At 41.0% G+C, this 576,716-nt stretch overlaps 4 protein-coding genes across 11 annotated transcripts; 2 read left to right on the plus strand and 2 right to left on the minus strand.

Moving 5' to 3' along the window:
• Positions 1–22,047: 22,047 nt before the first annotated feature.
• Positions 22,048–305,291, minus strand: scaper (S-phase cyclin A-associated protein in the ER). Of its 3 annotated transcripts, none has more exons than XM_048520699.2 (31): positions 304,874–305,291; positions 293,784–293,901; positions 286,472–286,560; positions 275,966–276,163; positions 251,200–251,300; positions 249,346–249,477; positions 246,307–246,461; positions 241,521–241,786; positions 237,958–238,176; positions 229,200–229,373; positions 227,282–227,372; positions 226,264–226,381; positions 225,957–226,068; positions 224,670–224,810; positions 223,416–223,544; positions 220,930–221,072; positions 218,878–218,959; positions 214,943–215,095; positions 213,651–213,758; positions 200,517–200,653; positions 173,602–173,667; positions 159,442–159,568; positions 126,311–126,426; positions 99,250–99,373; positions 87,157–87,389; positions 78,425–78,580; positions 70,798–71,035; positions 67,524–67,673; positions 28,154–28,345; positions 22,607–22,658; positions 22,048–22,514 (listed from the first exon to the last, which is right to left on the minus strand). In XM_048520699.2, exons 1-31 carry the CDS (start codon positions 305,105–305,107, stop codon positions 22,408–22,410), a joined length of 4,461 nt encoding a protein of 1,486 aa, XP_048376656.2. In that variant the 5' UTR covers positions 305,108–305,291; the 3' UTR covers positions 22,048–22,407. The 3 variants fall into 3 exon arrangements, with proteins under 3 accessions (XP_048376656.2, XP_048376658.2, XP_048376659.2); XM_048520701.2 differs by lacking the exon at positions 304,874–305,291 and adding an exon at positions 295,418–295,483; XM_048520702.2 differs by lacking the exons at positions 275,966–276,163; positions 286,472–286,560; positions 293,784–293,901; positions 304,874–305,291 and adding an exon at positions 270,152–271,537.
• A 7,630-nt stretch (positions 305,292–312,921) lies between these two features.
• On the plus strand, positions 312,922–331,577 carry rcn2 (reticulocalbin 2). 2 transcript variants are annotated; one of them, XM_048520697.2, is made up of 9 exons: positions 312,951–313,006; positions 313,554–313,634; positions 315,708–315,890; positions 317,992–318,097; positions 319,102–319,298; positions 326,008–326,121; positions 326,434–326,530; positions 327,246–327,388; positions 328,444–331,577. In XM_048520697.2, exons 3-9 carry the CDS (start codon positions 315,741–315,743, stop codon positions 328,594–328,596), a joined length of 960 nt encoding a protein of 319 aa, XP_048376654.1. In that variant the 5' UTR covers positions 312,951–313,006; positions 313,554–313,634; positions 315,708–315,740; the 3' UTR covers positions 328,597–331,577. The 2 variants fall into 2 exon arrangements, with proteins under 2 accessions (XP_048376653.1, XP_048376654.1); XM_048520696.2 differs by lacking the exon at positions 313,554–313,634 and having other exon boundaries at positions 312,922–313,006.
• A 20,957-nt stretch (positions 331,578–352,534) lies between these two features.
• On the plus strand, positions 352,535–465,914 carry pstpip1a (proline-serine-threonine phosphatase interacting protein 1a). 5 transcript variants are annotated; one of them, XM_048520456.2, is made up of 16 exons: positions 352,535–352,783; positions 379,572–379,672; positions 381,615–381,689; positions 419,544–419,578; positions 421,769–421,875; positions 424,396–424,458; positions 427,324–427,422; positions 430,544–430,589; positions 436,444–436,523; positions 439,569–439,667; positions 440,922–441,018; positions 446,173–446,263; positions 450,326–450,358; positions 454,845–454,921; positions 457,780–457,862; positions 462,746–465,914. In XM_048520456.2, the coding sequence occupies exons 1-16, from the start codon at positions 352,751–352,753 to the stop codon at positions 462,875–462,877; spliced, it is 1,251 nt and encodes a 416-aa protein (XP_048376413.1). In that variant the 5' UTR covers positions 352,535–352,750; the 3' UTR covers positions 462,878–465,914. The 5 variants fall into 5 exon arrangements, with proteins under 5 accessions (XP_048376413.1, XP_048376414.1, XP_048376415.1 ...); XM_048520457.2 differs by having other exon boundaries at positions 457,783–457,862; XM_048520460.2 differs by lacking the exon at positions 352,535–352,783 and adding an exon at positions 354,583–354,680.
• A 12,225-nt stretch (positions 465,915–478,139) lies between these two features.
• Positions 478,140–522,104, minus strand: LOC125446869 (tetraspanin-3). Its single transcript, XM_048520833.2, has 7 exons — positions 521,849–522,104; positions 506,861–507,052; positions 505,588–505,662; positions 503,409–503,510; positions 501,543–501,695; positions 499,106–499,189; positions 478,140–478,782 (listed from the first exon to the last, which is right to left on the minus strand). Exons 1-7 carry the CDS (start codon positions 521,909–521,911, stop codon positions 478,690–478,692), a joined length of 762 nt encoding a protein of 253 aa, XP_048376790.1. The 5' UTR covers positions 521,912–522,104; the 3' UTR covers positions 478,140–478,689.
• Positions 522,105–576,716: the final 54,612 nt, after the last annotated feature.

The following is a 576,716-nucleotide window of genomic DNA, read 5'->3' on the forward strand; positions in this document are numbered from 1 at the left end:
GTGGACCTTGACCACTCACGCAGACACAAGGCGGAGGCAGGGGACTCAGAGCCGGGGACAGGTGGCTGGGTGGACTGTACGCGCGGTCCAAGAACCAAAACTCGATTTCTTAAAAACCTGCTTTCGAACTACCTACCACATAAAACGAGTGAGAAACAAAACACTTTCCCGATGTGAGGAGATTAAATTCACAGGAGCTGCCACTTGTGATAACGTCCTCGGCTGTACAATCCTGGGCACGGGCTAACGGTCCAGGCGCACAGATTCAAATCCCGTCGGGGCCGCTCGTTATTCGTTCGCGGGATGTCACTGCCGGGCCAGCATTTCTTGCCCATCCCTCACTGCTTCTGAACTGAGTGGGTTGCTGAGCTATTTCAGAGGGTAGTTAAGAATAGCGTTACTGTGGGGCTGGATTTAGACCAGACCAGATAAGGGGCGGCAGATTTCCTGCCATTTAAATGGAAATGTTTACATATCTGAAACATAAAGCTGGTGTCAACGACAGTGAGCAAGTGGATTGGTGTAAAAACCCATCTGGTTCACTAATGCCCTTAGTAAATCCGCCATCCTCACCTGGTCTGGCCTACATGTGACTCCAAGCCCCCACCAACGTGGCTGACCCTTCAGTTTACATTGGGCATGATATGTAACTGCCGTGTTAAATAACGCCTACACAAAGTTCAAGTGCAACAAAAGATGGTCTTGCCAGGGACACCCATTTCCTATGAAAGAAGAATATAAAACAAAACTCTCAACTTTCAGATAACGCAGTGTGGAGCTGGAGGAACGCAGCAGGACAGGCGGCATCAGAGGAGCAGGAAAGCTGACGTTTCGGGTCGGAACCCTGCTTTAACTTCCCTGCCCCTCTGATGCTGCCTGGCCTGCTGTGTTCCTCCAGCTCCACACTGTGTTATCGCTGACTCCAGCATCGGCAGTTCCTGCTATCTCTCAACTTGTAGATTCCTGCTTTTGTGTAAAGCGCCACATCTAGCATTAGCTTTGAAGTTTGACCTACAGGGATTCCACAAGTTGAGAAAGCTTTTTAAAAGTTTTATTCTTTCGTAGGACATGGGCAGTCTGAGCATAGCAAGATCCCGCAGAGAGCACGGAGGTAACCTGGTAGGCTCCAGGTAACCTGTTCTTGTGATGATGGCAGAGGGATGTTTTAAACCTGTGCCCTGGGATGTTGCAGAGAATATCCAAACGCAAAAATAACTCAGGAATTCAGATTTTCACTTCGACCTTTGGAATGGTGCAATGTAATGGACGATGGGCGCTGGTCCCAGCTTGGATGCGATCCGGATCTAATGTCTCGTGATCTGCTTTGTTCAGTTTTACGTGGGGGGGGGGGGCACAGAGAGGAGTAACGTTTCGCTAATTATATAGAGCCGTTTTCCATCTAACTCAAACCCTTTGAGAGGCGTGCCAAGGGATAATGTAAGGACAAGGGAAAGGAACATTTCTGTTATAACACTTCCCCTGGTCCTCCAGAAATGGCGCCAGTAGAAAACCTGATAGCACGGCAGGCTTTAGAAGCGTCAGGAATTGTTGGGGAGGATTTAAGTCCGGATGTGTTCGAATGGGCCTGGGTATCTCCTCCTAGGGAATAATGAACACGCTGGGCTCTGTGATTTTCTCTGTGATAGAAAATCTCCACAAAACCTCCAGTTAGATGTTTACATTAACATCCCCAGCCCCGACACCGCCGCAGGCAGCACTGATTAGAACCCCGCGTCCGAGAGAGACAATGAAACGCCCTTTTAATGTATTTTCCTGTTTTTTTAAACGCTTTCTCGCACATCCTTCAGTTTCACTTCCTGCATTCCAGTTAATTATTATCTTTTAAAACATTATATATCCTCAAGGCTCTGCCTTCTTTAAGAAGCAGTGAACTCCTTAGCTGGTTCAATCTTCAGCTGGGATGGCACTTGTCTGCGATGCGACCATCAGTTGGTGCTGGCAGCTCCCTGGGGTCTGGAGGCTGCTGGGGTTGAGCTATTCCCCACGCCCAGGTCTCCGAGACCCATCGACCGGGCTCCATCCGCCTTTGTTCCTGTATCCGTCAGATTCCGGTGCATTTATATTGAAGTTTGCAATTAAAATATTACCAAATTGCAACATGACGTTATTTTGCAATCTTATTTGCAAATATTCCTTTTTACGATGTGAACTGCACATTTTTTAAAAAAGTATTCTAAATCTCTATATTTTTGACCTGCCGTTTACAAAGTTGTGTTTGACTTTTGTTTACCTTCTGGGCAAGTAAGTCTTGGCCCTCCAAATGGTGCCCGCATCTTGTGAATGGAAAATAAGCGGGAGAGATACAGGGAGAGGTTGTGCATTTTTCTTCGAGCTTGGAAAACGAAAAAGCTCCAGCTCCATACAAATGTTTACAGCTTCACTGAAACGTTACGGCCGAATTCATTCCGATTATAATTTGGATGCGTTAAAGTTATCGAAAGTCAAACCAGAAAACACACACTGGATCCGCCAGTAACGGGAGCTGCAGATTCGACAAGGATTTCCAGTGAAAGAGCACTCAGCGCCCCCTGGGCTACACCCCTGGGTTCAAATCCCTTTGCAAAGTCACGGGCATTAACGAACTGAGGCTGAGAGTAAAACAGTAGTTGCTGGAAAAACTCAGCAGGTCTGGCAGCATCTGCGCAGAGAAAGCAGACTTCAATTCTGAAGGGTCGCTGGACCCAAAATGTTAACTTCGCTGTCTTTCCACAGATGCTGTCAGACTTGCTGAGTTCTTCTAGCAGTTTCTGCTTTTTGTTTCTGATTTCCAGCACCCACGGTTGCTTTCGGTTTCTTGTTCAGGCTGAGACTCCCGCCACAGGTCGAGGGGAATGGCCGCATTATTTGGCTGTGATCTTGTGTCGGTCACTTCCACTGCCTCTGTCAAGCTGTAAAAGAAGCGGGATGGTTTATTTTTAAGTACAGAGGAGTGATCCCTGTGGTCTGGACAATATACCAATATTGTAAAATAGTAAGAACTGCCGATGCTGGAGTCAGAGATGACACAGTGTAAAGCTGGAGGAACGCAGCAGGCCAGGCAGCATCGGAGGAACAGGAAAGTTGACTTTTCGGGTCTGGACCCTTCTTCAGAAAACGCACCTTGTAGCGTCTATACCCATTATATGCCTCATTTTTTTTGACCAGAGCCTCAAGTTCTCTACTCATCCAGCGTTCCCTACACCCACTAGCCTTGCCTTTTACGCTAAAAGGAATATATCGTCTCACTGGCGACTTAAGTGATCACCTGAATATGTCTTAAATGTTCGGACTGTTCCTGCCTCCAGCAGCTTTTCAGGCAATGAGTTCCAGCTACCAACCACCCTCTGGGAGCAAATAAACATCTTCTTTTCAAATCGTCTCTCAACTTCCTGTCCTCTGCCTTAACTCTATAGATCCTGGTTATTGAGCTCCCAGACTAAGGGGAAAGCTTTTTTTTCTCCTGCCTAGCCCATTCGTGCCCCTCATATTTGTGTAACATCTCAATCAAGTGCTACACCACCACCTCAGCCTGCTGTAAGGAAAATAACCGCAGTCTATCCAGCTTGTTTTTAATAGCTGGATCTCCAGCCCACGTGGTATCCTGGTGAATCTCCTCTGCGCTCCCTCCTGTGCAATCACATCCATCCTATACAGCGGATGAACTGCGTACAATACAGCAGCTGTAGGCTAACCAACGTTACCCACAGATCCATCATAGTCTCCGGTAATCTGTGGCTTGTTGAAAAAGGCAAGTATTTCGTATCAGACATAATGGGAACTGCAGATGCTGGAGAATCCGAGATAACAAAGTGTGGAGCTGGATGAACACAGCAGGCCAAGCAGCATCTTAGGAGCACAAAAGCTGACATTTCGGGCCTGGACCCTTCATCAGAAAAGGGGGATGGGGAGAGGGTTTTTAACGCTTTCTCGCACATCCTTCAGTTTCGCTTCCTGCATTCCAGTTAATTATTATCTTTTAAAACATTATATATCCTCAAGGTTCTGCCTTCTTTAAGAAGCAGTGAACTCCTTAGCTGGTTCAATCTTCAGCTGGGATGGCACTTGTCTGCGATGTGACCATCAGTTGGTGCTGGCAGCTCCCTGGGGTCTGGAGGCTGCTGGGGTTGAGCTATTCCCCACGCCCAGGTCTGGGAAAACTCCAAGACCCATCGACCGGGCTCCATCCGCCTTTGTTCCTGTATCCATCAGATGGGGAGGGGAAAAAATAGGGAGAGAGGGGGAGGCGGATGGAAGATGGATAGAGGAGAAGATAGGTGGAGAGGAGACAGGCAAGTTAAAGAGGCGGGGATGGAGCCAGTAGAGGTGAGTGTAGGTGGGGAGGTAGGGAGAGGATAGGTCAGTCCCGGGAGGACGGACAGATCAAGGGGGTGGGATGAGGTTAGTAGGTAGGAATGGAGGTGCGGCTTGAGGTGGGAGATGGGGTTAGGCGAGAGGAAGAACGGGTTAGGGAGGCAGGGAGGAGCTGGGCTAGTTTTGGGATGCTGTAGGGGGAGGGGAGTTATTGAAGCTGGTGAAATCCAGGGTTCCCATGCGGAATATGAGGTGCTCTTCCTGCAACCTTCCGGTGGCATCATTATGGCACTGCAGGAGGCCCAGGATGGACATGTCGTCTAAGGAATGGGAGGGGGAGTTTATGTCTTCTAAACCGTCTTATCTACAAGTACTCCTGCCTTAAAACATCTAAGGACATGCTCACCAAGGCGCCTCTGATTCTCTGCGCTGCCCAGGGTCTTCCCATTTATCGTGCACTTTTCAGCATTGAATTCCACTTGCCACTGCCCCATTCATCTGAACGGTCAGTCTATATCGGCCACTAGCCTGAGGCTTTCCTCCTCGCTAATTACCATATCAACGATTTTCGCGTCATCTGTGTCAAATACTAATCAAAACCCATACAGTAAATCTGAAGCAACAGCATTCCGCGCCCCACCCCCGGACCCCACCACCTTGGAAGGTGCTTTGTATGTAAAGATAGGTCAATTTTCCCTCCGCGGTCCGGAAGCTGCGCTGAAACTCACCGCCGTAAATTATCCACACGCTAACTCTCTCTCTCTCTCTCTCTTGTTGCTTTGCATCCTGTTGTATCGCTTTCTCCAACCACTGCACTGGCAGCCCTTGAATCCCAAATCCGACCTCTTCTCTTCCAAACGGACTTGATCCGGGCCGGGATCTCTCGGCGTCCTCAGAACACCGGAGGTTCAGCTCGCCTGGGGACTCTGGCCATTTTGTAAAGCAGCAGCCCGAGAGACAAACCTAATGTCGCAGTCAGATCCCAAACACTTAAGCCTCACATCTGCTTCTCCACCACTTGCTTTTTTTACAAGTCACAAACTGCGAAGAAAGAGTTACTTTATTCTTTAAAGGACTCCAATGCCCTTTTAACCGGAATCGGAACCGATTTACACGTGTCCTTAATCCAAGCCGAGAAACTGACGTCGAGAAGCAGTCTCGAAAAGGGGCTCGAACTCCTAGCTGTAAACTCTGGAGGGGGAAGCCGGCGATTTATAATTGTCCCACTTCACATTCAATTTGAAAAGTGGGCGTTGATCCGTTGTCACATGAACAATGGATCGCCAACAAGCTTAAATTTTAATCCAATGGATTTGTTACAAAAATGCTTCTCACTTTACAGAAGTGACTACATCTTCTCAGTGGGGAGTCACAGAGTACAGTAAAAGGCCCTTTGGCCCATCGGGTCTGTACTGGTCACAAATACCCAGATAAATATTCTAGCTCCATTTCCCCGCACTTAATCCATGGCTATGTACGCCTCGGCACGTGCACATCTAAATACTTTTTAAATGTGATAAGAGTTTCTGCCTCTATCACCCTTACCGGCAGAAGGGTCGAGATTCCCACCATCCTGAGTGAAAACATTCTCCCTCATACCTCTCCAGACTCTCTTAACCCTTACCCTCCTCTAAGCCTGTGCCACCACCTCCACCACACCCATCCCCCCCCAGCCCCGTCATTGATCCCTCCAGCATGGGGAGAAGTCGGGAAAGGCGCTACAGAAATACAAATGTTTCCTTTGGAATCCACAAAGCTCATTTAAGCTTTGTGTTTTTAGGGGATAGATTTTCTACTGGTTGTATATAAATCTCTCAGAGCTCCTGCTGGGGGCTGGTGGTGGTGGGGAGGGGGGGGGTGCAGAATGTGCCAGAGGCAACTCCAAGGAATTATTCCGGGTCAAACTGCCATTTTTTTCCCCCCAGGGAATCTCTCGATGCTAACTTCGCGGTGACTGCTGCCACTCCCTGCTGCAAAGATGTGTGTGGTTCGCTCCAGCGCAGTCACTCTTAGAATGGGGCATTTATTCGGAGGCCGAACTGAGGAAAACATTTTAAAACCGACAACCTGCAAACTTCTTCATTTACAGGTGTTTGACTGCACACTGTGGGCCACTGAAGAAGCTGGTTGCAAAACCCTTTTTCAACTTCAGTAGAATAAATTGCAAAATTCCTTGCCACCGCCAAATCCGCACAGCAGATGTTTTCAGGAAGAAAGTGCGAGCGAGGCAGCAAGGGGAAAATATCGATGACAACTCCCGCAGATTATTGAAATTGCAAACCTGATTTCCCGAAAATCTGTGATAATGGGAACTGCAGATGCTGGAGAATCCAAGATAATGAAATGTGAGGCTGGATGAACACAGCAGGCCCAGCAGCATCTCAGGAGCACAAAAGCTGACGTTTCGGGCCTAGACCCTTCATCAGAGAGGAAGGGTCTGATGAAGGGTCTAGGCCCGAAACGTCAGCTTTTGTGCTCCTGAGATGCTGCTGGGCCTGCTGTGTTCATCCAGCCTCACATTTTATTATCTTATTCCCGAAAATCTGTTTTCTTTTTCTCTCCCGGGAATGTCCCCGGTGCAGTTTCAAGCCACACGCTCCAGTAATTTTGAGATTGTTTAGAATTATAGACAAACAAATCACCCCTTCATTCCAGCGCGGCTGGCCCCTTATATTTAAGGGTTACAAAGACAAAACAAAGCTTGAAAAGCTGAGATGTCACAAACTATTCAAGCAGCCTATGTCTCTGAAACGGCCGGCAGGTCTTGGAGTTAGCGCTGCTTTCACATTTTAAAACCAAAAGGATAAATCCAAACCTGAGCACTTTATCTAGACATACTGACATACATTGCAGTCCACTTTACAAACTAACAAGTCACGACCCACCTTCCCCCTTCACTTTCCAACAGGAACCTGATTTAATCAGCGTTGCAGAGTTGTACAGGAATAGATGGCGGGCACTAGGACCTACAGCCGGAACCCTACCTCCAGCCGGTGTTTCAGTTCCTGTCTCTTTTCCTGAACTTTGGGAAGTTCTGGAGCTCCCCGGCGCTAATACATAGCCCCAGGGTAACCTAGCAGTTACAACAAGGGGGGAGGGGGCTGGAGCTCCATGGGACCAGAGTCCAGGCAGTTTTTGGGAAGCGAGAGTGCTACAATACACGCCCGAAATGTCAGCTTTCCTGCTCCTCTGATGCTGCTTGGTCTGCTGTGTTCATCCAGCTCTACACTGTGTTATCTTCAATGTAACAACGTTCTCTGCAAACACACACACACATTGCCCGAGGTCAAACTAAAGGCAAGTGAACCCACCGCAGTAGCGGGCAGATAGGGTCCATTACGCTCTGCTTTAAAATTTTGATCTGCTCCATTCAGTGATACAGCAGGGAAACAGGCCCCTCAGTCCAACCAGCCCATGCAAAACATAATCCCAAACTAAACTAATCCCTCCTGCCCGCTCCTGGTTCATATCCTTCCAAAACTTTCCTATCCTATGTACTTTTCCAAAATTCTTTCAAATGTTGTAATTATGCCCATGTGCACCACTTCCTCAGGAAGTTCGTTCCGCATGCGAAGCACCATATGTATATAAAAAAGTCCCTCATATCTTTTTAAAATATCTCTCCTCTCACAGAGTCATAGAGCCTGGAAGCAGACGCTTCACTCTAACCACTCTATGCACCTTTAAAAATTTGACCCGAGTGTGGCAATCCCCCATCCGAGGAAAATGACAGCTACCATTCACCGTATCTACATCCCTCATGATTTTAAAAGCTTCTCCATCTCCTACACTCCAATGAAAACAGTCCCAGCCTATCCAACCTTTATAACTCAAAGCTTCCATTCCTATAACATCCTGGTAAATTAGCACACTCTCGGAATGAGACATTTATTCGGAGGCAGCTCTGAGCAAAACACTTTGAAACCGACAGCCCGCAGACAGCTGTGCCTAGTTGGTCAGACTATGGTTTACTGAAGATGTCCATTATAAACCCCCTTTTCGAATGTATAAAAGGCAAATTGCAAAATCTGTTACCCACCCACTCCCAACACACACACACACCCCACACACACACACACTTCAAACGTTGTGTTCAGGTGGATAGTGTGAATTAGACAGGTTGCATTGTGAGTTCTCAATTCTGAGCTGAGGAAGGGTCACCGGACCCGAAACATTAACACTGATTTCTCTCTACAGATGCTGCCAGACCAGCTGAGCTTTTCTAGCAACTTCTGTATTGATCGAGGCTGCATTCGGTGGGAGTTACTTCCGATGCCACTCAGCAGTGATTAGATCACAAACCTGCTTCCATTTCCTAGTTTTCCTTGTCTTTCAGAGAGCCGGAGATTTCTGCTATTTATGGGGAGGGGTTGGGGGTGGTCGTGTCCCCGCTTGTGCTGATTTTGACGGGACCCTCAGCCTTGAGGTTATTTTAGTTCTCCCTTCCCTTCCCCTACAAAAAGTCATTCGGTCCCTCCCTTTAAACTACAAACATCGCGGCACAAGGTCCCATTGTGTCGACATTTACGATCCTTTTTCTTATTCAAATAAACAAAAAAAAAACTCCGGAAACTCAACATTGTTGAAACTCTTCTTAGCCATCATTTCCCTCAGGTTCAAACTTCAGCTTGCTTGTCGCTTTCTCACCTTCTGTTTAAACCCGCGACCATTCCGAGAAACTTCTCATTTTACCGTGTCCCTGAAATCACCAGAAATGGGCACCTCTTCCTCCCGGTCACACAGCTTCAGTCTATCAACCGCTCCAAGCATCTCATGAAATGTCAGCTACTTGGATAAAAATCCAAACAATTATTACAGCTAGAAAATACACCGTCATCAATTGTAATTTTTTTTCCTTCATTTGCAGCATTAAGGGGGAGACAGTCCTGCAGAAGTGCCACGACTAGCAGTTTAGCTTCTAAGCCACACTCCTCACAAGGTGTCTCACATACTCCAGTTTGTCACTATCCTTCTCCACGGGAAAATGCCACACTGCAGACAGATGGGAGGAAAATAGAAGTGTGTCAATTAGGCTCCAGAGGCTGAAAGGTCTTATATTGTTCGTTATATTGGGTGCTTAGGTGAACTCCACCGATACTTTCTCTCAGTCACGATGCTTAGCTTCAGAGTCATTTTTTTTTAATCCTTTGGCTTCTCAGCCCTTTCTGGACTCATGTTGTTGAAGGGCATTGAATACCCTTCAGGCATTTTCATGTGTGAGTGAAAATCGTGTCCACAGACAATAATATAAACAGAAGAGGCTGTAGAAACTCAGCAAGTAGGATAGCATCTGTGGACTAAGTTACCATTTGGAGTCCAGTATGACTTCCTCAGAACTGAGGTCTGAACGTCTACCATTACTTTGGATTCCACAACTGAGCAGTACTTGGAAAACAATACTGGGCGCACTACTTGCTACAATAGCGACGAGTTTTTAGGGTAATGTTTAAGCTTGCAATGTGATATGTTTAAACTTGCTAGAAATGATCACGTTAGTGCATTGAGGCCCATTCTCTGCAAACAAGAATAAGATGCTTAAGCCTTGCAAATTTTTTGAATTAGCCTGGAGCTTGAGAAGCTTATCATTTCCTGTTGCTTTTGCCACAGTAATGCCTTGGCTAATCAAAGTTGATATGCTAGCCGATCAGCACTCTTTTTCTCCAGTAGTATGAATTGTTGTGATCATTTGAAATTTGGCATTCTCACATTTGTTCTGATGATTGGAAGACAAAGAGCTTCAGTAGCATGTATCTCTTTTCAACCATATTCAAGTTCTCCACCACCAAGTGACTATTATTTCTGCATCAGCATTTTATTTGACTATGGAATACACAATTGTCTGTGGTGGTCAGTTCAGTTTTGGCACATAGACAACTGAGGTGATATTGCCATCTAGGCAGTATTTATACTCACAACAGAGGGCAGTTGACATTCAACAGGATGAAGAATACTGTTACATAGATTGTAAATAGTCTAGGGCTCCCACACAGGCTTACTTCAACTGGATGGATTTTGAAGGTGGCTGTTTCAGATCTCCTACCTACGATGGCTGTTCATATCCTCATGAAGCAGTTGCAGGATTCTGATAAAGTTCTTGGATGTCTGTATCTCTGAGACACAATCTGCAAAAAGCCTCTTGATTTACTAAGTCAAATACAGTTTGAAGATCACTGTGGTGTCATTGATAATGGGAACTGCAGATGCTGGAGAATCCAAGATAACAAAGTGTGAGGCTGGATGAACACAGCAGGCCAAGCAGCATCTCAGGAGCACAAAAGCTGATATTTCGGGCCTAGACCCTTCATCAGAGAGGGTGTCATTGCCCACTATGCACCAGATTTATAAGCCATTGAATTCTGCCTGTAAAAGTTTCACCTCAGCCTTACTGGCTAACCTACCATTCATTGCTCATTTCTAGTCATCAAGATAGCAGTTAAGAGTCAATAACATTACTGTGGGTCAGGAGACCCATGTAGGCCAGGCAAGAATTTTCTTTCCCAAGGGCATTAGGGGAGCTGGACAGGTTTTTACAACAATAGAGAAATGGTCACCACTATTCCAGATTTTATTAAATTTAAAGTTCATCATTTGCCATGACAGAGCACACGTGAAGGGCTGAATGGCCTAATTTCTGCTCCTGTGTCTTGTTGTCTTATATGGAAGGTGAAATATTTGAGTGACCAGATCTAGTTTGGTGTGAGTTTTGTCCATCAACACTCAGGAACAGGGTAAAGGAGATGTTGTGGCATAGCAATAATGTCACTGAGCTGGCCATCCAGAAACCCAGGCTAATCTCTATCTTAAATATACTCAATGACCTGCCTCCACAGCCTTCTGAGATGATGGATTCCATAGGCTCGCCACTCTCTGGCTGAAGTTTCTCCTTATCTCCATTCTAAAGGGTCTTTCCTTTACTCTAAGGATATGCCCTCAGGTCCTAGTCTCTCCTACCAATGAAATACCTTCCCAATGTCCACTCTATCCAGCTCATTCAGTATTCTGTAAGTTTCAGTTAGATCCCCCACTCGTCCTTCTAAAGTTCATCGAACCTAGATCCAGAATCCTCAATCATTCTTCATGTGTTAAGCCTTTCATTCCTGGGATCATTCTCGTGAACCGCCTCTGGACCTGTGCCATGGCCAGTCTATCCTTCCCAAAACTGCTCACAATACTCTAAATGTTGTCAGAAGTACATACTGCTTTTATACTCTAGATCTTTTGAAATAAATACCAACATTGTATTTGCCTTCCTAACTACCAACTCACCCTGCCAGCTTGCCTCAAGAGAATCCTGGTCGAGGACTCCCAAGTCCTTCTGCACTTCAGATTTCTGAATTTTCTCCCCATTTAGAAAATAATCTATGCCTCTAATCTTCCTACTAAAGCGTGTGACTTCACATCTTCCCACATTGTATTCGATCTAGCACTTTGCCCACTCTCCCAATATATCTAAATCCTTCTGCAGCCTCCCTGCTTCCTCAATACCACCTGTCCCTCCACTTATCTTTGTATCATTTGTGAGTTTAGCCAGAATGCCATCAGTTCCTTCATCTAGATCATTAATATATCAAATAAAAATTTGTAGTCTCAACACTGACCCTTGTCACCGGCTGCCGTCCTGAAAAAGACCCTTTTATCCACATCCTCTGCTTCCTGCCAGACAGCCAATTTTCTATCTATGCATTGCCTCTAACACTATGGGCACTAGTCTTACTCAGCAGCCTCCTATGCAGCATCTTTTCAAACACCTTCTGGAAGTCCAGGTGGATAAAAACAATGGGCTCTCCTTGGTCTAACTTGCCCATTACCTCAAGAATTTTAGCAGATTTGTCAGGCATGGCCTCCCATTGATGAAATCATGCTGATTTTGTCCTATTTTACCATGCACTTCCAAGTATTCAGAAATCTGATCCTTCACAATGGACTCCAAAATCTGACTAACGTCTGAGGTCAGGCTAATCGGCCTATAATTTCCCATACTCTCTTCTTTGGGGGGGGGTAGGGGGGGTTTACATTAGTGATTTTTCAGTCTTCTGGGACCCTGACTCCAGTGATTCTTGTAAGATCACCACTAATGCCTTCAATGTTTCTTCAGCTGTCTCCTTCTGAACTCTGGGTGTCGTCCATTTGGTTCAGGTTATTTATCCACCTCCAGACCTTTCAGTTTTTCTAGCACCTTCTTTTTGGTAAAGGCCACCAAACTCACTTCTGCCCCGACTCTTTTGAACTTTTGGCATGTTACTTGTGTTTTCCACCATGAAGACTGATGCAAATTATTTGTTCAGTTCTTTGTTCCCCATTACTACTTCTTCAGGATAATTTTCCAATGGCCCAAAGTTCCTATTTTGCCCTTTATATATCTTAGGAAACTTTTGCAGTTTTCTTTTATATTACTGGCTAATTTACCCTCATATTTAATCTTCTCCCTCCTTATTTCTTTTTCATTGTCCTCTGTTGGTTTTTATAAGCTTCCCAATCCTCTGGCTTCTCACTGCCCTTTATTGCATTATATGCTCTCTCTTCTGCTTTTATGTTGCCCCTGATTTCCTTTGTCAGCCATGGTTGCCTCATCTTTCCTTTGGTATACTTCTTTTTCCGAGGGATGATTTTTTATTGTGTCTCCTGAATTACTCCCAGAAACTTCTGCCATTGCTGTTCCACTGTTCTTCCTGCTAGGCTCCTCTCCTTGTCAATTTTGGTCAGCTCCTCCCTCATGCCTCTGTAGTTGCCTTTTCTCAATTGTAATACCATTATATCTGGTTCCACCTTCTCCCTCCCAAATTGCAGAGTAAATTCTATGGTATTATGGTCATTGCCTCCTAAGGGCTCCTTCACCTCAAACTCCCTTACCAAGTCTGCCTCATTGCACAACACTAAATCCAGATTTGCCTGTTCCCTAGTGGGGTCCACTACAACCTGCTCAAAAATGCCATCTCGTAGCCATTCCACAAATTCCTTTTCTTGCAATCCACTAACCAATCTGATTTTTCCAGTCCACCTGTATTTTGAAATGCCCTCTAATAACTGTACCCATGGCTTTCTTACACACCTTTTCTACCTCCTGGTGTATCTTATGCCCCAAATCCTGACTACTGTTTTGAGGTCTTGTACGTAACTCTCATTATGGTTTTCTCACCTTTGCAGTTCCTCAACTCTACCCAACAGATTCAACATCATCTGGCCTTACTTTGTTTCTTGTTATTGATTTAATTTCATTTCTTACTAATCAGGCAATCCCACCCCCTCTGTCCACCTGCCTTTCTTTTCAACAGCATGTATATCCTTGCATATTTAGCTCCCAGTTCTGATCCCCTTGCAACCACAAATATATGTTGGAGAAGAGGCTCTTCAATATTTTGAGCACTTCCCAAATTTTGGCAGCCAATGTTTTCAAAAGGCTGCCAATGAAGAGGAGATCCATCATCACAAAATTGCCAGGCAATGACCATCACTGACAAGACAGAATCTAACCATCTCACCTTGACATTCAATGACATTACCATCCCTGAATCCCCTGTACCAACATCATTGAGATTACCATTGGTCAGAAACTGATCTGACTAGTTATACAAGTACCCTGGCTAAGAGGGACTTGGAATCCTGCAGCAAGTAACTCACCCTCTGGCTCCTCAAAACATGTTTACCGTCCATAAAGCACAAATCAGGAATGTGGCAAGAGTATTCTGTCCCCTCTTGCCTGGATGAGAACAATTCTAGCACTTGAGACACTTAACACAACCCAGGATATGTATAATTAATCAGCCTGTTCAGAAAAGCTATGACACACCTTTTCTGTACAGGTGGGACTTGAACGCAGGCCTTCTGGCTCAGAGGCATGGACACTACCACTGCATCATACAGCCCAGGATAAAACATGCACTTGATCAGCACCACATCCACAAATATTCACTCCCTCCATTACCAGTGCCCAATCGCACCTTCCAAATCCATGACCACTATTGTCTGTGTGTGCACATGTAAAGGAATAGGTAGATTTCTGGAGGCTCTTGGTGCAAAAGGTCATGGGGAGTGAAAGTATGGTTTTGGGACACAGAATCAGCCATGATATTGTTGAATGACAGAGCTTGCCCAACAGCCTGAATGGCCTACTTGATACTATTTTCCATGTCGATATCTAGAAAGACAAGAGCAGCAGATGTATTGGGATATCATCATCAGCAAGTTCCTTTACAAGACACTCAACATCCTGATTTGGAAATATATCATTGTACCTTCAGCAATGCTGGATCAAAATCCTGGAATTCCTTCATTCATAGCACTTTGAGTGTACTTATATCTCTCAGACTGCTGTGGTTCAAAAATATGGCCAACCACTAATTTTCTCCAGGGCAATTAATGATGGGTCAACCATTAAAGCCCACATCCCCTGAATGAATTTTAAAAATGGAGGGAAAATGAACAATTGAGTGGTTTTGGTCAGCCACTTAATTATTTGACATGACAAGCACGTGCCTCCATTGCAAGAGTTATGGCGGTAAGCAATTCTCAACATGGAGTAACTGTTGATTCAACAGCAGATCCTACACTGTTTCATATCCCAGAAAATAACTCATTGAGTTATCTATCGTACTTGCAAGATACTGACATATCATTCTGACATACTGAAGATCATTCTATAGGACTAAAGGCTGCAACATTCGGTTATCAAATCTTCACTCCAAATGTTTACATAGACAATCTGAATGTTGGATGAAAACACAAAACTGCAACCACAGCTCATGACAATCAGGTTTGTGGACATGCACAATATTTTTACCACCAAATACTCAGCTGTGAAACAGTAGCTATATCTTGAAATTTCCAAAGCTATACTCAAGTAGATCATAGCATCCACACTCCTATAATCATTCACCAGTATATCATATTCTCTTCATTACAGCTTAGAAAAGTTTATCATCAAAGGAATTAATGGAAAATTCACACACCATTTAGAGCTACATCAACCTTAAAATTGGACTGTAACTTCCTAACTGGCCTTGTAACATTCTCCCACACATTTATAAACTCTTCTGCCAGTTTTGCCAACATATTGTAAATACTGATTTTAGATGGAAGCATCTGGGATATTGTGTAGATAGACCATCACCAATCCTCCTGCTTGAATTGATTGAGCGAGTGATACCATGTGGGTAAGGTGTCCACATAACATTTTAGGCCAAGAAGATAGCCTTCATTATTCAGCAAAGGTATATTACATATTACTTACCAGCTGGCTGCTTTACATATAATATGTATTATTGGCTTAAGGCCCAACTTTAGAACAAAGCAATTAATACATGATGAACTGGTACAGCACACACACGTTAATTAGCATCTCCCAGGAATTGTCCATCATATTCCAATAGGTGAACCTTGTCTCAGTTAATGTTTTTTGAGCACAACCTTATACAATGACCCCACTCTTTCAATATGTCACCAGTGGGTAAGGTATCCAGCTACGTCCAAATTCCAGCAAGCCTGAGTACTGTCATAATTCAACGTACACAATTGCTTTCTTGGATGGATCCATAGGCAACAATTGGTAGAATACTATGTAATTTTCCTTCTTATAGCATGACAATGCACAAGGAGGCTGTTTGGCCCATTATATCCTTGTCCCTTTGACAGACCTAGGCAATTCACTGCACTCCCTGTCCTATACCATAGCCTGACAAAAGTTTTCCCTTTAAAACGTTTATTCAATTCACTTTAGAAATCTCTCACTGAACAACCTTTAGCAGGCTTTCAGGCACTGCATTCCAGATTTACCTCAGCCCTGTTCTGCTTCCTTTGATAGCAATCTCATATTTGTGAGGCTTCATTATTGATCATCTACCAGTGGAAAATCAAACCCAGTTTTGACTTTGAAGACCACATTTAAAACTCCCTGTGATCCCTACTTCAAGGGAAACAATTTCAGCTACTATCATCCCTTCATGTTTCTCTTCTTAGAATAGTAAGGCAAACTTTATTACCATGACACTCCCTTCTGCCTTGCCTGAGAACAGCCAACTTAGTACAGATGAGATGAAGCCAGCAAATAACTTCAGTTGTGTGTACAGTGCCCATTAGTAGTTGACATCTACGGGATGGGTCTGAGAAATCACTTGTATTTCGGATGAGATATTAAGCTGAGGCTCCATCTGTCTTCTCAGGTAGGTGTAAAAGATCTAATGGCAGTATTTTAAAGAAGGCCAGAAGAGTTCTTGCTTGTGGCCAGCCTAGTATTTATACCTCCACTTTATTATTGTATGTGAAACATTGCCCATTCCTCACCTTATAATAGTGACTTCAAAGTCCTTCCCTGGCTGTAAAGCATTTGGAACATCTAGAGGTTATGAAAGATACTACATAAATGCAAAGACTGTGTTACTCAGTACTGCGCTGCTTGGTGCAGAGAGAAATCTGGTGTATTGCTTCTTACATTTTATATTTCAAAAAAAGATTAATTTCCTATTTTAGTGCAATTTTCTCTCTCAAATTTGACCTCATCTCTTCCTTAATGGATAACCCTTTACTCTGAGATTATGCCTTCTGCTCCTAGACTGCTCCACAAAGGAAACAACCTCTCTCATATACCTTGTCAAGTCACCAAAGCTAGTATGATTCGATAAGATCGCCTCATCTTTCTTACTCCAATGAGTATCAGCCCAACCTATTCAACCTCGCATCATAAGTCAGACCTTCCATTTGTTCCCTGGCATTTAATAAGATGATGTCTGATCTGATTTTGACTTCAACTCTACATTCCTGCATAGCCACTAATAATCTTCATCCCCATGATACTCAAGAATCTATTTACCTCTGCCTTAAAATATTTAAATATTTCAATGCTTTTAGAGGAAGTGATTTCCAAAGACTCACTACCCTTCCAGAGAAAAGTTCTATCATATCTGTCTAAAATGGGGATCTCCTTATTTTTAAACTATGATCCCAGGTTCTAGATTATCTCACAAGAAAGAAAATTTCAATATCCATCTAGTCAAGTCTCTTCAGGATCTTATTTGTTTGAATTAAGTCACCTCTGACTCTTATAAATACCAGAGGATACAGGCCTACTAATCATAGTATCCTCATAAGATAATCCACTCATTCCAGACCTTTTCTGAACTTGCAATGCATTCACATCCTTCTGTTAAGTACGGTGATAAGTAGTGTACACAGTTGGATGAGAATTTAGGAGGCATGTATGAATTCAGGAGAATTTAGTAAGTATGTAGGTGACACCAAAATTAGTACTGTAGTCTTCAGTGAAGAAGATTATTTAAGATTACAAAGGGATCTTAATCAATTGGGCCAATGGGCTGAAAAGTGGCAGGTGGAGTTTAATTTGGATTAATGTGAGCTATTGCATTTTGGTAAAATGAGCAAGGGCAATACTTACACAGTTAATGGTAGAACCCTAGGGAGTGTTGCTGAACAGGAAGACTGAAGGATTCAGATACATAATTCCATGAAAGTTGTGTCACAGGTAGACAGGGTGGTTAAGAAGGCATTTAGCATGCTTGCCTTCATGGCTCAGACCATTGAGGTGGGATGTCATTTTGAGATTGTACAAGACATTGGTGAGGCCACTTTTGGAGTATAGTGTACAGTTCTTATTGCCCTACTATAGAAATGATATTACAAAGCCAGAGAAGGTTCAGAAAAGATTTACCAGGATGTTGCCAAGACTGAAGGGTTTGAATTATAGAATGAGGCTGGATAGACTGGGACTTTTTCCAGTCAGAACATAGGACATTGAGGGATGACATTATAGAGGTTTATAAAATCATGGACGGCACAGATAAGGTGAATAGCAAAGGTCTTTTCCATTGGGTGGGGAGTTCAAACTATATGGTATAATTTTAAGGAGACTAAGAGAAAAGATTGAGGAGCAACTTTATCCCTCAGATGGTGGTTCATTTGTGGAAAGAATCACCACAGGAAGTGGTACATTCACATGCAGTTACAACATTTAACAGATATTTGGACACGCGCATGAATGAATAGGAAAGGGCTAGAGGGATATTGGCCAAACGCAGGCAAATGGGACTAGTTCAGTTTTGGAAACTTGGTTGGGATGGACAAGTTGGACCAAATGGTCCATGCCTGTGCCCTATGACTCTATAATTCCCTGTATACTTGAAGCATTATTCACCCTCTTCTTGCATTCAATGCCCTCACAATAAACCATGACATTTTATCAGCTGTCACAGTATTCCATGTGCCATATACCTCTGAATATTTAGTTCCCAACTTTGATCTCCTTGTGACAAGTTTAACCTCTAGTTGTGTTGTTAATTCATTAATTTTGTTACAATCATTACTTGCATCCAGATAAAGAGCTATTAATTTTGTTTTTTTTTTAAAACCATTTTCTCTCCCTGGCCCCACGTACTCCTTAATTTTTATGTTCATGTGTTCTGTTCCTACCTTTGGGTATTTTTATCTGAATACGTGTTCTATAATGCTGCTATGTCCTCTTGTTTTGTTAGCTGACATTTCCTTTCTCCCAAATTCTCTCTTCCTCCCCATCCCAATCATTTAAACCTCTCACAACAGCCATGGTTATTAAACTTGTGAGGACATGAGTATAGTATGGTTCAAGTGTCCCATGGGGACAAGCTGCTTCTACCCATGTACTGGTGGCCAGTGCCCCAAGAATAGTGCCCCATTCTACCCTTACCAAAATTTGAGCTGTATTTAATTCCTTGATTTAATTTACTTTTTACCAGTTGCCCCATGGCACAGGTAGTAATCCTGAGATTATTAACTTGGAGGTTCTGCTTTTCAATTTAACTCCTAAAGATTTCAACAGAACCTCCTTTCTAGTCCTACAAATAACATTGGTACCAATGTGAATTATGACTACTGTATCCCTCCTGTCCCCCTCCAAGTTTTTTTCTTACACTGAAGAGATATCCTTGACCCTGGCACTGGGTAGGCAATAGAGTCTTTGGGACTCCCACTCACAGCTGCAAAGTACTATCCTCTTAATTATACCGTACCTTCAATTGCTACAATCTTATTTCTTCTCCTCAATTGTTTGGCTCATTGTACCACAGTGAGCATCCTCCTGTGCAAGGTGCCCAGGTAAATTTCCCCTTGACTGATATGGCACAAAGTCAACAGTTCAGATTCCAGCTCCTCATCTCCTATCTGAAGTTCTTTGAGTTGCAACATTTATTACAAATGTGATCATTCTGTTGTGTCCAGCAACTTCCACATGCTGTAGCAGCAAGATCTCAACTGTCCTACTATCACTATTTTATTGGTTTAAATTATACATTGATTATTCCGGATTCCCCTATACAGACAACAAATAAAACGAACGTTATCTACAAAATACCTTGCAAGAACTGTGACAAACACTACATTGGACAAACTGGCAGGAAGCTAGCCACCTGGATACATGAACATCAACGAGCCACAAAACGACATGACCCACTATCACTCGTATCCTTACATACAGATAAGGAAGGACACCGCTTTTTGATTAGGACAACACATCCATCCTAGGACAAGCCAAACAGAGACATGCACGAGAATTCCTAGAAGCATGGCATTCCAACCGGAATTCCATCAACAAGCACATTGACTTGGAGCCAATCTACCATCGCCTGAGAAAAAGAACAGGAAATGACATCACCAACCCAAGGAAACCTAACCAGATAAATAGAAAGCGGGACATAACACCAGCACTTCGTCGGAGGCTCATTGATGATGTTACCTAGAATGGTGACGAAACGTCTGAAAACTAACCTTCCAGCTCAGCGAGCAAACTCACATCCAGAACCTCAACCTGAGCTACAAATCTTCTCAAAATTCCCCTATTCTTTAACACTTTACTGTGGTGATTTCTATATAAAGAAATCACCAATATGAATCTTATACTTAACCAGCTACTTTTTCTAAAATAATGAGAGAATAAAAACACTAGAGACCAAAACACAAATTGAAGACTTTGCTTTAAAGACTAGAATTAGACTAAAAGTCTTATAGGATTGACCAATTCTCCTCATCCAATCAGATTCTTTCCCTGTACTTCTGTCCCACTGTGGTTTGTGACATCACTCCACCACAGGTCTGACTACAGATAGACCTCTCGATCCACGCTTTCTATCCTCTTTCACTCACCTCTGGATACTTCTTTTAGTTGAAATCTCTCTTGTCCCCTTTGTGCGAAATTTCCATTTTCAGTTCACTCACTTGGCCTCTGTCTCAGTCAACTGAAGTCTCCTTCACAAAGACCATGCTCCTTATTTCAATCAAAAAAATAGGCTCAAAGGATCAAATGGATTTTGTGCTGTTTGTAAATAGTTCTTGCATTAGATTATTCTCCCCCATTCTGATTGGAATTCTAGCTCATTTGTTGTTATTCTGACTTATGCTTCCTTACTTTGGGGAAATCTGATTTGGGCTTCCTATCTAACTCTGAGATTGGCCACTACCATAGGGAGACTATAGACATGATCCTGCATCATACCGAATGACATGCCACCATGATCCAAAGCGCTCTGCTACAACTTTGGAGAGGAATCTGATTTCAGGCTCAGAATATACTGCAATTGCAATGTTACATTTGGGTGACCTAGATGAAGGATCAAGACCCAAGACACACTGAGATAGCAGTAGGGAAGAGATGCAATAAAAGGGTTCCTTGGCAGGGAAAGAATTCACAACCCAGCAATAACAAATGAGAATAATTTTGAATCCTAAATATGACTTGATTATTAAAGATCCAGGCACTAGTTTGAAATATCTTCCAAAAGCACTGGTAGAGATTTTGAAATATCAGACCTTGTAACCAAATCTACGTATTTTGGCACTATAGACTGTGACACTGATAATGATCTAAAAAAATTGCATTATCTGGCAATTGAATTGTTGTTTGCAGTAGCTTACTGAGTGCAAAATTAACAGTTGTGTGTCCTACAATACAGCAGTATACATCAGAAAATACTTAATTAACTGTAAAGCACTTTGAGACATTTGCTGGTTATGAAATGCATTATCACTTTAAGGCTGTTATAGTACTCAACCAACAATGAAGAGGTTGCAAACTAAAATTCCACATGATAAATTTTAGATGGCATCAAAGGAAAAGGCCATGAAAGCTGCTAGATGACTGCTCACACCCAACTTGTTCACAAACATCTTTCATGGAAGGAATCTGCTATCCCTTTTCAGCCCATGCAACTAAATCCTTGCCTCATAATTTGAAATTCTAATGCTTCTGAAGAAGCCTTGTGACCCTGCAAGTCACAAAACCCACCAATTTCTCAAGGTTACTTGGCAAAGGTAAATAAAAGTGCATTGCCAGAGACTCCCATGTCATAGTAAAACATTAAGATCAGCATGAGTTCATCCACATTTTGGCAATAATGCACGTAGAGGCAATCAGCCTGGTTGGGTAATCTAAAACATGGGAGCAGTGTGTCAGATAAAAAGTTAATCGTTTAGGGCCAAGATAAAAAGAAACTTCTTCACTCGAGAGTTGTGAATCTTTGGAATTCTCTACCTCAGAGATGCTCCATATGTTGAATATAATTGAAGGCTGAAGAGACAGATTTTTGGTCTCCCCAAGTAATCAAGGGATCACGTGAGTTGAGTAGGAAAGTCGAATTATAGCCCAAGGTCAGCAATGAGCACACTGAATGGTGAAACAGCTTTAATGGGTGGATGGTCTATATCTGCTCCTATTTCTTACATTCTTAAGTTTTCCCTCAGCACATATTCAACACTTTCCATGAATGCAGATGAAAATAAATAATTTTATTGCATCATCAGCGTACTTAAGCCACCGATACACTGCTAATAAATAAAATTAATTCATGCATTCCACAGGGGACTGCTGGATCATTCTAAACAACAAGAACCAAATGGATTATTCTACACACTCATACGTTAGAAAGCATTACATTAAAAAATTGTCAAAAAGTGATTACAATGAAAATCGTATGTACAGTTGGTACTATATACAATTTGTGCAAATCATATATAAGAACATTCTAGAACATAATGTCAATGAATGAATTACAAGACAAATTTATAAATCAAGCAACTTTTTGAGGCTTTGAGTATTTTCCACCCTTTCCCAATTCTGTTTTATCCTTAGCAAACTGTGTCTTTGTTTAAAAAAAATTTCCGGGCATCCTCCCACATCTCCCTGGGGAACCTGTTGGAGAAATCTAGGTAGTCTTGAGCTCCAGGAATTTTCTCTGAAATGAGGAGAACAATAAATAGTTAAATAGAACATTTATGCTACTGTTGTTCAGGACAAGTGCACAAAGAGCAATTCTGAAATACTTACCCTTTTGTTGAGAAGATTTGTTGTCAGACTGACTCAAACTCTGTGCAAAATCCTAAAATTAAAAACAGAAGGGTATTTAGTCATTTGATCAATTTAGTGTTTTTGTATGAATTCTTTACTGCTCAATTTGGTTCTAACGTTCCCCACAGTAGGTTTTGACGACTCACGAACACAGACCTCCTATGTGATGAAGTAACACAGAGTTTTCGATTGAGAGATACTATGCAGTACTATAGAGACAGCAAAAACCACAGATGCTGGTGTCAGGGTTAATACAGTGTGTAGCTGGAGGAACACAGCAGGTCAGGTGGCATCTGAGGAGCAGGAAAGTCGACGTTTCAGGTCAAGCCCCTTTATCAGGGCTGGGCCCCCTAAGTCATGATGAAGGGTCCCAACATGAAATGTCAACTTTGTACGCCAAACACTGTATTGATGCAGTACTACACACTACAGAAGAATGTGGTTTAATGTAAAAAAATTTTGTTATAGGTCTTTGTGGTCAGAGAAGTATCAGCTATTGCTCTTGATCAACATCTCAGTGTTAACAGTGTAAATTGATTTTTTTAGATCAATATGCCATTGTACATTTGGATGAAGATGTAATTGAAAGGGGAGTTGCTAGGGTGAACAAGGACGTCACAAAGATTATGGTTTCTTCAATATGCTGAAGGAAGAGGGGAGGATAGGTTTGGTGGATTCATGCTACAGGGAACTGAAATGACAGAAAATGATCTGTTGAATATGAAGGCTGGTGAAGTTGGAGGTGAGGATGAGAGAAACCCTATTGCGCTGTGGGAATGATGGGAAGGAGTGAGAGCAGAAGTACAGAACATGATTAAGGCCTGTCTCAACAATGGAGCTGCTTAATTTGAGTCAAAAGGAAGATGTATCAAAAGTACAAGGTTGGCATTGTCAGAACAGATGAAGACATAAAAGTTATGGAGATAGAAAAGGCCCTTCCAGGAAGTAGGGTGGGACACTGTGAATGCAAGGCAGCTGTGGGAGTCAGTGTGCCCATAGACTAATTTAGCTTGCATTGTGCATCATCTAACTTGCCTAACAACATTCTTACACATTGAACATTCAGAAATTTAAAGTCCGTTATCTATGACTAAGATGGAGATTTTCGTCCATGATGATTTCTGTTCCGGGGTACAAGTGGAACTGATCATTATCCAGCATTTTTCTCAACTTGAGGGGCATAAAACATTTTAAATATTTGAACTAAGTTGAGAAAAATTAAATGTTCAAATTCAGTGTTTTGTTTTGATGATAACACCCATTCTTTTGATCATAATATGATGTCAGTCATAGTTAGTGTTCCCACAGCTACTTTTCTGCATTTGCATGTCATAGCATGTATTGGTATGATTCATGTCTGTACTAGTCCTACAACATTTTGGTCTATAATACATGTCGTGGCATTGGAGTTATGCAGTTACCATGACTGGCACAAATTTCGATTTCTGGTGCAACATCCCTCTTCGCCCAACCCAAGCTGAATTCTCTCACATGCGTGGCTTTCATCAATACTCAAATTACAGGTTATATTTTAAAGCCATGAAAGAGTCAGGTGGACAGCTGGCTTTTTGCTTACATTAATGATAGTCAAAGTTATTAAAGTTCTGTTTGAAAGAGATGAGTTTATATTGTAGCTGGTGAAAAACAAAAGACTACTTCTTCTAGGCATTCTCACTTTGCTTGTCAGTTAGTCATGGGTAGCATTGCAACCAACTTATGCCACACACTTTGCTTCAATGCAATGGGTTATACCAACGAAAGACTTGCCATGTAAAGTGACTGTAAAACCATGTTAGTGAATTACGAAAAGAACTGAAGATGCAGACTTCTGTCTGAAGGTCCACTATCCAAGCTGTTGCTGAACTCAGCCTCGCTAGGCCACTCCTTGAGTGGCACTATGATACTGATTCACATTTAGAAACATGAGTGGACTGAATGCAGGTATCCTCTCCACCTTTACCGAGTGAATAATGTCAGCAGGACACAAACTCACAAAAGACACAAAGGTGAAGGGAATTCTTTTTTCTTTTCTCTTTCCTACTTATCATTTTAGCTTCATCCTTCTCAGCATTCAAACAGTTCTTTCAATGAGACAGTAAATTACTTGCACTTCTATTAACTCATTGCTCTTGATTCACTGCTCATGATTCAGTCCCTTCTACATCAGGCAGGGAGTAAATGCACACTATTTTGCAGAACTTCTCTGTTCAGTCTGCAAGTGTGACCCTAAGGTTGAAGTTATCTGTCATTTCAATAGCCTGTCCCATTCTGACCCTTCAGTCCTCAGTCTTCCTACACTGTTGACTGAAGTTCAATGAAAGCTTGAGACCCTCATCATTTTCTTGGGCAAGTTGCAGCTTTTCAGACTCTATTCAGAGTTCAATGTTTTCAGATCATAGCCTATTGTTGCCATTTTGTCAACTGGCAGCTTTTTAAATTAATATTGGTGTTGTCATTTATGTCCCCCTTACATCCATCCATTGTTTTGTCATTTGTTACATTACCATCTTCTTTTGCCTCGCACCATCACCCCAGTATTTACTTATCTCTCTTGCTTCCACCCTATTACACACCTTGCAATTTGTTTCCACCCCATCTTGGTGAAAGCCTGCTACATTACCAAACTTTCTAATGAAAAGTCATCAAATGACTTGAAAAGTTAGCTGTTTCTCTCTCCGCTGATGCTGCCTACCATGCTGAGTATTACCAGCATGCTTTTGTTCAACATAAGGTCTCATCTGTCATGACTGATGGTTTAAAATATTATGACCCCTGTTTCACCTAGTCATCCATCTCAACCCCAAATTCTCACAGGCATAGGCATTTTCAAGTTGAACAAACTGAAACCTGCCTCTATCAGGCTCATTACTTTTGTGGGTCCAAATTCAAGCTTTCTGACAGGGATATACCTCTATCCGAAGTTAAAACGCATTCGTTCCCCAAATGTAAAGAACCATACAGCTGTGTGCATTCTTGATATAGTCATCTATAAATACCACGACCAAAGTAGAAAAGAAACAGTACGTGAAAACAGATGAATTATATTGTAACTTTTGCTTTGGTTGTTTGTAATTTTAGTCCACTGGTGTCTCCTTTACTAGACATTTGGACAATGCCGAGCATTCATGATCTACCCTTTTGAGCTCTATCATTCAGTGTAATTTCTGATGATCGGGCAAAAGATATTTGCACTGGTGGATTGAACATTTTCTAATCAGAATTTCCTTGTTTTTTTTTTGTTATTGGTGTCGCTGGCAAAGCCAGCAATTGTTGCTCATCCCTAGGTGCCCTTGTATTGACTGTATCTTTGGGCAGTTTCAGAATGAAGCTAAGATTTAACCTCCAGTCATTTGTTGGTCAGATAAGATTAGGATTAGATTAGATTCCCTACAGTGTGGAAACAGGCCCTTCAGCCCAACAAGTCCACAATGCCCCTTACAGCATCCCACCCAGACCCATCTCCCTATAACCCACACACCCCTGAACACTACGGGCAATTTAGCATGGCCGATCCACCTAGCCTGCACATCTTTGGACTGTGGGAGGAAACCGGAGCAAACCCATGCAGACACGGGGAGAATGTGCAAACTCCGCACAGACAGTTATCGAGGCTGGAATCGAACCTGGGTCCCTGGCGCTGTGGGGCTGCAGCGCTAACCACTCAGCAACTGTGCTGCCCCAGACTTCCTTCCATAAAAGGACATCACTGAATCAGATGGGTTTTTACAACAACTGACAATGGTTGCAAGTTAACCATTGAACTAGCTTTTTAATTACAGATTTAGCTGAATTAAAATTTCACCAGCTGTCGTGGTGGGATTCAAACCCATGTCCTTACAGTTTGTGTCTCTGGATTATTAATGCAGTGGAATTATTACTATCCCATTGCCTCTCCCATTTAGCAAGGCCTGAATTAATGCAGGCTACACACACCACCCTGTCTTGTAATTATACTGATCCTTCAATGTTGCTTGGTTCGAATTCTGGAATGCCCCTTCCAACAGCACTGTGGATAGACAACAGTGCTTCAAGGAGGTAGCTCATCATCATGTGCTCGAAGGCAATTAGTGATTTACAATAAATATCAGTGTTACAATAGTGACACTGACATCCCAAAAATAAATAGGAAAAGTCTGTGATTACCATCAACGTCACCGCTAAGTGCTGCATCAACTGCGTATGCACAGATGCACAACAGTGCAGCATGTACTCACTGTAAAGTGACAGAAGAGCACTTACATGTCATGCAGGGCACAACAACCAAGATCAGTCAATGCAATTCCAGCAGGCATAATAAATTCAAATTCACGAGGTTGGCTCCCACATGTATAAAAGATCATGAGGCAGTTTTTCAAAATTTACACAAATGTCAAAAAACCTGATAAATTGCTGCATCAGATTGAGGCAAGAAGTGATTGTTACAAGTATACAAGATTAATGCCTGGCCTTTCATAAAAATAAAAATTAGACACAAAATGGAAACAGAAAAGGAACTATGTTGGGGAAGTTTGAATTTCACGCTATTCAATAACACTGCCTAGATTCTCATTGATACTGATGAACAAGAATGAACCGGTCATAGCATAGGTGCTGACATTATCTGCATATCGACACATCCACAAGTGACTGGCACAGAGTCATGGCTAACTGACATTCCATGGCCCTGTGTGCATATGCAGGCTCCAGTGGCTATCTTTGACAGTCATCTTTGGTATTGGGAAGACTTACTCAGATAAGTGCATGGCATCTGGTCTCTGCTGGCAAGACACACCTCTACTTGCCTTTCAGAAAGTGGGATGAACTGTGATGTGTATGCTTACAGTGCTATAAATAATGGAGTTCCAGGTTTTTATCCAGTGACAGTACTGGAATAGTGGTACATTTTCAACCTAGCATGGTATATGAGTTGGAGGGGATTTTGCGGGTTATGGTGCTCCCATGCAGCTATCGCCTTTACCTTTCTAAGTGGTAAAGGTCATGGGTTTGAATGGTGTTGGAGGAGCCTAACTTAGCTGATTCATTGCACAGTTAATGACAATTTTGCAGAAAAACAGGAAGAACTTGCCAAACACTACAAAAATTCTGCATTCTGTTTGCTAAATTTCACCCCTTTATCTTTTCTGCTGTGTGACTCCAGAGGAGTTAGTTGTCAAAAATATCACCAAATGGCAGGCGAGACAGCAAGAGTGCAGAGGCTGTACACCACAGTGGGTGTGTCAGCTGAACATCTCCTGTCCTCGTCTAACATCTACATCTATAGCAAGGGTTACAGGACAGTGATTGGAAATGGTTGCCCGAAATAATTTTTTGATTTGTGTGAGGTTTATAAGACCAGCCGTGGCAGACATACTGCAACTCTATTCCTCCACCACAAACCCCCAAACCCACCTTATTCTGTCAGCAATTTAAACAACATTTGTTGGCTTACAGATGTAGATGTGAGACAATGAACAAATACACACAGGCCACTGCTGTTCTGCCCAGCTGGCAGCATAGAGCATTGTTGGGTCATGCGCACATATTTACCTGAATAAAGGTAGCTAGTAAAATGCAACTCATCTCCTGCTCCAAGATGACTTTGTTCTGTGGGTTGTTGTAACAAGCGGTTATCAATGTTGGAAACAGGACTTTGATCAACCGTTGATCACTGAAGTACTGAAAAGGTAGTTGGCAGAGTTTCTGAAGGACTGTGGGGTGTCGGCCAGATTGCACTGTCAGCTAAGAAAGCAAAAACAATATAATGTTTATAAAGATGTGACAAAACCAAGTAAAACAAGTATATTACATACAAGTCTAAAGTATGTTAAAAAATGCAGTTGTATCTCATTAGTGTCTGTGCATTGTATACATCTATAATGTAAACATGTCACATTGTAATTCCACCCTTCTACCAGTGGCCTTGCTGTAGCACCTTGTTTCCTTCTCAGCCCCTTAACCTGAACCAGAGAGAAACCCTTCTGTCCCAATCAATAACGTTTCTCAAATTTCTATCTATTTTAAAAAGTGCTTTTTGATAATAAATATTGATGAGATCAAAGTTTTATGCAGGAATATACGTCTTTAAAATACGCATTTAATTATGCCTGCAGGCCCTGGTCTAATTATCCCCTGCTGCACTTCACATGAAGATTACACTGCCAGCATGGACCACAAAGGATTAACTAGTGAGAAAAAAGGAAGGAAATACAAACAGAGTAGTAACAAAAATAATGAAAGCACACAAGGTCTTCTTATACCTGAAAGAGGAAGTAGGTTAATGTTTCAGGTGGGAGCTTTCATCACAACCTATCATCTGCTTTCAAATTCAATTTGCCCACCCTTGTTTTTCCAATTGCTTCCATTTCATTCCAGATTTGCAGTTTTCCATTCTACTTTCAGCTTAATTAATTGGTTGAATGAAGCCGCAGATTCAAATGTTCTGGCACACTGTGTAAAATTTAGCTAAACTCAATCAAAAATGGGCGTGCAGTTGTCGCAAATTGTTGACACTGCGTCAAAGAAAACAAATGGAATGAGGGACAACACAGATGTCAAAGAGAAGGAATGGTTACTTTCAAATAATTTTTTTTTGCCTAGGAAGGTTGTAGACCACATGGCAGATGCAACAGTTCTGGAATGTCCTAGTCTACATTATAAACACCCTGAAGGAATCCTGGGGTATGTCTGTAATTTTAGTAATAAATCCACTAGCTGTTACAAAAGTAAAGATTTAATTGGGAAATTCCAGGATCTGTGGTTTGTTGCATTTGTCAATGTCAGCTGCTGGAGTCAACCATGGTCAAGTATCAGAGTGGCACTTGTATTTCCAGCATTTATTGTCCATCACTAACTGCCTTTGAGGAAGTGATGGTGAGTTGCCCTTTTGATACTGAGTGTTTTGCTGAGCCATTTTGGATGGCCTAGAGAGTCAAACAAATTGCCATCGGTCTATAGTCACATTCAGGTTAGACCAAATAAGGATTGCAGAATTCATTTCCTGGAAGTCAAAGTGAGTTCAACTTTTTCTTCTTCACAACAATCTAGCATTTTCACAGTCACTGTTTCAAGTACAATTAGGGATGGTCAATAAATGCTGGCAACGTCAGTGTCAGCCATAATTTAAACAAAAAACGGTGCTACTAATTCTATTCTAGATAATTTGTTCTTTATATGATGTACTTATTGCTAGCAAGGCTAACCCTAATTGTCCAACAGCAATCACTTCGCTGTGGTGATGTAGAGTCAAATGTAGGCCAGATCTAAAAGATATGAGTGATCCAGATGTGATTTTATGATAATCAAGAGTAGTTTCATGATCATTTAGCTGATAATGGAAGGATGCTACATTTCAGTTATACAGCATTGGTGAAACCATGCCTTGAATACACTGAAAATTTTGGTCCCAAATGGGTGGCATGATGGCTCAGTGGTTAGCACTGCAGTCTCATAGCACCAGGGACCTGGGTTCGATTCCAGCCTCGGGTAACTGTCTGTGCGGAGTTTGCACATTCTCCCTGTGTCTGCGTGGGTTTCCTCCGGGTGCTCCGGTTTCCTCCCACAGTCCAAAGATGTGCAGGCTAGGTGGATCAGCCATGCTAAATGCTAAATGCTAGAGTGTTCAGGGGTGTGTGGGTTAGAGGGAGATGGGTATATCCAGGGGTGGTGTGGACTTGTTGGGCCGAGGGGCCTGTTTCCATGCTGTAGGGAATCTAATCTAATCTTGAATAAGAATATAAATGCATTGGACATGGTTCAGAGGCGTTTTTATAAATTGATACCTGGGATGAGTGGTGATTTTATGAGGGAAGGTTGGGTAGACTGATCTTATATTCATCGGAATTTCGAACAGTGAGCACTGATTTGATTGAAGAATGTATGACCCTGAACAGTCTTTAGAAGGTGGATGTGGCATGGACATTTCTTCTGGTGTGTGAATGCAGGACTGGAGGGCCCTGTTAGGAAATTAGGGGTCACTATTTTTGGACACAGAAACCGAGGGTTGTTTTTCCCTTCTCAAAAGGTTGAGAGATTTTGGAACACAGAAGGCATTGGAGACAGCAACACTGAACAGTTTCAAGACAGAGGTGGATGGATTCTTGCTAGTCAGGAATCAAACACTTCTAGTAGTAGAGATGAATGGGGAATTTTTAACACAAATAGATCGGTCATAATCCTACTAAATGGCAGTGCAGGCTCAAGAGGCCAAATGTCAGCATTATTGAAACTAGCTTTCAATTTAAGAGTTGATTTAAATTGTACCAGTTGACGAGATGGGATGTGAACCTGTTCCCCACAGTGTTGGCCCACATCTCCAGAATGTTAGACCAGTGAAATTAAAACTCCGTCACAATCTTAATTTTGTGCAGTGAATTTAAATTGCTGTGCCATGGTGAGATTCAAATTCACATCTCTGGATTAGTAATCTACAGCTCCAGACTACTAGTCCAGTAAAATAGCCACTATGCTAAATTAATAGTCATTAAACTCCTCTTAAATCAACTGGGATATTTTTAAAGTGTAGTCACTTGCATAAGTAAGGAAATACAGTAACCAACTCTTACACAGCAAGCTTCCACAAACTGCAAAGATGATATTGGCAGAAGGATAAATATTGCAGGTCAGTGTCTTACGCTGTCAACATCTTTTCAATTGTTGCCTCACAGACAACGGCCTGTATTGCACTGGAGCAGCTCACCATTTCTTTGCCCAAATTGTCACCACAGTCAGTGAGAGGGTTTTTTGCCTCTACTTTTGGTAAGAGTCATCAGATAGCAGTCAGGACTAGAGATCTTGGTTGCTTCTCTCCATTGTGTCCAGGCACCTGAACTGTTTGTGATGATTCAGCAGCTGACTTGACTGAAAAGCAGCTAACTTCCTGCAATGGGCAAGCTTGTTTATACTGGGGCTCAACGCTACAAAAAAATTAAACTACCACTTTTCAAATCTGACTGTCAACTTCCTGCAATGTATTTTATGTGGCAGGGCTGGTACTAAATTCCATCAAATCGGAGGGAAACAAAGAATGAAGCGTTCACAGTTCTTACAACCTAAAATTTATAAGAAATTTTGCAAATGCTCTAATTTCCACTGGCATTTCATTATGGACTTCTGATAAATGAATATTTAGAAGAAAAAACAGTCATCACTTAGGATGACCAGACTATTAGAATTCTTCAATACAACCCACAACCTATCCCGCCCCCAACCTTGTAGCAGCCAAGTTGACTGAACCTAATGACGCATGAACAGATCTGGTCTCTGAAGGCACAGAAGTATACAATCAATTCCACTTCTCCCAGCACAGAATGCAGCATCACTTTGCTGCATGGGAACGTATCAATTTGCAGAGATTTTCAAACATCATACATTAACAAAAACTGTGTATGCGTGTGTGTATGTGTGTGTGTGTAGGAGGCTTGAGGACACTTTAAAAAAATTCCAGCGATGTCGCCATTCATTCTCCTTATCAGTGCTCTCATCAGTTTAGTCGAGTCCAAGAGTAAGACTGTTTAGACTAATGGGACTTGTCATAAAGCAGGCCAAGTTTACAGAGACACTTGCACACATTAAGAAATGAAGCAATACCACTAATGGAACCTTGCTGTGCCCACATCCTGTTAGCTCCAAAGAACCTTTTCAATCAAGTCATTAAATTCAACTAACTGATATTAAAATCAAATCACTCCCAGGTTAGTTTGATTACCAATGAACAATAAGGAAACATAAATTCCCTCAGAACTGTCTTTCTTCAGCCTGGGAGGTAGGCAGGGGTAGGCCTCAAGGAGCTGTAAAACTGCAGCTCAGGATTGTAAATTGTGGATTGGCAAAACACAAAATTTCCAGGCACAAGCACTCATGTTGACTCACACCCAAATTAAAGCCAGAGGTGCTGGATAAAACAGAGGAGCCTGCGACAACATAAATTGCAGGGTTTTACAAGATTTCTTTCAAAGGGGTTTTTTAACAACTGCTGTGGAATATATATCCCCATTGATGATGTACTTGAGTTGTAAGAATGCAAGTAAACAAATCCAAGTTTTAGGCATGAGGACGAGGGACCTGCTGCCAAGGGTTGTAATATATTACAAATAGCAGTACGTAATACACAATTTAACATTATACACTAGGCAAGGCATCAAAGTCCAAGAAGCAATTTACTTCTGGAAGTGACAGGGAACAAAATGACAAATACTGGAAATCTGACGTATGAACAGAAAATAACAGGGATGGAAAATAAATCAGGTAGATTCACTGTTCCTGATCATTATCTAGTGATTTCTTTTGAAAAAATATAGTCGTGTGGAAACTGGATGGGGCAGGATCAGGTTCTCAGATGTAATGCTGTGTACATCAACAGAAACATCAACCAACATTCACTGAGTCACTGACTTAGTTTAAAAGTGAAGATGTAGGCAAAGTCTCTAGAATACATGGCATCTACCTTTGACTCTGGAGGGGAAGTATTAGTCTTTGGTAGAGAAAGAGAAATGAACGTTTCAGCAGGGTTCGTTCATTAAAACTGGGTGAAAGGCTAACCTGAAACACCAGCCAGGGTTTTCTAATCTTGCGCCTTTCTCTATGTATTTCCATCGTTATCCACTCTGATCTTAAACAATTCAATAACATTACTTTAAAGAGGAGGAGGGAGGTTCTCTCTGTTGTCTTGGCCAATATTTCTCCCTTAACATCACGAAAGTAGATTATCTAGTCACTACTACATTGCTGCTAACGGGACTCTGAGTGCACAAATTGGCTACCAAATTTCCTATAATATAAGTGATGGCACTTCGAAAGTATTAAATTGTAAAATGTTTTAGAATGTCCTGAGGTGGTGAAAGGCACCGCAGAACTGCAGCAAGTCCATTTTTTAAAAAATCAGTGTTCAATTCTGAAATTTAAATTGCAAAATGGCAATCCATTAAATGTAAACTGTTGTACTGCATAGTCTATAAAATTACATTTTCCATCAAACTATGAAACAAACAGCCATTTTCAATGTGAGGTTTCAGACTGTGCCAATAAATAATGTAAAATGAAATGTGACTTGACTTCGGTGTTGAAAATCATTACATGGTTATTGAACTGCAGCACCGTTGCTTTGTATGACAGCATAGTCCCATCTGTAAGGGTATTCATTGTTTTTCTGAAAATTGAGCTGGTGACAAATGGTACAAACTTAATATGAATTTGTCATATTGCTGTTATCGAGTCTCAGCTATTTCTTAGCCAGTAGCCGCCATACTAGACCTCAAGAAATTCCTTCTCTAATGCTCTGTGATCTCTCCTCTACTTTAAAATGCTCCTTAAAGCATACTCTTTTCATCACCTTACCTTATAAAGCATATAGCAGACTGTCAACTTTAGTTTGATATGCATTTGTCAAGAACCTTGGATGTTTAACTGGTGTTGCAGTTCTTACATAAATGCAAGCGGTCATGTAAGAAATTAAGTAAGAGGAGCAGGATTAAGTCATTCAGATGTTTGAAACCATTCCGTAAGTTAATGAGATCATGGCTGATATTCTACTTCAAAGTGATTTTTCTGCAATATCCCCATATCCTTTGTTTTAAACATAGATTGTTAGTTGTTGTTTAAAAGCCTGTTCCTAGAGATCTGAGCATGCATACTAGGCCAATGATGAAGGAGTAATGCCCTGAGATGCAGTCTCTCTGTTGAGACTTTAAACCAAGCCTCCCTCATATGAACATTTGGGATTTCATGGTACAATTTTGAATACCAACAGCGAAAGTGTACTGGCCAATACAACATAGTTAAAACAGATTATTTGGTCATTTATTTATTTCTATTTGTGACAGTTTGTTGTACACAAATTGGTTGCTGTGTTTCTTATATCACACTAGTGGCTACATATTAAAACTACTTTGTTATCTCAGCACTTGTAATAAATAATTGACTGGGCTTCAGATTTTAAAAGAAATTGATAGGATACACAGGAACCTAAAAACTATGCTACAAAGGGCAGGGGAAGTGTGAAAGTTTCACTCACAAAAAGCAGTAGATGCTAGTTCAATTCATAATTTTAAACTGAGAATGAACATAAACTTTTGCAAACAAACCAATGGTTACAAAGCTAAGTTAGATGGATAGGTGAGATACAGCTCAGTTCCTGAATGGTAGAACAGGCTCAACAGTCTGAATGCTTTCCTCCTGTTCCATACTGTTTTGCCTGCTAAGAAACAAGTGAAATACAATCACTTGCAAGGCAACAAAATTACACCATTCAAGCTCAAGATTCAGTGTAAGCTAGATGGGAATGTCAAAAAGGGATTGAACAGCCACTTCTCAACTTTTTTCCCTACAGCAATCCCATAGTGAATATAAGCAGCTTACTTTTGGTCTTTGTAATATCTGCACCCAGTGGCTAGTAAAGCAATTGCAGTCTGTAGTAGCATCAACCCACAAGCCACTTCTGGTTGAAGCAGAGCTTAAAATTTTACATATATCATTTAAATTATTCACATAATAGAATGGACTCTTGTGCTTTAGAGGTGGAACATGCCATTGTCTTGAACCCCTCACTTCACTGCAGCTGACAAGGAATTGCTCAACACCTTGATCAGATGGGTCAACGGGCAGAGAATGGAGCTTAATTTAGATAAATGTGAGGTGCTGCATTTTGTCAAGACAAACCAGGGCAGGGCTTACACAGTTAATGGCAGCTGTTGAACAGAGGGACCTAAGGATGCAGGTGTACAGTTCCTTGAATGTGGCATCACAGGTAGACATGGTAAAGAAGGCATTTGCCTTCATTGGTCAGAGCACCGAGTATAAAAGTTGTGATGTCATGTTGCAGCTGTACAAGCTTTTGGTGAGGCCACTTTTAGAATATTACAATTCCGGTCGCCTTGCTCTAGGATGTTGATAAACTAGAAAGGATGCAGAAAAAAAAACTTACAAGGATGTTGCCAGGACTGGAAGTTGAGTTGTATGGAGAGGCTGGGACTTTTCTCCCTTAAAGCATTGGAGGCTGAGGCATGACCTTATAAAGGTTGAGGGACATGGATACAGCAAATAGCCAAGCTCTTCTCCCAAGAGTAGGAGAGTTCAAAACTAGAGGAAGTAGGTTTAAGGTGAGAGAGCTAAGATTTAAGGAGGTACCTGAGGGACACTTTCTCACAGAGGGTGGTTTATATATGAAACAAGCTCCCATAGCAAGTGATAGAGGCAGGTACAATTACAACATTTAAAAGACATTTGGACTGGTACATGAAAAGGAAAGGTTCAGAGAATTTGGGCCAAATGCATGCAAATAGGGCTAGTTCAGTTTGGGATATCTGGCCAGCATGTTCGAGTTGGACTGAAGGATCTGTTTCCATGCTTTTTGAATCTTATTTCTTGCTGGCTGAGTGTATACCTACTTCTCTCCTTCTATAAGGATACAGTAAGTTTTGCTATTAAGTATAGTTATATGTTCACTATACATTTTAAGCCCATATGAGTACTTACACAGGAACACTTAGTTCACTGGTGAGAGATGATTATTTTGTTCACTATTTTGGCAGAGGTGTTAAAATATTGATAACCATTATAACTACAATTTCATTCAAATCACTGTCTTTGGTTTAGCCTATTGCAGTCTAAAACAAAAGTCCCTTCAGAGTATAGGGATGAAGTTATGGGTGTGGCTAAACAGATCACCAGCCTCTGAGGTTTCTGGAGGCTAAGCTAGCGGGAGAAAACTGTGGTTTAAGGAACATTGCAGATTAGTTTCAGAGGTCTGAGGTGCAGATGTCAGTATATTTTAGAAGGAAGGTGCTGAAGAGAGGCGTGGGGGGGGGCAGAGGTTAGATCACTGAGTTTTTAAATTACGTAGCTGGTTATCTATTACTCAAGATGGATAGACTGAGTGCCAGTTACCTGCCTCATTTTTTATCCAGGAACAATATGTGGCATGGGAAGACAGAGCAGGGTAAGGAAAAACATCAACGCCTCATGTATGTAAATTCTGGAAGATTTTCTAGCAAGTCCAAACTTTTAGCATAGTCCAAACTTGGAAAAGAAACTCCTAATTGCCACTAAATACTGAGGTAATCTTGGGCATTTGTTAATATTAACAGTCATCAGGCAACTACTTGCTGTGCCTTCTCAAAACTGTAACGCTTAGGAAACTCTGACCTGTCTACTGGCAAACAAACATTAGGATATCCAATTTTACTATATAGTGGCACTTACATTGGACTTATACAGATCTAGAGGCAATATCACAATAAAATTATTTGGCTTGCTACAGCCTGCACCAAGTCAACCTAGACAGTCAGAGAATTTTTACAGTACAAAAAGAAGCCTTTCAGTCCATCAAATATCTATCCATTCTCATTGTATTTTCCTATACTTTACTCATAGCGTGCATATTGTGGCATTTCAAGGGTTCATCAAAATATTCACTATTAATAAAGTATAGGTAAATGGGTACAGAACTGAAAACCATTGAATACAGGTGAACACTTCCTGAGATGCATTTTAGTTGCTTTCCCTCAACCTGACCTTTGGGAACCACAAAAGGTAAAATGACCTCAAAGGTCATTGTGGAAAGCCAGTTTGCTCAGAGGAACCACTGTGGTCATTAAGAAAGCCCCCAAGTGAAAAAACTTAATGAAACTGAACCTCCCAATGGTCTCATCATTACCACAATACTATTCTTTCAATTTTATTACTGGCAATGTTTTTGTTAGCTGTTTCTCAATCCTTCAGTTACAAATTCCATGCTCGCACACTAAGGTCAACTGACTAGATGCAGAATAATTCTCCATACCAACAAATACAGGGAAATCACGCCATTGCATTTCCTGTGTAAATCTACAACCGGAACATTATCTTATTTAAACAATTGGCTGCACCTGGAATATTTCAGGGTTCAATACTGGGTCCCAAGACGCAGAGAGATTCCTCTGGCTTCAACATAAAATCTAGGTCAATACAAAACTCCACTTGTACGCGATGTTTTTCAAACAAGATATTTCCCTGAGGTACCATCGTCTTTCTCAGGTAAGTGAAGGGTCCCATGATACATTGTAAAGATGACTTGGGGGTTCTTCCTGGGATCAATATTTATCACTGACAATATCACAGACATAGATTATCTGATTGTTATCACACTACTGTTTGTGGGTGTTTGCTGTATTAAAACAGTAACTACTCTCCAAAAATAGACTGTTGGCTCGAAAGCATTTTGGGACATTAAATAATTGTGAAAACAGCTTTATAAATATAAGCCTTTATTTCTTCTAATTGCGTGACATTTGAGAACTCTGGCTTGAGAAAATAACTTAAGGGAAATCTGATCAAAGTGTGTAAGTATGGTTCCATGTAGTACTCAAATACAAGGTATTCTTGTTCAACCAGTTTGGATGCAGTTTGACACAGTTCTGTGGTAGGTGGCACTCAAACCTGAACCCTCTTGTACAAATGTAGGGATACAAACCTGCATCACAAAACCCCAGGGTCTGGGTTCAAGTCCTATCTGGCCCAGAAGTGTGTCATAACAGGTGTGAACAGCTGATTAATAATAACAGACGTAGAAATGTCTTTGGTAGAGGTTGCCACCCATCTGGTTTTGCAACAGTATTTCTACAATGCAAATTTAGTATCAAAAACAAATTCCCCCCTTCCCATCTCATGGTGTAGAGCCATGAGATTCTGTGAATTTTCATAACATACATTAGAACTCCCTAGTCATGTTTTAACTCCTGAAATCCATCTTGTTTTGAACTTGGCAAACTGCCTCACCATTTCTTAAAATGGTCTGTAATGTTTAGGCTTTGTGCAGCTGGATAAAATATATTAGCACTGAATTGTCACATTTTTATTCAAGTGCAGCAAGAATATTACGCTGAAGGATTTGCATTTCATAACTTGATAATAAACTAAAACACCAATCTGATCACCTTCAAAGTGGCAACATAAAGGCATTGAAACTACATCTTAATAAAGATCTGACTATGGAAACAATCCTAAGTGTGCTATTAATGTTATTTAGGTCAAAATGATACAGCTATAAAAATTAGGTGAGGCTCTTTTCATTGCAGTATTTTTAAGAAGTAATAAAGCACATTTCTTTAGCGGGTTGGGGAGTTTGGTAATGGTGGAAAAGAGCATTCAGATATATTTCTGTCAAACTGCACAGAATCAGTAGCTTGACTTGAGATATTCTGAAAACAAAAAGACCATGGCAGTTTATAAGGATGCATCAAGCAATAGTAGTACAGGACATCTCCATTTGCAAGCAATCTTAGCTTTATTTGTTCTTTTTCTGATACAAATTTATGCAGAGGTCATCTAGCACTTAATTTCTTTTTGCCTCTTTTCATCAATACATGGTGTAAAACTGAGGGCTATTGGGGAAGGAAGCCTCCTAGAGAATTACTGCTCTAGGAAATGATGGATCATTGTCAACTGTTTGAAAGAAGATGATGCCTCCCAGCCTGTGAATGAAATCATTAGTCTTATGTGCATTTCTATTTCTGCCTGTGCTTTGCTGACTGGAATGTCAACAAGGAAGAAGTGCTAGTGGTGGTGGTACAGTTGGAGTTAATTCAATGCTGGCTTTTCCAACTACACTGACGGCTGAGACAGTGGCTTATTTTACCGCCTGCTGTTCCTTTTAAATTTGAGACTGTCTATTTCAGCTGCTGTAGCACCATAAAACTCCCGTCCCTGCAATAGTGTGCACCAAGTACAAGATACATACAGTGCAGGCCCTAACCAAGATTCACTAGACAGCGGCTCTAAAAAAAAATCCACAAACACTAACATATAGAAAGGTAAGGGCAGCAGATACATGGAAACATGACCACTTGCAAATTCATCCCCTAAGCCACTCACCAGCCTGACTTGTAAATATATGATTGATCTTTCAGTGTTGTTGGGTCAAAATCATGGAACTCTCTCCCTAGCAGCAGTTTTGGAGTATCTACATCAAATGGACTGCTGCAATTCAAGGTGGCAGCTCTCTAATACCTGCTCAAGTGTAAATGATACTCACCATCCCATAAATGAATAAAAGAAAAATGCTGAATTAACCTCAATTTAGGAAACTGGAACAGGACAAAAGTGCAGTGCAGTCAACAACCTGACTTAAAGTAAAGAAAAACTTTGCCAATGAATAAGTCCCATGATTCACAATTTTTTGAGAGAGAATGGAGGAAGTGTATTGGATAAGAAATGTACATCCAAACTACCAACTGAACAATTAGATGAGATCCCACTAGTGGAAGGAATAGTTGTAACTTATGTTAGGAAATTCATCACAGAATGAGTGGTGTGGGCTTTTAGATAGGATTGGCAGCAAGATACCCGAGGATCATTTAGATATCAGAAAACTATAATGGGGCACTGTAGAATCTTTCCAAATGGATGAACTGGAATGACTCAAATAATTTGTATTTATTAAATGGAATCAATGTATTAGCAACAATGAAAAGGTTAGAAGATAAAATGTGCCATTTTAGCAAATTTAGAAAGGAGGACACACTTTTTTTTTCCTGGTATGTGAAACTGCTGATATTGTTGGAGAGTCATCCTTATACCCTTTACAGCTAGTTTTTGATATCAGGCCACTACACTGCTACCACAATATCTATCATGTTGTAATGACAATAGACAATAGACAGTAGGTGCTGGCGTAGGCCATTCGGCCCTTCGAGCCAGCAGCATCATTCATTATGATCATGGCTGATCATCCACAATCAGTATCCTGTTCCTGCCTTATCCCCATAACCCTTGATTCCACTATCTTTAAGAGCTCTGTCTATCTCTTTCTTGAAAGCATCCAGAGAGTTGGCCTCCACTGCCTTCTGGGGCAGAGCATTCCATATATCCACCACTCTCTGGGTGAAGAAGTTTTTCCTCAACTCTAATGGTACAGTGTCTTGGGCGATTTAAAAACTATGAAATAACTTTAGAAATGAAGTGGGTTCTTATACCTACACTCTCCCTTTAAGGAGCAAATTACTGCAGATCCTGGAATCTGTAAAGAAAACAAACAAAGATTGCTGGAGATCAGATAGCATTTGTGGAGAGAAAGTATGCTAACACCGAGCCTTGATGATTCTTTATCAGAGCTCTGAAGAAGAGTTACCTGGGCTTGAAATGTTAGCTTGCTCTCTCCCCATGGATATTGCCTGACTCGTTGGGATCTCCAGCATTTTTTGTTTTAGACACTACCCTTTTACTTCTGTCATCATTATCTGGAGCACACTCAATCTGGCATTTGTCAAACTGAAACGGAAGTAATTTTATGCAGTGCATTTGAATCTTTATACAAGTCTGTTGCAGTGTAGTTATGCTAAAGGCTTGTGGGTAGAGAGCAGTGCACTGAGTTCAGTAGAGGTTACTTTAGCTTTTTACGATCTGACCTCTTGGTGCAATTAGTTTCTGTGACTAGAGCCACAGAATGCACAACCTTAAGGTTACATCCCGTATGATCAGTCATATATTTACAAGTCAGGACAACAACAAAAAAATCTTTAGAATTAGTGGTTTGCTATTTAATCATTCCACAATACATGGTTGTCATATGTGGACCACAGAAGAGTTTTAAAAAGATTATGGAACCAATACAGCTCTTAAAATTTGCTCATGTAATTTTATATCCCATAGTGTTCTGATGCCTTTTTTGCCCTGAAAACAGTAGGGAATGTAAAGGGATAACACAGTGTAGAGCTGGATGAACACAGCAGGCCAAGCAGCATCAGAGGGGCAGGAAAGCTGATGACTCGGGTCGAGACCCTTAAATCAGAAATGGGGGAGGGGAAGGGGAATGTAAAGGGAGTAGTTTGCTCCCAATCTAAGTTAAAACAATAATCCAATTTATAGCATTTGAGAATGGTGACCTGAGTGAAGGGTATTCAGCCATGCTATTTTAAACCATCAGTCTAGTTTCAAAGACGATCAGTACATATAAAGATTGAATGGAAAAATCAGGTCTGCCAATGCTAAATTTTGAAATGATACAAGTGCTTCAAAAAACTCATACACATTCCATAATTGCAAAATGTGCCAGCATGAGACTGAGCGAAAATGAACCAACCACACCCCACCAGAGGTATGCCAGTCAACAAGTGGTGGAATACTACAAATTTCACCTTATAGCACTTAGGCTAACAACTCAATTCTTCATTTACTGGCTCTATCCCCGCATCCTTGACCTGTCTGTCTCCTCTCCACCTATCTGCTCCTTTATCCACCTTCCTCCAATCTATTTATTTCAGAATCCCCTTCCCCTCCCCCATTTCTGAAGAAGGGTTCAAACCCAAAACGTCAGCCTTCCTGCTCCTCTGATGATGCCTGGCCAGCTGTGTTCATCCAGCTGTATACCTTGTTATTTCACAAGATCTACTCTTTTAAAATTCTTTTTATTCTTTAGTATATAATTCCTTTAAGCATCCTTACGCTTTATACACCCAGCATTATACTGTCTATTTCAGCTGCTGTAGCACCATAAAACTCCCGTCCCTGCAATAGTGTGCACCAAGTACAAGATACAGTGCAGACCCTAACCAAGATTATACAGATACTTTGTGGGGAATTATGTCACAATTGTATATCCAAACACATTAGAGCAATAACCAAAGTTGCGGGAAAAGCTCAGCACGTCTGACAAAAACAAATTCAGAGTTAACGCTTCAGGTCCAGTGAAACTTCGTCAGAACTGATGCTCTTTAGGAAAATGTCGGTTTATGTGTAGAAGGTAGCGAGGGTGATGAGGTAGGGAGTAATCGATAGGATAAAGGATAGCGTCTAAAGTGAGACAAGTGAAGTTGGGTAGACAAAGGAGTTGATAATGATCTGGCCAGCAAGGTGAATATTTGTTAATGTGGGCTGTTCGTGACTAACAATAGGTAGCGTGTAATGGCAGGCTATGTAATAACAAGGTTTGGCGTGTGGGTAGGGGGCCCTAACATTATTGAACTCGCTATTGAGTCCAGAGGGTTGCAGCATCCCCAAGTGGAAAGTGAGGTTTTGTTCTTCCAGCTTGCACTGAGCTTTGCTGGAACACTGCAGCAAACCTGGCCAAGAAATTTCGGCTAGGAACAGGGTGGCGTGTTAAAGTGGCAGGCAACTGGAAACTCAGGGTCTTTTTCGCAAGCAGAAAGCAGATGTCCTGTGAAGTGGCCATCCAGTCTACACTTCGTTTCCTCAGTGTACAGGTGACCACATTGTGAGTAGTGAATGCAGTAGACTAGATTCTGGGAAGTGCAGTTGAAGTGTTGTTTCACCTGCAAGGTATATTTGGGCCCCTGGACAGTGGGGAGGGAAGAGGTAAAGAGGCAAGTATTACACCTTCACTGGTTGTAGGGGAAAGTGTTGTAGGCCTGTGGGGGTGCAGTTGGGAGTGAAGGAAGAGTGAACCAGGGTGTCCAGGAGAGAACGGTCCCTGCAGAAGGCAGACAAGGGAGGGGAGGGGAGTATGCATCTGGTGGTGGCATCAGAAATGGCGTCTGATGATTTTCCGAATGTGGATGCTGGTGGGATGGTCGGTATGGACCAGGAGAACCCTATTGTTGTTGCGGGAGGGAAGACAAGGGGTGAGGGCAGAAGTGTGGGAGATTGGTCAGACCTGGTTGAGGACCCTGTCAACAGTGGTGCTGGGGAATCTTTGGTTGAGGAAGAAGGTGGGCATTTCAGAGGCTCCTTTGTCGAAGCTGGCCTCATCTGAACATATGCGAAGGAGATGGAGGAACTGAGAACAGGATGATGTCTTGACAGGAATCAGGGTGCGAGGATGCATAATCCAGGCAGCTGTAGGAATTGGTGGGTTTATAGTGGATATGAGTGGCCAGTTTATCCCCAGAAATGGTAACAGAGATGTCGAGGAACTCACCAACATTTCTGGCTCAGCCTTGCTGCAGTGTTCCAGCAAAGCTCGGTGCAAGCTGGCAACATCTCACTTTCCGCTTGGGGACCCTACAGCCCTCTGGACTCAATATCAAGTTCAATAATTTTGGGGCCTACACTTACTCTCACATTTCCTAGGCCCCCTACCCCACACTCCAGGCCTTGTTATCAGATAGCCTGGCATTACACACTACCTATTGTTAGCTATTTACCAGTCCCCATTAACAGCTGATCACCCTCCGAGCCAGACAGTTATCAACTCCTTTGTCTATCCAACTGCTCCTCTCTCTCTTTGGGCTACTATTGTTTACTTCCTACTCTACACTCCTCCCAATCTTCTGCGTATAAACCGACATTTTCCTAGCCACCATCAGTTCTGAGGAAGGGTGACCAGACCTGAAACGTTAACTCTGATTTACTCTGCTGAACTTTTCCAGCAACTTCTGTTTTTGTTCCTGATTTACAGCATCTGCAATTCTTTCAGTTTTTACACTTTGGAGCAAAGTCTTGATACAGTATTGCTGAACTTCTATCTCTTGTATTTTTTTGTCTTTCAAAGAAGCATTTTTAAAATCTGTCAAATATATAATTTTAAATTGACAAAGCACATAAGGGGCCTTTGGAAATTTAGGGACAGCTAAATTTAATATTTGACATGTTGTATTATTTTCTAATACTGCTACAGCCTCCAAAAGCTCCTTCCCTCTGGTCACACAAAGCAACACATAACAGATGCAATGTACAAAGCAATACATTAATGCCAGAATTTCTTTGAACAGAAAAGGACAATGGGGTTAATGTCGAATGCGTAGGATTTTTCATACTTGCTGGTAGACAGTTTCACTTTAAAGATGCAAGATCTGCAGTATTTCCCCTCTGCACATACATAAACAAAACCCAAGCAGAGGCACTGAATCAGCAGAATGTGTCACAATTTGGGCCTTTATCCTGCTCTTAGATCAATTCTACATTGCTTTATTGTTCCGCCAGTGCTTATATTAGCATTGAGATGCAAAGGCTGTTCCAGAGTCTCTAAATAGTAAGATTCATGTAACCTTTTGAAACTTGCACTGATGTCTCTCCAGCATATGATTGACAAGATAGCGGGCAAGGGAATGCAAAGAATGAGATTTTATTCCAGTTTAGAAAGAGCTACATTTCTGTATTTATAGAAATTGTAGTTTCTTTCAATAATAAAATATTTATCATGACTGAGATTTGATCCCTGGCTTGAGTCAACTTAGTGGGTTCAGATAAAACAACACATGGGAGGGTTACAAATATCCTTCAGTCAGGGAGAAGTAAATTACCCAATAAATGATTGCCATGCAATAACCTTTGCTGGGAAAAAGGAAGGAGGTTTTTTGAAGATACCAGGATTATGGTTTACTGTGATGCTTTCAATGAAAAATGAGTCTGCTGATACTCACTGTCTGAATATGCATATGTTGAATTGCTAGGAGGGTGACATACTAGAGACCTGTACTACACGAAGCAAAGATTAGTGGCTTCAACAAGGTGAAGGGAATAAAACTGGACACCCACCTGCATAATATGGAAATATGGTGGGGTGCATCTGCGTTGGGTGGAAATTATTCAAAACTACTTCTTCCTCATTAAATCAACAATTTTCAAGTGCAATGAAGCCAACCATTCAAAAATAGTGTTTTTATTTAACCCCTTTTAGATTTTTAAGGTCATGAGTCCACAACGTGGCATATTGTAAAGAATTAAAAATTGAAAGTGTACCTTAAAGGAGAATAACTGGATTTCACTTTCAAATAGCTTGAATAGTCTCAATCGGTTGAATGGCCTCCTTCTTTGAGATACGGACTATTCTATGATCTTACAAGGCAGCCTGAACAACATTTTCATTCTATCTTTGCATCCAACAGCACAGATTTCGAAAAATTTTGCCAGTCTTCCACTCGACCTCCTCGTTTATTGCTTGTAAAAGGCATTCCCAGACATGAGAATGCTTAAAATGGAAGTTGCTGCTGGTGGTGAGAAGGTTGACCATCAGGTGAAAAGGAGGGTCATTTCACTCACTGATGTGTTTCTGGCCTTAGTACAATGCCTCTCCCAGTCAGGACAGACCTAATGTTGTGGCATTATGTAACATTGCAATACATAGGAATTAAGGGTTATGGTGAGTGTGCGCGTAAGTGGAGCTGCATCTCAAAGATCAGCCATGATCTTATTAAATGGCGGGGCAGGTTCGAGGGGTCAGATGGCCTATTCCTGCTCCTTGTTCTTATATCATATTTGAATGTTGACCTTTATTGTTTGATACAGTCAGAGTTCATTTTGTTGAAAAGAATAGAGCTGAAACATAAAATAACTTGTTCCATTTGTTAAAATCTTAAACAAAATATTAAGTAAAATAATTGCATTCTTTTACGTACAAGATAAATTTTCTGTTTCTGGACCTGAAAATGTTATGTGGACTGATAACTTGAGCTGTCTTCCATAACTTAAACTGGAAGTGAGTCACTTGGAATTGTTAGTTGGGAAGTTTATTTGTTTTAGAAATCCCACATTTAAAGGATGACAATCTAAATAAATTTACCAAGGTCCAAGCTTTCAGTGCTGAATGTATCATGCTTTGCGTGCGGACTTAAAAATGTTTAGTGACTAGTGTGGAAGTCTTCTGAACTAAATATTTGTGCAATGTTGATCCATCTCTGTGATTAAAGGTCAGTTAAAATGCAGACTTTCAAATAACAGAAATATTTATGTTACAAATAAATCTATCACCTTAATGATGATCTTTTCCATTATCACTCTTCTCTTGACATTTTTCTAATATTGTTAACATTTTAATCATATCATTTGCAGTTTTAACGAAGGGTATATACCCGAAACGCCACAACTCATCCTATGTCTTCCCAGTGTAGCATGATCTGCCAAGTAATTCTGACAATTGCAAGTTTTATTTTATACATGCATATTAGATGCTTGAAATACAATGGAATGTCCCAAGGTGCCACACAGGAGGATTAATGTACACTGAACAGGAAGCAGGACAGAAGTTAGAGATTACCATAATTGTTTATACAGACTGATAGTGCTTAGCAAACAAGTAGGAATTATTGAGAGGAATAGCATTAAGTCAAATTGCACCAGGTCTGAAAAGTTGTTTGAACACTTCCGGATAATTCACGAATGAAAAGTGGAGTTGATTAAAAATAGAGACGGTATCACTCTTTGGATTTTGCAGTTCCCATACAAAGGAGTGTTGGACATCAGGGGTATGCAGCCAAAGCTGGAAGCAGTCAACAATGGAGGTTTGAATTATAAGGAGAGGCCGGATAGGCTGGGACATTTTCACTGCAGCGTAGGAGGTTGAGAGATTTACAAAATAATGAGGGGTGAACGGTAAGTGTCTTTTCCCTAGGGAGGGGGATTTCAAGACTAAGGGGTGCATTTTTAAGGTGAAGAAGAGAAAGATTTAAAAAAGAAATGAGGGGCATTTTTTTAAAAACACAGCGTGGTTCATATGTGGAATGAACTTCCAGAGGAGTGGTGGATGTAGGTACGGTAACAACATTTAAAAGATATTTAAATAGGTACATGAATAGGAACGTACGGAGGGATATGGGTCAAATGTAAGCAGGTGAGACAAGTTTGGGATTACGGCCAGCAGGGTCTGGCTGGGCTGAAGGATCTGTTTCCACGCTGCACGACAAGGATGGGTCACTTAAAGTGTCTCATGCATGTATCGCCAAGGACAGCCAGAGTACTTTCATCCTTATAGGTGGCCAGCACAGCATTTGAGAGCTGGCTTTAAATTTAATATTCATACATTAAAGTTGGGGCAGTTCATACCAACTAAACCCAAGCAGAGGCTTGATTCATCATTTATTTAGAATTCATGATATTTTAATTCATTTGTAGATATATTTGGTGATTGTTTTGCTAATACAGGCAAATTAAAACTATCCATTCACCTCCAATATTTAAAGAGGTAGGCTGTTCAAACTCCAATGAAGTTGTCTCACTGCCCCTTCTGATTTTTACTGTGCATTGACTCTAATTTGGATATTTTCCCATGGGTGCCAGCAGCCATTTGGTGTTTTGGCCAAATAAGCTATAATTTAAACCAATGCAGTGAATACCACAAGGCTAACTAAATACAAGGGCATTACATTTGAACATTGCGCACACAGTCCAGAAGTAAGAGTGATCAATAATATGTCTTGATAGTTGAAGGGCACTGATAACTGTGTCATCCTGACTGCTGTCTTTGTTGGGATCAAGTAACCAGATGAGGAACTGGCCCTTACTGAGTTTTGTGAACAATAAATACCATGACTTTTTCTTTGTAGTTTATGGCTTATTGTTTCTTAGTTCTATAATGTCAATGCATTACTCATTAGTTCCCAAAGTTTGAAAAATGAAGTCACCACAGAACTGTCTGGTAACTGGGTGCAGCAGTGACATTGAAAAATGCTGCTCTTGGTTGCCAGACGAGATCAAGGGTTACGCAGTCAGCACCTTGCAACACTTTTACAAATTAACAATATGCATTTTTTTCTTAATGAATATGCAAAGGTCACCAATTCCCACTGTGGTCATTCTGACAAACTTAATTCTTGTCCTGAACAAAAGCAGATTCATCTGTCATTCTAGTAATTTAATCATTTCAGTTTAATTCAATTATCCAATATAATATGTAAATGAAATGAACAATTGCCTTAGCATACTAATTGCATTCATCAGAATAATTAAATCAGAGCAGACTGGAAAATGTAACAGAACCATCATAAAAGTGAAGCAGATTCTTTAATTAAAGCTACAAAAATTTAATTAGGAACCGTAATCTACCCTTAAAGTGCTGAAAAACTCCAGCATGATAAGACACATTACTCTTATTACATAGTTTTCCCTTCTGAATCTATACTCGACATTGTGGGACCTCTTTCACTTAGATAAAAGACAACCAACTGTGGCAGATTGCAGCTGGCTGCAAGCGCTTGCTTACAAGCTAATTATTCAGAGCTCCAAACCTGCTGGCACAATAACCTTTAGGCCACTGAGAGATGTCAGGCTCTGCTATTACATTTTAAAAATCACTACAATGCTTGTTCAAGAAAAAAATGAATGCTTTGTGACATATGTTACGTCCATTTATTCTGTTCTGAGGACTGCAGATGTTGCCATTTCAAAATATTTATCAAACATCATGTAAGAAGTAAAGCTTCTTTTTTTAGTTTATGTTTATTAGCTTGCACAGAAATCTGAGTTACACTTCAAAACTATGCTGAATATCTTCATGAGATTACAGCAAATGTAACTGTTTCTAAATATCATTAATTAATCAATTCTCCAAGTATGACCAATCTCTCTTTACCTTTAAAATCCTTAAATAACTTGTCACCTCCCAAGATCCTTGTCTACAACATTCAGAATTTTATGTGTGAATTTCTTCAGTTCGGTTGTCATGACTACGCAGCACTAAACTGATGTCAAAAGTGGCATTCATTCGCGTTGCATTGTCCCTCTTGTATTTAACACAGCTAATGACACCTATTGTCCTTGAATGTATTTCCTCCATTGTCCAGCACAGTGGAATTACTTTAGTAACTTGTTCCTAGTCACAGCATATGTAGCATAAGGCTCCGGTGTCAATCTTTACACTTGTTATCTTAGGCTCTTAAGGGGCCATTCTTGACCTCATCTCTTTCTCATCTCTACACTTTTGCTGACAGAATCCACAAACATGTTGTCAACATCCACTTGTATGCTGATGACACTAACTCTATGTTGTCAGGCTGCTTGTTTAACATTGTGTCTTGGTCAAGGCATAATTACTTTGCTACTTTATACCTAAGATTTTGTACCTTGGCACCTTATGCCCAAAATGGTGCCATGAATGGCAATACTGTACACTTTTCACTGTACTCTTGTATCCCTGCACTTGAGTACATGTGACAATAAAATCCAATTCTAAATTCTAATTTAGTCCAGCTAAATACTGAAGATCAATGTAATCTCCTTTAGCTCTGGCACAACACACACACAGCTGCGACAATGACACATTCCTGTCCTGACCAGTCACAGGTTGAACCATATTGCTTGGAATCTTAATATCTTACTTAATCCTGTTCTACACTGGCAACTCCAAATCTTTTGCATAACTCAGTCACAACCCAGTCTAGTTCCATCATGTAACATTGCTTACTGCAGCATTTGCCATGGCCTATTTATTTCTAAAGCTCTCCTCCATGTCTTTGACAACCTAAGATTCAACTATTCAAACCTCAGCTTATCTAAACTGCTGTTCATCCAGCTGGACAGTTGGTTTATGAATTCAGCTGAGGTAACACTGAAGGAATCTCCCTCTCAGCCTGTCCCCTCACGTGAGGAGTGGTGACTCTCAGGTTAAACCAACACCAGTCATCACTGTCTTTCTCTAACAAGCAAAGAGCCCCATGGTATGGCAAGACTAAGGCAACTTTACATCTAACAAGTTTCAGGTTTCCATCACCCTACCCTTTCACCAAAAATGTACTCCATATTGCCTCTCCTTCTGTGCCTTAAATTTAAAATTTCTACTTTTAAATTAATCATGGCCTTGCCACTTCTCTCTGTAACTTCCTCTGGCCCTCCAACTTGACCCACTGCAGTATTTTCCAATCCCTTCATTCTAGCTTCTGGCACATCATCTGCTTTTTAACTCAAAAACTGATGTACCTGCGCCTTCGGGCCTGACCATCATGGATTGGGAACTCCTCCCCAACTGAAAATGAACAACAAAGTGCCATTTTAGTGACACCTGCTATTACCAAGGACATTAAAAGTGACCAACAAAAAAATCCACAGGATCTAAACAGGTCCTGAAAATAGTAAGAAAAAAACCCAAAGAATTGCTTGAAATCAAAAACAGAAATTCCTGGAAAAACTCAATAGGTCTGGCAGCATCTATGGCGAGGCAGCAGAGTTAAAGTTGCATATCCAGTGGAAACAAAAAAAAATACAAAATATTAAAAGGGAGAAAATAAGCTTTGAGGCTGAACTGGCAAGCAATGTAAAACTGGTCAGGAAGAACATTAAAAGAAAATATATATAGGGGCTAAAGTGAAACAAAAGGTCATTTCAAAAATGAGGTCAGGGAAAATAATAATGGCAGAGGAGTTGAATAAATACTTTGCAGCAGCTTTCACGGTAAAGCACACTAAAAATATGCCAAAAATTCAAAATCAAGGGGCAAAAGGAGGGAGAAGATAAACACAGTTACTATCACTGGATATAAAATAATAGGGAAACAAATACGGCTAAAGACAAGACAGACCCATGGACCTGATGGGTTGCAATCTTAGATATTATAGGAAGTAGCTACAGAGATATTAGACGCACTGCTTCCACCAATTTTTAAATTCTGGGAAGTTCCAGAAGATTGGAAAATCAGAAATAATTCAAATTAATTTTACTTCAAAATGGGAACAAAAGTTAGGTAACACTAGGTCATAAAATTGGGAGAGGTGATGGCCTAATGGTATTATTGCTAGACTATTGCTAATTCAGAGACCCAGGTAATGTTCTCGTGTCAAATCCCACCATGGCAGGTGGTGGCATTTGAATTCAATAAAGAATTTGGAATTATGAGTCAAACAATGATGATAAAACCATTGTCGATTGCCAGGAAAAACCCATCTGATTCACGAATGTCCATTATGGAAGGAAATCTCCTGTCCTTACTTGAACAGGCCTACATATGACTGCAGACCAACAGCAATGTAGTTGACTCTTAACTGTCCTCTGGGAAATTATGGGATGGGGAAATAAATGCTGGCCTAGTCAGAGATGCCCACATCCTGTGAGTAAATTGGAAAAAAAAAGTGCTGGAGAAACTCAGCAGGTTTGGGAGCATCTGTGGAAAGAGAAACAGAGAAGTTCCAGTTCAAAAGATAATGAAATTGCCAGACCTGCTGAAATTTTCCAGCACTTACTGTTTTAATTTTAGAATTCCAGCATTTGGAGCATTTTGTTTTTATAACAATAGCCAGCAAGTTTAACATGTGTCATTGGGAAATGTGAGAGTCCACAATAAAGAATTTTACAGTAGAGCATTTAGAAGTGCATAACACAATGAAGTAGAGTCAGCTCTGGTTTAATGAAGGGCAAAACATGCACAACAAAATATATTACAATTCTTTGAAGAGTTAACAAACAGGATAGATAAAGGGGTATCATCAGTTGCAATATATTTAGACTTCCAAAAGACATTTGATAATATACCATTATTCAGCTACTAAATAAGATAACAGCCCATGGTGTTGGGGTTAGTGTTTTATCACAATCAGAGGATGGGCAAATGAACAGAAGGCAGAGTTGAGATAAAGGGCCATTTTCAAGATGACAACCTTTAAAACAGTGGAATGCCACACCTTGAGATTAAGGATAACATTATGGTTGTACTTCGCGAGGATATTCTTCGGAGAAGATCCAATGAAGTTATATGGGTAGAATTCAGGAATAAGAAAGGGATGATCACCTTATTGAGATTGTACTATTGGCCCCGAATAGTCACTGGGAAACTGAGAAGCAAATATGGAAGGAGATTTCAGATATCTGTAAGAAGAATAGGGTAATGGTAGGGAATTTTAACTTTTCAAACATAGATGGAACTGCCACAGTGTTAAGGGCTTGGAGGACAGGAATTTGTTCAGTGTGTACAAGAAAATTTTCCTCTTCAATATGAGGATTTACTTACTTGAGAAGGAGCAAAATTTGATTTTCTCTTGGGAAATAAGGTAGGGCAAATGACTGAGGTGTCTTTGGGGCAATGATCATAATTCTATTAGCTTTAAAATAGTTATGAAAACAACAAACCTGATCTAAAAGTTAAGTTGCTGAATTGGGGTAAGGCCAATTTTGATGATATTAGACAAGAGCTTTCAAAAGTTGATCAGTGGAGATTGTTCACAGGTAAATGGAAGGTTGGAAAATGGGAGGCCTTCAAAAAATGAGATAGAGTTCAGAGATTGCATCTTCCTATTCACGTGAAGGGCAAGGTTCGTAGGCACAGGGAATGATGGATAACTAGAATAATTGATGCTCTGGACAAGAAAACGGGGGTATATGTCAGTTTTGACAGCTGGGATCAAGCGAATCCCCCAGAGGAGTGCAAGGCCAGTAGCAGTATACTTTAGAGGTAAATCATGAAGGCATAAAGGGGACATGAGATAGCTTTAGCAAACAGGGTGAAGGAAAATCCAAAGAGATTCTACAAATACATTGAGGGAAAAAGAGAAATTAGGGACAGAATAGGAGCCCTTAAAGATCCACATGGCTGTCTATGCGTGGAATCACAGGAGATGGGCGAGACACTAAATGAATATTTTGTGCCATATATTGTGCAGAAGAACATGGAAGCTAGGGAACTTGGGGAAATAAAGTGTGACGTCTCGGAAAGTGTCCATATTTCAATAGTAGTAATACTGGAGGTTTTAAAATGCATAAAGGTAGATAAATCCGGGGGACCTGATCAGGTGTATTGCAGAACTTTGTGGGAAACTAGGGACAAGATTGCTGGACTCCTTGCTGAGATATTTGTACCAGTGATAGCCATGGGTGATGTGCTCCAAGACTGGAGGGTGGCTATTATGGTGTTACTAATTAAGAAAGGAGGTAAGGAAAAGCCAGGGAACTATAGGCGAGTGAGCCTGACCTCAATAGCAGTTAAGTTGTTTAGGGACAGGATTTACACGAATTTGGAAAGGTAAGGACTGATTAGGGACATTCAATATGGCTTTGTGTGTGTGCTTAGATAAATGTGAACTGTTGCACTTTGGTAAGGCAAATCAGGAAGGATTTATACACTTAGAGGGTCCAAACAAGGAGACGTTGGGTTGCAGGTTCATGCTAAATTATCTAGAGTCTAATGTTGTGTAGGTCAGATGGATGAGCCATGGGAAATGCAGGTTACAGGGATAGGATGGGGGCGGGGTGAGTCTGGGTGGGAAGCTCTTCGGAGAGTTGGTGGGATTTGATGGGCCAAATGGTCTGTTTCCACACTGTAGCGATTCAACATTGATGTTTTTACACTGAAGAGAAATATTCATTTTGCTGCTTGGGTTTATGATTGATTATTCTTGCGTCAGTGTGTTCTGATGGGAACAGTAGCAAAGAAACAGGGAGAATCCTGGAATTAGTTTTTATATAGTTGCCAGAAAAATCTGATTGCGATCTGGGAGTTCTGCACTGAAGAATTATATATGTTGCAACTTGTTTTTTAGTGGATAACTGCTTCAAGGCCTCCTGCCAAAGCTGATAGTTAACAAATTCTAAAGCAAACAAGATGAAAAGGAAACAAAAAGTTAAATTTTCCCTTAAGTTGTTATCTGAAAGATCAAGGGAAACCTATTATCAAAGGAGTTGTAATAGATGTAGAATCTATCAATGGTAGACCTAAACTACCCACTGGACTAGTAAAACAACCAGTGAGTGAAGCAACATAAAACCTAAATTATAAAAGGCAGAAGGGAACTAGTAGTACTTATGTGTTTGTGTTTCCCTCAACTTATAATTTTCTTTTTCCGCTGAACTCATGTGGCATATATTTACATAGAAAATTATACAGAATTTGTAGTACAGGAAAAAAACACTTGGCCTTACTGTCCTAAGCCAGTGTTAATGTTCCAAATGGGACTCCTCCTGCTCTACTTTTAATCCTGGGTGGAAACCTGTTTGCAGGGTCGGTGCATACTCGATGTGCTGAATGGCCTCTGTCTGCACTATAGAGATTCTATTAACATGACCAGCATACATTCAACAGCATCTTGCTTCTGGCTGTGGGCATGTTGCAGCAGCATTTCAACGACTGGTGTCTCTGCCCAAGCCTACCTATGACCACAGTCTCTGCTTTCCACTCAGCAACTTGTCAAATACCAGCAGTTAATGGCTGGTTAGACATATTCCAGGCATGTACTTTTCTAATCAGAGCTTTATTTCAACTTTTGCACCGCACAACTTCAATCACATGAATTACTTGTTCCCTACACAGTCAAGTGTTCACTCAATTATCCCTTATTCAACTCAACTGACTGGCTGACGGTTCACTCCAGGTTCACCCTCATGAACATGAACATCTGAAAATACGTCCCCAAAATAATAAGAAACAATAAAACGTGGAGCTGGAGGAACGCAGCAGGCCAGGCAGCATCAGAAGAGCAGGAAAGTTGACGTTTTGGATCAGGACCTTCTTCAGAAATGGGAAGGGGGAATGGGAGCTAGGAAATAAACATAGAGGGAGGGTGGGCTGTGGAAGCTAGGTGGCATGGTGATAGGTGAGCACAAGTATGGAGTGGCCGGGATTGGTCAGCGGGATGAGTGAGCCAGATAGGTGGGAGAGAAGATGTACAGGTTGTATTAAGTCAAGGAAGCAGGCATGAGAGGGAGGGTAGGACATGGGATGAGGCAAGGGGTGGGGAGATTTTAAAACTGGTGAATTCCATGTTTAGGCCATCAAGCCTTGACTGTGCCTTTTACCCCCCTGTTCCAGGAACTCCCCACAGGAGGCCATACATGGCCTCCACTTCCTCCAAGACTTCCAATTCCCTGGTCCCCAACACCTCATCTTCACTATGGACATGCAATCCCTGTACACTTGTATCCCCAATGCTAAAAGCCCTCTGCTTCTTCCTCTCCCACAGGCCCAACTCCTCCATTAATACCTTATCTACTTAACAGAACTTGTTCTTACCCTGAACAATGTCTCTGTTAACTTCTCCCACTTCTACAAACTAAGGGGTGGCCATGGACACCTGCACAGACCCAAGCCATGCAGGCCTGTTCGCAGGATATGTGGAACAGTCACTCTTCTGCTGCCACACTGGCATTATCCCCCAGCAGCTCCTCCGCTGCTACATCGATGACTGAATCGGCGCTGCTTCCTGCTACCATTAGGAGCTTAAACAGTTCATCAACTTTACTAACACATTTAACACCAACCTCAAATTCACCTAGACCATCTCCGATACCTCCATCTCTTTCCTGGACCCCTCTGTCTTCATCTCTGGTAAGCACCTCAACAGTGACATCCACTTCAAGCCCACTGACTCCCATAGCCACCTGGGCTACACCTACTCTCACCCACCCTCAAGGCAATCCCCTTATCCCAATTCATCCGCCTCCACCACATCTGCTCTCAAGATGAGGCGTTCCACTCCCAAACATCCCAGATGTCCTCCGATTTCAAGGACCGCAACTTTCCCCACTCGGTTGATCAAAAATATCCTCGACCGCATCTCGTGCATTATCTGCACTTCTGCCCTCAAGCCCTCTCCCCCTAACAAAAATGAAGACAGAATTCCTCTTGTCCTCACGTATCAGCCTCGAAACCTCTGTATTCAGTGTATCATTCTCTACTACATCTGCCACCTACAGTCCGATCCCACGACTGAAGAGATATTTTCCTCCCCACCCCTATTTGCTTTTCGTAGGGACTGCTCACTCTACAACTCCCTCATCCACTACACACTCCCTACGAGCCTCACCACTCCCGGCACCTTTCCCTGCAACTGCAGGAAGTGCTTTACCTGCCCTTACACCTCCCCCTCATCTCCATTCAAGGCCCAAAGCAAACCTTTCAAATCAGACAGAGGTTCACTTGTAGGTTACGTGGAACAGTCCCTCTTCCGCACCTACACAGGCCCCAAACCCCACCTCTTCCTCCGGTACATTGATGACTGTATCGGCGCCACCTCTTGCTCCCCAGAGGAGCTCGAACAGTTCATCCACTTCACCAACACCTTCCACCCCAACCTTCAGTTCACCTGGGCCATCTCCAGCACATCCCTCACCTTCCTGGACCTCTCAGTCTCCATCTCAGGCAACCAGCTTGTAACTGATGTCCATTTCAAGCCCACCGACTCCCACAGCCACCTAGAATACACCTCCTCCCACCCACCCTCCTGCAAAAATTCCATCCCCTATTCCCAATTCCTCCGCCTCCGCCGCATCTGCTCCCACGATAAGACATTCCACTCCCGCACATCCCAGATGTCCAAGTTCTTTAAGGACCGCAACTTTCCCCCCACAGTGATCGAGAACGCCCTTGACCGCATCTCCCGTATTTCCCGCAACACATCCCTCACACCCCGCCCCCGCCACAACCGCCCTAAGAGGATCCCCCTCGTTCTCACACACCACCCCACCAACCTCTGGATACAACGCATCATCCTCCGACACTTTCGCCATTTACAATCTGACCCCACCACCCAAGACATTTTTCCATCCCCACCCCTGTCTGCTTTCCGGAGAGACCACTCTCTCCGTGACTCCCTTGTTCGCTCCACACTGCCCTCCAACCCCACCACACCCGGCACCTTCCCCTGCAACCGCAGGAAATGCTACACTTGTCCCCACACCTCCTCCCTCACCCCTATCCCAGGCCCCAAGATGACATTCCACATTAAGCAGAGGTTCACCTGCACATCTGCCAATGTGGTATACTGCATTCACTGTACCCAGTGTGGCTTCCTCTACATTGGGGAAACCAAGCGGAGGCTTGGAGACCGCTTTGCAGAACACCTCCGCTCAGTTCGCAACAAACAACTGCACCTCCCAGTCGCAAACCATTTCCACTCCCCCTCCCAATCTCTAGATGATATGTCCATCATGGGCCTCCTGCACTGCCACAATGATGCCACCCAAAGGTTGCAGGAACAGCAACTCATATTCCGCCTGGGAACCCTGCAGGCTAATGGTATCAATGTGGACTTCACCAGTTTCAATATCTCCCCTTCCCCTACTGCATCCCTAAACCAGCCCAGTTCGTCCCCTCCCCCCACTGCACCACACAACCAGCCCAGCTCTTCCCCCCCACCCACCGCATCCCAAAACCAGTCCAACCTGTCTCTGCCTCCCTAACCGGTTCTTCCTCTCACCCATCCCTTCCTCCCACCCCAAGCCGCACCCCCATCTACCTACTAACCTCATCCCACCTCCTTGACCTGTCCGTCTTCCCTGGACTGACCTATCCCCACCCTACCTCCCCACCTATACTCTCTCCACCTATCTTCTTTACTCTCCATCTTCGGTCCGCCTCCCCCTCTCTCCCTATTTATTCCAGTTCCCTCTCCCCATCCCCCTCTCTGAAGAAGGGTCCAGGCCCGAAATGTCAGCTTTTGTGCTCCTGGGATGCTGCTTGGCCTGCTGTGTTCGTCCAGCCTCACATTTTATTATCTTGGAATTCTCCAGCATCTGCAGTTTCCATTATCTCAGAGGTTCACTTGTACATCTGCCAACTTGGTCTACTGTATCCACTGCTCCCGATGGGGCCTTCTGTACATCGGTGAGACTAAGCATACGCTTTGAGAATGTATTATAGAGCATCTGCATTCTATATGCAAAAAAATGACAACACCTTCCAGTTGTCAATCATTTTAACAGCCCTTCCCATTGCCTGGGTGACATGTCCATCCTGGGCCTCCTCCAGTGCCACAATGACACCACCTGTAAACTGGAGGAGCACCACCTCATATTCCACCTCGGGAACTCACAACCCGATGGACTAAACATAGAATTCACCAGTTTTAAAATATCCCCACCCCGGGCCTCATCCCATGTCCAACCCTCCATCTCATGCCTGCCTCTTTGAACCTGACCTAACCTGTCCATCTTCTCTCCCACCTATCTGCCCTACCCAGCTCATTGACCAATCCCTACCACTCCATACGCGCACTCACCTATCACCAGCCCCATCCCTCCTCTCTCTATTTATTTCACAGCTCCCTTACCCCTCCCATCTCTGAAGAAGGATCCTGACCCGAAACAGCAACTTTCCTGCTCCCCTGATGTTGCCTGGCCTGTTGTGTTCCTCTAGCTCCACACTGTCTCTGATACCACCATCTGCAGTTCTTGCTGTCCCTGAGAAGATCAAGATCAGAGGAAACATTATCCAAAAATTAAATCCAAGCACTAGCTGGGGATTAAGGATATTTAGTCTTCATACTGTGACCTTGTTATCTCCAGCTGAAAAGTTTTACGTGTGGTCAGACAGCAACCACAGAAAACACTTGGGCTCTGTTCTCAACAAATCAAATCAAATCAAATCAAATAATCAACACCTGTAACAATGGCTCCCGGTCCCAACTAATACTTTACCTCTTGAAATGCATCAGAAGGTAAAAACACTGTTTGAGTTTGACTGCAAAGAAGTCAACCCAGAATTATCAATTCACCCAGACCTTCGGATATGCAAGTCAAGTCGTCTAAACCTTTGAGTTCTGTGAATGCTTTGAGTTGCAGGTTTTGACAAAAAGGGAAAATGAAGCAATGCCTGGGTTGACACCAACATCACAACGATGATCCAGTAAGCGCTCTGGCAGTCAAACTTTCAGAGGTCCACCTCCTGCAATACAGTACAGTCAAAGAGATCCACAATCTCCATACACAGACATCATTGCTCCTCCACAAATGGAAAGTCAAAGAAATGCCCAATAGGCCACTGTAGTCACCCAGATCAGTTCAGTTCAATGCACTGAACTAGTATGGCTAAGTCTGTTGTAGTATTCAGGCAATCCACTGAATGAGGTGCTCAGATTTAACTGCTTAACAAACATAGACATGTCAAGCTGCAAGATCTCAAAATGCAAGAAGCAGAAAACAATCTTCTCTTTCTTTCTCCCGCACTGACTTGTTTAGCTTCTCTTGTAAGTCATTTATAATATTCACCCCAACTATTCTACAGAGTGGCAAATTACAGAATGTCACCACTTCAGAGAAAATAATTTTCTGCTGGCTTTCAATACGATTTCATTAGTGACTCTCACATTAATAGCCCCTAGTACTGAACTCCTTCATATGTATAAATACCTTATCCGCATCTATCTACCTTATCAAGGCCATTCATAATTGTAAATACCTCTTAGATCACTTATCAGTCCTCCCTTTCCCAGAGTAAAGAACACCAGACTATTGAGTAATTTTTGTTCATTTCAACAAGCAACAGCTGGTACTTCACCAATGATTGAGTAGACAGGGGTAATTTATTCAGATGGTGGAAGTGGGTTTGAGGTTGAGTGGGGTATGCTCCAATTTGGGGGAAACACACTCCCTCTTACTTCCTCAGCTACATCTGCGCACACTTGCTTGGTTGGGACAGATGGTCCTCTCTCTCCTGTCCTTGAGTGTGCTCACCTCACTTCAGTTACCCAGATTCTGCAGAAGGCACTCTGAACAAGACAAGAGTTAGAGAAAAAAACCTTAGAAGTTAGGGGTTAGCCTTGTTGGATCTCCTCTTCACTCCTAGGCGTCTGCTGCCAAAAATTCCAAATGATGATGAATGTTACAATGGTATGAGTAAATTAAATATTCATATGACCAGTGATGGCACAGTTTTGTATGAGCTAGCTGGGTTCTTGGTCATCATAATACAGAGTTGTGCCACAATCATCATCATCAGTTAGGATCTTACCTGACAAATGGTAGACATTGTTATAAAGGTTACCAGGAGCTCTAGGTGATAGGTTTGGATCCTTCAAAATCCAGTTCTGCTTTTCCCAGCTCAAATCCTGATGACCTTATCAGGTCAGATAGAATTTAAATCAGTTTTCAGCATTCGCTCTTTATGACTATTAGTGAGCTCTTCTGAAGTCAGGCACTTTTCCTTCTAATTAGAAATAGTTCCTTCAACAGATGGATATTTTGTCTCATCCTTCCTCCCTAATTGGCTGGGAATCCTAAAGGCTGACTGACTATTAATTGGTTTGCTCTACTAAAGAGCAACCCCAAAGCACATCATCAAAGGAACGATTTGTGAACCTGAAAATGTTCATGGGATTGTTTCAAGGAATTAAGTTAATAAGATTCTACCCACAGTAACTACGTTAGCTAGCTGTGGAGGGTAACAAATCTAAATATGACATTACCCAGTCTCCTGATGCAATTCACACTTTGAAGCACGTCGTCAGCAAATCCCGGCTGAACATTACATTCCTGAGCCCAAAGCCAGAGGCCAATATCGTATCCCACCAACAATCCTACAGCTGAGTTTTGCTACTTCAGGGCAGACCATGAGGGACGAAAGATATTTTGGTTTCTGCACGTCTTTAAGATCAACAATCTGCTCCCTTTTGACTTTCAATTCATTTCTACAACCAGTTACAGTTAAATGCACCAGTGGAATAACAAAAGCAATACAGCAGAACTGAAATCAACACTTGGCAAGTAGAATGTGAACCAAAAACAGAAATTGCTGGAAAAGCTCAGCAGGTCTGGTAGCATCTGTGAATTGAGTTAACGTTTCAGGTCTGGCGACCTTCCTCAATGTTCTGCTGAACCTTCCCAGCAATTTCTTCTTATCAACATGCGCCGTTCTTTCAGTTATTTTCTAAGTAGAATGTGATGCCAAGAAAATACATTTCAGTATGGGGGATTATTATATGTCAGAGATTACACTACTACATTACACTTCTGCTCAATTCAAAAACATCAATTTGAGCCGTTTTTACATGCTGTCATTGAAAGAGATGCACAATGAAGAAATAGAGAGTTTCAAATGGATGCAAATATATACCTACAGCTGCAAACTGCAATTATTTTCTTCCAAAGAAACATGCCAAAAAAATTAAGTTTCAAGCAATTAAGAGCAAGAATTTCAAAATGTTCAAAGGAGATGTGTTGAAAGTTGACTACTTGTGTCTGCAGGTCATAATGCAATTATTAAAGACAGATTCTCTGCTGCACCCACACCTCCAATTCTGTCATCATGTGTACATTCAACACTGCAGCTGTCTAAATTGATGCCTAGCAATTAGTTAAAGTCAAAAACTTGCAGTTTCTTTATCATTTGGCAAATGCTAACGCTTCCTGGTGACCATACCCCAAATGTTTCTCTATGATCATACAAATGGACAACCACCACCCACCCCCTCCCAGAAAATTAGTGGTGTCAATATTAATGTATTAATTGGAAGGCATCAGGATTATAAGTTGTGACACAGGCATGGGTTAGGGCTTTGGGTATGAGACAAAAAGAAGAATATGGCCTTTGATTTTGCAGAAATAGCAGCAAATCAGGATAGCAATAAAGTTTAAGTTCTGCACCATTAAAATGGATTAACTGGAGTATTGTAGGTGTCAAAACTTGCATTGTCAGGTATTAACAGATAGAACACTGAAGTCAAATTTTTATTTGCTTAGAAAATTGTATTTACACAATTCATACCATGCGCTTCCAATATTACAGACTTTCTTCAATCTGTTCCTACAGAAATTGTGTTCAATCAACCTGTTTGGACATGTTGTAATACATCGCTGGGGCGAGATGTGGGGCGAGATGTGAACCTGAACCTTCTGTCCCAGAGACAATACAGTGTGGAGCTGGAGGAACGCAACAAGGCAGGCAGCATCACAGGAGCAGGAAGGTTTTGGGTCAGGGCCCTTCTTCACAAATAGGGAAGGGGGATGGAGCTGGGAAATAAATAGAGGGGAGGGGTGGGGATGGGGAACGTGGGTGGGTTGGTGATAGGTCAGTGCAGGTAGGGAGTGGTAAGAATTGCTCAGTGAGGTGGGAGGGGCAGATAGGTGGGAGAGAAGACAGGCAGGTTTGTTTCAGGTCAAGGAGAGGGGGATGAAAGAGCGCGTTGGACATGGGATGAGGCTGGGGGTGGGGAGACTTTAAAATAGGAACTGGGAGGAGTTAAAGGAGAAGTTGTTCAGGGTAATGACGAATTTGGTTAAGCGGATGAGGGTGTCCGTGAAGAGAGACTGGTTGGGCCTGCAGGAGAGGAAGAAGTGGAGGCCTTTTAGGCCATCTGTGTGGGGAGTGCAAGTGTATAGGGATTGGATGTCCATAGTGAAGATGAGGTATTGTGGGTCAGGGAATTCGAAGCAGAAGGCAGAGGGCGTGCCTGGTGTACTGGACATAGGTGGGGAGTTCCTGAACCAGGGGGCAAAAGACAGAGTCGAGGTAAGCAGAGATGAGCTCAGTGAGTCAGGAACAGGCAGAGTCAGTGGGTTGGCCAGAGCCGTCAGATTTGTGGATTTAGGGAAGGAGACAGAAATGGACAGTGGAGGGTGGTGTGGGGGAATGATGAGGTCGAAGGCTCTGTGTGGGAGGTCACCGGAGGGTCCCTTCCCCAGCCCCAGTCCCACCCCTCCTCTATTTATTTCCCATTTCCCTTCTCCCTCCCTATTTCTGAAGAAGGGTCCCAAACTGAAACTTCAACTTTCCTGCTCCTCTGATGTTGCCTGGTTTGCTGTGTTCCTCCAGCTCTACACTGTATTGTGTTTGACTCCAGCATCTGCAATTCTTGCTATGTTCTGGCCCAGAGGTTGGGACACTACCTCTAGGTCACAAGACCTCAGTTTATACCAACAAAAACATAGGTGAGTCCCCAAATAACAGCCTACAATAGAATACAATTAACATCCAATTGATATATAATTAACAATCTGCTGGAAACAGCGTATAATCTAAATAGAAATTAGATGTTAAATGAGGCTGTGAATTCATTGCCAATTTCTAACATCCGAGTGGTAAGAAGGATTTGCTCACTTTCAGTAGGAAAGTATATAATTTTTTTTTTAAGAACTTTAACCTCATGTAGTGGAATACTTGTGCTTGTCGAGATTTGACTTCAATTGTATTATTACTTCTTTTGTCAAGTACTGGATTTGACCGGCGCACATTTGGAATTTCTTAAATTTCATTGAAAGCCATTGCGACACCAGAACCTGAAGATGAGTCAACCCAAGTTTTACCTCATCCCAGTTTCTACACTTACTGAGACTCCACTGTATTAACATGCAAGATATTTGTTTGGGGTTAGGTAATTTTTAAGAAAAAGGGCATTACCACCAATTTGTTTTTGTCACTAGTCCCTCAAGAAACAAGGTGATGGCCTAGTAGTATTGTTGCTGGACCGTTAGCCCAGAGACTCGGGTATTATTTTGAGGACCTGGGTTCAAATCCCACAAAAGACAGATGGGAATTTGAATTCAATAAACATCTTTAAACAAGGAGTCTAATGATGACTATGAAACCATTCTCAACTGTCAGGAAAAACACATCTGGCTTACTAATGCCCTTTAAAGCAGGAAACTGCAGTCCTTACCTGGTCTGGCCTACATATCACTTCAGACCAACAGTAATGAGATTGATTCTTCACTGGCCCGAATGGGGATGGGCATAAATACTGCCGAGCCAGAGATGCTCACATCCAATGAATAAATTAAAAAATGCTCTGTTGATGTACAAAGCTGACAGCAATTGATCAACAGCTCATTTAAAACTGTCCTTACAATAATGGCTGCTTATAATCATAGGATCTATAACAAAACATGGTTGTCATAGTCTAGTCTCCAATTTTGATTCGTGGGCAACAATTCTCATTACATGAGTTGGGTCAGAAGGGCCTGTTTCCATGCTGTAGGACTATTTAAGTGAGAAGGTGCCAGAAACCTGGGCAACTGCTCTTCAAAAATCATTGTGCAAAATATTAGATGAAGGTCCTTTCTGTCCTCAGGTAGACAAAGATCCCCTGTACTCTTAAGATGGAGAATGTAGAATTCTCCTAGTGGCTTGACCAACATCTAACCCTCAACAAATATTAACCAGAAAGAAGAATACCTGGTCATTCTTCTCGATGTTATTTATGAAACGTTGATTGCGTGAATGTCACTTGTCACCTATCATGCCAAGTCTGAGTGCTGTCTTGGTCTTGCTGTGTGCACACAGACTATTTCAGTGGCAACTGTACTGTAGATCATACAATCGACTGTGAACATCACCACTGCTGAGCTAATGCTTGAGCAGGGTCTGGGGCATTGTGGGTTGCTCAATGGTATTACAAACAGGCAGTCCAAAATGTATAATTTTTTTTGAAACTGCATTGAAACCAAAGCAAAAAATCTGCCTCCAATCTTTTGGGACAGCAGCTAACCATGTCAGGACCAATGACCCCGCACAACATGAAATGGCTTACCTAACATCTGCCTCCACCGCAATACTGCACTCCCTGAGCCTTAAGAGCAACATATACATGCCATTTGGGTGGCATCGCGGCTCAGTGGTTAGCACTGCTGCCGTACAGCTCCAGGTTTGATTTCACCCTTGGGCGTTTCCATGTTGTACATCTCTAATTGTATGGGTTTCCTACAGGTGCCCTGGTTTCCTTCCACAGTCCAAAGATGTGCAGGTTAGGCAGATTGGCCATACTAAATTTCCCATATTGTCTGGGTGTGTGCAGGCTAGCTAGGTGGATTAACCATGTGAGATGTAGGGTTATAGGGATAGAGTAGTGGGTGGGTCTGGGTGGAGTGCTCTTCAGAGGGTCAGTGTGCACACAATGGGCCGAATGGCCTGCATCCACACTGTTGGGTTTCTATAATTTGAGTTAGATTATATGAATACCATTTTCAAACTCTGTAGGTAAATTTCCTTTGTTGTGGTTTTCCATGCACCAACGTCTCCAGTATACAGCTTCTATTCAATGTTTTAGGCACTGAAAAGGGAGGTGCACAATACCTTAAATGGAAAGGTAAAAATGCATAAAACCTGTTAAACTCTTTACAGGAGTGTGCCATAATAATAAAATAAAGAAAAGGTGATAGAATGGGTGTTACTGAGTTCGAGGGATGACTTGAACCACTGGGGGGGACATGGACTAAAGATTTGGATGTCAAAAGATTGCTAACCCATGCAAACTAAGATTTGTATCCAGAGTCAATCTGCTGGTTGGAATGTTGATAAAAGTTTATATTCATCAGTGTCCAGAAAGACACAAAGCGACTGTTGGTGATTTACACAGTACAGGCAAAGACACGTTTATCTCGAGTAGGTTGGAAATAAAAAAAGGATTCATGTCATTGTTTAACACAGTCTTCTTGAATTTTGTTCATTGGATATGGCTATCACTAGCTGGGTCTGCATTTATTGCCCATCCCTAATAACCAGACGGCATTTAAGTGTCAACCACTTTGCAGTGAGTCTGGAGTCATGTGTGGGCCAAACTAGGCGAGACAATAATGAGTTAAATAGGTTTATATAATAACCAATAATGGTTACATGGTCAATATTAGGCTGGATTTTTAAAAATCCCATATATTATATAGAGTTCAAATTGTATCACTTGCAATCGTGGGATTTGAAATTAATGTCCCCAGTCTATTAATTGTCCAGTGACTTTATGACTAAACCATGACCTTTCATTTTCTTATAATGACATCCAATCCAATACAACACAATCAGAGATAAATTCAGTCATTTGCTCAATCTTAATACATCCAAGCAGGGAAGATCCCAAAGTCAAACAAAATCAGAATCGCTAGAGAAACTTAGCAGGTCTGGCAGCATGTGTAAAGACAAAGTAGAGTTAACGTTTTGGATCCAAGTGAGGGGACTCAGTGTACAGTCCAATCTGTGTGGAGTTTGCATGCTCTCCCAGTGTCTGCATGGGTTTCCTCCCACAGTACAAACACGATTAAGCCAATGTAAAAAGTAAAGTTATGGGTTAGGTTGGAAGCACTTCAGACAGTCAGTGCAGACTCAATAGGCTGAATGACCTCCTTCCACACTGGAGCGGAGGATTCTATGACTCTTTTTTAGAACTTTGTTCTGAAGAAGGCTCACTGTTCCCAAATCTTTAACCCTGATTTCTCTCCACAGATGCTGCCAGACCTGCTGAGTCCTTTATTTTATTAAGATCACGTTGCTCACTCATTCTTGCAGCTAATATTCTTGAAAGGATTTCAGGATTGTCATTGCAACTCCTATTCTTGGAAGTCTATGCTCTGTGTTATCACTCACTGCATGAAGAAGAATTTTCACATATTGTTCCAAAAATCTAAGCTCTTTACTAGCTTGAACATATTCTCCTTGTCCTGCTCTTGCAAGTTAACGTAAACCAGGTTAGCAAATTCACCCAATCTCTGAACATCATTTTAAAAAAGAAAAGTCCTGCTAAAATACACCAGGAGAAAAGAAAACATGATAGGTATACCTTCCACCTTCATACGCAAGGAAACAGAATCATGCTTTCTTTTTCAGAATTGTTATTTTCTGTTCTACATTTTTTTTAAGTCAAGGATCTTGGTGTGAGCTCACTACCTCTGAACTACAGTTGAACAGAGATCAGGTTCAGCAAATAGAAAAGTCATTCTTTAGATCCTTTTTAATAAGTTTCCCAATAATATGCCATTGTAATCTTTTATATTTAAAGAAATGTTTATTGTACATTTTATAAAGTATATTTTCCATTTTTGATAAATCTGTCTTTATTAACAAGTAAATTATAAATAAAAGTTCAATTACAAAGAGGTTTCATCAACATACATGCATATAAGTGAAGCAGCTCAAAAGACTTGTGCTAAAATTTTGACATGCATATTTTCTTGTCAGTTTTATTCGAATATGTGTTTTTGCAGCTGTTCTGACAATGTACTCACAAGAACTGGGAGGCGTTAATGTGTCAACTGAATTAATATCAGTCATAATATAAACGTCTAGGGTGATGCATAGCTAGAAGTCTTAGTGTTAATCAAGTCCCATTATTCATACTATGATGATATTCAGTAACTTTTTAAGACCACAAGATGTCGGAACAGCAGTAGGCCATTCAGCTCTTCAAGTTTGTTCCACCATTCAATGAAATGGCTGTTCAGAACAAACCAAAGAAAGCAAGAGAAACATGCATTTAAATGACACTATATTTTGACAGGAAATTCTTCATGTACCATACTTTGGGATATTCAAGAATCATAAAACATGCATAAATACAGGTAATCCCAAAGAAGTAAAGATGAAACCCTGGGTTTATGCACAAGTTCCTGACAGGAGTTGGGATTTTTTGGTTTCTAATCTCTTTATAGAATAGAATAATTGTCTTTAAAGAAGTTAACAAAAATGTTTGGTAAAACAGACTTACTTAAGGAAATTACGAACATTTAAAAAGCAAGGAAAGAAGAAATTACAGCAAAACAATGAGCTCATTGAAGCAAACCAGTTAAAACTGCCAAAGCAATCTTTTGGAAAACTGGTATTTTACCACTTGATAGGGAAGGTTGTTGCTCTTTTCTTTTGAGCCCTCACTGCTCTGTGATTATCGCTTACCTGGTTGTCAGGATGGTTTACAGTGAAATAACCCACGCAGATGATGACCTCATGCAGCAGGTCCTCACAGGTATGATGGTAACAGTACCACAGTAGTGAGCTGACAATGTGGCGGAATGCCAGAGACAGGCCCTCAGCGCCACACACAGCCTATCAGAATAAAAAAAGTATGAGCGAGTGAGAAGGGGGTGTAGAAGGGTAATGTATAGAAAGGCAGAGAGAGGGAATAAAGAAAGATTAAATCAAGCTCTATTGCAACTGAAAAAGGTATTGCGTATATGTTTGTAAATGATTCATAAGTGGTTCAACCACACACATAACAACGTAGGAAATAAAAGGAGAATTCAACTCCTTGAGCATATTCTGTCACACACCTAGATTGTAGCTGATCTTCTACCTCAAAACCGTTTTCCTACACTATCCACATATCCATTGATGTCTTTAGTGTCTTAATTTGGCAATTAGAGAAGCACGATTGTTATTTATCTGCTTGGTTCATTTTTATTTTTCTCTGTTAAGCTCTTTCTTTTCTCTCTCAATTTTTCTTATTCTCCTCCCACCTTTTGAAAGCACCAATTCTTGCTGGGGTATGGTTCTATGGGCAGTGATTGCTATCCAAAAGCTTCCTGAGTAGTGATTCTTTATGTGTATGCAACTATTTAAGTAATGTAATTGCATTTAATTATGTCTACACCAAATTCTTGCATGTGTGATACCTCTCAAAAGCAACAGAATAACCAGCGAAAAAGAATTAGGTAAAATAACTTGATGGACAACGTTTTGCATCTGAGAGGTGTTAAAGCTAATAGTTCTCCTCTGATTTGTGTCATCTATGTCAGCCAAGATTAGGAATAAAGCCAGAGCTTTTTGGATACAAATGAATCAGTGCCACACCAATACTTCAATAGTTTGTACGTATTTCAAAACCTAATTCAAAAGGAATACTCTCTTTTTAATGTAATATACTGCAGCAACAATGTACACTTTTATAGAAGCTCAAACTTCAAGCCTTCAAAAGTGCATCACAAAAATTCAGTGGTGGGGAAGTGGGTAACAAGAATAGGAGGACAATTGGGGAAGCTGTTTCAATGAACTGTCAAAAAGTTAAGGAGCCTCTCAAGAGGGTGATAGTTAAATCAAGGTAACATGGGAAGAGGTGGATGCACGACTGACTACTGAGGTGTAAGAGACAGAACTGTATGGGCTGACAGAGTCAATAAGTATGTAAAACATACCAGCACCATTACCATTTATCTACACATTATCCTGAGAAGAAAGTATTATGTTAACATATGCTCTGTACCTTGCATATCATACCATACACATAAATCTAATAAAAAATATTTTGGCATAACTGCAAGTAACTGGAACAGTCAGAAATAAGTAACATTTTTCTATAAGAAAAAATGTGTGGTGTGCAGGCTATGTGTAGACCACTGGATTTCTTGGGATGTGGATGTTGTTCACCTGTGCATTTAAAAAGTAGTATGCTACTTTTCATTGAAAAGTAAAGTACAAAGATGTCAGGGTTCACTAAGACTGAAATATTATTGTTGAAAACATGGTACAAATAATTCTTCCTGTCAGCCATCTTAATGAGTAGTGGCAATTTTACATTTATTTGATAGTAGGCAGCAAGATCTCAAGTGGCCCTATTACAGTTTTGAGAAGATTTATAGCTCAGGTTGAGGTTCTGGATGTGAGTTTGTTCGCTGAGCTGGAAGGTTAGTTTTCAGATGTTTCGTCACCATTCTAGGTAACATCATCAGGGAGCCTCCGACGAAGCGCTGGTGTTATGTCCTGCTTTCTATTTATCGGGTTAGGTTTCCTTGGGTTACCCAAAACTAACCTTCCAGCTCAGCGAGTAAACTCACATCCAGGCCCTTATTACAGTTTTTGCACAACATAGTGTGTCTAAACAAGCACAGAAAGCACTACAAAGGAGAAAGCAATACAGGGAGAACATTTTGGAAGGCAAAGTTGACAAGATTTTACAAGGTTTCAGAAGGCAGAATGAAGATAACGAAACAGAGTGGTTCTGTTGCAGAATTCTAGAGGACAGGTATGCTATGAATGAAGTACTGTGCTTCAATATGAAAGAGCGTTTGGGTGTAATGAGGAAGCTTCAATCAAAAATCTGCAAGATGTACTATATAAAACTGGAAGTTGCTCGACAGATTTGAGGAGGAGGAGTAGAATAACGTTCTTTCAAGTTGATTTCTGCAGCATAGCCAATCTCTGCTGAGTTCCCTAACAACCATCCTACTGGATTCAGAAACTTGGTTAAGACATAAATGTGGCTATACACAATAAGGGAAAAAAAACATTTTATTCATTAGGTATCTTATTCTTTTAGCACCACTTTTTGGATTAATTATGCAAGATATTTTTATAAAAGAAATGGTACAAAATTATATTTTGGGATCTCCCTAAGTAATGAAATAACAATTCTGATGCAAATTGTTTATTATACAATGTTTAGTGTTGGAGAGTTCAGCTTCATTACTCACTCAATGTATTGGCTCACATTTTAATTGCTCCCATCTGCCCTGTGCTTTGACACAGAGCACTAAGTTTAATACTTAATGAAAGCACGAAGGCAGAGGTCTTGAATATTTGCATACGCAGGACACCTGCTCTTGATGATCCTGGGCCATCTCAGAGTTCCACACTCTAGCTGTAATATCTACTTTGTTATCCAAAGACTGAACATGAGCAGCATTTTCAAATCACCACGTTATCAAAGTGGTTATAGGTGACATCAAGAAACGTTAGGATTTCTTCAGTGAAAAGAAACTAAATAATTCAAGCATTTATTTGAATGAGTAGAGGTCTTCAAGATTAGGAACAAGGGTGGGTCAATGGATTCAGGAACAGATCAGCCAGGTCTGTGTGAACAGAGTTGAAGGGTTGAAGAGCCTACCAAATGCACTTTACTGCAAGAGTTTCACAAGATGCATCAATTTGTGCACTTTCCCCTTGCTCCCTTATAGTTACAGAAGCTGATCAGAGGATCTAAGTCACTAGCAGAACAACTACTGTAGTACAGTATGAAATTAAACATATTTGACACGCACAATTCAGCACCACACCTAATGGTTTATATACGCAGATTCATCTAATTTCTGAAACTTTCCTAGAACAATTAGCTTCTTCCACTCCAGATATACACACAGACTTAATAGAGAGGACATATCCAAGCAATGATCAGTTTCCTGTACTTAAATAATATTTTTCTTGACCTGCAATTCATAATTAACAAAACACATCTCACCTGAAAAGTGGGAAGGTCCAAAAATGCAAAACTGTTCAGAAAGCGAAGACTCTGGATTGCGACGTGAATGATGTGCTGTGGGTAGGTTTCTGCGGGTGCTGAAGTATTATGGTCTGGGATTATACCGTGCAGGAGGATGCAGTAAAGCATGTTGAGAACACCCACCAGCTCAGTAGATTGCAGTGCTGCAATCAGACCTGTGGGGTCCTGCCTCTTGTTCTCAAATATACCTTGTGACCTGTGAAAACAACAGGTAAATCATTAGGGTAAAAGTGCTAGTGTTCCAGGGAATTACAATTCCTCATAGATCGTAAGTTTTGAGTGGTTGAAAATCAAGGTGTGTTATGTTGGGGTTACAAAATTACACTGCACAGAGGGTATTCAACCTGTGCTGGAGATCCTCAACTGGTTCTAGTCTACTGTTCTTTCTTCACATCTCTTCAACAGTTCTCAATGATCTATATTCAAATCCATTTTTGAAAGCTCTTGTTAGATTTGTTTCCATCATACTTTCAATCAATGTGTTCCAAATCTTAAATTGTGTTATATAAAAAAACTCAACTCCATCATACAGTTTATGAAATGGTTTTAAGCTCCTATCAACAGATTTTGTATGACGTTGCTTGGGCACAGTGCGAACTGAAAATGAACAACTATCCAAGATGAGATACCACCTCCATCAGAAAGGCTTAGATTGCTTTGCCATTATACTTACTGCAGCAACTCTCGAGTTCAATGCAAAGCAAAGTTTTAAAATTTCAATCTTAACACAGTTCCATTTTAAAAGGGCTAAAGAAATATTAAAATTTAACCAATATTTGGAGGCCGACAAGGAGAAATTAAATTTTGTAATTTGAATTTGCTAGCTCCGTGACACAGTTATAGACTAAATTATAATGGTCCCATGACTGAATCAGGGCAATAGTACACCGAATGCATTTGGTACAAAATATATATTAGGACGAGGCAGTGGATACTATATGCACTTGTGCAAAAGTCAATTTTCTGACAAAATCTTCAGCCAAAGATGTTGGGCTCAACTTATACACAAGTAATATTGTGGAGGAGTTGAAATATCCTGATCTCTAGCTGTTTTCAACAGCACATCAGCTGATCACAGAGTTGCCAAGCTGGGGACTGTTCCCACCAACTCCACCTCCATAATAAGCACAAAAGAGCCATAAAATATTTCTTGCTATTAAATTTTATCCATAAAATAATAACCTTGATGTAGAAAAATAGACTCTTCATAAAATCAGGACACAATCGATGGCCAGCTTTGAAAGCTACAATTTTCTTACTTATGTCAGCACGAAGATTGGAATAAATCAAGGAATTAGAATAGGTCATTTTAAGGAGCCTATTAGGAGCGGGAAAGAGATGAAGCCAGGAGAGTTCCAGTGCAACATCTATGAATGCTCTGCAACAACAGTGAAGAAATAATAAATCCATTCAGTGGACTTTATTGAGACAGACGGCTGGAGGAGATTGCCGAAATACCTCAGTGAAAGCACAGAGATTTTTCTGAATGTAACATGCGTTACGTACACTGTATTGCATTTCTTCACCTATTGTCTCCTGTACTGTTTCATTGGCATCCATAGGCCGAAGGTAATTTATCCAAGTGACCATCTTTCATATGTAGCTTTTTTTAATCTGTTTGGATGTGTTATGACACACCTTCAGGATAGGAACTTGAACACCAACCTTCAAGCCCAGAAGTAAGGACTCTACCATTGCACAACAGCTCTGATCTTTCCTTTAACATCCTGAGCAGGAGCACTCTATACTGCTTTAAAGTAAATAACAAACATGTCCATATGCACATAAAAAAACACCTTTTATATAGAAATTATACATCATATGTAAATAAGTGATCCAGCCCAAACAGCCCATGTTGGTGTTTATCCTATGCATGTGCAAATAGTCCTAGTCAGTGCCTACTGAATTTCACATCTCTATTTCCCTTTCCTTCAGTCACCAAATGGATAAATTCTTAAATATTGATACAGTACCTGTTTCAATCACCAACGAGGAATGTGCTTTCCCACCACTGTCACTGGATAGTGACCAGGAGCAGTGACCATGGGACACTATCCCAATCTATAGTTTTTCAATCATTGCCGCTGTTGAACATTTCCTCTTTAAATGGGAAAACTCATTTACATCATAGGTCAAGTTTACCAAATAAACCACATTTTCAAATTTTTCTTGGATGTCACAAGATCCACTGTTTTGTTTTTGTTCTGAAGAAATGAACAAGGAGCACAGTTGCTCTTTTAGGAAGGTGAACAGCCTGAATAAGTCAAATTCCCTCAAATGCCTCACTCAGTGCCACTTGCAAAGTCAGTTAGCATTCATCTGTTTCCAGCGGAGCCATGAAGGATCAGGGGTCAACAATTGATGCCACTCACACAGGCTTTGCTTCAGATTGGCATGTCTGAGTATGTTTCATGAGCTTCAAATGGGAATTTATGTTTGTTTAATATCAGCTGGCTGTAATAACAGGGTTGGAGTGATATAAAACCACTGTGGAATTAGCTTCTAAAAAAAATGTTAAATACAAAGACTTGCATTTAGAGAAAGAACATGTGCTTATATAGTGTCTTTCATAAATAAAGGACATCCCAAAGCACTTCAGAGCCAATTAAGACTGTCTGATGTGGAGTCACTGTTGTGATAAAAGAAACACAGCAGCTAACTTAAAAACACAAACAGCAATATGAATACAACCTGATAATCTGTTTTTTAAAAATGATGATGATTGAAGGATAAACATCGACTAACACTGGGGACAAACTCCCTGCTTCTTTGTTGAAATAGTATCCATGGGCCCTGTACATTCACCTGGTAGGGCAGTCTGAGCCCTTCAGAAGCAAGTGCAAACATCAAAGTGCAGCATTCCATCAACTGTGTTTTATGGTCAAATCTGGCAACAACTACGTTCTCAACTCGATTGAAGGTTTATTTTAATGATGGACTGGGGGGCTGCTGATGCTCAGGGAACTGTACCCTAGCAAAAATGAACACCTCTGGGGGATGTGGGGAAAAAGCTATAAGCTAAGATTGTTAGGAAGGTTGTTAGTCCAATGCAACAGGTGAAGGAAAAGACAAAACAATCACTCGGAATGAAATCATTCTCCTTCCAACTACATTTTGATTTAGATCCCTCCCTCTCTCCTTACGTTTTCCTCACTTTGGTGGTCTGCATTGCTCTCAAAGGGCTCTTTATGTAAATTAATTATTGGAGAGCACAGGTGATTTACTGGTAGTCATTAACAGATGAAATGAAATAACATGGGTGATTTGGTGATGGAGGAATAACAATATTTAGTTGTGTGTAAGTGTTACGAAAACACGAAGGCTCTTGTGTGCGGTGGCAGTGTTCCCTACCTCTGAGTCAGGAGGTCTGGGTTCAAGTCCCACCTGATGCTGAGGAGCGTCATAACACAACTGAACGGGTTAATAACAAATACTAGGAATGAAAACATGCTTGCATAGGAGCTACCGCTAGCATGGGCACTATAACTGGTAATTTTTGAGAGACAGACCAAAGCAAAAGTTTAGTTCTGGCAACATCCAACTAAGGAAACGGTGCATGTGCGTGTAGAGGTGAAGGGATGGAGGTCTGCAGGGGGACCACAGCCTGAATGGCAGAGGCAAAGGAAAAAAAACTTTCCTTGAACAAGATTATCAATACTATCATGTCATAGCAGAAGCAAACTTCGTATAAAATTGGCCAAAATAAATAAACAAGTGTCAAAGCCAACTTCTTGACAGATATGATTGCCTTAAGATCCAACTCAATATTTAACAGATTTCTTGATTACACAGTGATGTCTGGTGAAGTACCAGGTTGGGCATGAATTTTGATTGAGCCATATGCTAGTCAGGAAAGGAGGGAATAAAAACTGAGGGAAAAAAATCTGTATGGTATGATGCATTTATTAAAAGAGAATCCAACTTTGATAGAAGGGAATCTAAACTTGGGGTTCCATAGATAGTTACGCACCAATCAAAAGCAGCATTTGTTGTTTACATAGTTGAAGCTTCAGATTAGATTACATAATAATGAATTCCGGGTCTTTCATCCTCCATATAAATCGAAGGTTGAGGTTACATTACTGACTTGCAATTATTCCCATGTAGCCACTTATCCTTGTGATGTAAATCAAGTGCACCCCTCAATCAGTAATCATTTCCAGATCCTCAATATTCTCCAAGTAATTTCAGCTACTCAGAACAAATAGAATGCCAGTAAATAAAAAGCATGTAATACATTAACAATTGACCCCCAGTGGTTTTAATCTACATACTGGGATGGATATGCCAGAACAACTAAGATAAACCTTGATTATCACGACTTCCACTATAATGCAAGTTTCACTGACTGCTGCAATGTGAAGAACAGTTACAGTATTGACTATCCCATTTAAAAAAAACCTATTTTTAAAGTTTAAAATTATTTTAAGGACAGTGGTTGTACTTTGTTTATCTCTTGTTATGATGTATAAGACATCAGTTTTACTTTAACACATGGGCCCAGCCCAGTGAATGTCAGCAAGTTATTTGACGGAGACAGCCACCACACACACTTGTCATTATCTAAAGTTCACAGAATATTTATGGCCAGCATAGACAGATGCTAATATTTCCCTCCTGATGTGGGTTTTGAGGCTAATTGTTGTGCCTCTGCTGCTGTCCAAACTTTATAAATCAACCTTCTGGTCAGTTTCACTTTGTTCAATGTCAGCCTTATCTACTGGGACATCAGAAGAGTCAGTTCTGGACAGTTTGTCAGTTCCGGATAGTTTATCATAGCTAAAGTTGACAATTGAGCGATGCAAAATACAATCACCAATGTGGGAACAGCAGAATGTTGATAAAGAGATGACATGAAACTAGTTACTTATATTGTTATGAGTGGAGGTCAAATTCAAAATACAAGATTACAGAAGATGCACTGCATAAGAAAAAAAAAGCCATTCAGCTCAAATGGTCTTGCTAGTATTTACATTCCACATGGGTGTCTCTTCACATTATCAGTACTACCTTCTCTTCTTTTGTGCCTCATGACTATCTAACTTCTTCTTAAATGTGTAATTGCTATTTACTTCAACTTCTCCACACAGTAATGAGTTTCATATTCGAATAATTCTATGCATAAAAAATTCATATTTAATTCATTATTGATTATTCTATTTCTGGACCCTGGTTTTGGTCTTCTCTACAAGTAACTTCTAATTCACATTTATCTTATCAAGCCCTGACACAACTTTTAAGACCTCTATCACGTAATCCCCTTGAGGAAAAAAAACGTAGCATATTCAAACATTCCTGACAGGTATTACTTTTTAGTCATGATCTTTGCAAATAATTGGTCACAGTAAAACAAGACAATCAAAAGGCAAGTACATAGCTGATTCTCATTAGAGCGGATAAATGTGGGCAAACATTTATCTGTAGATCATACTTGTATCTTCATGTTTACATTTTTTAAATAAATCCATATACTTTGAGGAGTCTTTTAACAAGATGTGTATGCAATGAATGGAAGATGAAAAGCAGGTGACAGCCAAAAGGAGAATACTTGCTCTTTGATACCAATGCCAGTGGGAACAGTTCTATATCACACACAAAACTAACTTTAATGGTTATCACAGCCCATCTGCCTAACCCAAAATGAGAATTGCAACAACATGGCAATGTCATAATTTTCAAATTTTCCATCAGCCATGGACATATATGGAGTTTTCATCATTGGCATTTGGTTAAAACATTTTGGAATCATCTGTCTAATACTATTAAGGAAGCTCTATCACCACAAATACTGCACAATTGTAACAGGAGTCAGCTTCTATTTCTCGACGACAAGAGGTGAGCAATGAACACAACTAGCCAATGCCAATGCTGTCTACATCTGCTGAATAGCCAATTTTTAAAAAATGGGTTACACAGCGGTGTCTACAGCCCTGAGACAGAGAGAGAAAACGTCAACCGATGTTTATGATCACAATCCAATGATACAACGTACACGAGTAGACCTTGGATGAAGGTAGGATTGGGTTTTATTTGCAAAAGCCACAGCAGTAAATGGTCTACAAACGCTTAATTAACTACTTTATACATGGAGAATAGTTACTTAAGCAAATCAACTTGTGTTTGGCACCCACAAGACTATTTTCAGAAAAGAGAAAGTGTGACATAACTGGTTTAAAAAAAAGCAATTTGTGTTTGCATGCCAGACGGTAAATAGCATCAGGCAGAACATGACACAAAGCTGCAGGCACAGCACACATTTAAAACGCAAGTCTTTTCCATTAGTGTTGTGATTGCTTCTCTATCCATTACCACCTGTCACTGGGCTTAAACCTATAGAGTAAATATTTTCATACAACTGAGTTGATGGAATCTGATCTCAGTTCTTTGTGCATTATTTACAAACATGACAATTTCATTAAATAACCAGCCATATCAATTGTATTTTTACTTATACAAAGCAACGATTAGAATACTTTTTGTGCTGCCTTTTGCAACTTCACAATTAACATTTGGAACAATTTTGAAGGAAATACTCCAAATTGCTTGACAACAGCACCATATGTCCCTCATTAAAACATGACGGCAAGCTAACCGATGGTTGACTAATTAACCCAGTCTTGCGTAAAGATAATATGGTTGAGGCTATGTATCATCACTTCTGCACAAAACTCTACCACAAAAATCCCCCAAACAAAATGATTCTTATTCTGTTCAAATGCCAAGTGGGTAAAGACACAGCCCACTCTACTTTAATAGTGCTTCTTGGGTTAAATTCCTCGTCTCAGTTGATCTGAAGAAAGGCAGAAGTAGGGTTGGAACAACTTGCTCATGAAGCAGAGAAACAAGAATTTGGCAGAAAAATAGCATAGACCAAGCTGAAACAGTCTTGGCAATGGCATCTGAGATCTAGATTGTGGGACAAGATGACAGCAATGGATGAAGCCGGAATTCACTAAAATAATAGTTTTGAGTTTGACTTTCTTGAAATATATTAATACTAATTGTAAAAAAAAAGTTTAGGGGTATACAGTTGGAGGCATTCATTAGATGACTACTTCAGCACGCTTGTAAGATCCAGACAACAGGTGGTTGAGAAGGTGTGCCTCCCTTTTGTGGTAACATCTCTGCCTAAGTATCCTTGAAGATAGAGCATACAGTGTAACTAGTATACTGGAGGCCTTCTGAAACTGGTGGGCGACAAGGGCTGGTGTGCATTATCAGCCTCAGGAATGTTAAGTTTTATTCACAGTTTGCTTTTGTTTTGGTGCCCTTTAATGGGCAGTTCATTAGTAATTAGGCTAACTGTCTTGTTGGCTCAAAAGTGTTTAAGAGACCTATGTTTCACAAGAATGTGAAGGACCATTTATTAACACTGTTGGGGTGGATTGGAAGGTTTGAAATACGCACTTGTAATGCTTCACTTGGTGAATAAATCAGGATTGACTTCTGGTCTCTTCCTTCAACAACTGGCTTTCAGGAGCTTAACAATTCATTTGGAAACATTTAAATTTTTTAAAAACACGAATTGACAACTCTGTGTGCATTTCAAGAAAAATTATGTTTATTGAATAACTCAGTTACTTACCGATTGACAAAAGCAAAGCAAAGTCGGCACATATTGTGTAGCAGGGCTGTAACATTTTGTAGAAAAGAGGCAATTTTAGGTTGCTCATCAATGGGCCCTTGTATTGAGAGGAAACAGCCATACAGCTTATCAGTAAGTCCAGTATATACCACATAGCTGAAAATAAATACAAAGAACTACATTAGCATAGACAAGATTAGTTGAACACAAATTAAAATAATATTAAAAATCTTTAAGTTTATATACACCTCCTAATGTTTTCCATTATAAATTTCTATATCTACACTTTATAACAAACTGACGCAAATTGTTCAGGGTACACAGAAAGTTTTCATGACAAAAGTGGAAGTAGGATTTCACAATTAAAGTTTAAAAGTAAGGTAAGACTACACTTTAAAATAAGGAGTGAATTACATCTGTGCTCTGTAGTGCAAATATTCCCCAATTTCCTATGCCCAGTTCAGCTGCCTATACTTGGTTGTTCTTTCTCTATGTGATGCCATAAAAATGTACTAACTGGGTGAAAACTTTTATAGGTTTTGAAACTGTGGAAAAAATAATATCAAAGTACTTAAAATGTTAGAAGTTAATCATTGTTTCACAAAACAATTTGTAAAGTGAGAGCTTGTTTCCCCTCATAGAAGAGACTAGAAATAAGGATTATAATCTCCAGTTAAAGGGTCAGCTATGTTGGGAGAGATGAGGAGAAATTTCTTGCAACTTTTCAAAATTTAAAAAAAATCATTCATAGGATATAGAGTTTGCTGGTTGGGCCAGCTTTTATTATCTATCCTATTGTCCTTGAGAAGACTGTGGTGAGCTGATTTCTTGAATCGCTGCAATCCATTTTCCACCCTGAGGCTGTGGGTGCTTAGTCACTATTGAGTTGAAGTCTATGATTGATAATTTTTTGAAACCAAGGGATCAGATATGACAGAAAAGAGAAACAGGGATTGAGCATCAGCTGTGGTCTTATTAAACAACAGAGCAGGAGCAGTGACACTGCCCATTCAACTTCTTGCATTACGTAGCTTTTAATAAATCCTATTAACGGCATCAAAACAATGTTGATACTTTGGTAAACTATGGTGACTGTCCTTAGAAAAAGTCAGGGAGTGAGAAGATTGTAACTTCATTGTCTACTAGTGCCAAATTACTTTATCTTAACTGAAAAAGTAATTAGGATGTGACAATTCTGGACTATAAAAGATGAAGTGTAAAGCAAGCAGTGTTCAGGTTCGGGATCACAACTTCTGGTAATTACTTGTAAAGGATTGGGTTTGTTGCATTCTCCTCTCAAATGTCAAGAATTACCATTTGGGAGAGGGAAAATGGAGGCTGAGAAGAAGGTAATCCAATAGATGTCATAAAAAAGGAGGGGCTATAATGATGGCTCAGTGGTTAGCACTGCTGCCTCACAGCACCAGGGACCCAGGTTCAATTCTAGTCTTGGCTGACTGTCTGTATGGAGTTTACACATTCTCCCCGGTATCCTCTGGGAGCTCCAGTTGCCTCCTGCAGTCCAAAATTGCCCACATTAGATGGATTGGCCATGCTAAATTGTCCACAGTGCCCAGTGATGTGCTGGTTAGGCAGGTTAGCCATGGAAAATGCAGGGTTACAGGGATAGGATAGGGGGGTTGGGTCGAGATGGGATGCTGTTTGGAGAGGCAGTGTGGACTCAATGGGCTAAACAGCCTGCTTCCTCGCTGTAGAGATTCTATGATTCTATGACAGTGTGCCAGGGTAAAGCAGCAATGACATCCCCAAGAATGCATGGAACTGTCTTGCAGCCAGAGTCAGAACATGAAGCTGCTGCCTATAGAACTCTAGCCTGACATAAATTAACATGTCCAGGAGACAACCTTGAATTTAAAGAAATCTGCACTTACAGGCGGCCAGTTAATTCTTGGCCAGAATACATGATGAAGAATTCTAAAACAGAATTGCTATTACATTTTGAAGAAAGATACTATGAGATGGCCTGTTTAGGACACAACTCCTGCCACCGCTACCAACTCACTGGAGAATGTTGTGGTTGGTTAATTTCTTCAAAGCCCCAGTTGTATGATAATGTCAAAGCAACTTGAGAAGTAGGCAGAATGCACATGGTCTGAAGAAGAAAAAAAGATGACATAGCAAAGTATTTAAAATGAGAACGATAAATGTGAACAACTGAAAGGTCTGAGATTAATGTTGAGATTTAATTCCACCCAAGTTCATCTAATATTTCAAAACTGCAGCTGCTTCTTTCTCCGATAACTTCTGCCGTTAAGCTCTTTTCTCATCCTCACCTTCCACTGCGGTGAATTTATTTTTTAAGAGCTACATACGTATTTCTCAGAAAGACATTAAAGTGTCAATGTGGTGCCATGATAAAATTCAAACAAATATTTCAAAATCCTGCATATGTAAAGAAATGCAGTCAGATGTTGCAGCCACTCTGCATACAGCAAAATCCCACAAGCAAGAATGAAAAGAATGATAATGTTGGTTTGAATACTGGAAACCAGGACACCAGAAGTTACTCCTTGATATTAATTTTGTCACAGGATCCTTAATAACTAACTAAACCATCATCCTAGGTCCAATAGTTTTATTACGATAGGACATTAGAGAACAGAAAATTTAAAGTGCACCATCTTGCCACATTTAATTTTAACACTGATGTGCCAAGCTGTATGACATGGCCTCCAAATGGGGGTTGGAGCCCAATTTCAAGGAACAAAGACTGAAGGTCCTTCACCTGCTCTCATAGGTTCTCTGCCTTTTTCTCCCCTCACCACCATTCGCTGATAGGCCATTGCAGCTCTAAAGCCTCAAAATGGTGTCAAAGTTTTGAAAAATACAGCTGTATGAACTCATGACCCTTGGTGAAACTTCAACACAACATTGTCTGATCCAGAAGGAACTGAAATCAGACTTTTACAAAATTAATATTTGTCGAAAAGCTAAGTATGAAGGTGAGTCTCATCTTTATAACATGGCATCAATGGAACTCCAGTGAATGTACCAAATGGTCCGCCAAGGCAAGAAATTCTGATACCACTCCTACAAAGAGCTTTATGGAGTGATTATGGCTGGCATCAGTCCAGTTCTTAGTAGAGATAGGTCACAAAATAGTCTATAAATCAGCAACTATTTGTCTGAAAATGGTACTATATGCAGGCAAGACAAAGAACCGGTGATTGCAGTAGATAAAATGTCAGACTGACTCAACAGAGAACAGAGCTGGTAACTGGGATTGAAGTGAAATGAGGGGGTAAAAGGAGTCAGCCAAGGTTCCCCTTCTTTGTTGCACTCATTTGACCTAGTGCAGGACAACGTGCATTTGAGGATGTTCGCTGAGCTTAAGTTTGAATAATTGAACAACATCGCAAACAAACCAGTGTTATTTTGATGTTGGGAAATGGAGTGGAGAAAGAAAAGTTGTTTCGAGAAATGTGCGAAATAAAGAGGTACTGCAGTGGGTTAAAGAGTTGACATTATCATCCTCTAGGGAAAAAAGAAATCCCTTTTAGAGCCAGCTTGGTCAACAAAGAAGGCAATTTGATTTAGATTAGTGAAAGAACAGTTTATCTTTTTTCCAAGAACAAAAGCTTTTATCCTTCACACTCAAAACCTGGTCATTTAAAGCAAAACATTATCCTCTAATTTGTACCCAAAACACCCAAAGGGAAACCCAACACTTTACCCAACAGTTAGTCTTTCCAGACAGACTTCTCATTATACCATTTCTAATTTGTCTATTTGAGACTGAATCCAAACTGCATTCTCTCACAGTCCAGAATCTGCATCAAATCACTCCTAATTGCATCTTCACCCTGTCACAGTTTCAGTGGAAGCTCTACGCCCTGCCCATCTCTTTCAATACCACAGTTATTAGACAGTCTCAGCTTACTCTGTGCCTCTGGCATTATCCAAGTTCATTGCACCTGACATCTTCAGAGCACAGACCCATCAATCAGGAGACCTCCCACCTTTATTTTGCATATTCTGTTTGCAGGCCACCAGTTATTTTCCATAACATAGCAGAGGTTCTTTTCTCATTGACATCATCATTCTATTTAAACTGATTCTCCCCATACTTTTTCTGAAAGAGTTGACATACATCCATTGAGCTTTATCTTGACTACTCTGGCAACTTGCTGATGCTTTGAAGAAATGGTTATTCTTCAGAGTAACTGTCAACCAACTATTTCCCTTGAGGCTGAAGACTGGGTCAGTCATAGTTAAGCTTAACCCACCCCTGACATCAACCAACATGCATCTCCTAATCACAGTCACTGGATTTTATCTTGCATTTCTGTCCAATTCTCCCTTCAAAGCCCCTGGTTACCAAGGCCAATGGTACCTAGAACTGAGGATCAGGGCTCACCTCCTGCAAGATACACTGATGTAATTAGTACTGCTTGGCACTAAAAATTGAATATAAACCTGAAGTTGGAAGCTAGCTCTGCAATAAAAGGGGTGAAAGGTCCAGTGGAGAAAATGAGAGTTAGCATTGTGGCAGTTGGAATGTAACTTAAGTATGGTATGAAACAGATTTGAACCCATTTGAGGGTTGACTTAGACCTTCTATACAGATTTCAATGTTTAAACGGTGTGGATACTGCTGCCACACTCACTAAACATCTTTATTTTAAATGTTTGAAGATGACCCCTACATGTATCTCAAGACAAGAAAGTGGATATAAAAACTGGTGTTCCAATTAAACAGTGTATACAGCAAATTTGCTAGTCTAACACTTCAGAATACTGGCGTACAAACACATTAGCTGAACAAAGAATCAATAAAACATTTTTAGCATAGTAATCTGGTAAACCCACACCTGGCAGAGGAAGCAGGAGCTGACCTGTCTTCACTATTTTTTCACAATAATCCAAACAGCACAAGTGCAGGTAACATTTCACTTTCACAGACCCTGGCCCAACCAGGTTGAAACTATTCTCAAAACAAAAATGTTCACATTTGTTAAGACACACTTCACTGTTGATGGAACTTGAACTTGGACCAACTGTCCTAGAGGCAGGAACACTATCAACTGTACCAAAGGAGCCCTGAGTTTCCTATGTATGTGGCCTAACTTTTCCAAAATTAGCATCAGCTGCCTTTAATCACAACTACAGCTTGACTGTACATACATTCAACTGTCATAGCAATTTGCAATACTAGTAGTGCACTGACGAACGGAAGAGCTCTCTCTGCGGGTCCTTCCTTGATCTAACACTCCCCCACCCCACCCCAGATTTTTCACTCCCTCATTTTATCTTCTTTGATACATAGGGATTAGTAGCCATGCAGAAAACAGCAATTAAATGACACAGCAGACAGGATTTGCCTTCAGATTTAGCTTTTCATAAAGCTAATTTTGTTTCTCTTTACTCTTTTTGAAAGACACAAATATCACAAAGCTGCTGGAAATGGTCATCAAGTTCCGGAAGCAAGTGATTCGGGTTAATATTTCAGATTTAGATCTTTCCATTCAAATGGCACTGCTTTAACCATTAACTCTGCGCTCGGTCCACAGGTGCTGTCTGACCTGCTGAGTATTTCCAACATTTGTAGTACATTTCCTTTGTGTTACTGTACTAAACCCTCAAAGCAGTTGCTGCTGTTATTTTTTCTCTTTACTGTTGATGAAAACCTATTAAAAACTAATGATCAATGCTCCACGCTATTGGGAATTCAATTATTCATTCATAGCAGACAGCCAAGTTGAATAAGGCCAAAGATTAGATAAAGAGCAGGCCAGAATAGAATCTCTGATCCAGGCTCTTTTCAAGCTGGCAAAGAATAGTCATATTGGACTTGAACTGTTAACTCCATTTTTCCCTTCACATATGCTGTCAAATCACTTGAGTTTCTCCAGTACTTTGTTTTTAATACCTCTCAGGCTCGGCAGTTGGCACAATAACAGTGACTATTGCATTAGAGAAAGGAACAGTGCCTATAAAACAGGACTACCAAGTCAAATGACAGAAGCTTACCGAGAATTCAGTATTGATGATTAGGTTGTAACAGATTTTCATCATCAGTAAAGGAAAATAACAGGAGTAGCAACTGCTTTCAGGTTTACGATAGTAACACAAAAGAAAAATACCACAGGTTGCTGGAAATTGAACATATAAAGTAACACTTCTTTTTAACAGAAGTTTAAAAGATTGATCCTTCCAACTCAATGAGAACTTGGAAGTATTCAAATGACTCCCAAACACTGCTGGCAACTGTGAGAAACCCAATGGCGCAAATCAACACCACAGAAGAAGCTGCAAATGTCAAAATGGAACTACATTTGTCACTTCATGTATTGTTCTGGGCCTTGGATGTTTCAAACACTTCCTTCCCTTTGGCTACGCAAGTCTGCTTCAATCATTTCTCACCTTACTATAGAATCAGTTGCTTATTCTGCACGAACTCTGACCTCAGCCTTTCTGAACGCTCCTGGCTACAGCTGCCGTGCATTACTCTGAACTACCTGCACAGGCTATACGGAACAATGTTGAGCAAAGGCCACAATGGAGACTCCTAGGGAATAATTACTGTCCTTTTGACTCTTTTGTCCATAATTCAAATACGACCCTTTTCAGCCATGAAATACCTTCAAATCTCAGGCAAGAAACAAAGGTTAGGAAGGTTTACGCGTTTTTCTTAAAAAAGCAATTCATTGACAAATGTGCTCTTGGGAAACTCAGAATTAAACAGCTGAGTTTAAAAACATCAATGAGCTCTATTAAAATTGTACATTGAGTTTTAGAATCTGTAAAACTCTTAAGACTTGGATTCAAGCTATAAATATTAATCCCAATGACTGTAAGAAATAGGAGTTATTTGATAGGATTTTGTCTGATTCGACAATCCTCGTTGCTATTTTCCTGCGTTTTACCCATAGCCTTTGATTCACTGACTGATCAAGAATTTATCTATTTATCCTTAAATATACACAAGCACTCTGCCCCCACTGCTCTCTGTGGAAAGGAGTTCCAAAGACACTTATAGCCCTGTGAGAGAAGAAATTACTCCTCATCTGAGTCTGAAATTGGCTTTCATTTATTCTGAGACTGTGCCCTCTGGTCCTAGGCTCTCCCATGAGGGGAACATGCTCTCAGCATCTACCTTGTCAAGCCCCTTAAGAGTCCTACATGTCTCAATGAGAGTATCTCTCATTCTTCTAAACTCCAGTGAGCAGAGTCCAAACCTATTTAGCCTTTATCATAGAACACACTCTCCAAACCAGGAATCATCCTAGTGAACCTTCTCAAACCGCCTCCAATGAAATGATAGCTTTCCTTAAATACAGTGATCGAAACTACACTCTGTACATTGAATTTAGTCTTATCAGTACCTTGTGCTATTGTTTGCATTTTATTATATTCCATACTTCTCAAAAATCCATCTCATGCAATCTCATTTTTCTCTAATCACTTCAATTTATTTTATTTCAGCTTTTTCCACGCGTTCATATACTGGGAGAAGGTATAGTGATGATGGATTAATGTTCTCCTGACTTGTCTCAAAATTCTACTGCTCTGATCCTCGACTTTTATTCTGAAATGTGGTGGCATATGGAAATAATCCAGTCCTCACCTGGCAGATGTAATGATCCAATAGCTGAGCCAGTTAGGTCTGCAATGTCTCAGGATTAACTAGCCATCTTGGCCTATGAATGGAACTAGGAAAGGTAAATCTATTTGGTTAGGGTTATTCTCATCTGGCTCCTGAAGGTGCTGCAGGTACATGCCTCGCTAAGTAAACTAATCCTGTTTGACAAGCAGCAGGAAGCTTACAAATTATCTGCACTGGCAATTTACACAGAGACTGGTTAAACTTCTAGTGGTTTGCAATTTTGCAAACACACAGGGTTACTCAGGACTGGCTGCATATCAACTCCCTACGTGGCTGATTGAAGTGCATCCCTGAGGGGAAAAATGTGCACTCGTGCATTAATCATGTGAAACTGTACTTATAATTTTACAGGTGGAGTCTTAAACACAGTGTTGGACAAAGTTCTGACCAAAAGAATCTTAGTGACACAATGTTTTATAGATGAGCTGATATGAGCTTTATACTTGAGCTGTTGATCAACCACCTGACCAAGTGATAGGATTAAAATGATCACTAGTTTGGTCCTGTCATTCTCGCATCCCTAAAGGCATAAATGTAACAAGAATGTAAAGATTCGGAATAGGAACACAGGCTGATTCTTCCAATTTTAGTGAACAGATGCAAATTGAATCCTTTTTTCTTTTAACACTCAACAAAATCACAGATTTGTTAATTTACCATGGATTAAGGTTCAGACCCCTAAAACACAGCATGTTTATCTACAGAGCTGGCCATGAGGTCAACTTAGGTAAACATCAGAGACTGCCTTTTGGGAGGAGGTGGGTGGGCAGAAATATGTGGAAATTATATAACAGTTTACCTTTACACAATGTGTAAAATAGGATGAATTTGTGCACAGCAGAAAACTAAAATTACAGATGAACAAATGGATCTTTTCAGGGTTTCTCATGTCAGGAACGGAAGTAGCAAAGCAAAGTGATTAGGTGCAGCGCTGCAGACTGCAAGGAAGTAATGAGTGGAAGATGCGCCTCAGGAGAAATTAGGAATGAAACAGAGGGAATACAGGCTCCAGCTGACTGGGTAGGTAGATAAGGGTGTTGTACAGTAACACATTTATTATTGTATTTATTTCACTCCTCCTTTCCTACACACTCATTGTCCTCACCTGATGAGATCCTGAATCCTGCTGATGCAGAGCTCACTCTGTGAAAGGTTATTTTTTGTTTCTTGCCCCGATTTCTTTGGCGTCCCAGGATTGCTGTTGGCCTCAGGAAGATGGTTGGCCAAGCACCCAAGCACAGTAGCACAGGTGTGCAGGAGCCCTGTGGTCAGCCCTTCAAACACCTGTTTGCTCATACTCTTTCCAACAATGGCTTCGTCTTCAGCTGGAACAAAAAGCTGAAAAGGGGAGGATAAAAAAATAGAATGCTCAAATTCAATCAGGGCTTTCAGGCATGCAACTTGAAAATTCCTACAATGTAAAAGCATTTGAATACATCATTGGATTTTTGACCCTGATTGGAGAGAGGAAGCTTTGTCCTCTACTCTTCCTCTCATACTGATGTCTCTCTTAGCATAATATACTATCCAAACAGCGAACGTACTTTGCCTGTGTTTCCTGGCCTTTCTGAGATTTCATTCATTCTTTCACACTTTTGAACACTGTTTTTGAGGAGAATATGGTTTGATTGCTTTTCATTGCATGTCTTTAATATTAATCATTCAAATCTGAAATCAAAACTTCAAATATTTTAAAGAGACGCAAATTACGTTTTCCCACTTACTTGCAACATGATATTGAGCTTTTCAATGCATTAGCAGAACCAGCAAGCTTCACTCCACTATTGATGGTTATGCAAATGAACGTCTAAGCAGCAAACTCTAATATCCTTTTTTTTGTCTCTTTGGGATGTTCTTGATACCCACTCTTTCTCACCATAGTATCTCCTTATGTGGTTCAGCATCAAACATTTGACAATATTCTTGCAAAGTATCTGGAGACACTTTTAAATAAAGTTTAATTGTTAATTTAACATTGTTAACTGTGCTATATAAATGCAAGGCATCATTTTGCACAACTGATAATCTTTCCTTAATATGAACTGCCTAATATACCCTCGTACAGATCTCACTGCCAGCACCTATTCCTAGGTCCTTGGTTCTACCATCAGAATTCTCTGCTCCATGGATCCAACCAAGCTGCAGAAGGCAGCATTTCCAAGATCTGTTAGAAGCAAGTCACAATGTGAAAGGACATCTCACCTACCTCTTACTATCAAACTGTTAAAGTCTGATGACCATTTCATAGATAATTGCTGATTTTACTGATCAGCAAAAAATAAGATTTTTCAGGGATCCGGGGATACTGCCATGTCCTTTTTGCATAAAGCATCTTATTTTTGAGTTTCATAAGGTGCACATGGTGATGGGCAGAAGCGAGACCAAAAAGAAACCTAACATGTTTTATACATGAGCTGGCATGAGTTTTATGTTTGATGCATCTGTTGTTGATAGGCCACCTGATCAAGTAACTATTAAAATTACCTCTGATTCAATACCTTCAATTCTTAAGTTTCTCCATCAGAAACTTGAATGTATGATAATGGAGCCTTAACATCAAAACCCTCCCAATAACCTGCCCATGATAAAGCTGTGATAAAAACATAGTTCTTCTCCTTTCCCTAAAATAACTTACTGTGGAACCTCAGCCATTCCTTCAATGTTTCCATTCTGTTAGTTTGTACTTCGGTTCCATTTCTCAACAGCTGCTCAGTCCTAATGTCCCTTCCGCCTTTTGCAGCTGAATGCAAATTTTTGGTTAATCTTCACTTTTAACCACACCATCAAAAAATGTTTTCCCTTTTCTCCTCCTTCAACAGCTTCTCTTATTTCTCTTTCAAATTCTCAACCTTTCTTTTTCTGTTCCAGCCCTGCCCCCTCCTGGTTTCAGTCCAGACCATCTTGACTTCCCTTAAGCTTGGTTAATCTTTCCTCAATTTTGTTTTGATCTTTTATGATTTCCCTTGGATATTTAATTGGCTGTTCTCTACATGAACTACTGTGTCAATATCCACTGGTCAGCGATAGAACAGCTAGTTCAATAATGAGCAGCTCAAAATAAATAAATTGTGAAAATCCTCTAAATGCTAAATTGCCACAGTATTACCCATCCTTTCAGCCAATTAACCACTTTGAAGCTAAGGGAATCAAATTTGCAGTTTAGACCGACCCTTTTCATAAAACCAAAACATCTACTTGGTCTTAAATATGTACAACAGTTCCTTTACATTAGTCTTTTACTGTGCTAAGTGCAATTGATGTTTAAGTTTATGTTTTGATTCAATGAATAAAAACCTGTGATGATACTTGAAAAATACTCAAAGTGCTCTTCACTTTGGGATGTCTGAAGTTGTGAACAGCATTATGTGGATGTTAGTCCTTCTCTCTTTGATATGAATTAAATATCTGCTGCTTCCTTCCAATCTTGCAGTGTTCAAATATAAAGGTGCATTGATTTATAATCCTTCAATATTCTTTTCTCTCTGATTAAGAACATTCTTGTGAAATGCATTGTGATGGTACATTCTGTTATATAAATACAAATTGCTGTTGTGCAAGGTTCGTATCCTATCTGGGGTCAAGTCTGCTAGTTTTGAAGAGATTTGTCAGCCATTTCAAAGAACGGTTTTATTTAAGGCCAGAGTTCACTGTTTCTCAGGCTATCAATTATAACCAAGTATCTTCACTGTGAGTTGCCTGATTTGGTTAAATCCAAGTTTCAATAGATTATTCAGGCACATATTGCAGCCCAATTCTACGTTTACTTGCTGTGCAGAGATAAATATCCCAGAAATTGCTTCATAGTGACCAAAAACCTGAAATGTAGTATTTTGCTCAGTCCAGAACACTGAGGCAGTATTGTGCATCCTGCAGATGGTTCACAGTAATAGCACTGTGTGCCAATGTCATTGTTGACATTGTTACAAATACTACTGAAAGTTGTCTGGAGGGCGTGCAGAGGAGGTTCACTAGGTAGATTCCGTAGTTGAGGGGATTGGTTTATGAGGAGAGACTGAGTAGATTGGGATTATATTCATTGGAATTCAGAAGATTGAGGGGGGAATCTTATCGAAACATTTAAAATTATGAAGGGCATTGATAAGATAGAAGTAGAGAGAATGTTCCCACTTGCACGTGAAGCTAGGACAAGAGGGCATAGCCTCAAGATTAGAGGGAGCAGGTTTAGAAACTTCTTCTCCCAGAGGGTTGTTAATCTACAGAATTCCTTGCCCAGTGAAGTAGTTGACGCTACTTCAGTAAACGTTTTAAAAGCTAAGGTAGATTTATTTTTGAACAATAAAGGAATTAAGGGATACGGTGAGAACGTGGGTAAGTGGATCTGAATCCACAAAAAGATCAGCCATGATCTTACTGAATGGCGGAGCAGGCTCAAAGGGCTGAATGGCCTACTCCTGCTCCTCGCTCTTATGTTCTTGTGCAAGTCCTCTTCCCATTAATACATTTCCAGTGAGGTCTCTTTAAGCTGCTCGAATCATTGCTAAACACACTAAAAAAAGTTTTAGCTCCTTATTACCTAGCAGTTCATTTTCTCTCAAGCATCTTTTAAATCTGTGGCTAGTTGGGTGTGCAATCAATCACTGATCAAATTACAAATGTGAAACTTTAAATAGTCTATTACTATGGCAATATAGTCAAAATATTTTATTACTTCAAGGTTGTCAAGCTGGTTTTCACCTTCTTTACACTGATTTGTAAGACCCATCACTTAAGGTGCTTGATTCTTTCTCTCAGACGCTTTAATGTAATTTCTCTCCATTCTTCTCTTATGGTCTTAGTAAGGTAGAGACTCTTCTCTGTCATACACAATGAGAAGCATCTGTTGCAGAAGTACAGAAATCCTTTATGTTTAGGATGATAAGCCAGCTGCAAGTCCTCCTTTAACATTTTATGATCTGTGCTTCATCTTAATGGCTTCACCCTTTAGCTGAAAGGGGGTGGGGAATAAAAGGTATCTTAAAAGGCCAAGGCGGGAGAGTAAGATGAAGCACTTGAATTGTCAAGCACTTATCCTTTATGTACATAACAGTAAGACTTGAAAGGATAAATTTTAAAAAAATGTATGTTTGGACTCCAAACTATGCAGAATTCAGCAGTTAATTGTAGACATACAAAGTGGAGATCCTACTGACCAATATATGTGAAACACATGTATGTGGTTTCAGGAAAGATTGATTTTCACAACTCTATTCGGCAACTTTACTGCTAACGGCTTTTGCAAAGACATGATACAGAACACATTTCTCCTTACAGTGATGCTTCTCTGTAATTTAAAATCTTCACTGAAGGATTACTTAAGGGTTGAAATCTTGCTATTAAATGGAAACAAGACTTTTTGACCTAATTTTGGATAAGTTGTATGCTATCGTATAAAGAATTATCTAATTGTCTTTTTAAAAATATATGCTTGCAACATGTGTAAAGACACCGCATTTTTCTGTCAATCAATCCCATTTATTCTGCATGGCATTTCTATTTTGTGAACCTGCTCAGCAATTCCCCTTGTGCCTTTAATGCTCTTGCTCTCACTAAATCAGTCATTGTCTCCCAGCTCAGATATATCCTTAATGTAATCCTATCTTCATTTCCTCGAAACTGAGGGCCACACACTGGAGCACATTTGGCCCTGTATTTCATCCAAATCTACACCACAATAAGTTTTATCTTACCTTGCTTATCATTCAAAACAGTACACTATATCTGGATCATCCTGGATTGCAAGTCAACCTCAAGCTCTCTTCCTCCAAAAACTAATAGGCTTCTCAGATCCCTATCTTGCACCGCTCCATCAATACCCAAATCACCAAGTGCAACAATATCTTGGATCTCTTTGTTCCTAAGATTGACATGCATGCAGCAGTTTATGGCATCATCTCCTTTGTTCTACGCCTTACATTTCACCGTCAACTCCACAATTACTGTGTATTTTCCCCTAGGCTCTCTTCTTGCTCGTCTCCTCCATCCGTATTCTTGCTTTTGTCATGTCTAGTTTGATTTCTCCAATAATTTGCTGGCCTCCCATACTCCAGAATTTCCATGCTCCAAGACTGAAAAAAAACCAACTGATCAAACCCTGTGCATTACAAATCACCCATGACTGTTCCACTTCATGACTGACCCTTGCTTAACATATTAAACTGAAACTATTTGTTGTCATGCTCTGATCCACTCACGACTCGACCACAACCACCCCTGTATCCCATCATATCCTCTGATCTTTTGACACTTAGCTTGAATTACCATTGCCCCTTTATATTCCACCAGTGGCAGTAGTTTTTAAGTCATCCTAGCACAGGTATGGCATTCTGTCTTCGTCAACCTTTATTATGCCTTTTCTGACAACTTCTTTGAGGGCCACCTTTTCCAACAAAACATTTGTGCACCCAACTTAAATACTTCTAATTTGGTGCCTCCTCTTCTATTAACTCCTTTAATGAAAAACAGTGTATAATATTTACATTGAAAGTGATGCACAATAAAATTATGAACTGGCATTTTCTTAAAAAAAAACATGTGTGATGGTTACAGTGCCTCCTTGTTGCTAGGTTGGTTTGGTAATGTCACTAATGCTTACCCCAATGGTTATATTGGGTGAATTTTGCTGGCACAAAAGCTGACCCCTAGAACCATTTGCTAAAATTAAGCACTTGGGAAAACTCAGGGCTTATCTTATACCCATATCTTGGCTACTGATTCTGCCTTCACAGCTATCTAATCACACTGATTCCTATACGATTCTACATCTTCTCGAATGCACTTCTGTAATAAGACCTACATTTGCCTCATCTCAGCTCAGCTGCTGCCAGAGCCCTCATTCAAGAAAGATACTTTAAGGAGAGTAAGACAAATTATATTTTTGTTGAGGGTTGATTGGGATACTGTCAACAAACATCACTTCAGTTACGTTACGTTTAAAGTACACCAGGATGCACTTTAATAAAGTGCTGAATTGTCAGCTTGGAACAAGATCAATGCGTGTTATGGAACATTCAACTGCAGCTCTCTGACATAGAAGTGGGTGAATTTCCTGGGCAACCAAGTTGACTTCAAATTCTTCTACTTACAACCAGCCACAAGGAAATTATAGTTATGGACGATGGCTATTGTTGCTTATTGATAAGCTCTACCTAATTCAACATGCAGCTATATAAAAGTACATGACTAATTGTTCATCTGCAATGCATTAAAACAGGCATAAAGTCAAGAGCAGAGTATTCAAAAAGTTTGCAAAATAGTATTTGCGAAGTGAAGATTATAATAGCCAGATAAATACACAAACCATCAGGGATGAAGTCGTTCCAAGTACATTTAACAAAGTAAATACAGACAAAGCAGGAGAAATTGGTCATACGTGTTGTTCCTTTATCTTACATTTTGTGTGTCCATGCAATTACTAAACATTTATGTAATGAAAAAAAGACTAGTTGCAGATTCGCTCCCTCCTTTTACTCCCTCCCCACCATCGTACAGTGGCAGCAGTGCATAGCATATGCAAGACAGCAATTCACCAAGGCTTCTTATACAGTATTTTTCAAACCTGTGACCTCTACCACCATGAAAGATAAAGAAAACAGAGGCAATGAGAACACAACCACCTCAAGTTCATCTCTAAACCACTCATCATGCTGACTTGGAACTTCATTGCTGTTTCTTCACTGCCACTAGGTAAAAGTGCTGGGAATCTTTTCCTAACGGCACTGTGGGCTTTTCTACACCACACAGACTGCAACGTCCAAGCAGTCAGTTCACCAACACCTTCTCGAATACAAATAGTGACAAGCAATAAATGATGACCTAGCCAGTGAAGCCCGTTTCCAGAGAACAAATAAATGATTAAAGAAACCTCCTTTGGCATTTCAGAACAATTAGGTCCTTAACAAAGGGACGTGGGAAATGGCTTTCACATCTGAACTGTGATAGTAATCTTAAGATATAATTTTAGTGAAATCAGCCTTAATGTATGAGACAATTTCTGATCAGCTAATAATAAATTCTTTGTGTGGTAGCCTCACATGAAAAGCATGAGAGATAATGCTGCTTTTTACCTCCTTCAAGCCAGGGAACCAGGGACTCTAAAGGTTTTTTTAAAACAACCTAAAATCACATTGCATCAAAGTCTATCAAATCGATTATGCGAAAATTGCAGGCAGACTGCTGGAAATAGTCAAAAAATTTGTTAAGATACAGAACCACAACATCCTGAAAAGCAAAGTTAAGCAATCATGGTCAAGCTAAAAGAGAAGGTTTACCCAAGTGCAAGGTAAATCCAGCAGATTAAGATATCTAATAAATCTCACAAGGAATTCAGGAAAATTCTCTTTACTCAAATAGCAGTTAGAACGTAATACTCATTGCTGAAATGCAGTCTATGTGTATAAAATACATGCATTTATTGGCAAGTTAAATAAACACATGATTGAGAAAGGAACAGATGAATAATCTGATACGGTTAAATGAAATAAGACTGGGAGAGGAATGTATACAGCATTAACCCTGGCATGGAATTTTTGGACTGAGTGGCCTCTGAGCATGAACGTCTTCATAAATCTATTCAAAACTCAGCTACTTGAGCACGTTGTTCAGCAATTTAGCACTCGTGTGAATTCTGTCACTGATGAAGTGCTGAAGGATGGCCTCCTCATGTGTAATTAGGCATTAAGTATGTGTACTGGTTCAGTCACTGGGGAAAAATGTTTTGGCTGAACCACCAGCAGATCCATAGTCTTCAATCCATTTAATTAAAAGTCTAATGTCTGAAACAGTTCTTACCAGCTTTAGTGATCTTGATAGTGAACTAAATAAGAAGTTTCCAGACTGAGCTAAAATTCCTTCCTTTCTGTATCAGCTAACGACCTTTGAAGTTACATTTAATTTACTTAGCATGTATTAAAGTTACAGTACCCTGTTTGCTTTTCGGTGCCAGCTTTTCAGGTTAATTATTGAAAAATGGACGTAGTTTTTCAATTAAACGACAGTTCAATCCTGAAAATTACACAGAAGGCTTTCAAGTGAAGTTTCTTCCTAATTTAAACATTCTTGACTAAATATGTTTTAATTCTCTTGAAAAGTGATTGCAAACATCATTCATACATACAACTTGCAGCAGGGTTGTGAGGCCAACTGAATTCAATTCTTGCTCTTTTGTCTATAATGTCAATTCCATCACCACTCCTCCAATGATATGATTACTCATGAAATTAAATTAAAAGACAGCCAAACTAAAATTAATACCAATTATATGCCATTGCTTTACTTCTCCCCTTTCCCTTTAGCCACTGGCCTTTTAGTAGCATGATTCCACAGGTTGCAGCCGCCTCTGAGGGCCTTGGCTAAATAATCTGTTATAATGAGAGCTTAAACCCACAGAGGGAGCCTATTCAAATATAACACATTCTGTCCAATCCCTCTCCTTCTAGGATAGGGAACATGGCAAAATAAAAGCAGGCTTCTTGCTCATTCCCAGTCATCCAAGATCATTTGCAGCTCCCCAATCAAGTGCAATTAAATCACCTTAGACTGGTATTACAATCCGGTCTTTGTATATACTTGGTAGTGTTCTTACTCATCAGTTCCATTGGGAAATTCTGCTGATTGAGACCACCAGTTCTTGACTCTAATTCAATTCAGATACATTTTAAATTATGTTCAACGTATTTAGCTTTGTTACTGATCCGCTCTTAGGTACAATCTCAGCACAGAAGACCATTTATAGGTTATAGTACTCTCAAATCCGACTTCCCAAACTGGTTACAGGGATTTGTTACAGAATTATAAATGCAGAATGGAATATATTTCTTCAACTCCCATTGGATAAGTTAACATAGGTCCCTTTTCTTACAACAATGACATAATACTTGCTTATTGCCCTATATTATAACAGTGACTGCACACCGAAAAGCAATGCATTGACTGCAAAGTGCTTCAGAACATCTTAAAAATCAGGAAAGGTGCTATGTAAATGTGAAACATTCTCCCATGAAAGCCAGAAAGACCTCAGGTTTAATTACTAGTCTCTGCAGAGTGAGCTGACTTGAGCAATTGAAGTGCTCAGTTGTGCCACAGAGAACTTGGGTCATGCAAGGGATAAGAGCCAGGGCTTTCTGCCAGCTGTTTTCAGGAAAATTAAGTTTTTTTTGAACATTTACGTAACTGTTTCATGGGTGGGATGATAGATGTGGCCAGCACCCATGAAACAGGTTCTTTGCAAGAAGCAGTAGCTTTCTTAAATAAGGCAGAAAATCAAGTGAATAAACATGATTTCTTTGCTTTTGTTGAACAAATTTCTACTCTAAAATATTGCTATAGAAAATACTCAAAAGTGTCTTACATAGGCTACAACAGAGATGTTAATTCGCTTTGGAAGAAGAATAGAAAATCTTTCACAGTTAGAGATGAGAAGTTACATGTGGTGTGACAAACCACTGCTTCTGCACAGAGACAATTATCATCAACTGTATGTTGTAATTAACAGCAGTATAAAATCCACTGTCCTGTGCAAGGATATTAAACAAATGGGGCAACACATACTTTACTGCATTTAGGAAACGTAACCCTTTAGTAACCACCACATTTCCTTTCTGCGAGTTAGACCCATTGCCATCTGGGTACATCATCCATGAATTTGGAATTGCTGGTTCAATTATGCTGCTGAGATATTTTACACAGTTTAAGTAAACAACAACTTAAAATTTGACTGTCAACTCTTCTAATGGCCTTCTCAATGAACCACTGACACTTGGAAATCACAACTACAATACTGGTATGCTAACCGTTTTCAGCATGTCAGCAGTAAGCTGTCACTAAATGGGCTCAACATTCCGGGACTAAGGAAAAAAAATGCAGCTAGGTCTCTTACTTCTGACCTCTATACTGTGACACACTGCTTTGAGCTGTGCAACCTCAGTCTTTGAAATGGCTACCATCACTTAACATCCAGGCTCACACTTGAAGAATACAGTTGTGGAGGGCTGATGATGCCTTTAGAACTGCACCCCAGGAGGAAACAGGTAATAGCAAAGGAAATTGAGGCAAAATCTGTGACAGAAAAATAGAGAACACTAACAAATGTGTGAAAAGAGAGTGGCTCTGCTAAAAAAAACTCATCAGATGACATGATATTACACCTGATATAGTGATTCTAATGGAGAGAAGCTTAACATGCAAAATGCTAGTAATTGGATTGTGCAAATTTTATTTTTCACAAGATAAATGATTTTTCGATTCCAATGATATAAAATACCACTTACTTTTCAACAATAATTTTTAAACAATAATTATTTGAGTATTTTGATCACAAACTGCTCCTTTCTATAATTTTGATTTCTTTGGAAACACAACAAGCAGCTTATTGAACATCATAGGATTTTTTTTGTTTAATAGTCTAGCAACAGATCCTCACCTCCACACTCTCTCAAAGAAGGTCTGCAGTGAAAGAATATTTCCATTAATTGATGGATCAAGAAATCTAAATTTAGAACCTAACCTGTCTAGGAGGGAGCTGAGAGAGTAGAATCAGCTAGTTCTTTCACACTTCATACGATTTTACTTTCTACTGTCTGGCCCTATTCTTTTCCTGCTGGACAGATTATGTTATAATTATCCCCATGGTGGAAAGTCTGTATATGAATGACAAGGGTAAGCTAGCAATGAGAAATGTGAATGAATTTTGAAAATCTGAGCAGGCAGCAAGGGGAGAATGAGAACAAGTGGCTGAGACGTGGGAGTAAGTCTTGAGGCTTTTGAACATGAAGGTTTTTAGGGAGATGGCTTTGGAATATGATGCTAAAATGACTGGAGATTTTAAGACTCAAAAATAGTTCATGAAATAGTGAGGGTAAAACATTTAATTGACAATTGCTGTCAGAGAGCCAATGGGAACATGGGAAATAAAAGATCATACTGGTGCAACAGCAGTCCTCAACAGAGCCTACATTGTTTGGATCCAAGTGGAGAGAACTTTAGCCTACATATAATTGTGCCGTCTGTAATCGGGAAATAGTTGAAGTGGTGCTGAGTATCTAGAAAGCTAGATGACTCATACTGAAGGCAAAAATGATCACCTCTACCCTTGCTGAACCACATTATCTGCCCTGATCTGCCTTTCCAAAATGCAGCACTTCACATGATTCCAAATTAAACTCCATCTGCCACTCCTTGGCCCACTGGCCCATCTGATCTCTGAGGTAACCTTCTTCACTGTTGACTACGCTGCCATTTTGGTGTCATCTGCAAACTTATTAACCATACCTCCTATGTTCACATTTAAATTGGGCACAGCACCGATCCTTGTGGCACACAGCTGGTCACAGGCCTCCAGTCTGAAAAGCAACTCTCCACCACCACCCTCTAACTTCTACCCTTGATCCAGTTGTGTATCTGAATAAAGATAACAAAGTTTGGAGCTGGATGATCACAGCAGGCCAAACAGCATCTCAGGAGCACAAAAGCTAACGTTTCGGGCCTAGAAACGTCAGCTTTTGTGCTCCTGAGATGCTGCTTGGCCTGCTGCGTTCATCCAGCTCCACACTTTGTTATCTTGGATTCTCCAACATCTGCAGTTCCCATTATCTCTGTATCTGAGTAGTTAGTTCTTACTCTATTCTGCGTGATCTAACTTTTCTAAGCGGTTTACAATGAGGAATGTTGAATGTTTTACTGAAATCCATATTGATTACATCCACCACTCTGCCCTCATAAATCCTCTTTGTTACTTCTTCAAAAAACTCACTTAAGATCATGCGACACCATTTCCCATGCACAAAGCCATGGTGACCACCTCTAATGAGTGCTTGGCTTTTCAAATAAATGTAAATCCTGTCCCCTCAGGAACCCCCTCTAACAACTTGCCCACAACCGTTGTAAGGCTCACCGGTCTATAGTTTCCTGACTTTTCCTTACCATCTTTTTAAAATAGTGGCACTATGTTAGCCAACCACCAGTCTGCCAGCACCTCACCAGTAGCTATTGATGATACAAATATCTCAGCTAGGGACCCAGCAATTTCTTATGTTTGAGATTTTTGACAAAGAACCAAGGCGAGTTAAAGCAAAAATAGAAGATACACCCTCCAAAAAACACACTGGCTCTCAGCTACATGGACGAAAACAACAGTTTTTAAGCATCTTTATAAGAACACATAAAAGTACATCAATGGCAGGTAGCTGCAGTTACTGACTCCTACCGTCAATTGATGCATCAGTAGTTCCATTAAGAAGGTGATCTTGTTACTGAACAGAACATAGAAGCAGTTGTCATAGCAGCCACGACAGGCAAAGCAGTATGCATTAATCACATTGCACAGGGATCTGCAAAATGTTAAGAAAAACGCAGGTGAGCTTGTATTTGCTTAAAGACAGTATCACAAGAGATTACATTTGATGTTAAAATATGAGATGTGTTGGTAAGACTTTTGTCCCACTCCGTAACCCTCTTCCTCAATCCACTTCCCATCTCTCAGGGGTACTTCAATTTTGCTGGGATGTACTTCCATGGTATCATTCAATTGTTTACTCTACAGTTCAACCTAACTTAAGTGTCTTGGAAAGCATTATGACCAAGAAAACATCAGTTCAGGCCAATTCTTATTTGTATCTGTCTTGGCAGAAATCATTGGATAGCTGTCATATCATGAATAAGATTCAAGCTTTTCTTTTCTCTGAACCCTCTGTATACCACCCCTCACCCTAAAGTTCTCAGAAATCAAGCCAAACATAGAAACAGTTATTTCCATGATTTGATATCCTTCATTGGTCAGAACACCGAGTATAGAAATTGGAATATCATGTTGCTGTTGTACACGACATTATGAAGACGCTTTTAGAATACGCCATCCATATGATTCCAGTCACCCTTCTACAGGAAAGATGTTGTTGAACTTGAGGGAGAGCAGTTTTGAACTTGAGGGACAGCAGAAAAGATTTACAAGGATATTGCCAGGGCAGGAAGGTTTGAGCTAGAGGGAGAGGCTGAATAAGCTGGGGCCATTAGCTTGAGAGGTTAGACAGATTTGTAAAATCAGGACGGGCGTAGATAGGGTGAATAGCTAAGCTCTTTCTCCAAGGGTAACGGAGTGCAAAATTAGACGCCATAGGTTTAAAGTAAGAGGGGAAAGATTTAAAAAGGACCTGAAGGGTAACATTTTCCTGCAGGGGGTGGTGCTTCCATGGAACGAGCTGTCAGAAGAAGTGGCGGAGGCAGATAGTATAACACTTAAAATGCTGGATGGGTATGTGAATGGGAAAACTTCAGAGGGATTTGGGTCAAATGCTGGCAAACGGGGCTAGGTCAGATTGGATATCTGGTTGGCGCAGCTGAGTTGGACCAAAGGGTATGTTTCTGTGCTGTATGACCCCATGACCAATGCCCTCTACCCAAACGCATAAACATTCAATGATTTCCCATTCATTCCTGAAAGTGCTCACTTTTATTGGACTGAAATCCATTAGCATTTGCTCTCCTGTATAGTTTGCTAATCAGTGGTTCCTAACACATACACTAGGACAAAGTTGGCAGGACTTTTTGGGACCATCATATCTAATCCTGACTTCATCTCAATTGCCAGAAAGGCAACTGCTTCAGTGGGGGTTGCTGGATGGTGATCAACAATAACAATCCTGGCCAAGCGTTTCCTTCTTATCCCAAGAACACAAAGTAAATTGCTGTGACTTCAACAGTCACCGTCTCGGAAATAATTACAAATAATAAATGAAACCCCAAGACTTCTCTTTTCGATAGCCCAGTTACATGTCAGAAAACATCAAGAATACTTTCGAAAAGACAAACTAAAACATTATCAATCGCCTCAACCTCTTCATCCCTCTCACCCACTCCAACCACCGCACCCCCCGCAGAACATGCAGCCCTCCACTCCAATCCCAACCTCACCAGAAAACCTGTGGACAAAGGAGGCGCAGTTATAGTGTGGCGCACTGACCTCTACATCGCTGAGGCCAGACGTCAACTCTCTGACACCTCCTCCTACCAACTCCTGGATCATGGCCCCACCCCCCAGCACCAAACCATCATCCCACAAACCATCCACAACCTCATCACCTCAGGTGACCTCCCACCCACAGCCTCCAAAACTCATCGCTCTCCAACCCTGCACCGCCCGTTTCCATCTCTTTCCCAAAATTCTCAAACTTGACTGCCCTGGTCGACCCATTGTCTCTGTCTGCTCCTGCCCTATCGAACTGATCTCCACCTATCTTGGCTCCATTTTCTCCCCCTCATCCAGGAACTCCCCACCTACATCCGTGACACCACCCACGCCCTCCTCCTCCTCCAGAACTTCCAATTCCCCAGTCCCCAACACCTCACTCGCGGATGTGAGCATTTTTGGCTGGCCAGCATTTATTGTCCATCTCTAGCTGCCCTTGAGAAGGTGGTGGTGAGCGGCCTTCTTGAACTGCTGCAGGTCTTGTTCACTCCTGTTCATAGGGAGGGAATTCCAGGATCTTGACCCAGTATCAGCAAAAGGACAGCAATATATTTGCAAGTACGGATATTGAGCACCTTGGAGGGGAATTTGCAGCTGGTGGTGTTTCTGTGTATCTGCACCCTTATCCTTCTGATGGAAGTGGTCTTGGGTTTGGAAGGTGTTGTCTGAGGGTCTTTAGTGAATTTTTGCAGTAGATCTTGCAGATGGTACACACTGTTGCTACTGAGCGTTGGTGATGGAGAAACAGGAACAGTGGAGTACTAGTAAGTATTCCCATTTACACCAGCTATTTTGTGATTCTGGATAGCAAATTCATTGCCAAATGCCAACATCCTTTAAGAGATTTGCAATGGGTGCTTTGGTACAACTTGTTGCAAACCCATTTCCATGTTAATGCTGAAACAAAAAGATCAAATATCAGCACATTGGTCATGTGTTTGGAAGCAGCTGTCCAAGGATCTTCAGTGAATTTCTGCAGTGAATCTTATAGATAGTACAAATTGCTGCTCTTGAGCATCGGTGATGGAATGAGTGGATACTTGTGGGTGTTTCATTACAATACTAGGGTGGTGCTGCATTGAAGCTATATCTGACCAGAGAGAAAAATGCAAAATAATCCAGGCAAGTATTCCATTATGAATACGAAGTCTTCTTATTGTTCTTGAATTTTTTGCAAGACTTAGACATTGGATGTGTATTAAACAGCAAAATGTTATTAAACAAATCAGCAGAACAAGCATGACATCCAGCTTCACGATGGCTATAAAGGAATTAGATATATTAATATATGACATACTAACTGCATTGAAGTGAATCTTCATTGTGAAAATACCTTGCAATAGCAAGAATAAAATTGTTAATGACTCGATACAAGTGTAATGATTAACATTTCCAGAGATTAATGCTCAACCAAATCCAACTTTGATATATGTAACAGTTGCTATGACCCACTGATTTTACCAATTTGCCTACATAGACTTGTATTCAAGTCAAACTAGTTAATACACTCTTCCTTCGTCATGGACAACAGTACAAGTTACTTCAGATTTTAAAAGGTTTCATAATTCAAATGATGACAATAATTAATGACACCTGTTTTTCTTTAAATGAATAAGGTATTCATCAAACTGGCAGCATGCAAACTTACGTCATGCAACAGATGGAGGATTCTGTTTACTAATCCCCAGTCATATATACAGTCAAACTTGGCAATGTGTTTCGAGACCAATTACGAAGTAGTATTCTAGAAAATCCTTTTCAGCAAGGACACTTTTTATTTCCTAAACATGGCATGAGTGATTTTGAGCACAACTTTACCACCTTGGTCTTTCAGTTTTTGGACTTTACATTCATTTATGATTATTTCAGACTCCTTCTACACTATGTTTCTGCAAGGACAACTAATACCAACTGTATCCTGCAGCATCTTTATTTAAAGCATCAATAAACAGATTCAATGTTAAAGATGTTGAACAAGTGCAAATTTCTTTTGGGGTCCCTTCACGAACTTGGTCATTGGTGCATCTTTAGGATTATGCTAATCCTGCCTCTGCCCTTAACTAACCTCAATAGATGGTCATGTACAGGCCATCATTAGCAAAGGTATGTGCTCAGGGCTAGATGCAAAAAAGGCAGAAATGACAAAGTGCAAGTGGCAGAAAGTACCTTCAATCAGAGAATCACTCATAAGGGGAGGCGATGGCCTAGTGGTATTATCCCTGCACTGTTAATCCGGAAACCAGGTAATGTTCCGGGGACCAGACGGTGGAATTTGATTTCAATAAATATCTGGAATTAAGAGTCTAATGATGACCATGGATCAATTGCTGATTGTTGGAAAAACCCATCTGTCGTTTAGGGAAGGAAACTGCCATTCTTGCCTGGTCTGGCCTACGTGTGACTGCAGATCCACAAAGTGGTTGATATTTTACTGACCTCTGGGCAATTAGGATGGGCAATAAATGTTGCCCAGCCAGCAATGCCCTCACGCCATGAATGAATTAAAAATAAAAGAAATGCAGTAGTTCAAAGTGCAGGATCAGCAATACCTCCTTAGGGCAACAGGGGATGGAAAATTCAATGCAGCAATGCCAGTGTTACCTACATCTTGTGAACAAAATACACTAAAGAGCGGTCTGCCACAACTCATTGCTGAGCTCAGACAAAGCATGGTTGCCTGGGTACTTGTGAAATAATACAGAAAAAAAAGTTCAAAAACATTCAACAAGGAAAATAAAAAAAAACAAGGAAGAAAGAACCATGGAAGAATTCAATTAGCAAAATACAGCATCTGAAGGAGCAAGGTTTTCTTCAGCTAATGAAGGCAAGCAGACATCTTATTCCTTGGTGGATTCTGTGCATAAAACTAACATAGAAATACTGTACAAACAGAATAAAGCAGGACCCAGGTGGTTTCCAGTGTTAAATGGTAGATTAAAGCCACTACAACTAATTTCTTTACTTTAATCTTATTACAGTAACAACAGCTGTCAACTGTCACAATTTGCTCACAAGCCCTAAATGACAAGCCCAAAGTACTTGTGAATTTAGGTAAGGTTCATTGCTAAAGACCAAAATGTCATTTCTCAAAATTATCTCTATAAATTAAACAGCATTATTGTGGATTTTTGCATTAATAATAAAAGGAATAAAATGATTTATTAAGTTAGTAATGCTTTGCAGTTTCTCTCATTTAATACTCACATTGTAGTCCTCCAGCAAATTCTCCTCCTTCCTTGGATTGAATTACGATTCAGGGAGGTGGTATTGTAGTGGTAAAGTCACTACTAATCCAGAACCTCCAGGTTAATGTTCAATGAGAGGGCATGTCATTGAAAGATATAAAATTCTGACAGAGCTGAACAGACTGGATGGGGGAATTATATTTCTCCTCACTGTGGGATCCAGAACAATCCTTAAACGGTTTCAGGATATGCAATGGGCCATTATGGTCCAAGGAGAAATTTCTTCACTCATGGGGTGGTGAACGTCTGGGAATCTGTACCACAGAAGACTGTGGAGGCAAGTACTGAATACATTTAAGAAAGAAGTAGGTCTGGAACTATATGTGCCAAGAGGTATGGGAAAGAGAGTGAAAGTATTGCATGGAGATACAGAACAGGACCATGTTGAATAGTGGAGCTGACTATATGGGCTGAATAGCCCACTCTCCTATTTTCTATGTTTCAAAATAAGCTCTGAAAAAAAAAACTGTAGTCATTACAGGGTGATTAGGAGCATTAATTAAGTAAATTATCTGATACATATCCCTGATTGTAGAAAGAAAACTATGATGTCACATAAACATAGTGAAATGATATCATTGCAGAGAAGAGAATATGAGAAGCAAATGTGTCAGGTCGTACGACTGGCAGAGGATGACAGAGACAGTAACAGTAAGGTAGATAGTTCATGAAGTGACCGTCTTATAATTTGACTAGATCATACTGAAATATTGTAACTATTAGTTACTGTATTCTCAAACTTATAAGAAAGAAAATGGGATATCTAATAAGGTTACTTAGGAAGTATAAGCAAATCTGCAAAGATATACCTGGGTGTACTATGCTAGCTAAACATCACGTGCCCACTGAAGAATCAGTATTGTTAAAACAACATTCTTATCTGTTGAGCCCAGAGAAACAAGTTCAGTTAGAAACATAAATTCAATACATGCTTAGTATCAAGACTTGTGGGCAGGCACAATCTTATTGCAAGATAATGAGTTGAGTTGAGAAGCCAGTGGGGTGCTTTTCCAAGAAATTAAACTAATATCAGAGGAAGCAACTTATCTACTGTGGAAAATAAAATTTCCATATTATTACTGGCTCTTCAACAGTTTGAAGTCTACGTTTGACATGGGTACAATGAAACATCAATTTATTAATGTTATAATCACTAGCATCCAAGAAAAAATTTAAAAGTCAAAATGCAAGACTATTCCAATCGAGTCTATGGATGCAATCAATGTAAAGATGGGTTACATTCCTGATGAAGATAATATGTTTGCAGATGCCTTCTCCAAAATATAAAATGTTGAAATAAGGATTTATGAGATGTTATAAGATTCTGCAAGAACTGTAAAAGGAGTTTTTAAATTGTACACACTAAGAATGAACGGTTGGAAGTCTTGTTTGAATGCAATATACCTTGCGATTAAATGATTTTTTTCAAATTGAGTTTCAGCTTTTCCAAAGGTGAAGACATACAAGGATTGCATACTTTTTATTTCCTCTATATTAGGACTATACTGCTTTAAAACAATGAGACTGTGCAAAGTGGTGGCTGCAGTTTTAAAAATGTTTACCAGAACACATTCAGTTATACACAGCAGGAAGTGCTACACTTGCCCCCACACCTCCTCCCTCACCCCTATCCCAGGCCCCAAGGTGACCTTCCATATCAAGCAAACTTTCACCTGCACATTTGCCAATGTGGTATATTGTATCCATTGTACCCGGTGTGGCTTCCTCTACATTGGGGAAACCAAGCGGAGGCTTGGGGACAACTTTGCAGAACACCTCCGCTCGGTTCGCAATAAACAACTGCACCTCCCAGTCGTGAACCATTTTAACTCCCCCTCCCATTCCTCAGATGACATGCCCATCATGGGACTCATGCAGTGCCACAAGGATGCCACCCGAAGGTTGCAAGAACAGCAACTCATTTTCTGCTTGGGAACCCTGCAACCCAATGGTATCAATGTGGACTTCACCAGCTTCAAAATCTCCCCTTCCCCCACTGCATCCCAAAACCAGCGGTTCGTCCCCTCCCCCCACTGCATCCCAAAACCAGCCCAGTTCGTCCCTTCCCCCCACCGCATCCCAAAACCAGCCCAGCCTGTCTCCGCTTCCCTAACCTGTTCTTCCTCTCACCCATCCCTTCCTCCCACCTCAAGCCACACCTCCATTTTCTACCTACTAACCACATCCCGCCTCCTTGACCTGTCCGTCTTCCCTGGACTGACCCATCCCCTCCCTACCTCCTCACCTATACTGTCCTCTCTACGTATCTTCTTTTCTCTCCGTCTTCGGTCCGCCTCCCCCTCTCTCCCTATTTGATCCAGTTCCCTCTCCCCATCCCCTTCTCAGATGAAGGGTCTAGGCCCGAAACGTCTGCTTTTGTGCTCCTGAGATGCTGCTTGGCCTGCTGTGTTCATCCAGCCTCACATTTTATTATCTTGGAATCTCCAGCATCTGCAGTTCCCATTATCTCTGATATCTCCTTTCCCTGTTGGGCACTGATGAACCAGAAAGCTTTTATGACAATTCATGATAATTTAATTGTTCCCCCCTATGTTTCAATTACAGATTTTATTAATTGAAAAATCCACTAGCTGTATACCCAAAGCATTAGTCTGGTCCTCTGGATTAACCAGTCCAGTGACATCAGCATGTCACAAATATACCTCTGATATATGTTTAAAAAAATATTTCATAGAATGTAGGTTTTGCTGTAAATGCCAGCTCTTGTTGCCCATTCCTAACTGCCCCTTGATCTGAGTGGCTTTCTAGGGCCATTTCAGAGGTCAGTTAAGAGTGAATAACATTGCTATAGGTCTGCAGTCACATGTAGGCCAGCCCAGGCAAGACTGGCACATAGTTAAATAACAGCAAGAACAACAGTGCTATATATAGCATACATTATATTATAGTAATAATAATAGAATAGTTCAACAATAGTTATGGCTACCATGACTCAGGCTGACTTTTAATTCCAGGTTTTATTTATTGACTTCAAATTCCACCAGCTGCTGTGGTGGGATTTGGACCTATGTTCCCAACTGCATTAGCCTGGGCTACTGGATTACTAAGCCAGCAACATTACTGATGCGTTGCCATCTCACCAACTTTACAGAGTTTGGGGAAAACAACAATAAATCATTGTATTTTACATACACAATTCATTCAGCTTGGAATGCTTGTTCATTTCCTGAAAAAAATGTGACTTTTTTGTTATTTGATCTTGATTCAAACGCAGAGATGCAAGGCCAGTTTGTTGACTGATCATTCCACTTCTTTGAGGATTTTCATTGCCTGATAATTACAAAGCTGAAGAACAATTACATTAAGAGCTTTTATCTGACTGACAAAAACTTCAAGTCAGTCCATGCCTAACAAACACTCTGAAAACTCTGCTCACATTTTGACAACTGCGACAAATACCATCGCAGCCACCGAGACAATCCATAACAGTCTAAAACAACAAATATTCTGAATAAACATGCTAGAAAAGTGCAGGTTACAGAGTGATGTGCTTCGAATAATGAAAGTATTGTTCAGGTAGACAGAGGCAAACTGTTTCCAGTAGTTATTCAGCAGCGACTTCGAGTCAAAATTATGACTGTCTGGTCCATATGGCTCTATGCAGCATTTAGCAATCCCTATATGGAAGAGACTAACAAGGAAGTTCATGTAGGAGCTTTTAGATCTGCAATACAGTAACTAATTAAGGTAAAATTCAGAAACAAGGATTACAATTTAATAATACTGTGACAACTTCCTTAAACCTCAAAGAAGGTTAGGTTGCCTACCGATGAACTAAGTCCATCGCGGATGCCATTTCCCTAGCCCTGCATTCATCCCTGGTGCATATGAACAAGGACACCTACGTCAGACTGCTGCTCATTGATTACAGCTCCACTTTCAACACCATTATCTCCTCCAGACTGATCTCAAAACTCCAAAACCTTGGTTTTGGCTCCCCCTCTGCAACTGGATCCTTAGCTTTCTGACCCACAGACCACAATCAGTTAAGATAGACAACTGCACCTCCTCCATGTTAACACTCAATCCTGGAGCCCTCCAAGGATGCATCCTCAGTCCCCTACTGTACTCCATGTACACCTGCAACTTGTTGCCAAATTCTGAATGAACTCCATTAACAAGTTTGCTGATGGCACCACAGTGGTAGGATGGATACCTAACGATGGCGAGTTAGAATACAGAAAGGAGAGAGGAGGCTTGGTGAGGTGGTGCAATGAGGAAAAACCTCTATCTCAATGTCGGAAAAGCTGAAGAACTGATCACTGACTTCAGAAAGAAAGGAGGAGAACACATACCCATCTACATTAATGGAACTGAGGTTGAAAGGGTGGAGGTCAAGTTTCTAGGAGTGTCAATAACCAACAACCTGTCCTAGACTTTCGATGTGGATGTGACCATCATGAAGGCACAACTCCTGTTCTTCGTCAGGTGGCTCAGAAAATCTGGCATATCCACAGGAACTTTCACCAATTTTTAAAAATATACCATTGAAAGCACACTGTCCAGGTGCATATTGGCCTGATATGGCAACTTCTCTGCCCAGGACTGATAAATAACTACACAAGGTTGTGTGCACAGCCCAGGCCATCAGGGAAGCCAGCTTCCCATCCATGGGCTACATTTACAGGGCTTGTTGCCATGGAAAGGCTGCCAACATCATTTAAGACCCATCTCATCCCGCCAATGCTCTCCTGCAACTTCTTCCATCAGGCAGAACATCGATAAGTTTGAACACACGCACCAGTGGGTTCAGAAGCAGCTTCTTCCTGGCTGTTATGCGACTCATGAACAGAGTCTCTAATTTCAAATAATGCTAATCTTGCTAATGTTGATTTTGCCTAGTGCATGTGTTGTGTGATGTAACAAGTATGTGTCTAAGATTTTTTTAAAAATTGCTCTATGATCTGTAGTCCTTACTTACTATGATCTACCTATACTGCTCGTAAACAAAGCTTTTCACTGCACTTTGGTACATGTGACAATAAATAAATCAAATCAAAGATGGTGCATTTAGAATGATCAGATCTCATGAGAATTGAGCTTTTAGTAATAAATGCTGAACGCTTAATGCTTAAACATGACAACAACATGTACTATAGTACATGTGACAGAAAAAGACACAAGGAAACTCTCACCATTACTTGCATACCTGAAGTTAAATGCACAATTGTTCATTACTGTCCTTTTTGAAGAAAGTAAACATTCAGAGTCCCAGGTGTGCTATTTTTTAGTGTAGCTATTTTAAAAAAAAGTACTCTGCATTTAGGTTAACTGAATTTCAGATTAACTTTAAGATTTATAAAGGCATTGCCAAATACATCACATTCCCTGAGTTGCCATGCAATGTAATCACATTACTTTTAATTGAATTGGAAGGTTTTATGTACAGCAATATCATGTCAAATATTCAAGTGCACAGACAAAATACACATTGATAAGATCACATTCTAACTACTTTTATGGGAGAACACCTTGCTCCCTCTTTTCCTCTGACATTGATACGATTAAGCTTTCTACAGGTCAAAGCTTATAATGAACTAAAGATTTTGCATTTATAGAATGGACCAAACAAGAGTCAAATCTGAATATGATTGCTGTGATCTTCAACATTGCCAAGTATTAAGGGGTCACTCCACAGCTGCCACCATCACTTAAGGGGGTTTGTTTCCACATCCCCAGTGTCCCCCCCAGCTGGCTTTAAATTGGTGAATATTAGTTCTGTGCAGAGCGACCTGCTATTACTGATCATTGTATTTTCTGTCTCCCACCAAATGTACTAAAGATCCCTCAGGAAACAATGAGCAAACTCTGTTCCCTTTTGAACTTTCCCCTCTCATCTTAAACCTATGCCGTCCAGTTTTGGACTTCCATACCTTGGGAAAAACATCTTGGCTATTCAACCAGAGAAACAACCAATTCTCACTAGTCTCACTACACACAGACAACAAGGGACACTAATTCGTCTGGGACAACACATCGATAATCGCACAAACCAAACAGAGACACATCAGGGAATTCCTGAAGGCCTGGTATTCCAACCGGAACTCTGTTAACAAAAATTAGACCCCGTGTACAATCTACTAAGAAACAAAACTGCAAGTAATACCAACCAACCCAGAAAACTGAGGCATGTAAATAACAAGCAGGACAAAACACCAATGCTTCACCAGAGGCGCACTGATGATGTTACCAGGCAGGGTGATGAAATGTTTGCAACCAAACCCACTGTCTCAGTGAGCATGTCTACAACCTCATTTTCACATTATTGTTCAGATTCGCTAGAAGGTCTCTACCGATCTCGGTTTTCAATTACTTAGGTAAATAACAAACTAAATTGAGCTTCAGACTGACTGACATTAGGTGGGAAAAGACATTGAAGCTCTCCTTGAATAACAACAGAATTGATATTAGTGACTTTGAGAAGCATGCTATTAGTTGCTCAATTTGTCCACCAATTTGCATTATACTTTGAGTTGAAACACTCTCATGAGGAGGCAGGGTAACGACTAAGAAGAGAAAGCAAATCCTACACTCAAGATCCCACTATCTCATGGAGAATCCTACATCATATCCTCAAAGATCTGTGGGTAAAGAATCAGCCTTTGAGTCATATGAAATCCCTATGTAAGAAATACGTGAAGCGGAGTAGAAATAATTCCTAAATGGAATGACAGGAGTAGCTTGACTTTTGCTGATGTATACTCATTATTGATTTTATTTGACTTACTGTAGTCACAAATACCCAAAGACAGTGAAAAGCCTTGCCTTGTGAGCAGTACGAGCAGATCACAGCAAACAGGGACACAAGGACCATAGGGTGCAGAGGGAAGCATCCAAGTTACTCTGCACAAGAGGTGCACAAAGGAGGATCAACATCAGCAAGATCACCATTATTTGAAGATAGAGAGTCCATTTGTCTGTCTATTAAAAGCAGGGATGAGGCTGTTCAAGAACCTGTTGGTGCGTGTATTCGAGCTTCTGTATCTTTGACCCGATGAAGAGGTTGTAGGAGAGCATTATCAGGGTGGTAATGGTCTTTGTGATGTTGGCAGCCTTTCTGCAGCAACAAGTCCTGTAAATGGAGTCCATGTATAGGAGGTTGGCTTCTGTAATGGTTTGGGCTGCGCACACAATCGACTGTAGTTTATGGTCCTGGGTTGAGCAGTCTATTGCACCCAGACAGCAGGCTTTCTATGGTGCATCTGTGGAAGTTGGTGAGAGTCTGTACGGATATGCTGAACTTCCAAAGTCATCTGAGGAAGAGGAGGCATTGTTGTGCTTTCTTCAACACATCTACACCGGGAGAGTCCAGGACAGGTTGTCGGTTATCGTCCCTCCTAGGAACATTCCTTCTTCAAACAAGGGAGTCATTGAATGCTGTTTCAGAGATGGTAGGAACTGCAGATGCTGGAGAATCTGAGATAACAAGGTGTAGAGCTGGATGAAGACAACAGGCCAAGCAGCATCAGAGGAGCAGGAAGGCTGACATTTCAGGCCTAGGCCCTTCTGCCACTGAGGCTGAATGTCAAAAACTGCAGGATTCTTTGACAGAGCGTGTGAAAGTTATCCAAGTCCATTATGTATGTCACCTCGTTGCTAATGTAGATATGGGAGAGGAGTTGACAACTGGTGTTTTTCTGTGCTTTCTGAAGACAACGCATCGACACTGGAAAAAGTCATTAGCCTACTCTCTTGATGAAGGGAACATTCTGGCGTAGAGTTCTAAATTAGTGCTTATGCCAACACAAAATTACATTAAAAACTTGGTCATTACTGAGCCCATTTTATCAAAGCATGTTACATCATTAAGGACCTGTAATCATTTTTACTTTTTGTTACATAGTTTCTATGTATTAAATAATGTAATTGAGTGTTATACAATTAATATTAACATATTACAATTATGTTACATACTTGTCAAAAATCCATTTCCATGTCTTGCTTTTTTGCTGACTTTGGACTGCCATCAATGTAATAGAAATGAACACAATATATTGTAAACCTTTTGTAATAAGCACTTATCCTTTTAATACACAGGCTCAGGATTAATCTTCTGAGCTGCTCCATGCTTCTGGGATTTCAGGCATGAGATGTGGATAATAAATCGCATAAACTTCTTGTCCTGTTTATATGGCTTAACCTCATAAGAGGCTGCAGACTGAATCCCAAGGTGGCAGAAATGAACCCTATTTTTTGCAAAGGTTTAACAAACATGACTAATAATTTCATCCATGAAAGAAATAACTATCTGTTGACGGCCCTTCACTTAGCAACTGCTGCACCACATCTCACCCCAAGAAGAAAATTTCCAGACTCTTAGAATGTGCCAAGATCTTAGCACAGGGTCACATTGCTGTCAACACTAGATCACAAGTTGGAAGAAACAAATCTACATCAAGTTTTCAAATATGTTATAGAATTCGGTAGAAGGATATTGTCAAATATGGTAGAAGAAGAACTCAGAATAATCTGCATATAGTCGAACAATTTGCATATGGTCTACACAAAAAGCAACTCCACCAGGATTCTTCAAAAATAATTTCTATTCACAATACTTCCATTTGCTTTGTTCAATATGTTTATATCTTCGAATACTTTATATTTAGGTGAATCATGCTGAAAAATATCAAGGGTACTGGGATAAAGGAATTAGAGAGGAGGAGAGTGTCACAGATTTGAACTGACATGTGGGTTTGGAGTAAAATCCTTTACCTTCCATTAAAAGTACTTGTTGAATAAGAAAAATTGCAAACTTTGTAATCAATTTATTTTGCTCAACAAGAACATCTTAGTAACTCTGATTTTTTAGGCATAAAATGGGCACAATGCTAATTTCGTGGGACTACTTGCATCCAATCTGCAATTGAATGCTAAATTCTTCAGTCCCCCTTTTACAAAGGAGCTTCAGGCAACTGCCTAAAATAGATGTTAGGCCTGATTTTGATTCTTGAAGCACGATGAACTGTATAATTTTAACCAAATTCTGCTTTCTAAACAATTTATGAAAATCAAAGAACTCAGAAGGTGAAATGAGATGCCAAAATGTTCTCTGAGATTAAGCCACAAGATTGAAGACAGCTGTCTGACAGGATCTTCAGAGGCTGTGGGAACATTGGAAAGCTGCTTTGACATCAAAAACAGGGGGAAGGATGGAAATTTACAGAAAAATCTGGTTTGCCAGCAGCCAGAAGGACTGTTTAAGATGAGAAAATTTTAAGAGGGGTGAGAGTCTCTATAACTCAGGCAAGATAATTGCAGACGTACTCAAGGGCATGGTCAATCGTGTCATCAGGCACCTCTCTAAAGTGGCATTATTGTTACTGAATCACTAGTACAAACAAAAAAGCACTGTTGATGACACCAATACTCAAAGTCAGTAAAAATCTAAACGACAGAATTTGTTTGTGACGAGCATGGAAGTACAAGTCTCTCCATATTCATCACTGCCCTACCCACTACTTCTGAGTTTTAAAACCTGCATGAGGAACCAGAAGCACAAACATGTCCCAACTCCACACTCATTACAATCACTTCCACTGTAGCCTGTTCCATTTCCCCTCAACGCGCATAGCTGTTAGTAGAGGTGGGATAGATGTCCCAAAGTTCATTAACCACGCTGAATGAGCTGCCTGAAAATGGGACAAGATAAAATGATATTCAGATATACTCCAGCTACATATGCAGAAGTATACTTGATTAAGGAAAGCAGATGAAAGTATTATTTATAATGTCACTTACCAAAGTGAAGCGTGGAATTTGATGAAGCTGTGAAGAAGCTTCTACAGTTGATGAGCTTTCTCAAAGTTTATTTATTTGAATATTAAAGTACCAGTGCTCCTTCTAATAATGCACAGTTACACCAATTGGTAGCACAGTAGCTTTCCTTATTGTACAAATTACAGGTAGTGTTCTGAAAGCTTGCAAAATTTGGGATGTAATAGCAAATAACAGAAAATATCTCCAGAATTTGTAGTGTTTCCCAAAACACAGGTTTGAGATATAGGACTACATCACCTCACTAATTGTGGCCCAATAACTCTTCAGGAGTTCAGTTAAATATAGTTTGTATATTAGGTTGGCACAACACAAAGAGTAAAGCTGTGGGGGTGCAAATCCCAGGTGGAAACAGATGGGTTGCAGATGCAAGACACCGTTTCAGACAGTGTGGACAGGCTTGCAGCCTCAGTGAAGGAATATTCTTCTTTATTCAAATGAAGCAAAATTAGCAGTATTGGAGTAACAGGAACACTTAACCACTTTAAGAACTTTACCCTGGCAATACAGTAAAGAGGAATTTCTCTAGTTACATTTCTTGGAGCACTGCTATATGCGTGTGTGGTGGGTCCACAGAAGTCAGAACAAGTTGAAGTCTCACTACACTATAGCAATCACCTTCAGTGGAATTATACTATCAAGGTAAGCAATACCCATGGAACTGAGGGCTTGGATGAAACACTTCTGCCCAGCCTTTCATTGATTTGGCCATAGCAATTAACAACTATAAGACCTCAAACACCTTGTAAGCAGATGCCAATCATAGATCTGGAGGACAGTATCACACTGCGTCTTGACTGAAGAACATTTTGTTTTTATATTGCCCGTTTGAAATTGTGTTTGGTTTCAGTTAAATTTCAGAATTCCTCTATGTGTATTTTTAAAGAAATCCTGGATTAGTCCTATACTACTCCTATACTCCGGAAATGAAAGATGTGACTAGCATGGATAGTTAGCTGATGTCCGAATCATCTTGATGTGAATATGTGATCCTTCTGTTCTCTCTTGAACGTCTGTGTTGTCCAGTGAAATAGTGGACTAAAGTACTCCTGAGTTTTTCTAAGTTATATATAGGCTTAATAAAATATTTATATGCTTTCTAATTACATACAACTCCAACTACTAAAGAGGTACCAACATACAATGCCCTGCACTCAGAAGTTCCTCGTGCAGAGGGTGCCATTATCTTTTGAATGTCTTACTCTATTCTCAAAAAACAGTTCAACTTTAAGAGGTAGAGAAAGATTAGATGGCATGCATCATGTGTAATTTAATCTTGCGGTTTAATGAAAAAAATACCCATATTAGATAGATTGTATGAGTCACTCACTAGAGTCTTCAGTTTGTGAGTTAGGTGGCACAATAGTTAGTTCTATAACTTCATCATGGTACTCTTTTTCTTTTCGTCATAACTTTAGCAGAGTAAAATGCTCCAAAGAACTTCAGTGGGAACGTTAGAGCTTGGGAAACCAGACCTTTCAGCTAACGTCCAGCCACTCAAGTATATTATTACAAGCAACCGAAAGCTTGATCAAACAAGTATGTTTTAAAGTGTCTTACAGAAAGTCAGAGAGGTACAGGGAAGGAGTTCTAGATCTGAGGTCCTAGGCAGTTAAAGGCATTGCCACTAAAGCTGAAATGACAAAAATCGAGGACGTGCAAGATGTCAAAATTGGAACTGCACAGAGGCTTCAAAGGGTTGTAGTACTGAAAGTTGTGACAGAAATGAAGAAGGGTAAGGCTACAGAAAATTAAACATTTAACAAACTGTTTTTATATGAGTTTTGTGCAGTTCTAGATAAATGGCTGTTGTAAATTCACAGCGAAATCAAAATAAAGTTGCTGAATATGTTAAGGTTGTGGCTGGCAATACCTGGGAATTAAAATAAAGTATTCCTAGCAGTTGGTTTTCATGAATCCTGCAACTTTATCAGCTGTGTGAAACCTGCGCAAAAGAAGCCAGCTGCACTAACACGGCATGAAGCCAATATAAAAGCTGCTTCTGAAGCAATATTTCAGGAATTAAGAAGCACACCACTTAGGTTGATTAATACAGTCGCTTTAAAACATTTAGTGAAGTGGGGGGAAAGCAAACTCCAGAAGTACTTCCCCATCTATTAGGATTAAAAGCCATGGGGGAGGTTTCCAGAAGCTGCAACTGCAGCTTGTGGAGTCCAGGGCAGGTTTAGAGAAGTGCACTAAACATTATTTACAATTCCCTGTTGTTAACATTGGAACAAAAATAAAGGGGTCTTCATCCTATTTTATTTGAGTCAACACTTTGACAAAGAAATTTAAAAATGAAGAAACCACAGCACTGGTACTTTATGCTGCTACTGTATGCTGAGCACGGAAGAAGAAAATTCTGTAGAACTAACCTTCATGTTAGGGCTAGCATAAGGGAATTTTCTGTTATCTTCTGTTATGCCAATGTCAACAACCTGAAGCACGAATAAAAGCAAAATAATGTTCGCGTTGGAAGTATGAAATAAACAGAGAATGCCTGAGAAACTTACCAGGTCGAGTAGCATCTGTGGAGAGAGAAAGAGAGTTAACATTTCGAATCTACGATGACTTTTCTTCAGAACCTAAAGCATGAACCTGTTTACTAGTGTACTGACTGGTCCAAATGATGCACTTTTCTGCCTCCAGTTGACGCTAGTTAGCTTTGTTTCTTTGCTCATCCTGTTGGCTAGCTAGCTATAGTGTGGTGCAGAATTATGCCAATGATGCAAAATTCAATGCCTGTACCAGATTGGTGGCCCATGGAGGCTTGCTGTCTTGTCCTATCCCATCATGCTTGGTGCAGCGATATATCTCAAGCTACGCAACTATTTGTTTCTCATGAACGAACAGGAATGTCTACAGACTGTTATGGACTATAGCTAATGACGTAAGCGACACACAAGAATGAAAGTCTAAATGTATTAGCTCAATGCTGATGAAAATCACAAACAGAAAACCTAAGAACTTATCAATGAAGTAGAAACCTACACGTACCTAATATAGTTTTAGAGATAGTAGGAACTGCAGATGCTGGAAAATCTGAGATAACAAGGTGTAGAGCTGGATGAACACAGCAGCCAAGCAGCATCATAGGAGCAGGAAGGCTGACATTTCAAACCTAGACCTTTCTTCAGAAAAAAGGCCCGAAACGTCAGCTTTCCTGCTCCTATGATGCTGCTTGATCTCACATTGAAGAATCTCGGAAACATGGAGTACTGCCAGCATGCATTTTATGATTGCTAGCTGAGTGTACTGCAGCTTAAAAATATTTTTTCCTTTTCTCTTTGTTAATAAACTAAGTTGAAATCTATTTTTCCATCAGTTAATTTGAGAGATCTACTTTATATTCTTTATTTGCACTGACATACTCTGCCACTTTTACAGAACTTAAGATGGGAAAAAGGAGAATTTTGGCTGTTGAGTCTTTGATTTATAAAACTGAAAATAAACATCATTACTACAAGTGGATCAAGCTCATGAGGAGGGTCCAATTTTTTTACACCAGGTAAACCATTAGCCCTGTAGCCTCGAGCTTGCTGTAGGGTCAAACAGCCCCTTCTTCAGACAGTTGAAAGCTGCATTGGTATGCTGGAAGTAACGTTGGATTTCCATGTTGACGTCTGGTGGTGCTGGCTCGAAGGGCTGAATGGCCTAATCCTGCACCTATTGTCTATTGTCTCACTTGGGGAAGGTTCCAAGTTGAGAATTCTCATACTTTGTAATTATTACACAGCCCAAACACAATTAGTTTACTGTTACAATCATAGGCAAGAGACTTCCAGCCCCTTTGTATTAATTTTACTGATGGCCCATAATTGAGGTTTTATTTTAAAATGTGGGGCACCTACATTCAAATATAAATTATACAAATTCCTGGTGTCAACAGTCCAGTCCTGTCTCTCCAGCACAGGGAGAGAGAGCATATCTTCCAATAGTTGTGGAAGATCTCAAGTGTACTGACAGTCACGCAACATTTCCCTTCCCTGGGAGACCCATGAATGATCATTATTGTGGAAGAAAGGCAGGCCGCTGATTCAAACAATCACCAGGATTGCTAGCTGCCTAGGACCCTGGCCCTCGCCCATAATCCATAATCACCCTGGCCAGGCCCAAAGGCAGTCTAATGAGATTCTCCAATCCGCCGACTTCACTCCACACATTTTTGGGTGTGACTGAAGTACAGCCAAACTTTTAGGGGCAATGACTACAAATCATGGAAGAATAGCCTAAACTTCTCACACTCCAAGGAAACACAGATACATGCACCCAGGCCACAGAAATGATAAACAGTCTACCAAGTCTGCAAAGCTATTTAAAAATATATTGTGAAAGACAATTCTGTGCTGCACTCTACATGCCAAATTCCCAAATAGATACAGATTTGTAACGGGCTTTAAAACAAAAGACCAATTTTTTTTTGACAGGGTATTATAATATTCCTGGAATCAGTGACATAATCGTTTGTTTTCCATTGTGACTGGTAGTGCAGCTGAAAAATCGATTGACTCAACGTGCTATTAATTTCTTTTACCTCAGCAGAAGCACTTTTAAACTTTATAATTCTAACAATACGTGCAATAAATAATCTAAACCAGTGTTTATTATCTCTACATGACAGATTACTGTCATGTATGATGAAGCACTGGTTGACTTCAAAATTCTCAATCTCACATCTTTAGTCAAAGACATGAGTTGCTGAGTTAACGAAGCTCACATGACTAAGCAATAGGCTTTTGCATCAATCATCCTCCGTTTATACTATTGCTGTCAAAATTAAACTATAAATTGTTACTCTGACAGCAGCAAATGTAAATCAGCTATTTGCACAAGCATTGGAGTTTCACAAGCATTTATTGATGGCAGAGAATGGAAACTCTCAGTTATTCTTCTAAGTGTAATTACTTGTTTCTTTCGAAGAACAAGTTTGATGGGCCAAACAGTCTCTCTCATTTGTATGAATCACTGCTTCCCGTATTTATTCAGATGCTGCTCAGAGAGAAAATGTGTTCCTCAGGTTGACAGCAATGTGTTGTTTGGTTCAATTGCTATGAATGCAAGCCATTGCCCAGGCAGGATCAAGCCATCACAATTCCTACCCCGCCCTAGATAGCAACACTGTGGACCTCAAGTTGTGAGGGTCAGATATAACTATAATAGAAGAGTAAGAGGGCTCATCATGAGGACTTTGCATGCTTGAATAATGAACGGAAGACTTTCTTGAGAAGATAGAAAATTTAAAGTGATCTTATTGAGGTCAGTAAGATCACAAAAAATGATAGGATAGAGAAGACATTGCCATATGTAGGAGATGTGAAATTAAAGATAGTTTATCAGGAAAGGAATTCAAGAACAAAACCTCTTTAACCAGAGAGTGGGGAAGGCTATTACAGGCAAAAAGCTGTATTTAAGGGGAAGCTAGGTAAAAGAATGAAGGAGAAGGGAATACAATGTCAACTTGACAGGGTTAGACAATGCTGCAGGGTTGCAAATCATATGGAACATCACCATTGAGTCATAGGGATGTACAACATGGAAACAGACCCTTTGGTCCATCTCATCCATACCAACAAGATATCCTAAATAAATTTATTTTTCTTTATTCATTCACAGAACGGGGGTATCGCTGGCTACGCCAACATTGATTGCCTAGAGGGCAGTTATGAGTCTCTCATAATTCTCTTAACTCCTATTTGTTTAATTCAAATTCTACCATCTGCCATGGTGGGATTTGAACCCAGGTTCCCAGAACATTACCTGGGTCTCTGGATTAATAGTCCAATGAAAATACCACTGGTACATTGCCTCCCCTTGAACAAAATCTCACTCCATTTGCCAGCTTTTGGTCCACATCCCTCTAAACCTTTCACATGTACCCTTTCACATGCGTTTTAAATGCTGTAATTGTACCAGCCTCCACTACTTCCTCTGGCAGCTCATTCCATACACGAACCACCCTTTACGTGAAAAAGTTACCCTTCGGGTCCCTTTTAAATCTCTCCCCTCTCACCTTAAACCTATGCCCTCTAGTTTTGGACTCGCTCACAAGGGAATCGTTCATGATTTCATAAATCTCTATAAGGTCATCCCTTGACCTCTGACACTCCAGGGATAATAGTCCCGGCCTATTCAGCCTCTCCCTACAGCTCAAACCCTCCAAACCTGGCAACATCCTCGAAAATTTTTTCTGAACCCTTTCAAGTTTCAAAATACCCTTCCCACAGGAGGGAGGACCAGAATTGCCCATAGTATTCCTAATATGGCCTAACCAATGTCCTGTACAGCTGCAACATGACTCCCGATTCCTACATTCAATGTACTGACCAACAAAGACAAGTATACCAAACGCCTTCTTCACTACGTTATCTACCTGAGACTTCAAGATCTCTTTGTTCTGCAACACTCTCTGGGACCTTACCAGTAAGTGTACCATTCCTGCTTTAATTTGCCTTTCCAAAATGCAGCACCTCACATTTATATCAATTAACCTCCATCTGCCACTCCTCAGCCCATTGGCCCATCTGATCAAGATCTTGTTGTACTCTGAGGTAACATTCTTCACTGTCAACTGCACCTCTAATTTTGGTGTTGTCTGCAAACTTACTAACAATACCTTCTATGGTCACATTCAAATCACTTACGTAAATGAAAAAAGACAGTAGACTCAGCATTGATCCTTGTGGCACACCAATGGTCACAGGCCTCCAGCCTGAAAAGCAACCGTCCACCACTACCCTCTGTCTTCTACCTACGAGTCAGTTCTGTATCCAAATGGCTAGTTCTCCTTGTATTCCATGAGATCTAACCTTATTAACTAGTCTACCATGAGGAACCTTGATGAACTTTGATCATGTCCACCACTCTGCCCTCATTAATCCATCTGCATGGTTTAGCTGCCTGTTCAGATGAAAGATTGTTGATCCGGAAAAATTAACTTTGTTTCTCTCTCACCTGGTGCTGTCAGAATTTCTAACTATTTCCAACATTGTTTTGACTTTCTGCACTGTATATCTTATATAAAATGATCCTCACCCTTCCAAATTGAGCATTTAGCTTCACTATTTGAATGCTCAGCACTACCACTGTAAGCGACATTTTTAAATAGAGACTTTATCTATTGTGCACTGAGAAGGACTATAGAATCCACACTATGATGTAAGGTGACTTGGCAGGATTATTTTTAAATATCATTTTGAAAATGAGTTTTTTTAAACCCTGGAAATAGAATTACTTGCAATGAGTAATCTTCTCCATTACAGATTAAAGACCACCTAAAGTTGAACTACAATTTCTACTGTAACATCATCACATACTAGGTTAGTAATGAATATATTAGCATTAATAATTTGCAAACAAATTTTATAAATTTCTTATTTTTATGAAGCCTATCTCCAAAATTGATTAAGCCAGGCTGCATGCTTGTGAATTGGAATGAAACACGTAGTCACAAATTTCACATTTTCCTAAGGATTTGAGAGTTACACGTACACATGCAAGACAAACACTGGAGGTGGAAGAATTAAATCTGAACAGACTATGTTCTGGATTGGAAGCCACAAGGAGCAATAGTGCCTGAGCTTGGTGGGGAAAAAAAACAAAGAATAGCTGCAGCAGCATAACCTGTTTGGCTTGAATGCCCACTGTATGGCTGATAATCTTTCAGTAATTCTCTAGGGATACAGTGTCAAAATAATATTTGATATAATTAAGACGCTGCTACCACGGGTGTAGGCTAGAGAGAAAACTGCAAGCGTTTTTATTTGGGGTTGCCCTGACTGCTGCTTAAAGTCTGAGTTTCTACATGTGTCTTATGACACATTTAGCTTTCATTATGAATTCATTTAGTTTGAAGAATCTGACACATTTCTCTGTAAACAGGATTTCCACTTTATTTGTCTAACGAATGCTTTCTGCTAGTGGAAAAAGCTACTACGTTGTTAGTCATTGGTAGTTCTGATCATATTCAGTGTCACGGTAGACTGAGGATTTGATTTCATCACAACATTGAACAAAATAACAAGCAATTAGGACACATCAGTAATAATCTTTTAATCCTTAAGGAGCCACTAGTTACTTGAGTGCGATATAAGTTGAAAAACTAATGAATTCAGTCACAACTGAGCGATATCTGTTAAATATTTTGTTTTAAAATTAAGGACCTTAATTTGTAACAAAACCTTGCATGATTTCTAATAGATTGATAAAGATTCATTTGTGCAAAAAGTATTAACAGTTTCCGGGCAAAGACGTATTATCCAAGCAGCTTGAAAGGGCAACTAGGGACGGGCAATCAATGCTGGCCTAGCCAGAAACGGCCACATCCCATGAGTGAATTGAAAAAAAGTCCTAAATCAGTCATGGTCTTACTGAATAGTGAACCAGGTTCAAAGGCTGAAGTCGCCTGATCTATGTGCTGATATTTGATCTCTGTTACAGCATTAGCATGGAAATGGTATTGAAACAAAGTGTACCAAAGCACCCATCACAAATCTCGTGAAGGAGAGTGGCATTTGGTAATGAATTTGCCATCTAGAATCATAATAAAACAGATAATGCAAACGGGAATGATTACTGTTGCTCTACTGTTCCTCCGTCAGCGAAGCTCAGTAGCATCAGTGTGCACTATCCACACGGTGCACTGCAGAAATTGATCAGAGATCCTCAGTGAGCACCTTCCAAACCCATGGCCATTTCCATCCAGAAGGACAAGGGCAGCAAATACATCGGAACTTCACCACGTCAAGTTCCCCTCCAAGTCACTCACCATCCGGACTTGGAAACATATTGTGCTCGTTCTCTGTTGCTAGGTCACAATTCTGGAATTCCCTCCCTACTGGCAATGTGGAGTAGCTGCCAAAGCATCCATGAGGAGCAAATAACATAGTGGATCATGGAACTCCCTTAATAAAATACAAGTATGATTAAATGCAAGATTTGTTGGCATATCGAGAATTTCTCAACTGTTGTGGAGTCACTGAACAAAAATATTGGACACCACTCTTGAATTAATAAGCTTTATAACATTTGCCATTATTCAGGAGCCTTTAGCTACGACAGGAGCATTAAAGGATTATGGCCGGAGACAGGGGGGTCATGGCTTGCTATTTTGTTACTGCTGACCAAATCACGTTCTCAGGAAGCTACATTTTTCAGAACAGAGAGATTTTGTATTCCAAGATTATAAAATGCAATGAAAACAGAAACAATTTCTCTGTCTTCCGTGAAATGAGAAATACACAGTGGCAAAATTTAAAACATTGCAAAAATGTTTATTCTTTAACATTAAGCAACAAGAGTTATAAGTGTGATTTTTATTTTGCAAAAATTTGTCCATTTATTTCTTTCAGCAACTGCATTAACTTTAAAGGTAGAAGAAACTATTCTCTCAATCTTTCTCTGATGGAACACAACAAACGTTTCAAAGTTCAGTAGTGAAATAAAAAAAGGAATCCAAGCCAGGAATTTAATTTTAGGAATGCTTCGTACCTACTAATTGTATAAAATAAACCAACATGAGTCAGTCAGTGAAAATAAAGATTTCACTGCACATTAAAACCTGATGATAATTTGAAACTGCAGCTGGAATGCAAAAATCTATGGTCGGCCTACTGGATTTGGGAGGTTATGTTGTGGCTGCACAGGACATTGGTTAGGCCACTTTTGGAATACTGTGGGCAATTCTGGTCTACCTGCTATAGGAAGGATGTTGTGAAACTTGAAAGGATTCAGAAAAAATTTACAAGGACGTTGCCAGGGTTGGAGGGTTTGAGCTATAGGGAAAGGCTGAACAAACTGAGGCTATCTTCCTTGGCGTGTTGGAGGCGGAGGTGTGACCTTATAGAGATTTATAAAATCAAGGGGGGCATGGATAGGGTAAACAGACAATGTCTTTTCCCTGAGGTGGAGGAGTCCAAAACTAGACGGCATAGGTTTAAGGTGGGAGGGGAAAGATTTAAAAGGGTAACTTTTCCCACGCAGAGGGTGGTCTATGTATGGAATGAGCCACCGGAGGAAGTGGAGGAGGCTGGTACAATTACAACATTTAAAAGGCATGTGTATGGGTATATATAAAAGGTTTAGAGGGATCTGGGCCCTTTGCTGACAAATGGGACTAGATATAGGATATCTGGTCAGCATGGACGAGTCGGACCGAAGGGTCTGTTTCTGTGCTGTATAACTATGGCTCTATGAGTGCTACCCCTGTTTCTCAGATATACACACATTTTGGCATACTGTCTGTACAAAGGACAAGGTTTGAAGTCCAAGAATGGAAGCTAGAAGACAAAGATCTTCTTCTAGTAGCCTCCGTGATTAGAAACAAATAACAAAAAAAAGGAGTAAAACTTTAAAAGTGAAACCCGAAAGAGTTTGCCAGTCAGCCAAATGCTGGAAGTGAAAAAGTAAAAATGAAAAATGATAGAGATGCACAGTGGCTTTGTCATCATCTCTAAAACGAAGGGCAAGATTAACAAATCCTAATCTACCTTTTGTTCTTCAGATGCTGTTAGACAAATGTCCAATGGAACGAATGCATATAAACTGTAACCATGCAAAGCTGTTTACTCCAGGAAGCTGCAATTCTAATTCTCAGAGCTTAATTATTTTAAACATATCCACAGTTTATCTCACTTATTCTGTTCTATTCCAGGCATTCAACACCAACTGCCTGAAGATGTTCTTTCTTACATTTCTTCAGAATGTGTTTCTCTCAGATTTTATTTACAAACATGTCCATTGTTTAAGTGATAGACAGTAAAACTCTATTTTACTTGGCCAAGAAACAAACTTGGCTGAACAAACAAAAGTGTAACAAACAAATGCCAGGATGATTTTTCAACCGATTTCCCCTTACAGTCACTGGGAATTTAGTTCATTATTCAACCGAGATCTCAAATTCATTAAAGAATGGCTAACAGCCGCCTGCATGCAATCACACAGATTGTGTTGCACTACGATAAACAAATTTGAACTACTAATATAAAATTATTTTTGAAATGCATGTGACGATTTTATTTTTGTGTATAATAACACTGTAGTGCAAACAGCAAATACTACTGCATACTCAAAACAGCAAACCTATTGCTTCACAGGAGCAATATCAGACAGAATCTAACTCCAAACTACATAAATACACATGGAGGCAGGTGACCAAAAGTTTCATCACAGAGTACAGTTTAAAGAAAATAACAAAAGAGGAGAAATAGAGGGGCGCTCACATGTAGGGAGGGAATTCCACAGCTTAGGGTTCAGGCAGTTGAATGCATGGTTTGCCAATAGTTGAGAGAAGTATATCAGTGATCCAGATGAAACTAGAATTGGAGAAAGGATCTATCTGGATGTAGAACTAGTTACAGAAATAGGGATGGTAAGATCACGGAGAGATTTCAACACAAAGATAATAATGGCAATAATAATTAACAATAATAAAGTGTGCGTGGAAAGACAAAGGAATGAACATTAATTTGGACTGATACATTTCTACATATTTGAATGGAAATAACAATCTTGCACTGGCACATGGCTATCTGTTAACGTGCACAACTGCAGGTTTGCACCATCTACTGTTGATATGCCAAGTTCCTAATGACACAAGAGTCAGAGGAGAGTGATAAGAGGCTCTTCTGAATTTCCTACAGTGGAATGAACAACTCAAAATTCAACCTCTTTAACGTACCTAGCAACAGGACGGAGTGAGTTAGGAACAAATAGGTAATTGAACAATGATGCACAAGGGGAAAAAAATCTAAACATTCTACTTGTTCTTTCACATTATAAACACACTAATTTCATTTTCAGGATTGGTTGCAGATGTGAAGGTCTCTTTTTCATGTCACACAACAAAAAAGCAGCAAAAGAAAATAACTTGCATTTATGTGGTGCCGAAGTTCCTGGCATGTTACAAAATGTTTTCCGATATGATATATTACACTTTCATGTGAAGATATTTTTATTCAAGCAAACTCAGCAGCCAAATTGCATGCAGCAATAATAGTAAACAGCTACTGAGCTGATTAACTATTTAATCTGTTTCGGATGGTGTTGATTGAGGGAGGGACATTCGTTAGGATAATGGGATAACTTCCTACTCTTCTGTGAATGGTGTAAAGGGAATTTTTGCATCAGTCTCCAGATTCAGTTTTCAGTCAGCAACTCATGCAAAGGAGAAGCCCCAACCACTTGTTTGTTTCTACCCAGAAGCAAACAATGTAGAACTACTTGTTCTTAAAAGCAAGCAAATTGTTTTCGAGGAAGGTACTAACTTGACTGGAATCCGAGGAGCAGTATTAGGGCTGGAAACTGTATTCACAACTTGAAGGATTTGCTCAAGGGCAGTTAGGCCTCCACCAACTTGGAATCCAATTTGATCTGCATTATTCTGCAATAAGAGAAGGAACATTAGTCAGAAACTTCCCATCATCAAGTACCCAAGCTCCAGTCACAAAGTCTCTTTCCTTTCTGATGAGTTTTATATTACAAATGATCTACAACAGCACCGCTGAAAGAAGAAAGGAGCTGAGTTATTCAAAAAGATAAGACTCTCACACTAGCCAATCTGAATTTATTGTGCCCTTCTGCAAACAAAAGGACAATCTATCATTTGAAATCTTTTTGACTTCATTTGCTACATAATGCAGAGCACATTTGGTGAACTCAAAACATTTGTATATTGGATGTGACCATTAGGTCACCTGTTGCTTAAAGTACAGTGGGGTAATGTTCATCTACTGACCTGGAAGCAGATCTACCACAGCGTTTCCTGTCTGTCAGTGGTAAAGATCCTGCATGAAATAAGTTTGGGCCTGTCAACCTGTCACCACATGTCCACAGCAGAAATTGCCATTAAGTGATTATTAATATTAATTTAATAACAAGGCTTAAGGCAGAAGAAAGGTGAAATAATATAGCTGTGCAATAAACAAATAACACACATGGTTAAGCTAATATGTGACATTTTGTATTACAGCTAATTAGCGCAATATAGTTGGCTAAGTCTCCACTGCTGTGTTTATCAACGCGACTGTTTTTCATGGATCCAAAATTTATGGAAAAAAATTGGAATAATATGTCTTTGAAGAGGAAGTGTGTTACTTAAAAATAAGAACAGGGCCTCAGCTTCAGATCAACACCGCACTCCTTTTGGCACATGGTTTAATTTTTACAAAGTGCAAAGTGTTATATCTTTTGATTTATTGTTCTTTATTATAATTTTATAATTTTTGTACTTGTAGAACGAGCAGCAAGAAACACTTAGCTGGTACCTGCTACATTGAAAATGGCATACTCAAAGAGACAATTTCAAAGTTTTCAAAGCTGCTGATTAATTTATGACCACAATCCAGAATGCACCAAATAAATTATTTTGAAGCTTGCGAATAATATGTGTACAGTCTATAAACTGCCTACTTAAGCTTGAGGCACACTATATTTTGAAGAGTGCTATTCAGAAAGCCTAATGATTGAAGTAGAGCGAGGTCAGGATCATATCCTGTGTGAATGAACTACAAAGGTGATTGACTCATATTGGTGAGGGATATTGGCATCTCTGGAGTTGTTTTGATTTGATTTCATTTGATTTGATTCATATTGTCACGTGTACCTAGACAGTGAAAAGTTTTGTTTTGCATGCAGATCATACCTTACAAAGTGCATTGGGGTAATAGAACAGGGTGAAGAATACAATGTTACGGCTGCAGAGAAGGTACGCAAAGAGCAAGATCAACATTAGATGTAAAATTTGACAGGTCCATTCAACGGTAAGCAGCTTTGTTGAATCTGTTGGAACATGTAGCCAGTGAAACACTCCCAAACCAACTGACATTCATCATATGTTAGTGTCCTGTCTGTCTGTCTCCTTTTGTTTGCTCCTAAGCCAAATGTAACATTTTTAGCAGTAAGATATTACTGAAACTTAGTTGTGTTACAACTGACATTAAACATTTGTATCAGTACCAATTTAGAATCAAAACACAATTTAGAATGAAAAACTTGGATGAAGATTCATTTTCACATGATATACATTACAGGAGCGTGCAATAAAGAATCAATTGTGCTGTTGCACTTTAATAGCTCAGCTATAAAATAGACACTTCAGGTTTATCATTCTTTTAAAAAAAAGCCTCCTCCAAAAAGTGACAACAACAATTCTAAGCCTACCCATACAGATGCACTACTGGGTGCTCCTGGCCTCTAGTGATGGCTGATCACCAGCTGCTACACGTCTAGGAATACAAGGCAGACAAAATGTACACAGCTTTATGATAGCAGTGAGGCAAGCAGGTGCATCAAACTGATATATGCAGTAGTTACAACATAAAAGGTCAGTTATCATAACTAATATTTGTTTTCCACTTTACATGTAAAATAATTACAAACATATTTATGCACTCCATTCTCAAATTTTTTCCACGTCTAGTATTTTATCTACCTCAAGTAAAATTCCACAGACTCAATTCGGAGCGCAATATTTCTCGTCTTCTGTTCTAAATCTCAAATTTAATCCTGTAACCTTGGCCCCTTGTTCTGGGCCACTCAAATACTGGAAACGGTTTTAAGATGCTTTTATGTTATAAAAAGACAGCTGATGACACTTGTTCAGTTTTCCCAAGGGCCAATTTATGTTGGTCCAGGGGCAGAAGAGATCCACTTTATGACTGGAATTGTCATGGGAATAGCTGCTTTAAACCTCCGGATGTAGCTGATGGAGATTAACAGAAAATGGAAGCATCAAAAAGAGCAAATGGTAACAAGATGCTGGTATTGTACATTTCCCTTCAAATGGCAATGGTGAAATGTTTGCATATGGAGATATCGCTCACCTGGTTTTTAGACTGGATGGATTAGTTTGGAGTGGCCTGCTAGGAAATTACTCTATTATTTAAGCATAGGGCTGCCCAAAATATCATTCAGAACCTAAGTGGGATGCAAGCTAAAGGTGTGGGGAATTTGAGCTCCAAAGCAGCAATGGACAGCACAAATGGATCATGAGATAGCTTTGGCAAATAGGATTAAGGAGAATTTAAAGAGATTCTACAAATACATTAAGGGCAAAAGAGTAATGGGGGACAGAATAGGGTAAAGATCAACGAGACGTCTATGCTTGAAACCAAAGGAGATGGCTGAGATACTAAACGAATATTTTACATCGTATTTATTGTGGCGAAGGACATGGAAGCTAGGGAACTTGAGTAAATAAGTTGTGAAGTGTTGAAAAGTATCCATATTACAGAACAGGTGGCGGGGGCAGTCTTAAAACACACAAAGGTAGAAAAATCCTGGGATCTGAAAGGTGTATCCCCGAACTTTGTGGGAAGCTAGGGAAGAGATTGCTGGGCCCCTTGTTTGTATTATAAACAGCCACGGGTGAGGTGCCAGAAGACTGGAGCGTGGCAAATATAGAAACTTGATTTAAGAAAGGTGGTAAGGAAAAGCCAGTGAACGACAAACTGGTGAGCCTCATGTCATTGATAGTTAAGTTGTTGGAAGGTATTCTGATGGATAGGACTGGAATGGCAATGAGTCATTACGGATAGTCCATATGGCTTTGCTTGTGGGAAATTATGTCTCACTAACTTAATTGAGTTTTTTGAAGAGATGACAAAAAGATTGATGAAAGCAGAGTGGTAGACATTATCCATATGAACTTCAGTAAGTTGTTTAACAAGATTCCGCATGGTAGACTGGTTAGCAAGTTTAGATCACATGGAGTCCAGCGGGATCTAACCAATTGGATATAAAATTGGCTTGAAAGTAGGAGACAGGGGGTGGTGGTAGAGGGTTGCTTTTTGAACTGGAGGCTTGTGACCTGCATTGTGCTGCAAATTAGTGCTGGGTCCACTGCTTTCTGTCACTTATGTAAATAAATTGGATTGAACATAGGAGGTATGCTTAGTAAATTTGCAGGTGGAACTAAAATAGGTGGTGCAGTGGGCAGTAAAGACGGTTATCTCAGGGTACAATAGGAGCTTGATCAGAAGGCCAATGGAGTGGCTGAGGGAGTTCAATTTAGATAAATGTGAAGTGTTGCATTTTGGTAGGGCAAACGAGGGCAGGATTTATCCAGTTAATCACTGGGCCCTAGGGAGTGTCACAGAATAAAGAGACCTTGGGTGCAGAATCACAATTCCTTGAAATTTGAGTCTCAGGTAAACCGGATGGTGAAGAAAGCCTTTTGCATGCTTGCCTTCATTGGTGAGTGCATTGTCTAAAGGAGTTGGGATGTCATATTGTGGCTATACAGGATATTGGCGAGACTACTTTCAGGAAAGATGCTGTTAAACTTGAAAGGGTTCAGAAAAGATTCACATGGGTGTTGCCAGGATTGGAGAGTTTGAACTTTAGGAAGAGGCTGAACAGACTGGGGCATTTTCCCTGGAGAGTTGGAGGCTGAGGGGTGAAATTATAGACGTTTATAAAATCATGAGAGGTGTGGATAGGGTGAATAGCCAAGGTCTTATTCCCAGCACAGGGGAGTCCAAAACCAGAGGTCATATCTTTAAAGTCAGAGGGAAAAGATTTAAAATGGATCTGAGGAGCGAATTTTTCACACAGAGGGTACTGCAGGCTGTCAGAGGTGGTGACACTGGTGGGTACAGTTGCAACATTTAAAAAGGATGGGTAGATGAATAGGAAGGGTTTGGAGCGTTACAGGCCAAATACTGGCAAATGGAGTTAGATCAGTTTGGGATATCTGGTCAGCTCAGATGATTTGGACCAAAGGATCTGCTTCTGTGCTGTATAACTCTGTGACTCTATGGCTGCCATGGATCTCTGCCCTTCTCTCCTCCTCCACTGTCCTCTCCTACCAAAAACACTCTTAGATTTTCTGTCCAATGGGGTGACAGTAGAATAAACAACGTCTTAGAGTATTCAGTCAGACTTGTCCTGGCCAGAATTTATGAATACAAAATATTTGAAGACAACATATGGACATCTCACACAGATTTGTAAAAAAAAAAGAAATTTCGCCTTTTTATCTCTAGTTTCATATTGTGTGTTCATTCATGACAAAGATTCATCAGCCTTTTAATTCAGCCTCTCTAATAAATTTAGTACACTTAATCGCTTCTCTCACTGTGAATCCTGTTTTAATCGCTCACCTTTGGTGGTCACACATTCAGCTGCTGCAGCACTAAGCTCTGGGATGCACTCCCTAAATCTCTGTTTCTCTACCCATCCCTCTTTCATCTTTTGAGAAGTTCCTTAAAGCTTACTTCTTTAACAAAGAAATTTGCTTTACTATCCTCAGAGTGCCTGTGTCAAACTTACATTGAGAACACTCCTATCAAGTGCCTCAAGCCACTCTGTCTAAAGGTGTTATGTAAATGCAAGCGGTTCCACTCAGATACAATGCTTGATGTCAAAGTCGCAAGATCACAGAAGATTTAACAGATGAAAAGAAAGTTAAATTAGAATAAATGAAAAGCACAGCCAGGTTGACACTCACTGAAATTGAAAGTAAACAAGTCATAATGACAGGCAGAAGGGAAAAGATTTAAAAGTTGTAATCCCTTCTGCAGACTTAGGGAACTGTTAGAACTGCTCAAGTGCATTTTGTTTTGCAAGTTTGCAGTATTTTCTTTGTAACTGAGACAGCAGGATGTGCATGAGCATCAAATGGAACTCCTCTTTGCATGGAAACCTCTGGGCCTCTATGCACTGTAACTTAAGTGATTGGACAGATGAAGTTGGGGTCACAATTTAGGTGAAGCTGGAGTCACAAGGGTGCTTCCTACAGTATGCTCATGGTGCAGAGAATTGGAGCTCTCTCGGTGATTGGAATGAAGTAATTTTATTGAAACTGAAACTTGAAAAACATGGTAAGACAGTAACTATCAAACAGAACATTTTGAATGACTCACTAAGTTAAAACACATGAACACTTCTGCTATTCAGGCAAAACTGCCAGTTTCACTTTGGTTTCTCAGGTGGGCTCAGTGCTGATGTCCAACTGCAGTCCAACTTTATTCTTACAACAGTCTGCTAATTGCGTTTGGCATCATTTCTAACTCCAAGAGACAGCAGAATCCATCGGGCACTGGCTGAGTCAAGAACAATTATCTTAGAATCAGCTTTCATTTAGAAAAATTGATAAATCACGTTTAAAGATTCTGACAACAAACAGAAGTAGACATTACAAGCATGTCATTAAATCCTGGCAATCACTGAATCTTAGAGAGGCTAATTTAATATTTCAACATCTTAACTCAAGAGACTCAAATTATACAGATGAATGCATCCACCGCCTGAAAGGGTGGTAAAAGTACATTAAATAATAATTTTGGAAAAAATAATTGGGGAGTGAAAATTGCAGGATTGTGGGAAAATCAGCAAAGGATGGGAACTAACTGCTAACTCATTTTAAGAGCTGGCATGGGCATGATGAGATGAATAGTTTCCTTATGTTCTATACAATTCTATGATTCTACAATACTGCCATCTCCTGATCAGAAGAACAGGTTTTACTAACATTCAGCTATTTACAACTTGCCCTGTTAATTGTGTAAAGCCAAAGCACGAAGAAGTTTTCTCTTATACTCTTTTAGCTGAATAGTTTACACTAAAGCATTTGAATAAAAAACTGTTTCAGTACAAATACTACAATATAATTATGGAATGTTAGCTATAGAGCATGTTGTTTTGGTTTGTTAGTCACGGCTATATTCACATGAAAGACAGTTTACATTTTTTGCCTAACCTCTAGTTCGGAAAATTGAGCTACTTTCATGAGCAGTCAAAGCTGCAAAGCAAAATACACCACTCTTTCGACTCAACCTACCTCATACTACAGCAATAGGTTTTATGTTGCAGGCAAGTATCTTTCCCCCCCATGAAAATAAAAGCTAAACACAAACAATTAATTGTCTTCAATAACTCATTTGAGGAACTGTTACAGAGATTAATGGGTTTAGGTAACATACTAAAACTGTGGAGCTACATATCAATATATCTTTCACCGTAATCAGAAACTGAGATGAGATTAATGTCTGGAAAGCATCCTTATTTTATGCATACTTTTGAAAAAAATCACACTTTTGGTTGTACATGTGCAAACTTTAAGCAATCAAAATTTCCTTTCTGAAAACAGGTAAGGACTTGAGAACAATGTGTTTGTGATGGAAAGCAATGAAGGTAGGAATAAAGGTTTCTTTAATAGAAAACGTATGGCAGGAACTGGCAATGTTACAAAGGTGGCAGCTGAAATCTTGCTGATTGGCTGGATGAGGAGTTTAAAGCTCACCAAGGTTTTTGAAAGATATTTGTTGTCAGGATCTTGGAAAACCTTAATCAATGTCAACTGTTAGTTGCCTGAGCATGGGATTCTCAACTGCAGTTGTGCTGATGGTGTTCATAGGAACAAGAGTAGACCATACAAAGATGTTTAAAAAATTCCAAAGTTTTCACCCAGTAACAACGGAGCAATGATAATATACGTCCAAGTCTGGATAGTTGAAGAGTTGACGAGGAACGTGTTACTGTGGTCGTGACAATTCCTTTATCATAGAATCCCTACCGTGTGGAAACAGATCCTTCGGCCCAACAAGTTCACACTGAACCTCTGAGCATCCCACCCAGACCCATCACCCACTTAATCTACACATCCCTGAGCACTATGGGCAATTTACATGTCCAATCCACCTAACCTGCACATCTTTGGACTGTGGGAGGAAACTGGAGCACCCTGAGGAAACCCACGCAGACAATGTGCAAACTCCACACAGACAGTTGCCCGAGGCTGGAATTGAACCTGGCTCCCTGGCGCTGTGTGGCAGCAGCGCTAACCACTGTGCCACGGCGCCGCCCTTTGTGATGACGAACTTTCAATGGTAACTAAGTGATGTCAAAGTGAAGCTGAGAATCATCCAGATTGACAGTGAGAAAATCGACAGTACAGATGGGGCTGGAATCATGTGTTGGGAGGTCAGTGATGAAGTCGAAGAAGTTGCAACTTGTTTAGGACCATGCCATGAAACAGACAGAAAAATATTAAGGAAATTTAGCAATAAAAGCATGAATATAAAGAAATATAAAGGAATTACATAAACATTGAGACACTGAAAAAAAGGGGAGAAAAAAAAGTTAGAAATGAAAGAGAGTACAGATCAGCAAGACTTAAAACTCATTAGTTCCAGCCCTCCACCCCACATACCAGGCCTTGTTATCACACAGTCTGCTATTACACACCCCCTGTTCATAATGACTAACAGTCCCCAGTAACAACTGCTCACTCTCCCAGTCTGATTGTTAGTAACTCCTTTGTCTGTCCAACTGTCTTTCTCTCTCTTTGGGCTCTATCCTATCGTTTACTCCCTCCCCCACCCACCTCCCTATTTTCTGCATATAAACTGACGTTTTCCCAGCCACCATCATTTCTGAGGAACGAAACTCTGTTTTCTCCTCCACAGATGCTGCCAGACCTGCTGAGCTTTTCCAGCAACTTTGTTTTTGTTCCTGATTTACTGCATCCGCAATTCTTTTGGTTCTTAAAATTCATTAGTTATAACTATACTCATACAAAAGGCAGCTTATTTTTTTTGCCTAACCTCTAAAATTGAGCTGCTTTTCATGAAGATTTAAAACTGCATAGCAAAATGTATATTTCCTCAAATCAATTTTTAAAAAATAATTGTTCCCACTAATGTTTCTCCCTATGGGAAGAAGTTACTTCTCTGCCATATAAAACCTATGTAGTAGGTAGGGTACATTTTCCTACGCAGTTTTAAATATTCATGAAACGTAGCTCAATTTTCTAAAGTTTAGACAGATAAAGGGCTTTGAGAGCATGAGAAACTGCACAGTTTCAAATGGGGACCCAGTTATAAATTAAGACAAACACCAATAACCTTGAAACTTGAGGCAAGAAGTTTTCCTTCAAAGAGAAAAATCTCTGACATTTCGTTCTGAATTGAAATGCACAGACAGTGAGATATTGCTGGAGATCGCGTAAAGGAAGGAGTGTGATTGTCATAAGTGAAACACATAGGAAAAGTTGGAGGGAGGTGATAAAGAGCTAAAGGGCAATAGTGAGATAGAGATGGAAAGATATTTAAAAAGTCTGAGAGAGAGTCCAACAAAAAGTCACCTCTCCTCAACAAAGTAAAGAATTTTTGGAGGAGAACAATTAATAAACAACTCAAAGTAATGAGAATGGAGCAATCACAAACAGCAGGGGGGAGACAGTCAAGATTTTTTTTAAACAAACTGATGTTGGCACTTCCTCAAACCCGTTTCCTATGTTCAGTTGCTGAAAAATCTCAGATAAGCAGCATATCTAAAAGGAGCAAAACCAAAACAAACACAGCTGCCAAGCAGGAAGGTTATAATAATGAGGTTTCTACCACTCCCTCCATTTCTCCAAAACTGCCAACCTACCTATTAGTAGACAGATAGGCTGGAAGAGTGTGTTGCAAAACAACTTGGGATCTCCTCCCACTACACCTTCCTAACAACCTACTAAAAGGGATTACAGGCTCAACTTCAATCATGCATTTCAACTACAGGCCAGCAAAAATGGCACTTTCAGCTGAATTACATAGCCAGAGAATCATATCCAATTATTAGCTAAAGTAACTATTACACAATCCAATTAAAGGGAAAACAGCTGTTAATCTTCAGTGGGCCACTAAATATTAGTGGCTTTGTTGGCCAGACTGGCTTTGTACTGGTTTCCACTTAGAGTGCAATTCTGTCTCTATGAGCTATTGGGTGGTATTTGCAAGACTTAGAAACAGGGAGCAGATGGAGAACAATCGGTTCAATGTCCATTAGGTCATTTATTAGCATTGAGTTTCAGAGTGTACAGCATCTCTGACACCTATACAGTTATTATTTATGGTATCAATCACTTTAGCACAACAAACTGCATGCAGACTTTATGGCAAATCTTGAAAAAAAGCTTTATTCCCACAAGATTTAGGTAATTAAAAACAGCCACGCAAATACCTTGTTGGTCTAAGTATTTTACCTAGCACCCTGTAACCTGCCGCACACAAAATCCTGCTTATCTACCAATGCTATTCGTAGGGTGGGAGGGGAGGTGGGTTCAATATTATTTGCACCATTTAGGAAGACAATTCAAAGTTTTGGAAGATTTAGTTGATAAAAATCTTGTTATATTTCAAACCAGTACCTGCACAGCTCATTATGCGTGTCTTTTTGTTGCTAGTTGGTCAAGTAGCAATGACCAATGACCAATACGCGCTCATCTCCATTCACACGGAGAAGGAGAACCACCAGTTCGATTGGGACAACTCTAGGATCCTAAGACAGGCCAAACAGAGAGAAGCACGAAAATTCCTAGAGGTCTGGTTCTCCAAAATAAAAAGCCATCAACTAACACATAGAACTGGAACCTATGCATACACCACTGCGAAGGAAAACTTGAACTGAGGTAATCAAATCCAATGGTCCCCAGAGTTTAAATACCAGGCGAGAAAACACAACAGTGCTTCATCGGAGGCTGCACTGATGATGTTAAAGAACAAATGTGGCAGCTTTCAAATCAAAGGCAAAAATAGTGAAGAGGAGATAGAAGGGAGGGAGGGTTGATAATGCATACTACTAATAGCCATTTAAGCAAGGTTAATCTAAAGCACTCCCATTTCTGGTGTTAACCAGGAATTTTAAAAAATCCAGCAAGCTACACCATTTTCTAGACAAAACTTTTAGTGTAGTAGAGAATTATCTACATCTTATGGGGTTTCACAGAATGTGGGTAGCATCTGGACCAGAGGCGTGAACTCAAATGAATTGTGTTTCTAATCAGCAATGGACTTTTCAAGAACTTGTTATCAAATTTATCAAATGTTGAAATTATAATGATAAGTAACTCACACAATAAAACAAGCATTCATTTACTAGAGACAGTAGGAAATGCAGATGCTGGAGAATCTGAGGTAACAATGTGTAGAGCTGTATGAACACAGCAGGCCAAGCTGTGTTCATCCAGCTCTACACCTTGTTATTCATTGACTAGAATTTCTTTCTGCTTTGCCCTTTCCCCCATCTCATCTCCCATAGCACCTTCTAGATTTAGTCATAATCATTTGGCTATCAGCCAGTACCATGATATCTGCTGCATCTGAAAACCGAATTCAAATAAAAAGCAAAAGAATATCTGATCACTTAAGCAATTCAAAAGCATTTTAAATTCTGTACATCTATGACTATAATAGGCAAATTGAACATATGTAAAAGTTACACATTTTCCATGCTCAAAAACAACAAAACATGAATCTGGTATTTGGTGATTCAGCTCTCAATGCAAGTGAAGTTAAATTTACTACTTTACCAGGTTGTCGTGCACCTACGAAGCTTGGGGAATACAGCAGACACCCTTGCGGGAAAACAGCCCATAAAAAGTGTTATCCCAAATTCCGCCAATTAGCTTTGATGACCACAGCACATTCACCAATCCTTGCACTAAAACACCATGCAATTTAATAAAGGCAAACTTGTTGCATTAGGAGAGATCTAGTATACTTTATACTGAAACACTTTAAATAAGATGGATTGGTTCGGGGCAAATCATAATTGCAACACTCACTGTTTCCTTGGTAAAAAGGGTCAGGAGGAAGACGCGATGTGCTATAAATAGTCGGCGATAGAAATCCAAGTAATCTATTTATCCTAGCCAATAATCTGTCCTCCAGCAATACAACCAAAAATTGATTAACTATTTATTCATCTATTTATGCTTTTCGAAAGAGTACTTGCCTAGATTTTTCCCAAAGTGAATCAACTACCAACTTCTAATTTAAGTTTGATGGAAGAAACAGCCAGTGAAGTCAATTTATTTTTATTCACGGAATGAGTGTAGCTGGCTCTGCCAGCATTTATTGTCAATCACTAATTGCCCTGGAGAAATTAGTGGTGAGATGCTTTCTCGAGCCACTGCAGTTCAAGTGGTGTAGAAACGTCCAATATTGATAGTAAAGGAATTACAGGACCTTGATCTAGCAACACTGAAGGAAAGGATGGTGTGTCACTTGGAACAGATTTTATAAATGGTGATGGAACTATGCATTTGCTTCCTAGTCCTTCTGGATAACAGAGGCCATGGGTCAAAGGATCCTTAATAATTTTCTGCACTAACAGTCTTGCAACAATATTGCACTCATTAGTTGTTAAAAGCATGCAGCCCCAGATACCAACATGTACACAGTTAAAGGACAATGAGACAAGTCAAGGTCATTAACCATTCAATAAATGACTAAGACAGATAAATGCATGCCAGACCTGTTGTTGCACTTCTCTTCTCATGGAGATCACTTATTTCTAGTCACAAAAATAACCAGAATCACAATTTAAATTGGGTACAGTCTCAAACAAATTTCATTGCTAGCAATGGTGTGATATTGGCAATCTGGTGGTAGAACCGAAAGCCATCTGCACAACTGGACTACAATCACTGTGAATGTTGAAGGGTGTTAAAAAGTTAGCAAGCTCAATTCTTTACAGAAATGCTGGAGTAAAAGCCAATATAGGCTTTGTTTGGAGAGGTTCAGACAACTTAGAGTTGTCTATGAAAATCCCAGATCAATCAATTTGTTTTAGACCCCCCCTCTTTGACTGCATGTAATGGCAACTTTTCCCAAAGCTGACTGCTGCACGAGGCAATCTAATATCTGAAATATGCCAAGTACGTACAAGACCACCAACTGTAAAAACCAGCTCAGGCTGGTTAAGAAATTCAAATAAACTTGTTCATCTACAGATTACAGACTGACCCTCTTAACCTACAATTGGTCAGTTATTAAGGGCGGATACAATAAAGGGAGAAAAAAGACTTGTATAACCAGACAACAACTACGAAGCTTCATCATTGGGCAAAGCCACGTGATTATATAGGTAGCTCAGCGTCTTTCTGCTTCAGAACTCAATTGTGGGCTTTCTTGCTAACATATTGCATAATTATTTTATTTCTTCTCCAAAAGAAAACTCCTTTATCAAACAGAATTTGGATTTACACTATAATTCCATAGCTAATGAATCTTAAAACAGCTTATTTGCATACAGAAAGGTTCTGCAAATTGGGTGTGAGGATGAACAGTTAATCCCAATTTTGGTAATGTTGGCTGAGGGATAAATATTGAACAGTTCGTAAAGAAACTCCCAAAATCAAATATTGAATTTGTTCAGTTGGCAGTACTCAGTCAGAAGAATGTGTTTCAAATCCCACTTCAGGGTTTCAGTAAATAGTTATGCTAACAGTCAAATGCAGTAATGAGGGAATGCAGCATTGTTAGGAACAGACATCAATTTAATATTTTGTTGGAGCAACGTCATGTTTGTTGGACCAGAAGAATGTAAAAGATTCCATTACATGAAGTAGGGCACAGAGCTCTTAACTAACATCACCAAAAACAAATAAGCTGCTAATTGTGTTCAACACACAATTTGTTGCTTTCTTTCCCTATGTAATGACAATTACACTAGAAAAAGTAATTTTTTGAGATGCTTTGAACTGTATAAATGCAACTTTTCTTTTCCACTGGCCACAAGGATCTTTCATGTCTATTTCAAAAGAATGATAGTACAATGATTCAACATTTCATTGAAATGGCTATTGCCTTGAACAATGTTATTCAGGTACTTCAATAGTTTCTATTTTTGTCTTACATTAGAGATAATTATATGTTCATTATGTGAACTTTTTTCCCTTTTGGCTTCTAGGCAGTTTGCTTGTTTGTTAATAACTACTTCTGTTCATTGAATTAAAATAACAAAAAGCAGTATTTTGGAACCATTACAATCAAACAATTATTAACAAAGAACCTGCCACAATGTGGAGTAGTTGAGGTGAACAACATAGGTGCATTTAAACAGGAAGATAGATAATCACAAAGTGGGAAGGAATAGATGGGAGTTGGGATCTTGAGCAGGGTTGAATGTGAAATTTTGGGGTTACAAGCTCCCAAGCAGCACAAAAACTCAATCTATTCTAGCTCTTTTCTCTCTTGCCCCCTGCTTTCACAGCTCCTCTCAACCCCATCCCCACTCTGCTAGTACTCATCATGCAACTTTCAAGCCTTGAAGTGGGGTTACACAGTGCGAGAAAGTTTGGGAAGCGCAGCATTAGATATACCATTCACAAGTGCACAAACTCTCTGTCATCCTGTGAGCCACTCACTATTATGCAGGTGCCATCTTAGGTAAGTGAAGTGCTCTTTCCGTGAGGGAAAGCTCCTACACGCTATACAAGTGTCATAAGCTTAAGAACTGCAATTTCGTAGCATCAATGCTGTAACATTTGTCCTTGCATTGGAAGGGCAGACAGCCAACAATGCAGTGCATAGCCCTGCAACAAATCTTTCCAATGGAATGCTGTCATCCAATTTTCGCGTAAGGCAAATGTACGTTTGTTACAATTGTTAACTTTTGGGTGTGAGACTTCCTTTCAGTTCTCAAGAAGTTTATTACTGGTGTCATATTAAGAAATTTAAAATCTGACAAAATTATTCTACACCCAAAATGTATAAAACGAATAAAAGGGTACATTCCTTGCAAACCCAGTTGAAAGTCAACATTTTAATGCCTAGAATTTAACACTCGCCAATCTCTCTTAAAAGACCATGAATAAATTATGTGTTAGCTCATTAAAAATTATATTGCAGCACAAGTTTCATTCATTAGTAAGACGTCAAGCATCTCAACTCAATGTGAATAGATCTCCCTTCACAAAGGTCAATAGATTAAGCTTTCTCTAGAGAGATTATGCACAGCAGCAGATATGGTTTCAGCAAGGCCATCTTTTGAAATGAGCAAAACTCTGGAATAATTTCAAAAAGAAATGTTGGAGGATGTTCTGCAAATATTCCATTTCAAGTGTCCAATACAACAATGCAGTTCAGCCACCAAAGCATGAAAAGCACTGGCCAAGCTAAAAAGAAAGAACAATGTGGCAGCTTTCAAATCAAACAGGATACCATCACATAGAGTCATGTATTCAAAATGGATCCGAAGAACAGGCTCATGTTGTCAAAACCGTGATTATTGCTGTGATAAGCAGCTCTTGCTAGCCTGGATAACACCAAATGCATGCCCACTGAACTTCCTGTTGAAGGTAGGCAAGAACTATATAGATGCTTAATGAATTAGGCGATCAATCAGGATTAAGAAAAACAGCAAATAAAATGGAAAGTTAGAATGACAATTCTCAAAAGATCAACAATAAAAACTACTACCTGCTTGGTAGGCAACTGTAAGTGCAGGCTGCCACACTGGGGCATAAAGGTCCACAATTCAATCCTTGGCATTAGCTCAGCTTAACCAATATAACACAGCTGGTTGGCACAGAGGTTACAGGAATTGGATTAAGGCCTCAGGTGATTAAAAGAGACATGCCCTGCTAAATAAGACACAATTCTTGCTGGCGGTGCTTGAATGTGAATTTTCTGTTACAGTTGCAAGTTAGCAATTCACCTGCTGATGGTCACTGTGCACACTTTCACATTAAGGAATGGCTGCAATAGTAAAAGGATATTTCCGCCCCTCAAGCATACCACACCTTCAGTTGAAATACATTATGGAGGGAGGTAAGTCAAATTTTAACTTGATTGATGAGCAAATTTGGCTTTTGAAGCATCCTCAGAAGCTTTCGAACTGCTGCCTTTGCAGAGCATTAAGGGGAAATCCAGCTGCACCAATCACAGAATATCGAAGTCAAAATAGAAAGTTCTGCTGTAGAAAGGAGATTGTTGTTTGTGCACTCGGAGTTGAAAGAGAGCTCAAGGGGAATATTCTGCATTGGTAACTTATTCACTTTACATTCCTGCATAGCACAATGAATTTAAATAAGAACATTACACATTTTCTACTAATCACAGGATGAGGTATTGAGACAATGTAGTCCAGTTGATATCAGTTGTTTTGTTAAATACTACTTTTACAAACAATATAAAGATTTAAGAAAGTTTGAAAGAACATAATGAAGGGTCATCAATCTGAAACGTTAACTCAGTTTCTCTACATAGATGCCTGACCTGCTGAGTCTTTCTGGTATTTTCTGTTTTTTTTATTTTAGACTTCCAGCAATTGCAATGTTTTGCTTTTGGGTAAATTTCCCCTTGTCTCATACACCAGAACCTCATTGGTAACAAATGAACCATACATTTGTATGATCCAATTTAACAACAGCAACGTAATTTTGTTCTAAATGTTGAGTCATTTAAGACTGATGAGAAGAGAAGAGTGTACACCAAATTTCAAAATATTGCTGGACACTTTGACATCTATACCAACAACAATCCTGTTGCCGCTCTTCATCCCCCATTTATCTAAAGGCAGATTTTCCATTCTAACAGAAACCACATACACCTCAACTTCTAATGGCAACAGAATAGAAAATAATTGATTCTCTCAACATTATGTCGTGGTTGCACAGGACTTTGTGGTGAGGCCTCTTCTGGAGTACCGAGTCTAGTTTGGTCTCCCTGTTAGAGGAAGGGAATTATTAATCTGGAAAGGGTTCAGAAGAGATTTACCAGGATGTTGCTGGAAGTACAGAGTTTGAGTTATTAAGGAGAGGCTGGGACTTTCTCCACTGGAGCTTAGGGGGTTGAGAGATAACCTTATAGAGGTTTATAAAATAATGAGGGTTATAGATAAGCTGCATTTCAGGTGTGTTTTTCCTGGAGGATGGGAGATTTCAAGACTAGTAGGCATGTTTTTTAGGTGAGAGGAAAAAGACTTAAAAAAGACTTGAGGAACAATTTCTTTTTACACATAATGGTTCGTGTATAGAGTGAACTTTCAGAAGAAGGAGTTGATGTAAGTACATTTACAACATTTAAGAGACATTTAGATAAGTATATGGATAAGAAATGTTTGGAGGAATATGGGCCAAGTGCAGGTAGGGGGGACTAGTTGAGTTTGGGATTTTGGTCAGCATGAATTGGTTGGATCATAGGGTCTGTTTTTGTGCTGTCTGACTGGATAAAAAGTCCAGGACGAAGTTGATAACTCTGGCTGTGGAGCAGAACATTTCTTGAATCTTTATCAATTCCTCTGTACTCCTCTTTCTGCTCCTCTAAAACCTGTCTCTGGCTTGTACACAATTGGATGGTTGTTGATAGATTGCTGGTACCTCAAGCACAAAGCTGGGTGTTCTGTGTAACCTACGTTGATGCATCTTTGCAAGCAATTAAATAGCTGAGGGGCTCATTGTGGAGCTTAAATCTGTTCTCACTCTTTAACGTATAAGTGATACTTTGAAGCAATAATCATTGCAAAACAGCTAGATGTTAAAATCATTTTTCTCCTGAGGCCAGGATGTTGAGGTGTTTTGTGAAAATAAAATGCCTCTTTTAAAATGCATATACAAGTCGAATGAGGGTATAGCACAGCAGAATCCAGGCACATAACTCAAATATTAAACAATGAGGTTTCATACTGGCATCTGAACAGATAATACTATTTTTAAATGATTGGAACTATGCTGCGAGCAAAATCAAACAATTACATTTCCAGCAAAACAACAATCTGGGTTTCAGAGCAATTCTTAACAAACAGGCAAAAAAAAGACAAGAGTTATAAATTATTTCATCTGTGTTATTAATAGCGAACTGTAATGTTTCCTTTTCCTCAATTAAAATGACAGTGCAGCCTAACCATTAAAAAGGCAATAAAGGCATAAAAAACCTCCTTCTACCAATTAGATCCCTGCAGATTGTTTTACAAGTGCATCCACAATGACTACTTTGTTCAATGTTTCTGAAGTAAGGCCACTCCCAACTTATTGAACAGCAATACAATTAAGAAAAATGCTACTCCCACAAAGGCATTTCAGATCCACAGGGACATCATGTAGGACATAGCTTGTTAACTGTCTCACAACTGAGTCCATTACTACAGCATGTAATAAATTTTAAATGTAGTCACTGGCCATGTGCACTGCAATGTTTTTCCTCCACTATTCAACTTTTAAGAGCCAATTGGTGAAGTAGGAGTCAATTTTAACTCTGTTTCAATTTATTCACAAAGTAAAACATTCCAAGTACATAGCTTCTAACTCTACTCACCATCCTCGTGTCAATATATGCTTTTGAGATTTTTTAATAAACCACTGAGACACGTAATGACACATGTATGTGGCAGGTCGGACTTGAATCCAGACCTTCTGGCCCAGAGGCAAGCACACTAACACCGCACTGCAAGACCTTTCATATATGTGCTTCATACGCCCTCTTTATATGGATATGTTTTGCAATCTGTTCACAGATGTTATTACACACCTCTGGAGTCAATGGAACCTGAACCTGGGCCTCCTGGCTCAGAGTTAGGAATATTAGCACTATCCACAAGAGCCCCATGTTCTCTTTATATGAACTCAAGTAATGAATTAATTCCAGATATTCATCCTCACCCTTAAATTGCATAATTAACAACCACTCCTCCATATTCCAAAATCTTTCCATTTTTCAAGGAAATCCTTCAATTTTCATTCTCCTGATGATCTTGGAATGTGCTAAAGTTCACTGATAGTTGCATTTTCCAAGGCTGGTGAGAATAGATTATCAAAAGAAAGTAGATGCAAGATTTTTAGGACAGAGATTAGTGTATATTACAATGTATTAAGGAATCATTTAAGAAGGAATGTTTCCACAGTAAAGTGGTAACAGCAGACTGTGGAACGCAGAGAACAAATACATTTCGTACTTAAATACTGACATCTGAATTACAACCACACACATTTAAAGTACTTCACTTGCCAGCCAAAGAACCATCAACATGGAGCATTAAATAATGTTACTATCATTGCTATTTCTTCAAAATACTTTTGTAAATGAAAAGGGATTCAAATACATTTAATCCCAATTCTATTAAATGTAACTCTTTCATCTAGCCGAATACATTAAATAATAATCCAGACTTTGTAGTCCTGAAGACAAAATTGTTCTATAATATTGTGTTTTTAAAAACATTTTTAGAGATGTTCAACATATTCATCAGTGTCAGCTTATTATGACCTTAGCCGCTGCACTAATTATAAAAGACAGAAAGACTTGTACTCATGTTGTGTCTTTGACAACTTTATAATGTCCCAAAACGCGGTCTTGCCAATGAAGTATTTATAACTTTTAGGCATTGTTGGAACATACAAGCTGAGATGCAGCAGCTATAGACTTCTCCTTCTGCAGATAAACATGCAGTCCCGGCTCATTAAATGAAAACCAAGCACTATCTATTACATAGTTGACTTACCACAGTACAATTAATTTCTTGTGAAAGCTCATTTCTTCAAGTAAAATATCAGACTTGACAGTAGATACTGTAATCAAGGTAGATATTTTATGAAGTCGACTCAAGTAAATTCAGACCTCCCTACTCTTCATAAGTTGAACATTATTCCAACTGGAGAAACACAAAGTATGTGAGAGTATAAATGCACAGTGAATGTGTGGGGCAAGGACAAATAAGGATAAGAAAACTGGGCAGAAAAATATGTATCTTGCATGACCTCAAAAATAATCATGACCAAAATACTGAAATATTAATTAGTTATTTGATATTACAAATAGGATCTAAACAGCAAAGATTTAGAACAAAGTGCTTATAAAATTGTTTGCAGTTCTCAAGCTCACTTTTTTCTTTCTAGAACCTAAATTAATTAATTAAGCTTTAAATTAATTGAGTTATGTACTTTCCAGCGAACTTTTAAAAATAAATTGTTATTTGAATGCGAAAACTGGTTTGGTTATGAAACCTTTGGCTGTATTGAGGTTTCCAGATATTGCTGGGTTCACAAGTAGATTGTGTATGCAAATCCCACTGTGAAGCCTGCCATAATGGGGAAGGAAATACATTGACCAAAATTGCACTCAGCTGCTGGTAGTGATGAACATTCCTTTGGTTTAAAAATATCACAGGAATATCTTTCCTACATTCCCTCCATCATGTAAATAAGTCATGTGTTGCTTTTTCTGTTGCATTTTATAAAAGCAAAATACTTGCCTGACTGTAAAGACGTTGGAGCTATAAAACATTTGGCTGAGTCTTTGCTTATTTCCCCAAGCTGTGACATGGCCGAAAGTGACATCTCACAGCAATACGCAGAGTTCTTCTGAGTCTGCCGGTGGTGGTAACAGGGTATTATAAATTGCCATTTTATAATTACAGTAAATATTTGGTAATTGAATCCGACAGGTCTATGCTAGTGTTTTGCTACCCATAAGTAATATAACACAAGAGCTGCAGCAGTTCAAGAAAGGAACTCAACAACACCTTCTCAAGGGCAACTAGGAAGGAGCAATGAAAGCTGGCTCAGCCAGCCACACCCATATCCCATGAGTGATGATCTGTAAGGCTTCCATAAATTTGTCAGTTGGAATGCAGTATTCCAGTCTACCTATTATGACATCTAGTGGTAGCACAATGTCATAACAACTGTTCACAGTGTCAGTCAGTGAAATGATTACATACAGCAGCAAAAACATGAACTCGTATTCACAGAAATAGAAATTGGAGAAGGATTGGGCCAACTTGATGTGTAAATTTAGGTAAGTATTTATTCAGTCTAGGTAATTTAAAACCAACTGTGGAATGTAAGTTCTTTCTATGTTTGTGAATTTCTCCTGGCCAACCTTCATATGTTATTTTCTGTTCTGTTCCTAATATTATTCAACATTATAACTATGCAACATTAACAAAAACATATAAGCATAACTCTGCTTTTCTAAAGAAGCTGTCAGCCTGCTTATTTGTAAAATGAATTGATTATAAACTAATAAATAGTAACCCTAACCCTATTAAATAGTAGATGACAAGGTGTAGAGCTGGATGAACACAGCAGGCCCAGCAGCATCAGAGAAGCAGGAAGGCTGACATTTTGAAAGGGTCCAGACCCGAAACGTTAGCCTTCCTGCTCCTCTGATGCTGCTGGGTCTACTGTGTTCATCCACCTCTACACCTTGTTATCTCAGATTCTCCAGCATCTACAGTTCCTACTACCCCTATTAAATAGTGTTAAGAATTCCCACACACACTTCAAAGCATGTAACACATTAACGGCACAGGCATACACTTCTTTACTCACAGCTACAAAAGCAGTGAACATTGTTGAGACAAATTCAATCTGGAATTCAACTACTGTTCACAAAATGCTCATGGTTTGCTGTGGTGGGTTAGGATGCCATGCAACACAGTGTCTTTTAAACTCTTGGTCCACTTCAACACCAGCCACACACCTTTGAAACTCTGATTCAGCAACAAAACTGTGGAGAAGTAAACATATACAGAACATCAAAACTAGAGTATTCAAGGACCAAAATGGCCAAGAACACAGGATGGAAGCAGAAGTGAGAGTAAGTGGAATTCAAAATAAAATTTTAAATGCTATAAACTTGAAATAAAAAAATATACAGCTACACAACTAGTCTGAAAACAGCAAAAGAAAAATCTGACGAAGGCTTTACACTTAAAAGGTTGGCCTGTTTTTGCCTTTATGCATCCTCTGTGAATCTTCTTCAGTTTTTCATTTTAATTCCAATCAAGTTGCATTGTTCAGTTCTCCCTACAAACTGGTGCATTCATAATATCTGATAATTACTCGGTAGCTAACTGAAATCACACCTGAAAGCTGATTATTTTACCACATGCCTGTTCATTGTTCCCCCAAATATTTACTTTCAGATACATAGATTAAAAATGAACATTTTGTATCCACCTTAAATTCTGTAAGTTGTTTAAAATGTTCCAGTGAAACAGGTTATACTGTTAATTTTCCTTTGTAAGGTTATTAGGTAGACCGAGTTTCCTTTGAAATTTTTGAAGCATATTCTATTCTTACACCACCAAGGGTTAGCACTGCAGCCTCACAGCACCAGGGACCCAGGTTCAATTCCAGCCTTGGGCAACTTTCTGTGTGGAGTTTGCACATTCTCCCCGTGCCTGCGTGGGTTGCCTCCGGGTGCTCCGGTTTCCTCCCACAGTCCAAAGATGTGCAGACTAGGTGGATTGGCCATGCTAAATTGGCCGTAGTGTTCAGGGGGTGTGTGGGTTATAGGGGGATGGGTCTGGGTGGGATGCTCCAAGGGGCAGTGTAGACTTGTTGGGCCAAAGGGCTTGTTCCCACACTGTAGGGAATCTAATCTAATCTCCTGCTGTGAAACTGTTTGTAAACTATTTTATTGGACTCTTCCTTAAGTGCTTAATGAAGAGTTTGCATTTGAGTTGCAACTACTTTAAAGCTGTTCTTGTTTCGAAGCTGCCCATATTAGACATATCTCGGTACTTTCTGACAGCAATGTCAATGGACCGTTTATTTTCTAAGACAAGACAATTTTATAAAACACAGACTGTATCTTCAACTGACAGTCAAACTACCAAGTTATTCTTGACGATTTTTAAAAATATGCACAACATTGCTCATCGGCATTTTGTGATAGCTTAAAGGTTATTATGGAAAATAAGAGCTTATGGAGCAAGGGTAACATCTTGGCACAGATAGACGTTTGCTTAGCTAACAGGAAAGAAAGAACAGGCATAAATGGGTCACTTCCTGGTTAGCAAGATCTAACGAATGGTGTGCCACAGTGATCTCTATGTTGAGCCTCATTGTTTAACAATTTGTATATAATTCAAGTCAGAGGGTTGGTCACAGCCCGCAGAGGCCCCAGCTATGCCTGTCACTTTTGTGGAGGTATGTGGAACATTCCTTGTTCCAGTCCTATTCCGTCACCCATCCACAACTTTTCCAGCATTTTTTCTATTCAGTTGTAGGACGTGGGCATTGCTGGCTGGCCAGCATTTATTGCCCGTCTCAAGTTTCCTTGAGACGGTGCTGGTGAGCTGCCTTCTTGAACCACTGCAATTCACCTCCTGTGGTTTGACCACAATGCTGTAAGGGAGGAAATTCAAGGATTTTGACCCAGCGACAGTGAAGAACAGTGATATATTAAGTCAGGATTGTGGGTGTCTTGGAAAGGAACTCAAGATGGTGCTCCCATATATCTCTGCCCTTGTCCTTTTAAGTGGAAGTGGTCATGGGTTTCAAAGGTGCTGTCTGAGGAGTTGTGGTGAACTTCTGCAGTGCATCTTATAGGCAGTACACACTGTTGCTACTGTGTGTGCGGTGGAGGGACTGGATACTTGTGGATGTGGTGCCAATCATGCAGGCTGCTTTATCCTGCATGGTATCAAGCTTCTTGAGTGTTGTTGGGTCTGCACTCATCCAGGCAAGTGGGCAGTATTCCGTCACTCTCCTGACGTATGCCTTATAGATGGTGGACAGGCTTTGAGGAGTCAGGAGATGAGTTACTCACCACAGTATTTTGAGGTTCTGACCTGCTCTTTTGGTCGCTGTATTTATGTAGGGAGGCCAGTTGAGTTTCTTGTTAATGATAAACTCCAGGATGAATATAGTAGGGAATTTAATGACAGTGACACCATTAAGTGTCAAGGAGTGGTGGTTAGATTGTCTCTTATCAGTGATGGTCATGGCCTGGCTTTTTGTGTGGCATTGTGTTGCATGCCATTTGTCAGCCCAAGTCTGCGTATTGTCCAGATCTTGTTGCATTTGAACATGACTGCTTCAGTATCTGAGGAGCCATGAACTGTGCTGAACATTCTGCTATCATTGGCAACTATCTGCACTTCTGACCATATGATGGGGGAAAAGTCACTGATGAAGTTAGAACATCGATCTGTACAACACATTACAGGCCCTTCAGCCCACAATGTTGTGCCGAACTTTTACCCTAAACCTAAGGTCTATCTAACTTCTACCCCTACCTTATACTGTTATCCATATGCCTATCAATAGCCACTTAAATGCCCCTAATGAGGACGACTTCACTAAGTAGCTGAAGATAGTTAGGCCGAGGACACTACCCTGAGGTACAGGACATTATCCTGTAGAGATGTCTGACCATCAACAATCATGACCATCTTCCTAGGTATGACTCTAACCAATGGCGTGTTTCCCCCTTGATCCTCATTGATATTCCAGTTTTGCTAGGGCTCGTTGATGCTACCCTCAGTGGAATGCAGCCTTCTGCTGCAAAGGACTGTCACTCTCACATCACTTCTGGAACTGAGCTCTTTTGTCCATGTTTGAAGGCTGGAATGAGGTCAGGAACCGAGTGTGCATGTTGGGTTCATCCTGCTTTTCAAGCACTCAACATTCTTGGGCAATTCTACACATTAGAGTAGATACTGATGTTACTGTACTGGAACAGCTTTGTTACTGGATGGCAAATTCTGCAGCACAGGTCTTCAGTGCTATTGTTGCAATGTTGTCCAGGCCTGTGGCTTTTGCAGTATCCAGTGTCTCCAACCATTTCTTGATATCACATGGACTGAATTGAATTGGCTGAAGACTGGTATCTTTAATGCTGGGGACCACAGGAAGAGGCTGAGATGGATCATCCACCTGGCACTTCTGGCTGAAAACTGCTGCAAAAGCTTCAGCTTGTCTTGTGCACTGATTTGTTGAGGATGGGGATATTTCTGGAATCTCCTCCCCCAGTGAGTTGTTACATTGTCCACCACTATTCATGACTGGATGAGGCAGTACCGCAAGACTTAGATTTGATCCATTGGTTGTGGGATTGCTAAGCTCTGTCTATCAGTTGCTGCTAGGCATGCACGTAGTACAGTTTGGTGGCTTCACACAGGTTGACAGCTCATCTTCAAGCATGCCTGGTGCTGGTTCTAGCATGCATTCCTGCACTCTTCATTGAACCAGGGTTGATCCCCTAGCTTGTTAGTAGTGGTTGAGTGGGGTATATGCAGGCCATGAGGTTACAGATTGTACTGGAGTATTATTCTGTTGCTGTCGATGGCCCACAGCACCGCATGGATGCCCAGTCTTGAGTTGCTAGATCTGTTTGAAGTCTGTCCCATTTAACATGGTGATAGTGCCACACAACACAATAGAGGCTATTCTCAGAGTGAAGGCGGGACTTCGTCTCCACAAAGATTGTGCAGTGGTTGCTCTTACCGGCACTATCATGGGCATATGCATCTGCAGCTGGCAGATTGGCAAGGATGATGTCAAGTATACTGATGATATCACTGATACTGTTTTGCTCTCTCTTTCTGGAATTGGAAATGTTTATCAATTTCACTTTCAATTTCCACCTCATGCTCACCTTCACCTAGTCCACTTCTGATTTCTCCCTTCCCTTCTTCGAGATCTCTGTTTCCACTTTTGGGGATAGGCACTGGTCATCGATATCCACTACAAAACAACCAACTCCCAGTTACTTTGCCTATACATCCTCACACTCTCTTTCCTGTAAAGAGTCCAGTCTAATCTCCCAGTTCCTCTGTCTCCACTGCATCTGTTCTGATGATGCTAACTTCAAAAAGGAGTTTCCAAAATGTCCACCTTCTTCCCCAACCAAAGATTCCCCAGCATCGTAGTCGATAGGGCCCTCAGCTCGGTCTGACCCATCTCCTGCACTTTAGCCCTCACCCCATCTCTTTCTCCTACAACAGCAGCAGGGTCCCCCTTGCCTCACCTACCATCCCACCAGCATCCATATTCAAAGGAACATTAGTCACCATCTCCAGCAGGATGCCACTACCAGTTGCATATTGCCCTCCTTCCCCTGTCAACCTTCCATAAGGACCATTTCCTCAGAGATACACCTCCTTCACTCTTGGCAACTTCCCCACAGCCCCATGATACCTTCTGCGGTTGCCGGGGAAGGTGTGAAGAATTGCTTTACCTGCATTTCATTCAATCCAGTCTACTGCATTTGCTGCTCACAACGTGGTCTCCTCTACATTGGGGCCACTGCGTGGCCACTTCGCAGAACATCTATGTTCTGTCCGCAAAAAAGATTCTGAGCTTCCAGCTGCCTGCCACTTCAACACACCACCTTGTTCCCTGGCCAACATCTGTGTCTCAGGCTTGATGCAGTGCTCCAGTGAAGCTCAACACAAGCTAGAAGAACAGCACCTCATTTTCCACTCAGGAACTGTACAGTCATCTGGACTCAACATCGAGTTCAACAATTCCAGGGCTTGAGGCAACTTCTCCCATGTCTTGGCCTCAACCCCATACACCAAACCTTGTTACCACATGGTTTGCTATTACACACAACACATTGCTAGCCACTATTTGTCCCTGTTAGTAGCTATTCATTCTCCTAGGCTGATCATTATCCACTCTTTTGTCTGTCCAATTCTTCTTCTACCTCATTGGGCTCTATCTCCACCTATCATTTACTCCTTACCACCCCCACCCACCCTATCATCTGCATCAAAAAAAAACAAATTTTTTACAAGCTACCATCAGTTCTGAGGAAGGATCACTGGACATGAAACATGGACCCTGATTTCGGTCTACCAATGCTGCTCAACCTGCTGAGCTTTCCCAGCAATTTCTGTTTTTGTTTTCAATTTATTTAAATGACTTGTATGCGGTTCCTAAAGTACAGTTATTAGAATTGCTGGTGACAGCAAGTTAGGTAGGAAAATAAGTTGAGAATTTAGGCTTCTTGTGGAGCATACAAAGAGATAAAAGGCCTGGATACAGATAAAGTTCTGAAGAAGTCATACCAAACTCAAGACATTACATCTATTTCTCTCTTTGTAGATACTACCAGACCTGCTGAGTTTTGCCAGCATTCTCTTTGTGTAAGAGGTAAAGATAGGTTCAGTGAGCAGGCAAAGATGTGGCAAATGTAATATGGTGTGGGAAATTGTGATATTGTCCATCTTAGCAGGAAGAAAAAAAAGCATCTTATCTAAATAAAGAGAGATTGCAGAGCTCTGGCATGCATAAGGATATGGATATCCTTGTGTATGAATTGCAAAAGGTTAGTGTGCAGGGACAGTGAATAATTTGGAAAGCTAGTGTTGTCATTTACCATGATGAGAAATGAATATAAAAGCACAGAGCCTTACTTCAGCTGTACAATGTATTCTCGAGTACTGTGTACTATATTGAGCTCTTTACTTAAAGAAGACATAAATACGCTGGATGCAGTTCAGACAAGGTTTACAAGAATTATGCCTGGAATGGGTGGGTTGTCTTGAAGAAAGGTTGGACAGGCTAGGTTTGTACCCCCTGGAGCTCAGAACAGTAAGAGGTGACTTGATAGAAACATATGATCCTGAAGGAGTCTTGACAGGTTGCATGTAGAAAGGATGTGATTTAATTTGATTTGATTTATTGTTGTCATGTGTACCTAAGTACAGTGAAAAGCTTTGTTTGCGAGCAGCACATGCAGGTCATAGTAAGCAAGGGCGTACAGATCATAGGGTGCTTAGACAGAGTGAGACATATAGGTTACACTGCACAACAGGTGAACGAAGCAAGATCAACACTGACAAGGTCAATATTATTTGAAGCTAGAGTTTTCATCAGTCTAATAATGGCAGGGAAAAAGCTGTTCTTGAACATATTGGTGCACGTGTTCAAACTTCTGCATCTTCTGCCTGATGGAAGAGGTTGTAAGAGAGCATTGTGGAAGAGTCTAGGAGTCACTTTAAAAATAATGGGCTGCCAATTTAAGGCAATTGAGGAGAATTTCTTTTCTCAGAGGGTCATGTGTCTTTGGAACCCTCTTCTCAAAAGGTGATAGAAACAGAGTCTTTGAACTTTTTTTTAAGGCAGAGGTAGACAAATTCTTGTCAGCAAGGGGATTGAAAGGTTATTCGGTTGTAGGTCTGTGCAGTAATCGGATGAGTCATGGGATTACTGAATGACACAGCAAGCTTGAGGGGCCTGGTAGTATAGCTCTATTCCTAAATCGAACATTCGATAACGCAAGGAAGAAGGGGAGGGGAGAAGGCGAACCAAGCACCTCCCCAGTTGACAGCAAAAGGAGAAGAATTGAGCCCAAACTACTACCTTTGTGAAACTGAGACTCGATCTGGATATTCAATATTCCCCACTTTGGTTAAATTTCATTCAGTGTTCAGACAAAAACTATTCCAATCAAATAATTTCTTAAAAATGGGTAGCAATTAATTGCTGTTTTTTTTCCATCATTTAACACTCATGAAAATTAATTATGGAGCATATGAAAACAAGAAGTTTTTTCAATTCCTTACTTCTGTCAAATTTCTTTGCTCATTTTCCCCATTATGGCAATCACTTAATTTGATTCTAATTTCCCCTTATCCTTACTGTCAGAACGTTCCACTGCCTTATTTTTCCCTACCTTAATAACTCGTTCAACCACGTGTCCCTGCACAACACCCCCTATTCCGCCAATTCTAGCCTCCTACTTGTTCCTCATTTCACAATAGGCTGTTTCCTTGATCACTCACCCTCTGGGAATTCTCAGCATTAGCCCCTGCTCACCTTCTGCCTTTAAGCGTGCTTTCAGTTCCAGCAAACCTTCCTTTCTCCTTCTTCATTGATGCTAGCACTTCGCACACTGCTCATAATGTGCATTAACCTAGCTTCTCTATGCATGAGTAATTCTCCAAAATTTGGCTCCATACGTCACTGTTCCCAAGTAGTCCTTTTTGTGCCCAGCTCAAATGCCCATCCTCAGTCACTGAACATATACAGTGAGTATCAGGAGGAATCACTGAAAGGCAACAGTTTCCATCTCCTGGTCCAAAAACATTGAGGCCAATTGTAACCATGATTTCTGGTGCACTGAGGTATACAAATTGTTTAATCATGATCAAAACTGTAAGTTACTTTAATCAATACAATCAAACTCACATTTGCAAGATATTTTGGCAATCTTCACTATCACCAGTCTGATTCCAACTCAATATAGCAGCATTTTACAAAGTCCACCACATGCACGGATGTGCCTTTCAATGGCAGATAGAGATTAGCACTAAGTGGGCAGAAGAACAAAAATGTAAAGGGCTTAAGTGTGACAAAAACACGTTGAAGAGGAAGTCTCTCTCAAGGTTTTTTAAGGTGGGGAGAGAGGTGGAAGCAATGAGCAAAAGGTCCAGAAGGCACTTGCAGACAAACTAAAGGAAAGCCATTAATGTCTGAGCGGAGGACAAATTATAAATCAGTTTTCGAAGAGCAGGGAGGTGCAGCTGCAAGGGTTCAATGAAAGAGTGTGTGAGGGAAGTACATTCTAGGATTTGAAGCAATCTGGGAGATCAAATAACAAGTAAAGTAGGCGTTAAGCATTAGGATGACAAGGATGAGAATAAGGGTGCAGTTTATGGATGTGGGGAAGCAGGCACAATAAGTACTGACCAACTCACTGATGCAAAACCCCAAGATCTGACAATTCCTGAATAAAATTTGATCTTTTCATTAGTAATTCTGATGATTGACTATTCATTTTTTAGACCATTTATATTCTTGCTTTGCATGAACTTGTAGTCTGCGCTCCCTCCGGCCAATATCCTGAAACCAGCGAGTCATTAGTAAATGTACATCTGTGCATTGTGCTCTCATGCAATTTGACATCCTTGATGGATATCAGCTTCTCAAAGACTCCACCCCCTCCATCTCGAGATATTTTTCACCCTCCCCAGGGAAATTCAATTAAGAGTGTCTGTTGCCACCCATCAGTCAATGATTGACACCATCAGGACTCTATCCACAACTCATTGACATGTGAGATGTGTCTGGGTCTGCAAGTTAGCAAGGGAATTGTAGCCTGCTGGTTTGAGGATGTTAATTTTTCTTATTCATAAAACAGAAACAGAACTGGCCCTTGCTGCCCATATAGACTAAAACTTATAGGCTACTGAAAACATTGCCAATGACAGGTTATTTCAGATTGCTTTCAGGATCAAAATAGATTTAAAGGGTCAAAATACAGCACTGTTTTCGCATTTTTAAAAAACTGTTTCAATTACATTAAAGCAAGCTGTGCAATTTAATTTGAACACGAAGTTATCTAAATTGTGAATTGAAAGTAAAAAGTGTCATAGTCCCAGAGGATCATAGACAGCTCTCATTAAAGTTAGCCAACGGGTGATGAGCTTAATCTGAGTGTTACCACAGCTCAAATAAAGGAAGAGGTTGAAAAAGCAGGGTCTTCGTGGTGACCTTAGTACTGGAATTGAACCTGTGCTTTTACACGTCACTTTGCAATGCAAACAAGTCTTCCAGCTAATTGAGTTACAAAGCTATTCCCAAAATGGAATATCTGGCAGCTCCTTAAACCAAGAAGAGTAAAGCTGGTTTCTTTGAATTCTGCTACAAACGGGACAAGGGGAGGCAACGGCCTAGTGGAATTATCGCAGGACTGTTAACCCAGAGACCCAGGTAAAGTTCTGGGGAACCAGGTTCGATTCTTTCCACAACATTTGGTGACATTTGAAATCAATTTTAAAAATTCTGGAATTAAGACTCTAATGATGATCACAAATCCATTGTCAATTGTCGTAAAAACCCACGTGATTCACTAACGCCCTTCAGCGAACGATCTGCCATCCTTACCTGGTCTGGCCTATTTGTGGCTCAAGACTAACAGTAATGTGGTTGGCTCTTAATACCTGGACAGTTAGAGATGGGAAATAAATGCTGGCCCTGCCACCTTACCCCATGGATGAATTTTTAAACATTACTCCTTTGCTACCAACTCCTCATTTATACATTTGGGGGACTTTTTCAATCTCAAACCCACATTCAAAGCTCATCAAGTACTTATTTCTGCCTTTATAACATCTTTTGCCTCTGCCATCTCATTTCTTTCCCTGCTGTTGAGATCTCTGTACTCAGTCAGGATTAGATTAATTTAGTTATTGCAATGCCCTCCTTGCTAAACTCCAATTCCACACTATTCACAAACCTCAGCTGTCCCCTTTACAGGCATCCACGTCCTGACATAAATTATGAAATGCTGAAAAATCAAACCCTTCACCTTTATTCACCTGCAATGTCTTTATTTTACCTGAAGTATTATAGTCAAACTTCTCACCCTCACACACCTCCATGTTAATTACAACGTGCGCCAGCCTTACATGTTCTCCAGCATCCAATTCTGCTCTTTTGTGCTCTCCTTCACTCTTTGTTCCACACTGAAGCAGAGCTTTCTGCCTTTTTAGTCCCACTTCCTTCTTAAAGAACTTCCACCTCTAGACTTCTCATTCCTCCTCCAAAAATGCACAAAAATACTTATTCAAGCTGGCTTTCAGATATCCTTTATCTCCCCCTACTGTTTCAACATCTGTTAATTCAACTATCTCAACTGGAATGTTTTTTTACCATAAGCGTTGTTGCTTTGTCTTCACATAAGCTGTGAAATATAATCACATAACCAGAAATCTTTGAAACAGTTTTAACCACTTGCTAGTTTATCTTCTCCTTATTCTCACTTGAAGGAAGTGTGATATTCTTTCTTTGCATACACAGTTGGAACCATTATAGGTGTTTAAAAGCTGAAGTTCTTGAAGAAGTCATCTCTTTCACATGCTTTACTTTCTGTGATCAGCAGAAAGCCTCTGGTGGTTACTATTCATGTGTGAACCACACAGCATGGTATGGGTCCTCAAAACTGAGCCCAATTCTGCCCCTCATTTGAAGTTCTTGCATTTTCAGCAGATTCCTGGATATTAATCAGGGGCAGGGTGTACCTGGTTTTCCCCAACTAATCGGTGGCAAGATTTAACCTTATATTTCCATTTTAAATATTAATGGGGCAGACATTAGAACATCAGCAGCTTTTAGACACTTATTACCAGGTTCCAACTGTGCATGCAAAGAAAGAATATCACCGTGCCTTATCAAGATCTGACAGTATAACTTCTATTTGGCTCTTGTCAGATACTAGCTTCAAATTAGTGCCTAGAATATAATATCCTAAGTGCAATCACAACACAACCAAATGTCCCCCTGCAATATTATTGGTTTGTTAAGACAGTGCTGAGGGGTAAACATTAAAAAAAGGGGATATACTGCCAAGTTACCCTACTGCTGGAAGCTGCTTCTGCATTTCTGCTATGTTCTGGAGTGATTCTTGCCAGACATTGGGTAAGTAACTCAAAAATAAAAATGTTATAGAAATCTCACTCTTCTCTATCGCTCAAAACAAGAAAATCTGTTAATTCTCTTTACCTAGGCAGAGAGACTCAGCAGGCACAATTAAAAAGCTAATAGAATTTCTATTAAAATTTAACTCATCACAGTATAAATAAAAATGTAGATTCAGCCAAAAATGCATACAATGAGATTTCCCAGAATTTTATGCAAGTATATCAATGCATTGTGGAATTCACCTTCAGGCACCAGAACTGCTCATACACGTCGAGTATTATGTCATACTTTCACATAAATATTGCCAACAGCACAAATGTATCTTCAGATTATTAATCATTTCTGAAGAAAATCTTAGTTAAAGCCCATTGGATTTTTCAACTTTCCCAGCCTGTACAAACTAAAACAACAAAGAATTCATGGGTTTCGTGCTCTTCCCATAATTGTGACTTTCATAAGAGGATAAAGAGCACCTGAGCTGATAAGTGTGGAAGTGTGAACAACTTTATACAAATTGCAGATTTACAAATACTAATATTTCGTTAAGAGCCAACAATTTTATTCAGAACTGTGCTCGAGGGCCACAATTTGAAATATTGTTCCATTCTATACTATGAAGCTGAACATGTGACTCCCCAGTGACTGAGCTCCTGATTTCAAATGTGCTGCTTTGGGCAGCCACCAGACTCACTTTAACTCATATGTAAAATGAAAACAAGAGAGGCCAGATTTATTCTGTACTGTCGGCAATTATAGGATACTCTTCAAATACTCCAATAGCAAGTCAAGCAAAAATAATACAAAAAGTCTTGCAAACATCACAAGTCCACGTTTTAGAAATCACTTAAAAGTTTTGTATATGAAAAGGAACGCAGCCATTTCATTTTATTTTGACCTGAAGCAGCTCAACCTTAAAACGTTCAAGTATCTATTTGCAACAATGAGGTCCTGCAATTTTAAATGGAACAGTCATGTTAATTACAGATCCATGATTACATCATTTTGTGTTACATAGCAGTCATACACTTGCTTCTATAAAATTAGCCATTCTCTTCTTCCCGTGACTAATTTTGCCTATCAAAAAAAAAACTGACAATGGTAATTTTGCTTCTTTAATAAAAAGATGGAAATTCAATTTCTGCCTTTAGTGTGTCATCATATATTGGTGAAGCTCAGTTCCTTAGCTTCTGCCATACGGTGAGAGCAGGAAAGATATGAGGATCAGGAAGATAAAGAGCAGGAGAAAAACAATGATGACAAGAACAATGTTTCATTTCATTTCATTCCTAAACTTTCAACATAAAAATGTACTAAAGTGTTTTACTTTGATCTATTTCTGAAAAAAGATTTGGTACTGCTTGGAAATCACAATCCCCTTCAGTTTGTTCAAAAATTTTCAATATCACTGTGAACAAAAAGATCACAACTGACAAATGATCTTTCAGCCTCAATAACTGTAATTGTAGGGAATTGCCTCCAAAATTTCTATTTGATAAATCACTAAAAGAAATTTAATGAAAGGCTTACCTGTTTCTCCAGAATGCGATTGATTTCTCCAAGAGTCCTGTCTAGAGAAGAAACCTTGTTGTTTGCCCAAGGTCCACTATCCTGTCCTTGTAGCTGTTTCAGCAGATCTTTCACTAATCTTTGAAGTCTATATTCAAAGATAAAAATGTCAATTATATTACTGCTACTGTTATTGACAGGAAGTATCAAATTGGGCTCAAATAAAGAGATGGATACCCATTTTCCTTTATTTGTAATTAGGACGAGGGCACAAAACCATTAGCCATCCTGAACTGCCCTAAACAATTATTATGGCTCATTGCAGTAGATTTTTTTCTTGGACAGATGAGTGGTGTGCTAGGCATTTCAAAGGGAGTTAAAAGTAAACTATGAAACACAGGATTACAATTACATTTAGGACAAAAACGAGAGGAAGATAGAATTATTTGATGGAAGGATTTCAGTGAACCAGTTGTGTTTCAGGTAACAATGCCCTTGCTTTCATGCTTAGTTTCTTTTTCGAATATTACGTCACAACTCATCAGATTTATTGAATGCTATTACAATAGGGTTTAAGCGCAATCCCTGGTTTGCTAATTCTACGTCACTGCGCTACCAACATGCCCAAAAAATCCAAGTTAGTACAGTGAGTTTTGAGAAGATTTGGAGCTCAGGTTGAGGTTCTGGATGTGAGTTTGCTCGCTGAGCTGGAGGGTTAGTTTTCAGACGTTTCGTCACCATTCTAGGTAACATCATCAGTGAGCCTCCGATGAAGCGCTGGTGTTATGTCCCGCTTTCTATTTATCTGTTTAGGTTTCCTTGGGTTGGTGATGTCATTTCCTGCATTGGTGATGTCTTTTCCTGTTCTTTTTCTCAGAGGATGGTAGATTGGCTCCAAATCAATGTTTGTTGATGGAATTGCGGTTGGAATATCCTGCCTAAAGGAATTCTTGTGCATGTCTGTTTGGCTTGTCCTAGGATGGATGTGTTGTCCCAAAGTGGTGTCCTTCCTCATCTGTATGTATCTAGTATCTAGATCACTAATATCCTTACATACAGATGAGGAAGGACACCACTTTGATTGGGACAATACATCCACATCCAAGGACAAGCCAAACAGAGACACGCACGAAAATTCCTAGAGGCATGGCATTCCAACCGGAACTCCATCAACAACACATTGATTTGGAGCCAATCTACCATCCTCTGAGAAAAAGAACAGGAAATGACATCACCAACCCAAGGAAACCTAAACAGATAAACAGAAAGTGGGACATAACACCAGCGCTTCGTCGGAGGCTCACTGATGATGTTAGCTCGAATGGTGATGAAATGTCTGAAAACTAACCCTCCAGCTCAGCGAGCAAACTCACATCCAGAAGTTAGCACAGAGTATTCTCCAGTGCATGTGAACATGTAATATAGGAGCACTAGGTGGTCATTTGGGCCTTTAAGCCTGTTCTGCTGTTTCAGAACTGTTCTTCAGTTCTAAGAAAAGGCACATTAGACTTGAAATGTTAACTGTTTCTCTCTCCACAGATGTGGCAGATCTGCTGAGTTTCTCCAGTATTTTCTGTGTTTGCCTCTTGTTCTAGACACATCCATGAGAGGAAACATTCTTTCCATGTTACATTGTCAAGACCTTTCAGGATCTTACACACTTCAATCAAGAGACTCCTCACAGTTTTAAACTCCAGTGGAAAAAAGCACAGCTTGTCCAACTTGTCTTTTTGGGATAACCTGCGCATTCCAGGTTTCAATCTTTTACACCCAATTGATCTATATCTGTCTGCAAACACCTTTTGTCTTCACAATATGCAAGCCTATCTTTCAGCCATTGTGAATTTAGCAACAATGTTCTATATTTTTACAATTTACATTGATGAGGAAATAAGTTGAGGCCCCAGCACAAGACCCTATAAAACTCCACTCATTCAGATCTAGCCAAATAGACAAGGACCCATTTATGCATACTCTCATCCACCACTTCCAAAATTCATTCCTCTCAACGTGAACACACAGTGGCAGTGGTGTGAATCTACAAAATGGCCTGTTGCATCTCACACATGCTCCATAGATAAAGACCGTCCAAACCCACCAAGGGTAACAGATGCACTGGAATTCCATCACTTGCAAGTTCTCCTCCAAACTACAAGCCATCATGATCGATCAGTTGATGGGTCAATGTCCTAGAATTCTTTGACTAACAGTACTGTGGAGGTACCTACACTTCAAGGACTGCAGTAGTTCAAGAAGGTAGCTTACCTCCACTTTCTTTTTTAATTGAATTCAAATTCAACGATCTGTCATGGTGGGATTCGAATACAGGTCCCTGAACATTATCTGGGTATCTGGATCAACAGTCCAGCAATAATACCAGTAGGGCATCATCCCCCCACTAGTGTGATGAGCTTTCAGCTAGTTTTCAAGTGTGCACTAACGTCAATTAGGCACTGACTTTTTACAAAGGGAGGCTGTTAGTTTCAAAATTTCTCACCACCCAAAGTTCTGTAATGAGGCTTTTACTACCACTACCATTCCTAAATGATATATTCAGGGGCCCAAAGCCGCACTCAGATTACTAGGCATTTACCCAGTGTCCCTTGTTGCAAGAAACTTATGACTTTTGCTTGGATTCCATAAACCTGCTCACTTCTGTCCTTTTTATAACAGAACCAGGGGATGAAAATAATAGCAAAATTGTCTTTTGGCACCGAGATATCAACACTGATGTTGCAGTGGATACATGATCAATTAACATCCAAGTTGCAAAATAATTAAAACCGTCAATTTGTAATCACAGTTGAATTATGATATCACCTGACAGTTACATTAACTTTTTGAGAAAGTATGTTTTTAGTTGAAGCAATGAACAGAAAGATCTCTTTGTACTCTTGTCCAAATGATAATAATGATCTCCCCCCTTAGGCTTTCATGTAAAACTCCTTTTATTTAAACAGACAGCTACCACCATGCCTGTAACAGGATAAAGAATATCAGATGCACCAGGATTAAAAACATAATGGTTCATCATTATTGAGTCACAGGCTCAAACAGCATGGAAACAGACACCTCAGACCAACCGATCGGCACCAACCAGACTTCGCAATCTGACCTAGTCCCATTTGCCAGCATTTGGCCCATGTCCCTCTAAACCCTTCCTATTCATGCACCCAGTCAGATGCCTGCCTCCACCACCTTCTCTGACAGCCCATTCCATATATGCACCACTCTCTACCACTGCCTGCGCAAAACAGTTGTCCCTCAGGTCCATTTTAAATATTTCCCCTCTTACCTTAAACCTACACTTTCTAGTTTTGGACTCCCTATCCTGGGGAGAAAAGGACCTTGGCTTTTGACCCTATCTACATCCCTCATGATTTTATAAGTCTTTATAAGGTGAGCCCTCAGCCTCTGACAGTCCAGGGACAAAAGCTCCAGCCTTTTTGGTTTCTCTCTATAGCTCAAACCCTCCAATCCCAGTATTATTCTTGTAATTTTTTTCTGAAACCTTTCAAGTTTAACATCTTTCCTATAGCAGCTAGTTTGTTTAACAAATGTCTCAAACTATTCTTAGAACAACAGATTTTTATTCTACAGGCTTACCAAACCAGCATATTGCTTTAGAAACTGCAGATTTTGATTTAGAATAAACTCAGAATCTACCACTTGCAGAAGAATCAAACCAATGTTGGGATTTAAACATCAACTGTGCTGCTGAAGGTGCTGGAACCAATAGCAAAAACTGAGCACTTAAATTATCAAAGATAGTGAGTAGGATTGGTGATGCCTGACTATTAGAATATTTTTAAGGAGGTCACTAACATACTAAGTAGGAAATTGTATTAGAGATAGTAGGAACTGCAGATGCTGGAGAATCTGAGAAATACAAAGTATAGAGCTGGATGAGCACAGCAGGCCAAGCAGCATCAGAGGAGCAGGAAGGCTCTACACCTTGTATATCTCAGGAAATTGTATTGCCTAGGCCTGAAACATCAGCCTTCCTGCTCCCCTGATGCTGCTTCACCTGCTGCATTCATCCAGCTCTACACCTTGTATATCTCAGGAAATTGTATTGGTATAGGAGATTACACATGTGGTCTGTGTGGATTTCCAAAGGGGGCTTCATAATGTTTTGATAAACAAGGCTTATCAAGAAAGATGAGAGGAGACATAATGAGATATAATCTTAAAGGTTGGGAAATAGGAGACAGAGAGTAAGTCAGGTTAAACAACAAATGATGTCTCAGATTTTCAGCATATAAGCCTAATGATTTCAACAACAGAATAAGAGTGTCTTAAATTTAGATGTGCAGATTACAGTAAATTGGGAGGAATGACTCATGTGGATTGACAGGTGACAGTTACAAAAAGGACATTGACATACTCATCAAGCAGGTAAAACTATACTGAATCAAATTAAATATACAGAGGTGAAAAATCACACATTTTGGATCTGAGAAAGACAAATCAGAACAGTTTTTCATTTTGAAAGACAAGGAGCAATGAAGAAGCAAAGGAATTTTGGTGTCCATGTACACTGATTACTAAAGGTTGATGAAAAGCTACAAAAAGTCAGCAGAATATCCAATGGAATCTCATCATTTCCATCGAAGGGTTTACAATTCAAAAGTCAGGAAGTGTTTCACTTGCATAGAGCTTTGTTCAGACCCCAAGTGAACATCTTTAAACAATTTTACATAACAACCTTCAGGATACATATTTTGGAAATGCACAGCACAGATTCAAACCATAGTTTAGTGGGTTAAATTATGAGGTACAGATTATGACATATCGAAACCTGCCTTGTATTCCCATGCATTGAGAAGGTTGATGAATGATCAAACCAAGGTATTTCAAAAGATTAACTGATTCAAGAGAAACCATTTTGGATTCTAATGTAAGGAACAACAATTACTTCAGAAGTTGTCTGAGATCACAAAAGGGGTCATAGCAAAAGCTAGTGAAATTAGCCACTGGGTCAGTGACCTGTGAATTATAGGAGTCTTGCTGCACCACTGGCTGGCTGGCACATGCATCCCACATAGCTGATAGAAATTCTTCGACTTCCAAAGCTGAGAGTGCCAGAAAGGAAACTATAGTGGAGAATGAGAATGTCTGGAAGCATTTAAGGCCGTGAAACTAAAGACTGATTTATCCATTTGAATTTCAAGCACCGAGGGTAACTAGTGCTCTCTGATTAACTAGCTGCTGCATGTGGTGGCAAACTAAAAGAATGAAAAACGACATTCAAACCTCCCCCACACCCATCTAACAAAAAGTGGAGTGTATTAGCTTTCTGGTTAATGCAGGTACAAAAGAATCATTGTAAGCAGAAATGCATCTCTGCAGTTGAAATCACTTCAATAGATTTTTTTAAAAAAAGAATTCTGTTTATGGCACATGAGGCTGAACATGTGAACACTACTTAATTTTTTGAATATCCACTAATGCAGTTAATGGTGCAAATGTTGTGTGCACACGGTGTGCCATACAAGGTAAAATAAGGTCTCACCCCAACAATTCTTGGTCCCATCATGAAAGGCAATTCAAAGATCAACATAGCAAAGTGTAGAGCTGGATGACCACAGCAGGCCAAGCAGCATCAGAGGAGCAGGAAAGCTGACGTTTTGGGTCTGGGCCCTTCTTCAGAAATGGGGGAGGGGAAGGGAATTCTGAAATAAAGAGAAAGAGGGGGCAAGTGGATGAAAGATGGATAAAGGAGCAGATAGGTGGAGTGGAGACGGATAGGTCAAGGAGGCGGGGATGGAGCCAGTAAAGGTGAGTGTAGGTAGGGAGTTAGGGTGGGGGTTGGTCAGTCAAGGGAAGACGAGCAGGTCAAGAAGCTGGGGATGAAGCTGGTAGGTAGGAGGTGGGGGTGGTGTCTGAAGTGGGAGGATTGGATAGGTGGGAGAAAAGACAGACAGGTCACGGAGGTGGGAACGAGTTGGGCTGGTTTTGGGATGCGGTCAGGGGTGGGGAGATTTTGAAGGTGGTGAAGTCCACATTGATACCGTTGGGCTGCAGGGTTCCCAAGTGAAATATGAGGTGCTGATCCTGCAACCTTCGGGTGGCATCGTCGTGGCACTGGAGGCAGCACAGGATGGACATATCATCAAGGAGTGGGAGGGGGAGTTGATGTGGTTCGTGACTGGGAGGCGCAGTCGTTTGTCACAAACCGAGTATAGGTGTTCAACAAAGTGGTCTCCAAGCCTCCATTTGGTTTCCCCGATGTAGAGGAGGCCACATTGGGAACAGCGGATACAGTATACCACATTAGCAGATATGCAGGTAAACATCCGTTTGATGTGGAAGGTTTTCTTGGGGCCTGGGACAGGGTTGAGGGGGCAGCTGTAGCACTTCCTGCTGTTACAGGGAAAAATGCCAGGGGTGCTGGAGCTGGTGGAGCGGACAAAGGAGTCAGGGAAAGCGTGGCCCCTCTGGAAGGCAGGTGGTTGCCAGAGAAACCGATATCCATTTCAAGCTATTGACTCCCACAGCAACCTAGAATACACCTCCTCTCACCCACCTTCTTGCAAAAAAAATGCCATCCCCTATTCCCACTTCCTTCGCTTCTGCCGCATCTGCTCCCGAGATGAGGCATTCTGCTCCTGGACATCCCAGATATCCTTGTTTTTCAAGGACCGCAACTTCCCCTCCAGTGGTCGAAAACGTCCTCGACCGCATGTCTCACGTTTCCCGCAACTCGTCTCTCACACCCGCTTCCCGCAATAAAAACTACAACAAAAGCCCCCTTGCCCTCACATACGACCCCACCAAGCCCTGGCTCCAATGCATCATCCTCTGGCACTTCTGCCGCCTGCAATCTGACTCTATCACCAAAGACATTTTTCCTGCCCCACCTTTATCTGCTTTCCGGAGGGACCACTGTCTCCGTGAATCCCTTGTCCACTCCACACTCCCCACCAGCCCCACCACGGCCGGACACTTTTCCCGGCAACCGCAGGAAGTGCTACATCGGCCCCTACACCTGCACCATCACCTCCATCCAAGGCCCCATCCAAGAAAGCCTTCCACATCAAAAAGATGTTCACCTGCACATCCACAAACGTGATATACTGTATCCGCTGTTCCCGATGTGGCCTCCTCCACATCGGGGAAAACAAGCAGAGGCTTGGAGACTGCTTTGTTGAACACCTACGCTCAGTTCGCGACTAATGACTGCACCTGCCAGTCGCAAACCACTTCAACTCCCCCTCCCACTCCTTGGACGACATGTCCATCTGGACTTCCTCCAGTGCCACAACGATGCCACCCGAAGGTTGCAGGATCAGCACCTCATATTTCACTTGGGAATCCTGCAGCCCAACGGTACCAATGTGGACTTCATCAGCTTCAAAATCTCCCCACCCCCGAATGCATCCTAAAACCAGTCTAGCTTGTCCCCCGTCTGCCTAATCTGTCCGTCCTTTCTCCCAGCTCAACCCCCACCCCCTCATCAATCATTAATCCGAAGTACGTGCAGGCGTCCTGGAAAGATTTTGTATAATGCATTGACTATTCAAGCAACTGAACAAGTTTATGTTGTCCTTTTGCTTTTGCCTATGGGAAAAATAATCCCTGTCCCCTCCCGTTTGCAATGCACCATTTTTTGGTCTTCCCAGGGCTTTATCAATGCCAATAATGGCTATAGGGCAGTAATTCAGAGCAGCATGATCACAGGGAACCACCCTCATCCCTGCCTCCTTGACTTGTCTTCCTTCCCTGAACTGACCAACCCCCACACTAACTCCCCACCTACACTCACTTTTACTGGCTCCATCCCCGCCTGCTTGACCTGTCCATCTCCTCTCCATCTATCTGCTCCTTTATCCATCTTCCATCCGCCTCTCCCCCCACTCTTTATTTCAGAATCCCCTTCCCCTTCCCCATTTCTGAAGAAGGGTCCAGACCTGAAACGTCAGCTTTCCTGCTTCTCTGATGCTGCTTGGCCTGCTATGTTCATCCAGCTCTACACTTTGCTATCTCAGCTTGTCCAGCATCGGCAGTTCCTACTATCTTTGAATCGAAGGTAGACATGTCAGTTGAGTATACAGATTATACTTCTAGTTAAGGCACTGAAGGCAAACAGTTTTAACTGTTTAGAAATGCAACCAGATGCTCTGAATCTGGGTTCTTCCTGAATGAAGTTCCAAGTCGGGATGAACTCCTTCCTTATCTGTACGTTCCCTGTGATCATGCTGCTCTGAATTACTGCCCTACAGCTATTATTGGCATTGATAAAGCCCTGGGAAGACCAAAAATGGTGCATTGCAAACGAGAGGGGACAGGGATTGTTTTTCCCTTAGGAAAAAGCAAAAGGACAACATGAACTTGTTCAGTTGCTTGAATAGTCAATGCATTATACAAAATCTTTCCAGGATGCTTGCATGCACTTCAGATTAATGATCAGAATGTCACGTGATTCACAAACCATTCTGATAACAAGGTAGCTCTTGCACAGTAAATTTTAAAAATTTAAACTGGTGTGAAACATTGGAGAGTTGAGTTTCTCCTCAACACTTCCTTTTGTACTCAGCTACAAGTGATATTCATACTGACACTTCTATCAGTGCTGCTACATCATCCAAGTAAATATCTTGCTCTTCTGCTGAGAGAAGAGCAAGGTCCAATTCTATCTTTATACTTTTACTTTTATAGCAGGAGTGATATGCATCCATAAGGGGCAGGACCCCTACTAGAAATGCTTCAGGGCCAGAAAAACAATTGCAGCTGTTTAAATCGCTACCAAAGCTGGAGCCATGTAATTCAATACCAACACAATTGCAACATAGGTCCTCTTTGCTTTCAAGGTCGACAATCTCTCCATGTGATGTATTTATTCACTGAGTCATCAAAAGAGCTCTTGAGATGATCATTTGCTTTACAAGTATTTATGTCACTTTCAAAAAGAAGTTGCAAAGGGTTTCCATAAAATTGTTTAGTTATAGAGTCATAGGATATACAGCACAGAAACAGACCCTTTGGTTCAAATCATCCACACTGACCAGACATTATAATCCGACCTCCTCCCATTTAGCAGCATTTGGCCCATTTCCCTCTAAACTCCTCCCATTCACATACTCATCCAGATGCCTTTTAAATGCTGCAATCATATCTACCTCCACCACCACCTCTGCGCGAAAACATTACCGCTCAGGTCTGTTTTAAATCTTTGCCTCTCACCTTAAATCTATACCCTCTAGTTTTGGACTCCTAAGAAAAAGACCTTGGCTATTCACCCTATTCATGCCCTCATGATTTTATTAACTTCTACAAGGTCAGACCTCAGCCTCTGACGCTCGAGGAAAAATAGGAAGGATGACAAAAACTGTACACAGTATTCAAACGTGGTCTCACCAATGTCTTGTACAGCCACAAGACGATATCCTGAATCGTATCCTCAATGTTCTGACCAATGAAGGCAAGCGTGCCTAACGCCATGCTCACTACCCTGTCTACCTACAACCTCTTCTATCGAGGAGAAGATACAGACACTTTATCACACATACCAGCAGGTTCAGAAACAGCTTCTTCCCAGTCATGGTAACAAAGTGTGTAGCTGGATGAACCCAGCAGGCCAAGCAGCATCTCAGGAGCACAAAAGCTGAAGTTTCGGGCCTAGACCCTTGTTCATCCAGCTACACACTTTGTTATCTTGGATTCTCCAGCATCTGCAGTTCCCATTATCTCTTCTTCCTAGTCATTATTAGACTGATGAACTAACACTCTAGCTTCAAATAATGTTGATTTTGTTAATGTTGTTCCTGTCTTGCACACATCCTGTGCGGTGTAACCTGAATTATCACTCTGTCCAAAGGTTTTTTTCATCCTATGACCTGTATGTCCTTGCTTACTATGATCTGCCTGTAATGCTCACAAACAAAGTCTTTCAATGTACTTAGGTACGTGACAATAAATCAAATCAATCAATCACCTGCCTGGAACTCCACTTTCAAGGAACTATTCATCAGCACCCCAGGTCTTTTGTTTGGCAACATTCCACAGGGCCCTACCATTAACTTACCAAAACACAACACCTCACATTTATCTAAATTAACCTCCATCTGCCACTCCTCGGTCCATCAGCCCATCTGATCAAGGTCCTGTTGTACACTGAGATAACCTTCTTCAGTGTTTACTACACCACCTATTTTGCATCATCTGAAAACTTACTAACCATATCTTCTATATCCACATCCAAATCATTTACATAAATGATATCTTTCAGATATCATTGCTATAATTAGATAAGTTATCCTGGAGAGTTACAGAGCCACAGTATTTGCGAGGGTAGAATTAACATACATAAATAACATTCACTGGAGCAATCAAATAAGATTACAAAGCATCTGTGGCTATGCTTGCTGACACCCTGGAACATGCACAATGGCAGCGAAATCAGTCAACAGACATATTGATTAATATATTACCGATCTCTCTGATGTTAATTAAACCAGCTCACATTGCTAGGCTCAGAAAACCTACTCCAACCAAGTTTGTCCTGAAAAGCATATAGAACTCTTCTGCAGGAATAACATTTTTCCAGCAAAGATGCAAAATTAATCATAAATTTTTAAGAGGTCCTTTTTGATTAAAAATGCAGAAGACAAGGTTTCTCTTCAAATCAGAATTTTGTGTACATTCCTTTTCTCCCCAGCTCAAAGGAGACACTGACTCATGCACGTTATGGCTACACAGGGGCCCCTTCAAATGGCCATATGAGGCAACAATGAATATGCCTGTTTGGCATGGGTCGTATCTCAGCTGAGGCAATATCATCCTCATCTAAGGATTGCCAAACAGTTTTGAAGTTGAGATTACTTAATAGTAGTCAGTAGCAGGATGACCAAGCTGATTTATGTCATCCTTTCCAAGGAAGCAAATCTAACAACCCTGCAGAAATCAACTTGATTCCATTTGGGCTTTAGATTAACTTGAGACTCTCACTTTCACTGGCTTACAGCTGCAATCAGAAATGCCATGAGTAATGTTTCTTGGCAATGATTGCTAAATGAATTAATACCATTGCTTTGTTCTACTTCAGTTGCATACAAAGCACAAATGTGAGAGAAACAGAAGCACAAGTTTTTTTTATCATTTTCAACACTTAGAGAAATTCTTAGCACTAAGATATAGTTCATTTATATCACAACCAGATGATGTCGGTCAGCAACATTGCCTCTTGGCTTTTCCAATTGTATTTTAATTTATGTTCTTTTTATGCTCTTCTTTCCCTACTTGTTTCAATTCTTTCCAATTATTTCTACAGCCCATTAAATCCATTGCAACAGTTGGATTGTTCAACTTATGACCCTCACCTCTTCATACTTTTGATTTTTGAACTGTAAATAAGGTACTTTTAAAATTGATTTTGTGGCATGTGGGCATCGCTGGCTGGCCAGAATTTAGTGCCTGTCCCTAGCTGCCCTGATGCTGGTGAGCTGCCTTCTTGAACTGCTGCGGTCTACCTGCTCTGGGATGACCCACAATGTCATTAGGGAGGGATTTCCAGGATTTTGACCCAGCGATAGTGAAGGAACAGCAATATATTTCCAAGTTAGGATGGTGAGTGGCTTGGAGGGGAACTTGAAGATGGTGGTGCTCTCATATATCTGCTGCCTTTGTCCTTCTAGATGGAAGTGGTGGTGGGTTTGGAAGGTATGACTGAGGATCTTTGGTTATTTTCTGCAGTGCATCTTGTAGATAATAACACTGTTGGTGCGGAGTGTCTCCAGTACAAGGAGTGGATGCTTGTGGGTGGATTGCCAAACAAGTGGGCTGCTTTATCACTGAATCCCTACAGGTGGAAACAGGCCCTTCAACCCAACAAGTCCACACTGAGCCCCAGAGCATTCCACCCAGATCCATCCCCCATAACCCACCTAATCTACACATCCCTGAATACTAGGGGCAATTTTAGCACGGCCAATCCACCTAAGCACATCTCTGTACTGTGGGAGGAAACTGGGGCACTGGAAGAAACTCGCGCAGACATGGGGAGAATGTGCAAACTCCACACAGACAGTCGCTCGAAGATGGAATTGAACCTGGGTCCCTGCATTGTGAGGTAGCAGTGCTAACCACTGAGCCACCCATGCTGCCCTTCCTGGATGGCATCAAGCTTCCAGAGTGTTGTTGGAGATGCATTCATCCAGGCATGTGGGGAATATTCCATTACACTCCTAACTTCTGCCTTGTTGATGGTGAACAGACTTTCATTGGTGAAGAGGTGAGTTACTCGCTGCAGTATTCCTCACTTCTGACCTGGTCTTGTAGCCACTGCATTTATGTAGTGAGTCCAGTTCAGTTTTTGATCAATAATTCCAAGGATGTTCATAGTGGAGAGATTCAGAGACGGTAATACCATTGAATGTCAAGGGGCAGTGATTAGACTGTCGCTTATCAGTGATGGTCATAGCCTGGAATTTGTGTGGCATGAATGTTACTTCTCACTTGCCAGCCCAAGCCTGATGTTGTCCAGATCTTGTTGCATTTTGGACACAGACTGTTTCAGGGTCTGAGGAGTCGTGAATGGTGTTAAACGTTTGCAATCATCGGCAAACATCCCCACTTCTGACCTTATGATGGAGGGAAGGTCATTGATAAAGCTGCTGAAGATAGTTGGGCAGAAGACACTACCGTGAGGAACTCCTACTAAGATGTCCTGGAGCTGAGAATGACTGACCTCCAACAACCACAACCATCTTCCTATGTGTCAGGCATGGCTAACCACTGGGAGAATTTTCCCCATGATACCCACTGATTCCAGTTTTGCTCGAGCTCCTTGATGCCACGCTCAGTCGAATGCAGCCTTGATGTCAAAGGCTGTCACTCTCAGCTCACCCCTGGAATTCAGCTCTTTCGTCCATGTTTGAACCAAGGCTGCAATGAGGTCAGGAGCCGAGTGGCCCTGGCTGAACCCAAATTGGACGTCACTGAGCAGGTGCTTCTCGATAAAACTGTTGATGACACCTTCCATCATTTTACTGATAATCAAAAGTAGACTGATAGGGCTGTGTTTGACCAGGTTGGATTTGTCCTGCTTTCCATGGGCACGACATGCTCAGGCAATTTTCTACTTTGTCAGGTAGATGCCAGTGTTGTAACTGTCCTGAACAGCTTGGCCGGGGAAGTGGCAAGTTCTGCAGCACAAGCCTTTAGTACTATTGCTAGAATGTTTTCAGGACCTGCAGCCTTTGCAGTATGCAGAACTTCCAACCGCTCTTGCTATCACGTGAAGTGAACAGAATCGGCTGAAGACTGGCATCTTTAATGCTTGGGGCCATTGCAGGAGGTCAAGATGGATCATCCACTCAGCACTTCTGGCTGAAGATCCTACAAAAACTTCAGCCTTGTCTTCTGCACTGATGTGCTGGGCTCTTCTGTCATTGAGGATGGGGATATCTGTGGGGCCTCCTCCTCCAGTGGGTTGTTTAACCATCCACCACCATTCCTGACTGGATGTGGCAGGATTGCAGACCTTAGACATGATCAATTGGTTGTGAGGTCTCTTAGTTCTGTCTATCACTTAGTGCATATTTTGTTTGGATGCGAGCAGTCCTATTTGGTGGCTTCACCAGGTTGACAGCTCATCTTTTGGTATGCCTGGTGCTGCTCCTGGTATGCTGTCCTAACTCTCCACTGAACCAGGGTTGATCTCCTGGCCTGATGGTAGTAGTTGAGGGGGGGATATTGTCGGGCCATGAGGTTAAAGAATGAGGCTGCTGATGGCCCACAATTCCTCATGAATGCCCAATCTTGAGTTGCTAGATCTGTTTGCACTCTGTCCTATTTAACACAGTGATAGTGCCACACAACACAATGGAAGTTATTCTCAATGGGAAGGTGGGACTTCATCTCCACAAGGACTGTGCGGTGCTTGTTCTTGCCAATACTGTCTTGGACAGAAGCATTTGCAGCAGGTAAACTGATAAGGATGAGGTCAGGTATATTTTCCCCTCTTGTTGGTTCCCTCACCACCTGCCGCACCTACCTGTCTTTCTTCTGAGGACTTTTTTCACTTTGAAGATGATAGATTTATGATGTATTTCCAGCATTATCTGTTTTTATTACAGGTCATAACTGCCAAAGGCAACAAACCTTAGCATTAAGCAATAGCTGCCTCCAAACGTATGGTTTTTACTCATAACTGTTAGTATCTATTTATAAAGTACTTACTTGGCTTTGAAGGGAGAGTCTGGGATCTGAGCTTTGGCTTCCAGTGAGCTTTCATACTCTTTGCCCCTGCACATAGTGAACACAAGATATTTAAACTTTAATTTTTGTTTCTTATACTGATCTAAGGTGACCAATAGATAGCAATATTGTTTTCAACACTAAAGAGACTGCTTCCTATAGTCATGTCTCTCCCTTCCTTTAAAGCCTTCTTAAAGGCCTGTTTCTAAGTGCACACTCAGTATAAACATCTTGTGGAGATTCCCCTTCACTTGTGAAATGCTCAATGATGTTCTTTTCTAATAAAAACATGAAAAATTCCAGTTATGTGAGGATTGTTACTTTTTCTATTACATAGTATAAATATTCAGATCAATTTCATGATATGTACTTAATAAATGGCTCTTGGTATAAGACAAGTAAAACATCCAGTTTCAACCAATATTTCTCAGCTAATCTTATACTGACTTTTGATCATTTTAATGCTGTTTACACATGTACATGCACCCAATTACAATCGGTCCATGATTGGTGGATATTCCTATAGTTGCCTAGACCCCAATTTCTGAAATTCCTTGAAATATACCTCTCTGGTTCTCTGCTTTGTTCTCCTCCTTTAAGATTCTCCTCAAAATCGCCTTATTTGACTTGATGCCATACTGTGTTGTATATTTCTTCAGTGAAGTGCCTTACTTAAATGGAAAGTTAGACAAAGTGTAATGGTGAAATACAATTTAAACTTACAAGAAGTGTTTGCAATGGGTGCTACACAGAACCAACAATATATCAGTGAAGGAGATCTCATCCTACCTGGTGGTGCCCAATGATCAGTAAAATTCTCAACTCTATTTTCAGTTTATCCCAACATTGCACAACACTTAAAGCATCGATTTCTAAGAGTAAAGTTATGGTTTACGCAGGCAATCAATCTGATGCATTAATGGACCACACACTGACATCAAAGCTACCATTTGACCACGGTTAGTTAATTTTACCTTTTTCTCCTTTTACTGCAGCAGTTATATCTCTGGATGTAGATGTTTACCAATGCAATAGCTTTCTAACTGTGAAATACCTTGCCTCACACATCTTGCAATAAGCAAGTATATAATCTACATAAATTTCATACATGAACACACATGTAAGAACATATTAATAAGGAATATTTCCAGGTGAGAATAAAGACATTTCTGCTGTCTAAATTTATTTAACTGGAACACATTTGACTGATGCATGTGCTAAGACTGCCTATTTCCACCTTTGTAATATGGCCCAATTTTGACCTGCATCTGCTGCTCAAACGTACTCCCATGTATTTGTTAGTCTGACTTTATCTAGACCTAACTATTCCAATGCACCTCTAGCTGGTGTCCCACAGTCCACCTTCTACAGACTTCTAGCTAACTAAAAAACTCGCGCCAGAACCATGTCCCATTCACCTATCGCTTTCACAATCACGGATGTATTCTGGCTCAAGACAGCAAAATGTGAGGCTGGATGAACACAGCAGGCCAAGCAGCATCTCAGGAGCACAAAAGCTGACGTTTCGGGCCTAGACCCTTCATCAGAGAGGGGGATGGGGTGAGGGTTCTGGAATAAATAGGGAGAGAGGGGGAGGCGGACCGAAGATGGGGAGAAAAGAAGATAGGTGGAGAGGAGAGTATAGGTGGGGAGGTAGGGAGGGGATAGGTCAGTCCAGGGAAGACGGACAGGTCAAGGAGGTGGGATGAGGTTAGTAGGTAGATGGGGGTGCGGCTTGGGGTGGGAGGAAGGGATGGGTGAGAGGAAGAACAGGTTAGGGAGGTGGAGACAGGTTGGACTGGTTTTGGGATGCAGTGGGTGGGGGGGGGGGGAAGAGCTGGGCTGTTTGTGTGGTGCAGTGGGGGGAGGGGACGAACTGGGCTGGTTTAGGAATGCAGTTGGGGAAGGGGAGATTTTGAAACTGGTGAAGTCCACATTGATACCATTAGGCTGCAGGGTTCCCAGGCGGAATATGAGTTGCTGTTCCTGCAACCTTCGGGTGGCATCATTGTGGCACTGCAAGAGGCCCATGATGGACATGTCATCGAAAGAATGGGAGGGGGAGTGGAAATGGAAATGGAAATGGTTTGCGACTGGGAGGTGCAGTTGTTTGTTGCGAACCGAGCGGAGGTGTTCTGCAAAGCGGTCTCCAAGACTCCGCTTGGTTTCCCCAATGTAGATGAAGCCACACCGGGTACAATGGATGCAGTATACCACATTGGCAGATGTGCAGGTGAACCTCTGCTTAATGTGGAATGTCATCTTGGGGCCTGGGATAGGGGTGAGGGGGGAGGTGTGGGGGCAAGTGTAGCATTTCCTGCGGTTGCAGGGGAAGGTGCCGGGTGTGGTGGGGTTGGAGGGCAGTGTGGAGCGAACATTTGCAGAACACCTCCGCTCAGTTCGCAACAAACTACTGCACCCCCCAGTCGCAAACCATTTCCTCTCCCCCTCCCATTCTTTAGATGACATGTCCATCATGGGCCTCCTGCAGTGCCACAATGATGCCACCCAAAGGTTGCAGGAACAGCAACTCATATTCCGCCTGGGAACCCTGCAGCCTAATGGTATCAAGGTGGACTTCACCAATTTCAAAATCTCCCCTTCCCCAACTGCATCCCTAAACCGGCCCAGTTCGTCCCCTCCCCCCACTGCACCACACAACCAGCCCAGCTCTTCCCCTCCACCCACTGCATCCCAAAACCAGTCCAACCTGTCTCCGCCTCCCTAACCTGTTCTTCCTCTCACCCATCGCTTCCTCCCACCCCAAGCCACACCCCCATCTACCTACTAACCTCATCCCACCTCCTTGACCTGTCCGTCTTCCCTGGACTGACCTATCCCCTCCCTACCTTCCCACCTATACTCTCCTCTCCACCTATCTTCTTTTCTCCCCATCTTCGGCCCGCCTCCCCCTCTCTCCCTATTTATTCCAGAACCCTCACCCCATCCCCCTCTCTGAAGAAGGGTCTAGGCCCGAAACGTCAGCTTTTGTGCTCCCGAGATGCTGCTTGGCCTGCTGTGTTCATCCAGCCTCACATGTTGTTGTCTTGGATTCTCCAGCATCTGCAGTTCCCATTAGCTCTGTATTCTGGCTCCCTGTTTAACAATGCCTGAAATAAAAATTCTCATCCTTGTTTTCAAATTAATCTATGACCTCATTCTTCCTTACTCTTTATAACCTCCTCCAGTTCACAATTTTCTAATTTCTGTGCTCCTCCAATTCTCTCCTCTTGAGCATCCCCAAATCCTCTAGCCTTAAGCTGTCAAAGCCCTAAACTCTGCAAATGCCTTCCTAAACATCTCCAGCTTTCTTCATTTGAGACATTTCTCAAAGCTTACCTCTTTGACCATTCTTAATATACTAATTCTGTTAGCTTGGTGTCAAACTTTGCTTAATATCTCCTATGAACTAGTTGATGCATTTCACTGTATTACTTCATAGGCCTTATATAAAAATCAACTACTGTTACAGCTGTAGGTATAAAACATTTTTTAAAAAAATTAAAACCCATGGCAATGGGCATATGACCATTGTGCAAGACAACACAGAGTACCAGAGGATGACTTAAATCAAATAAAACTTGAAGGACATCAGTTCTGGCAATGAAAACCTATGAATGTGGGGCTTAAAGTAACTGAGGAAAAGTGATTCATTGCTCAGGCTCCTGAAAAAGAACGTTTAAGCGTAGGTGCCAATGCAATAATGCTTACATTTGTGAACTTCTGTGAAAAGCCATGCTTGGGCATTAATCATTTTCTGTGACTGAAGTTTTTCTTAGAATTTCTATATTTCCTATTCATCTGTATTTTGTCTGGTTTAAGTTATCAAGCTTCTTACTGCAGATGCTTGGTACAATCATTGCCTTTGTTACAGGTATTAAAATTTGATTTGACTTTTTGGTTATGAGAAGTAACTCAAAAGACATGACATGCTAAGTTAAAAGCTAATCATTCTGGATGTGAGTCTGCTCGCTGAGCTGGAAGGTTAGTTTAGTTTTCAGACATTTCGTCACCATTCTAGCTAACATCATCAGTGAGCCTCCGATGAAGTACTGGTGTTATGTCCCGCTTTCTATTTATCTGGTTAGGTTTTCTTGGATTGGTGATGTCATTTCCTGCGTTGGTGATGTCATCTCCTGTTCTTTTTCTCAGAGGATGGTAGATTGGCTGCAAATCAATGTGTTTGTTGATGGAGTTCTGGTTGGAATGCCATGCCTCTAGGAATTCTCGTGCGTGTCTCTGTTTGGCTTGTCCTAGGGTGGATGTGTTGTCCCAATCAAAGTGGTGTCCTTCCTCATCTGTACGTAAGGATACGAGTGATAGTGGGTCATGTCGTTTTGTGGCTAGTTGATGTTCATGTATCCTGGTGGCTAGCTTTCTGCCAGTTTGTCCAATGTAGTGTTTGTCACAGTTCTTGCAAGGTATTTTGTAGATGACGTTTGTTTTATTTGTTGTCTGCATAGGGTCTTTTAAGTTCATTAGCTGCTGTTTTAGTGTGTTGGTGGGTTTGTGGGCTACCCTGATGCCAAGATGTCCGAGTAGTCTGGCAGTCATTTCGGAAATGTCTTTGATGTAGGGGAGAGTGGTTATGGTTTCTGGACCCATTTTGCCTGTTTGTTTGGGTTTGTTGCTGAGAAATCGGCGGACTACGTTCATTGGGTACCCATTCTTTTTGAATACGCTGTATCGGTGATTTTCTTCTGCTCTTCGTAGATCCTCTGTGCTGCAGTGCAGCGACGTAACAGCCCTGTTCAAATCCATCAACGTCAACCTGGCCAAAGAAACACTGACTACACTATTAGAAGAACCAAAGACACATACACCAGACACCACCAACCTCATCAGCAAGGACAACATCATCAAGCTAGTGGACCTATGCCTCACCACCCACTTCACTTTCAATAAGAAAACCTACAGACAAACCAACGGTACACCCATGGGATCTCCGATATCAGGGTTCTTAGCAGAGGCAGTAATGCAGAGACTCGAACAAACAGTTCTGCCAATCATCCAACCCAAACTTTGGGTCCGCTACGTGGATGACACCTTTGTCATCACTAAACAAAACAAATTAGAGGAAACCTTCAAGACCATCAATAATACCCTTTACTGGCATAACATTCACAAAAGAGGAGGAAAACAACAACAAACTGCCATTCCTAGATGTCACAGTAGAGCGAACAGTCAATGGGGAACTTCAAACCAGCGTGTACAAGAAAACAACACATACGGACCAAATACTGAACTACAGGAGCAACCATCCCAACACCCACAAACGAAGCTGCATTAGAACATTGTTCCAACGAGCCACCACACACTGCAGCACAGAGGAACTACGAAGAGTTCTGTAGTGTTACATTTTGTTTTTACACACTCCAGCTTGAACCCAGAACCTTTAGTTCAGAGATGAGAATGTTATGAACTCATCAGCAGCAATCATTTGCTAACAATCATGATTGCCCACTTAGGAAATTCCATGTCAGTGGTCACGGGTTCCAAGAGTCCTTGTGTGGCTGATGAACCAGATCCTGGAGCCACATCTCTGACCATACATTTAACAGGTGTTTCCGGGAGGTGAAAAGATCCTTGGCTTTGAGATCAATGTCATTGTTTTAAAACCATAAGAAATAAGAGGAGGAGGAAGCTGTTTGGCCCCTCAAGCTTGCTCCGCCATTCAACAGGATGACATGATCTTTCTCCAGTTCCTTTCCTGAAATCCCCTTGTGAATGGGTGTTCTCAAAGAATGCATCTCATTGTACAGGATTTTCCTCCAAGTCAATTTCTTCTGAAAGAGGATCTTCCATGCATTGACATCTGTGTTGCATTTTTTGAGGGAAACCTTCAGAGAATCTTTGAAATGCTTACTTAGTCCTCTCATTCAAGTGCTTTCCTTGAACTGGGCAATGAAGCTTTGCTTTGGCAGCCAGAACTCGGGCATCCTAAGCACATGGAAAGATGGTTCGAGATGATTATGGCCTCAATGATAGTGGTATTAGCTGCTGCAAGGGTGCTAATGTTAGTATGCCAGTCCTCCCAACTGATGCAAACAATCAGTCTCAAACAGCATTTATGGTATTTCTCAAGTGTCTTGAGGCCGTTGCCATACGTAACCCAAGTATTACAGCCATACAAAGTGAAGGATGACTGCCTTATATACAAAGATCTTGGTATGATCATGGATGTCACGGTCATCAAAACCTCTCGTTCCGAGATGCCTTAAGGTGGCTCTCACAGTTCGGATGTGACGTTGAATGAATGTCAGCCTTAGATGAGAGATAGCTTCCCAGATAGGGAAAATGTTCACGTTTGGGAGGATTTCTCCGTTGATCTTAATGGAGGGATGGGTTGTTAAGAGATTTGAGTTTTCTTGAGGTTGAGGTGAGACCAATTCTTCAGTATGTTGAGACATTAGACAAGGCTTGAAGAACAGAGGTGACATTGTCATCCATGTACTTCAGTTCCATAAGGTTGGTGTTATTTTCCATCCATTTTGGAGATGATGCTCACACAACAGGGAAACATGTTCTTGGCAAGGTGGCAGTGAAGATAGAGAAAAGGATGGGGGCGATGACATATCCCTGCTTGACCCCTATCTTGACCTCAAAGGATTCTGTTATGCTATGGTTGGTGAGGGCTAAGCCACAGCTGACAGAGGTCAAAATGCAATAATCTCCGGTCTGAGAGGCAAGCCAGGCTTATAATTGGGGCTGTTCAGAAAGCAAATATGGTAAAAGTCTGAGGATAAATTTAAACATTGTGCTCAAAACCTTCCACCTGAATTGGAACCCCTCTTGTTATCTTCTGATTTTTTTCAGACTGATCTTCCAATGGTAAATCCTTCCAAACTCCTCAAGTGCAGGAATCCCCACAGAGTAGCAAGAGTTTAATTGTCCCAAAGCCTCTTTTAAAGTAAAAATATGTAGAGAATTTAATTTGATGAGGGAGTAGTGTAAGTGAGGCAAATGGATAGGTGTGGAACTTTGAGGTGGTGTGGCAACAGCTGAGTAAGATGGGTTAATAATCAGTGGGGTAGCTGCGACTAGTCAAGGGAACTTGGCGGATATGGGAGCTGAGCTGAATGGTGAGGTTGGATTGGAGGAGGCATTTGATGGGTTGGAGTAGGTAGTAATAGGTTCAGGGTAGGTGGGAAAATCAGTGTTAAGTAAGAGGGGTGTGTCAGTTGTACACCCAGGAGTCAGACATGATTTGAACTATTTGACATTTCTTGAGCAATTTTCCCAGGTAAGTAAGTCGCAACTTTCTATAACTGCAAACATTAATTTGGAATCACAGACATTTTTGGAAGGTTCTGTAGGGCAGGGAAATTGCTCATGCGAAGTCCAAACTTCTCAGACAATTCTCATGGAGCCAGTGAGTCAGGATCTCTGCAGGGTCTCACCAAAAATCTTTCGGGTTTATGTGTGGTTTCTAACAATCTGGAGACTCAAAAGATTTGGGCCTTTTCTTTTAAGGAATAATGCAGAGTGGAATAGAATGAAGAACCTTGCAGATAAAGAACAATAATTGGAAGGAGTGTGATTTGAAAAACAGTCTGAACTGGTCCAATAGGTAATAATGTGTATTCAGGCATTTTCAAAGTAGGATTTTAAATAATTTTAACTGAAAGGCAATTAAATAAATAATTATTTGTCTCAGGCAATTGTTCTGATGCCAGGAATCCTTCCCCCCACTTGTGGTATGTGCTTATTTGCTGGCTCCACGGCATTTATTGCCTATCACTAGTTACTCTTGGTGGTGGGCTGCCTTCATGAACCACTGCAGTCCATGAGCTGTCGGTGAACTGACAACTAACTTTCTATAAGAAAGGAAATACTGAGCTGCCAAATAAGTGTAAGAATTCTTCTTAAATTTTCCTATTAAGTTTGCAGCTAGAAATCTATTACTTATAAGTCCACACATCTTAGATCACACATGTGTTACTCTTCTTGGTGAAGGAAGATGAAGCATTGTTCACAGACATTTGCCATATTAACTAGAATGTGCTCACTTCACTGTCTAGGTATTATGATGTGGGCTTTGTCACCAACATGTTTTTGTTATGCTGACCTGCGATCTCGATTCTCATTTCAACGATCATTGCTTCAAAACAATAGGTACCACTATCAAATAAAATTCATTAGGTAAGCTTGTATGTCCAAGTCAGAAAGTCTGGGCTCACACTTCTTCAGCACTGAAGTACCCAATCTAGGCTGATAGTTTGACTCTACACTGAGGAAGTGCTGCACTGCACTGCTGTTCCATCCTTTGATAAGACTTTAAACCGAAGCTTGGCTAGGCAGATGCTAGTATATCCCAAGGCACTCCTTGACCAACAATAAGCAACATATGGTTAATTTTTCTGACAAACATTCTTTCGTCAACCATCAGCAAAAACAGGTTAATTTGTTATTCATTGTATTACTGCCTGTACAAAGGAATAATGTCACTTCAAAACAGCTATGCAATTCAGACTAATTCACTGCATGTGAAATGTATGGCTACACTCCTGAGATGTGATGAGTCCTAAAATGAAGGCAATTTTTTTTAACACAATATTCAACAAGAAAACAGTGAAACAAATAAATCTGCCTCTGACAAGTTAGTACGGCTCCATAAGAATTCCAGTTATTTGGAGTTTGGCAGGCATACAAAAAAGACTCAGTCTCTTAAAAAGTGTTTTCAAGTCACTCACAAAGTGCTTTATCACCAGTGCCAACTTAGTAACTGCTTCCAAATAACGGTGTTCCAAACAATTAATCCATTTGAATTCTGAAGCAATAAGGAATCTGAAATACTTGTTTACTTGTACACATATCAAATTGGAGATTTCAGTAAAGCAAATGATATTCTTTACACAATGCGTCAACGTTGCTCAAAACAAAACTGTTCAACTGCTTCCCTACATCTTGTTTACATTGGCTAAGAGCCACAGCTTTCAGAGATATGAGGCACTGCAGCTCTGATTTGCCTAGTTTGGCTCCAGCATGCCCAGGTCAACAGGTGAAAGCTGTCACCTAAAATCAACTTTGCAAGATCTTGTGCTGGAGGTTCCCAACAGAACAAAGAGTAATTTGGTACCAAGTCTCTCAGATCACTAAAGCAAAAGAAAGTCCACACTGAACCATCGCACAGCTATTCAGACAAAGAGGAGATTCTACAGGAACTAACAAGGAATTGGGATTCTGCCTCACAGCAGTCATTACATCCCAGATTTTTTCCCTTTGAAAGGTCAGTGAAGGAGCATATTTGAAAGAAATAATTCTGAGATGCTGATGAATTAACAGATTGGAAAAATTTGCAAAAGCTCAAGAAAATGTGTGAACCCAAACTTTTTTGAAACGCTTGAAAATCGTAAGGCTGACACAAAACTGCTCAAGAAAAAAGAAATAAATTTTCTTCCCCAACTGTATTAACTGTAGACTGCTGCCAACAACAGGAGACAAAGAATGCTGCCAGAATAAAGTACTATACACAGTGACAAATGAGCGTGATCTGAGATTACTACATCTCAAATTTTCCAAAAATTTTGCATTATACAACATCTTCAAAGCAGAAAAGGAATTTCACAACAGCAAACCTGCAAGAAATGATTTGTTAAATGTGCAATGCCACAATGGTTTTCCTCGAATTTGATGATAACTGACACATTGTAATGATTAAGCCAAGTAGCAAATTAATCTTACACTGCAGTCTCTTTTGTAGTACAATTTCTTTTAACTAATTGTATAATGCGCCTGGTATCAGAGTTTCCATCAGAGTTGGTTTCTACAACATGAAACTACGACATGACTGTCATCTCTGAGAATTTAAGAGTGTCAATTTAAGTTTGATCTCCAGCTCTCGTATTAGAATAAAGACAGCACCTCTACTTATTGAAACTGGTTTACATACGGGTGATAAGACTGCAATCGAAATGAGTCACAGTCAATTATACCAATACTACTAGGTAAATGTGATCACCAACTTAGCTAACATCACAAAGGTCTTACATATGCCACACATCTAAACTTAATAACTTATATTCAACATGCTTTTCCAACAACTATTTATTGCTATTTTGATAAATTTAGTTGATCGGAACTAAAAGAAAGACAATAAAAATCCAGAATGCTTATGAGAAAAAAGTCTGCAGGACATAATAATAATTAAAAAGTCATTTTGTAATAAAAATGACCATTTTCATTGGCACTGTACATTGGCACACAAAACATTCAAATTCAGACACAAGAAAGTTCCCCAGATGTTGCATACAGCACAAGGAGATAGAAGATAGTTACAAAGTTACAAGCTTTCTGAAAGACTCATTGAGACCTTAATGAGTCTCAATGTTGCAAGGCTGCAGAATGTAAATCTCAATACATAGTTCAGGAATTCACCTGATGACAGGAATGTGGTTCTTACAAAGCATTACCAGGTTATAGTCCGACAGATTTGTTTGAAATCACAAGCTTTCAGAGTGCTAGTCCTTTGTCAGTTGAATAAGCCTGTTGAACTATAAATCTGGTGTCGTGTGACTTCTGACTGTAAATTAAAGCCTATTTAGATGGATGTTAACAATTCCTTGGCCACCTACCCCCAAACAATATTACCAAACAGTGAGCAACTAAATAACTCAGAGTGCCGAAACCCACAAGTTCCCTATCTGCTTGTGTTGGTCTTGGCTAGGTTGCAGTAAGGTGGGCACAGGGTTAACTGATCTTTTGACCCCTTTCTTGTCAAGGCAGATTACCTGAACAAGGTGGGGATTTGTTTCAGATAGGGCAGAACTTGCACCAAAAACTGGAAGGAGAGCACCGACATGGTTCAACACAAAAAACTGAGCATATGGAGCAGTGCTTCCTCTCCATTTTGGATAAGAACCTGATCACCAGGTGCGAGACACTCTGTGCTGCTGTACGTGGCAATTAATCGAGCCATCTTCTACTATATCTGGAAGTTGAAATGAATCATGTTCACAAGGACGCTCTGTACAACCATCTAGATAAAGGGAGAAAAAGATGTGCCCAGCACTACCCTCATGTATGCAGTCAGTCCATTTGTGTGTAGACCTTCAGTGTGCAAGCATCAGTGTTGCTACATGTTGAAGTTCGAAGTGCCCATAGTGCACCTAAGGATGGATCTGATCACATTGCTGTAGCTGGACCATGCTGTACCACTTGTCCACTGTGAAGAAATTTAAACAGAAAAATGCTTTTGACCACAAGTCCATCAAGCAGTGGTCAGCATGTAACCTTCTCAAGGCCCTGCTGGAAAAGGAAAGGAGAGGGCTAGCCCTGACACATAACTCTCCAAAAAGGCTGTCAAAGTCATTTGGCAGAATGTCTCATTGTTAGAAGTTACAAATAGGCACCAAGATCTAGCTTGACTGGTAGTGAGAAAAGCCTTTCCTGTCAGATGCTTTCTTCATGCCTTTGAAGTGACTGCTGTGTGAAAGAGGTTGCTGTCCACCACCTTGTGAACATTTTTATTTTTAATCTGTTTTTGGAATGTGAGTGTTGCTGGCTAGGCAACATCCATCCCAAATTGCCCTGAAGTGTTATAGCAGCTGCACTCATCCAGGCAACTAACTTATGCCTTGTAGATGATGGACAGTCATTGGGAAATTAGGAGTTTGGTTACTCATCGTAGAATTTCTGGCCTCTAACCTGCTCTTCTACCCATTATTTACATGGCTAATCCACCTCAGTTTCTGGTCAATGTTAACCCCAGTTGTCAATTAGGGGGCGATTTGGTAGTGTGAAAGCCATTGAAAGTCACAGGGTGATGGTCAGATTCTTTATTGATAAAGATGGTTATTGCCTGGCAAAAATGTACCTTTGCAAAGAAGTATCAGAGATAATGGGAACTGCAGATGCTGGAGAATTCCAAGATAATAAAATGTGAGGCTGGATGAACACAGCAGGCCAAGCAGCACAAAAGCTGACGTTTCGGGCCTAGACCCTTCATCAGATGGGGGTCTAGGCCCGAAACGTCAGCTTTTGTGCTCCTGAGATGCTGCTTGGCCTGCTGTGTTCATCCAGCCTCACATTTTATTACCTTTGCAAAGAAGATGCAATAGCCTTTGTCGAGATTTATCTGGAGCAGCTTCACAAAGCAAACGGCATGGGCTGTTTCCAGGGATGCACACAAACAGAAACATCAAGAGCAGGCTTGGTTGTTGAGCTCTCCGATTAAGGTTAGTATATTGCCATCAGTGTGTATTTGCCCAATGACCATTAGCCAGCTTGTGCATCATACTGTTCTCTCAAGCTGCTCACACTTAGAATCGCAGAGTCATGCATCACAACACCAGACTTGTTTACATTAAAACCAAAGTCCATTACAAACAAAAGCCTTGAGCCTCCTATACAAATCTTCATGATTAGACCTAATGTATGGGGTGTTTCCTTTCTAACAGGATGTACATCTCAAAGTGAAGGTTCAAATCTGTCGCATATTGCATTTCCATTGATTTCCCAACTTTTCCAACCAGAGTAACAGTTCTATGGGCATAAGAAGTTTTCTGATACAATGAATGGCCATGTGGATAATGTGTCTTAATCTCTGCAGCAGCAAACTATTCAACTGAAGAAAAACACCACTAATCACCTACACAGCGATCTCAGCTGAAAGTTTAAAGTCACACAATGATCAGGCACAGGAATCCTGAAATCATGACAGTGAAGTGACGAGAGCCTCTCGGCCCATTCTGAAACTGAAATAAGTCAGTCAGTCAATCTGTCACAAGCCAGGAACATATCTGCGCAGGGTAGCAATTCACATGACAATTCCTTTGTGCACTAGACATTACGGAGCTAATTTGCAGATACCGATTAGTCAGCACATTTGTAATGGCACCAATGTTTTTCTCATATGGAAACAAAGCAAGAAATTAACAATGGAAGAAAATATCATGCTGTCAGGGAATTTAGTCAACAAAGGTTCATAAAACAGTACTTGCACCAAAACATACAGCATGCCCTCCAAAAGATATTTGCTTGCACAGCAAGTTTTGTGTAAGAACTAAGTTTTTTTTGTAATCATATGCTTCTCTGGAGTCAGTGACACATTGAAGAACTCAGAGTGCAGCTTAGGATATGTCTGCGTTTACAGCAGAGTTGGAAAATACTGACTGATCAAAATAGCAGAACAAGTTTCTTGGCAATGGGGTCACATGATCTTCCTGTATAGAACTTCCTCTAAAGTTTTTCTTCCAAAACTGTCACAGATGAGAAAAGTTATTTGACTCACCTACTGGAGGTGACCAACACGGTGTGGTCTTTTTTCTTAAATGAGGCCCATGAGAGAAAGACTGTAAAAAGGCACCCATTTAAACCTTATCATATTTGTCAAAGTTTACGTACCTGAACTATTCTTAACACCCTTCTCTAAAGTGTTTTACAACAGCTTCTAACATTTGTCATGGGGAAGATGTCAACCTACTTGGACCATAGTTTCCAGTTTTCTGTCCCTATTTTCCATTCCCAATTCATTGGAAAATTAAAACAATGCATTAAGAATCTCAGCAGCCACCTCTTTCACAATGCTATGATGTGGTTGAAATCGAAATCCCAAAGTGAAACATTTAAAACGTCCCTGTAGTCCCTCCTTCAACTGCCAGAGTGCAACATTTTTTAATCAGGTAGTGGCAGGAATTGTGGCTCTATGACCAGCAGAACGCATTTGTCTCAATATGATGTGGAGGCCAGGATACACCATCTCTGGTGAGCACCCATCTCTGGTAATTCAGTTCAACATCTGATCTTCAGAAGTTTCCCAATAAAGCCAATATAAAAGTCAAATTTTCTGATACCATTTGCAGAGGAAGACTGTTGGCCAGGCTACAAGATCTTTCACATTCACTTGAACCAGAAGGACAGGACAGCTCTTGTCACAATGTAGCACTCTCATATTGCACTAGAACACTACATATAATGCTTTCGAGAACTGAGCACAGCTCAATCTAATACATAGATTTACAAATATAGAAGTTTTCTAACTTTCCATGGTTTGTCGTTTAAAAAATGCCAATACCACAGTGACTCCATTATAGCACTGATTATGATATTTAGCATCAAGTCCCAGAGAATATGTAACTATATTAAGTAACTTAAATGAATTTAATACGATATCAGAGGGAGAACCAGCCATCGTGTTTTTCCCCTGCTGTTTATGACATAATCTGAACCCTAGGATTGAATCATTACCCTGTAATTCATTCCAAGTATCCTCCATGGATCATTCACACTTTACAGTATTGATCAGTGAAAAACAGGGGGCAAACTGAGCATCACAGTGAAAAACGTGGCAGTATGTCATAAAGCTAATGACCAGCGTCAGGTTGAACAGCTCTTTTTAATAAGGCGACAGAAGGATCACGCCCTTCTTATGACCCTGCGAGACCATGACCCTGTCACCAGGCTGAATTTAACTGCAGGCTGGGAGACATTGTATCATCAAGTGCATACAGTTCATCTCATTAATTCAGAATAAAGACATATGAGAACGTGAAGTCCATGGCACAGATCCATGGTCAAGATTCAAGAAACAGTATATAACTGTCTTTTCAGAATTTACAGAAAATAGCAATCAGGTGGTGGTGGCTTTGTGGGAGGGGTGGGGGGACACTGGGAACTGGAAGAAAAAAAAACAGAAGTATATAATTGTGGAACATTCATGCTGACAAACATCCAGCAGTAGCAGTTTTCCAACGCTGTGCTTTGAGTTTATCCTATTTATTATGTGCATTGTATCATAATCTGAACATAAAGCATTGTGCAGATGCAAGATCAGTTATACAAAAGTTGCATTTTGGTCACAAACTTTGATGTTGGAGAAATGTCTGTAACAGACACTACTTTCCGTATTCTCACTATGACAGGTGCAGCTGCTTCATATAAGCTACATACTATTTTAGATTCCTGTGTTGGGCACTCCAATCTTAGGTCGGTTAGTTCAGTTGGCTGGACAGCTGGTTTACAATGCAGAATGATGCCAATAGCATGGGATCAATTCCAAACACCAGCTAAGTCTAGCATGAAAGACCCTCCTTCTCAACCTTTCTCCTCACCCGCGGCATGATGACCCTCAAGTTAAACTACCACCAGTTGTCTCTCTTTAATGAAAGCACAGTCGTCGGTCAGGAAGGACTACAGCAACCTTACTTTTATCCCTTAGCAAATTTCCTCTTATGCAGCCTCTGTTTGTACACTTGTATCCAGTTCTCATCACTACAGATTTTTAATGTTTCTTTTATGCTTCTATGTTGATATTTAGCTCATCAAAACACTGCCAACCAAAGCAACTGAATTCTGAAATAAAAAATGCCAATACCACAGTGATTCTATTACAGCACTGATTATGATTTTCAACATCAAGCCCTAGAGAATGTGTGACTATATTAAGTAACTTGAGTAAACTTAATACAATATCAGAGGGATAACAAGCCACTCATGTTTCTCCCCTGCTGTTTATGACATAATCTGAACCCTAAGATTGAATCATTACCCTGTAATTCATAGTATCATTCACACTTTACAGTACTGATTGGTGCCCAGTACACAATGTCATGTAATCACAAATTTATTTCAAACAACCATTTTCTCCAGCCTTCCTTTGTTAGTCTAAAGAAAAGTGCAGGCTGATGACATAATTCACAATGACTAGACAGGTGGCCACATTCAAATCATTGCACATTGTTATATTTCTGTTTAAATAATATTCAGATGATTATAGACAAAAGCAGAAATTGCTGGACAGGCTTAGCAGGTCTGACAGAATCTCTGGACAGGAATCAGTCACAGTTCCTGGTCTAGTGACCCTTCCTCAGAACTGAACCTCAGTTGTGAGGAAGGGTCACTGGACCCGGAGTGTTAACTCCGATTTCTCTTCCCAGATGCTGGCAGACCTGCTGAGCTTTTCCAGCAATTTCTGCTTTTGTTTCTGGTTTCCAGCATCCGCAGCTCTTTCAGTTTTTATTCAGATGATTACTGTTAGTGAACATCAGGTTGGGTTCATTGGGTACTCATGCTTCCAAGCAGAAGACTGTTTTCACTTGAAAACTAACAGCACAATCTAAGATGACATTTCAATTTAATATGGAGGGTTACTACTCTCTAGCAGTAGCAGTCCTTAGGATAAAAATATTTAACATAATTTCTGAAAGACATTTTAGATCCTGTGGCATTATTTAAAGGATCAATTTTCTGCCAAAATCCTGAGACTTTCCTCTGCACAAGTAAACTGGCAGTTCCGAGCTACTCATCATATGTTAAGTATTTTAGGATATTTGAGAGATACGATAATATGCAATAGAAGACAGATCTTTCTTTCCCTTCTGTCAGCATTCAAAATGGGTGGGGGGATGGAGACATTATTTTCCATCATTACTTTCTTAATTTCCCAATGATCATGAACCTCTGCTGTTGCAACAACTCAAAATACAGACCGCTAGGTCTATCCATGGTATATTTGGCACCATAGTATTGCAGGACTAAAAGCTTTCGTTAAAGTGAATGGGATATTCTGAATTGTTCTTCACATAGACATTACACATAAAAATCCTGCCTTAATCCATCCCATACGTCCTCCTCAGATTACCCTTCCAATAATATTCTTTTCAGCTTGATTAATAGTAAGTAGTTTGTCGCATTCATAAAATGACCAGACTCTCCTTCATATCCTTTGGCCTGGTTAATTTGTTGCTCCACTTGTCACAGGGACACCACCAGTACTTAGGTAGCCTATGGGATATCTTGGAATTAAACTCTGGTGCTATTTCATTCCTTTTCGCCAGCCAAGAAAGCAAAAACTTTAAGAAATTGGTATTTGCAGAGTTTAACGAAAAACCAATTAAATCACAGAACCAACAGATCTGCAGTTGCTTTCGAAAGTAGTGTTACATTTCAAGCTGTCTCTCAACACCTTTAATAGCTGGACGACAGTTCTCAGAAGCAAATGTACTCTCTGTTGTGGTTGGGTTAGTGTGGTCTGGGTTGAACCTACAGTAGAAAACTACTCATTGGAGAACATACAGGATATTCACCATATTTTCTTGCAACCTATAAAAACACCATCGTTAAATGGCTGCATGAGGATCAAAGTTGATCTCTGGATTCATTTAAAAGTAAGATTTGAAGAGTAAAGTGAAGATAAAAACAAGATATCAGCCACATTATCAAAGTGGGTTAACTTATTAAAAGGATGAAAGTGAAGTTCTTCCAGTTAATAGGTTTGGTTTGTAAGGATTGGTTTGTAAAGCTTATCATTGTTTCTGGTGCCACATGAAAGATTTTTCTGATTAAAATGGGACGGCATGAATGGAATTCAATGGTTTGATTAAAATGAAAACAGAACAATATACATTTCTGGTATTATGATATAAATGGTTGTGACTAAAACAATTACCTTTCAGCAGTCAGGCAACCACAACTTTAATACTTCTCACATTTTAAATAGCAGTGGGGGAAAAATCATGCAATTGCTTTTCATATTAACCAGACTATATTCACACAAAAGCTAAGTCAGAAATTACTTTATAGTCAACCTACACATATTACGTCAGCAATCTGAAGGAATCTATCAGCTGGTTTCTGTGATCAATAAAAATGAACAGTTTTAATCCTAGCTACATCAAACTAAACAAATTAAAGACAGAGACTTCTATCACAACTGTGTTCTGTTCTTACAGTGGAAATGCCTGGTTTCTAATTGGTCACTGTTTTACTAAGTGTTTAAACAGGAGCTCAACATGCAAAGAACTGCAACCACAAGCTTGGCTTCCATCACACTGTTACAACATGATAATATCTTGGGAAAATGACTCTTAACAAAACATTATTGAGTTAACAACTTGCACTGGAACAATATTTTACTTTATCATTGTTAAAACAAGTCATCATTATAGATTATTAATTCAACAAAGTATTAAGAACTAAAATATAACTTTTAGCACAGAAACTGTATATCCATACATGTTGGGCTTCTCCTCAATTTTGTACCCTTGCAATTTTTTCTCTTCCTTTTGTTCTATGCACAGGCTTCATCAGTTTATATCTGAGTTCAGATATTGCAGTCTCAGACACTGACAGCTTTATAAAGACAGGGGTTAAACTGGCTGCAATTGCTAGGCAATATATTACTCTTCAAACAGCTCTGGCTAAATGGTTTCTGGTTATAAATATTAGCGGTCAGTGAGATCACAAAGCTGCCAAGCAGAGTTGATAACGTTCAATTCATCATGACTTGTCCCTTCATTTATGCCCCACCTCCCAAAGAAAAGCATGAACAGAATATCCACAAAAGGTGCTTGGCTATCCTTTAAAAAGCAGAGGTCTCAGTCTGCCAGCAAAGCAGCCATTGGATCTGCTTGCAAGCAAGACAACACTGGCCCAGTGGCACAAACTGAATACAATACAAAGCAACTATGTAACTTTTTCTTTTAAACAACTGCCTTATAGGTAGTTGATAATCATACTGTGCATACTAACATTCTGACAGGTCTTTTGTTTGTTGTACCTGAAATATGATGGGTGATCTTAGCTGGTGAGAAGTTCCAAATTGAAGGTACTTTCTGAAGGGAACTTTTGAAATTCATTTTTAAAGTTATATGATCAAAATTAACCAGCTGCTGTAACCCATTTCTTGACATTTGATTATAGACCAGTAATGGGAGCATTAACATGAGATCATATCCTGAATATTTCCTGCATATTTCCATTGGCAAGTTTATTACACTGTATTCAAATTACATATTTTTTCCAGATTAAATGCACTGTATAGAACATGCGAGGGTCAACAGTTAATGGTTAAAAAGGTAGTTGAATGTTTAATGGATTCATGCAGTCTTGCCCCAGATCCAGTACAAGCACAACATAGTTCTAGTTATTTCCAATGAGCTGCTTCATGCAGCTGCCTTTATAATATTTTAGCAAATTAGTTTTGATATGTTCTTCATTTTGAAAGGAATAGTTCAAAGAGCAACTTTATTTCTGAATCATCCCCAGACACTGTCAACCTAGCCGACCACAGTGTCTCATGTAATAGCCACAGCCAGATAAAGGAGCCATCAACATGCACAGTAATTAGAAATTAGACTGAAAAGGAGATTTTTTTTAAACAATATTTTAAGATTCACTTGCTGTCAAATCCAGATATAATTATATTCAGAGTGACAATGCCATTCACTTTTGTCCAGGAATAGTATGACACTTCTGCTCAAGTCAGATTAGTTGGTTCATCAGTATTCAACAGCAGTGAATCATAAACATTGGTTCCCCCCGAGACAAGTAACTTACGTAGTTCTCTTTTCACAAGTGTTAAGAAAAATAACTTTAAAAATATTTTGGATTGAGTAATACATAAAAACATTATGACAGTTTAAGGGTTCAATCTATAGTTAATCCAGCTTTAACTTCTCCTCTGATCACAGATGATCACAGAATCCTTACAGCATGGAAACAGGCCATTGAGTCCATCAAGTCCACAACGCCCCTATGAACAGCATCACACCAGACCTACCCCTCTACTCTATCCCTGTAACCCTGATTTCCCCACTCAGTCTGCACATCCCTGGACACCATGGGCAATTTAGCACGGCCAATCCGCCTGCACATCTTTGGACTGCGGAAGAAAACTAGAGTACCCACAGCAAATCAGAAATGGTGAGGTCATGCAAACTCCACACAAATAGTTGCCTGATGCTGGAATTGAATCTGGGTCCCTGGCACTGTGATGCAGGAGTGCTAACCACTGGGTTACCTTGCTGCCTCTCCTAGAGGTATTCAGGAGTATTGACATTCCATGGAAGACTATTCGACCCTTTCTTATATAGGTGTGAATCTTCACAGTGACTTAACAGGCAATTCAATTTGACAGGCCGGTGCAGCAATGCTTGATCCTAAACTCACTTAACATCCACAATTATACCCCGTTCAATGGGGCCGGGGGGGTGGGGGTCGCTGGACAAGATCCTGGCTGATCAGTAGATCCATGTGCCCAAACATGAATGTCAAAAATCAGTCTATAACTTTTCCAGCCGCTGTACAGACCTTCAAGGTTCAAGCAGGCAATTTCTTTCTGAATCAAAGTCACAGTCAATACATCAGCATCCTGATTGGTGTGTGCAAAACCTTGAATAGCTATATTACCACACAACTTAGGAGGGAATGTTGCTGATCAGTCACGAGAAGACTCATACAGAAATCCGTAACCATAAGCCAACGCCATTCTCAAATTAAGGATCAGGTGAAAAGCAGGATGAGTCAGAAGCTAGTTGCTTCTTTTTAGCCAAGGGTTGATGACATGAAAAGGTCAATTTCTAAATTCACAAAATGTCTTCGTCTTTATTTTCATTTTCCAGTTTGAGATTTCACTGGAAGCCTTTAAAAAGATCCAAAAATATTGGTACTGTTCTCGCCAATAGCAACTTGAATGGAAATGTAAAGGCATCCAGTGAAACAAATATCAAAGATGCTGAATACAAGAGATGAAATTTGAACTTTGTCAAGTCCAGGTTTTACGATTTCAACTAAATTTAACTCTATAACTGAGGAAAGTAAACCTGCAAACGTTCAACTAAACATTACTTATTGCCTTCAACTACATTGAACAATTGCAATGTGTATATTCAGAACAGCACATTCAGCCTTTTGCATGGCAGCTATGTTTTCTTCAGTGAATTTTGCTACAGTGTTAGATGTTATGCACTGTTGCACAAATAAGAGAATGGCAGCAACCCCTAACAATTTAGATTGATTAAACTGCTCCATACATAATGAAAATGTATCAAGCCCCTTAAACAGGTGAAGACAGAAAAAGAAGGCATAAAGAAGTTAAGAAGGAGGAAGCAATGGAAAGGTGAACAGATTTTAGGAGACTTGCTAAGTGGATAAGGGGATGGCGTTTTGAATCTTGGCTATAGTATCAGAGATATATAATGCACAAATGTTAAGTTTTTGTTTGGGCCCAGACCCGAAATGTCAGCTTTCCTGCTCCTCTGATGCTGCTTGGCTGTTGTGTTCATCCAGCTCTACACCTTGTTATCTCTTATTTAAGTTTTTGTTTAGAAGGATAAGGATTATTTCTGTTACACACACCAAAATTACAACACTCAGGCAGATTATATGCCCTCATTCTTGTTTGACATAACCAGAGAATATTATTTTAGGGGGGGGGGGGGGGGCAGGAAAACTGTACTTCAAAAATATATATGGATACGTATCCTGTTCCTGCTCAAACAGTCTGTACCAGCCACATACATAATGGTTTGCAGGCTTTTTCCTGCAAACAGCTGATGCACTCAAGGTTTATTCACAGTGGATGCATTTATTCACTCAATCGTTTACAAAAGGTGTCAGTTAATGAAGGAGCTCAAGTTCAGCTCTAAAGACAAACCTAATCTCATAAGAAAAATCTATGGCATGCTTTTTTTCATTTGCTGAGCCATGAGATAGTTCCTGCAGGACTGAAGGTCAAGGCATGACCCTCTAAATCTTTTGCTGGTCTCCTGGTTTTAGGAGCAAGGGGTCAAAATGACCTGCATTTTTCATAAACTAATGTAAACACCAAAAAGCACATAAAACAAGCCATCAATGAGTCGTATCTGATCTCTGCCTGCTGTGCTGAGCTAATTTTAATATTAGCATAGAAATGGCAACGGAGGTTTTATCCTCACAGAAAGGTTATATGCAATTCTTCTACATCAAATTATTTTAGGTAAGTACGTCTGATTTCACAATAATTGAAAAATTCTTTTATCAAACACTTTTCTATTTGGTAAATATATTAACCAGCTAGCTGATGAAACTCGCCACTTAAAGGGATATTGACACAGAAAATGGTTTTTTAAAAGTAAAGTGGCTGTTTAAAAAGAGGAAGATGAAACAGGACAAGGAATGCATTCATTATAAGAATACATTGGTTGTTACAGAAGTGCTTCTTAGAAAAAAAAATACATCTACAAATTTCATCTGTAAGAGTGTTGATTATTTCAAATGGGCATTGCCAAGCATAGTTAAGGCACTCATTTTTCCTCCAAGTATCCAACCCTAACATGCAAGCTTACTAACAGCTAGCAGGCTATTTGAATGTGGTAGGTATCACAGTCAAGCCTAATCATGATTTCATCTAACATTGTGCACAGATGTATTCCAGAATGGGTCAGTGCTGTCACTAAAATGAACATGTCAGCTTATCAAGCCATACAAACTTATGAAATTGGAGTAGAAGTGGACGACTCAGGCCTGCCACACCATTCAACAAGAGCAGGACTGATCTGTTTGTGTTTTGAATTCTACTTTCCTAACCATTTCAGATAAGCTCCAATTCTTTGCCAAACAAGAATCTAACTCTGCCTAAAAAGAAATTCAATCGCCCAGCTTCCACTGTCATCCGAGGCAAAGAGTTCCAAAGTTGCACAATCCTCAGAAAAAATATTCTCCTCGTTACTGTCCTGAAAGGGCAACCTCTAATTTTAAAATACTGTCCCTTGTCTGACTCACCCACAAGAAGAAACATCCTTTGCACTTCCACCTTGTCAAAGTCATTCAGCATCTTCTATGCCATCAAAATTATCCCTCATTCTTGTAAACTCCAATGCAAACATGTCCAGTCTGTTCAACCTACTCATTCCAGGTGTCAATGAAATAAACTTCCTTGAGCCACCTGTAACTAACTCATGACCCACTACTTTTAAGATACTAGGGTGAAGTGCATCTGGACCCAGAGACTTGTCAACCCACAGCTCCAGTTATTTGGTATCAACTCATTGGCAATTGTATTTTTATAAAGTTTCTTTCTTCCTTCCAGCTCCTGACTTACTGTTATCACTGGAGAGTTGTGGAGTTTCATCTACAGCTGAGAATGGTTCACTGGACATTCATTAGGGAGCTGATTCTTCCCTCCACAGCTCAGAGGCCTCAAAGTGAAATCAACTAATAGCACAAAATGGAATTCCAACCTGCCGCTTTTTGACATGTACGGATCAGTGCTATATTGAGACACTTCGCTATCACTAGACATTGCATTGATATGACAAGTTTAAGCAAAATATTTTTGATGAACTGCCATACAAAACAACTGTCCTCCTGGTGCGTGCTAGGCTTTTCAGGTTGAGCAGCTTAAAAGCAATGTTTCGATGTTGAGTTTCTGACATACAGAATTCCACATGCATTTTGGATTGCATATTTTTCTTTCTGGGCAGTAATCTTTCAGCAGTTGCAATATTATCAATCTGATTAAAATATGCTGTAGGGGGTGCGTGGACTGGTGATGGGTGTGTAGGGAGAAGCAGTAAGAGCGATTAGCTAGTTCGCAATTTAGATTAATCCCAACATAATCCCTGCTTTGGCTGAGGTAGATTTAGATCTTGCCTTCTTACCTAGTGCCTCAGAATGAAAAGCAGTGCCAAATTACAAAACAAAAACAAAACATGACTCAGGCTGAAGCATTATCAGACAATGAACCAAGGAGCTGCCTTTGGGCAGATCACATATTAATGAATGAATTCTCCATGTACATTGCCAGAAAAATCTCTTAAAATCCACACAGTATGAACTCTAGAGAGAATGCCCCATGGTGAATAATGGAAAATGATTTACAATTAGAAGGCCTCAAACATTTGTCTTGATAGAGAAACAAACTACATAAAGGAATAACGAAAAGCTATAAAACACAAATATTTCTTCGCTGCAAGCTGGATTTGTGTGAAACTATTAGCGTTACTTGGATGTGCAATAAGATGATACTTTGGTTAAGATTCTGTCTGGCAAAAGCACCTGTTCAGAGGTTAAAAAGTAAACTGAAATTCAGTTTAAAACAAACTGTAACTTCTTATACAGTGTCTATCACATCTTGGATTTTCCCAAAGCCTTTTAGTCCAATGAAGTCCTTTAGAAATGCAGTTACTATTGGTTATGTAAACAAGCTACAGCAATTTTGCACACAAAAATATACACAAAAGCAAATAAACATATAACTAGTTAACCTGATTTTGAGGTTCGGAATATAGGTCAGAAAATCATTTTTGGTTGATGCCTCTGGATTTTTTTTTAAATGTCCACTTGGTCAGGATAATGTAAACGGAGTTTGATTCAAAACAAGGCAGCACTTGCTCGGTCCTACACTGAAATGTAGGTCTTAAATAGATACTCAAGTCCTACTTGAAAAAATTCTTCTGATTCAGATGCAACAGCTCAACAAACTGAGATAATAGTAATAATGTACTTGCATTTAATTTTCTGTTTTGGTAAGCTTCCTCAATAAGATGCTGAAAAATTGAACACTTTCCAATTTGCGTTACCAGTGGCAGCTTCCAGTATTCCCAAATCCGTCTACAGTTGTGAATCTTTTGAATGATCTTCTCCAGGGGCCAGTGCATGGTCAGTCATCAAGTATATTCAAGATAACACCAAGAGATTTTTGAATACTAAGGGATTTAAGGGAATTTGGGATAACGCAGAAAGGTACAGTTGAAGGAGAATATTGGACATTTTTTAAGTGAATGGAAGAACACACTTGGAAGGACCACATGGTCTACTCCTGCTCTTTTTTTTTGTGAACTCTAACAAGGTGTGATAGAATTCCCATCTCAGAAAATCAATTGTTACTGTACCAATGTGATACTTTTGCCACATCAGCCATTGTCTTGCTTCTGTGGATGGCTGCCAATTTAACGCTAGCTCCATATGAGGCTTTTGACACAGTAGTCCAAATTTCTGTTCATCAGACAGTCTCAAGTACTTACTTTGAAGCACATGAGCTCTCACAAAGTCCAATATGCAAGGTGAAACTTTTTTACTCCAACATAACCCTCCTGGGATTTTTTATTGTAATTCCAATTACAATATAAGATCATGACTGATCTAGTACTGCAATTTATACAACAGTTTTCACAGGACACTACATTTATTTAAAGCCTACATTGGATTTTCTACTCTGTTTACCTTTAATAGTTACTGTTGAGGTTGGTTGGCTCGCCGAGCTGGTTGATGTTTTTGCAGACGTTTCATTACCATGCTTGGTAACATCCTGCCGACGAAACGTTGGTGTGTTTTCCTGCCTGCTTTTTAAATTCTGAGGTCTGTTGAGATGGACTACCTCACTCCCGGTTTTCCTTCCTAGCGGAATGTATATGCGGTTGAGTTCAATGTGTTTATTAATAGCATGCTTCATGGAGTGCCATGCTTCCAGGAATTCTCACGTCTGTCCCAGGATCTTGGTGTTATCCCAGTCGAAATCGTGGTTTTCCTTGTCCATGTGGATTGAGATAAGTGAGTATCGGTTGTGTGTTTTTGTAGCCAGTTGGTGTTCATGTACTCTTGTTGTTAGTTTCCTTCCTATTTGTCCGATGTAGTGTTTCTCGCAGTTTCTGCAGGGGATTTTGTAGATGATATTCATCCTGTCCATGGCGGGGAGTGGGTCTTTAGTTCGGGTGAGCAGTTGTTGTAGGGTTGAATTGGGCTTGGGTGACACTCTGACGCACAGTGGTCACAGGAATCTTGCGTGTTCCGAAGTGTTCCTGATGCAGGATAATGTGATGAGTGCGTCAGAGCGTGTAGAATCTTTCTGATGCTCTTGTAGGCATCTTCTGACATCCATTATGCTTGAACACTTGGAAGAAGTATTCTTCTTCCTCTTGGCGTAGTTCTGTGTTGCTGCAGTGTGTTGTTGTGTAGAATCTTTCTGATGCTGTTCTTGATAGTTACGTTATACTGACTTTTATTGCTGAAAATCTACTTTGTTTAAAAAATGGCTTTGCATAATACTGCAAAAAAATTAAATCAATTTCATTCCAATATGATTCACCAAATAAACTATTCTGTGATCATCTGTGCTATCAAATAGACTTCAAACCACAGGAAAAAAATTGAAGAACCTATGACCATTCACCTCACCTCCAGCCATCTGGATCAATGGTAAAGGCAGCAGCACTTGTGCCTGGGAACAGATCACCTGCCTGCTTATTTTCACAGCCAGAATGATGCAGAGAAACACTTGATAGGGACAAGAAAGCAAATCTAAAACAGATTGAGAAAACAAGTAGGGCACTGAATACTGAATAGAACACAATATGTTAAGTGTGCCTGCTAACAAGGCAGCTTGTAAGCCAAGTTTTATTTGTCAATGCCCAAACACACAAGAATGGCGGTGATATACAATTCCAAACGAGTCAACACAAAAAGAAATTGACAGGGTTTAAGCATGGTGCATGTGATACTATTCACTCGCAAATTCATTTACCACTTCATACTGAGGATCTGCTTCTGCCAGTCTATGGGTAACAGAATATAAATCCATTTGTAACTGTGATATTTCAAACCAAAAATAACTACAGCAGATGACACCATATCTATAAGAGAAGGGGGATGGTGGCAGCTAACAATAAAACAACACACTGCATACAACTCTGATCCGCAAATGTCACTTTCCAACCCTATGACAAACTACAGGTTTGACAACTCACTTTATATTTCAGAGCATTTCCAACTTTTTCACCATGTTGTGACAGCCAACAAAATTAATTAAACCCTAGACCTAGGATTTGACACTCCTGCATATTGCCTTCTATTTGTTGATTACTATTGATTTTCCTTGATACTTCATTTAAAAATCAATAACTGGGAAGAAAAATAGGCATGGTTTACACATACTTAAACATACAAATGCTTGCTGGAAGCAACTATAGTTTTGGCTAGGTGCTAGCAGCCAATTATGAAAAAAGCTCTTAATAGGTGAAAGCAAGGGCTCCAGATCGATTTTGAGTTTTCTTTTCTAATCACAGAAAGTGGCTATAAATTAGGCTCATCAGTGTATTTTTAAGATAATCTATGAAACAAATAACTTGGCATACAGAGAAAACTAGCCTCTTACGTTTCTTTTTAAGGATGAAAAGTCAAATTGATTGCATGACTAACATTACCTGGAGTTCATGCGCGCTCGAAGTTTCTTGGCCTTCTTCCTGACTTTCTGCTTCTCTTCTGCATCCTTTGATGTCTCAGGGTGCACACAGGTCTCAGTCACAACATCTGTAATATACTTCTTGCAGGATAGATGTTCCTGATGGAAAATAGAAAAAATAATCATTTGCTGAGGTAAATTTTGACTTTCAGTGGAACTCAAAGTTGCATTATGCACAGCTCTGGACAAATCCTTCATGCTTTGCTCTTTTGCAGAGACTGTAAGAAACTCATAACACAAAAATACTCAGCAAGTCAGATAGCATGTGTGGAGACAGATCTTCAGGTCAATGATCTTTCATCAGAAATAGAAAGAAATGCATATAGATTTGAGCAAAGGATACGGCAAGAGGGACAAGGGCAAAGGAGACTCAGCAAGTCTGGCAGCATCTATGAAGAAAAAAAAATTGAAGTTAACGTTTCTGGTCCGGTGGCCTGTTCTGAGGAAGGTCACTGGACCCGAAACGTTAACTCTGATTTCTAGCTTCTAGTAACTTTTGTTTCTGTGCCTGATTTAGAGCATCTGCGGTTCTTTCGGTTTTTATTAAAGGGAAAGGAAAGGCTGTATTGGTTGGAAGACATGAGAAACAAAAGCCTTCAGTCTTATGAAGACAAAAGAAGTTGCAGTGGAGCAAGAGAAACAAACAAAAGATGTGCATAGAGGTAGGCTGTTATCTGAAAACAAAAATGAGAAGAAGTGAGACATGCAAAAAAAGGAACAAAAAGATTCTTTGGGGAAGAGGGGGAAACAAAGTTCACAATCTGAAATTGCTGAAGTCAATGTTGTGTTAAGAATGCTTTAAAGTCTCTATCTGAAAGATGAGATACTGTTCCTGAAGCCGAAAGTGTATTTAAATGGAATACTGCAGCATGCTGAGATTTCAATGGGACAGCAACATAGACAATTAAAATGACAAGCACTGGAAGTTTGGGGTCATGTCTGCACAAGGCAGTTACTCAACCTGCATTTGGTCTCCCTAATGAATAGGGACCACATTGTGAGGTGCAAGTACTGTAATTTGAATCGAAAATTGGATGGTGAAGGGGAAAGGGGTAAAAAGAGAGGGTACTACATTTCTTACTTTTGCTTGAAGATGTGGCATAGGAAGGGCCCCTGATCGAAAATGACTGAACCCATTATGTATCACAGGGCTACGCAGAATAAAATCAACTCTTAGGTGATGCTGGCAAATCAGACAAAGCCCATTCTCATTTAATTCATATTCCTACATTTTTTTAAAAAACTAATCCACCTGTTCAAAGATATTGTTACACATCTCAGAAGCAGTTGGGACTTTAACTTAGGTCTCCTGGTCCACAGGTGGGGACATTGCCACTGCACCAGAACAGGTCCTCATTCCCACGTTTCAACTTATTTTTGAATCAACCATTCAGAGATATTGTCATACACCTCAGGAGCCGGTGGGACTTGAACACAGGACTCCTGGCTCAAAGGTTGGAATACTACTGCTGCATTCCAACAGCTTTACATTTTAATGTATATATTTATCTGTCTTCAGGTGTCTGTCACTAGGTGCAGGGTTTTACTGCTACAGTTTTACTGTCATCACTGGTCTTTAATTGAGTTCCTCCACCATGCTTTGATAATCACTCCAATGAACCACAATGTCCTGTTAATGGCACTATAAAACTGCAAGTTGCGGTCACATCAGTTGCTAAGATGAACATTAGAGTGGCCTATATTAGTTGGTACATTGATCATCGTTAGCTTCTTGACACTACCTTTCAACACCTCTCTAGAACCAAATCAAGGTCCACAATATAGTGAACATTGATATATATGCATGTTCTAGACCACATCCATAACTGAGACAGAAACCTACTGGAGCTACCTTTACATACCTATTTAAACTAATAATTGCAAAAGACCGTAGATGCTGCTTAGGTGAATATATTTCAGAGATTATATTTAAGAAAATCCAGCCCCCCCACATTACAAATATATTCCATCTCAGCCGTTTACAGAAAAGTCTACAAGTCAAACCACACAAACATAATTTCTGCTCAATAAACATCTAAAATGGTTGCCTAATTGATTTGCACTATAGCACAGTTCTGTCTTTCATGTACACAATGATTCTTTATTCATCCACCCCACCGCCCACTCACATTTCCTTAATCTAACTATGCTCTGCACCATTTGTTGTTCACTTACAACTGGACACTTATCATTGCCACACTAAGTTAAGTGACATTTGCATGCTGATTCGCTCATGTCTGATTGCTCTCAGCCCTGTGCAAATCATTCAGACTCGGTTCACTATCGTCCCACAGCGATGAAACGTGAAAGATTGACATAGAGGATTGTCAGCCAGGAGAGAAATGATCACAACATTTTAATGGAGCTATTCCAACCACTAATTTCCCTCTATTCCTTAAGTACAGAGTTGCAAATTAATACACCTTATTGGGCATACAGTATCTCACCAACTAGTTATGCAAATGTTGAGATGTGAATCTAAGCTAGCACACAAACATTTGTCATTTCACTGGAAGCTGCATCTGCTGGCATTACAATTGTCAAGACTGTGCTGATTTTGCAAGAATACTCCGTAAAGTAACAAAATTGCATGGCATAAATTCAGTGTTTAATAGTTTCTCTCACCCTCACACAAAGGGTCACAGTTTTTTACAGACTCACAATAATTAGAACTCTGAAATTTGCCAAATAAATTGGCAGGCATTAAATGGAGAGGCAATATTTTTTGTTCGACTAGCAGGGTTTGACTTATTGCATTTATGAGAATTGTTTGATAGGATACTACGAAATGTAAAATGAGATTTTAGGAAGCCTACAGCAGAATGATTTAGTGCAGAACAGATGGAAAAAAAGTAGTCAAAGTAAAATAAGAAAATGCATTAATACGTTATTTTGTTATACACCTATCGTGGCTGCTACTCCTCAGCGCTATGAAAATAGGCCTAAAGGAAAAATAACACATGTTCTAAGCACTGAATGTACTGCACAATTACCTCATTAACTGTTTAAAAAAGAATCCAGTCACGACTGTAAGATTCATAAAAACACAGAAGTAAGAGATCCTGAAACCCAAGTCATAATTTTACTGGCAATGGGAGAAGACAAAAATGAAATTCAACAAGTTCTATTAGTTTAAAAATGTTTACAAGTTTTGAAAAACATTGTTGTTCTTCCTTTTGGTTTACTTATTTTCTAACTTGTGTTTAGAAGAGCCAGTGTTATTCTTCCAGAAATGCACCTAAAATGCTGAGAGTCTACTACAATTCCATGGAGCTACAATGATTCCATCCTTATCTGATGCCTAAATTGCATTACGAGCATGAGGGGCAACCTTAGCTGGGTTCCCCCTCCTCACCTTGGAGCACTGATATATGAATGCAGAGTCACAGCACTCCTCCAACAAAGTTTGGCCAATATAAATAATGCCAGGAATCCAACTGAAGATCCGCCTGGTCTCTACAACTGGGATCCAGATTGGACAGTGCATTCATTTGGTAAGCCATTGGGGAAGTCCTTCTAAATTTTAATGAACATTTTTATTAATCTGTCAAAAATTTATCAGCGATCTGTGGCACTTGCTTAATGCTGAAATTATGGATCCTTCAAACTTGTGAGCAAAATCCTGTACTTTTACTAAGATCTGTCCAATAGCCTCCATATTATGAAGATTAAAAATCTGTATAATAATTTTATACAATCATACAATTCACTAATTGTCCATAAATTGACGTGTGATGATACAGCCAACCTTAGTTATTTATACCGATCTAAAAGTAATTTTGTTTCTTGATTGCTCATTTTCCGGGTTAAATTCATTTTGCTTACGGTAACTGAAAGAACTAAATTCGCTGTTTTAAAAGCACATATGTTAATAAACCCAAAGCATCAAAAATGGTCCAATTCTAGCGTTCCATCATGTACAGCACCACGAAAGAAACAAACATGTTACATCTGCCTGCTGCAGCGTCAGACTGGGGAGATAAAACGCAACCATCCTATCCACCTGCAGCTGTGGAACAAGATTCAAAGAGTTATCACTGATGTAATCTATTCACTCAGTGCTGCTCCTGTCTAAAGTGATAACTGAACAAAACAAACCTAATCCCTGTCTCCGAAATCGACACCCATCAGTAAAAAAGCTTTGAATATAAAATGACAAGTCAGCCAGCTGTTCCACTATCACTGTACAACAATTACAAGCTGTCCATCAAATCAGCAGGATGGGTGCAGCTATGAATAAGGACATAAGACCGTGTCCTGGTTACTTGTTCCAATGCTTAGTTTCTGATTATAAATCTGTCCTTTATTACATGATCCATACACTATCAAAAATCCAATAACTACAGTCATTTGTCATTCAACAGTTGATGATGATATAGCAAAGAGCTGATGATAACAGGGATACAGGGAGAAGGGTGAGTGCAAGTGAGAGGGACAGAAGGCAGGTGTGAGAGAGCGCGCACGAGGGGGAGAGCGCACGAGAGTGAGCTGAAGTGAATGATCCTCATATCGTCTGCAATACCAAACCAGTGCTACATGATTGCAGGCATTTCTCAGAGTTCTCAACTTTCAGGTTACGCAGCTTGGACAAATACCAGAATTCATCCCAAAGAATTCATTATGAAAACAATGAAGTAACGATACCTCATTTCAGACAATGAGCATCATATCTCAAAGGTGGAGATCAAAGTACTGGATTATCACATTAAAACAGATTAAACCGCATTATGTCCAAACTTGCAGCTTTGGCTTTTAACTAATGTGAAATAACTCCATTAAACTACTTCACTCAGCACCAAGTTAAAAACCAACTTAGTTCTGACAATTTAAAATATATTTTAAATTACCTACAAGAAACATTAAAATGTTAAATAAAAAGCAGAAAGTGTTGAAGTAATGCAGCAGGTTTGATAGCATTTGTAGAGAGAAAAATAGGGTTAATATTCAGAAAGCGGAGTCATCTAGGACCCCAAACTCCATGTCCAATGAAGTTTCCTCAGCATTATTTTAACTTATATTTCCAGCATCCAGTTTTTGCTTTTATCGCAAATTTTTATTCAGCAAGAATATCAAACGACAGACAGCAAAGGTAGGAGAAATTTAGATATACACTAGTCATGAACGAATTAAACAGTGGAGTAAACCCAATTGCTGAACGGCCTACTTCTATTCCTAACACATCTCTTCATTTGTACAGAACTGTAATCACATATAACACACCAATGGGGAACAAAAAACTTCATGGAAGGGGAGTCTGGTGCAATTAAGGAATTGACAGGAGTTTTTCTTTGGCTTATTCAAAGAAATTCCATTATGCTAGCAGCTTGAATTTTAGATCGTGCAATCATAAATTCAGTCCATTTAAAACATGGATAATCTTCATCCCTTATTTTTTAATTTTGCAGGAGATGAACTATGTCAGTTTTATGCCTTGAAACTTAGAATTTATTATTGTTTGAGGCACTAAATGATCTCTACCAGCGTGTTTTATACAATATGACAATAAAAAAGGTATTTGATAATTAAAACTAATAGAGACGATGAATGAGACTGTCTGTACGTGAAAGAGAAATGCACCATCCATCTGAAAACCATTCATCCAAAATATAGCACATCTGACATGGCAGCACTTCCTCAGTACTGGGGGAAAAAAATACAAAGAACTACTCTGGAAATCAGAAATGAAAACGAAAAATGCTGGAACAACTCAGCAGCTCTGGCAGCATCTAGGGAGAGAAAGCAGAGTTAACATTTTGGGTCCAGTGACCCTTATTCAAAATTGGCGTCTGCTTTCTCTTCACCGATGCTGCTAGACCTGCTGAGTTTTTCCAGCAATTTATGTTTTTGTTTTTTCCACATTACTGCTCTCCAGTACCATTCAAGATTTTGCACTCAAACTCTGCAGTTATGTTTGAATCAATAATCTTTTGCCTCAGTTTATGAATAATGTCTTTTTTTAAAAAAAGAATGTTGCCACACTTTCCTGCAGATCATCAGGGTTAATTCAAGCATCTCAAAGTAATTTGGTCCTCCCAGCAATGGCTGTCAACATGGAAATGTTCAGTAGACTCACAAATCATCTACCCAAGCAATGGATGGAAAACTTCACTGATCCATATGATCTTTCTCAGGTATTGGGGTACATGCTGGCCAACGACAAAATCACAACTTTAAAACTACAACATCTGTACTAAGTTCCATGCATTTTTGTTTTCATGTCACTATATTGCTGTGGAATTTACCACAATATAAACTGGCACACTTCCATGGCAATCAGAAGTGCTTTTGCAGAAATGCTTCAGGAAGCTGCCTTGGACTATAAACATCCTTAAGACAGATTCTTGGATTTCTTGTGAAGAGGTTGAGATTGAATAAAATTTCATTATTCATTATTCAATTTGGGCCACAATTATAACTACTTCCATATTTGGGAAACATTAGTTATGCAAGTTAATGATGACATGTTTGCCCATTGGAAGGTCAGGAAAAAGGTTAGGAACAATTTCCTAAGTTAATAACTCTGCTAGGGGGTGGTGGAGTATAGCACCAAGTGCTAATACAATAAAGCTAAAAGTCACTGCAAAATAAGAAACCTTTCAAACAAAAATCCCACCCCAAGCCTCAAAGCATTTTTTCAACAGCAATAAAGATCTCAAATAGTTTAGATCTGCAGCATGTCGGGTTTGCCTCGAGACATCTGCTACACAACAGTAGTAATGTGACAACTTGATCTCTATAAATAACTAATGCAAATAAAAAAGTCCACAATTTATGTATAAGCCACCCGCACACAAGCAAATGAAGAGACTCCATGTTACAGTTTTAAATTTCAAGGAAATTACAATACATTTTGTAATACTGTTGAGACTTTCAATTTTTAAAAACATTCTGATACTAAGTAAAATGGTCAAGTTTACAACATCTACATGGAGAACATGAATGATGCAAAATTAAACTGTCGGGCGGATAGTGGTGAACTTGAAAACATCATAGACAAGCCATGGGCAAGTTCCAGTTGCAATTCAAAGCAAAGGAAGTGAAGTGATTCATTTTGGAAGGAAGAACATGGAAAGGCAATACAATAGAAAGTGAACAAATCTAAAGTAGATGCAAGAGCAGAGGGATGCCAGTATGCATGTGCTTAAACCATTGTGTACAGCAGGGCATGTTGAGAGTGCAGTCAATATAGCATACCAGAACTCTAACAGGGGCACAGAGTACAACAGCAAGAACACTGTGTTGAACTTGCATAAAATGGTTCGGCCTTGGCTCACATATTGTGTCCAGCTCTAAGCACTGTAACTTAGTAAGGACATGATGCATTAGACAGAGTGCAAACAGATTTATGAGAATGGTTCTGTCAATGAGGAATATCAGTAACAAAGGTAGATTGGACAAACTATGACTGCTTATCCTTTAAAGAAAATAAGGCCGAAAGGAAGTTTGCTGGTGGTATTCAAACATCATCGCAGTCTTGACAGAATAGATAGGAAGAAACTGTTCAGACTCTAGAAAGCATCAAAAATGAAGGCACAGATTTAACATGATTAGTAAAAGAAGCAAAATCAATATTAGCATGAGTGGGAGGCAACTGTTGTGCAGACACGATGGGCCAAATGTCTTCCGTCTATATCATAAAAATTCTGCAATTCTATCATAACCAATCCTATGTTACGTGATATGTAATAATTTACATTTTCAAACAAAACCTTTAAAACTCCTTATTTAGCAATTTTAATTATATAGAGAGGTTAGTTTATGAGGAGTTAAAAATTATACTCTGTAATGATGAATAAATTTTAAAAATCTTGACTTCATATCATACCTTATCATGGCACATCTCAAAGCACTTCAGGCAATGATTAACTTTTGCAGTTAAGTGGGCAAATGAATATACATCTTATATATATATATATAATAGATATACACACACACACACACACACACACACACACATATAGACACGGTCAGCATAACATTGGATATAACTCATTTTATTTCAGCTAAATTGTCCAATTATATATTATGAACCACAAAAGTAAAAGATGGTCATTAATTTAATTAGGTCAGTTATGTGTTATTCAGACAGAGATATATAGGTGCATTAAGATGATGACTTATTCTGTTGGTGTTAACTTTTTATAGATGAATATCAGAAATAATTAAATGCCCCCAATTTCCAGTCACCACTGTCTAAATTTTTTGCCTGGAGTTTTCACTCACCGAGTTTCAGTGCACAGCTTTCGTAGGAATGATTTCATAGAGCTCACCTAAAACGCACACATCTACACACGAGTTCACACATGTTGGTATGCAAACATTTTCCCCTTAGGTGCCATGCAAGCAGAAGCCCTGCCTAAATTTTTCTCTCTCTCACTCCTCGTTCTGATGACAATTAAAATGTTTCTATTGTCACCATGACTCAGATTATTTAACAATGCACACATCAATAAACAAAGCAACATCCTACTAAATTCATTAGTTGTCTCTTTGAAATATTTTTGCTCTCTTGGCATTCATTTGTTGTTTGTTCCATACCTTTTGTTTTGGTCAGCTCAGCCCTGTCCAACTACCTAGCTCTCCTGATAAGATGAAGTATTACACGTTAAGAAACAAGGCAGGTAGATGGAGGTCAAAGCACAAAGATCAGCCACAATCCAGCTGAATGGTGGTCAGAGTTCAAGGGGCACTTAATATCACTCGCCTGGTCAGGATGATTCAGCTCCAGTAGGCACTGCATTTGAAAACTGAAGCATTTGAGTTCTAATGTAATGAGTGGAATTAGTCCATTCGAACAAAGTGATTCAGATTTAATGATATTTGTAATGCCTACAAGGTATGAAGCGAGAGATTCTAGTTTGTATTTTTTAAAACTACATTCTCTCATTTAGATTTTCTTAAAAATGGACACTTTGTTAGACTGACAACGTGGATGCCATTGATTACATGATGCCTGTTGACCACAATTTCTGGAAAGTTCTGACCCGCAGTAATCAAAGGACAAACGCTTCGATCATCTTCCTGGAATGCAATATTCCTGGTACTATATAAATATTCCAGCCGAGTTAATTCAAAGAGCCAGTAGACCAGATGTCTATCACAGCCAGTGAAACTAAGGTCACCACTGAATCCTTTATGGATTCATCTAGTGCAAATTATTCCATAGTTACCTCCTCAAAATACAATGGTTTCTGAAGAAGGAAATCAAAACCATCTCAAAGATATTATCTCCCCACCTGGAAACCCTTGTCACGTCAACTGCTGGATTATTTAAATCAGCTTCAGGTGTACACTTTTGACACTTTCATTAGTCTGCTTGTAATACCAAAAGTGTAAGTCGCTCCAGACTCAGGCTAAGCACATGTCTCTGATTTCTCAAAAATGTCTATTTTCTTAAATTTAACCCTTGTTTTGACTGCAAAGTATACCAACTTTTAAAATACAATCAGTGCATTTTCATCAGCAATTTGAGAATGTCCAAGTTCCTCTGAAAGAGACTGTTCTACACAGCCAACTCAAAGAACCTCAAACAGACAGTGACATCACAGATTTGCAAATTCACAATGAATTCTGATATTTTTGGTTTTAAATAATTGTACTTTCTCTCTCTTCCTTCCTGATTTCTTTCTTTCTTAAACCGTAAAGAAATTGCTGTGGGCCTTTTTTAATTCGACTTCCAAACAGGATGTAGGCAAACAGACTGTCATTCAACTTTTAAAGGGGAAAATTATGAAAATAAAAATTAAAAATCAGCTCCTGCTACAGACTGGAAACAGGGACAGTAAAAAAAAAATCACTCAATACACCTCTTTCTTTTGATCCTGACACATCACTTAGAATACTGGAAAGAGTAGAACATAAAGAGACAATCCTATTTTAGCACATTACAGTCAAATGGGGGGAAAATTACCAATTAATATTTGCAACAAATCTCATTAAATGGAAAAAGCATTTATTAGTTTGAAGTTGCCATTTTCTTAAATAGTTTGCATCACCCTCTCAGATGCTACATTTTCTGAAATGCGATGGTGAGATATTTGAGTGGTGTGGGAGAATCCCCACAATCAATTATTCTTTTTTGTAGCACTGTATAAATCCTTAAAATACTTTGAAGAGTTGATCTTTGAATATATTTGTGCAAGTTTGACATTTATCAGCTTACACAGCCTAGGGCTGTTCCACAGTATGACAACTTAAACCTGAGCTTCAGCTTAATATGTTCAATGAACGTTACTGCATAAACTTTTAACCAGAAATGCCACAGTGGGAACAGAAATAATTAAAATGAGTTTAGCCAGTTCCTGTGGTATTGTACCACACTGCTGTACAATAACTAAGACTGCCTATATATCAGGAATTTCTACTTGAATGCATTGTTTCTTTTCAGCACAATGTACTTAACATCAGTCAAACAAGCAGAAAGTACTGTAGAAATTTAAGCATAAATGACATTTTAAGGTTCTATAAAGTTTTGGAATAATTTAACATTATTGTTCTACATTGGTCCAACCCAAAAAAGAACTCTCCCACATCAAATTATTCATGATTCAAGTTTCAGCTATTTTCCCCCACTTTAAAGGCCTTTGATGAGGCTCTTAAAATTAAACAGTGTCTTGTAGGAGCTAGATCACTAATAGCCACATTTTACAAGCTTTTGCATTTTTTAAAAAAATGTTAAGAAGCTGACCATTGTGCCTCAATATAATAAGAAATAGCTCTTAAGGTTTTTAAAAAAGTCGTGTTCGATTGTTTATAATTGAATTACTCACAGATAGTAGACACTAATTAAAATTGTTTATTTTTGTTAACCCTGTCTCAGTTGCAAAGTAGGCCAGTGACTATACAAAAATCTAGCATGAATATTTGCTTAAAATTACATTCTCAAACTTTATTGTACTAGTTTGTGTCAGAACTTGCACTCAACAATATGCACAGAAGCCGAAGGGAATAAACTTTTGTACACTACTTGAACATAGATCACTGAATGTATTCAAAGTGGAGAATCTGCCTCAGATTGTGCAACTCAGTTTTCTCAGAAAACAAGAAGGAAACAGAGGGAAAATTGAAAGTAAATACTGCAGATGCTGGAAATCTCAAATAAACTAGAATGTGATGAAACTCAGCAGGTCCGGCAGCATCTGTGGACAGGGAAGGAGAGTCACTGCTTTGAGTTCAATTTGACTCTTCAGAACTGAAGAGCAAGGTGGAAAAGCAAAAGGTTTTACACTGTACTGAAAGGTGGAGAGAAGCAAGTGAACAGAAAGGAAGGTTGGGGAAGGTCAAGTAGCAGAGATTAGTGAACACAGTACAAAAGACAAAGAAGCAGTAATGGTTTGAGAGAGGGGAGGCAGGTCCAGAGTGTTAACTGCAGAATGCTGAGCTTCTGAAAGCAAAGCTAAGAAAATCAAACATGGGAGAGGAGGTTAACTAAATGGGTACAGAATTCATAATGCGAAGTTGTTGAACTCAATGCTGCATCCAGAGGCTATAAATTGACTATGTTTCTCAGCTTGTGTTGTGCTTCACTGGATCACTGCAGTACGAAAGGTGATGTACTAAAACTGTGAAGACTGAAACTTTTTATTTTTGGTATTTTTGATTGTAGACTGAATTAAGAAATGGACTGTTTGAAAGGGAAATATTGTGAGTGTTGTTTATACTGCTGCTTGATCCAACAGGGAAGGAAGGTTACTGCAGACAGGCCAACATCAGGTGGTGTATACAGAATAAAATTCAGCCAGAAGCAGGTAGCTGATTGACTGATCACCACGCCACAGATCAATGATGACGAAATCCTTCTGCTTGCTGACAACTACGTGATTGGCTCTCAGTTAGCTGGGCAGTTTATGAGAGTGAACGATATGGCCAGATGCTTTTGGACCTCCGAAAGAGTATGCGGTATTTCTGTCTGCATTGAAAATTACCCCAAGCCTGAAGAAAGCCAGCTTATTGTCCATCACTATTCCTGCATGTTGTTGCTTTTAACCAATAAGTCAAAGACTTTATCATTTGTGAACCAGTTGCTCTGTGCCTCCTGCAAGGAAGTGAAAGTATCTGAAGTGAGATTGAAGATGAGAAAATCCTGGTAAGCAAAAAGGATCATCGCCCTGTTGCAAATACAACTGAACTGCCCTCCCAATTTTTCTCTCCACCAATAACATCAATGCTTTTATGCCTCTCTGTGTGCAGGAGAAAGTTTATAAGGGCATTTGAGTTTTAACTAGTAGAGTTATATATTGACAGTTCATAGTTGTTTACCCACAGATAAAAACTATTCAGTTGTCATAAACAGTAATTCTTGGTAAGTACAGAAACATGGTCTGTGTTGTCGGCTAAAGGCAGGTAAATTTGGGGATTTTGCATATTTTGATACAATCTTTAACGTTGTGATGACTTCAGGAAAATCAGAGCTTGATCTACAGCACACTACACCAGTGAGCCATGACAAAATGGAAAAGGGCTGTTACTTTGGAGTCATGCTTGCAAATTGAACTGCAATCTTGTACAAGGCAGGCAGCCTGCATTTGAATTTTCCAATGTAGAGCACTGTGAGCTGTGAGCAATGAATACAACAGACTAGATTGAAAGAAGCATGAGTCTTGGTCATGAGTAATGTCCAAAGAGCCAATGAGAATTAGCATCAGCATAACAAATGGGAAAATGGAATGAAGCCCTTACAAGCAGCAGGGTGTAAGAAAATGTAGTTGAGGTAAGCAGTAGGAGCCAAGTCGCTCTTGGAGAAACTGTCATCTGCTTCGTGCCAGATCGTAATAATAGAAACTGGAAGCAAATCACAATCATGCTCTCAGCGCAAATGGTTCATTATTCTGGGGATCCATAGAAAGGATGGAGAGGATAATAAAATTATAAAACAATCCTGAGCAGGAACATTTTCATAATTGTCAAAAGTACCCAAAAATTATTTTAGTTATAAATTAACAAGTCAAGTCTATGCACCAAATCTCACAGCACAAGATATTAAAGAAGGTATAATTGGCAGAAATCAAGTTAGAATGCTCTGCAGGTTAGAAATGAATTACATACCATTTTTAGACTGAACAAATGTTTTATCAAATTGCATTTTCATGAAACTTACCACTTCTTCATCTGACAGTTCCCGTCCTTGAATGCTGCTATTCTCCCGTACAGCTTGTTGATGTTTTCTCCCTTTTATGTGGCTGAACAGATAGACCTCAGAGGTGATCTTTGGAACAGAAAGTGATATTTTCTAAGTAATTTCTCCAAGCTTCCAATATTAGTTAATATTGGTAGGATCTGCACAAGGACAAACAATCAGCACAGAACTGCACACCAGCTAAACAATTATATGTTTAAAAAATTCAATTCCTACATCAATAAGACTTTTATTTTGCATAGTGTAGAGAAACCTGTTCGAACTTCTAGAAACCAAATGAAATCCTTTGAAGCAACAGCCTCATTACTTTTGTTAGCAATCAATTCACAAGCCATCTGCATTCAGACTACAAAACCAATTTTCTCGCTCTAGAAACATACAAGTACTGGATGTGAGTTTGCTCGCTGAGCTGGAAGGTTAGTTTTCAGACGTTTCGTCACCATTCTAGGTAACATCAGTGAGCCTCCGACGAAGCGCTGGTGTTAGGTCCCGATTTCTATTTATCTGGTTAGGTTTCCTTGGGTTGGTGATGTCATTTCCTGTTCTTTTTCTCAGGGGATGGTCGATTGGCTCCAAGTAAATGTGTTTGTTGATGGAGTTCCGGTTGGAATGCCATGCTTCTAGGAATTCTCGTGCATGTCTCTGTTTGCCAAAGAATGCACGAGAATTCCTAGAAGCATGGCATTCCAACCGGAACTCCATCAACAAACACATTTACTTGGAGCCAATCTACCATCCCCTGAGAAAAAGAACAGGAAATGACATCAGCAACCCAAGGAAACCTAACCAGATAAATAGAAAGCGGGACACAACACCAGCGCTTCGTCGGAGGCTCACTGATGATGTTACCTAGAATGGTGACGAAAGGTCTAAAAACTAATCTTCCAGCTCAGCGAGCAAACTCACATCCAGAACATCAACCTGAGCTACAAATCTTCTCAAAACTCGCTAACATACAAGTACCATAATATTATTCTTTTCAAAATACTCCCCAAGTACGTAATTCCAAATCACATTCACTTCTCATTCCATCCAACTTCTCCCTCCTTTTCAATAATTTTATCATTTGTGCCATTTTACTTTGGATCAATTTTGCCAAATCCCTTAAAAAAAATTTAATTAAGTCACCTTGAACCTTTCTCGTTTCTCTAGGATTGATTTTTCCAACTTTTGCCTTCTGGTCAGGCAATACAATATTTACACTAGTCCTCAGCCAGATCATTGAAAGTAGAAGCACAAACAGTAGAACCTACCAACACGTTGCACAAAGAACAATGTTTTTTGCGTTCATATGGAGTGAGTTTGGGTGCATAGTCAGTGTTAGCGTGTCTCCCACTGCTAAGCTCAGCCGCTTTTTCTTTTCGTTGTTCTATCTGCTCCATGTGTCTCCGACTGCTCTCGTCATGCTGCATAAAAGCAAAAGATACACAAAATTTGCTGTCTGCAACAACTGTAGGTTTAGTGCTTTTCTGCTGTTTAAATCTACAATGGAAAATTAAATAACAACCTGTGCCATTCGTCATTATTCAAAAGGGGCTGGAAACAGTAAAATGCGTAAATATAAATCAAGGTGCAGAGCTGGATGAACACACCAGGCCAAGCAGCATCAGAGGAGCAGGAAAGCTGATGAAATGCACATGAATTCTGAAGGGTCTAGCCCTGAAACGTCAGCTTTCCTGCTCCTCTGATGCTGCTTGGCCTGCTGTGTTCATCCAGCTCTGCACCTTGTTATAACAGATTTTCCAGCATCTGCAGTTCCTACTATCTCTTAAGATAAATCAGCTTGCCTATAACATCTATCAGAGAAAATGCTAGAATTCATTGTAAAGGATATAACAGCAGAGCATTCAGAAAAGCAAAATATAATCAACCAGAGTCAACAAGGCTTTAAGAAGGGATGATTATACTTGACAGATTCACGAGAATTTCTTGAGGAGGAATCAAGTAGGATGGATAAAAGGGAAACAGTAGATGTAATATACGTAGGGTTTCCAAAATGTATTTGATAAGGATACTTAATAGGATAGCAGCCCAGTTTTGTAGTAGTATAGGACCAGACAGCATAATCTCAGAGTAAGAGCTTGTCAATTTAATTGAGGAGATAAATGAGGAGATAATTTTTTTCCAGAGGATAGTGAAGCTGCAGAATACTTTAAGAACGAAAGACGTCAAATCTGGGGTTATTAAGTATATTGAAGGCTGAGACAGATTTTTAACCAGTGAGGGAATCAAAGATCATGGGAAAAAGGCAGCAAAGTGGAGCTGAGGATTATTAAATCAGCCATGATCTAACTGAATGGCACAGCAGGTTCTACAGATCAAATGGCCTCATTCTGCAGCTACATCCTATCGTTCCTCTGACATCTCCCTATTACTACCTTCCTCTCCACTTTCTGCCTGTGTTACCAAACTCCTGAGGGTCTGCTCCTACTGTCCTGATTGACACCCGAAATACCCCCGTTTAGTCTCCAAAGCAAGGAAGGGTTTACTTGTCGCAGAGGGGATGCAACAATGATTCACTACATTGATTGTTGGAATGTAAGGGCTGTGCTATCAGGAGACATTGAGTATAATAGCATTGAATTCTCCATTTAGGCCTGACTTAAGGAGACACTTCACTCAGTCATGAATATTTGGAATTTTGTATAGATGCACACAGTCATTGGCACATTCAAAGTTGAAATGGTTAGATCTTTTTGACACCAAAGGAATAAAGGCAAATGGTAACAGGGTAGGAGAGCAGAGTTGAAGCAGAAGTTTATCAAATGGTGGAGCAGGATTGAGTAGCATTTGTCTATGTTCTCAAACTGACATAATCTCCATTCTTCCTGAAACAATTACTTTCCATGCTACCTGACCAGGGCTGTACTCAGTATTTAACATTTACGCAAGGCATCAGTTTTATATACATGTCAACAGAAACAATCATTACTCTCTTACCCAAACTTGAAATGCAGGATTGATGCTATACTGCCTCACTGCCCAGCTATCCGAGACTTCAGATTTCTGCACAACCTTGCTCCAACTTGCCCGTAAAAACATTCCAGCAATACATACAGTATTTCCCGAAACTTTGAATAACTTCAACGCACTCCATTGTGTTTTTTCCCCTCAATCTTCTGCTTTTAAAAAATGTTGCTCATGTGTTGCACTAAATATTCTAGCTTTTGCTTGTTTCCTTAATTAATAGAAAAGGTAACACTAGCTAAATCAAGATCTTAATTTTCCAAACAGTTAATTTGCACCCTTGCTCTATCGGACACCAACACATTCACTTCAATAATTCCAATGTTTCCATTAAAAGATAATTCTAGACAAGCCAGATCCAAGAGTGAAACCTCGCTTGATGGATCATTAATTTTACATTTATTTTCGTTTACAGTGGAAGTCAGTCACTGAACGTATTCTCAAAAGTCTGTCAAGTTCTTTGACAAAAGAACATAAAACTTTATAACAGAAAAGAAAAACACACACTACAGGTACAATCTTATTACACTCCCCAGAAAGAAAGGTTCATCCCTTTTCCCCAACAATACTCTGATAGACACTTAAACCTCAGTCAAGAGTCACCCCTATCTCGACGCTAAAGCTTCTTACTCAATTAGCACGGTCGTAATCAGTTTGCTTTTGACAAATTCCTGGATATTTAAAAGATGCAACTTTCTTCATTTAATGTCTCTCTCCAAGGTCCTTATAACAAACTGCTAGCTCAGTGCCCTAATATTTACATTGAATTCCTAAACTCATATTTTCACCAACCTTGCTGAATACATCTTTTCTGACAGCCCCATGCCTCCAAAGCTTTTGCGTGCTGATTTCCAAGAAATCTCTCCCCAGCATTAACTGCTTGGAAACTGCTAACAACAGCACTTCTGCTTTATGAGCAGCACAAACATGCTTCTGGCCTCTTCCCTCTTTCTGAATGTGGCAAAACCTAAGTCCATATATACTTCAGTAACTAGTTTCCCCAAATGGCTTGCTGGGTATTTCGCTAAAATCACATGACTTCTTGCAAATGCTGCTTTGAATTCAATGTTCAAAATAACTTTCAGAGCTTTTCAAAAAAAGTTAGATCTTCAAAGAACTGAAAGCTAAAATCAATTTTTACTCCATGTTAGAATATAAGGTTTCAAATATTGTATAAACACTTATAACAAATACAGAAGAATAAATGGAAGCCTCTCACAAGATTTAACTGAACAAACAAAAATTATGGTCTGGGATGCCTGAATGCTAGTCATAAAAGAAAAACAAAATCGAGCAAGCAAAATAATTAGCATTGTCCTAACTCTATACAGCCAGTTTCTATATACTAATCTTTAACTATTAACCATATCACTGTTTGAAACCAAATGGAGTGATAGGTGAAAATTGCTTTGATTTTAATTACCTTTAGTATCTATGGTTGGGCAATATAATACAGAATGGGTGTGCTTGGCCAGGGTCAGTTTTGGATACTTTGCAACCGATCCCCATTACTAATCGTGATGCCAATTAGCCTTATTTCCTGTGGCATTGCACAGCTGACTTGAGCTAAGTAGTTCTCCCTTACTTTGAAGACAATACATAGCAGGTGTCTGTAATCTCTGAATTAGCTAAAACATGAAGTAACACCTTGAATTTTATTTTAGCCTAGGGATAGGGCTAAAATGGAAAAAATATGATTGTGCATCTTTATGTATGTTCAAAATGCTTTGTGTTTTAAAATTATTCCCTAAACTATCATTCTCAAAGCTAAGCTGCACTCATTCACCAACACTTATTTCAAGGTTGTAAATGTGGATGAGCAACACTATGGTAAATACAAATCTATGTATGAATAGGTATTCACCTGAAGTAACAGAAATTCAGGGTCAGGAAGTCTCAATGGTAGCGTTAAAAGTAGAACAAGAAAATGCATTGAAAAATCATGATGGGTAAATCAGTATCCTCTCCATTGCAGGTCTTGGAAAGGTGCCAAATCACATACTTCCTACTGAAACATAAAGTGGATAAGTTCTGTACCAGGTGCAACCATTACACCAAGTAACGCATATTCAGTTGGACTCAATTTCAGGATTGCTACTGGCAGACTCCTAATTTATAAGAGTCCTTAATAACTGTTGGCCTTTGCATACTAATCAAAGAACTGCAACACACACAAACATTTCAACAAGTATTTGAGAGGATTAGAGCTATTATATTATACCTTCAGTTGAATTTTCTTTTGCAGTTCTTCCATAGCTTCTTGTTGAGCTGCACTAAGTGCAGCCAGCCTCTCCTCACGTTCTCTGCCAATGGATTAATAACCATTAGGAAAGGAACACAAGAAAAACAGCATGACAGACAGAAGAACTGTAGTGATTCTTGACTTTTTCTAATTAATTCCTACAGTGGAAAGAGCAAGAAAAGTAAATAATTTAACAAGGAGAGAAGGTACACGTCCTGAAATGTCACAAGGATCTGACATACCACAAGTAAATTTTGGATACCTTTAAGACAGCATCATATGTAACTCCAAGCATTCTCTCAATTCACACTCTGAAAAGTTGTACTGAATGGCAAAGACCAGGAAGCACAAGTGGTATTTTCTTTCTCTGGTCTACAGATTTACAGTAATATCCTAGTAGAACAAATGCCGATAGTGATGATAAAGTGTGAAGCTGGATTGACACAGCAGGCCAAGCAGCATCTCAGGAGCACAAAAGCTGACGTTTCGGGCCTAGACCCTTCATCAGAGAGGGGGATGGGGTGAGGGTACTGGAATAAATAGGGAGAGAGGAGGAGGCGGACCGAAGATGGAGAGAAAAGATGATAGGTGGAGAGGAGAGTATAGGTGGGGAGGTAGGGAGGGACATAGGTCAGTTCAGGGAAGACAGACAGATCAAGGAGGTGGGATGAGGCTAGCAGGTAGGAAATGGAGATGCGGCTTGGGGTGGGAGGAAGGGATGGGTGAGAGGAAGAACAGGTTAGGGAGGCAGAGACGGGCTGGGCTGGTTGTGTGATGCAGTGGGGGGGGGGGGACGGGCTGGGCTGGTTGTGTGATGCAGTGGGGGGGTGGGGGGGGGTGGGGGGGGGTGGGGGGGTGGGGGGGGTGGGGGGGGTGGGGGGGTGGGGGGGGGGGGGGGGACGGGCTGGGCTGGTTGTGTGATGCAGTGTGGGGGGGGGGGGGGGGGGACGGGCTGGGCTGGTTGTGTGATGCAGTGTGGGGGGGGGGGGGGGTGGGGGGGGGGGGGGGGACGGGGGGGGGGGGGGGGACGGGGGGGGGGGGGGGGGGGGGGGGGGGGGGGGGGGGGGGGGGGGGGGGACGGGGGGGGGGGGGGGGGGGGGGGGGGGGGGGGGGGGGGGGGGGGGGGGGGGGGGGGGGGGGGGACGGGGGGGACGGGGGGGACGGGGGGGGGGGGGGGACGGGGGACGGGGGGGGGGGGGGGACGGGGACGGGGGGGGGGGGGGACGGGCTGGGGCTGGTTGTGTGATGCAGTGGGGGGGGGGGGGGGGACGAACTGGGCTGGTTTTGGGATGCGGTGGGGGAAAGGGAGATTTGAAGCTGGGTGAAGTCCACATTGATACCACTGGGCTGCAGGGTCCCAAGCGGAATATGAGTGCTGCTCCTGCAACCTTCGGGGTGGCATCATTGTGGCGCTGCAGGAGGCCCATGATGGGCATGTCCATCTAAGAATGGGAGGGGGAGTTGAAATGGTTCACGACTGGGAGGTGCAGTTGTTTATTGCCGCGACTGGGAGGTGCAGTTGCCCAGCTCATCCCCTCCCCCACTGCATCCAAAACCAGCCCAGCTCATCCCCGCCTCCCTAACCTGTTCTTCCTCTCACCCATCTCTTCCTCCCACCCTAAGCCACACCTCCATTTCCTACCTACTCACCTCATCCCACCTCCTTGACCTGTCCGTCTTCCCTGGACTGACCTATCCCTCCCTACCTCCCCACCTATCTTCTTTTCTCTCCATCTTCGGTCCGCCTCCCCCTCTCTCCCTATTTATTCCAGAACCCTCACCCCATCCCCCTCTCTGATGAAGGGTCTAGACCTGAAACGTCAGCTTTTTGTGCTCCTGAGATGCTGCTTGGCCTGCTGTGTTCATCCAGCTTCACACTTTGTTATCTTGGATTCTCAAGCATCTGCAGTTCCCCATTATCGCAGATAGTGATGAGATCACTTAAGCTGTAGCCTTGTGGTAAATATGTCTTAATACTACAACAATTGGTCTCGAGGCTGCACACAAAACCACTTAACAAAGGCCACAAACCTGGCTCTTTCACGAGCTGCATCTTCCCTTGCTTTCTCTTTTTCTTGTCGCTGTTGCTCAATCCGTGCCTCCTGTTCTCTCCTCTTCAACATTAGTTCTTCCACACGGGCCTGACGCTCTGCCTCCAGTGCTCTCTTGCGTTCCTACATTCAGTCAAATAATTTTTATTTTGAACAAGAGGCTTTCCTACGGTACAAGAATGATTAAAAATAATGCAACACTTCCTAAATTTCACTGTTTTCTCATGGACCTCTAACCGGGGTATATAATGCCAGCTGCCCTCTAGTAAAGAGGCCAAGTATATATAATTTGGATATGAACGGAGAGAGCATCCACTCAGCCACAGTCACACTCAGTCCTGTGCATACTCATACTTTTCCAGATGGCCATTTAATAAAGAGCAGAAGCAGCAACCGTGGCCAATTTTGTAAACCAGTACACTATTAACTTCAGCATCATTCACCTGCTAACTCAACATGGAAGTTAACCGTTGGCTCAGTTATTCATGGACTAAACTAACAGAACTATTAAAAGGAGATCTATAGGCAGTGTAATCTCACTCTGATGTTTCAATTTAGATATTTTGTTCAGAATTATTAAAGCATTGCATCTTTTCCAGTTTCTTGTAACATATATTGTAAACAGTTTTGCAACTTCACAAATGAAAATCATGTTTACTGGATTGCAAATACAGAAAGATCTTGATAGCTGATGCTAACCTAAGTGAGGCTGAAGAGGAAGGACCACTTGCACTTGCATAACGAATAAACACATCCTTTAGGAAAAATTTAAATGCACTTCATTTAGCGCACTTGAAAATTATTTACAAATGCAAAACAATCTCTTAAACACAATGACCTTTGCAGTTTTGACAGACTAAAAAGGATATAGATAGATTTTTGTTTAACTTAGTAACGGTGTGAAGGATTACGGAAAGTGGAGTTGAAACTGAAATGAGATCAGCTGTGATAGTATTAAATAGCATTGCAGGTTCCTGGATTGCTCTTGGTTCTGGTTCTCATGTTCTTACTATACTCCATCTGCCATGCTGCTGTCTTAGAACCCTTCTACATCTTTTTGAAGTCTGTCCTTCTCGCAACTTACATTTTCTCCTCGTTTTGTACAGCCAGCAAAATTAGATATATTATTTTTTGTAAATAGTTCAGTCCCCAGCACTGATTTGTGCAGTACTCCACTGGTCATAACCTGCTACCTGCTAACATGAGAATGCCCCATTTATGCTTTCTCTACACTAACATATTAACCCCATTTTCATGAATTCTACCTTGCCTATTAAGCTTTTATGTGACACCTTACTGAATGCCTTTTGGAAATCCATACTACATCTATTGGCTCACTTTAGCTACTGTACTGGATACGCCCCAAAAGACATGAATAAATTTGAAAAACACTACTCCCCAATTGTAAAACAATGTTTAATTTACACCTGACATATCAGTAAAGCAGGAATGCTTTGTTTTAAAATTTCATTCAGTAGTCAGCATCTCAAAAAAAAGGAATTCTTCAATCTTCACTTAAGGAGGACACTACTAGAATTATTCTAATAAAAGCCAAAAGGACTGCGGATGCTGTTAATCAGGAACAAAAACAAAGTTGCTGGAAAAGCTCAGCAAGTCTGGCATCATCTGTGAAGGAAAAAAAAGGGTTAACGTTTCGGGTCCAGTGACCCTTCCTCAGAACTGAATTATTCTACCCAGGAGAAGAACTAACAATTTTATTAGATCTATGGTAATTTGTAAGTTTACACCATCATTTGCTCAATGAAGTTTTGAGATAATGTTTAATATAAACATTTTGTAAAACATAATTATTTTGGATTTTTATTTTCCAAATTTCAACAGCTCCTTTCCTTTTGTCCACATCATATCAAGTGCACATGAAACATTGTCTCAGCAAGCAAGCCACAACAAATGTACAGCAGATAAAACTCAACTATTAACGCTCCTGAACACAAAGCCACATTAATGTGGTCAGAGTCAATGTTTCGCACCAATGTACTAAGATAGCAGCATGTTTCCTAGAATGTTAGGCTAGGACCCTGATGCATTTCCTAAATCCCTGGCAAGTCTGAGTCCTTTTTTAAAATCCAGTTGTTCAGGCCACATTTACAAAACAATTATATAATGTACAGTGTGGTTTTGCTGGCATATTTAAACAAAGCAGAAATCTGGAACTGACCTGATTCCACAGCAAATTGGAGCAAGAGATTTTCTGGAAGAAGTGCAAAGGAAAAGCAATTCACAGGCATTATATCTGTAGAGTAAATAATGCCTATTTCAATTAATACTTAGAGTATGCATTGAAATCCATTAGCAAGGTGCTAGACAGGGTGTCTATATCCAGAATGTACCTACACCTAGAAGAATGACTCTTCTCATTAAGGCAAAGGATTGTCTTGTCTTTTAAATGCAGCACTGTTCTTTGGAAAACCTAATGTAAGTTTTCTCTCCCTGTTTGCTCCTAACCTGCACAGCCTCATCTCGCGCTTGCTTCTCCTCTTGCCGACGATGCTGTTCATACTCTTTCAGTTTTGCAAGAACATCATGACGCTTATTTTGAGCTTCCAATGTGTTGATAAAAGCTATTTCATTAACCTGAAAGGACGAAAGAAAGAAAGACAGGTTTCCACATCCATTAAAATGTGATAGTATTTATAACCCACATAGGTTATTCAAAAAAAAAGCTTGTATATTTCGTCTCTAAAGGACGCTGGGCAAAGAAAATAGCAATGTACCCCAGGTTCAATTCCTTGTGCTGTTAGTTGACCTCAGCCGAGCAGAAACCTGGAGACTCTGCATGAGATACGCTTAAGCCAAAGAGAGAGAAAAAAATCCGAAGGCTCCCACACTTGATCACTAACAGTGATGATCTGTACATGAGACATTAGTTGAGGGCAGGATTGGGTTCAACTGAGATAGTCATTAGGGTCATACATTAAGAAGGCCTAATTCTATGAGGTAGTAGAAGGCTGTTGATGTCTACGAAAGAAGACACCAAAAAGAAACTAGATCGTTCAGAAAAGGGAAGAAAAGAGGAAATGTTCAGAAGACAAGCTCATATATAGCTCAAAATTATAACATTTCAAGATGTTATAATCTTTCCTTTTCCTCTCATGTCTAATACACCTCAAGCCCACAATGTGATATCTTGTCTGCTCTGGACTCCAAATTATCCAAAATGTAAGTAAACTTGAGATGCTACCTTGAAACTCCCTTACTTGAAATTTAATTGCCCAGTCAGTTAACTTTGGCAAATATATAATCTCTCAATTCATGTACAATTATGAACAACCGAGGGAGGAGTTTATGTTAAAGGTATTGTACAAATATGTGTTCTTGGTATCCTCTTACCTTTATCATTGCCAGCAAGCTTTAAAGAATAACATCAAAGCAAAACTGATATTTACGTTTCAACTAACTTTGGTTTCATATGCAATGGAGTAAAAAGAAAAATCAGCAGTCTAATCCAATGACCGCTTTTCTATAGGCGTATGGTCAATAGATCGGGGAATTGATAGTTTTCTTGTACATGGCTCCCAGTGGGTATTCCACCAGGATAATCAGAAGAAAGACCATTAATATTGTCAAACAGTGTCCCAGTCACATCAGAGCTTTGAGCCTATAACTTCAGCATTTTCCCCTCAACTTCAACAGGTGTTACGTAAGCAGTGTTCAGAGATTCAAGACGATCTAACTAGTGTCTTGACAATAGTTCCACACCTTAGCTTCTTCCTCCTGTGCCTTTTTCACTATTGCTTGCAGTTGAAGCTCCCGTTTCAGCTCGGCATGAAGCAGCTTCTCCTCCATCATCTTCCTCCTCTGGTCCAGCAGCTCCTCCTTCCATTTCCGTACTTCCTTCTCCTAAGGACATTAAGCATACAAGTCAAACGGTTTGATAACTAGGAAGAGTTGAACTGGAAATTCACCAGGATACTGCCTAGGATGGAGTATTTTATCAAGGACGAAAGGCTGTATAAGGTCAAGTTATCTTTTTTAGAGCAAGGAAAACTAAGAGGGGACCCGATTGAGGTGTATAAGATTATGAGGGGCATGGAAGGGATGGAAACCAGTTGATCTCCTTATTTGAAGGGCATAATTTGAAGATGAAAAGCAAGAGATTTGAAGAGGATTTGTGGAAAAATTATTTTCATCCAGAGGATGCTGGGAAACTGGAATGCACTGCTTGGAACGGTACTTAAAAAGTACTTGGATGAGTACTTGAAATGTGATAGCATTCAAGACTATGGGACAAGTGCTGGAAAGTAGGAAAGTAGCACTAATGTTGATAAGTGACGCAGACTCGAAGGGCCAAAGGACAACTTCTGTACTGTATGATTCTACTTTACTGCACTACCACAATTACAACGCAAATACGGTCAACATACAGTATCTGTGGATCAGTTATTGAACAACAATAAAGGAGGGTGTTCCTCCTCAGATGACTTTACATTTTCAGTTAGAAAATTTTATTTCTTATACTAACGGGGAAGTAAAAAGACATCTTGCTATAACATATAACCTGCTGGGGCTTTGTCATGGGAAATGTTTTTAAAACATCAGTCTTTTTTCTCATAGAAAATACAAACCAACTGTCACCTTTGTCAGCATTAGACAATTTCTATGTCAGCATTTATATCAGTGTCTGCAGCAAGCTTTTTTCACTGCACCCAAACAATATGTCTCAGTCTTAATCCAAGTCAGTTTTACATCACACCAGTACAACACTTCGTCATTTTGACTTTTTATATGGCCTTTCTGGTTGGAAATACCAAATCAGAGCTCATTAACAGCAATTTTGTTACGTACTTTACAACCATCCTCTGAACTTCCTTCAGAGTTGACAAATACATCATTTAAATCCTGTACTACCACCAGACAGAGGAAACAGGCAATTGCTCTGGGCAATATTCATTCCAGGCAACAGATTGAGATTGATGCATAACTGTGGCATCTAATTCCTCCGCATCTTTAACTCTCACTGTAACAAACAGATTTTGTCTGTCTTACTCGCTCCAACAACTTCTGCAATTTCAGAGTTTGTTCCTCTCGTAGTTTTTCACGGAGTTGTTGAGCTTTTAGCTGCTTTTCTTCATGTTTCTTTTTTGACTCTGCAATTGTCCTGTCAGCAGGAAATTTAAAAGAGAGAGTCCATTACCAGACAGATCAAATGCTTTTACATATAAAATGCTTAAAGTCCAGTACATTAGTATACTCTGCAGATTGTAGCATGCAATATAAAATGTTAGCTAATCATGAATCATTTGCTCTAGTAAAGACTGAAACAACAAAAGATTGAAATAACAATCCTAATCACATTTTTCTCGAAGGTGAGGAAAGCTTTTCATGCATCTGGATGGCATGTCCAGGTGGTCGTGCTGGCTCCTCCTCCACAATATCTCCCCATGAAGTACTCTGTCTCCAAGGTTCACGTGCTACAAAGAATAAAATATAAAAATAAGAAGAAAAAAACTGCCAATGTAGACAATTAACACAGAGATATTAGCTCTGAAGAACTTCTGAAGAAGGTTACTACTTGAAATATTAACCCATATTTTCCTTTCTTTCACTTGCTGACCAGTCCTGCTGCATAATTTGTTTTTTTTTGTGATATTGTGAATTACAGAACATTTCATCAAAAATCCAGTTGAATAAAGAATAAAGAATAAAGAATAATCTCCTCGTTTGTTTAGTTAAAATCCATGGAGAACATGCCTTGAGAGTTTACAATTCTCTAAAATGCAGTTTTAAATCAGATGTCACGAACTAACTTGTTGAACACAAGCAAATCCTGTTAGCCCACATGTATAATTCTGAATATTAACTTGTACAATTACACCAAGCTTGTAACTGACATTCAAGCTTCAACTCCAGTTATGCCCGGGGTAAAACAGTTTAAACAAAATAGACACCATAGTAATGCTAATTGATTTTATTGCTCATCTGCTCTAAAACGCCAGTTTTCATCAGAAAAATACAAGTTATATCAAAACGTCCTCAACTGGAAAAATATATTGACTTTCACAACGAATAGGCTGGTGAACATTTATCAGTCAGGGATTTAGTAAATAGATTGAAGTAATAGATCATGCAAACATCACCGACCAAATAAATCAATGCAAAACAACAACTTAAAGAAGAGAGGTAGAGCACTGATGATCAAGGTTGAAATTAAAGCTCTTTCCGTTCTAAAGCCTTAGTTACAGATAAAAGTTAACAGTCATTCTCATGATATTCATTTTTGGCCATCTTGCATGGATAAGGTCCATTTTGCAAGAAAATAATTATATATACTGAAATGCCAATTGAACATACATTAGTTACAATGTACGCACCTTCATATTCCGCTAAAACATCATTCCAGTCTAGATTTTGAGATTGAGAGGAAACATTGTAGAGAGTCAAGCTGCCACTATTCATGGTGGCCTACGCAAAGAAAGAACATCACCTTGATATACTGAATTCAACAATTTATGTGGTGACAAAAAACCAAAAGGTGCACCAGTGTTTTACAAAATGAGCTTCAACCCACAAATACAGGTGCAGTTTACACTAAGAAAATATCTTCCCCCTTAAGAATGATGATCAGTTGAGAAGGATCAAGCTGTTCTATTAGCTGAGCAACAGCATATTCTTCTTCAGAAAATGAGTATCAAATCTTTTTAAGCTTCATGTGGACCACACATTTTATAATAATTTCCCGTTCATTCACTGTCAATGATAGCAAGGGTTTTTGAAAATTAACTCTTTGATCAAAAGTAAATGGAACGCAGGTGCATTTTTATGGTGCATGACTGCTTGATTCGTGAAAGTAAAACTCATGATAATATTGATATAGTCAAGTCTGTTCAAAATTTCTGAAGTGGATTGTTTCTTTCCTTTGAAACAGGCAAGTTTCCTTGTGGAGGCAGAGGCTATATATATTGGAACTGTAATCTCAACAGAAAACGCATTACTGTAGTTCAAAATTCTACGGCAAATAATTCTAATACAAGAAGTAATGATATTACAAGTGTTGAATTTGGACCTTCTGCTATCAATGGTCATGCTAATGACATTACCGTTTCCATTATTCTTCAGGTTAACAAAACACCCCAACAGGGTTTGAAGACCAATGGTTCTCCAAATAGCTCTTTCCAGTTCGTTCAAGTCTATCAGAATATTGACAAACATCAATTGATTTTGCAAGCTTTTCAATTAATTTTGAAGTCTTTAATTTGAATTCCACTTCAACTATTTAAAAAGTATTTTGGTGCGACTGGATTAATGTTCAATCACTGTCACCTTTAATTGCTTCATTTTGATGTTATCTTTTTAACCAATAAAGCCATTCTAAATCCATTTCAACTTATCAAATACCTTTTAAGCTAGTTTGCAACATTTTTCCCCTCCCCTATCTTTCATAAATCACTTTTCAAGTCTTTGAAAGCTCTCCATGGATATTATTTTAATCTGTATCCTCCTACACTAACTTGTAAGTACTTCAAGGCCCTGTGCACTGACCAAATTCAACATTAATGCATTCATTAAGCAGATAATCCCTTGGCGATACTCACAAAGCCTGCAGTGTAACTACCTTTCAATACACTAGGCTAAGACCTCCATCACTTGCCAGAACAGAAGAAACTCCAAGAAGAATAATGGAAGTTGGCAAGTTAACCAACAGCTGACAAAATATAGATTTACATATGTGGCACATAACGTAGGCATGGAAATGGCAATTAGAGAAATATTAAAAAAAAGAAACTTTATATAATGTTGTTCAACAAAAAAATACAAATGTGGCAGATCATGTAATTGGATAGTACACCATGCAAGGCTTTTAAATAACAAAAGTTTAGAAAGAAAAACCAATTTCATATTTAAATATTATCTCTTTATAGCCAGTGGACCTCTCAAAGACAGAAAAAAAGCAGGAAATCAGTGCCAACAAGAGGTCTGGCTGTATTGGAAAAAACAAGAAGTTTTTCCAACTTCCTTGTTTACAATCAATATTCAGCAATGCCCAAGGCAAAATGCCAACTGTAGATGTCAGGCTTTGAATGAGCTATGAAGCAATCACACAACCTGCAGAAACCCAGGGTCTAAAGGGAACAGGAATGTACACTTAAGGTGGGAGTTACCAAGATGGGTGGAACTGTACCTCAACACCTCAAAAGAAGAGAAAAAGTAAACTACAAATTGCACTTATATATTGAATGACAGAGAATTGCAACAAATGATAAACTGTGAATAAATGTAGGTCATACTCACTGTAAACTCGCCTTCAGTGTCAGTCTCTAGGTTTATGTCATTGTTTTCCTCAGCCTGTATTTCTCTTGTTAATTGTTCTTCCTCAGCTATAGCATTAGCAATTGCTTCTTCATTCTCCTTTTCCAGACGGTTTGCGAGTTCCTCTCCTTTGGCAAGGACTGCTGCCATAGATTGCTGAGCAGAAACAAAAGTAAACATTTTAAATGAGTTAAATTAAAAAGAAAATCCAAGTATGCCAACACATATATGGAAAAAGCTAGTTCAGAACACGACTCTTTTGCACTTGTAAACTACTGCTAACATTCATACGTAGCAGCAAAACTTATGACAATGAAAAGTGTAATGCCTGTTCTATAAATAAGTGCAATAAACAATATATCAGCCAGTTACACTGCAGAAATTTAAACATTTATTAAGCATAATGCATACTAAGAGCAAATAATTTTCAGTTTTATTCTTCTAAAACTCAAAATAGCCCAATTGTACACAAGTTGTATAATACAGCACATATTTGCTCAAATGTTTAAAGTTATGCACTGCCAGTGGTACAGCTAACACTGAACAAATGATATAACATCAATCTATGACCCACACAGATTATCAGGTATATGATAGGATAAACTGTAACACATTGCAGCACTCCTCAGTTCCTCCAAGAAAAGGAATCTCTCAGACAGGATGTAGAAAGAACAAGTAGGTTCCAACATAAATATGGAGAGATTAAGTGGAGCGTGTTTAACCTTATGAAGAAGAGTTACAAATGTACCAAACTACCAGCAAAATAGCCTGTGTGCCTGAAATCAACAAAGTCGAATCCAAATTTCAAGTGAAAGGAGTGCTGCCAAGTTCATTCTAAGTGAATAATCACATTCTGTTCCCTCCTGTTTAAAAATTGAGCATGAAGTAATTTAGTGGTCTTAATAAATCAATAAAAATGTCCTTCCTGCAGTTTCCTTACATTCAAGGGGCCACTTTTTCCTATTAGACAAGCGCATTTGAAATATTCCAGCCTCGTGGCAAAAAAGGATTTGGCAACTTGTCATGACACATTGCAACATTCAACTCAAAAACAAGGTAAAATATTTAATTCACCCCAATCTACCTGGAATTAAAAGGTTGTACTTTGTGCTTAATTTACAGAACTATATTCTTTGTAATTCTCTTCCCTCTATTTTTGTCAAGTAATTGAAAATGATCAATCAGGAGTTGCCAAATTCAGTTTTGGATCATGGGGCTGGAATATTTCCATAGGACCTGCAGCTCAACACCACCCTATTAAATAGCTTTACTGTGTGTAAACTAAAACATAGGATATTCTGGTGGAGATAGCCTCATAGCCTAGCTTCTTTATTTCTTCACAATTCCTATGCACAAACATATTTTCAGATACGGATCAGTAGTGGGACCTGTGGCTATTTGTTTACCATATGAAGGCAAATGGGTCACCCTGAACTACTTCCTTTACTAGGTCAGCACAAAACAGGAATATCAAGTGTGGGGCATTGAGTCAATGGCTTAGTACTGCAACTTGGGATAGCTTGACCTAAAATATTAACAGGGAATTAGTTTAAGATTATTATTGAAATCAAGAGAGCAGGAATGCACTCTGCAGCACTCTTAACCTTAGTCCAAGTCTTTGAATTCTTATTTAGCAATTGTAAGCTGATCAACATCACAAAGGGCAGAATGCGCAATTATTTATTTAACACTATTCATTTCACAAATAAGTCTCCCATTTTGAAGCAACCTAACAATTTGGTCTCAACTCAGTGATGAATTTTGCAGAGTATTATAAAGCAGAATTTGACACAGAACCTCACAATAGAAGATTAGGGAAGGTGGAAAAATATAATGATAAAATTATATGAAAATGTCAATAGTAAGATTTATTTTATCAGTTAATCAAACAGGACAATTAAAGATTGAAGTGAAGTTGAAGTTAGAAGCCTGTCGTTGGCAGTGAAATAAATTGGATATGCTGAACTAAACATCATATATAAAGCAAGTGACAGAATACTAAAGCACATTGGAATAGGTGTGGTATTTCTTTTAGTATTCTGATATAGTGTAATCTTTACTCAGTGGATTTGTGCACTCTCACCATTTCATTGTAAGATAAAGTCCTGCCATCAGGTAATGAGCATATAACTTCAATGTAGCTCCTGAGAGAAGTCCAAATTATCCAGAAATGTCATTTTACAGATAAGCAGTTCAATAACTACAATGACAAACTCAGCAATATCTATCTTGCAAAGTTCTCCTTACTAACTGGGGGCTAATGTGATGTCTTACTGACTAGTAAGGTATAATTCCATCAGTGTGACAATGTACCACACAAGACCATCACCGTCCCTGGTTATGCCCTGTTCCACTGCCAGGACAAAACCAGCAGAGTGGTGGAACAATAGTACACAGTTGGGAGTGATTAACATTAAATCTGGACTCCATGAAGTCTCATGGCACCAGGTTAAAGAAAGGCATGGAAACTATAAGACCATAAGACATAGGAGTGGAAGTAAGGCCATTCAGTCCATCGAGTCCACTCTGCCATTTAAATCATGGCTGATGGGCATTTCAACTCCACTTCCCTGCACTCTCCCCATAGCCCTTATTCCTTGTGAAAACTACTTGCAGAATACTCTCCCACTGCCCAGATGCTGTACCATTCCTGCGTCAAGTTGACGAGAAGGAACCAACTAAGAGGGAACAACACTTAACCTCATCCTTCTTAATCTGCTTGCTGCAGTTGCACGACAGTATTGGTAGGGGTGACCGCTGCATAGTCCTTGTGGAGCCAAAATCTCATCTTCATATCCGTCATGTTGTATGCACTATCACCATGCCAAATAGGATAGATCTCAAACCAATCTAGCTACTCAAGGCTGGGCATCCATGAGGAACTGTGGGCTATCAGCAGCAGTAAAATCATACTGAAACACATCGCCTGACAATTACCCACTCTATCTTTACACCATCAAGCCAGGGCATAAGAAGCTTGGACTTAAAACTATTCAAATGCTGACCTAGCTAGTAACATCAACATTCCATAAGTAAATAAATAATTTAAAATGACCCAACCTTCTGAGGCAGAATACCAAAGCCCAACAACCCTCGGAGAGAAACAAAATTCTCATCTCTGTCCCGAAAGGGCGACCCCTCATTTTTCTACATTGTCCCCTAGTTCTGGACTAATCCACAAAACTTAATATACGTCTGTCTTGTCAAGGCTATTCAAGATGTTATACACTTCAATAAAGCCACCCCTCACTAAGAATGTCTAAAAATGAGGTGTCAACCTGGTGAAGCTACAACACAGGGCTATTTGCTCACCATACATCATAAACAGAGTGATAGACAGGGCTAAGCAGTTCCACAACTAATGGATCAGATCCGAGGTCTGCAATCCTGCCAGATACTGTCGTGAACGACAGTGGAATGGAGATGGCGGCTCATCGCAAAATCTCCCCATTTCAATGATGGGGAAGCTAAACATATCAATGTAAAAGGAAGAGGCTTAAGTATTTGCAATAATCTTCAGCCTGATGGTTTGAGTGGATAATTCATTTCAGTATCACGAATACCAGCTGTAAGCTGATTCAATTCATTCCACGTGGTGTAAAGAAATGGCTGAAGGCACTGGCTACAGCAAAGATATGGGCCCTGACAACATTTTGTCAATAGTACGGAAGTTGTATTTTCCAGAACTTGCTACACCCTAACCAAGCTGCCCTAGAACATTAAAACACTGATATTTAAATGACAATGTGGAAAATTGAGTGATGTCATGCACACAGAAAAAAGACTAATCCAACCTGGTCAACACCACTTCCAAACATCAAAAGTACTATCAAAAAACTGGATGGACAGGACATGGTAACTTTTAATTTGTGCATAACCTTTCTTTCATTGTTTAATCACCATGTTTTTAAAATTACAACACCGATAGTATTTGTCACTATGTAATTTAATATTGTACACAACTACACTCAATTCATCAGTAAATTTACATTAATATAGCCTTAAGATACTGCCAGTTCTGCTCAGCTTAACAGTGATCATTCTATTTGTGTTATCTTGCACTGTGAACTCGGGCTGTCAACAGCAACCTTGTTCTGTTTGCCCTGACTGCTAACGTTGTTTACACAGACCTAGATCCTTTAATCAACTGGCTTTTTGACCAAACAATCAAGGGGTGACAGACATATTCATTTCCCATCTAATATGTAGGGAAGTAGAGGTAGCATCTCTCTTGTTAAAGAAAGATGGGCTGCCATATAACAATCAAAATTAACTCAAAAGGCCCTGGAAAAGTTGACACCATACCCAACACATTGTGCTTGCAAATTCTTAGGCCTCCACAAAATAGTAAACATTTCAAAAACAAAAAACCAAAACTCTTCTCCACCTGATATGTAGAAAGCTGACAGACTGCCCTTCTTCTTAAATCTACAGGTTTCCAAACTTTAACTTTGCTTGATCACTTGGTCCCAAGCGACATTAACCTATCTCCTTCAATCTTGCTGGCATCCGCATTAGCTTCACACAAATTTCACGTTGAAACACAGTTGAATTGTTACTTCAAAAGATCTAATCTCCTATCAAAGGTCATTTCAGTCTTCAGCGTTGGGTCAAAGCTGCTAAGATGCAGTTAATCTCTTTCTCCTAAGGCACAAGTCTAATTCCGTTTAAAAGTGACTAGGAAGAAGCCAAGTAAGATGGCAGAGCAAGAAAGGGAGGTAAAATTGGAGCAATAAACCTATTTCATCTTTGTTATCTGTAAAATAAAAATGATCAGGTATATATTTTGTCAGAATTTTCTATCAGAACACAAGCCAACCTCTGCCAAAGATGATGTCTTGAAACATCAATGGATCGTTTCATGCATGGCCCTCCATTTTACTTTAATTCTTTTAGCAATGTGACATACTGAAACGTTCCCACGATAGGCTAAGTCAGGTACATTACATAGGGTAAATGGCCTCAATGTGTTCCAACAGAATTTTTTGCCCTGCAGTAAATACAGGATGAACTCGTCACGAATGGTTTATAGAAACCTTACCAATGAAACTACAAAGGTGAAAGGGTCACAAGGAAGAACTTATGCCAGTCTTTAGTATGAACTCTAATGCAATCTCTGATTATATTGGTAATTTTTTAGCAAGTGCATGTTGGCAACCAATAATGGCAAATATCAACCAAGACATCAGGGATAACCCCTGTTCATCTTTAAAATAACTGCACAGGGACTCTTCCTCATAGCTTAGGGAATACAGGACAGTCTAAGTTTAACGTTTCATCCAGAAATACAGAACCTCCAACAGTGCAGTACTCCCTCAGGACTGCAAGTGGGGTTTTGACAGAGAGCGTGCTGTATTATCAGGACAGCTATCAGTCTATTATGTGTCTTGATTAGAAAATTTAAAGGCAAAGTTTCTTATCAGAGTACACCCAAATGGATTTGTCAGCATTAATTACAGTAGGAACATCTGCAAGGCTTGTTGATCTGTGCTTCAGTGACAGTTGGAAATTAATGTTTATATTTTAAAACAGGCCTTCATATTCTAGCACAAGTATTAATAATTCCATTTTGAAGAGATATGAGACAGAATTCTTGGTACTTAACTTCCATTAACTAACATCCTCTTAAGCACCTATAATCATACAATGGTCCAGGGAGCATCAACAATTACAGACCTTAAAAGATACAAATCAAGGACAAACATGAGAACAACATTCAAAGCATAATTCTATATTCAGTGCCGCTCGTACTTGACTTGGTTCTCCAAAACTTGGCTCAATTCATTGTATGCTAGTTCAGCAATAAACTGCATGAATCCTACCAAGGTAATAAGTCACATTTGTCCGCTGAATAGAAGTCTGAAAAACAGGTGTTCTATTAACAGCCAAGACATTTCCATTTTGCCAAGTACCAAGTAATAAAGTGTTTCCATCTTTCACAGAATTCTTCCTTGACTTCTCAGCAACTAATTCTTTGTCGTTCCTCCCTGCATTTGTGCAAACAGTTCAAAGTGAAAATGTATTTGTTGCTTTGATAATGGGGTTTATGCCTGTCTCCATCCTGCAACCTGCGATGCCTTGGCAAGTTTTGTTTCAGTTTTTCTTTCTCTTATATTCTCACAAGGGCATAATGCTCTATCACCTTTGCCTCTCTTAAGAAGCGGCTAGGCAACTCAAGTGATGGCACCTTGTCATGGGCTTTTACTCTTTAGAAAGTTGGATAAACAAAGTCCAGAAGTGTATTGATAAATTAGTCCTTCTGCTGTTTTTCTATGAACCAATCAGATCATGTAAAAACATCAGTCTGATCCACATGTTTCATGTGGGATATATTCTTACATTCTCATTTGATCAAAAAACACTTAAAAAGACATTTGCATAACAGTGGGGCATCACCAGGTGAGACCCCCCAAATACTTTAATGCAACTTTAAAATACCACCAACCCCTAAAAAATTAGAGGTGATTTCTCGACACTGCAGATTCTGACCTTGGGTAGTCTTTTTAAAACAGTAGGGGCGAATGAAACTTTTATAATTCAAGGTACATCTAATGATTCTTGAGTTAATTAACCAGAAAATGGCACAAAAACAAATAAAAACAGAAGTCTTAATACTGATTGGTTGCTGGATTCAAAGGTCTATAAATGGGCCTACAGCGTTTTCTTTAACCTTGATCACAAAGTAATTACTGAATACTTGCCTAACACATTTTCAACCTGCGCACGTACATATTTACAATTATTTTTAATCAACCTGTTCCAATATGTTATAATACTCCAGCCTAGATGTATGGACACTACCACTGCACTGTAAGGCTCCCTTGAAAACACTGTATAAAGACATAATTTGTCAATTATGTAATTCAAATGAGAAGGTGCACAAGATAATTAACTTCTCTTTGCTTTCGGCTTTTGCTTTGCCATCTATTTGCTAATGGATGAATATTTCAACTTTTACTTCAACTCACCAGTGTCATTGTTTTATTTTACCACTTCAACTTTTGTTAACTGAATACTTTCCTGAAAGTGCTTGCATTTGGCGGTATAATTTTTTTTCCATTCTTCATTGTGAATTACAACCTGCTCCCATTCTTTCCATTGGTTTGTATCAAATTCATGACTTTTTTTCCTTCTCTGTACCAATGAAGGAATTTTAGTTAAATACAATTTTAATTTAATGTCTTATACTTGATCTTAGGTTTGGGAAGTTGATCTACATATGTACACAATTCTTTCCAACTTAGATCATTTATCTGATACCATCGCCAAAGACCTTTGAATATCACTCCGAAATGTGTATGGTTTGAATGTTCGGTTTATACACAAATGGCACGATGCACAGTTTCAAAGTGCCGCAAGCTAGAGAATCATGAAGTTGATTAGCATGTCATAATGAGCTTTGGGAAGGTATTTCAACGAAGTAGTCCATGAAATGGGAAAAAAGCTTCCTGTTGATTTCAGTACTCCGTTGCTGCTTATGTGTTTGACTCAAGCATCCATCATTGTCCCTTCCTTAGCTCTTTAACATCTACATGGTACCACTGATTACATCAACTTTAAGCATACAGGCTAGATACCGGCATGCACAGCTGACCCAGTTCTCCCTCCATATTTCTCTCTTCTGAGAGGCAGCTTGGCTTAATGGTAGTATCTTTGTCTCTTAAATCAGGAGTTGAAAGATCCAATATTTGCACAGAAGTTGGCACCATATACACCACCCAGGCTCTTTTTATTACATGAAGAATACTTACTTGAATGCTCACTATCTTTAAAACTTATTCATGGTTACATCAACAAGAATCATATTAAGAGAAGGCAAAACAAATTTCAAGTGTTTTCTGAAGCTATAGTTTTGCACTGAAGGAAATTAGTTGAAATGCAGAATATCGTCAACCAGTGTATTTCACAAATGCACAGTATTCCAAACAATCTGCACTCTACACTTAGATAACCAGGTGTAGAGTTGGATGAACACAGCAGGCCAGGCAGCATCAGAGGAGCAGGGAAGCTGACGTTTCGGGCCTAGGCCCTTCTTCAGAAATGGGGGAGGGGAAGGGGGTTCTGAAATAAATGGTGGGGGGGGGGGGGGAGCGGATAGAAGACAGATAGACGAGAAGATAGGTGGAGAGGAGACAGACAGGTCAAAGATGTGGGGATGGAGCCAGTAAAGGTGAGTATAGGTGGGGAGTTAGGGAGGACATAGGGAGGACGGACAGGTCAAGGGGGTGGGATGAGGTTAGTAGGTAGGAGATGGGGGTGCGGCTTGAGGTGGGAGGAGGGGATAGGTTAGAGGAAGGACGGGTTAGGGAGGCAGGGATGAGCTGGACTGGTTTTGGGATGCGGTAGGAGGAGGGGAGATTTTGAAGCATATGAAGTCCACATTGATACCATTGGGCTGCAGGGTTCCCAAGTGGAATATGAGGTGCTGTTCCTGCAACCTTCGGGTGGTGTCGTCGTTGCACTGCAAGAGGGCCAGGATGGACATGACCTCTGAGGAATGTGAGGGGGATTTGAAATGGTTCACGACTGGGAGGTGCAGTTGTTTAGTGTGAACCGAGTGCAGGTGTTCTGCATTTCTGAAAAAGGGTCTAGGCCTGAAAAAAAATCAGCATTCCTGTTCCTCTGATGCTGCCTGGCCTGCTGTGTTCATCCAGCTCTACGCCTTGTTATCTCAGATTCTCCAGCATCTGCAGTTTCTACTATCTCTGAAGCACTCTACGCTTAATCTTTTGCTACTCACATTTGAAAGATCGCCAGAGAGATCTACGTCATGTCCCAGTTTTGGAGTATCTGACAAAGTCGGTTCTTGTACGGAAATGACCGGTATCACTTCCGCGTTTACGTCCTCTGACAGACAGGTGACATCTCTTTCAATGGAGTCTGCGTCTTGCTGCCAAGGCTTGCCTTGCAAAGGCACATTATCAGGCTGCACTGGGTCCGCAGACACGTTTGCTGTGTGCTAATGTAACATATTGCTTATTAACAAGACATTTCAATGTCTCTGCAATTATTCAAAACACTGTTATTGATTAAAATACAAAGCTCTCTTGGTCCAACTCTCCAGCATTAAAGCTCTGCAAAGACAATGTGAATTTACAATTAGATGAGAAACACCTTGTAAGAAGGAAATTTTGTTGCAGGCTATAAAAGAGAAGGCAGCTATAGCGTAAAATGCTTACATGTAAAATAACACCCTCCATATTTTATAACCAGTTGAATTGGAAGCCCTGCAGTGGAATATAGTCTATTTACATGGCCGTATGGATTTGTAAGCCCTGGTGGTAATATACAACTGTTTTCTGGTGCAGAGTTTGGTCAGAGGCTTTTCCAACTGCTGAGGAAGATGCATACAGGCTGGTGGAAGAACAATCACATCAAAAACTTTGTATTTACGTTGCAGATTGAACTGCAAACAACCCAAAAGTAATTCATAAAGCATAATCAAAACAAAATGGATGCAGAGCCAAAGCAGAGTTTGGAGAGGTGTAGACAGAAGTGTGATCAGAGGTTTGGGTTTTCAGGATGGTGTTTAAGTATGTGAAGAAGCACAGGAGTTGTAGGAAAGATTGATAGATCTTGGGTTGCTAATTACTGGGCAAGATGGTCTTAGGACTGCTGGATCTATTCCTCCAAACGAAATACTATAAATGATATGTCCAATTTGCAATGTAGAAGGCATTCACTCTCAAGAGTTCTGGCAATTCAGATGATACCATTCTAAATATGGCTATTTACTTATTTGATTTGAATCTTGTAAATGGGAACATTTGCCAAATATTGTACAAGTGCTGTTAAAGAAACGTAAAATCAAAACACCAAAAAAATTGTCAATTTATAAATTAATGGGAACTTTCTACACAGCTCTGAAGCTCTGTGGTATGTTTGCAAATGGTCTAAAAAGCTAAATGCACCAGCTTTAATAGTATCTAGAAAGTAACTATTTAAATGAGAATGCTTTTTTTGCAGTATCATGTTTTTCAGACTTTTAGTGATTCCATTAATTAAGTATATGACTACAGTCATGAGTCATTACTTTTAACCCTCAGGTTTATTGTTATGATGAGTTATAAGACAATGTTAAAAGAAATATTACAGTTGAGAATATTCATGAATTGAGTACTATTTATACCCTAAAAATTACAGATAATGTTAAATTAATTTCAAGAATACTAAGTACAAAGCTTTTCTGAGCTATTATTGTTTGCGCACATAATATTTAGTATGAAATATTCTAACTTGTGTTTTTGTGAAATTTGTGCTTATCAACGTGACCTTTATATGTGTTGAGTATGGAACACTTTCTATCTTGAGCATCAGTGTAAACATCAAGCACATTCAGATCTTTAATTTCAAAATAGCTACAATTTTAGCACTGACGTGGAATATTATTAAAACCATCGTGCCTTCCAAACATTCAGTAGCTAATGCTTGAGTGACAATACATGCACTAATCCCAGAAACGACCTGTCCTCTGAAGCAATTCATTTACAGAAGGGAAACTTTTCAGAGCCAAGAATTTAAAATTACATAAATATCCAACATAAAATATCAATTTAATACAAATGTGTATTCCACTGGGCTCTTGGAATGATTGATATTTCTGGATTACTGAGTTATAACATGCCAGACAGAATTCAGAATTTCGCAACAGTGCAGGCTACTTCTTCAAAAAAACCCACAGTAACCACATAATGGTTAACAATTCTGTTCACTAAATTCTGGTGTATGTAACAGATGCAAAGTGAATTGAGGGATGAATTTGGATCAAAATCAGAATAAATTTACTGTCTCTGGCGGTATTGGAACTATATACAATAATTCAGACACCTGGCATTCAGAACACTTCAGTATGGAACAGAGCTGCAGATACTAAACAATTGTGATAAAATCTCTTCCTGAAGGGTGTTTTTTCTAGAGAAAAAACATTTTTTGTATGGTCATTTCTTGTGTGAGTGGTGTCGGCCAGATTACTGATCAAAGGGCAGGTGGTGAAATAGAGTCTTTAAAAATAAGTCAATGCTCTGTTTGAAATCTGAAAGCATAATAGTGTAATTATGTCACTAAATGGGTCTTTTTTTCCCCCAAATTATAGGCTTACAACAGGTTGGAACTACAAACAATCTCACAAATATGTGAAAGATGAATGCTTCTGCAGTCAGCTTTCAACCAGCCAATGCTACTTAAACTAGACTGATGTATCTCCTTGTGCATTCCATTACACCAAAGTCATGTCTCCTTGCCTTAGCTCTCTCCTCCTGGAGCATTTTGCTTCTTTTCTTTTCCACTTTTCTTCTACATATCTTTTTGCTAAGCCATTTTTACCCTCTGAAGCTCTTAACTTTGCTTCTTCATCCAAGAGCTTATTTTTGCTTCTTCTCTCTTTAATCACACTTACAAATGAAAACCTGCATTTCAACTTTATAATATTGCTCTTCCCTACATGATCCTGATTTTCTTCCCTCACCCTAGGGTCCCCATTGTGTTTCCCAAGTTGTTCTTAATAACTTTATCCATGTTCCTTTCCACTATTTATTCCTGACGCCATCTCTCCTAGACTTGAGTCCAAATTTCTCTCCGTCTATTTAAATCCAATTCCAACGGAACTAAAGAAGTCAGGTTTAGTTAATTATTTGTATCTGACCCTTCATTTGCCACAATTGCTTATTTATTCAAATTAACTAATTACCACACGGGCTGCCCTCACTCTCCAAGGCCTATTTTCATTTATTCATTTGATAATAGCTGTTTATTTAATTTACTTAACCAGTATTAACCAATGTTAATTAATATTCAAATTCAACTCTCACCGGAGGGAAAAAATCTCCTACCACAGCAGCAATATCATGACAGTTGCAAGCAATAAGCAGATGACACACTACAAACCAGGACATGACATCAGCTACACAAAGTGCATCAGAGAGAACAGTTTACATAAACCTAAAATAATTCAAAAATTATTATTATTGGAACTTCGCCATCACAAATTCAGCCTGAGTATTGCAATTAACAATCACAGTACCACTGAAAAATGAAAACAACTGAGCCTTGACTGGGAACCAAGTGTGCAGAAATAATTATCCACTTGTTAGTTGCACAACATTTAAAGAAACTGTATATTCACTTTTTAAACCTTAATTTATTTCATTTCATGACTTCATAATGATCGCAGGGAAGCAAGCAGAACACAATTTAATAAAATTGTACAGTTAAGCTGTCTCATACTTTTTTTAAAGATTGATTGTCAACGTTAAATATTACTAAGATTTTACCAGTTTATGGTTACTTTATGTAGCTGATACATACCTTGAGGAGGTCTACAGAGGTGTCTTCATTCCTGTTAATTAACTTTTCTGGTGAATCTGTCATGCTGTCAGAACTAGGACTACTTTCAAAATCTATTTTCCTATTCTGGGATACTGACAGCCCATTTTCTTTATCACTGTCATCCTTAAGACTCAGGTACATCATATCTGAAGTCTTAGTAGAAGCATTCGCTGCCATTGTGGCAGAACGTGATCGAGTAGCTCTTCCACGCTGTACCGTTTCCCATCCTTCAGTATCTTTCCTCTCTATAAGAAGTGAGCAAAGACAGATTTGCAAAACGTAGCATTAACTGATAGCTGTGTAAAACTGTGAACACCGGAGAACGGCAAGGAATTTTTGGTTTCAGCTGTATAATGGATAGAATTAACAAAATAAAGCTCAGTTAGTGATTCACATTCCAAAAACATCTGAGGCCCTCAAGTCCTTCATTCTTACTTACACTCTCAGCTACCATGACACTAGTCACTTAAAGAAAACAGATAAATTAACAAAGAGACTCAAAAACATTAAAATTCATTTCAAATACCAGTCTCATCTGCCCTTCGATTTTACTGATCAAAAATTTTCTGAGATGGCATTTCTGACAGCTATATCAGTAACTATATCCACACAAATAACGTAAACTGTCAATTGATTTGTTGCCATTTGAAATTTGCTGGCCTGAAAATTTGCAGCTGAACTTTCAGCATAATTGTTTGCAACTGAAAGTGGGGTATTTTTGCTGAGCATTATTAGTTATCGATGGTCAATTGCCTGTTGGTCAACTCAGCACCAGAAGATCTCAGGTCTGATTGTCAGCTATATAACAAAAAGTAAATTTGAATGGCTTAGCTTTGGGATGGAAGGAAGGGGCAGGATTGGTTGTTCCCATGGCAAGAATTGCAAGGATTTAGATTCAGGGACATATGCATGCACTCCTAATAAAACAATGCAGAAACACTAAAGTCTCACAACCTTTGCCCTTAACTTTCTAGGTTTACACTGCAAACGTAATGGTATTAAAGGACTAGATATGTTCAGGGGCCAAAAGACAGCACCTAAATGGGAGAAGTATCAAAAATAGAATTAACTAGTTAGCATTCCAAAATGACATACATCAAGCAGAAGTTATAGTTCTGATTGGAGATTGTACTATTTCTACAGCTGCTTCATCTACCGCAGATGTTAAACAAAAGAATATCAATTTTCATCATTACCCACAAATCCAGTCATTCCTCTCAAGTATCAGATTCTCTGCTATGGTGGGCCTATAACTTTCCCAGCTTCCTTATGTACTTGTACAGTAGTCATGCTCAAGCTATGCACAATTGTAGACATAGCAGATGTTTGTGAACTACCAGTCTCGCCAGTACGTGCTATAAACACACAAAGACCACCCAATTTGAAGTTGAAGCTCATCTTAGCATTACATACCTGCACAATATCAATATGTGCAGTTTTTAAATTTTTTTAAAAATATTTTAAGGTTTGCAACAGTGCAGAGGCAGTAATACAGGGTGGATCACCCAGAGGCATTCTTATGTTTCCAAGAGTGACAACAGAAATTGGAAGTAAGTCAACTTAAAGGTAAGAAAAATAAGAAGGTGGCAGACATTTGAATGTACGCCTTACAAAATAAATTTGCAAGTTTCTGATGAGTCAAGCAGGAGAGAGAATCCAAAGACTGGATCTGATCAGTTAATCATAAGGCTAAGAATTGAAATATTATTTAAAGCATACATCTCAATCTGCAGCATGCTAGAAGGATGGAACATAGTTACACGTAGCCAACTGGCTGGTTTTGCTGGTTTAGAAGTCTTGCATGCTGTTATAGGGGCAGTTGGGAAAATCTAGTGTAAGATATAAATAGCTATTAATTCATGAATAGTTTCACCCTAACTGGAAAATTTTATATTAAGGTTGAAGCTTGTGAATGCTTCTTTTCCAATATTGAGAAAAAGAGAGAATTATTCAAAAGAAATGCTGCAGATTGAAGTTCAAGATCCACACTGGCGAGGCAAGGTTCCAGCCCTCTCCAATTGGAAATCTGATGCAAAAATTCCATTCAATATTTCATGGTTCACATTTCCAAAACAATTAATTTATCCAAAGCAAAGGAACTCATATAAACTCAAGAGAAATGTTTCAAGGAATTTATCAACCAAGTAAGGACCATATGGCAACATTTGATCTTAATGTTTTGCAGTCAATTCTAACATTTCCTTAAAAGTACGTTAGAGAACAAATCAATATTTTTACATATGACTCGTTTTGTTGGAATTCCCAAAACAACTCCTGAAATTATGTGCGCGCTTTGCAGAGATTAATTGCATCTTCAGTATGAATTTTTTTAAAAATCCTTCCCAGCCTCCACTGAGGTTAACTAATGTTACAGGCAATATTACCCAGAATTCTCCACACACTCCAACCACACCATCACCATTACCCCCGCAGCCCTGCACCCCCCACACCGAGACACACACACACAAATTAAACTGCACCCTCCTCTCCTTTCCCCCCATGCCTTTGTTCAGATTTGCTATTCTTTCATTCTAATCTTTGCAAAGAAAGGATTTTGGATTTGGAGAATTACATACCAATCTCCAGCACAAGTTCCAGGCTGACGAAGAGATCAATCAGCATGGTTTGTGCCGTCACTCCACACGCATCTGACTGAGAAGGTTCTAAAATTATGGTTTCCAAGCCTCAGAGTGAAAGTAGTTTCCTGAAATTGAGGGATCTTCCCCACAGACATTCCAAAACCCCAGCCTAACTCAGGTGATATTTTCAGCTGTTCTTCATGCCTTATGATTCAATGACATCACTCATCCACTATCATAGCAAGTCACAAACGCATCAAGCACAAGCAGGAGGGGTTGAATAGTCAGAAAGCTCAGGAATCAGGAAAGCTAGAGGTCAGTGAATAGAGGGTTCAGAGAAAATCGATGAAGGCTCAAGATTGTAGGCTAGGGGGAAGAGAGATTGAAACTAGATCACTGAGTCATGTAAAGGAACTTTAGGTCAGATTATCCTCCATGTTCTGGCACCGTTATGTGTCTATTGTGATCCAAGATCAGGTTTCTTGCAGAAAAGCTGCTGTAAAAAATGTCATTTTAGTCTTGACAAACCTGTGCCTTTGAACCACATACAAACGAAAGGCTGTCTTTGATTTTTTTGTCATTCAGAATTTTTGCAGTGTCTTGAAACTGGCAAAAGATATTCAGATTGGATTTAAAAAAAGCTAGAGGAGAACATTAAAAAGTATTTTTGATGCTAACTTCATAAAATATGACTTAATCCTAATCAGCATGTGTTTTCTGAGACCAATAAGACATTTCATATCTGTGCTGCAACTAATGATGGGGAGTTCTATGTTGAGTCATAGATCGGTTTAATGATTTAAAAACGTAAAGTTCTGCAATATTCATCAACTTTAAGTAACAACTGAAAATATTCAAATCTCCATAAAAACGTTAAAAAAATACAAAAATGTATCAACCAATCTTTCGCTTTAGGCTACATTCAGCACAGGCTGTGCAACTTGCTCTCTATTCTGTCAACGCACATTCATATATTCAAGTTCCTGATGATGTAAGCAAGCACAGAAACAGGATTGACTGCCCTAGTTGATTCAGTTGGAGGCAGTAAAAGAACCGTGCACTGCATTTTTGATGACTCCAGACTCAATGCCCTCATGAAACTGGCAGAATGATCTTGATCAACACATTGGTACACTTCAGAGCAATTACAGTACACGATTCACATCTGCAAAAGCATTAGATATTGAGTAACTTAAGCACAGTCCTGAATGCAGAATAAAAAAAAACTGCAGATGCTGGCAATCAGAAATTGCTGGAATAGATGCAGCCGTTCTCGCAGCTGAAGTTCTGAAAAAGGGTCACTGCACCCAAAACATTAACTCTGCTTTCGCTCCTCAGATGTTATCAGACCTGCTCAGGTTTTCCAGCAATTCCAATTTCAATAACAATACTCAATATGAAGTAGCAGACAGAGTTCTGAAATGGTCTGCCTAGGGGTTTAAAAACACTTAGGTTAAGGCACAGGTTTCCAGACCAAAATCCTCCAAATACTATGTACAAAGTAGTACTGGGGAATTATCAAGCTCATTAAATTTTTGACTATCATTGGGTTGTGTATTTTTCTGTAGTTGTTTCCGGCGCTGCAGAATGACAAAATAGATTCTGCAGTGAAAGCACAATTTTTCTTTAGGAAGCTGATTAACCAAAGTTTCCATAAAATGTGTCAACATTTGGAAGCATTTAAAAGTAATGATTACATCCTAGCTGTTCATAGGAACACAAGATGTAAGAGTTTTCTGTGCACAAGTCTTCTTACTCATACATGTAATACCTGGTTGAACCATCTGTTTTAATGAGAACTTTGGTAGATAAGGAGCACTGACCCAAAAAAAGTAATAATGTTATAGATTTGGGCATGAAATATTGTTACCAATTAGTACGCTCCTGGAAAACAAACAGCAAGGGAGTTAGTTCTTTCCTCTGCTGTCAAATGGTTTAGTCAACAAATCCAAATGCAGGGTTTGCAGAGAAATGCAACAAAATGGCAAACAGAAGTTACTTCACTTTACCTTTCACCTCAAGATGTGCTCTTTTAACACTTTCCAAAATCCATGGTTTCCTTAAGACTGGGTCTGATGGCAAGTAGTTGAGCTGAAACATTAGCTCTGTTCTCTCCCCACATGACCTATTGAGTGTTATCAGCACAGTCTGCTTTTAATTTTGTAAATATATTAATTAAGACTCACCATTTGGATGCAATCTGCTCCGCTGTGAAGATTTTTGACAGTTGTTTCGGCTGGTTTTTTGGGTAACTGTATTTGCCCGATTAGCCTTGACTTTGTCTGCCCAACTGACACCAGATGGGGTAAGGCGAGCCGCTACCAAAGCTGGAGGGGCAGCCCTAAATGGAAAATTAACTAGAATTAGATTGAATCAGTGGGGATAACCAAAAAATAAAGAACTAATGGAAATAAAAAGAATATAAACTCAACAACTTTCAGCTTAACGCAATGATGCCTGATTTCTGAAAAATCTACATCCTCAAATTTTTATTACATACAAAAGCACTTTCTCAGCCACACTAACTGTTACCACACTAACCCACAATCAACTCTCACTCCACATATTATGACAAAATATTTATTGCACAACTAAAAATCATACTATAGCTGCTCCTGGAAACTTGATTTGCACAGATCAGATGCTGCATTTGCCTGTATTATGATGGTCACTTATTAAAGTCTTTGGTTATGAAATGCTTTGAATCTTTCCATAAAAGCAATTATTTTACATTTATAGGAAATATGTATACTTCCAATGTCAACCTTAATCAATTTTAAAAGTACGATCCCAAATCCTTTACCTCTTCCAAATTCTTCCATTCCCAGGATCTGAATACCATTTGAGTCACAATGTAATGATACTATTAATGGCATCAATAGTTGTTGTTTCCTGAACAAATTAACATTGTGCTTTCTCACTACCGACCTATACTGAGATTTTCCAAACATCAGACAAACTCCTTCAGATAGTACCGAAGTTGCACTTCACAAATTTAAAATATCTGCACATACGGATTTCCCTGTTGCATTCTGAGCTGCGCACGTGATGTGAAATATGAAAAAAACATACAAAGTTGACAGTACTGACAGCCAGAAATCCTTCACACTTGAATCTAAATTAAAACTAATTGTATTCCAAATAAAAGTAACTTACTTTATGTAGAAAACTAGTATAGTCAAAGTTCTTTTAAACTCATTCATGAGATGAGGGTATGGTTGGCTATGCCCATCCCTAATTGTGCAGAGAGTAGTTAAGAGTCAACCACACTGCCGTGGGTCTGGAGTCACACATAGGCTAGACCAGGTGAGGATCACAGCTTCCCTCCCTAAAAGGCTCAGTGAAACAGATGAGTTTTCCAACACTCAACAACAGTTTCACAGCCGCCATTATATTAATTCCAGATTTTTATTAAATTAAAATTCCACAATCTGCCTTGGCAGGATTCAAATACAGGACTCCAGTCCATTACCCATCTCTCAGGATTAACAATCCAGAGATAATACCACTCAGGCCATTGTTTATTGAAGCTTTTAAAATGAATTCTATTTTAAAAATAAGTCCATAAGTTACAAGTTATAATAGTAAATATAAAAGTAAAACAAGAGTTTTAATATATGAACACTACATTTACTCTCGGCTAAATCATCTGTGCATTTTGAAATGGCAATATCGGCACGTTTCCTACTCAATGTCCAACATAATTGTATTTTTGGACTCTAACGTTACTTATCAACAATTAACCCAGTAAAGCAGAATGCATAAACCATAACACATTAAATATTGTTTTCTTTACTTCAGCTGTTCCACGATACGCATTAAACTACCGTTTGTGCTCAATGTAAATGTACATATCAATACCAGTCAACATTTACAGTACTCTGATAATCAATAGTCATTTCCTGAGATATTTCCATTACACAATAACACATATATTGAACCAACTCACCAGCAGTCTTCAACAAAAATTAGACGTGAACATTCCTATGCAGTAATACATTTAAGAAATCGAAAGCAGCCCCAAGTAGGTGACATTAAATAAAGGATCAACCTGCCTGTGTTAATCCCATACTTGCCTCTGGAATTTAACTTAATCCAACCCAAAGTATGGTACTTTGTAATCAAGGAAAATAGATCACATTTAGAGCATTTTATAACAATACATTACCAAGTTTGGGTAATTAACTGGAATTTAACTAGTCTTCTGTGAAGATAAGCTCTGACGTAATCTGACGTCAAACCCAATTCATTCAAAACACTGACACATCAATTGAACGTTTAAAGGTTTCAAAAATTCAGAAACTTACTTTGAAACAGCACAGAACACTACATTTTTCCATTCTAAAACAGAATTTGTTTCACAGAGCTGCTCTCTGCCACAACAAGATAAAAAGATCAGCGACTAACTTTTCAGATTTTTAAAAAATCCTTAGCAAGACCAAAAAAGAAGACTTGTTTTTTCAACCCCCCCCACTCCCCAGAGTGCTTCACAGTGTATAAATAACTGCATGACATTTCATACCAATATTTGGGAAACTTGGTGGAATCAATGCCACTAGGTTTGTCCCTAATTCACATTGATATATTACATTTCTCACAATATCACCAGAGAAAATACTTAGAACCAGTTTGCAGAACAACAAAATTACGTAGACTAATCAGCTTGGTTCTATTGAGAGGATTCTTGCCTTAAAGTTGCAAGATTGGAAGTGTAAAATCCATACCTAGATGAGCATATAAAACGTCATCTTTTGGATGAGGCCTTGAATGAAAGCTGAGCCTATCCTGCTCAAGGCGGTGTCAAAATTCCATAGCACTACCTAAAGAGAAGCAAGACATCTCCCAATTTCCAGCTCTCATTCCTTCCTAAACCAATAGCACCGAAAATTTATTCACTGATCATTCATCTCATGTTGTTTGTGGGATCTTGATACACACAAATTGGCTGCTATGTTTGTCTCCATAAAAATAATTACATTAAAAATTGAACTGTTAAGACATTTTGAGAAATGTCTGACGAAATGACATTGTTTTAACTCCTCCAGGTTCTTCTCATACCAGTAATTCCTACAGAATGCCAGCATGACACAAACTACTTAAATCCCCAAGAACTATAGGACTCTGGTTTCAAACATGAGCACAAAGGATGCACAAACATGACCATAGGAATGATGTAATATTTTCCCATTATCAACATATATAAAGGAAAGCCTAGAAACTCTTACATGGTATTGGGACCTCCAAAATTTAAACTTCTTCGAGCACTTGACGTTGTGCAAATTCTGTCTGCCGGTGGACTTGGCATAACATGTCGTCCAGGGGACATTTTCCTCACTTCCCAAGCCAACGATGTGGGTCTGCAATACAGAATGTAAGTCAAGACTTGAAAGCATACAATACATATGACATATATTTATTCAGTATACAGTGCTCAGTTCTAGTTTCCATATCACATAAAAAGACTCTGGAGCAGGTACAAAAAAATGTCAAAGATGAAACAAAAACTAAGACTAAAAGACTTAGAATGACTAAAATGCTAGAATTCTTTTCTCTGAAAGCAAAAAGGCAGAGTGATAAATTGATAGAGATTGCTAATATTTTAATGGTTTAACGATGAATGATTAGGAGGGATATTTCATATGTGAGGGAATGATTCAAAGTTGGGGCCACAAACACAAGGTAGCCACTAATAAATTTTGCCACTCATGGTAACTGTTAAAGTGTGGAACAGAGTCAATTTTTTAAAAATTATTCATGGAATGTGGCATGATTGGCTTGGTCTTTATTTAATGTCCATCTCTAACTGCCCTGGAGTGTATTTGAGGCAAGAAGTATCAATTTAAGGGGGAGCTGAATGAGCACGAGGGATATGCAGAAACAGACTGTGTGTTCCATTTGCACATATGCAGTTGTACCATGACGTCACACTAGGATAACATTCACATCTTAAATTAATCCCAAGATCTGGGAAAACAGCAACAATTATTATCAGTATGTACACTTCTCTGCTAGGAATGGTGCAATGAAAGACTGATTAGTTGTTAGGCAACTTTGGATTTCATCTGTGTACTGACCAGATTACTTAATGGTCAATGGAAGTACCAATTTCCAAAGAAATATTCAGATTGTTTGTGTTTTCTTGGATCTTACAACTAGCTTAAAACTTAATGCAAGAAATTGTTGCATCTGCTTACTTGTTTTCGGGTTGGAATTAATTTTGGGGCAACAGGCACTGTAATTTGCATCACAGTCAGGTGCAACTCTCCCACCTCTCACCATAATGGACTGCAACACTCCACTACCAGCACTGCTGTCCATAAACGCAACAGTTTAGATAAGGTTAGATGAAGAAAAGAGGGAGGAAATTTATGAGGAGGATAAAGACTAGCTTAGACCAGTTTGGTGGGATGGCCTGTTCTGTCTCCAGGCTGTGAACACAAGGTAACACAATGAATGCAGTTTCATATAATGGCCATTTCATTCTAAAGCATGTTGATGTAGCGCATCAGGGAACATACATTACCTGCAATAATGATAAATTGCATATGAAGAAAGCTATTGCTATCACAAACAACTATGAGTCTAAATCTGATGCTCACAATAAATTATGTAACTCAAGCCTTCTCAATTTATAAGACCATTTTAATTTTTTATTCTATTTTAGTTCAAAAAAGATATAAGCAGTGACCAGGGCTCTTCTACAGTACTGTCTAAACTTGCCTTTATTTGATTTTACCTCAGAATGCATTCTAAGCAAAGATAAACATTCACAATATATTAATTGACTAGGATCTTGATATTTGTACTCAATCATGCCTTCCCCCTGGAACATCACAATTGGGCTAACAATCAGATACATGTCTTTCATCTTCCAAAGTCTTCTGTTTAAAAGTTGCTTCAAATAGGTTGCTTATGATCAGATACTATGCTGCTGACAAAGTTCATCTCCAATGTCTCCTTTCAGAAGGAGGCATCCTTCTTTGGAATATTTAGCATTGAGTGCTGGTTTAACGGAATATAAATCTCCCAATCGGTAATTAAATTACTTCAAGCAGATGGTGTCTACTGTAGTGCATTACCTGTTCCGTGCGTCTGTATTCTCCAACTTCTCCTGCAGCTGCAACCAATCTATCAATGCCTTGAAATCTCGCACGTAATTATCCAGCATCATCAACACCTCCTGAGAAAAGAAAGTCATTATAATCACCTTGCAAGTAATACCCCCTTCTCCAACAAATCATAAGTCAATGTTGGTTTGAGTTGCTCCTTTTTCTCTGCCACGTGTGTCAACCTTTCTACTAAATGGAATAAAATGCCTTAGAAATATAGCTCTAGAAGAAAATGGTTAGCAAGAGATGAAATTTCAATATTCAGATAGTGGAGCTTGCTTTGTAATTGTGCTATTTACAGTCACTAGGATGATGCTTTTCCTCACTTATTTTGAGCCATTTGAAGTGATCGCAAAATATTTACGGTTCAGTTTAATTTCTTTTCTTTGTACATTTGCTTCATGCTAAATCCATTTAAACTGTAAAACATATGGAATTAATCTGTTTTCCATGCTATATTTACATTTTCTCAGCCCCTCAACTATCACCTTCAGCAACATAGATTTCAGTCTAAAACTGATATCCTCTGTTTTGCTGCCTCTGTCACATTCTTAACATTTCTCTCATTTACAAGTTACATTCCCACCAATATTTTACCACTGCCCTTGTTCTGAGAACTCACACTGGTCACCGCACTATCGGAAAGAGGTGATCTCACTGATCCATCAGGATACTGCCTAGGATGGAGCAGTTTAGCTATGATGAGAATCTGTATAAGCTCGGTTTGTTTGCTTTGGAGCAGAGAAGGTTGAGGGGGACCTGATGGAGGTGTGTAAGATTAAGAAGGACATGGACAGAACAGACAGAAAGGATCTGTTACCCGTTGAGGGGTCAACAGCAAGGAGGCACACTTTTAACATGACAGGCAGGAGGCTTTTAGGAGGTAGTTTGAAGAAAGACTTTTCACCAGAGGGTGGCGGAATTCTGGAATGCACTGACAGAGAGGGTAATACAGGCTGATAATTTCACAATGTGTTTCATGTACTTGGATGAACACTCGAAATGTCATAACATTCAAGGCTATGGCCTAGGACTGGAAAGTGGGGTTAGAGTAGATTGGAGTGTAGTTTTGGCAGTACAGATACAGTAGTCGAAGGGCCTCTTCTGTACTGTATGATTTTATGAATCTTTCTCTAGTTTCTCTCCAATCCCATCGTCTCCGAGCCCATCTGACCTTCTCCTCCTTTCTTGACCCTATTCCCATTAAACAGCTGACCATAATTGCCAATAATATAAATGATTCTCACTCCTCAGGGACTGACCCAGTCTTCCAAATTAAACTTCCATTATTCATGTCTTTGCAAGCTATCATCTAAACGCCAAAACTTCCTTCCCTCTGTGAAGTCGTTGAATGTGCTGACAGCCTTTAAATCTGTACCCATCTTCCTCCTAACTCTACATTTGAACTTCTTCAAATAGGTTTCCTCCTCGTTACAGCACTGAAGTGACCCTGTATCAATGTCACAAATGGCATTCTATTTCACTGAAGTGCGCTTGCTCCTGATTCTTCCTCAGTTCTCTGCAGTCTTTGACAATTAATATTGTACCACTGTCCACCACTGCCTCCTTTCTGTTGTCCAAAGGAATGAAACCAACTCACCTGGTTCCATGCTTACATATTCCATTGTAACAGGAGAATCTCCTGAAATGACATTTTCCCACTCACACAATGCTAACCTTGGTCTCTGCCAAGAAACAATGCTTTATTCAGTCCTATTTCTCATTTAAATACTGTTCCTTGGTGAAGACATAACATAAGCTTCCATAACTACACTGGTGACATTCAACTCCATGTTGGGCCTCTAATTTCTGTGTTGCCAGACTGCTTGCCCAATATTCAATCCTGTGTAGGCCAAAACTTCTCCCGATTAAACATCAGCAAGATCAAAGCCAATATGTTTGCCTCCTGAAACAAAACCTGCACCCTTGCCACCAACTCTGACTCCCTCCCTGATCATGGCCTTCAGTTGAACGAGGTTTATACTCTCATTATCTCACTTGATATCTGTATCATTTGGTTCTGCTCATTTCAACTCTTACTGTTGTAAGTCTTACGTATGGGTTTCTTACTCTAGACATGGTTATTTAAATGCTCTGCTGCCTGTCTTGTCAAATGCATCAAGCTCCTCTACACCATCACCCATGCTCACTAACCTACACTGGCTGCCAGTCCACCAGTAATTTGATCCTTGAGATCAAATCTGTCCACAGCTTGACCCCTTCCAAAATTTCATTGTACCACTTTGAGAACTCTGGTCTCCTCCAAACATGGTCTCTTGCACATTGCCATTTATTTGCCGAAGGGAGTGGCACTGTGTTCAGCCATTTCTCTACTAAACTCTGGAATTCTAAAATCTCCCTTCCTCCACCTTTCATTCCACCATTCATTTTCTTAGAAACCAAGGTTAATAAGCCCAAATGTTCTGTCCATTTATGCGTATGTGAAGTGCCTTGATTGCTTTCTAGGCGCCAAATAAAAGTTGTCTCTTTGTGAAAGAAACTTGCTCTTCACACCCTTTTTCCTGTAAAGACTTCATTCCATTCTCTCAGTACCTCTATCTATGTCGCATTTGTTGAGCTGAGGCCAACTTCAACAAGGGAGCCTCCAAAATATCCACCTGCTTCCTCAACCAAGGACTCTCCAGCACCATTGTTGACAGGGCCCTCAACTGGATCTGACCCATCTCCCACACTTCCGCCCTCACCTCTTCTCTTCCCCCCTGCATCTACCATCCCACCAGCATCCACATCCGAAAGATCATCATACACCATTTCCACCACCTCCAGCAAGATGCCACCACCAGACACATATTCCCCTCCCTTTCCTTGTCCATCTTTCACAGGGACTGTTCCCGCCAGGACACGCAGGTCCACCCTTCCTTCACCTCCAACACACCACAGCCCCACGGTACCTTCCCCTCCAGCCACCAAAGGTGCAACACCTGCCCTTTTACCTTCTCTCTCCCCTCTATCCAAGGGCCCAAACTTACCTTCTAAGGGAAACAACACTTCAACTGTACTTCCCAGAATCTAGTCAACTGCATTCATGGCTTAGAGTGGTCACCTCTACATTGGGGAAACGAAGCGTAGACTGCTCCACAGAATATCTACATTCTGCTTGCAAAAAAGGCAGCTTCCAGTTGTCTGCCACTTTAACACACTTGTTCCCTAGCCAACATCTCTGCAACAAGACAGAGACAGTGTCACAGCAAAGCTCAGTGCAAGCTGGAAGAACAACATCCCATTTTCCACTTGGGGACCCGGCAGTCCTCCGGACTCAATGTAGAGGTTAATAATTTTAGGGCCCAAATTCTCCCATGTCCCAGCCCCCAACCCCACACACTAGGCCTGATTATTACATAACCTGCCATTACACACTACCTATTGTTAGTGACTAACAGTCCTAATTAATAGTTATTCACCCTTCCAGCCAGATCGTTATCAACTCCTTGGTTTATCCAACTGCTATACTCTCTCCTTGGCCTCTATCCTATCATTTACTCCCTATTCCATCCCCCTCCCTATTTTCTGCATATAAACCAATATTTTCCCAGCTGCCATCAGTTCTGAGGAAGGCTCACCAGGCCCGAAATGTTAACTCTGATTTTTTTTCTCCATAGGTGCTGTCAGATCTGAACTTTTCAAGGAACTTTTGTTTGTGTCTCTTTTTATGTCCAATATCATTTCTTCCTACGGGAGGACACCAAATTGCTGGCAATCAGAAACTTGCATCTTTCTCTGTCTCTTCTGTCATGAGTCAGAATAACTCTGTTCTATAAATGAACACTGACCATAATAAGTGTCTACTGATATTTAGGTGGAATGCCTTCTACATCTGAAGCCAATCTACGAAGTTGAAAAAAACATTTTGTTATATAAAGTTATACCTTGAAACAATTAGATGATCTAAAGAGTCTGTGCAGCATAGCATAGATTAATGCACACAACTTGCTTAAGATAGAATGGTTTTAACTGTTTATTTTGAGAAATTTTTGAAATAAAGCAGTCTCTCATCATATGAAAGTAACTGCTTAGTATTTCTGCACTTAAATATTTCAGCGAAATACAAAACTAAGGCTACACTTAAGAGATTTACATATCTTATCCCCTTTGATCTAGAAGGACCTCCTTGACGATTCATAATCCAAATTTAATATGCATCCAAGACATGCACAACTGACAAAGCCATAGTTTTATGAAATCAAACGATGAGTTATATTTTGGAAGACTATCACAACAGTTGGAAACAACTTTCCTATGTTACATCAAATCTCAAGCTTCTTGTAAATAATTAATTTTAATAGGACATAGAATTTAACATTGCTAAGAACATTTTTATAACCTTTCAAACAGACTTAATTAACTGATTGTGCTGATTGAGAGAAAGGTGTTTGGTCTCCTGGAATCACCAAAAATCACCTTGCTATATGTTGCTTTTGCATTTCTTAAAACTGAACCAAATAAATGGCGGGTGAGAACATCTTGAGGTGAATCAAGAGAGATTAGTTGTAGTCTTGAATCTGGAGGTAGCAAAATTCAAAACTGTACATTAAAGACATATCATAAGCAGCATATTGGCTCAATGTTAAAATATACTGATTTAAGTGTAATTTTTTCATTATTATTCAAATGCAAATATGCTAACTATCAAGTTCAATAAACACACACTTTACTATATGTTTGCCTCTGATTTAGATGTAGGTATTTAAACATCAGTGATTGATGCCTCCGGTGGCAGTCATCTGGATTTCCTCTACAAGGTTTGTTTATAACTGGCACGTTTCTTAAAACAAAACTGCAGCTGCTAACAAACAATGACAACTGAGTATAAAGTCAGGTTCAACAGATTGAATGACAGCCAAAAAAAAGCTTAAAATAAATGATTAGTGTTACCTTCCTTAACCACAAGCCAAATCTCTCTCACAAACAAAGAGTGCAATCAAAGGGAAAAAAATAAACTGCCAGCAATTAAAAAATCACGTGAATTTGAATTCACTTTTCCGTACAGTTTCTTCATAATTCTATTCCAGTAGATTTAGATTTTCCAATAACTATTCCTGCATGATTCCAAGAAATTGAATAAAGTCACTTCAATAATTATATAAGCATGATCATTGACGTTCTCAAGCCACCTTAAAGATCCAACTGTTTTAATTCAAACTTGTCCAGCTGCGATATACTGTTACGGTTTTGATGCCAGTCTTTAAATATTCCAATGTAATGAAATGTTTGTCACTTCTACTGTTTGCAAATCTTGTCCAATTTCTTAAAATCTTCCAAATAAATATCGCAGACACATTTCTCTTACCTGTCTTTCAGAACATTTCTCTCATGGCGTGACCAAAATGGGATGATGCTTCTTAGCCAGATCCAAAGGTTCCCAAATTCACAGATGCCAGTTTTGTCAATTCTATTTCCTTCATTTGATATCAAAGAAATAGATACAGCAAAATATGGGCTCTTTGAACACTTTTTTAGCATTAAACAAAGGATCTGGGCACTGGTGGCAAAGTTTGCAGTTGTTGCCTGTCCCTAATTGCCATAAAGTAGGTGGTGGTGCCGAACTGCTTCTGTCCACAGGACGCAACACAGGGAAGGAAATTCCAGGATACAGGTTCAGCAACGGTGAAGGAACAGCAAGTTCCAAATCTGGATGGTTTGCCAGAAAACTGGAAGGTGGTGGTGGTCACATGTATCTGCTGCCCTTGTCCTGCTAGATGGTAGAGATTGCAGGGTTGGAAGGTGCTGTTGTTGGAATTACTGCAGTGCATCTTGCAGATGGTGTGTATCACTGTGTTGGGGGTGAATGTTTGAATGGTGGATGGAGTGTCAATCAAGTCGGCTGCTTTGTCCTTTATGGAATCAAGCTTCTTGAGTGTTATTGGAGTTGTACTCAACCAGGCCAGCAGGAAGTATTTTCTTATTCTGACTTGTTTCTTAAAGATGATGGACAGGCTTTGGGGAGTCAGGGTGAGTTGTTTGCCACAGAAAATTTCAGCCTCTGAACCATTTTTGTAGACACACAGTATTCGCAAGGCTGGTGCAGTTTTGTTTCTAGTCAATGGTGATCCTCAGTGTGTTGACAGTTGGGAATCCAGTGATGGCAAAATCACTCAATGTCAAGGGAGATGTTCAGATGCACTCTTGTTAGAGATCATGATTAACTGGCACTGGCATGGCATGAAGGCTACTTGTTGCTTACCAGACTAGGTATAACTGGCATCCAGACCTTGAGACATATTGACACGGCCATTTCAAAATCTGAGAAGTCACAAATGATGCCAAACATCATGCAATCATCAAACATCCCCACTTCTGACCTTATGATGGATGGCACATTATTGATGAAGCAGCTAAAGATGCCTGGGCTTTGGAACGATAAGGAATCCTGCTGTAATGTCCTTGGCTGAGATATCTGACCACCAACAAACTTTGATGTGAGTCCAACGTGGACAGCTTTCCCTCATATGCAGTTACTTTGATTTTGGTAGGGCTCCTTTAAATTCGCTCAGTTAAACGCTGTCTTCATGTTAACAGCAGTCGTCATTCTTACTTCACCTCTTTTGTCCATGTCAGGGTCAAGGCTATAATGAGACCAGAAGCCAAGTGGCCCTAGTAGAACTCAGGCTGAACACTGTTGAGCTCCACCAACTTACACAGTGGAATAAGTCTCTAACAACACTCAAGAAACTAAATATCACTCAGGGCAAATCAGCTCATTTGACTGGCATCCCATCCACCACCAACACATAAGGTGGCAATATGTACATATGCAAAATGCACTGCAGCAACTTGCCAAGCCTCATTCAGTAACACCTTCTGTAACAGCAATGTCTAGTAATTAGAAGGCCAAGAGCAGCAGACACACAGGAACACCACCAGCAAGTTCCCCTCCAACTCGCATTTAATTCCATTTTGGAACAATATCACCAAGACTTCAACTGTCACTTTATCAAAACCCTGGAACATCCTTCCTAACAGCATGGTGACTGCAATCACTCCAGGTGCGCTTTGGCAAGTCCACGAATTTGGCTCATCATCACCTTCTCGGTGGTAACTAAAAAGCAAAACAAATCTTTTCACTTTTACCTCAGTACATGTGACAACAATAAATCAAAAATCAATCCGGAAAAAAACAAATACTGGCATAGCCAGTGTGCCACATCATTGAACAAACGTTTTTTCTCATTTAAAGGAAGGTACGGGTCTCCAACACCAACTACCGATCCACTAGCATTAAGTAATGCTATGGTGGTAGCAATGATGACTAGTGGATGATGCAGAAACAATATTAAGAATATCACTACTGCTATTTAGCCATCTCCTTTTATCCAGTTATGCATTTCAAGAATGTCTGTGAATGTGTTTTAAAAAGTGTATGCTTTGTGTATTTTGAAATAACTTCCTGTTTTAGAGAAGAGTCTAGACCCAAAATGTTCAGTTGCCTGTTATTACCATGGATGCCTCTTGAGTTAAACTTTACCAGCATTTTCTGCTTTTACATTTAATATCACGAGAATGGCTTTTGTTTTTATTTGCTCCAGAGATAGTGCCGTGACTTTCTTTGTCCTGTTATGACACGGAGCTAAAAAACAAAAGTCCTCTAGAGAATGGAGGCAAGACCGCATAAGATTTGAGTAAACTCAATAATCGTGACTAGTAATATGAAGGAAAAATTATAAAACTGAATACTATAATGTACAAATATATTGATTAATGCACTTTCAATTACTACTAATGTCTTGGAGAACAGCTAAATATGTTTCATTACTCCCTGCTAACAAAGTAAAATAATCCACATCACAACACTAACACTGTAAAATTGAATCCCCTTTAGTATAGGCTATTCCAGAGTACAGAGTCCCAATTGCATTATGTAATGGGGTGTATAGCGCTGACTGCAGTGCAAAAAACAATTAGTGTACACTCATTTCTGGATGCAGATTCCGAATGCAACATCTGAGGATGTCACACTGCTCACCTGCTTGGAAGAGCTGAGCAGTTAGTCAATCAGCAGATGGCGAAAAAAAACTGAAAGCAGCCTTAGTGGAGCAGCATTCCTATTTTGTTTTTAATATACCTGAAGGGAAGGCAATGGCCTCGTGGTGTTATTGGCAGACAGTTAATCCAACAACCCAGACAACGCCATGGCCGATGGTGGAATGCGATTTCAATAAATATCTAGAATTAAGAATTTGGTGATGACCACAAATCCACTGACGGTTGTTTGGAAAACCCATCTGGGTCACTAATGTCCTTTAGGGAAGGAAACTGCCATCTTTACCTGGTCTGGCTCCAGACCCACAGTAATGTGGCTGACTCTTAACTGCCCTCTGGGCAATTAGGGATGGGCAATAACTGATGGCCTAGCCAGTGACACCCTCATCCTGTGAACCAAAAAAGAACCACTGAAATCACTGGTTTCAGCAGCTACATTAGAAGCAAATTCACCCAACATAGACAGAATGCAAGAACTGCATTTATATAGTGACTTTCACACATTCAGGATCTCACTAAGCACTTTACAAACAAACAAATTATTTTTGTTTTGTAGTGACACACAATAGTCATAAACTTTGCACAGCAAAACCTCACACACTAAACTGTTTCTTACAGTGCTGGCTGGGGAATAAGAAACTTTGGAATATTACTAGGGCTTTCTACTCTGATCAAAAGATGCTACAGAACCTTTGACTCAGACAAATAGATGAAGCCTCAGTTTAGTATGAGACCTTCAAAAAAGCAATAATATTCCTCGGCCATGCAGTCAAATGCACACGTCTGTTGAACCTACAACCCTCTGAATCAAGAGCACTTCTAGTGAGTCAAGTTGACATTTTACAATCCAATGAGTGCATTCACAATGTTACAGTTGTGAGAAAAACCTTCCGCATCCAATTAATTTTTTGCACAAGCACACTGATTGGTTTTCCTGTGAGAATTCTGTGTTCGCAAGTTCTGAGGAACGGCATTCCTTCGCTTAACCTTGGCTTTCAGCAAGCTTCTTCCATCCCCAGCTGCTCTCATTCCTTTAAAACAGTGTTGAGAGCTAAAACTGAACGAAGAACATCACCTTTCAGCACCTTTAAGTTATTATAATAAAGTCTTACACTTGTCTTTATGACTCTAACAGTAAATATGCAAATATTTTCCCCAAGAATATGAGAAAAAAAATCATTTCTCCAATTAAACACTGATGCATTCTTTAACATGTAGAAAAATTCCAAGCTGATTAGCTGCAACCTTGCAGTCTTGTTGTATTTGATTCAGCTCCATGTTATCTGCTCTAATCAGAGCAGTTCCAAGCACCCGTAACCTGAGGCTTGTTTAGTGAACAAGGGAACACAAACAAGACAAGCAGCTGGAGTGGCCCCTGTACTCGCTGATGCGCATCTCTCCGCTTGCAGCGATGAAGGCCATTTTGTCAAGCAGGAGAGAGAGGAACAAAAGTGGCTCTGAAAACACTGTTACAGACAGGCAGATAACAAAGTATAGATGTACAGCTAAAATTACCAATTAGTTTACCAATTGGCTGCAACGGATTCGATTGGTTTGTAATTAATTCTAGTTACTGGCGCATACAGCAGGACGGTTGGCGCCAACCCTTTGTCCTGCTGACACACAATACCAGTACACAAGACCCAAGGGTCCTGGACATCAATACCTCTCTCTGCCTCACCTACAGCAGCCAGTGCAGAAGACATATCCTGTGGTGCTGAAACAGTGGAAAGTTCTGCTGCATGAGAAGGCGCTGACAAGAAAGAACTCTTTATGGGCTAAGCTGTGTAATTGCAAGCTTCATGCTAAAATAAACTCCATTGGATTGTCATAGAGGTTGCCTGGTATATGAAGGGGATTTATTTTCTGAAGGTCAAGTCTGCCACACAGAAGCAACACTGAAAAACAACTTTCAGATAAATCATCATCCACCAGGGCATTCTTTTACCTAGAAAATTGATCATCTTTTTCATTTCTTTCACGGGGAATGTACTATGACTGAGGCAAACAGCAGATTCATTCATAACAAAATGTACAGGATATGTAACACACACCCAAGCTGTCTTGAGATGGTCCAATGCAAATAGTACTCTAATTTGCAAAGAAAGTGAGAGTTGTAAAAGCACATTTGTTTTGACAAGAACAAATTTTGCAACAAGACAAGATAATTGATTATTGCTTTTCTTTCTGTTTCCATTTCAGAGAGAGCTAATTAGAAGGGGTCACATGTGCTATACGTCATAGCAAAGAAAACAACAAAGGTTCAATTTATTAGATCATAATTTCCAACGTTTTTGAAAGGGAACTTTAATTAAGGTCATAGGGTTTTCAGTGGACAATTATATTCTTTCATCAGGTCTGGCAGCATCAGTATTCTGGCAAAGAAATCAGCATTAATCTTTCAGGTCCTGTGACCCCTGAACGCAGACCTGAAACGTTAACACTGATTTCTCTTCACAGATGCTGCCAGACCTGCTAAGCTTTTCCAGCAACTTCTGTTTTTGCTTCTGTTTTACAGCATCCGCAGTTCTTTTGGTTTTTACATTCTTTCATCCTTTGTTTACGTAATGTGTTTTTGAAAAATCTAAGACTTTTAAATGAGATAGTCACAGGAATTTTCATTTTTTTTTGTTTGCCATTACATTTTTGCAGAGTTCTGATATCTACTTTACAGATCCCCCCAATATAGAATTAGAGATAACAAATGGAAACAGGTCATTTGGTTCAACCTCTCCACATTGATATTTACTCTCCACACAAATCCTAAGCTCACTTGCCTGTTCAGTTCTTAAAACCCTATTAGCCTTTTCTCTTTTAACATCTATTCTTTAATGTTAACATGACCCAAGCTTTAAATCACCAACCTCTGCATTAATTCAGAGACATTTTTCCTGCTCTCTGCCTTGAATCTTTTTTTTCCCCATTAATCTTGTATCAATGTCTCCTTATTCTGGACCATTTACTCACGAGATGCAGTATGTTTCTAACCATGAGAGATAGTAAGAACTGCTGATGCTGGAGTCTGAGATAACACAGCATGGAGCTGGAGGAACACAGCAGGCCAGGCAGCAGAGGAGCAGGAAAGCTGACGTTTCTGGTTGGGACAACTGCTTCAGAAATTAGAGGAGGAGAAGGGGGTCTCTGAAATAAATAGAGACAGGGGAGCAGCAGTGATAGCAGGTAAGTAGTGGTGGGGATTGGTTAGTGAGGTGGGAGGAGCAGATAGGTGGGAGAGGAGACAGGCAGGTCAATGGCGGGGGGGGGGGGGGGGCATAAGAACGGGGGTGGGAAGATAGTGAAGCTAGGAAAGTCCACATTGAGACTATTTGGTTGGAGGCTTCTCTACATCGGTGAGACCAAGCAGAGGCTCAGAGACCGCTTTGGAGAGCACTTCTGCTTAGTTCGCAACAAACAATAACTCCTCCCAGTTGTGAACCACTTCAACTCCCTCTCCCATTCCCTGGACAACATGTCCATCCTGGGTCTCCTCTAGTGTCACAATGATGCCACCCGAAAACTGGAAGAACAGCACCTGATTTTCCGCCTTGGAAGCCTACAATCCAACGGTCTCATTGTGGACCTTACAAGCTTCAAACTCTCCCCACAACGAACTCATCCCAAGACCAGCCCCCACCCGTCTCATCCCCACCTCACTGACCTGTCAGTTTTCTCTCCTACCTATCCGCCCACCTCACTGACCAATCCCCACCACTACTTACATGCTATCACTGCCCCCCCCCCCCCCCCCCAACAGTCTCTATTTATTTCAGAGCCCCCATTTCTGAAGAACGGTCCCTCCCGGAAACGTCAGTTTTCTTGTTCCTCTGATGCTGTCTGGCCTGCTGTGTTCCTCAAGCTCCACACCATGTTATCTTATGTTTCTATCCATTCTGTCCCATCCCTACACCATTTTACATATGTCCATCAAGTTAACCTTAAAACTTTCCTGATCTCTAACAAAAAACTAAACTGGTTTCTTTTAGGTTTCAAAAATCTTCTGTTCAAACCCAATACTATACTTTGCATCACTAACTTAATCACATGCTTGTAATGTGGATTGATAATTGCTTCAAAGATAGAAAAGCAAGAGCAAAGCTAGAGAGTTTAACTGATTGACAGGATGTGACAAGCGCTCTGCCCAATGGATGTGTGCTGGGAACACAGCTTTGTGTCATATATAAATGATTTGGATGAAGAAACAGAAGGTACATACCCAAATTTGCACATGCATTAAATTAGTAGGTACAATAAATCGTGTGCATGGAAGGAGGAAGTTACTCAGGGAGACAGACAGACTAAGTGAGTGGGCCAAACCAAGGAGAATGAATTTCAAAGCAAAGGTTTGTTAAATTGTTTCCCCCCAATGAGAGTTCCTTTTTAATTCATTCAAGGGTTGTGGAACTTGATTGCTGGGCCAACATTTATTGACAATCCCGACTGCCCACTGCCCCCTCGAACTGTTGAAGTCTTTAATGTGTAGAACACCCAGAACGCTGTTTTATTTGGGGGGGTCGTAGGGGGTGAGGGGTGGTGCTCCAGCATTTTTACCCAGTGATAGCGAAGAACAGTGACATAGTTCCAAATCACAATGGTGTGGGGCTTGGATAGGAACTTTAAAAGTGGTGGTGTCCCCATGCTCTTGCCGTTCTACATGGTCGAGGTCCCGGTTTCAAAACTGTTGTTTAACGGATCTTGGTGAGGCTGTCCTCTGATGACAAGCTGATTAAACTGGACTATATTCTCTGGGGTCTAAAACAATGAGGTGAGTACATAGCGACTTAGTAAGATTCTCAAGGGGCTTGATACAATATATGCGGAGACATTATTTCAGATTCCCAGACCAAGTTACCATCTCAGGGTAATGGGCCGATTGTTTTGGACTGAAAATGAGGAGAAATCACCTCAGTCAACGGGCTGTGAGTGTACACAACCGTCTGGGTTAAAAAGTTCTAAACAGATTCACAACCCTTGAATTAACTAATTTCACTTCATCTCAGTCCTAAATCATCAGCCCTTATCCTGAAACTGCCACAGTATTTTAGATACCCCACCCATATGAAGCAATCTCTAGGTATCTACCAGATGAAGCTCCTTCTGAGTCTTATATATCTCAACGAGATCATTCTTCTAAACTCTGGATAATAGCCCAACTTACTCAGCCTTGCATCACAATACAACTCCCTCATCTTAAGGGACCAACCTAATGTAGTTTCACTTTGAACAGTATCCCCCACAGTTGGTCTCAATGGGATGAGGACAAATTACTTCACTGAAAGTGTTATGAATTTATGAAATTCTCTACCCCTGAGGATCGTGTATGCTTCATCACTGAATACATCTGAAACTAGGACAGACAGATCTTCGATCTCTGTGGGAATCAAAGGAGCAGGCAGAAAGATGGAAATGAAGCCCAAGATCAGCCATAATCATAAAGAATGGTAGACCAAGCTCAAATGCGCTATATGATCTATCCCCACTCCTATTTATTGTGTTCTTCTGAAGCACAAGATTATCCACTTTGAATTTGAGAAAGACAATTCAGAATATTTTCTTAATGGCAAGAGAACAAAATGATTGGGTATCCACATGCACAAATTATTAAAAGGTAGTGTTGCAGCTACAAAAAGCAAATCAAAATGCTGATCTTTTTCTCATGGATAACTCAATGATGCTTTGGTTGGGGACAGCTTTGGTCACACTCCGTCTGAAGTTCTACATTTGGTTCTGGGCACCAAACATAAAAAAAGAATTATTGTGGCTTCAGAAAAGGAATCTCCAGAAGATGTTAGTAATAGTAGAGCACAGGTTCACTCAGAATGGTAGTAAGACCTTTAAAAAAGGCTTAAATTATGAAGTGATAAGTCACATGACACCAGGTTATATTCCAACAGGTATATTAGAAATCATAAATTGTGATTTCAAATAAACCTGTTGGACTATAACCTGGAGTTATGTGACTTATGACCTTGTCCACCCCAGTCCAACACTGGGGCTTTCACATCATTAAGTTATGAAGAAGCTAAATAAACTTAAGCTGTACTTCAAGTTTCAAAAAGTTGGGGAAAAATCTAATAAATGAATTTACAATGATTAAGGGATAAACTGTCTCCTCTAGCGGTGAATCAAAAAAAAAAGCGGCATATAAATGGAAAATTACAGCTAAGTCTTTTACAAGTAAAGCCTGGAAGCAGTTTTCCAACCAAACTGAGATAACAAGGTGTAGAGCTGGATGAACACAGCTGGCCAAGCAGCATCAGAGGAGCAGGAAGGCTAACATTTCGGGCGGAGGCCCATCTTCAGAAATGGGGAAGGGGGAGGGGAAGGGGGTTCGGAAATAAATTTGGAGTGAGGGGTAGAATCGGGATAGAAGATGGATAGAGGAGAAGATAGGTGGAGAGGAGACAGACAGGTCAAAGGAGGTGGAGATGAAGCCAGTAAAGGCGAGTGTAGGTTGGGAGTTAGGAAGTAGGTAGGTTAGTCCAGGGAGGATGACAGGGTAAGGGGGCAGGATGAGGTTAGTAGGTAGGATATGGGGTGAGGCTTGAGGTGGGAGGAGGGGATAGATGGCAGGAAGGACAGGTTAGGGAGGTGGCAGCGAGTTGGGCTGGCTTTCGGATGCGGCTGGGGAGGATTTTTGAAGCTTGTGAAGTCCACATTGATACCATTGGGCTGCAGGGTTCCATCCCTCACACCCCCCACCCTGCAATAACAACCAGAACAGAATCCCCCTTGTCCTCACGTACCACCCCACCAACTTCCGGATCCAACACATCATCCTCTGACACTTGCGCCATCTGCAATCCAACCCTACCACCAAAGACATTTTTCCCTCCCCACCCTTATCTGCTTTCCAGAGGGACCACTTTCTCCCGGACTCACTTGTCAAGCCCCACCACACCTGGCACTTTTTCCTGCAATTGCAGGAGGTGCTACACCTGCCCCTACACCTCCCTCCTCACCCTCATTCCCAACCTAGGCCCTAAGAAGGCTTTCCACATCAAACAAATGTTCACCTGCACATCTGCTAATGTGGATTTCTGTATCTGCTGTTCCCATTGTGGCCTCCTCTACATCAGGGAAACCAAGCAGAGACCTGGGGACCGCTTTGCAAAATACTTATGCTCGGTTCACACTAAACAACTGCACCTCCCAGTCGCAAACCATTTCAACTCCCCCTCCAATTCCTCAGATGACATGTCCATCCTGGGCCTCCTGCAGTGCCACAACGATGCCACCTGAACGTTGCAGGAACAGCACCTCATATTCCGCTTGGGAACCCTGGGACCCAAGGGTATCAAGATGGACTTCACAAGCTCCAATATCTCCCCTTCCCCTCCCCCAAAACCAGTTCAACTTGTCCCTGCCTCCCTAACCTGTCCTTCCTCCCACCTCAAGCCCCACCCCCACCCCATCTCCTACCTACTAACCTCATCCCACCCCCTTGACCTCTCCGTCCTCCCTGGATCTACCTATCTCCTCCCTAATTCCCAACCTACACTCTCACCTTTCCTGGCACCATCCCCACATCTTTGACCTGTCTGTCTCCTCTCCACCCATCTTCTCCTCTATCCATCTTCTATCTGCCTCCCCCTCTCTCCCGATTTATTTCGGAACCCCCTTCCCCTCCCCCATTCCTGAATAAAGTCTCAGCCCGAATCGTCAGCTTCCCTGCTCCTCTGATGCTGCGTGGCCTGCTGTGTTTATCCAGCTCCGTACCTTGTTATTTCAGATTCTCCAGCATCTGCAGTTCCTCCTATCTCTTTCCAAACAAACTGTTGTGAAAATGTTGGAGTCAAACCCCTACAAGTCTATGAATGCTGGGTCAACTGAAATTTTCGGAATGGATTGACAGCTTTTAATTACTGAAGAGATTCAGTTTTGATGGATCAGATGATCTTCACCTGCCAGTCAATTTTACAAATGTTTCAGGCTACTATAAAATAAAGCAGATAGTAATTGAAGTTGGCACAAAGATCACCCTTAAATGGTGGAAAGGTTTGAGGGCTCAATGGCCTCCTTCTGTTCCTACATCTAGTTTTTCCACAATACATTTTCATTCAGCCATATTTGAGACTCACAAAAAGGTTAAATTCTTTCCATTATCTGCTAAAGACCTGACACTTTTCATTGTTTATCAATTAACCATTTGGTTCGTCTCATGTTCTTGTGTAAGCAGATTCTCTCTTCTCACCAATACCAAACACATCTGTTGAAAACGGATGGCTACAATAATTTGATATTTATTTAGTATTTAACCAATTGTTTTGTGTATTCAAGCAGAATATTGCAAATAGTCTAAAGACTATTATAATATTGAAAGAAATATTTGATTTATGCTATCACTGAAGAAGACTAGAACAGTAAGATTAATTTCTCTTTAATCCTTATTTTTTCACCCTTGATTAGACATAACACATCAAACTGCAATTCTTTCTGAACTGCTAGCTCAGAGTGAAGGCCTGTTACTCCAGCCCGGGGGACACATAACAGAGAACAGCGCTCAGTTAGCTGTCTCTACTCCTGCATCTACCTTCCAAACCCATTTGGAGTGTTACACCATGTTTCATAGCCAATAGCCACACTGAATATAAAATATGAATGCGCAAATGACTGAGCATTGAAATCATCAAAATTTCATCTTCTTTGCATTCAGCCAACTCCAGTTATTTTAATCCTGAGCAATTGAGCAGGACTACATAAACTTCCTAAATGCAGTGAAGCTCAGCCATCGCCTTAGGCGAGAACTGCGGTTCAACTGTTTCATCTCCATGCCAAAGAAGCCAAGATTTGAAGTGTGCAGCTTTCACAGTGAAAGCAGAACAGGACAAGTTCAGCTGTAGATTTTGTTGGGAGTCTGGAAGCCTGATGAAAAATACAGAAGGAATAAACAACTTGGCACTGCGATGACAGCTATACTATATAACAATCCAAGAAAATCATATTAAAGCCAGACTTTAACATTGTGGAATTCCCTTTATCATACAAATTTTCATAACTCATCATCTCAAATTGCTCACATCGATACTGATGGGCTAAAATACTAATAGTTACCGACCTAAGTGTAATGCAACTCCAAGTGCTGTCTCCAGGCACAAGACAGGCTTAGAATGTCAAAAAGGTAAATTTATGAATATTTTTCACAATTCAAGTAAACATAGAAAGAGCTCATATATGAAGTACTAAACTTTAGTAAACAAAAATGTAGAAAAATGCTGCGAGGTGGTTTCACGATTGTAGATTTTAAAGGAATACTCATGACAACATTGTTAACATATCACATCAGTCACATAAACCATCTGTCTCTGTTTCATCAAATATTATCCCAAAACAGAAGTCTTAAACCAGGAGAAAAATTTCAAATGTCAAAACAGCCATGGCAGGATGGTAGAAAACCAAAGTTTGAACTCTAGTTGACTATACTGCACTGCTTCCGAGACCGGGCTAAGGTTTGAAGCACATCTTTGCTAGCAAATTAATAAGATAGTTACAGAGAGATTTGGTTGAAGGAAATTCTCTTCATATCCAACCCTAGTTAAACAGAAAAGCATGTTAGCAGAACCACAACCTTTAAACAACCTTTTAAAACAAAGAATCTGAGCTTCAGCAGTTATTTAAATTACTTAAAAAGTTATTTCAAACAAAAAAATGCAAGACATTCATGTCTAACTATACATCTACATATTTAACTTAATCAATAAATGCTGCCAAGTTATTGTGGAGTACTTCAGAAAACACACTCAATACAGTTTTATTCTGTTCAACTTCTATCAAACGTACATTATACATTATTCTATACCTTGTGATTGTACAGAACTGTGTTTCCAATACTTGAAACTAATTTGTGACTTGGAGAAATACTTTTAAAATTTGTACCTCTGTCCCATTCCTAGACATTTTACTTTAAAGCTCCAGACTGATTTGTGATGGTATGCAGCAAATGAAACAGAATAATAACATTATTAATACACATCATTCGTTATTGCTCAAAGTATAGATGAATGGCCGAGAGTAGGAAGGAAACTGTTAGTGACTTAAAAGGCCTGCTCAACATTGCATGTAACTGCAACCACAGAGTGTGTTTCAGCAGAACATTGCTGCATGAAAGAAACTGTTCTGCCTCCCCACAGGCTACTACTGTCATTTATTATCAGATCTATTAGCCAGGCGCAACAAGCTACTCGCAGTGAATGCATTTTGTGGTTTAATCATGTGAACTTTGAGCTATGAACTGCTTTTGCATAACCTAAGGCACTGTCTCTAGCTAGGAAAGAAAAAAACATACAGAACAGCTCATCTTCTTACATGACTAACAGTCCATAATCTAACCACAATTTTCCCATCTACACCTGCAACCAAAACCAGGTAGTAGAGCCCCTGTCATTGGAACACATGATACTATGCTGATTGCCAGAATTACACTGTAATCAATTATCGTACAAGAATGCAAAAGGATTTATCACCAGATTATTTTCAAATCCTTGAAGCAGTCTTACATTCTATAACAAAATATCATATCCCACTTGAGCTTAAATGATGTTCACTCATGATTCAAATTGTCATTTTCACAGCATGTGCGTCATGGAAGAATTCGTAGGTTGGATCAGATTCTGGTAGGCCAAGCCATGAATGCTCCATCAATAGGAGACTGGAAAACATGTACCCCATCAAACAGGTGTATTTCACCAGATACTAACATGGGGATGCAACGGCCGAGTGTTATTTTCGCTAGACTGTTAATCCAGAGACCGAGATAGTGTTCAGGGGACCCAGGTTCGAATCCTTGCCATGGCAGATGGTGGAATTTGAATTCAATAAAAATATCTTGAATTAAGAATCTAATGATTACCGTGAATATATTGTCAATTGACAGAAAACCCCATCTGGTTCATTTATGTCCTTTAAGGAAGGAAGCTGCCATTCTTACCTGGTCTGGCCGACATGTGACTCCAGACACACAGCAATGTGGTTGGCTCTTAACTGCCCCCTCGGCAATTTGGGATGGACAATAAACACCGCCTAGCCAGCGATGTCCTCATCTCATGAATGAATAAAGAAATAAAAAACTGAGTGTAAGACCTTCTGTTTCCACTCACTACAAATCTGTAATATGGACTTCAGTCCCTCTGTCTTCTGACACAGAGCCAAGGGTACTTAAGCTAATCAAATGGCACATTCCATTCTACAGAGTTGATGAAACTTAATATTTGATTTCTGTAATAGTCAATAAGACTGAAACAACATATTTCTCCACTTGCAACATAGCGAAAGTGAAATTAAAATCTATACATAGGACAAAAAGTCATTTTCCGTAGTAATAACCAACGTATTACTCTTGTTCGCTCAAACTTGACAATTCTAAGCCAATTAATATTGCCTGTTTTGGATTTAATTAGAGATTCCAATTAGTTAACAGTAATACTGACAGTACAGGGTGTCCTCAGATTTAGGACTGCATTTCTGAAAATCACAACTTTAAGTGAAATAACTTCAAATGAAGCACAGTTTTCCAGACTAAAACTGAAGTTGGGCTCCTAAGGAAACTTCTATTCAAAAACGTCAATGTAATAGTTGAAATTCTGTATTTTCATGTGCAATGCTGTGCACTCCTCGCTGAAATACTTGCCAAGAAAACAAGGAAAACTTCAGTGAAGAAACCAGGCAACTTACTTGCAAAGAAGTCTTTCAAGAAGTTTGCAGTACAATACTCAATTATTGTACTTATACCTGTAAAGTACTGAAAAGTACAGTACAGATTATTTTCAAAAACTAATTCCACAATGATTCCTCAACTAGTCATGGTACAAACAGCAGAAAAATTCAAAACAAAGGTAATAAAACAAAATTTACTTTAGCAATTGAGCAGGAAACTGTTTAAGATAACAATGATCTTTGACTATAGGGGCAGTCACACTGGAGCCAACCCATCAGGGTGCTTCACAAATGCTGTCATGCCACAACTCAATGACGTTAGCATCGCAGTTACGTGAGACGCACAGTTATACAATCAAGAAATAAGGGATACTAAAACAGAAATTGCCGGAAAAACTCAGCAGGTCTGGTAACATCTGTGGCAAGAGGTCAGAGTTAACGTTTCAGGTTCAGTGACCCTTCCTCAGAACCAATCATAGCTAGAAAAAAGTTGATTTTTCTGCAGAAGATAGGGTGGGATAGAGTCCAAAGAGAGACAGAGAGCATCAGTTGGGCTGACAAAAGAGTGGATAACAATCACCCCACATTAGTGGACAATGCACTAGCTTACGATGGATGGTGTATAAGAGCAGAACACGTGACAACAGGCTTGGCTGTGGGAGCTGCGTAAGGAAATGTGAGAAGGTGCCTCAAGCCCTAAAACCAATGAACTCAGTATTGAGATAACAAGGTGTAGAGCTGGATGAACACAACAGGCCAAGCAGCATCCGAGGAGCAGGAAAGCTGACATTTCGGACCTAGACCCTTCATCAGAAAATCAGCTTTCGTGCTCAGCCTGCTGTGTTCATCCAACCCTACACCTTGTTATCTCGGATTCTCCAGCATCTGCAGTTCCTATTATCTCCAAACTCAGTACTGAGACCAGAAGGCTGTTGAGTTCCTGAGCGGAAAATGCGGTGTTCTTCAATTTACGCTGAGCTTTGCTGAAGCACCGCAGGAAGCCTGAAACAGGGATGTTAGCCCCGAAACATGACGCTGTGTTGAAGTGACAAGCAATTGGAAGCTCAGGGTCTTTTTTGCAGACAGGAAGCAAGGGATGCTAAAACAGGGATGGCAGTTTAAATCAGGGTGGAGAACATGAAAGAAAACATTAAAGCAGAAGACGGCTTTAAAAGGGGAGACTGAAAACAAGGTCTACGATATAATGTGATGAGCAAACCAGGAGATCTTGCATTTCTTCCCTTCAGAAAGATTATTCCAATATTAATAATAAATTTTATAAAAACTCTGTTTTCAGCTATCCACTCGAGTTTGAGAGTGTTCAGCTGGAAAAAGAAAAACAACATAAAAATTTAGCATATTATCAAAATGTTCCAAAAAGTTTCAGGCACCAATTACTTACTTTTGAAAATGTCTGAGTCTTTAGGTAAACGTACTAGCCAATTTCCACACAGTAATATCCCATAAACAGAAATAAATGAGTGGTTCAACTACATTTTTTAAAAATAAAAACCAAAAGAATTGCAAATGCTGGAAATCAGAAACAAAAACAGAAGGTCTGGTAGCATCAGTCCTAAGGAAGGCTCCCCGGATGTGAAACGTCAACTCTGAATACTCTCCACAGATGCTGCTGTGACCTGCTGAGCTTTTCCAGCAATTTCTGCTTTTGTTTCTGATTTCCAGCATCTGCAGTTCTTTGGTTTTTATTCAGTATTTAATTCTTTGCCACATCTCTTCCAGCCACGCCCATCGTGAAGAAGTTCTGCTCCTCTCTTTGCCAGGATTTCCATTCAAATTTTTTTTTTGTCCAGTTATTAATTTCGTTGTCACTTCCGGTGTTGGACAAGATATTTGCTAAAACGTTATTCCACAGCCACACATCTGGCTCAGACTCACCCCAATGTGGATACCAACTGAAGTATCATCCTTCGTGTTTTGAATCCACCGAGGACCACAGTTATCTCTGCGATAGTCAACTGCCACTTCAACACACCATCATGCTCCCTGGCCAATATATCTGTCTCAGATGTAGCAGTGTTCCATTAAAGCGAAGCTCAAGCTGAAAGATGCGCACCTCATTTTTCATTTGGGAGCCCTGTAGCCTTCTGGACTCAGTATCGAGTTCAACAATCTTAGGGTTTATGGCATGTTTTCCCATGTCTTTACACCAGCCCCCACACACCAGGCCTTATTAGCGCATGGTCTGGTATTACACACAACTCATTGTTAGTCACTAGTAGTCCCCATTAATAGCTATTCATTGTTCTAGACTAACTGTTATCCACTCCTTTGTCTGTCCAACTGTTCTTCTCTCTCCTTGCGCTCTATCTCTACCTATTGTTTACTACTTATCCCTACCCCCAACCCTAACTCCTGCACAAAAACATTTTTCTAGTTACCATCAGTTCTGAGGAAGGATCATTGGACCCAAAACATTGACTTTTATTTCCCTCCAGAGGTGCCACCAGACCTGCTGAGCTTTTCCAGCAATTTCTACATTTTGTTTATATCAGCTAAGGAAGGATTAGAACGTAGAAAAGTACAGCACAGTACAGGCCCTTTGGCCCACGATGTTGTGCCATGGAATAATCCTAATCCAAAAATAAAATAACCTAACCTACATTCCCCTCAATTCACTGCTGTCCACGTGCATGTCCAGCATGTCCAGGATTGTTGACTGGGACACCAGGAAACTTCCCTGGTTACCTTCAAAATATGCCCTGGAATTTTTTTGTTGTTCCCATCAGAATCAACAAGCAGGCAGATGGAAATTCAGTTTAACAGTTCATCAAAAAACATAGCACCTCTAGGAGCGAATATCTGCATTACACTGAAACATCAGTCAACATTTTCTGCTCACATCCAGAAGCACAGCCTGAACCCTGCAAGGCACGTGAATTGTCAACTTAGCCAACTTGATATGAAAGGGGTATAATAAGTAGTACTTACACTTTAAAATTCAGTTTTCTCCAGCTTAAAGCAGGGCTCGCCAAAATCTTCTCTACTGTGACTGCATTTCAAGGCTTGCACATTGTCATGACCTCTCACTGAAAGCTTGAGGTCTGGGAAGCAAAGTGTTTAATCTCAGGGATCTTTCCACTGGCTGTTTTTGGAGTAAGAATCAGGCATCAAAGATAAGCCACATATGCCTACACGCAAAAGATTTAAAAGAGCCTTGCAGCTGTTAACATGGCAGCCATTGCTGCCTCTGAGTTTCAGGCTGAGAATCATGTCTGAAAACCCAAAGGCCACAAACTACCATTTAGGAAGTCCTAACTTAGGAGTGCTTTTGTTGATCTGTTGTATCAAAAAATATAGAACAAAGAACAATACAGCACAGCAACAGGCCCCTTAACTCTTGAAGCCTGCACCAACACATTTTGCCCTACCATACTAAAACTGTCTTAATTTACAGTATCCATATCCCTCTATTCCCTTCCCATTCATGTATTCGTCCAGACACTGTTATTGTATCTGCTTCCACCACGTTCTCTGGCAACACGTTCCAGGCACTCACCACCCTTTATGTGGAAAAACTTGCCTCGCATATCTTTTTTAAACATCCCCCCACTCACATCTAAACCTGTGTCCCCTAATAATTGACCCCTCCATCCTGGGAAAAAGCCTCATACTTTCCACTCTACCCGTGCCATTCATAATCGCATAAGCTTCTTTCAGGTCACCCCTCAACCTCTTGAATTCCAGTGAAAACAACCCAGGCTACCCAAACTTTCTTCACAGCTAAAATCCCCAATACCATGCAACAAAACTTTTTTGCACTCTTTCCAAAGCATCCACATCCTTCCGGTAGAGTAGTGACCAGAACTGTAAGCAATATTCCAAGTGTGGCCTAACTATAGTTCTATAAATTTACCTTGTATAATTTATCTTATACAACAGAAGCACGAGTACAAAACTGCTCAGTGACAGGTGTAGCAAAACTTAAATCTGAAAATCTGATTGCCAATTTCAACTAAGATGAATTATGAGCAGTGTCTGAAAACCATTTACAATGAGAACACCATTATCAAAATGTGGGTAGAAAATACACAAGGAATTACATGCCACCCATGCTCAGACTTAAAATCAATCTCACTTTATAATCGCACATTTGCAGGAATGTTGTGATATGCCACTTACTAGGAAGGGTTAAAAGCCCAAGTCAGACATTAAGCAGGAAACACAGCAATGTCCAAAGCCTCAATACTGCCATCTACTGAAAACAAACAATATGGTCCAAATTTCTCCAGACAGCAACCACTTGTGTTTGAAAACTTAATGCACATAAACTGTCACAACTTAAACTAACTAAGGAAGGGGAAAACATTGATCAAAGGCGCAGCCCACATCAACAGTAAGATCATAATCAGCTGCAGTTATATGTGGATATTTGCATGACAAGTGGAGGAAATAAATGGCAGATCTCTCTTGCAGCAAATGTACACCTTGTCTCCAGCATGCGAAGTTCAGCTAACAGAAAGTTTAGTTCTTTAGCTTTAGATCTAAGAATGTGGGTAAAGCACTTAACATGTTATGCTTCTTAAACACTCATGGAAAAATATGGTTTCTGTGTTGCTCGGACCACAGTACTATCTTCCGTGTTAAGTAATTATTCTGCTTAACATGAGTTTGGATACTTCCACACACTCTTTCAGGAAAACGGCACATACAAGAAATGTATTTTGTGAAACTATTCTTCATGAGATTAGTTATAGAAGTTGAAATCAAGAATTAGACACATTCTAAACATCCTTTGTAATCTGCCATTTTTTTAATATGTTTAATTCTTTGATAATATGCACTTGTATGTTTAAACAGAAGTCTAATTGCTTCAATCTCCTAAACTTTCATGGATCTTTAGAAATAAGGCGCCGATGTGTTTACGGTTTGTTTGTCCTCTAAATTCCATATCACACATCACATAGATATGCTTTCCAATTTGCTGAAGAGTTCCAGTCACAAGTTTTATATAGTAAACACTCATTTGTAAACTAACATGCTTCCAGTGTGGAATTTTCACCCGGAACTTTGGTCACATAATCAAATGTTATCTGACAAGCAGCATCTCTGCAGAAACAAAAAAACATACCTTACATTCCACCACACTCTGGTCTGACTCACACGTGACGTAAATTTCATCCACTGCTCGTCTGAGATTATCGAAAAGAAATGCCCAATAGCGAGCCCGTAAATCAATCTTTCGGGGTTGTCGACCCTTTGTTGGGCTCTTCTCCACCGTGACCTTCTCCCCAACAGTGCTTAATGAGGATTTTTCTGTTGAAACAGCCTGCAATAGAAATAGAGGTGGCAGTTACAGAGTATATTACGCATCACACAACAGGCAAGATCACAGGAATGGTCATCAAATTAATAACCCAAAAGAGGAAGCAATTGTAAAATATAGGAGATTCTTCAAAACCTCAAGCTAACTGCCTTGTGTTTAATATGATAATCACGGGGGCAAGTTGTTGTAGCAATAGATACTCCAATGTATTCAATCTGCGTCATTACAAAGTTACAAATTTTCAAAGATTTCCCACCCACAAATCCCTAATTTTAGCTGCATCAGCTACTTTCCCTATCGGATGAAAATAAAAAACTGGAGGGCAAGTAATCACCAAATTGTTCTTGCACACTTGCCTAAAAGTAGAAGTCTCAGAATATATTGCCTGCTCTAATCAGCTGATGCCCGCAAAAATTTACACCATACTTGCCAAAAGGCACAAGATATTAAATTATTAACACAACTGTAACCTCCTCTCACAAACCAATGAATACAATCTTGCACCCACATTTCTTTGCTACAGTGAACTACCAGATGTGGCAAGTCTTGTGGCAGAGTGGGTAGCACTCGTGTCTCTAGGCCAGAAGCTACAGGTTGAGGACTTTGTGTGTGATGAAGGTAGTAATCAAGTTGATTGTCAAGCTGAATGTCCTTTTTGTACAGCAATAAGTATGGGGAAGTTTCCTGGTCAGCCAGAACCAAGTGGTAGCTACAGCACAACAGTCTTCCCACTGTTTAAAAACACCACTAATTGGTCATTGCCATGACAAAGTATTATCCTCCATTCAAAGGACTAAAACACACAAAGGCAAGAATTTTCCTGCAGACCCAGTGACCTTGACAGCTGCTGATGTTACCATGTTATGGCTCTAAAATCTTAAACATGAATATTGACCAGGACCTATTTCTAAATAGCAAGGATATAATTTACTTACATTGGCTAGTTTGGAAAGAAGTTGAGGAATATGTTCAGCCTGGGAGTTTCTTTTAAATACAAGTTCAAAGAACACATCACTTTTTCAATGCAATGTCTTTAGAGATATTCAATTTTTGTGGGCTACTGACAATTCTCCCAAATTCATGACTGAATCACAGGATTAAATTGTACTCACGCAGTGCCTTATCAAAAATCACAGAAACATCCGAAAGCATTTTGTATGTAATTAAATATCATGAAATGTAGTCTATGTTGTGCAAGAAAATTATGCAGTCACTCTGTTCAGACAAACAAAAATGAATCAGGTAATCAATTTTTAGTCATGTTCATTAAGAAAGAAATGAAAAGCTGGGTGCTGGAAGGATTTCCTGATCACAGGATATTACAATTGAGCAGAGAATCAGAAACTCAATTTAACATCCAATCTATGTTATGCACTTCCTAAAATGTATAATTGTCTCTGCATTACACAAGCTCTGATGTGCTAGTTGAATTCACAACTTTTTATTCAGTAGCATGACTGCAACAACTTCATATTGCTACTCACAGGCAACAAATGAGCACAATGCGGCATTAACTTTCGAAGATTTAGTGAAACAAATGTTCATAATTTGAAAGACTTCTATTCAGAAAGACATAGCCATACCATGATGGTCAAATAGCCTAATGTCACGTGTTGCCTCTGCTCAAAACCAGCCACAGCTATTTTGATGGACGTACCAGAAGAATATGAACATTGGACGAACTGCACCCCAGAATAGTTAACCAGCATAGGAGGGGACCATGGAAAAATGAAAGATTTAGTTTTTAAAAAGTGCAAAGGAAAATAAAAAGCTTTGCAAATGATTTAGTTGCAAGAAAATGATAGAAACAGACATGCTTTAGAATTTGTTTCCGTAGTTCAAAATATTTATAGGACTTTGTGAACGACTGAAACTAACAACTTTATTACACAGTCAGCAATCCTTGTGTTTCAAAGCTAGTCTCTGGCAAACATAATAAACTTGTTAGAATGAAACTTGTATCTTTTATGCTGCATGCTTGCTCATGCATTTCAAAGACACTTTAACTAACTTTCAGCAAGTTACTAACATAATATTATGTGGTTTTCTACATCTGAGGATCATACAGATAAGCATCACTGCAAATATGCATAAAGAAAATTAACTTCAAAGCAGTGTACCAGGGAGTAAAGGGTAGTGGACAAAAAAGGTTGGACTGAAATGCTCTAAATCAAAATTTATTCATTCAATCATCAGGAACTAGAGGTTTTGATGGTAGAACAGATAACACTGTCCTGAAAAAAAATTTACCTGGTTTGAAGGAGGGGGAAGGGTTAAGAAAATCCACATACTCTAAGAGGTACATCATAAAAGGGTACTGCATGATGCAAATCTAATGCAGACTAAAACCACTGCGCACTCACTGTCAACACGTAACAGTCAATTGCTGGAATAATACTGCCAACCCAATATACATAGTATTAGGTCACATTTCTCAGATAATTTTGTCCTTCAGGCCAACCTGTCTATCCTCCAGTCTTTGGTGTATTAGACTAGCACTCTGACATCAAATAGAGATGCCATTGACTGGAGTCACTAAACTGTAAAAAGACTGTAAACTGCAGAGTTCAGTGAATATTTTTACATGCAATTGTGTGAATTCCTCTAGGTGAGGAACTGGAAAATCTACAATCAAAATTTGATTTTTTTAACATTAAGTGGATAAAGTAGAAGCATTGTGAAATGCCATAGTGCTATACAACTTCTTTTGTGCTGGAAATTATTTATGTTACTTAATTGTAAGGAAATTTGATAGAATTGTGAAGCTTTAACAAATCTGGCTCAGTGCCATGTTTCCCACCATACATAAGACTGAAGTTATTGCAGGCATCTTACAGGATTTTTAGTAAGCAAGTCATTGCAGGGCTCCCTTGGTCATTTGAACAAGACAATTTGTGAAACCCTGAAAATGTAAAAAAGGCTTTGCCTTAAAGATTTGTAAGATTCAAACAGACGAATAAAGTTTCAATTCCACATACAAAGCTGAAAGTTTTGCATTCAAGTTTTCACTCCTTCAGATTTTCAAATGTATGAAATACTGCCTTGTGCAAATATACCACGTACGTATTAATCAAGACCCTCTCCATACAGTATATAATTTCTCTCATTTATAAACTTTTTTTAGTTATATAATCTTTATAGGTAAGACATGAAATTAGTTCCCAAACACATTTATTTTTATTGAAATATCTCAGAAAGGGAGTTGGTTATCATACAAAACCACGGGATCATGATATCTATTTCAAAATTACTACCTGTTCAAAGAAGCTATGTCTACTTTCTTCCTCAACTGTGATAATGGCCAGTTATCCACATTACACATACATTTCATGAGCACTATTACATTGTGTGTACTGCATTGAGTTAATTCGCATTCAAATCTATCATTTCTTAATAGGTCATCTAGGTCCAAATCTAATTCCTCAGATAAATTTGCTGATTTGTTCACCACATACTTATTGTACAATTTATTCTAGCCAAAAGTCATGCAAAATAATCATGGAGGTTAATTTTAATTCTTGCAAAGCGTGGCGCTTGTTAGTTTCAATGTTCTGATGTAGCTCACATCATGGAGGGGTTGGTGGGGGGGGGATGTCATCTAATCAGAAGCATACAATATCAAGACCCTTAGTGCTCCATATTTGTAATTCAAACCACCATCTGTTTGACTTTTTGGTAACACCAATACTACCAATGAAAATTTTCAAGCTTAAATTTCAGAGCTGTAACTGAAGACTACCTTCATCAGTACAAGGAAAGGCGAATTGCTCACTGGATCATACTAATAGACTGCCTGACCTCTGAATTAAGGATTTAAAATAGGAAATTGTTTTTTATTAATTGCTTCCCCAGTAAACTATGACTTGTCTCTGTCAGATCACAAAATCACTTTTATATAATGGTTGAAAATTAGTGCTTAGAATTTGCAGATACACGGTCTAAGCTAAAAATCAGTTTGCCAAGAGGAAATCAACCAGAAAATCATTTGAGAATGTAACCTTATCCAACAGCACAGACTGAGACACCAGTTGGCTAATGGAAAGGTCATCTTTAGTCCCTAGCCATCAGCTAGGCCTGACACCACTCATTTGTCACAGTTCAATAAATGCCACTCAAGGGAGAGGCTGTGTACCTCAGGGAGAATAATCTGACGGTGCATCTGAATCTTGGTATTTTACCCTCCATTAGCTGCATGCAAGTGAACCAGATTCAAGACTGTTGCAAGAATTGAAGCACTACGCTAGAAATCTGGAGGTGACTCTTCAACCAGGACTGCAAATTTACGTTCAGGAATTTAGCAAAGATTCTTGTTGTCATTATTAGGTACTGTCTAAACAATCAAAGCAAAGTTCAGAAAACACAGTTGCATCCCTAAAATTCAAACAGAACAATTCTACATTAAAATAATACAGGGGACATGTTTAATTGACATATATAATACGGTGTCTATGGTTTGGCATCTTATGCAACTATCGCTAGCAAAATAGACATTAACCATTTCCTGTAGTGTTGCGTCTCCAGACTGACATTCTTAGCACCAATCAATAGTCCCAGTAGTCAGCTCAGCCATGCAATACTTCAAGTCTGACCTCACGTGTGCCTTATTGATTTTAACGCTATATACAAAACCCCTGCAATTTGGGAAACAAAACAACGATTTTGTCATTTTCTTGCTGTTAGAAAAGAAATCTATGGATATTGAGGACTACAGATTAAATTTTGGTGCTCTGCCCTCTCTTCAAAGGTTCAGCTCCACTTCTTTCACTGAGAAGATATTTTGAGCTAGCTTTACAATGAGCTGGATACACATACTCACTACAACATACTCAATTAATTAGAAGAAAGGTAAGTGACACAAAATATTTTGCAGTTCCAAGAACAAGTCTGCTAGTAGGACTAAGCATAGGTGCGTATTTAGACATAAAATTTATTCCAAAATTGCTCTGAATTTCAAGTAAGGAATATGGAATGAGTCACATAACATTGTTTATTATAGTATGTAATATGAAATCACATTCCAGTTAAAAAAATCACAAGCAAAATTTATCATTTTTGAAACATAAATTATTAAAGGAGATTAGAATACAACATGCTGCAGTCAAAAAAATCAATATGGAGCCAAGTATGCAGCTCAGGTTTACCAAACTATCAAGACAATACATTCATTATGATGTTCTAACAACTAGGCCTGCTATCAAGGCTTATTAACCCACAGTGCTATTGTAATCTTGTGGGAACTCACTTTTGCCTGTTAATAACTTGTGGGAATAATATTCAATTACTGATTATCTTAAGTAATAGGGACCTATAATATTTAAAAGTGAAGCAAAACGCAAGAAAGGTGAAACTTATTTCCACAATACATTAAATATTCCATTATCGAGCTGTATTTAAGCAACTTCAATATTTTGCCTCCAATTACCTTCTTCATATTGTTTCAAGAACATTGTTGGCCAGTAAGATTTAAATTTGCTCACTTTCAAGTCGAGACAACTTCACACACAAACTTACAGTCCCTAATATTGCAATAGTTCTCTCTTTTTCTGCATTTGCTGTAGATTCTACCCGACATTCTCTTTTTTCCTTGCTCTTAATTCTTAACTTGAGTCATTTCGTCTTGGAACAAACTGCAATTTTACACTTTTGACAATTTTCTCCTACTGTAGAAACAGATCCACATTTACAATGACAAAAAGATATTCCAGTAACCACCACAATGATTGTTCGTTTAGGCCTAGGTGTCAATTTGGAACCAACTTCAAGCCCAAGTGGATACCAAGAATTATGTAAGATACATTAGGCAACGGTGTACTCTGGGCAATTGCCCTGCATTTTCCACATTATACTTCAATTAAATCATCATTGAGAACCCAGTTAATATTACATTTTAATCCTCTCATCACTGCCATCATCTGGCTTCAAACTATCAGAGCTTCAGTTTAGCGCTAGATGGTTACATTACGCTCTCAATGTAAATTTTGAAAACGTTATAATTGTTCATTAGGTGCTTTCCATTTGAAGTGATCAGAGTTAGAATGTTTTTCTACTCTGATCAGTATCCTTTCCTGAAAGCTTAATGACAAGTCTCAAACAAGTAGCATGTTAACATAACATTTAAGCATTCCTTGATTAAAAGCCATTTTTACTTGTTTATTAGGTGATGGTACAATTACAACAAGCCACCCTGGTCGCAGCATTGCATTAAAAATGATTCTGAAGTCCCTACACAAAAATAATTTGCTGACATGAAGTGGACTTTAGCACTCAAAGCATTTTAAAGAAAAGGAATACACTCACATAACTTGTCAAGCAACTTATTAATGGTTTAAATTTCACTCAACAGCTGTGAGGAAGGACGCTCAATTAAGCGACAATACCTTGAGCATCAATGGCTTTGGAACCCATTCCTGCTCCACCTGCTCCTATCCCCATCGTTATCTCAGTTAAGGCAGTGAGTAAGTAAGAATTACATAACAGGGAGATCACAGAATTAATACCTACCTTATGCTTAACTGATTTCAGTCAGGTAATAGTAGATACTGCAAATGACTTGGTAGTCTTGGATTAGGTGAAAGGAAAACAGACAGGTCTCCTGTCTCTTATTGCTATCCAGTTAAAACATACTATGGGGACAGAAGATACCCCAATGTCACACAAAAAGGTGAAAAAGCTTGCTAATTCTCATTCCACAGCTAGATGCACTAAGAATCACCATTGGGGGAGACACTGTAATGGCATTAGTGCTTGTTAAACCACATCCAAGAAGTCATGATAGTTAAATTGAGAAAGTCAGCGCATTATGACTTTTCTTTAAAAACCCACAAAGTATCACAAAAAAAGTTCTGTAGCCACAATATTTATAATGATTAAGTCCCTAAATTTTTAGTGTTGGAATGTTAGGAAACGTACAAAACAAACAATTTATATTGATGTTTTAACAAATATGTGCCACTTCAATTTGATTTGAACAATCCAAATACAACCATTTTATTCAGCAAGTTGTAGAGATAAATGATTCAAATCAAACTAAACTGGTTTAACATAAATAGCTCTTCTGCAGTAGGGCAACGGTAAAAGATGGTATAGGTTACAGTGTATTATTGTATTTTTCACGTCCAATCAATTATGAAAATGTTGAGTTGAGGGTCAAGTAACAATAATAATCAGTGTTCTGTCTGTTTTGAGAGCTGGATTACACAACATCTGAATGTTTAATGTTGTTTAGCTGTGAGCAATGGAATATAACGAGAGGATTAATGTCCAAGCGTCAACACCAAATCCACCTCATGCCAACACTTAGAGAAAATACCTCAGCAGAACAATAAAAATATTAGAATGTCAAGACATGGTTCAATGGCCAAAAACACTCCCTGTGTAAGCTAATAGTTCCCAAGTTTAAACTCCAAACTATCCAGAGTTAATCGACCTCGGCAGGGATAACAGATGGGAACTGTAATTTGTCTGAATCACTCTCACTGCAATGCCTGAAGTGTGACAGGTATCAAACTATTTAAATATGTAGATTATAAAGGTGCAACATAAAATTTTGCTGCATGGAGAAAGTCAGCGGATTGCAGACCTAATCATTTGTGAGAATGGGAAACCAGCATTAAAAAAAATGTCTTGTATGATGTTCTGCAGTTCCTCTGCCACGTAATTTTATACATCAGGCTTCAACATTATTGAGCATAATGCATCATCCCTGATGAAGGCAGGTAGCAAGGACTATTATTTAAGATGGCTAGCAAACAGAAGGGAAACAACATCCTCAGTTTACGCCTGATTACTCAAAAGATGTGTTCACAGTAAATCCTGTGGCAAATAATTAAACCAAGGGGAAAAGAAAATCATCTATAAAACGATGCAAGGTTGTGGTTGACATTTACACCAGCTCACAAGAAATGTTCATTTTCCAACAGCACACTCATTGCTTCTAAGGCATATTGATAGATAACAAGAGCACCCTCCAGTGTTCATAAGCAATATTATACACCAGCAAGCAGGATTCTCAGTAGTCTTTACAATTTCAAAAGCTTGAAACAGAAACAAGCAAATACATAACTGAACAATGTTTCAGAGTAAAACCCTGTATATTGTGGCCAAATTGAAGAAGGCTTTGCCAAATTATTCTTAATTACCTCCCGAAAATTCTTCCATCATTATTAATGCAAATTGAAAAGATTCTACTTAGCACAAGAGCTAAACAAGGACAGACATAGCACTCCAACAGGACACCATCTGAAGTGAATTCTCTCAGTTCATGTGATGGAACCCTCTGGTCTGCATAATTTTGTGTCCCAGGCCATGTATTTAACAGAAATAGCTTTGATAGCTAAATTTAACAAGTTCAGTTCCATTGTCATATTTGTCACTCCTTGGTGACTGGTGTGTTTTCTTTAAAAAGCATATACAATAGCTAGCTCAAAGCGGCAGCTGGTCCTTTCCCATTCCCAGAAAAAATATTTGTCATGTTTTTCTAAATTGATCTCCAATAAATCCAATCACAAGAATGCATGCGCAAAAATAGAGGACATTTTCCATCATGTATTGAATGAAAAAAGATTGTTAAATTCAATGCAGGCTACTAACTTGCAGTCCATTCAGAAACAACAGGCCTGCATATAAGGAAGAAAATTAAAAGTGAAACATTGGAAAAAGTCTTTTGGTTACGAAAGTCAAATGAATATAACATTAGGGACCCGCTCAGGCTCAGTTTCATACCTGCAGTTTGTCTCACATCTTCTGAGTAACTTCAATCATAAAGGGCACCAGTTTTATCACTTATACCATGTGAGTCTAAAATATTCGCACCTGATTTTGTTCTGACAGATAATGTGAAGCACTGAGGAAAATCAATTCTGCCAGAAAGGATCGCACCAACTTACAGAATGTTTAAGTTTGTCTACGAGACTTCCTAACTAAAATTTAAGTGCAGTTTAAACCCTTTAAGTGAAAATGAGAATCTATCTCTGCATGTCTACAATTAGTTATTATTCTCCAAAACCCTCAGCAACTGAGACTTATGTCATAATTGTGTCTTAAATTAAAAGCATTAATAATGAAAGAAAAATTGCACACAGATTGTACGTGCACATTAATAAATTGTAGCACTGTTCTGCATGCCCCATTTGTCCTGCTTTTCGATAGCCCATTGTCTCCAATGCAATTCCTGCGGGCTTGACATAAATCTCACTGCGCAGTCAGCTAGATTTTACCACAGCTACCACACCTTTCTTTAAAGATCAAAATGCAGATAGAACAGGTAATAAAGATATAAATGGATTGCTGCACTTTTTAATAATGAGGAATTGGATTAAAAAAAACAAGAAACTAAAGTTACATTTGTACAAGGCAACATCAGAATGCAGATCGAGTACTGCAGAAAAGACTAAACTCCACCTTTGAAATATTATATGTACATAATATTGGAAATGAAAATTCACTTGAATCATCATGAATACGAGATTATAATTATTGTAGATGGTATAGTTTTCTTCATTCAAATCAGTTAAAGAGAAATCCAATGAAAATTTTCAAGACTGTCAGAGGCAAATAAAGACATCGACTCAGGATTTTAACGGAGTGTAGTGGACGTGCAATAGGGCTTGCATATATCATTCAGTCCCAACTTCTCATCATTCCTTATTTCAACATTTTTATTATAGATGCAAATGCACACAAAACTAACTTTTCCTGCCAACTTGTCTTCTGCAATAACACAAAGAAGAGTTTATTACGAAGACAAAAGGTTTACATACCCAGATTCAACTAGGTACCTGGGCATCACCATTTATATTGAGGGGAAAAAGTCAACAATAAGCATTTACAAACCCATGATTAATATATTATGTAGCTAGCGGGTTTTGTGAAGATTTGTAGCTCAGACTGCGGTTCTGGATGTAAGTTTGCTCGCTGAGCTGGAAGGTTCGTTTTCAGACATTTTGTCACCATTCTAGGTAACATCATCAGTGAGCCTCCGGTGAAGCACCGGTGTTATGTCCCGCTTTCTATTTATCTGTTCAGGTTTCCTTGGGTTGGTGATGTCATTTCTTGTGTTGGTGATGTCATTTCCTGTTCAGAACAGGAAATGGCATCACCAACCCAAGGAAACCTAAACAGATAAATAGAAAGCAGGACATAACACCAGTGCTACACCGGAGGCTCACTGATGATGTTACCTAGAAACATCTGAAAATGAACCTTCCAGCTCAGCAAGCAAACTTACATCCATATTACATAGCCTATTAGAACAGTTATATTGCATCTCAGAATTCTAAAGAGCAAAAGAATCAGAGCAGTATTTTATTGTACCTGTTTTATGACCCTCTGAGAAGCCAGAGCAGACCGCTGTGTCTTGACTGCTTCTCGTGTTTTTCCACTGATGTGCATCTTGGACTTTCCTGGAACAAGTTCATAAGAAAGAAATTAGAAATAAGTTGCAATATGTTCAGACCGAAATTCATAAATAGTATCAGTGTAAAGCTGTCTCTAAGAACAAAGTTCTCTGAAAAATGAAAAATAAAGTTTCAACAAACAATCTTTAAAGCCATCCAATGAGGTGCTATAAAAGTTCTTTACTAAATGTTTTACATTTTCCAGCTGCTGTTGCCCCAAGCAATCAATTAGTTTTCAGCTACCTACAATGGTTCCCTAAACTATTAAACACAAGAATATGCTGTATTTTAGCTACTATTTATAATTCAGCTATGTGCTGGTTAAATTACTGGTAAAGCAGAATTGCATGCTGGCACAGCAGCAGGTTAAAGGGAATTTCATTTCATACTTCTCATCGTCTTGTTAACTTCTGTTTGCTGTACGCAGCCAGCTTGTTGCACTGCATGATACCCTTAAGAGTTATGCACAGGTCCAGGTCTCAAACAGATCTTTCTTTGTGTGTGGTATGTTTGTTCCCTACACAGTACATTCCTGACTACTGAACAGCCCTATATCAGCATAACTTGAAGAAAATATTATTTCCAAGTTGTCATGATATTTCAGGAGTAGTGCATTTTCTGGAGAGGCCATCCTTTGGCTAAGCCATCAAACGGAAATCCATCAACCTGTAACAGTAGTTCAAGTAAAAATAGATTCCCTGGTGTCATGCTAACACATCAATTGGTTTTGCTTTTCTGTGTAGTTTGTGAGATATTGCTGCGTGACACTGTTAAATACAGGATGGCTCATACGTTTGCCTACATAACAAAAACAACTGAACTTGAAGGGACACTGGACCTGAAATGGTGACTCTATTTTTGGTCCACAGATGCTGCCAGGCCTACCAGGTTTCTCCAGCAATTTCTATTTTTCTTTCAGATTTCCAGCATCTGCAGTTGTGTTTTGTTTAGTGAACTTCAAGTGATTACACACTTTTGGGCAAATGAACAAACTGGATTACAGAACCACAATAACACATTTGTACAAACATCATGTCAGATCAGCAAAGTAGACTTTGAAAGCAGACCTTGTGTTTACACTTGTGATGAATGTATTACAGAGCAGAGCTGAGCTGCACTGCAGGGAATTAGTACTAAGTCACAATATAAAATTAGCATAATGGCCCTGAAGATTTTACTTCTTTCATGCCTCAGTTTCTTCCAAACTTCAAACTAATATTTATATTTTTAAAACTAAGTACAAAAATGCTCCATAAAGATGGTCAACTGACAGTCACACTTTGCGGACTGAAGCATTCCTCTGTCTCCAGAAGGGCAAAAAGGATCACCTAGACTAAGGTTGACTCAATGCCTTTCTATGAAAGGTATTCATTGGGTAATTTCAAATTGAATGGGTCATTCAGGTACAAGAATCCGGCCTGACTCAAATTCTCAAAGTATAAATGCCCAAATAAGGATGCACAAACCAACCTAGACACCCATCCTATTTATAAAAAGGATTTTAAACTCATGGAGATCACATGAACAGACATTCACATTTTGTTTGCTTTTAAAATACAGTAAGAACCTACTTACTGTTGCATCACAAATCTGAAATCGAAGACATAAGAGTAGAAGTCGGCCATTCAGCAAATTGACTTTGCCCCATCGTTCAATGAGATCATGGTTGACCTTATAATCCTCAACTCCATTTTCTTGTCTTTTACTCGTAACCTTGATTCCCTTGCTGATTAAACATCTGTGTATCAGAGCTTTGAATATAATCAACGATCAAGCCTCCACAGCCCTCCGCAGTAAAGAATTCACAGATCCACTATCCTCAAAGAAGAAATTCTTTATCTGTTTAATATAGGAAATTCCTTATTCTTGTCTTGAAAACTCTCATGATGGGAAACAACCTTTCCACATCTGTGAAGTCTCTGAAGAATCTTATATGTTTCATAAGTTCGCCTCTCCTTCTTAATTTCTTGGTCAACCTATTCAACCATTCCTCTTAAGACAGCTCCTTCATGATATCTCCTTCATGAAGCCATGCTCATTCTGCTTGATCGTGTTAGGTATTTCTAAATCTTCTGCTTTTACATCATTTACAATACTAACATTTTTCCAATAACACATATTAAGCTTCCTGGCCTATAGTTATCTATCTTTTTCGTCTCCTTCCCTTTCTAAATAAAGGTATAACATTGGCAGTTTTCTAATCCTCTGGAATATTTCCAGAATCAAAGGATTCCTGGAAGATTACAAGTAGTGCATCTACTTTTTCTGAAGCAGCTACTTTTCATATCATAGGAAGCATAGTTCGAACAGCACTTTAAAAAAAAATCATATTACTTTCCCCACGTCCTTATTCTTCCCCACAATAAAATTTGAATGAGACCTATGTTTTAAAAAGAACTTCTCCAAAGGCATGACAATGCTCAAGTAATTCAGGAATCCAGTATCTTTCCTTTTGCAGTCAGTCAATCTTCTGTCCTGGAGTGCCTATACTTTATCTAGTTCTATCACAGCTTGTTATCCCATATCCACTTTAGGATTGAGACTTGCCAAATAAACATAACACATGTGACAAATAAAATTTGATGGGCAGCCATTATCTACAACATGAGTTAGTGAGGCAGCCTGTCATTATGAGCCATTTTAAACCAGTAATTGTGCTGAATTTACAAATGACAAACCCCAGCTCCCTTTTATTGATGTTCTTGTGGTACTAGAAACATTGATCGCTTCAAGCACTATCCCATCTCACCAATTGATTTTCTACTGTTTGACCATGTAACCTGACCACTGACAGCCCACTCTGAGGATCTGCTTTCCAATAATCAATACCACGCCCTCACTCCAACTAGAGAAAGGCTAGAAGCACCCTAGCTGCTTAGTCCTTGGATGACAGGGCTAAACATTCAAGATAGATTGTAGCTAACAGTGGAAAAATATCCAACAAGACAAAATGCTCCCATCCAATATACGCAAGACTAGTAAAATTCAAGTCTGCATGTCACAGGCTTTCAAATTGCCTTCTGCCAACCTTTGGGGCCACAAGCAGACATCAGAACTGTCCCACAGAATATTTATCAATTCAATATTTCTAATTGTCTGTACCTGTATTAAAATTGTTAAGTCACCTATGAAAATTGGTTCCAACACTATCTTTCAGAAGTGAGCAGTTACCAGGACTGTAAAGATAAAGTCGCCATATTCCTACCAAACTATAGGGCTCATTAGAGAGAAACAACTGGTGCTGGGTTAACCTAAAGGTCACCATGCTTCAAAAGAGATTGAGAAGGACAGTCCCTCACGGCAACCTCAGCTAGTGCGTGATTTCAATCCATACTGTTGGCATCACAAACCATTCATCCAGCCAAGTGAGCTCACTAACCCCCACACAATATCTGCAGCAGGGATCCCACGAGAATGGCTTATTTTGTTAAGTACTTAATGGTGGAGAGCCCATAGGATGTTATAAGAGCTCAATTCCTGTTCCTTCTGTTTCCAGTTGCATCTTTTAAACAATAAAGCTCTGTAGCATACTCTAGAGCTAAGAGCTTCCCAAAATATCCACATTTATGCATGCAGCTGTAAACTTTTCTAGAAAAGACCAGTAAGTATTATGGAGAATCAAAAACAATGTTGTACAATAGTTTTTAACCAGAACCTTTATACTATGTGTTAAATACAAAATCCACACATGATTAAAGATGTCCCTGGTAGGTCAGGAAGTTGGCATTGCATGTTCATATATCATCATAATAATACCACATTGTAAGATTCTAATCTCTCAAGACCAACAGAAGCGCCCTATACAGCTGTTTAACCACAGGAAGACATTTAAGAAAATCTGTCGAGTCACAGTAACATGTTCCTGTGCACCGTCTACCCTAAACAGAACGGCACAAAGATATAACTGATAGCAAGGTATATGTTATTACCCTGATCAACAAGTTGGGTTGTCCAGTATTGGGACCAGGGGAGAAAGTAAAATCAAACAATGAGGAAATCAGCATAACAATTGCAGAAAAGAAGGAGAATGGTACGGTGGATTAGAAGCTTAGTCTAGTGAGGCTGCAACCTCGACAACAACAAAAACTGCAATGAACTGATAGTCACTATGTATTTCCCAACAGAATAATTAAATCCTTAGTTAAAAACTTTAAGCACATGTCCTACACACCTATTGTTCCTAACCTATGTAACTGAATAAGAATCTAATCCCTTCATCAATTTAGAACTTCAACTATTGCTCTACTTATCCCACATTTCTTCTGGTAATTTTGTACCCTAAACAATGTTTCCTTCTCAAAAAATTAAACTGTGGCTTGGAAATTTGAGTCAGAAACTGGTCCAAGCAACCAGATTTCATTCAACATGCCTCCCCCTCTCACAAATCAAAGTCAGTTGCTGAATCTACAATGCGATCTCATACACCACCATGTGCAATAGAAATCAGGGGATGCTCCACAACATGATGGCAAAGTGCCCTTCAAATGTGGTTTAATCTCAATCTAATGCTGCTAAGCTTAAACATGAACTGCAACAGAACCACACACCACAAGACGATATGTTCCTGTGCTCACCATTTACAGACCAATCCCACAGAAAAGAACAGTGAAGCCCCAGCACAGGGCAAGTCTTGTTTCAACAACCAAGCACCTAAAAGTTAGCATGCACACCATTTCAGCATTGCTTTCGAAGCATGCATCATGTACCATTTCACAACCTGAGCTGTCAATTTCCAATTCAGAGAATCATCTAGCTTCATCACAGAAGACGACCATTCAGCCCACAAAATCTGTGTGAAATCCAATTCAAATCTGTTGTACCCTTTGGCTCTTCTTCCATCACATTGTAACTTCTTTCTTCAAATATTTACCTAATTTCTCTTCTGAGGAATCACTATCTGATTGCACAAGTGAACTCTTCTGATGATACTATGTGACACTAGTTAAATGTCATCATGCACTGAGCAGTACTTCCATCTACAGTTATTGTATTCCAAGTGTAACAAATTTGCTTCTACATAAATTAACCTTAAATTTTAAATCATATTCAATAACTTTTATCTTGAAATTCAATGACACGGAACATAGAAAAAGAGGAACAAGAAAGCAAAAACCTGCATCAGCATGTCTTACTGTGCGTGACTTAGAGAATAAAGAAACCAGGTTTGTACCATTTCTACAACATGTTTAAAGCATTTCCAAAAACTTGGATCTTAGAAACCAACTGTAACACCAGACCACTATCCTCATTCCCTCCTACTGCATCCACATTCCAAGTTAAACAGTCAAAGAAGAATAAGAAGTCTGAAGTGCAAATAAAGTGGAAATTTACAAGGAAGCCCCTTCTAATGGTCCAAGCATAAAGGCATTGCAATGCTAACTGTCTCAGGCTTGAAAATACTTTTAGAATTTGGGAATGATACCCCACAAAATCAGTACAGGAAGTCAAGACCAAAACTGAAACTACACATCTTGATTAACCTAAGTCTGGTGACTGGTTTTGGAAATGAAAGATCACATAGATGCAGAAAGGACTGCAGAGGCTGCTATGCAACTAGGGATAGATACATCATTTGGAAAAGTTGAAATGGAGTACTACACTGACTGGTCCGCAGGTGAACTAACTTGAAAAGCCTTTTGTAATTCAAATTACTGAAAGTCTTGCAACATTTTTTAGGTTTGTTCGAAACACAATAATGAGAAAGAAAAAAGTTGGCATTATGTTATAGGACACACGAGTTCTATATCAAATCAGTTTAGCAATTCTTGGACACCACCTACTGAAAACATATAATATTACCCTATTTCCAGTTATTGAAGTGCCCTGAAACTCAAACCTCTTAACTAATAACAATATCGACATACCTTCAAAAAACAGTTTTCCATTTGGATTCTCAATATCACAGTCTTCCCTCTGCAATCTCATGAAGGCCCAGCAATGATACAATCACATTAACTGACATACAATAGCAAATATATTACAAAAAATACTTAGTTTGAGGGAGACAATTTGTTTTTAATGAAGGCAAATTCTTTCTTCTGTAACAAGTATTAATTGCCATTAGTTTTGTTTCTCAACGTTGGTTATATCTGTTTTTCTCCTTTCCACGACTTCTCTGCAAGAGCACACCACAGTCATTCAAAACAATTTGCTCAAGAGCCTTGGAGCAAAACATCTGTTCAATCAAATCAGAAGAGGACGAGACAAAGAGTCAAAAGAGAAGGAAACTCAGGAATGCAGGACGAAAGATAATCACAAATATTAATACACAAGCTTTTCTCAACAGCTTGGTCTCAGTTTTATGGATAGCTGATTACTTTAACTGACAGGAGCCATTTGTAGGTAAGAATATAAAACATCGAACCATACAGCACAGTACAGGCCCTTCAGCCCATGACGATGTGTTGAACTTTTACCCTAAACCTAAGGTCTATCTAACCTCCACCCCTACCTTGTACTATCATCCATATGCCTATCTAATAGCGCTTAAATGCCCCTAATGAGGCCGACTCCACTACCTCTCCGTCAATGCATTCCTCGGCCCGACCACTCTCTGAGTAAAGAGCCTACCTCTGACGTCTCCCCTATATCTACCTCCACTCACCTTAAAACTAGACCCCCCCAATAGCTACCTCCACCCGAGGAAAAAGACTCTGGCTGTCCACTCTATCTATGCTTCTGATCATTTTATACACCTAGCTATACCTCTGATCATTTTGTACACCTATCGTAGTAAGTAAAGGAGCTAAACACGCCTTTAAAGGTGCAGTGATAAATTTCTTTGCTCAGCCAACATTACACAGGACAAGTGACCTTGTCTAATAAGCACAGTTATGTTTCATTATTTATTCATGGAACGTTGGTGTCACTATCAAGATCAGCATTTTCTGCCCATCTTCATTTGCTCATGAACCAAAAGCTTGCTCGGTCATTTTTGAGGTCTGACCACATTGTTGTGTGCCTACAGTCCAACGTAGGCCAGACCTGGTAAGGATGGCAGATTTCTTTCCCTAAAGGACGTTAGTGTGTCAGATGGGTATTAATCAATAAATGGTAGTTTCATGGTCACCATTACAGACAATAACTTTCAATTGCAGATTATTATTAATTCAATCTAAATTCCACAGTTGCCATAATTGTAATTCAATCAATGTCCTAGAGCACCAGTCTGTGTGTCTAGTTATTGGTATAATGACAATATCACTATGCTACAATCATTAAAAGCTTACCATCATCGTCCTTATTTTCCAGGGGAACACTCCATGCAATCAGGTTTCTGGCCGCTCGTCCTTCTTGTGCAACTATCTTGCGGACTTTATCGTGACTGTTGGATCTCTGGAATGAGGCCTAAAGTCGAAAATTCAAATGGATTAAGACTGGTTAAAAATGAGTTCCTTCCCCTTAACTGCGCTCCTGTCCAATGTTTAATACTTTCTATCAAAATAGATTTTGTTGACTTATAAGTGTCTTTACTTAAATTCTCCACTACACCAGCATCCTGACTTTTAAAACAATCATACTGGACATGCAAAGTTAACTCTGTTTCTCTCTTCACAAATGCTGTTCGGCCTACTGAGTTTCTACATAGTTTCCTAGCCTCCTAAATATTTAAGTGTGGATGCAACCTCATTCTCTGCAGTATAATGCTGCAGGCCAAGAGACAAAAACATTCACTAAAAACGTGTATATACAAGTAGATTCCATTAAACATTTGTGGTGAAATTAATCCCATTGCAATAATACTTCTCTAAATTGCTCAAATCCATACCATCCTTCTAACAACATACCCCAAACCCTTCAACGGTTCCTCCCTTACCAGAACACCCTAACCCCCTCCTAAACTTCTCTCTCTCATGTGAGGGATCCTCTCACTCCCACCTCCCTGTTTCACCCATACACCCTCTCTGCCTTCCTCTCATGCTAAACCATTTCTATCCACCAAAGACAAATACCATATCCCCTCTAAATTAAAAGCAAATTATTGTGGATGCAGGAGAACTCAAATAAAAACCAAACGTACTGGAAAACCTCAGCAGGTCTGGCAGGATTGGTAAAAACAGAAACAGAGTAAAAGTTTCTGAAGAAGCGGTGAATTGGACTCAAAAAACGTTAACTTTGTTTCTCTATCCACAGATGCTGCCAGCTAAGCTAAGTTTCTCCATCCATTTGCTTTTATTCCCCTCTTCTCTGCCCAAGTTAAACCTCTTCTCCTCTTCTCTCCAATTCCAAAATCCCTTCCTCCTTTCTTCAACCCATCGAAAAAGCCTCCTGCCCACCCCAGACCCCTCACCTGTCTTCTCCTCCCTCCTCCCACGCAAAACCCCTTTGTCCCTGCCAAACACCCTCTCCTCCTCCCAGCCACACCACCACTGCCTCCTGCTACTTACTGATGTCAAAGCTCCACTCCCCAACCCGTTGGAAATTGGAGGGCTAGGTATGTGGGTGCAGAGGGAATAAATAAAACATGCAAATGGAATTCGAGCACAAAGGAAAACACTATCAAAAAGATTTTACAAAGACATTAATTCTGTGACATGTAGCCTAACCTAAGTACACTCAAGCCTTCAGATAATATACATCTGTGAGCAGCAAGTTGTGTTAACTTATTTATTTAATTTCAAAGTATTTTAACTGCAGGCTTTGTCACCTGTTTCATGTACAGCAGGCAAATAACCTATGGCAAGAGTTATAACATACCCATCCAACAAAATACTAAATTACTACAACTCTTACTTTGAATCTATATACAGCTACAAACATTTCGAGATCTCGGCATCAAAACAGCTAATTTATTATCCGATGACTGTCTAATATTGGAACAGAATGTTTGATTCTAGCAGTGTACAGACAAAAAAGTACGCACTGAAAAAAAGTAGAGCCTGCAAGTAGGTTCTTCAGCATTCTCTTCCACCGACATACTTCAGTCCGGTCACAAGCTACAGTAAGAGACACACGCTGGCTCTACAATTACTAAAATATACCATGGTTAATGGCATGATCATCTGACTGAAAACAAAAATAGACCCCTTTCTATCTCGCTTAGCCGTCCAATTGCAACTGCTTCATACTAATGATACAAACAGAAGTTCTGGAAAGCTACACAGACAATGTGACCTTCAGCCTTGGGTAACTGCTCTGCAGATATGATGACCACCAGAACAGTCACTACAGAAGGGAATTATTGCAGCAATGTTCCTCAAATTTAGAAATCACCAAATGGTGGCAATGTTGCTGAACAAATGATACTGAACTTTATCTGGGGTTATCGCAAACTAATTTTACAGTTTCTTGTTTACAATGGGCAGTTGGTTAATTATTCTAACTCCCCAAGATAACTTAGTTGCATTCTCCTCTAATATTAGAAATCAGTACAAATCGAAAGAAATAAAATGATAGCAGGCTGGCTGCAAAACAGATTCTGAGAGTCTACAAGAAAATGTTTAGAAGTTTGAACCCTGACTAAATTTTTGGGAGTCTACAGGACAATGAAACTTTTCAAAGGTAACATACAATTCTGCAATAAGGAATTTGATTCTTGGGTAATTTGTGAAACAATTCTCCTAATAAAATATCAAGTAGAATGAGCTTAAAAAAACCTCATCATCAACTCTCAAACTATCCTTCAGTATGGATTTGCCATGCTGTAGCAATATTGAACTCCAAGTGTTGTCAGGGCTCAAGAAGAATCCACAGAAAGTCAGCGATTCTGCTTTTCCACCAAGATCTGAGCAAGGATTTTTTTTTATTTTGCTGTGTTACAGAATCATCTAAATGCAAAACATTAGCCTGTTTCCTCTCCATGGATGCTGCCTGACCTGCTGTTATCTCCAGGACTTTTTGTTTTCAGTGTTGAGGCAGTACCAGTTTACTTAGTGGAACATCTAGTCTGGAGGCAGCAGCTCAAAGCACTGGCTAAGGTACACACTCTAGCCGGACTAGTTCAGAAGATCCAATGACTATTAGGTCAATTAGACAGTCAATACAGTGGACAAGAGAGAAGGGGCATCAAACAGTCAAAGTTATGAAAAGAATACAAAATTTTATATTTTAGTTTACTTCAGAGGACAATATAAAGATACCTTTCCTCTAATTTACTCTTACTTGTTAACACCTGCTAATTTTTCCTCCTCTTAAACTGAACCAGACTATAATCATTGCTATATTTAGTGATATTAGTGTTCTCCACATTTTATTAGTTTTACAATCATTTAACCCCTTAGCTGCGTCTGTAATCTCATTCTTGGCTAATTTCTGACACCGTGGGTCTAAAGGCCAGCCTTGTGTATCGCCCCAGGTTACCCTTTGATTTCATGCTTCTAAGGTTATGCAGTTCCTGTGTTTTGCTCTAACTTTGTCACCAGCTTTTATAAAGCACAACTCCACAGGAAACCAATGCTCATCAAACAATGCTGCTTCAGATACCTCAGGAAAAAAAATGATGTAAAACAAACAATTCCATGACTTTGCCAATATTATCATTGAACAAATGTTGACATTAATCTGCTTAGGAAGCTTCTTGGGGAAAACTTAGATACATAACTCCATTGTGTTCTCTATTATCTGCGGATCTGGAATTTCTTTCCACCTCAATGCAGGCTTTTGCATTATTTATTTGTCAAGTGCTAAGTAAGTTAATTTTGTTTAGGTTTACAATTAAACTGAGAGTTATCAATTTGCAAATGAGACACCAAACACTGCTCATCAAGAACTGCACTCAGCACCAAGTGTACTTCCTCATTGAGCAACCTTTTTGCTCCATTTTGCACACAGACCACCTTTCTCCACACTCAGATTTCCCAAAGTTCGTTGCAGGCATTGAGGTAAGATAGATAAAATTAGTTTTCACACAGCAAAGTTCAACAAACAGCAATGTGATAATGAACAGGCAGTCTAATTTAGTAATGTCTGTTTTCAGAGGACTGTAAACAATTTCCCGATTCCTCAGCAAATGCTATCGGCTAAAAGACTGCACTGTTCTCTGCACTATTTGAAGAATGCACTGAAGTGTTGAACTAGACTTTGCACTGATGCATTTGAGAAGGAACTTAGCAGGCTAACACTGCCATTGGAACCAGATGTGTATTACCTCTGGGGAGGTGCTGGAATAATGTTAATGTTACCTTATCCCGAATTAATGTTCTGGAGACGTGGATATTAATTTGACGATGGCAGATGGTGAAAAATGAATTAAATTTTTTTTAAAAAACTGCCTACTGTCAATCATATACCTACCTTTGATTGTGGTAAAACCCCTTCTGATTCATGAATGTTCTTTAGGGAAGGAAATCTGCCATCTTTACCCGGTCTGGCCTACACATGGCTCTGGACCCACAATCACGCAATTGCCAGTTAACCGTCTTCTGGATACTTAGGTATGACAATAATGCGGCCTACTCTTACAACGTCCACATCCCATGAACAAATATTTTAAAATCTAAATATTCTTTATTAGCCTGTGAATTCTTACTGTAGTCATCACCAGCTTACTCAGTTCATACACAATGAAGGATATTTTAAAGAAATATTGGATGTACTGAACTGTAGAACCAGCACATCTCAGATAGGTATTAACACAAGGATGCATCTATTATAATAAATTATTCAAATCACTTGTAGCTCAGGGTACCCCAGTTGATCACTCCAAATAAATGAAAGCTGGCACCTCTAAAAAACACAGCACACCACCAGTATCATACTGGAGTATTACCTTAAACTGCAGGATTTTACTTCCAGAACTTTTTTTAAAGAGTATATTAACAGGCACATCGGGATTTCATTCCCTGCATTCCCAGTCCCAGCTTCAGGATTACTGTCAGTCACATAATTACAGCCTATCAAACCTCTACCTAATGATCACTGTTGATATATCCAATTATGCAGACAACATGCATTTTTACAATATAGTGAATTGACAAAATGATAATAAGAACTTTATTAGGAAATAGGATAAATCTCTCCGACTGCAATCTATCCGCCTCCCCCATTCCTGATTTATTTCAGAACTCCCTTCTCCTCCCCCATTTCTGAAGGAAGGTCTAGACCCAAAACGTCAGCTTTCCTGCTCTTCTGATGCTGCTTGGCCTGTGTTCATCCAGCTGTACACCTTGTTTTCTCAGATTATCCAGCATCTGCAGTTCCTACTATCTGAAACAATACAGAAAACTTTCTGTAGAATTTTGACCATAGTCATACAGCACAGAACCAGACCCTTCAGTACAACTTGTCTGCACTGACCAGACATCCCAATCTCACCTAATCCTATATGCCAGCATTTGGCCCACATCCCTCTATATCCTTCCTTTTCATATACCCATATAGAGTTACCTTTCAAATCTTGTAATTGTATCAGCCTCCACCACTTCCCATGGCAGCTCATTCCAGACATGCACCACCCTCTGTGTGAAAAAGTTATGCCTCAGGTCCTTTTAAATCTTTCCCTTCTACCTTACACCTCTGTCCTTCAGTTTTGGACCCTTTCCACTCTCGGAAAAAGACCTTGGCTGTTCATCCTACCTGTGCCCCTCATGATTTTATAAACTTCTATAAGGGTCACTCCTCAGCCTCTGATGCTCCAGGGGAAAAAGCCCCAGCCTATTCGGCCTCTCCCTATAACTCAAACCTCCAGGCTCAACATCCTCGTAAAGCTTTTCTGCACCGTCTCAATTCCAAGAACATCCTTCCTATAGTATATGCAGTATTCTAAAAGTGAGGAACAAACAAAGAAAAGTGGATAGGTTCATGGAAAAATCTAAGCAACTGATGCATGATGGTGAAAGGTTTTGTCATCAAAATCGGGCAAAAGGATCAGAGAATGAAAGTGCCAGAGAGACATGGATATGAGATTAGATTGATATCTGGGGAAGGCTACATACACAATGCTGATCAGGCTTTGAAAAACACAATTAAAGCCATTTTGATTGGGCTATATTGGTGCTCATGGAATTGACCATCAACGTTCACCATGAAGGTTTGGACTTAAAGACCAGTCACTTGACCAAAACACCAATGTACAAGAACAGGTTACTCTGGATCTACATCTCCTCCGACACCAAAGCATGGACAAATTCAGCAAGATCTGAATAATATACAGGTTTGGGCATACAAATGGCAAGTAAAATTCATGTCACACAACAGCCAGGCAATGACTATTTGCCATTCAATGGCATTACCATCAGTGAATCTGTCACTATAAACATCCTGGGAGTTACCATTGACCAGAAGCCGACCTGGACATGCCATAGAAGAACTATGGCTACAACAGCTGATCAGAGGCTAGCAATCACATAGGGACTAACTCACCTGCTTCCCAAAAACTGTCTACTGTCTAAAAGAAACACGTCAGAAGTGTAATGAAATAGTTCCTGCTTTGATGAACGAGGGCAGTTCCAAAATGCTAAAGGTGTTTCACAGCCAAGACAAAACAATCTGCTTGGTTGGCACCATAAACACTCACTCCCTCCACCAGTGACACTTATTTTACAATGCTGCAACTATCTACAAGACGCAGTACAAAAATTTTCCAAGGATTTTTAAACAAGCCTTTTTAAAGGCTTCATAAACTAATGACCACTATAACCTAGAAGGAAGGGCTGCAGGTAAATAGGAACGCCAGCACCGGCAAGTGCTCCTCCAAGCTACCAAGATAAGTCAAACAGCAGAGAAACAGAGCTTTTGGTCCAAACAGTCAATGTTGAACATAATCCCAAACTAAACTAGTCCCACGTGCCTGTGCTTGGCTCATATCCTTCCATATTTTCTTAATCATGTACTTATAGAACATAGAACATTACAGCACAGTACAGGCCCTTTGGCCCTCGATGTTGTGCCGACCTGTCATACCGATCTCAAGCCCATCGAACCTACACTATTCCATGTACGTCCATATGCTTGTCCAATGACGACTTAAATGTACTTAAAGTTGGCGAATCTACTACCGTTGCAGGCAAAGCGTTCCATACCATTACTACTCTCTGAGTAAAGAAACTACCTCTGACATCTGTCCTATATCTTTCACCCCTCAATTTAAAGCTATGCCCCCTCATGCTCGCCGTCACCACTCTCGGAAAAAGGCTCTCCCTATCCACACGATCTAACCCTTTGATTATCTTATATGTCTCAATTAAGTCACCTCTCAACCTTCTTCTCTCTAACGAAAACAGCCTCAAGTCCCTCAACCTTTCCTCCTAAGACCTTCCCTCCATACCAGGCAACATCCTAGTAAATCTCCTCTGCACCCTTTCCAAAGCTTCCACATCCTTCTTATAATGCTGTGGCCAGATCTGTACACAATACTCCAAGTGCGGCTGCACCAGAGTTTTGTACAGCTGCAGCGTAACCTCATGTTTCCGGAACTCGATCCCTCTATTAATAAAAGCTAAAACACTGTATGCCTTCTTAACAACCCTCTCAACCTGGGTGGCAACTTTCATGGATCTGTGTACATGGACACCGAGATCTCTCTGCTCATCTACTCTACCAAGAATCTTACCATTAGCCCAGTACTTTGCAATCCAGTTACTCCTACCAAAGTGCATCACCTCACACTTGTCCGCATTAAACTCCATTTGCCACCTCTCAGCCCAGCTCCGCAGCTTATCTATGTCTCTCTGCAACCTACAGCATCCTTCGTCACTATCCACAACTCCACCAACCTTAGTGTCGTCTGCAAATTTACTAACCCATCCTTCTACACCCTCATGCAGGTCGTTTATAAAAATTACGAACAGCAGTGGACCCAACACCAACCCTTGCGGTACACCACTAGTAACTGGTCTCCAGGATAAACATTTCCCATCAACCACCACCCTCTGTCTTCTTTCAGCAAGCCAATTTCCGACCCAAACTGCTATATCTCCCACAGTTCCATTCCTCCGCATTTCGTACGATAGCGTACTGTGGGGAACCTTATCGAACGCCTTGCTGAAATCCATATACACCGCATCAACCGGTTTACTCTCATCTACCTGTTTGGTCATCTTCTCAAAAGAACTCAGTAAGGTTTGTGAGGCACGACCTACCCTTCACAAAACCGTGCTGACTATCCCTAGTCAATTTATTCTTTTCTAAATGATTATAAAACCTATCTCTTATAACCTTTTCCAACAACTGAAGTAAGGCTCACTGGTCTATAATTACCAGGGTTATCTCGACTACCTTCTTGAACAGGGGAACCACATTTGCTATCCTCCAGTCGTCTGGCACTATTCCGGTAGACAATGACGAGTTAAAGATCAATGCCAAAGGCTCGGCAATCTCCTCCCTGGCTTCCCAGAGGATCCTAGGATAAATCCCATCCAGCCCAGGGAACTTATCTATCTTCTCACACTGTAGGATTTCTAATACCTCTTCCTTGTGAACCTCAATCCCACCTAGTCTAGTAGCCTGTATCTCAGTACTCTCCTCGACAACATGGTCATTTTCTAAAATGTTGAAATACCCCATCTTATGGAAAAGACACCTGTTATTCACCTTATCTACACTCCTCATGAATTTATAAACTCTATAAAGGTCATCGCTCAAGCTCCCACACTCCACTGAAAAAAATTCCCAGCCTATCCAGCCTATCCTTATAACTCAAAACCTCCATTCCCAGAAACATCCTGGTAAATCTTTTCTGAGCCCCCTCTAGTTTAATAACATCCTTCCTATGAACAGGAAAACCAGAACTGCACACTCTATTCCAGAAGAGGTCCTACCAATGTCCCCTACAACCTCAACATAACATTCCAACTCCTAAATTTAAAGATTTAAGCAATGAAGGTAAATGTGCTAAACACCTTCTTAACCACCCTATGGGATGCAAACTTTAAAGAATCAGGCACGTGAACCCCTCGGTCTCTCTGTTCTACCGTACTACCCAAAGTCCTACTTTTAAGTGTATGTATTGCTTTTGTTTGTTTTACCAGAATACAATACTTCATATTGATCCAAACTAAATTCCATTGCCACTCTTCAGCCCATTGAGCCAATTGATCAAGATCTCTTTTTAGCCCTACATAACCTTCTCTACTGTCCACTATACACTAAGCTTTGTGTCATTTGCAAATTTATTAAACATGCTATATTCTCATCTGTCTCCTTCCTTTAAGCCAATTTTGCGTCCAGTTGGCAAGCTCACCCTGAATCCCATGTGATCTAATTTTATTAATTAGTTTACCCTGTCAAAGGCTTTACTGAAGTCCAAATAAACAATGATTATTCACCACACTGACTTATAAATATACCTCCAACCCTTCAGTGTTACTGTATCAAAATCCTGGAAATTCCACTCTAATGAGATTGCAAGTCAGCCTACAGAAAATGAACTGCAGCAGTTTAAGAAGACAGCTTGCTGCCAATTTCTCAGGGGAAACTAGGGGTGGGCAATAAATGCTGGCCTGACCAGTGACAGCCACATTCCTACAAATGAATATATTAACAAAATCTGGTCATTACTATACTGATGTTTGTGGAGTCTTAGTATACATAAATTGGCAATCACATTTTCTACATTATAACATGCCTTATGTTTCAAAAATACTTTGACTGCTTCTTTGCAATGTTGTGAGGGTATAGACGGCACGGTGGCTCAGTGGTTAGCACGGCAGCCTCACAGCGCCAGGGACCCGGGTTCAATTCCCACCTCGGGCGACTGTCTGTGTGGAGTTTGCACATTCTCCCCGTGTCTGCGTGGGTTTCCTCCGGGTGCTCCGGTTTCCTCCCACAGTCTAAAGATGTGCAGGTTAGGTGGATCGGCTATGCTAAATTGCCCATAGCGTTCAGGGGTGTGTGGGTTATACGGGGATGGGTCTGGGTGGGATGCTTCAAGGGGCGGTGTGGACTTGTTGGGCTGAAGGGCCTGTTTCCACACTGTAGGGAATCTAATCTAATCTTAATACCAAAGGCTGTCTGTTATTTACCATCAAATTGTGCAATATCTGATAAAGATTGATGACTATAATTAGTCAACAGCCTTCGTTTGGTTGCAAAGTGCCATACATGTGGCTTGTTCAAAGGTGGAATGGCATCGAATTAACAGAAAATAACATGAAACAGAGTGGTGATGGTGAATGGATATTTTCAGACTGGGTGGTGTTCCCCGAAGTGCAGTTTCCAGTCCATTACTCTCTGCAATTTTAGAAACAACTCAGGTTCCTCTGGAGATAGTAACATTAAAAGAAGACATGAAACTTGGTAAAAGTTTAGCTACTGATTAAAATAATTCTAGGCTTCAATACGACATAAGCAAAATTAAATGAGTAGAAGCAGACAAATTTTGATGTAGAGATGGAAAGAGATTGGCAATATCAAGAAGTATTATAGAAGAAATGACAATCACAAAAAGTGGCAAATGAGCAGAGAGATGCAAATATCTTCAAATATGACAGGACAATTGGCACTTTGTAAACATTAATTACTTGGATCTATAATTAGGGGAACTGAACATGAAAGTAAAGAAATTAAACTCAGATTTTATAAATCACTGGGTTGGATGTTAGCTGGAATATTGTGCAGCCAACACTGCAGGGAGGCTGACTAAAACATTATTAGTCGTAAAGTGTTTCAGTTGAAAAACTGGAAAAGTTAGGCCAGTTTCCCGGAGAACAGATGAGTTTAGGTAGCCTAACATCAGACTCTTTCTATTATCTTGGAAATTGCTATGGTACACAAAGAATAATTGTAACTGCAAGGAAGTAGATCTAAAACCAAAAGTTTTAATATCACTGACAAGAGAACTAAAGTGGAGAAGAAAATTTGAGATAACAAGGTGTAGAGCTGGATGAACACAGCAGGCCAAGCAGCATCAGGAAAGCTGACGTTTCGGGACTAGACCCTTCAGAAAAATGCAGTTCCTACTATCTCTGGAGAAGAGACTTGTTGGAGCTAAAGGGAGTTAACTGCTAAAGTGGTGAAAGCTGAAAAAAAAACATCCGTCTTTTGAAACGATTGAAGAATGAGGAACCTACAGGGCTGAATAAAATAACAGGAATGTGTAGTGTGCTCTTCCGACCGTACAACACAGGTACGAAGGGCTGAATGGCCTCTTTCGAACTATTTTCTAATTAACTTGTTCGGGGCTGTTATTTCACGACTCTGGAGGTGAGACTTGGGGCTTCTCGGATTCTATGCAGCAGGTGAAATGAGACTAGGTCGACATACACGTCTTGTGTGCGTGTTTAGGGAGTTCCTATTGTCTCCCCGCTAAAGGGTGGGATTCAGGAGAAAGGATGATGAATGGTATCAGCATTGATTTCCACGGCCTCCGAGATGCAGAAGGGTCGTCAAACCAGCAAAGAGTACAAGCAGCGCAATGGTGCCCCCTCTTCAAACCCCCCCGCACCTTGGAACTGCCGCTCCCCGCCGGGCTCTTGCCTTTGCCCCCGTATGAGGATCCCGAGCTGCCACTGCCCGATCGTTCCCGCTCGTCGCCGGCAGGCCCCATCTTAGGCCCCGGCTTGTCTCGGGACTCGACGCCGGTTCCAGGCTGCCGTTGCCCGCTCCTTTCGCGACCGTCGCCGCCGCCCAAAAAGGCCGGCGCAAACTCCCTTCGCCTGCTCCTCGACTCTTTGGACATTTCCCCCTCCCCTGCCTCCCCGCTTTCAAACAGGTCACATCAATTTGATTTTATTGAAGGTTATTATTTCTTTGCGCTGGGAAGGAACATTCCTCAGCGAAGACAGAGAAAAATCGCCTTTGCCGATAACAACAAAATAGCGGGCGACTCACTGACAGGAGCACAACCAAACCCCGCTCCGGAAGCACCCTCTCCCTAATCGACAGCGGCATAGACCAATCACCTCTTCTACTATGAGGCGTGACGCTGCCCATCTCACGGGAAATGGCCCGTCCACGGCTGTGGGGCGGGGCTTAAGGCATGCAGCAAGTTCGGTTGCAGCGTTGCAAAAGGGCAGAGCCCCTTGCGGCCGAGTCTGCTCTCTGATTGGTCGGGATGGGTTCGCCTTCCGTCGGCCGTCAGGAGCTTCTCGTTCGAACTGGAGGCGGGAAAGAGGAGATGGGTAAGAGTGGTAAGGTGCGAAGTCGAGGAGCTACGGTGTGTCAATATCCCGTCTTCTGTAACCAAAAAACAAAACGAAGAAACTCAGATGATGGAGCTCTCAAACACATAAAAAAACACGAATCACTGAAGAAACTCAGCAGGTCTGGCAACATCTGTGGAGAGAGAACAAGAGTTAAAGTTTTGAGTCTAGTGACCCTTTCTTCAGAACAGAAGTTGAAACTTAAGAAGTTGAAACTTTCTGAAGAAGGGTCTAGACCCGAAACATCAGCCTTTCTGCCCCTCTGATGTGTTCATCCAGCTCTTCACCTTGTTATCTCTTGAAACTTAACTCCGTTTGCTTTCCACAAAGGACCGGATTTCTCCAGTAATTTCTGTCTTTGTGTCAATAACATTTTTTCCCAAGGGTAAAGCAACACTGGAGCAATGAAATAAAACAAAGAACTGTGATACCAGAAGTCTGAAACATAAATATTTTTCTGGGTATGTAATTTTCAGAATTGTACACCATGTTCAAGGCCCATCTTTTGAGCATGGAAATCACTGCACAGGGTGTAGTGATGGCATGTTCAATTGATTATTTCCATGTAAAAGTTTTTATTATCAAGACAACATTTCAGCAGATCATGGTTGGTAGCTAGTGGTATCAACATAAATTTTGGTGTAATGCAGATATTAATCTGTAATGCCAACAGTTTTTTTTTACATGCTATTGATTTGAGGGCTATAGATGCTATTTGATTAGGTAGTATAGATTTAAGGTTATTGTTAGATTAGAGGGGATTGAGAAAATATTTTTAAAGTAGTGAACAGTAAGGATCTAGAACATTTTGCCAGAAAGGGTAGTAGAGGCAGGAACTCTCAATTTATTTAAAAGCTCTCTGGACACACATTTCATAATCTGCAGTGCATTATACCAGTAACAGGAAAATGGGATTAAGCTGGATGTCTCATTACTTGGCAGGCACAGACATAATGGATCAGATATTCTCCTTCTATGTCATAAATGTTCTCTGTCAAATGTCTTCAGTATTTCCAATTTGTTTAAATTTCTAGATTATATTAATAAACTAAATAATGAATGAAATAAAGGTATTGCAATCTACAAACTGTTGAAATTCAACCACAGATCTTAGTTTTTAACTTCTTCATGTCATATAGCACAGAAACATTCAGTCCAATTCATCCATGCTGAGCTAGGTCCAGTCTGACCTAGTCCCATTTGCCAGAATTTGGCCCGTATCCTTCTAAACTCTTCCTATTCCTATACCCATCAGATGTCTTTTAAATGTTGTAATTGTACCAACCTCCGCCTCTTCTGGCAGTTTGTTCCAGCTACCATCCTCTGTGCGAAAAACATGCCCTTCAGGTCCTTTTTTAAATCTTTCCCCTCTCCTCTTAAACTCCTTGGATAAGCATATGGATAAATGATGCGATAGTGTAGGGGGAGTGGCTTAGATTAGTTCACAGGTCGGTGAAACATCGAGGGCTGAAGGGCCTGTTCTGCGCTGTATTGTTCTATGTTATGTCCTTTAGGTTGGACTCCCTGACCCAATGAAAAAGACCTTGGCTATTCACTCTACCCATCCCCCTCGTGATTTTATAAACTGCAGTCTCTCAGTCTCTGGTACTCCAGGGCAAAAAGCCCTAGCCTATTCAGCTTCTCCCTCAGTTCAAACCTTCCAGTCCTGACAACATCCTTGTTAATAGGCTGTATAGGGACCTGGTGAGGCCACACCTCGAGCACTGTGTGCAATTTTAGTCTCTTTACTTGAGAAAAGATATACTAGCACTGGAGGGGGTGCAGAGGAGATTCACTCGGTTGATTCCAGAGTTGAGGGAGTTGGATTATAAGGAGAGACTGAGTAGACTCGGATTATACTCATTGGAATTCAGAAGAATGAGGGGAGATCTTATAGAAACATATAAGATTATGAAGGGAATAGATAAAGTGGAGGCAGGGAGGTTGTTTCCACTAGCAGGTGAAACTAGGACTAGAGGGCATTGCCTTAAAATAAAAGGAAGCAGATGTAGGGCTGAGGTCAGGAGGAACTTCTTCACCCAAAGGGTTGTGAATCTGTGGTATTCCCTGCCCAGTGAAGCGGTTGAAGCTACCTACTGAATGTTTTTAAGGCAAGGCTGGATAAATTTTTGAACAGTAAAGGAATTAAGGGTTATGGTGAGTGGGCAGGTAAGTGTAGCTGAGTCTCAAAAAGATCAGCCATGATCTTATTAAATGGTGGGGCAGGCTCGAGGGGCCAGATGGTCTACTCCTGCTCCTAGTTCTTATGTTCTTAAATATTTTCTTTATTCAATTTTGATGATGTGGATTTCTCAATGCAATAAACTGCTTTATAGCTTTAATGTTGCAAGTAGCCTTCAAATAAACGTGGATAATCAAACAGACAACACAGAAAAGGACATCAGAGTAGTATAAATGTTTGGCAGCTTTGCTTGTCTTGCTGCTACCAAAGATTTGTAAGGAATGTGTTTGAATTATGTTCTCAGCGTCGAATTTTAATGGCTGCAACATGAATTCCATGTTGACAACAGAGGCCTGGACACATCTTTAAAAACAAAACTGATTAAAAAACTTCAATTATAATTTAAATATTTTAAATCTCACACCAATAATGAGACAGCTAACATTAGAAGTGAACTCAAAAATAACTTGTTAGCAGGACATAAATTATGCAATTCTCAACTGATCCTCTCCTGTGAAAGTCCCTTGCTGTAAATAATATTGGAAGTTAAGGATGTCAAAAATTGAAATCCATACCCCATGAATTTCAACATTATCCAAAAAATTAATGCATTTGTTGGAAATGAGCGATACTCAAAGAGATGACCTCTCCAGACACATGTATCACCCAGGTTGAATAGTAGATTTAGATTTTATTGTCACAAGTACAGAACGACAGGAGCACAGTGCGTGTGATGCCATTTTATGTACAAAGGTATCGAAGAACAAAAATCTTAGGTATAAAGTAATAAGAGCACAGAGTTAAAAAGTTAAGCATTACCTTCATGGAATAAGTCAAAAAATAAAGAGATAAAACAATAGTTAACATTAAAGTCCTTCTTAATTTCAACCAGAAAAATAAAAGAATAAATATTAAAGTTCAGCAGTCTTTAATGAGTCCTCTGCTTATATTGCTTTCTGGGAAACCTCAGCTGCCTGTTCTCGACACTGCCGCTGCAGATATCAGGGGATCTTCCTCACTGCTCGCTCTCCCCATGTTGGGCCATGACGCCTTAGCTGCCACTGAAGTTGCTGCCTACCCAATCTCCTCCAGGGCCTCAGTAACATGTCAGGGTATGACCCATGCAGAGACACCAGGCCGTGGCAATGCCACAAGCCAGGGAGGGACTGGGCTGAGACACCACCGGACTGAGAGACTGCCACAGGCTACTGGGAGACTGCCACGTGCCACTGAGAGACTGAACCAGGGCACCGCCACAGGCGCCTCGCCATTCCATGCTGAAGATATGAAGAAACACCAAGAGAAAGAAGGAAAAAAGAGAACCAAGAGAAAAAAATGACAGAGCAGACGAGCTGTGGCTCAAGCATCTTTCTCTGCTGCCATCTTGTGATATACAAGGTTTTCTTTCAGCATAGGATATTACTGAGGGTTTAACAGATATCTCTTCAGTTTCACTTTATCTTTTCAAATTTTTCCTGTAGTTAGAAGAAGATTACCTTTGTCTTCTTCTGTAGCAATCTTTACCAAGGAAGTGTGTTGGAGTACTTTTACAAGTACAAAATAAAGCCCGACAGGGAATAACTCTATCCATAATTATTTACGTCTGTTAATCATTGGTATTCTCTGCCATTAATTTTCAACAAACCATAATTTTTACTTTGTACTTTAGAAATAATCATCAGTAATTAACTTTCTGCCCTCTTATGGATTAGCAATGAAATTTAAAATCATCTCACCGGCAATTTTAGCACTTGTAAAGAAAGAATCATCTCCATCTGTACAAACTAAAATAAATCAAAAAGTAAGATACTGCAGATGCTGGAAACTTAAAATACAAACCAGAATTGCTGGGACACTCAGCAGCTCTGATCACCTCTGTGGAGAGAGAAAAACAGGATTAACATTTCGGGGTATTAAAGTGTGAAGCTGGATGAACACAGCAGGCCAAGCAGCATCTCAGGAGCACAAAAGCTGACGTTTCGGGCCTAGACCCTTCATCAGAGAGGGGGATGGGGTGAGGGTTCTGGAATAAATAGGGAGAGAGGGGGAGGTGGACCGAAGATGGAGAGAAAAGAAGATAGGTGGAGAGGAGAGACACTCACACTTTATTATCTTGCATTCTCCAGCATCTGCAGTTCCCATTATCACTAACATTTCTGGGTGACTACTTTTCATCAGGATAGGGACATACCGTTTATGAGGAGGAACAAACCAAGGGAAAAATCACCAAGGAGAGGAAAAGTAATGTTCTGTGATCAGGCAAAGAGGATGATTACATGAAAGAAGTAGTTTCTATTATTTAATCAGACAATTTACAAATATAGGATTTGATTCATGAATTTTTTTTGAAAATAGTGATTTTTCTCAATCTTCAAAGACTCCTTAAATTAACTCTGTAACACACTTCAGCTTGGCATTGATGAAAACTGAATCTATTGAATGGGTAAGAACAAAACAATCACAAATTATTAACAAAAGCAGAAATTGCTGTAGAAACTCAGCAGGTCAGGCAGCAATTCTGGAGACAAAGCAGAATTACCACTTTGGGTCCAGTGAACCTTCAAACAGCCTAACCCTAACTCTTCAAAAAAGGTCAACTGGATCCAAAACATTAACTCTGCTTCCTCTCCACAGATGCCACCAAACCTATTTCCACAGAAATTTCTGTTTTTGTTTCAGATTTCCAGCACTGGGAGTTCTTTGTTTTAATTTAATAATAATTTATTGTTTATTTATATGCAGCTATTTCAGTCATCTTGGACCCATGGTGTTCGAGGTGAGCTACTGGCTTGGATTGAGGATTGGCTGTCTGACAGAAGGCAGAGATTTGGGATAAAAGGCTCTTTTTTGGAATGGCAACCGGTGACAAGTGGTGTCCTGCAGGGTTCAGTGTTGGGGCCACAGCTGTTCACTTTATATATTAATGATCTGGATGAAGGGACTGGGGGCATTCTGGCGAAGTTTGCCGATGATACTAAGATAGGTGGGCAGGCAGGTAGTACTGAGGAGGTGGGGAAGCTGCAGAAAGATTTAGACAGTTTAGGAGAGTAGTCCAGGAAATGGCTGATGAAATTCAACGTGAGCAAATGCGAGGTCTAGCACTTTGGAAAAAAGAATACAGGCATGGACTATTTTCTAAACGGTGAGAAAATTCATAAAGCCGAAGTACAAAGGAATCTGGGAGAGTTGGTCCATGATTCTCTAAAGGTTAACTTTCAGGTAGAGTCGTGATTAAGAAGGCGAATGTAATGTTGTCATTTATCTCAAGAGGGTTGGAATATAAAAGCAGTGGTGTGCTTCTGAGACATTATAAAAGCTCTAGTTAGGCCCCATTTAGAATACTGAGTCCAATTTTGGGCCCCACACCTCAGGACGGACATACTGACACTGGAGCATGTCCAGCGGAGATTCACACAGATGATCCCTGGAATGGTAGGTTTAACGTACGATGAACAGCTGACGATCCTGGGATTGTATTCATTAGAGTTTAGAAGGTTGAGGGGAGATCTAATAGAAACTTACAAGATAATGTATGGCTTAGGAAGGATGGACATGGGGAAGTTGCTTCCGTTAGGCAGGGAGACTAGGATCCATGGGCACAGCCTTAGAATTAGAGGGGGTAAATTTACAATGGAAATGAGAAGACATTTCTTCAGCCAGAGAGTGGTGGGCTTGTGGAATTCATTGCCACGGAGCGCAGTGGAGGCCAGGACGTTAAACGTCTTCAAGGCGGAGATTGATACATTCCTCATCTCACAAGGAATTAAGGGCTACGGGGAGAGTGCAGGGAAGAAGAGCTGAAATGCCCATCAGCCATGATTAAATGGCAGAGTGGACTCGATGGGCCGAATGGCCTTTCTTCCACTCCTATGTCTTATGGTCTTATGGTCATCTTGTTAAAAAATGCGAGAGATACACACCTTAAATATAAAACACCAATATTATAAAAAGTACTTTGTTGACTGCAAGGAATTTCTGTGTCTTGAAAGCTACTACTTAAGTACAAGTTATTTTATATTTTAAGGATGGTAGTTGTGAAAATAATGAAATATCTATACTAAAATAGGAAATACATAGGCGTCAAGTGCCATGATGGTTACTGTGCAATACTTGGCTGAGGAGTGTTTGTTGCTATAATACGAATACTGTGGTGATGCCTGCGTAGGACTCTTAATTCTCTTCCAGCAAGTTCAGAATTCAAGTCCAACTCCAGAGATTTGAGTAAAAGAAAAAGGTGACTATGATGCTCACTGTTAGTAGCATATGGTATATTACATTAAAACCAGAACCCTCTATCTTCTGCAGGATTAGAGAAGATTTGGAAGAATGCAGGAGTTACCCAGCCAATCCCTCCATTAACATCACAAAAACAGATAATCTCACTACGTTTCATCAGAGAGGGTCTAGGCCCGAAACGTCAGCTTTTGTGCTCCTGAGATGCTGCTGGGCCTGCTGTGTTCATCCAGCCTCACATTTTATTGTCTTGGATTCTCCAGCATCTGCAGTTCCCATTATCACTATCTCACTACGTTGTTTGAACAGTTTAGTGTGTGTAAATTTGCTGCCATGTTTCCTACTGTAGAAATTAATCCTGTTCAAAAGTAATAAAAACAGAAAATTTCAGCAGATCTGACAGCATCTGTGGAGAAACAGAGTTGGCATTTCCATTCCAATATAACTTTTCACTCCAACCAAGAACATAAAAACAATGAACAGCAGTAGTCCATTCAGCCCTGTTAATGTGTTCCACCATTCAATGAGATCTTGGTTGATTCGTGGCATAACTCCACATACCTGCCTTTGGCTCTTATCCCTTAATACATTAACAATAAAAGAAACTATGCATATTCTAAAGAAGCATTGTATTGGACTTGAAATATTAACTATCTCTCCATGGATGCTGCCGGATCTGATGGTTTTTTGCCACTTTCTGTGTGCTTTTTTTAATTGTAAAATGCTTCATGATCACTTTACATCTGTGCTTTTTTAATTGTAAAATATTTTTATGAGAATTGAGATACAGATGAACATGGTGCTTGTTATTCAAAGGACCTGCACTCAGAACAACTGGGAATACAAATACAATTTTTTGTTGATGTTGTCTATGGTCTATGTGGACCACAATCTCTATTGTTGACTCCAGCGGTTGCGCCCCCTGCTGATCTCCAGAAGGAAACGGCGGCGGAAGTGAGGCCGGAAGCTCATGGTCGGGAACCTGACAACCGTCGGTTGGCAGCAAGGAGGTTGCGGTTGGGTAAGATGATTAGCGGCTGGTTGTGGTGTTTAACGCATGTTCTTGACTTGGGGAAGGAGGACGGAGGTAGTGCTTCTCGGAGTAACAGTGAGAGGGATAGTCTCTTGGAGAGACTGAGGGGGAAGGTACAGTTTGAGGGGTTTGGTATTTAGCAGCAACCAGTACGTCCCGTCACTCCCGACCCCACATTCAATAAGAGAAAACCGAGCAGTTTTCCTTTCAAAACAAAGTTTGTTTTGCTTTTTAAAAGTATGGATTTCTCCACTAAGTTGTAATATTTTCCCTGTTAAAATTTGCAGTTTCTCCACTCGTAAATATGCCAATTTTTCTTGTCAACATATGCCAGCTGTTCCCTGCTAAACCTTTGTCAGTTTTCCCTGCTAACGTTTGCAAGTTTTCCGTGTTAAAATTTGCCGGTCCATGCCTCAAAGAAATCAACTTTACAAATACCTTTAACAAATGTTATTTTTCTCTCTTCTCGTATAAACTTTATTTTTTAAAAATCTATTACTTTTGTGACGATTCTAAAAATGCTATTTTATTTCAGATCTAGTTTTCAGGATCTGATTCCTGTTGCAGAACCTGTTGATAGTTATTGTAACTGTTGGTTGATGTTCAATCTCTGCAGGTATAGTGTAAAGCATATGTTACACACCATAAAATATAGTCTATAATGTATATCAAGTGAATAATATTAAATATACAGCTGTTAACCAATCACCTGATGGGAAAATAAATTTATTTGTGTTAACAAGTGTACTGCAAACTCGAAAATCCTGCTTTTTAAAAGTTCTGTTCTCTCCAGATTTGACAAGACTAGCTGGTTTATTCTAACACTAGAAGGAATTCAGAATTTACGCGCAGATGCCAATTTAGAGAAACATCTCCTCTCAAGCTTGTCTCCAGCCTCGGGATGTTCCTACTTAAACAATTAAAACTGTAGCTTTAGAAGGGTGTATTCAATTGTGCATATTTCTGTCCAAAATAAAAACATGTTCTCCACTTAGTGTTGTGGGAAGATTGCTAAATTTCTGCTGTATTACCATTGGAAGAAAATGTATTCTGTTGACACCAACTAATGAATGATTGTGGCTACAACTTGTATCCAAGTGGGAGTTGGAGCTTTAATGTGATGTGAAAGGAAGTATAAGATGAATTCATGGATCATATGCTATGAACTATTGTTGTTCGTTACTACTCAACTGCTGTACATCCAAATTTTATTGTCTAATAAATATATTCAGCTTATACACTGTTAGGATTGAAAATTACTGCACAGTCTGTCTCATTAATAATTTATCCCTATGGCACATTGATAAACAGTAGCTGTGCCTTGAGAAACAATTAATTCTGATATTTCTGTATGTACCAGGATTGGTGCAGATCATTCACCACATCTGTTTGATCTCTCTTACCAGTGAGAAATACCATGCTCAATTGTACATAATGGAGATCAATCATCCCAGACAGTTGAGGATAAAAGCTAATAATTAAGCTTATTGTAGGGAGCAAAATTGCACAAAAGCAAGAAAACAAAATCTGAAATTAATGAACAACTACCATCTGTTCCCCAAAAGTTTGAAATTCTTGGCTGATCTCTTCAGTAACTTGGAAAAGCTGTGACATGTGAACCTCTCTGATGTTCTTAAAGCAGTTCTGTGATATTTGAAACTTTGGAGCATGGGGATTAAACTAAATTAAGTAGTTTTGCTTTGATATGTAATGTGTATCAAGTTTGAAATGAGTATCCTTTCCACATAATCTGTCATGCTCTAAAATACTTCCTTCAGTAAAACAAAACAAATGGAAAGAACAGCAGAACTAAACTGAACATTAGTTGTCTGTGCAAACAGGATCCCCCACATTAGGTCTGGGTTCTAAGTAAGTTCTGTATGTAACCTTCATATCAATCAATCTATTGTGCCTGGTGCATATTTCATTTTGTCTGTCAGTGCTTGATGTAAATCAGAGGTGTTTTTAATTGTAGCAGTTACGGTTTTCACTTCAAGCATTCTAGTCATTTAATCAAGCAAAAAATTAATGTCAAATACTGTCAAAATTTTTAGTAATTTGAAACAGACTAGCTCTGACAGTGCATTTCACTTACTGGATTTGTACAGGAGCAGCCCAGAGAAGTTTGCATTTTTATATTTTCTTTTCATCTTTTGGAAGAGATCTAATCCTTTCCTTTTGCTTAGATGACAGCTCATTAAGTTTGAATACTTTTAGGTGCATTTTCAAACTTTGTTGTGAAAGGATAACACTTTTCACACCCTTTGTAATTGTTGACTGTGCTAAGGCTTTTGTAACCGACATCTCGCTTTTATTAACTTTATTTCTTTTCTTGCTGCTCTGAAGTATTTTGAGCCAAGTGGTGTTAGTTTGGTTTTATTAGTAATATTGGGTTGTTGAGCATTTGTTTTGGATGTGGCATTTATTTTCTTATTTCATGCTGCCCATGCTTAATGCCAGAATTAATTTTGACTGGATTATGGCCTTTTTAGTTTTAACTTTAAAATATCCCTGAAAACAGGCTGTCGTCCTGTCTTCGTGACAACAGATTGTGTGAAGTTCAGAAAGATGTAACTTTAGAAATGGGAGGTGTATGTAAAAAGGAGAATTGGTTTCAAAAGTAATTTTGCAGAGATGTATAAGAAAAATAAGTTATGTGAAATTTCATAAGCCTTTAACTTTGCTGCAGCCACTTTGGATATTGAAACCTGCCAAACAGAAAATGCTGTTCAAAGTGTTGGTGAGCTGTACTTTTATTGTGATGTGCTCCACACACGTTCATCATAAACATGAACCAGTTGTATCTGAGGATCACTATATGGATGGTGAACACAACCCTGAATTCGATCGGGAAGTCTTATTTGGTGGAGAGGTAGGAAATTCCATGCAGCTGTGTTTATTTATTAGAATGAAAAGGGAGAAAGTTTTGAAATAGCCTACTCAAAAATGTGAGTGCTGTCTTTAGTGTTTGTGATTTTAAAAATATTGTTAAGAATATTTCCCCGTGTCTTTTACAATACTTTTCTGTTTCATTACTCTTCTGAATGACTTTCCTACATATGCAAAACAAATTAGAAGAATTATTGGCCTGGACGTTGCAGTCAGCAGTGAAGTGAATATTCCCTGCTGATTTTGAAGAAGGGTGCCCACTGAGAGTCTGGCAATCTAGCAGCTCTGTGAAATGCACCCCCACCTTTCCATACCAGAATTTAAATCCGATGCCAAGTTGAAGGGATGTTTGCTGTGCAGCAGCAATGAATTTGATGATTGCACATTCTTCATCATTTGCAACTCCTCAAATATTGAAGCAATCCATGTTCAAATAAAACAAGTTCTGGGCAGTATCCAGGCTTGGCTGACAAGTGCAAGCAACATTTGCACCACACAAATTCCAGGCAGTGATGATCTCCAATAAGAGACAATCTGATGACCGCGCCTTTACCCTCAATGGTGTTACTACCACTGAATCCCCTGCTTCAATATCCTGGAGGTTACCATTGACCAGAAACTCAACTGGACACCCCAAATAATTGCAATGGCTACAATACAGGGTCAGGGGCTAGGAATACTGTGGTGTGTAACTCATCATCTGACTCCCAAAAACCCGTTTGCCATATACAAGACACAAGTCAGAAGTGTGATGAATAGTCCACATTTGCCTGGATGAGTGCAACTCCAACAATACTTAAGAAGCTTGACACCATTCAGGACAAAGTAGCTTGCTTGATTGGCATTCACTCCCTTCACTACCAATGGTCTGTAGCAGCAGTGTACACTATCTACATGATACACTGAAGAAATTTACCAAAAATCCTTAGACAGTACCTTCTAAACAGACAACTGCTTCCATTGAGATACACAAGGGCAGAAGATGCATGGCAACACCACCAGCTGCAGGTTTCCCTCCAAGCTGAATACCATCCTGACTTGGAAATACATCGCCATTCCTTTATTGTCCTTCAAATTCCTGGCATTCCCTCCATAAGGACATTGTGGATCTACCTACAACACATGGGCTGCAGCAGTTCAAGAAGGCAGCTCACCACCACCTTCTCACAGGCAACTAGGGATAGACAATATATACTGGCCAGCCAGGGACACTCACGTTCAATGAGTGAGTATTTTTAATAAACCCCTATTCAGATTTTATTTGTAATCTTTAATTGAATATCTGATTTTTTTTAACTAGCATGGATTTAGGTGTAGTACAATTTAAAGTGCAACTTAATAAATAACCACATGTGGTTAGCGTGCATTATTGCAGTAATTATAGTACAAATCTCACCACAGCCAACCTCAACATCGCAATGCAAAATCTCAGTCCTGTTTGATCTCAGAAGCTGAACAGAATTATGTTGCGTTAAATCTTTTTGAGGAGAGCTGTTCAGAATAGTAGGTATGTTAGAGAAGCCTACCAGATTTAATATACATGTAGTCCCTAGTTTCATACAATGTGATTGATTCAGAATATCATCAAAAGTGCCACAGCAAGTATGACAGTTAGGAATGAACAATAAATATGGTCTTGACAGTATTGTTTCTATTTCTACAAAAAGACCCTGAAAGGCCAGTTAAAGATGCAATTGTGTGGTTTTATGGAATACTATCACAATAATCACTGATCTCAAAAAGCCTACCCAAAATAACTTTCTCTGTTGTCAAAACTAGCCAAGAATTACTCCAGTGCATCACTTTGGAGTATTTTCTGATTTTCAGATCTGTACCTAAACAGTTTCCTTCCATGTTTCGGTTTTATTTTTCATACGCAATAGTTGCTGGTACTGATGACCAAACTAATGTTAACTTCAGTCCTATAAAAGCTGTATACTACTTGTATGAAGTACAGGTGTAGGTTATTTCTGTACCTAGATGGACTTCGGATGGATTTGTTCTTACTTGCATTCATAGATGAAGGATTAGAGAACATTGAGCTGACGTCAAATGAACATTTATATGATCATTCTATTTCTCAGAAAGAGGTTGAGGAGCTCACTAAGCTGAGCCCTGAGGAACAACAAGCTCGGCTGAAAACCCTCATCAAGAAGATGGATGTGGATGCAGATGGCTTTGTAACCAAAGGTGAGAAACACTTTAGGTATTAGTTCTATAATGTGCTGAAATGACAGAACTTGACTTACTGTTCTCTGCAGAATCAAGCTCATGTTTAAAACAGTACCTTGCTATAATTATTTCTTAATTTTCATTTGCATCACAGAACTCACTTGAAATGATTTTGTGGTAGCCAGGAATTATCATTGGTGAATCTAGCCTGTTCACATGATGTTACCTAGCTTTGGTCAGAACAAACAAATAACTCTGCTTTTACATTCTTGCATATAGTGTTCTTTTGAAAACCACAAGTCACAGCTGAATTTTAGTTAAAATTTAATCTAAAGTTAAAATTTAAGCAAATATCCTCAAACCTTGTTTCATTATACATTTAACTTTTTTCTTACCTTGCCTGTACTTTTATCTGTATAGAATGAGAGTCCAGCATGCTGTAATTATATATAAATGATAACTATATCAGATGCAATACTATTTACACCCAACTGATTAGCACAAGAACACTTCCGTTGTTGTAAAATGCTAAACAAATTTTTAAGAAATGACAAATGACTTCTTATTCTAAAATGAAAGGACAGCTGTCTTGTAAGCCAGTGAAAAGGAAAATTGTACAGTTGGTTGTCATTTATAAATATAATTAATCTTTGTAAAATATGACAGCTCACTAGAAATGGGAAAGCTGCACCATCTTTGTAGGGGAGGTGACAGCCTAATGGTCTACAGACCCGGGTTAGAATCCTGCCATTGCAGGTGTTGGAACTTGAAATCAGTGAAAGAAAAATCTGGAATTAAGAGTCTAATGATCTGTTGTTAATTGTCATAAAAACCCATCTGGTTCATTAATGTCCTTTAGGAAAGGAAACTGCCATCCTTACCTGGTCTGGCCTAAATGTGACTCCAGACCCTCGCAATGTGGTTGACTCAAATCAGGGATGAGCCAATAAATGCAGGCCTAGCCAGCGACACCCTCATCCCATGAATGATTTTTTTCTTAAAGTCACACTTGTTTGTCACAGCTGAACTCAGTGGATGGATCCAGCAGTCCTTTAAACATTATGCAACAGAGGAGAGCAAAGAACAGTTTCCAGAGCATGACCTGGATGGTAATGGAGTTGTTACATGGGAAGAGTACAACATTCATAGTTATGACCGAATGCTGGATTATGATGAAAACACTCCGCTGGCTGATGAAGAGGAGGAATCCCTCAGACAGGTGTGAAGAAAATTTCTCTTGAGTCAGGGTATCATACTTGTGCATTTATTTTTGAGAAATAGAACCAAACTTGAGATAATTTTAAACTGCCAATGAAGGACAGAAATAAATTCCTATCCTTTCCTGGTTTTTCAATATGTACAGTTTTTGGATTTTAATATTCCATGTACTGAAACTGACAGCAATTTTTTTTCTTTTATTCTTAAATGCACGTTATTCACAGACATTTTATGAATCAGAATACTGCACTGAATTCTGGTCTCCCACTACAGGAAGGATGTTGTGAAACTAGAAAGTGTTCAGAAAAGATCTACGAGAGTGTTGCTAAGGTTGAGGGTTTGAGCTATCGGGAAAGGCTGAACATGCTGGGGCTATTTTTCCTGGAGCATCAGAGGCTGAGGCGTGACCTTTTAGAGGTTAATAAAAGTCATCACAATCCTGTACAGCATATTTTGTTTTTGATTGTTTTCAATACTGTTCCTATAGTTTGTTTAGAAAGGCTTACTTCTGGACAGAAAATTGTTAGCTCAGTGATAATGGGAACTGCAGATGCTGGAGAATCCAAGATAATAAAATGTGAGGCTGGATGAACACAGCAGGCTCAGGAGCACAAAAGCTGACGTTTCGGGCCTAGACCCTTCATCAGAGAGGGGGATGGGGTGAGGGTTCTGGAATAAATAGGGAGAGAGGGGGAGGCGGACCGAAGATGGAGAGAAAAGAAGATAGGTGGAGAGGAGACTATAGGTGGGGAGGTAGGGAGGGGATAGGTCAGTCCAGGGAAGACGGACAGGTCAAGGAGGTGGGATGAGGTTAGTAGGTAGGAGATGGAGGTGCGGCTTGGGGTGAGAGGAAGGGATGGGTGAAAGGAAGAACAGGTTAGGGAGGCAGAGACAGGTTGGACTGGTTTTGGGATGCAGTGGGTGGAGGGGAAGAGCTGGGCTGGTTGTGTGGTGCAGTGGGGGGAGGGGACGAACTGGGCTGGTTTTGGGATGCGGTGGGGGAAGGGGAGATTTTGAAGCTGGTGAAGTCCACATTGATACCATTGGGCTGCAGGGTTCCCAAGCGGAATATGAGTTGCTGTTCCTGCAACCTTCGGGTGGCATCATTGTGGCACTGCAGGTGGCCCATGATGGACATGTCATCTAAAGAATGGGAGGGGGAGTGGAAATGGTTTGCGACTGGGAGGTGCAGTTGTTTGTTGCGGACTGAGCGGAGGTGTTCTGCAAAGCGGTCCCCAAGCCTCCGCTTGGTTTCTCCAATGTAGAGGAAGCCACACTGGGTAACTGCATCCACTGTACCCGGTTCATCCCCTCCCCCCACTGCACCACACAACCAGCCCAGCTCTTCCCCTCCACCCACTGCATCCCAAAACCAGTCCAACCTGTCTCTGCCTCCCTAACCTGTTCTTCCTCTTACCCATCCCTTCCTCCCACCCCAAGCCACACCTCCATCTCCTACCTACTAACCTCATCCCAGCTCCTTGACCTGTCTGTCTTCCCTTGAGTGACCTATCCCCTCCCTACCTCCCCACCTATAGTCTCCTCTCCACCTATCTTCTTTTCTCTCCATCTTCGGTCCGCCTCCCCCTCTCTCCCTATTTATTCCAGAACCCTCACCCCATCCCCCTCTCTGATGAAGGGTCTAGGCCTGAAACGTCAGCTTTTGTGCTCCTGAGATGCTGCTGGGCTTGCTGTGTTCATCCAGCCTCACATTTCATTATCAAGGAATAAAAGAAGGTAGGTCTGTGGCCATGATGGATTTATAATCGACCTGCTAGGGCTGTTACGGGCAAGGTTTAATGTCTCTTTCAAAAGTTAGCACGTCAGCCTGTGCAGTACCTTCTCAGTACTGCACTGGAATGTCAATCTGATTGATATGAATGGGATTTAATCCTACAGCCATTCGAGGTGAAAACAGTACCACTGAGCCAAGGTTGACAGGAATAATACTGAATCTTCGTGTCCCTGTTACTGATTAATTACAGTACAAATAAACTTGCACTTTGAGCCTCTGTTAATCTTGAAAGTTTTTCAGAATTATACTCAATCATTATATCCTGATTTAAAAGCTGGTAGTTCTTCTCTTTTCATATAATTATAATTTCTTCCTTCTCTTTATCCTGGGAAGCCTTAGTTTCAATGGTTCTAAGAGACATCTGCAATTCCACTGTCATCCAAAATGGCTTAGTCAGTGCTGTGTGCAATGTCACCATTGGCTCATTTAATTTCAATTTCACTGTTTTAGAAAGAAACACTATCATAGGGCTTGGATCGACACGTGAAATTGCGATGTTGTTGGTATCAGATATAATCAAGAAGACGACAGGACTGGCAACGTCACATTTCAGTGTATAGAATCTTCAGACAGGATAGAGAAGGGTATGAAAAAGGGATGGTTTTGCATTATTAATGAAAGAGTCGCTTACTACAGTAAGAAGGGACAATAACTTTGGAGGACTTTCAACGAGGCTTTAAGGGTAAAGGTTGGGTATAAAAAGGGGGTAGTCACACTGATGGCCCCCAAACAGTTAGTCAAAAGTAGAGGAGCAGCTATGTAGACAGTTCACTGAGGTGATAATTATATTAGAGGATTTCAACTTTGTGAACATTAATAGGGATAATCATAGTGTAAAGGGATTAGAGGGGACAGATGGTTTGCAAAAAGGGCTTTGAATTAGGGGAAGACAGATTTTACTAAAATGAGGCAAATGTGGTCAGACTGGGAACAGCAACCTCTGGGTAAATTTACAGTAGAACAGTTGTTGGGGGTGGGGATGTGGTGGGAGTTCAAAATTGAATTGTGTTCAACACGTTAATTTTTGGGTGATCAACAAGCCAAAAGAATCCTGGATGTCTATGAATATTCATTAAAGGAAAAGAGAGGGTCCAATGGGAGCAAATCGATGAAGGCCTGAATGGAATATTGAACATGCAGGAAGAAACTTAAGCAAAGAGGGATATGGAAAAAGTACTGGTGAGTAAAATTAGGCAGGATCCCAAGATGTTCTAGAAGCATACTGGGGGGGGGGGGGGGGTGGCGGGGAAGCCCATCAGTGACCAAGAGCGGCTATCTGTGCATCATGCCAAAGAACATTGATAGGGTGTTAATTGGGTACTTTACAGTTGTCTTCACTTTGGAGAAGGAAGATGTAGGTACAGAATTTGGGAAGAGGAACTGTGAGGTTCTTCAGCAGTTTGACATATGGAGTGAGGAAGTACTGGGGATTTTATCAGTCTTAAAAGTGTACAAATAACTCAGGTCCAGAAGAGTTGTATCCTAGGCTACTGTGGGAGATGAGTAAGGAAATTACAGGGACTCTGAACTGAACTTTTAATTCCGCTGGCCACTGGGCAGGTACCAGAGAACTGAGGACAGCTAATGTGGTTCTACTTTTCAGGACAGGTGGCAGAGATAAACCAGGGAATTATAGACAGCAAGCCTCTCATCAGTGGAAGGGAATCCATTGGAAAAAATTCTGAAGAAAACAATTATTCTCATTTAGAGAGGCAAGTTTGATCAGAGATAGTGAGCATGGCTTTGTCTGAGGGAATGTCATGCCTGACAAACTTGATTGAATTTTTCAAGGAGGTGTACAGTGGATGCAGTATACCACATTGGCAAATGTGCAGGTGAACCTCTGCTTAATGTGGAATGTCATCTTGGGGCCTGGGATAGGGGTGAGGAGGTGTGGGGACAAGTGTAGCATTTCCTGCGGTTGCAGGGGAAGGTGCCGGGTGTGGTGGGGTTGGAGGGCAGTGTGGAGCGAACAAGGGAGTCACGGAGAGAGTGGTCTCTCCGGAAAGCAGACAGGGGTGGGGATGGAAAAATGTCTTGGGTGGTGGGGTCAGATTGTAAATGGCGGAAGTGTCGGAGGATGATGCGTTGTATCCGGAGGTTGGTGGGGTGGTGTGTGAGAACGAGAGGGATCCTCTTGGGGCGGTTGTGGCGGGGGCGGGGTGTGAGGGATGTGTTGCGGGAAATACGGGAGACGCGGTCAAGGGCGTTCTCGATCACTGTGGGGGGAAAGTTGTGGTCCTTGAAGAACTTGGACATCTGGGATGTGCGGGAGTGGAATGTCTTGTCGTGGGAGCAGATGCGGCGGAGGCGGAGGAATTGGGAATAGGGAATGGAATTTTTGCAGGAGGGTGGGTGGGAGGAGGTGTATTCTAGGTAGCTGTGGGAGTCGGTGGGCTTGAAATGGACATCAGTTACAAGCTGGTTGCCTGAGATGGAGACTGAGAGGTCCAGGAAGGTGAGGCATGTGCTGGAGATGGCCCAGGTGAACTGAAGGTTGGGGTGGAAGGTGTTGGTGAAGTGGATGAACTGTTCGAGCTCCTCTGGGGAACAAGAGGCGTCGCCAATACAGTCATCAATGTACCAGAGGAAGAGGTGGGGTTTGGGGCCTGTGTAGGTGCGGAACAGCAACTCATATTCCGCCTGGGAACCCTGCAGCCTAATGGTATCAATGTGGACTTCACCAGTTTCAAATCTCCCCTTCCCCTACTGCATCCCTAAACCAGCCCAGTTCGCCCCCTCCCCCCACTGCACCACACAACCAGCCCAGCTCTTCCCCCCCACCCACTGCATCCCAATACCAGTCCAACCTGTCTCTGCCTCCCTAACCGGTTCTTCCTCTCACCCATCCCTTCCTCCCACCCCAAGCCGCACCCCCATCTACCTACTAACCTCATCCCACCTCCTTGACCTGTCCGTCTTCCCTGGACTGACCTATCTGCTCCCTACCTTCCCACCTATACTCTCTCCACCTATCTTCTTTACTCTCCATCTTCGGCCCGCCTCCCCATCTCTCCCTATTTATTCCGGTTCCCTCTCCCCATCCCCCTCTCTGATGAAGGGTCCAGGCCCGAAACGTCAGCTTTTGTGCTCCTGAGATGCTGCTTGGCCTGCTGTGTTCATCCAGCCTCACATTTTATTATCTTGGAATTCTCCAGCATCTGCAGTTCCCATTATCTCTTAGATTCAGGGTAACTTGGTTAGTTGGATTCAAAATCGGCTTCATGATAGGAGACAAAAGGTAGTGATAAAGGCTGTTTGTGTGAGAGAGGCCAGTGATCAGTGCCTACCACATGGATCGTTGCTGTGTTTGTCCTTGTCCGTGATATCCATAAATGATACAGAAGAAAATGTGGGTGGGGGGAATGATAAGTCACTTTGTGGATGACACAAAGATTGACCAGGTGGTTGACAGTGAGGAAGAAAACCTTTGGTTACAAGATGATAAAGCCAGATTGGTCAGATGAGCAGATCAGTGGTTGGTGGAATTTAACCCACCAGGTGTGAGGTGATGCAATTTGGAAAAAGTAACAAGATAAGGGAGTACTTAATGAATAGCAGGACACTATGAAGCTGAGCAACAGAGGGATCTTGGGGTTCTTGTCCATAGATCCATAATGGCAGCAGGACAGGTTAGTAGGTTAGATAAGAAAGATGCTTGCCTTTATCAGTCGTGGGATGGATTATAAAAGTAGGAAGTTTATGTTGGAACTATACAAAACTTTTATTAGACCATAACTGGAATATTCTGATCTCTGCAATGTAGAATGTTGTGATTGCACTGAAGGGGGTGCACAGGAGATTTACCAGGATGTTGCGGTTTAGCTATGATGAAAGGCTAGATAAGCTTGGATTGTTTTCTTTAGAGGAGAGACGGTGGAGATGGTTCTGATTGAGATGTATAAGATTGAGGTGCATAGACAGGGTGAATAGAAAACAGATGTTCCCCTTAGTTGAAGGGTCAGTAACAAGGGGTGTAATTTTAAAGTAAAAGGCAGGAGGTTGAGAGGGGAATTGATTAAAAACAAATTTTCACCCAGAGGGTGGTTAGAATCTGGAATGTATTGCCTGGAACGGTATGTAAGGCAGGAAACCTCACTACCTTTTAAAAAGTAATTGCATGATCACTTGAAATGCCATAATATTGAAGGCTATGTGCCAAATGCTGGAAAGAGGGACTACAAAGTGTAGATTTAGAATAGTTTTTGGCAGTGTGGGTTGAATGGGCTGAAAGACCTCTTCTGTGCTGTATGATTCTAAATGGTTTCTGGTTACCTATTCTACCTGTATCACACTATTCAATGTCTGTCTATCTCTCGCTTTTTAATTTTCATCCTCATCTCCTTATGCCTTCAATCTGAAAATCTCATTAGTTAGTATTATAGCTTTTAGTGTGAATTTTCACAATATGAAACATTCATTTTTTCTTGCATTGACCAGAGTGTGCAGAATCTGGAGTAGGACTGGAGCCCACAACTGCCTTGCTCAGAGGCAGGATACTATGATTGCACCAAGGCTAACATCTACTTGAAGATAAAAATAAATTTCAATAAACATTACAGAAGTTTTTGTGGGACAAGGATAGCCTGATTTTCTGGGTACTTTATTTGAAAAAAAAACAATAACTAATGGTACATTTATCAAAACAGATATTGGTGGAAATAAAACTCAGCAGGTCTTGCAGCATTTGTGGAGAGAAATCCCAGGTTCATTGACCCTTCTTCAGAACTTCAAGATGCTCCCAGACCAGCTGAGTTTTCACCAGCAATTTCTGTTTTGTTTCTGATTTTCAGCATCCACAGTTCTTTTGGTTCATTTATCAAGTTTGTTGTCAAAGCATTATCTAATGCACACTTACTGAATCAATCTGAATCAGAGAACAAAGTGCTTTAACTTTCTTGACCTCTGTCTGTAGATTTTTTTGAAAGATAAAAAGCGATTTGAGAATGCAAACATTGATGGGTTACCAGGACTGACTCTGACAGAATTTGTAGCATTTGAACACCCAGAAGAAGCTGACTATATGAAGGTGAGCTGCAGTGTGCTGTTTCTTGCATAATTTGAAAAACAGTTAGCACTTCTATTTGAAAATATTCAATTAGACTAGTCTCTGACACCATTCCATTTGTGCATACTGGTGGTGGTTTGTTTCAGATGTTCACCACACCCCTTAACAGTATAAGCCTAGATAATTTAGGAGGCAAATTAGCCAGTCACGAATCTTCCCCTTTGTAATGTAGTTTATGCTGTGGTAAATTTCAATTGTCGGTGACATCTTAAGTGAAAATGATTGCATGTTCACCTGATACCAATGCAGATGCTTTAAATTTTCAAATTGCAGGAGTATGTCATACAGGATGCTTTAGACGAACATGATCGTGACAAAGATGGGTTTGTTAGCTTAGAGGAATTCCTTGGTGACTACAGAAAAGACCCAGGTTAGTTAAATTAATACTGGTAATTTTTCAGTGAAATAAAATTCTTGGTTAACATCTTGATCATTTCCTCTGAGATGTTTTTTAGCCTTTTTAAAACACAGTTGATAATTCATAATTTTCAATTTATAATTACTTTTTCTTTTCCATTTTGGTATGTGTATACCCTGAAATCTTTCATGATAGTTAAAAAGCAAATTGCACTGTGTGTTATGTAGAAGACAAATCTGAACCTATGGCTGCCTGAAATTACTGGTTCCCAATTTTTTACATGATGCTGTGGAAAAGCATGTATTAAAGCCAATCCATACCTTGCAGGGAGCAAGAAAGGAAGATCAGACAACAAATACTAGTGTCACTGCCCTTCAGCAAAAATTAGGAAGGTATCATTGAGACTATATTCTGTTCCCCAGCTGAGTGGGTGGTTGAGCCATCCGATTGTCTAAAACTGAACATGATTAATATTGAAAGTGTACAAATCAATCGTCAGCTTATTTACGCATCTGATTATAGTTTCAACCTACGTATGCACGTAAAACATTGTGTATATAAGTAATTTACTTATTCTCCTCTTCCAATGGCCACCACTACCCTACCCAAAACTAGATACGAGCAATTCGCAATATGGGATCTGTCAACTCTGCAATACCATTGCTGGTTTGTAGTTAACTAATATGAATATTTTTTAGCTAAGAATGTTTCTACCTCTTGAAAACAGGTGCTGAGGAAGATCCAGAATGGGTGACTGTGGAGCGTGATCGATTTGAAAATGATTATGACAAAGACAAGGATGGAAGACTTAATCAAGAGGAACTCCTACTGTGGATTATTCCCAACAATCAGGATATTGCACATGATGAGGTAAACCTGCTATCTTTCAATTTTAATTCTGTGGTAATAGTAGTATTATCTTTGGAAAGCTGTTACATTTTTACATGTTATAAAGAAATTTATGTTTGTGTAGTTTTAATTCAGCGCCCTGTTGGTATGCTGTGAATACAGAAACTAGCATTGTCAGTAACTATCGCATATTATTGGAAGAAGATTAGAGGGTGTCTTCCTATGTGTGGCCTGCTACTATACTTGACCTGGGCATTACATGATCTGGGTGCCTGAGATGGAAGTGCCATTCTGTTACCCAGACCAATACTGTGACAGCATAAAGAATTTCGAGGATGATCTTTTTTCCCTCAGAATAAAAGTTTTGTTGAAAGATATGTAACAATATAATGGAAAAATATTTGTTCCGAAGTGATACTGACTTTGAAACACTGTCTGAATGTGAAGAATTGAAAACATAATGTTGAGAATCGTGCTTAAGTAAAATAGTACTTTAGAACCATTCCCTCCTAAGGAGGAAAATCCTACCATATGGTTTACATGTTTGAAGCTTTATCGCCAGTCTCTTTGCCGCATCTGTGGTGTCATTTTGGAAAACAAAACGGTAAAGTACAAATTTAAAGAAGAAATTATAGCTTGAAAGAGGACAGGTGTGCCATTTTGTCCAAACTTCTCCCTGCTATATTATACCTCTGACACATACTAATTGGAAGAGCAGAATGATGGTCTGTTATGAGTTTTCTGGCCATTCTTTCTAGTCTGGGGTTCCTATTATTTAAGTCAATGTGTGGCAGTCTCACTGAAGTGATAAGAATATATGTGAGAGCAAGAAATGAGGATAGTCACAGTTTCTCAACTGAGATTGGTATTAAAATTCATTGTTGGCTCGTGCCAGAAGAAGCTTTGCCTTGCATCTGAGCCATACTTGATGCTCTGGATTACTGAGGGAACTGAGGGGAAGCATGCCAGGCTGGCTGAGGAGAATTCTGCAGAAATGCATCCAGGTGTTTGAGTCTAATTCAACTTTGACTTCCAGCCATCAAAGATTAACATTGAGAGTTTCTGTTCTCCGACAGGCTGATCATCTTGTCAAAGAAATTGATACAAATGGAGATGAGAAGCTTACAGAAGCAGAAATACTTGTGAGTCAGGATCTCTTCCTCAACAGTGAAGCAACCGACTATGGTAGCCAACTACATGATGAAAAGTTCTACCATGATGAACTTTAATGGCAGACGTTCTGATTGGATTTTGTTTCAATCAACAAATAAACTTCTTAGACCACTTTCAAGTAATTTCACTGGCCAGACAAGTGCTGACCAATAACTGGTATTAGTAGAAGGGAATAAAACAGTCCAATAGATTGTTAACAGTATTAGTATTGTTATAAAAACATCAATCTTTTTTTAACCTACTTTACTGATAAATGGTCCACTGTAATCTGATTTGTGCTCTGAGACTGACATTACCCAAGGTCATTATAGTCACCATTGTTTCATAGAATTTTGATGTCAGTTTAAAAATGTGCACAATGTATTTCTACACTTTCTGAAATCAACTTAACCATAGAAAATTTATGGCACAGAAAGGGGCCATTTGGCTGATACTGGCTAAAGAAGACCTATTTGGCTTTATCCCATTCTTCAGTTCATGATGACTAGCCTTGCAGGATACAGCACTAAAAATGCATACACCCAGGAGGTTTCAAAAATGATTAGGGTTTCTGCTTCTACTATTCTTTTAGACAATGAATTCCAGGCCCCATTACCTGGTGGATGGAAAAACAAAAGTATCTTGATCCTTTTAATTCTTTCTTAATCCATCCTAGCCACGCTTCTCACGCAAACCAAAATTTGATTATTTTTGTAAATAATCAGTCAGTTTTCAATAGAATAAGACAATGTAGTAAACTTTATATCTAAACTCAGTAATGGACCTCCTTTCTGCTGATTAGCTTTCAGTTTTAAATCACAGAAGAAATCAACAGAGGAATGATTTACTGCACTTTTTGTCTAATCCTAATTGTGCATGCATTTTAATGTGTATTTACAATCCTGTGACATCAACATTGAACATACTGACTTATGAATAAGAAACCTCTCTCCATACATTACATTTACTGATAATGGAATTTTTAAAAAACTCCCTGATTTGGCTTTGGCACAAAATAGACAGGTTTATTTAGCAAAGATAGGAAGATATCTCGCACAATGCTGTATAAGGTAATCTTCTCTGATTGCCACTTTGTGCTTTAGTTTGAATCAGCCTCGCTCTACATATAACTGTTATGACCTGATCAAGAGAATACTTGACACTGAAGCTCAACATGGGGGTTTTGCGATGTTTTGTAGTCCTCAGCAACAGTGTAACTCACCTTGATGAGCACATCATTTAAGAAAAAGTCTTTATTAAAATCCAAAAACATTTAGTCTTTTAGACTTAAAGCTGTACACTAACTTGGTCTTAAGCTATGTAACATAGACCATGCTCTCATAAGGTGAATTTTTTTTAGTTATAATTTTCCATTCAGATTGTTTGAAGGAGAAACAATATTTACATAAATGTTGAATAGTTACTAATTTCTATGCTTTAATTTATGTTAAATCAACAATAAAGAAAACACCCTGTACGGTTCCTAACAGGTGTTGATCTTGATTTTACACTGCCTTGTAATTTAACAACTGAGGTAGTTTGTGCAAAGGTATCACCTATGGCAATCCTCTGAAGTCCATCACTGGAGCTTTTATTTTTTAGTCTAAGCATCTGGTTAGCCGTAACTTCATTTAATTCTGGCTTTCTGTGAATTCAATTAATATTTTGCTGTTACATAAGTAAGCTATGTATCAAGAACTATTGAAACTAGAACTTGACGTACTATTGTAGAATTTCAGCCTGTCTTCCACCTGAGCCTCACGGTCTCTGGACTAAAATCTACTAAGTGCCGCTGCTGTAATTATTCCAGAACCGAAGTTATTATATGTGGTTTCACAAGTCTGAAAACAATATAGACCTATCACCATACAAATTCCTTGTGAATAAACCTCAAAATTGTCTTAACAATTTGGATTCCTACAGTTAACTAGTTTCTTGCCAATGCTTGACCCACATATGGACCTAACAACTCACTGTTTTTTGCTCTTGAAAGCATCTGATATTCAGATCATCGGATCTTGAAAACTAGAGTTGCTGTCGTTTTCCTGTAGGACCAAATAGATTAAAATATGTACAACTTTCTCTATTACTGTTCAGCATTTAGAGTAAATCTGCAACAACCCGTTACTGAATTTATGTTGCTGAACCCCAAAATTCATTTTTGGGGATTTCAAACAAAATTGTTCCTGATGTATCAGCACTATATTCTCCAGTGAGTAGACTTTAGGCAGGTACAGTAATTGAAACCAAACAATTTAAGAGCACAACAGAATCTGCAATTGCAGAATAAACATATTGGACTAGTCAATGTTCAGGCAGAGGTTCCTAATACTGGCCGGCCTGGTGTGTACTCTTCGCATTCATCACTCTTTTAGGTTTCTTGCATTTGCAATTTCTGTTGTCTATCTTTTCAAACTACTAGGATTTCCACTTTGATCAAGGTGACTTCTAAGAAGGTAACCGATTAATATTAATTGCTTAGGTAATTTTTAAAAAGGAAATATTCAAAACATAACTTTTTGTAATGGTCAGCGCTGCATTTAAAATGGACTTGTATGGAACGCTCAGCCAACAAAAGGATGTAGTTAGACTTAGTGTTAAACTAAGTCTTGGATTGAACCTAGGACATTGATACTTTGCAAAGATCTAGGAGAGGTTTGTACTGCTCGATGCCAAACTGTACTCATCGGGGAAGAGGCTGTAGAATACTGAGAAAGAAAGATCACTGTTCAGAGAGAATCTTTTTACTCCACTATGAGAATGTCAGTGCTTTATTACAGCATCTGTTTGCTTAGCTATGATTTAATGTGGTCTTTGAAGCAATTAATACCTCAAAAGTTCATTTAGTTAATGTCATAAAGTTAAAGAGATTTATCCCTTGCAGTGTTGAAAGTTTATGTTATGTTCCTATTGAGCTCTCTATTTTATGATTGGTGCTAAACTGTTCCAGCTGTAACTAAAATGGCAACCAGATTCTTTCTTAAACCAGTAAAACTAAACTGTTGACTTAAAGATTAACTTTTGACGGATGTTGAATTAAAATTTTGTGATGTTTAAATTGTTTGTTTTGGGTTTTTGTTTTCATTACACACCTGACATTGCCATTTCCTTTGTTTGATATAGAATCACAGCCAAAGGATTACACTATCTTTCTCTAAACTACATAGTGAGCATGTTCCAGTTCATTTCAGATGTCCAGCATTTCTTCTATTCTTTCCTTGTTTTTCTTCAATCTTAGAGCAGAGGTTGACTAAAGAAAGCTGTTGATATTCAAATTGATCCAGAAAAAGAAAGGAAAATCCTGTGTTATAGAATAAAAGATGGATTTCAATATATCAAAATGTACGTGAAGAAACAAATATGTGCGCAATGATTGGGTCTCTATTTTCCAAAGGAAAAGTGTAAGTTATTGGCCATTTGAAAGTATACACCTAAAATTATTAGTTAAATTGAAAAGGGTCACAAAATATTATTAGTAAATGATGCATTTTTAATGTTTTTGCCACTCTTTCATAATTAATTCTGATTAGGAGAATTCAGATGTGACCAGTAAGATTCAGAACTTTTCTCTCAAAGTAGAGGGATGAACTTACTTTCACTATATGCAACCTATGAGAACAAAGTTCTGAATCTTTGAAAATTGGCCTAATTCTGCTCCTATTCTTTATGGTCCTTTCAGCCCATCGAGTCTGCTCTATCGTTCAAATGTGGCTAATATGTTTCTCATCCTCATTCTCCTGCCTTCTCCCACTAAATCCTTAAGACTAAATGGCACAATCCCCTGCCCCTTGCGAAGAAATATAGATATTCAATGGAAGCTCAGCTCAAACAGTAAATGCATTTGGAAAAAACTAATATATAACATTGTGTGGAACTTTTCTAGTTGGGGGAAAGATGGTGACAGTTGGTTAGAATGAGTGAAATTTGATGGTTTCTGATTTGGAATGAGGACTGATAAGGTCATGTGAACATGTACAGCATGGAAAGATGGATAAACTGGAATGTGGCTCACAACATCCTGATAAGCATAGCCAAAGTGTACTTTTAATGGCACATAGATAATTAATTTCTTGGCGTATTCACTTGATGTGTTGAGGATATTTTGAGTCATGTTCTGCCCACAGATCCAGTTTTGGACTGACGGAAGGAGGTTAAAAGAGAAAGCATTGATATACCACTGATGCCACAAATCTGGGCAATAAATTAGAAGGAACTGATTAGCAGATTAATCCAGTGCCTAAAATGCTAATGAGTTGGGCTGCCTGATGCCTGTTGATAATTGGTCCTGCTGCTGTTCATTAAAACTGATAATCTAAAACTAGTTATCCATTACAACTCATGGACAATGCGGATAATAAAAATAAATTTTGGCAAATTTGTTTTTTAGCAGTGGGTCAGTGAAAGTGAATTTTGAAGTATTCTGAGGTAATGGATGCGAGTACTTAACCTGTGAGCTGAGTTGAAACCTCTGCCCACTGTTATATAACACTGAGTGGAGCATTGAGCAGACACAGTCACCTAATGGAGACATGTCTTACCTACCTCTTTGGCACTTAGGAATGGTAGTTATTACTAATGTAACCTGTGTATCATTTACTGAGATATAATAAACTGCATCCTGTTATTCAAGACAAGATCCTTTTGCTGAGACTCACGGTCTATCCACCACAGATTACAGAGCAGCCTCTTAGACTAGCATAGGCAGGAGGATTGGTGATGGTATTCTATCACAACCATAAGTGGTTTGTGCCCAAGCATCATATCATATAACATAATGGCTTTCTCATTACTGTTATAACATAGGGGTCTAGGACCTTTGTGATTTATGTTTTTCTAGGCAAAGTGAAACATAAAGCTTTAAATTTCCTCTCTTGTGTCTGCAAGCTCTGGTTTGTTTTTTGCCTATTAATAATCTGCGGTTGAGATCATCACAGGATAGTGACTATTGAATAGAAAATCCTGGTTGAATTGTTTTGACCGAATCCCTAAACAGGAAATTGCATGTAATGAAGAAAAAGAACTGCAATTAGATTCAAGAGTCATACAGTACAGAAAGAGACCCTTCAGTCCAACTCATTCATGACGACCAAATTTGCCAAACTAAACTAGTCCAACTTGCCTGTGTTTGGCCCATATTTCCCTCTAAACCATTTCTATTTATGTACCTGTCCAATTGTCTTTTAAATGTTGTGACTATACCTGTATATACCACCTTCTCCAGCAGTTCATTCTACATATAAACCAGCCGGAAAATGTGCCCTTCAGGTAGGTCCCTTTTAAAATTTTCTCCTGTCACTTTAAAAATATGCCCTCCACCACCCTAGAAAAAAGACCTTTGCTATTTACTATATCTATGCCCCTTATGAGTACATACACCTCTGTATTATCACCCTGCACAACTACAACATGACATCCAAACTCTCATACTCAATCGTCTAAGGTATAAAGGCAAACATGCCAAATGCCTTCTTTACCACCCTGTCTGCCTGTGATGCAACTTACACAAAACTATGTACTTGAACCCCTGTGTTTGACAACACAGTCCAGAGCCCTACCATTAAACTGTTTAAGTCCTGCCCTTGTTCATCTTTCAAAAACGTAACGTCTCTCATTTATCTAAATTAAACTCCATCTGCCACTCCTTGGCCCATTGATTCAATTGATCAAGATTCCACTGTAATCTTAGATAATCTTCTTCACTGTCTACTATACCATGAATTTTGGTGTCATCTGCAAATTTACCAACCATGTCTCCTATATTGTCGTCTAACTTGTTTACATAAATGACAAACAGCAATCGGCCCAGCATGAATTCCTGCAGAACACTACTGGTCACAGGCTTCCAGTCTGAAAATCAACCCTCCACCACCACCCTCTGTCTCCTGCCATCAAACCAATTTTGTATCCGATTAGCAAATTCTCCCTGAATCCCATGTGATCCACCTTTACTAACCTTGTCAAAGGATGCTGGAAATCTGAAACAAAAACAAAAAGTAATGGGGGTACGAAAACTCAGCAGGCTCTGTGGAGACAGAAACAGAGTTAACATTTTGGGTCTGGAGACCCTTCTTCAGAACTGATTGCAGATGGGTAAAAGTAGGTATACATGCTAAAGATAGCGTGGGGGGGCAGGAACGCTAAACTATAGGTAGAGTTGGAACTCAGAGGCAGAAAACAGTTGGTTAGATAAAGGAATGTGTAAAAGTCAGCATGGGAGAATAAATAACTTCTGACAATGGGTTGTGTGTGATAGCAGCCCAGGTGATAACAAAGTGTATGGGGGTTAGGCTAAGGACATAGGGGAAAGTGCTGAAGCCCTAAGATTGTTGAACTTGATATTGAGTCCAGAGGGTTGTAGGTTCCCAAGCGGAAAATGAAGTGCTGTTCTTCCAGCTTGCGCTGAGCTTCGCTGGACCACCTCAGCCAGCCCAAGACAGATTTTGGCCAGGAACCAAAGCTTGGGGTAATTTTGCATTTTGCAAATTGCATGTGGAACAAATAGGCATGGTTGGCTGAATCATTTTTCTTTTTCAATTATATATGCTAGGTGGTCGACAGTAATGTTGATTTGTGGGTAGTCTGAGCTCCGGTATATAATCGTAATGTTTAGCTGTTGATATCAGTCTGCTCTTTTATACTACCACTCAGAAGGACACTCATCAGGAAAGTGATCTAATTAGAATGGGAAGTTATTTATCTAATTGTTGTTCCTGCAAGTGACTGCTGCTTGTTATCAAAAATTAAGAGAAACAGCAAAAACTAGTCGCTTTTTAAAATCTTGTTTATGCATTTTAAAACTTGATATAAAAATGAAGTGGATAAGATATGTATAGTATATACTTTTTCAAGAAAATTTTTGAAACCAAAAGGCAAAATGCTGTAGATGCTGGAGATTTTAAATAAGAATTAATTATCATTTTTCTTCAAGATCATAGAATAGAATTTCTACTTTAAATTAGAAGTGTGGAGGTGCTATTAATTGCACTTAGCAGACAGCTTAGACATTGTGTGGCTCACTGTTCTGCAAAAAACCTGCATGATATCATGGAACAGTCTGTAGTATAATCACAATGCTTTATTTCCAGAGCCTATCTTGGCTATTAATGATTCCTTTTCTGTGAATTGCTTCCCGAGACTTACACTAACTGCCGTGTTTATGACTAATTGCTTTTTTTATTAGTTGCATATATGCATACATAGGAAAAAATATGCTTAGAGAGAAAAACAATGGGATGAGGAATGTGTCCTGTGAAGAACGATTAAATAGTTGGCCTGTATTACTCAGAATTGCAAAGAATGATATGGAACAAAATTTTAAGGGACTTCACAGGGAAGACATTTTCCAAAGGTGGGATGAAGAAAGCTATGTTTTATTCTAGCAGAATAAGTAGCTAGGAATTTACATAAGAACTAGGAGTAGGATTAGGCCATCTGGCCCCTTGAGCCTGTCCCACCATTTAATAAGATCATGGCTGATCTTTTTGAGACTCAGCTCCACTTACCTGTCCACTCATCATAAGCCTTAGAGATAATGGGAACTGCAGATGCTGGAGAATCCGAGATAACAAAGTGTGGAGCTGGATGAACATGGCAGGCCAAGCAGCACTGCTGTGTTCATCTCACCATAACCCCAATTTCTGTACTGTTCAAAAATTTATCTAGCCTTTCCTTAAAAACATTCAGCGAGGTAGCATCAACGACTTCACCGGGCAGGGAATTCCACAGATTCACAACCCTTTGGTTGAGGAAGTTCCTCCTGACCTCAGTCCTACATCTGCTTCCTTTTATTTTGAGGCAATGCCCTCTAGCCCTAGTTTCACCTGCTAGTGGAAACAACCTCCCTGCCTCCACATTATCTATTCCCTTCATAATCTTATACGTTTCTATAATATCTCCCCTCATTCTTCTAAACTCCAATGAGTATAACCTCAGTCTACCCAGTCTCTCCTCATAATCCAACCCTTTCAACTCTGGAATCAACTGAGTGAATCTCCTCTGCGCCCCCTCCAGTGCTAGTATATCTCTTCTGAAGTAAGGAGACCAAAACAGCACATAGTACTCCAGGTGTGGCCCCACCAGGACCCCATACAGCTGCAACACAGCCTCCCTGTTTTTAAACTCCATCCCTCGAGCAATGGCAGAATAAATTCCATTTGCCTTTTTAATTACCTGAGGCACCTGCAATCCCACTTTTACCGATTCATGCACTAGGACACCCAAGTGCCTTTGCACAGCAGTGTCCTGCAATTTTTTACCATTTAAAACATAGTCCATTTTGCTGTTATTCCTACCAAAATGGATGATCTCACACTTATCAACATTGTACTCCATCTGCCAGACCTTTGCCCACTCACTTAGACTATCTATATCCCTTTGCAGACTTTCAGTGTCTTTTGCACGCTTTGCTCTACCACTCACCCTAGTGTCATCTGCAAATTTTGACACACCACGCTTAGTCCCCAACTCAAAATCATGTATGTAAGTTGTAAACATTTGAGGACCCAACACTGATCCCTGAGGTACACCACTAGCCACTGACCGTCAACCAGAAAAACACACATTTACTACTACTGGTCAACCAATCCTCTATTCATGCCAATACATTACCTGTAATACTGTGCTACTTTATCTTACCAGCAGCCTTTGGTGTGGCGCCTTGTCAAACGTCTTCTGGAAATCCAAATACACCACATCCATAGGTTCCCCATTGTTCACCATGCAAGTAATGTCCTCAAATCAGTTAAACATGACCTACCTTTCATGAACCCATACTGGGTATTCCCAATGGGATAATTTATATCCAGATGTCTTGCTATTTCTTCCTTAATGATGGATTCAAGCATTTTCCCCACTACCAAAGTTAAGCTAACTGGCCTACAGTTAATAAAGTGTGAAGCTGGATGAACACAGCAGGCCAAGCAGCATCTCAGGAGCACAAAAGCTGACGTTTCAGGCCTAGACCCTTCATCAGAGAGAGGTCTCTGATGAAGGGTCTAGGCCCGAAACGTCAGCTTTTGTGCTCCTGAGATGCTGCTTGGCCTGCTGTGTTCATCCAGCTTCACACTTTATTATCTTGGATTCTCCAGCATCTGCAGTTCCCATTATCACTGGCCTACAGTTACCTGCTTTTTGTCGACTTCCTTTTTTAAACAATGGCGTCACACTGGCAGTTTTAGGACTAAGATGACTACCATTGGACAAGCCAAACAGAGGACAGCCAGAGAATTCTTGAGGCTTAGTATTCATCCACGGAATCTGTCAACAAACACATTGAATTAGACCAAATATACCGAACATAAATACGCACAACTGGAATGGCACCTACCAGAAGCAGCAAAAACCAGACCATATACATTCGAACCAGCACAAAACAACAATGCATCATAGCAGACTCCATATCACTGAGGATGTCACCTAGTAAGGAGACAAAACATCTGCTACAAACCTCCCAGCTCAGCAAACACACCAACATCGATGCTCTGTATGTTTTGGTTGACCAGTAGAAAGCAAAGAGTAGTAGTAAACGTGTGTTTTTCTGGTTGACGGTCAGTGGCTAGTGGTGTACCTCAGGGATCAGTGTTGGGACCTCAAGTGTTTACAACTTACATACTATGATGGCAGTGCTAGTTTCAAGTGGGTTTCTTCCTGGCAGTGCTAATACAGCCTGAACTGTAGTGTGCATTTACACTGCGTGATTCACAATGACATGATTCCATCCTAATGTAGCATGTAAACCTATGTTATTGGACTAATAATCCAGAGATGAAATCCCAGGTGGATTTACTAACTGTTTGGATCCTGAAAGAATCAAGTGATAAACTGATCAGATGTGAAAATGAAAATCAAGCAACATTAAATGGTGGAGCAGGCTTGAGCAGTCAGTCAAATTTTCAGCTCCCCAGTTTCTATTTCCTATGTTTTAATGAGCTGCATGACGGAAACAAATCCTCCAAGTTTATGCAGTGCTTTTAAATATTCAGGTGAAGCTCATTTTGCCCCATGTGCCCTCCAAGAAACTGGAGAAGTATCTTCTTATACTCAATGAACTGAGCCAACGTGACTCTTTGTATGAGCCATGATGTAATAAATGTAAATACAGCAAGTAAAAAAAGTATTATTTTACAATGCTAAAGGACAGAAGCATTGGCAGAAGATCTGGACCTCGTAATTTAGTATAATGCCAGTTACCTCAGCTTAATTACTTGTAATAACAAACGAGGATTGGTTAGCTCAGTTGGCTGGATGACAGTTTTGTGATGCAGAGTGATGCCATCAGTTTAGGTTAATTTCCTGTAGAAGCTGAGGTTACTGTGAGGAGCTGTCCTTCTCAACCTCTCCCCTCATCAAGGAATATGGTAAGTCATCACCAGTTATGTCTGTAATGAGAGAGCAGCACTGTGGTCTGGTAACACGAGGGTGACTTTGCCTTTAAATCAAACACTGGTTTTGGGAATTAAAAGTATTAGTGAAGATGGCTCAGCTTTGCTTCCTTAATTGCGCTTGAACTAAATGGCTTACCAGCTATTTCAGAGGGCAGTTAAGAGTCAGCCGCTTTGCAGTGGATGTTGAATCACATGTAGGCCAGACCAAGCAAGGACATCCGATTTTCCTGAAACACATCAGCCAATCAATGTCATTTTATCACAGTCCTGATAGTTTCACAGGCACCATCACAGCAATTTCAATTGCTAAGGTGGGATTTGGACTCCTATCCTAAGCACCAAATCCAAGGCCTCTGGGTTACTAGGAACGTGACTTTGCCACTATATTACCATTTCCCCTGAAAATTAAGTGGACTGAGAATACTTGCCTCATCGGATACAGATTACTAACAATTATATTACAATGACAGAGATGAGAAAATTAATACTACCCTGACATGTCAAGTCTGAAAGGCAGAGGGAAGCAATTAGTAATAACAGAGTGTAGAGCTGGATGAACACGACAGGCCAAGCAGCATCTTAGGAGCACAAAGGCTGATGTTTCGGGCCTAGACCCTTCTTCAGAAAAGGGGGAGGGGAAGAGGGTTCTGAAATAAATAGGGGGAGAGGGGGAGGTGGGTCGCAGATGGATAGAGGAGAAAATAGGTGGAGAGGAGACAGACAAGTTAAAGGGCTGGCGATGGAGCCTGTAGAGGTGAGTGCAGGTGGGGAGGTAGGGAGCGGATAGGTCAGTCCGGGGAGGAGGGACAGGTCAAGGGGTGGGGATGAGGTTAGTAGAAAGGAAATGGGGGTGCGGCTTGAGGTGGGAGGAGGGGATAGGTGAGAGGAAGAACAGGTTAGGGAGGCGGGGACGAGCTGGGCTGGTTTTGGGATGCAGTAAGGGGGGGAGATTTTGAAGCTTGTGGAATCCACACTGATACCATTGGGCTGCAGGGTTCCCAAGCGGAATATGAGTTGCTGTTCCTGCAATATTGTTGGCAGGTGGCATCGTTGTGGCACTGCAGGAGGCCCAGGATGGACATGTCATCTGAGGAATGGGAGGGGGAGTTGAAATGGTTCGCGACTGGGAGGTGCAGTTGTTTATTGCGAAATGAGCGGAGGTGTTCTGCAAAGCGGTTCCCAAGAATCCGCTTGGTTTCCCCAATGTAGAGGAGGCCACAACAGGTACGGTGGATACAGTATTTGTCACTAGGTAGTAAGATATTTCAATATGAAAGAAATACATTGTAATATTAGATATTCTAATCAAAACCATTGGGAAAGGTGCAGATAGAACACTCCTTGATTATATTATGAGTGTTCAAGTAAACTTTTATTGCTGTGTCAGAAGATAACAATTGGATTGCCTTTGAAAACAATTCGATTCAAGTCCACCAAAGTTAGACAAAGATTTATGCAAACAGAATAGCAATATATTTATGAGTGATAATGGGAACTGCAGATGCTGGAGAATCCAAGATAATAAAATGTGAGGCTGGATGAACACAGTAGGCCCAGCAGCATCTCAGGAGCACAAAAGCTGACCTTCCTGGACCTCTCAGTCTCCATCTCAGGCAACCAGCTTGTAACTGATGTCCATTTCAAGCCCACCGACTCCCACAGCTACCTAGAATATTCCTCCTCCCACCCACCCTCCTGCAAAAATTCCATCCCCTATTCCCAATTCCTCTGCCTCCGCCGCATCTGCTCCCACGATGAGGCATTCCACTCCCGCACATCCCAGATGTCCAAGTTCTTCAAGGACCGCAACTTGCCCCCCACAGTGGTCAAGAACGCCCTTGACCGCGTCTCCCGCAACACATCCCTCACACCCCGCCCCCGCCACAACCGCCCCAAGAGGATCCCCCTCGTTCTCACGCACCACCCCACCAACCTCCGGATACAACGCATCATCCTCTGACACTTCCGCCATCTACAATCCGACGCCACCACCCAAGACATTTTTCCATCCCCACCCTTGTCTGCCTTCCAGAGAGACCACTCTCTCCGTGACTCCCTTGTGTGCTCCACACTGCCCTCCAACCCCACCACACCCGGCACCTTCCCCTGCAACCGCAGGAAATGCTACACTTGTCCCCACACCTCCTCCCTCACCCCTATCCCAGGCCCCAAGATGACTTTCCATATTAAGCAGAGGTTCACCTGCACATCTGCCAATGTGGTATACTGTATCCATTGTACCCGGTGTGGCTTCCTCTACATTGGGGAAACCAAGCGGAGGCTTGGGGACCACTTTGCAGAACACCTCCGCTCGGTTCGCAATAAACAACTGCACCTCCCAGTCGCAAACCATTTCCACTCCCCCTCCCATTCTTTAGATGACATGTCCATCATGGGCCTCCTGCAGTGCCACAATGATGCCACCCGAAGGTTGCAGGAACAGCAACTCATATTCCGCTTGGGAACCCTGCAGCCCAATGGTATCAATGTGGACTTCACCAGCTTCAAAATCTCCCCTTCCCCCATCGCATCCCAAAACCAGCCCAGTTCGTCCCCTCCCCCCACTGCACCACACAACCAGCCCAGCTCTTCCCCTCCACCCACTGCATCCCAAAACCAGTCCAACCTGTCTCTGCCTCCCTAACCTGTTCTTCCTCTCACCCATCCCTTCCTCCCACCCCAAGCTGCACCTCCATCTCCTACCTACTAACCTCATCCCAGCTCCTTGACCTGTCCGTCTTCCCTGGACTGACCTATCCCCTCCCTACCTCCCCACCTATAGTCTCCTCTCCACCTATCTTCTTTTCTCTCCATCTTCGGTCTGCCTCCCCTCTCTCCCTATTTATTCCAGAACCCTCACCCCATTTCCCTCTCTGATGAAGGGTCTAGGCCCGAAATGTCAGCTTTTGTGCTCCTGAGATGCTGCTGGGCCTGCTATGTTCATCCAGCCTCACATTTTATTATCTAGCAATATATTTATTGTCCACAAGAGGGCAGTTTTTGGCATAGACCATAGAAGCAACTGATTGTCAAATGTTACCAAATAGTGTTCAGATCCGAATGTTAAATACCCTACTCTTTGCATACATGCTTCCTGGTTACCTAAATACTTGTTTTATTTCTGTACTGTATTTTTAGAAATGATCAGTATTTGTTAAATGCAAAGTAACAACAAGGGTCACTTTTCTCAGAACATTAGCTCTGCTTTAGAGTTATAGAGTCATACAGCATATAAACAGACCCTTCAGTCCAAAATGCCTGCACCGACCTCATATCCCCATCTGACCTAGTCCCATTTGCCAGCATTTGGCCCATATCCCTCTAAACTCTTCCTATTCATATATCCATCCAGATGCCTTTTAAATGTTGTAATTGTACCAGCCTCCACCACTTCCTCTGGCAGCTCATTTCATAAACACACCACCCTTTGCGTGAAGAAGTTATCCCTCAGGTCCTTTTAAATCTTTTCCCTTTCACCTTAAAACTATGCTCTCCAGTTTTGGACTCCACCCACTCTAGGAAAAAGACCTTGGTTATTCACCCTTTCCATGCCCCTCATGATTTTATTAACCTTTATAAGGTCATACCTCAACCTCCAATGCTCCAGGGAAAAAAAAATCCCTATCTTATTCAGCATCTCCCTATAACTCAAACCCTCCGGGCCCAGCAACACCATTGTAAATCTCTCTGTACCCTTAGGGTAAGGCTTATAGGACTAATAGTAGGGCCTTGGGTCGTGTTGTAGAACACAATTCTTTGAAGTTTGCATCGCAGTATAGTGGTTAAAAACGCATCTGGCTCACTTACCTTCATTGCTCAGTCCTTTGAGTATTGAAATTGGGATGTCATGTTGAGGTTGTATTGGACATTGGTGAGGCCTCTTCTGGAATATTGGGTCTAGTTTTGTTCGCCCAGTTACAGGAAGGATATTATAAAGCTGGAGAGGATTCAGAAGAGATTTACCAGGATGTTGCCAAGTATGGAAGGTTTGAGTTATCAAGAAAGGTTGGATAGGCTGGAACTTTTTTCACTGGAGCGCAGGAGATTGTGAGGTGACCTTATAGAAGTTCATAAAATCATGACGGATATAGAAAGAGTTAATGGTAGCTGTCTTTTCCCTAGGATGAGGGATTTCAATTCTCGGGGGCACATCTTCAAGGTGAGAGAGAAACAATTTTAAAAAAGACAAGGTGGCAATATTTTTTCACAAGTGGGTGGTTTGCATGTGGAATGAACTTCCTGAGCATGTGGTGGTTGTGGGTACAATTACAACATTTAAAAGGCATTTGAATGGAAAAGGGTTGAAGGGAGATGGGCCAGGAGCAGGCAGATGGGACTAATTTAGTTTGGGATAGTGTTCAGCATGGACCAGTTGGATCAAGGAATCTGTTTCTGTGTTCTCTGACTCTATATAGAAGGGTAACCAGAATTGCAGGCAGTATTCTTAAAGTGGCCTCACCAATGTTCCTTACAGCTGCATGACGTCCTAACTCCCATACCCAATGTTCTGGTCAGTGAAGGCAAGCGTGCCAAATGCCACCTTCACCACCCTGTCTACCTACAACCCCACTTTCAAGGAGCTATGCACCTGCACCTCTAGGTCTCTTTGTTTAGCAATACTCCCCAGGGCCCTATCATTCACTGTATAAGTCCTACCCTGGCTTACCTTACCAAAATGCAACAACTCACATTTATCGAAATTAAACTCCACCTGCCACTCCTCAGCCCATTGGCCCATCTGATCAAGGTCCCATTGAATTCTGAGATAATCTTCTTCCCTGTACACTGCATTACCTATTTTGGTGTCATCTGCAAACTTACTAACCATGCCTCCTATATTCACATCCAAATTATTTATATAAATTATGAAAAGCAGTGGGCCCAGCACCGATCCTTGTAGCACAACACTGGTCACAAGCCTCCAGTCCGAAAAGCATCTCTCTCTACCGTCACCTTCCATTCCTACCTTCAAGCCAATTTTGTGTCCAATTGGCTAGCTCCCCCAGATCCCACGTTAGTAACCTTGTGTGAGGCTGGATGAACACAGCAGGCCAAGCAGCATCTCAGGAGCACAAAAGCTGACGTTTTTGGCCTAGACCCTTCATCTGATGAAGGGTCTAGGCCCGAAACGTCAGCTTTTGTGCTCCTGAGATGCTGCTTGGCCTGCTGTGTTCATCCAGCCTCACATTTTATTATCTTGGAATTCTCCAGCATCTGCAGTTCCCATTATCTCTTAGTAACCTTGTGAACTGCTTTGCTAAAGTGCTGATCGACAACGTCTACGGCTCTTTCTTTATCAATCTTTTTGTCACCTCCTCAAAAAAAACTCAATAAGTGAGACATGATTTCCCATGCGCAATGCCATGTTGACAATCCCTAATCAATCCTTGCCTTTCCAAATATATGTAAATCTTGTCCCTCAGAACCCCCTCCAATAACTTACCCACCACTGACATAAGGCTGACCAATGTATAGTTCTCTGACTTTTCCTTACAGCCTTTCTTAAATAATGGCACCATATCAGCCAACCTCCAGTCTCCCGCACCTCACTGTAGTTATTGATGATACAAATATTTTAGCAAGGGGCCCAGCAACCTCTTCCCTAGCTTCCCACAAAGTGCTGGGACACGCCTCATCAGGTCCCAGGGATTTACCTACTTTATGCGTTTTAAGACCTCCAGCACCTACTCTACTGTAATATGAATTTTTTTCAAAACATCATTATTTATTTCCTGAAGTTCCCTTGCTTCAATATACTTCTCCACAGTAAATACTGATGTGAAATATGTGTTTAGTATCTCACCCATCTCCTGTCGTTCCATAGACAGACAGCCATGTTGATCTTTAAGGTGCCTTATTCTCTCCCTCATTTCTCTTTTGCTGTTAATATACTTACAGAATCTCTTTGAATTTTCCTTAGCTCTTGTTTGCCAAAGTTATCTCATGCCCCTTCTGATTTCTTTCTTGAGTATACTCCTACTGCCCTTATACTCCTTTAGGGATTCACTCAAATTCAGCTGTCTACACCTGACATATTCCTCCACCTTTTTCTTCACCAGAACCTCAATATCTCTAGTCATCCAGCATTCCCTACACCTACCACACTCTCAGGAACATACTGTCTCTCAACTTTCCTCATCTCATTTTTAAAGGCTTCCCACTTCCCAACTGTCCCTTTACCTGCATATGGCATCCTCCAATCAGGGATGTCTCATCCCCTATCTCCAATTTTTGAACGTTTCTGTCTGATACCAACAAAATTGGCTTTGCTCCAATTTAGAACTTTTACCTTTTTGATCAGTTCTGTCCTTTTCCATAACTATTTTAAAACTAATAGAATTACGATCACTTGCCACAAAATGCCTCCCCACTGATAGCTTGGTCACTAGCCCTGCCTTCTTTCTTCTTTCTTTCTTCTTTCCTCCCTACCCAACACGACTATGATCATCACAGTCTTTGTTTGGAAAGTTAAAATCCCATACCATTACAGCCTTCTTCTTACAAATATCTGACACCTCCTCACATATTTGCTTCTCAACTTCTGCTCACTATTTGGAGGGCCAATGATGCAATCTCAATAAGATAATCATCCCTTTCTCATTTCTCAGTTCCACCTGTATAACATCACTGGATGATCCCCCGACAAATATCCTTCCTCAGTTACATCCTTAATTAAAAACGCTACTGCCTTTCCTCTCTGATGAAGGGTCTAGGCCCGAAACGTCAGCTTTTGTGCTCCTGAGATGCTGCTTGGCCTGCTGTGTTCATCCAGATTCACACTTTGTTATCTTGGATTCTCCAGCATCTGCAGTCCCAATTATCCCTTTCCTCTCTTGCCTCCTTTTACTAACCTTCCTCCAGCATTTTTACCACACAACATTAAGCTGCCAGTTCTGTCCATCCCTGAGCCACGTGTCTAATAGCTATGATATCCCAGTCCCATGTTCCCAACTATGCCCTAAATTCATCTGCCTTACCTGTCAGGCCTCTTGCTTTGAAGTCAATGCAGTTTCAATTATCAGTCTTACCTCATTCTCTCCCAAGGTCTTGTCTGTCTCGACTATTTGACTTGTTCCCCTTATTTACTGTACCAGCCTTTTCTCTTTTCTCACCATTGCTTTGGTTCCTATCCCTCCCTTACTAGTTTAAAACCTCCGAGTAACACTAGCAAATCTCCCCTAAAGGATATTGATTCCCTTCCAATTCAGGTGGAACCTGTCTCTCTTATACAGGTCATTACTACCCAAAAATGTAAACCCTTGTCCCCTACACCAGCTCCTCAGCCGCACATTCATCTGCTCTATCCTCCTTTTACTACTCTCACTAGCACGTGGCACCAGGAATAGTCCAGATATTACTGCCTTCAAGGACTTTTTTTTAAAATCTCCTGCCTAATTTCCCATATTTGCTCTGCAGAACCTCATCCTTTTCCCTATCTATATCATCACCAACATGTACAATGACCTCCTGCTGGTCATTCTCCCCAAACAGAATATTCTACACCCATTCTGAGACATCCTTGATTTTGGCAACAGGGAGGCAACACACCATCCTACTGTCTCTGTGACGGTTGCAGAAATGTCTGTCCGTGATCCAGACTGAGATAGTCCCATGTCACAATCAATCGCTTGGGACCTGAAATACCCCTCATTGTAGAGCTAGTCACGGTATCAGAAATGTGGCTGCTAGTGCTCTACACCCCTGAAAAGCCAGCCCTCCTACAGTATCCAAAACAGCACATCTGTTAGAGATGGGGATAACCACAGGAGACTCCTATACTACCCAGCTATCAACCATCAACCCAACTGCATCTTCATAAATGGTGCCTGACCTGCTGGGTTGGTTCAGTAATTTCTGTTTTTCTTTTAAAGGACCACATATTTGGATTATTAACTGTAACGTAGCTTTTACTGAAATGAATATATAATAGTACAAACTAGACAAATAAATGATTAAATCTGCTGTCTTTTCCTCCTGTCAGCTTTCATTTTCTGTGCGGTATTTTGGAATACCAGAGAGGACAGCAATGATGGTGAACTGGTAGTTGGGCATTAAGTTATAAAGCAAAGTTCACCAAACTGAGATTGTTTTTATAGCAGATTGACTGCAAGGCATAGAATGTGTAACTTATAACAGAATATTATTGTTTGGCAGTCCCTCAGAACAATGACGGTACTTGCTCATGGCAAGAACCTGCCCATGGAGTATAGTAAGATGTGGATCCTGTAGTCAGCACACATAGTTCTGGCTAATCAGGAAACTCTCCTGCTCATATCACTTGCCGAGAGTTATGTTGGTAGGATTTATAGGCTGACAATCAATCTGTTTGGCCACGTTACAAATACAACTTTCATGGTCAACAAATTCTGGCATGGAACTCAACGTAAGTTTCTGGCCCAGAGGCAACAAACACTGTCAGTGTGCCTCAAGATCACTGGCCTGCAAAGTGAAACTGTCGTAATTGGTGAACACATTCAGTATATTGTTCTTCTTAAATCATACTCTGAACAGGAGAGGTGATGGCCTAGTGGTTTTGTCACTGGACAGTTAATTTAGACACTCAGATAATGTTCTGGGGACCTGGATTCGAATCCTGCCATGGCAGCTGGTGGAATTTGAATCCAATAAAATATCTGACATTAAGAATCTAATGATAACTGTGAATCAATTGTCAGGAAAAAGTCCATCTGCTTTGCTGATGTCATTTAGGGAAGGAAAATGCCATCCTTACCTGGTCTGGCCTACATGTGACTCCAAAGCCATTGCAATGTGGTTGAGTCTTAACTGCCCTCTGGGCAATTAGGGATGGCAATAAATGCTGCCTGGCCAGTGATGCCCTCATCCCACGAATGAATAAAAAAAGATTTGCATTTATTAGGCACCTTATCACATCTCCAGGAAAACTTTCCATAGTATCAAAACAATTGTTTTACTTTAAATACAATAATTGTTATATAGATAAATATAAAAGCCATCTTTTGTACATAACAACAAGTCACCACAAACTAATGGATGAAAAGCCAGTTGAACGTCACGTGCCTGGGTAGGTGGCATCTTCAACAATATTCGAGAAGCTTAATGGCGTTGAGGACAAAGTAGTCCCTAGATTGGCACCCTATTCACCACCTTGAACATTAATAATTTGATACATGGTAGAGTATACCATCTACAAGATGCACTGCAACAACTCACCAAATCTCTTTAGATATCACCTTTCAACCTCACAACCTCTATCATGTAGAATGGCAAGGGCAGCAGAAACATGGGAACACCACAACCTGCAAGTTCTCCCCCACGAAGCCACACATCATCCTGACTAGGAATTAGATAACTGTCACTGTGTCAGAATTATTCAACTCTTCCACTAGCAAAAATGTGTGTACACCTATGCACCACAGACTGCTTTGGTTCAAGGAGGCAGCCCACCAGCATCTTCTCAAGAACATTTAGGATGGGCAATAATTGTTGACCCAGCCAGTGCTGCCCAGGTCCCATGAACAAATAAAGTATCAGGTGAGGCAATGGCCTGGACTGTTGATTCAGAGACCCACATAATGTTCTGGGGATCTGGGTTCGAATCCCACCATGGCAGATGGTGGAATTTGAATTCAATAAATATCTGGAATTAAGAATTTAGTGATGACCATGAATCCGTTGTCAATTGTTGGGGGAAAACCCATCTGGTTCACTAATGTCCTTTAGGAAAGGAAACTGCCATCTTACCTGGTCTGGCCTACATGTGACTCCAGACCCACAGCACACCAGCAATGTGGTTGACTCTTAACTGCCCTGTAGGCAATAAATGCTGCGTAACCAGTGACACTCTTATCCTGTGAATAAATTTTTTAAAAGAACTATTGAAGGCTAAGGGCTAGGATGTTCTTTGAAGACTGTCACTGAATCATCCATGTCCACGTGATAGTGACCTCAACATTTCATCTCAACAATCACACCCCGAATCAATCAACACTTACTTCGTGCTGCACAGAAGTGACAGCCTCAATTATGTCCTCAAGTCCCACAGTGTGGCTTGAATCTAGTAACATGTGAATACTGTACCAACCGGACAAGCTGACATTGAATTTAAAAATATTTCTGCTTTCAGAAATAATAGGAGACGAGCTGACAGCAGCTAGATTTTTCAGTTGATTATCCTGACATCATATTGGATTAAAACCTGGGGTAATTGGTTCAGGAAGTGACTAGTATACAACTTCTTTGAAAATGTGTCTTCAAGTGTGGAACTTGTCTGCAGCATCCATTGCTTCTAGCCACATGAAAATAAGTTGTCAGATGTGTTACTTAATGCAGACTAGGCTCAAAACACAATATCCTGGCTGCAGAATGCTAAAGATGCAAGTCGTGTTGCAAAGTTTTCTCTTCCTTTCTGTACTGACTGTTTTATTTTATCATTATAGAGGCTGTCAATAATTAAACTATGACTGTTGTGAACCATGGGAAATTTTATATTGGCCTGCTTAACAACAGTAAATCCAGGAGGTGCTGAATGTTTAACCCCAATTCATTACAAATAACTTCCACATCTAAAATGCGCAGATCTGCAATTGTTTTTTTTTGCAAAACGTCTGCAACAGCCAATGAGAACAGCTTGTACTCTGGAGAGTGGGTGTGAAAGGGAGAGAAGGCCTGCATCAGTTAAAACCTTGTGGAAACTTTTATTCAGGGTGTGTGGTTAACACTGACAAGGTTTTATTAATTGTCCACTTCTGGTAGTTCTGAAACAGTAATGGATCTTGTCCTTGAATCACTGCAGTTGTTATCCAATGTTACTGCTGCAATGGTGTTGGTTGTTACCATCTAGTAGGGTCTGACAGGGCTATTTGATAAGAGGTGAAACTGAGGAACAGATGATGGTTAGTTTTTATTCATTCATGGAAATGTGAGCTTTGCTTGCTGGGCCAGCAATTATTGCCTATCCCTAGTTGCCCTTGAGAAGATCAATCTTTTTAGTATACATACACCCACAATGCCCTTAGGAAAGGAGTTCCACGATTTTGATTGAGTGACAGTGAAGGATCAGCAATATATTTCTAAGTCAAGATGGTGTGAAACCCGGAGGGGAACTTGCTGGTGATGGTGTTCCCAGTTTACTGCTGCCTTTGTCCATATAGCTACAAGTATTGCTGATGTTTAGCGTAGGATTTGGAGACAGTAAGAACTGCAGAGGCTGGAAGCTACAGTCAATAAATGAGGAGCTGGAAAATGTGGTGCTTTTCCAGCGCCACATTTTTTGACTTTAGGATAGGGTTGACAGACTATTTATTTGTCAAGAGTTTGGTTATCCTGTTTGGGTGTGGAGAGACACCAGAAGTGGTTCCCCTTTCTGATCCTGAAGACAAAATACTGCCTCCCACTCTCATCATCAAGCATAGCAGTCTTTGCTGATTCTACCATCACGGCTCAGACCTTCAATATAGTTATAATGGGCTATAGTCTAGTCTTTCGCAACAAAGTGAGCACAAGGTTCTTTTTAAACTTAATTTGATGACAGTTACTTTGTGAATGATGAACAAAGTCAAGGTGATATTTTACCAATGGTCACAATCCCATAAAAGAAACATCACATCCATGTTCCCTCTATATCCAGGCCATATAGAAAAGCACAAAGTCATGATGAACCCTTATAAAACACTCTTTCAGCCTCAGTCAGAGCATCTTGTCCAAACCCGGGCACTGGACCTCCCAAAGGATGTGAAAGCTTTAGAAAGAGTGTGAAAATAAATTTTGTAAGAATAGTTCCAGGGATGATGGACCTGGACAGATTGTCAAAGCTGACAGCTCTTCTCCTTAGAAAAGGAGACACTAAAGGGGGATTTGATTGCGCTGTTCAAAATCACCAGACAGTGTAAGACAGAGAAACTGCTTCGCGAGGAGAAGAGTCAAGAACCAGTTGGGAACGATATTGGGTGATCGGATAAAGAAGGTCAGCAAGACAGAGAAAAAATATTTTTACACAGCCAATGGTAAGGATCTCAATACTCAGCTTCCTGCTGTCATCATTCAGCATAGCAGTCTATCAAAGCCCTGACAGGGTGATGAGGGCAGACTCAATCATGGCTTTCCAAAGACAATTGGATAAGAATTATGGCATGGTGGCTCAGTGGTTAGCACTGATGAGCCTCACAGTTCCAGGATTGCAGGTTTGATTCCAGCCTCAGGCAATTGTCTGTGTGGAGTTTGCACATTCTCCCAGTGTCTGCATGGGTTTTCTCTGGGTGCTGTGGTTTCTTCCCAAAGTCCAAAAATGTGCAGGTTAGGTGGATTGGCCAGGCTAAATTATCTATTGTGTCCAATGATGTGAAGGCGAGGTGAGTTACCTCATGGTAAATGTGAGGTTATAGGGATAAGGTGGGGGCGGGGGGGCTCTGGTTGGGATGCTCCTCTTTGGAGGGTTGGTGTGACCTAATGGGCCAAATGTCCTCTTTCTGCACTATAGGGATTATATGATAACCTGAAGGGGAAGTACTGGCACAGCCAAGTGGGAAATACCTGAATCATTCAAACAGAGAGCCAACATGGATGAGAGGCTGAATGGCCTCTAGGATGATGTGATGTTAAGACTGCTTTGCCATGAGTGGTGTCAGGAAGTGTCTCACTGATTTTAAGTGACCACTGATCAAAGCACAACTAGATGGGGATTGCAACAGCTCTGGAAATCTTTAGAGACGGATAAAAGTGGAGAGGGCACCGAACTCGATGTTGGCAAGAAGCAAGACGCTCAGATGCCAAAACAACCTTACAGACTATGAGATGAGCTGAGATAAGACACGTGATCTTGACTTGCCATAAAAAAAAGGATAAATGCAGTGGTAGTGTTCCTACCTCTGAGTCAGAGGGTGCAGGTTCAAGTCCCACCTCTTGTGGAAGCGCATTACAATAGGTCCAAGCAAGTTCTTTTCAAAACCATTAAAGGCTTTTATGGTAGTGTCCCTGCCTCTGAGCCAGAAGGCCTGGTTTCAAGCCCCAACTGCTCCAGAAGTGTCTCAGGAGCACAAAAGCTGACGTTTCGGGCCTAGACCCCCATCTGATGAAGGGTCTAGGCCCGAAACGTCAGCTTTTGTGCTCCTGAGATGCTGCTTGGCCTGCTGTGTTCATCCAGCCTCACATTTTATTATCTTGGATTCTCCAGCATCTGCAGTTCCCATTATCTCTGCTCCAGAAGTGTATCATCTGAGTAGGGTTGTGAAATTTATATACCAGTACGTGGTTACGGGAATTAAGGTTGCTAATAAAATAAACTGCTTTTGGAACTGTGAATGCAGCCTGAACTGCAGCATTATGTACATCACAAAAATCGCCAACTTACAACTCAAGAAAGAGTTCTCTCTCCCCTGAGCTCCATTTATCCCAGTGAACCCTTTCTCTGTGCTGTAGGAAGTCGTGATCTCGGCTAATGATTCTCAACGACGTTGACAGCTGTTTTCACCTTACCTCCTCATAGACACCTTTTTACATATAAAAATAAATTTGTTACAGCATATCTTTTGCATCCAGCACTCCAAGAATCTCGAAATAAATTGCCTCACGCTGCGCGTTGTCGGTTTCTGAACTCTCTGGAGTGTTGCTGAAACTCTTCACGTGTTAATTGCGGTTACTTCTGACATCACTTGAGTGAACAAAAACCCCCTTCCTTGTTCTCTCTTCGTGCAGGTTGCTACCAACAAGAGTGCTCGAACTGGACGGTCAAATCCCGTTGGAGGTCGCGATTTAGTTAAAAAGCGAGAAAACAAAACCTACGCCAAAGATCCCATCCTTGAAGCAACACTGACCAGAGACGGTCATATCAACTCCACCGGGAAGTTTCATTTTGTTTTTGCTCCTGTCCGCTATGACTCGACTGCGCTTTAAGGATGCTTTCTGGGTGAGTAGCTTTCACGTTCAGTGAAGTGAAACCCTTTATACGGGTTGCACAAGTTAACAATGGACCAATTTCAGCTCAGTTATTTTGTTTTATTTTAAATTTCGTTTCAGACAACATCAAAACCTTCTAACTTGTAATGCGAGGCCATTTGGCTGCGTTAAAGTACAGGGCTTGAATTCAGTGTTCAGTGACAGCCAATATTTAATCCTGAAAATTAATTCGTCTCAAGGGTTTAGTTCATACTTGCACCGTTAAACAAAGAAGCTTCGTTTCTGTTGCACTGGGTTGACTTTTTTTATTTGCGGATCTAATTTCTGACATCACACAACTTTGCATTGCTGTTAATGTTACAAACTGCCGTTGACTCTCTCTGGGTGATCGATAGCCACGTTCAGTTGATCCGAGTGAATCTGAACCCTTAGTTTAGTGAACTGCAAATCTCACTGGGCATTTAGAAATGTCATTTGCTCTCCTGTGCATCGAATATAAACCCCTGCTTGTGTCTTATGAGCCTCTTGGGTACATCTGCAGTTGAGTCGTGCATTGTGACTCCAATTATGGAACGTGTGTTATCGGAAGGGTAGATCCTTTCTTCAGAAATGCAGCTCAGCACCACGCCCGCCCAGAACCACCACTCCCCCCCCCCCCCCCACTACTGGTACGTGGTGATTGTGAGCACTTCTGAGAGAGTGTATGCAGTTAGTGAAAACTGGTGTCGACCTATCTCATTCGCTCAAGAGTAATGTAGGCCAGGATTTACTACCCACCGCTATCTGCCCTGGAGAAGGTGGTATTAAGATGCCTTCTACAACCACTACGGTGTTTGGGATGTAGGGACTCCCACTGTGCTGTTCGAAAGGAAGTTCCAGGAATTTGACCCAAACGTCCTTTTGTCTTTTACACTTCACAGAGTCCTCCATTTATTGTCTATTTCTCCTCTACTCCTCCATGCATCACCTCACCATTGACTTTCATTTCCTCTGTCCACCTGACCCTCATCAATAATTTCTTTTGGTCTTCTCCTTTCTATTCACTATCAACCATATGCTCAATTTTTTTGTACTATCTCTAAATGTTTTAACCATGTCAGCTACAATTTAGCTGAGTTCAGGTTGATTGCCTGTAATTGCTCAGTCTGCCCCTTTTTTTTAAACATTGGTCCTCCAAGACCTTGTCTGTAGATGGAGAGGATTGGAACATGATGATCAGAGTCTCAGCTGTTTCTTCTTTTGTTTCTGTTAACAGTTGCCATCATCCTGGCCTTGGAAATGTATCTACATTCTAAAATGCAAAACCCTTTAGTGTTTTTCATCATGTTTATTCCAACCAATATATACACATACCTCCTCTTTTAAACAGAGTCTGAACTGTGCCACCACACTCCTTGCTTTATGAAGACAAAAGGATGGAATTTTGTTCTCTTCTAGATCTAGACTGGGTGGTGGGGGCTTGATTAATCAGTCAGGATATTTACAGGATGGATGTTCTATTACATCCCCAAATCATGCCTCACCCCCCCCCCCCCCCCCCACTCTGATTTAATGCAGGGTAAGTGGCATAAGGCTCACCTTCTTTCCCAGAAAACAACTGAGATCCTTAATTGACTACCTAGGACCTCATTCCACCACTTCTGGCACGCCACCAGCATTGGGCAGAGCGTCTATACCATGCAGGCAAGCCAGTGAAGATCCCCGGGCTGCCCTATCATAAACACAAACCCACCAAACACCACCCACAAACCAGGTTCTCCCTGTCTGGTGCCAGTGAGCCTACCCCTTCCTTGTGGGTTCCGTTGTTAATTCCTCTTCTGCCTGAGCATCATGCAATACCACTTCTTGGGATTCCAGAACTAGGGGACATCGTGTGAGAATTAAGGCCAGAATATTCAAGAGAGACGGTAGGTACAAAGGATGGTAGATGTTTGAAATTCTAATTGACAAAGAACAGAAAATACTGGATCGATGATCATTTTCAAATTTGAGATTTTTTTGCTGAGCAAATTTTTTAAGAGATATGGGCCAAAGGATAGGAAGCTAGGCCACAGATCTGCCATGATCTAACTGGCTGGTTGAACAGGCTTGAGGGGCTGAATGGCCTACTCCTGTTCCTAGGGGACCTGCTAGCCTCTAGTTGGCTAGAAGCTCTGGGCAGCGGGATATCCACCCATCCACTAAGGGGTGGGAAGCCTTGGTGGCAGGTTCCTGCTGCAAGTTAGGCACCCTATCCCATCCAGATTCTTGGGTGGGGTTTGCCACTGGTTTTTGTTTAGGAGGTTAGGACTCCTGCACCTTGTATTACATTCTTTCCAAAACATTTGTTAAGAACCATGTTCATGGTTTCCTCCTCTTACACAAGTTACTGTTTTTTTTTCTCCAAAAGTCACTTTTTCCTTGGTTATCTTGTTGTGATTTTACGTATTTAGTTTAGAAAAACGTCATCGAGACTTTGTTGATGTACTTGCCAATTTTTTATACCCTCTGTTTGGTTTCCTGATCTCATTTTTTGAATTCACTTCTTGACCTGTCTGCACTTCACTGCGTTTCTGCAATTTTGAGTTTTCTGAACCTGACAGAAGCTTCCCTTTTTATTGCCTTAACAACTTCAACCATATTTTAGCATCAATGAAACTTGTCACTGTCTTTCTTTGCATTTTGAACAATGTATCTCCTCCTTAAGTGCCTCCCACTACAATGACACTGCAATTACCGTCAATTTACTCTTTCCAGTCTGCTTTTGCTAAATCATGTATCTACTTAGCAAAATTGGCCTTCACACAGTTAAATTTTTTTTTACTCCTAGTCCATCCACGTCCTTATCCGTTTCAACACTGAATCTAACAGACTTATCATCACGATGACGAAAACTGCTCAACTGATACATGTGCCATCTGTTCAACTTTGCTTCCTAAAACAAGGCCAGAAACTGTTCCTTCTTTCATTGAGCTTGTAATATACTTATTGGCTTAAAAGAAAATTGCCTGAATGCATTTTAAGAATTCTGGCCACTTGTTTTTTTTATGTTACTTTTAATATTAATCAAATAGAATTAATTGAATCTCAAACTTTAAACCAATTTTTCCTTTCAAGGCTGAAAACCCAAGTTTCCTTTGTATCCCTCCATAACAATCTCTTGATCTGGGTGCAAAAGATGCATACCTTTTATCTTAACAAATGTTGGTGAGATTCTGGAATTGTTAAACTGAATATTTTAAGCATTATTTTACACAGGACGTGGGTATTGTTGGCACAGCTAAGAAATCAGCTTCCTCACAACAGAACAGATTCCTAGGGAACCTATTTCAGAGGAGATTAATCTATTACTGATAGCAGGAGAGGCCAGACCCAATTAAGAAAATGAGATTTCCTTCTGTAATGAATATTAATGAATTAAGATATGTTTTAAAGGCAGTCTGGTAATTTCATGATCATTATTACTCAATCTGTTTATTCCAAATCTATTAAATGAATTTAACATTGCAGGATTTTAAGTCCAGAGCACTGGATTGCTAGACCTATGATGAGATAAGGTTTTAAAATTGAATCATGAGACGTGGAAGAAAATGGCTAGGCCAGTATTTAATGCACGTTCCTCATTGCCGTAGAGAAGTTGTGGTGAGCTGCCTCCTTGAACTGCTGCAGTCCACATGATGTAGGGACATTCACGATACTGTTAGGCAGGAAGATCTGGGATTTTCACGCAGCAGCAGCAAAGGAGCTGCAATATCATTCCAAGCAGTGAGGGAAGTCATTGGTCAGGGACCTGCTTCTGGCTTAGACTGATGAGCTGAGCACAGTGGGCCCCTTAGAGCCCTGAGTCTTGGTTATTGAGCCTTGATGTAAGGCGTGTTGAGCCCTGGCTGCAAGGCAGCTTGATGTGTGACTTGGAGGGCAACTTCCAGGTGGTGATGCTCCCATGTATCTGCCTTGTTGGTCTCATAGTTAGAGGTTGTTAGTTTGGAAGGTGATATCTGAATAGCCTGGGTGAGTTGCTGCAGAGTACCTTTAGATAGTACATTCAGCTGCCACATTGCATCAGTGGTGGTATTCTGAATTATGAACACCAGTGCACGATAGGCTTCTCAAACCAAAAGTCCTTTATTCAACTTATCATTCGTCGGGGTCTGAGCGCTAACCTGACAAAGTCAAACACGTTTTTACTTGTGTCAAAAATAAGGTTGGGAAATATTAAATTATGTGGGGAAGATAGGCATGGAGCCTGTACATGTGAGAAAATGGGTCTGCTCTGCTAGAGAAAATCCAACAAGACATGAGAAAGCACCGCCATTGTGGGTGGAGGAGGATGTCATCAAAATCACGTTTTTGAAGTCAACGTTGAGTTGTAGAACTCATTTTTTTTAGACACATTTTCACACATATCATTTCATATCCCTATCCCTCCTTCACAGCCATTAGTATTCTTTTTTTTTCCCTCTGGGCATCCTCACCATCTGTTCTTCTTACTCTTGCCCCTCTATCAACAACATAGAACATGGCATGTTCCAGTTCTGAATAAGTCACATTGCACTTGAAACATTAACTCTGTTTCTCTGTCCATAGATGCTGTCAATCCTGCTGAGTTTCCCCAGCATTTCCGATTTTTATTTAGCATTTCACTAATGATGTAAATCAAACAATGTTAGAGAGGCAAAGAAAACCCAAGAATCTTGACTTTCAAAGCAAAATGATAGAATACACAGTAGGTCAGTCTATGTACAAAAAAAAGTTACTCTTTCTAATGTGACCTTCAAGTCTGCTGAAATTATCCATCTGATAAAGGGATCTTAGAACATAGAACAGGTCGCCAAATTAAACTAATCCTTTCTGCCTGCCTTTAGTCCATATCCCTCCATTCTTTGCATTTTTATGTGCTTATATAAAAGTCCCTTAAACACCTCTATTGTATTAGTCTCCACCACCAACTGGCAGCGCATTCCAGACTCCTTGCACTCTGTGTAAAAGAAAACTTGCCCCTCGCATCTGCTTCGAACTTGCCCCTCTCACTTTAAATGCATGCTCCTGGCATTAAACGATTCTACTCTGGGAAATAGTCTTAAGACTCATGATCATAAAATAAGTTTCTTTTCTGATGTTGAATAACATATTGTGCATTTTCAGAAGTTTCTGGTTTCGAACAGCATTAATACCTACCAAAGTGCTGCAAATATTGGAAATCATTAATGAAAATGAAACTGTTGAATGTGCTGGACAGACCTGGTAGCATCTGTGTGGGGAGAGAGAAGAGAGACCAAGTTCCTTAACTCTCATTCTCTCCCTGAAGCTAACAGATTTGCTGAGCCTTTTCATTTTTAATACATCTTAGTTCTTTTGTCGCAAGTTGAATTCCTGAATGATTTCAATATTTTGATACACTAAGGAAATTAGAATAGTGCACTTGGAGGAAAGATAATTTAAAAGAGGTTTAGGGAACACAAATGGTGAAAAAGTGTTTTGGTTGGCTGTTGACTCCCGAGGCAACTGAGAGACTTCAGTAGTGATAGGCATGATCTCAAATAGAGAAGGGAATTTGATTAATGCAAACAGTCTAAAAATAGCAAAATAATTATAGCACCATTACTTTATCGTCAGTGCTCACATTATCAAGCTCACTAATCTTCAAGCGAGCTCTCCGGTGCCTCATTTAACATTTGACTCTACAATGCCATTAATTAGTGACATCTTTAACTCTGAATTGCAACATTAATGTATATGTTCCACACTCCAGAGCTGAGCATTAATATCCAGTGTAATTTAGACTAACATTATTCGAGTTATTATTGCCTGAATTGTGTTGTTTGCAAGCTCAGTGGATGTTTATAAGTTACTGGCTATTTGTTATTCGTGGAATCTGGCTGCATGTCTGGTTGCAGAGCAACATTTCAAAAGTAAGATAGTAAAATGTGAGGCTGGATGAACACAGCAGGCCCAGCAGCATCTCAGGAGCACAAAAGCTGACGTTTTGGGCCTAGACCCTTCGTCAGAGAGGGGGACGCGGTGAGGGTTCTGGAATAAATAGGGAGAGACGGGGAGGTGGACAAAAGATGGAGAGAAAAGAAGATAGGTAGGGAGGGGATAGGGCAGTCCAGGGAAGACGGACAAGTCAAGGAGGTGGGATGAGGTTAGTAGTTAGGAAATGGAGGTGCAGCTTGGGGTGGGAGGAAGGGATGGGTGAGAGGAAGAACAGGTTAGGGAAGCAGAGACAGGTTGGACTGGTTTTGGGATGCAGTGGGTGGGGGGGATGAACTGGGCTGGTTTTGGGATGGGGTGGGGGAAGGGGAGATTTTGAAGCTGGTGAAGTCCACATTGATACCATTGGGCTGCAGGGTTCCCAAGTGGAATATGAGTTGCTGTTCCTGCAACCTTCGGGTGGCATCATTGTGGCACTGCAGGAGGCCCATGATGGACATGTCATCCAAAGAATGGGAGGGGGAGTGGAAATGGTTCGCGGCTGGGAGGTGCAGTTGTTTATTGTGAACTGAGCGGAGGTGTTCTGCAAAGCGGTCCCCAAGCCTCCGCTTGGTTTCCCCAATGTAGAGTAAGCCACACTGGGTACAGTGGATGCAGTATACCACATTGGCAGATGTGCAGGTGAACCCCTGCTTAATATAGAAAGTCATCTTGGGGCCTGGGATAGAGGTGAGGGAGGAGGTGTGGGGACAAGTGTAGCATTTCCTGCGGTTGCAGGGGAAGGTGCCGGGTGTGGTGGGGTTGGAGGGCAGTGTGGAGCGAACAAGGGAGTCATGGAGAGAGTGGTCTCTCCAGAAAGCAGACAAGGGTGGGGATGGAAAAATGTCTTGGGTGGTGGGGTCGGATTGTAGATGGCGGAAGTGTCGAAGGATGATGCGTTGTATCCGGAGGTTGGTGGGGTGGTGTGTGAGAACGAGAGGGATCCTCTTTTTGGGCGGTTGTGGCGGGGGCGGGCTGTGAGGGATGTGTTGCGGGAAATGTGGGAGACGCAGTCAAGGGCGTTCTCGACCACTGTGGGGGGGAAAGTTGTGGTCCTTGAAGAACTTGGACATCTGGGATGTGCGGGAGTGGAATGCCTCATCGTGGGAGCAGATGTGGCGGAGGCAGAGGATTTGGGAATAGGGGATGGAATTTTTGCAGGAGGGTGGGTGGGAGGAGGTGTATTCTAGGTGGCTGTGGGAGTTGGTGGGCTTGAAATGGACATCAGTTACAAGCTGGTTGCCTGAGATGGAGACTGAGAGGTCCAGGAAGGTGAGGGATGTGCTGGAGATGGCCCAGGTGAACTGAAAGTTGGGGTGGAAGGTGTTGGTGAAGTGGATGAACTGTTCAAGCTCCTCTGGGGAGTAAGAGGCGGCGCCGATAGAGTCATCAATGTAACGGAGGAAGAGGTGGGGTTTGGGGCCTGTGTAGGTGCGGAAGAGGGACTGTTCCACGTAACCTACAAAGAGGCAGGCATAGCTGGGGCCCATGCGGGTTCCCATGGCCACCCCCATTGTCTGTAGGAAGTGGGAGGAATCAAAAGAGAAGTTGTTGAGGGTGAGGATGAGTTCGGCTAGGCAGATGAGGGTGTCGGTGGAGGGGGACTGGTCGGGCCTGCGGGACAGGAAGAAGCGGAGGGCCTTCAGGCCATCTGCATGCGGAATACAGGTGTATAGGACTGGACGTCCATGGTGAAAATGAGGTGTTGGGGGCCAGGGAATTGGAAGTCCTGGAGGAGGTGGAGGGCGTGGGTGGTGTCACGGACGTAGGTAGGGAGTTCCTGGCCCAAAGGGGAGAAAATGGAGTCCAGATAGGTGGAGATGAGTTCGGTGGGGCAGGAACAGGCTGAGACAATGGGTTGACCAGGGCAGGCAGGTTTATGGATTTTGGGAAGGAGATAGAAACGGGCCGTGCGGGGTTGGGGAACAATGAGGTTGGAGGCTGTGGGTGGGACATCTCCTGAGGTGATGAGGTAATTTCAAAAGTAATTGTCTGTCAGTAAGGCACTTTGAAATGTTCCTGAGATGTGATGAGTAAGGTGTAATCTTAACACGTGGTGACGTGAGCTTTCTTTCCTCATTTGAAATCTTGAGACTAGAGGATGCAGAAATAAAATAACCAAAGGTCATTTATGGCAAATGTATATATTTTCATAGACACAGTTGTTCCACTGAAGGTAAATTAAACTTATGTTAAAGGAATTTACTGCTAAACTAATAGAAACTTCGAGGTCACTATCTGGACATAAGTGAGAAAAAAGCTCTGGTGAAGAGTCATTTAAGCTTGAAATGTTAGCTTGCCTTTTTCTCCACGGATGCTGCCTGACCTGCGATAGAGTTAGGGTGAGGGTTATCTTCAGCACTTTCTGTTTTCAGAAAGAAGCATGTTGGACCACGTCTGGATATTAACTAATATGGAGGGCTAACAAGCATCCTCTACTAGATAGAGGAATAATGCCTGGAGGAAATTTTATAGTTTTTTGCTTCCTAAATGTTGAAACTGGGTCTCATCACCCATCCAACTATGTAAACTCAGGTGTGGGCTGTGCATGTTTCATTTAAAGAAGCAGATTTGATGAGCCAAATGACCTAACCCTTTTCAAAAGATGCTTTTAATGTATGAGTTCAAGGATAAACTGACAATTAGATGTTCAAATTATGAATTTGGATTGTCTCTGATTTTAGAAAGAGACGCTGCAGGTTTTTTTATTAACACTACCCTAGTAGGCAAAATGTGCTACTCACTGTCAGCATTGTCAAGTTGGACCGATGGTCTGTTTCTGTGCTGTATATCTCTATGACTCTAACTCCATATGCCTGACACCCAAAGCAACTGCTGGGTACTCTGAACTCTGTCATATCAGGAGATTCCTTGAACCACAGAAAAACTTCATTGATGTCCTTAAAGATTACTGAAGAGATCAAACATTCTGGTTTGATTAATGGGAGTCCTTGCCTTGTGACTGATCGAAATAGATAAGGCACCAAGCACATCGAGAGATTTCTTTGAGAACACGTAGAGGAGATGTAGTTCATGCATTGCCGGATTGTAAACAAACCTCCAAATCACACATCTACCTGGCTTTTCAAGGACCATCTACCCTGTATGTGTCAGAGTCTTCACATCACACATTGGATATATTTGCTATTGGTCTGAGTCTACATTGGTTTCACCGCCAATTGAAGAATACCCATACTTTGAGAACCATTGATGAAACAGCCCATTAAAACCAATAGAGGAATAAAGAGGTGGGAAAATAAAGGATATTTCCTCCTGTGCAGCCAAGCTGAGTCCAAGAACTATTTTGTAGGCAAAGGCTTAGAAATACAAGACAGAATAAAACATTAATAAAAAATAAAAATAAAAAATAAAACACTCGTGAAAGGAAAGCTCTTATCCAGTATCCTCTTCAGGGATTTTAACGTCTTTCCAGGATGTGTGAACTGCAGAGCCAACCTCATTTTGCATGTCACATAAAGTTGTTTGTGAAGTTCACATATGTTTACATTGCTGTGCACTGCATTTGCAGGGGTGCTTTCTCCAAATGGAATGTGTAGGAGCTTTGAACTATTGTTCTAATAAATCTATGACAGTAATTTGACTCCAAAACATCCTGATTATTGTGAAAATTTAAAATGGTAATTTTACTGATGTCATAATTTCCAATCATTAAAGAACGTGATTCAGTAGGGCCTGACACATAACAAAAGTAGCACTTTGGAAAGATAACAGTTTTCATAAATATTTCCTTATTAACGACTGACGTGTTTTCTGGCTCAAAGAGACATAAATAGTTAATCATTACCAGATATAATTCCCTTTACAGGAATTTATTCATTTTTAAAAAATTTCTTAGAATCATTAGAGTCATACAGCATGGAAACAGACCCTTTGGTCCGACTCATCCATGCTGACCAGATATCCTAAACTGATCGAGTCCAATTTGCCAGTATTTGGTCCATATCCCTCTTAAACCCTTCCTATTCATGTACCCATTCAGATGCCTCTTAAATGTTGTAATTGTACCAGCCTCCACCCCTTCCTCTGTCAGCTCATTCCATGCACTCTCTTGTTTATCTTTAATCTCAGTTTTGTTTTATTCTGTCTTGTATTTCTTAGCCTTTGCTCACAAAACTAGATACTCAGAAATTTGATTTTAGGTTGCATCTCAGTCTACTTTCCATTCACTTAACTAGATGACAGTGGGGCAGTTTTAGATGATGGTGGAATTTTCACACAGACAATTGCACACACCTCACTGCATTTTCTATCTAAAAGTAGGACAGCCTGTCGTGCTGTGATTTCCACCCTGGGTAGGGCAAGGAGGCAAGTTCCGAATCCACACCAGCCAGAATGCAGCCAATTTGACTCTCACTGCTGTCCAAACAACTGAGCTAACTAGTCCCCAAATGAAACAGCGTGGAAACAGACTGTTTGGTTGAAGCAGTCCATGCTGACCATTACGGTTGTTGCATATTGTAGCTTGGAGTTATGGATAGTGATGGCTGAGGTTTGTACACACTTACATTCACATGGCTAACCAGGAATCTTTCCAACTTAGCTCCTACCATTGTCTTGTGTTGGAAGGGTTTACAAATTGATGCTCAACCTGTTTGGTTGCACCTTCCATGACAACAAAGCCCTGGAGTGGGACTCGAACCTGGAGTTTCTGGCTCAGAGGCAAAGACACTACCCCCTTGCCCCACAAGAGTTCTGTCACTTCCCAAATTGCATGATGGTTATAGCAATCCAGCTGCATGTATTATGGGAAGGAAAACAGCCCTCTGTGAAAATAGCAACCATCAGCAATGACATTGTGTGAATTTTGTGTGCTGTGTAAATGCACTCTCAAAGGAAGGCTTGCTGAGGATATAGTGAAGATTGTGCACTTTTGCTAATAGATTAAAGAGTTATTGAGCAGAAGACTTTATAATTGAATGGATGGCATAGAGTCCCTCACTAATTCTAGTGCTTGAAGGGATTAGATGCAAGGTTACTTGTAAGAAAGTGAGGGTAGACAGCTGGAGAATTGTATATAAAGTGTGTCATGAGACATAGGGTCAGAGTTGTGCAAAGAGCTGGCCAATGTTTTTGAACACGGTAGGATGGTGCTTGCATAGAAACTGAGTGGGAACACAGGATTAGGACGGTGCTTGCATGGAGCTTAAAGCACCAATATGGGCTGTCAGCAAGGAGCGTGGACGTTGAGGATAATCAGTGTAATCAAAGGTGAGGCATGATATGGTATAAACCTTTGCAAGGGGCAAGATTCTTTCAGTGGACTTGGGTGAGACTGGTTTAGTTTGGGACTAATTCAGCATGGACTGATTGGACCGTGATGTGTAACTCTGGGAGTAGATTTTCTTTTTGAGCCAGATTTTTAAAAAAAATTTATTCATGAGATGTGGATATTGCTGGCTGGTTATGGCCTCAACTTCCTGTCTGCTCCCGATATCCCTCAACTCCCTCGTCAATCAATATCTATCCAACTCAGCCGTGAATGAATCTGCTGATGTTGTCTCTACTGCTTTCTGGGAAGAGAATTCCACATACTAATGAACCAAGGAGAGACGAACAATATTCCTTGTCTCCATCTTATAAGGGAGGCCTCTTATTCTTAATGTCTCGTTCCAGTCGACCCCTACAGAGGAAACTTGCTCCCTGTATCCACTCCTCTGTTAAATCCTTTCAGAATCTTGTATGTTTCAACTCAAACTTCTGTTATTCTTCTTGGGTAAAGGCCCAATCTGTTTAACCCTTCATAAGATAAGCCCTTCACCCTAGGAAGAATGGAATTAAACTTCTCTGAATTGCTTTTCACACAGTATATTATTTTTCAACTAAATAGACTAAGACTCTCCACAGTATTCCAGATTTGGTCTCATTAAAACCATGTATGGATGCAGTAACACTTCATTGCTTTTATATTTCTTTCTGTGGCTGAAGTATTGTGTAGATTTCTGGGTCCTATATGATGGGAAGGATGAGAACACATTGGAGAGAGTGCAGAAGCAATTTACAAGAATGGTGAGAAGCTTCAGTTCTGAGGATAGATTGAAGATGTTGAGAGTGTTCTCCTTGGATATAATAAGGTTAAGACGAGGTCTGATAGAAGTTCTCAAAATATTGAGCAAACTAGAAAGAGTAGATAGGGAGAAACTGTTCTTGCTTATAAAAGAACAAGACCAAGAGGACATAGATTTAAAATGATTTACGAAAGAAGCAAGAATAATATGAGAAAAATATTTTTAATGCAGTGAGTAAGAGTCTGGAATGCTCTGCCTGGAAGTGAGTTGGAGGCAGATTCAATTGAGATATTCAGGAAGGTATTAGACAATTATTTGGATAAAAATAAGATGCAAGGGTTTGGGGCAAAAGTAGGAGGTTTGCACAAGGTAACAAGGTGATTTGAAGAACCATTTCAGGCATGTTGGGAATGGCCTCCTCCTATACTGTAAAACATGTGATTCTGTGACTGCCCTCACAATGAACAGCAACATTCCACTTGCCTTCCTAACCATTTGCTGTATGGGAAAAATAACTTTATTGTGATTCATGCATCAGGACACCCAAATCCGTCTGCACTACTAAGTCCTGCAATGTGTCTTCATTTAAATAATATATTGTCTTTCAATTCTTCCTGGGGAAGTTCACATGGTTTCATATTCTACTGCATCTGCCAGTTTTCACCCACTCACCTAAACTATCTTTATCTATTTTCAGCCTCTTTATATAATTTGACAGCTTGCTCTTCTACCTAGCTTGGCGTCATCTGTAAATTTAGCTGTCATCCAATTGATTGATACAGAATTATAGAATCCTTACAGGTGTGGAAACAGGTCATTCAGCCCAACAAATCCACACCATCTCTCCAAACAACATTCCACCCAGACCCATTCTCCTATCTCACCCACCTAATCTAAACATCCGTGGGCAATTTAGCATGGCCAATCCACCTACCCTGCACTTTTTTGGACTATGGGAGGAACCCTGAGCACCTGCAGAAAACCCATGCAGACACAGGGAGAACGGGCAGACATCACACAGAAAGCCCAAAGCTGGAATCGAACCTGGGGCCTGGCGTTGTGAGGCGGCAATGCCAGCCACTGAGCCACCGTGCCGCGTTGTGGTTCCAGCACTGATCCCTATGGCACTCCACTAGTTGCAACTGCATCATGAGATCTTACTTTGTGTAATACCCCTATGATATAGCACCTTATCAAACACTTTTTGGAAATCCAAGTTCATCACATCTTCAGGTTCCCTTTATCCACGTTACTTGCTACTTCCACAAAACACTCTAAGTTATTTAAAGACTATTTCCCTGTCACAAAATCCATCCCTTTCTAAGTACCCTACCATAACCTTGTTTAATAATATTCTACCAATTTCCCAATGACAGATCATAAGCTAATTAGCCTATATTTCCTTCTTGTTCCTTCCTCTTTATTTTTGTTGGAGAGATAATACATTAATGTTTCATAATATGCTGGCACCTTTTCAGAATCTAAACAATTTTGGAAAATTGTAACCAATTTACCTACTATCTCTGCAAGCACTTTTTTTAAAAGACCATAGGATGCAGGCCACCAGGTCTTGGGACTTGTCAGCCTTTGGGTCTAATAGTTTACCCAGAACATTTTTTTTCATTGGTGATAGTAACTCTTTTAAGTTACTTCCTCCCATTCACCTCTTGATTTTCAAGTATCCTTGGGGAGTTCCCCCAGAATTGGTGCTAGTGCCAGTTAGTAATCATTCTGATCTCATTCATCCTGCACCAATTATTTAGAAAGCCATTAATTTGTGGGATGCAGGCATCACTGGCAAAATCAGCAGTTATTGCCCATCCCTAACTGCCCTTTATAAGATGATGGCTCAGGCAATCAGAAGTTATTACCTCTGAGGCTCTGCTTTGTAATTTAGCTCCTAGCTGCTTGTACACCTCAAGCTGAACCTTTTTTTAGTTTGTTTTATGTCAGTGATGCTTACGTGCACCATGATGACTGGATCCTCTTCAGTTTCAGTCCCTGCACCAGGTTAGGCTACATCACCTTCTGGCCTCTTAGTTGGGCACAGCTGCATGTATCCCCAGGAGCATATTACTGACTTGGCTTCCAGATCAGCCTATGATGCAGCTACTGCACCATCTTTTACAGAAGTTAATGCTGGTGCATGGAGTGTTTTCAAAAGTTAGCATTCGAGGTCACATATAGCAAGGACATGCCGTAGATGACAAAGCTTTCTTCTATTTGCTCAACTTCAACAATGTGGTTAATCTAAAACAATGCATTTCTCCACAGCTTCAATTTTTTTTGTTTCAATACTAATCATCCACACACTCACCGAGTGAAATTCTCAATTTTGATCAAAGGTTATAAAACGTATAACATGTGCTTCACAGCCAAAGAAGTACAATTAAAATGTTTTAAACCTGAGGTTAGAAACAGGAAAGGAGAGGTCACCCTGTTGGGAGTTTTCTATAGGCCTCCGAATAGCTCCAGAGATGTAGAGGAAAGGATAGCAAAGATGATTCTCAATAGGAGTGAGAGACAGGGTAGTTGTCATGGGGGACTTCAACTTTCCAAATATTGACTGGGAACACTATAGTTTGAGTACTATAGATGGGTCAGTTTTTGTCCAGTGTGTGCAGGAGGGCCTCCTGACACAGTATGTAGATAGGCCAACAAGGGGCGAAGCCACATGAGATTTGGTACTGGGTAATGAGCCTGGCCAGGCGTTAGATTTGGAAGTAGGTGAGCACTTTGTTGATAGCGATCACAATTCTGTTATGTTTACTTCAGTGATGGAAAAGGATAGGTGTATACCACTGGGCAAGAGTTATAGCTGGGGGAAAGGCAATTACGATGAGATTAGGCAAGATTTAGGGAGCACAGACTGGGGAAGGAAACTGCAGGCGATGGGCACATTAGAAATGTGGAGCGTATTCAAGGAAAAGCTCCTGTGTGTCCGCGATAAGTATGTACCTGTCAGGCAGGAAGGAAGCTGTAGACTGTGGGAGCTGTGGTTTACGAAGGAGGTGGAATCTCTGGCCAAGAGGAAGAAGAAGGCTTATGTTAGGATGAGATGTGAAGGCTCAGCTAGGGCGCTTGAGGGCTATGAGGTAGCCAGGAAAGACCGAAAGAGAGAGCTCAGAAGAGCCAGGAGGAGACATGAGAAGTTGTTGGCGGATAGGATCAGGGTAAACCCTAAGGCTTTCTATAGGTCTTTAAGGAATAAAAGAATGACGAAAGTAAGATTAGGCTCAATCAAGGATAGTAGTGGTAAGTTGTGTGTGGAGTCAGATGAGATAGGGGAAGTGCTAAATGAATATATTTCAACAGTATTCACTCTAGAAAACGACAATGTTATCGAGGAGAATACTGAGATACAGGTTACCAGACTAGGTGGGATTGAGGTTCACAAGGAAGAGGTATTAGAAATCCTTCAGAAGGTGAAGATAGATAAGTCCCCTGGGCCGGATGGGATTTATCCTCGGATCCTCTGGGAAGCCAGGGAGGAGATTGCCGAGCCTTTGGCATTGATCTTTAACTCGTCATTGTCTACAGGAATAGTGCCAGATGACTGGAGGATAGCAAATGTGGTTCCCCTGTTCAAGAAGGGGAGTAGAGACAACCCTGGTAATTATAGACCAGTGAGCCTTACCTCAGTTGTTGGTAAAGTGTTGGAAAAGGTTATAAGGGATAGGATTTATAATCATCTAGAAAAGAATAATTTGATTAGGGATAGTAAGCACGGTTTTGTGAAGGGAAGGTCGTGCCTCACAAACCTTATTGAGTTCTTTGAGAAGGTGACCAAACAGGTAGATGAGAGTAAACCGTTTGATGTGGTGTATATGGATTTCAGCAAGGCATTCGATAAGGTTCCCCACAATAGGCTATTGTACAAAATGCGGAGGAATGGAATTGTGGGAGGTATAGCAGTTTGGGTCGGAAATTGGTTTGCTGAAAGAAGACAGAGGGTGGTGGTTGATGGGAAATGTTCATCCTGGAGACCAGTTACTAGTGGTGTATCGCAAGGGTCGGTGTTGGGTCCACTGTTGTTTGTCATTTTTATAAATGACCTGGGTGAGGGAGTAGAAGGATGGATTAGTAAATTTGCAGACGACACTAAGGTCGGTGGAGTTGTGGATGGTGACGAAGGATGCTGTAGGTTGCAGAGAGACATAGATAAGCTGCAGAGCTGGGCTGAGAGGTGGCAAATAGAGTTTAATGCAGACAAGTGTGAGGTGATGCACTTTGGTGGGAGTAACCAGAAAGCCAAGTACAGGGCTAATGGTAAGATTCTTAGCAGTGTAGATGAGCAGAGAGATCTTGGTGTCCATGTACACAGATCCTTGAAAGTTGCCACCCAGGTTGACAGGGCTGTTAAGAAGGCCTACAGTGTTTTAGCTTTTATTAATAGAGGGTTCGAGTTCCGGAACCAAGAGATTATGGTGAAGCTGTACAAAACTCTGGCGCGGCCGCACTTGGAGTATTGTGTACAGTTCTGGTCACCGCATTATAAGAAGGATGTGGAAGCTTTGGAAAGGGTGCAGAGGAGATTTACTAGGATGTTGCCTTGTATGGAGGGAAGGTCTTACGAGGAAAGACTGAGGGTCTTGAGACTGTTTTCATTAGAGAGAAGAAGGTTGAAAGGTGACTTAATTGAAACATATAAAATAATCAGAGGGTTAGATAGGGTGGATAGGGAGAGCCTTTTTCCTAGGATGGTGACGGCGAGCACGAGGGGGCATAGCTTTAAATTGAGGGGTGAAAGATATAGGACAGATGTCAGAGGTAGTTTCTTTACTCAGAGTAGTAAGGGAATGGAACGCTTTGCCTGCAACGGTAGTAGATTCGCCAACTTTAGGTACATTTAAGTCGTCATTGGACAAGCATATGGACGTACATGGAATAGTGTAGGTTAGATGGGCTTGAGATTGGTATGACAGGTCGGCACAACATTGAGGGCCGAAGGGCCTGTACTGTGCTGTAATGTTCTATGTTCTATGTTTTCATATCAGTGCTGCCAAATTCATGCACAGCAAGCTCCCATAAATATCAAAGTGATAATGACCATATCATTGGTTGCTAGTGATGTTAGTTGAGGTTTTAAATAATGACCAGGGCACCAGGGAGAACTCCCCAACTTTTAAAGATAGTACCACAAGATCTTTATGCCACCAAAGGAGGCAACTAGTGGCCTTAATTTTGTATCCAAGGGGTGATTCATCAGACAGTGCGGGATGGCCTGACGGATGAAGGGGCAGAGCTTCCCAGGACTAGCACAGCTAGTACAGGATTTAATCCACATTGTTGACTTTATTCTGTTGACTTTACTCATTGTACCAACTGTGGTAATCAGGTTGTAAGCTTATCTGTTAAAATATCTGCAGGATGTTTGTACTCTATCCCTCTTTAAAATTAAAGCTGAAGACCTCCTCTCTAGTTCTGTCCAATAACATTCATAAAGATATAGAAATAGAAACAGCAATGGGCATTTTGGCCCTTCAAGCCTGCTCCACTGTTCAATATGATTGTGGTTGATCATCCCACTCCATACCCTGTTCCCACTTTTGCCACATACCTTTTAATCCTAAGAACTACATCTGGCTGCTTCTTGAAAATGTTGAATGTTTTGGCCTCAACTGCTTTCAGTTGAAGAGAATTCCACAGGGTCACCACACTCAGTAGGTGGAAAAAAAACCTCCCTCATCTCGGTCCTAAACGGCTTACTCCACCTCTTTAGAGCATGACCCCTGGCTGTGGACACCCTGGCCATCAGGAATAAATTAATGCGTTCACCCTGCCTAGTCTGTTCAAATTTTATAGATTCCTATGAGATCAGCCCTCGTTATTTTGAACTCCAGTGAATTCAGTTTCCTTCGTATGTCAGTCCTGTCACCCTAGGAAACAGGCAAGTAAACCTTTGTTGCACTCCCACCATTGCCAGCATATCTTTGCTCTGATAGGGAAACTAAAACTGCACTTGCTATTCCAGATGTGGTCTCACCAAATTCCTGTATAATTGCTGCAAGACATCCCTGCTCCCGTGCTGGAATCACTTGGACGGCCTACAATGCCATTTGCTTTCTTCACTGCCTGCTGGTTACTTTCAATGACTGATGTGAAAAGGTAGACAGGTCTCATTGTACCTCCCGCTTTCCCAGTTTATCAGCATTCAAATAATAAACTGCGTTCCTGTTTTTTGCTACCTAACTGAGAACCTCACATTAAACATTTGGTCACTCACACACTGCGTGCTCCCCACAGTTCATCCTCCCACCCAGCTTTGTATTGTCTGCAAACTGGGAGATTTTATGTTTAGATCCCTGATCTAAAATTATTTAATAATATTTTTAGCATTCAATTCCAATGAGCACATTTGGATGGCGTCGTGGAAACAGCCAGGTAGGCCTGTGTGTTATATTTTACTTGGTGAGTCTTTTTGAATTGCTGTGGCAATGAACACTATTACACACTTGTTGTAGTGTGGAGCTGTGGATTCTCGTAGCAATGGGCATCACACAGCCAAGCAGGAATCTCCCTTGCTCTTACCACCTGGGGATTGTTTACAATGTTATGTAGGTGAATTCTTGACCTATTTGGCTGATGTTGTGAACATACCTTCCTTGGTTATCAGCTGTTGGAATAAGACTTGAACTGTGATCTGCTAGTACAGAATCCGAGATAACAAAATGTAGAGCTGGGCGAACACAGCAGGCCAAGCAGCATCTTAGGAGCAGAAAAGCTGACGTTTCGGGCCTAGACCAAGGGTCTAGGCCCAAAACGTCAGCTTTTCTGCTCCTAAGATGCTGCTTGGCCTGCTGTGTTCGCCCAGCTCTACATTTTGTTATCTCGGATTCTCCAGCATCTGCAGTTCCTTTTTATCTATAATACAGAAGCAGGGCTGCTTCCTAGTGCACCACAAGACCTTAGAACGTGTTTAAGGTGACAAAATGCATTTCACTGCATATGTTTGATTCAATGTGATAAGCCTTCTCTCCCTCTCTTGACAATCTCACATTAACAATAGCAGCAAGTAGCAAATATTTATCTAACCAACCTATTCAGAGATGTTGTTACACTCTAAATAAATAATTCCCTAATCGTTAGAAATCTGGATTTTGCAGCTTTGCATACTGCCCTCTGCAGTAAAGAGCTCCACAGATTCACTACCCTCTGAGAAAAGAATCTTCCTCCTCTTTAGTTTAACTGGATGATGTCTTACTCTCAGATTATTGCCTCTACTCCTAGAATCTTCTCCAAGGAGAAACAACCTTTCCACACAACCCTGTCAAGCATTTCAGCATAATAAATATTTCAATAAGATTTCTTATTGTTCTACGTTCCAATGAGTACAAGCTGAATAAAAACTTAAGAAAAACTGCGGATGCTGTAAATCAGGAACAAAAACGAAGTTTCTGGAAAAGCTCAGCAGGTCTGGCAGCATCTGTGAAGGAGAAAACAGAGTTAACATTCGGGTCTGGTGACCCTTCCTCAGAACCTACTCAAACTATCATAGAGTCCCTACAGTGTGGAAACAGGTTATTCAGCCCAACAAGTCCACACTGCCCCTCCGAAAAGCATCCCACCCAGATCCATTCCCCTACATTTTCCATGTCTAACCCACCTAACCTAAACATCCCTGGCCACTGTGGGCAATTTAGCATGGCCAATCTACCTACCCTGCACATCTTTGGACTGTGGGAGGAAACCGGAGCACCCGGAGGAAACCCACACAGACATGGGGAGAATGTGCAAACTCCACACAGACAGTTGTCCGAGGCTTGAATCGAACCCGGGTCACTGGCGCTGTGAGAAAGTGGTGCAAACCACTATCCTTAGAAGGAAATCACTCTGTATCCAGGATAAAACCAGTGAGACATTTCGGGACTGCCTCCACTGGCAGTATATCTTTCCTTTGATAAGAAGACCAAACTTGTTTGTGATAAATGTTATAGCAAGCCACCCTGTTCAATGGCTATTAAAGGTGAGCCAAAATCCTGGTCTTGTGGGCACACCCGCATCCTATGAATTAAAAGAGAAAAGAAAAAGGGAAATAACTTTGGAGAAGACCAGAACTAGGAGCATAGCTAGAAGATGACCACAAATAACATAATAAATGATGCGACCATGGAGCACATTACCACAGAGTGGTTGAGATAAGTAATGTTAATGTGTATAAAGAAGAATCTGGGTAAACACACGGTGGAGAAAGAAATAGAGAGATGCATTGATAAGTTGGATGAAGATTAGAAGATGCTCATATGGGAGTATAAATGGCATTGACAGGTTGACCAAAGTAATGTGTCAGTGCAGTGTATAATGGTGGCGAGCTAAATTACAAGCTTTGTTCCCGAATGGCAGTCCCCAGTTAAAAGATGTCTCTGGTAATTTTTTCATGACAGCGCAGCTGAACACACTCAGTTATCCCACAGAATGTGCAGCCATCTGCATCTTATTAAGCTGTGGGATTGTCCATCACTGTTACCCTGCCCTTCCTGCTCCTGCAGTAGTGTTTGTGCAACAGCCTCCGATTAAAAATAAAGCGAGTGATGAGACAATTATAAAACCACAGTTGTAAGACAATTTTTTCTTTGTGTGACTCAGGATTTCATTACTGTAACATTCCTACACTGCTGCACTTGCCAAATTAAATGCAATTAACAACAATCAATGGTGGAATATTAAGTGCGTGGACCTCCACAATCTCAGAAGAGTGGAGAGATTTGCTCCCTCACTCATCTCCAAGAGAATTTAGTTGTTGCTCATTTCCCCCCTTTCTCAGATTTTTTTTTTTTAAATGGATGGCTTGGTAATTGAGAATACCCACGAAAATAACATCGGAGTCCCTGAGACTGCAAGGGTCTCCAGCTTCACCCTCATGCAGAGTTAAGCAGGTCCTGTTGCTGATCTGTAGCCTGGTGACTCCTAACAGCAGGTAGGCATGTGTGGACATTGTGAATGCCAAAGTGGACCAATATTAAAGGCATCAAGAATATGAAGAGAAAGTGATGATATGGCATTGAGAAAGAGGATCAGCCGCAATGATATTGAATGGTGATGTGAGCTTGAAGGGCTGAGTGACCTATTCCTGTTTCTCTGACTCAGCAGTCATGCAGCAGCTGGGGTGAAAAGCTGTAGCTTATGCTGGAGAGATGGGGAAGGAAATACATGAAAAAACAATTCTGCTTAACTTCAAAATTTTCTCTTAATCTTTGATATGCTTGTATTGATGTTTGAAATGTTGATTGCTGATCACGCCATCGTTTGAACACATTTGAATTGGTCAGTAAGGCATTTTTAATGGTTAATGCAAAAAGTTACTAATTTATCATACTCTAATTAACATTGGTTACAACATGAGTCATTGAGATATACAGCACAGAAACAAACCCTTCAGTCCAACTCATCCATGTGGCCAAATATCCCAACTAATCTAATGCCATTTTTCCAGCATTTGGTCCATATCCCTCTAAACCCTTCCTATCCATGTACCCATCCAGATGCCTTTAAATGTTGTAATTGTACCAACCTTCATCACTTCCTCTGGCAGCTGATTCCATACACGCACCACCCTCTGTGTGAAACTTAATGGTAGTTTTGGTGAAGCGGCACTCCATATACATTATAGGAGCTAGCTTTCAAGTGAGAGACATTTAAGCCAATATCCACTTGCTCCAAAAGCAATTCAGCATCTGAAGCACCTGGAGATGCACGATATGTTAAGGAAAATGTCATTTTTCTAAAGAACAAGTTGTAACAGAAGTGAATAACCTGATATTTTTCTGACTCATGGTTGGATTTCATTATTGGTTGCTAGGGGGAAAGCAGCTTGATGAAACAAACTAGTGATTTTGAGAGGAGAACCTCAAGTATCTCCAAGTGGTGTGTGACTTCCCTATTTTTCCTTTCTGTTTCCGTCTCCACAAACGGGTAGGTGGATGTCCGCTGTTGAATATTACTATAAGGAGCTGAAGCAGGCTCAATAACTGCTCAGTGCTGAATTAACTAATCTGTGATTATGGTAGGCTTTATTAATGGAAAGTGGAACAGTATGTAACAAAAGTTCTTGTACATTTATAGTACCTTACCGCTGCCCTCTGGACATCTCAAATCATTGTGGGAAATTATTTTGAGAAGAGAAATGCTGTAAAATACTGTAGCCATCTCACATTCATGTACACACATGCACACCCGCATGTGCATCACATCCCTCACATAATAATGAGATCAATTTAAATTGGCATCTTATTTTATTTTCTCTAACTCCACACAATCAACTCAGACCCAGACAGTCTACATTCCAACTACTTAAGGAAATGGCCCTAGAAATACTGTAAGCATTGTTGGTCATATTTCAAGTTTCTGTAGACTCTGGAACAGTTCCTAGGGGTAAGAGGGTAGCTAATGTAAAGCCACTATTTGAAAACAAGCAGTAGAGTAAAAACAGGGAATATAGACCAGTTAGCCTGACATTGGTATTGGTGAAAATGCTACAGTCCATTGTTAAAAAATTTAGTGGCAGAGCACATGGAAAACAGTGATGGGATTGGACAGAGTTGGCATGGATTTACAAAAGGGAAATTATGCTGTACAAATCTACTGGAATTTTTCAAGGATGTTACTATTTGAATTGATCAAGGGATCCAATGAATGTGGCTTACTTGGACTTGCAGAAGATTTTCAATAAGACCCCAAAGAAGAAGTTAAAATTCAAGCACTTGGAATTGAGGTTAATGTACTGACATGAATGGAGTCTGGTTGGCAGACAGGAAACAAAAAGTTGGGATAAACGGATGAATTGCTGAGTGGCAGTGAACAGTAAGATACAACAAGGATTAGTGCTTGGACCCCAGCTACTCACATTATATTATAATGATTTAGCTGAGGGAAAATGCAATCTCTCCAAATTTACACCAAGCTGAGTGGAAGGGTGAGCTGCGAGGAGGATGTGGAGATGCTTCAGTGTGAAGTTTGAAAGAACTGCGGATGCTGTAAATCGGGAACAAAAACAGAAGTTGCTGGAATCTCAGCAGGCCTGGCAGCATCTGTGAAGGAAAAAAATCAGGGTTAATGTTTCAGCTCCAGTGATCATTCCTGCGTTCTGTTTTCACTTCTGTTTTTGTTCCTTGCTTCAATGTGATTTGGTCAAGGTGAGTGAGGTGAGCAAATGCATAGCAGCTGAAGTATAATGTGAATAAATGTGACTCTATCCAGTTTTGGAACAAAGGCTGGAAGGCAGTTTATTATCTGAATGATGACAGATTGAGAAAGAGGGAGGTACAATGAGAGCCGAATGTCCTTGTACACCAGTTGCTGAAGGCAAGCATTGCAGGTGCAGCAGGCAGTGAAGAAGAATGGTGTGTTGACCCTCATAGTGAGAGGATTCGAGTACAGGAGCAGGGATGTCTTGTTGCAATGGTACAAGGCCTTGGTGAGACCACATCTGTGGTATTGTGTTCAGTTTTGGTTTCCTTATCTAAGGAAGGATGTTAATGCTATAGAGGGAGTGCAGCAAAGATTTACCAGATTGATTCCTGGGAAAACACCATCCTCTACGGACAAGCCCTATGCATACGCAGGATCTGTTCAGATGAGGAGGAATGCGACAGACACCTGAAGGTGTTGAAAGATGCCCTCATAAGAATGGGATATGATGCTCAACTTATCAATTGTCAGTTCTGATGTGCCACAGCAAGAAACCGTGATGACGTCCTCAGAAGACAGACACAGGATACGACTGATAGAGTACCCTTCATCATCTAGCGCTTCCCAGGAGCGGAGAAACAACGCCATATTCTTTGCAGCCTTCAGCACATTATCGATGACAATGATCACCTCACAAGGATCTTCCCCACACCTCCACCTCTCACCTTCAAACAACTGCCAAGCCTTAAACAGACCATTGCTCGCAGCAATCTACCCAGCCTTCGGGACAATATCGCCCACAACACTGTACAACCCTGTCATAGCAACCTCTGCAAGACATATCAGATCATCGACATGGACGCTACCATCATACGCAAGAACACTATCCACCGCATGCATGACAGATACTCATGTGACTCAGCCAATGTTGTCTATCTTGTACACTGCAGGCAAGGATGCCCCGACGCACGGCATATTGGCCAAACCATGCTGACGTTATGATGAATGGACACCGCGCAACAATCGCCAGGCAGGGATGTTCCCTTCCAGTAGGGGAACACTTCAGCTGTCAAAGACATTTGGCTTCGAATCTTTGGGTAAAAGTCCTCCTAGGGTGGACTTCGGTATAGACAACGTTGCAATATTGCTGAGCAGAGGCTGATAGCTAAGTTCAGTACCCGTGACGACAGCCTGAACTGGGATCTTGGGTTCATGTCGCACTACAGGGTGACCCCATCGCACTACGCTCTCACTCACACGTGCACACACACTCTCTCGTACACTAACGCACACATGTGCACACACGCTCACACAGTCTCATTCTCACTCTCTATTCTCCTTTCTCTTTTTCCCATGTGCGCGCGCACGCAAATCTATGAGTAAATTTGCATTTGCAGATTTGTAATTTGAAATACATTCTATTTTGTTCAAAAACCATACAATTTGTAGACAGTCAATGTAGCATTTTACAAATTCCTACTTTGGAAATAAAACCAGTCTGACTCCAAGTTAAAACAGACAGATTCTAAACAAGGCCTCACACCTCTGGTATACTGATAAACCTTTAGAATCTCGGGAAAGAGAAATAAATTCTTAAATTCTTGGATTTGCATATTAATCAATTGAAACCTGCATCTCTGTTCTAACTGATTAGAGATTTAACTGTTTATCTGATGTTTGCTCAATAAATTCGCATCAGTTCTATGACCCTTTTATCTTTTGCTTACAAATTCTGTGTTTGACACAACCTCTCTTCACATCTGAAGAAGGAGTTAGACTCTGAAAGCTTGTGTTTTCAAATAAACCTGTTGGACTATGATCTGGTGTCATATGATTTTTGACCTGATTCCTGGGATGGCAGGACAGGCACTTGAGGAGGGGGTAATATTGTTTAGGATTTCATTCACTGGATTCAGAAGAATGAGGAGAGAATCTCAAAAACCGGTAAAATTCCAACAGGACTAGGCAGGGTAGCTGCTCCAAGGATGTTCCAAATGATAGGGGAGTCCTGAACCAGGTGCCACAGTTGAAAGATATGGGGTAAACCATTTATGAGTGAGATAAAGAACAATTTCTTCACCCAGAGAGTGGTGAACCTGTGGAATTCACCTCCTGAAAACATTGCACGATATCAAGGTGAAGTTGGATATAGCACTTGGGCCTAACTGATCAAAGGATATTGGTGGGGGGCGGGTGGTGGCGGCGGCAAGCAGGAACAGGCTATTGAGTTGGATGATTATGGTGAATGGCTTACCCCTTCTTGATTTTTAAATGTTTTGTGTTTCTATGTTTATGTGTGAAGAAAGACTAGATCAGTTAGCACTATATTCACAAGTTCAGAAAAATGATGGGGGCGGATCTCATAGAAACATATAAAATTCGAACGGGATTAGACAGGGTCGATGCAGGAAGGATGTTCCTGATGACCAAAGCATCCAGAACCAGCAGTGACAGTCTCAGGATCCAGGTCAGGCTGTTTCGGACTGAGCTGAGGAGAATTTTTACCATTTAGAGAGTGGTAGCCTGTGGAAATCTGTGGCACAGAAAGTGGTCGAGGCCCAATCATCAAATATTTACAAGGAGTTAGATATCTTTTAGGGATCAAAGGGTATAGGGCGATGGTGGGAGCAGAGGACTGAGATTGCATGATCAGCCGTGATCGTATTGAATGGTGGAGCAGGTTCGAAGGGCCAAATGGCCTACTCCTCCTATTTTCTGCATAATTTTGAATAATTAAATTTTCAAACACAGACAATATGTGCCACTGCCAGCATTTTTTAAGCCTGTAAGTTGTTATGACGTTATCCATAGTATCCCGACAGTGTGGAAACAGACCATTCAGCCCAACAAGTCCATACTGACCCCCCGAATAGCCTCCCACCCAGACCCCCAACCCCCCACCCCCCTCCGCAACCTATCCTATCCCTTTTTACCCTGCATTTCCCATGGCCGATTTTTGACCTACCCTGCACATCCTTGGACACTGTGGGCACTTTAGCACGGCCAATCCACCTAAGCTGCACATCTTTAGACTCTGGGAGGAAACCCATGCAGACAGGGAGAATGTGCAAACTCCATACAGACAGTCACCCGAGGGTGAATGCGAACCTGGGTCCTTGGTGCTGTGAGGCAGCAATTACATTAGATTAGATTCCCTACAGTGTGGAAACAGGCCCTTTGGCCAACAAGTCCACACCGCCCCTTGAAGCATCCCACCCAGACCCATCCCCCTATAACCCACACACCCCTGAACGCTATGGGCAATTTAGCATGGCCGATCCACCTAGCCTGCACATCTTTGGACTGTGGGACGAAACCGGAGCACCCGGAGGAACCCCACGCAGACACGGGGAGAATGTGCAAACTCCACACAGAGGCTGGAATTGAACCTGGGTCCCTGGCGCTGTGAGGCTGCAGTGCAAACCACTGAGCCACCGTGCTGCCCTGACCAGTGCTAACCACTGAGCCAATTAGCTTGAGGAAGGAAGGAAGCTAATTCTGGCAGTTCATGTCTCTTTCATTTAGCATTTCCACAAGGTAGATTAACTGAAAAAGCAATGTGGTCGAGAACCTGGATTAAGTTACTGTCAAAATACCATTCTGAGGTGTGCTGACATTGAGATATGTGTTGGGGTTAATGGCCTTTAGCAATCGGACACGTTGTTAATGCCACTCCATCTGTTGTTTTCACAGTGCCCAGAATTTACCAGTTACGTTGGGCATGAGGTCTTACTGGAGCGGCTACAGGAAGGCCGAAAAATGTGCAAGGACATGGAGGAACTGCTGAGACTGAGGTAAAAAATTTCAGAGTTCCTGGATTTTATGAAGCGACTATTTTGGTTCAGGAAACGAAGGAACAGCTGCAGCATTGAGGAACTGGAACCCTCCGCCATGTGCCTAACTCCCAAAACATTTACTTTGAAATTAAGCTTTTTTGCACTCTGTTCCTCCCGAAGCTTTGGTGCCTGGTGGTGGGATGCAGTTGCTCAGGATTTTACAGTTGTCCATTAACACTAATGGACCCAGGTTTAATATTTCCACACACATGTATCTATTCTTCATGCCAAGCTGAAACAGAAAATGTCAGAGGATTATATGTGATATGCACCATGGTTAAGCCTAATCTTTGCACCATTTGACATCATAGAATCATACAGTATGGAAACAGACCCTTTGGTCCAACCATTCTATGCCAAACATAATCCCAAACTAAACAAGTCTCATCTGCCTGCTCCTGGCCCATATCCCTCCAAACCTTTCCCATTCATGTACTTATCCAAATGTCTTTTAAACATTGTAATTGTACCCGCATCCACCGCTTCCTCAGGAAGTTTATTCCACATGTGAGCACCCTCTGTGTAAAACATTTGGGTCTCATGTGTTTTTTTAAATCTCTCTCCTTTCAACTTAAAAAGTGCCCCCTAGTCTTGAAAACCCCCATCCTGGGGAAAAGTCACCTACCATTAATCCTATCTATACCCCTCATCATTTTAAAAACTTCTATAAGGCTCTCAACCTCCTACGCTCAAGTGAAAAAAGTCCGAGCCTATCCAGCCTCTCGTTATAATTCAAACCTTCCCTACCTGGTAACATCTTGGTATATCCCTTCTGAACCCTCTCCAGCTTAATAACATTCTTCATATAACTAGGGGGTCAAAACTGGACGCAGTAATCCAGAAGAGTCCTTGCCAATGTCCTGAACAACCTCAACACAACTTCCCAATACCTTTTGTTTGGAGTCACTGGATTGGGAAAATTGCAGTAATTCAGGTTTTTGGTTTGTCTTTTTCTTAGTCTAGTTATTGTTCTTGGTAAGATGTCGGTCTTTGTTTCAATTTATCCAAAGGGCTTGGGTTTGAACATTTATGGGGCTCATTCATTGTAAGATTGAATGGGACCACAACAACTCCATGTTCCAGATTTATCCTGGAATGTAAAGTTAGCTCCCAGCTATATTTTTATTCTTGCATTACCAACTGTCACCTTTGAACTCTCGCCTCCACCATAAATGCAAAGTTTTCATGGTTTTTTTTTGTTACCATGGTTGAGCTCATCCATTAGCTACGTTGGTCGCATCATATATCCCTCACATGTCTCACAGAATCAAATTTACTCCCAGAGTTCCCATTGCCCTGGAATAAAACTTGAGGCTCTCTCCTTCATCTGCCAAAGCCAAGCTTATAGTGCCCATGAGAACCCAGTTCCCACTAAACTGCTATTTTACTCCAGTTTCCCTCCTGCTCACACATAACTTTATAAACACAATGCCGTGCTGCCAAAATCCATTCATTTGTCATCTTTAGGGTGATTGACACCTGCACTGGAACACTGAGGTTGCAAAATTGCCACCCTTTTATAAGTAACCTTGCCCCTGCCAATCTTTAACAATTGTCTGCTCTACACCAATCTCTGTTGCCCTAACTTTGGCATATTATACATTTTCACACAACATTTCCCCACCCCCTCAAAAAATCCAACCCCACTTTCTTCAGCCAATTGTCAGTGGCTTGGCCCCAAGCTCTAGAATTCCATCGCCAAACAACTCATGATTTTTAAGGCGCATCTTTAACGAAGCAACCTTGATTACCCATTGGTCAAGTGTGACTATTGGCTGGATATACTCCTGTGAAGTAGCTATTGGGATATTTGACTGCATTAAAGGTGTTTCATTATAGGGACTATTCATTCTCCAAAATTCCTGATAGCAATGAATGAAACATTTTGTGTTTTGTGCAGGGCATATGCAGAAGAAAAATATGGGAAGGAGCTGGTCCATATTGCCCGCAAAGCTGGAGGTCAAATGGAGATAAAGTAAGTGTGTATCTTTAAAGTGTTGCCATGTAGTGTTAAATGGAAAATATTTGGAGTGTTTATTGGTGTCTGTTTGCTCTCTGTTGGCTGCTACTTTAAGCTGTTATTTCATGGATTTTGTAATCTTGGATTGGAATTCCCCATATAGAATGTAACAGGTAGAGAAATCTGTTGATCTTGTTTGAGGGGAAGTCATTGGAGGAATGTTGCATTGCGTGAAAAGGAATTGAGATGTGTTGGTGAGGCCTCTTCTGGAATATTGTGTGCAGTTCTCATTGCCCCATTACACTGAGGATAGTATTAAACTGGAGAGGGTTCAGAAAAGATTTATCAGGATGTTGCCTGGAATGAAGGGTTTGATCTGTAAAAACAGACTTGAAAGACTGGGATCTTTTTCACTGGAGTGAAGAAGGTTGAGGAGTCAAATATTGAAGTTTATAAAACCTTGTGGGGGGCGTCGTAGATACGGTGAATGACAAGGGTCTTTTCTCTATGGTGGGGGAGTTCAAAACTACAGCATATTTTTAAGGTGAGAGGAGAAAAATTTAAAAAGGGCATGAGGGGCAACTTTTCACAAAGAGATTGTGTGGAATGAACCTCCAGAGGAAGTGGTGGATGCAGTCATAGTTACAACATTTAAAAGGCTTTTGGATAAGTTCATGAACAGAAAGGTTTGGAAGGATATGAGCCAAACGCAGGCAGGTGGGACTAGTTTAGTTTGGGACAATAGTCGTTGTGGACTGGATGGTCTGTTTCCATGCTGTATGGCTCTGTGACTCTATAAAACAGGCCTGGGATATTCAGCACCTTGAACCTGTACCACCATTTAGTTAGATCATAGCTGAGCTGTATCTTAACTCTACTAACCTGCATCGATTGTGTAATCTGTAAAAGCGCCAATGAAGATTTATCAATTTCCCATTTGGAAATTTTCAACAGGCTGCCAGCATTTTAGGGGAGAATTTCAGATTTTTTTACTATCCTTTGTGTGAATAACTGTTTCCTAACAACCTTCCTGAACCGGTTGGAGTTATATCCAACTCAAAGGAAGAAGGTAGCTCTAGTTGGAGGACCCATCACCTCAGCTACAGGACATCTCTGTAGTAGTTTCTCAGGGCAGTGTGTTAGACCTAACCATCTTCAGGCTGCTTCTTCCAACATAAGGTCAGAAATGGGCAAGTTCTGTGAGGATTAGCACCTGGTCAGCACCATTTATGACTCGTTCAGGTATTGAATCAGTCCATGTCCAAATGCAGCAAGTCATGGACAACATACAGGCTTGGGCTGGAAAGTGGCAACCAACATTTGTGCCAGGCATAGCCATCTCAAAGAAAAGTTAATCTAAACATTCTTCCTTTAGACATTCAGTAGCACTTCTGCAGAATCTTCCTGCTATCAATGTTCTGGAGGTATCATTAATCAGGAACTAACTAGACCAGGCATGTAAATACTAGTTGCTAGAGAAGGTTGCTGACCATCTCTGAGAGACAACAGTATGTACATAGGTGAATATACAGCAGAGATATTTAGAGCTCTATAAACATAATTAATTTATTAAATACTTAAACAAATAACAAACACTCTTAACTACTAGTGATATCTCAATCACTGTCATTCATGACCCTGATTTTTGTAACTAAACCTAAACGTTATTATCCAGGAGAGTTGGCAGCTGGCAAAACTGTGCTTGACATCTTCACCATGCCTCCTGATGTAGGGTATTTCTTGCAGCGTTAATCTTCGAAGTTATGCTGAAAAATCAGAGGCTTTTGGGCTGCTTCATATGAAGGTCTCTGTGTGGTATATGCCTTATTTGGAATTATCCATGCATGTGTGCAATCCTGAATGTTTCATTCAAATGTATATCTTGTTTGGCAGAAACAGCAGTTACTTAATTCCTGCTCTTGGCAGACCTGAATGACTCAGTATAACTCCACTCACATAACAGCCTATGGTAAGGCCCAAAACGTTAACTTCCTTGCTCCTCTGGTGCTGCCTGGCCTGCTTGTGTTCCTCCAGCTCCACACTGTGTTATCTCTTACCAGTTCCTGTTATCTTCAGTCTCATTGAACAAGGTCAGAGGCTAAGAATCCTGTAGCGAGTAGCACCTCCTGACTCTCCCCAAAGTTTGTCCATCATCTACAAGGCACAAATCAGGAATGCGATGGAATAATCCCCACTTGCCTAGATGGGTACAGTTCAAACAACACTTGAGAAGCTTGACACTATCCAGGAGAAGGCAGCCCATCTGATTGGTACCCCATCAACTAGCTTAAACATTTACCCCTTCGCCACTGACTCACAGTCGCAACAGTGTGTACTATCTACAGAATGCACTGTAATAACTCGCTAAGACCCCTTTGGTAGCACCTTTTCAAACCTAAGACCACATAACACCTAGAAGGATCAGGGCATCAGATGCATGGTTACAACACCGCCTGCAGTTCCCCCTCCATGCCACTCAGCATCCTGTCTTGAAAATATGTTGCCATTCCTTTACAATTATCAGGTCAATATCCTGGAATTCCCTTTCTAATAGCACCGTGAGTGCTCCTACACTGGATTGTAGCTGTTCAAGAAGGTGATTCACAACCAACATCTCAAGGAATTTTGGTGATAGGCAATAACTGCTGGCCTAAATCCATGAACAAAGGGGGAAAAAAACACCCTAGCTCTGACCTTAATGTTCCAATCCTTTGTGCTGAAATCCAACTACCCTACCCCCAGCCACCATGCTCCCACTTCCCCAATACCAGGGAAAATTGCAAATATAGAGAAACTATTAATTCTTTAATCACTTTAATTAGGCTCACCCCTTAATCATCTATATTCAAGGGAATGCAAACCCAGCGTATCCTAAACAACCTTAATGACCTATGTGATAAGTGGGTTAACCACCTTTTCAATGTAAACCCTTTATTCATTGTCATATTTGAGGTTAGCACCTTTTATGGAAATAGTAGACTCAGGAATATCACGCTACAAATCTGTTCCTTATTAGTATAATACCCAAACATCTTAACCCAGAAGTTTTAAGATATCTGTTCTTTGATGGGGACAGAAGGATGGTTGGGGGAGATTAAGGTAAAAATGACTCAGCAATTTAAATAACAACAATTTTATAGTTTTACAGTATCATCTTTAACATGATGTACTACCTCTCGGTGTCACAGTGAGCATATGAGGAGATATTACATCAGATGAGCATAAACTTGGTCAAAATGGCAGAATTTCAAGAAGTGTCTAAAATGAGGAAAACAGCTATTGAATATTCTATATTTAAGACTGGGATGAACAAATATTTACAATTGTAGGATATGGGAGGGGTCAGAAAAGTGGAGTTGAAGCCCAATACCATCCATGGTCATAGTGAATGATGGGCTGAAAGGTCTATTCCTGCTCTTATTTCTTGTGTTATAGTGGGAAATGGAGATGTGTGGAAAGAGAATTCCAAAGTTTGGAATCGGGGTAACTGAAGGTACAATGCTGGAGCAGTTGAGTGTGAACTTTTTTTATATTCACTTCTGGGATATACGTGTCACTGTCTGGGCCAGTATTTATTGTCCGTCCCTAACTGCCTTTGAGAAGGTGGTGATGAGTTGCCTTTTTGAGCCACTGCAATCCATTTGTGTAACTTGACCCATAATGCCCTTAGGGAGGGAATGTATAAGAATCTGTTGTGTATATTCATAGTACACAACAACCAAATTATCTTCCCTGTTATCTTAATGTCAAAATTAGCTTGGTTATTTTCAAATGGTTTAATGTTTCTGTTTTAATGGCAAGTTTTAGGTAAGCAAGTTAATTAACATAACAACATGGTTGATCATTTCTACCGATATTATCAGATAAAAGGTTTTTGGTTTAAACTCAATATTATTCATTGACTAATGTGATACATATACACATTCTGGTTTTCAAGTTTTAAACATTTATTGTATTAAATCTAAGGGATATGCCTTGTCAGTCTACAGTGGACAAAATTAATGTTGACTAGACTGTTTCTAGATACCATTGACTCTGCTGTTTCAACTCACTTTGTTAACCATGCTGTAAGAATTTATCATTGTCTAAAGCCTGGCTGGGGCTGAACTATTTAGAAGAAACTCTTAAGAGCATGAGTATGCCATTGGGCCCTTTGAGGCTTCGACACTATTTAATAAGATTGAAGCTGCTCTGATAGTGATCTCAACTCTGCTTTCCCACCTGTTTGCCCCTGTAATCCTGGACTCATTCCCCTGCCAATCAAAGATCTGTCTAACTCAGCCTTTAATAAATTCAATACCCAACCTCCATGCTTTCTTGAAAACAGAATGCCATATTAAATAATCCCTGAGAGAAATAAATTTTTCCTCATCTCTTAAAAAGCATACCTTTTTATTCTTAAACTTTGACCCATAGTGATGGTCTATCCCATAAGAAGAATCCATCTTCACCCATCCACCCAATAAAGATCCCTCAAGATCACATATGTTCTAACTGTAAATGGGTATTCGTCTGGCCTGTTCAACCATTCTTCATACAATAAGCCCTTCATTTCCAGAACTGAGTCAAATGAACCTTCTCTGAACACGTTCGTATACTTTTTAAAGTAAAGAGACCAAAACTGCACAAAGCACTTCAGATGTGTCTCATCAAGGCAGCACTCTGTGCAGCTGCAGTAAAACTTCTGTACTTTTATATTCTATTCCTGCTTATAACAAACTGCAATGTACTATCTACTGTAAGTGTGGACTGACCTTTGTGATTAATGCACCAGGATGTCCAGGTTCCCTGGACCTCAGTTTTGCAATCTATCTCCATTAGTGTACAGCTTTCCTATTCTTTGTACCAAAGTGAACAAGTTCACCATTTTCCACATTATATTCCAAATGACAAATTTTTGTCCACTCACTTTCAATCCGACGTTTTTGCAGATTCTACCTTCTCTTGACGTCACACCTTCCTTCCTATCTTGGGCATTTCAGTAAATATATTTTTCCCATTGAAATACAAAGGGATGTACAGAGAGATTGATATGGGTGACCCTGGCAGGCTAAACAGGCAGGAGTGGAAAGCAATAAGGAAGGCAAATGGGATGCCGGTTTGAGTTCAGAAATAGGGATGCATTCCAGCAATTATACGAGGCCTTGGAGATACTGGACTTGGAGTACTGTGTACGATTTTGGCCTGGCCTGAGAGAGAATATACTTGCCCTGGTGGGAGTGCAGCAGGCATTCACTTGGCTAATAGCAAGGATAACAGGACACCGACAATCTGTAAGGAGAGAGTGGTTTGACTGGCCTGGATTCACTCGGCTCAGAAGGATGAGATGGGACTTGATTGAAATGTGTAAAATTCTAATACGGACAGACAGGCTTGATGCAGGGAGGATGTTTCTCCTGGATGGGAGTTGGCCATTTAGGACTGAGATTGTCGTGATTATAACGAGATCAGCCAGGTGGACCTCAGAGAACATGAGTTCCCTGTTTTAGGGTGGTTAACCTGGTCCACTCAAGGAGCTTTGGCTGACAGATATAAACAGGTGTCTCAGAGATTCTGTTCACAACTTCTGTTCAGAGCTCGCTCTGATGAAGCCAGAACAGTACCAAGTACTATGCACATACAAATGAAGAGTGACTTGGTGATTGGAATACTAGCCTCTGTTGAGATATTTCAGAGATGAAGAAATATTTCTTCACTTGGAGGTTGGTCAAGCTTTGGAATTCTCTAACATTGAAGGTTTTGGATGGTGGCTCACCTAATATAGTTAAGGAAGAGATTTATATCTTAAAAATGTATCAATGGCATCAAGGGGTGACGGATAGCAGGAACAATGGAGCTGAGAAAGGAAATCAACCTGACCATAGTGAATAACAGAGAAGGCTTAAATAGCCAAGTGGCCTACTCTTGCTGTTAGTTTCTATGTTTCTGCCATCTGAGTCATTGACAGACATTGTAAATAGTTGAGACACTTGTAGTAAGCCAAATTATATTCTATTAACTACAGTTTGTGAATCCCAAAATGACACAGTTATTGCTATTCTCTGTTTCCTGTTTGCTAGCCTGTACTTTATCTATGATAATATATTACCCCATAAACCATGTGTTCTTTTATGTTGTGTAGCAATCCTTAGTAACCTCACTTAATCAAATGCCTTTTGGAAATCCAAGTACACCTACGGTTTCCTGTTTGTCACCTTGCTTGTTGCTTCCTTAAAGAAATCCAAATTAGTTTGACACTCTTTCCCTTTAATGCCCACGCTTTGTGTGAGTTCTTCAAAAGTGTTACTCTGGCAGTTCTCTATGCATGTATCTGTTTTATTTTGCCTGCAACTTTGTAGTTTTTATCGGCCTGTCTCACAAACCAGGAAATGTATCTATGTCAGCCCCCACACGCAGCATTGTGACGATCATCAGATAGTTTTTTTTTGTGATACTGCCGCAGAGTCTGCTTCTGGCCACCCCTAAGGGGCCTTGGTTTGACATTTCATTCAAAATCCAACATCAGCAACAGTGCAGTGCTCCTGTAGTACCACGTGGGAATGTCAGCCTGGATCTTCCTGATCAAGCCTCTGGAGTGGAGTCAGAGTGGAAAGTGATACTGACAAGGATTCAGGGCTGGCTGTCATCTGAATTTGAAGTCTGTGACGTTTTAAGGTTTATCCGTGGAATGTGGATGTGACTGGCTGTGGACGGTTAAATTGCCTGTTCTTAGTCACCATTGAGAAGATTGTGGTGAGCTGCCTGCTTGAACTGCTGCAGCCTATTTACTGTAGGTAGGCCCGCAATGCCCTTTGAAGAGGGAATTCCTGGATTTTGACCCAGTGACACTGAAGGAACGATGATATATTTCCAAGTCGGGAGGCTGAGTGACTTGGAGGGAAACTTGCAAACTTCAGCGTTCCCATTTATCTCCTGCTTTTATCCTTCTCAATGATAGTGGCTGTGTGTTTGGAAGGTTTCTAAGGAGCCTTGGTGAAGTTCTGCAATGAATCTTGGAGATGGTACATATTGTTGGCATTGAGCATCGGGTGGTGGAGGGAGTGGATGTTCTGTCAGTGAAGCAGGCTGATTTGTCCTGGATGGAGTCAAACCACTTGACAGTTGTTGGACCTGCACTCGTCCAGGCATGTAGGGAGTATTCCATCACATTCCTAGCTTGTGTGTTATAGAAGGTTTGGGGAGTCAGGAAATGAGTTACTTGCTGCAATATTCCTGGCCTCTGACCTGTTTTTTTAGCCTCAGTGTTTAAATGCCTCATACAGTTCAGCTTCTGGTGAATGGTAACACCAGGTTGTTGGTAGTGAGGGACTCAGTGATGGTAATGACACTGAATGTCAAAATGGATGGTAAAATTTTCTCTTATTAGAGATATCAATTACTTGGCACTTGTCAGCCCAAATCTGCATATTGTCCAGATCTTGCTGCAATTGGACACAAGCTGCTTCATTATCAAGTCATGAATGGTGCTGAGTATTGTACAATTATCAGCAAACATCCCCACCTCTGACCTTATGATGGAGGGAATGTCATTGATGAAGCTGGTTAGGCCTAGGATACTACCCAAAGGAACTCCTGCAGAGATGTCCTCGAGCTGAGAGGATTGACCTCCAACAACCTCAACCATTTTCTTCTGTATAACTCCAACCAGTGAAGAATATTTAGTCTGGTAGCCACAAATGATTAGTTTTAACTATTTGAAACCTTAACAAATGTGAAAGGAAAAAAATAGATTTACGCTGTTATTACTAATTTTGTCCCTTTTGAGTCAAAGAACAAAACCTTTTCAGGGAATGAGTAATGTGAGCTATGGCAAGATTTGTGTCAGAATCAAGGCCAAGCCCAACACCAGGAGCATCTTGTACCTTTATGCTTTTCGTACGTGATGCATTGAGTTTCTCACTGAGCAATGATGAATTGTCAATTGTGGACGATTACTGCTTTGTTGATGGTCCATTTGCCTCATTAATATTCAGCTTCCTACCATAGTAAATTCACCAAATAGGCTAGACATTGGGAAAACTCAACATGGAAATCTCAGAGGATACCTGACATATCCAGCTTGCAAACTGCCCCAGAGGACCTCTCTATTGGTTACCAGGTGCCAACATGTTAGGGTATGGTCCATGGGCACCAGTAACATGCACCCTATGTCCATGGACATTGGCTTCCAATATGTCATAGGTTCATAGAGATGTATAGCATGGAAACAGATCCTTTGGTCCAACTCATCCATGCTGTTCTAAACCCTTCCTATTCATGTACCTATCCAGATGCATTTGAAATGTTGTAATTGCGCCAGCCTTCACCACTTCCTCTGGCAGTTCATTCCATACACGCACTACCCTCTGCATGAAAAAGTTGCTGCTCAGGTCCCTTGTAAATCTTTCCCTTCTCACTCTAAACTATACCCTCTAGTTTTGGACTCCCCTGCCCAGGACAAAAGACCTTGGCTATTCACCCAATCCAGGCCCTTCATGACTTTATAAACCTCTATAAGATCACTCCTCAGCTTTAGATTCTCCAGGGAAAATGGCCCCAGCATATTCAGCCTATCCATATAGCTCAAACACTACAAACCTGACAACATCTTTGTAAATCATTTCTGACACCCTTTAAGTTTTACAACATCTTTCCTACAGCAGGGAGACCAGTGTCAGACTCTAAGAATCCTCATGGCAAATCTCTAACCCACTTACAGGACACTCCAGCACCTCTGTGCTGTGCCCTGGGCGCACTCATTGTACCGCTGCAAGAAGGACAATCTGTGCTCAGGGATACACACACATGGACTGGACCAGGCTGCATCTCCAGGGTGTTTGCTCGCCATTGTAATCCTCATTCCCTATGAACCTACCTTGATGTTCAGCATCCCTGCCTTGCTTTGCCTTTATGTGCATTGCCTATCAGCTAGAGATATCAGGCTCTCTTGAAAGGAAGGAAGTTTTTCATGGTCGTCAACAGGCCTCAGTCAAGTCAAGGGGACAGCCTTTGCTTAGAGGGTCCTTGCACAGTAGGGAGTAGTTTATTGAAAGGAAACTAAGTGATTGAGATACAGGAATGCAGCCAGCTTATAGACTCTATACGACAGGGTCTGTGCTGTCAAGAGAGAAAACGGAAGTGATGGTAGCTATTATAATATACGTAGTTGAGGCCAATATCGGGCAGTTAGGGAAAAAAGCTGAACATGAGAAAACGCAGCCTAGTTGGATCTTCAGCTCAAAGTCCAGGTTTTAACATCTCCCAGCTCTTAACGTTTAGAAATTGCAGTTCATTCTGAGCACTTGTACTTGACCCTGGGCATAATGAGATACGAACCATGTACAGAAACCATGGTGCAGTCACACGGGGACCCAATGAATAGTTAGTGCCTTTTATTGAATATAATTACCCAGACAGTCTAAATCCACCTTTTGAATAATATTGGAATTATACCTGGGGTTCACTCACCGCAAAGTTACACGACATAACAACTATGAACAAAAACTCAGTAAATTCGTAATCTTTATTTGTCAATCCTTAGAAGCAAGCAGGGTGCTTCCCATAGAATATAGATTGCCGCAAGAACCTTAACATGAAGTTCTTTTAATGTGGGGGAGTTAATTGCGCTGCAGCTGCCACACTGTTCAGTCTAGCCAGGAACCTCCCCCGCTCTGACTGCCCACTGTGGGCACATTGAAAGAGTTTGCAGGCTGATAATCAACCTGTTTGACTACATTACAGCCATGCCTTCTGGGACAATTGAGTGCTGGAGTGGAACTTGGCTCTTGTGGCTCAGAGGTGGAGAAAATGGCCGAGACGTGACAGGGCAATTTAGCATGGCCAATCCACCTAACCTGCACGTGTTTACAGTTAAGCATCCCAGACCAAATCTTCTCCTAACGAGAAATAATTTCTCCAGCACACTGCAGAAATCCTGCTTTTATTAGAGATGGGCAATTTTTAACTGCTGGACTCGGAAACCTGAAAATAATGAACATATTCCAATCTGCATTTCCTGACCAAACCAGAATTAAACTCTTACTAATCTGAGCCTGCATTTACTCAACACCAATTAGATTTTGAAGCTTTTATGACAGAGCAGTTCATCAATGAATGCTGTCACACTCCTGCCCTTATGAAGCAAATTGTTGTCATGAGTAGTTAGAGCACTGCTGGATCAGCAATGAAATGGAAGTTTGAACACAAGTAAACATTTCTAATCAAAACGTTAGCTTTTTGTCTGCACATATGCAGATTACTAGAACTTGTACTGAACCAGTTTATGGCTCCCCCCTTCTTGGTAACAACTTGAGTTTGATTTTTTTAAATGTGCTGTTGTTCAGCACATTGCAAGTGAGTCAACTTTTAGCAACAGAACATTTCTTGAGCAGGGTATGTGTTCACTTCCTGTCCTATCTGCTCTAAAAATGATTGATGAAGGCAGTTTGTGGTTATTGCTGCAGCTCTTTAGGAAGTGACAGCATTGCCGAGAATGAGCAGGTCCTCAGCAAAGATTTTTCCATGTATATACCATGAATTTGGCCACTCTGGGGTCCAGCTCTTGCTCTTTGCCACCCATTCTTGTTCCAGATGGCTTTGTTCTGACTTCCTTTCCTTTGTCTTGTCTGTTCATTGCCAAACAGGAAATAATCAGAATGGCAAAATTGAAGGTTATGTCACTGAATCAAGGGGATTAAGTTGAACACATTAAGGTAACACTTTGGTCGAGGCCACACTTTGAATATTGTGTCAATTCCGGCCATGATACATTGGCATAATGCTGTTCAGTGTGTGACTCGACATGTGCAACTGCATTGAAACCCTTCTGTTCTGTTGTGTTTCAGTGCTGCAAAAATGTGAATTGCCAGAATTCCAGTGGCATGTGGCAATGTCCCTCTTCAACTAGCTGCCAGGAAGAGTTTGAGGAAAACCTGATAATTGATGGCACCCACTTCCTCTCTCCTTATTTTCTCTCAGAGCTGCCAGAATATTACCATCTCCTGATGAAATTATTTGCAAAGCGTTCTATCATGTGTTTTGGGCACCTTGAAGTGACCATTGCCAACCATTTTACACACAGCAAGATCCTACACTCTCCAAACAATCTGGTGTTGCCTGTAGGAGGAATGTTGGCCAGAATGCTGGGAGGACTCAAAGATTCCATGAGCTATTTCATTCTGCAGTGTGGCAGTCAATAGGGACAGTTGTAGGTCATTAGGCCCCCTGAACCTGCTCCGCCATTCAATAGGGTCATGGCTGATCCGACATTCCTCACATCCATTTTCCTGCACGTCCCCAATAACCCTTGATTCCCCAACTGATCAAGAATTTATCTATCTCAGCCTTAAATATACTCAAGGACTCTGCCCCCTCAGCTCTTATTAGCAAGGAGTCCCATGTACTCACGGCCATCTGACAGCCAAAATTCCTCCTCATCTCAGTCTGAAATTGGCACCTGTTTGTTCTGAAACTATGCAGTCTGGTCCTGGCTGCTGCCATGAGAAGTGTCCTCTCCGTATTTACCCTGTCAAGCCTCTTTCAAAACTGAATGGTGGTGTAAAGGGTTGATATGAAAATGCAACTGAGATAGTTTGCATCTTTGATCACATGACTACCAGATCCAATGGGAGATGGTGCTATCTGGTCATCCTTTATAAAGCCCCATCCTCAGTATAGTTTGCAGATGTCTTCCATAAAAGTTAATGTTTTCTGACAGCCTGTCTGTCTGGTATCTATCAACCCCAATCCCAAATGGTAATAATAGACAGACTTTGCGCCTGTGGAACCAAATATACCAGTCACGTTTATTAGTCATTGCATTACTTCCATTCCTCATTTATGTAGCAGATGCACAAATTTTCAAAATGGAAATTGCTACATGATGGACCTGAATGTAAGCTTAAAGCATGGAAATAATAGAGAACTCACACTTGACCGCCTCTTACATTGGCCTGTGAATTATTTTTAGACTGCCCTTGAGCCACTTTAAAGCACAAAATACACGTAGCCTCATATAATTTGATAATGAGATAAATCCTATTTTAGGATCCCTAGGTTGTCCAAGGCCTACTTCAGCCCTGTTTGTTTTACCGCATACGACGTGACAGCCAGCGACCAGCAATTAAACCTGATTCAGAGCACTTCTAAGGCCTCCTGACATGTTGACATGACTTCTTTGATGCCTGAATAATCATACTTTGAAATTGAAGAAAAGAGAACTCTATCTATTTAATTCTGCAGGCTGCTTGGAAGGAAGTGGAACTGAGTCAGACTCCACTAGATCAGTCTTTACCGATTGTTCTACATTACATGCTTTGCAAATGCAGCTATGAAATGTTCTACTAAATGATCCCTGAAAAAATATTTACACATAACACTGTTGTTCCTGTCTTTAATATATAACAATACAATTTCAACCATCCCCAACCCCCACATCTCCTGTACTCGCCTGAGGTGAAGACCACTGCCAGTAAAGTGAGCAAGTCCAATTCAACCTGGCCATTCATAGGAATTGGCCATCACAGGCAAAGTGAATGTTTCTTGCCATTGAGACAGTGATGGTGAGCTGACTTCTTGAGCCATTGCAATCTGTTTTGTCTAGGATTATGGGAGACAATGGCCTAGTGGTATTATCGCTGGACTGTTAATCCAGAGATGCAAGTTATATTCTGGGGACCTGGGTTTGAAGCCCACCATGGCAGATGGTGGAATTTGAATTCAATAAAAATCTGGAATTAAGAGTGTTGTGATGACTTTTAAGCAATTTTCAGGGGGGAAAACCAGCTAGTTTACAAATGTATTTTGGGGAAGGAAACTGCCAGCCGTATCTAGTCTGGCCTACATATGACTCCATTCCCAGAGCAATGTGGTTGACTCTCAATTAGGCAATAACTGTTGACCTAGTCAGTAATACCCTCACCCCCCTGAAATAATTTATTTAAAAAACTGGAGGTGTTCCTCTGCACTTGCCACCCTTGCTCCATTGCAGATTTAGGACATAGAACATTACAGCACAGTACAGGCCCTTCGGCCCTCGATGTTGTGCCGACATTTGGGAGCTGCCTTTGCAAATGCAACAGCTGAGTTGACCCAAGGCTCACTTTCAAGCTAGCCCCAGGGACATGCCATGTACACGTGCCCGTAGTTTGTGGTAAGCAACCATATGCCCTGTGGTTACCAACAAAAGTCAGCAGAAACTTCCTCCGTTTATACTAGTCTTTGTGAGGCGGATTGTTTTGGATTGAGTTGCTGGAGTTCTCTTCTTCCTGCTGAAAATGCAGAATTCTTTTCTACATTGGCGTAAATGTGTCAGCAGATTTACCAGATTAATATCTGGCACAAACTGGTTGCCTTATTAGGAACAGTTGTGAAGGCCAAACTTGAATCTGCAGATGTTTAGTAGAATAAGAGGCAAATTTATTCTCATTGTAGTTGGGACAGCACAGTGGCACAGAGGTTAGCGCTGCTGCCTCACAACACCAGGACCATGGGTTTGATTCCACCCTCGGGCGACTGTGCGGCGTTTACACATTCTCCCTGTGTCTGCGTGGGTTTCCTCCCACAGTCCAAAGATGTGCAGGTTAGGTGGGCATGCTAAATTGCCTGTAGTGTTCAGGAGTGTGTAGTTTACAGGGTTAAAGGGTGATGGGTTCTGGGTGGGATGCTGTGAGGGTCAGTGTGGACTTGTTAGGCTGTAAGGATTCTATGATCTATGAATTTCATTGAAACAGAAAGATCCTGGGGGACCTTGACAGAGCAGATGTGGAAAGGATACTTCCTCTTGTGACAGATTCAGAACAAAGGGTCAGTGCTTTAAAATCAGGGGTCATCCATTTATAACAGAGGTGAGGATAATTTTTCTCTCACAGTCGTGGGTCTTTGGAACTAACTTCCTGAAAAGGTGGTGGAAGCAGAGTTTTTGAAATTTTTTTTAAGCAAAGGTGGCTAGAATTTTAATAAGCAAGGGAGTGAAAGGTTATATCGGGTTGACAGGAATGTGGATCAATCCGATCAGCCACGATCGTATTGATTGCATAAGAACCTGGCGCAGGACTAAGCCATCTGGCCCATCAAGCTTGCTCCACTATTCAATAAGATCATGGCTGATCTTTTTGTAGAGTCAGTTTCACTTATCTGCTCGCTCAGTATAACCCTGAATGCCTTTACTGTTCAAAAATCTATCTATGCCTTAGAAACATTCAATGAGGAAGCCTCAATTGCTTCACTGGAAAGGGAATTCCACAGATTCGCAACCTTCTAGGTGAAAAGGTTCCTCCTTAACTCAGTCCTAAATCTACTCCCCCTATATTTTGAGGCTATGCTCCCCAGTTCAAGTCTCCGAGCAGACAAGAGGAATTTTTCTGGGTGCCTTGTGCTCACAAGTGCCCAATGCCCTGTACAGGTGCCTACACTGGACTCCAGATGGCTATATGTAAAAGACTGAAATGTCTGTGGGCAACTGTAAGTGTAAATACTGACTGTTGATCTGTTACACTGCACAAAATCCAGGTCATTTTCTCAAAAAAAAAGAGATTTAACAGGTTAGTTGATGAATTTGAGAAAGGGAAGTGGACTGAACACAGTAACAGTGGAATACTCCACATGTAAAGTGGAATGCAAAAATGGAAAGATGAGAGACTCACTCAAGAGTCTATGAATTGAAGCTGAATGGAGCATTTGGGCGAGTGTAGAAGCTCCGTTTCGAAATGATTCCACGTCTAAATTTGCAAATCTGAAACTGAATATAAAAAAGGTGAGTAACTCAGGAAGTAAAACTATCCTAATTCAAAATAACATTCAAATTACAACTGGTTGGTTCATTCCTAAAGGATTTCTTATTGTTCATGGTCATGGGGTGATCAGTACCACAGCCCAGTGTACTCTAAATTGGTCTACTTATTCATTGGGAGGATTAAGCTATCATTGATGAGGCATTTATTTCCTTCTTCCAGCTACTCCGTGAAGATGCTTATTTGATTTGATTTGTTATTGTCACGTGCACTAAGATACAGTGAAAAGTATTTTTTGTGTGCTATCCAGACAAATCATACCTTGAATAAGTACATCAGGATAATAGAACAGAGTGCAGAATATAGTGATAATAAAATGTGAGGCTGGATGAACACAGCAGGCCAAGCAGCATCTCAGGAGCACAAAAGCTGACGTCAGCTTTTGTGCTCCTGAGATGCTGCTTGGCCTGCTGTGTTCATCCAGCCTCACATTTTATTATCTTGGAATCTCCAGCATCTGCAGTTCCCATTATCGCAGAATATAGTGATACAGCTTATAGAGGAGGCGCAGAGAAAGATCAACTCTAATACGTGAGAGGTCCATTCAAAGGTCTGTTAACAATGGGGAAGAAGCTGTTCTTGAATCTGATGTTTTCAAACTTTTGTATCTTCTGCCTGACGGAACAGGATGAAAGAGAGTATACCCGGAATGGAAGGAGGCTTTGATTATGTTGGTCGGTTTCCCGATTGCAGCGGGATATATAGATGGAATCAATGGAAGAAAGGCTGGGATGCAAGATGGAGTGAGTTGCGTTCACAACTCTCTGCAGTCTTGGGCTGTTTGGCTGATTTGGTGGTGGAAGGGGAAAAAGAGAGCTGAGATTTACCCTCAAAGCTGTCGAGAGAAGAGTGTCCCCTTCAGGGGCTGGAGTACATTATCTCCTCTATCTCCCAATCCCCAACCTCCAACACTATTTTCATTTAGTTTCCATTATTTCCTCATCTTTTTGGTTTCTTTTAATTATTGTGACACTATGGGAAGTATGGGTTAATGGTCATTTAATTGGGTGATGAGATAATGTGTTGTTCGAAATAAAACAAAGAGCTGGGATTTGGATACAAGGGAGGTGTAGTATCATGATAATATCACTGCAGAATTCTCAAGTTAATGCACCATAGAGAGGAGATCACATCCCACCATGGAAGCTGGGTGGGGCTCTGTGGCACTGAGGCAGTGTCCCTACCTCTCAGCTAGAAGGTACTGGTTCAATTCTATATGTCCAGAAGGTATCATTAATCAATCTGAGCAGATGGATTGAAAAGAAGTGAAGAAAGAGCTGAGATTTATTTGCAGGGGGAGGCGGGAACAGTGGGGGATGAGATGTGTTATTTCCCCCAGTCCATTCTGTTTAGATTTAATCCCTTCCAATTCGCATTTTGTTACACATCCCTGTGAGTCAGGGTTGGGATTTGTTCTTGTTAGTTGCTTAATTGGGTGGTGAGGTGGTGGGTTTCTCAAAATTTATAAAAAGATAAAGTGGAATTTTCCATGATAATGGAGTTGTATTTTGGATAGGTCAAGGATCTGAAAGGGAAGGATAGAAATTGGTACTGAATTTTAGTTTAACAATGAAACAGTTGTAAATCTCTGCTAGTCTTCTAGTGCCTGTGATAGTGTATTGTGGATATCTGTCTCTCCAAAAAGGACGTCATTGGCCGCTGTTACCCTATGTGAGAGAATCTGGGAAGTTCGGAGAAATCTTAGTTCCCATCTGCAGTCTCCTTCTCTGTCAGATATTGTAACACACAAATCTTCCCCCATGGGATTCCTGCACAGATTTAGCCTCCTCTCCCAGTATAAACTACATTTATGTTGGAACAAAAGACTTACAGACCTCATTAACCTACACGTTAGCATCATTTCATACGGAGGATTCCACTCAAAATATTAATTGATCTTGGCTGCTAATCACATTGCAGTGAATTCCTCAGCATATTCATCACCTTCAGTCATTCCCCGCTCTCCCCAACAACACTGCTTCTGACCCTGAAGGTGTTGCCTCTCACTAACACACAGTTGCAGCAATCTGGCTATTGGAAAGTCAGGATAGCTCTGTGTTAGTCCGAGATAACAAGGTGTGGAGCTGGATGAACAGAGCAGGTCAGGCAGCATCAGAGGAGCAGTAAAGCTGACGTTTCTAGTCTGGACCCTTCTTCAGACCCTACTATCTCCATGTTTGTCCTTACCCTCTAGACTGTAGTTCCAAACCACACTGTGGAGCCCTCTCGACATAATCCTGGAGGAGATTTTATTGAGTAACTGGGGGAGTCCTGCACTGTCTGAGGGGTTTGCATTGTCCAAATTAGAGGCCCTGTACACTAATCTAAAATCAAAAACAAGCTTTATTACAATACTTCTATTCATTACAGTATGTGTTGACGTATCGCCTCCTTGATGCTCGAGCAGATACTAAACTGCAGAAGGCACAGATTAGTGTTCGAAATGGTCACACTAGTGCTGCTTCTTGGGGGCGTCTCCACTGGCCTCAGTTCCTGTGTTGTTCAGTTGGCAGGACAATTTGAGAATTATTCTGTGCTGGAAATGAGCTTGTGAGCTATCAGGAAATGGCTGGGCTGTGAGGCAGCCCACTGACAGTTCTTGGTCCAACCTCTCACATGTGGAATGGCGTCTTGGATACGGTACTAGTAAGGTTGCAAGCACATATAGAGCTTGATCTCCAACGGCAGTTGATGGTTTAATTAAATTTGAACTTGTTAACGATGAATCAGTACTCTGATCCTACGCTTCCCAGTAGTTTGGGAAACGGGAATGAATGAGATTCCGAGATTGCAACAGCAAATTGCTGTATAGTGGTTGCCAGTCAGGCTGACCAGTGCCTGGTTAGTCACAGTGATGCTTTACCTAACCTGAAAGTCCAACAGGGAACAGTGCAGAGCCCTCTTATGAGTAAATGGAGCAACCAATTGTGTCTTCTTTAACTAATCAGACAGAAGGATTGTGAACGGAGACTAAAATTTAGGAGCACAGTTAGGCCATTCAGCCCATTGAATGTGCTCCACCATATGATCATGGCTGATATGTTTCTCAACCCCATTCTCCTGCCTTCTTCCCATAACCTTTGATCCCTTTACCAATCAAGAACCTATCTACCTCTGCCTTTATTGTACTCAATGACTTAACCTCTGTGGCAAAGAGCTTCACAAATTGACTACCCCTCTGGCTGAAGGAATTCCTCTTCATCTCCATTCCAAATGGTTGTCCCTTCTCTTTGAGTCAGTGCCATCAGGTCCTAGTCTCCCTCACTTGTGGAAATATTTTCTCCGTGTCCACTCTGTCCAGGTCTCTCGGTATTCTGTAAGTTTTAATCAGATTTCCCTTCATCCTTCTAAACTCTGTCAAGTACAGACCCAGAGTCCTCAATTGCTCTTCATATGATAAGCCCTTCATCCCCAGGATCATGCTTGTAAATGTCTTCTGGACTCCATTCAACATCCTTCCTTAGAGACAGGACCCAAAACTTCTCTCAATATTCCAAATGCTGTTCAACCAGAACGTTTTACTGCTTCAGCACTGGATCTCCGCTCTTGTAGTCTAGCTCTCTTGAAATGAATGCTAACATTGCATTTGCCTCTCTAGCTGCCAAATGAAACTGCTTGTTAACCTTAAGAGAATCCTGAACTAGTCCCTTCCTGCTTCACATTTCTGAAGTCTTTTCCCATTTAGAAAACAGTCTATGCCTATACTCTTCGTACCAAAATGCATAATCTCACAATCTATTTCATCTGTCATTTCTTTGCCTACTCTCCTAGCCTGTCCAAGTCCTTCTGCAGCCTCCCCACTTCCTCAACACTACCTGCCCCTCTGCCTATCTTTGTGTCATCTGCACACTTAGCAATAAAGCCCTCAGTTCCTTTGTCCAGGTTATTAATGCATTACATGAATAGTTGTGGTTCCCAACATGCACCTACCTGTCATTCCTGAAAAAGACTCCTTTATCCCCACACTCTGCCTTCTGCTCAGGCAATGCTCTATGCATGCCAGTACATTGCTCCTAACACCATGAGCTTTTATTTGCAGCCTCCTGTGCAGCCTTTTCTCAAAGGTCTTCTGGAAATACAAATAGATCATGTCCACTGGCTCTCCTTTGCCTAACTTGCTTGTTACCTCCTCAAGGAATTCTAACAGATTTGTCAGGTATGACCTCCCATTGATGAAGCCGTGCTGACTCAGCCCTATTTTACAAGTACTCTGCAAGCTCATCCTTGATACTGGACTCTTAAAATCTTACCGATGACTGAGATCAGGCTATCCGTCCTGTACTTTTCTGTCTTCTTTCTACCTCCCTCCCTGTTACATTAGCCATTTTTCGGTCCTCTGGGACTCTCCCTGACTTTAGTCACTCCTGAAAAATCACCACCAATGCCTCCGGTATCTCTGGTACCTCCTTCCATACTGTGGGGTGTAGCCCATCTGGTCTGGGTGGTTTATCCATCTTCAGACCTTTCAGCTTCCCCAGCACCTTCTCCTGAGTGATAGTATGCTGCTGGTGTTTTCCACCGTGAAGACTGATGCAAAGTACCTATCCATTTCCTCTGCCATTTCTTTATTCCCCATCACTACTTCTCTAGCCTCATTTTCCAGCTGTCCACTGTCCACTTTTGCTTTAACCACTGAAATAAACTCTTGCAATCTTCTTTTATATTACTAGCTACCTTATTCATATTTCACCTTCTCCCCCTTTATTGCTTTTTTTAAATTATTGCCTGTGATTTTTAAAGGGTTCCCTACCCTCTAGCTTCCCACTAATCTTCATCACATTGTGTGCTTTTGCTTTTATGCTGGCCTGACTTAGCATGGTTGCCTCATCTTCCTCTCAGTATGTTGCTTCTTCCTTGGGATGGATTTCTGCAATGCTTCCTGAAATTATCCCCAGAAACTCCTGCCATTGCTGCTCCACCTGTGTCCTCTAGGATTCCCTTCCAATCAACATCTGGCCAGCTCCTCCCTCATGTCTTTGTAGTTACTTTTACTCGGGTGTAATATCATTACGGAGTGAATTCTATCATATTATGGTCACTGCTTATCTTACCTTAAGTTCCCTAATCAAGTCTACCTCATTACACATCACCAAATTCAGAACTGCCTATTCCCTAGCGGACTCTACCACAAGCTGCTCCAAGAAAAACACCTTGTAGACGTTCCACGTACCCCTTCCCTTGAATTCTGCTGCCAGCCAGTTTTCCCAGTCCACTTGTATTTTGAAGTCCCCCTTGATTATTGTAATAATGCCATCCTTATATGCCTTTTCTATCTCCTGATTTATTTTCTTCCCCACATCCACACTTCTGTTAGGAGGCTGATAAACAACTCCCATCAGGGTCTTTCTTCCTTTGTGGTTCCTCGACTCCTCTATTGATACAGATTTTATGCCTTCTAATTTCTTGCTATAAATTTAATTTTATTACTTACTATCAAAGCAAACCCTCCCCCTCTGCCTATCTGCCTGTCCTTTAGATGGGATGTGTATTTTTGTATATTTAGTTCCCAGCCCTGGTCCCCTTGCAGTCACATCTCTATGATAGCCACATCATACTGGCCAATTTTAATCCATGCTACAAGCTCATGTACCTTGCTTCATGTACTGCATGTATTTAAGTACAACACCCTCGGTCCTAGTGGACCACCCCCTCTTTTCATAGTTGACCCCTCATCTGCTGCTCCTGAAGTTAGATTCCTAACCCTTTCCGTGTTCTTTGTCCTCATACTTGTTCTAGAAACTTTAATAATCCGTGTTGAGTCCTCCCACCTTTTAACTTTTTCCATAGTTTTCCATGCAACTAAATCCATCCCTTTGCTATTTAGTTTAAAACCCTATCCACAGCCCTAGTTTCTTTTTCTATTCATTTGTGATGTGGGCATCGCTGGCTGGTCCAGCATGTCTTGCCCATCTCTAGATGCCCTTGAGAAGGTAGTGGTGAGCTGTCTTCTTGAACTGCTGCAGTCCACCTGCTGTGGGTTGACCAACAGTGCTGTTAGGGAGGGAATTCCAGAACTTTGACCTTGTGGCAGTGAAGGAACGTGATGTATTTCCAAGTAAAGACAGTGAGTGGCTTAGATGGAAACTTGAAAGTGGTGGTGTTCCCATACATCGGCTGCCCTTGTCCTTCTGGATGTAAGTGGCCATGGCTTTGGAAGGTGTTAACTGAGGATCTTTGGTGAGTTATTGCAGTGCATCTTATAGATACTACACACTCCTGCTACTGAGGGTGGAGGGAGTGGATGTTTGTGGATGTGGTGCCAATCAAACAGGCTGCTTTGTCCTGGATGGTGTCAAGCTTCTTGAGTGTTGTTGGGGCTGCACTCGTCCAGGCAAGTGGAGAGTATTCCATCACACTCCTGACTTGTGCCTTGTAGATGGTGGACAGGCTTTGAGGAGCCAGGAGGTGAGTTACAAGTTGTCATTTGCCAGGACTGTGCTCCCAGCATGGTTCAGGTGAAGCCTGTCCTATCAAAACAGCTCCCTCCTTCTCCAGTAATGGTGTCCACGTCCCTTGAATTTGAGCACATTTCTCCTACACTAATCTATCAGCCACACATTTACCTCTTTAATCTGTTGACATGATGCCAAGGTGCTCATGGCTCAGGTAGCAATCGAGAGGTTATTACGTTTTTGGTTCTGCTTTTTTAATTTAGTCCCTAGCTGCTCCTTCAGCAGAACATCCTTCCTCTTTCTTCATATATCACTGGTATCTATGTGGACCATGACAACTGGATCATTCCCCTCCCACTCCAGGTTCTTCTACAACCCAAATGAAAGATCCTGAACCCATGCACCAGGTAAGCAACACAACCTTTGGACTCTTAATCACAGCAACAGAGAACAGTGTTTATTCCCCTGACTACATTACCCCCAAGTACAACTATATTTCTCTTTTCTCTCACCACTCTGATGGCTCCTTGTATCATGGTGCTATGGTCAATTTACTCATTCACCTTACAGACCCCACTGTCATTCACACAAGGAGCAAGATCCTCAAACCTGTTAGGACAAGCTGCAGAACTGAGGTTCCTTCAGCACTACCTCCTGGGTCCCTCTTTCTGCCTTTGCTGGTAGGCACACCCCCATATCCTTGACCACTGACTGAATTTGAGGTAGCGAATGTAAAGGTTGTGGCTGCTTTCTGAAATAAGCATCCAGGTAACTCGATCGATGGTCAGGGATAAGATGGTGTGCCTACCAGTGAGGCAGGTAAAGGGATCTGGGAGGTGGTGCTGAAGGAACCTCTGTAACTTCTCCCCCTCCCTGAGGTGTTGCAGTATTCGAAGCTCATTCTCTGGCTCATCAACTCTAAGCTGGAATTCCTCAGGCAACCAACACTTGCTGCAGATGTGATCATTACGAACTCCAAGGGGACCACATGCTTCCCACATCATGCAGTTACAACACATCGTTTGGCTCGGCTTCTCTATTTTTGAATTACTTGGTTCTTCATTTGATTTATAAAATTTCACACTGGCCTTTTAGTTTGTAGCCTGTAAATATTTCCCCTATTTATCTGCAGTCTGAAAGTAACCTATAATATAGTCAAATTAGTAGCTCGCAGCAACCGTTGAACATGGTGAAGAATGATATCACCCTTTTGGACTAGATCCCTGATTCTGGACTTGATTTTATCCAGTTTTTAAAAGATCTTACAAACTACGAGCCAAAAAAACACGCAAAAAAAAAAGTCTTACCCTCTTCACCAAAATCCCATGTTGCCTCCGGATTCCTTGAACTATATATTCATTTGGGCTGGGTCTCACTCAGAATGTGATCTCTCCTGCCTGACCACGCAAATTCACCATTCTGTCTCACGTTCTCAGTTGTTCATGTACATTGTTGATGTAACATCAGATAATGAGAGATAAATGAGAGGTGCAAGAAAATTTTTGTCAAGCCAGAAAAGGAAAGAAGAAAATTGTTTTTAAATTTTGAAAATAAAACCTCAGAACAGCAATTAAAACCTGAAGGAAGGAGATTCCTTATCTGTAAAAGGTCATTTTCAGTAGTACTACAGCATTAAACATGCATTGAATTTTTACTTCCTGTGGCAGTACAGTGTTTACCTCTTCTGTAAAATCATGAATATCACACTGTGCAATGCATTTGAATGAGGAAAGTAGACAGGGAAGAGTGTTCTTGCAAAGCTAAGACTGAAGGTGAGAATCTATGCAAACAAAACAGAAATTGCTGGAAAAGCTCAGCAGGTCTGGCAGCATCTGTGAAGGAGAAAACAGAGTTAACATTTCGGGTCTGGTGACCCTTCTTCAGAACTGAGAATCTATGGTTTGGTTTCCATATGTAATCATGCACCTGCCCTGGGTGAAAGTTGCTCTGGTGCAGTTAGCATTATTAATATTTTGACAGGAAAGTTTGGACGAATAATTTGGTTCTATTCTGATTTGGGAAACCTACTGAATTGCACTGCTGTCAACTGATAGGCAAATGATTCTCCTGTTGTCAAACACGAGATTTTTCAATTCCCCTGCATATTTCAATCTCCTCCACACAATCCCAAGCAACACATCAAAGAATAATCTAAAAGGCTCTAATTCAAGCAGGTTTACACTTCCTTAGGTAGTATCTGTCCTTCAATACCTTGCAGAAGAGGTCATTTTCCATCTAGGAAACTGTCGAAAGCAGGTACGTTCTGGAGAACGATGCAAGATCTTGGCAATGTTCATGCCATTCTCTGGATTATTTAACAAAGCAAGACCTTGGCCAATCAGCAACCACTTTGCGAATTCTCTTCTCACACAAAATAAAATGTTGATCCCCTTTTCCGTTTACGAGAACAGCAATGTCATGATGAGTTCAAGATGAGAGGCTTCGTCAAGGTGTGTCTAGAAGGAATTACGAGGTTGGGCTATGTTAGCACAGTCACACAGTAGTTATGACTTGACTGGTAATCCAGAGTAATCAGCAAGATTCCTGTTACAGGGATAACCTGCTGTAACGGTTTGGATATCTGATAGGGCAGTAGAACATATACACAGGCCTACGGTAGTTGATCAGCACACTTAGTGCTATAACACTAACAACAATGAAGTCAAGAAGACATGCACTCATGTAGCATCCTAAATAACTATTAGATAAGTGACCATTGTAGAAAACAGTACCCAATATGCATACAGCAAGTTCCCACAAACAGCAATGTGTTTTTGTGAAGCCAAATAAGGAATAATATTGACCACATCAATGCAAACTCCTCTTCTTTAAAATAGAGGTGTGAGGTTTCTAACAGTCATTTAGGCTGTTTAGTGAGATTGCAGTTTAATGTTGCATATGTATCACTGCCTTAGACTGCATTGGACTGTCACCTTAATTTATGAACACAAGCCCTGGAGCAGGACTTGAACCCAGAGTTTTGTCACATAGATAAAAACTAAAAGAACTGCGGGTGCAGTAAATCAGAAACAAAAACAGAGATCGCTGGAAAAGCTGTGCAGGTCTGGCAGCACCTGTGGAGAGAAATCAGAATTAACATTTCGAGTCGAGTGACCCTTCCTTTAAAACTGGACCCAGTTTCGAGGAAGGGTCGTTGGACCTGAAACACTAACTTTGATTTCTCTCCACAGGTGCTGCCAGACCTGCACAGCTTTTCCAGCGATCTTGGTTTTTGTGTCTTGTGACAAGGAGGTCAGCGTGCTAACGACTGAACCAGGTCAGGCCACAAACGGTTATAGTGTAAAGTAGTAACGTGAACACACTGGGGGAAATATTGAGCTCAGCTTTGCCATTAGGGCAATATCACAAGGATGAGAAGACAACTTAACTTTGTGCTTGCCTACAACTCATGGTTGTTTTGAAAATATCTTTGGCATAGGCTGGCTGCTTAATCTTTGATGTGAGGTACAATTGAGGACAGTTAAACAGAATATGTTTTGGAACAAATGAAGCTGTTATTCGGTTGTACAGAACTCAGTATTGCTAAAAATAGACACCTTGTCAAACTCGTCATAAAATTGATCTCGTAAACGGAAAAGGGATCAACATTTTATGTTGTGCAAGAAGATAATTGGCACGTTGTTTCTGATTGGCCAGGGTCTTAAATTGTTAAATGAATCAGAGAATGCAAGATCTTGCATCCGTCTCCAGGGTGTACCTGCTTTAGACAGTTCACCGTTCTGTTCTGTTTATTGAGGGAATGCAAAGAAGGTTTACAAGACTGATTCCTGGGACTGTCCTGCAGAACTGATGTAATGGAAAAGACCGGATCAGTGTGAACTTAACTTTGTGTTTGCCTCTGTTCACTGCAGTTTAAAAGAATAAAGGGGGTGGGGGGGGGGGTGCGATCTTATGGTAACCTATAAAGTACCAGCTACCAATGAGGAGATAAGATGGTCAGTGATCAGCCTGCTCATCTGTAGTGCTTTGATGCTGATCACAGGAAAATAGAGCCCTTTGATTAATTTTAGAAAATGTTGTTGCAAATTGGCCCTCAATTCCATGAGAAAATTGAGTGGGAAAAGCAGGAAAATGGAGTTGAGGATTATCAGATCAGCCATGATCTCATTGAATGGTAGAGCAGATCCACTAGGCCAAATAATGACTCTTACTCCTGTGTCTTATAGTTTAAGTCTTATGGACTTCTCAGAAAGACCAATCCCCCATCTCTATGAATTTTATTAAAATTCACATTTATTGCTGTTTGGTAGCTACTTTAAAACATTTCAGATTATTTATACAGGAGGAATTGCCATGTTAAAACAAAGTAAACTGTGAAGAAAACGGACACATTCTATGAAGTTCCCTTGATTGAAATTTCACTGTTGCTGAGCCTGTATTTAAATAACTTGTTTCCAGTTTCCTTTTGTGGTTTATGTAAATAAAATGCAAATCCTTTCTCAGAAAACACACCTTCATTTACAGTTAAAGCTTCTAAAACAGACAAACACTTAAATTATGTTAAATATGTGTTAAATTGTGTTTTGTTTTAAACTTGGACATAAAATATTGGAAATTGACTTCAAGGCCTGACAGCATCTTCACAAAGATTAGACTAATGTTCAGGATCAAAAATCCTAGTGAAGATGATGTGACCCTTCCATTGAAACTGAATGTTAAGGCAATGGAATGGAGCACCTGGAGTATTGTATGCAGTTTTGGTCTCTTTATCTGAGGAACCATATTCTGTCTATTGAGGAGGTACAAAGGAGGTCGACCAGACTTATTCCTGGGATGGTGGGACTGATGTGTAAGAAGAAACTGGGTTGGTTAGGACTGCATTAGTGAGGCCACACCTTGAGTGAGTATTGTGTGCAGTTTTGGTCTCCTAGTCTGAGGGATGATGAGGGAGTCCAGTGAAGGTTCACCAGACGGATTCCCGGGATAGCAGGACTGACATAAGAGGATAGTCTGGATCGACTGGGTTTGTACTTGTTGGAATTTAGAAGATCGAGGAAGGATCTCATGGAAATATTTAAAATCTTGATGGAACTGGACAGGTTAGATGCAGGAAGAATGTTCCCGATGTTGGGGAAGTCCAGAAATAGTTGTCACAATCTACGAATAAGGGGTAAGCCTTTCAGGACGGAGATGGGGAAGAATTTCTTCACCCAGAGAGTTGTGAACCTGTGGAACTCTCTATCATAGAAAGCTATTGGGGCCAGTTCGTTAGATATATTCAAGAGGGAGCTGGACATGGCCCTTGCATCTCAAGAGATCAAGGGGTATGGAGAGAAAGCAGGAATGGGATACTGAGATTGCATGATCAGCCATAATTATATTGAATGTTGGAGCCGGCTCGAAGGGCTGAATAGCCTGCTCCTATGTTCTATGTTTCTATGCATTCACTGTAGTTTAAAAAAAACGAGGGGGGATCTCATAGTGACCTATAAATTACTAACAGGATTAGACAGGGTAGATGCACGAAGGATGTCTCTGATCAGTGGGGAGTCCAGAAGCAGGAGTCACAGTCTAAGGATAAGGGATAGGCCTTTCAGGAGAGAGATGAGAAGAAATTTGTTCAACCAGACAGTGGTGAGCCTGTGGAATTCTCTGCCACAGGAAACTGTTGAGGATAAAACATTGAAAGCTTTCAAGAAAGATGTAGATATAGTTCCCAGGGCTAAAGGAATCAAAGGAAAAAGGAAGAAAGTGGGAACTAAGTTGGATGATCAGCCATATTCACATTGAATTGCACAGCAGACTTGAAGGGCTGAATGGCCTACTCCTGTTCTTATTTTCTCTGTTTCTACTTCTGTTATAAACTCAAGAGACCATAAGACATAGGAGTGGAAGTAAGGCCATTCGGCCCATTGAGTCCACTCCGCCATTTAATCATGGCTGATGGGCATTTCCACTCCACTTCCCTGCTCCCCATGACTAGAATTTATTTAAATCATGGTTGGATGCCAGTTGGCCAGCACAGTTTTTTTAGTAATTCATTGTGTGGTCCCTTTAAAAGATTGTATGCTCTTTCTGTGTTTACATATTTAAAATGGATTACTGAGGGCAGCAGCTTGAAAGTTTGCAAGTACGTAGAGAGCACCCGAATTGAAACATTTCTATCAAAAAGCTGTACAGTTAGCTGGCCAAGCAGCAGTTTTTACTAAATCAACAGCTTTTGAATTTAGTCAATCAAATTTAGATCTTATGGTTTTGACGATATAGGACCAATCCTATTGTAAGAAATATTGGCTTATCAAGGGTATAAAAATAAGGGGGCAGTTGGACAAAGCCCCAGAACTAGCTACCATCCACCAGATCCAGCAACCCTTAGCTCTCAAGAGAGAATCACAGCCTCCTCTGGGTCTTAGATGAAGCACCATCTAACTACCAAAGGTACCAATGGCACAACTAGTTAATATTCCTGACAAAGAATTGATGGAGAAGGTATTCCTGACAGAAGAATGGATAGAGAAAGCGCAGAACATTCTGGAAGACACATAACCTGGGTGTAAATTTCAAGAGACTAAATTTTTTTTGTATACGAGTGGGACTTAGATTTATTAGAACAGCATACTATTAAAATCTTGCTTTATTTGGGAATAGTTGGGAGTTAGAAGTGATTTATTTGGTTTGTTAATAGTTTAGTTAATTTGTTCACTGTTTAGAGTTAGATAAATAAATTGTTACTTGTTGATTTTATTTAACCACTAGAAGTCGCTGAAAGATAGGTTACATCTCTTCACACACTCATTTTACAGATTATAGGGCAAGATGCACCTCTTTGAGTGTGTTGGTTTTGGTTCTGAGGGGGTCAACCTCCACTTTATAACCCATTGAATGGTGGAACAGGTTTAAGGGGCTGAATGGCCTACTTCTGTTCCTATTTCTTATGGTGTTCTGGTGTTCTAGAGTAATAGTCCAACAATACACTGCCCTCAACGGAGTACCAGTGGAAGGGTTACTGAACCCCATTAATGATTTTCCCATGTTCATGGCTGGACTGAAAGCAATTTCAGTTTTCAGTCTGAACTATTTAATTTGGCAAGGAAGCAGGGATTGGCTGATACAATGATGAAATCAGCCCAGACAAAATCCACTCAGCTGATTTCTGAGACAAACAGAATGAGGAAAAGTGGGATCTTTGTTGTTTAGAAGGATGAGAGATTACCTTTATTGAAGCGCTTAATTCTCAGATGGGGCTTGGTAGTGGCGATGTCAAGACAGTGTTTCCTATCTCTGGGAAACCTAGAAGGGACACAGTTAAAGATAAGAACTCTCCTTTGATGGAAATAAGGAGGAATTTATCTCCTAGAGAGCAGTGGAGAAAGGGTCGTTGAATATATTAAAGGCTGAGTTGGATAAATTTTTTTAATGAAGAAGGATTTAAGGTTTGTCAGGGAGATTGATGTAGACGGGAAAGTGGTGCCGAGGTCATAATCAGATCAGCTGTGATCTTACTGAAGGGTGGAACAGGCTGTCTTGCCCACTCCTACTCCCAGGTCATGTAATCTTAATTTGTCACATGAAGCCCTGCTGTTCTGTCCGTGGGCTTACCTGCTGAAATGTTGCTGCAATTTCCATCCCTGGATTTCCCACCTGTGCATTTCAGATAAATTTGGCTGTTTAGGCATCCCAAATTTGACATTGATCAAGAGGACAAAGCAATCCTGTGTTAAACAAGAAACAAGTTTCAGAAATGAGGATTCCCTGGGAATGAAATGGATCCCTGAGAATATCAGACATCTGTCATCTTTAATGATAATGGGAACTGCAGATGCTGGAGAATCCAAGATAATAAAATGTGAGGCTGGATGAACACAGCAGGCCCGGCAGCATCTCAGGAGCACAAAAGCTTTTTTTCTGGAATAAATAGGGAGAGAGGGGGAGGCGGACCGAAGATGGAGAGAAAAGAAGATAGTTGGAGAGGAGAGTATAGGTAGGGAGGGGATAGGTCAGTCCAGGGAAGACGGACAGGTCAAGGAGGTGGGATGAGGTTAGTAGGTAGGAGATGGAGGTGTGGCTTGGGGTGGGAGGAAGGGATGGGTGAGAGGATGAACAGGTTAGGGAGGCAGAGACAGGTTGGACTGGTTTTGGGATGCAGTGGGTGGTGCTCCTGAGATGCTGCTGGGCCTGCTGTGTTCATCCAGCCTCACATTTTATTATCTGTCATCTTTAGTTGGCTTTCTGTGACTGTTAACTCACTGCTGTGCTTGTGGCTAGCCAGGTAGTCACCATAGTCCCACTCTCTTTACCAGAGACAGGCAATGGGGTTTAACCTAAGGGTCACCACGCCTCAGGCTGGCTTTGCTCTATGTTGCAAATCAGCCATCCAGCTAACTAACACCCCCTCCCATACAGGTTAGTTTTATCACGGGGATCCGACCTTCTCAGGCTCACCCCTTTGCCTCAGGCATGCTGACCCCCCACGTTAAACCATCAACAGTCACCTCTCTCTCAGCTTTGATCTTCCCAGGACAATGCCAATTTTACCTTTGCTTGCTAATGGAATTTTTTTTTAGTTATTCCACTGTTTATGGTGGTTGCTTCATGCCATCTTTTGGAATTTGGGGCATGTGTCCCCAAGGTTTGGAAAAATTCCTTCAGTATCAGAACTGAACCCTATACCACAGGGAGGAATTTGAAAATTCCCACTTTGAAGAAGTAGGCGCCCATAGGGATCAATAGTTAGAAACAAGGGAGCTCTGCAGGATCTGGTTATGTGTTTTAAAATGACATTATTCACAATATTTTGTTTTGAAATCTGTGAAGTTGAAACTGTCTCCCAACTCCAGCTCTCTGAGTAAGTAACTCTCCTAGGGAGAACCAAAGCTAACTCCACAACCCAATTATCACATACTCCTTCCTAATGTTTCATGTATTATTAACCCGATGGCCTAATACTGGTCAATAAACAAAGAACTGCGGATGCTGGAAATCAGAAACAAAACAGAAATTGCTGGAGAAACTCGGCAGATCTGGCAGCACCTGTGGAGAGAGATCAGAATTAACATTCTGGGTCCAGTGACCCTTCTGAAGGACAGTTTTTTTTGTTTTTATGCCTAATACTGGTATTAAGTGCACTTCACTGTGTGAAACTGACAAAGCATGTTCATTTTGTTTTACATTGCAGAGATAGTTTTGCACTGAATTCAGGTCTATACTTTTTAGTGAGCACTTTATATCCGTTAAGCACAGTCTCTGTAAGTCACTGTTCACTGTTTACAAAATCCCAAAATGTATACAATTATTCAGGCTCATTAACCTTAAATCAATATATCCATTGCCTGTTCCCTTGTTCCATTGGGTCTTGGGCATCCGTTCAGATGTAATTAGATAGTAACATTGTTTCAAGAGCTAATTGTTTTCTGAAATAGGCACAGTCCAAAGATGTGCAGGTCAGCCTGTTAGCGACAGGTGGAGTTCTGCATTATCCTGTTTCGCTGTATTGTGAACATACCTTTCTTGACCTGGTCTGGATTGCAAACTTCAAGCTTCTGGCTCAGAGGCAGGGACACTACCCACTGTGTTGCAAGAACTCCACAGTTGCATAATACACACCAGCCTTTCGAATGATTTCCCAGCAACCAGCTCAACTAGAGTACTATGTCCAGTTCTGGTCACCACACTGTAGGAAGGACGTAAATGCACTCGAAAGGGCGTAGAAATGATTCACCAGGATGTTGCCTGGGCTGGAGAGATTCATCTCTAGAGAGAGACTGGATTTGCTGGGGTGGTTTCTTTGGAGCACTAATGACCCTAATGGCATTGTGACTCAACCCACAGCAGGTTTTTGTCCCCCGCTTTATTCATTAATGGTATGAGGGCGTTGCTCGGTAGGCAGCATTTATTGCCCAACCCAAATTCTCCAGTGGGCAGTTGAGAGTCAATCACCTTGCCGGGGGTCTGGAGTCACGTGTAGGCAGTTTCCTTCCCTAAAGGACATTGGTGAACCGATGGGTTTGATTCATGGTCGTCATTAGATTCTTAATTCCAGGTATTTTATTAAATTCAAATTCCACCATCTGCTGTTGCAGGATTCGAACGCAGGTCTCCAGAATTTTGCCTCGGTCTCTGGATTAATAATGTAGCGATAATACCACTAGGCCATTGCCTCCTGGACTGCAGCAGTTCAAGAAGGCAGCTTACCACCACTTTCTCAAGGGCAACTTGGGACAGACAATAAATGCTGCTCTAGCCAGAGATGCCCATGCCCCACAAATGTATATTTAAAAAAAGCAGAGAAGGCTTGGGTGCAATCTGATTGAGGTATACGTAGTTCTGAGGAGCATAGGCAGGGTAGATAAAATCTCTTCCAAGTAGAGGGGTTAATAACCAAGGGACACAGGAGCAGGAGAAGAAGGAAGGATTTGAGGAAAATTGTATTCATCTAGTGGGTTGTACGTGTCTGGAACTCTGTCTGAAAGGATGGTGGATGCAAGAACCATCAAGACTTTTAAGACAAATTCAGATGAGTGCTAGAAATGGAAAAGCCACAAGGCAAGGAGTCTGTGCTGGTACATAGAATTAGAACAGATGGATGTTTGAAGATCAGCGCAGACATGATGGACTGAATGGGCCTGTTTCTGTGCCAGAAAACTCTACGGCTCCAACATGACTTGCATCTAACTGGACAACGTTAACCAGCCTTCGCTGCATAAATGTTTTTTTTCCCCTATACCAATCATCCTTCTCATTCATGGAACAGCGAGAATTTGGAGCTCACTAAGGCAGGGAGTGGTTGAACAAATAGTTTAGAAGCATTTAAGAGGAGAATAGATAAATGAGGGAAAAGAGAATAGGGATTATGCTGATTATTAGATTAGAAAAAATGGAAGGAGACAGGAGTGGAGCTTGAATACTGGGCATGAACCAGTTGGGCTGAATGGTCTTTGTCAGTGCTGTAAATTCTATGAATTTCTGGTTTCTATGAATGGAAAATATTGGTTAAAGGAATGTAATTGTAGTGGGTTAGTTCAAAGTTGTGGTCAGAGAATCCCTACAGTGTGGAAGTAGGCCATTTGGCCCATCAACCCTCCAAGGACCCTCCCAGCCAGGCCCACCCCATTACCATCTCCCTGTAACCCTGCAGTCCCCATGGCTAATCCACCTAGCCTGCATATCCGCAGGCATGATGGGCAGTTTAGCATGGCCAATCCAGTCCGACCTGTGCATCTTTGGACTGTGGGAGGAAACCTGCATAGACACGGGGAGAATGTGCAAACTCCACACAGATAGTCACCTGGAATTGCACCTGGGTCCCTGGTGCTGTGAGGCTGCAGTGCTAACTGATCTGCCATTATGCTGCCCTGGTCTCTGGGTCACCTGCTAATGTGTATGCACTGCTGAAACAGATTTAAGTATAGAACCTTATTACTGTCAGTGAAAGGGAGAGCTGGGAATGTCAGCTTTCTCCCACAGCTAACACCAGATGAGTTCAGATGAAAAATTATCTCTGCCCATTTGATCCCACACATCCTCAACATCAGCCCCATCTTCATTAGGAGCAGGTAGACCTCTCTTCTAAAGGGTAATACTTTATAACCATGCAGGACCTCTGTACTCACCTGAGTGTGAGACATGATGCATTTCTGTCTGGCATAGACTTAAAACCTCTAAATGTGCAACCAATCTAGAAGAGCAAAGGGGGTAGAAATATAGGAACACCACCACCAAACCCCTGTCAGAGTCCTACACCATCCAGGATGGGAACCATATCACTGCTCTTTCAGTGCTGATGGGTCAAAATCCTAGCAGCCCCTTCCTAACAGCACTGTAGGTCAAACTGCAGCGATTCAGCAAGACAGTTCTTTCACTGTCATCTTCTCCATGGCAATTGACAATGAACAATAAATGCTGACCCAGCCAGCAACACCCACATTCCCTTCCACAAATAAATACAAAATCCAGAGTCAGGAGAGTTAAACACATTGCATAGCCAATGCTCAAAATTCTGTGTGCAACCGTGAGAGATTTGTTGTAAGGAGAATCGTTCTGTCATTAGAACACAGAACATAGAACATAGAACAATACAGCGCAGAACAGGCCTTTCTGCCCTCGATGTTGTGTCGGCCTGTGAACTATTCTAAGCCCATCCCCCTACACTATCCCATCATCATCCATATGCTTATCCAAGGACTGTTTAAATGCCTCTAATGTGGCTGAGTTAACTACATTGGCAGGCAGGGCCTTCCACACCCTTACGACTCTCTGAGTAAAGAACCTGCCTCTGACATCTGTCTTAAATCTATCACCCCTCAATTTGTAGCTATGCCCCCTTGTACAAGCTGACATCATCAACCTCTGAAAAAGACTGTCACTGTCCACCCTATCTAATATTAGGGGAAAGGTAGAAAAGATTTGATTGTGAAACTTAATTGAAAAAATGTACTAAGCTTTAAAAAATACATTGTACAAAATACATGGATAGAGCAGGGTCAGGAATGGATGTTGCAGGTTCCAGGGTTTAGATCTTTCATTAAGGTCAGGGAAGGTGGTAAAAGAGGGGGAGGTGTGGCTTTGTTAGTCAAGGACAGTATAACGGTGGCTGAAAGAACTTTTGATGAGGACACGTCTATGAGGTGGTATGGGCTGAGGTCAGAAACAGGAGAGGAGAGGTAACACTGCTGGGAGGTTTTTATAGGTCCCCACAAAGTTCCAGGGATGTGGAGGAGAGGATCGGCAAAACTATTCTGGGCTGGAGTGAAAAGAACAAGGTGGTCATTATGGGAGACTTTAACTTCCCTAACATTGACTGGAAATGCTATAACTCCAGTACGTCGGATGGATCAGTTTTTGTCCAATGTGTGCAGGACGGTTTTCTGACTCAGTATGTCGAAGGGCCAACAAGAGGGGAGGCCACACTGGATCTGGTACTTGGTAATGAACCAGGCCAGGTGTTTGATTTAGTGGTAGGTGAGCACTTCGGAGAGAGTGACCATAGTTCGGTTATGTTTACTTTAGCAATGGAAAGGAATAGGAACATGCCACAGGGCAAGAGTTATAGATGGGGGAAGAGCAATTATAATGTGATTAGGCAAGACTTAGGAGGCATAGAATGGGTTAGCAAAATGCAGGGGATGGGGACAATCGAAATGTGGAGCTGGTTTAAGGAACAGATATTGCGTGTCCTTGATAGCTATGTCCCTGTCAGGCAGGGAGGAAGCGATAAGGTAAGGGAACCGTGGTTTGCTAAAAGAAACTGTATCTCATGTTAAGCGGAAGAGGGAGGCTTATGTGACGAGGAGTTTGTTCAGATGAGGCGATGGAGAGTTACAGATTAGCTAGGAAGGATTTAAAGAGAGAGTTAAGAAGAGCAAGGAGGAAACCTTTGAAGAGCAGGTGTGTATGCTGGAATGGATAGAGATAGAGGAAGCTGATGTGCTGAAAATTTTGTCAAACATTAAGATTGACAAGTCGCCAGGCCCGGACCAGATTTGTCCTCTGCTGCTTTGGGAAGCAAGAAATGCAATTGCTTCGCCACTTGCGAGGATCTTTGCATCCTCGCTCTCCACTGGAGTCGTACCTGAGGACTGGAGAGAGGCAAATGTAACTCCTCTCTTCAAGAAAGGAAATAGAGAAATCCCCGGCAATTACAGACCAGTAAGTCTCACGTCTGTCGTCTGCAAGGTGTTAGAAAGGATTCTGAGGGATAGGATTTATGACCATCTGGAAGAGCATGGCTTGATAAAGTGCAGTCAACACGGCTTTGTGAGGGGCAGGTCATTCCTCACAAACCTTATCGAGTTCTTTGAGGATGTGACTAGAAAAGTTGATGAGAGTTGAGCTGTGGATGTGGTGTATATGGACTTCAGTAAGGCATTTGATAAGGTTCCCCATGGTAGGCTCATTCAGAAGGTCAGGAGGAATGGGATACAGGGGAACTTAGCTGCCTGGATACAGAATTGGCTGGCCAACAGAAGACAGCGAGTGGTAGTAGAAGGAAAATATTCTGCCTGGAAGTCAGTGGTGAGTGGGGTTCCACAGGGCTCTGTCCTTGGGTCTCCACTGTTTGTAATTTTTATTAATGACTTGGATGAGGGGATTGAAGGATGGGTCAGCAAGCTTGCAGACGACACGAAGGTTGGAGGTGTCGTTGACAGTATAGAGGGCTGTTGTAGGCTGCAGCGGGACATTGACAGGATGCAGAGATGGGCTGAGAGGTGGCAGATGGAGTTCAACCTGGATAAATGCGAGGTGATGCATTTTGGAAGGTCAAATTTGAAAGCTGAGTACAGGATTAAGGATAGGATTCTTGGCAGTGTGGAAGAACAGAGGGATCTTGGTGTGCAGATACATAGATCCCTTAAAATGGCCACCCAAGTGGACAGGGTTGTTAAGAAAGCATATGGTGTTTTGGCTTTCATTAACAGGGGGATTGAGTTTAAGAGTCGTGAGATCTTGTTGCAGCTCTATAAAACTTTGGTTAGACCGCACTTGGAATACTGCATCCAGTTCTGGTCGCCCTATTATAGGAAAGATGTGGATGCTTTGGAGAGGGTTCAGAGGAGGTTTACCAGGATGCTGCCTGGACTCGAGGGCTTATCTTATGAAGAGAGGTTGACTGAGCTCAGTCTCTCTTCATTGGAGAAAAGGAGGAGGAGAGGGGACCTAATTGAGGTATACAAGATAATGAGAGGCATAGATAGAGTTGATAGCCAGAGACTAATTCCCAGGGCAGAAATGGCTAACACGAGGGGTCATAGTTTTAAGCTGGTTGGTGGAGTATAGAGGGGATGTCAGAGGCGGGTTCTTTACACAGAGAGTTGTGAGAGCATGGAATGCGTTGCCAGCAGGAGTTGTGGAAGCAAGGTCATTGGGGTCATTTAAGAGACTGCTGGACATGCATTTGGTCACAGAAATTTGAGGGTGCATACATGAGGATCAATGGTTGGCACAACATTGAGGGCTGAAGGGCCTGTTCTGTGCTGTACTGTTCTATGTTCTATGTTCTATGAGCAGACATTGGCAGGTAGAATAAAGGAGAACCCTAAAGTTTTCTATAGGTATGTGAGGAATAAGAGGATGACTAGAGTAGGAATAGGGCCAGTCAAAGACAGAAGTGGGAAGTTGTGTGTGGACCCTGTGGAGATTAGAGAGGTGCAAAATGTCATCTCTCATCTGTTTTCACTGAGGAACAGGAGAATATTGTAGAGGAGATGACTGAGTTATGGGCTACTAGAATTGAAAGGATTAAGGTTAGTAAGAAGGAGGTGTTATCAATTCTAGAAGGTGTGAAGGTAGATAAATCCCCTGGGCCAGATGGGATTTTTCCGAGGATTGTCTGGAAAGCTAGGGAGGAGGTGGCGGAGCCTTTGGCCTTGATCCTTGAGTCCTCATTGTCTACAGGTTTAGTACCAGAGGACTGGAGGATTGCAGATGTTGTGCCCTTATTCAAGAAGGGCAGTAGGGATGACCCAGGGAATTATAGACCTGTGAGCCTTACATCTGTTGTAGGAAAAATTTTGGAAAGGATTATAAAAGATAGGATTTATAATCATCTAGCAAGCAGCAATTTGATTGGAGATAGTCAGCATTGATTCATCAAGGACAGGCCGTGTCTCACAAACCTCATTGAGTTTTTTGAGAAGGTGACTAAGCATGTGGATGAGGGAAGGGCAGTTGATGTGGTGTACATGGACTTCAGTAAAGCCTTTTGGTAAGGTTTCACATGGTAGGCTATTGGAGAAAATACAGAGGCACGGGATTGAGGGAGATTTAGCAGTTTGGATTAGAAACTGGCGTTCTATAAGAAGGCAACGAGTGGTGGTTGATGGAAAATATTCAGCCTGGAATACGGTTACTAGTGGTGTGCCTCAAGGACCTGTTTTGGGACCACTCTGTTATTTTCATAAATGACTTGGACGCAGGCATAGGTGGATGGGTTAGTAAGTTTGCAGATGACACTAAAGTCAGTGGAGTGGTGGACAGTGTGGAAGAATGTTGCAGGTTGCAGGGAGACTTGGATAAACTGCAGAATTGGGCTGAAAGGTGGCAAATGGAGTTCAAAGCGGATAAATGTGAGGTGATTCACTTTGGAAGGAATAATAGGAAGGCAGAATACCGGATCAATGGAAAGATTCTTGGTAGTGTGGATGTGCAGAGGGATCTTGGTGTCCAAGTACATAGATCCCTGAAAGTTGCCACCCAGGTTGATAGTGCTGTTAAGAAAGCTTACGGTGTTTTGGGTTTTATTGGTAGAGAGATTGAGTTCCGGAGCCGTGATGTCATGCTGCAACTGTACAAAACGCTAGTGCGGCCTCTTTTGGAATATTGCGTGCAGTTCTGGTCGCCCCATTACAGGAAGGATGTCAGAGGCAGGTACTTTACTCAGAGAGGGGTAAGGGCGTGGAACGCCCTGCCTGCCAATGTAGTTAACCCAGCCGCATTAGGGGCATTTAAACTGTCCTTGGATAAGCATATGGATGATGATGGGATAGTGTAGGGGGAGGGACTTAGATTAGTTCACAGTTCGGCACAACATCAAGGGCTGAAAGGCCTGTTCTGCGCTGTATTGTTCTATGTTCTTTGTTCTCCTGAGTGCTTTTTATACAATTAAGTATTCCAGGGTGCTTCAGAAGAGCAATATCAGACAGACTTTGACACTGACCTGCATTAGGAGATATCATTTAGAAGCTTGGCAAAAGAGCTGGGATTTTTAAGACGTTTACCTTTATTGATGATGCCTCCTTTGGTTTCTTTTCCAGTACTCTACGAATAGCCTTCGACAGTCTAAAGCAACGTAAGTAGCACAGATTTGAACCTGTTTTAATGTCATATATGTTGCTTTTACCTTGGTAGCGAGTTTTGAGAAGATTTGTAGCTCAGGTTGAGGTTCTGGATGTGAGTTTGCTCGCTGAGCTGGAAGGTTAGTTTTCAGACGTTTCGTCACCATTCTAGGTAACATCATCAGTGAGCCTCCAACGAAGCGCTGGTGTTATGTCCCGCTTTCTATTTATCTGGTTAGGTTTCCTTCATCACCAACCCAAGGAAACCTAACCAGATAAATAGAAAGCGGGACATAACACCAGCGCTTCATCGGAGGCTCACTGATGTTACCTAGAATGGTGACGAAACGTCTGAAAACTAACCTTCCAGCTCAGCGAGCAAACTCACATCTAGTACTTTTACCTTAATGGGATTCTTTGGATGGTATTAGATGTAAATATCATCTTGATCTAAGAATGGCTATTTTTATCACTTGAATTTCATGCCTAGTTACTGTGAGCTGCAGGAATTAGTATCCTGATCACAGACGTGAAACTGCACTGATGATCTCATTGAAACGTGCAAAATTCTTACAGGCTAGATATGGGAGGGAATATTGCCCCTGGGTTGGGAGATCCAGAACCAGGGGACACGGTCTCAGAATACCGTGTTGGCTGTTTAAGACTGAATACCGTGTTGGCTGTTTAAGACTGAGATGAGGGGGAAATTTCTTCACTCAGAGGGCGGTAAATATTTTTGGACCTCCCTCCCCAGCGGACTGTGGAAGCTCAATGTTTGAGCATGTCCGAAACAGGTCACCAGATTTCTAGATATTAAATGTATCAAGACTCATGGGAATAGCGCGAGAGAATTACATGGACGAAGAAGATCAGACATGATCTAGTTGAATCATGGAGCAGGCTTGAGGAGCTGAATGGCATACTCTTGCCCCTGTGTTCACCAGTGGAATCTTAGTGACTCGAGCCCTGGTGTGGATATCTGAATGGACAACCTTCTGACCCAGAACTATTAAGTAAGCCACCGGCACCACTGAATGCACTGTTAATCCTTGCAAACCAGAAGGACCCAGAGGATTTTTACATGATCTCTAGCTTGTCTTAGCTAGAGATGCTAATGTTGGCCTGCATATCTTTACATGACATAAATCATGAGTTCAGCTTGGGTGGATTATGGGTGTCATCAGAACTTTGAGACTAAAATAAGAATAAATATTTTAGGAACAGTGCCAAGTTATTACATCCAGAAGATTCTTTTTCTTTGTCTCAAACGCCCCTTTGCCAATCCATTTTCCTCCCATAAATGAAATTAATTCTGAAAATACAACTAATTCTGAATCCCTCTTATAGGTTTTAATGGGCCTTCACCACTCAGAATCCGACTTCGTACAACGCAGTTCTACACTCTTGCCCCTGAATTTTGCTTGCAAATCCCTGAATGCAAATTGGGTTTTCCCACTTTTGTTTAATATCACCTATTACCTTCCTGCTCCTCATTTTCAGTTTAACTCCTAATTTTCAATCTCCTTGGTGTCAAGAAATTTGTCTACAATTGAACCAGGTCAACCCTCCAGCATGGACTTAGTGGTCTGAATGGCCTCCATTTTAAGCTGCCAGGCTCTATGCTAGAACCAGGTATGTACATACTGCTTCAGGACATTGTCTGATTCCCCATTGAAACCAGGAGGGGCTGGGATTTTGTTTTCCAATCTATCCCAAATACTACTTTACTTTTCTTTTAATGCAGCAGTGCATTGAGTTATTCTAGCTGGATTAGTTGCAAATCACTGTGGCAAGAAGGCTCCCATTTTGCTGTGAGCTGCTTTTGTTTTACATGTACTTTTCTCAGCAGAGTTCACTGGGCAACAGTGAGGGCTAAGCGAGAGGGCAGTGTGAGCATTTGTGACCAACTGGTCAAGGTCAGACCACAGTCATGATGAGCCAACTTGAAACGTCAACTCTCCTGCTCCTCTGATGCTGCCAACCTGCTGTGCTCCTCCAGCTTCACACTGACAATGTCAGACCACAGCTCAGTTGCGTGCGGCTCAGATGGACACTTCAGCACTAAATTCAAACAGCTCCCCACTCCAATCCCCCACATGGTGATATCAGGGATAACCTCGGTCCAGATTTGAGGAGCAAGACAATCTACCAATTCTTCAGTTTGCATGGGCAGCTTGGACAGAATGCCTGTTTGATTGTTTCAGAATTGGAAAACATTGGAAATCTACACATTCAGCTGTCAATCACGTTAAAGGACGAGGCAAAACGCCTGGAAGATTTCAGGGAGAGGCAGAAGGAAACGAGAAAGAAGGTAAGAATAATGATTGTGTGATAACTGAGATGACAGGATACTTCTACTTTTGAGAACGGTATGAATTACACCTGTGCTTGTGCTGAGTCAGAGCTATTTAATATTGACAGACAGTGGCTTTGTTAGGAATTTGAAAAAGTCCCACTTGTTTCTGCAAGAGCATTTTTATTTAAAATCTGCACAGTCCTTGCAAAAGAAACATTTGAAAATGCTGTTTGAAGTGTCAGTTTGTCATAAAAGAAGTCCAGAGACAAAGAAACTGTCCTGTTCAATGTGTTTCTATTCTTGCAAGAAAGTAGCACATATAAAACCACAGGTGTTTTGCATAACATGAAACTTAATCTTTCATGACCTGAACTCTAGTTTGTATTGAAAGCCAGGTCTGTTTTGGAGTGTTGAGAGATCTGTTCAAATTTTCGGCTGCCTGAATTCTGTTTTGTCACTTATCACGGTTTTATTCCCATATTTTCATTTGATTTAAAAACTGCCTTTTCTAAAGGCCTTGATGTGGAAGTGGGCCAGGATGGACAATGTTAAAGTCACATAATACCAGGTTATAGGCCTACAGTTTTATTTGAAATCACAAGCTTGTGATCTCTTGTCAGGATTCAATTCTGCCAGTTTTAATAATTTCCTGGTACCTATCCCAAAAATAGTTTGAGATAGTGGGGTTTAATGAACCATTCAGGAGAGCTGAACCTTATCTGTTTTTGATAGACACAGACATTAACATACTTTCAGAGCAGAAATGACCGAGTGGAATACCAAGTGCTCTCTCATTTCCTCATCCAGCTCGGTTCTGTCAGACAGTATAGTAGAATGAAGGTGATGATATTACTGTTAGACCCAGGTAATGCGCTGGGGACTCGGGTTTGCATCTTGTTGGCAGTTGAATTGATTGTTGGGGGTGGGGTAAAATAAAATCCTCTGGTTAAAAATGTCCTTTAGGAAAGGAATTCTGCTTTCCTTACTGCATACATTTAAGGTGAGAGGGGAAAAGTTCAAAGGAAACGCGAGGGTCAAGTTTTTTTTTTACAAAGCGTGGTAGGAGGTGATGGTGGAGGCAGATACGATAGGGGTGTTTAAGGGACTTTTAGATAAGCACGTGAATATGCAAGAAATGGAGCGTTATGGACCAAGGGATTAATGTAATTTGGCGTCATGTTTGGCACAATACCATGGGCCAAAGGGCCCGTTCCTGTGCTGTAGAGTTCTATGTTCTATATTCTTACCTGGTCTGGCCTACATTGTGATTCAGACTCAGTGACAGGGTTCATTCTGACCTGACCTCTGGGTGATTTCAGGATGCGTTATAAATGCTGGTCTGGCCAGAGGCACACACATCACACAAATAAATAAATGTCCTTCCCTGGAATCAAGCGTCCATTAGCCTGATTCTTGGGTTGAGTGGGATTTTTACTAAGAATGAACAAGATGATTATTTAGCAAGGAAAAATAAACAGCTTCCAATTGGAAAATTATTGGAACTCATTTTGGTAGTCTTTGAAATGGGACCACTTCCATCTAGAAGGATAAGGGCAGCAGATACATGGGGACACCGCCCCCTCCAAGCCAATCACTATCATGATTTGGGAATACATTATTGCTCTGTCAATTTCACTGTGTCTAAATCCTGGAACTCCCTCCCTAACAACACTGTGTGGGCGTCCCTACACCCCAAAGTCTGTAGCAGTTCAAGAAAGCAGTTCACCACCACCTTCTCAAGGGAAACTGGGGACAGGCAATAAATGCTGGACTAGCCAGTGACACCCGCATCTCTCTTAAATGAATGAGAAAAATAACAGATTCCACTCTTGCTAACAATAGATTTGATTCTGAAATTCCATTTGGGTTTTGCAGCTCTAGGATGGTTGTTGCTCTCATGCTTCCAGTGCTGCGGGGTTCACAATTGTTTAAATGGTGAAGGAATGTGTTACTGAGAGGGGGAAGGTTCATATTGATGGAAGCTTTTGAAATAACTGCACAGAGGCCAGTATCCCATCACCAAGTCACCCTTTATTTAAATGTACAGCATATGTGGCCAACATCAGCTAGCTCAGAATCAGTCCCTAGACAGAGGAGGACCTTCTGAATCCCCTGTGTATAAGGATTTAGTTTGTTAGTCACATTTTATGATACTATTTATGCAACCAATTCAAACTCAGTTTATTTTTAATTGAACCTATTTTTCTAATCAACCTATTGAGAGATGTTATTACCTCTGAATCAGGTAGGACTTGAACCCAGGCCTCCCACTTCAGTGGTAGGGACATCACCACTGTGCCACAAGAGGGCCCCTAACTCCTGTTTATATCTGTCAGCTAGGGCTCCCTGATTGTCCTGGGTTAACAGCCCTAATCTAGAACATCAGGCAATGAGATCTATCTGGCCATGATCCACCTGGCCTTCTAATAATCTGTCCTGGTTGTAGGTTGAGGCATTGATTCTATTTGAGGTCAGCAGCCTGGCAGCCTTGTTTGTTTTCACAAACTGTACTAACCTTGGCACATTTACCCACAGTATGAAAATGCCATGGATCGTGTTCAGAAGAGCAAAGTGGCTTTGTACAAGAAGACACTTGATGTAAGCACAACATTGCAGAGCAGTTGACAAAATGGATTCCTTCGAGTGGACTATATTTGGATAAAGGGCAAAAACTCAAAGAATTTGCATTTTGTAGCATTTGTTTGTTTAAAAAAATTACATGGTAATTTAAGAAAACAACTTAATTAATAACTAAGTATCTTTTAAAAAAAGAATTGGATGAAAACTTGAAGGGGAGAATATTATAGACCAGTGGGCATAGATTACGAGAGTGGGTCTAATTGTATGGCTTTTGAAGAAGGGTATGGTTACATTGGAAGCAGTGCGGTGAGACTTCATCAGACTGGTCCCTGGGGTGAGGGACTCTCCTGCAAGGAGAGATTGAGTGAATGAGTCAATATTCACTGGGGTTTAGAAGAATGAGAGATCAACTGATTGAAACATTCAGGATTCTAAAGGAGTTTAAAAGGTTAGACACTCAGAGATTATTCTCACTGGCTGAGGAACCTCAAACCAACGCCACAGTCTTGAGGTTAGGGGTTGATTGTTTAAGACTGAGATTCAAAGAAATTCCTTCATTCAGTGGCTTGTAAACTTTTGAAATTCTCTACTGCAGAAGATTATGGACACCTAATCATTGAATATACTGTATATCGATAGGGATACATTAAGATAAGCCAAAGAACTTCAGAAGCTGGAGATCTGGAACAAAAACAGAAATTACAGGAGAAACTCAGCAGGTCTGACAGTGTTGTGGGAAGAAAGTAGAGTTAATGTTTCAACTCCATAAGACATAGGAGTGGAAGTAAGGCCATTCGGCCCATCGGGTCCACTCTGCCATTTAATCATGGCTGATGGGCATTTCAACTCCACCTACCCGCACTCTCACCGTAGCCCTTAATTCCCCGCGAGATCAAGAATTTATCAATCTCTGCCTTGAAGACATTTAACATCCCAGCCTCCACTGCGCTCCGTGGCAATGAATTCCACAGGCCCACCACTCTCTGGCTGAAGAAATGTCTCCTCACTTCTGTTTTAAATTTACCCCCCTCTAATTTTAAGGCTGTGCCCACAGGTCCTAATCTCCCCGCCTAACGGAAACAATCTCCCAGCGTCCACCCTTTCTAAGCCATACATTATCTTGTAAGTTTCTATTAGATCTCCCCTCAACGTTCTAAACTCTAATGAATACAATTCCAGGATCCTCAGCTGTTCATCATACATTAAACCTACCATTCCAGGCATCATCCGTGTGAATCTCCGCTGGACGTACTCCAGCGCCGGTATGTCCTTCCTGAGGTGTGGAGCCCAAAATTGGACACAGTATTCTAAATGGGGCCTAACTAGAGCTTTTATAATGTCTCAGAAGCACATCGCTGCTTTTATATTCCAACCCTCTTGAGAAAAATGACAACATTACATTCGCTTTCTTAATCACGGACTCAACCTGCAAGTTAACCTTTAGGAAATCCTGGACTAGCACTCCCAGATCCCTTTGTACTTCGGCTTTATGAATTATCTCACTGTCTGAAAATAGTCCATGCCTGTATTCTTTTTTCCAAAGTGCAAGACCTCGCATTGCTCATGTTGAATTTCATCAGCCATTTCCTGGACCACTCTCCTGTCTAAATTTTTCACAGCCTCCCCACCTCAGTACTACCTGCCTGTCCAGTGACTCTTCTTCAGAATTCGGTTAACTCTGTTTCCTTCCCACAGATGCTGGCCAGTCCTGCTGAATTTCTCCAGCAATTTCTGTTTCTGATATGAATACATTGTTGGGTCTTGGAGGAATCGAGGCAAAGTCAAGTTATTTCAGATGAATAGCCATGATTGAACGATGGAGCAGGCTTGAGGTGCCAAAGGGTGCCCTACCGCTCCCATGTCTCTCAGTTCTGGTGCTCTTCTTTCAATGAGCAGATATGATAGGTGGGATGGCTTACAGCCTCACAGTGCCAGGGACCCGGGTTCGATTCTAGCCTCGGGTAGCTGTCTATGTGGAGTTTGCACATTCTCCCCGTGTCTGCATGGGTTTCCACTGGGTGCTCCGGTTTCCTCCCATAGTCCAAGGATAGGCGGATTGGCCATGCCGAATTGCCTGTAGTGTTCAGGGGGCTGGTTATAGGGGGATGGGTCTGGGTGGGATGCTCCAAGGGGCGGTGTGGACTTGTTGGGCCGAAGGGCCTGTTTCCACACTGTAGGGCATCTAACCTAATCTAATCTAATCTTGTTCTATAAGATTATTTTTGGAGAAGTGAATGAATCTTGTTCCTTAACAGCTTATTTTTTTTTAATTTGAGAAGAGAGTAGCTGCCTCTTAAATAGTTAACTTTTATAGTGTGTATAAGCAGCTGTTTAACTGCAACCTCAACATAGGTGTCAGCAAGCTATTTGGCCACAGGAACTTTACATTTGAGTTTGATCCTCCCTATCCTACAGCACATACAGTGGTGGGGATTGGGTAGACGGTAAGCAGGAATGGGATCCTGCTTCTGTTTAACTCTCCTTCCTCCAATATGAGGGAGCTACAGTCAGCAACAGCATTCGAACTCCAACAAGATGGGTACTTCTAACTGATGTAGCTCACCACTTGCTGAGCTGTGTGACTGTGTGTGGGGAGGGGTAGTTCTGTGTGTTGTGGGAGCATGTCTGTGTGTGAGTTTACAGGGTGTGTGTCAGTGTGTCTCTGTGTGTGTTTGTGAGAGAGCGTGGTGGTTGTATGTGTGCGTGCGTGTGTGTGTGTGGTGGGTGGAGCAGTGTATGGTTTTGCCTGTGTTTGTGAGTGTATGGGATGGGTTAGTTTTTTGTTTGTGGGTTTGTGGGGCATGGCGTGGGGGTGGAGATAGTCAATTTAAACTGGGTGTCCTGCTGGTCACATCCCTTAATCTGTCTTTCATAACTTTCCAGTCAAAGAAATGCTATGAACAGAAATGTAAAGAGGCAGATGAGGCCGAGCAGAGTGCTGAGCGAGTTCAGTCCGCGGGAAACCAGAAACAAGTTGAGAAGGTAAATGTTCACTGTGGAGAATAAGATTATTATTTCCCTCGTTTGGTTTTCTTTTTAATAATTCTTTTTTATTGCCACTTGAATTTGTTTCTCCAAAAATCTCTCACTCTTTATTGTGTAATTTTATCGTTGATTCCTTGCCTGCCAGTTCTATTTTTTTTTGCTTTGATCTCTGGTCTTTAGTTTGATCCTGTGTATGAACTTTTGGGAATGTATGTTCTCTTCCTCTCCTTCAGGTAACTGTGATGTCTCTTAGGCTTCATCGTTTCACTGTTGTTCATATTTGCTGGTCTTTTTCTGTTGGACCCAGGAGATCAAAAGCATTTGCGAAATATAATTAAGCATCATTGAAGGCAGAGCACAATTTGGACACTCACTTCTGCTGAAGGTGTTGATACTGGTTGAACCCTAACAATACTTCTGTCACTCACTCGGCTAGTTATGCAGAAGAGAAACCTTTCAAGAACAGCCTCAGATCACACATCCCTGCTCCTGTATCCTTAGCAGTGTTCAGGGATCATTCATCTCAATTGCTGGCCTTTAGAATGCAATACTACAGTTGGCCGACATCTTTCTGAATTAGGGTCTCTTTTCAATTGACACCTTTCTAAAATATGCATCTTGGAGAGTGACATTGAAATGTGAAATAACTCCACGGAGGCCAGTATCCTGTTACCAAGTCACCCTTTATTTACACTTGGAGAGTCCTTGACACTGATCCAGCTCCCTCAGAGTCAGCTATCAGAGTGAAATGATCCTCTGACACTCTTGTTTAAATCTATCAGCCAGGGCTCCCTGATTACACCAGATTGACAGCCCAGTGAGGGAACTCATATTCTCTGAGGGCCACTTAGCTGACTTTGTTACAATCATGACAAAAGTATAAATTGTCTTCTTGCAACTCTTATAAGAGAGGGCTTGCATTCAGAGACATTTATCTCTTTTTGTCCGTTTTCCCTAATCTCCATCTCTCTCTGTGCAATTCTATCTCTCTCTGACTCTTTTTCTTTCTTCCACTCATTTTCCCACCTTTCTCTCTTTCTTGCCACACTCCGTATTTGTGTATGTGGTCCTTTTTCTCACTGTCCCTCCTCAGTTTTCCTCTGTTCAAGTTCCAATTTCTTTTTGTCTTTTTCTTTCTCTCACTCTCTCTTATCTCCTTCTATCTTTCTCTCTGCCTGTACTCTGTGCGTGTGAGTGTGTGTGTGTGTGTGTGTGTGTGTGTATCTCTCTCTCACTGTCTGTCTCCTCCTCCACCTCCCCTTTACTCCCCCCCCATCCCTGCTGCGTCAGTGTCACGCTTTCTGTCTCCCTCCCCACCATCTCTCCCTCTCCTTGTCCACCCTCTGTGTCTTCTTCTGTCCATCTTCAACCCCCCACACTGCTGTGCATGTGTGTGTGTTTCTCTCCCTCTCACCTCCCCTCCCCCCACTGTCCAAAATACTGTATAAGATAATGCAATGTTTAAAAAAGTCTGAACAAGTATTTTGTAGCAGATGAAACTGGCAGGGCAGAGAATGAGTGGATTGTGGAAGGACCTGTTTAGCTGAATTTTAAAGGAATCCAGGGTTTATCTGGTGTAGCCACTCTGTTCTTTACTACCAGCTGAAAACGCCAGACTGTGTGTGGCAGAGGGCTCCTGTGACTGCAGAGCTGTTTATGCATAATCCCCAGATGTAAGCACATCCAAGCATTGTACTCCAGGGCTTGGATTGTCTCCATTTAGTTGTGATGGTTTGTTTTTGCACAGACTTGCATTGTAGCTGGACTCTTTGCGTGCTTTTGAGGCCACCTGGAAATTTTATTTTTAAACGTGTGATCCCTGAGCACTACTGATCAGAGCCCACACAAAGATATAAAAATGTTAAAACGGGAGCTGTGCATGTGAAATCTGGTGTGACACACACAGCTGATTGTTATGGCCTTCCGCATTCGATACCTGCATGCTTTGTTTGAGCACGAGACCCCAAAGTGAGAAAATACAAGGTTCTACAACCCCTCTCCCACCCTGTCCTTCCCATGCGTCAACTTGAGGAAGGAGTTTTGTTTTAAAATTCACTTGATGTGACTTTGATGTTACTGGCAGGTCCAGCATTTATTACCTACCCTATTTACCCTTGAGACAGTGGTAGTGAGCTGCCTTCTTGAAACACTGCATGCCATGTGCCGTAGGTAGATCCACAGTGCTGTTAGGGAAGGAGTTCCAGGACTGTGGCCCAGCCACAGTGAAGGAACAATGACATAATTCCAAGTCAGCTTGGTAAGTGGCTTGGAGAGGAGCTTGCATATGTTGGTATTCCTATGTATCTGCTGCCCTTGTCCTTCTAGATGGTAGTGGTTGTGGATTTTGTCTGAGAATCTTCAGGAATTTCTGCAGTGCATTTTGTAGAGAGCACACACACTGCTGCTGAGTGTTGGTGGTGGAGGGAGTGGTTGCTTGGGGAGCTGATGCCAATAAAGCAGGCTGCTTTGTCCCAGATGGTGTTGAGCTTCTTGAGTTGTTGGAGCCTGTGGGCCATGACAATTACTGGATAAAATTCCTTTGCTCCTGATCTTCTTCAATTGAATCCGACAGGAAATGCTGCTGGGATGGATGTTATATAAGGGCATGAGGAACCTGGGGCAACTATGTGCTCCTGTCTTGAATGTCTGAATAAGTATGGGGTACATCAGGAGGGTTTAGCTCCCTAGCTGATCTTGCATTTATTAAGATGCCCTGACAGCAAGTTCCTCTTATGTGATGTAGGTGTTACTGGCAAGACTAGAATTTATTCCCCAAGTCTAAATGCCCCCGATAGACTGGCTTGCTGGGTGATTTCAGAGGTCAGGTAAGAGTCAACCACACTGTACTGAATCAAAACTCCCCTGTGGGCCACACCAGGGAAGGATGGCAGATTTCCTTCCTTAAAGGGCATTTGTGAACCAGATGAGTTTAATGGTCACTGTTACTAGTGGTCAATGCCTGCTTATTGAATTAAATGGAAACACTACCAGCTGATGTGGTGGGATTGTGAATCCATGTCCCCAAAGGATTATCCTGTATCTCTGGATTATTATTCCAGTGACATTACCTCTATGCTACCATCTCATTCTAATTAAACAATGTGTGTCTACTCCACAGAGTCAGAATAAAGCCAAGCAATCTCGAGATGCAGTGAATGAAGCAGGTATGCACCATCTAGTTCCTATTCTGCAAGTCTTGACCAGGATTTTAACAGTGTATTTTTATAACTCGGATAGTGACTGCTAGGCTGAAAATTGCCTTTTTTTTTCCTCAACTACCCCCAATGCTGTTTTCATAGAAACTCCTTCAAGCCTCATGTCCATCCATCTCCCTCCAATGACAAGAAAACAAACTTAGTTCCTGTACTCAAAATCTTTGACGAAATGTCGGCCATTCTCTCTGGACCAGTTCTCTCCCCTTGGTGCTCCCAATCATTAATTTATTACTTTTCTATTTATAGATTCCAGCTTCTAACAATCATTTCCTTAAAATTCATAATGTGGCTGGTTATATTGAAAATGCAGAAGGGGTCTTTGAAATCGAGTCCATGCTCCCTAGTACAACTGGCGCAAGAAAGGGACTTTTTGTTTTACAATTAAACAGAATGTTTTTGAATCCAGTCTGCAGCTGGACTGCTGTGTTATTTTGGTTATTTTGTGCCCTAGATTTTTACACAGTTCTTTGCAAACCCATAACCACTTCTATATAAAAGGGCGATAGATACATGGGAACACCACCCCCTCCAAACCACTCCTCTCCCTGGTTTGGAAATACATTGCTGTTTCTTCGGTGTTGCTGGGTCAAAATCATGGAATTCACTCCGTGAGAGTCAGAGAATCCCTACAGTGCGGGGGCAGGCCATTTAGTCCACACCAACCCTTTGAAGAGCATCCCACACAGGCCCAATCTCTGCAACCTTGCATTTGCCATGGCTAATGCACCTAGCCTGCATATCTCTGGATACTGCGGCCAATTTAGTATGGCCAGTCCACCTAGCCTGCACATCTTTGGTCTGTGGGAAGAAATGCATGCAGACACGGAGAATGTGCAAACTCCACACAGGCAGTCGCCTGAGGGTGGAATTGAACCCAGATCCCTGGTGCTGTGAGGCAGCAGAGCTAACCACTGAGCCACTATGCATTGTGTGTCAACATAGGGATTGCAACAGTTTAAGAAGGCAGCTCACCACCACCTTCCCATAGGGAGCACCACCAAGGTCCTATGAGAGAATGAATAAAATGCACAGTGACCTTTCTGTTTGCAAGGTTTTTTAACCCTCCTCCCCAACAATGATAGGAAATAAACTGCTACACTGACTTGTGGTCTTGATATCTTCCTATCATGTGACCATTGGTCACAAGCAGCTGTGGAGAAGCATCTTAAAGACAAGTGGTGTCCTTTTGTTCTTAAACAGCCTGTCAACTGCAGAGTCCGGGGTGTAGGGGAAGGTGTTAGATTTATCAAGAAAATAAATTCTGTCCCATGATACACCCATAGTTTGAAAAGAAAATCAATGGCAGCACAGCAGTTTGCACGCTGAACATATTTAGGAGGGGGTGGGGTGCGAAGGTTGGGGGTATGGTTAGGTTTTGCAATTAATAGCATTCCCTCTTGGAGAAACATTCAGTGCAATATTTTTCATCAAGTCACAAACTGGAAAGCAGCCTATTATCATGTCTGTCGGCAACATGCCAGTTCACCAAGAACCAATTGCCTTGAGGTGTCATGCTGCTGTTAATTAAACCAAGAAATATCCCAGCTTTCCAGTGGCAGATTTCAAAAGCCAGCTGGATCAATGAGCGCAGTCGGTGTTGTGGTTTGTTTTGTGTTAGAAGTGGGGGAGCTTCTATCAAGATGCCAAAGAACACAGCACCCACATCAACCACCCCCCCCCCCCCGCCACCTTGTCCCCGCTCACCCCCATTTAGCAGGAGGATTGTGCAATCTTCTCATTGGTGACTTGAACCACTAGAACAAATAGAACCAAATACTGAAAATGCTGGAGAAACTCAGCAGGTCTGGCTGTATTGGTGGAGTGAAAAACAGACTGGACTCAAAGTTAACTCTGCTTCTCTGTCCACAGATGCTGCCAGATCTCTTGAGTTTCTCCAGTGTTCTCTGTGTGTGTGTTTGTTTCAGATTGCCATCATTCACAGTATTTTGTCCTTATTAGCACAAATAGGACCATGGTTTTGCGTCCCGTCTGAAGACCAGAACCTTCAGCAATGCATCTCTCCTTCAGCAATGCATCTCTCCTTCAGCAATGCATCTCTCCTTCAGCAATGCATCTCTCCTTCAGCAATGCAACTCTCCTTCAGCAATGCATCTCTCCTTCAGCAATGCAACTCTCCTTCTGGACAATGTTTGACCATTAAGGTTATGCACAGAGGTCTTTAGTAGGGATATAACCAATAATTTAGAGTTCTTTTTGAATAACCTGTTTAGGCAAACCTCTGTAGCAGGTGGGACTTGCAACCCAGGCCTTCTAGCTTAGTGGCAGGTACACTTACCACTGCACCACAAGAGTCCAACCAGAAACGTTTAGGCTTGGAAGCAACTGGACCGTACTGACACTGAAACTATGAACTTGTAGCACACAGAAAGAAGCCAAGCTGGACAGGAGTAATCTTCCACATTCCCTATAATTATTTTGTCCTTTAATTTCTGTCATCCCTATCAACAGCTGTAGACGGGAACTGCACCTTCTAATTGTAATAATAGGTTGGTTGCACTTTTCAGGAAATTCTGGGCTGTGTTAATGTTGTTAAAATAAGTAGATTAATCACTTTGTTTAAAATAGGAGTGAAGCTTCCGTTACAGCACGTCTCTGATGTAGCTTTGCCAAGATTTAGTTATTTAACTTTCTGAACAGTATGTGCAGTACTTCACGGGATAAATATGGCATCCTAGCGGTGTTAAAGCCAATGTTGATTATTCAAAGATAACCATAGACTGAAACATTCTTTCTTTTGATACCAAGTCAAGATTAAAATAATACATACATTTGAGACTTTTCAGCAATCATCTTTAAATGTAAGGAAAAAATGATACATTTAATTTTTGCAGTTTGACTTGAAGACATTAATTTTTTTAATGCATTGATAGCAGTTGAGGCTAAGATATTGAATTTTTTCGAGAAGGAGTTAGATATAGTTCTTAGTGCTAAAGAGATCAAAGAGTATGGAGAGATAGCAGGAACAGGGGACTGAGTTGGATGATCAGCCATGACCATATTGAATGGCAGAGCAGCCTAAAAGGGCTGAATGGCCTACTGCTGCTCCTATTTTCTATGTTGAGGAAAGTTACTCCCAATTCTAGTCAGAAATTACACTCACACTCTGCTTCCACATGTGAAATAATGGCGGACACAAAAAAAAGTTATTGCAATAGCATGAAATTACAGAATATTTTGGTTAACAGATGGATGTCATACCAACACCTTGACTGGAAATATCACACTGTTTTTGTCAGAGTGTTAATTAGTTGCTTCTGCCATTAGATAACTGTTAGAAAATAAGTGCAAACTACCTGTCTCAGTCATAAATAGACCTAGTCACCGATTCGTAGTTACATCACCTGCGGGGTTTTAAAATAACTAACCTGCTCTCATTTGTAAGTGCCAGACAGACTTTAGCAATGCTGTCATCTTGCATTCTGTGTATCTGGAAAAGTACATTGATTAAGAAATTATAAATGAAATGTACATTCACCAGACAGTTATTGAAGCTTTCTCTGGATTTGCTTATCAAGGTGTTTCTTGGAGTCTGTATTTCCTGGTGTTCAGTGCTAAGCTAAGAAAGCCTGATCTTCAAGTCAAGATCAGCTTGAGTTATTTGTAATAAAAATCGAAAGAACTACAGATGCTGTAAATCAGGAACAAAAACAAATTTGCTGTAAAAGCTCAGTAGGTCTGGCAGCATCTGTGAGGGATGAAACAAAGTTAAAGTTTCGGGTCCACTGAGGAAGGGTCACTGGACCCTAAACGTTAACACTGTTTTTTTCCTTCACAGACGCTGCCAGATCTGATGAGCTTTTCCAGCAAATTTGTCTGAGTAATTTGTATATTGGTTAAGGTGCACTCTGATTAAGGCTGTCCTGTGAGAATGAATTTTGTTTCTATCCATGGAAATACAAAGTTTAAAAAGAAGTCCAAAAGAACTGTGGATCCAGTTCTGAGGAAGGGTCACTCAACCCAAAACGTTGACACTATTTTTTTTCTCACAAATGCTGAGTTTTTCTAGCAATTTCTGTTTTTGTTCCTGAAATACAAAGTGAATCTGGTTCAGTTTACTTGACTAGTTGGGAGCTGGTTGCACAATTGATGGGGTTGGGGTTAGATTGGCTTGTTCTGGAATGGCGCTGAAATCAGAAACTCAGGACAGAATAATCTTTGTATATTAGATGCTTCTTTTAATATTTGCTTGTGGATTGTAGGCATCATTTGACAGGATTTGTTCCCATTCCTTCATATCCTTGAATAGGTAGCAGTAAGCCATCTTAGTGAATCATTGCAAACTGTTTGTGGTAATTCAAGCCACAGTGCTGTTAGAAAGGGAGTCCCAGGCTTTTTAACCCAGCAACAGTAAAGGGGAACTTGCAGGTGAGCATGTTCCCCTATATCTGCTGCCCTTGTTATTCTGGATGTTAGATGTCACAGGTTTGGAGGATTCTGTCAAAGGTGTCCTGTCATCTTGTTGGTGCACCTTGAAGCTGATACATATTACTCAACAGGGCAGTGGATACAGCCGCACTGTGGTGTTGGGAGTGAATATTTTTAGTGGTGAGTCATCTAACTTAAATACCAAACTGGCCCAGACTCATTGGCTGAGATAACCAAGTGTGAAGCTGGATGAACACAGCAGGCCAAGCAGCATCTCAGGAGCACAAAAGCTGACGTTTCGGGCCTAGACCGTTCATCAGAGAGGAGTGTTTTCTGGAACGGGATTGACTGGATTGTCTCAGTCATGTATATGGTAGACTTTGATCGCAATAAAATAGACAGCATTTCTTTTCAAGGTCACAAGTTTGCAGCAGGGGGAAGCTGATCTGATTGTCTGGCATTATTATAGGTGCACAGGGGTAATTTATCATTAGCCACACAAGGTTAGATGTGGAGGATTTTTTTTTTGGAATTGGAATTGGAATTGGAATGCCATTGAATCCTAGTCTATGTGTGTTCCATTCCCAACCGTAGGTCTGATGTCTTTTTAGAGCAGTACAGGACCTATGGGTTAATGCCTTAAACCAATGTCCTAGTCTTCAGCAAAGAGGGAGAGAGAATGGGAATATAAAGAATTAGATATATCTTGAAGTTGCAGCATCACTAAGCTGTGCCAAGTAACTAGATGTAGTACACATCTGTCTTTAAAAGGGAGAGATGATCAATTATATAGATCGAGGGGCATCAGACAAAGTTAAACAAGGGGTGAGGTGCAGAGCTAGGTCTCCACAGTCTACTATAGTTATTAGCAGGAATTGAACCTGTGCTTTCAACAACATTTTGCAATACACTCTAATTAGCCAACTTCCACATCGCTCTACTGTTTGAGCATATTACTTTGGGCTAGATTATTATATACAAAATACAAGAATATACAGCCGCCAGTCAAAGTTCAGAAACTGAATTGTATCAGAGATAATGGGAACTGCAGATGCTGGAGAATCCTAGATAACAAAGTGTGAAGCTGGATGAACACAGCAGGCCAAGCAGCATCTCCTTGTGTTCCTTGTGCATCTTGTGCTCCTGAGATGCTGCTTGGCCTGCTGTGTTCATCCAGCTTCACACTTTGTATTCAGTTTCTGAAATAAGATAACAGAGTTTACCATATCCATCCATGAGCTGACAGTTTTTAATCACACAAAGTGCTGCCTGGTGCTCTCTCAAACACTTGCTGATACTGCCTTTGAACATCTCCCTGGGCAGTTCACACTCTGTGTGAAGTTGTTTTCTGTAAGGCACACATTTCAATGACAATTCTGACATAAAACCTTTGGGGGCTTTTGACTTGGTTTTTCAGAACGTGTTTATCAACAGAATGTGGAGCAACTGGACAAGGTTCGACAAGAGTGGGAGCAAGAGCACATCAATACCTGTGAGGTACTTGTAAATCTTCCTTTAGTGAAGGGTGTTCCCCTTTCAACTCATATGGTTACAGCACAGGAGGTGGCCCTTCATCCTAGTGTGTCCTGCCAGCCCTTTGCAGAAGCTGCTCAGCCAATCCCACTCCCTAATTCCTTTTTGAAAGGCACAGTTGAACCTGCCTCCATGACCCTCTCAGGCAGATTCCAGATCCTAGCCTCTCGCTGCATAAAAGAAGTTTTTCCTCAAGTTACATTTGCTTCTTTTGACAATCACTTTAAATCCATGCCCCCACTACTTCTCAATCCTTCCAACAATGGGAATGCTTACTCCCTATCTGCTCTGTCTGGAGAGAACTCCCATCAAATCACCTGTCAACCCTTATTCTCCAACCCAGTCTTTCGAATCCATCCCAGTAATCTAAGTCCCTCATCCCTGGAATCAGTCTCTGCGATTTTTGCAATGCCTTCATCTCTCCAAAAGGCCTGCATTTGGAACTGGGCACAATACCTTGTCAAGGCTGATCCTATGTCCTATACAGGCTCAACATAATTTCCTTGCTATGATGCCCCTACGTCTCAAATAGCACTTTTTATACCAGACCTCCGGTGTTGTTCTTCCTGTTTAAGGACGAAATGTCAACTCGAAGTGTTATATGGTCTTCCTGTCATCAGTTCCTCAGTTTTAATTCTTCCTGGGCCTCTTTCCCATGAAAGCTCAGACAGCCTTCAATATTTTGTTCAATTTGCTGGTGTACATAGAACATTTGAATAGAGGCCAGTCAGCCCATTCTACCTGCCCCAACAATTTAAATTAGACTTTAGCTTATCAGCTACACCAATGGCCACTTTTCCCATACTATCCTCATTTTCCCTTGATGTCATTTGTCTCCAGAAATTGATTGATCTCTATCTTGAACCAATGTTTGAGCTTCCATAGCCCTGTGGAGTAGAGATTCACCATACTCTGGGTGAAGAAATTCATCCACATCTCAGTGCTAAATGGCTTGCTGCTTATTCTGGGATGAAGTCCCCTGGTTCGTGATTCACCAGCCTAGGGAGACGTCCTAACTACAGCCTCTCTGTGACACCCTATCAGAATTTCACAAGTTTCAATAAGATAGTCTCTTGAGTTTTGAAGAATGAGAGGCAATGTTCCCAGATTATCGAGTTGTAGCATGGAAACTGACCCTACGGTCTGACTCGTCCATGCTGACAAAGGATCCCAATTTAAAGGAGTCCCATTTGCCTGCATTTGGCCCATAATTCCTCTAAACCTTTCCTATTCATGTACATGTCCAATTGTTTTTTAAACGTTGTAAATGTACATGCATCTACCACTTGCCCTAGCAGTTCATTCCACATATGAACCACCCTCTTCTGCATGAAAAGAAGGTCCCTTTTAAATCTTTCTCCTGTCACCTTAAAAAATGCCCCCTAGTTTTGAACTGCCCAACCTAGAGAAAAGACCTGTGCTATTCACCCTATCTATGCAAGTCATGATTTTATAAACCCAATGAGCTGCCAGGGAAAGTGGTGGAGGCAAGTACAATTTCAACATTTAAAAAGGCATCTGGATGGGTACATGAATAGGCAGCATCCTAGTAAATCTTTTCTGAAACCCTCTCCAATTTACTAATATTCTTTCAATAGGTTCCTAAGTCTTTCCTGATAAAATAATCAGAACACCTCCGCTCGGTTCGCAATAAACAACTGCACCTCCCAGTCGTGAACCGTTTTAACTCCCCCTCCCACTCCTTGGATGACATGTCCATCATGGGCCTCCTGCAGTGCCACAATGATGCCACCCGAAGTTTGCAGGAACAGCAACTCATATTCCGCTTGGGAACCCTGCAGCCCAATGGTATCAGTGTGGACTTCACAAGCTTCAAAATCTCCCCTTCCCCTACTGCATCCCAAAACCAGCCCAGCCTGTCTCTGCCTCCCTAACCTGTTCTTCCTCTCACCCATCCTTTCCTTCCACCTCAAGCCGCACCTCCATTTCCTACCTACTAACCTCATCCCGCCTCCTCGACCTGTCTGTCTTCCCTGGACTGACCTATTCCCTCCCTACCTCCCCACCTATATCTCCTCTGCACCTATCTTTTTTTCTCTCCATCTTCAGTCCGCCTCCCCCTCTCCTCCTATTTATTCCAGAACCCTCTCCCCATCCCCCTCTCTGATGAAGGGTCTAGGCCCGAAATGTCAGCTTTTGTGCTCCTGAGATGCTGCTTGACCTGCTGTGTTCATCCAGCTTCACACTTTGTTATCTGATATTGTATTAACCTAGGTGTTAAGTGCTGGGATCATTGTGAACGGTGATGAGACTAAATATTATAATAGTATTCAAGCATTGGAGCCAAACTTGATGTTGACCATATAATTGCACATATGTAGATAACCATAGGTCACTGTAGAATGTCTTGAAAGTCTCCAATCAAGAAGAGAATTGCATTGATGATGGGTCTCTGAAAAGGAAAACCCCTAGGGATTGCTGTCTTTGGAGAAGGGAAGGTTGTGGGAAACTTGATGTGGGCTTCATTGAAGAACCACCTCTAGATCTTCAGCAATCATCATTGGCCCAACCAACTCCAAACTAATCAAACAAAATCAACTTTGTCATCCTTTGTGAATAATATTTGTAAAAATGTCATCTCAATCTTGAAAACCTGGTTGCCCGTGAAAAGTAGAGAAATTACTTCATTATGAAAGCTAAAATTTATGGTAGTTCCAGGGCCAGTTTGTCTCAATGTGTTGATGTGTCTTGTCTCTTTGAACTCTGTCTTTATACTGGCTTCTGCCTATTGTCGTGGGGTGGAGGAACTTATCAGCCGTGATTGAATGGCAGAGCAGACTCGATGGGCAAATGGCCTATTTTCTGCTCCTGTGTCTTGTGGTCTTATCCCTGACACTGTCTGATACTCACTGGAATTCAGCAAATGCGAACTGCCCCTGGGAATTTTGAATCGAACTTGTGACTCTCTGGTCAAAGTGTTTGAACATGCTTTGGGCGGAGGTAATGCTGTGGCTCATTCTTCATCAGTGTTCCCTGTTTGACTTGCAGGTGTTTCACCAGCAGGAGTGTGATAGGATCAACAACCTGAGGAATACCCTGTGGATGCATTGTAACCAACTCTCACTGCAGTGTGTGAAGGACGATGAGGTATTGTACTGATTGACCAGAATGCTGCCTGGTCCTCAACTCTGCTGTGGCTTCTTAAAATCAATACTTCAATCTATTCCATTTTTAAATTTGTTTTTTTTTGCACCACCACCTCCCTTCCCAGAAACTCTCCAGTAACTTGGCCAAGAGCTCAATCCTCCTTGGCAGAGGTTTACTCTGTCTTCTTTTGAAGGCACTGGACCAGGGCATCAGAAAGTTGGCACGCTGGCTCAGTGGTTAGCACTGCTACTTCACAGCCCAAGGACTCGGGTTGAATCCCAGCCTAGGGTGAATGTTCAGAGTTTGGGTTTCCTCTGGGTGCTGATTTCTTCCCACAGTCCACAGAGGTGCCGGTTAAGGTGGATTAGCCATGGGAAATGCAGGGATAGGTGGGTTGTCAAAATGATCAATGGAGGGTAGGTGCAGACTTGATGGGCCAAATGGCCTCTTTCTGCACAGTAGGAATTCTATGATTCTTAAATGACATCTTCTTTCTTGGACAGTCTATGCTATTCTGAAATTTGACGTTGGGAGGCTATCAGAACAAAACTGATTCCTGTTTTTCTTCGAACTTGCAGCACAAGTTTTATGTTCCACACAAGCTGCCTTCTGTTTTCCTTAAATTTCACCCCGTTTCCATCTCCTTCCCCTAGATTTCTCTCTTAATCACTTATCAAACTTCCTCTTGAATGAAGTCTTCAGTGGAATATGTCCAAATGCCCCCATCACTTCCATACTAGGGCATTGCTTAGAAATTGGTGGTGGGAGTGGCCTGCTCCCTTGAATGAGCCCGAGAAAGACACGTATTCATATTAGTACCTTTGGGTGATCTTAAAGTACTTGAAAACTCATAAGGTACGCTTCTTGAAGCTCTAGCTAATTAGAAGTCACACAATACCAAGTTATAGTTCACCTGACAAAGGAGCAGTGCTCTGAAAGCTTGTGGTTTCAAGTAACCCTGTTGAACTATAACCTGGTGTCATGTGACTACTGACTTGAACCACCTCAGTACAATGCCCGCACCTCCTCATCATAACAACACAGAGATTGGGATCTTCCAGCACCCTCTAGCTATTTGTTGACAAATATTTATAGAGCAAGCTGTTATCCTGATCAATGTTACTGCATGCTGAATGATGAGTGACTGCTGAGTTCCATTTTTTCTGATTCCCTGGCGATATCCGGAATGTAATTGCTAAGTGAGAATGTCCACATTGCAGCTTGAGTTTTCATCCAATTTTACCATCTCTACAGCTGTATGAGGAGACGAGGAAGGTTTTGGAGCTGTGTGACATTGATGCAGATATGGACTGTTTCATTCAGAAGAAGATGACCGGAACAAGTCCACCAGGTAAGATCCTACTTGCTTCTATACCTCCCACGAAGCAGATCAGAATATCCACAATTTTTAGAGATAGTAGGAACTGCAGATGCAGGACAATCTGAGATAACGAGGTGTAGAGCTGGATGAACACAGCAGGCCAAGCAGCATCAGAGGAGCAGGAAGGCTGACGTTTCAGGCTTAGACCTTCTTCAGAAGGCCCAAAGCATCAGCCTTCCTGCTCCTCTGAAGCTGCTTGGCCTGCTGTGTTCATCCACCTTGTTATCCAAAATTTTTAAACAGCTTTTGATGGGCATCCAAGAAAGTAATGTCATTGAGGGACTTGGGGCTAGAGTTACATAAGAAGACAAGAAGTAGGTGCAGGAGTAGGTCATATGGCCCTGTTGAGCCTGCTCCACCATTCAATAAGATCATGGCTGATCATTTCTTGAACTCAGCTCCGCTTACCCTCCTGTTCACTATAACCCTTAATTCTGTTACTGTTCAAAAATATATCTATCTTTGCCTTAGAAACATTCAATGAGGAAGCCTCAATTACTTCACTGGGCAGGAAATTCCACAGATTCACAACCCTTTGGGCGCAAAGTTCTTCCTCGACTCAGTCTTAAATCTGCTTCCCTTTTATTTTGAGGCTATGCCCCCTAGTTCTAGTTTAACCTGCCAGTGGAAACAACCTCCCTGCTTCTATCTTATTGATTCCCTTCATAATTTTATATGTTTCTATAAGATATCGCCTCATTCTTCTAAATTCCAATGGGTATAGTCCAGTCTATGCAATCGCTTCCCATAAGCCAAACCCCTCCCCTCCAGAATCAAACTCGTGAACCTCCTCTGCACCCTCTCCAGTGCCAGGACACCCTTTCTCAAGTAAGGAGACCAAAACTATATGCAGTGCTCCAGGTGTGGCCTCACCAGCACCTTGTACAGCTGCAGCATAACCTCCCTGTTTTTAAACGCCATCCGTCTAGCAATGAAGGTCAAAATTCCACTTGCCTTCTTAATGACCTGCTGCACCTGCAAACCAATTTTTTGTGAATCATGTGCAATGTCCCTCTGCACAGCAGCAAAGGAGGGCAAATGGCCCATTGGATCCACATGAACTTTCTGATGAACAATCCAGTCCAATTCTTCTGCTCTGTGTAATTTATTTATATAATGTTTTACAGAATCCCTACAGTGTGGAAACAAGCCCTTCGGCCCAACAAGTCCACACCAAACCACAAAGCATCCCACTCAGACCCACCCCACATAAGCTACACATCTCTGAACACTACAGGCAATTTAGCATGGGCAATCCAACCAATCTGCACATCTTTGGACTGTGGGAGGAAACCAGGGCACCCGGAGGAAACCCACGCAGACATGGGGAGAATGTACAAACTCCACGCAGTCGCCCGAGGGTGGAATCAAACGTGGCTCCCTGATGCTGTGAGGCAGCAGTGCTAACCACTGAGCCACCGTAACATTTCAAACTTCTTCTCCCCAAGTGTCCTGAAATTAGTGATCACCTACCCTTCTGCCCTCATAGGCAGTGAGCTTCAGGTCATTACCATGGCTGTGTTAGAAAATTTGTCCTCACATTCCTCCCTACATCTTCTGCCCAGGGCCTTCAATCTGTGACCCTTCGTCCTTGTACCATTAGCTAATGGGAAGAGTGTTTCTTTGTCTACCTTAACAAACACGTCATAATTTTACACATCCCTACCAAACCTCCCCTCTATTGTATATGGGTCAGAAAGGGTTAATGTTGGAGAGTGCTTTCAGCACCACTCACTATGATGAGGTCTTTTAGAAATGTGGGCAGCACAGTTTAGAATCTTGAAGAAGTGAGACTGTACATCTGGTCCTCAGACAGTATAACAGCATCTAACCCATCAATGTAACCACTTGGTAACATATAATAAACTCAATCTTGTTAATTACAAGTGACGGTCCTAGTTAAACCAGGAAGTGGTTTCCCTATCCAACACTAGACAAAGCTGACCTGTAGTGCACAGCCTTCATTAAGGGCAGGAGTTTCTATCATGTAGTGAGCTAGGCACATCCACACACCAATCTCAACCTCCTTTTTACTAAGGAGACTAAACTCAGGATTTCCAACCTAACCTTGCTGCTAAATTCCATTGATTATAGAGCTATCCTGATAAACCTCCTCTTTATCCCATCAAAGGCCTTCAAATCCTCCCTTAAAAAATGGTGAATATTCAGGTCGCAAGTTTCATTTGTTCAATGCCTGTTCCAAAGCCTCTGGGGAGCTGATTTCCAAACTGTCGCCCGGGGACAGTGCCATTGGTTGTCTGATTGTAGGGTACATGCAGCAAACCTGCCTCACCATCACCTGATGGTTTCATGGGTGCGTTCATTGCCCTGTGTTGTACTGGTAAGCAGCTCGATCAATTCAATAGAATTGTTCCAAACAATGAAGAGTTTCGATATAGTGAACAAGGTGGAACTTTTTTCCTATTAAGTATTTTTCTAACCACAGAGAGCACAGAGTTTGCACACTGGGGAGAAAAACAGAAGGCTGCAGGGCTATGGGAGAAAGCACAGAGGGTAGAGAAAGGGACTAACTGGATACCTCTTGGGAAGAGTTGGCACAGGCATGCTGGACTGAATGGCCTCCTTGTGTTTATGATTCACTGTGAGCAAGGAGATCGCAGACTTGATGCAGTCTGAGTTCAGGGTTGGGGAGCAGGTGCAGGAAGACTTCTGAAAAAATGCCCGCCCCCCACCCCAAGCTGGAGAAGGGAAATTGTCTTGTTGGTCCATTTCTCCTGGCTCTAACAGAAGCTCCTAGGAGAGAGAGGTCTGTAGGACCAGGACCACAGTACTGCCGTTGCACACTATAGCCTGGAGCTATAGCTAATGATAGTAAAGGCAATGACATGGTTTCCCTCGTGTAGATGTGAAATCCACGGCTGACCCAGAAGTGCCTTCTGTTCTTACCAGCTCCCAGTAGGGTGATTTACAGGCTGACCCATGACCTGTTTGCCCATGCTCTCAACATAACTTCCTTGGCCATCTAGTCTTGGAGTGGGACTTGAACCAGGAACCTCTGCCAGAGGCAGGGATCCTACACTGCATCATAAGACTTTCTGTCACAAGTAGTTGAGTGAAATAGCATCAATGCATAGACTGGTCTAGCTTCCCTTTCAATGTGTGGGAAAGGGATAGAAAGATGTGTTGATGGGGGTTAGATGAAGTAGAATTTGAAAGAAGATCATGTAGAGCAGAATTGCTGGCACGGACCAGTTGAGCGAAATGGCCTGTAACTGTGATGTGGATTCTATGTAACTTCCTAATCTGTGAGCCTCAGTTCCTCATTAGGCAGCAAGCCAAGCCATTGAGGGAGCACAGTTTGAGATTTATGACATTCTGAGGTATGAGCAGTTTAAATGACACTCAGTGTCAGGCGGTTATTCAGGAAAGGATTAGAAGTGGCACCCACAAGCAGGACATGGTGGCTCCCTGGTCTCCGATGTTTCAACTTCTGTAAATCACACCATTTAAAACAATCCTGTTTAACCACCCACAAATTGGCAGCTTCTAATGAGACGCAATGGATCAAGCAGGCGATGTGGAATGGGTTGCAAGTATGTATAATGAAGAAGGTGTCTGGTATGCTTGCCTTTATTGGTCAGGACATTGGTTAGGCCACTATTGGAATACCGTGTGCAGTTTCAAACTCCCTGCTACAGGAAGGATGCTGTGATTCTTGAAAGGGTTCAGAAACGATTTACAAGGATGTTGCCAGGGCTGGAGGGCTTGAGCTACAGGGAGAGGCTAAATAGGCTTGGGCTATTTGCCCCAGGAGCATCGGAAGCCAAGGGGTGACCTTATAGAAGATTTTAAAATCATGAGGGGCATTGGTCGAGTCAAGGTCTTTTCCCCAGGGTAGGGCAGTCCAAACCTAGAGGGTATAGGTTTAAGGTGAGATGGAAAAGATTTTAAAAAGACCTAAGAGGTAACTTTTTCATGCAGAGGGTGGTGCATGTATGGAATGAGCTGCCAGAGGAAGTGGTGGAGGCTGGTACAATTACAACATTTAAAAGGCATCTGGATGGATACAGGAATAGGAAATGGAGGGATACAGACCACATGCTGATCTAGATTTATTTAAGATATCTAGTCAGCATGGATGAGTTGGACCGAAGGGCCTGTTTCCGTGCTGTTTATCTCTATGACTCTGTGTGGGAGGTGAGGACAGATGATGACAAAGCTGGCAATTCAGTTTTAAGCAAGCTGGTTGGTATATTGATTAGGTCAGTTGGTTGGGTGGCTAGTTTGCAGTGCAGAGTGATGCCAGCAGCAAGGGTTCAACACCTGCACTGGCATGAAGGACGCTCCTTCTCAATCTTTGTCCCTTGCCTGAGGTATGATGACCCTCAGGTTAAATCCACCACCAATCACCTCCCTCTCTCTTTCCCCACCTGTAATGAGAGAGCAGCCCTGTAGTGTGGTAAGATTATGGTGACTTTTACTTTTACAAGTTGGCCCCTCCTTTTTTTTTTGGAGAGATTTAATTTGAGGCTTCAAAGGATGATGTGCCCACCAGCATTTGCAGTTTATAAATTTGGTGATCAGAAAATCGACACTCCCTTCCTGTGGCAATACTGTTAAGTGCCTTGTCAAAACCTGTGAAATAGGGCACAATATTGACAGCACATATTTGATTAGATTCCCTACAGTGTGGAAACAGGCCCTTCAGCCCAACAAGTCCACACCGCTCCTCGAAGCATCCCACCCAGACCCATCCCTCTATAACCCACACACCCCTGAACACGACGGGCAATGTAGCATGGCCAATCCACCTAACCTGCACATCTTTGACTGTGGGGCGAAACTGGAGCACCCGGAGGAAACCCACGCAGACACAGGGAGAATGTGCAAACTCCACATAGGCATTCACCTGAGGCAGGAATCGAACCCGGGTCTCTAGCGCCGTGAGGCTGCAGTGCTAACCACTGAGCCACCGTGCCGCCCCTTGTGAAATTGCACAAATGTGTGCGCTGCTTTTATTCTTTCATGGGATGTGACTGTGTCTAGCCATTGGCGATTCGTCTGTGTTGTCTTATGTTACACAATGCGATTGATGTTATAAAAGTTTAACAAATAGGTTTTCCATTCTGAATTTACTCTTGGACCTGCATTTCTCCTTCACAGCTCCCATAGAATACGAGAATTATTATGACAAGTTATCTACTACAGAAAATCGCACAGCCGCCTCTTCTAGGAATGGAGGGATGCTGAAAAGGTAAATGGCACAATTGTGGTTTCAAAATTCTTAGGTTTTGTGCTCCAGATCACTCTGGACCCAAATCAGAATCTGTACAGGAAGCTCGGGAACCCAAAGGAATCCAAGAACGTGTTTCAGTTCTAATTACTAATCTGGATTTGCATAACTTAATAGTGCAGCCAGAAAATCTGATTAGTGGAAATGGAACCTTCAGCATTCAATAGGAAGGCATGATAAATCAAAACGTGGAGACTAGGCAAGAAGCCATGTGACCTTCAATAAAAAGTGTACAATGCCCTTTTAGTGGTATCTTCACAAGAAATACAAGTTCAGGTGCTGAAATGAACTACTGTCCACATTGCTTTACCATGTATGATGAAAATAACTCTGAAGAATTAAACTTCATTTATTTCAATAGAAGGGATTGTACAGGTAAGGCAGATGAACTCGGGGAGCATATGGGAACATGGGACAGGGATATCCTAGCTATTACAGAAATATGGCTGAGGGAGGGACTGGACTGGCAGCTCAATGTTCTGGGGTTTAGATGCTATAAGAAGGGAGGCAAGGAGGAAGGGAAGTGGTATTTTTGATTAAGGAAAGCATTTCTGCTGTACTCAGAAGATATTTCTGAGGGATCATCTAGTGAAGCTAAGATAACAAGGTGTAGAGCTGGATGAACACAGCAGGCCAAGCAGCATCTCAGGAGCAGGAAGGCTAACATTTCGGGACGTTTCTGATGAAGGGTCTAGGCCCGAAATGTCAGCCATGCTGCTTGGCCTGCTGTGCACATCCAGCTCTACACCTGGTTATTTCAGCTTCTCCAGCATCTGTAGTTCTGATTATCCAGTGAAGCTATATGGGTGGAACTCCGGAATAAGAAGGGATGATCACCTTCATGGAATCACACTATAGCCTCCCCCTATAGTCAGAGGGAAATCTCAGATATATGTAAAAATAACAGAGTTGTAATAGTAGGTGATTTTAACTTTGCAAACATCGACTGGGCCTGCCATAGTGCTAAGGGCTTGGATGGTGAAGGATTTATTAAATGTGTTCAAGAAAACATTCTTCATCAATATGTAGATGTACCTACTAGATAAGGAGCAAAGCTTGGCCTACTCTTGGGCAATAAGGCAGGGAAAGTGACTGAAGTATTACTGGGAGAGCACTTTGGGGCCAATGATCACAATTGCATTAGTTTTAAAATAGTTATGGAAAAAGATAGACTGTGTTTAAAAGTTAAAGTTCTGAATTGGAGTAAGGCAAATTTTGATGATATGAGATAGGAACTTTCAAGACTTGATTGGAGTAGGTTGTTCACAGGTAAAGGGACAATTGGCAAGTGGGAGGATTTTAAAAGTGAGATAACAAGAGTCCAAAGGCATTATATTCCTGTTAGAGTGAAGGGTAAGGCTGGTAAGAGTAGGAAACAATGGATGAATAAAGATATTGACGCTCTGGCCAAGAATGAGGAGGAATCGTATATAAAAAAGAAATCTTGCCTTCATTGTTCATACCTTTTGAGTTTAAGATGTCATGATGACGTTGTACAGGACATTGTGAGGCCTCTTCTAGAGAACTGTGTGTAAGTCTGGTTGCCCTGTTATCAGAAGAATATTATTAATTTGGAGAGGGTTCAGAAAAGATTTACCAGGATGCTGCCAGGAATGGAGAGTTTGAGTTATAAAAATAGAGTGGAACTTTTTTCGCTGGAGTATAGGAGGTTAAGGGGTGACCTTTATAGAGGTTTATATCATGAGGAGTATAGATAAAATGGATAGCAAGGATCTTTTCCCAAGGGTGGGGGAGTTCAAAACTAGGAGGCATATTTTTAAGGTATGAGGAGAAAAAATGTAAAAGGATCTGAGGGGCAACATTTTCACAACGAGGGTGGATTGTAAGTGAAATGAACTGCCAGAGGAAGTGGTAGATGCAGGCACAGCTACAACATATAAAAGCCATTTGGACAGGTACGTGAATAGGAATGGTTTGGAGGGATATGGTCCAAACACCGGCAAGTGGGACTAGTTTGGTTTGGGAAACGTGGACAAGTTAGAGAGGAGGGACTGTTTCTGAGCTGTATGACTCAGACTCTAAAATGAGTAATAAAGCATCTTTATAACAATGGGAAGCAGGAAGCAGGTATAAATGGGTCTTTTTCTGGCTGGCAGTTAGTAGTGGTGTGCCATAGGGATGAGGTTTGGGGTCTCAATTCTTTACAATTTATATAAATGAATTTGATGATGGGACCAAAGGTATGGTTGCCAAATTTGCTGGTGATACAAAGTAGGAAAGTAAGTTGTGAAGAAGATGGAAGGAGCTACAGAGGGAAATAGACAGATAGATAAGTGGGAAAAGACCTGGGAAATGAAGTATTATATGGGAAAATATGATGTTGCCCATTTTGTCAGGAGTATATAAAGGAAGAATACTATCTAAACAGTGAGATGTTGCAGAACGCTGAGATGCAGAGGGATCTGGGTGTTGTAGTGTGTATATTGCAAAATGTCAGGATGCAGGTACAGCAAGTAATTGGGAAAATTAATAGAAAGTTCTCATGGGAGAGTATGCTTTAGATATCCATGTCTTTGATGAGACCACAGCTGGAGTACTGAATACAGTATTGGTCTCTTTATTTAAGGAAGGATACAAATACATTGGAAGCAGAGAAATGTTACCAGACTAATAACTAGAATGGGCTGGTTGTCTTATAAGGAAAGATGAGACATGTTAAGCTTGTTTCCACTGGGGATTATAAGAGTAAGAGGTGACTCGATTGAAACATGCAAGATCCTGTGGGGCCTTGATGGGGAGCATGTGCAAAAAATGTTTCCTATTCTAACAATTGAGAATAGGATTAAAAATGAGATTGCTCATTTATGACAGAGATTGAAGTGAATTTTTCTTCTTACGAGAGGTTGAGAGCTTTTGGAAACTTCTCCCTTAAGTTAGTGGAAGTTAGAAGTTAGCAAATATTTTTAAAGTCAAAGATTCTTAATAAGCAAGGGGATAAAAGGTTATTAGGGGTAAAATGGAGTAATCAGATCAGCTATGACCTTATTGAGTGGCCTGTTCCTAATTATTTACAAACTTTTTTTTATGGGGTATGGGCATTTGTTGCTTTTTCTGATTAACCTCAAACTGAAAGGCTTGCTTGGCCATTTCAGAGGGCAGTTTAGAATCAACCCAATTGCTGTGGGTCTGGAGTCATGTAGACCAGACAAGGTAAGGATGGCAGATTTCCTTCCCTGAAGGGCATTAGTAAACAAGATGGGTTTTTTTGCCAATTGATGATCATTTCATGGTCACTATTATTGAGACATCATTTCAATTCCCAAGTTTTTCGCAAAATTTAAATTCAAACAGGATTTGAACCCATGCCCCAAGAGGATCAGTCTGTGTCTCTGGATTACTAATGCAGTGACACTGTTGTTCCCCACCCCCCTCTATGAGTTGCTTTGATTACTCCAAATACCTGATGAGAATTGATCAAGAAAGCAGACCAGTCTCAATCACCAGCAAGCGTTTGGGATTGAGGTCAGAGAGATATGGCAGAATCAGGGCTTTGGGACTGGGAGATGAGGGATATATATGGAAGGATTGTGGGAAATTGAATTGCCAATAATTGTTTGACTATTACAATTTTTAGATGAAAAAGAATTGGGAGTCCTCATAGAATAAATAACAGGCAATCTAAGTAGAATAAGCAGTTGCTTTACAACTCTAGCATGCGACAGTGCCAGCAAGCGGGCATCTCGGACCATTTTTATTCCTTGCACAAGGTGCTATATAAATGCAGTGGCCAGCAATGAGAAGTGTGTGACGCTGTGGTTGTGGAAAAAACACTAGACATTTCCATTTTAACAAGTTCACTTTAACTCTAGGTCGCTGAGTGGCTGCGCCCAGGGTAAATGCTCCCATCAAAGCTTTAATAAAATATTCACCATCTCCACACGAAAAAGCAACATCGTCGGAATAACAAAAGCAGGATTTCTTAATGTTGTCATTCATGACCCTTCCTGTCTTTCTGGTTGTGCTTGTCATTAACCTCCATGTTTCAATATTTTTGTGTTTCAGATATTTTCCTAATTTTTTACATTTACCTAACAGGTATACCTACAAATTAACTGTTTGCTGATGCATTTATGTGTGTAGCGTTACACGTTGTATACAGATTGTGGGCCTTTAAACAGGCATTCACCAGCAATTAACACCTCTGCTTTGCAATAGTCAATTAACACACTAACACTAACACTAAGGCCATCATCCTTGCAATCACAAGACATTTCACAATGCAAATCATTTAGTCTTGCGTTCAGTTGGATTTTCACCACTGATTATGGAAACAGAGGTTCCCCAGGCCTATTAACTACTGCAGATTAACTTGCTACAATTACTGGACCTCATTGGAGTTAGAATGCTCATTTCCCTGCAGAGACACTGGAATAAACCCTGAAAGGCAGCTAGTTGTTAAAAATGGCACAAACTGGTAACTGTGAGATGTAGATTGACCCAAGGCCCATGGGAACATAGAAAATAGGACCAGGAGAAGGTCATTCGGACTTTTGAGCCTTCTTCACCACTCGGTGTGATCGTGGATGATCATCCAACTCAGTCCCCTGATTCTGCTTTCTCCCTGTATCCTTTGACCCCTTTAGCCTTAAGAATTATATCTAACCTCTTCTTGAAAGCATTCAATGTTTAGGCCTCAGCTGCTTTCTGTGGCTGTGAATTCTTCACACTCTGGGCGAAGAAATTTCTCCTCATCTCAGTCCTAAATGGTCTACCCCATATCCTTGGAATGCGATGTCACTGGGAATGTCCAGGGAAAACATCTAAGCAATTTATAAGATAAGCCGGAAGCCGTCTGTCACGTGGGAGGTACAATAGTGAGCACCCAAAGCCTCCTGCCTCTGGTGCCTGCCCAGGTCCCTACCTGGGAGGGGTGTGCTGTGAACATCAGGTAGATGGGGTTCAGAGCCAGAAACTGTAATAGTCATGACGTCAACAGACCGAGCAATTCAGAGGCTGGGACTAATGGCACAGAAACGTTGATTTGAATCTTATCACAGCAGCCAGGGAACTTAAATTCAATCTATTAACAACTCCTGAGATTACAAAGCAATATGGTGTCAGTTAGAATGAATAGATTGCTGTAAAATCCTACCTGGTTCACTTACGTCCATGCCATTCAATTAATTCATGAAATTGACCACTATCTGGCCTACCTGTGACTCCAGACCCACAGCGACAGGGCTGACTCTGAAATGATTGGGTGAGCCAGTCAAATCTCTCCCCTGAAGGATAACTAGAGTTGGGCAATCGATCCTTCCGATGACAATACCATCCTGTAAATGAATAGTAAAGAATTTGTGCGGATGCTGGAGATCTGAAAATGAAACCAGAGATGGTAGATGTGGAGAGGATAGTGAGCTTCCCACTTCTGATCAGTGGTCATTGATTTGAAACATTATGTGCTGCCTACATGGAGGAACAAGTCAGGTTTCTCCCTGTTGTTTTACAGCTGTGCTAACAGCCCACAGTCCAACATACACCAGCCTTATGCAGTAGTGCTGGTATAGTGGTCATGTCACAGGGCCTGGTGAACTAGAGGACCCAGGCTAATATGGATTAAAATGTGGTTGATTCTTAACTGCTTTCTGGGCAACTAGGGATGGGCAATAAATGCTGGCCTGGCCAGCCACACCCTCATCCCGTGAATGCATTGAAAACAAAATCCCACCACAGCAGCCAGGGATCACAAATGCAGTTGTTAAAATCTGGAATTGAAAGCTATCGTCTTGGTAATTGTGCCATGAGACTAACAGATTATTGTAAAACCAAAAGAGAATGCTGGAGAAACTCTGAAGAAGAGTTATGTCAGAGTCGAAATATTAATTCAGTTTCTCTGTCCACAGATGTTGCAAGAGTTTTTCCAGTACTCTGTTTTATTTCCGATCTCCAGAATCCGCAGTATTTACTTTATTTCTGGCTGAGCAGAGTGGCTGGGGAAATCCTTATCTCTACCCCACTGACCACCTGGGAGCAGGCAACCCTAAAATATCCTTCACGGATCTTTAGATTCTCGTTTAAAGCTATATCCACTTTGTCCTTGTGACTAATCAGTCGTATGGTTATTGGGACAAAACAGAACTGACAGTGATTGAGATGTGAGATAACAAGGTGTAGAGCTGGATGAACACAGCAGGCCAAGCAGCATTCATAGGACCAGGAAAGCTGACGTTTTGGGCCTAGATGCTGCTGCTGCTTGGCCTGCTGTGTCCATCCAACTCTACGCCTCGTTATCTCAGATTCTCCAGCATCTGCAGTTCCTACTATCAGTGACTGAGATGTTCCATGTTTTATTCTGAAAAATGTATGCAGCAGTTCATTCCCACAATATATAAAGCTACATTCATCAAAAAATTGACACATCTCATTCCAGTGAGCATGACCTACCGTACTTCTGCTAATTCCTTCAGCATAAATTTCAGCCATTTTAAAAAGAAATTAGCTGCTTAGCAAACGAAGAATGTTAAAAAATCTTGGGTAATGCTGTCATTGGATCAAAGACGAAACTGGTAACAATTAAATTCTAATTAGTCACAGCACTTTACTGGAGGACTTGGAAATTTAACTTAGCCAGATTCAACACAAGCAATCCTAAATTGATTCTACCTTCAGATTCTGAGCCAGTAATGAATATGGACAAAAATCAAAAGTTGTCCTTTTTTGTTCCTAATGAATTGTTTGGGAGGTGAAATTTTATACAGACACTAAAAACATATCCTATGACTTTTACTGTACATTACCAAGTTGAGATTGGTTAGTTGACACCAACAGTACAGGTTTCGTTCCTGTAGCAGCTGAAATTACCATGACGGACCCAGCTTCTCATTCTTGCCCCTTGTCTGAGACGTAGCAACCCTCAGGTTAAACCACCACCAGTCGCCTCTCTCTAAAGAGACTATGATGACTAACTCCTTACCAAGTACCAATGAGATTTTAATACATAAGTGACTGCTCTCTATTCAATAAGAGACTGAGCTGAAGGTCCCACATCCCACCCCTGGTCTGTCCTCCGTTGGTTTATTCTTTCAGAGGATGTGGGCATCAACAGCAATCGGTGCTTATCTTTTTAACACCCTTGAACTGAGTGCTTGTGAGGTTTTGGAGTCACAGGTAGCCCAGGCCAGATGAAAATGGCAGATTTCCTTCTGTAAAGGACATGAGTGAACCAGATGGGTTCTTAAAACAATGGATAATAGTTTCATGGTTCACATCGCTGAGACTAACTTTACACTCAAAATTTATTCATTAAATTTAAATAATCAAAGCATTAGCCCACTGAATTACTAACCCAGTGACATTACCACTGACTCCCTCTGTGAAACCAGTCAGATTAATTCCAATAGGGACAGTAAATTCGGGCCTTGGATTCCACCCCCCACTCCACCAATCTCTTGCTGTTCACTACCCTCTTACAGGAACGTGCTAGTGTCTAGACTGAGTGAGACAGATTTGCATCCAATCTGAAAGCTTTGGTGGCCCAAACAGATCCATTGTTGACTGTGTAATGGTCAGACTGGCCTGGTGGGTTGGATATTTGTAACAATCCACACCCCATACCAGGCAGTGCCTTTGGGGGAGCACAGGAAAATTTCAAATGCCTTTTAAAATAAAGTATAGGGACTAAGTGCTCATCCAAAGTGACAGAACAATGAAAAAGAAAAGCAGAGGCTTCACCACCCCCCCCTGCAAGCTACTCTCTGAACCATTTGTAATCCTGATTTGAAAATATACAGTTGGTTCTGCTATAACGTGTGTTACGTCAATGTGAATTGGCTGTAACGTCATTGATGGATAGAGGAACACTGTTTCTAAAACACAAACTTGTGTTGGCTGTAACGCGATTCCATTAGTGTGCTGAGGAGTACACATCGACATCACATGATCGTTTCACGGGCTTTGTCGTGAATATGTACAATGTTAGTGCTGAAAGAGTCTCTGCACTGGCATTATGAGATCAGTTTGCAAGTTTTGTCGAAAAGTGCCTACTGTGAGAGGTACAGTACAGCCTCCTCCCCCATTGAGTCATCTTGATATTTTTTCAGGATAAAGTGCTAAATTTACTTTTATTTTGTAATTATTTATGAATTAAACATATATTAAAATTGAGCTATCCTTTGTGTTAGGCTTCTGAGTGATTTTTTGTTTGGTGGTCTGTCCGTAATCCCACTTTTCCCATAGGGCCTGTTATTTCTATGGCGTGATATTCTACAACATGATGTTGCACAGGAACCGAACTATCGCATTATAGCAGAACTGACTGTATTAGTGTCGCTGGGTCAAAATCCTGAAAATCCCTCCCTAAAAACACACAGCACGTGGACTGCACCAGGGCATCACCATCAACTCAAGGGCAGCTAAGGACGGGCAACAAATGTGGGCCAAGATAGCTGCACCCACCTCCCATGAGTGAATTAAAAAATAAAGTAATGAATATCCTCACATTTAAACGGTCGTGGGATTATTGTTCTCTCTGAGTTGCTGTTGATTTTATTAAAGCCAGTGACTTCTGTTTCTTGCTGTTTAGGATTACCCATCTGCTACCAGGTCATACGTCGAAGTCCAGTAGCAGCAATTCAATCAATGTGACAGCGCCACCTCCAGGTAAGAAACTAGAAAATGTGCATTTATAAAGTGCCATTTGTGATCATCGGGCAGGCGGTAAACACAGTGTTCCTTTTCAACACAGCAAGATCCCACAAACAGCAATAAAAAGTGATCATGGAGAATAATATGATACTCATGAGATTGATTGAAGGAAAGATTTTGGCCTGGACACTGGGTAGAACTCTCCTGCTTCTGAAATTATGCCATTAGTTCTTAAACTCAGCAAGTCTGTGCAAAAAGTTAAAAGGTTTCAGGTCATGACTTGCCCGGATGAAGAGTCATTGGAGTCGAAACGTTAACTGTGCTTTCTCCCCACAGTTGCTGCCTGACCTGCTGATTTTCTCCAACAGTTTCTGTTTTCTATTTGATCACTGTTGTTTCCATCCTATTCTTCCAACTCCTAGTGCTAATCCAGGCATCTGTATCATTTCATAATGTCACTTAGGGTGGCACAGTGACTCAGTGGTGAGCACTACTGCCTCAGAGACCTGGGTTCGATTCCACCCTTAGGTCACTGTCTGTTTGGAGTTTGCATGTTCTCCCTGAGTCAGTATGGGTTTACTCTGGGTGCCCCAGCTTTCTTGCACAGACCAAAGATGTGCAGGCTAGGGTGGATTCGTCCATGGGAAGTGCAGGGTTACAGGGATTGGGTAGGGGGATAGGTCTGAGTGAATGTTCTTCTGAGGGTCGGTGTGAGCTCAATGGGCCGAATGGCCTGCTTCCACACTTTTTAGGGATTGTGAAAAAAATCAACATTGTAAATAAATTAGTTAGCTGGAACTTGATAGGCTGCTTCTCTGGGGAGGCAGACTCAGAGTTAATACTTTGGAGCCAGGGAAAAGGACAGGGGCTAGATGGTTGGGAAGAAAGGATTGAAAGTTACAATTATATAGCATACCTACAGTGGTGAAGTGTCCATAGGTACCTCATGGGAACATTACAAAGCAAGGTACGGTTCTCGGCCATGAAAAGTAACATTAGGGCAGAGAACCAAAAGTTCAGTCAAAGGGCTGGATTGAAAGCAGTATCTTGAAAGAGGAAGGGAAAGGGAACAAATCCCAGATTTTCAGGTCTTGGCAACTACAAGTGATTAAAATCAGGGAAACACAAAGATTTATTTCCAGGCTCCCCTCCTTCTCCCCAGTCCTGCACCGAGGAGCTTGTGAGGCTGGAGGAGATTACTGAGAAGGATTTGCTGCCAGTGAATACATAGGCAGCAATATGGGAGAGCAGCCAGGAGTGCATTGGAGTAGACAGGGGCCAGAGGTAACACAGGTATGAGCGAGGGCTAGAGCAGCAGATCAATTGAGACAGGGCACAGTCAGGTGTGGCTATTGAGGTGGAAAGAGCAGGAATGGTAGCCCTGTTAGTCTCACTGAATTTGTCCATTTGCCTCTGCAAAGAGAAGAGAAAGGTTAATATTTTGTAGATACAGGCCAGACTGCCTGTTGTGATTTCCTGGGCACGGTTTGCCAATTAGAGACTAAAAGAACTGCAGATGCTGGAATCCAAGGGAGACACACAGGAAGCTGAAGAACACAGCAAATGAGGCAGCATATGGAGCAGTCAATGTTTTGGATTTTACCCTTGTTCAGGACTGGATATGGGAGTACGGGGAGCTGCAGTTAAAGGCGGGGGGGGGTCAGAATGGTGGGGATAGGTGGACACTGGTGGCAGGTACAACCTGGTTAGTTGATTGGAGGATGAAACCAGTTGGTGGCTGGAAGGGAGGGTCTGAAGGTGGAGTGGAAGGGAGGTGGTGGGGCTGGAAGGGGAGCCAGTGGATGGGTGGGGAGGTTATTTGAAATGAAGAACTCAATGTTGAGTCCTCTGGGCTGTAGGATGCACAGACGGAAGATAAAGTGTTGTTCTTCAAATTTGCGTTCCAAGTCGCTGCGACACTAGAGGAGGCCAAGGAGGACATGTTGGACAGGGAGTGGGGCAGGAGTTGAAATGGGCATTGACGGGGTGGTTAGGCTGGCCGTTTCAGGCCAAGCATAGATGCTCAGTGAAACGGTTACGTAGTCTATGTTTGGTCTCACCAGTATAGAACTACATTGGGAGCACCAGGTGCTGAAAACTAAGTTGGAGGAGATGCAGGTGAAACTCTGCCTCACCTGGAAGGACTGTTTATGGCCCTGGGAGGAGGTGGTGTGCAGGCAGGTGTTACATCTTTTATGGTCACAAGGGAAGGTACCAGGTGGGTTGGAGTAGTTGTTGGGGAGTGTGGCACGCATTAAGGAGTGGCGAAAGGAATGGTCCTTGCAGAAGGCAGAGAGGGGTGGGGAGTGAAAGATATACCAGGTGGTGGGGTCTAATTGGAGTTGGTGGAAGTGTTTAATGATGATATGTTGGATGTGGAGGCTGGTGTGGTGAGGACAAGGGGGATGCTATTTTTATTATGTTTGGTGGGGGTGGTGGTTAAGAGTATGGAACGGGGAATGGAGGAAGCACTTTGGAGGAAAGAGCGTTGTTTGAAATAAGCAGACAGCCTCCACCTCCACATCCAGTCCTAAAGAATGGTAATACCGGAAATGTTGACTGCTCCTTTTCTGCAAGGTTTGCTGGTTACTAGTTGTACCATTAGATGGCAGTGTTGCTCTGTGGTGAGAGAAGAGGAATTAAAATCTGGCTGCCTCCTCATCAGGTCTCCTAGAAGCCAGTTCTGAGAAATGATTTAGAGATAACCCTGCAGTTCACTACAAGAATTCCCCTGATATAAACCTTCAAAACAAACAGAGGGACATCTCTAATTTAAGTTATGGTTGTCGACAACACTCCTAACACAATAGATGTGGGAATTTAAAACTTACGGTCGCTGCAGTTTTATTCAATTGATATTTTGTGTTCATTAGCAGAGGATTTGTACGCCAGTGTTGCTGTTCCGCAACAGGAAAATCTAAACAACTACAGAGTACTCTACGACTACACTGCTCAGGTAAGGATGCAGAAATGCTGTTTCTCTTTGTTATTCATTCATGGGACGTTTGTGTTGCTGGCAAGGCCAACATTTATTGCCCATCCCAAATTGCCTTTAAACTCAGTGTCTTAGGACATAGAACATTACAGCACTGTACAGGCCCTTCGGCCCTCGATGTTGTGCTGACCTGTCATACCGATCTCAAGCCCACCTAACCTACACTATTCCATGTACGTCCATATGCTTATCCAATGACGACTTAAATGTACCTAAAGTTGGCGAATCTACTACCGTTGCAGGCAAAGCGTTCCATTCCCTTACTACTCTGAGTAAAGAAACTACCTCTGACATCTGTCCTGTATCTTTTGCCCCTCAATTTAAAGCTATGCCCCCTCGTGCTTGCCGTCATCCTAGGAAAAAGGCTCTCCGTAGCTATCCTATCTAACCCTCTGATTATTTTATATGTTTCAATTAAGTCACCTCTCAACCTTCTTCTCTCTAATGAAAACAGCCTCAAGTCCCTCAGCCTTTTCTCGTAAGACCTTCCCTCCATACCACACAACATCCTAGTAAATCTCTTCTGCACCCTTTCCAAAGCTTCCACATCCTTCTTATGATGCGGTGACCAGAACTGTACGCAATACTCCAAGTGCGGCCGCACCAGAGTTTTGTACAGCTTCACCATAACCTCTTTGTTCTGGAACTCGATCCCTCTATTAATAAAAGCGAAAACACTGTATGCCACTGTATGCCTGTGGCAACTTTCAAGGATCTGTGTACATGGACACCGAGATCTCTCTGCTCATCTACACTACTAAGAATCTTACCATTAGCCCTGTACTTTGCCTTCTGGTTACTCCTACCAAAGTGCATCACCTCACACTTGTCTGCATTAAACTCCATCTGCCACCTCTCAGCCCAGCTCTGCAGCTTATCTATGTCTCACTGCAACCTACAGCATCCTTCGTCACTATCCACAACTCCACCGACCTTGGTGTCGTCTGCAAATTTGCTAACCCATCCTTCTACTCCCTCATCCAGGTCATTTATAAAAATGACAAACAGCAGTAGACCCAACACGGACCCTTGCAGTACACAGGATGAACATTTCCTATCAACTACCACCCTCTGTCTTCTTTCAGCAAGCCAGTTTCCGATCCAAACTGTTATATCTCCAACAATTCCATTCCTCCGCATTTTGTACAATAGCCTACTGTGGGGAACCTTATTGAACGCCTTGCTGAAATCCATATACACCATATCAACCAGGTTATTCTCATCTACCTGTTTGGTCACCTTCTCAAAGAACTCAATAAGGTTTGTGTGGCATGACCTTCCCTTCACAAAACCGTGCTTACTATCCCCAATCAATTTATTCTTTTCTAGATGATTATAAATCCTATCCCTTATAACCTTTTCCAACACTTTACCAACAACTGAGGTAAGGCTCACTGGTCTATAATTACCAGGGTTGTCTCTACTCCCCTTCTTGAACAGGGGAACCACATTTGCTATCCTCCAGTCATCTGGCACTATTCCTGTAGACAATGACGAGTTAAAGATCAATGCCAAAGGCTCGGCAATCTCCTCCCTGGCTTCCCAGAGGATCCGAGCATAAATCCCATCCAGCCCAGGGGACTTATCTATCTTCACCCTCTGAAGGATTTCTAATACCTCTTCCTTGTGAACCTCAATCCCACCTAGTCTGGTAACCTGTATCTCAGTATTCTCCTCGACAACATTGTCGTTTTCTAGAGTGAATACTGTTGAAAAATATTCATTTAGCGCTTCCCCTATCTGCTCTGACTCCACACACAACTTACCACTACTATCCTTGATTGGGCCTAATCTTACTTTCGTCATTCTTTTATTCCTTAAATACCTATAGAAAGCCTTAGGGTTTAACCCTGATCCTATCCGCCAACAACTTCTCATGTCTTGCTGAGCTATTACAGAGTCAACCCCATTGCTGTGGGTCTGGAGTCACATGTAGATCAGGCCAACTAAAGACAGCAGATTTCCTTCCTTAAAGGAGTCAGGTGATGGTAAGGACTGCAGATGTCAGAAACCAGAGTCAATCGATGTGGAGCTAGAAAAGCACAGTAGGTCAGACAGCATCTGAGGAGACTGGAAGTCAACCTCTCAGGCTCAAACCCATCGTCAGGACTGGGGAGGGGTTGGAGAGCCCAGCAATAAATAAAGGGGGGGACAGGAGCTGGGGAGAGGGTAGGTGAGATTGAGAAAAGAGGATGCAGGTTGTTCTGGTTGGTCAGTGGGAAGGGTGGAGCGGTTAGGTGAGCAGGAAGATGGACAGGTTGAGGTTGGAGAGATTTTGAAGCTGGTGATGCATGTCTGGGTGTTATTGTGGTTGTTTAGTGGATAGGTGAGTTGGTAGGTGGACTGGTTAGGAGAGATTTTAAAGCTGGTACGGTCGATATTCACGCCATTGGGCTGCAAGCTCCTAGGGCGAAATATGAGGTGTTGTTCCTTCAGTTTACGTTTGGTTTAACTCTGATAGTGGAGGAGGCCAAGAACGGATATGCCACCCAGGGGAGTGGGAGGGAGAGTTAAAACGGATGGCAACTAGAAGGTCGAGCTGGTTGGTGCAGATGCTCTGCAAACTGGTCCCTGAGGCTGGGTTTAGTCTCTGGATTTTCAATAGCATTCCATGATCATTGTTAGTCACATTACTAAGGCTAGCCTTGAGTTACAGATTTTATTGATTTTGAATTTAAATGCCACAATCTGTGGTGGGATTTGAACCCAGTCTCCAGAGCATTATCCTAGGCCTCTGGATTGTGACTATGCCATCACCTCCCGACATCCTGGAGCAGTGGTCTGTATTTTTTTTCCAGTTTCTATTTGTTCTCCGAGTGTGGACAAGATTGGTGAGGCAGCATTATTTGTCTGTCTTCACTTGCCTGACAAGGTGTTATTGGCAATTGTGTGGGGTGAGCACCGCTTATTAGATTAGATTCCCTAGAGTGTGGAAACAGGCCCTTTGGCCCAACAAGTCCACACTGCCCCTTTGGAGCATCCCACCCAGACCCATCCGCCAATAGCCCGCACACCCCTGAACACTATGGGCAATTTAGCATGGCCAGTCCACCTACCCTGCACATCTTTGGACTCTGGGAGGAAACCGGAGCACCCAGAGGAAACCCACACAGACACAGGGAGAATGTACAAACTCCACACAGTTGCCCGAGGCTGGAATTGAACCCGGGTCCCTGGCGTTGTGAGGCTGCAGTGCTAACCACTGAGCCAACGTGCCGCCCTCTGGTTTGCTGAATCCCAGGAGGTTTACCTGGCGCTTTAGTTATGGGGTGTGTTTGTAGGAAGTGTTTCCAAATCCTGCTACAGGCCATCATGGGAGCGGGACCCTCTGCTCTCCTCCTGCCTGGATTTCCCAGGCTTTTGACAATTAACAACATTCTTTGCCATGAAAAGGTAGATGTACTGGTTGCCATTATCACTACAACAACTGAGAAATGGCATAACATGGAGGCAGTGTAGCCTCGTGTCCAGGGGCCTGCAGACAGACTGGAACTTATTGGTCACTTATTATCATTCTGGACTTTTTCACTGATCTTTATTCTTTTTTTTCAACCATGTAACAACACTTACTTTTTTCCCTCTGTAAGATTAGTACCTAGGTACATGTACCTAAAGATGGCACCATTAAAGGCAGCCATTGTAAAAACTTTTCACTGTACTCCTGTACTGGAGTAAACATTATAGTAAAGGATATTCTTTGCAATTAAATCTGAGCCCTCTCTGCTGTGGGCTGGCTACTGAACTACAAACTGGAACAAATAAAATACTTTTTAATAATAATTCTTGTTAAATAGCTAATTGGAATCAATACTAGGGTATAAAACACGTATCCTATTTCAAGTCTCCAGTGTAAGCATCAAGCACTCTGAGTAAATGTATAACAAGGTAACAGCTTGTCAGCATTTCTGGTCTGGTAACCCAGAGGCCTGGCTTAATGCTTGAGAGACACTAGTTCAAATCTCACCATTATTACCAGAGTAAATATAAATATAATAAATCTGGGTTTGAGAAGCAGGTTTCAGTGTCAGTAGAACTGTGGTTAAAAACTCATCTTGTTTAATAATGCCATGCAAGATGATTGACTGTCCTTACCCAATCTATCCTTTACCTGATTCCAGACTCAACAATGTGCTTATCTTACTGCTTAAATGACCAAGCATATGACTCAGTTGTATTTAAAGGAGACCGCTTGCCTTCACCTTCTTGAGGTCACATGGCACCAGGTTATAGTCCACCAAGTTTATTTGAAACCCAAGCTTTTGCAGCCAAGTCAGGCAGCACTCTGAAAGCTTGTGATTTCAAATAAAGCTGTTGGCCTATAGTGTCATGTGACTTCTGTGTCCACCCAGTCCAACACTGGCACATCCATAGCATGTTCACCTTCTTGAGGGCAGTTGGGGATGGGTAATAAATTCTGACCTTCTTAATGATGCCCACACCCTGTGAATGAATGGATCTGCCCACAGCACACGGACTGCAAGTGGTTTGAGGAGGAGGCTCATCATGACCTTCTCAAGGGCAACCAGAAATGGGCAATAAAATGCTGGCCCTCCCAGTGATGCCCAGATCCTTTGAGTGAATAAAAGGATTTAAAAAAAAGTGAAGCTTCTCCCTGCCCAAGAGTGGTCCTCAACTTCATCCTCTGTAAGAGAGTTCCATTTCCATTTGTCCCTTCGCTGATAATCCCTAGTGGTTCTTGAGTGAGACTACCACTGCGTGGAACACTAGTGGGCAGCTTGGTGCTTGGTGGCAACAGGACTGAAAATGCCCTACTCATTTCACTGGAGGAGCCTCGGTTAGATGGGTGGGAAGCTAATGTCACCTTTTTATTCCTGCCCCATCAGAACTGCGATGAGCTAGATATAACTGCCAATGACATCATCCAGATCACAGCTGAGAACGAGGACGGGTGGTGGACGGCGAATCGCAACGGAAGGTGTGGTCTAGTCCCAAGCACCTACCTGGAGAAAGCTTGAGAGTATCAGAGGCCGGCCAGCAATGTCAGTCCAGCTTCATGTCCCTTGGAACAGGTTGAGAGAAACAGTAATCCCTGAAGGTGGTTGGAGGTGCACATCAAGCTGTTGCAGTTTCAAAATCTGTGTGACATAGTTGGGTGGGAACATCCACAGCTTTATGAAATAAATTGATGTTTAACTGATATTTGAATGTCATCCCTGTGGCCTTCACCGGCTTGTGTTCCCTCACTTATTGGTCAGTTTCTGTGAAAAATACTTGTGAAATGATGCTTTGGTAGTCTATTTTAAACTCTGCTCGTCATGCTACGTGAATAATTGCAGTAACTAACCCCCTCCCGATCTTGAAATACCTAATTGTTTTCTTAGTGATCTGTCCAGGTGAGTGTTGTTGGTGGCACAGTGAGGAATGTAGCTTTTAGCATTTCTAACTCAGTGTAAAACTTCCTCATTCTCTAGCTCAATGCATTTCTCAAACCCTTACGTGTCTACTGCAGCAGTATTATATTTTACCATTTTCCCACAGTAACCATCCTGTGGGCCGTGTTGGGTAAATGATGAACTTGGGGCAGTTGTGTTTGCGGGTTGACATCACTGAGGCAAATGGAGAGTCCAGTGCTGAATTTAATACAAATTTCCCAGTCATTAAAGGCCTGATCCAGACTTGGTTCATTATTATCGCTTATTTTAGGAGTGCATTTTATTGTTTACAGGGCTTAGTTAGCTCAGCTCACCAGATCTATGATACTAACAGCATGGATTCAATTTTTGCACTGGCTGGGGTTACCGTGAAGGACACTCCTTCTCAACCTCTTCCCTCACCTAAGGCTTGGTGACCCCCAGGTTAAAACCCCACCAGTCACTGCTCCTTAATCAGAGGCTGGCACAATATTAACTTTACTGTTTATTCCTCTTCTACCAGTTCACATCCTTCACTCCCCAACCCAACTCTAGCAGATTTCCTGCTCTATCTTGTTGAGTTTTTAAATGTTTGTTTACAGGACATGGGCATAGCTGGCTGGGCCAGGATTTAACGTCATTTATGCTGCAGCTGTACAAAACTCTGGTGCGGCCACACTTGGAGTATTGCATACAGTTCTGGTCACCGCATTAAAAGAAGGATGTGGAAGCCTTGGAAAGGGTGCAGAGGAGATTTACTAGGATGTTGCCTGGTATGGAGGGAAGGTCTTATGCGGAAAGGCTGACGGACTTGAGGCTGTTTTCGTTAGAGAGAAGGTTGAGAGGTGACTTAATTGAGACATACAAGATAATCAAAGGGTTAGACAGGGTGGATATGGAGAGCCTTTTTCGTAGGCTAGTGACAGCGAGCATGAGGGAGCATAGCTTTAAATTGAGGGGTGAAAGATAGAGAACAGATGTCAGAGAGTAGTAAGGGAATGGAACGCTTTGCCTGCAACGGTAGTAGATTAGCCAACTTTAAGTACATTTAAGTCATCAATGGACAAGTATATGGACGTACATGGAATAGTGTAGGTTAGATGGGCTTCAGATCGGTATGACAGGTCAGCACAACATTGAGGGCCGAAGGGCCTGTACTGTGCTGTCATGTTCTATGTCAGTCCCCAATCACCCTGGAGAAGGTGATGGTGAGTTGCCTTCTTCAATCATTGCCATCCATGTGGGAGTACAGACAGTGACTGCACTGTTTCAGAGGGAATTCTGGGATTTTGACACAGCGACAATGAGTGAGTAGTCTCACAGTTCCAAGTCAGGATGATGTGCGGCTTGCAGGGGAGCTTGTAGATGGTAGTATTGCACTCTGCGTGCTGCTCTGCTCCTTGTAGATGGTGGAATTTGCAGATTTGGAAGGTAATGATGCCAGAAGTTAGGCCAAGAATCCTTGTCTATGACCCAATATACACAGTTGTTGGGGAAACCACAGTGCAGACTCTTGTGACTCTCTGTACATTTTGCACCCTTCCAATCTTGTCCTTATCTCCCTCAAGGGCATCAACTTTTTTGCTGGAGGCAGGTCACTCCAGTGGTTGATTGACCACAAGAGGCAACACATCTTTCTGTCCTCTTTCTGAGCCCTTTGTCCTCACCGAATCCCTTCTCCAGAAGGGATTTCTGAATAATCTGTGTAACTGAGTCTTGACAGTACGCAGGAGGCCATTTGGCCTACACAGTCTGTGCAGGAGCTATGCAAGCAACCCAGTCAGTCCCATTCTCCTGTAGCCCTGCAAGTCTACTTTTCTCATACCCATTCAATTTTGTTGTTCCCACCACCCTTGGATACAATGACCCTCAAGGTCTTTTTTTATCTTTCTATTGTATGCGAGCTGTAGCTGGGAGACACTGCTGTGTATCTCTCGTGTATTCTGTTTCTATGCTTGATGTGCTAATACCTTTCTAGAGTGAAACGATCAATTTTTAGATAAGCTTAGATTTGTTTTAGTATCAATTTGGAGCAGCTCGTTCACATAACAAACCCTGGGTATGTTTCCTGGTCTCCAGTTTTTGCATTTAAGCAACACTTGGTGGCTATTTTGCTGTTACAAACTTCTGGTTACACTTAACATTAGCTGTTTAATGGAGACATTTAAACTGGAAACTCTGTACACAGCTGCCTGTTACTGTGTATTTTCAAGCTTTTGGCCATTTGGTGGTGCAATGAAATGAGTCTTTTCCAAACCCACTTGCATATTTCATAATTAGAGAAAGACTTGTATTCGTCAAATAATTGTGAATGTACGTGTGTGTGTGTGTGTGTGTGTGATAATCACACCAAATACATTGAAATCTGTTCATATTTACTTTGTACATGGCAGGTGACAGATGCAGTATCATGTATAGAAAGGTGGATATAGTTTTCTATTATAACGTATAGTCAGTGTTTAAGTGAGCATGCCAGAGGAGTGTCCACAAGGTAATAGACTACTAGAAATTTTAAGGTATAGCCATGTAAATAGTGAAGGACCTAAACTAATATATAGCCACAATGTTTATTGGTGTCAACGGTGGCTTTTTCAAATGTGTCGTCTTGTGACCCACAATATTCTAAATAAAGTTTATAAAGGAGCTTCTTTTGCCATGAATATTTTTTTTTAAAACCATCACCAGCTCTGAAATGTTAACACTAATACTTTTCTTCACAGATGCTTAAGGACGGCTCGGTGGCTCAGTGGTTAGCACTGCTGCCTCTCAGCGCCAGGGACCCGGGTTCGATTCCACCCTCGGGTGACTGTCTGTGTGGAGTTTGCACATTCTCCCTGTGTCTGCGTGGGTTTCCTCCGGGTGCTCCAGTTTCCTCCCACAGTCCAAAGATGTGCAGGCTAGGTGGATCGGCCATGGGAAGTTGTCCATAGTGTCCAGGGATGTGTAACTTTAGGTGTGTTATAAGGTGATGAGTTTGGGTGGGTGCTCTGAGGGTCAGTGTGGACTTGTTGGGCCAAAGGGCCCATTTCCAGAGCGTAGGGATTCTATGATCTATGCTCCCAGACCCGCTGCACATTTCCAGCAATATCTGTTTTTGTTCCTGGTTTACAGCATCCGCAATTCTTTTAGCTTTTATTTAGTGAACCAGGTGAGATTTTTTTCTGACAATTGATAACGGATTTTAGTCATCAGTAGACTCTTAGTTCCAGATTTTTACTGAATTCAAATTCCACTATCTGTCATTTAGACTCCCCTTGTTACTTTCATAGTCAACTGCAGTTTATCGTCCAAGGCATAGACGTCACCAAAGTAAGCAGAAAGCAAACAGGAGTCATCAACCTGGTTAATTTTTATCCCAAGCCAATTGCAAGCTACAGGCTGAAATTTCTCTTCAACGATTGAAGTATTCACTGAAGTTCCTAAGTCCAAAGGGAGCTACAGCAAGCAACTATGAAAGCAAATGGTATGCTGCCTTGTGCTGTGAGGATTTGAGCACAGGACTATGGATGACTTCCTGGAATTGAACAGAGCTTTCAAGCTGTCCTGGAATGCTGTGTGCCATTTTTGGTCTGCTTACTTCAGGTTAGATAGACTTGCTCTTGAGGGACAAAAGTTCATCACACTGATTGCTAGAATTGGCAGGACTGTCAGTGAGAGGTGAATCGAGGAGACTGGGCTTGTATTCTGGGATGATGGGAACTGCAGATGCTGGAGATTCCAAGATAATAAAATGTGAGGCTGGACGAACACAGCAGGCCAAGCAGCATCTCAGGAGCACAAAAGCTGACGTTTCGGGCCTAGACCCTTCATCAGAGAGCTCTCTGATTAAGGGTCTAGGCCCGAAACGTCAGCTTTTGTGCTCCTGAGATGCTGCTTGGCCTGCTGTGTTCGTCCAGCCTCACATTTTATTATCTTGGACTTGTATTCTGTCGTGTTCAGAAGACTAAATGATTTCAGTGAAGCGTATGCTATCCTTACAGGATTAGGCAGGAAGGATGTTTCCACTGTCTTGGAGAGGTATGGTTTTAGAATCATAGACTCTTTACAGGGGGGGGGGGGAAAAGAGGCCATTCACCTCATTGAGTGTACACCAACCCTCCCCATAAGCCCACGTTTCCCATGGCCATTCCATTTAACCTGCACATGTATGGACTGTACAAAGTAGACCCATTTTCTCATTGACACAGGTAATATCTGACATCCCCATCACTCCTTTACCAGCGCCTGTGTCCCTTTAGGATCCTTTACTGTGTGGAGGCAGGCCATCCAGCCCATTGAGACCACACTGACCCTCCAAAGAGCATCCCACCCAGACCCAGCTTAGTGCTGTGTGAGGCAGCAGTGTTAACCAAATGAGCCACCATGTCACCCTTTGCTCTAGACACCCTCACAATCTGTTACAATTCTAGCTCCTCCCCTTCTATAAACATCATTTTCTAGCTCCTTTTCAGCTCCAAAAATATTTATACTAGATTTGAAAGTTAACTCTCTATTTCTCTCCACAATGCTGCCAGATCTGCTGAGTTTCTCAGCATTTTTTGGTTTAAATTTCCAATCTCCAGTATCCGTAGTATGTTGCTTTAAAAGTGAGATTGATGTATCTATTTCTTGCTGTAAAAAGCACAGTGAGTATGAGAGACGGAAGAAATCGTGGGGAGCAGGGAAAGAAGACAGGAGCGTGGTGGAGAGAGAACAGATGATGCTACAGGCCATTTTTACATTCACTTACCTTTGCCCTGTGAGGTCAGCACAGCATTGCAGGCCATTTCTACAATCCTCCTACCCAAAAGAATGCCCTGGCAGACCCCAGTTTGAGAATCATGGATCAACATTCAGGCTACAGTGGACAAAAGCCAGCCTGCCAACACTTTTACAGGAAACATGCCGTGTACAAGTTTGTCAACTTGCCGTACATGAGAAATCTTACCCTACATATTTCTTAACTGATATACAAGTGGAAATCAGGTCAGAAAGTTTGTATGCTTCAGAGACTGGTGCAGTATTATCACTTCTCAGGAATATCATGAGTAGGGGGTTCAAACACCCAAATAGAAACCTGTGGTCACGCATGATTTAACCATAGAGAGCATGTAGCTTAACATTCACAATCAATACTAGTGCAGAGCAGGATTCAAGTGTTTTCAAAATATCACTCCTATATCACCAACTGGAACACACAGATAGGGGGAGAAAAAGGAATTCGTTCATTTTAAAATATTTTAGACATTCCATGAGCGTGGCAAAGACCATCATTTATATAGAGGAAGCTGATGAGACATTCAGTGCAACATGCATGGTAGAGGAGAGAGAATAAAAATTCTTTTCATTTGGAATGTGCAGCTTGAAAAGGCAGTGTAGAACAGTGCTGCACAAGGACTGGCCCTTCAGCCCTTGTCTGTGCCAACCCATGATGCCACTCTAAACTAATCCTATCTGCCCACACGTGATCTGCATCCCTCTATTGTTTGTCTGTTCATGCAACTGCTAAATGTCTCCTAAAGGAAAAGCAGATTCATTTGAAAGTTACTAATGTGAATTCGATTAAATTTTTTTAAAGGGAAGGAGCAGGGGAGATGATAAAGATGTAGGAGCAGAAGTAGGCCATTCAACCTACTCTGCCATTTGTTGAGATCATCCACTTTTCTGCCTTTTGTCTGTAATCCTGGATTCTCGTATGGATTAAAAAAATGACTACCTTCGGTCTCAAATACATGACAATTTACAACCCTCTGCATTAAAGAATTCCACATGTTCACTGAAGAAATTCCTCAGCTCAGTTAAAAGCGAGACTCCTTACTCTGAGATGATAGTCTCTGGTCTGGATTGCCTCACTAAGGGAATGAGCCTTTCTGCATCAACCCTACCAACCCCGCTCAGAACCTTGTGTTTCAGCAAGTGTAACCCCTCATTCCTCTAAGCTCCAGTGAGTACATGCCCAATGTCTCATAAGATAGTCTCTCCATACTCAGGATCAACTTGGTGAACGTTTACTGGACTACTTCCAATGCCAGGATATCTTCCTGAAGATAAAGGGTGGGACTGACTGAGGAGACAGTGTATATTTAGAAGTGAGTTGTGTAAGTTGTAATTCTACTTTGCTTTACATTTGTGAAACTCATTCGAACGTAACAAGGCAACGTGAGGACCCTTCTTATTACATACCTTGGGAAAGCTTTCATTTCCCATGCTCTAGTTCAGTTGATCATGCTGTCCTGGGTGAGGTTGGAGTACATAATTTAAGACTTACAAGAAGTAAGTTCAGCTATTTACAAAAGATATCTGCCGTATCCCCGAGATGACTAACACAATATGGGAAAGAGAGAAACAGCTCTTTGGGCTGCAATTTGGCCTCTTGGAGCAGCTAAAGGAACATACCCTTGGAATGGGCTTCAGCAAAATACTGGATTCGGACAGATCTTGGAAGGGGCTGTAGTGACAAATGTCCACCCACAGGTGGTGACACAATCATAAAAGAGAATCACAGAATCCTTGCAAATGTGGAAGCTGGAAGCAGGTCATTCAGCCCATCCAGTGCACACCAATCCTGCGAAGAGCATCCCACGCAGACCCACCCCCTAGTCTTCCTGCAGAGCTCGCACATCCCTGGATATTATGGGCAATTTGGCAATGCCAATGCATCTAACCTGAACATCTTTGAACTGTCAGAGGAAATCCACGCAGACACAGGGAGAACATGCAAACTCTACAATCGCCACAGGCTGGAATCAAACCCAGGTGCCTGACACTGAAGCAGCAGTTCTAACCACTGAGCCACCATGCTGCCCTGTTCCCAGTTGTCCAATTCTTGGCAGCCACCACAAGAGAGTCGGAATGATACCACCTGCTGCTTTCTGTTCGCCTGTCTGTGGTTTCTCCCTTTAAAGGTGCTGGAGGTGAAAAAACAAAATCACAGATCCATCAGAACTGAAAGGTTACACCAATCAATAAACACTGAACTTGCTGGCTCTCTATTCTCCAGATGAGAGAAGATTGAAACATGACTGCAGATTAAACCCCTCTAATGTAAATGTAAGACGTTTTCACCTACAGGAGAAGCCAGGATTTGGAATCATAGATCACCAATAAAACCAATTAGGAATTCTGGAAAAATTGTCAACCAAAGAGAGTGGTGAGAGTTTGGAACCTGCTACTTCAGGAAGTGAATGAGGTGATTATCATTGTCGTAATTACTGAGGAAGCTGCATCGGAGGCGGCTGGTCTAGGGCACAAACACTGACACAGGTCACTTGGATCCATGATGAGAGAAGAAGTCACCCCAGTGTGAGACTGAAAATCTTGTGTTCCACATTAGATGATGGTGGCAGCACACACTTCTGAAAAAAAAACAATTTCTCCTGTATCTTGAGAAGTAGTCAGGTTTTTACAATAGCTATTACAATCCACATACTTGCAATCAACCAATAACTGGAATTATTTAATTCAATATAACTGGCATTTGAATTCATTAGCTGAATTACAAGTTAGTTACAATTACACTGTATATATTTAGAAGTGAGAAACTTGCAAGTAAATAAATTACAACTTTTCAAAAAAATTTGCAAACTGTAACAGTATTCCTCAATCTATATGCCACATTTTAAAATGGATTCTGCTAGCAAGCCTCATTCAGCTTTCTCATTGCAAACTTGTGAAGGTTTCTAAATTTTAAAAAGGAACATTCATCTTTATGTCTACGAATGCGTCTAGCTCAGACGCCATCCTGGGAAATTCTTGAACGTTAGCCTTTCTGGGTCGTAGGATGACAATGATGCTGCCCTCAAGGTCAGCCCTAATTAGAATAATTATCATGGATTTTCTTTAGAACAGACATTCCCATGAAATGCACCACACTCACTCATGGCATAAGGCTGGATCGTCAGTAACTTTCTCCCTTTTCCTTAGCTGTGCAGAACTGTTTTACAAGTGGCGTACATGAGCCTCCCAGATTCTTTGTAAAAGGTGACCTCTGACTCTCCTCTTTGAAAGGCAGATCAATCTATTTGTCTCGTAACTAAATCTTGCAGTAACTGAGGACCAATAGATTATCGGTCACTGAAAGAATGAAGTTCCCTTTTAACTAATATGTTGGAATTAAGCCACACCACACTCAATGTCAGCTCTCACAAGAATTCCCAAATATTAAACAACATTTAGGCAGTGTAGATTTAAATTCTTAGTACTTTATGAAACGTATACTGGAGTTTTGCAGTTCAAATGCACAAAATGATGAGCAAGAGGACAGGTTTAATCCCCAAATTTTAAAAAAAATATTCATGGGGTGTGGACATTTTGCTGCCAGTCACTAATTGCCCCTGAACTAAAGTGGCTTGCTCGGCCATTTCAGAAGGGAAATCAACCATGTTGCTGTGGGTCTGCAATCAGATGGAGAGATCAAGCAGAAGTGTCGGATTTCTTTCCCTAAAATTTGATTCATGAACCAGTCGGGGGTCATGGTTACCCTCAATATGACGAGCTTTCAACACCCGATTTGATTAATTTAATTTAAATTCTACAAGCTGCCAAGGTGAGATTTGAATGCATGCCCCAGGATCATTAATCTGGGGCTCAGGCTTACTAGTCTGGTGATCACTATCACTCCCCAATAGTGTACAGAGATACCTAATCACTAAGTATAGGGAGTGAGTGAGCTACCGTCAGCTACAGCACGTTCAGTGTTAGGAAGTGGTAGTAAAAACAAAATCAGCCATTACTCCATTCCTACTCATAGCCTTATGGTTGTAAGTGTACATGATGTGTCACCAGATTATGCTCACCTTAACATGCACTTACCCAATCATTGGTAACCATCATCCCTATCAAATAACTATCACCACTATTCAAGCGGAACCCTTCATGTTCCCTTTAATGCTAGGTCCTACAAACAGCCAAGTGGTGACCAGATAATCTGCCTTTAGTGATTATTGCTGAAATTTAGTGTACTCCAGGACAATTCACAAGAAAACCATTGTGAAACAGGAACAACAGTTATATTGGTATTTCTCATGAACAATCTTGATGAGCAGGACAAACATTTTTGACAAGTTCTGCACAATGATCATTTGCTTTCAGTGATGCTGATTCAGGGATAGGTTGGTCAGGACAGAGAAAACTTCCTTTTTACTCTTCAAACCTCCGTGGGACCGTTTTTGACAATGGCCAGGAAGGGCCTCAATTCAACATCTCATCAGAGACTCAGCACGTCAGGCAGTGCAGCTCTCCCCCAGTACTGCTCTTAAAAGGTCAGCCCTGATTGCAATCCTTAACTTCTCAAGAATGGATCTTGAGCCTACAATCTTTTGACTCAGAGGCAAAAGGTCAGTGGTCACTGAGGTACTGAGGAACCCATTTGGCCAAGGTATGTGGTCCTGGATGTGAAAAAGGCAGCGCATTCAACAATGGAGGCAATAGCTTAGTGGCGTTACCACTGAACTGCTAACCGAGACACCCAGGTAATTTTATTGGGGGGGGGGGGGGGGGGGTGTGGGGGGGAAGAGAGGAGAAACCATTTGGATCATACTAAATCACCTATAGTGCCCAGGTAAGGTTCGATGGATTAGATATGGGAAATGCACAAGTAAGGGAAGGGGTCTGGGGTGGAATGGACTTGTTGGGCCAAATGGCCTGTTTCCACACTGTAGGGATTCTACGAAACCTGCCATGGTAGATGATGGAATTTTAATTCCAGATATGTGTTGAATTCAAGAATCTAATGACTGGATCCATCGATTGTCAGAAAAACCATCTGGTTCACTGTTATCCTTTAGGGGAGGAAACTGCCATCCTTTCCTGGTCTGGCCTACGTGACCCCAGACCCACTGCAATGTGGTTGATTCTTAACTGCCCTCTGGGCAATAAATGCTGGCCTAGCCAATGATGCCATCATTCTGTGAATGATTTTTTTTAAATAAAGGCCAATAAATTGGAGAATAAAATGCACGAGTAATGGTATTTCTGGTAAAATCATGACAAAACATTTGAGACTTGAAGAAACTAGGAAGTCATGGGTGCACACTTGCAGATCATTACGGGATCTCTTCACAGCTGTACAGTCACAACTAGGACTGGCATGACAGGCAACCGTCATTTATTCACACCACCCTCTACCCCAATGTTAGAACCCAAACCCTACCCCCACCCAAATAAAACAAGTTAGTTGTTCCAATGTTTGTACATTCTCACAAGCTGACAAATTAAGTCCATTAGGAATACGATCTTTACAATAAAACAATGCAGCTTGAAGCCTGCCCTGCTGTAAAACAATAGATGACTCATACAAAGAACAGTTTTGTGTATAAGGTTGCTGCTGCTGCTGTAACAAAGTGGCTCAGAGTCTATTGAAAGTTCTAACCCTGGCACTAAACACAAAAGCATTGTGAACAATGGCACAAGTTGTAATTCCTGATTTTTACTTCCCATGACCCCGTGAAGCTGAGCTGTGTTTCACTGTGCCAGTCAGGCTCTCATCTCTCCAGTCACTCCTGATGCGAGCAGCATCTGCTTCAGTTCTCCGTTGCTGGAATGGCAGGTCCTGAATTCATCCCAGCCAGAAAAGGGATTGAACCCAGCGGTGTTGGCAGCAATCTGATTCACACCCAGTGACCAACCTCAGCAGAACCTCCTCTCATCTGCTTCTTGTCACCCAGAGTGCAGAGTTATTATGGTAACATATGCATTTATATTTGTGTTGTAGTCCAGAGTTATGGACAGTGAAGGTCCAGGGTCCACACGTGCCTGACCAAGAACGTAGCCATTGCTTACTATCAGCCACTGGTGTCAGAAGGATTCGAGGATTGAGAACACAGCCAGGCAGGTTGATGATTGCACCACAAGACCTCCAGCAGATTATTAGACTGAAAAGTGCTGGCAACAGAGCATAACCAACTTGCTAGATATCTTTTCGCACAAGTGTCAAGAATACTAACAAAGGGTATTTTTTCATAAAACCCCTACAGTGGAGAGAAGCCATTTAGTCCATCAAGTCTGCACCAACTCTGAAGAGCACCCACACAAACCCACACCCCTACCCTTTCCTTGTAAACCTGCATTTCCCATGGCTAATTACCCTGGTCTGCGCATCATTTAGACACCCCAGACAATTTAGCATGGCCAAATCACCCTAACCTGCACATCTTTAGACTCTGGGAGGAAACGAGAGCACACAGCAGAAACCCACACAGACATGGGATGTGTGTGCAACCTTCACAAAGACTATCATCTAAGGCTGGAATTGAACCCAGGTCTCTAGTGTTGAGAGGCAGCAGTGCTAACCACTGAGCTACCCTTTTCCTCCCACCTCACTTTGGTCATTCTCCCTTAACCCATCTCATGATATCACCATTACCATTACTCAAGGACCCACAGTGAAGCTTGAATAAATTAAAATAGGATGGTAATTTAACTTTAAGGTTCCCTGGTCTATATACAACTGTTCCTTGAGCTGACTCTACATTTGCTTACAAATTCAGTGGTTAAGATCGTAAACAGCGGCAGACTTAAAAATCGACGGTAAGGGTTAAGGTGGGGAAAAATTTGGTTAAATGTGGAAAGGAGAGAGAGAATTTTGGCCAAAGCCCTTTAAAATCTACATAACTGATAGCTGCTGATTATTAACAACTTGCTGGAGGCTTAAACAGCATCAGCGATACTAAAGCGTACATCTGTTGTAAGGGACAGCGATTGATTTAATAATGAAAAAGTATCACTTGATATCATGGCATGACAGTTTCTGGAAATTCAGTTAGAACCATGGCAACACCTTGTGTGCAAGTCTGTGTGTGCAGGAATTCAAGATAATTAGAATACTCTCCTTGTTGCCTGGTTGAGACTGCTACCAGCTGGGGAGCAAATTAAGAGACAGTATTTATGTAACACCCTTCACAATCTTTGATTATTCCACAGTGCTTTACAGCCAATTAAACAAAAATATAGCTGAATAATATAATGTTTAATATTAGAACTGTGGCAGCCAGTTTGCAGAGTTAGCTCTCACAAAGTAGATTAAAAGATGTAAGGAAAGGGAGTCAATGCAGTGATAGTAGGAACTGCAGATGCTGGCAAATCTGAGCTAACAAGGTGTAGATCTAGATGAACACAGCAGGCCTAGCAGCATCAGAGGAGCAGGAAGGCTGACACTTCAGGCCTAGACCCTTCAGAAATTTCTGAAGGGTCTAGGCCTGGAATATCAGCCTTCCTGCTCCTCTGATGCTGCTAGGCCTGCTGTGTTCATCTAGATCTACACCTTGTTATATCAGGGAGTCAGTGCAGTCCACTTTGATAACCTGTGGAACAGGTGCAAAAGAAAACCCAAGTGCAAAACACAGGACGTGCAAGAGGGTGGAGAAGCTTGGAGGGCAGCATTTGTGACAGCCTGAAATAGTGCAGATGGTCTGTGCGCGACTCAATCAGGACAACAAGACTCATTCACACAACAGCATGTGACAACATTAAACATTGAATGTGGGGAAAAAAAACCAAGGCTCGCTCTTTACAGAGGATCAAAGAAAATGAAAAACTAAAGAAGGGAAAAGTAGTGGTTTGGTAAGAGATGTAGGTCTTACAGCAAGAAAATATTCAAAGCTTGAGCAATTTATGGGTGTGATGAGAAAATGTAGTCAACTTAAAAATTAGGCTGTTGGAATTCTGATTTTTCAATAATAGGGGCAGAAAGCATAGTTGAAAATTAGTTCAATCTAAACACAGTACAGAAAACCACTCAATAATAAATAAATATTTGCTATAACAAGATGAGAAGCAAGGATATGGAGATCATTCAATACAACTTGGCTTCAACATGATGGCTAATGTAGAGAGGATGAGCTTTGCCAAATTCAAATGGGTTTCATCCTATTCCTCCAAATGATGCACGCAGTTACCTGCTAACAGAAGAGCAGAGGCAAAAGCACTAATTACAATGAAGGCTGTGTTATAAGTCAGTGTGCTGGAATGGAATGGACCTATGTTCTTTGGAACTTAAAGAGGGGAACTAATTTTAAACATATGGCACTGTCAGAAGGTTCAGACGGCAGATGCCAATAGGCTGTTCTTCTCTAGCTGGAAAGCCTAGAATTAGGAGTTAAACGTTTAGAATGACAGGGTGGCCTTTTAGAACAGATAGAGAAATTCCCTTCCCTCAAGTGCTGAGATTCTTCATAACTCTCGACCCCAGAGAAATGCAGTTGCGTTGTCACGAGGATATTTAATGTTGAGCTGGACTGATTTTTAGGCACACGAGAAATGGGAGATACGGGTAGAGTTTAGGAAAGAGAAGTGGAGCAGAACCCCAGCTGTGATCTTATTGCATGGTGGAGCAAGGTCACCAGGGGTATTACGGCCCAAGTCTGCTCCTAGTTATTACTACAGTGTTTTTATGGAGCTATCACTTTCAATTGGCTGTTCCCCCAGTGAAATTCCAACCACTGCAAAACACTATGCTCCACATGAGCATACAAATGAATAGGCCATACTACCATACGTTCCAGTTCAACATTTCCACTTTACAGAGAAACTACCCTTTGTCATGTTACTATATTGACAATTAATTAGATCTGAAGCAGTGATCATTTCTCCCCAGATGCTGCTCAAGAGTAACTCTATTCTATTTCCAGTTATTAACCCTGTTTTATATGAACTGACATCCACAAACTAATGCACTCAGCACTATTACTCATGAGAGGAGGCTTTTATCTCAGCAATAATAATTGAACTGATTGGATTATTGTCAGATTAAAACAAAAAGAAGATGTCCCCCCACATTGCACCACAAATTGCCTTTAAAATGCTCCACCATCTGGGCCACAACACGTCGTATGTTTACCGATTCAGACTGAATCTGTAGCCTGCCTTTTTGGTAGTGGTTACAAGATGACAAAATCAAAATGGCTTCAAACAATAGATGAATGATGCTACCCTGTAGTTCTAAGCTCCTCCTCACAGATTTGAAGCCTACTTGTAACTAGTTCAGAGATATGCTATCTTTGTTTTGATTATATTCTCCTAATAGTATTTCTGGCTGAACTTTGAAGACCTTTGGGGTAGCCCCAAGTTGTATTAAAGACAAATCAAGTATTTTTGCTTCATAACCATTAGCAGTCATACTTTGTGCTACCAAGAATGTGTCTCCACTCAAGGCTAAAACATCATTAGTGAGTAGATGGACCCCTTGATGGCCAGACCTCCAGCAAAGTCTCCTACTCTTAAATCATGTCATGGGACTTTATTGGTTTATTTGTCTCATCCAAAAAAGGTACTTTGAAAAGAGCACAATTTCCTGGGAAGTGTCATCTTAGGTTTCATACTCATGTTTCCGGACTTCAGTCAAACACATGCACTAGCAATAGGCTTAATATTGTAGAGAGGAGCTCTTCAAGGTCCCTAGTTAACTACCTTCTGCATGGACCCTATGCATGCTGTACTGTCTAACAAAGATTTTTCAGCAATAATATAGGTAAGAGTCAAATTCCCATGTCTCCAAATCATGTGAAAGTGTACTAAATGGGTTTGTAAGAAGATTGTTGTGTCGTGGTAATGTCACTGGATTAGTAATCCAGAGGTCCAGGCTAATGGTCCGGAGCTACTGTTTCTAATCCCACTATGGCAGCTGATTCAACTGATTAAAACTGGAATTGAAAACTAGTATTTCTAACTACAAAACCGTTATTGATTACCCAAAAAATCAAATTCATTAGTACAAATGAGTAGGCCATACAACCCTACCAACCTGTTCCACCATTCAAGATCCAAAACATTCCAGTTCAGCATTTCTACTTTACAAGAGAAACTACCCTTAATGTCATGTTACAATATTTGTTTCTTGTGGGAAAGTACTTTTGTTCATCTAATCACATTTAAAACCAAATAACACAACAACTTTAGTTTCAACAATCTTTATTTATTTTCATTAATTCAGTTCACATACCCTATCCTTGCTAAAAGATTGCATTATTTCAAGGGACATCATAAAACTTCTCATTGGAACTCACTACACAGACAGCAAACTGGAAAAAATACTATACAATGTAAAATATTTTGATAGTACACATTAAAACAAAATTCAGTTTATAGGCTAAGGACAATAAAGTTAATGCTTAAACCTTGGAAGATCAGTCTCAAAATGCTCTTCAGTTAGCGATTACAGTTTCCTTGATTGCTACAGTTTTAGTAGTCATTTTTGTACAGTTTACTTTCTAGTTATACAGGGTCTCTCAGTACACCCATTAAGTGTGCACTTTCGTGCGAACTAAACCCAGCAGCTTGGACTGTGAAATGTGCTTTAGATTTACTTGATATATACAAAAGAACCACTTCAATGCCATAAACCCAGTTTGAACTTTCCAACAGTGGAAATGGCAGATTGAGGGGATGAGGATAAAGGGGGTGAGAAGGGGGAAGAGGGGAGAACAGAACACCCAGGCAACAGCTTATGCATAGGTCCCTCCAGGGATAAGGGGCTCGTAGGCAAGATCCCCACTCCGCCTGCACAGCACAACGAAAGCACACAGCATGCCCAGCAACTAGGAAGAAAACAGCAAATATTACTGGTGACCCACATATAAAAGCAAAGCACCTTCAGTAGTCACTCAAAGACAAACTTCATAACCGTTTCATTTTGCTTTCCATTACAGTGGCTTCCTGCTTACATGAGCATACAATGCAGTCTTATAAAAGAAATATTCTCAGAACTGCAAGGGCAGTTACACAGCTTAAATTTCACATCTGATCAAATAAGAACACAAGCCAAATGGCAAGAAAGGACATTTGGCCCAATTTAATCAAACACAAAGCCTGTCCATTTTAAGCATTTAATTAGTTCTGGAATGAAAATCAAAATCTCTGCCTCTACATTTTTGCCCATTTCTAGAGGTGACCCATTAATCAGTCAAATATAAAATTTTCCAATCAATCTTAAATTTGCCTTTTAACACAACATTGCAGCAACTTACTTTCCCCAGTGAAAATGCCAATGCATAGGCCAGAATGTACCTAACAGTGCTGTTTGAGGGGCTGGATTGACATTATCTAATAGTATAATCATCAATTACACACAGCAGCACCCTGACCAACATGGGGATTGTTGGAAAATGGGATTTCAAATACAGGTGGGCATATTGCAGACAAGAGTCAAGCTTTTAAGCATTGTAGCTCAGTTCACATCAGCATGAAACAATACCCTACAGGTACACATCAATCTGGCTTAGAAAACTCATGTCTGAGCCCGAGCTTAGAATTCTGAATTATTTGAAATCTTCACATTTATTACAAGGAGATGAAGCTTAAAACCTCTGCATTTAGTTACAGGATTCACAGAGTTTTACACATATATTCCAGGATTTTACAATAACTAAAACAGTCAGAACATCTAAGCATTCTTTGATTTCTGCACTTCAAGCAGAACTGAGGGCTAGCCAAATGAAGACTATGAAATGAAATGAATTGAACTGGATGTTTCAGAAATCTTGATTTCTCAAAAAAAATGCTCCATTAACCTCATTATAGGGATCATGCGTCAACCAACAGTTAGCATCCTTATTGAGATAAGCTTCTGACAGCCAGAACATAATCCCATGTAAAATTGAAAACTTATTCAATGCTGGGGATTGATCAAGACTGTAAAGAAATAGGTAGGTTCAGATAGTAATCAACCTGATTCAGCTTTACTCAGGCAGCTGGCAAAGTAACAAGAAAGCCTTCCAATCCTGCCTTGTAATCATTTAGAAAGTTCAAAATCCTGGTTGGTTAGAAATATACAAGCAAATTGCATCAAAATGGTGGTCACACCTCAACTCTTCAGTATTGGAAAGGCAATAAATTATGCACTCAAAAGGATTTAAAAAGTTAGCTTTAAAAACAACAATAATAAAATGTTATTTGGTGTACAAATGGGCCTCTACAACAGAGGGGACCTATAATTTTCTGAAAATCAGTTTTTGGTTCACAACTTAATGACTGCAATTTCAAATTTTATGAGGCGGAGTGGGCGTAGAAGAGGAAGAGACAATTGTACAATTAATGAAGCACACCTATGGAACTACAGGTTAAGGCAAGTCTAAACAACATTTAAAGTAATAAGAATAACCTTTCCTCCACTTTGTAATGTTTTCACTGAACTGGTTTGAACACTTTCTAAATGCATTTACCATAACCTTCCAAAAAAAATGAGAGAGACTGGTGAAGGCCAAGTCATTGAGTGCATTGAAGACATCAATAGAAACGTTACTGATAGGAAAGGGGAACAAGATTTGCAGGGAGAATTTACAGGGAGAAGACTGGAGAATGGAGTATGAGAAACATCAGCCACAACTGAATGACAGAGCATATTCAATTATCCAAATGGCCACTCAGTTTCCTGAGGTTCCGCGTACATTGATTGGAGTATTAACACACTGATTTCCAGATTTGGAAAACTAGGGGATCCATACACCGAAAACAAAATGTTTAGAGGCAGAATGGGTCACTGGCTGTGCTTGCATTAATGCCCAACCCCCTCACTGGCCTCAAAGTTGTGGTATGCCAACTTCTAAAATTATTGCTGTTCATGCGGTCTAGGTACACCAAGAGCACTGTTGGGAAGGAAGTCAAAATTAAGTTAGTGAAAAGCAAATTTGGACAAAACTACAAAGGAGTCAATTCAGACGTTCATTTCGCAAGAGCAAATACAAAGAGAAGGCATAGCTAATCAAATGACAAATGTGGGATAAACAAACAACTCACTAACTTTCCATTGTTGGTGATGGACAAGATGAACTTTAAAACTTCAAGGCTTTTCAATCATCAGCTTCTATTGAAATACTTCCAAAATTTTGTGCATTTGCCATAAGGCATTTGAGGTTTTATTGTAAAGTTTCATTTCCATTTCCACATTAAAATTAGCAAGGCATTGAAAACATTTCAGATCTAAATGTCACTCATTAGTAGAACTTAAGTAAAACTCCTTTCTACACTTGGACACAAATTAGAAGACCATTCTATTAATTCTGCCTGCTGACTAAAATCACAACGATATCCTCAAATTACCAACTCTTTGTAAATAGGTCCAGCACTTTGCAGCCTAACATTAACTACACTGGTTCAATAGGTGTTACAACTCAGTTCCAAGCAAAATAGATCAGGCAAATCATAGACCAGTGTCACCTGATTCACATTTGTAAATGTACAATTTCATGCTGCACCACAATTCAATGTCTTCTCCTGTTCTGGTCAGGAACAAAGTCACTACACAACTCTTGAAGCAAGGCCAGGTTGAAAGTTGGAAGTTGGAAGATGGAAGATCCTGTGTGTCAATTTGTCCGTCTCTCCCAACCGACAGCATCTCATTGCACACGTGGCAAGTTCTGTGCATGCACAGATGTTGAAATGCTTGCCCAGTTTAAAAAAGGCAGCATCCAAATAAGCACAAATACGTATGAGCAAACAGGAGTTGGGGCAGAACAATGGATCACTGGTCAGCACTGCTGCCTCAGTGCCAGGGACCCGGGTTCAATTCCACCCTTGGGCAACCGTGTGGGGAGTTTGCACATTCTCCCCGTATCTGCATGGGTTTCCTCCCACAGTCCAAAGACATGCAGGTTAGGTGGACTGGCTATGTTAAATTGCCTGTAGTGTTCAAGGGATGCCTAGATTAGGAGGGATTAAGGGGATGGGTCTGGATGGGATGCTCTGAGGGTATTGTGGACTTGTTGGGCCAAAGAGTCTGTTTCCACACTGCAGGGATTCTATGACAGAATAGAATGACTTCATTGGTAGAGGTACTGCATAAATCGCACTGAGCATGCTTTCAGGGTGTCAGCATTCACTAAAGGAACCAATATTTCATGAAACTGTTTTACTGGATACTCACACCATTATTGCAAGTTTCAACTCAACATACCCAGTGAATGGATGATAAACAAAGGAAAAGGTATATCTTATCAAGTCTGGCAGATTCCATGGAAAGAAAAAAAAGTGTAAAAAGTTCCAGGTTGATAACCTTGAATCAGAACCTGATACGTTCACTCTGCTTTTCTCAACTGATGCTGCACAACCTAGTATTTCCAGGAATTGTTGGTAGATATTTCAGATTTATAGCACCATAGTATTTTATAGTGTTGTATGTGCACATTGGAGGCAATGCTGTATTCAGTGGGCCTGAAAAGTATGCAAAAAAAGTCAGATCAACCACAAAACTGCATTAACATGGGATGTCTATTTATCACAGGTCTCAACCTTCAGTTTCAGCCAACTGTCCCAAGTGTTCCAACAGAAAATCAAGCTTTGTGAACAACTTAAATCATAAATAGAAACACCTCATTAGATAAGACCAAACAGCCTGCCTTAAGATACCACAGTCCTATTCAAGGAGTGAACAATTCTTAACATTTCTGCCTCAACTCGTACCATTACAGGTGATAGCAAATCAGAGATACAATGACTAGGTATGTGCAAATCAATGACAGAGGCCTGAAATTTGTAAGTTATTGTTTCTAAGATGCACAAAGGGCATGGCAAGGCACTGTTGAATGCAGTTCTCTTCTCAGCATTTGGATAAATCTCTAAGTCAAAAGGAGGTTCCTCTCTAAGACAGGAAAATAAAGATGTTAGAGATTGGTGGGGGCAGGGTGATGAAAAACTACAAGCCACCCAAGAGAGAATTTTCAATTGTTCCATGCAGAGTTATTCAGTCACCCAAGGGTGAGTCACACAACAAATCAAACTGGTAAATAACATTGAGTAGACTACAATGCTAAAAAAGGGGGATACTCATGTCATCTCTTCAATCTTTCCCACACCCCGAATCAAATTGCAAGCAAACTGCTGCAGGCCAGCTGCCCATCAGCAAAGCAAAGCAAAGCAAAGCAAAGCAAAGCAGTCACTAGAACAAAAGATCTGCTTTTGAAGCCTACTGCAAAAGTGGCAAAAAAACCCCATTTTGATGTGGACCTAGTTAGGCATCAACAAGTTTTGCAAAACTACAATAATAAATTAAGATAAACTCTTACAGATCCATAAGAGATAGTTGGGGAAAACAAAAAGTAGAGAAGGGGGCAACTTTTAAAACAAGAGCAAGTTTAAGGCTGCATTTCAGGATAACAGTATTGATCAGTTAGCTTGTTGTAATGTGGGATTGGAATAAAGGGAGCTGCATGTACAAACACAATAGGAGTTGGCTACTCAACCCCACCACCCTCACCTCCATAGCTTGTTTTGCTATTCAATGAGATCATGATTACTGATCTGGGGTTACAAAATTTTCCTGCTCCTTGGCCTGCTGTGTTCATCCAGCTGTACACCTTATCTCGATCGCTGATCTGATTGCCGTCTTTACATTCCCACTTAATCATGGTTATTCACCCTATACATGCCCCTCAGGACTTTTTAAACCTTTATAAAAAGGACAAAGGACAGTCAGCCTCCAATGCTCTAAGGGAAATAGCCCCATCCTACTCAGGCTCTCCATCTAGCTCAAATTCTCCAACCCTAGCAACATCCTTGTAAATCCTTTCTGAACCCTTTCAATTTTAATGACAGCTTTTGTATTGGAAGCTACCTCAGCAACTATGTCTCAACAAGGTTACTTCCCATTCTGAACTCCATTTGATATTGGCTAGTCTGCCCAATCTTTCCTCTTGATGCCTCTCCACATCCAAGATGTTGGCTGAGCCTTCTTTGAACTGCTTTAACACACTTCATTTCTTATACAAGCAACCAACTATGCACAACTCCAGATGTGGCCTCACCAACCCCCATATGACTGTTGCAAAACATCCCCAATTTATTTTCCACTCCCCATGGAACAGGCAACAGCATTCAATTTGTGTTTCTGATCACTTTCTGTACCTGCATACTAACAGTGATTCATGTACCAGGATCCTTCTGTACCTCAAAATTTCTCCACTTAAAATATGCTGTTTCTATTCTTGTTGTCAAAATTGACAAGGGTACTATTTTTCCCTCTTATACTCCACTTGCAAATTTGGTTCTGACATCTACATCATTGATACAAATTGCAAATAACTGAGGTCCCAGCATGGGCTAACAGCATACTACTTATCCTGCCAACCCATTTACACCAGCCATCAGGTTCCTATTAGCCAGCCAGTCCTCTTCATTTATTTTACAGCATGAACTCTTACTTTGTATAAGAACTTTTGACATGGCACCTCACCAATTCCTTTCTAGAAATCTCAATTGATTACCTCATGTGGTTCCTAGTTATCTTTGTAATTTGTTATTTTCAAAGGCAGCTAATACATTAGCCAAACTTGATTGCCTTTTCACAAATTATGGTAACTCCACACAATTGCATTGAGATTTTCTAAATAACCTGCCATTATTTCTAATAAAATCCAGCATTCTCCTTATGATAAGTGTCAGGTTAACCGGACTGTAGTTCCTGGCATTCTAGTTCCCTCCTTTCTTGGTTAGGAGACTTATAACCACTATTTCCCTACCTGATGAAACTTGTCAGAATCTACAAAATTTTGGGAAATTAAAACCAGCAGCAGCCATCTTTTAAAGTCTTAGAATTAAATCTGTCAGAACCAGGAGATTCTGATTTTTGTTCCAACTCTCAGTACCTTTCCCTGGTAATTATACAATTACTCATGCCCTTTCATATTCTGATTTGTAATAATTGGTCAGATGTTACCCATATTCTCTGCAGAAGAGAAATGTAAAATCCCTGTTCAGATCATCTGCCATTTCCCATCAGACACTCTTTCAAGGACCAATACCATTTTCTCTTCCTCCTTTCAAATATTTGCAGAAACTGTTTTTTATACACCTTTCACTGATACTCTAAATTTCCCCATTTCTCAAGCTTTTAAATCAAGTCATTCTTTGCCATTTATATTCTGTCCTGCTATTCATTTTTGCAGAATTTACCTTTTCTTTCACCTTGAAATGAACTTTAACCTCTGTAGGTAGCCACACAGATAGCAAGCTTCAGAACCCCTCATCTGAATATTCCAAAACACTGCCTTAAACGTCACAGAATCCAGGCTGTAACCTAAATTTCCCAATTCATTTAAGTTCAAAACATTGACTGTCAACCTCTTTTCTCCCTCAAACCGATTGAGAAATACCATCATAATGTAAGCAGGCTACTGAGGGATGCCTTTACTCAAGGTCAATTAATCTTGTCTTATTGCACATTATCAGATCTAGAATGCCTGCTGTTTAGCATAAACACGTCAAAGGCCCAAAATAAAACAGTCTTGATAAAGTGGCTTTGTTACTGAACTGTAAACTCCATCCAAAAATTAACTCTTGTATAACACCATTCATGCTCCCAGAATGTCCCAAAGCCCGCAAATATAAGTGGCAACAATCTGTACTTATACAGTATCTTTAATACAGGGAAGTGTGTCAAGTCATTTCAAAGGAGCAGTAATCAAACAAGTTTGACATTGTGGCACACAGGGGCAGTTGAGCAAAAGCTTGATCAGAGCATTTTTAAGGAGCAAAAAGAAAGATGGAGAAGTGAAGCAGTTTAGATTGGAAATTCCAGGTCTCAGGGCTGATGCAATTGAAAATATAGCATTCAACATTGGAGTGATTAAGAACTGGACTTGATGAAATGTGGTGTTCTAAAGGTTGCAGAAGTTTAAACAATGTTTGTACACGAGTCTGTATTTGTGTGCCTCTGCCTGTGCTGTGGTGGGGCAAGGGTCTTGAAAACAATGATGGGATTTCTAAAATTGAAAGGTTCACCGCCTAGGAGACAACACAAGTCAGTGAGCACCAGGGTGACAAGTGAAGATAAAACTGTGCCAATTGAGATAAGAGCACAAATTCATGAACAGTGGTAAACGCAAGTCACCTCGGAGAATCAATTATTTCAGAATTCAGCTTAACTATCAGTAAACACAGTATGGCGCATACAGTATCAGATTTTAGGAACTGATGACTGGAGATATGAATTGGGCAGGTTTATAATTCTACACTAAGGAAGTTGGTTTCAGGTACATTAACAAGTGTTAGATATGGAACATGCCTTTCGACATGATGAGTGGTTCAGGGGGGGTTCTTCCTTAATTCCTCAATTTTAAACACAAGTAAACTTAGAGTTAGATTTAATTAGTGGTCCAGTTTAGCTTTCTAAAAATATGAGAAGCCAAAAGATCACCTTAACTAAAACATTTTGAAAACATCCCAGAATGCAACTTCAACTCCTGATTTCTCATCAGTACAAATATCTGCAGGGAACCCAAAGTCAGCAGAAATGCAAGTGAACACCTACTCAAAGCCAATTTCCCAAGCTCCCTCATTGCCGTAGCAAATCATTTCTCCCTCCTGTTCTGAGGTTTCATGTTCTCATTGAATTACATTTCATTGGAATTTAACTTGTTATTTCAACGTCAGAATTCCAAGGTAGAGGTATCCAGGTGTTCCTGTGCAAAACTCTCAAAAAGGTTACATGCTGCATCTGCAGGCTAATCAGGAAGACTTAAAGGAATGTTAGTATTTATTACAAGAGAAATTATACTTCAGTTATGCAGGATGTGAAACTACTCCATACGGCATACAGTTCTGGTCTCAAGGAGAGAAGTGGGTCAAAAAGGTTACGAGATGGATACCTGGAGGGAGTAGTTGTTTTATTCCGATAGGCTGGGCTTCGTTTCACTAGAGTTCAGAACAGCCAGGGTGATTTGGTTTGAGTTTAAGAGGTCCTGGTAGCCTACGCTAGGAGGACGTGGAAAAGAGGTTTACTTTTGAGTGTGAATTTGAAACATGATTTCAATACTCGGGAATCACTTTTTACGACAGATGAGGGAAATCTGAAGGCTGAGGGACTTTGGAATACTACCTCAAGACAGTCGTGGTGGTGGTGGAGGGGTGGGGGGGGGGGGGTGTTAAAATTTAAAGCACAGGTAAATTGATTCCTGCCTAGGTCTAAGGTTAATGCAGACAGAAGGGCATGTGGGAATTTGGACAACAGATTAGCCATGATTGACTGAATGGTATAGCTGGCATGTAACGCTGAATGGCCTACTTCTGCTCCTAGTTCATATGTGAGTACTCTTCATATATGAACCTAGCAGAGCGTCAGACAGAGCTTGCCCAATTTATGGCATGGAACCATGAAGTATCAGTCTGTTCGTGGCAGGTCGAAAGGAACAGGTAAAGTGAGGAGTACTTGGCAATGCTGAAAGCCTGTAATGGAGTGGGTGAAACAAGTGACCCTTGCAAAGAAGCAGACAGGCCAGACTGGAGTGGAATTCAGGATATAGTCAAGAATAAGATTTTCCTTGTGCATGCCTAAGCAGGAGTAAGGAATAACATAAGAAATCCTAGATGCTCCCGGCAATCTGGATGACATGTTCGGGCGGTGCCTCCAGCTGGAGCAACTCAAGTTCCAGCTTTGGTTTGGGGGTCACTAGAACACTTTCCAGCTGTAGGTGTGACTATAGGATGGTATTATGTCTCCCAAGTACTGGGTCATGGATGTCACATGGGTGTCATTAGCATCCAAAAGGGAAGAGTGAACAGTTGCAGGATGTGAACTGTATTGGGAATTAAAAGACCGCAGATGGTGGAGATCTGAAACAAACAAAAGCTTCTGGAAAAACCTCAGACAAATCTGCTGGATATGTACTGCAGGTCCCCAGTCAGGGAGAGAGATATAGAGAATCAAAATGTTATTAAATTTGAGAAGTGCAACTATAATAAGGCAGTAATAGTCGAGGATCTTAGCAGGAGGGAAAATTCTTAATGCAAGGTCAGCCTTTATAGCCAGTACATAAAGCCCAACAAGGAGACAGCAGTTCTGGAAGTAATATTCAGAATCGAGCCCTGCCAGGTGGAAGGCATTCCGTAGGGGAGCATTTTAGAAATAATTATCTTAACTCCGTTAGATAAGATAGTTAAGAAAAATGATATGGATGGGCTAGAAATAAGAGTTTAAAACATAAAAAGCTCATTTAATTAAGATACAATTTGGCTGAATTACACTATATTAGCTATTTGCAGATAAAACTGTCCAAGCATACAAAGCCATTCAAGGGAGTACACAGGGAAAATGTGTTCTTGTAAAAGATGGAACCGTCAGCACAATGCTTTGTTTGTTTTAATAAATGACAAAACAGGTATAGATCTGTTAATTCATTCTATTTCAGAGAAAGAGCAGGTACTATATAGAGTTAAATAGCCTTGAGGGGATAAATTTATAGACCCGAACGAAATGCAACCCGGACAACAAAAGGGAGGCAAGGGAGAAGTTATCAGCAACCCTGGCAGAAACGCTCAAATCCTCTCTGGCCATGGGCAAGGTGTCAAAGGAGTTCTTTGCCAGTTTCAGACCATACAGCTGCTCTTGATGAGAATAATATACTTAATGTGTTCTACATGGAATTTAACAGTGCTTTCAGAAAGCCTAGCAGCAGACTGGTCAAGAAAGTTAATCCCATGGTTGATGGTAGATGTTATGTGGCTTGAAGACTGTTTCCAGCAGGATTCCATTGGGCTCAATGATGGGATCCTTACAGTTTGTGACGTCCATTAATGTTTGTACTTAAATGTAGTAGTGGAGGACAGCTGTAAACTACAGGATGCTATCAACAGACTGATCAGCTAAGGAGAATAGCGGCAAATGGATTCAAACTGGAGGAAAACAAAATTGCAGAAATACACTTCAGGAGGACAATCAAGGCAAGTGATTACACTATGAAAGGTAGGACCCTGGAAAGTACTGAAGATTAGAAGGGCATTTGTGTCCATGGCAATAGATTCAATAAGGCAGCAGGGCAGGTAGGTTGGTTAAAAAGTCACATGGAGTACCTGCGTTGTGTCTCTGCTTACAAAGGCAAGAATAGGTGGTTATGTAGAGACTGTATAAAAATGGTTAGGTTACAATTGGACCACTGCTTGCGTTTCTGGTCTACATTACAGCATGGATGTGGCTGCACTCGAGATGGAACAGAATTCCCAGCAGGCTGCCTAGACTGGAGAACCTGAGCTGGGAGGAAAAATTGGATGGACTGTGTTCTTTACTGGGGTTCTGATAACCTTCACCACTCTAAGAGGAGACCTGATAGAGATGTATAAAATTATGACAGATATAGGGTAGGCACGAAGACACTTTTCCTATTAGTACAGGGGTCAATAATCGGGGGTGTAGATTTAAAGGTCAGTGGTAGAAGGCTAACAGGAGAGATGGGCTGAATGGTTGCCTTCTGTGCTGTAAGTGTCTGAGCCCTTGAGCCATCAGTATATCTCAATGCCCACAGATGCATACTTTTGGAAGTCACCAGGTGATATTTGAAGGAATGCTGGCTTTTTGCCTCAAAATAGACCAGACAATTTGAAATACTCAAAAAAGGAGGGTGATTTGAAACTATAAAAAAATAAATAATAGTGGCTTCTCCAGATAGCAGTTTGGTTGAACAACCAGACTCAAAGCCAGAACACACATTCTTGCTTTTCTTAAAATTTAAAAAGTCCCTCTACAAGATATTTTCACAGTAGATTCCAAGCTGACTGATGTATACAATCCCACAGCACAGCCTGGGTAATTAACTTGAAAATACAATCTCCTGCCTCCTTTGTTCCCTGACCCCAATGAACCTGTCATTCCTGCCAACTAGTAACTGATAAGCAATTTGACTCTTACAGGACAGGTGACCTGCCATGGCACTTGAATTTCTACACTGTACTGTAACAACCAGTGCTCCAAAGAACTGGAGGCAATAAAATATTCAGCAAATTTGATCCTGGCATCATTCTTGCAAATACTGCAGCCTGCTTGTTGATGTATTCATGTTAGGTTCAGGATGTGACCCATTATTTTGCAGCCAAATAAAAGATGGGTACAGGGGAGTTCTGAGTGATAGTCTACATCTACTGCTTGCTCTCAATTACAATTGAGTAGTTTGTGCAGGGTAATCCTACGTCAAACCTAAAACACATTTCCAAGTAGGAAATATAAATATTTATTAATGTTAGAAATACTTAAAATTCAATTATCTCAAGACCAATTCAGTCCATACTTCGATGTCTGGAATTCTCATTCATTGACCATCATGCAGCTAAATGACAGAACAGGCAGATAACTGCTCTGCTTGTCCAGAAACACTGCTTGTCCTTGAATGTTACCAAAACAGAACTTATTAACCCAGACTAAATCAAGATATTCCATCTCTCATGTTGAAGGATAGACTGAAATATTCTAAGTGGCACATTTCTCGTTTTGGTTCACATTCTTTTTGAAAATTTTTCATGTCCAAAATCAGTGATAACTTGCAAAGTACATTAATCTTTCTGCAAAAAAACACAACGAAATGTGACTGCAGCAATACCTTGAAATGGGCTCTCAAGTTCTATGCCCTTCCAAGAGCCAAATGCTACCTGCAGCCTGAAACTGTTTGTCGCTTGTCTTGGCTGGAGCCCAAATTACAGCATTGCCATCGTTACGAAGCCATGACTCACCACTGTGATAAAATGCAACACTCAATCCACAGTCAAAGTAAATGACTTGTCACCTGAATCTATTGCTATGTTAGAATACTCTACACCAACATGTGACTAAAATCTCTCCAAACAGGTCATTAAGCCAAAATCTAAGTATAAATATTGATTTATAGCAACACCACTTTGTAATTATTATTCCATGAGATAGGACCATTGCTGCCAAGACCATTTTGTTATTCATATCTGATTGCTTTTGAGGAGTTGGTGGTAAGCCATCTTGAACTGCTCTACTCCATCGATTGTAATACACCCAGAGTGCTTTAAGGGAGATTGTTACTGGGTTAAAGTCCTCAAACTATCAAGGGCAAATGCTGAGAGACCTGCACAGAAGGTTGCAGGTGGCAGTGTTCCTACTTATCTGCTGAGCCCTTTCTTCTAAACAGTTGTTGCTTTCAGCTTGGAAGGTACTCTCGAAGCCTTAGCAAGTTGCTATCATGCATCTTGTATATAACATACACTGCTGTCACTGTGCAGCAACAGTGGAGGAAATGAATGGTTAAGCTGATAGACAGCATATTGAACAAACAGGTTTGTAGGGAGAATGGAGGTTTTAATTAAAGCTGTAGTCACCAACACTGAATTATCATATGAACTATAAACCAAAAGTAAAATTTACCAAGATCCAAACAAACACCACCACAGCAACTTCAGGTAAAGGCTATACATGCTTCAGGCATCAAGCTTGGAAAAACAACATCCTTCAACAGGTTCCATTTTTGGGTTCCTCCAGTTTACTTTTCACAGCTAGGCCCACAGTGCAGCTACAACTGATCAAAGTGTGCACGTGCACACGTGAGGATTATTGCAAGTAATTATTCCACACGGATCTAGGAAAGTTTTGATTTAGAGGTGGTGTCAGAATATTTCCCAAATTCAGTGAATCCATAATCCAGAGATGCCAGGTTGATTGAAAAAGGTCTCTACCCATTGTGCATTCTGTCTCAATTAACAAAACAGAAGGAATTGCCAGTAGATTTTTCAGTAAGGTATTTTCAAGTGCAGCAAAATAGCCTTCGTAAACAGATCTCCACTGCAGATTAAGTAAATCGCTGATGAGGTTTACATGCCAAGTGCTAATCTAGAATGGTTTATACTTGTAAATAAAAAGCAACATTTGATTTTTTATAGAAAACATCTTGATTTAAGAGTTTGTATTCTGAACTGAGGCAACATGTCAGGGAATTATTGACAAATACAAAACATAACAATTGACTTTTTCTAGTACATTTTCACTGCAGAATTATGGCTATTATAGAATCTGAATACTGCCCTTCTTCAGAGATCAATTTCAATCCAGTTATTTCTTTCCAGTTGCTTGGTTTAAGTCATATTGCCACAGAATACTGTGTATTGCGTGAACATAGCAATGAGGTCAGTGTGCACTGCACAGCCAAATGCACAAAGTCAATAATAATACAAAAGAAAGCCCCAGCCATGATCTACCAGGTCAAAGCAATGCACTGAATGTTCATCATAATCTATAGTTCTTAAAGTTGAAGTTGAGATTTTCAGCGGTCTTTAATTTTAAAAAGCAAAATAAAAAGGTTAGATAGTGTTTTGCTTGGGCAGCTGAAGTATAATTGCAGGTTTGTGGCTGTGATTTAATCCCCTCAAGCATAAACACTTACTGTCCACTTAATTTTCAGGAAAGCAGAAGGGATGTCAGGTGCTCCCCATGGGGACAGCAAGGTGAATCACATGCATCACATGTAGAAATGGAGCATTCACAGCAACATCACTGCTTTGGGAATGCTGTGCAATATGGGGGAGGGGTATATTAACACGAGGGCTTTTTCTGAAATCCTTCCAAGCACCATTTGTTACTAAAAGATGCAGTGTGGGAAAAAAAAAAGAGAAACATTTTGTTTTTAAAGTGGGGAGAAAAGGCTGAGCTATCAAATCTAAGCCTGGAGAAGCTGCAATCATCTGTAATCTTACAGACAGAAAGTTATGTTTTATTTTTCAAAAAGGCCCCTAACACAGATACATCTGCAAGACTAAAAGCTACAATAATGCTAGCTTTCATTTAGATGCCAGATTTTAAACTGTATCAGAAACCAATACTGTATACCAATTACTGGCAACATGAATAGGCTCAAAATACACAGTGAACAGGTTCCAAACATCATAAAGTGTGAAGCTGGATGAACACAGCAGGCCAAGCAGCATCTCAGGAGCACAAAAGCTGACGTTTTGGGCCTAGACCCTTCATCTGATGAAGAGTCTAGGCCTGAAACATCAGCTTTTGTGCTCCTGAGATGCTGCTTGGCCTGCTGTGTTCATCCAGCTTCACACTTTATTATCTTGGATTCTCCAGCATCTGCAGTTCCCATTATCACTCTCACTCCATTCAAACATATCTATTTTATTTTGGATGTCAATAGGTTGGTGACAAATTGCCAAAAATTTACAGCTTACTTTTAATCTCTGTAGATTTCCATGCCACTGTGGCACACAGGCAGCAGCGGTTAGCACTACTGCCTCAGCACCAGGGAGCAGAGTTTGATACCTGCCTTGGGTGACTGTGTGAGGTTTCCACCAGGTGCTCCAGTTCTCTCTGAGCCAGTGGATTTTTTTTGGGGGGGGGGGGGGGCATGCAGAGGAGAGAAGAGAAATCAAATTTGGATGGAATGCTTTGAGGGTTGGTACAGGCTCGATGGAGCAAAATGGTTTCTTTCTGCCCTTGGAAACAGTGACCATAACATTGCAGAATGTGCTATTCTGTTTCAGTGCAAGAAACCTGGGTTAGAAACAATTGCCTCAAAAAAGGTAATTAGAAAGGAATGAAAAACCCAAAAGAACTGCAGATGCTGCTGGAAAAGCTCAGGTCTGACAGCATGTGTGAAACTAAAGTTGTGAAGGGTTACTGCGCCCAAAATGTTAACAATGCCTTCTCTGCATAGATACTGCTGGACCTGCTGGCTTTTCCCACCCACCCTGCCTGCCACCACCACCACCCCCCCCCCCCCCCCACCCCACACAATTTCTGTTTTTCTTACAAAGGAATGAGGGCAGAGTTAGCTGGAGTAGACAAGGAAAGGAGTTTAGCAGCACAAACCTGAGAAACAAAAGCATACTTTTAATAGTTCATGGTTCACAAACAAAAAGGCATATCACAGTAAGGAAGGAGGATTCTTATATGGGGATAAGCCAATGGTCAACCAAGTTAGTTAAGGATAATATCAAACTGAAAAAATGTGGCAAAGATTACTGGTAAACTATAGAATTCAGAAGATTCTAAAAGCCAAAACACCCAAAATTAACGTTGAAGGGTAAAATTGCAACTTAACTTCTGGGGCTAAATTAGTTCTTTAAACTAGTAACTAAAAACTGATCTGTTTGACCAGGGGTAGTTATGACATTTTTGAAACGGGAGTCAGCGGAGATACTCAGGTGAAGCTGGTTAACTGAACAACTGGTTTGAAATTAAAAGAATATCAAGATTGACTATCAAGAGTTTCTTTAAACATAAAGAGGAAAGATAGAGTCCATAAAATGTTAACAAACATTCTATAAGGGGCCGCAGGTTGGGGAAATGGCAGAAGTTAAATAAATACTTTACTTCAGTCTTCAAATGGAAGATGTTAATAGCATTCCAGACATACTAAATAAATCAAAGGGCTTAAAAGGAAATAAGTACATTACCTTGAGAAAAATGGGGCTAGAGAAAATAATGGGGCTAAGGGTGATAAGTCTCCTGGACCTGACTGAATGAGATCAGATTTGATCTCAAGATATCAATAGTAGTAGCTACTGAAGTGGATGAACTGGTAGCAATCTTCCAAGAGTCCTTAAATTCTGGAAGAGGACCAGAGGATTGTTGAAATGCCAATGTAACACCCATATTTCATTTCAAAAGGCAACGTTAGGCTATTTAGCTTAACACCTGCCAAAACATTAGTCAATTGTAAAAAGATGGAACAGCAGAGGACTTAAAACCAACTAACAATCCGAGTCAGCATAGCTTTGTGAAGGGAAAATCCTGCCTAACAAAGTTATTGGAATTCTTTGAGAAGATAACATGCAGGACATTAGTTAGACCACATCTGGAATACTGGGAATTGTGAAAAAAAGAGAGAGAGAAGAAAAGACTTTGATATCAGGGCTGGAGATGGCTGAAAGCACAGCAGGAAGGGTAGACTGATGGAAAAGGATGCCAGGGTTGGAGAATAGATATAAAACTAGTGATTAGGTAGCCTTATGGAGATCTGAAATCAAGGATATTGAACAATGCAACAGATCAATATACATTTAAAAATGTAGGCTGAACTATATTTCTCCAATATGGTAGCAGAAAAGCTTAAACCTCAGGAGTTGATGGGGGCAAGTAAAGCAACAAAGCACAGCCTCACACACAATAAGGACTTGAACACAATGGCAGAAAGGACAATGATGACAGATCATTACTTTCCACTAGACTATTAGTCACAACATTGATAGATAATTAACAGTTGATTTCCAATCCATTCTACTGGCTGAATAAGGTTTTACCACAGGACACAAAGGACTCTGGAGAAGTGACATTCCCAGAGACACTTGGGAATCATTGGCCCAAGACCGTCCAAAGTGGAGGAGGAGCATCCACAAAGATGTCAACCACCTAGAGACTCGCCACTGGGGGGAAAAAATGGAAAGACAGGCAAAACAAAAAAAGGGAGCATGTTGCCACACCAACGCCCCACTGGCCACTTCCCTAGACCACCACCTACCCCTAATCTAAGAGCCTGCAGTCTGTACAGCCACCTACAAACTCTCCAAAAGTGAGAGAGAGTCATCCTTGCGAATGATGATAGAAATCTGAGCAAAGTAAGCAACAAGCCAACTCTATTAAATTGTATCCAATGCATTCAGCACTTAACTAGCTTTAAAATGGCATAAGCCTGAAATATTCAATGCTTTTTCTGCCTTCAAAGACGCTACCTGGTCTGCCGAGTATTACTAGCATGTTCACATTTAAATTTCAGTTTCCAGCATGTGCATTTTGTTTAAAAAGTTGTCACGAAAGGTATTACCTTTTACATTGAAAAAAATTAGAATCCTTATGAGAAAAAAACCATTAGCAGCAATTTGGCCATTACCTAGAGCTTTCAGAAGGTTGAAATTGTCACCCAACAACATGCTTAGTTCAGGATTAAATGCATACTCAAAAAAACCTTTACAGCAAGTCAGCAACATATCACACCTGGACAGTACCAACCCTAAAATTATTTAAGCATCTCCTCCTTTCCAAGATCCAGTAGGACTCCGATAGTTCCTTGCTCAATGTCTTTGCAAGTGTACCCAAATCAACTGACTATATTTAAGGACATATTACTGGAACAGTAACCAAAACAAAATGCAGACACCAATTTCTTGGAAGAAATAGCATGCTACTTGAATGCGCAATGGTTTAATTGCTATTTACAAAGTAATGGGTGATTCTAAATTATGAGGAGATATACACTGATTCATCTGCAAGGGCACTGGCTACTCAGCAGAAGCCCTTAGCAACTTGTGTCCTTTGGGATTATCATTGATTGAAAGATTGCAAGATATTAAGTGTAGGGAATTGGCGTCTCCAGCACCCCACTCTAAAAGCAACTTGCAGCGCCAGTCATTCCAAAAAGAGGCCAGCTACTCAGCAATCAATATATGGATTAAAAATATAACTGCATGGAATTAATTACAAATGCTACAGAGTCCACATTGACAACAGGAGATTTGTGACATAATTCATTGGGAGGGGTTTTTTAAAAAAGTGTTCAGTACATGGTTTTATTAACTTTGTGCTTTATGCTGCCCATCGTTGCTATCAGTTTATGATGCAATGCTAGGTTAGTATTCCTGAAGAGACTAGTGAAAGAGAGACCAATAGAGTTTCTTTTTCTCTTGTACTCAAATCTCAAAGGCCGCACCAATTTAGACTGCACAATACTTCAAGGCTGATTGGTTAGCATGTTACATTCATTCATGGAAGCATTTTCTGTCAAATATATCTCACTAATCAAATTTTAATTCCTCCTTGATATGGGGGGGGGAACCCAACAGTCACTGAGGTATTTGCAACTGTCTACAGAGAATGAGAGTGGATGACTGATCTTTGCTTCTCGCTGATCAGCGAATTTAGAAAAAAGTGTGGAAGATGTTTTGCACAGAAAACATTTAATATAGGAGGAATAGTGAAGCCATTTAATTACAGAGAGGCTTAGAAAATCACCAGAAATATACTTAGGGCTAATGGTAGGTGTCTTTTTCCCCTAGGATTGGGGGTGGGGGAAGATTACAAGACAAGGAGGCACTTTAAGCTCAGACAAAACTTTTTTCTGGGGAAGTGGTGGCTGCAGATACTATATTTAAAAGATATTTGGATAAGTACATGAATAGAAAAGATTGAGGGTTATGGGACAGCAGGAGGCAGGTGGGACTAGTTTAGTTTAGGCACATGTTCAGCACAGACCAGTTGGACTGAAGGATCTGTTTGTGTCTTTTTTACTACGACCAGGTGGCAAGATTGAATAGAATGAGGAGAAATGGAACAGAAGGGAATTTCACATTGTTTTATAGATATACCTTTGAAAGCATGCTATCCAGATACACCACAGTTTGTTATGGGAAGTGCTGAGCCCAAGACCCCCAAGAAATTACAAAGAGTTGCAAAAGCAACCCAATGTAAACCAGAGATAATGGGAACTGCAGATGCTGGAGATTCCAAGATAATAAAATGTGAGGCTGGATGAACACAGCAGGCCAAGCAGCATCTCAGGAGCACAAAAGCTGACGTTTCGGGCCTAGACCCTTCATCAGAGAGGGGAATGGGGTGAGGGTTCTGGAATAAATAGGGAGAGAGGGGGAGGCGGACCGAAGATGGAGAGTAAAGAAGATAGGTGGAGAGGGTGTAGGTGGGGAGGTAGGGAGGGGATAGGTCAGTCCAGGGAAGACGGACAGGTCAAGGAGGTGGGATGAGGTTAGTAGGTAGCGGGGAGTGCGGCTTGGGGTGAGAGGAAGGGATGGGTGAGAGGAAGAACCGGTTAGGGAGGCAGAGACAGGTTGGACTGGTTTTGGGATGCAGTGGGTGGAGGGGAAGAGCTGGGCTGGTTGTGTGGTGCAGTGGGGGGAGGGGATGAACTGGGCTGGTTTAGGGATGCAGTGGGGGAAGGGGAGATTTTGAAACTGGTGAAGTCCACATTGATACCATATGGCTGCAGGGTTCCCAGGCGGAATATGAGTTGCTGTTCCCGCAACCTTCGGGTGGCATCATTGTGGCAGTGCAGGAGGCCCATGATGGACATGTCATCAAGAGAATGGGAGCGGGAGTGGAAATGGTTTGCGACTGGGAGGTGCAGTTGTAAACCAACCTTCCTTCCATTGACTCCATCCACACTTGTTGCATCAGGTAAACAGATAACACAATCAATGACCCCGTCCACCCGTTACACTCTTTCACACTCTTCCATGGGGACCAGATACAAGTGTTCGAGAAACCGTACCAATGGATTTAAGAACAGCTTCTTCCCCACTATTATCAGACTTTTGAACAGACCTTTCATACGTTAGAGTTGATCCTTCTCTGCAGCTGTAACATCTATATTCTGCATTCTGTTCTATCATCTTACATAAGTACATTAGGGTATGATTTGTCTGGTTAGCATACAAAACACTTTTCATTATCTTGGTATGTAATTATAATAAATCTAAATCAAAATAACATTTTTGGATAGAATAGGGAATGAACCTTTCCCCAGACCAAAAAAATGCAGTTCCCCTCCTCTATATACAACCACTGTACAAGAAAATGGAATTCCCTGTAGCAGACAACCTCAAGTAAGACAATTTTGTACATCAGCTACCCGATTTACTTTATTCTTTTTGAATGTATTCCAAGATAAAAGCAGAATATGATTAATGTTAATACCTATGCAGGTTATGACCTATAAAACATGACTGTAACCCTGTACTAGATCAAATCGCTTACCAGATGGCTTACAAGAGACACAGGTGTAGTTTATGATAAGCATAGGCAAGTTAACAACTACATGGCAGTCTAATAGGAGCACACATGGTATCACTGAAGCTTTAATTCTCAGCGTGAAAGATTTGCACAGCATGTGTGTTTGTTGTTAAACCTTGCAAGAAAAGAATTAACATATTCCATTTCTATGTTATGCTTTAATTTAGTTATTTTAAAACCACCTATTTCGACACACCTCCAGAGCAGGTAGGACTGGAACACAAACCTCTAGCCCTGAGGTAGGGACACTGCCACTGCACCACAAGACCCCTTCTGTACATCAATTTATGCTACTTTGGGGGAAAAAAAATGTGGGAGCTTCCACAGAGCTAACAAAGGCTTCGTTGGCCGCATGGCATCACTGTGTTGAGGCTCAATGACTGTGCGAACTTATTCGGCAACCTTACCTGAATAGCTGCAAATGCCAAAGCAGCCATAATAACGTACATCATGATTTCCTGTAGCTTTTTCACGACTAGCACCTTGCACCCCTGGGTGATTAAAAGAAAATAATGAAAGCACTTTGTTTCCCATACGTTCCCACGCACCACCCCTGCCCGCGCCCAACCCCACCCCACCCCCCAAAATCCCATTGTATTTTCTTGTGGAACCTTCCAGATTTCAGCCAAGTCATCATCCCTGCGTGAACACCATAGATAATCCTATCCTCAAAACATTTGTTGCTGAAGCCATAATTAATCAGAGACGCTAGTGGGTTTTTAAATCCCTTCATCCTTCTATGTCAGTCCAGGATACCAAGGTCAATAGCAAGCAAAACAACTACTCTGGATAAGATCAGGTCAGAGGGAAGGAAAAAAATCATTAGCTGTCCATTGTTGTAAATCTGAGATGTCATGTGTGCACCAAATATGCACAGAACTCAGTGATAATGGGAACTGCAGATGCTGGAGAATCCAAGATAATAAAATGTGAGGCTGGATGAACACAGCAGGCCCAGCAGCATCTCAGGAGCACAAAAGCTGACGTTTCAGGCCGAGACCCTTCATCAGAGAATGATCTCTGATGAAGGGTCTCGGCCCGAAACGTCAGCTTTTGTGCTCCCGAGATGCTGCTGGGCCTGCTGTGTTCATCCAGCCTCATTTTATTATCATGCACAGAACTCATTTCTTTTTTCACAGGAACTACAGATGGCAAGCAAAGTGGAAAGAAATCTTTTTGTACAATACTTTTGAAAAAAGTAATGTATTGAGGCTTGTATTTTCTCTCATTATCAATGTTACAAGAACGTCACAGCATAAGGTGCAACTGCAATTAGATTTCATAGAAACTTAAACTGCAAATCAAATCTCTGCATGAACTTGCGCATAGATTCAATGAGCTGAACGAGCTCCAGCATCATAGGATTTTACACCCCCCCACACCCTGGCCAACCCCAGTAAAGCTTTACAGAAAAATTTGTCAATTTCTGTTTCAGACAGTTTTTAAACCAGTTAAGCAGAGAATTGCTGTATCTCTAATTTCCTTTATTTAAAGCAGATTTGATTTGAAAGAGTTCCAGTATGTGAGTGACACTGGGAGAGCTGTATTTGCTGTTCATCTTTGTTTTCAGAAAGTGGTAATGTATCTTTGCCCTAAGTGGTTGGTTTTCCAGAGCACTAAGAGACAGCCAGAGTGTAATAGTGAAGCTATGTGTAGACTAAACTAGAAAACAGTGGTAGCTTATTTTCCCCAAAAGGCACTGGTGAACTAATTGTGCCTTTCCTTTTAAAACAAAAACAAAATCCATCTGCTTTTATATGCTTCTCTCCCCTGGTGTCAGCCTATAAGTAACAAGATTTATGTAGTTCAGCTACATAGCCTGCATGGTGGATATGAATGTATTCCAAGACTAGGCTACAAATGTGTCACCCCTCCCTAGCAGGCCACCTGACAATGTATAATGTCAGCAGTTTGTTGGACCCAACTTAGTTTACTTTAGCAATAGTAAGATTCAAATTTATGTTGAATATAAATTTGAAATGATATTTTCTCTGATATTAAAGAGAAATGGGTGCTGCTTGTATTTATTGCTCAACCCTCAATTGTCCTTGGGCTCACCAGCTTGCCAACCACGTGAACAGGCAATGACTAGAGGGAAGACAGACGATGTGCAGGCAGACAGGATTACTTTAAAATGGCAACATGGTCAGCACAGAAGCAGTGGGCCTATTCCTGTGCTATTCTGTTCTATGTTCTGTTGCCATCATGCTGTACGACTATGTCTATGGATCTGCAGTCACATGCAGGCCAGAGCAGGTTAGAATGACAGATTTTCTTTCCTAAAGGACACAGACAAACCAGAAGGGCCTTTAATGACTATTAAGGATAAGTTTCACAGGTACTAAAAATCAGACAAGCTTTCAAATTCAAATTTTATTGACTGGATTTAAATTCAATAGCTACAATGAACACATTTTCTTAAAATAAAAATCCTTTCTGGAAAACAGAGACAAGGAGGCATTTTTAGTAGCAGCACAAGTGTTGAACAATAGAAAATTTACTTGGGTTAAAAAAACTGCAAAAGAGAAAATTGAGCAAGGAAAGTATTTTCAGAGTTGGAGAATAATTTAGGTAGGAGCCCTGTAATGAGTCCAAGTACTACAAGGGTGCTAACAGGAAAAGTAGTACGTAGGACATTGTAACATTTCCCAAGAAAGGCTGAATACTTCAAGTGTTTGATTAATAACCCACTGTCATGGAACAAATCCACCCACTGCACTTTAAGAGTAGATACTCGGAATTTCTGAGTTACTGGAATTCAAGTTAAATGACAATTTTTGACGTACAACTGGTCCAAGTAGTTTTCCTCTGCAACACTAGTCACTCATTCTTGAGCAGTCTTACCTCTGAATACAGGTCAGAAGGACGTTGCATGCTACCCGTGCAGTTACTGACACCTGATTTGCAGCAGCTGATTGGTACACTATTGTTCTTTGTCTGCTTGAACCACTGTGTGTTTTCCCAGTCAGAGTAATTATGGATGCCACAACAGCGCAGCTATAAAACAGCAGCACACATTTCATTAAAATTGGTCATAACACACATTACACCATGCAGTTGTTAAAAACTGAAGTCTGCAAATCCTTGAAGTTAAAGAGAGAAATTTCCTAGCTTTGACAACTTGCTGGCATTAATTTCTGTAACTGCACATAAGTTATTTGCAATAATTCTTTGTTCTTTTAGAATGGGTAACCTACCTTTTCAGACTTTAGGATAGGAGGAATCTAAAGAAGTCAGAAATATTTGCTTTTCCACTGCCCAATCTCAAGCAGAGTTTCCACTGGGGACAATACACACCAATAAATGCCATTGCAGCCTCTTCCAGCCCAGAGGCTGAGGAAGTAAATTGCAACATCTCAACTGCTGCCATTGTAGTTTTCACTTAACTTGGCAGAAACTATAGACTGAAAGAAGGCCTTTTACAATTCTTCATTTACCATGTAGTTTAAGAAACTACCACAAACAAGTAGCAATTATTTGTAAATTGGGTTAACTGACTGTTCAAGTGAATTTAGTCTTTTCAATTAAAACAAAAACAGTAGGATGATGATGCAAAGTGTACAGTAACACTAGAGGATTTGAATCACAGAAGCTCCATGAGTAGCCAGTAGTTATTTAAAACCTTAGGAGCAAATTCCTATGTGTTTACAGTCAAATCTAACCTCCTCTGCATCAAGAGTTTAGGAATCCGGTCATATTATTTACTATACATTGTTATAAATTACAATTATCAATCTTCTGTAATTTTGCTCAAGACAAGTGATTACAACATACATAATTACAAATGTAGGAGGATACAATCTCCACTCTGTGCCAAAGTAGTAGTTGCATTGCAATTAAACTAGCTTCAAAGCCAGTCATCTGGAGGCAGATGGGACCACTGGCTAAGGTTCCTTTCTACTGACTCTTATCTATCCTGCAACCTACACATGAAATACCTGCCCCAGACAAGTAATATGGCATCATTTGAAGAGAGAGCGAAACTTTGTGTCCTGATCAACATCCTCCTTTAACAGATAACCATAAAAAAATTAACTGGATAGTCATCCGTTTAGCTATAACGCAAAAGCATCAAGTAAATGTGCCCCAAAAAAGTAATTCATTATGTTCATGTTTTAGATAAAAAAATTAACAAGCTTCCAATAAACTGGACTTGCATAAACAGCATTCAATCTTGTTACAATGTCTTTTCAGAACTCGACCAATATTATGACCATATAAATCTTTGGGGCTGACTGACAAGCACTGGAAGAATTACTAAGTATGCAATTGTACAAGAATACTAAGTATGATTAAAATGTTTAAGTTACTACTCTGTTCAGACCAAAGAAAACAAAACAGGACTACCGCGCTATGCGTGTAGATCACGTGCTCAGTACAAATGCGGCCAGAGAAACAAATAATGATCTGTAGTAGCTCACCACTTGCTCTTGCTGGTAAAACCATCTTTCCAGTGACATGGAGGCCAAGAAGTTCAAGGAAAAACATGTCAGCTGGGAGAACTAACAACGCATGCTCCAATATAAATGAATATTACGCAAGGTTGGATGAAGCCTACGGATTTTACTACGACATGCGTCAACTTGGATGAGAAAAGGGAGTCTTTAATTATTCGGACTGCATTACTAAAGAATTATCAGAAGACATGCAAACTGAAGACACTGACGGCAAAACATACACAAAATGTGTACATTGTTTAGCAACTCCCACCTGTCTTTGTACATAATCGATTGCACGGCTGGCAGCATCTGGATGCGTTCCATTGTATTCATTGTACACTTTCTGAATACTATCATCAACTTCATCCTCCACCTGCACAAAACAGAACAAAGTTTAGATCCCCCTATGCTACAGAGGGTGAACAAGGGTGAACTATTGTGGTTTTAAATCACTTCTTCCTCGTTATATTTAGAAAATATAACCATGAGCATTTTCCCTGAACTTTTTCTCAAAATTTAGTTTGTTCAGTTTTGAAATAGCATGTAGCTGGTTACAGCCCAGACTACTTCATGTAATATATGAATCCTCAAAATGGACCGGAATATTTATACATTATAGTCGCTTGATGATTGACGGCAATGAAATTTTTTTTTTATCAGAAATGCAAATGGCCCTACCCAAAAAGAGTTTATGCGCCTTTACTTATGTCACTTGATCGGTGTGCAAAACTGCAACAGATTTCATTTTTAATAAATAATTTCTTAGCAAAATCCTACTTCTTACTTGAAAGTGATTATGGCCAATCACTTGATTAAGTTTTTTTGTTCTTTCACAGAACGGTGGCATTGCGGGTTAGGCCGTCATTATCGCCCATTCCTAATTTCCCCAGAGAATGTGGCAGTTAGCTGCCTTCTCGAACCATCACAGTTCATATGAGATAACATTGTGGAGCTGGATGAACACAGCAGGCCAAGCAGCATCTCAGGAGCACAAAAGCTGATGTTTTGGGCCTGAACCCTTCAGAGGGGTCTAGGCCCGAAACGTCAGCTTTTGTGCTCCTGAGATGCTCCTGGGCCTGCTGTGTTCATCCAGCCCCACACTTTGTTATCTTGATTCTCCAGCATCTGCAGTTCCCATTACCACAGTTCATATGATATAGGTACACCTGCAGCGCTGTTATGGAAGGAGTTCCAGGATTACAAAAGCAGATTAGCTTGTGTATTGACTGCCTTATGTCACTTTATTTCAACTGTATTTATAACGCCTGTTTTAATGTCTTAAAAGGGTGTGGCATTGCACTAGCCTTATGAAAGCTGCTTGCATTCTATTACAGTAAGCCAAACATAAGAGTTTACACAATCCTCTCATATAAGTATGAATATCATGGGACTCAGGGTTAAACCAAGAAGAGCGCCACAGGTGTATCAGGTTTCAAGTAAAGAAAAGTCAAATTCACAACTAAGTCAGTGAAGCTGGCAAATGTGAAACAATGAAGCAAATGAATCCACAGCCTAGTCTTTCAACTCCCAAATCTATACAACAATTAGGTTATGTACCTGAAAAATAGCTTAAGTGGATCACCTCATGACAGAGTGTCCCACTTTGAAATGGGGGTTATTAAAATTTAAGACCTTCCTTCCACATGCAAGACTATTTTATTGAGAGCACAAGATAGATATGGAAGGAAATGCCATTCCAGTTTCTTCATCCAGTGAAATCTAATGGCTCTTGCCACTGCATTTAGCTCCTTGGTTTATTTACATAAATTAATTTTAAAGTTTCAACACCAGTGCCCAAGGCATGAACTCATCCCAGTTGTTAATTGTGGTGTAAAAGGCACCACAATGTGAAGTTTAAACTCGTCTTTTACTGCCATTACTGTAATACAGTATATTTTTCTGCACCACACTATGGATCTACCACTTCAAACCACATTTCAAAGCAGAAAACTCAAATGTTAGCTAGTCATTCCTCACAAATTAATAATTCTAGTAAACCACCTTCTAGCTCCTGTTTATACAGTCTCTGGGGCTTGAATATCTTTCGTCTGCAAATGAATACAGTTCTCAGGTTTGGTCTGACCATAATCATCATGCACAATGTAAGCTGACTTATTCAGGAATTTGGATTGCTGGTGATATGACTCAGCTGTCTAATTTGCTCTGATCTTTATACAAAATTTTGAAAAGGTTGCGACCTGAATCTGTGCACCCTGGCAGGGAACAGGATGTGCATGGGCAGTATCATGTAGTTATGCAAACAGATGTTACACTACAATTAGAGGCATTAGAATAAAACCACTAAATATATTCATTAGAATGACATTCTTTTGCCCTATAGCTTTGCAGACGTGGAAGATGTTCTTGCTTTATTTTCCCCTCTTTCTTGAAATCATTAGCACCCATCTTCAAATTAAGAATATCACATCTAGCACAGTGTATGCATTTACCTTTGCTCTGTAGATATAGCCAAGTACCACGACAACCCACTCTGTGATGAAAACTAATAGAAGGATCAGCACAAACTTTTGAAAAAAGAGAAAATAAAGAGACTTCAGTTACTATAGAGCAATTGAGATATTGTTAACCTATGTTTCCATTTTGTTTAATTTATTTATGAGATGTAGACATTGCTGGCAAGGCCAACATTCACTGCCTACTCCTAACTACTCTGGAGAAAGTGAGCCAACTTATTGAATACAACTGAGTGGCTTGTTAAGCTATTTCTGAGGACAGTTCACAAATACATTGCTGTGAATCTAACGTCGCATATAAGCAAGACTAGTTGGAGCAATTCTTTTGCTTCCCCTCCCAGAGGAAACTAACAAGCCAGAAAAGTTTGACATTCCACAGTTTCATAGTCACCATTACAAAGGTGAGGTTTTTTAGAGCAGGTTTAATTAATTGAGTTAAAATTTCCCCAGCTGTTTTAAAGTATAAAAAAAAAAATAATTCAAGTGGGATAATCAACAGGAATGTGAAGCTATAATAGAGTATGTTTCAATTACAAACTACTTTGCTGCTTGGCATCATTAGACACAACCTTGTGCCAGATTTTTTTCAATGTCGTCACCAGCAGACACATCACCCATTTACATCATTTGAAAGGCAGTCTCAATTTTTCACTTAAATTATGCAACTGAGGCAAAAGACCTCAGCTGAAGTATAGTCCATTCAGCCAGGGAAGTCATAATTGGAGTACTGTAACTGGCTGATTATCTGGAGGAGTGTTCCAGCTGGCATGTAGAATAGGGTCATATACAATTTATACCGGGTAAGATTCCCTGCCAACTTTGACTCATTGACCATTGTAATGACATGCAGAAGGACAGCTGGTGTTGATGAAACCATACCTCAGCATGAGTCAGAGGTGAATAAATTGGGAGGGTGGGAAAATTTAACACGCTTATCAAAACAAATAATCAGATTGAGAGGCTTTAATTCAAGGCTGTTTCTTAGATCTACAACTGAGCCCAAATGGACAAGAAACTTGAATTTCTTTTGGCTAAATGTCATGGTTATTCCACACAGCAATCAAGGAAGAAACAGTAACCATTTTGGTGATATCCATTTACAATCAAACTCCAGCAAGAATCCAACCTTGAATTAAAGACATTTTATCATAATTCATTTCAATTACAATTTTAAAACTGTAGTACACTCAAGGCAGCACATTTTACTTTAATTCATTCGTTCAGGAACAGCATTTTACACCCTACTTACAGTTGCCAGGCCACATTGGCTTTCACGAATAGTGGCACAGCAGCCAATCAAGCCGATTATGAACAGCAGAGTCCCAACCCCAATTATAACAACCGCAGGAATCAGTGTGTACACATCTTCAAAGAAGTGATCATAATCATCATAGGTAATGAAGACATAGGCCCCCACGTAACACAGGATACCTGCTGCCGCCTGTATAAAAACATTTTAAAAACAAATATATTAAATATATAATATATTTGGGGAGACTTTTTCAATCAACTATTGCTATTTGGTCACGAGCTCCGGCTTTACTTTTAGATTAGGATGCTGACGACAATGCATTTATTATTCATTACTAGCTGCCACAAAGCAGTGACTAGTTTTACAATTAAGATGCTTCCTTGGCCACTTCACAAGTGAGGTCACCAAAAACCATGGTGCAGGACATGTACACCAGACTGGATGGCAATTGCACCGGAGTTTTAATTAACAATTTAGATTCATGATCACTATGTTCCAGAGCTGGTTCATGATTACCAGATCCATTGAATTCAATAAAGCAACTTATTAAACCCACTATCATGACTGCCAAACAGAGTTCTGAAACTGATGACCAAAGAAACCACTTTGCTAGTGAAACTTCATTGATTCTTCACTTTGACCAGAAGGTTAACTTTGACCACCAAAATTCTGCATCGGGTTAGCATGGCTTGCAATGATTTTCAGTGACAAGAAACACCATAACTTTATAACATAATCCAATTACGTAGATGCCACACACCCAATAATGTTATGACATTGAGGAAGTCTGGGATGCTTTAAGAGTATATTGTCTTCTGTTATAAAAGTACCTATTTAGTATGCATAAAGGACAATATTTCCTTTGCCATTGCTAGCAGCATTTCTTGAAACCAAAATTTAAGAGCCATATCATTGCACCTATTGCTAAAGATTCATCTCAAAAAAACAAATTAAGGAGATCAAAGGCAGGAAAAGACACCAGATCTTCTGACCAATCCCAAATACTAATACCAGTGTTCTATTGATTTAATTACCTACATAATTGTTTAAATTTTCCACCATTAGCCTCAACGTTCCCATCAGCTAAACAGCTGTTTTTATTTCAACAAACTTTCATTTCTTCAAAATCGCGAAAATCTTTAAAAATTACTAGATGTTAAGTTGTGTATTGTTAAGAATTTAAGGTTTTAAAATGTTCTTTCAAGCATTCCCCAGAGTAAACTGCCAGTTCATTATTTCCTCACAGGTCAGACATGTCTTAAGGAAGATGCAATTTGAAGGACCTGTTCTGCAAACCCGATATAGGTTAAGGGTTACATGTTTTTAATTCTGATCTACAGTTCTGATGCAATGGTACAACTTTTTGATCTAAAGCACACCATTGTATCCAACACAAAATGAAGTTTTACAACGGCACCAGGTTGAATCAATGGAGCAGGGTTACTGAATCATTGGTTCCCAAGCTTTGTCTAATTTCAGGACACGTAAGTATATGTAACAGAGCCTCCAGTATCAGGTATAAAGGTCAAACAAATGTTTATTAAGTTACTACACCATTTTGTTAACACTGAGTCAACACTAAAGCAAACCTCAAAATCAACAAACAATTCAACTATGAAAAAACCCCCAATTACAAGGAATAGATTAACAGAAGCAGCACGGTGGCTCAGTGGTTAGCACTGCAGCGTCACAGCGCCAGGGACCTGGGTTCGATTCCAGCCTCAGGCGACTATGTGTGGAGTTTGTACGTTCTCCCAGTGTCTGCGTGGGTTCCCTTCCACAGTCCAAAGATGTGCAGACTAGGTGGATTGGCCATGCTAAATTGCCCGTAGTGTTCTGGGGTGTGTGGGTGGGATGCTCCAAGGGGCAGTGTGGACATGTTGGGCTGAAGGGCCTGTTTCCACACTGTAGGTAATCTAATTACCAGGACTGGAGGCACATCAGACTAACAGTTTGGACCATTTCAAAACTGCAGGGGGTTGAAGTTTGCAGCATATGATATTCCACATGAGTAATAATATTAGAACTTTAAAAAGACATGGATGGCAAGTCATATAGAATAGGCAATCATAATAGCTCAATAAAATGGAAAATTAAGCACTGTGAAATGCAGAACTCTAAAGACATGATACAACCAAATTTCAAGAGAGTCCAAGCAACTATAATGCCTTCCACTGTCGATAGTTAACAGAACAACAGCCTTTTAAAACATGGGAGTCTGTGGTACTTCACTGACCTTACAGCAGGACCTTCGGTTCATGTAGAGGCCCAGCTGCAATTCAATAGCCGGTGAGCAGACAGGCAGGATCTGTTGCTTGCTTTGGCCTGCAGCAACAGGAGCTATTTATTCCGCTGCCAGATTCACACTTTATAGGCAATCTGTATTTATCAGACAGATGAACCATGGTCATGCAGTTGGCAGCTTTTATACTTTGCTAATCAAGCAAAGCTACTGTATGGTGGTTTTTAATCTTAAAGCAGAGTAACAGTTGTTAAAAGATTCATGATCTGTTGGGTCCAAAAGACTTCCAAAAACCTTTGATCATATTGTGCCCCCAAACAAGGAGGGTCTTGTAAAAGAGTTCTGAATCCATGCTCTTAAAAGCTCAAGATGGCAAATCATTTAAGGCACCCAAGTACTAACATGATCACTACAATGTGGACAAAAGGAGGGAAAGTAAATGATGTTTGTATGTTAAACGTCAGACCTTTCTGTCCTTGAAACATTTCAGAACTATGGGAATTGTAGCATAGGTGAAAATAATTTGAACCATAATAGCAGTACCAATTCTTTGAAAGTTCAGTCCAACTCTACTACCATTTTCACTTAATTCTTGATAAAGTAACTACATAATGCCTTGTTCATACTCTTCATCTTACATTGCAAAAGAAAACAAGATATTCAAAAAAATGGTGGCTCAGAGTGAAACAACAGGCCTGTGCTAAGAACAGAGTAACTACTCACAAATGACAACATGTGGCATAAATCAACAACTTGTTACATGTTCACAAAGTAGGTCAGACTCAGTAGAACATGAACAGGGCACGGTTTCAATTCAATACACATCACATACCAGGATATTCATTATTGCAGAGTTAAAACAGAGAAAGGGGCCTGTGATGAGGAATATGCAGTGTAGACACCTGTTAATCCACAAGGCTCAAAAAGATGAAACTTTCCAACACGCAAGAGATTTGGCTTTGAAGGTCAAAGAGTGCAAACATTATGTAACGAGAGCAACTTGGTATCAAATTACAATTACTTTCAACATTCTATTGACTCAAACACAAGTTTAGGATCAGTACAGAGATAGTAGGAACTGCTAATGCTGGAGAATTTGGTATAACAAGGTGTAGAGCTGGATGAACACAGCAGGCCAAGCAGCAGAGGAGCAGGAAAGCTGACGTTTTGAGTCTAGACCGTTCTTCAGATATAGGGGAGGGGAAGGGGGTTCTGAAATAAATAGGGAGACAGATAGACGATGGATAGAGAAGATAGGTGGACAGGAGACAGACAGGTCAAAGAGGCAGAGTTGAAGCCAGTAAAGATGAGTTAGAGAGGAGATAGGTCAGGCAAGGAAGGCCAGACAGGTCAAGGATGCAGGATGAGGTTGGTAGGTAGGAGATGGGGGTGGGGCTTGAGGTAGGAGGAGGACAGGTTAGGGAAGCGGGGACACCCAGTGGATGTTATCTAGACTTCCAAAAGGCCTTTGATGAAGTGCCTCACGGGAGGTTGCTGAGCAAGGTGAGGGCCCATGGTGTTTGAGGTGAGCTACTGGCTTGGATTGATGACTGGCTGTCTGACAGAAGGCAAGAGAGTTAGGATAAAAGGCTCTTTTTTGGAATGGCAACCAATGACACGTGGTATCCCGCAAGGTTCCGTGCTGGGACCGCAGCTGTTCACTTTATATATTAATGATCTGGATGAAGGGACTGGGCATTCTGGCAAAGTTTTCCAATGATACAAAGATAGGTGGACAGGCAGGTAGTACTGCTGAGGTGGGGAGGCTGCAGAAAGATTTACAGTTCAGGACAGCGGTCCAGGAAATGGCTGATGAAGTTGAACGTGAGCAAATGCGAGGTTTTGCACTTTGGAAAAAAAGAATACAGGCATGGACTATTTTCTAAACTGAGAAAATTCAGAAAGTACAAAGGGATCCAGGTGTGTTGGTCCAGGATTCTCTTAAAAGAACTTGCAGATAGAGTCTGTGATTAAGACAGCAAAGGTAATGTTGTCGTTTATCTCAAGAGGGTTGAAATATAAAAGCAGCAATATGCTTCTGAGACTTTATAAAGCTCTAGTTAGGCCCCATTTAGAATGCCGTGTCCAATTTTGGGCCCCACACCTCAGGAAGGACATACTGGCCGTGGAACGTGTCCAGCGGAGATTCACGTGGATGATCCCTGGAATGGTAGGTTTGACAAACGGCTAAGGATCCTGGGATTGTATTCATTAGAGTTTAGAAGGTTGACGGGAGATCTAATAGAAACTTAGAAGATAATGTATGGCTTAGAAAGGGTGGACTAGGACCCATGGGCACAGCCTTAGAATTAGAGGGGGTAAATTTAAAATGGAAATGAGGAGACATTTCTTCAGCCGGAGAGTGGTGGGCCTGTGGAATTCATTGCCACAGAGCAGTGGAGGCCAGGATGTTAAATGCCTTCAAGGCAGAGATCGATAAATTCTTGATCTCACAAGGAATCAAGGGCTATGGGAGGAGTGCAGGGAAATGGAGTCAAAATGCCCAGCCATGATTTAAATGGCAGAATGGACTCAATGGGCCAAATGGCCTTACTTTCACACCCACGCCCTCCAAACCCCCCAAAACCTCTGATTCCCTGGTCCCCAACACCTCAACTTTACCATGGACATCCAGTTCCCCATGCAGATGGCTTAAAGGCCCTCCCCTTCTTCCTGTCCCGCAGGCCCGACCAGTGCCCCTCCACTGACCCCCTCAGCCACTTAGCTGAACTCATCCTCACCCTTAACAACCTTTCTTTCAATTCCTCCCACTTCCTGCAGACAAAGGGGGTGGCCATGGGTACCTAAATGGGCCCAAGATAGGCCGGCTTCTTTGTAGGATACGTGGAACAATCCTTCTTCTGGAGCCACACTGACCCTATCCCTCACCTCTTCCTGTTACATCAATGACTGTATCAGCGCCACTTCATGCTCCCATGAGGAGCTTGAACAGTTCATCCACTTCACTAACACCTTCCACCCCAAGCTTAAGTTCACCCGGGCTATATCCAATACCTCTCTCTCCTTCCTGGACCTCTATTTCCAGGGTTGCCAGAGATGGAAATTCATTTCAAGCCTACCAATTCCCACAGCTACCTAGAATAAACCTCCTCTCACCCACCTTGCTGCAAAAAAAAAAAACACCATCCCCTATTCTCAACTCCTTCAGCTCCACCGCAGCTGCTCCCAACATGTCCTCGTTTTTCCAAGGACCGCAACTTCCCCTCCAGTGGTCAAAAACACCCTCGACCGTGTCTCTTCCGTCTCCTGCAATTCATCCCTCACACACCCTCCCAGCTATAACAACCAAAACAGAATCCCCTTTGTCTTCACATACCACCCCACCAACCTCCGGATCCAACGCATCATCGTCTGACACTTCCACCATCTGCAATCTGACCCCACTACCAAAGATATTTTTCTCTCCTCACCCTTATCTGCTTTCCGGAGGAACCACCCTCTGGGACTCCCTCGTCCACTCCACACCAGCCCAGGCACTTTTCCCTGCAACCGCAGGAAATACTACACCTGCCCCCGTACCTCCCACCTCACCCCATCCCAGGCCCCAAGACGACTTCCCACAAGCAGATGTTCACTTGCTTGTCTGCTAATGTGGTATACAGTAGCCATCGTTCCTGATGTGGTCTCCTCTACATCAGGGAAACCAAGCGGAGGCTTGGGGACCACATTGTGGAACACCTACACTGGGTTCACGACAAACATCTGCACTTCCCAGTCATGAACCATTTCAACTCCCCCTGGTATTCTTTGGACTTGTCCATCATGGGCCTCCTGCAGTGCCACAATGATGCCACCTGAAGGTTGCAGGAACAGCAACTCATTCTGCTTAGGAACCCTGCAGCACAATGGTATCCAATGTGGACTTCACAAGCTTCAAAATCTCCCCTCCCCCAACCGCATCCCAAAACTAGCCCAGCTCATCCCTGCCTCCCTAATCTGTCCTTCCACCCACCTCAAGACCTCCCCCCCCCCACCCCATCTCCTACCTACCAACCTCATCCCACCTCCTTGGCCTGCCCATACTCCCATGATTGACCAACCCCCACTCTAACTCCCCATCTTTACTGGCTCCAACCCCACCTCTTTGACCTGTCTTCTCTCCACTTATCTTCTACTTTATCCATCTTCTATCCGCAAACCCCCTCTCTCCCTATTAATTTCAGAATCCCTTTCTCTGCCCCCATTTCTGAAGGGTTGAGACTAGAAACGTCAGCTTTCCTGCTCCTCTGATGCTGCTTGGCCTGCTGTGTTCATCCAGCTCTACACCTTGTTATATTTAGGATTGGTAGTTTAGCTTTTAATTAGAATTAAAATTTATCCATCTTCTGTGCCCCATAAAAATATCAAATTTGAGGGAGGAAGAAAAAGACTCAGTCTAGTGATGAGGGTAGTAGGAACAGCAGATGCTGAAAAATCTGAGATAAGGTATAGAGCTGGATGAATATAACAGGACAAGCAGCAGAGGACCAGGAAAGTCGACCTTTCAGGCCTAGATCCTTCTTCAAAAAAATGGGGAAGGCGGTTTTGAAATAAATAGGGAGAGATGGGGAGGCAGATAGAAGGTGGATAGAGAAGATAGGTGGGGAGGAGACAGACAGGACAAAGGGTGGGGGGGAAAATGGAGCCAGTAAAAAGGTGAGTGTAGGTGGGTTGTTAGGGAGGAGATAGGTCAGTCCAGGGAGGACCGACAGGTCAAGAGGTCATGATACAGCTAGTAGGTAGGAGACGGGGGTCAGGTCTTGAGGTGGGAGGACTGGAGAGGTGGGAGGAATGAAAGGTTAGGGAGGCGGGGACAAATTGGGCTAGTTTGGGATGCGTTAGCAGGAGGGGAGATTTTGAAGCTTGTGAAGTCCACATTGGTACCATTGGGCTGCAGGGTTGCCAAGCAGACTATGAGATGCCATTCCTGCAACCACATCAGCTCCTCACATGGGTCCTTCCACTCCCGAACATCTGACTGACACACACACACCTAAAAGATCAAATATTTTTACACAGGGTGGTGGGTGCCTGGAACTTGCTGCTGGGGAGGTAGTGGCAGCAGATACTACAGTGACTTTAAAAGGTGTCTTGACAAATATGAATCAGATGGGAATTGAGGGATATGATCTCTGGAAGGGTAGGGGGTTTTAGCTGTGACGGGCAGCATGTCGGTGCAGGCTTGCAAGGCTGAAGGGCCTGTTCCTGTACCGTAATTTTGTTTGTTCTTTGTTCTTGTTCTCTCCACCTGCACACGTTTTCCATAGGATCACTAGATGAGATATCAAGGTGTAGAGCTGGATGAACACAGCAGGCCAAGCAGGAAAGAGACACAGACAGGTCAAAGAGGCAGGGATGGACCCAGTAAAGACAAGTGTAGTTGGGAAGGGGATAGGTCAGTCCAGGGAGGACCGACAGGTCAAGTGGACACGATGAGGCTAGTAGGTAGGAGATGGGGGTGGGGCTTGAGGTGGGAGGAGTGGAGAGGTATGAGCAAGGATAGGCTAGGGAGGTGGGGACAAGCTGGGCTGGTTTTGGGATGCAGTAGGAGGAGGGGAGATTTTGGAGCTTGTGAAGGCAACATTGGTACCATTGGGCTGCAGGGTTGCCAAGCAGAATATGAGATGCCATTCCTGCAACCACCACATCAGCTCCCCAAATGAGTCATTCCACTCCTGAACATCTCCGATGTCCTTGTTTTTCAAGCACCGCAACTTCTCAATTTCACACCGCCCACCACCACCACCCCGCCCCCGCCCCCTTGGAGTGTGGTGAGGCTGGAGTGGACATGCAAGTCCTGGAGAGTCATACTAAGAATCTAAGTTTAATGCTCATTTGTCCTATTCCAAAGAAAGCCTCAAAAGGGACAGCCATACTATACAGTTCCTAATCACATTCCAGCACTTTATTTCTTCATTAATTAGATGTGCCAGTGCTGGAAAGGCTGAATTTAAAACACATTCTTAGTTGCTTAAGGAACTAGTGGCAGATTGCTTTTTTGAACGGCCGTCGTACAAAGATGGAAATCTCACAATAGTGTCATTAGGTAGGGAAAATCAAGACCTGCCACATCTTTGCACACTAGAGAATGAAGACAAAAGAACCAGCTACAGCTCTCCTCCAAAGTCAATTAGATTCATGTCAAATATCTTTGCCCTGTATGCAGCCAACTGGGTGATAATAATGGAAACATACTGCACTGTTAGTTGCCATCGTTAGACAAAATTACAGACAGTATAGCTATTCAAGTAGATATTTTAGACAAATAGATGGCCCTCTGTTTAGTTTTATGGGATCGGAATTTGTAATAACTAATTTACTTAGGGCACTCAGGCACAGGCACACAGAGCTCCAATTTAGAAGTATTGGAATCATATTTACAGAATGCAGTCCAAAATACATATTAATATTACACTGCCAGAAATCCATAAGTTAATCTTACTGCATTACAAGTAAGCTTTAAAACAGATATATTATGACAAGACTGAGTCAAAATTCACATCAGTACAAGGGATCCAAAATATTTTCAGAAAGTGGGACTGTTCTTTTCAGAACTACATGGCTATATACAGGCCCAGGCAAGCTCAAAGACAACAGCAAAACCATAGCTTTGACTCTCAATGTCACAGAATTACTTGATCTCAAATCTTGTTCATGAGTGGCAAAAATACTGAGAATTGTGTGCCATATCAAATTGGATTTAAAAAGATTTCTGTTTTATATTACATTGGCATCAGCACATTACACTACATAAGGATTGGCTTCCCATTCCTTAGGGTTAGAAAAGCAGCATACATTTAATACCTGCAGTTTTGGAAAGAAATTCACAATCAGGATAGCCAATTTATATTAATCAAACTTTTGCACAAGTCCCGATCTCTTGCAGATCACATTTAATAATTTTGTATTTTATTCCAGAGAAACAGAAAATTAAAGGGACTGCTATTTCCTGCAATAACATTGCCTGATTTAGTGGCACTATGTTTATTAAGTGTGGTTTCATGATTTTTATTGCCAAATAGAAAAAAAAAAATCACATTCTGCTAACCTGTCCACCCATCCTCTCCCACCAATCACTTAAAGTTAGGAAACAACTTTGGTGCTAATGAATATACTATCCAAAGAGGCTTATTACAAACTAAACATCTTTACAGATCAGTAATTTTAATCAGAGCGGTCTGCAGATCAGCAGGTCCCAAAATTGACCCCTAGATTCTGCTGCCTTAACTTACCATTCAGGACTATAGCTGTTAAGACATTGAAAGGCTTATCAGACCAACTTGAGATCTTCACTATCTCAAAGAGTAGCTAACTCAACAGATCAGCACTTGACTGCATTGAAACATGGACATAAAAAAGTACAATCCTCCGAGAAAGACTCAGTCTACAGAGTTTTATTAGCTTGTCTTCTTTGACTGGAACACTGGGGAACACAAAATCAATTTTCACCTCAAAGTCTTAGATGTAGTCAAGCAACTGAAAAATCACTCATTTACCTCCCTTGTTAGTTTATGGAGTAATCAATCCACAAAACTAAAGTGATTATTCATGAAAGTGTGAAACACTCAATAGAAAAACAGATGAGCAAAGAAATAACAAAATGGGAAAGGGGGAATATGAATAAACCCATGAAATACATTATTCCAATGCAAAGGTTTGATCAGGAAATACTATGAGATATTAGCATTTAACCATTGAGTCTCTACCACGTGTTAAATTGAGCTTAATCTGGGTGTAGTCTGTTAAATTTATAAATTTAAGATTTTCATGCCAAAAATCTCACATGCAATAACTACAACATATTACCAACTATCAGTCCAAGTTTCATAAATCTAAACTTGTTTCTAGTTACCCAGAAACAAACATGGCCTATAAAAACATTTCCTAGAATTAGACATGCATTTGAATAAAGATATCTGCGTCAAATGCTGTGTAAGTATTTGGAAAGACCGCTGTTAACCAAGCATATCTATTTGAACGTACATAAGCCTATGTCACCAATACTGAAGGAAAACTGAGCCATACCAAGCTGTGAGGTATCAGAAGTTAATGCCTGCTATTTTATGAGCAAAGATTTCAGATCCAATTGCCCTGTGTGGCATACAAAAAAGACTGGTGCACAGATGTACTGTAATAAGACCTGTTGATATCTAAACAAGTAGCACACAAGGAACAACTGCAAAACCTATTCTTCTCACACATCCACATGGATCAGTTCCTAACCAAAACAAGAACAAATTCCATTTCACCACATTCAACTAAGAAGTCATTACCTAATACCTGACTGATTGAAAAACTAAAGTGCTGATGTTGATTTGATTATGTGGAAGGAAAAAGAAATTAGGTTTCTGTTAACTACCTACCAGAACAGAAGAGATTTACTAGATTAGTTCCAGGATGACAGACTAAGCTGGTCATTCACATAACTGGGTAGGTCAAACTTCTGCTTTTGACTGGGACATGGGCATGGAAGGGAAAATAATTATTTCCTACTTGTACAATGCAAACTGAAGTTTATGCCTTTATACGTCCAATAACATAACAGACTGCACATCCACTGTGCTTAATGCCAAAATAAATTAGAAGCCTTATCTCAAAATGCCACCATTCATCTTATCAAAACAGGAACTTCACTGGAAAGGATATTACAAGGTGCAACAAGTGTCACAACTGAACAATTCAAATCAAATATCAACCTCAACAGGTTTCATTCACTTTATAAGCAGAAAATCTGGTACCAATTAACTGTCAGAACTAATTGAAAAACAAAAATCTAGCAGATCAGAGAAGAACACCTTCCCGTTTTCAGAAAATGCATTGCCCAGCTATAATACCAAAGAATACTGATACTAACATGAAAGGAAATCAAACTCCACACGTAATTTCCCCAAATCCTTTCGACAAAGCAAGATTTTTTCAGAATTTGTAAGAGATGTTGCATGTAGCTCCTCATGAAGCATATATTTTATAATTTTCATTTCAAATAACATTTAAAGCAGGAACTTTTGGATTTTGTGTACTAACTACACCAGTTTAACAAAATCTTGTCACAAAAATTGTATTGGTTTCCAACCATTTCTAACATACCTAGATAATCTGATTAATAATAATCAACCAAATGAGGCAAGAATAAGGACAGCCCACTCCATATAAATCAGAGGTACAAACATTAAAAAAAACATGAAAAAAGAATTGAAAAAAGTACAAACTAGCATGGAGCAAACTCGACTTTGAGGATCAAATTGCCAGCACCTGACCCCCATCACTAGAGCTGAAAATAGTCTACAAAGTTAATCATCCCACCTCTTGCTTTAAAGGTAGCCTGCTCAAAAAAATTAACATCATTCTGAGCACAACTGCAGTTTTAGGAGGCAGACGTACTGAAGTATCAGCATTCGTAGTCAATGCAGTTACCGAACAGGCCAAAATACTATTAACAGCAAGTTTAATTCATAAATGTAGTAAACAAAAACTGTGCCCTATGCAAACCTGCGTTTGATCAGTTAGGATAAACTCTTGGCGAAAGAGAAAGTAACAGGCAGATGTTATACTAACTACTGGACAAATACACCATACATTAACAAAAATGAGAAAACTAAATTTTGAACCTTGCTAAACACCAAAATTTAATTCCTTATTGGATTCTATTCATTGTGCTCTGTTAGTAAGTGACAGCTCCAAAGTCCTTTGATCAGGCATGTTGTCATTATGCATAATTAAACATTACGAATAATCTGCGGCTGAAGCTCGTAACAAAAGGAAGTGTCTTGAGAAAGTTTACATTCAGCTCCTTAACTCAACCAGTTGATCCAATATATAATGGGGTAATTCAGACTCAAATCTGTTATGATTGCTCAACTATTCTCAGCTGAGGTGGCAGCAGCATAAAGGAGACAGGAAAATTTTCCCTCGAGCCAAGTGGAAATGCTAACAAAATTTTGTTGATAATTACTCACTAATTCTTACTAGAAGCGCAGGCAAGCTTGCTACATCCCTAGCAAATATCTTGTGGAAACGTACGCCAGCTAGCAATACCAGCCTTTAGATTTATGCCCCTCATGGGGTCCTGGGGAATAGTGGTAGCATCCCGACCTCAGGGCCAGAAACTCCAGGTTCAAAGCACACCTGTTAGAGGTGTGTCACAACATGTTCAAACAAAAAACAACTTGAACTGTGTTTTAGTAAAGATCTCTAAATATAAATACAGGATCAATATACAAGTCAAAATAAAACTAAAAACCACATTAACTGCACAGAAGTTTATAGAAATAGATAGTTAGAAATATCCTTTCCTCTCGTCCCTGTAGGGTATCATGGGATGTGTTTATGATACAAATACTGTATGGTGAAAACTGTGCATGTTTATACTTCTATAAAGTTCTATTATGGTTCCATCCTTTCTCCATTTGAGATGATAGCTATTTTGACTTTGTATTGACTATTTAGTTACAGCACTGAGAATTATTCCACAGTAAAGAATCATAAGGTGAAACTTGCAAAATCTTTCACTCATATGGCATTTTTTGTCATAACCATATCCATGACACTTTGTAGGGACATGCAGAAAGGTTACTCCTAACCATTATATCAGGGTTAAAGCAACTTTAACCACATTTTGCATGAAGAATAATCAATACCCAAATTGCTCCACTGGGCAATTAAGTAATGGAGTCAAAACAATGGGTCATTCAATAAGACATTCTGGAATCCTTGCCTAAACCTCTCCTCCTTTATGATCCTCCATAAAACCTACATCTTCAATTAAGATTTTGGTCATCTATACACATCACAGCTTGGTGTCAGTATTTTTTTCTGCACAATATCTCTTGTGAAGGACTTTTGTCCTATGCTCCTTAAAATGGTCAATTGAAAATAATCAACCTTGGATTTAAAAATTTAATAAACTTGGAACAAACAATTTAGTTGCAATTACTGATCAGACAGAAGTATTTTAAACATCTGTCACTTTTTGTGCAGTAAGTTTTCATAACTTTACTCCTGAAAGCCCCACTAATCTCTACATCATGTCCTCTGGTGCTAGATTTCAATACATCTTCCCTCACAATTTTGAACCTTTGGCCAAACTAGCCTTAATCTTCTAAATTCCAGGGGATTGTAATGCCAGATTTTGCTGCAGTGTTGAAACAATACAAAGTTTAAAATCCCAAAAAAGCTATATTCTAAACACATGAAATTAACATCAGCAAGGCATTAAATTCAGTTCAAAGACACCCAAGGTTAGAACAATTATGTATTTAAAAGGGGTCCCACCAAAAGTATTTTTCTAATCATACTGAACTTAAAATTAGCAGTTATATATTCAGCTTGGTAATACTTTAGAATTTATTTCACTTCCAATCTCTTTTCACATCTGAATAAAGAGCATTTGCATTATTGAAGACTCTCTAGAGGCACTGAATACAGTAGGACACTGTACCAAATTACCTAGTAACTGCATCTAACTTGGCACATAAATCACTTAAAATGAAGCTGGCTGGAGTTTCTTTTTCCCCTAACTTCCCTTCCAAAAGGCTTTGGTATAGAAATCTTTCCAGGGATTGCAGATTGTCAGTCATAGCAGGAACTCTCACACAATGCAACATTTCTCTCATTACATTCCCTATTTCATATATTTTTTGAATACAAGAAAACTAAAAACACTCAGTAGCAGAAAAAACCCCAAAAATTCTGAAAATTGAGATGTGAATGATTCATTTTGAAAAAGTGAAAAACTTGGGAGTTTTACCTGTAGTGAATGTTTTAAAAAACACATTATGAAGAGGTTATAAATAAAACAATTCTGCACAAATAAACAATGCAGGAAGCAGTGTAAAAGATAATACAGTAATGCTTCAGTCTCAAATTAACTAGAATCATCTGCCCTCTTAAACAAAGATAATAATAGGAACAGATTAGGGTTGTGGCAGCAGTATCTAGTGATGGTGTCCTGCCTTCAAGCCAGGAGGCCAGGGTTTAAGTCCTAGCTGTTCCAGAGGTGTGTATTTTAATCTCTGAACCGATTGATTTAAGCAAATTACATAAAGTGAGTTAAGTGGGCATGGTAGCATACTGCCTACATTTCTGGACTAATATCCCAGAGGCCTGGCTTACTAACAGTTCAAATCTCATTGTAATAGTTGGGGAATTTTAATTAAACAGAATACATCTGATTTTGAAAAGCTGCTATCAACATTAGCAGTAAAAATTATGAATTGTTATGAAAAGAATTAGCAGCAGTAATAGCCTGTTTGAGATTGCTCTGTCATTGAATAGGAACGTATTTAAAGATAAAATTGAGAGCTGAGATATAGATATTTTTAATCAATCAATGGTTCGTGTGTTATGACAACCACTCCAAAAAAGGAAGGCTCTCTCAAAACAGCCTTTGCTGGTTTGATGTCGGTACTTTAATCAGAGGTGTTAGGGCACACACCGCGGAGGCCGGCAGGACTCGAAGCCAGGTTTTCCATACCCCAAGACAGGAACACCACCGCTACCTTACACTGGACACCTCCTGACAGCATCCGCAGCAGTACACCGAGCCAGTACAACCAAACCTCACGCAGTTGAGAACCACCTTCGTTACCCCTAACAACTGCAACCTCAGCCAATCATACCGACGAGCTCCATGACAATCAGCCAAACCCACATCCGGTCATCAGGTTGGGTTGCGGCAGCGGGCAGCCATGGGGACGGCGCAATTCTTTAACTAATCCGGTAAGCCCTTCCCTTGACCTACTTACCCAGAATATCAGGTTTAAAAACACCAGGACGGTCTTGGACGATGTTATTCCGCACTGACCCATTTCTGTCCGCAGAGGCGTGCTGATCCGCCCTCGACTGCAAGCGCCGCTTATCTCGTGTATGAATTGCTTCAAGAGAGCGGCCTACACAACCTAAGCGACCAAACTGCCGCTGTCAAGTGCAGACGATGGCAGCCGGAGCCGGGACCCAGCTGTCATGTGCACGTGACCTGCGCCGGCTTTGGGGCACGTGACCTAAACGTCATCGAGGGATTACGTCAGTCACCCCGGCGGGCGAGAAGTAGTGTGCATGCGCTCTCCTTCGATGGAGCAGCTCTTTGGCGCATGACTCTTTTTTGGAGACGAAAGTGTGCAAAGTTTTGTGATAATGGGAACTGCAGATGCTGGAGAATCCAAGATAATAAAGTGTGAACCTGAATGAACACAGCAGGCCCAGCAGCATCTCAGGAGCACAAAAGCTGACGTTTCGGGCCCAGACCCTTCATCAGAGAGGGGGATGGGGAGAGGGAACTGGAATAAATAGGGACAGAGGGGGAGGCAGACCGAAGATGGAGAGAAAAGAAGATAGGTGGAGAGGAGAGTATAGGTGGGGAGGTAGGGAGGGGATAGGGGCCCCAAGATGACTTTCCACATTAAGCAGAGGTTCACCTGCACATCTGCCAATGTGGTATACTGCATCCACTGTACACGGTGTGGCCTCCTCTACATTGGGGAACCAAGCAGAGGCTTGGAGACCGCTTTGCAGAACACCTCCGCTCGGTTCGCAATAAACAACTACACCTCCCAGTCACAAACCATTTCCACTCCCCCTCCCGTTCTTTAGATGACATGTCCATCATTGGCCTCCTGCAGTGCCACAATGATGCCACCCGAAGGTTGCAGGAACAGCAACTCATATTCCACTTGGGAACCTTACAGCCCAATGGTATCAATGTGGACTTCACCAGCTTCAAAATCTCCCCTTCCCCCACCGCATCCCAAAACCAGCCCAGTTCATCCCCTCCACCCACTGCATCCCAAAACCAGTCCAACCTGTCTCTGCCTCCCTAACCTGTTCTTCCTCCCTAACCTGTTCTTCCTCTCACCCATCCCTTCCTCCCACCCCAAGCCGCACCTCCATCTCCTACCTACTAACCTCATCCCACCTCCTTGACCTGTCCGTCTTCCCTGGACTGACCTATCCCCTCCCTACCTCCCACCTATACTCTCCTTTCCACCTACCTTCTTTTCTCTCCATCTATGGTCCGCCTCCCCCTCTCCCCCTATTTATTCCAGAACCCTCACCCCATCCCCCTCTGATGAAGGGTCTAGGCCCGAAACGCCAGCTTTTGTGCTCCTGAGATGCTGCTGGACCTGCTGTGTTCATCCAGCCTCACATTTTATTATACTGTGCAAAGTTTTGTGTTCTCTTTTATGAAATTATTCTGATGTCTTTTTATCTTGCCCCTTTCGTGTTGATCGTTTTGATGTGATCAGTTTTTATTTCTGCACAAAATGAACCACTAACTTATCTTTTGCACTGTTTTGTTTATAAAATTGGTTTCTATTTGTAGTTGGCTTTGACCCAACAGTGTAACTGACCTGTTTTGTGAAACTAAATTAATGAATACAAATTATTTTTTTAAATAGTGCAAGTTCCAACACCACGTTACACTCCTGCCTTGTCTCTGGTTAGTGATAATGGGAACTGCAGATGCTGGACAATCCAAGATAACAAAGTGTGAAGCTGGATGAACACAGCAGGCCAAGCAGCATCTCAGGATGGTCAGATCTCTGATGAAGGGTCTAGGCCCGAAACATCAGCATTTGTGCTCCTGAGATGCTGCTTGGCCTGCTGTGTTCATCCAGCTTCACACTTTGTTATCTTGTCTCTGGTTGGTGTTCACTACATGGTGTACAAAATACTTTTTAAAATGGCTTTACCTTTGTTTTGTATGTTCTTTTTCAATGGCAGAGCAAACTCAAAGGCTGAATGCTCTGTTACTGCACCTAATTAATATGCTTGTTTCTTAATAGAGTGCAGATGATCCCAGATAATGATTTCTGTAACCAAAAGCATTATTGCACCCCCTTTTGACTGCCTTCTTGCTTTCTGTGTGAAGCTGGGGATCAGTTTTGCAAAAAAGTGTAATATAAAGTACCTGCTCAATTCATAAAACAATGATTAAAACTGTTCATGGTACTTAACTTGAGTAGTAGCAGTCTCACCTCTGAAATCAGAAGTTGAAGATTCAAGTCTCACTAGAGATTTAATTATGTCAGCTGTATTGATGCTTAGAGAGTTCTAACATAAGAAAGGGTCTATCTTTCAGAAAGAATTTTAAACTGAGGACAGATAAGAACATAAGAAATAGGAGCAGGAGTAGGCCATTTGGTCCCTCAGCCCTGCTCTACCATTCAATAAGATCATGGGTGATCTTTTGGTGGACTCAGCTCCACTTACCTACATGCCTACCATAACCTTTAATTCCTTTAATGTTCAGAAATCTATCTTTACATTACAAACATTCAATGAGGTAGCCTCTACTGCTTCACTGGACAGGGAATTCCACAGATTCACAACCGTTTGGGTGAAAAAGTTCCTCCTCAATTCAGTCCTAAATATGCTCCCCATTTCGAGTTTCACCTGCCAGTGGAAACAACCGCCCTGCTTCTACTGTATGTATTCCCCTCATAATCTTATGTTTCTGTAAGATCCTGCCTCATTCTTCTAAATTCCAAGCCAGTGCCAGCACATTGTTTCTCAAGTAAGGAGACCAAAACTGTACGCAATACTCCAGCTGTGGCCTCACCAGCACGCTATACAGCTGCACCATAACCTCCCTGCTTCTAAATCTCATCCGTCTCGCAATGAAGGACAGTATTCTGTTTGCCTTCCTAATCAACTGCGACATGTGAAAACCAATTTTTTGTAATTCATGTGCCTGCTACCACTGAAAGAAAGGACAGGATATTTGCCCAATATTCCAACCCTCTTCCTTTCTCAAGCAGCATTCGTCCATTTGGTGTTTGTGGTATTGTGCTGTACATAGCTTATTTGGTGTGGTATTCAACATAACAGTAATTGCACTTTCAAGGTAATTGATCTTTGCAAAAGGTTTTGGAATGTACTAAAGGTGTGATAACCTAACGTAGAAAGACTGGCTCTTTCTTTTAAACTAATGTAAAACAACATTATCATGGGATAGTTTCCATTCGTCTGGTCATTGTAAATTGCTGTGCTTGGGTTGGTAGGAGTGATAGCACAGAAAAAAAACTTAAAGGGGCAAAGTGCCACTTTGAATTTGGGTCACTTGTTTATTATACCCTGATAGTACACTCCCTGGAATCTTATTGAAAAGGTATATCAAATTGAAACTTAAATAAGCCGTTACGAAATAGCATTGCTACAGGCCTATTTGCACCAATTCATGCTCTGATGAAAATCGCAATGACTATATATTTTGATGCTGAGAGAGTATTTTCAGGTGCAACAAGCTCTCTAGCCTTTAACTTCCTCAGGCTCCATACCCTGTCTCTACAAATTTATCTGCTGTAGCTCCAGTAACTGAAATGGGTCTCAGCATTTCTGGTCTAAGAAAAAACTGCAAGGATTCCCATATTTTGAAAAATATAAAAAGACAGAAGTCATACGACACCAGGTTACAGTCCGACAGGTTTATTTGAAATCACAAGCTTTCGGAGTGCAGCCCCTTCGTCAGGTGATTTGACCAGATAAAGGGGCTATGCTTTGAAAGCTTGTGATTTCAAATAAATGTATTGGTTTATAACCTGGTGCCATGCGACTTCTGACTTTGTCCACCCCAGTCCAACATTAGCATCTCCACATCTTGAAAAATGTAAGTTGATGAGAAGAAGACAGTAGGTCTGGCAGCATCTGTGAAGAAAAGAATTAGTGTTAACATTTCAGAATTGGTGACCTTTCCTCAGAACCATTCTGCGGAAGACTCACTGGAACTGAAATGTTAACTCTGATTTTTACTGCCAAACCTGCTGAGCTTTTACTGCAACTTCAGTTTTTGTCCCTGATTTACAGCATCTGCAGTTCTTTCAGATTTTATTAAAGAAGAGTACAGCATTGGTTTTGCCTGTATGGCTGAAAAGCCTCCAGCCACTTGCTGCTTCGGCTTCCGTACAAAAAGTGTGTCAGAGGATGATTGACATCTGTGGTATGCAACCATAGCAGGAAGAAGAGCAGGAGAGAACAGGATAATCTATGAATAACATGTGGATGGAGCAATAACCTACCCCTATGTCTCTATTTATAAAACCAAACATTCCATAGTCAGCAAAGTGTTTTGTTTCTGCAACCATTACCACTGCCTTTGTACTTTGTTCCATGCATCTTTGATCTTTACTCTCCCTTGTCCTCTAACCTTTCTTTGACTTTCCCTTTTATTCCACTTGCCCTTCTCCACCTCTGCCCTTTTGCAATAGCCTATAAAAAAACATAATTTTTCTTCCTTTCTTCAGTTCTGAAGAAGTCAAATTGAACTCAAGGTATTCACTTTCTGCCTCCCACTGATGCTGCCAGCCCTGCTGAGTTTCTCCAGCACTTTAAAATAAAAAACAAGGATTCTACATTCATTTTTAATAGCTATATTCATTAGTCCTGCCATCTTCAATGATCCACTACTTCAGATTTCAAAACTAGGGATCAGGCATTAATTTTATTTTGAAAAGATGCCTCAAACTGACAGATTCACATTTTAATAGAACTGTAATGATTGTGAATCCCCAAGTCTTTGTGATGTTATATGGCAATAAATAAACCAAATTTCCCGATAAACAATTGTGTTTTAATATCTTTCTTTTCGGCTGTTTGCTCTGGAGTCATGTTGTTGTGAACACATGTTGTGAAGTCATTATATAAATTATATTTATCGAGAACATATGTATTGCACATAATCCCTGTAAGAATTGCTCTTCCTGTTAAACGTTACCTATTGCACTCCATTAATAACTCCTCAAGCATTGCAGAACAGCCTATCCTCTTGCCTCATCATGTATAGAGTCACCAGGCTTCAGTTACTTTATAAATGCTTGTTTGTCAGATCACTTTTCCCCTGTCATACTTTGAGCACTGGCATATTTCTGATTGTTAAAATTCTTGGAGCTGAGGGAAGTAAAATTCTAAAATGTAGATCAGAGCTAGCAAAAGTGCCAATGACAATGTAAAAACTAAGTAAACAAATGAACAATCTGTAGGATGGGTCCCAAATGCTTTTTGAAAAACCTTCCACCTGTCATCTCAGTTTCCAAACTAAACTGATGACTAATGAACAAACACAGGTCAATAATAAACTAAGACATGAAACAAATGACAACATTTACAAGGAAATTAGTAAAGAGTGTTAGTTAGCTGTGGCTCAGAAAGCAGTACCCTCATTTCTGAGCCAGAAAGTTGTGATTCAAGGCTTGGATCTTTAAATCAAGGCCTATGCTGCATTGCAAGACAGTCCATAATTTGGAAAAATTGCTAAACTGAACTGCTTTTTGAGATTTCTGATGATTCTTTGCTGAATTGACGCTGGATAATCAGGAGCAAATATGCGCCCCCAGCAATGGTATTTAGTAAGGATGCTTTTTAAAGGAAATACATGTTCATGAAAAAAGAAACACTGGAGTTTATGTTAATAAATTATTAAAGATGGCAGGAAAAGCTGATAAAGCTGACAAAAAGAAGTGATTCCTCTCTTTATATTTAGAGGCAAAGATTATAAAAAGGAATTCACAATCCTGTCTTTCCCCCATATCACTTGATTCCTTTAATGATTAAGTATCTGCCTCAGCCTTGAAAATGTTTAATGGCACAGCCTCCAGCCCTCGATGGTAAAGCATTTTACAGATTTATTTCTCTCTGAGAGAATAAATTCCTCCCTGTCTCTGTCTTAAATCAATGACCCCTTCCTCTGAGATTATTCCCTCTGGTCTTTGACTCTCCCACAAGGAGAAACAACCCCTTGTCATCTACCTGTTAAAGCCTCTAAAGAGTCTTGTATGTTTCAACAAAGTCAGCTCGCATTTTTCCACACTCCAACAACAAAAGGCCCAAGCTACTCAACCTTTCCTCCATACCCAGGATAAACCTAGTTAACTTTCCCTGGACTGCCTCAAATACCTTTGGGGGAGGGATGGCATAGTGGTAATGATGCCGGGCTGGTAATCCAAAGCCCCATGCTAATGGGCTGAGGACATGGGTTTGAATTCCACCATAGCAGATAGTTACATTTGAATTCAATAAAAATACTATGAAGTGCTAGCCTAATGGAAACCATGTAACCACCATTAATTGGTGTAAAAACCCATCTCGTTCACTAATGTCTTTTGGAGAAGGATTTCTTGGCTGGTCTGCTCTACATGTGACTCTGGACCCATATCAATGTGATTGACTCTCAGCTTCCCTCTGGGTAGTTAGGTATGGGTAATAAATGTTGGACTAGCCAGCAATACCCACGTCCCATAAATATATAAACAAAATAAGGGGACCAAAATTAGTCCCAGTAATTTGGATGCGTTCTAACTTGTGCCTTGTGTAGTTTTTGGCAAGACTTCCCTATGTTTATGCTCCATTCCCTTTGAAATGAGCAATGCACAAAGATAGATGGGTGTCTATTATGTGAACAAACCAGAAGGAATGCGTTGTTCTCTTCAGAGCATAGGAGGTTAATAATGGTCTTTAAATTAGGATGTAGTGTTTTGATAAAGTAAATAAGGATAAACTGTTTCTATTAGATGGTAAGTCAAACCAATGGATACAGATTTAAGATAATTGGCAAAGAGGAGAAAAATCTATTTTTACGAGAAGGTGGAATTCAGACGTGCTTCTTGAAAGGGTAATGAAACCTGATCCAGTTGAAACTTAAAAAAGGAAGTTGGATAAATACATTTAAAGGAAATATGTACAGGGTTGTGACATAAATACGTTTTGTTACAGGAGGAAGCCATTCAACCCATGAAACTCATCAAACTACTCTCTGGAGATCAAGCGAGTCAATCCCATTCCCCACCACCCTTATTCACATTTTCCTGCAAGTTTAGTTCCATTAAGTGCCCATTCAGTTTTTTAGAAATCATCAATTTCCCTTTCCACACCTTTATGCGCAGTGACTTCCAGGTCATTAGCAGGTAAGCGATAGCTTAGTGGTATTTGTTAATCAGGGACCCATGGCAGATGGTGAAATTTGAATTCAATAAAAATCTGGAATTAAGAGCCTAAAGATGACCATAAAACCATTGTAAATTGTTAGGAATGATCCATCTGGTTCGCAACTGACATTTAGGGAAGAAAACTACCATCCTTACGTGGTCTGGACTATATGTGACTCCAGACCTACAGGAATGTGGTTGGTTCTTAACTGTCCTCTGAGATGGACAATAAATGTTGGCTTAGTCAGTGACATCCTCATCCTGTGAATCAACAAAATACTACATAAAATGTTTTTCCTGACATACTACCTGTACCTTTTGAAATGGTCCTTAGACCATCCAATCTTTTCTCGCTTTTATTGCTAGCATTTCTTTATCTACCTTATCTAAGCCTGCCATGATCTAGTACACCTCCAAAAATCTCCCCTCTTGTTTGTTCTGAGGTGGATAATTCCAGATTCTCCAACTTGTAGATTGTAGCTAAAATCCCTCATCCTAGAACCTGCTACTCAGTATGCCCTCAGGAATCCTGAGATCTTTTCTAAAATGTGTTGACCAGAACTGGATGCAATACTCTAGCTGTGGCCTAACTTGAACTTGACAAAAGCCCAGAATTTGTACAACAGAAAGTGTCACTCCACCCAAAACGTTAACTTTGATTTCTCTCCACAGATGTTACCAGACATGCTGAGCTTTTCCAGCAATTTCTGTTTTCATTTCTGATTGTCAGCATCCTCAGTGCTTTCAATTTTTACTCTTTCAGTTTGTCCTGCCACGTTCAAAGATCAAGGCATCGAAACCCCAGCTTCCTCTCTTTCTACCAACGTTTAAAATTGCACCACTTAGTCTATATTGCCTCTTCCTTTTCCTTCTGCAAAAATGTATCTTTTGACGCTTCTGTATACTAAATTCCACCCGCCACTTGACTGTCTATTCTGCTGCAGTGCATGAGTCTCAACCTTTCTGTTTGCTACAGTTTCAACTTTAGTATCTTGGAAAAATGTTCAGTAAATTTTGAAATTTTACACTTTATTTAAATAGCAAAATAATATATATTATTTATACCTGTAAAAGAGGCATTGAAATTACATGTGGATGAGTTAGGAAGTGTAATTATTTAGTTCTGTAACTCCGTCCCTAATGGCATTGTGGATCTACCTCAATTATATGGATGGCAGTGGTTCAAGAAAGCAATTCATCATTACCCTTTCAAGGAGAATTAGGGATGGCCAATAAAAGCTGGCCCAGTCAGTGATGCCTGTGTCCCATGAGTGAATATTTTAAAATTATTGACCTGTTGAAATATGCTGTGATTCAGAAGCAGATGTGGCTTGAACCTGGATCTTCTGGCTCAGAGATAGGGACACTACCATTGCACTACAACAGCCCTTGAGTTAATGGGTGTATAGTTCTGAGGAAGGGTCACTCGACCCAAAATGTCAACTTTGATTTCTCTCCACAGATGCTGCCAGACCTGCTGACTTTTCCAGTAATTTATATCTTTGTCGTAGGTGTACATATGCTTCTAATGTTTCACTCCACAAGTAACTATGAGATAAAGAAAGTTTGGCTCCAGTGTCTATAAAACTGTATAAAATGTTCTTCCTGGCATACCCTCTGTACCTTTTGAAATAGTCCTTAGACCATCCAATCTTATCTCGCTTTTATTGCTAGCATTTGTTTGTCCACCTTATCCAAATCTGCCATGATCTAGAGATAATGGGAACTGCAGATGCTGGAGATTCCAAGATAATAAAATGTGAGGCTGGATGAACACAGCAGGCCCAGCAGCATCTCAGGAGCACAAAAGCTGACGTTTCAGGCCTAGACCCTTCATCCTCTGGGCCCGAAATGTCAGCTTTTGTGCTCCTGAGATGCTGCTTGGCCTGCTGTGTTCATCCAGCCTCACATTTTATTATCCTGCCATGATCTAGTACAGCTTTCACCAACTACCTTCCTGAACTATAGCATTTGTTGCTGTTGTGTAAGCAATCATAGACAACAAGAGCTAAAAGGAAAATCCCGTTTGGACCCTGAGGTATACAAGTGCATTTCAACTTGAAAACTTTTCCCTTGGTAACAAAAATAAAACCTTAATTGCCCTCAATGTTGTATTTCTTTACGGGAATTAGACTTTGAGCCTTCAAAGGGGCAGACCAAATAAGTTCCACTTTAACAGAAGACTAAGGCATTGAGCTCTGCATGGTCCAATGGCTTTGTCATTAGAAAATAGCATATTATCCTATTTACTGTAAGCAATTCAAAGCACATCTGCTGGTAAGATTATGTTATCTTTCTTTTGTTTATGCTTTGCCTCATTGTCACTGCACTCTGCTGGTCATATTTTAGAACTGCACTTTAAGTGGAATAAAACCTTGTGAGAATACCACTCCTGCTGGAGAAGAAGCATTAAACATCTTTATTTTATGCAATGTTTTAATCCATCAGTGATACATTTAAATCTGTTGACAATGTGATACCTGAAATTGAACCTTATTACTTTCTGTTTTGTTGTGGTATATTTAAACAGCCTGTCTTACTTCAAACTTGTCCAATATATGCCTTTCTCATTCTAATGTGGAAGAAATTCCAGCCATTTCAAACCTTTGTCTGAAAAGAGTCAACAAAAAATAAAAATATTTTAAAAACACTTCAGGGAAAGCATTGCCTTGGCTTCCAAAGTTCTGACCTAAGATGTAGCAATAATGGGGCAGCACGGTGTCTCAGTGGTTTGCACTGCAGCTTCACAGCGTCAGGGACCCAGGTTCGATTCCTGCCTCGGGTGACTGTTCTGTGCGGAGTTTACACATTCTCCTCGTGTCTGCGTGGGTTTCCTCCAGGTGCTCCGGTTTCCTCCCACAGTCCAAAGATGTGCAGGTTAGGTGGATTGGCCATGCTAAATTGCCCATAGTGTTCAGGGGTGTGTGGGTTATAGGAGGATGGGTCTGGGTGGGATGCTTCAAGGGGTGGTGTGGACTTGTTGGGCCAAAGGGCCTGTTTCCACACTGTAGGGAATCTAATCTAAAATGTGTGAAACATTTGTCCATAATGCAAGAGGGAGAAATCTGTGAGCAACAGAAGCTAAGGCAAACACTTTGATCATAGGCAGTCTGTCACAGAAGCCTCTGAGTGACTGGTTACCAGACTAAGCCCTCTTCTGAGGCCAAGAGAATTTGAAATTGTCAGACCAGGAAATTTCAGGGAAGTGAATAGAGATATCAATTTTTATTTTCAGTAAAGAATGAAGATGGTGTGGGAAAAAGTAAATAAAATTTTACCTTCACTAGCAGAACCCTAAAAGGTTAATGGCCCAGCCTGAACCAGCAGCAACTCACATCCACAAAAAAGTGAATCTGTCAGGTTGGGGCTCTTGCACAATGTAAATGTGGGATTCTTTTTGATTTTGATTTGATTTGATTTGATTTATTATTGTAACATGTATCTACATACAATGAAAACATTTTTTTACAGGCAGATCATTACCATACAAAGATCATGGGGTGATTGAACAGAGTGAGGAATACAAAGTTACAGTTGCAAAGAAGATGCTCAAAAAGCAAGTTCAACATTAGATTTGAAAGAGGAGGATACTTTTGTTTAAAAAAAAGAGGTCAATCATTCTACACTAAGGTTGATCCCCCAAAACAGCAACAACTTCCACAGAACTTGTAACATATAAACAAGCTGTCAGGGTTAACCAGTTGGCTTTTATTCACCTGAAATATCAGCACAGAGATCAGGTCCCTCATCAAGTCACCCTTTATTTACCAGTGCACAGTGCACTGGTTATAGCCTGCCAGCTCACAATCCTCAACTGAGGAGATTCTAATCTTTTGGTTATATTAGCCAGCTATGGCTTCCCTGATTGGGCCAGGTTAACAACTCTGATCAAAAACCTTGTAATTAATGAGGTCAACCTGGTCCCAATCATTTCGTCTCCACAGCAGCAGGTATCTGAACATAACCTTGCAAATTTCCAAATGCCCCTAGTTCCATATCATTCAACTAACCATCTGGCTTATTCTTGAATGCTGACATGGTCTTCCCTGCTGTTGCAGATCTCAACACATAATCGTAGGTGACCCGTCATGAAGTGTTGTGAAAGGCATAAGATGTAGGAATAGAAGTGGGCCATTCAGTCCATCAGGTATGGTCCATCATTTTATGAAATCGTGCCTGATCTGATAATTCTCAACTCCAATTTTCAGCCTTTTCTCCACAACCTTTGATTCCATTTAGCAAGTTTTTTTGTTTAATTCATGCACAAAGACACCGAAGTCCCTTTGTGCTGCTGCTTTCTGCAGTATTTATCCATTTAAATAAGATGCAACTCCTTTATTCTTCCTGCAAAAGTGAATAACCTCACATTTTCCCTCATTATATTTCATCTGGCAGGTTTTTTGCCCACTCAGTACATATCTGCATTCCTGTATAGATTCTTTGATTCATCCTCACCACTGACCGTTCCACCAAACTTGGAGACAGTACATTTTTTTCCTCACCCAGTTAGTTAACATATAAAATGTGGCCTGAGCACTGACACCCATGGTACACCATTAGTTACAGGATGTCATCCTGAAAATGCCCCCTTCATTCCCACTCAATCTTCTATTAGTCAGTCAATCCTCTACTTTGCTAAAATACTATTTCCAACAGCATGGTTCTTATTAAACAGTTTTATATGTGGTGCTATTTTCAAAATCCAAAATAATATCTGTCAGTATAACTACTGTCTGTGGGTTTAGAAACTACTCCCACAAGTGCCTTATTTCCCTTGTTGTTTCTTACATCCAAACATATGGATTCTACATCTTCTGATTCAAGATGATTTCTTGCTGTCATACTTCTTCCAATCCATACTAACAAAGCTGCCCTCCCCCCTTCACTTTCTGCTGATTTTTCACCAGTAGCAGCTGTTCTTTCTCCCTGGCTTAGCATTATTCACCCCTTCGTCTGTCTATCTTTCTCTGGCACTGGGTTGTCTCCACCTATCGCTCTCTCCTTTGTGTCCCACCCTCTGACTTCAGCATATTTGCCACCTTTTCCCAGCTGCCATCAGTTGTGAAGAAGGGTCCCTGGACCCAAAACATTAACCTTGCTTTCTCTTCACAGGTGCAGCCAGATGTGTTGCTTTTCTCTAGCAATTTCTGCTTTTGTTTCAGGTTTCAGGTTTCCAAAAGCACAGGTTCTTGGTTTTATTTCACTAAGGAATAGATTACCCAGTAACAAACGACCTCATTGCTATTTTATGAGTTTGCTGTGTGCAAATTGGCTCTTGCATTTCATTCATTACGACAGACTACTGGATCAGAGGTGCTTAACTCCATACATCTTTGCGACAATAATTCAGAGACAAATAACTTCATGTAGAAAAGGAGAGAATACTTAAAAGTAAATCATGGTTTGAAAATTGAAAATTACACCTGGTAGAGTTAGGATAATCAATCCTAGAAGTTTATTACATAATTTCTCTTGTAGTGGCCAAGTGACACCTCCATCTTGTGACACAATGTCTTACCATGGTGATTACAAAGGCAACAGACTTTCAATCAGTCAAACACACTTCACCATCCTCCCAGATAACAAAGTGTGGAGCTGGATGAACACAGCAGGCCAGGCAGCATCTCAGGAGCACAAAAGCTGACATTTCGGTCCTGGTCCCTTCATCAGAAAATGGGGATGGGGACAGCGTTCTGAAATTAATAGGGGGGAGGAGGACCGAAGATGGATAGAGGAGCAGATAGGTGGAGAGGAGACAGACAAGTTAAAGGGGTGGGGATGGAGCCTGTAGAGGTGAGTATAGGTGGGGAGGAAGGGAGGAGATAGGTCAGTCTTGGGAGGACGGACAGGTCAAGGGGGCGGGATGAGGTTAGGAGGTAGGAAATGGAGGTGCGGCTTGAGGTGAGGGGAGGGGATAGGTGAGAGGAAGAACAGGTTAGGGAGGCGGAAACGAGCTGGGCTAGTTTTGGGATCCAGTGGGGGGAGGGGAGATTTTGAAGCTTGTGAAATCCACATTGATACCATTGGGCCTGTAGGGTTCCTAAGCAGAATATGAGTTGCTGTTCCTGCAACCTTCGGGTGGCATCATTGCAGCACTGCAGGAGGCCCAGTCCAACCTCAAGTTCACCTGGACGATCTCCAACACATCCCTCCCCTTCTTGGACCTCTCTGTCTCCATCAGGCAACCACCTAGAAACCGATATCCATTTCAAGCCCACTGACTCCCACAGCTACCTAGAATACACCTCCTCCCACCCACCTTCCTGCAAAAATTCCAACCACTATTCCCAATTCCTTTGCATCCAGCTCCACACTTTGTTATCTCGGATTCTCCAGCATCTGCAGTTCCCATTATCTCTCTCACCTTCGTTTTGATTATATTTAGAACCAATAAGTCAGTTAAAATACAAAATCCTTGTATTATTTTTGTTCCAAGATTACTACAGCAGTGTTATGTAGGTTAATTTTTAATTCCAGAAGAGTCCAGGACAATCTGAATGGGTTGTCATTCCAAGCTAAGAGTTTCGAAAGAATCCATGAGCCCAATATATGTGCAGCACTTCCACATATCCCCACAAGAGGCCCTCATAAGACCTCAGGAGACTCATCGCCAGTGATAATAAAGTGTGAAGCTGGATGAACACAGCAGGCCAAGCAGCATCTCAGGAGCGCAGGATGCTGCTTGGCCTGCTATGTTCATCCAGCTTCACACTTTATTATCTTGGATTCTCCAGCATCTGCAGTTCCCATTATCACTCATCCCCAGTGATGACTCGTCCATAGTGGAAGGGACTACTGCAAAATCAATCCAGAAAATAATGCAGCAGTAAAGTACTTTCGTTTTTATTACTTGCAAAATCAATTTGTAATTTGGGATCAAAGATGGCAGAATCATATCAGATGCAAACTGGATGGCGGGAGAGGGGTGTAAAGGTGTGGGATGGGAACAGTGGGAGAGGAGAGAATTCATGCAAGGCATGGAGTGGGGAATGGGAATGGTAGGGGAAGAATGTGTGAGGTGAGGATAATGTGACATGGGAAGAAAGGAATGGGTGTGGCACAAGGAAGATAAATGGGAGGCCTGGAATTGTATAGGACAGAGATATTTAGAACTAAGGTTTCAATAATGATATTAATTTGACTGAGAATATTTTCTCGGTCATTGATATAAAAAGACTGCCTTCATCAAGAACATGGTAATGAAATGTGAGGCTGGATGAACAAGAACACATGTTTTGTAAATCTGAGCATTTGGAGGACATGAAATAATTGCATAATTTTCATTACATGCATTTGTGGGCAATTGCATCACTGCAGAATTGAAAAATGTGTTTTCTGTTAATTTCACCACCAATAGCATAGATTGTGAATGCCAGCATGCTGTTCAAATGACACTCTTTGGTCTTCCCAAAACCTGTTGATCTTCTAGAGCAAGGAGTCGACTTTGACCAAGTGTCGTAGACTGGCACATTCATGGGGACCTGGGTTTGATCCACCCTTTGGCGACTGTCTGTGTGGAGTTTGCACTTTCTCCCAGTGTCTGTGTGGAGTTTGCACATTCTCCCAGTGTCTGTGTGGAGTTTGCACATTCTCCCCGTGTCTGTGTGGAGTTTGCACTTTCTCCCCGTGTCTGTGTGGAGTTTGCACTTTCTCCCTGTCTCTGTGTGGAGTTTGCACTTTCTCCCCGTGTCTGTGTGGAGTTTGCACTTTCTCCCTGTGTCTGTGTAGGTTTCCTCCCACAGTCCACATTAAGTGGTTAAAAAAATCTGCAACTTTTGGTCATCCAGACCTCTATGTGTGAGAAATGCAGCAGATTTTGAGTGGATCAAATTGATTCTTCAGCAGCAAGTGCTTTTTAATCTAGGTATAATAAGATAGGTTTTATTTTAAATGGTGTGTTTGGTAGTGTTTGGTGTTCTGCTATGTTCTTGCTGACAGCGTTCCCAGTTCTCTGAGCAGTTAGCTAAATTGGAGACAGATAGCCATTGGCTTTGTTACACTGAATGGCTCAAGCCATTCACAATGGATCCTAATCCTGACTGACATTATATTCAGGTTCAAATGTCTGCACCTTTATTGTGAGCCTATTTCAAAGTATCTTGGCACTTTTATTCATTAAATGAAAAGGATAAAGTTTCTTTCTGAACCCACTCTCAGCAGGGCCATTTCTATTCTGATTGAAGCTGGTAAGGTTAACAGTATAATTTATTGGGTCACATTCCAGCTCATTTGTATAACCTGTGAAATAGAATCCTACTCAAAAAGTGGAAAATTAAAGAGTTAATTGAATTATTGCTGCTTGCCCAGTGAAATTGACAGTTCCATTCCAAGCTTCAACCTTCGACCTTTTCCCATAATAATCTCAAGCAAATGAAATAAATGAGCTCTCGGTTTTCCCATTGCAGACATCCAGCTGACCATCCTGTTGAATTCCCAAAGGGGGTTTCAGTAAACAATTTCATTGGAGGCTTGTGATTCAGCAAATACTCCCCACCCCAGCAAGAATTCATTGCCAGGGGCAACAAGATGAGGAAGCCGGATGGTGGGAAACTTCTAACAACCAGGCAAGTACCACTGAACTTCAGCTGATCTTTGAACTAGGGGCTTGTGAGGGTTTTTAGTGTTTGGAATTCTTCCTATGAATGGAAAGCAGCAGGCTGCTTGTCTTTTTTTTGCATAACCAAGAAAATTCCAGCCAATAACAACAATTTGCACTTATTCTCCGCATATGCGGAGTAAGACTGACAAAGGTAGGATTTTCTGGTTAATAATGGTTATGACTGAACCTATAGAAACACCACCTGGTGAATACACTACCTGTAGATGATTAGCCCCACCACATACAGAGAATATGAAGCTCATACAGTCATACAGCTGTACGTTATGGAAACACACCCTTTGGTTTACTTGTCTGTTCCTACCAGATATCTTAAATTAATCTACTCCCATTTGCCAGCATTTGGCCTATATTCCTCCAAATCCATCCTATTCATCTGCCATCCAGGTGCCTTTTAAATGTTTGTAACTGTACCAGCCTCCTCCAATTCCACTGGCAGCTCATTCCATACACACATTGCCCTCTGCGTGAAGAAGTTGACCCTTAGGTCCTTTTTAAATTATTCCCCTCTTACCTTTAACCTATGCCTTCAAGTTTTGGACTCCCCCGCCACACGGAAAACCTTGGCTATTCATCCTATTCCACGACCCTCATGACTTTATAAACCTCTGTAAGATCACCTCCCAGCCTCCGACACTCCAGGAATAACAGACCCACCAAATCAGCCCTTGTTAACATAGGTAATACAGAAATAGCAGGGTGGATTATTATTGTAATTATGGAACATTACACATCTATCTGTCTTGCTAAGACCTGTTAAAACATCATTTTCTACACAGATGTTTTGGCATTACAAGGTAAATAGATATTAATTAACATGTCAACAAGGTATTTAAGGATGGCGGTTTGTCTGGTTCATTCAATACTCTATAGTATTGGCACATGAGGCAACTATGAACACTTTGAAACAGAACTGAAAGCACTGCGGATGCTGGTAATCAGAAACTAAAAGAAAAATTGCTGGAAAAACTCAGCATCTGTGGCAGCATCAAAGAAAGCAGAGTTAATGTTTCGGGTCTAGTTTTGAAGCAAGCTGACTGGACCTGAAACATTAACTCTGATTTCTCTCTGCAGATGCCGCCAGACCTGCTAAACTTTTCAAGCAGTTCCTGTTTTTTGATGTAAGTCATTGAGTTCTAACTTTCTTAAATGTGTGCTTCTATAAATTAGCCTTTTGTATCCCATAGCATTTATTTAAAACTGTACAACAGAAGGAAACATCGGATTGTGTTACTGTAATATGGGCGAAAGGACATTTTAGGATTTCCTTTTTTTAATATTCTTGTTATAATTTGCCCATTTAAATCAAATGTTTCATGCAATGACAATTAAATTATAATTTTAAAATGGTTAACCGTTGATTAAAGTCACTGATGCACTTGTTAGTGCACCATAATAAGCCTCTCTCCAAGCTTAATGACTCACAGCAGATTAATGTTTAGGCACAAAGATAATCCAACACAGCAATACAGGAATGGCCTGACTTGTTCAGCTGCAACTTGTAAGGTTGCAGAAATTGCCTGAATTTTAAGAATGCATTCCCTAGCAACATGAAAGCCTCAGAAAAAAGATTACAAATAAACAGGAAAAGGAAAGTAGGCAAGATGTTCAATGCACATGTGAACACACCTTCGCTGAAAAAAGTAAAAACTCCACTCAGGACATTGGAAGAAACTCCCATCAAAAATAAGAAGCACAATTTGAATTTATTTTAGCATTTTTCACAATGTAATGATGTTCCTGAACACGTTAGACTGATTACATATGTCAATATTGTGATGTAGGAAATACAGCAATCAACTTCTGCCCTGCTACATCCCAACAATAGTATGATTATCTTTTTGATAAAGAATAAATGTTGCCAAGATACCAGAGATAACGCTCCTGTTGTTCTTCGAAAGCAGTGCCTTGGAATCTTTTACATTGTCAAGGGCAGTCTGGGCCTCAGTTCCACATTCTCATCCAAAAAGCAGTGCCTCTGACAGTGGAACATTGGCTTCGTTTTTTTTGTCCTGAAGTAGGATTTGAACCTTGAATCTTCCTATTTGAAGGCAAGAACCTCAACCACAGCTGAAATATTAAAGAAGCTCCAGCAGTCATGGGTGTGTATCAGTTGGGAAGATTCTCTGGTAAAGTTTTGCAATTATACATAGCCCGATTCCCCAGTTATGAGCCTCTCCCTCCACCATCTTATTCCCTCTGCCACAAACACACCTTGGCTGTTAGTGTATATTATCCAATTAGTCAGGGTTCCTTCACCAGTATCTCCCAAATCTGTGATCTCCACCACCTAGAATGACTGTTGTGAGAGAATGTTGTATGTGACAGTTAGGATCCAAAAGGATTAATGGATATTAATGGCTCAGGATATTAAGGACTGTTCCTTGAAGGAGGTAACCAGTGTTCTTCAGAGTGCTGTACCGGTTTTCCGTCTGGCAGTGCTCTCCATTGCAGGTAAAAACCTGGTCATGGGGTGTGAGGTACTGTCGCTACTGCTGCATGTGGTGCAGGTCCAGCCCATTTCTCCGATCCTGAGCCTTCGCAGCCTTGGCGTTGCAAAGGATGGGTCTGGCATCAGTACTGCAGAACCATCCAAGTAGTTGGACTGTTCTGTATCACCCTGTGGAAAAAGTTGCAAAGAAAAACACCTTTGACCACAAGTCCATCAGGCAGTGGTCAGCACCTAACGTCCTTAAGGCCCTGCAGGAAAGGAAGAGGGTGGATTCTGTTGCATGGTTCCCTGAGCAGCCTGTCAAAGTCAATTGGCAGAATGCCTCATCACCAGAGATTTCCAACAAACACCAAGATGCAGCTTGGCTGGTGGTAAGGAGGGCACTGCCTGTCAGATTCTTTATGTGGACTCGGACTCTCTGCGCCACCACACACTGCCCTTGAAGCAGCTGCAGAATTTGGGAATGGAGAGACTGTCACAATTTCCTTTTGGAATGTGTCTTTACTAAAAAGGTCTGGAGAAAGATGCAGTGGTTTTGGTTGAAGTTCCTCCCGAGCAGCTCTGTGGCACAGGACTCTGTGCTCCGTGGGCTGTTCCCTGGGATTCACACTGAGTCAAACATCGACTATGCCTGGAGCACCACCAGCTCAAGATCTATAGACTTTCTGTGACAGAAAGGTTTTGCTTCATTTCTATTTCAAATGGGGTACCCCTTATTTTTTAATTTGGAACCCTTGGTTCAAAATATTCATGAAGCAAAGACATCCTTTCCACACTAACCAGTGAAAACCCTTCAGGGTCTTATATCTTTCAATCAAGTTGCCTCCTATTCTTCTCATCACCAGTGGATACAAGCCTAGACTGTTCAATCTTTCTTCATAACACAACCCACCAATTCCAGTTGTTAGTCTGGTAGATGTTTTCTGAATTGCTTTCAATACATTTATATCCTTCCTTAAATAGGGTGATCAATACTGTACACACTACTCCAGATGTGGGCTCACCAGTGCCCTGTACACTGCCTACTTTTGTATTCAATTCCAATCACAATAAATGTTAAAATTCTATTAACTTTCTTAATTATAAGTATACTAGGCTTTTGTGATTCATGCCCCATGAAACATAGGACCATCTGCATCTCAGAGCTCTGCAATGTCTCACCATTTAGATAATTTGCTTTTTTTTATTCTTCCTGCCAAAATGGATAATTTCATGTTCCCACATTATACTCTGTTTGCCAGATCTTTGCCCAGTCATTTCATCCATCTATATCTTTTAGAGCTTCTTTCTGTCCTCTTCACAACTTACTTTTCTACCTTTTTTGTGTCATCAGCAAATTTCATCATCCTGATGAAATTTCTCAACATCCTGACTTGGAAATATATCGCAGTTGCTTCAATTGCTGGGTCAAAAGCCTGGAAGTGCCTCACCAACAGCATTGTGATTCTACCTACAGCATATGGACCACAGTAGTTCAAGAAGGCAGCTCACCACCACTTTCTCAAGGGCAACTAAGCTCAGGCAAATAAATGCTGACCGGCCAGAAATGTCCATATCTCATGAGTGAATAAAAAAAACAGATCTATACTGCTTGGCCTGTTCATCCAGCTCTACGCCTTGCTATCTCAGGTCTAGAATAGCCTACTTCTGGACAGTTACAAAAGATGCTATTATAGGGAACTATCAAAAATCTATGAACTCCTTTGCCTATCTGACTTTTCCAGTCTATATAGATTCAGATCTCCAATGATAATTGGCCTGCCTTTCTGACAAACTTCCAGTACTCCTTTCTTTGTGCTCTACTCTACCGTGTGGTTACCATTAAGAGACATGTCCACCACTCTTACAAATGATATCTTTATCATTTCCCATCTCTATCCAACCACTTCCTCATATCCATATTTTATAATCTTTGGTCAAACCTCTCCATGTGCTAATAAAATCATTAACTAGCAGAGCTACCCTCCACCTTTTCTAGCTTTCTGTCATGCTCCATGTCAATTCATAATCCATACCATCCTTCAGCTCAACTAATACCAGCAAGAAATTGGAGTAGCAAATCCATCCATAATATAGCATCAGTACCGGCACACAACGTTATAACTGGCTGGTCAGCAGGTGGTTCAGCAGTCATTTATAAGAGAGACTATCACTTAGTCTGCGTGACACTCTAGGTGATTTGGATAAATATTAGTATATCTTCATCATTTTTGCTTCATCATCAAGAAACTCACTCCCTAACAGCACACAAACTGCAACCAGTCAGAGTGGCAACTCTCAAACCCTTCTCCGGGACAATGAAGAATGGATAATAAATGCTGGCCTTGCAAGCTATGGCCATATCGGAGATCATATGTTACTTAAAATAATACGAAAATGTCAATGGAAATGATGTTCATGAGCCTTGCACCTTCCAGCCCTAAAGAACAGTCTGCTGTCACATGTATCAGTTTGAGCATGTGAGTTTCCAAATATATATCTTCCACCAGTGAGGCACTAGTTGGCTGCTTAAAACAGCATGATTACACAATATTTTTAAACCTTAAAGGGAATTATATTACAAAGCCTTATGTTTTATACAGCTGTGCATTTTCTCATATGATTACAGTGAATGTTCCGAAGTGCATTGTCCAGGATCAAAGGACAGAAAGTCAATACAAATATAAATTACTGTGAAGTACTTCAGACAGTTCAAAGAGTCTGAGTCTAGTAGAGGATGTGTGCTCATCATCATGAGAAAGCAACACTTCCCAATGTCTGACACCAAATGTGAATATTGAGTAAACAAAGTCCATAGACTGAATAACAAGATGCAGAGTTAAGCTTCTTTTATATGATCCACAAAAAAGTGCTGCTAAGCTCCAAATTCAAAACAACACTTCCATTGCACACTTAAATCTTATCCTTTGGCCTCTTTGAGTGGCAGTAATGACCCACAGGAAAATTTTCATGCTACATACACTTGGGGTAGAATCCTCTGGGCCTCCCCAGAGCATTTTGAAAGGTGGGTGGTGGGCTTCTTAATTTAGCGGGAAGGCAAAAATTCAGCTCCCTCATGGTGGGTTAAAACTTTGGTAGTAAGTTCCCAGCACAGACAGAGTAGCTCTTCCATGGTCAGGAATCTCTTTTGCATTCCATATTATGCTATGAATATACATTAAAACTCCAGCCTGCTGGAAGTATGTTCACAGGCATTATCTTGTTCACCAAAAATTTATAACACTTCCGTTCATAACCTGACCAGATCTATAAGGCATGTACCTGGCCAGGTAGACTTCTTTCTCCGAGCTCCACTGGATTCAAACTTCTTCTATTCCTTGATCCTTTTTAACCAAACCATTTCTTTCTGTAAATGCTTATAACCCCTGCTATAGGAAAGATGTTGTTAAACTTGAAAGTGTTCAGAAAAGATTTACAAGGATGTTTCCAGGGTTTGAGGTTTTGAGCTACAGGGAGAGGCTGAAAAGGCTGGGGCTATTTTCTGTAGAGAATTGAAAACTGAGGGATGATCTTTATAGAAGTTTATAAAATCACGAAGGGCAAGGATAGGTGAATAGCCAAGGTCTTTGTCATAGGGTAGAGGTGTCCAAAAGTAGAGGGCAGAGGCTTAAGGTGAGAGGGAAAAGATTTAAAAGGGACCTGAGGGGCAACTTTTTCATGCAGAGGGTGGTGCATGTATGGGATGAGCTGCCAGAGGAAGTGGTGGAAGCTAGCACATTAAGAACATTTATAAGGTATCTGGATGGGTATATGAATTGGAACAGTTTGGAAGGATATGAGCCAAATGCTGGCAAGTGAAGCTAGATTAATTTAGGATATCTGGTTGGCATGTCCAAGTTGGACTGAAGGGACTGTTTCCATGCGGTGTATCTCTATGGCTCAGTAACAGGGTGAAGCCTGACCAGGTCAACCTTTGAGAAGTCTCAATCATAAACAGTCTTGCTTGTATAATATCTTCTAATGAACGTTCTTAAATATAGTGCAAAAGGTAAAGTCTCACGGGTGAACCAGCCTGCCCAAATGATGCAGCCACATTGTCTGATGCCAGTAAAAGAGACTGGGACAGGCTTCCGAAAGGACGTTTAACTCAAAAGGGAGCTGAATTCAAAAGGTTCAGATTAGGATGGGTCGGGTAGAAAGAATTTGTAGGGAATGGAACTTATAGGGTGTGCAGGTGATGGATCCATGGGAATAGGAGGAGGAACCTGTGGTGCATCAGCAAGAATCAGCAATGTGAAAAATTTATGACCACAACCTGTCTCCTTCATTTATCTTTCAAAAGAAGACCTTCCAGAGATTGCAAAGTACAAATAGGAAGGACTCTAAGATTTGTTTGCACATGTCCCAGCATAGCACAACCAAGTGAGGAACAGAAACTGACACATACTGCTGTGCGAGCACTCAGTTAAGGCCTTAACACTGAAGGGAAGCACTCACTCCAGAATAAAGAACAAGCTCCATCAACTCCTAATACCAGAACTCCAACCACGTCCCCTCATTCATCCATCAACTATGAGAAGAAAAGCACCCAAGATTCACCAGCAGTGCTATGGATGGTGACAGCAAGTGGTATTCCACATGCAACTGTGCTGATCATTCACAGAAAGGTCAAGTCACCATAGTCCAAGAGGACCATAGAGCTACTCTCTCATTAGAGACAGAGGGCCATTGGTGTGTTTAATATGAGGGCAACCACACCTCAGGCGAGGGAGCACATTTAAGAAAGTGGATCTTCATGTTGACCTCAGCTGGTACAAGAATTGAACCCACACTCTTTGTAAATCAGCCATCCTGCCAATGGAGCTAGACAACCCTCTAACCATTAACACTAGCATGTGTCCAGAAGTTAAGGATTTGGGATGAAACTGTTTGCAGGTTGTAGACTCCAAGGTTTTAGGGCTGTATTGAAGGCCACCAAGAGTCAGATTGAGCTAACCACAGTGTGGGAAGCAGTGAAAAGGATCTGCACAGATCTTGAACGTGGAAGAATGAGGAAGGGGAAAACCAGTCATGGCCCATGGAAGATGCACCTCACCCTACAGAAGTGGCAATAGGCAAGCGTTCACAAACACATGAGTAATCTGATAACAGCAAGGGGTAGTCTGACTGATAGTGCTTCACTGATCAGTAAGTCTATGGCAGATGTTTGACCAACTTAACCCAGTAGCTGTATAGGCATTGCTGAAGCTAAGAGGGAGGAGGAGGAGAAGAAAGAATGGCCAGCACCAAGAGAACCAGAGACATTAGGCTCAAAGGGCAGCAGTGGCAAACATGCAGGATCTGAAGACGGGAACCAATGTCTTCAGCTCTGTAAACAGTTATGGGAGTGGGTCTGCTGAGGGCATTGTAATTGCCTGCAGCTGAGGGAAAGACAGCTCCAGCAATGATTTCGCAAGACCAGGGAGGGAGTCAATACATCTGTTACTCTTGCAAGCAACTCTGCTTGGGAGGCAGCACTGAGCCCATGGCACTGAAGATCACAGCAGCATTAAATATTCTCACCACTGGCTCCATTCAGGTCTCAAATGGGGATATGACTGGCATCGCCCAAACGACAGCCCACAATTGCATTTGTGAGTTCATCAATGCTCTTTACAAGAAAATAATGCAGTTTTTCCAATTCACTATGGACCTGGAGAATTGAGGTGCCCAAGCCATGGATGAGCCTTCATCGTTAAATTCCCTGAGGTCCAAAGGGTATCAACTGCCAGTTCCCTGGCATCATCCAGAAAAATTTCTAAACAGGAAGAGATTTCCCTGCCTCTATGTCCAGTTCTTTTTTGACCAAGGGCAGGAACTCTTGCAGTGTGTGCCCACTATCAACAGCCTGTAAGAATGTATACATCCTGCACAACTCTCAGGTTCCTCAAATGTCAACAACATTTTCAGGGCAGTCTTGTAGGTGAATGGAGATAGACGCCACGTCAACAAAACATGGCTAATGACCCCAGCAAGTAGCCCTGAGACTGACACCAAATAGCTCTACAGTGCTGCACATGTATCCTTCAGCATCATCGCTGAAGAGACAATTGGTCTTCTGAAGGTGTGGTTCCATTGCCTGCACCATTCAGGACAAGCAAAGCCGTACTCCCTGGATAACAGCTCGCAAAGAGTAACAGTTTACTGTGTCCTGCAGTTAGGATTAATGGCTCTTATGCAGGTTGGGTGAGTGAGCAAAACATTGGCAGATGGATTTTAATGCAGGAAGGCATGAGGTCATGCACTTTGTGGTAGGAAGAATCAAAAGGCAGACCAACACTTAGACAGAGGAGAATCCAAACAAAGTACAACACAGAGGGATCTTGGTGTTCTTGTGCATCAAGCACAAAGAGTTGGCATGCAGGTGCAACAAGTAATTAAGAAGGCAGCTGGAATTTTTGTGAGTGTTTAAATATAGACAAATCTTGTTAAATCTCTAAAGGGTTTTGGTGAGGCTGAGGCCACAACTAGAGTTCTGCGTACAGTTTTGCACCCCCCCCCCCTCCCGTTTAAGATGGGATACACTGGTATCGTAGACAGTTCAATAGAGATTCACTAAGCTGAATCCAAGGATGATGGGGTTGGCTGATCAAGAATGGCTAAATAGATTAAGCCTTTTAGAAGAAGAATGCTTTCGACTGAAATATATAATATTTTGACAGTGTAGATGTTGAGAGGATGTTTGCAGTAACTGAGAAATTTTTAATTCACTAAAGGCTCACTATTGTCCTTCAGGGAGGGAAACTGCCATCGGTACCTGGTCTGGCCTACATATACTTCCAGACCCACAGCAATGTGGTTGACTATTAACTCTTCTCTGGTCAATTAGGGATAGGCAATAAATGCTGGACTGGCCAGTGACGCCCTCATCCGTAAATGAATTAAAAACAAATTAGGGGACATGGTGACAGAATATGGGTCACACCTTTAGAGTGAGATGCGAAGGAATTTCTTCTCGGAGAGGGTAGTGAATGTCTGGGATTCTTTGAAGGTGTTTAAAGAGGAGTTGAAGGTTGTGAAGAGCTGGTGCAAAACTATAGTTGGTGTTGGGGACGGATCTTGCTGAAAGGGGGGACAGGCCTGAGGGGCTAAATGGCCTATTCCTGCTCATATCTCTTATTTTCTTATGTCATGATGTTGATTATGAGCTAGTCAAGTGACTCAATGATAGAACAGTGTGCCAGAAAGGGTCCAGACTTCAAGGACAGATAGAAAAAGCTGGCAGAGGAAGCAGAGAGAGAGAGAATAAGAGAAGATACAGCAGAAGCGGTAAAATGATATTAGTTTCTGAAATGACAGACAGGAGCGATTAGGTAAAGAAATTAATTTTAGCATTAATGGACGCTGAGAGAAAATTAAATGAAATTGAAAAATGGATCAATAGTAAGGCAATTTTTTCCTTGTATGTGTACTCCAAACTTGTACGTGGTGAAACATTTACAACAATTTGTTATCAGAGTTTAGTTCTGTAAGGTTTGAGTGGAATCCAGAGCTTGTGTTTGTAACTGCAAGTCTGACAACTAGTTCTGGCTGATGTATGTATTAGTGAGCTTATGTCAGCTCATTCATTTATTTCAATCTGACTTATACCACCCTACATACTGCTCTGTGAAATTTCAATCCATTCAGGCTTTTTTCTTTGTCTGCGTCTGATGTCATGCATTTCCTGAACCAGTTTGAAAATGCACTATCTCGTGATAATCACCATCTACAAAAGTTGCCGGCTCACCATGTCAGAATGCCGAACTTACAAAGAGAGGGAAACCACTAAACAGACTAGGGAGCTGATTGTGGAACTGAAGCCAAGGCAGAAAGTTAATTGTGTTCTTTTGATCTCTGATGCTGATGGAATGCAATGCTGTGATCGGGACCCAGGCCGCATGTCTGCCTTCTCAGGTCATTGCTGAAGATCCCACAGCGCCTATTTTAAAGATGCTCTCTCTGCTGTCCTAGCCAACATTTATCCTTTGTTTATCATAAAAACAGATAATCTGGCAATTTATTTCATTCCCTTTCGTGGGTGCTTGCTGTACACAATCTTGCTGCACTTGCCGTTTCGCAATAGTGAAAAGTATTTCATCATCCTTGTGTCTCTTCAGAAACAGTTTCTATCCGCCGACCACATCCCTTAACCATCCAAAAGACCCTGGATTATACCACCCCCACTCCTTAGTTTTCTAGGGGAGACTGCTGTTTATTAGGATTCCAGCTGTGACTCTGCCTTACCCCGCTTCAGGCCTCCACCATCATCTTCAGCCAAACTGTTCCTGGTTTAGGGTGCAGAGACTTGCCAAGAAGCCAATGTTTTCTTAATTTTCCTCTAAAAGTAACAACCAGGACAGACAGATCTATATCAAACCCAGACTTAAACAAAGCCAGACATTGCAGAAATGCACAGCGTGTCACTCAGCATCTGATTGCACATCATGAGACCAGATGCCACCCACATTAACATACCTTTCTCTCTCACATGCTGTGCATTTTCTGGGTTTACTCAAATTTACAGACACGTTTACAGTTTTCTCTCCATTACAGAGTCGTTTTTGTCTTTTACAGCCGGGACTGATTACCACTCTGTTCATTTGCTCATTGTTTCATCAAACTTGGCAGACCACTCTGCCACAGTGGGTCAGGTTGCCTGCTTTGAATATGAGTAAATGTGGAGAATCCTAACCTGCAGTTTAGCTGACTATTTGACTGTGAGAGGAATAACAGCCACAGCCAGCTGTGCTCTCAGCCAAGGTTCACACTTTCATTTTGGAGAATAACTTGGTAATCAGGGGTAACACCACCCACATTGCTGGTTGATGGGCAGCTGTTTCCATTTTAACAGATTGGCAGTCAACTCCTGTGGCTCATTCCTGTCAATGCTGCTGCACTGCTGGGTCTGGAGTCACATATAGGCCAAAACAGATACAGTTCACCGATTTAATTCCCTGAAGAGCATTAGTAAACCAAGAGTTTTTTTATAACAATGGTCCCATTGATACCATTAGGATGTCTTTGCATTCCAGATTTTTATTGGACATAAATTTCACCATCTGCCATGGTCAGATTTGAAACTGTGTCTGCAAAAGTGATAGCCTGGAGCTCCGGCTTACTACTGCAGTGATGGTTTTACTAGAACACAACCTTACCTCTACCTGTGAGTGAGGGTTCCAAAGATTAATGACCTTGAGGGAAGAAATTTCTGCAGTATCTTGAATAGAAGAAACCTTACCTTTAAACTCTGCCTTCTACGTCTAGATACCCTCATGAGAGGAAACATCTTTTCAGCATCCGCAAAACCCTCTTCAGCATCTTATACTTTAAATAAAGTCATCATAAGGATTTTGAGCACTCCTCTAGAGGCATTTTAACTCAATTTGCTCCAACTACAGCTCATTTAATAGTCCCTTCAAAGGACATGGGCCAGAGACAGGTATGTAGAGTTAGGCCACAGATGAGCCGTGACCTCAATGAGTAACAGAACAGACATGAGAGGCTGAATGGCCTAGTCATTTTCCTATGTTCCTACATTAAAAGTTGCCAGATTATTCGGTCAGATTCAAAAGTGCCTCACAGACATACACAGCTGAGAGAATCACACAGAGGATGTGATCTTTTGCCTACTGAAATGCACTCATGGAAATCCTGGGCTAGCACAAAGGCACAAGTGGGAAATCTTGACCAGCAAATATTTGTTTGGGAGGAAATGAAATGAAAATTTCTGAAGTGTGATTGGTCGACTTTTGTTAAGAATGGGTTACAGGACCAGTGTGGGTAAATGGAGCTGAGGTATAGATTATCCATGACCTAACTGGATGGTGGGATCATTTTAAGGAGCTGGATGGCCTGCAGCTGTTTCTCTGCTGTTGTAACTAGAACAGTCTGGACCTGCTGCTGAACCACTGCCAATGTTCCTGCATCTAGAAAACTGAGACCGACCAGGTTTTCTTTCCCTTAGAGGGGAGTCCCTTAATCTCTACTGGGAGCTCCTAACTTAATATGAAGAATTGAGTGGCGATCAATGTCCATCCATCCAGCTCATTTAAAACCGTGCAGTTTCATGTTTAAATATTTGAACATGATCATTTGAAAGTGAAATGTAAAATCAACCCTTCTTTGAAATTTCTGCCAATACAACTGTAGCCAAAACATCTCTTTTTGAGACCAGCCTCAGAAACCACAGCCCAACTAAGAGAAATGTGCATCTTAATCTGATCCAAATTGCTCTCCAGAACCCCTTTTTGATTTTGCTTGAAGCTGTGGATAGCAAATATGGACAGAATTGTACCCAGATGTGGGGCTATTGCCCTCCTCCCACGTCAAAAAGTGAACTGCTATTGCTACCAAACTTTAAATATTAAGAATGTCCACTTGGGTGATATGGGAGACAGGGGCCCTAACTCCATCATCCAACTGTCAAGAGACACTTCCCAAAGAGTGGCGAGAAACCAGTACTAGCTGCCACAAGGAGGGTTGAATTAAATTATGCAGATACATTTAAAGGGAAGCCAGACAAGTAGGTGAGGGAGAATGGGACATAGTGTCACAATGACTGATTTAGATAAGAGGGAATTCACATGCAGCTCAAACACGATAGTTTTCAAGAAGGAGATAGATACAGTTCTGACATCCAAAGGGATCAAATGGCATGGGATGAAAGCGGGAACTAGGTACCGAATAGGATGATCAGCCTGATCACATTGAATGGTAGAGCAGGCACAAAGGGCTGAATGGCCTACTCTTGTTCCTATTTTCTCTGTAATTTGGGATGAAGTTCTTGGGCTGAATTGGACGTTTTTCTGCTCTGTATTTCTTATAGAATCCAGTGTAAAAAGACATGAAAGCACACGGATCATCTGTCCTCTCATTTCCAACAAACCATGTATTTTGGTTGCATTATTTCAGATCCCTGTCTGGGAGCTGCACAGGGCATAGCAATGAACTCAGAAAACTGTGGAATTTCAGCCTGAGCTCCCCACAACCCTCCCTCCCACCAAGAAACAATTGGGCAACAACTTCCAGAACATCAACCGACATTACAGACTGCACTGTTCCACAAACATTAAAAGCATTCCACAGATTATACATGCATTCCATGCATTCCAATACTCTGCAAACTCAGTGTCACTTCCTGGAATCGTTGCCTCTGATTAGTATTACACTATTATGGAGTTTGAACCCAACAGCACTGAAGCCACGGGTGTGGTGGTGTAATGGAGATGCTGCAACATTTAAAAATTAGATTTTATCAGTTAAATTCCACTTTTTGGCAAATTATATGCATGAATTCAATAAATCTGATCATTTTGTGGGCTGACACCAAGAAAAGGTATGGCCATGAATGCAGTTGAATTTTGCAGTTGCAAAGCTCAAATGTTCCAATATTATCCTCCAGTGGAGGGTCCCTCCTCCTTCTACCATATTTGGCTTACACAGGATTCCATCCCACACCATGTAATTGAGTCATCATGCCTTCAATCAGCTGACTCATTTGGCATCACCCTTGCTTCTGCAGCAGAGGCCCCACTCCCTGATCTGCACAGAGAATCTGAGCCATGGATCTTTTGCAAAAAGCAGAAGAGCACAAATAGTTTCCCGGTGCGATGGCCAACAATTGGCCCTCAAACAACACCACCAAAGGCAGAACAATATTAATTACTTCCAATAGAGTTTAAACCAACAGAATTTACAATGTGGCTTAAACCCATTCTTGGCAGATAAAAATAAATCAGAACATAAAATGCAGTCTCTGGCAGGGGAATAGATATTGCATTCCTAAAAGACAGTGTGGCTTTATGTTGAATAGATTCTCTGTTTGACTATTTGCTTAAAACAACATGAAAAAGTGATGAGAGAGTTGAAAAGGAGGGGGTAGCTGACAGTGAGATTCTGACAAAGAAAGAATCATAGTACCACACAGAAGATAATTTCTCCCATCAAATCTGTGCTGGCTGTCTCAAAGAGAATCCAGTTAATCCCACTTCTCCACTCTTTCCCTTTCACTGGGTGACATGGTGGCTCAGTGGTTAGCATTACTGCTTCATAGCTCAAGGGACCTGGATTCAATCCCAGCCTCAGTCAACGGTCTGTGTGGAGTTTGCACATTCTCCCTGTGTCTGTGTGGGTTTGCTCTGGTTTCCTCCCACAGTTCAAAGATGTGCAGGTGAGGTGGATTGACAATGGTGTCCAGGGATGTGTAGAACTAGGTGGATTAACCATGGGAAATGCAGGGTTACGGGAATAATGCAGGGGGAGAATCAGGGTAGGGCACTCTTTGGAGAGTCAGCATGGACTTCTGGGGCTGAATGGCTTGTTTCCACACTGGAGAGATTCAATTATTTACCCAATTTCTTTTGGAAAGCTATGATTAAATCTGCATTCACCACCATATCAGCAAAGCATTTCACATTTTAACCATTTCCTATGTACAAAGGTCTTCACTTGTATCACTTCTGGTTCTTTTGCCAACCACCTTGAACCTGTGGCTCATTTGATTTTTGACTTGTCAGGCAATGGGAATAATTTTCTTTAATGTCATTCTACTGAATCCTACCCATGTTTTAGACACCATTGAATTTCCTCTTTGCCTTCTCTGCTCAGCTTCTCAGAGAGTAGATGCAAAGAAAGATGCAGACAGGCACAAAAAGGCAGAAAAAGAAAACAGAGTGATAAAAACAGAGTCGGTAAGAACCAGAGACAGCAGCACAGAGTTAAAATGAAACAAACTGAAGGTAGAACATTGCTGGATGCACTTGGGTTGGTAGGACAGCGATTGGAATGGGAGTTATTACAGTCCATGACCTGTGGATATTAAATTTTTAATTGTACTTTTGTGTGCAAATTATTCTACTTGGAAGTGTTTGTGCTAATTTTTACTATTTTGTTATAAATTCCTGTGTTCTTAGTTACGATTGGAACTGACTATATAAATGCGTCATACTGTAAGTATATCCATTCTTCAGTGATTGAGTGACTCCAAATACAGCATCCAGATCTCTATAAATATGGGCACAGTAGAGCATGGCAAGACATGTGCACAAATCTAAGGAGTTTAATACATTAGTAGAAGCTGGAAGGGGCTATAGCGGTGCCTAGTTTGGGAATAACAAATATGTTATGGCACCGTATGGATAGTGGGAAAAGGGAAGGACACAAATTGGGAAATGGCCTACTGATGTCACTTCCCTTGTCTGCACTTCTGTAAAGTGTTGCGGCTATTTTAAGAGCCATATTACTGTTGAGGCCAATTATTTCCTTTAGTATATTACTCAGCAGCTGTTATTGAGGTGTTGACGTGTTGGCATCAACTGGCTCACAGTAGCATGACAGCAAAGCTTGATTCTGAGCTCATCAGACATCCAACATCAGTGAGAACCCTTGGACAATACCCTGAGCATTTTTTTACTTTCTTATTCTGAGGTAGTAAGGTCAGACGTGAATCCCCTCTTCCCAGCCAGCAGCTGAGATCACCCATTGGCTACAAATAGATAACTTTGCTGAACCTTTGCAGAAGCCCTTTTATTTATGAGCTGGTGTTCAGACCGACAACAGATAAACCTTTACCCTACCCATCTTAGGAATTAAAAATAATATTCTCATTGTGCCATGAACTAAACAATCTATTCTCTGAGAAATTATTTTTCCAACTTTGCTTTACAGTGGAAACCAGGGCTGATGCTATTGTCGAAATGAGAGGACGCAGATGTTCAAAGCTGTGAAAGAATGTCTGTGGCATTGAAAGGATTAAAGTTATCTAAGCCAGTTCTCAATTGGGTCACCATGATTTTCTGACACCAGCATCTCTCATCCCTATACAGCAGCCGCAAGGCAGATAGACACACAACAGCATGCAAGCCGCCCACATAAGCTGTTGGTGCCTGTTAATCACACTGTAATTACTGGTTACATAAGCCACAGTTTGGAGTTGAGCCTATAGATTTTATTAGCACCCAATACAGCATTTTAAGGTCAACAGTAGTGCCATTGCACTTCAGAAAATTCAACTTGCAGCTAGTAGTTTTATTGAGAAAATGAAGCCAATTAGTAGAGCTTTGGAGTCTGATTGTAGAATCTGGGACCAACAACAGTTTAATCAAACAGTTAGTCAGCAAACATCTTAAATTCTCTTGCGACCTCTGTACAAAAAAAATGGTTCAAACAAGCAGTGTTAATCCTTCAACGAGGAACAAGCATAATGGGAAACTATGGCCAAAGCTATATTTGTGTTTGTATTTTTTAAGTAAGGCAGAAATAGATGAACAACTGAATTGCTTTTTTGAAAAACTTGAGAAAGTCAGAGAGTCGTAGAGATGTACAGCACGGAAACAGATCTTTTACACGATGGGACTAGAAAATAGCTCAAGCCTTTTCAGCCTCTCGCCATTACTTAAACTCTGGCAATATCCTTGTAAATCTTTCCTGAAGTTTAACTTTTCTCAAATTTAACAACATCTTTCTAGAGAGATCAGAATTGAATACAGTATTCCATAACTGACCTAACCAATGTCCTGTACAACTACAACATGACATCTCAACTCCTGTACTCAATGCACTGACCAATAAAAGGCAAGCATTCTAAATGCCTTCTTTACCTCCTGTCTATCTGCTCATTTTCAAGGAATTATGCACTTGCACCCCTCTTGATTTGGCAACACTCCCCAGGGCCCTACCATTAACTGTTTAAGTCCTGCCCTGATTTGCCTTACCAAATTGCAACACCTCACATTCATCAATTGTCCAAATTAAACTCCATTGTCTAAATTAAACTCCATCTGTCATTCCTCTGCCCATCTACCCATCTGATCAAGGTCCCGTTGTACTCAGAGATAACCTTCTTCCTTGTCCACTACACCAACAACTTTGGTATTGAGGTTCTGAGCAACAATGGGCTGGATAGTCCTGGTGGGGGTTGTTAACAGAGACCTTTGTTCTGGGTTGGGAAATCGCTGTAAATGGCATACCTTCTGCTTTGGGATTTCTCAATGCTGTGATTTAATGCTGACAACTTAATAAATAACCTCATGTGCTTCCCAGCTTGGATCTTCCATCACAATGATGTCTCCATTTAAATTCCAGCCTCCTGTCTATGCTGGTTGGATGTTGGGAAGATCTTGTATGCCCTTGGAGAAATTGCAACCCAGATCCACGATAGGGGATAACTGCTCAACTTGCTGCCTCAATCGGACACCAGCCACAACTGGAGATCGTCTCAAGGGAAACCCTCGCGTCCGGCAGGTATCAGGAAACATATAATGGAGCCCAAATGGAATCAATCACATTTCTCATTTCATAGAATCCCTAAAGTGTGGAAACAAGCCCTTCAGCCCAACAAGTCCACACCAACCCTCAGAGCATCTCACCTGAACCTATCCCCCTATAAGCCATCTAATCTACACATCCGTGGATACTATGGGCAATTTACCCTGGCCAATGCACCTAACCTGCACATCTTTGGACTGTGGGAGGAAACTGGAGCACCCGGAGGAAACCCACACAGACACAAGGAGGATGTGCAAACTCCACAGACAGTCTCACAAGGCTGGAATCGAACCGGGGTTCCTGGTGCTGTGAAGCAGCAGCGTAATCCACTGAGCCACCGTGCTCACTTCTGGGCTTTAAAGCCACTTGCATGGAACTGGGATCATTTGTCCTGATCCCTAGGGAAGTCCAGAAGCATGAGTTTGTTTTGAATCATGCATAGTTGAGGGATTGGTGGACTGGAAAGTAAAATAAACGAGTTACCCCAGAATACCACAAGGCCTGGCTTCGGTGTAGAGAGGAAGAAAGCTGGTGGAATGAATGAAGGAATGGTCCCACATATCATACAATAGAGACAAATTTGCTTTATATGCTCCAATATTACAACAATTCAGATTTTCAAATGCTTCCTGCCAAACAGCATTTAGGTCTACTTATAGCAAAGAGACTGCAGTGGTTCAAGATGGCAACTCACCACCATCTTCTCAAGGGTAATGAAGAATGGGCAGTGAATGCTGGCCCAGTAAGTGATGCGAACACCTAAGAATGAATTAAAAAATACAAACCCACTTTGGACCGATCTTAGGTATAACTGTCGATATGTCTTGCTGTACCTATTTCTGAATTGTGCACTTTGCTCCAGCTGTGCAATACCATACCCAAATTTAGCACGAGGAGCTCAAAAAGTTCATCCACTTCACTACCACCTTCAACTTCAACCTTAAGTTTACCTGGACCATCTCTGACACCTGTCTCTCCTTCCTGGACCTCTCTGTCTCCATCTCTGGCATCCACCTGGAAACCAATATCTATTTTAAGCCTACCGACTCCCACAACCACCTAGAATATTCCTCCTCTCACCCACCTTCCTGTAAAAAGGTCATCCCCATTCCCAACTCCTTCGCCTCCACTGCATCTACTCCCGAGATGAGGCATTCCACTCACGAACATCCCAGATGACCTCTTTTTTCAAAAACCGCAACTTCCCCTCCACAGTGATCAAAAATGCTCTAGACTGTGTCTCCCACATTTCCCACAACTCATCCCTCACACCCGCTATCCGCAAAAATAACCAAAACAGAATCCCCCTCGTCCTCACGTATCACCTGACCAACCTCCAAATCCAACACATCATCCTCTGACATTTTGCCATCTGCAATCTGACCCTACCACCAAAGACATTTTTCCCTCCCCACCCTTATCTGCTTTCTGGAGGGACGCTCTCTCTGTGACTCCCTTGTCTGCTCCACACTCCCCTCTTGCCCCACCACCCCTGGCACTTCTCCCTGCAACCGAAGCAAGTGCTACACCTGCCCCTATACCTCCCCCCCTCACCCCATCCCAGGCCCTAAGAAGACTTTTCAAATCAAACAGATGTTCACCTGCACATCTGTTAATATGATATACTGTACTCGCTGTTCCCATTGTGGCCTCCTCTACATCGGGGAAACCAAGCGGAGGCTTGGGAGCTGCTTTGCGAAACATTTACGCTCAGTTCGCAACAAACAACTACCCGTCCCAGTAGTGAACCATTTCAACCCCCCCCCGCCCCACCCCCCTGCTGCCAACTCGTCGGACAACATGTCCATTCTGGGCCTCCTGCATTGCCATGATGACGCCACCCGAAAGATGCAGGAACAGCATCTCATATTTCGCTTGGGAACCCTTGCAGCCCAACGGTATCAATGTAGACTTCACAAGCTTCAAAATCTCCCCTGCCCCGACCACATGCCAAAACCAGCCCAGCTCGTCCCTGCCTCCCTAACCATTCCTCCCACCTCAAGCCCCACCCCCATCTCCTACCCACTAACCTCATCCCGCACACCCCCCCCGGCCTGTTCGTCCTCCCTGAACTAACCTATCCCCTCCCTAACTCACCGCCTACATTCACCTTCACTGGCTTTAACCCCGCCTCTTTGACCTGTCTATCTCCTCTCACCCTATCTTCTCCTCTTTTCCATCTTCTATCCACCTCCCCGTCTCCCTGTTTAGTTCAGAATCCCCTTCCCCTCCCCTTCCCCTCCCCCATTTCTGAAGAAGGGTCCTGACCCGAAACATCAAGCTTTCCTGCTCCTCTGATGCTGCGTGGTCTGCTGTATTCATCCAGCTTCACACAGTGTTATCTCAGATTCTCCAGAATCGGCAGTTCCTACTATCTCTCTCCAAATTTAGCATCTATTTAGTAACTCTCCGAAAATGGTCATACACCCTAAGATCTTGCGGGGACCCACTATTTACACATTGCAATGATGATTTCAGAAACTCCTCCATCATTACCTCCAGATCGCTCTCCTGCATTTGGTCATGTGTACCATTTAATTTCTATTTCCAATGCTATTTCTTCCCCATTACTGACACCTTGCATTCAACACAACTTGCGAATCTATCAAATTTACACAGTACTTTTGTCCACATGTGGGGCTTAGTTTTACACTGGAGGGCAAGGTCCCCAACAGTCAGCATAAATCCCAACTGTGCTCATCTTGCAGCCATTCAACACCATTATGTCTTTAACTGGCTTAATACCCCAAGATGTGGAGGTACCAGTGTTGGACTGGGTTAGATAAGGTCAGAAATCACACAATACCAGGGTATAATACAACAGGTTTATTTGATAACTCAAGATTTCAGACCCTTACTGTCTTACTAACACCTGAAGGAGTGAGGCTCTGAAAGCTTGTGGTTTCAGATAAACCTGTTGGACTACTATCTGGTGATTTCTGACTTTAACCCCCAAATATGTGGTTGTCTCAGCAGCATCTCAAGTGGCCACCTCTGGGACTGCAGCAAAACCCCTGAAGATGTGGATCCAGCAATTTAGAACAAGTTGAATCCAGGGTCATGCTGGGATCTAGGCTGTCAGGCCCCAAAGGGGAAGGGTGAGATGAGGTGCACAGGACAGGGAAGGGGAAACACAGGTTGTGGAGGGGGAACATTTGGTGAGTTGGATGGGGGGCCTCCGATGGTCACAGGGTGCCCAAACACGAGACACCTGCAAGCCCAGTCACCAGACCAGCAGCTTGTAGTGGACATCTTGTACAGTTGACATGGGCCTTCAGCCCACCATGGGAGAAATTGCAGCAGTGGTAGAGGAGGCCCTATAATGATCATTAATTTGCCTGCCATTCCACCTCTCGGAGGACCATAAAACTCAGCCCAATGTTGATATAACATGTAATTAAGAAGGTGACTGGGGTTAATTGATTTTTTAAATGACTAATTGAGGGGAACAGTTGGGGTTGCTGTGGAATAAGCTGTAAGACTGAGTAGTTGATAAACTTTAAAAGCTTTTGAGAAAATTTGTAGCTCAGGTTGTAGACATGCTCACCGAACCAGTGGGTTTGGTTGCAAACGTTTCGTCACCCTGCCAGGTAACATCATCACTGCACCTCCAGGAAGTATTGGTGTTCCATCCTGCTTGTTATTTATATGCCTCAGTTTGCTGGGGTGGTTTGTTTTATTTTCAGTTCTCTTCCTCGGTGGTTTGTACACTTGGTCTAATTCAATGTGTTTGAGTTCTGGTTGGAATATCAGGCCTTCAGGAATTCCCTGGAATGTCTCTGTTTGGCCAAATCCGAACTCACCGGCTCAGCAAGCATATCTACAACCTCAATTAATAAAATCTAGCCACAAAGAAAGGCATCCTGGTCTTGCTGTTGCTAACTTGCTTTGATCTGAATTGACCCACTATGAATTTGCAATCACTTACAAATACTTTTTCTGCATTGTAAGCAGCAACAGCTCTCACTGTCCTGCCTGAGAAATCCTGCTTGTTCTTCAATCTATCTTATGACAATCCAATCTCCAGCCTGAAACTGTGCCTAAAATTTGGTCACCACCTCTTAAACAAAGTGGAAATAGCTGCAGAGCCAGGAAGAGAAATTAAGTCATTAATCTTGATGACAAAGAGCAAGCTTTCCAAATTCCAATTAAGTTCCATCAGTACTTCTATAAAAACATCATTTTAATCCATCTCCACAGTCAACTCATTCAAATATCGTCATCATATCTTAGTGGTGGGAAGCCAGGACTAGAAAGTTTAGGTTGGATTTCTACCAGGAAACAGGAAGAAGATTGATATGCAATTAATTGCTTCTGTTATTAGATTTCTGGATGGATCTAATTTCAAATCTAATGTTTATCTTGCTTTCGTGCATCTCCAATGCAGTCATAATCTATATGCCTCACTCTGTCTAAGCACTCTATGTCCTTGTTTGTTATGATCTGACTGTACTGGTCACAAAACAAAGCTTTTCACTGTACTTAGGTACATGTGACAACAATAAATCAAGTCAAATCAAATTGATCAGAAAGTGGTGCAACCCTGTACATTTGATAAATTGTTAAACTTAGGAACATAGAACAGGAGGAGATAATTTACCCTCTTGAATCTGTTCTATCATTCAATGAATTCAGGGCTCACTCCATATACTCATATTTGAGTTACCATTCAGAAAAAATAATTTTGTCAAAATTTGAGTCTGCAATTGATCGGGATGATGTTGAGAGTAAGAGCAAAATGGAGTATGGTTACGGTACACATTTGTGAATTAAGCAAAGATCAAGCTTAACTTTGTAATTCATTTCAAATAGCCAATACTCTGACTGTGAGCAATACATGTGGATGAGCAAGGGCATAGATGTGATATTTAATCAGTCTTGATTTAGCTGACAAACTGGGCAGGGCAGGAAGTGTTGTGAACGGTGTTTATTACATGTATTACAATTCATCTGGGCATCCAGTAGCTATAAAAAAAATTTATAGCACCTCCTAATGTAATGAAACATCTCAAAGTCCTTCTCAGGAGCATTATAAAACAAGGTATGATGCTGAACTATGGAGGAAACCTTTTGGTCAGATAGCCAGAGTCTTGGTCAAAGAAGTGGGAATGTCTTAAAGCAAGTGAGTTAGAGAGGCAGAAGTGCAGGGAAAGTATCTGAGAGTTCAGAACCCAGGCAGCTGAAAGCATAACCACCAATGATGGAGCAATTAATGTCAGGGAAGTACAAAAGACCAGAGCTTGTGGACTGTACATATCTCAGAAGGGGAGGCAACTGAGAAGAAAGAGTCGAGGTCAGGGATTAGAAAAAATGGATGAAAAGTTTAAAATGAAGGAGTCAGAGGAGGCTGGTGAACATAGGAGTACAGGACTTGCTGCAAGTTAAGAGATGGGCAGCACAGTATTGAATGACCTCAAGATTTTAGAAGGAGGATTTTGGGAGGCCAGCAAGGAGTTGGACAATAAATATCAGATACTTTGTGAAAATAACTGCATGGAAGCTGGCATCAGTCACCAAGCTACCCTTTATTTACTTGTGCACAATACACTGGCTGTGGCCAGCCAACTCGGAACCAGTGCCCTGAACTGGGGAGATTCTAAATCCCATGTTCATATTGGTCAGTCAGTGCTTCTTAATTGGCCCAGGCTAACAACTTCAATCAAGGATCTCATAGTCAATCAGATCCATCTGGCTCCAATCTCCACACATTGCCTACTAACTTGACACATACCAGAAGCGCCCATGCAATGAATAAAATGAGGACAGGACTAAACTTGGTGTGATTTCCTGCAATTGACAAATTACCAATGCTCAAAGATAAGTAATTGTCACTTGGCTGACTAGAAGCCAGGTGAGCTCAGACAGTGAAACTCAGCCTCAGGGGAGTGGGTTCAAGCCCTATTATGGGCACCATCACTTCAAAGTTTTACTCCCTGGTATGTGAATGCCTTCAAACTGATTCTTTTGAGTGCTGTTTTTAATGGGGCAACACGGCGGATCAGTTGGTTAGAACTGCTGCCTCACAGCGCTATTATCCAGGTTCAGTTCCAGTCTTAGGTGACTGTCTGTGCGGAATTTGTATGTTCTCCCCACGTCTGCATGAGTTTCCTCCCAAAGTTCAAAGATGTGCAGTTTAGGTTGGATTGGCCATGCTAAATTGCCCGTAGTGTCCAGGAATATGCAGGCTAGGTGGGTTAGCTATGGGAAATGCAGGGTAATGGGAACAGGTTTGGGGGGGGGGGGGGGGGGGTGGTGGTCTGGGACTGAGTTGAGTACTCTTTGGAAGGCTATGCAGACGTGATGGGCTGAATGGCCTATTTCCACACTGTAGGGATTCTTGGAGGTAATCTCAGTTCTGGACACTTACAGGAGATCAGGGGGAAGTGAGAATGTTGTTGAGGAAAACAATGGTGAATCAATGACACTATACTACCTTGCTGTACCTGTCACAAGAAAAAAACTATGACTAAACTAGAACTCCTAGCTGCCTGAAGTCACTGCGCACCCTTGCCACAAATAGCCTGAAGAAACGATTGCATACCAATTATAAGCTTATTAAGACTACTGTAATTAATCCATCTGCTTTGAAAGGATGTATTTTGTATCAAATTTAAGAACAGCTGCTTCCCCTTAAAGTTCAAAAATACTGCTATAAATTCAGTCCAGGTCCCAAGTTACTGGAAGTAGATAGAAGCTGTGTTAATGAGAGACCTGCTACTGATGACAGCACTGGTGTTGTTGTGGGCTGAATCACCGGTCATATCCTGTTTGCTGGAATGGAGAAGGATTTCAGACAAGCAGCAGTTTAAGTAAAATATCTGAGCACTATCTGGAATACACAATTCAGGCCAAACAGTGGAAAAAACAATTGCAGAGAAGTGAGGTCAAAACTCCCGCCTCTGTTTTATACCCCCTCCCCCACCCCACTATTTTCTTGAGGGCAGGGAGACAGGTGACCTCTAACAAGCCTACACCTATTAATAGGAACATAGGAGGATGGGTAGGCCATTCAACCCATCATATCTGCTCAATTGGATCCTGGCTGATCACAGTCTTCAATGCCAGTTTCCCACATCTTCTGCATATTCCCTGACATCATTCATCTCTAGAAATCTATTGATCTCTGTTTTGAACCTGCTCAATGACTATGCTTCTACAGACCTCTGGAGTAGAAATTTCTAAAGATTCACCCTTTATGAATTAAGAATATTCTACTCATCTCAGTCTTAAATGGCCAAACCATTATTTTGACAGTCCACCCTTTTTTGGTTCTTGACTCAGCCTGGGGAGACGTCCTAACTTCATTAACTCTGTCACACCCAGAAGAATATTGTAAATTTATATTATTCTCAACACTCTCAAAACAGGCTCAGTTACCTCAATCTCTTCTCATAAGACAATCTTACCATCCCAGGGAATGGTCTGGCGAATCTCTATTGCATTCCCTCTAAAACAGTGCTTTGCAAACATTTTCCCAATTGAAACTTCAAAATTGTTGCAACCTCTCAGTGAGAACAGTGAGAGTGGAGAAGACTGAAAGCTGGGCCCTGTTAGAGGACAGCACTGCTATTATAACTTGGTTGGAACTCCAAGGTGGTCATTGTTATTTAGATACCGTGATTTTAAGTTTTAACTGGAAACACCACTTGTGGTCCTGGCCCCCCCCACTTTGGGAAGCTGTTTTCTAATGAAAGTGTAGCCTTACTTAGATAAAAAAAAACAAACCTGTACACAATATTCCAGGTGCAGTCTCATCAAGGTTCTTTATAATTGCAGTAAGATAGCATTAGTGCCATATTCAAATCCTCTTCCAATGACAGGACAGGTAACAGTTGCCCTCTTAATTGCTTGTTCTTTTGTTCCTGAACACTGAGATCCCATTGGATATCAACTGTTCCTACCCTCCCACTATTTAAGAAATATTGTCATTCTGTGTTTTATTTCAGCCACAATGGATAAGTACATATCTATTTGCATTGTTTTTAATAAGCCATGATCTTGTCCATTCACTTAGTCCATCCAAATCCCCTTGGGACCTCCTTGCATTTCCTTCACAGCTTACATTTCCACATAAGTTTGTGTCATCAGCAACTTTGGGAATATTACATGTCGGCCCCACATCCACATCATCGTTGTAGGTTGTGAACAACCATAGCTCCATCACTGATCCTTGTAGTACCCTGCTAATAACAGCTCAGCAAGCTGAGAATGACTCATTTATTTCTCCTCTCTGTTAACCAATTCTCAATCTATGCCAGTTTATTACCCCTATCCCATATGCTTTATTTTTGTTTCCCCATTTCCTGCGTGCCTTCTGAAAATCCAAGTATACCATCTTCACCAGTTCCCTTTTCTTATATTACAAGATTAAAAAAAACCACTCCAACAAATTTGTCAAATATCACTTTCCTTTCGTAATACCATGTTGACTCTGCCAACCATATCATTGTTGTTTAGATATCACATTCTTTCCAAGAGTCTTTCCAGATCAAACAATCAATTTGAACAATCAAACTAACAGGGAAAATAAAGGACTGAGAATGCTGTAAATTAGGAACAAAAACAGAATTTGCACTCGTCAGTTTTTTTTAATACCCCTCCTCTGTTGTTACATTCCCATCTGGACATCATTGGAGAATGAACATGTAAGGCCCCCATTACGCTTGAAGGCTTCTGTGACCAGTAGAGCGCATTATCTTACCCGAAATGTTATTTTAATTTAATATGATTTTCCCCATTATCAAATCACTCACGGTGTTCTTTCAATTGTTAATCACCACCAGTAAATTACCCATGTTTTCCAGTTGACTAATTTATAAGTAAATCCTATGAAGAGCAATGTAGACATGAAAAGGTGATGGAGAGATAAGGGGTGCAGGAAGAGGCTAAATTAAAATGTCTAAAAACGCTAGGGGTATTAGTGGACATTGTGTGCTTTCTGCCCAAGGATACCCAAACTAAAAATAAGTTGTCCCTTTTTAATTTTTAACGTGTTATCACACACTACAGAACAACTTTCTTGTCACCAAATGATCTTTTATTTGTTTTTAAATAACTATTAACTATCACCAGTATTCACCTGTGCAGCCAATTAGAACGCTTAAGCAAGTGGGGGGTTGGTGATTGGGGACAGTGGGAGGGACTAACACCAAATGTAATTGGAGGGGAAATAAAACACTGTATCTTCCACGGTGCCCACCTCTAAAGGCATCAAGAACAACAGTCCCTTTTTGTGCTATTCTAAGCAAATGATTGACAAACAAATTAAGTGATTGATAGCCCTTTAAAAGGGACACTGCGACATAAAGCAAATTAACATATTAAACTAAAGTAACATTTTGGTGAAGATAATGCCCTTTGTGGTACCCACCAGTCACTGCAAGTTTCAAATGTACCGGGTACAGCATTCCTTCTCCAAGATGCATTTAGGTGGTGAACTCATGACTCGGTCATTTCCTGTTTTATGTCGGGGTGCATTTGCAAACCAGGGTAATACCCACCTCCTGATTTCTGCCTTAACTGGAAAATCCAGCACCTTGTCAGAGTATTTCCCGAGGCCAAATAAACAGCCTCTTAATTCCCTGATGTAATGCATAAAACTTGTCTTTGTACCACCTATAATGTCATGTAACATCCCGATGCACATCATTTTAAAAAATCCTTGCATGGGATTTAACAGTTACTGAAAAGCTAGCATTTGTTGCCCATTCACACTCCTGAAAGATGATGGTGAGTCACAGTTGTGAGCCTTTCATCGAAGAGAAGATACACTGGCATTGGAAACAGTCCAGAGAAGCTTCCCTAGGGTAATCCTGTGAATGGAGGGATTATTTTAAGAGGAGAATTTAAATATTTGGGCCTGTACTCAATGTAGTTTAGAAAAATAACAGGCAACTTTATTGAAACATGTCAGATTCTCAGGGGACTTAAGGACAAGATGTGGAGAGGTTAATTTTTCTCCTTGTGGGACAGTCTAGGATCAGAGGGCATGGTGTCTGTCAGGGTTGCCAGTTAGAACAGAGATGAAGGAGAATTTCTCTTAGAAGGTACTGGGTCTTAGGAATCTTTACTCTAGAGGATGGGTTGTTAAGTATACATAAGGCTGCGATAGACTTTTAAACAGCAAGGGAATTGATTAAAAGCTGAAAGAATTGCGGACTCTGTAAATTAGGAATAAAAACAAAGTTGCTGGAAAAGCCCAGCAGGTCTGGCAGCATTTGTGAAGGTAAAAACAGAGTTAATGTTTCGGGTCCGGTGACCCTTCCTCAGAAGGAAATTGATTGTTGTGGGAATAAAGCAGTAAAGTGGAAGTGAGGTACATCCAATCAGCCATGATTTCATTAAATGCAGAACAGTCTCATAGACACTGATAGTGTTGTACAGCGCAGGAACAGACCCTTTGGTCCAACTCATCCATGCTGACCAGATATAATACATTAATCTAATCCCATTTGCCAGCATTTATCCCATATTCCTCTAAACTCTTCCTATTCATGTACCCATCCAGGTGCCTTTTAAATGTTGTAATTGTATCAGCCTCCATCACTTCCTCTGGCAGCTCATTCCATACACGCACCGCCCTCTACATGAAAACGTTGCCCTTCTGGCCCCTTTTAAGTCTTTCCTCTCTCACCTTAGCTTTCCAGTTTTGGATTCCCTAACCCCGGCTTGACTATTCATCCTATTCCATGCCCCTCGTGATTTTATAAACCTCTATACAGTCACCCCTCAGCCTCCGACACTCCAGGGAAAAAAATTCCAGCCTATTCAGCCTCTCCCTATAACGCAAACTTTCCAACCCAGCAACATTCTACTAAATCTTCTCTGCTGCACCCTTTCAGGTTTAACCACACCTTTCCCGTAGCAGGGAGACCAGAATTGAACGCAGTATTCCACTTGATGGGCCGAATAGTCTATTTCTGCTCCTTCATCGTATGGTCTAAGGGAAAACCAGTCAAACTGGTGAAAGGTACATTCTGGTCTGACTTGCTCATCTCAAAAAAGACCTCAGGTATGACCAAAATATTCAAATATTCCTTATTTTTAAACAGTATTCCATTTCTCTTGTGCTATTACAGTCCATATGATAACTCAGGACTCTTATCGAATAAAATTTGACACTGCGCTGTGAAGTTGAAGTAGAGCAGTGGGTTTTGAAGGTCTTCTTTAAATGAGCATGGACAGACATTGTGAAATAGGAACTTTGGCAGTTTAGGGAGGGAATTCTGAGTTTATGGCTTTGGCAGGCTGAAGATACAGTTTCCAATGATGTGGGGAGTGCTTAAGTAAATAATAAACAAGGGCAAAGCCCAGAATAGATTTTCAGTTTTCTTGACTACCTGAGCACAATACTCTCAGTGGCTTGTTTAATAGTTGTGCAACACCACTTCCATTCAAATTTTCAAAGCTACTTAATCCAAATGGAGCATCAATTCTGCCTACAGCAGAGAAGATAAAAGAGTGTGTCCTGTAATTATAATTTCCTGATGCTTTCAAGAGTTTGGACTGTGGACACGCGATTGGATTGAAGCCAGTGGGAGGTCAAAATCTTATTAAAGTTAAAAGACATTTAATTCTCTTCCAGTGTAATCCTTTTCAAACCCACTGGCATCAGCCTTTTCAAGAAGATAGTCTGGCTTTTGTTTTGTATTATTAGGTCATTAGGGCAGGAACATTAAATGTTGGCTTTCAGTCTGAAAGTGCTGAGTTCATGTCCAAGACCTGACAGATACCCAGACTTGTTTGTGTCAGATGACCTTTGTCAGATCTTGAAATGTATGATTGCCACAATGCGACAAAGCATTCTGTATAAGAGCTACAAATCTCAACATGTGCCTTTTTGAGCTGTATTGGCCGCAACAGTATACTGCTGTCCTTTCTCAAAACAGTATCCTTCCAAGCTGACAATTATCCTGGAACACGGAAAGTTTTGTCTGCCGAATCTGAGCTAACTGTCTTGGACAGTTGTCTTTGATGCATTGCTTTAAACATTCACTCCTTACAGCACTGATGCATTGTAAGCCTTCATTGTCAGCACTTTCCAAACTTGTGACCTTGAAAAGGGCAGCAGGCACACAGGAATGTTACCCCCCTGAGTACCCCTCTAAGTCATCCAACTGCCTGACTCAGACTCTGACACTGAGTCAACATCCTTGAACACCCTCCTGGATAACACTATCAGTCTACCTTCACCAGATGGGTTACAGCAGAAATTGAAATTTTTAAAATTCATTCATTCACAAAATGAGGGTGTCACTGGCTAGACGAGCATTTATTGCCCATCCCTAATTGCCCAGAGGGCAGTTAAGAGTTAACCACATTGCTGCAGGCTAGAAGTCACATGGAAACCACACAAGGTAAGGACAGAAGTTTCCTTCTCTAAAGAATATTTGTGTATCAGAAGGGGTTTTCCTGACAGTCGCCAACGGATTCCACCATTAGACTCATAAGCCCAGACATTTATTTCAAACTCTTTCATCTACCCTGTCAAGATTCAAACCCAGGTCCCCAGAACATTAGCCATGTCACTTGATTGACAGGTGCAATGATCATACCACTAGGCTGTTACTTTCCCTGAGCTCACTAACCACCACTCTTTCAGGGGCAGTTGGGAATAGGCAATAAATACAATCCTTGCTGGTCACACCCATATCCAATGAGATGAATTTTTAAGATTTCCTTTCCTTCTAGCGATCTGCTGAGGCATATCCTTGATCTCAATGAACATTATTAACTTGCCTCTATTAGGCAATCCATAGCTCTCCTGATAGCTAAGGAGACTGTAACATCTCGCTGTATTGTACTTTTTTATTCATCGTGCATGCTTTCTGTTGTCGAAGGCTACAATCAGAGGATGAAATATCTCAGGGCTATGAGCACATAATGAATTCTGCAACACATACTGAAGGCCACAAAGTCATTAATTTCCTATATACTGCATTCTTTACAGTGTCATAATTCTTATACTGTGAACAAAGCAAAAAATGGAATAGAAAGAAGGATTTGCAATCACATATCTTGCACAGCCTCATGATATCCAGAGGTGCTTTACAGCCATTTGAATTGAAGTCACCGTTTTAATTTGGGAATCGTGACAACTTGTTTTGTGCATAGCAAGCTTCCACAAACAGTGAATTAACAATGACATTGCAGCAAAGCAGGTGTGGTGTTGATTGAGGGGAAATGTTGCTAAGCGTATCAGGAAGAATCTCTTTAAAGTCATGGCCATGGGAATTTTAAAGTAATCTCAGGAGGCAGATCACTTTACGGTCTCATTTGAAGGTTTTGGCGTGGAGGTGCCTATGTTGGAATGGGGTGTACAAAGTCAGAAGTCACATGACACCAGGTTATAGTCCAATAGGTTTATTTGAAATCAGAAGCTTTCGGAGCCGAAGAAGCAGTGCCTGGAAAGCTTGTGATTTCAAATAAACCTGTTAGACTACAACCGGTGTTGTGTGACTTCTGACTTCATCTGACTGTTGGCACCTTTGACATTGTAGCGAGCACTTGGTTAAACATAAAACATTGCAGATAACGTTATCTCCAAGCAGCATGACTGCACAGTTCCACACACACCAGTCAGCATGTCGACACATGTTGACCTTCGCTTTCTGTGTTGGAGGACTGCACACTGAAAATAAAAATATCAGAGGGTGTATGGACTGTGCATGCTAGAAATTTGAAATAAAAAAGAAAGTGCTGGAGAAACTCAGCAGGTCTGGCAGCATCCATGAAAAGAGAAACAGTTAATGTTTCAAGTCGAGTATGACCCTTCTTCAGAACAATTGAATGTCTTTCATTTTCAGATGTTGCCAGGTCTGCTGAGCTTCTCCAGCACTTTCTGTTTTTACTCAGCGCTCACTCAATGCTGTGACGGTGTGTGAGCTTGGGTTTTGTTCCCTGGAGTGGCACTTAAACCCACAGTATTTTGACTCACTCAGAGGCCAGAGTGAGGGTCAAGTACTTTGGACAAGTCTTGATAAAGTTTCAGGGAATTAAAAAAGTCATTCATCAATGACCTTCATACATTGACTTCAAGGTATATTTGATGAAAGTGAAAACAATGAGAAAATGTCAAACTTCTCAAAGAACACTCAGGGAAAAGTAGAGAGAATTTCTGTGCAAAAGTTCAGCACCAGTCAGAATAGCTGAGCAAGGAAATGCGCTAGAGGTGTGAAACTGAACTGTATGGACCGGAAAATACCAGTTTGATGATAGGTGTGTGATAAATTTATTGATTTCAGCAAGAGTATATGTTGGAAGGTTACTATAATTGATGGTGATACTGAGTTTGGTAGGGTAAACACTGACCATCCTTAATCACTGTTTGATCATACCCCCTGAAAGATACTGATGTATGCACTTTGAAGGGCCAGGATTGTGATGCCTATCACAGCAGAACAGCCTGTTCGCATTCAAAACTAAGGAAAGAATCAAACATGCTTGACTGATAACTTTTTATTGCATTGAAAGAAGAAAATATGGAAATTACTTTATTTTCCAGAACTTTCTGAGGAACTAGGTCCAATTGCTGACACTTTTAATGTAAACAGAATGAATTCTGATTCATAACTCAGGTCATAATGAAAATATTTTGGTGATCTAATCCCAAATCTATTTCCAGAAAATCTGTTGCTAATTGGTGCTCAGTGAGTGAGATACCCTCCAGAAATGCAATGCCTGTATAAAAATGTCAATGAATTTTGCATAATTAAAACAGTATAAATACTGAGCAGATATAGTGATGTATTAAAGAGTGAAGTTGTGGTCTTAAAAGCATCATGCCTGTTCAATGTCTTTCACTTTTATTCATGAGCTATTTCTGACAGCTCATTTGGCAACTGGCAGGTCCAGTCAGTTTCTTCTTGTATCAGTTCACTGTACTCTTTTCCGAGTCTAGTCTACAATGAATTCAAACTCTGCACAGGGACTTGAGCGAATATTCAGTCTGACAGTCCAATGCAGCACCAAACGACTGCTGCAAATAACTAGCCTCTGGATGAACTGTTTAATCGAGCATCCATCTATCTCTCCAATTGACATGTAAAGATCCAGCATTATATGAAAATAGGGTAGAAGCATTTTAATGTCCTAGTTTAAATTCCTCCAGCAATCAAGTGTCAAAAGAGATGAACTGGTTTATTTAATCATTATCTATGGGTTATGCTGTGCCAAAATAGCTATATTAAAATAAACCATTCTTTGAGTGTGGCCCTGAGACTTAAGAGTTCTGACATTATTGCTGAAGAGAGAGATATGTTGCTAAAGCTTTTGTTGTGTGAGACTTGCCAAACAGTTAGCTTTCTTTATTCTCCTGCAGTATAAATTGTTGTGATCATTTCAAATTTGGCATTCTTGCAATTGTCCTGATGAGTACAAGATGGAAATCTTTGGCAGCATGTCTTTCTTTTCCAGTAATATTCATGTTTTGGACAACCAAATGACACATCTTACCGTGATGGTTCTGAATCAAAAGACTGCCATTTTAATCCCCTCTCCAAGCTGAGGTAACCCTCAGTACTCAGGACTTTCTGCATTGCTGTACTGCATGCTTTCTTTTCATTGGTTTGCTCTGGGATAGCATTCCACATATGCCAGCAGCGAGGTGACAATTCTCGAAATGTGAATGTAGATAGTGAAATGATCAGAACCAACTGCTTCAGAGATAGTAGGAACTTCAGATGCTGGAGAACCAACTGTTTGACTTGGAGTTAGTAAAGCAACAGTTGTGTTTCAGCTTAAAAAAAACTTGAAATGAACCAGGCATCAAACGTGGACTGAGTGCAAATGATCCACACTGAATAATCTACCTCTATACTTAAGTAATGATTGCGACTGTCATTGAGATCTAATTAATAAAAATCAACTGACATGGTGTTGACAGATCACAGAAACAAGTCACTAAATCTAGTGGTAGATTTTATTTCAATAGACCGTAATCATGAAGTTCATGTCCAGTCCTAGTGTTAGTTATTTCTGGAAAGAAACCTTCCAAAGTCAACCATTAGTGACTTTTAAACAGGATGAAAATAATTATTTGACTCATTTTACTTTCTTAAACACAATGACTAACTGAGCAGCACTTACAACTTCAGGTAATCAAATCCAGTTGATAACTCCACTTGTTTGTTTGATTGGCATCACATCCAAAACATTTACTCCCACAAACACTAATGCTCAGTAGCAGCAGTATGTCAACTATTTACAAGTCGCACATCAGAAATCCACCAAAGATCCTTAGACAGCACTTTGCAAGCTGACCACTGTTTCTATCTCAAAGGACAAGGGCAGCAGATACATGAGAATGCCACCGCCTGCAAGTTCACCTCCAAGTTCCTCCAGACATCTGTGTGGGACACCTGGCACCAGTGTTTCAGGACATTCTCCTGGGCACTAGCCATAGGCAGCCCATGTCCACTGATGCTGGTAGCTGCTCCAGGCTAGCTGGGCACATCTCTGATCAACTTACAATTAATTTCTGCAACTTCAGTGCCACATTTTGGAGTGCACAGGCATCAGTCATTGTCATCATTCTGGGCTGTGTGGCTATGTTGCTTAAAGGCTCAGGCCACAGTCAGTCCTCAGGCTCATGGACCAACATCAGGAAGACAGGGTTATCATGGTTTATGCTGGGAAGTGGAGGCAAAACACAGAAGGGCAATTGCAAAACCAGGGCAACGCACTGTACAATGGGAAATATGAAACATCATGGGAAGGTTGGCCAACTGTGAGGAGCACCTTGCCTTCCAGGAGAGAGTGCAGTAAATTTCAGAACCGCGCATGTTTCTGAGGGATTGTGTTGGCGGTGGGTTGAGGTTGACGGTGAGCAGATTCAGACTCAGACAGGGTTGGATAGGGACTTAAGGAGGAGTGACAGCTATGGGATTGATGAGGAGGCTGATCCAGAAAGGAATGACTGGAGGTTCACCTGCACTCAGAGGTGCAGCCTACAACTCACGACCTGACAAGCAGTCACTGTTGCACCTCCGCCCCAATCGTCCTGGAAAACATAAATGCACGTTAGGAAAAAGAATAGTTGTGACCACAACCCGAGTGAGCAGGCCATGTGCTGCCGTCTGCAAGGGAGATCCCTGCAAACTCCAGCTATGTGGGGCCCTTCAAAAGGCAACACCAGGAAGCACACACCAGGCAGTAAAGGTGAAACATCCCTTGTGACAATATTATCTTTCTAAATGCAGTCCAACTCCTTGACCCAAGCTCTGCAGACCATTCCATGCAGGATATCAGCTGAATCCTACTAATGTCTGTGATACAGCAGCTATGACTGGGCAGCCGGAGAACGGAGCTCGGGTACCACAACCGCAGATTCCTGCCCATTCAACCATTGTCTGTTCATGGTGCAGAAGCTGCTGTCTTCACACCTTGGTTCATGGAAGTGTAAGGGTCAGTGGCTTCAGACCCTTCAGGGTTGAATTTTACATTTACATGCAGATTCACATGGACGATAATAGTCATGATTTTTACTTACAAATGAATAGAATAGAATATTCTTAATGGTCAAGACAGAACATATTTACAAACAAGATTAACACTCAGTGAAGTCCTAGGGACCACAGCTGGGTTCAGGGAGCCTGCTGGGGTGCACTAGCCTTGGAATTCTGCTTGGGTTAACCTGGAGACATTTGAGTCTGGAAGTCCCAGGCATGCTGAGTATACCCTGTCCAAAGGCAGGTATACCCTCCTTATCATGGATACCCACAGGGGTAAGGGTGGCAGGCACCTCTGCACTGTTCTGAGAAGAAACTTCTGCCAGGCCTGTGTGTGGTTCCTCCTCTCCTGAGGTGTCTCCTGGCACCTATAGTGTGTCCCTGTAAGAAAAGGGCACTTGGAGAGATCTTGCTGTGTCACCTTGCTGTCGGAGCTGTGTCCAGTGGCTAGGGCAATGGAGTGCAGGTCCACTCAAACAACCCGCATACCTGGAGCCTGCTGGACCTGGATCTCCAGGCAGTTGCTGAGCTATCCCAGGAGGCAGCCAGATACTTGCATTTCAGGAGCAGGGTCCCCTTGGCATTGCTGCTGTGCTGCAGCCATTGTGCTGGGGTGCCCACTACCCATGACAAATCTGCTTACAGCTCTTGTGTCTGCTTGTGCATTTGTATGAAGCCTCTGATCATTAATACAATGGGTTTCTGTCTTAACTGGAGCAGATGATCGGTTTCTGCCATTCTCTGAGTGCCAGTGACTGGGGGCACAATTCTTCTTCAATCAGCTGCGGAGACACGGCAGAGAAGTGCTCACCAGCAGATGGTCTTTACTGTGATCAAGGTAAAATACCCAGAGATGTGTCTATTTCCTTGCTGGTGGAAGGTGGCAGCCTTGCCTGTGCTTCCTCTGAGACAAGAAGTACTGTCTTCCTCAGAGATGTCAGTGGAGGGATATGTCTTTTGGGGCTGCCCTTTACCAATGTGGGCATTTAGCTGGTACCTGGTTTTCGACTGAGGGTTTTAAGCTATAGCAAGTGGAAAACACATTGACAGTAGGGTTAGTGTAAGAGTGGTACAACAGTGAACAGTAGCAACATATTGGGCAGCCACTGATGTCCTGTGGACTGAGATAGCTGACCTCAACAACAACAAATATCTTTTTTGGGGCCAGATATCATGCCAGCCAGTGGAATCATTTTCCATGATGCCCAATGACTCCAGTTTTGCTGGGGCTTCTTTATGCCACATTCTGTCAAATGTGGCCTTGATATCAAGAGTAGGGACTCCCATATCAGTTTTGGAATTCAAAGATAATAAAATGTGAGGCTGGATGAACACAGCAGGCCAAGCAGCATCTCAGGAGCACAAAAGCTGACGTTTCAGGCCTAGACCCTTCGGATGAACACAGCAGGCCAAGCAGCATCTCAGGAGCACAAAAGCTGACGTTTCGGGCCTAGACCCTTCATCAGACCCCTCTGATGAAGGGTCTAGGCCTGAAACGTCAGCTTTTGTGCTCCTGAGATGCTGCTTGGCCTGCTGTGTTCATCCAGCCTCACATTTTATTATCTTGGAATTCTCCAGCATCTGCAGTTCCCATTATCTCAGTTTTGGAATTCAGTTTTGTTCCGGTTTTGGGTTAAGATTTTAATGGGGTCATGAACCTTGTGGCCCCAGTAGAACCCAAACTGAGTGTTAGTGAGCAGGTTTTTGCTGTGTAAATGCTACTTGAAAGCATTACTGTGGTTTATGGAAGGGTTAGATTACTTTTGCTTTTTGGGCACAGGATATAACTGAGTGATTTTCAACATTGTTGGGTAGATGCCAGTGTTGTAGCTGTACTGGAACTGGAGTATAACATGTTTTGGGGCACAGGTCTTCAGTAATAGTGTCAGAACATGGTTAGGGCTCATAGACTTAGCAGTATCCAGTGTCACTTCTTAGCCATTTCTTGACATCACATGCAGTGAATCAAATTGAAAACTGGCACTTGTGATGCTGGGGCCCTCAGGAGGAAACATAAATGGTTTGTCCACTGCGCACTTCTTGCTGAAGATGAATGTATATCTTTCAGCTTTGGCTTTGCACCAAGTGCTGGGTTCCACCAGCACTGAGTTGAGGATATTTGTGGCACATCCACCTCCAGTGAGCTGTTTAATTGTCCACCACCATGCATGGCTGGATGCAGCAGGACTGTAGATCTTAAATGTGACCTTTTTTGTTGTGAGATTGCTTAGCCCTATCTTTTGCATTGTGCTTCTGCCATTTGACATGTAAATAATCCTGTGTTGTACCTTCACCAAGTTGATTGTAATTGATTACAATTCCACTGATGCTGACCCACAGAGCTTCATGGATGCCCATTTAAAATTGGTAGATTTGTTCAAAGCCTGTCCCATTTAGTACGGTAGTAGTACCACATAATACAATGGAGGGAATTTGCAACATGAAGATGGAACTTATCTTCACAGTGGCTGTGTGGATGGATTCTGCCCATCTATGACACAACTGGGACAACAATTGGTAAGGATGACGTCAAGTAGATTTTCTCTAATGTTGATTCCCTCAGCACCTGCTGCAAATTATGTCCTTTTACACTCGGCCAGTTCAGTCAGTGTTGGTGCTGCCAAGCCACTCTTGATGATGGATATTGAAGATGCCCACTCAAGAGCACATTCTGGTGCCCTTGCCTCCCTCAGTGCTTCCTCCAAGTGGTGTTCCTCACGGAGTTTATCTGAGGGAAACAATAAGCTGTAACACTGGATGTTTCCTTGTCCATATTTGACCTAATCCCATGAGATTTCATGGGTCTGGATTCAATGCTGGGATTCCCAAAGGAATTCTTTCCCACTGGCATACCAACCCTTAGTGCCACTACCTATAGTGGTCTGTACTGTTGGTGGGACGGGATAAATCCAGGGATGGTGATGTGATATCATCTGTAAGGTATAATTCTGTGAATGTGACTATGTCAGACTGTTACTTGACTAGTCTGTGGGTTGGTCTCCAAATTTTGACACAAACTCTCACACAAGTAGGACTTTGCAGGGTTGACAGGGCTGTGTTAGACATTGTGCTTTCTGGTGCCTTGCTCAGTGCTGAGTGTTCCATCTGGTTTCATTTCTTTGTCTTGCTGTGTTATTGTACAGGGCAGACAACTCTATTGCAATGGAGCTAGAGTCACTTGAAGGCTAGACCAAGTAAGGACTTTAGATTTCCTTCCCTCAATGGCATCATTGAACCAAATGAGTTTTTTGTAAAATGACAATTGAAAATGGTTAAATAGTTTTTAATTCCAGATTGGGTCGTTAGATGCCTTCAAGGCAGAGATCGATAAATTCTTGATCTGACAAGGAATCAAGGGCTATGGGGAGAGTGCAGGGAAGTGGAGTTGAAATGCCCATCAGCCATGATTTAAATGGCAGAGTGGGCTTGATGGGCCGAATGGCCTTACTTTCAGTCCTATGTCTTATGGTAATAAAATGTGAGGCTGGATGAACACAGCAGGCCAAGCAGCATCTCAGGAGCACAAAAGCTGACGTTTCGGGCCTAGACCCTTCATCAGAGAGCTCCTGAGATGCTGCTTGGCCTGCTGTGTTCATCCAGCCTCACATTTTATTATCTTGGAATCTCCAGCATCTGCAGTTCCCATTATCTCTGATACTATGTCTTATGGTATTGGATTCAATTTTCCCCATCTGCCATTTGGGATTTGAACCCATGTTCCCAGAATATTAGCATGGGGCTCCAGGTAGCATCTCCATGCCATAAGACCATAAGGTAAAGCAGCAAAATTAGGTCATTCAGCCCATTGAGCTTGCTTGGCCATTCAAGCATAGCTGAACCCCATTCTCCTGCCTTGTCCCCATCCGCTTGAACTCCTCACTAATCAAGAACCTGTTGCTGTATTAAATACATTCAATACCTTGGGCTTCACACCCTCCTGTGGCAATGAGTTCCACA

Source organism: Stegostoma tigrinum, chromosome 36, assembly GCF_030684315.1.
Source record: "Stegostoma tigrinum isolate sSteTig4 chromosome 36, sSteTig4.hap1, whole genome shotgun sequence".
In the NCBI taxonomy this organism is placed as follows: Eukaryota; Metazoa; Chordata; class Chondrichthyes; order Orectolobiformes; family Stegostomatidae; genus Stegostoma; species Stegostoma tigrinum.

Bases quoted from the DNA above. Each gene is read 5' to 3' on its own strand.
- scaper (XM_048520699.2), bottom strand. From the start codon at position 305,107: ATGTCCAAAGAGTCGAGGAGCAGGCGAAGGGAGTTTGCGCCGGCCTTT. The intron at 293,902-304,873 runs GTGCGGGGGGGT...TTTCGACTTTAG, and splicing joins CGGGGAGCGGCAGTTCCAAG to GCCTCATTCCAGAGATCCAA. The intron at 286,561-293,783 runs GTAAGCTTTTAA...AACTTGTTCCAG, and splicing joins GGAAAATAAGGACGATGATG to GAAAGTCCAAGATGCACATC.
- rcn2 (XM_048520696.2), top strand. From the start codon at position 312,956: ATGGTCGGGAACCTGACAACCGTCGGTTGGCAGCAAGGAGGTTGCGGT. The intron at 326,531-327,245 runs GTTAGTTAAATT...TCTTGAAAACAG, and splicing joins TGACTACAGAAAAGACCCAG to GTGCTGAGGAAGATCCAGAA. The intron at 327,389-328,443 runs GTAAACCTGCTA...GTTCTCCGACAG, and splicing joins AGGATATTGCACATGATGAG to GCTGATCATCTTGTCAAAGA.
- pstpip1a (XM_048520456.2), top strand. From the start codon at position 352,751: ATGACTCGACTGCGCTTTAAGGATGCTTTCTGG. The intron at 436,524-439,568 runs GTACTTGTAAAT...TTTGACTTGCAG, and splicing joins AGCACATCAATACCTGTGAG to GTGTTTCACCAGCAGGAGTG. The intron at 457,863-462,745 runs GTAAGGATGCAG...CTGCCCCATCAG, and splicing joins TCTACGACTACACTGCTCAG to AACTGCGATGAGCTAGATAT.
- LOC125446869 (XM_048520833.2), bottom strand. From the start codon at position 521,911: ATGGGTCAGTGCGGAATAACATCGTCCAAGACCGTCCTGGTGTTTTTA. The intron at 505,663-506,860 runs GTAAGTAGGGTG...TTTTTTCAAAAG, and splicing joins GCCAATGTGGCCTGGCAACT to TTTGTGCTGATCCTTCTATT. The intron at 478,783-499,105 runs GTAAGGTTGCCG...TTTTCTTCCTAG, and splicing joins TGGCATTTGCAGCTATTCAG to TTGCTGGGCATGCTGTGTGC.